Source organism: Dama dama, chromosome 30 (genome assembly GCF_033118175.1).
Source record: "Dama dama isolate Ldn47 chromosome 30, ASM3311817v1, whole genome shotgun sequence".
NCBI classification, from domain to species: domain Eukaryota; kingdom Metazoa; phylum Chordata; class Mammalia; order Artiodactyla; family Cervidae; genus Dama; species Dama dama.
Window position 1 is genome coordinate 73,106,195 of NC_083710.1, and position 576,716 is coordinate 73,682,910.

At 41.2% G+C, this 576,716-nt stretch overlaps 2 protein-coding genes, 1 long non-coding RNA gene and 1 pseudogene across 35 annotated transcripts; 3 read left to right on the top strand and 1 right to left on the bottom strand.

Moving 5' to 3' along the window:
- The first annotated feature begins 25,539 nt into the window (after nucleotides 1–25,539).
- LOC133049270 (ATP-binding cassette sub-family C member 4-like) lies at nucleotides 25,540–399,934 on the top strand. 33 transcript variants are annotated; one of them, XM_061133257.1, is made up of 33 exons: nucleotides 239,774–240,296; nucleotides 246,429–246,539; nucleotides 247,089–247,209; nucleotides 257,509–257,733; nucleotides 261,891–261,980; nucleotides 263,272–263,435; nucleotides 264,573–264,698; nucleotides 265,644–265,893; nucleotides 268,450–268,551; nucleotides 275,604–275,693; nucleotides 277,618–277,809; nucleotides 294,349–294,443; nucleotides 294,665–294,751; nucleotides 302,999–303,095; nucleotides 306,380–306,577; nucleotides 307,718–307,858; nucleotides 308,615–308,652; nucleotides 309,378–309,469; nucleotides 314,327–314,473; nucleotides 318,434–318,513; nucleotides 332,646–332,796; nucleotides 348,670–348,789; nucleotides 349,965–350,075; nucleotides 351,001–351,107; nucleotides 352,186–352,377; nucleotides 361,236–361,391; nucleotides 376,713–376,802; nucleotides 386,568–386,740; nucleotides 387,170–387,275; nucleotides 391,253–391,387; nucleotides 392,466–392,478; nucleotides 397,784–397,799; nucleotides 399,611–399,934. In XM_061133257.1, exons 1-33 carry the CDS (start codon nucleotides 240,223–240,225, stop codon nucleotides 399,735–399,737), a joined length of 4,017 nt encoding a protein of 1,338 aa, XP_060989240.1. In that variant the 5' UTR covers nucleotides 239,774–240,222; the 3' UTR covers nucleotides 399,738–399,934. The 33 variants fall into 33 exon arrangements, 19 of the variants coding, with proteins under 19 accessions (XP_060989222.1, XP_060989223.1, XP_060989224.1 ...); XR_009691263.1 differs by lacking the exons at nucleotides 239,774–240,296; nucleotides 246,429–246,539; nucleotides 247,089–247,209; ... (28 more) ...; nucleotides 397,784–397,799; nucleotides 399,611–399,934 and adding exons at nucleotides 25,540–26,038; nucleotides 32,158–32,268; nucleotides 32,822–32,942; ... (27 more) ...; nucleotides 194,107–194,504; nucleotides 198,691–200,484; XR_009691259.1 differs by lacking the exons at nucleotides 239,774–240,296; nucleotides 246,429–246,539; nucleotides 247,089–247,209; ... (19 more) ...; nucleotides 392,466–392,478; nucleotides 397,784–397,799 and adding exons at nucleotides 25,901–26,038; nucleotides 32,158–32,268; nucleotides 32,822–32,942; ... (18 more) ...; nucleotides 128,569–128,688; nucleotides 396,467–397,070 and having other exon boundaries at nucleotides 399,586–399,934.
- Nucleotides 223,072–231,694, top strand: LOC133049738 (uncharacterized). Its single transcript, XR_009691437.1, has 3 exons — nucleotides 223,072–223,129; nucleotides 223,293–223,698; nucleotides 231,509–231,694. It is a non-coding gene; the product is annotated as an uncharacterized LOC133049738 (long non-coding RNA).
- A 368-nt stretch (nucleotides 399,935–400,302) lies between the features above and the next one.
- On the top strand, nucleotides 400,303–401,390 carry LOC133049273 (non-histone chromosomal protein HMG-14-like; annotated as a pseudogene).
- Nucleotides 401,391–430,051: 28,661 nt separating this feature from the next.
- LOC133049362 (ATP-binding cassette sub-family C member 4-like) lies at nucleotides 430,052–539,292 on the bottom strand. Its single transcript, XM_061133339.1, has 31 exons — nucleotides 539,219–539,292; nucleotides 530,700–530,810; nucleotides 530,081–530,201; nucleotides 522,315–522,533; nucleotides 513,361–513,450; nucleotides 512,125–512,288; nucleotides 510,833–510,958; nucleotides 508,814–509,063; nucleotides 502,875–502,979; nucleotides 500,122–500,211; nucleotides 498,577–498,768; nucleotides 495,272–495,366; nucleotides 494,965–495,051; nucleotides 490,457–490,553; nucleotides 487,893–488,060; nucleotides 487,019–487,159; nucleotides 486,191–486,228; nucleotides 485,736–485,812; nucleotides 474,931–475,077; nucleotides 467,856–467,935; nucleotides 463,458–463,608; nucleotides 461,863–461,982; nucleotides 460,574–460,684; nucleotides 457,703–457,803; nucleotides 456,453–456,644; nucleotides 449,405–449,560; nucleotides 443,185–443,274; nucleotides 439,654–439,826; nucleotides 439,112–439,217; nucleotides 434,580–434,714; nucleotides 430,052–431,093 (listed from the first exon to the last, which is right to left on the bottom strand). Exons 1-31 carry the CDS (start codon nucleotides 539,290–539,292, stop codon nucleotides 431,073–431,075), a joined length of 3,828 nt encoding a protein of 1,275 aa, XP_060989322.1. The 3' UTR covers nucleotides 430,052–431,072.
- Nucleotides 539,293–576,716: the final 37,424 nt, after the last annotated feature.

Below are 576,716 nucleotides of genomic sequence, written 5' to 3' on the forward strand. Positions count from 1 at the left end.
TCATGTCCAACTCTTTGCGACCCTATGGACTGCAGTAAGCCGGGCTCCTCTGTCCTTCACTATCTTCTGGAGTTTGCTTAGATTCATGGCCATTGAGATGGTGATGCTGTCTCATCCTCTGCCACCTCTTTTCTTCTTGCCTTCATTCTTTCCCAGCATCAGAGTCTTCTCCAGTGAGTTGGTTCTTTGCATCAGGTGGCCAAAGTATGGGATCTTCAGCTTCAGCATCAGTCCTTCCAATGAATTATTGTTGTTCAGTCGCTCAGTTGTGTCTGACTCTTTGTGTCCCCATGGACTGCAGCAAGCCAGGCTCCTCTGCCCTCTACTATCTCCTCAGTTGGTGATGCTATCTAACCAACTCATCCTCTGCTACTCCCTTATCCTTTCTCCTTCAATCTTTCCCAGCACTGGGGTCACTTCCAATGAATTGGTTCTTTAAATCAGATGGCTAAAGTATTAGGGCTTCAGCTTCAGCATCAGTCCTTCCAATGAATATTGAAGACTGATTTCCTTTTGGATTGACTGGTTCAACATCCTTGCAGTTCAAGGGACTCTGAAGAGTCTTCTGCAGCATCACAGTTTAAAAGCTTCAATTCTTCAGTGAGGAGCCTTCTTTATGGTCTAGCTCTCAAATCCATACATGACTACTGGAAAAAACATAGCTTTGATATACAGACCTTTGTTGGAAAAGTGATGTCTCTGCTTTTTAATATGCTGTCTAGGTTGGTCATAGTTTTCCTTTCCAGGAGCAAGTGTCTTTTTAATTTCATGGCTGCGGTCACCATCTGCAGTGATTTTGGAGCCCAAGAAAATAAAATCTTTCACTACTTCCAATTTTTCCTTTTATATTTGCCATGAAGTGATGGGACCAGATGCCATGATCTTAGATTTTTTAATGTTGAGTTTCAAGCCAGCTTTTTCACTCTCATCAAGAGGCTCTTTAGTTCCTTTTCACTTTCTGCCATTAGAGTGGTATCATCTTCCTATTTGAGGATATTGATATTTCTCCCAGCAATTTTGATTCCAGCTTGTGATTCATCCAGCCTGGCATTCATATGATGTACTCTGCATATAAGTTAAATAAGCAGGGTAACAGTATACCCTTGTTGTAATCCTTTTCGATTTTGACCCAGTCAGTTGTTCCACATCCACATCAGAATGCTGCTCTTTGACCTGCATACAGGTTTCTCAGAAGTCAGGTAAGGTGGTCTGGTATTGCATCTCTTGAAGAATTTTCCACAGTTTGTTGTGATCCACCCATTCATAGACTTTCAGTTCAGTTCAGTCACTCAATTGTGTCTGACTCTGCGACCCCATGGACTGCCACACACCAGGCTTCCCTGTCCATCACCAATTTATGGAGCTTGCTCAAACTCATGTCCATTGAATCGGTCATGCCATCAAACCTTCTCATCCTCTGGCTTTCCATTCTCCTCCTGCCATCAACCTTTCCCAGTATCAGGTTCTTTTCCAGTGAGTCACTTCTTCCCATCAGGTGGCCAAAGTATTGGAGTTTCATCTTCAGCATCAGTCCTTCCAATGAATATTCAGGACTGATTTCCTTTAGGATTGACTGGTTTGGTCACTTTGCAGTCTGAGGGACTCTCAAGAGTCTTCTCCAACACCACAGTTCAAAAATATCAATTCTTTGGTGCTCAGCTCTCTTTATAGTCTAATTCTAACATCCACACATGACTACTGGAAAAACCGAAGCCTTGACTAGACAGATCTTTGTCAACAAAGTAATGTCTCTACTTTTTAATATGCTGTCTAGGTTTGTCATAGTTTTTCTTCCAAGGAGCAAGCGTCTTTTAATTTCATGGCTGCAGTCACCATCTGCAGTGATTTCGGAGTTCCCCAAGATAAAGTCTCTCATTGTTTCCATCATTTCACCATTTATTTGTTATGAAGTGATGGGACTGGATGCCATGATCTTAGTTTTTTGAATGTTGAGTTTTAAGTCCTGTTTCACTCCTATTTCACTTTCATCAAGAGGCTCTTTAGTTCCTTTTCACTTTCTTCCATAAGGGTGGTGTCATCTGAATATCTGAGGTTATTGATATTTCTCCCAGGCAATCTTGATTCCAGCTTGTGCTTCATCCAGCCCACCATTTCACATGATGTACTCTACATATAAGTTAAATAATCAGGGTGACAATATACAGCCTTGACATACTCCTTTCCCAATTTGGAACCAGTCTTTTGTTCCATGTCCATGTCTAATAACTTGCTTATTGACCTGCATACAGATTTCTCAAGAGGCAGGTAAGGTGGGCTGGTGTTCCCATCTCTTTAAGAATTTTCCACATTTTGTTGTGATCCACACAGTCAAAGGCTTTGGCATAGTCAATAAAGCAGAAGTAGATGTTTTTCTAGAACTCTCTTGTTTTTCCAATGATCCAACTGCTATAGTGTAGTCAATAAAAGTCAATAAAGTCAAAGGCTCTAGTGTAGTCAATAAAGCAGAAATAAATGTTTTTTTGAGTAGAGACTATATGTACTTCCTGATCTATTATAGGAAAACTCCACCCACCCTGCCCTTGAGCTCCACTGTTCTAAGGGAGCCCTATGGTCCAGCAGCATCAGCTTGGCCTGGGAGGCTGTTAGGAACACCGAATCTTGGTCTCTATCCCAGACCTACTGACTCAGAATCTCCAGATCCCAGGTGAGTCCTGCTCACATTACAGTTTGAGAAGTACTGGTTTAGAGGCCCCACTCAGGGCATCCTGTAGTTGCACCACCCCCCCAGGTGCAGGCAGCCAGGAAGAACAAGGTGGTGTGACCATCTAGAGCCCCTCCACTTCCAGGCCATGCTCTGAGCACCTGGACCCTAGAATCCCTGCTGAACCCCCTGCCAGAATCCACTGAGTTGTTTATCAAAAATTTAAATTCTCAGGCCCCATTCTGTGACTCTCTGGATCAGATCTTTGGGGCTGGAGCCTAGGACTCTGCATTCTGACCCCTCCCCTGGTGACTCTGATCTATAGCAGAGCTACAGGTGTACTTGAAATGCGGGGGTGGTGGGGTGGGGTGGTGAGAGGCGCTCCCCCAAGGGGCAGGAAGTTCAGGGAGAGGAGAAGGGGGTCCCAGGTCAGAGGAAGGCGCTGACCATGAGCTCACACCTTCCTGCTTCTTTCACGATTCTCCTCACAACCTGGCCTGACCCCACCCCCATAAGTTGTCTGCTGGGAGAAGCTACTAGAATGGGGCAAAGGTGTGTCCCCCTGCAGACTCTGGGGCTCTCAGGGGCTGCCCTGCAGAAGGAAGGACCTGAGTCAGGGGCAATAGGAGCAAAGGGGCTGCGGGCGCCTGGAGGAACCACACAGACCCACCTGAAGGGTCAGGCTGAATCCGCTGAGCAGGTCTTTGAGCAGGGAGACCTCCTGGTCTTGCCAGGACATAGGAAGAAGAGGGACAGATTGTGTGGTCCCACCAAGGCTCAGAGGCTGCATCGGTCTGTTAGGGGTCAAATGACCTTGATCAAGGTCCTCAAGCTCTGTAGGCTTGTATCTTTGCCTCTGACTTGGGGATCCTAATACCCTCTGAGCTTGTGATAAAATTAAATGTGATAGTTAAATAGAAACACATCCTGCCACACAGAAAAGGATAAGAGGTAGTTGCTGTTTATTGGGAAGCCTGTCACCTTACACCTCAGCACTTACTGATGCTTGGTATCATAGGCACTTGTCACTGGCTGCTAAGACCAATTTCCTCAAACCGCAGGCACAGGAAGGCTCCAGTCCCAGACATGTGCCGGACCTGTGCTTGGCCAATGACCTAGCACTCCCTGAGCTTCCCTGCGCAGGATCAACTCCTGAGGTTACTGCCAAGCTGCTCATCATGTACAGTTCCCAGGATTTCCCTCCCAGCAAGCCACACCTTGGGAATCCTGCTCTTAGGGTTTTGCTGAACTACAGCTGGGCTTTCAGGAAACTGCCAAAGACAACTATGCCATACTGAAAACTACCACCAGGGAGCAGGAAAATCCAGGCATCCAGGTGAGCAAAGGGGAAAGGCCATGGAATGTGGGTCTGGTAGGCCACACAGGAAACAAGAAGGGTGGGGAACCTAGCCTCACCCTCCCCATCTACTCCACCCTCCACATACAGGAAACACACACTCCTGCTCCTGCAGAATCACCTGATCACGTTTACTGTTTCTTTGTCCAGGTACAATTCTTTAGTGCTTCCCTGGTGGCTCAGACAGTAAAGTATCTGCCTGCAATGCAGGAGACCTGGGTTCAATCCCAGACTTTCACTCTTTCTCTCCAGCCTGAGCACCAGTGTGTCTTAATCCCTTTCAGTTCCTTGAATCCACCAACCTCTCCCTTGTTCTGGAAATTTGGGCTCATCTTTCACTGCCTGGAAACTCCCCTCTGTCTTTTATTTACTGACTCTTACTCTCAGGTCACAAGTGAAACATGGGTCTGCCAAGCAGGTCTCCTCCTCCGTGAGACCCCCACTTCCCTGTCCCTTCTCCTGACTCTCCTGTGTCCACTCCTTTCTCGTCTTCTTCCTCCTTCAGCCTGGAAGAGCAGCAGCTGTGTCTCCTCCAGGGACCCCAGCAACTGTCTGGGAACCTGGGCACAGGAGGGCTCAACTATTTCAGCTAGACTTTGAAAGCACCCAGGCTGTAGGTGAACAACTTTCCAAGTCCCAAATGCTTCTCTTTTCCCCTTGAACTAGGGACTTAGCTGCTAATAAATTTCAGGTGTGGTGGGTAGAGGGCATCAGAGTAAGGACACATGTATGATTTAAATAGAAGACAGTTGGAAAGAGAACGGGGAAAAGAATTTGCTAGTTCAGGAAGAGCATGGCCGACTGCCAGTTGCTATGATTTGCACAAAACTTGTCCTGTGTGTGTAAAGGGGGTTCCCAGGATGAATGTGACATGGAGATGTTCCCTGAGGGATCACTCTGGCTGGTTCTCTGATATGCTGAGGCTCTGAGGTCAAGGCTATGAATGGAAGCTCAACTTGAGGGAAACATATGTTGTGTCTCCTTGTATAAATAGTTGCTACTCTGCACCCCCAAAGTAGGGACATCACACATTTTATACTGTTCAGATCTCTCATCTGCTCCCAGGGTAGGAAGGACATGGATATCACTTAGTTCTGTCCTTCAGCCTTTGCAAATTCTGTCCTCATCTTCCCCAGAAGAGCAGGGCTGAGGTCAAAAGAAGGCGTGTCGTGTCTCCATCCCCATTCCCCTGACTGTTGAGTGAGCCTGTGACTGAGAGGAGGGGAGGAGGGGAGATGAACGAGTGTCCTCTGGTCCCACAGCCAGTGCTCCCCCTCCTTGACCCCCCACCTCCACCCTTCTGTTTCCTCTGCCATTGGACTTCCCTTCACATGCATTCAGGGCTCCCCAGAGTTCTGAGTCAAAGCCGAAATCTTTCTTAAGCCACCTTCCTTGTTGTTTAAAAGCTTAGCCCTTGATATTTGAGTGACTTCACTCAGAAGGACAAGGTGGAAAGCAGAAGGATGGAAAAGCCAGGAGGGTCTGAGGTGTTAATTGGGTTCTTCTTTCAGCTTTTAAACTAGGGTGTGGGACACATAACACACAACAAAGGCAAACATCACAGCATTTTCACCAGAACCAGATCCCCTACAACTGTGACAGGAAGGAAAAGTTACCTTTGTTGGCCCCTGACCTATCAAAAAGCAGAGACATTAGTTTGCCAACAAAGGTCCGTCTGGTCAGGGCTATGGTTTTTCCAGTGGTCATGTATGGATGTGAGAGTTGGACTGTGAAGAAAGCTGAGCACTGAAAAATTGATGCTTTTGAACTGTGGTGTTGGAGAAGACTCTTGAGAGTCCCTTGAACTGCAAGGAGATCCAACCAGTCCATCCTAAAGGAGATCAGTCCTGGGTGTTCATTGGAAGGACTGATGCTGAAGCTGAAACTCCAGTACTTTGGCCACCTCATGTGAAGAGTTGACTCATTGGAAAAGCCCCTGATGCTTGGAGGGATTGGGGGCAGGAGGAGGAGGGGATGACAGAGGATGAGATGGCTGGATGGCATCACCGACTTGATGGGCATGAGCTTGAGTAAACTTGGAAGTTGGTGATGGACAGGGAGGCCTGGCATGCTGCGACTCATGGGGTCGCAAATAGTCAGACATGACTGAGCAACTGAACTGAACTGAACTGACTGACCTCCATGTCACCAGCAGCCCCTCCCAATACTCCTGGTCTTTGGTATGATCCTGCTGCTGCGCTGCTGCTAAGTCACTTCAGTCGTGTCCGACTCTGTGCGACCCCATAGATGGCAGCCCACCAGGCTCTGCCGTCCCTGGGATTCTCCAGGCAAGAGCACTGGAGTGGGTTGCCGTTTCCTTCTCCAATGCATGAAAGTGAAAAGTGAAAGTGAAGTCCTCAGTCGTGTCCAACTCTTAGCTACCCCATGGACTGCAGCCTACCAGGCTCCTCCGTCCATGGGATTTTCCAGGCAAGAGTACTGGAGTGGGGTGCCATTGCCTCTCCATTAGTCACTCAGTCATGTCCAACTCTTTGTAACCCCATGTACTGTAGTCTGCCATGCTCCTCTGTGCATGAAATTCTCCAGGAAAGAATACTGGAGTGGGTAGTCATTCCCTTTTCCAAGGGATCTTCCCAATCCCAGGGATCACACCCAGGTCTCCCACATTGCAGGCAGATTCTTTACCATCTGAACCACCAGGGAAGCCCTCAAATCCATGTTTAAGACTACAGTTGTTGGGTGGAAAATTATCTCATCAACTTACTGCATAATAATGACAAAAGAAAAGGAGTGGGATCAAGATAAGACTGAAGCTCTTTATCCAGTGTTTCAAAGGAAGAAATAAATCATTCCAGAAACTGCCTTCATGTAAAATTCCAAAGTGCAGTATTAAACCAGTAGCTTGTGATGATTTAGAAAAGGAAGCAGTGACCACTGGAATAACCTCTTGGGTTTAATAAATAAATGATTATAATGCTGAATTAAATGCATATGCTATAAAGGCTGATTGATCTGAAGGAAACTGTAGTGAAATCCTAGCATTAAGATTTTAGCAGGCATCTGTCAGTTTCTTAAGATGTTCTTGAGATATAGTACTGAGTGAGTGTATATTTCTATGTATTATATGCACACACAGACATATATTAATGTTAAGGTAAGAGTAAGGATTAGTCGCTCTGTCCTGTCTGACTTTTTGCGACCTCATGGGTTGTAGTCTGCCAGGCTCCTCAGTCCATAGGATTCTCCAGGCAAGAATATTGGAGTGGGCTACCATTTCCTTCTCCAGGGGTCAAACCTGGGTCTCCCACACTACAGACAGATTCCTTATCACTGCACCACCAAGGAAGCCCATATTAATGTTAAGGTGATTATTAAAGGTAATTTGCTTCTCTTTCTCAAGTCTTTAGCTCTTAAAAATGTGTACTGGAATATCAGTGGGTGAAATTATAAGAATTATAAGAATCTGGGAGTTGTGCTAGATACTGGTAGCACTGTCACAAAAGAGCAAAATTTAATGAAATGAGATGGACAACATGCGGATAATTATTGAAGCTTGTTTTGTGGAAGTTCATTAAACACCTACTTCCCACGATAGGATACTAACAAATAAGAACTAAGGAAAGGTCTTTGATCAGATGAATTCCCAGTGGTTTTTTTTTTAATTTATTTTTTTTAATTGGGGGATAATTGCTTTACAATATTGTAGTGGTTTTTGCCATACATTGACATGAATCAGCCATGGGTGTACATGTGTTCCCCATCCTGAACCCCACTCCCACCTCCCTCCCCATCCCATCCCTCAGGGTCCCACATACATATTCATTATGTAAAAAGAAACCTGTATATGGGTCGAGAAGCAGCAGTTAGAAACAGATGTGGAACAACTGATTGGTTCAAAATTGGGAAAGGAGTACATCAAGGCTGTATATTGTCACCCTGCTTATTTAACTTATATGCAGAGTACATCATGCGAAATCCCTGGCTGGATGAATACAAGTTGGAATCAAGATTTCCAGCAGAAATATCAACAACTTTAGATGTGCGGATGACACCACTCTAACGGCAGAAAGTGAAGAGAGAATAAATAGCCTCTTGATGAAGGTGAAAGAGGACAGCGAAAAAGTTGGCTTAAAACTCAACATGAAAAAAACTAAGATTATGGTATATGATCCCATCACTTCCTGGCAAATAGAAAAGGAAAAAGTGAAAGCAGTGACAGATTTTATTTTGGGGGGCTCCAAAATCAATACAGACAGTGACTGCAGTTATGAAATTAAAAGATACTTGCTGCTTAGTAGAAAAAGTATCACAAAGCTAGATAGTGTATTAAAAAGCAGAGATTATTGCCGACAAAGGTCCATATAGTCAAAGCTCTGGGTTTTTCCCATAGTCATGTATCAATGTGAGAGTTGGAGCATGAAGAAGGCTGAGGGCCAAAGAACTGATGATTTTGAATTGTGGTCTGGAGAAGACTCTTGAGAGTCCCTTGGATAGCAAGGATATCAAACCAGTCAATCCTAAAGAAAATTAACCCTGAATATTCATTGGAAAGATTGTTGCTGAAACTCCAATACTTTGGCCACCTAATGTGAAGAGCCATCTCATTGGAAAAGACCCTGATGCTGGAAAAGACTGAAGGCAAAGGAGAAGGGGGTGGCAGGGGATGAGATGGTTAAATAGCTTCACCGACTAAATGGCCATGAACTTGAGCAATCTCCAGGAGACAGTGGAGGACAGAGGAGTCTGATGTGCTATAGTTCATGAGGTCGCAAAGAGCTGAACATGACTAAGTGACTGAATAAGAACAAGAAAAACCAAGGGAATGAGGACACAATTATATTTAAAAAGAAGATAGTTGCATCTGCAGACAGATGTTCTAAGGTTTGCTACCAGTGCCTCATGCAAGTTCATTCCAGAGCCCTCTCTCCATTGCCCTCACATCTCAGTTTGCTCTCCAGACCTTTACACTTTCCTCATTTAAATATAAGCCTGGAACGAGTTCCCTGGTGGCACAGTGAATAAGAATCCACCTGTCGATGCAGGGGACACAGGTTCGACACCTGGTCTGGGAAGATTCCACATGCTGTGGAACAGCTAAGCCTGTGTCCCTCCATCACTGAGCGCCCATGCTGCAACTACTGAAGCCTGTATACCTAGAGCCTGTACTCTACAAAAGGGAAGTCACCGCAAAGAGAAGCCCACACACAATGCAGAGTAGCCTCTGTTTTCCTCAACTAGAGAAAGCTGCATCAGTCAGTTAGTCAGTTCTGTCACTCAGTCGTGTCCAACTCTTTGCGACCCCATGAACCACAGCACACCAGGCCTCCCTGTCCATCACCAACTCCCGGAGTTCACCCAAACACATGTCCATTGAGTCAGTGATGCCATCCAACCATCTCATCCTCTGTCGTCCCCTTCTCCTTCTGCCTTCAATCTTTCCCAGCAACAGGGTCTTTTCAAATGAATCATCTCTTCACATCAGGTGGCCAAACTATTGGAGTTTCAGCTTCAACATCAGTTCTTCCAATGAACACCCAGGACTGACCTCCTTTAGGATGGACTGGTTGGATACAAGCAACAAAGACCAAAAGACCAGCATAGCCGAAAATAAGTAAACAAACAATCCTGGGAATAACCAACCTTCTTTCTTTCTCTTTTTGTTTTTAATGTCACACTGTGTGGCAGGTAGGATCTTAGTTCCCTGACCAGGGAAAATAAGATTAAACCTGTACCTCCTCAGATAGTAAAGAATCTGCCTGCAATGTGGAAGACCCAGGTTCAATCCCCGAGTTGGGAAGAGCCCCTGGGAAAGGGAATGGCAATCCACTCCAGTACTCCTCTCTAGAGATTTCCACAGACAGAGGAGCCTGGCAGGCTACAGTTTATAGGATCGCAGAGTCAGAAACAACTGAGCGACTTCACTTTCTTTCTTTCTTTTGGGGGATCTCCCCAGGGCAACACCATCCCTCTTGAACCTGGGTTTTTACTGAGGGCCCTCATCCACTCTGTTCACATGAATCTCTACTTTCCTCCTACAGGAGACCCATCCTTATGGGAAAACCCCACCCCCATGAAGGTCTCATCATTTGAATCCGGCTCCATTCTCTGGCCAGTTGGCAAATCTCGAGTGTAAATCCTCAGTTTAGCATGATGGGGGCATTTCTGGGGCTCAGGTCAGGAAGGATGGGGGCATCTGAAGGAGAAGATGCTCTTGGTTTCTGGGTCTAGTGTGAGCCTGGGTCACCCAGACAATGAATTTCTCTCAAGAATCCCACTCTGAGAGGCTCCTGAGAGTCTGGTTCTTTAAATCTTTGACATGATAGAACAGGAAGGTATATAAACCTCACCTGGCTTCTATCAGGAGGGGAGGCACAGGTTTCCAAGAGTAAATATCTCTTTTAAAGAGAATGATGCAAACTACAATGGTATTAAGCAATAATTTTCTTAACTAGTCTGCTGCTTCTCCCTTATCTAGGTCTCTAGGAGAATCACACTCTCATTGAGCAGAAGGGAGTTGAATTTCTTCCTGTTCTGTTACCCACCCTCCCACAGCAGACCCCAAAAAGTGTCCTTGCCAGGTGTGGCTTGCTCCAATAGAACTTGCTCTGGAGCACAAGCTCTCCACTAAAAGCCCTCCAGGGGCTGCTGCTAGTGGTTCATGTGAGTGGATGGGGCAGGGTTCTTGCGAGTCCAGGCTCAGCCGTGTAGCTATGCGCCCAGATCGCAGTGCCAGGTGCATCGTCTCTGTCCGCGGCCCCCTGGCCGCCATCACGAATCACAGCCCAGGGAGCAGAGTCTCTGCACACGGCCCTCTGAGCTGAGGTGTCAGTGGAGCCATTTCTCAGCAGGGAGTCTTGTCTGAAGGGCCAGGGATGCGAGGCCTCTGCAGGAGGTGACCTGTGAGCAAGTGAAAGTCAACTCAGCACAAAGGGAAAGAAAAAAGGTTAGATTTTTATTTTATGACCCAGATTCTACTTTCTGTTGTTTAGTTGCCCAGGCGTGTCCAACTCATTTGTGACCCCGTAGACTGAAGCCCATCGTGCTCCTCCGTCCATGGGATTTCCTGGGCAAGAGTATTGGAGCGGGTTGCCATTTCTTTCTCCAGGGCACCTTCCCAACCAGGCATCAAACCTGCATCTCCTGTGCCTCTGGCATTGGTAGGCGGGTGCTTTACCACTGAGTCACCTGGGAAGCCCCAGCTTCTACTTTTACTGCAGGGAATTGTTGGTGGGCTTTGCTAGTGACTGCTTCATCAGCACCTGGCCTCCTGGAACATTAAGGGCACCACCTTACCTTTTTTTTTTGTTTGTTTGTTTTTTTTTCAGGAGTGGGTTACCATGTCATTCTCCATCCACCTTACCTTTAATGACTGATTCCTTTGTTACCTGTGGTGATAATCCAATGAGGAGAAAGAGATCAATTTCTTCCCTAAGCCCGAAGAAATAATCAATTTTTTTTTTTTTTTTTTTTTTTTTTACCTGCAAAGTAACTCCCTCTTGGCAGGAGTTTGATGTTGCTCCTGAAATTAGTGAAAGTCCTTGGTGTTCTTCATTTGAGGAAGACAACTTGGTATTGTTTAAATAGGAAAGGGAAGGGTCTAGGCATCAAGGTGCAAGAGAACCAGGTCTGGGCTCCTGGTTAAGGGGCTAAGATGGCCTCATCACTATGGAAACCATGTCTATGCTTGTGAGACAGGAAGGAGGGGGGCACAATTGTTAACAGAATGAAGACAGGAGCACAGATATTAAGAAAAACAGGATCCCATGAAAACTGGCTCAAACTAGCTACAATCACTATGCTTTTGATCATGATCTGGTCACTGACCTCTAACTCATTACACCTTCGTTAGAACAGTAAAAATAATTCCCCTTGCATCATGACAGGCTCCACAATAGTTCCAAGGCTGACCATAAAAGGCCAAAAAGTGTGCGATGACCCAGTTCCTGACATTCCTCGTCCCTTCCTCAGAAAAGCAAGAATATTCCTCCCACTCGCTATCTTATGAAATTCCCCAACCCATAAAAACTCCAACCCCATACTTTGGGGGTACTCTTGCCTTCTGAGAAAGTCCACATTCTGTCTGTGGAGTGTGTATCTCCCAGAATCAGTCCATTTTCACTCTACTTCAGCTCGTTCTTGTGTTCTTTCCTTCAGAAGCCAAGGACCCTTACTGGACAGCTAGTCTCAGGGCTCCTAAGACACGATATTTCCTTTTCCTGTACCACTGGTAACCTGGAGAATGAAGGATAAAGATTATAGAGTATACCCGATTATAAAGTAGTTGACGTATATTTAAGAAGAATTCTTATTTATTGTCCTAGTGTCTCTTAAACTCTAGCAAAGTCTGGTTTCTGCTTTCCCAGCAGATTTTGCTATTTTAATTTGTTTTGTTTTTAAAATCTACTTTGCTATGGGATTTTAGGGCTTTCTTGATAGTTCAGTTGGTAAGGAATCCGCCTGCAATGCAGGAAACCCCGGTTCAATTCCTAGGACAGAAAGATCCACTAGAGAAGGGATAGGCTACCCACTCCAGTGTTCTTGGGCTTCCCTGGTGGCTCAGCTGGTAAAGAATCCACCTGCAGTGTGGGAGACCTTGGGTCAATCCCTGGGTTGGGATGATCCCCTAGAAAATCAAAAGACTACCCACTCCAGTATTCTGGCCTGGAGAATTCCATTCCATGAACTGTATAGTCTGTGGGGTCACAGAGAGTTGGACACAACTGAGTGACTTTCACCTCACTTCACATCATGGGATTTTAAAGGAAGGATGTAACTGGTCTCATCTGCTCCCCAGCTGGACAGCATATGCTTCATCTTCCTCTATAACATTCTGTCATCCGGGCTCCAGACTCTATAAGCCTGCTGCCTCCTGCTTTCTGAGTTTTCCAGACCCCAAGTGGGAAATCAGGGTTTTCTACTTCACTCATAATACAGGTTTATGGCATGGGAGTCTCCTCTACAAAGCTGATAACTCTGCTGGCTTCTAGCAGGAGGTAAGGCACGAGCCATACTTGAAGGGGTTTCTATCATATCCTGTATTCCCCCTTCTTTGGGGATGGTGACCACTGAGGACAGGCCTCTCCAGCTCTCTGCCTCTCATTCCCAGACCTTTGCTCACCTCTGACTTGGGTTTTGATCTCTCTTCTGTGGGGGAAATCTTGGTTGGCTGTTTTCTTGCCAACTCTGCTCTTTATTCCAGCACCAGTGCCCCTTAAGCTATAACCTCAAGAATTCCATTTTCATTCCTTTTACACAAACATTCATACCATAGCAAGGGACAGTCAATTTAATACTCTGGTAAAATATTTTGCTGTAATAGTTTCTACTTATTGAACATCTCTTCTGTGCTAGGAGCTGCAGTAAGCACTTTCACATCAACAATGACTCCATGAAATTGATACTAATTTTCAATACCCACTTTACAGATGAGAAACTTTGTTCAGAGAATACAATTATCAGCTGGTGGTGGAAGAGTTGTCCCTGTTAGGATGTGGCCTTCCTTATTTATTTGATACATCTGCTGGGAACCTAAGAGTTTCCAATTTTTGAAGGGATCAGGTAGAAAGAAAAGACATGTTTTAGTTTTACATACAAAGGTCTAATTTTCCAAATTATTGTAAGTCATAATTATCTTGAAGGGAAGGGTTTCATTACATCTGGAAAATGCAAACTAAAACTGGTCATATTTTAGACAAAAAACATAAAAATCATAACCATACTCACTCAGCAACAAATCCTTTTTGTTAACAGTTTTATGAAGCCATCAGGTTTTCTGCTAGATTTATAAAATTTCTTACCAAGCTGACTAGCATGGTCTGAAACTTATCAGAAACCTGTCTTTATCAAAAGTCCTTTCTATGAATCTTCGTGAAGATGAAGCACTTTTGCAGAACTGTCCGAGTACAACGAAAGTGAAGTGAAGTCGTTCAGTCGTGTCCGACTCCTTGCAACCCTTTGGACTGGAACCCACCAGGCTCCTCCATCCATGGGATTCTCCAGGCAAGAATACTGGAGTGGGTTGCCATTTCCTTCTCCAGGAGATCTTCCTGACTCAGGGATCGAAGTCAGGTCTCTCGCATTGCAGGCAGACGCTTTAACTTCTGAAGCACCAACAATAGCAATCTGTAAATGACAGAAGATCTTTTCATAAGTGTGCGTGCTGTACAGGTTAATAAACTGTATTTCTCTTATTCATCTTTCTTACATCATTTGAATTTCCTAGTCTCCATCCAGAGAGCCTAGAAGTATAAAAGAAAGAGGAATTTTCCCCTCCCCTACACAGTAAAGTATACATAATGTAAAATGATCCTTTTTAGCCATTTCTTAAATGCACTGCTCTGTGGCAGTAATTATATTCACATTGTTGTGAAGCCACCCCCAGAATTTCTACATCTTCCCTTTAGATTTTATTAGGTTTGTCATAGCTTTCCTTGCAAACAGCAAGTGTCTTTTAATATTATGGCTGCAGTCACCATCCACAGTGATTTTGGGACCCAAGAAAAAAATCTATCACTGCTTCCACTTTTTCCCCATCTATTTGCCATGAAGTGATGGGACCAGATAACATGATCTTAGCTCTTTGAATGTTGAGTTTCAAGCCAGCTTTTTCACTGTTGTCTTTCACCCTCATGAAGAGACTTTCTAGTTCCTCTTTGCTTTGTGCCACTAGAGTGGTATCAGCTGCACCAGTTCAGTTCAGTTCAGTTGCTCAGTCGTGTCCAACTCTTTGCAGCCCTGTGGACGGCAGCACACCAGGCTTCAACTGCATATCTGAGGTTATTGATATTTCTTGATTCCAGTTTGTGCTTTTTCCAGTCTGGCATTTTGCATGCTGTAGTCTGCATATAAGTTAAATAAACAGGATGACAATATACAGCCTTGTTGTACTCCTTTCCCAATTTGTGTTTGTCTGAAGAAGTATTCATTTTTCCTTCACTGTTGAACAATCATTTCACAAATTGCAGAATTCCAAGTTGGTGGTTTTTTCTCTCAGCACTTAAAACTTTTTCACTCTGCTCTCTTCCATGTTTGCTTGGTTTCTGAGGAGAACTGGATATAATTCTTATCTTTATTTCTCTATAGCCAAGAAGTTTTTCTTTAATTTGAAAATAATAAGCCTAGTTGTAGTGTTTTTTTTTTTTTTTTCCTTCATTTCTGTTACACTGCTTTTTATCTCTAGCATTTCCTCTTGGTTCTTTCTTAGAATCTCCATCTTTCTGCTTCTGTTGCTCATCTGTTTTTATATGCCGTATACTTTATCCATTAGAGCCCTTGGCATATTAATCATGTTCTTGTCATTGTTGTTTAGTCTCTCCATAGTGTTCGACTCTTTTGTGACCCCATGAACTGTAGCCTGCCAGGCTCCTCTGTCTGTAGGATTTCCCAGGGAGGAATATGTGAGTGGGTTGCCATTTTCTTCTCCAGGGGTTCTTCCTGACTCAGGGATCAAACCCAGGTCTCCTGAATTGGCAGGCAGATTCTTTACCACTGAGCCATCAGGGAAGCCATAGTTGCTTTTATTTTATTTTATTTCCATTTATTTTTATTCATTGGAGGCTCATTACTTTACAATATTGTAGTGGTTTTTGCCATACATTGACATGAATCAGCCATGGATTTACATGTGTTCCCCATCCCGATCCCCCCTCCCGCCTCCCTCTCCATCCCATCCCTCTGGGTCTTCCCAGTGCACCAGCCCTGAGCACCCGTCTCATGCATCCAACCTGGGCTGGTGATCTGTTTCACCCTTGATAGTGTACTTGTTTCAATGCTGTTCTCTCTGAACATCCCACCCTCGCCTTCTCCCACAGAGTCTAAAAGTCTGTTCTGTACATCTGTGTCTTTTTTTCTGTTTTGCATGTAGGGTTATCATTACCATCTTTTTAAATTCCATATATATGCATTAGTATACTGTATTGGTCTTTATCTTTCTGGCTTACTTCACTCTGTATAATGGGCTCCAGTTACATCCATCTCATTAGAACGGATTCAAATGAATTCTTTTTAATGGCTGAGTAATATTCCATAGTGTATATGTACCACAGCTTCCTTATCCATTCATCTGCTGATGGGCATCTAGGTTGCTTCCATGTCCTGGCTATTGTAAACAGTGCTGTGATGAACACTGGGGTACACATGTCTCTTTCAGATCTGGTTTCCTCGGTGTGTATGCCCAGCAGTGGGATTGCTGGGTCATATGGCAGTGCTATTTCCAGTTTTTTAAGGGATCTCCACACTGTTTTCCATAGTGGCTGTACTAGTTTGCATTCCCACCAACAGTGTAAGAGAGTTCCCTTTTCTCCACACCCTCTCCAGCATTTATTGCTTGTAGACTTTTGGATAGCAGATATTCTGACTGGCGTGTAATGGTACCTCATTGAGGTTTTGATTTGCATTTCTCTGATAATGAGTGATGTTGAGCATCTTTTCCTGTGTTTGTTAGCCATCTGTATGTCTTCTTTGGAGAAATGTCTGTTTAGTTCTTTGGCCCATTTTTTGATTGGGTCATTTATTTTTCTGGAATTGAGCTGCAGGAGTTGCTTGTATATTTTTGAGATTAACCCTTTGCTGTTGCTTCATTTGCTATTATTTTCTCCCAATCTGAGGGCTGTCTTTTCACCTTGCGTATAGTTTCCTTTGTTTTGCAAAAGCTTTTAAGTTTCATAAGGTCCCATTTGTTTAGTTTTGCTTTTATTTCCAGTATTCTGGGAGGTGGGTCATAGAGGATCCTGCTGTGATTTATGTCAGAGAGTGTTTTGCCTATGTTCTCCTCTAGGAGTTTTATAGTTTCTGGTCTTACATTTAGATCTTTAATCCATTTTGAGTTTATTTTTGTGTATGGTGTTAGAGAGTGCTCTAGTTTCATTCTTTTCATAGTTGCTTTTAAATTCCTGGTCTGATAATTCCAACATCACTGCCATGTCTAGTTCTGGTGCATGCTTTGTCTCTTCAAAAATATTTTTTTGTTTTTTTTTTAACCTTTTGATGTGCCTTTGTAACTTTTTCTTGAAATGCAGACACAATGTCCTGGATTAAAGCCACTGCTACAAGAGGGCTTTAGTAATGCGGAGGTGAGGTGTGAGGGCAGGCAGATCCCATGATTAGGTCTCAGTCCCTCAGTGAGCCTCTGCCTCTGGACTGTGAACCTCACAAATGTTTCTCATTTTTGTCTCCCCCACCCCTCCCGTTATGTGGGACAGAATGGCTCGAGCCAGCTGCAGTTGGGTATTTCCTTTCTCCCAGGTCAGTTGGGCTCAGTTATTACCCTAAAGGGTTAGACTCTAGTACTAGTTTTCCTCTAGGGAAGGCCTTCTTAAGAGGACTGAGTATTCTGGTCTATTTCAAATTGGCCACTCCCCATCCCCCCACTCCCAGCAGGAAGGCTGGGGGGATTTCCCCTGGTGTTTCCTGTAGGATCCTGGTGAAGCTCCTGGAGGTAAATCTCACAATATTGTGAGTCCCCCCCATGACTGGGTCCCCCAGGAGATTTTACTTTCATATTGCTCACACAGAGCCTCCAGCAGTTTGTCAGTTACGGCTCTGGTTTCCTCCCCAAGCGCAGGTTCCCATGGTGGTTTCACCCTGGGGAAGCCTCAACTTCCTCTGTTCACCATGGGCCTCCCCAGTTTCAGGGGTGGCAATTTGCCTCCTCTGACAGATGCAAGAGCAGGTCTCCCTTTCCTTTTTTTTTTTTTTTTTTCTTTTAATCTACACTCACCTAAGTTATTTTATCCAATACCATAGATTTTTAAAATCTTTTGTTTTTACCTTTTTTTTTTTTTTTTGGCTCCCAGGTTTGCAGAAGACTGACTCCCTGGTTTTGGCTAAGTTTCTCCTCTGAGCAGCCTTCTTGACCACCCAGTTTACATCAGGGCTTGCCAGCCATCTCCAGCCACTCTCACTTCCTGTTCTTCATATTCCACTCTCACTTCATATTCTTCATATTCATCAAACCTGATGTTATCTTGTTCATCAATTTACTTTTTTACCATTTATCTCCCATTACTTCAATGTAAACACTGTGAGAAGATAAACCTTACATATCTTGTAGGCAGTTCCCAGTGCTTTGAAGGGTAGATGTATGGTAGATGTTCAAAAGCACTTGTTTAAAAATAATTCATAATTTGTTCAGTCATGTTGCTATTGCTAAACTTAGAAGTTAGGATATTTCTAAATCCTATTACAATTTAATAATAACCACTGCTCTGAGAAACTTTGGTATATAAGTAAAATTGTGCACAAATAGTTTTCTATAAATGACTTTTTTGCCTTCATCATCTTGTAAGTAAAAATTCTATTGAGTCAAAGACAATGAACATTTTTAAGGCTCTTAATAGATATTGTCAGATTATGTTCTGAAAAGGCTTTTCTAATGTACAGTTTACCAATAGTAGACTACAGTGCCTATCACACTTTTCATTACCATGGGGTATTCTGGTTTTTAAAGATTGTTGCTAATTTAATAGGTAAGAATGAATATATTTATATGTCTATATTATTTGTATTATTTTGCTACAATTTTCTTTTTACCTTTTCCTTTTCTAGATTGTGAGCCTAATGAAAGCAGGGTTTTCATCATTTTAGGTATATTATTTTCTAAGGACACCCTTATCAACTCTTAGTTTCTGGACAACTTATCTCAGTAATGGACTAGTTTTCCAAAAGGCTGAACACAAAATAACTGAAGCTCCCAGTATTATTATAATATCTTAATGTTGTTGTTTAGTCACTCAGTCAGCCTCTTTTATGATCGCATGGACTGTAGCCTGCCAGGCCCCTCTGTCTGTGGGATTTCCCAGGCAAGAATACGGGAGTGGGTTGCCATTTCCTTCTCCAGGGGATCTTCCTCACCCAGGAAGCAAAACCAGGTCTCCTGATTGACAAGCAGATTCTTTACCACTGACCCCCCAGGGAAGCCATTGGCCCAAATTGAGAAGTTTTGTTTAAATTTTTACATCAGGGCTCTATATGATAGTGAAATGATGCAAATATGACTGAGGGCCAGTGGGAAGTGACACGGGAACTCATCAGTAACAACAAGGTTTTGAAATGTGAGTGTGACTTTTTTCCATGAATTAGATCACATTTGAAATTTGTATACTAACATGACACTTACTTATTTGCTTTCTTGAGTGGGAGAGAAATTTTTGGTGCTAAAGGCTTTCCACTGGTTACAGCCATGCTGTCCACAGAAATATATAGTGAACCACATCTATAAATTTAAATTTGTAGTAGCCATGTGAAAAAGTTAAAAGGGACAAATAATATTAGTAAGATATTTTTAAACCAATGTGTCAAAAATACTAAATCAACGTGTAATAAATGTAAAAAAATCATTGAGACAAAAGAGTTTTATGCTGTCTTTGAAATCCGTGTTGTATTGTACAGTTAAAGCATACCTCAGTTTGGACCAGATGCATTTCAAGACCTCAAAATTGTCATGTGAAGAGTGCTACAGCATTAATATTATAAAATATTAAAAAGGGTTTTCATGGGTTCATGGAAGGAGTGAATATAGTTTTCAATACTTGGAATGATGTTCCTCATAGGTTTCATAGTTTGGGTTCCCCAGTCATAGATTTTGAGGCAAACATTTGAGTGAAAGTGGCTTATTTTAGAAGTGATCCTAGGAAAACACATGTAGGGAGTGGAGAAATGAGATAAACAAGGGAAGGAAACCAATAAAAAGTGTGTTAGCAAGAAAGTTACTGCTTTTGTAACTGGGCTCCTTCCCTTGGGGTCACCCTGGTAGACAGAATTGTTCCAATTCACAGGCAAAGGCATTGGTTATCTACCCAGTCCCCATCCATCACTGGTTAAGGGTTGAATCCAAGGTTTTTGGCTTGCTTTGCATATGGCCCCAGTGTGCTTCCATAGCTAGAAAGAGACCCTAAGTGGAGAGCTGTAGATAAGCAGTGAGCTCCTTAGTCCTGGAGAAGAGTCAGTGGACACGAGCTGGAAAGTGACAGCTTCTGTTCCAGGAGGTCACACCATCCAAGGAGGGATCCTGTTAGCCTCAGGAGCCCTAGGGACTTGATGTCACTGAGACTCTACTTTATACCACTCTTCCTGTTTACTTATGTATCCCTAGCTCCTGGAATAGTAGGTGATTAATAAATATTTACTGTATGACTTTCCCTGAGTGCCTGCTTTATTCTTTCAGGCTCTATGTAAATGGGGCACATGGTTACAATCATGGGTCATGTCCTTAAAACTCCCTCATCAGAAAGGGAAGAGAGGTTTTCCCTTTCTAGCTCCAGAAAAAAATAAAACAAAAATTACCCCCACCTCCTTCACCTCCCCCTGCCCCCCCCCCCCCCCACTCAATATTCTCAAGGAAGAAATCCAGTTGGTCTGGTTAGCCATGAGGTTATCTCTGGGCCCAGCCCTTTGGACATGTACATGGCATATGATGATTGGCTAGATTTCAGCTGGGTGCCCACTCCTGAGTTTATAGAGGTGGATATATTACTAGGAGGAGTGATAGAGAAATTGTCACTATATTCAGAACTATGGATACCCAGAGGATTATGTTTAAATTGTGAATCCCATTTTCCTATATGTCTTGGTTGAAAATGCTTGAGGACCAGCATTATCTCAGCTGAACCATTTTAGTACTGCTCTTATACCTGCTACAGATTTAGCACTTAAAGCTTTGACTATTAGACAGAGATCCTGTAGACCAGTCATCTTCAATCTTTTTGGAATCAGGGACCAGTTTCATGGAAGACTATTTTTCTACAGACCAGGGAGAGTGGATGATTTTGAGATGATTCAATCACTTTATTTATTTTTCACTTTATTTCTTTTATTATTACATTGTGATATATAATGAAATAATTATACAGCAGAATCAGGGAACCCTGAGCTTGTTTTTCTACAACTAGATGGTCTCATCCAGGGGTGATGGGAGAGAGTGACACCCGAAGTGTGTTCCTTATGTCCAATCTACCTTGTGATCTTGTTTTGGTTGCTGTTGCTGCAGAAAACCCTGCTTTACAAAGATAACTTGTTGGAAATGGAAGCAGGCTTTTCAGTGCTTTGTGGAAATCTCTGCCACAGAGAAAATCCTGTGGCAGGATATTTTGCCTCAACTGTAATCTAGAACGTATGGAAACTTGAAGTTGTCTCAAACATAACTTTTTAGGTTATCATCATTTACAGTCTCAAGAAGCTGATCCTCTTTCTAGCATGAACAAAGTCAAGACACCTGGCTTATTAACAGATGAGTTGCAGTCCATTCCTTCCCAGATCAAGAGTCTTTTTTGGTTGGGACATAATGCTCAAACTCATTAGAAAGCTGAGATAGGTGATCACATACCAGCTGGGAGAAAGATGTCCTGGCTCAGTCTCTTTCAAAATCTCTGCTAATATCTGAAACATGTCAAAAATCTCAGTGTTCACTTGTCACCCCCATAGATCCAGTTTGGCATTGAATGCAGCCTCTTTTGTTTGTTGGATAGCTGGTTGCCACATATATGTGTTGCAATGAACCCATAATTGAAGTAGAACTCTCGATATTTTATCTTAAATGAAGTTTCCTTTTTGTTGGTGGTCTCAGAGTCTTTCGCTGTCTCGTCACTGGGTCTCTCCCCCTGATCAAAGAAGCTCTCCAGCTATGTTAGTTTTTTACTCATTTTGGTAAAGTTAGCTGTGGGCTTACCAAAACTGTGATGGAGACAAGTGTGCAGTGCAGAAAAGAGCCACTGATGGAAGTGGTAAATAAAATAATGGGCAGGCCTTGTGCACACTAAAATTAGTGTCGGATTGTGACTTAAAGCCTATCATGAGATGCAGCTGTGCAATTGAAATACATCGACTCATGTATTACTGTACAGCCTGCCGGCAGATGCAGCTTGTCACTTGTCACTCACTGGAAGGGTTTTGATCTGAGTCTGCAAGCAGTTGACTTATTTTGGTCTCTGTGTCGTCAGCCTCTCTGCTCATGATAATCTGTGTTTGCAGGTGCTCCTCAGAGCTAGCATCATCCCTTCAGCTCCTCCTCAGATCATCAGGCATTGGATTCTCATAAGGAGTACAAAACCTAGATCCCTCAGGTGGGCCGTTCACAATAAGGTTTGTGCTTCTGTGTGAATCTAATGCTGCTCCTAGTCTGACAGGAGGCAGAGCTCGGGTGGTAATGAGAGTGATGAGTGGAGTGGCTGTAACTACTGATCAAGCTTCTCTCCCTTGCCCATCACTCACCTCTTACTATGTGGCCTGGCTCCTAATAGGCCACAGAGCAGTGGTTGAGGACCCCTTCTGTAAACCATATAATAATTTATAGTTTGTATAGATGTGGATTTCCACCATGCATCCCTGAGACTTGTTTGTTGGACTTGAATTATCAAGTCCAACAAGATTGAATTTCTCCTAAGATAATGTTTTGTCCTCCTCACTCGAGTCAATGGCTGTCTTCAATAACTTGGCATAATATATTCAATGTTCATCTGCTTTGTGGGATACAGCAGTGTATCTATCTTGACAAATCATATCCTATTGCATGTAATTCCAAATTTCATTTACCCATTCATAAGGTGGTGTACACTTGCTTCCTCCCACCCCTAACACCTTTACCTTTGTATGAATAATGGTGTTATAACATTTGTAGCTAAGTTTTCAAGTGGACATATGTTTTCATTTATCTTGGATACATAACTATGAGAAAAATTTCTGGGTTATGTGGTAACTTTGTGATTGTACTATTTTACATTCCCACCAGCAGTATATGAGGACACCAGTTTCTCTGTATCCTCTCCATTACTTGTTATTGCTCCTTTAGTCGTAGTATTGAACCATTTCAGATCAGTAAACAAGTGCAGATACAGGTCTTATGACATCTCCCCCATTTGTAAGCTCTGTGTCTGGCCTAGTGGTCCTGCACCTGAAAGGCATTCACTGAACATCTGTTCAAAACAAAGTTTTATTTGTATGTTGTTTTAGGTTTTAGTTTTCAGAAAATGCTTTCATAAATTCTGAGGCTCACAGTAACCCTGTAGGAAGTAGGATGAGTGAAGTATCTGGTCCCCTGGCTCTAGAGCCACTCTTCTCTGAACAATTTAACACTGGATTTCAACATTTCTTCTAAACATCGTATTAGTTTATGTTCAGAAAAGAATGCTAAAACGTTTCAAAAAAATCTTAGTTTAAAAAAATACAGCAGAAGCTGAAGGGACTGAGTGTATTTGACAGTTTGGAGATGATAACTATGGTCCTGAGATAGTTGGAACTGAAGAGAACAGTCTGCAGAATAGTGACAAGGGAAGTCACCAGACTTCCAACTTCAGCAAGCAATTTCTTCATCTTTGAAGTAGAACTAGTAGCTTAACATTTATAGAGATGGAAAATGTAGAGAATTTAAAAGACAACTGGAAATTAGGTGAGGAGTGATTATCTAGATTATAGGTTGCATTATCTGAGAAAGTGTTAACACCAGAAAGATGGGTACTTGAAAACTTACAATTTTCAGCTCTGTCTTCCTTTTTGCAACAGAAAATTTCAAACATGCATGAAAATCAAGAAAATAGTATAATAAATCACCATCCTGTCCATCAATATAAAATAATCAACACATTGCCATTGTTAACATGTTTGAGTTATAAAAAATGTTTGAATATATTAAGGACTTCTTTAAAATTGATTTCTCCTCCAGCTTTCTTGAGGTCTAATTGACAATCAAAACTTGTATATATTTAGATGTACAACTTGATGACTTGACATACATACGTACTGAAATGCTCTTCATACCAAGCCAATCGTTGTATCTGTCACTTCACATCTTAATCATTTGGATTTTTTTTCTCTTTTATGTTGAGAACCCCCAAGCTCTACTCTCTGAGCAAATGAAAAGGACACAATACAGAACTGTCAATTGTAGCCACATTGCCATACCCCAGTTCTGCAGGACATATTCATCTTGCATAACTGAAGCTAAAAGTCATTATTAATAACACTGTTTTAGCCAGAGTGCATGGAAAATTATCAAAGAATAATGAGGTGATCTTGTTATAAGCCCCACAAACTTTGATCTTTCTTCATTTAGAAAGAAAGGGAAGAAAAGCTGCTGCGCTGGTAAGGTAGCTACACAAATAACTTACCACTTAAGAGTGAAGGTCCAAGATTTTGTTCTCAGTCCTACAGTCATTGATTCATTCAGATGGCATATTCTTGGCACTTTTCACATACTGACCATCCACCAGTGGGACAGTCATGCTGGACTTGGACTTGAATCCAAATCAAGATTCATCATTTACTGATTCGAAGACCTTGGAGAAGTGCTGTCTTTGAGCCTCATTTTTCTCATCTGTAAAACAAATAACCCTCCTTGAATAGGGCATTGTTTGAGTTAAAAGTGAAGTAAGTTCCCCACAAATGCACATAATCTGTGTTCTATAACATATGCCACTATTACATGTTTGAGTTATAAAAAATGTTTGAATACATTAAGGATTTCTTTAAAATAGATTTCTCTTCAAGCTTTATTGAGCTGAGCTCATGATGAAAGAAATCATAAGGCAATCTCTCTGTCCCAAATTCCCCTTGTAAGAGGGCAGCAAAAAGCTCACAAGAGTCCCCCCGCAATGTAACCTGTGAGGTGCAAGACATCTCACATGTTGTGGAGATCTCTAATGACAGCATGAATTCATCTTTTGAGATCATTTGAAGTCTTCTAATCTTCTGTTACATTTCTCTAAGTCCTGCAGCTCTATAACCATAATCTGTGCTAAACCCTGTTCTTGGCCATCGTCAATTGTTTGGTGCTTGGTTTGTATTGGCCAAACCAAGGTCTTGTGCCCAATGTACATTGAGGTGAAACAAACTGAAAAGTTGGAGTTCTGAGCAGAGAAAGGATTCATTGCAAGGGTCAAACAAGGAGTACAGGATGTTCATGCTCAGAAGGCTGGAACTCCCCCAGTGGATTTCAGGGGAGGATTTTTAAAGGCAAGCTGATGGAGAGAGTCCAGAGTACTTCATTAGCTCATGCACTATTCCGATTGATGTTGAGAAGGGTAATGTAACAGAGGTTATCATCATAAATCCTTAGGTTCCTGTTTATCCTGGTCATCATGCAGTTAACTTCTTCTACCTGTGGACTTTTTAGCATCTGCAAAATAACTCAGGAATGTGCACCAGACCCTGTTATAAAGATTCTGTGACTGCTGTGTGGCTAATCTATTGATGAAGTTTTTTTGTTATTACATCTTCACATTCTTCCAATCATCCTTCAGCCAGCCTTTTGTGACTCAGAGGAGGCCTGGGAGACTGAAGCTTTTCTACAAACAAGAGACAGGCAGAGGGCATGGGGTGGGGGTCGGGTCTATCCCAGGAAGGCCCCCCAGGGTCCTGCTCCATTCCAGTTGGAGAACTTCCCTCAGTGCCCTTGTTTGGTCCTGAGGAGGGCAGCGTGCCCAGAGGGTGGGTTGCTATCTCCTTCTGCCAGCTTTTTCCTGGTTTCCTCTGCAGCCCATGGGGAGCCTCTGAGCAGCAGACATGGGCGGGGCTGAGCCTCCCTTCTCCACCTTCTGGGTGAGTGCCTGGACTCAGAGCAGGAACTTCCGCAGAGTTTGCAGCCAGGTGAGCTCCAGGAAGCTGGGCTGGTTGTGCCACTCAGTCAGCCTGCGTGCCTTCATCAAAGAGCTCGTAGCTTTGCCTCCCACCTGCGTGGGGCTTCTAGAAGCATCTACCTGGGTGTCCCTTGGTCCTGCAGCCCCAAACGTCGCATGCTGCATCCATCCTATGCCTGTGGCAGACCTGCACAGAGCGGGTGCCTCAAAGGTGGACTGTGGAGGCTTCTCACTCCTGGGAGGTGGGAGCTGGTGCACAAAGGACACTCCACTCTCAGAAGCAGGTGTTCTCAGGCTCCGGCCCAGTAGGCCTGTGGGGCGGCCAGTCTCTAGCATCCACGCCAGCGTCTCCAGGAACAGCGGGAGCCCCACCGTCACCTAAGCAGCGCGACCCCATTCTGTGTCCGCCTTGGCCGGCAAGATGATGCCCGTGTCCCCGGAGGTGAAGACCAACCCGCTGCAGAAGGCGAACTTCTGCTCGCGCCTGTTTGTCTGGTGAGCGCCCCGTCTGAGTTGTGACAGTCCCCGCTGGCACATGCCTGACACTGCTGGCTTCTGTTGGGGACCAAGGGACAAGAAGAGGGTGTGTGCTTGGGGCTGGTGGGAGTAGGGCTGGGAGGAGGACCCAGGGATCTGGTGTCCACCTTATCCAGCTGCCTCAGAACCGCTCAGCTGCTGTCAGTTCTGAAATAAGCTGCAACTTTCACCCCAAACAAGCAGCTTATGAAAAAACTTTCTTTATCTAATCAGTGCCCTGCACCTTTGCCATCTTCCAATAATGTCCCCACCTTTCCCCCTGTTCCTTAGGTGAACATCGGAGTTCCAAATGCCCTGCGCTCCCTCTCTCCCCCAGTCATGACCATGTCTTTCTCTCCCTGCCTCCATCCCTGTGTGGTCAACTGTTTGTCCTGGTACCTAGTTGTGGTCAATTTCATGTGGGTACAAAACACAATTGTTTTTTATGAAATGAATGGGAACATGATTCTGGAACACCTTTTACTTTTTCTTGGGACACACAGCCAGGAGCAGAGTGTCTATTTGACCACAGCCCCTTTCCCTATTGCAAATATCTCCACTTCCACCTTTGAGGATTGCTGGTGTCCATCCCCAGCAGGATCCAGGGGTACCCTCAGGATGAACGGCGTTGGCGAGTGAGAGAGAGAGAGAGAGAGAAAGAGAGAGAGAGAGAGAGAAAGAGAGAGAGAGAGAGACCAGACTGGAGTGTGCACCAGGGTCTGGTTGCATTTTATTTTTTACTGTAGCTTTTATACCCTAAGTTAGTACATTTCTAAGGGGAGGTGAAAGATAAGCATACGAAGTTTAGTTTAACATTACGTCTGCTTTGTCCTTCAGGAAACCAGGGTGTTTTCTGCATACTTCTTTGTTCATGAGAGTCTTCTTTCATAGTGGATCTTTGTACATTATCTTCTGGCCTTAGGGCCTATTAACATTTTATGATCTAGGTAAAAGCAAAACTGTTTTCTGTAGTCTATTCTTTATTGTTCTAGTTTGCCTTGAGTTTAGCAGAAAACAGAAAAGTTGCAATCTCATGGTACAGCAGGTTGCAACATAGTAGAAATACAATCCTGTTAAGCAGATGTCAGCCTTTTTGCAAAAGTTCTCAGCTAAATTTATCTAAAAAGTTTAACACACAAAGACTCTGTGGCTCTGGTGAGGCAGCCTCTCTTTTAGCACTCTTGATTAAAATTAACAATTATCTTATTGTTCCCACACTAGGGCTAAACTCTTTATTTTTCTAAATCCTTAACTATATTAACAATAGTTTTTACTGCACAACCTCAGCATAATAACAGCAATCAAACGTTGATCTGATAAGCACTTTTAGAATAATAATTTTTGTGTTCTCTAATAGGGCTTTCTCACCCCCCGAAGGGCTCTGTGCCTATCAGGGCCTTTTGTGATCAGGTTCTTAATGCTGTTTTATGAATAAGGTGTTGTAAGCAGTCATGTGCATTAGTATGTATTTGCCAAACAAGCCAGAGTGCCAGCAAAAGGGTTTTTACTTGAAACATTTCCTTCATCCCTGGCCCCTTCATAGGGAACCAGCATCCAGGAGATTTATTGATTAGGGTTCTTTGTTGGCCTTTACTTAGTGAAAGAGGAGCAGGAGAGCTCTCGGCAGGCAATGCAAAGGTCCGCAACAGGACGAACAAGGACAACAGCAAGAGGGGAAGGCTATAGGGTGGGGTAGAGACCGGGGTCAACCTGGAGGGTCCCTTGTAGCCTAAACAGCCTTGCGTTTCAGGTCTTCTCCTCATGACCTTGTCATGGGTGGGATCTCCCAATATGGCTCCCGACAGAGGACCAAACCCTGGGGATGGGGTCCCTGAAACCTGTGGGGTCTTATCCAGATCTCTAGCTCAGAGAAGCAGTGCATGGTCTTGATGTAGATGGTCCTGCACAGGAGTCCTATGGTCCTGAAACCACTGAAGGGCCCCTGAGCTGGGAGGAAACACACAGATGAAAAATGCTGCAGAGTGCTGAAGCTCTTAAATGACGTCTTCATCTAATAGCTGAGACTACAGAAAGGCAGGCCTGAACCTTTGGACTTTAATCACACTTGGATGATTACTAGATCTTTTGTTTCTCGACCCTAACTCATTCATCTTTCCCACAAATTCTGATACTTCTTTTATGGGACAGCCTAGGGGATCCCCAGGGGGATGGCAGCTCCTATGCTTGTTTTGATGGTGATATATTCAGTGTATGTGGCTACATCTCTTGGCTATTTGATGGCCCTTAAGGAAAGAGGGTCCTAGAAGAAGGAATATGTGTGTGGTTACCATAAATAATAGCAAAATAGACAAATGTCTCTTTAATTTCATGTAGGGCAAGAAACTCTCAAAGCACATTCTGTTTATTGATTTTCAAAATGTATGTGCATAGAAATGGAAGGTGGAGACTTTTATTTTGGTTGGCACCCATTTCCAGTTTTTCTGCTGGAAAGGAAGGAGCTATTACCTCTTGTTTCACACCTAAATACATTGAAGAATAGAGGTTGAGTAGCTTGCCTACCATCACACAGCTAGTAAGCAGTGGAGTGGGATTTCAAGTCAGGCTGTCTGGTTCTGGAATCTATGTGCCTTGTGTATGTAACTGCTGTGCTTGTCATAGAATTGTTTGCCTGGTTTTGTGCCCAGATCCTAGCCCAGATTGAGACCCCTTATCATGACTGGGGAGTATCTTTCTCTACTCAGATTCCCACAACCAATAAGTAAACTGATGGTGAGAATGGTAGAGCACAAGCTTTGCTCAATGGAGAGATGGAGACTTAGTTTGCAAATAACCTCTCAGCCCAATTTGGGCTGAGACACTGTGTATCTAGCAGGGCTGAAGCAAATAGAAGGGAATCAGGTTGAGAGAGGGAGGAATATTCATGGTTTATGCAAGAACGGGGTGTGATTTGGACCTGAAATTAAGACAACACTCCTTTTTAGTCTTTGTATGAGCTCTTCACTTTGTTGCCATAGCCACTGTCAACTGTAGTGGTCCTGGTGGGTGTGTCATTTAGCAGCTAATATATTACAGTGAATGTGTAACGATGCTCTGTGTCTACTGGATGTTAGGTCTTCTGCCATTTGGGTCCTGGCTAGTTCTAATCAGTTCTTATTTTTCTCTTTCCTTTTATGATTAAGTCTGAAACTCAGATAAGAGCAGTTGGTTTCCATTTGAGAAAGGGGCAGGGATATAATTCTGGGGCAACAGCCTTTCCTTTTTACTGCTCCTCGTTGCTGATGGAGTCTAAAGGGGCAAAGGTTGGTCTTTTGATACTGCTTTCTGCTGAACTTAGGCATTGTCATATGTTGGGTTAGAGGATCAGAATTTTCCTGATTCAAGCAAAATAAATCTGATTGTCACCAAGCTAGAGTCCCAGTTTCCCATAGCCCTGGATAAAGATAATCTGCCGCTTGATTGTCTCAGTTCTCCAAGAGATAAAACTAATGAGGCAATTGACGAATCATGGACCAAAGAGCAAGAGGAGGAGAGTAATTGTAGGGAGTCTAAGAATGGCCTTAGAAGCCCAGGGAAGCTGGGAATCCTTCTTTTGAAACTGTTACAGATTTGTTCAGTCAGGCCATTCTTGTTCTGAGTATTTAGTCAAGTGGCCTGTCTATTAAAAACATTTCTTTTTATTGGAGTATAGTTAATTTACAATGTTGTGTTAGTTTCAGGAGTATAGCAAAGTAAGTCAATTATACATATATCCACTTTCTAAAAAAGATTTTTTTCTTTAAAAAAAGAAAAATAAAGGCTATTACAGAGTATTTAGTAGATTTCCCTCTTCTATACAGTAGGTTCTTATTACTTATTTATTTTATATATTCTTCCCTGGTGACTCAGACAGTAGAGGATCCAGCTGCAGTGTAGGAGACCTGGGTTTAGATCTGTGGGTTGGGAAGATCCCCTGGAGAAGGAAATGGCATCCCACTCCAGTATTTTTGCCTGGGATATACCATGGACGGAGGAGCTTAGTGGGCTACAGTTCATGGGGTCACAAAGAGCTGGACATGAATATAGTAGTCTATATGTCAGTCCCAGTCTCCCAATTGTCCCTTCTTCCCTTACCCCCTGGTAAGCATAAGTTCATTTTCTACATCTGTAACTCTATATCTGTTTGGTAGGTAAGTTCATTTGCACTGTTTTTTAAAGATTCCATGTATAAGTGATACTATATGATATTTGTCTTTGTCTGCAAGCAGCTTTCTCTGGCAGTTGGGTATGCCCTCTCTTCTTTCTGACCACTTGTGTTAACATAGAAACAATAGGCAATGGTTGCTGGGGCACAAATTCCCCCTTGATCAGCCAGCAGGTAATCAAGAGCTTTGGGGTGGTCAAGTGTCATGTGGGCCAGAGGGTCCAGTGAGATTTTATCATTCTAAGGTTAGAACTGGTTTCCCTCCTTACCCAGGCCAGTCTCTGACTGACTTATATATATATATATATATATATATGTATATAGTTAGGGTATTATAAATTGTTTCTCATGCTAAGCTCACTAGGGATCCTACAAGAGTGACAACTGCTATTACCAGGCCAGCTCCCCTCCTGATTAGATGAATGGCTCCCTTTGATTCACAGGTTGTGTGAGTGTAATTAAAATCTGAATGTAACCTTGATCTGGGTGTGAACAACCTATAGCCCAGTGTCCCCTGGTAGAGTTTTCTTGGAGACAGTTGATGGCCCAATGTGGGTGGCCCTTGCCATAGGGGCCTCGAGGAATAAACCTCCCTCAGGGGTGCACACACTGTCTTTGGGTTTTCTTGAGTCACAATTAGGTTCATGGTGGTGCCCTTCCATCCAGGGTACTTACTGCATGGCCAGACCCCTCCATGTTTGGTATGATCCTGTCCCCAGAGCCCATAAGCATGGTAACTATCTACAGTTGGCCATGCCTGTAGGTGGAGGGCTCATAGTGAACAGTTGGTTGGACCCCCAGGAAACAGGGATTTGACTAACACATACACCTTTGCAGGGGTGTGGTGGCAGTGGGGGCAACCTTGATGTCCCCGGGCAGAAGCCTGGGCGTGGAGGAATTAAACCTAGTTTGGTGATGCTGTCAGTTGCTAATGGAGTTCCCTGAAAGTCTGATGAGCTATATTTATTCCCCAACTGAGGCTGATGGTGACAGATCCAACAGTCAGTAAAACTCCAGCCCTTTTGGATGTTTGAATGTTACTTTTTAAGATAAATGAATCTGCCAGGGAGTGATAGCATGGAGGATCATAAGAAGAATCAACTGTGCATTTTAGTTGGGAAGGTGTTACTTATCTTTAGAATGACTTCAGGAGGTTGGGGTCAGAAAGAGGCTCACATGAGTGTTCTGGCTGAGGGGAGTCTGACAGGACTGTAAGGAGGTCAGGGTCCAGAGCCTGTTAGGCTCAGGGTGTTGTGTCCATAAGATAATGCCCTGTAAAAATCCCTCTGTGTTGACAGCTGACCTAAGGAGATCTTGACCTCAAGGTTGAAACCACTTTGAATATGACTGGTGCTAAGACACTTCAGTCATATCTGACTCTTTGTGGCCCCATGGACTGTAGCCCATCAGGCTCCCCTGTCCATGGGATTTTCCAGGCATGAATACTGGAGTGAGTTGTTATTTCCTTCTCCAGGGGATCTTCCCAACCTAGGGATAGAGCCAGCATCTTTTACATCTCCTGCATTAGCAGACGGGTTCTTTACCACTAGCACTACCTAGGTATCCTTGAATCTGATACAGTTCAGAAGATTTAAGTCCTCAGTAATACAGGGACATATCTGCAGCCTTACCCACAACGGCCATTCAGCTCTATTCTGCTTGCCTGAAACACTGTTACTTTATTTTCATTTCTAGATATATTTTTCCTTAATAATTAAAGCAGTACAATGTATGTACAGTAGGCCACAAATAGCCTGCTTTAATTGTTATACCATGTATAAGCCAGCATGACTTTCCTATACCTAGAATGTATGTGTGTAAGCACATGTCTAATTTCCCCTGGTATCTTTATATATTTAAAATGTAGACTTTTTTTTAAACAATGTCCATGAATGTAGGTTTCTAACTAGAGATGTGTAGTTTAGATGTATGTTACTCTCCTTTTAATGTTTAACAGGTGGCTAAACCCCTTGTTTAAAATTGGTCACAAACGGAAATTAGAACCAGATGACATGTACTCGGTGCTTCCGGAAGATCGCTCCCAGTGCCTTGGAGAAGAGCTGCAAGGGTGAGCACAGGCAGCAGGGAGAAGGGAGGGAGAGTGAGAATTTCCACGTGCAGCTAGAAGTGTGTGTGTTGGGGGGGGGGGGGCCGGTTTGCCTTCCTCTGGGTTCTTCTGAGACTCCTCTCCTGACTCTGCACGCTCACCCCCTCAGGCTGACCCCGGGCTTAGCCCACTTTGGAGGCTGGGGGAGCCCATGTTCCCTGTACATCTGTGGATGTGGAGGGAGCCCGCAGCCACAGCCCTGGAGGCCAAGCTCTGTCCCTGGAGGCGGGGTCCCTGGAGGAGGGTGTCTGCCCTCCTGAGCTGCTCATGACCTGTGAATCCAGCAAATCTCGGCAGGAACTTGTTTCCAGAATCTGAAACTTTTCCCTCAAGGCCTGTTCCTCTGGTGCTTCAGAGTCTGCACCGCTCATCTTTCAGGAGCCCTGTGAGCAGTTATCCAGCATCTATGGGGCCCCACAGAGCGCCTGTAGTGAAGGCCCATCTCCCACTCCGCCCCTCCCCGTTTCCCTGGGGGGACACGCTGTTCTTCACTGTGCTCTGTTTCTCGTCGCAGGTACTGGGATCAGGAAGTTAAGAGAGCCCAGAAAGACGCACAGGAGCCTTCCTTAATGAAAGCAATCGTAAAGTGTTACTGGAAATCCTATTTAATTTGGGGAATGTTTGCATTTCTTGAGGTAAAAGATTTTCACACTGTGCATTGCTTTTTGGTGTATGTGTCTCAGCACTGAGGTGGACGGGACGGGTGGGGAGAGAGGCCAGTGGTCTAAGGTCTGAGGATGAACCCTCACGGAAACATGATGGAGCTCAGAGGTTGTATTTGTCTTTAGAATGGACAAGGACTGGACTCCAGGGGTTACTATTTTTCTTTTAATGGATTAAAGAATGTTGTGGAAGGATGGTCTTGAAATAAAAGACATTTTATATTATGTTAGAAAGTTCCTGGTGCTCAGTATAAACACTGACTGATCTTTGACCAAAGAAAGATTCCAGAAGCCTCAGGCAATATGTGCTCTGTGATTTAGAGGAAGATAATTTGGACCTGAGCCCAGAATAACCGTACATTTTATGGCCCTTTTGTTATAGTTTAACAAGGTAAAAATTGTTACATTGACCAGGTCACATCTGATAAATGCTTTTCTAAGAAGATACCATCGCCTCTCCTCTTCCAGGGGAACAGAACCCAGGGCCCTGCATCTGGTCTGTAGCCGCCCAGAACTCCTAAGAGCACACCTTTCTCCAGGCTGCCCCCTTCCCTGTGGGCTGGCACTGTGAGCCAAAGCCCCCCTGGGGAGGAGCTCCAGCTTCACCGTGAATTCTCTGCACCCTCCATGCTGCTTTCTTTCCCTGGCTGTGGGCATGGATTCCTGGTTGAAGGGGGATCCTGGGAGCCTGGCATTGGCAGGAGGTGGAGGAGGGGATGTGCAGGGCAAATCAGAGACAGAAAGCCGTGAGGTCAGTGACCTCCATGACCTTGAGTATCCTGGGTCAAGACCCCCCAGAGGACAGTCCACCTGGGGACACAGTGCCGTCAGCCCCCTGTTCTGGCTGACCTGCTGGAGGTCTGCGGCAGACCCCCCTGGGTGGCTCGTGCTCTCCGTGGTCCCTTAGCGCTGCCTTAGGGACACGGGCGGGCTGTGAGTGTGTGAGAGCAGGAGGGATGGAAGAGGCAGCTGCCGTGAAAGGGGTGTTTTAGGTGGAGAAGGTGTGAGTTGTCATCAGTCCATCGTGTTGGGGGTGAGGTGGGTGGGCCAGGTGGTTCACGGGTGGGCGGCATGGCTCTTGTTTAAAGCTGTGATGTACTAAAGGGCCTGCGGACAGTGGGCAGCTGGGCAGGTGAAGTCCACCCCACACAACTGGAGAGACGGAGAGTCTCTCAGCTCCCAGGTGACTGGGTGGCCCTGGGGGATGGAGTTCTCACTGATGTCAGAAGAGGATTGGCCATTGTGCCAGAGGGTGGGACAGGTGTGTGGGGCAGAGTGCCACCTTTGAGAGGGCACTGACCACCTGGATACTGCAGTGCCTTGTGAAGGGCAGGGGGTGGGAGAGGCAGCAGGAGCCCTTCAGGCTGTCCCAGCCCTTCTTTGTCCCGCGTGCAGCTGTCCCAGTGATGGTATTTCCACACAGTGACAGTAAGTCTGTTTGAAATACACAGGTGGCAAGCTGGTGTGGCTGTTTTGTGCAGGATTTCCTGACCTCATACAGCAGAGCTCTCATGAATTCTGCTTGTCAGGAAACCCTGGGGCCTTGGTGTCTGCCTGTGACTCATGCCAGATGCCTGGTTGAATGAGTGGCCTCAGGGTTTAATGTTGGATCATATCCTGGAGCAGGTCTTTCTCTGCTGTCCTGGTTCTCTAGTTTCTCTTTGGTGCCAGATGCTAAAGAGTCTTAAAGTCAAGTGGGTCTCAAAGCATAGCCCATGTGGCTGGGTTTGAACTGAGCTGCTGTTTTTTTTTTTTTTTTTTTGCTGTCCTGGGCTGTTAGGCCCTTGAGTGGGGTCACTAAGCCTTGAATGGATCCCATTCTAATATGAGTCCTGGGTCTTGGCTATGGCAGCTCATGGGAGAAGCAGACATAGAGGGAAAGGCCACAGGATCTGGGGTTCTTCCTGAGATGGAATCCTCCCCACTGTGGTGCTGGGAGTGTTGATTTCACAGTTTTCCAGCCCCAGTAATACTTCCTGCTGGGGATCCAGGAAGACCAGGCCGGGGGCTGCATGAGGTGACACTGGTGGAACCCTGGGCCCTTTCAGGAGGTTGGTTGCTGGGTGGTCATGGCGGACAAGTGGGGGGTAGAGGATGTAAATGTAGGGGCTCATCTCTGTGGTAGTACTGCTAGTACTAGTAGCAGTACTAGTTAGTTAAATAATTGATTTTCTGAAGCAATTCCTGTGTTGTGATCAATCTATACTGCTTGTTGTTCTTTATATTTTAGATGGTGGAAGATCTAAACTCAGCCCAGGATTTTCTAAAACACTAACATGTTTCCTTTTTGATCTCCAGCCCTCTTTTAATCCCTCAGGTGCACAGAACGCCCTGTGGATCATCCATGATCCCAAGCAGTGTGCTCTTACCACCTCAAAGCAAGAGCAGGGCCTCCCAGGTACTCCTGGCGGCACCAGTGAGAAAATGCAGGGTGACATCAGTCCAGGGTGAGGCGTTTAGGGTTTTAGAATTTTGAGATATGAAAACCTCTGTCCTATGAGAAGGGATTCCCTGATAGCTTAGATGATAAGGAATCTGCCTGCAATGAGGGAGACCTTGGACAAGGGAAAGGCTACCCATTCCAGTATTCTGGCCTGGAGAATTCCATGGGCTGTTCTGTGAGAACTGAGGTGTATCTCTACCTCTCAGAGAAACAAGCACCAGGCAAAGGAACCCTTGCCAGTCACTCCTAATTAGAACAGAGCAGCCGGAGAGTTCCCAACATACCTGGCCCCTGTGTGCACCTCCACGGGTACTGTGGGTGGGGAGGACAGGTCTCCGACTGCCCAGGGCCCTCAGGCTGGAGAGGAGGAGCCTGAAGCCTCTGCCTGGGCCTGAGTCACAGAGACCACCTCCCCAGGTCATCAGCGCTTCTCTCTGAGAGGTGAGGTCACCATTGCTGGTGTGTAAGTGGGGTGACGTCAGAGAGCCAGAGTGGGTTCACCCAGTCCCTTCCCCTGAGAGGGGAGGTGTTGCCGGGACTTATGTCCTCTTCCCAGGACCCTTAGAAGTGGCCCAGCCTTGTCCGGTCACTTGGTCTTTGTCTGAATCCACTTTTGCTGGTGGTCTCTGGTCCAGGTGGAGGCCGTGGAAAGCCCATGTGTGTGTAAACCTTCACCTTGGAGCTCAGCTGATGGGCAGGAAGGAAACAGAATCCTCTGCGTCCCACAATGGGCTTTGTGCCTGGACTCAGGGCTGGTTCCCCAGGAGCTGAGTGGGCTTTGCATTTATACCCCAGCCCTTTCTTCCATGTGTCCCTCACTTTGCTCAACCCAAGAGGCTGAGGAGTGGCTGCTGGTGACAAAGATACTGTGGGCTGAGAGTAACCACTGAGGGCCACACAGCAGGGGAGAGGAAGAGGGGACTTTGAGCCAAATAGACAGGGACCTGCAGAACGGACCTGCTGTGTGCCCCCTGCTGGTTCTTGAGAGCATAGCATTAGCCATTAGGTGTTAGTAATATCCACAGTGATGACCTTGAGTTATAAATGAGGGTTTTATATCCACCTTCTTTTCTTTTTCTAAGCATATGTAAGTTTTTAATGTAAAATTTAAAGAATTTTTTAAATTGAAGTATGATTGGCTTACAAAGTTATATTAGTTTCTGGTATGCATCATTAGTGATTTAATATTTTATACAGTGCATGATAACTTTAGTTACCAACTGTCACCATGCAAAGTTATTCCAATATTATTGAATATATTTCCTATGTTATATATTATAATCCTGTGATTTATTTATTTTTAAAAATTTTATATATTTATTTTTTGTCCTGGATCCCCTTTTATTTATTTTATAATTTGGAATTTGTACTTCTTAAGTTCCCTCACCTGTTTCACTTGTTTCCTCCACCCCCTCAATCCATTTTCTTTATGTAGTCAGGGAAGTAGGAGACTCTTTTTAAAAGATTACATTCATAATGGTTAAAAATTCTAGCAATCTGCTTAGAAGTGAAACTTTAATTGCAATCTAGAAAATTTGTCTTTACACATGACTTTTCTCAAGAGTTCTTATTCCACTGTGACCACCTGTGAGCAACAATGAGTTCTCCAAGCCCTTTGTGAAATCAGGCTCTGCCATTAAGAATAAATCTCTTACCAGGACTTCTAATAATAAAAGTGATGAAAAACCCTTGTTTTTATGGTGGTTTCAGAGCACTCTGAGCTGTTGTAGCTCGTTTAGTTGTCCCAGGATTCCTCTGAGGGAGGAAAGGTGGGTATTTTCATAGATAAAGACGCAGAGGCCCAGGAGGACACAAGACGGGCTTAGGGTCATGTGACTTGCAGGTGGCCGACCTGGTTTCTGAAGCGCAGTGTTGTGAGTCCTAGGCCGGTGTTCTCTGTGTTCTGTCCTTTCCTCCCACAGCCTCCACTGAGGCTCAGAGCCAAGAGGAACTGTTTTTCTAGCAACGGCTCTGGACCCTCTGTCACCTGCTTTCTATAGTGTTTTTTTGTTTTGTTTTGTTTTTAATTTCCTGTAGATTTTTAAGAACATTTCAAAAATATAAAAATAGAATGAAAGGTAACACAATGTGTCACTCCAGAACAGGGCTGTCTGGCAGAAAGATTGTTGTGTGTTGATTCTGTTTTTCAGAAATAGACACAGGAGAAACTCTGAAGACACAATAGAAGTTATTCTTCTGAGGGACATTTACATTGATAAAGGAAGTCTCCGTTTGTAAAGGTGTCTCCCTCTCTGGTACCAGAAAAAGAAGGATGGCTCTAAATCATAGCAGGATCCTATTGAAGGACAGTCAAGAAGAGTGAAATCTGCATAACACACCCAACCCTGCTGTAGTTTAAGCCGCTTTTCCTGTTAACCTCTCATAGGTGTCCCATCACCTTTCCTTCTGTCTTTAGCTGGAGATGCATTTAAGGTGGTGGCTTGGGCATCTCAGGGAGTTACTCAGTTCTTCTTGATATTTCACATGTGTATCAGAAATATACATGTTAATAAACTTCTGTTTGATTTTCTCTGCTATTCTCTCATTTATTACAGAGATCCTCAGCTAAGAACTCAGAAGGGTAAAGGAAAATAACCCTCTCTGTCACCCTAAGTCAGCTTCAATAATTGCCATAATGAGCAGTCTTGGGTCATCTGAGACTCACCCTCACTTCCCAAGATTATTTTAAAGCAGTTCCAAGACATCATATTATTTTTATCCATAAATATTTTAGTATGTATCTTTAAAAGATATGGAATCCCCTCCCACTAAACATATTTAGCATCAACATTATTATTATTATTCATAAATTTTCATATCATAAATATCTAGCCAGTGCTCACAGTTGTCTTTTCCCCCTCTTCTGTTGGAATCAGTATAAAATAAGGTACATTTAGCTGACATAGGTTATACAGATTGCTTTTCTGTTCCCCTCCACCCCATGCCTCTAGGTTGTTTGTCCTGTAGAGATTCCCACAGCCTGGATTTGGCTGATCGCTTTTCCCCCTGTGTCAATTCACATATTCCTCTGGCACCTTAGGTTGGTGTTTAGGTCTAGAAGTTTGATGTAGCTCATTTGGATTTTCTTTACCCCTTCCTTTCATCTATGAAGGGGGTAGGGTTGTATATATCCCTTATAAGGTACATAACATCTTTTGTGTGTATGTGTTTGTGATGTTGGAGCTATTCATGATCCTTGCTCAAGGTCCATTAATTTATTAAGGGTTGCAAAATGGAGATGTTTTAAGTTCTTTGGTTAACACTGAACTATAGAATTTATAGGGAGAGTAGGGGAAAATAATTTTTTCAGTTTTTAAAACCTGTTTTCAAAATGATGAATTGTTCTCCTCTAGTGAGGAGAGGGGCTAGTGAGTTTTTATTGTTGTTTGGTTTTGTGAATGTCAGTTTGAGCTCATGGATTTCAGTGTTTCTGATCTGCTTCAGTCCATTTCATTTGTTATGCATGTGCCAACCTTTGGCCATATTTGGGCAGTGGGAGTCTATTCAGATTGGGTCCTAAGTCTTCTGCACATACTCTAGAAGTCTTGGCTAGTTTTTTTTTTTTTTTTCATGTCTTTTGTTTTTTGCTTTCTGGTATGACAGGATATTTCTAGTTCATTTTGTATAGCATTTGCTCAGCCCTGGAATCATGCATTTCTCCAAGCATCCCTGTCTTCTTTTAGTGTGAAATGGTATTTAAAGACTATAGTCTGGGTGCTAGAGGAGCTTATTGCTCTTGGTTATTGTTTCTTGGCTTTTTTCATTAGACCAAGTTAGAAAACATTTTTTAAGGTAAACAAATATGTTTACATGGGTGTTTCCAATCCAAGTCAGATGCAGGACACTAGTGTTTTTACTTCATCTTATTGTGCTTACATCTGTATCTCTTTTCTCCCATCATCTATTCTCTTTGTCCCATGTCTAAGCCCAATTCTCATTGATATCAACATAATTATTCATTTGTTTTATCTTATAATGTGACTTCTGAAAACATTGTAAGATTTATCTTTTTGCAGTTCATATTGTCTTCATGTGGGTGTATGACACAGAGAATGTGTTTTCAAATTGTTTTATTTAAAATCACTTTTGGAAAAAAAAATAAAATCACTTTTGATAGTTGTTTTTTGTATGGCTCTGTGAACCAACAGGATGGGTAGATATTTAGGTATTTTCATTTAAATTTACTTTGAAATTTTAGGAATTGCTTTTTAAAAAATTAGTTCTTTTATGATTATAATTCTGTATAATGTATTTATGATTCCAAAATCAAGACAAGGCTACTTTTAAAGAAGGCTGATATCCTTGTTAGCTCTATTCTAATTCTCCTCTTTTTAGTGATAACTTTCAAGGCTGATTTTGACTCACCTTTTTATTAATGTGCTTTAAATATAGTTTTATCTGAAATTTTAGTTTTCCTACTGTGCAGAATGAAAATTTTCAATTTCAATACTGTAATCTCTGGACTTGGGTTTATAAGGATTTTTCTGGAAGCATGAAACCATGGAACTCTGATTAAAACTCTTTGTGATCATTGTAATTCCTTCTGAGCCGTTCTGTAGACATTCCAGGCTCAGATGCCAAGACCGTGTAAGAGTGGAGGTTAGCAGATGCTTACATGGGGTTAGTTTCTGCATCCAGAATCTATAGGGTGAGGAATCTTCAGGCTTCATCCCTAATCAGTTGAACCTAAAGCAGTTTCTGGAGGCTGGGCCTCGGCATCAGAGTGCACTTATCCCCTCCCAGGTGATGCTAAGGTGCAGTCAGGTTGAAGACCACCGTGTAAAAGATGAGTGAAGGCTAGGATATCTAGAATGCTGGTGATTATGATTTCCCAGATTCACTGCTTTTCCTCCTTATCTCTGAATTTTTCTCAACTCCACTTTAGAATTCCCCCAGTTCTAAAGATTAACTGCCTGTTCATTTTTTTTTTTTTTTTCCCCCTACAAGCTCACTCTTTTCTGCTTATATGTTTCACTCAAGTGTTTTTCTTTGTTAGCTTGTTTCTATTTTTGTGTCTTTATTTCCTGAATGAGATATGGGGAAATTGGGTGAGAAATGTTTCAAGTACATTAGCTTGGAGGAGGAATTCTATCCACTGCAGAAGTTCTAGTTTCTAACCTAACCCTGCAAGAAGTTACCTAAGAAGCAGTGGGACCCAATATCAGGTGCTTTCAGGAGGCTGAATACTAAGGACTCTATCAAGAAATGTCTACCATGAGCTTCCCTGACAGTCTGGTGGTTAAGACTCCATGCCCCACAGTGCAGATGCGAGGGTTTTTGATCCCTGGTCAGGGAACTAAGATTCTGCATGCCACATGGTGTGGCCAAAATAAAAAGTCTGTCTCAGAGACTCAGACTCTCAGAGAATCCTGAATATGGATGGTGTGGTATTAACTTCTGCTCATTTAAAGAATGTTTATGATTTCAGAGTTGTGAAGAATTCTTGTGAAAGAATAAGAACTATATTCTCAGTTGGTTTGTGGAAAGAATATATATGTGGTCATAGGTTTATGTCAAAGAGGAAGGGTTTAAGGGGACAGTGTTTGATCTTGTTCCTGCTTATCAAGAAAGTTTTAATTCGGTTAGCTTCATGATTGATAATGTATATTTTCTCAGTTTTATTTCTTATTAGTTGAAGGTGAGAATCGGGAGTGTACAGATGAGAGAATTCCTTGCTGGTGTCTGCCCGCACCAGTGTACACGTGTAGGGGCGGCTCCCGGGAATGGCTGCCACCAGGTCTGTGTCCCCAGGGTGAGCCACAGCCACTCCTTGCCTCTCTGAGAGACTCTCCAAGGCAAGCAGAGTCTTCTGAAATTTGGTCTATCCTTGGGGTTCACACCACTGTTTCATTTGGAGTTAATACTTGAACTAGAGCCTTGAGCATATGCTGAAGTTAATCTTCTGGTAGCTGGAAAATCTTTCACCTGGTTTGCCTCAGCCAGTTTTACCAAATGTCAGAAATGGAAACACTCATAGATTACAAATGTTGCTGCCAGCTGTCCTGCTAAATGACTCTTCATTTCTAACCTTTCCTTGTGTGTGGAGGGGATGGATTTACTCAATCTACCTTTGATGGCCTCAGTCACTTCTGCCCTGTGTGTTCTGGAAGCTTTGAAGAATCATATTTAATGTGTGTATTATTACTCTCTATGTGAACTTGGGGTTTTGTTTTCACAACTTTGTGCTATTCACTATTTTGCTTCCTATTTTTTTCTTTTTGAGAGACATTACTGGAAAATTGTTCTTTACTTACTGTTATTTTTCATATGGAGCAAAATATCAGTTTTCTATTTTCCATAGTTGCAACTTACGCCAGAATGGAAATTCCTTGTATGTTATACTTCTCATCAGTTCTCAATTGCAGTGACTGTTCCTTGCTGGAGGCAAAGTTGTGCATGTGTGCTCAGTCACTCAATTGTGTCTGACTGTTTGTGACCCCATAGACTGTAGCCTGCCAGGCTCCTCTGTCCATGGGATTATCCTGGCAAGAATGCTGGAGTGGGTTGCCATTTTCTTCTCCAGAGGGTCTTCTCAACTCAGAGATTAAACCTGCATTTCCTGTGATTCCTGCATTGTGATGGATTCCTTACCATTGAGTCATCAGAGGAAGTCCCAAAATAGTGCTTAAAAATAATAAATGACTCTCCTCTCAAACTGCATCAGTAGCACTTCATATTTGAAATTGTTTGTTATCTTTTTGAAAGATTACAAATTTTCTATCCCAATTAAAGAATAATCATTATCAAGAATAGAAAGAATTGACAGATGAGTGGAAGACTGAGCCATGAACTTGCATTATACCTTAATGAGGCTATTTCTTCAACTGTTTTTTGTTTTTTTGTTTTTTAATTTAGCTATGCTGGGTCTTAGTTGCTGCCTGTGGGAACTAATTCCCTGACCAGGGATCGAACGAAGGTCCCCTACACTGGGAGTGTGGAGTCTTAGCTAAAGGACCACCAGGGAGGTCCCTCAACTGGGTTATTAAATATTGTTTCTCAGCGAAAAACACCAGATATTCTTAGGCAGCAGTGACCTACCTTTATTTGCAAACTTTTTTGCTAAATTTGTTGCATTTATCCATATTCTGTTTGGGGAGTGGCATTACTCTTATTTCTCCTGTAGTCACAAGTATGTTAGGTTCAAATGGAGAGCTGAGTAACAGGCAACAGTGATTCTCAAACAGAATCATAAATTTCAGGAAAGTTTGGGATGGCAGATATTACTGTTGTGCTTCTGGTGGTTTGTGGGTGCAGCACTGGACTGCCCTTGGTGACACCTGGGCTGGGACTGCCTGTGTGTACAGTTTTGACATTCTTGCTTCTCTGTGTGGGCCTCCACATTTCTATCTCAGGAAACTCTATAAACCGTGTGTTTGACAGTCCGCTGTATGAGGGACTCTTCCATGAGCTCTCTGTGCCTCTTGGGATGGATGACAGGAAATGATAGAAATGTATCAGAACTGATCATTTCACTCAGGTCTGATCATCTTACACTTATTCAAATAAATAGTGTTCCCTTTATCATCTAGAGTAGGTGGAAATTTCCATGACTTCATGGAGGGAGAGGCAGTTGGTGTAGCCTGTGAATGTGTGTGTATGCATGCATGTGTCCATTTGATAGAACAAGACAGGAATGTTAAGGTTTAATGAGACCCCCATATGAGGGATGGGGACATTTTTGATAAATATTCTGATCAAGCACTGGTTGGCTGAGCAAAAAAATGCTTGGGTTTTTTTTTGGTATTTGTTGTTGTGGATTCTCCTTCCCTCCTCTTGTGTGTGTTCCTCAGCTTCAGACAGACAGAAGAGAACTATCAAAGCAAACCTGTCAGGTAAGCCAAGCTTACCCTGTCTGTGTTAGTAAGGAGGGATTGCCAAAAAAGGAAAAGCCCTGTTCCTGAAAGATTTCCAAGCTTTTGGCATCTTGTCTTTTGAGAAGTCTGTGGAGGACATGATATTGTGGGCCAAGGTGTTTAGTTTTGGTGATCTGGATTTGTTGAGTGATTTTCCTTGATGGTGAAGAAGCGGACCTGGGGAGAAGGGGACCTTCAAGGAGTGACCAGAGTGAGGAAGTAGGTTGTGGGGTGGAGTGGCTGTTTGGCAGGGTGGTTAGGTGTTGCTGTTTCTTTGCCTTTTTCTTTGGGAAAGAAGCTTGCTTTCCCTAAGTCTTACTCTGGGTGGAAGCCTCTGTGCATCCTGAGTCAATTGGTTTAGCCTTGGGGAAGAGAGGACTGGAAAAATTTCTTCCAAACCACCAAGTGCAGTGGATGGTGGATGGAGAACCACGGAAGACATGATTTTTTAGCTTGGCCTCCACCGTGTCTATTTTTTTACTCCAAGGAACATTCCAACTTCCAGGGGGTAGAGGCATATTGAGGCAGTGCTCTCGGGAGCTGAGAGCCTGCAGAGCTCCCAAGCCTGGTTTCTTTGTGGTACTCCAACTGAAGCTGGTTTCCTTTCTCTTGATCTACAGACATGTGGAGGTTGGGGTGGAAAATAGTGAATGTGTTTGTGCCAGTGTCTTAGTTCGTAAAGGTTCACGAAGAAGGTGATAAAAGCATGTCTCCCATAGATGAACCATATGTGACTTTCTATTGGGCTGGGACATTGAGAGTATGCAGCCAGGGGCAGGCTGCCAGCAGGCTTGTTCCTGTGGAAGCAGATTTCTTACTCTTCTTCTGCCACCTTTTTCCTTCTTTATCTTAAGACTCAGTTGGTATTGAGCTTGTTTGTGATATTTATGCTGAGCATCCACAGTGTACTAAGCAAAAGGCGCTAAAGCTTTACTATCTATGAAAGTAAAATTTTACCTTAAGTTTAAGACTGTTGCCGCTTGTCTTATAGGAGATAGTGGATCTGCATATTTTTCTTTTAAATTAGTCATGAATGTAGCATTTTGTCAAAAATGTATGTTTAACATGCTAATGATAAAAATAAATCTTGTGTTAAGAAAAACTGACATTTCTAATTAAGACTTTTTTCTTTTCTTTTAGGAAGGCACCAGAGTAGTTCAACCCATATTTTTGGGGAAAATGATTAGTTATGTTGAAAACTATGATCCTAATGATTCTGCTGCTTTGCACGAAGCCTACGGCTATGCGGCAGGGCTGAGCGCCTGTGTGCTCGTGTGGGCCATTCTGCACCACTTGTACTTCTATCACATTCAGCGTGTGGGGATGAGGCTGAGAGTAGCCGTGTGCCACATGATCTACCGCAAGGTGAGTGTCACTCAGTACCACAGTGTGCACCTCACCTGAAGAATCAGGAACATCTGGGGAAAGTTCTCTGTAAATTACAAATTTTGTAACTGGAATTGCTTACCCCTTCCTAGAGAAGCTTGCTTTTGCATCAAGCCAAGTTTGTTGTTGTTGAAGCAAACTTTACCAGTAAACGAAGAAAAGTTTTCTTTCAAGATCAAGTGTGGGCTGTCCTTGACAACTTTTAGCCACAGGCTGTGGCATAATAACCACTAAATTTGTAGTGTAAAATATTAAATTAATATTCAAGAATAAGTATTAAAAGTTCAAGTTGATTTTCAATGTCTTCATGACTAAATCCCATAGTGCTGTTTATGGAAATTTTTTGTTGTCGTTCATTAATACCTTCAGTTACATCAAATTTGTATTTAAAAGTGAACTTTGGCGATTGGATCTATGAAACTATATCTAAGAGCAGAGAATGTAATTGATAAAGGGAATGATTCTAATTTTAAAAGACCCATTAATTATATTCAATATAATTATGTTTGCTAAAGAAAAATATAAAGAGAATTCATGCCAAATATAGACTCACTCCTTATATTTTATAGATAATTTTAGTTAATGGTATTAAAGAAAATAGGATCTTTGAGATGAAACTTGACATTTTACATTGTTTTATTAATTCTAGAGAGAATTTTTTGCTCTTTATTTAATTATTTTAATACAATATTTCCTTTTATTTTTAGTATGCATTATAGCACTTTTAATAAGAAGTGATTTAATGTATTCAGTGATTTTGTATTGAGGAATGCCATGATATTATTCCATAGTTTACCCATGTCTAAACTAGTGTAAAAAGAGTAAGGCTTTCAGGTATCTTAACAAAGGTATTGCCACAGATATATCAGTGTCAAGAGCTGAAGGGCTCTGTATAAACTTGATCCTGGATATCTCTTTGCCTTAGACTGTTTTAAAAAAAATCCTTATTTGACTGTATTGTATCCTTGACATTTTCAAAGAGAGTAGATTTTAAATGTTCTCACCACACATGTAAAACAAGATAAGTATATTACATAGTGGATATTTTTAAGTGGTTTCACTACAGTGATCATTTCCCAATGTGTATTTATACCAAAGTATCATGTTGTAACCTTAAACATATGCAATTTTTAATAATAAATAAAGTCCTCATTGAAAGATAAAACCAAGCAGCTTAAATTGAAAATATTGCTTCTTTTACCTCGTTGCTGCTTATAATAGAGCTTCTGTTTCTTTGCAATACTTTTCTCAGCAGAAAGTGTGATGTCTTCTCCTCATCTTTCCTTGAGCAGGGTCTTGTACTTTTCAGGATTGTGTGAACCTAGGGACCTGGCATCTCACTTCGTGTTTGGCAACAGCATCTAAGCTGGTTTCCTTCTGGGTGATGTGGAAATTGCAGTTCTGCCCGTACACTCCAGTCAGGCATCTTCATTGTCATGTATCATCATCTTTGTTATTATGTTGCATCTCTAACTATTTAGGAGATGGATATTCAGATTTCCCCACAAATTGGCTAAATGTTTGTCTTTCCAGATCATACTTAACTCTTAGAATAGTTACAAACTTTTACCTGAACGGTGTTGCAAAAACCTTAAGTTAGGTGTGAGGTGATGGTTTAGTCAAAGATCACTCTTTGCTGCACAGGTGAGCCATTGTCCACCTGTTTTTCTTCCTCTTCCCACCAACACTTTGGAATCTTGCCTTTGGGAAATGTAATCTGCTCTGGCATGTTGGCTTCAGTTCAGTTCAGTCGCTTAGTCGTGTCTGACTCTTTGCGACCCCATGAACTGCAGCAAACCAAGCCTCCCTGTCCATCACCAACTCCCGAAGTCCACCCAAACTGATGTCCATTGAGTCGGTGATGCCATCCAACCATCTCATCCACTGTTGTCCCCTCCTCCTCCTGTCCTCAATCTTTCCCAGCATCAGGTCTTTTCAAATGAGTCAGCTCTTCGCATCAGGTGGGCAAAGTATTGGAGTTTCAGCTTCAACATCAGTCCTTTCGATGAACCCCCAGAACTGACCTCCTTTAGGATGGACTGGTTGGATCTCCTTGCAGTCCAAGGGACTCTCAAGAGTCTTCTCCAACACCACAGTTCAAAAGCATCAATTCTTTGGCACTCAGCTTTCTTTATACTCTACCTCTCACATCCATACATGACCACTGGAAAAACCATAGCCTTGAGTAGACGGACCTTTGTTGGCAAAGTAATGTCTCTGCTTTTTAATATGCTGTCTAGGTTGGTCACACCTTTCCTTTCAAGGAGTAAGCATCTTTTAATTTCACATGTTGGCCTACTTGAATGTAAATATCTCCTAAGAAGTTCATTTGCTGGCTTGATTTTAACTAAAAGGTTGGCCCTCTATGAAGTCAGGAATTATGGAGATTATAACATAGACACAACTTGAAATTCCAGAGACCTGGAAAAGACAAATTTCCTCATGCACAGCCTTGCATCTAGAGTCCTGGTGCTATGGAAACAAGACACTTCTTTTCAGGTTACAGGTGGGCTGATTCTTTAGGGCAAAGCTAATGCTGCTGAGCAGCTCTGAAAGGCCCCTCTGATTATTTGTGGTTCATGCTCAGGCCCCACTTCCTGATCCCTGGTTCTGGGGAGAAATCAGAGTGGGTGATAGAAATAGGATGGCTCTAAGCCCGTAGCCATAGTTTATCCTCACCATGGATTCCAGGCTGGGGCAGGTCTCCAGGAGATCTCTAAGGCTACACATCTTCTGCTCCTAAAATGGCACATTCAGCATTTTCATGCTGTTTTCAGCTGAATTTTGAATGATCATGAGGGAGAAGTATATAAAAATGACTTGCCACTTATTGATTAATACATTTCCACAGCTTTGGTAAAATTACCTGTGGCTTTTGATTTTTTTTTTTTTTTTAGGTAAAATACTCACAGTCTAAAGTTTACCATTTTCAGTCCTTTCAAGGGCAGTGTTTAGTGACATTAGGTACACTCACATTGTTATGTGGCCATCACCATTATTCATCTCTGGAACTTTGTCTTTTTCCCAAACTGAACTCTGCTCCCATTAAACACTAACTCCCCACCTCTGTCCCCTCACCCAGCACCAGTTCTACTTCTTCTCTATGTGAATTTGACTACTTTAGTACCTCATGTAAGTGGAATCATACAGTGTTTATCATTTTGTGTCTAGCTTATGTTCTGTAGCACAATGTCTTCAAGCTTCATCCATGTTGTGGCAGGTGTCAGAATTTAATTCCTTTTTAAGGCTGAATAATATTCCATTATAGATCTATACAACATTCTGTGTATTTGTTTCATCTGTCAATGGACAGTTGTTTCCACCTTTTAGCTGCTGTGAACATTACTGCTGTGAATATCAGTGTACAAACTGTCTGTTCAAGTTTGTGCTTTTAGTTTTCTTGAGTATATCCTTAGTATTGTGATTGCTGTGTTGTATGCTAATTTCATGTTTAATTTTTGAGGAACTTCCATTTTCTCTTCCATTGTGATTTTATCATTTTACATTCTCACTTGATCATTGTTTTCTTCAAGTTGAGGAGTAAACGAAAAGTTTTTTGTAAAGTATGACATGTTGCTTGGATTAGTTGCTCTTGTTGGTGGTCTGCTGAAGCAGATCCTGGTGTCTTTTCAGCTTCCTCAGATCTCTAGGGCATTTTTCCTACTAAATAAAGGGATTGGGCAACACAGGTTGTGTTTTTTGTACAATCAGCAGACTGGCGTCAAGAACACAGTTTCCTCACAGGAACAGTGTTTTGAACATTATACTTGCTCATTTCAGAATGAGGAAACTAAACCCAAAGTGTTTAAATATTGTCACCCATAGAATGATCGATTGAGTCCAGATTTATAGTCCAAGTCTCCAAATTTCTTTCCTAAGGCAACCTCTCCAGTCTCACCTAATTTAGCTAAAAATTACTTAGTTGGCTCCTAAGCCTAAACCTACACCCTTTAACCTTCAGGCAGGTCCAAGTTCACTGAAACAGGGGGTGGATTTTGCTTCTGTCTCTGCTCCTCCCTTTGCCGTCCTTGCAGGCGGGGCTGCCGCCACACTGAGGAGTTAGAGGGTGAACAGGGGTCCCTACATCCCTGCTGTCAGGGGTCATCCTGCTCCTGCTGACACCACTCAGGACCCCAGAACACATGCTCCATTGTGTTATGTTCTAAAATGACTTGGTATCACCTTAGGAATCCACATCTCTGTCTCCCTCTCTCATTTCAGGCCCTTCGCCTGAGTAGCTCAGCCATGGGGAAGACCACCACAGGCCAGATCGTCAACCTGCTGTCCAACGATGTGAGCAGGTTTGACCAGGTAAGCTGCCCTTGAGGGATCCTCTTCCATTTCCTTTTCTTCTCACTGGGTTCAACTTATTGGGATGCCAGGTGCCAGGCTTGGTGTTGGCCAGGATTCCATTGAGGATATAAGACAAAGGTTCTATATATCCAACTTTCATTTCTCTGTGTACAGTTTAGAGGTAATTATATGTATTATTTCATAAGTGAGAGTTTTGTTTTTCTAATAATAAATATACACAATGTTCTTGCCCAGCTTGGTTAGTGTCCCTAGGGGTCCCCCTGGCATGGCCCTTCTTGGCATATGGTGTGGGTGTTGCTAGACTGTCTTCCTCCTCCTCTAGGTGATGAAATCCCTGGTGAGCAGGGATTGTTCTTTCCCCTGCACCCTATTCAGTGCCTGCTGCATAGGGAGCCTTCAAGTGGGTGGTCCCCAGCCTGACACAGCCTCCTCTCTGCTGTCCCCTCCACAGTCTTTTTTTCACTGACCTTAGGCATAGATCACATGACCCAGAGCATTGTAGCTATTGGTCAGATCTGTGTTGTACTAGACCCTTCTCTTTAAAGTATTGATTCATCAAACATGAAGTAAGGCCCCTACTTACTTTCAGGGATGAATAAAGCTTAGTTTCTGCCCTATAGAAGTCACAGCCTAACAGGAGGTAAATACACAAATAATTACTGGAGAGAGTGGTAGGAACCATAATACAGGCTTTCCTGGGATGCTGGGGAGCCCCAGAGGAGATGGGGTCTAAATTCTAGGACAGAGAGCATTTGGGGAAGCCCTGAGCTCATCTGTGTTGTAGACAAAATTGACATCTTCCTTCAGTACTGCTGGTCTGATTCTCCCTGGACATCGCTGAAGTCAGCCCTGTGCTACCCTCGAACAGTGTCATCTGGGGTTCAGTTCAGTTCAGTCGCTCAGTCGTATCCGACTCTTTGTGACCCCATGAATCGTAGCACGCCAGGCCTCCCTTCCATCACCAACTCCCGGAGTTTACTCAAACTCATGCCCATCGAGTTGGTGATGCCATCCAGCCATCTCATCCTCTGTCGTCCCCTTCTCCTCCTGCCCCCAATCCCTCCCAGCATCAGGGTCTTTTCCAATGAGTCAAATCTTCCCATGAGGTGGCCAAAGTATTGGAGTTTCAGCTTCAGCATCAGTCCTTCCAGTGAACAGCCAGAACTTATCTCCTTCAGGATGGACTGGTTGGATCTCCTTACAGTCCAAGGGACTCTCAAGAGTCTTCTCCAATACCACAGTTCAAAGCATCAATTCTTTGGCACTCAGCTTTCTTCACAGTCCAACTCTCATATCCATACATGACCACTGGAAAAACCATAGCCTTGAGTAGACGGACCTTTGTTGGCAAAGTAATGTCTCTGCTTTTTAATATGCTATCTAGATTGGTCATAACTTTCCTTCCAAGGAGTAAGCGTCTTTTAATTTCATGGCTGCAGTTACCATCTGCAGTGATTTTGGAGCCCTCCAAAATAAAGCCTGACACTGTTTCCACTGTCTCCCCTTCTATTTCCCATGAAGTGATGGTACCAGATGCCATGATAGACACTTGGATTTCTGCTTTAGCAGGTTTAAAACCCAGTGAGATCATTTCTGTTTAGGTTCCTGTCTGTTGCTTCAGAGCAGATTATTTCTACCTTGTGTCCTTATCGGTTCTTATACCATTCTAAGAAGGCTTTGTCTTTCTTTTTTAAGGTAATGATGTTCTTGCACTATCTGTGGGTGGGACCACTGCAGGCTATCGCAGTGACTGCCCTGCTCTGGATGGAAATAGGAATGTCGTGTCTTGCTGGGATGGCAGTTCTCATTATTCTTCTGCTTTTGCAAAGTTGCATCGGGAAGTTGTTTTCATCACTCCGGTAAGAGAAATACTTCTTTTAAAAATTGATAATATGTAATTGGAACATCCACAGTCTGCCTGATGATTTTGTTAAAAAATAAGACAAATGTCTTCTCTAGTCTCTTCTTTGTGTGGGTTGTAGACCCTTAAGGCTTAGCCAGTGGAGGCTCCAGTCTTATGCTAAAGGCTGATCCTGAAACAGGAACAGGGAAGGCATTCACTGGGTCCCCCTGGCACAGTATCTGAATAAGTAGAGTGTCCCTCAGCAGAATTTACCCATGTCCAAGTTGTTTAAATATTGTTAAATAGTAATAATCTTATAGGCCCTTTTCTCACCACATATATTTTTGTTATTCTTGTGTTGGGGCCTTTTCTGGTATTTATGTTCATGTTTCCATTAAGTTATAAGCACCCCAAGGGCCAGGCTGATCTTCATTGTATCTTTATGAAGCCCCACATTCATACCAGCACATGTGACAGAAAAGTGGCTGGTGGTGAAGAGCCTTCTGGTGCTGAGTTAGACCTGATGCAGGTCCCAGAGGGTTGGAGGTGGGTGGTTGTCAGGTGATGGAGATGTTGTGCTATTTGAAGGTCACTGAGTTCTTGTGTGTGTTGTGTGTGTGCAGGTCTGTGCTTGGTGTCTTTCTGTATTTGAAATTTCCTTTCCTGTCTTTGCTGGAGAGAGAGATACTCCCTATCCTTTGAGGCTCTGTTCCAGTTCTATAAGGTCTCTGAAAATCTTGTTCTCCTTTCCTGGTAGAATTAGCAATCCCAGTTTTTCTCCTCCCCAGAACTTTTCTATTTTATTACAGCACAGACACTGTCTTCCTGGGTGTCCTTCTGCCTTCTCTACCTGACCGTGACCTCTTTGAGCAAACAGTTTGTATCTGACACATTTCAGGTCTTTCTTAGTCGATGCTGCATGTTCTCCAAGTTCCTTCTTGAAATGGAATGAATGGTGAAGCCTTTTTCTCCATTTGTACTTTGAGTAGGACCTGCCTGTGTTCTAAATGCAAAAGGGCTGTAAAGAAGCATTTGATTCCCAGCCACCACCTCCCGCCCCCATGCCCACTATTGCTACTGCTAAACAAAGTTGATTGTAGTCACTAAGGCTCATCTCTCACTCCCCTCAGGAGTAAGACCGCAGCTCTCACAGATGACAGGATCAGGACCATGAGTGAAGTCATAACTGGCATCAGAACAATAAAAATGAATGTTTGGGAAAAGTCATTTATAGACCTTATTACCGAATTGAGAAGGTAAGTTTATAGATATCACTCCATATTTTCATGCTTTATTTCCTATTCTATTGGATGCTTTAGATGTCTTACTAAAGAAGTATTTAAGTTCACCTTCACATTAAGGTGAACTTAAATACTTACTATTGACTGCATCCCCTACATGTTGCAGGAGGGTTGAGGAAAATAGACATCACTATCACTGCTTTTCCATTTACCATCTTCTCAAGGGAAAAAATATATATGCTTCTTACTTATATAAAAATGAAATTCTGAGTAGTTCTTAATACCTCAAATCCCAATTAGCAATGCTTTTACGATAGTATTTGAGACAATGAAATTCAAACTAAAATTGTAATTTATGTTGATGGCCCATAAACAGGAAGATTATAGAGATTGGGTGTACCTGTATCAAGCCAAACTGTATGAATCACTGTTCTTCACTGGTGTTGGGCTTAGTCGCTCAGTTGTATCTGAGTCTTTGTGACTCAGTGGACTGTAATGTAGCTTGCTATGCTCATCTGTCCATGGGATTTCCCAGCAGGAATGCTGGAGAGGGTTGCCATTTCCTCCTCCAGAGAATCTTCCAGACCCAGGGATTGAAGCCATATCTCCTGCATTGAGGGTAGATCCTTTATCACCAAGAAAGCTCATGAGTCACTATATTTAGTTCAAATCGAGCTATGAAAATACTGTCCCTTTTGTTTTGCTTCATATTTGTAGACTGTTTTCCCATCTTTTATTTAAATATCTGATGAGCGTTTCTCTGACTCCACATTGTTGCTTCTTACTTAGCACCTATGCGGAGCCCATCTTCCTTCTCTGGCCTCCACCAAGTCTGACTGACTCCAGCTCATCTTCTCAGGTCATGTGTGTAACTTGCCCTGACTTCACTGTTCCAAGTTACACGCCTCTGCTCTGAGCTCCCATGGGGTCTGTACTGACAATCTCTGTCAAATGTCTCCCAATTTTGCGGCTGCTAATTCTCTTTCCCCACAAGTTCATGAGCTCCTGGATGGGACAGGCTGTGTCTTTTTGTGAGGAGCCCGGCACAGGACATGTGATTACAAATGTTTGTTGAATGAACTTTTAAACCCAGTCTGATTGACCCGGAATGTTTGAAAGTGTGACAGAAAGCTTCCTTTTACTTGAAAGAGTGAAGTGGTGATGAAGGGTGTGATCCTGGTGTTGAGGCAGACCCCTGGGTGTGCAGTGTCTCCTTGATGTGAGAGATGGTTTATCTTAATCTGTGTCTACTCCCTAGAAAGAGGCCACTTACACAGGGCACTGAATTCATGTCGTGTATGTTGAATGCTCAAAATTCTCCAAGCCAGGCTTCAGCAATACGTGAACCGAGAACTTCCAGATGTTCAAGCTGGTTTTAGAAAAGGCAGAGGAAACAGAGATCAAATTGCCAATATCCGCTGGATCATCGAAAAAGCAAGAGAGTTCCAGAAAAACGTCTATTTCTGCTTTATTGACTATGACAAAGCCTTCGACTGTGTGGATCACAATAAACTGTGGAAAATTCTGAAACAGATGGGCATACCAGACCACCTGACCTGCCTCTTGAGAAACCTATATGCAGATCAGGAAGCAACAGTTAGAACTGGACATGGAACAACACACTGGTTCTAAATAGGAAAAGGAGTACGTCAAGGCTGTATATTGTTACCCTGCTTATTTAACTTATATGCAGAGTACATCACGAGAAACACTGGGCTGGAAGAAGCACAAGCTGGAGTCAAGATTGCCAGGAAAAATATCAATAACCTCAGATATGCAGATGACACCACCCTTATGGCAAAGAGTGAAGAGGAACTGAAAAGCCTCTTAATGAAAGTGAAAGAGGAGAGTGAAAAAGTTGGCTTAAAGCTTAACATTCAGAAAAGTAAGATTATGGCATCTGGTCCCATCACCTCATGGGAAATAGATGGGGAGACAGTGGAAACAGTGTCAGACTTTATTTTTTAGGGCTCCAAAATCACTGTGGATGGTGACTGCAGCCATGAAATTAAAAGACGTTTACTCCTTGGAAAGAAAGTTATGACCAACCTAGATAGCATATTAAAAAGCAGAGATATTACTTTGCCAACAAAGGTCCGTCTACTCAAGGCTATGGTTTTTCCAGTGGTCATGTATGGATATGAGAGTTGGACTGTGAAGAAAGCTGAGTGCCAAAAAATTGATGCTTTGAACTGTGGTTTTGGAGAAGACTCTTGAGAGTCCCTTGGACTGCAAGGAGATCCAGCCAGTCCATCCTAAAGGAAATCAGTCCTGGGTATTCATTGGAATGACTGATGCTGAAGCTGAAACTCCAATACTTTGGCTACCTCATACGAAGAGTTGACTTATTGGAAAAGACCCTGATGCTGGGAGGGATTGGGGGCAGGAGGAGAAGGGGACGACAGAGGATGAGATGGCTGGATGGCATCATCAACTTGATGGACATGAGTTTGAGTAAACTCCAGGAGTTGGTGATGGACAGGGAGGCCTGGCGTGCTGCGATTCATGGGGTCGCAAAGAGTCGGACACGACAGAGCGACTGAACTGACTGACTGACTGACTGATGTTGATGCTTCTTATAAAACCTTTGTCCTACTTTCTTTTACAGGAAGGAAATTTCTAAGATTCTGAGAAGTTCCTACCTTAGGGGCATGAATTTGGCATCATTTTTTGCTGTGAGCAAAATCATGATTTTTGTCACCTTCATCAGCAATGTGGTTCTTGAAAACATGATCACAGCCAGCCAAGTGTTTGTGGTGGTGACGCTGTTCGAGGCTCTGAGATGTTCAAGCACCCTCTACTTCCCCATGGCCATCGAGAAGGTGTCAGAGGTCATCGTCAGCATCCAAAGAATCAAGGTTTAGTGAAAAATAACTTTTTAAAGTTTTAGGTGGACTTTACCTAAAATGCCTCCTTTTATGTGGTGCCACTATATGCCAGTTAGGTGAGATTTAACTCTTTCAGTACCAAGCTGGCAATCTTTCCAAAATGTATGTATTCCCCTCTTTTCTTAGGTAAAGTGCATTAAAAGTACTGTAAGATCCATGCTTGTTTAGGACCGATAGTATAAATAGCAGCAGCACAGGCTCTTGATGTGCAGTGATGGCTGCAGGATGATTAAAATGTCTAAAAGCAGGAGAAGCAAACAGATGCATCTGCTGTGCTGACTGGGATGATTAGGCAGTGACTGTGCACAGTCCTGGGGTGAGTGACTAGGATTCCTCTCTGGGCCGGGAGGGGAGGAACTTGCTGAGAAGTCCCTGTTCCCTGGGCAGGAAGAGTGGCCTCACATTCACTTAGTTCTCTGTGTTTAAAAATGGATTCTTTCCTCCAAATAGGTGTTCTTGTTGATTTCTTATCTCTGCTTTTTTGTTCCTGTCCTTATTTTACTAGTGTCTAAGCCTGTCTCTAGCTGCCCTCTTCCTTTCAAACTTGTGATTCCCACCATACTTATTGTCTCCTTTTTTAAATTAACTGTCCCTAAATAGTCAGGGGTAAATAATTTTTATCACAAAGACAAGGGCCTGGCACACAGTAGGTGCTCAAGTATTTCTGTTTAAAATACTGATTAAATCAGCTCTGTAAAAATGAATGATTTATAATGACCTCATAAGCCCAAGAAGTCTCTCTATTTTTCTCTAAGTGAGGAAGGGGGACCCATGGTCTTGGCACTGGATGACTTCAATATGATTGCAAAAGGTCTCAACTTCAACGCACTCAGTAAAAGTCTTCAGTAACTTTAACATCTAGTTAAAATCTGTCTCTCAGGTTATATTGTTCAGAAAGCAGCTTTAGGTTTTCCATTACCAGCTACAAAGAAGTCAGTCTTTTTGGCTGCTATTCTGGCATTGATACTTTCCTGCATAATCTATTCTGGGTCTGCACTTCATGGCTCTACTGGCCATTTAATTTCAGCTTTTTCATCAGACTAAGTCTTGGAGAAAAATCCAGCCAGCATTTCTGGCGCCTTTAGGAGCTGATCATGTATTGAATGGGGTCTCATTTAACCCTTGGAAGACTGTCACATCTGTCCCCCTCAGAGGTATTGTTTGTGGACAAGTGCTCAATAAATTTAATTCTTCACTTAGGGCATAATTTTCTTTTTCTCTATCTTTTGTTTGAAAGTGAGGAATTTCTATTCTAATGTATACACATTGAGTATTGATGTCTTGGTTACATGCTTAAGCTGAAACTGTATTTGATTCTGTCTAGACCAGATATATAACATGTACATTATTCTCCAGGGCCCTTGATCTTTTTAATCAATAGAAGTTGATAATAGGCCAGACGAGAAATTCAAGCAAGGCTTTACTGAGGCTTGTGCTGCAGCACAAAGTATGGAAACAAGAAACTGATGCCCCCTTGACTCTTTGAGAAGGGTGGGCTGGTTCCTTAAGTGGGGTGAGGGTAGGGGAGGATTGGTGTTTGAGTCACAGGGGTGACTTAAGTAGTCTGCCATGTGCCAAGATCGTACACAGTTCCCTGCTTGCTCCCAGCAGCTCAGAAATGCTAGTTGGCTTGTGGTATTTTTGTATCTTACTGTTTGTAAGTGCCTTTGCATGTGTGTAGGTATGTTTAGTCCCTTAGGATTTCTTTGTATTTTGTTGCTCAAGGAGATGTTTGTCCAGGTGCAAGCGCTCCCACACAGGGTCCCAGGTCCCAGCCTGTCTCATCACCTTTTGCTTGTTGCTGTGTCAACTTAGACTATGTAAGGCTGTAGTCATGCAGTCAGTGGTTGGATGGTTTGAACAACCACGCAGTCTGTTCCTTCCTTTAGCTGATGCCTTCGATGGGCTGACTGTACAGGCTCGGTCTTAGTTGGAATTGGGACTGTAAAGGTGCATGAATGATGTAGTGTCTCCCCTCTGTGTCACTTAATATTCCTCAGGGGATTCAGAGGTAGGGAGGGCAGTGCCAGCTAAGGATATCCTGAGCTTGTTTTAGTATGGTTGGTATTTGAGATGGACCAGAAGGGTGGGTGGAGTCAGTACTCAGGGTGTCCAAGCAGAGGCCACCTGGGGAGTGTGGACTTAGGTGCAGGTGGGTCACTGGGGGGAGTGTTAATTTTGTGGACCCTCTCAGAGGGGCTGTAAGGAGATCATGAGGGAGTTGTCTTGGGGTAGGTCAGTGGTGTTGGGGAGGACTGGGTATGGAACCAGAAAAAGAAAAATTGCATTATTGAAATAGCTAATAGTGAGTAAGATTCTGAAATTATGCTGTTTCAAGAGGAAAAGAGAGTTGGGAGAGAGATGAATTGTGTCAGAACAGTTGAGAGCTGGTGCCTGGCTGACGATGGTGGTGGGGAGAGAGAACTCAGGCTGCGGTGGTTGAAAACCTGCAAACGTGTCCTCAGACCACTATCTGTCCATCCTGCCTCCTGGTGGACACAGGCTCCGGGCAGGTAGGAGTCACTGTGCTCAGTGTTAGGTTCTCAGTGAGCTTGAATGAGAGGAGAAAGGAATGAATGAAAGCATCTTCCACCAGATGATATTTGATAGAAATGCAAGGATCCTATCTTTCTTTTCCTGCACAAGGGTTTTCACATTCAGTTTTGACCCATTCTTCTTTTTAAGTAGAAGTTTGCAATCACATTTATGACTCTGAGGCACGATAGATGGGGTGTCAAGATGTTTAAGGTAGTAGATTACTATTTATGTGTTGTTTTCTTTCTCAAGCATCCTCACATGCTTGTTTCAGTTTCCCCCCATATGGGTTAGGATTTGGTTTCCCTGTGGGTCCCAGAGGTACCCATGCTAAAGCTGCTTACAGAGGTCATTCATTTTTCTCTCATGCAAGAATCCTGGTGAGGCTCTGTATGGGTTTCCTGGGGCTGCTGATACCAAGTACCACAAAACATGTGGCTTAAAACCACAGGAATGTTTTGTTTCACAGTTCTGGAGGTTAGACGTCTGAAATCAAGCTGTCAGCAGAGTATGATCCCCCTGAATCTGATAAGGGAGCATCCTTTCTTGCCTCTGCTAGCTCTGAGTGGTTGCAGGCAAACCTTGACATTCCTTGGCTTGAAAGCCATCATGCCAACCTCTGTCTCCATCATCAGGTAGCTATTTTTTGTGTGTAAATCTGTCTCTGCATTTCTCATGAGGACTCCAGTCATATTGGATTCAGGGCCCACCCTACTCCACTGTGATCTCACGTTTTTTTGTCTTTTTTTTTTTTTTTTCCATTTATTTTTATTAGTTGGAGGCTAATTACTTTACAATATTGTAGTGGTTTTTGTCATACATTGACATGAATCAGCCATGGATTTACATGTATTCCCCATCCCAATCCCCCCTCCCACCTCCCTCTCTACCCAATCCCTCTGGGTCTTCCCAGTGCACCAGGCAGGAGAATTTGTCTTACGCATCCAACCTGGGCTGGTGATCTGTTTCACCCTAGATAATATACATGTTTCGATGCTGTTTGTGATCTCACTTTAATTGATTACATTTCCAACAACCACATTTCCAAATAAAGTCACATTTTGAGCTAACTGGGGTTAGGATGTATCTTCTTTGTGGTGATACAACTCTCCCTATAACTAGTCCCATGGCTAGTGTGAACCTCTGTGGTATTGGGACCCAGACTCTTTCTTTCTTCTTATGTTACTCCACTGCATGTGACCTGACCCCGCTGGCAGCACCCAAGGCCCAGGCTGGGGCAGAGAAAGGTCCTGGTTGCTGTCACTCCCCACTGCCATGGATTTAGTCATGCGGTTGCTCCTGTCTGCTTGGGAGCCTGGAGACAGAGGGAGGGCCTCCTTCCAGGTTGCCATGTGCAGCTAAAATCCAGGGTTTGTTACTGCAGAAGAACAAGAGCAGATTTCAAGGACAGCCAGCAGTCTCTGCCCCATGTTCACAATTTTGGGGACCTTGGGGAGTGGGAATGGTCTAAGTTGTTTGTTCAATTTCTCTATTGCTCTAGCTTTTCTCATTGAATTATATCTAGCATTTGCAAGGCAAGAGGGAGTTTTCTGGTATGTGCTTGTCAACTTTGTAGCAGTTTATGAGACTGTTTTATTTGGCTGCTTTGCATCAGTTAGCTGCTAAGTGGTGTAGAAGATAACAAGAAGTGGGAGGTGCAGCCATTCCTGCTGTGGAGGAGGGAGGGCATTGATTAGGAAGAGGCAGTGATTGTGAAAAGATGCTTGTGAAATTTTTTTTAAGACATAGAAATTAACACAGTTTTCTTTTTAGAATGATGACTTAAGTGATAGTTAATGACAAGCAGTGATATGGATTTGACACACACGAGGAGAAAAGCATTGTGTGCAGGGTTTGCACTCAGAGTCTCTGTTATTGGTCTTGTGTTCCCAGCCTGTCCTGTGCCACCTGCTTCCTGACGGCCTGGGAAGGGCCTTCCTCTGTGTTCTAGCAGTGTTACCTGCTGCTTGGCACATGGTGGGATTCAGTTAGTATTTATGAAATAATTTCCTACCAGCTCACCTGTTTATTGTTGGTAACACAAAAATAAAACAATAAAAATGTCCAGGTTCTAAATGTATTGGAGTTTGAAGTCATATATTCTTCTTAGAGAGGAACGAGGACACTTGTTGAGAAAGTTAACAAAGATAGCCTCTGGCCAGGAACTCTTATTTATTTATTTTACACACACACACACACACACACACATACTCTATATATGTGTGCATATGCTATGTTTTATATATATATGCTATACTATATTGTATACTTATTTGTACATATAATAATAGTATATTACATACTATATACTATTTAATATTTCTCATGTGAACCAAGACGTAATAAAATACAGTTGTAAAATGATAGGTAGGTATAAATGGTAGGTATAAAACTTTATTGCAAATTCCAGGGAAGCAGTTGTTTTGTTTGTGCTTTGTTCTTGCAGTATAAACAATCTATGTTTTCCCTTTTTCTGTAGAACTTTCTCTTACTTGATGAGATGTCACAGTACTACCCTCAGCTTCCATCAGATGGTAAAATGATAGTGGATGTGCATACTTTTACAGCTTCTTGGGAAAAGGTAAGAAGCCTTGCTTTCCAAAATTATGACTGCTAAAAGACAACTGTGACATAGATTTATTGGAGAATTTTGAGATTTTACATATACTGTAAAATGTGACTTGCTCATTTACTTAGAATATATTATAAAAATTCTTGGAATCAGGGATAAGGTTTGCATTGAATGGAGATTAAGTGTAAAATCAGTCTGAGGCATTTGACGTGTTGCTCTTTTTCTCATTTTCAAGTGAGCTTTCAGTGTATTAGCACATGTTTAACTTTTTTCTTTTTTTAGCACATGTTGAACTTAAAGTATATAAATTCTTCTTTTAATTTTTAGTTTATTTTTCATCATGTTTTATTACAGAGTATTAAATATAACTCCCTGTGCTATACAATAGGATCACCTTAAACAAAAGATATAGAGCACAAATACATCTTTTCTTGAAAACTCAGATCTAGTATTTTGAGCTGAAGTATGAAGTAGTCAGTCACTTCACTTGTCTCTGAGTCTTTGTGACCCCATGGACTGTGGCCCACCAGGCCCCTCTGTCCATGGGAATGGACTCCCACTCCAGCATTTCTGTTGTTGTTGTTCAGTCACTCACTCATCTCCAAAACTTTGCAACTCTGTAAACTGCAGCATGCCAGACTCCCTTGTGCATCACCAACGCCAGGGGCTTGCTCAAACTCATGTCCATCAAGTCAGTGATGCCATCCAACCATTTCATCCTCTGTTGTCCCCCTTCTTCTCCTGCCTTCAATCTTTCCCAGCATCAGGGTCTTTTCTAATGAGTCAGCTCTTCGCATCAGGTGGCCAAAGTATTGGAGTTTCAGCTTCAGCATCAGTCCTTCCAATGAATATTCAGGACTGATCTCCTTTAGGATGGACTGGTTGGATTTCCTTGCTGTTCAAGGGTCTTCTCTAACACCCCAGTTCAAAAGCATCATTCTTCAGTGCTCAGCCTCTTTACGGTCAAACTCTCACATCCATACATAACTACTGGAAAAACCATAGCTTTGACTAGATGGACCTTTGCTGGCAAAGTAATGTCTCTGCATTTTATACACAGTCTAGGTTTGTCATAGCACTTGTGCCTAGGAGCAAGCGTCTTTGAATTTCATGGCTGCAGCAGTCACTGTCTGAAGTGATTTTGGAGCACAAGAAATAAAATCTGTCACTGTTTCCACTTTCTATCTGCCATGAAGTGATGGGGCCAGATGCCATGATCTTAGTTTTTCGAATGTTGAGTTTTAAGCCAACATTCACTCTTTTTCACTCTCCTCTTTCACCTTCATCAAGAGGCTCTTTAGTTCCTCTTCATTTTCTGCCATCAAGTGGCATCATCTGGATGTTTGAGGTTTTTATATTCTGTCAGAATTCTAGATTGCATTTTGTGATTCATTATGTAATCTGTATAAAAGTTAAACAAGTAGGGTGACCATAAACAGCTTTGACGTATTCCTTTCCTGATTTTGAACCAGTCTGTTGTTGCATGTCCAGTTCTAACTGTTGCTTCTTGACCTGAATACAGGTTTCTCAGGAGGCAGGTAAGGTGGTCTGGTATTCCCATCTCTAGAAGAATTTCCCACAGTTTGTTGTGATCCACACAGTCAAAGGCTTTAGTCAATGAAGCAGATGTTTTTCTGGAATTACCTTGTTTTTTCTGTGATCCAACAGATGCTGGCAATTTGATCGCTGGTTCCTCTGCCTTTTCTAATTCCAGCTTATACCTCTGAAAATTCTCAGTTTACATACAGCTGACGCCTAGCTTCAAGAATTTTGAGCAATACTTTGCTAGCATATGAAATGAGCGCAATTGTGTGGTAGTTGGAAAAAAGAAGGAAACTTCCTAAAGTGAGCTAAAGCTACCTCAAATCCCCAAAGAGATAAAATTTGATGACGAGGTCTCCAGGATACAGTATCTTAAAATAGGAAAGGGGAAAATGTGGATTGTATTTTGCATATCAGTTATGTTGACTATTGTTATCTTTTCCACTTTATAAAAAAATTTGTGTTACTTTATTAAAATGGGTAAATTAAATTAAAAACTTTAATTTGTAGGCATCAGCAACCCCAACCCTACAAGGACTTTCCTTTACTGTCAGACCTGGTCAACTGTTAGCTGTGGTTGGACCTGTGGGTGCAGGAAAGGTAAGTTAATGATGTGTTTTGTCAGCTTGATGCAACACCCCAGCTCCTGTTAAACTCTCAGAATTGAGCCCAGATCTGTGTGTGACTCAGTTTGAATTGAGTGTATCTAGAACAGTGTATCTTTACGTGTGTTCATGGAACATTCATTTTACAAGAATGTTTCATGGCCAGATAAATAAGGATAAATGCACACTGTCTTTTCCTTCTTGGTTCTTCCCATTTCCCTGTTAGGAACTGCTTGTGGGGAATTTGGATGTCTCAGTGAAGGAAATTATTTATGTGACAGCTATTCGGGATTAAATTAAATTAAATCAGACTTAAATTGAAGAAAGTGGGGAAAACCAATAGATCATTCAGGTATGACCTAAATCAAATCTCTTATGATTATACAGTGGAAGTAAGAAATAGATTTAAGGGACTAGATCTGATAGACAGTGCCTGATGAACTATGGACTGAGGTTCGTGACACTGTACAGGAGACAGGGATCAACACGATCCCCAAGAAAAAGAAATGCAAAAAGGCAAAATAGCTGACTGAGGAGGCCTTACAAATAGCTGTGAAAAGAAAAGAAGTGAAAAGCAAAGGAGAAAAGGAAAGATATCCCCATTTGATATGTTCCAAAGAATAGCAAGGAGAGAGAAGAAACCCTTCCTCAGCAATCAATGCGAAGAAATAGAGGTAAACAATAGAATGGGAAGACTAGAGATCTCTTCAAGAAAGTTAGAGATACCAAGGGAACATTTCATGCAATGATGGGCACAATAAAGGACAGAAATGCTATGGACCTAACAGAAGCAGAAGATATTAAGAAGAGGTGGCAAGAATACACAAAAGAACTGTACAAAAAAGATCTTCACAATCCAGATAATCACGATGGTGTGATCACTCACCTAGAGCCAGACATCCTGGAATGTGAAGTCAAGTGGGCCTTAGGGAGCATCATTACGAACAAAGCTAGTGGAGGTTACAGAATTCCAGTTGAGTTCTTTCAAATCCTAAAAGATGATGCTGTGAAAGTGCTGCACTCAATATGGGATGGGGAGGGAGATGGGAGGGGGGATTGGGTTGGGGAACACATGTAAATCCATGGCTGATTCACGTCAATCTATGGCAAAAACCACTACAATATTGTAAAGTAACTAGCCTCCAACTAATAAAAATAAATGAAAAGAAAAAAAAAAAAAAAAAGAAAACTTAGCAGTGGCCACAGGACTGGAAAAGGTCAGTTTTCATTCCAGTCCCAAAGAAAGGCAGTGCCAAAGAATGCTCAAACTACCGCAGAGTTGCACTCATCTCACACGCTAGTAAAGTAATACTCATAATTCTCCAAGCCGGGTTTCAGCAATACGTGAATCATGAACTTCCAGATGTTCAAGCTGGTTTTAGAAAAGGCAGAGGAAACAGAGATCAAATTGCCAACATCTGCTGGATCATTGAAAAAGCAAGAGAGTTCCAGAAAAATATCTACTTCTGCTTTATTGACTATGCCCAAGCCTTTGGCTGTGTGGATCACAATAAACTGTGGAAAATTCTGGAAGAGTTGGTAATACCAGACCACCTGACCTGCCTCTTGAGAAACCTGTATGCAGGTCAGGAAGCAACAGTTAGAACTGGCCATGGAACAACAGACTGGTTCCAAATAGGAAAAGGAGTCCATCAAGGCTGTATATAGTCACCCTGCTTATTTAACTTACATGCAGAGTACATCATGAGAAACGCTGGGCTGGGGGAAGCATAAGGTGGAATCAAGATTGCCAGGAGAAATATCGATAACCTCAGATATACAGATGATACCACCCTTATGGCAGAAAGTGAAGAAGAACTAAAGAGCCTCTTGATGAAAGTGAAAGAGGAGAGTGAAAAAGTTGGCTTAAAGCTCAACATTCAGAAAACTAAGATCATGACATCCAGTCCTGTCACTTCATGGCAAATAGATGGGGAAACAGTGGAAACAGTGACTGACTTTATATTTTTGGGCTCCAAAATCATTGCAGATGGTGACTGCAGCCATGAAATTAAAAGACACTCCTTGGAAGGAAGCTATGACCAAGCTAGACAGCATATTAAAAAGCAGAGACATTACTTTGTCAACAAAGGTCCATCTAGTCAAGGCTATGGTTTTTCCAGTAGTCATGTATGGATATGAGAGGTAGACTATAAAGAAAGCTGAGTGCCGAAGAATTGATGCTTTTGAACTGTGGTATTGGAGAAGACTCTTGAGAGTCCCTTGGACTGCAAGGAGTTCCAACCAGTCCATCTTAAAGGAGATCAGTCTTGAATATTCATTGGAAGGTCTAATGTTGAAGCTGAATATCCAATACTTTGGCCACCTGATGTGAAGAGCTGACTCATTTGAAATGACCCTGATGCTGGGAAAGATTGAAGGTGGGAGAAGGAGGTGACGAGAGAGGATGAGATGGTTGGATGGCATCACCAACTCAATGGACATCAGTTTGCGTAAACTCGGATTTGGTGATGGACAGGGAGGCCTGGTATGCTGTGGTTCATGGGGTCGCAAAGAGTCAGACATGACTGAGCGACTGAACTGACACTGTTCAGGATAGACAAAGACATCTTTCATCTTAGTGGCCCTTCCAGGATGTCTGGAGATCATAAAGGCTCTTCCCGGAAACTTTGAGTATTTCTTCCTGTGACTTGACGTGATCCCATCAGTGCACATGTAGTGAATGTGCAGCCATGTGCTGAAGATAAAGGTACAGACATGAGCAAGACCCTGACTTTCTCTTTCAGAGGCAACCAGGTTCTGGGCGAGACAGATATGCAGACATATTATTTCAGCCCAGTGTCATGAGCACTCTGATGGCGTGGATACATATGCGCCACATCTGTGTGGTATTGAAGATTGAAAGAAAAGGTGCACATGCACTTGGTCCGAAACAACAAAATACAGAAATCTAATGTGGGATGTGGGCTTCACTGGTGGCTCAGTGGTAAAAGAATCCTCCTGCTAATGCAGGAGACATAGGTTCGGTCCCTGGTCTGGGAAGTTCCCCCTTCCCAGTTGTGGAGCAACTAATCCCGTGCACCACAACTGTTGGGCCTGTGCTCTGGAGCCTGGGGGCTGCAATGACTGAGCCCACGGGCCACAGCTGCTGAAGCTTGCCCACTAGAGCCTGTGCTCCTCAATAAGAAAAGCCCCATGCACTGCAAAGACGACCCAGCACAAGCAAAAATAAATACATTTAGAATTGTGGGATGGCAGAAACCAACACAACATTGTAAAAAATAAATGAAAAAGATAAAAGAACTAAAAATAAATGAATAAAATTATTTTTTAAAATGTGGGATGTGTACATGAAAGGGTGCTGATTTCCTCTATGATGGACTTTTGCTCTGTAGACATAACTCACCTGAGAGTTTTTCAATTAATCATCTTTGGCTATATTCTTCACACATAGCTTTTTAAGAATGAGTGTTTGTCAAGTAAAGGATACCAGATGCAGGAACAATTGCACTAAACATCAAATATAGAAAATACACATCCTGCTGGGCTCTGCTAGAGAAGGATGTTAAACATTCTTAATTATTCTTTGCTGAGTAGAATTTCACTTGGGGAGATACTCGGGCAGAGTAGATTGTTTATAGTATTAATATATTCCTTATCAGTCTTTTTATTGACCATTAGTGTTATTTTCATTTTTTTTTTTTTTTTTTTTTTGGTCTCAGCTGCGAGGGTTGTACTTTAGCCTGTTGAAGGAAAGGGTTCTATCATGTATCAATCGCCAGGGTGGGGTCGGCTGTGCTGCAGGGCATGTTTCATCCTGAGTGCACCCTGTTCACATGTGTGTGTTGCCGTCTGTTTCAGTCGTCACTGTTAAGCGCTCTGCTGGGGGAGCTGCCCCCAAGCCAGGGGAAAGTCAACGTCCACGGGAGGATCGCGTATGTTTCTCAGCAGCCCTGGGTGTATCCAGGGACTGTAAAGAGTAACATTTTATTTGGGAAGAAATATAAAGAAGACAGATATGAAGAAGTAATAAGGGCTTGTGCTTTGGAAGAGGTGAGTAATGACTTCTGAGTTGCATATACTTGAATTTCAAATGATGCTAGTGGTTTACACTACAAGGTTTGTTAAAAGTTCTTTTCAAAAAATAGATTTTTGAACGTTGCTTAATATTTAAGTTGGTCTTCTGGATAAATAAGCAGGTTTACATACATAAGCATATGTATTTACATATGCTGTCGTTTTAATTCTTATAGGTTAATAACACTCACAGAATACATTATCTGGAGAGGGGGATTGTTTCATTTTGTGAAGTTTTCCTTCACTTTCAACTTTTTAATGGAAAGTTACAAATATTTACAAAAACAGAGAGCATGGTTTAATGAACCCTCATGTACCCACCCCCAGTTTCAGCCAGAATCAGCTGGTGGCCAGTCTTGCTGCATCTCTACCCCTGCCAGTCCCACCCCGACCCCAGAGTATCATGGAGCAGATCCTAGACCTCGGATTAGTTCACCTGTAAACATTTCATTATTTTTCTCTAAAAGATAGGAAAGCTTTGGGGGAAAAAATCACTACTTTATTTCACCTGAAAAATACTTCAAATTCCTGAATATCACCCATCTGCTGGTCTGTGTTTACATGCTCTGGATCATCTCACTGAGAAATCTCCTTCACCCTTATTGGAATCCACACAAGGTCTCCCCACTGCACTTGGCTGATGCCTCCTTGATCCCTTTCAGTCTGTGAGTTTCTCTCTTCACTTCATTTTTTACTTCTAATTTATTGTTTAAGGAAACCAGGATGCTTTAAAATTTCTTTTTAATACTGCGTCATTTCACTGAGGGAGATTGTTTTTAGAAATGGCATTGAGTTTCACAGAGAATGGTAAGATGAAAAATTTAACTGTATTTTGGGAATTAAATAAGATTAGTTAGTAAATGATCAGACCTAAATTTAAGTGATAGGGGAATACAATTGACAAAAAGAAAGGAAAAAGAGTAAAGAATGTTAAATACTATGTTACTGTCTCGGGTTGTAAAAAATCACTAAAGGTCTCCCCTGGGGTCTGTTCAGTGCAGTTCTTTGACTGTTCTTTTGTACTGTGAGGAAAAGACAGGGACAGATTTTCAAAGGTGTGGTGCTGAAAGCTCCAAACCTGCTTTGTGAGGAAATATAATTTTCCTCCAACAACGGCTTGAACATCATAGGTTGTATCAGGTGTGTGTGTTCATGCTAAATCACCTCAGTCATGTCCAGCTCTGCGGCCCTATGAACTATAGCCCACCAGACTCCTCTGTCCATGGGATTCTCCAGGCAAGAATACTGGAGTGGGTTGCCATTTCCTTCCCCAGGAGATCCTCCCAACACAGGGATCAAACCCAAGTCTCTGTCTCCTGCATTGGCAGGTGGATACTTTACCACTAGCGCCACCTGGGAAGCCCTGTATCAGGTGAGCAGCATTTTACACTGATGTGGACAAACAGAATTGCTTGTTTAACGAGCTCGTTTCTTTCTTCCAGGTTCTTGTTCATGGGTGACTGTACATTTGCAGAAATGATGTCAAGTTAGCAGGAATGAGCTAGATTTTTATTAAATGGTCTAGATACCATATACGGAGAAAGCAATGGCAACCCACTCCAGTACTTTTGCCAGGAAAATCCCATGGATGGAGGAGCCTGGTAGGCTGCAGTCCATGCGGTCTCTACGAGTCAGGCACAACTGAGCGACTTCACTTTCACTTTTCACTTCTCCTGCATTGGAGAAGGAAATGGCACCCCACTCCAGTGTTCTTGCCTGGAGAATCCCAGGGCCGGGGGAGACTGGTGGGCTGCTGTCTATGGGGTCGCAGAGTTGAGCACGACTGGAGTGACTTAGCAGCAGCAGCAGCAGATACCATATAAGAAGGGAAAGCAAATGCAGAACAGTGAGAACAGTAACTCCCATTAATTCAGAGTCCACGTGCAAATCATTTTTCTGCCTTTCACACATGTGCGTGCACACACGTAAAAAGGTTTATGAGTTATTCATTCTTTACGAGTATCTTCGATATTCCCATCTTCATTTTATAGTTATTAAAACTGAGGCCTGGAGAGATGAGACACCTCATCTCTACGTTTGTAACTCAAGTTCAGATCTTTGGGACCAGTGCTTTGCTGCAGCCTCATGGGTGACTGGACCACTAACGCGGGCAGTGTTCTGGGGCTTCACCCACATGGGGCATGTGTGCAGCACAGACTTTGGTGGAAGGGGCCCTGAGGACTGGGATGCACAGCAGTTCCTCTGTACGTGATGTGACGGCTATAAACATGGACTGCTCTCATGTTCTGCTGCATAGTTGGGACATGGAGTTGGGTCCCTCGTGCCCATTCCCTCCTTGGCAGGAAGGGAGGCCCAGCGTGGAGAAGTAGTGAAGAGGAGAGTTCTGGCCCCAGGTTCATCACTTGCCTTCTGTCACCCTGGACACGTCCTATTACCTGCCTGGGCCTCTGACATTTCTGCAGCAAAATGAGGACATTGGGTCAGAGGGTTTTGTTGCTGCTCTGAAATGTCATCTATGACTCTGATTAACAAGAGATTAGCAAGGTCTTTATGACACCTGGGAACTACTTAGTATGTTATGAGAGCGTCTGCTTATCTCCTTTTGGATTCCTGGTATCAGTGGATGGACATAAGGCAGGCATAGGAAATAGTGGCATCCTGGAGTTAGTCTGGCAGTAGACACAGAGACGGCATAGACAGTGCAGCAGAAAAGGCTTGGCCTTTGGAGAGAACAGTCCTGGGTAGTGACTCCAGGTGTTTGTCTCAGTTTCCGTTCTTATTAAATGGGGGAGGGGGAGGGTTACTGTAATGATTACAGACAATGCATGTGAAATGCAAACAAGCCAGGGTTTCAGTAAGTGGTGGCCATTATTACTATTCTAACCTTTTCCTTTCCATCCATCTATCCATCCATATAAATATAATAAAGATTTCTCCTTATTGATCTCCTTACTCCCACCTTCCCCAAATCCTCGAGGAAAAGCCATAAAAAAGCAACATCTGTTTATTTATTAAAAATTTATTTATTTTAATTGGAGGATGATTACAATATTGTGGTTTTTGCCATACATCAACATGAATTGGCCATGGGTATACATATGATCCCCCATCCTGAACCCACCTCCCACCTCCCTACCCACCCTATCCCTCTGGGTTGTCCCAGAGTACTGACTTTGGGTGCCCTACTTCATGCATCAAACTTTCACTGGTCATCTGTTTTACATATGATAATGTTTATGTTTCAATGCCATTCTCTCAAATCATGCAACCTTCACCTTCTTCCACTGAGTCCGAAAGTCTGTTCTTTACATCAGTCTCCTTTGCTGCTGCCTTGCATGTAAGATGGTCATTACCATCTTTCTAAAAGCAACATTTTTTTATATAACATATGTTAAAAACAACTAGATGTAGTATACTAGATGTGATTGAAGTAATCGTTTAAGTTCATTGAGCTGAAAACTTTTCTGTAACAAAATAGGGAGATATGAAGTAATCACATTGGCAATGTTGATTCAGGCTGATGGCATCAACTCCATGGTCTAGGAGTCAGAAGGTTCAGAAATTGAGTCCCAGTTTCTCTGTTGATCAGGTGTGTGGTTTTGACTGTTTGATCCTTACAAGCCTGTTACTTCATCTGTAAAATGGAGATAATAAGACTATCAACCTCATGAGGTTGTTTTGAGGATGAAATGTGGTTGTGATTTTAAAGCCCCTGATTGCTAGGGACATAACAAGCACTCTGTAAGTATTAGAATGATTTTGAAAATAAATTAGTTTTTAATTATAAGCTCAGTCAGTTTTTGGTAAAATTACATCTATAAAATGTGACATGTAAGAAAGAAGGTATCTGAGTATTAACTTCCATTGTTTGAGTTGGTATTTCTATAGGTGCTCTACACATAGTACATTATATAAATCAATAATAACAATATTCTGTTACCATAATATAAGCAATATAGTGTGCAACATTTGTCTCCATGTTATCTTTAAGGCTTTTGAAAATGTTTAGTGAACACATATTTAAAGGTATCAAATTGATAAATTCTAGTTTAATATTTCCCACATAGATCACTTATTTGGCCATAGGATAGTAAGTTTATTGATACTTACATGTCTAACTATAGAGGCCTTCAAGTCCTGAATTACTTAAGTGTTATCTTCATTTCAAACATACCTTCAGTCACCACCTGGACAGCATGATGTGAAAGAGCAGAAGGCTCTGAACTGACTTGAGCTGGTTCAGATTCCAGCTCTTCTGTTTCACAGCTGACCGCCCTCAGACCAGTGATGTGACCTCACTCAATCCCAGTTTCCTCGTCTGTGAAATGTGGCCAACACTTACTGTGAAGCTTGCTGTGAGGATTAGAGATAATCAGGATCAGGTTCCAAAAGAGCTTGGTGCACAGATCTTACCCCCCAGGAGCTGTGAGACTCCATGTGCACGTGTACAAATGATGGAGCAGAATAGGATGGGTCCTTCATGAGAAATGAGAGATGTAAACTGAACCCAGCAGGAAGAGAGACGAGTCCAGGATGGTTCCATGGGAGAGTGTGTTTAGGCTTAGCCTGGAAATATAGGATATTGACAGGCCGTGAAAGGAGGGTTGATTCCACATGGAAGAAAAGCTGTGAAGGAAGGAGGGCTCCTGCTGCTTGACTCTCGAGTCCAGTCATCCTCTGCCAGGGCCTCATGTCCAGCCCATGTTAACCATTTCAGCAGTCTGCTCCAAGATGCTTATACTGTGAGTCTCCACCATCACTGAAGAGCCCTTGATGTCCTTCTGAATGGAAGGCATCAAACCAGCATCACTATTTCCTAGTTTGCCTCTAGGGTATGTGTCTGCTGTTCAGTGAGAATTGCCTAAATTTTTGGGCTTCCCTGGTGGCTCAGACAGTAAAGAATCTTGTCTGCAGTCAGACAGTAAAGAATCTGTCTGCAGTGCAGGAAGACCTGGGTGCACTCCCTGGGTTGGAAAGATCCCCTGGAGAAGAAAATGGCAACCCACTCCAGTAATCTTGCCTGGAGAAATCCATGGACAGAAGAGCCTGGTAGGCTATAGTCCATGGGATCACAGAATTGGACATGACTGAGTAGCTAACACTTATTTACTTACTTAACTTAGAGGTAACAAATATGAATAAGAACACTTTCCTCTCCGTGGAAGGAACGATAATATATGCTCAACTCAGGCTTTTCCCCTTTAATCTAATCAGAATGGTAGCTGAGAAATCAACTTGGCTTGGTTTTACTTCAAATCCTCCAAAATATTTTTCCCCTTGGTGTCTTGTTCATATATAATTTACAGAGTCAACAACACACTCCAAGTGTTACTACCAGACTCAGAGTTAGTTTCTCATGTCCTGGAAAGAGAGGCCGTGAGTGCCTTTTCTAGAATGTGGTTAAGCTTGCTGTATTACAATGTGGTGCTTTTTAAACAAGAAAACCACTTGAACAACATGAAATCAAAGCATAAAAACTAAGCAAAACAGTTTGCAAGGACTGTGAACAGTGAAAGAGAGGCCAAGTAATTCTGTGTGTGTGCATGAGGCTGAGAACTTAACATAAAGCTCATTTATCAATGAAAACACAAAGCAAGAGATGGTATTAATTTCTGAGCCCAAGAAAGAAAGAATGTGAGGTAATTATAAATTTTCACAACAGAGCATTTGCTGCCTTTCATCAGATGCACCTCCATTAAGATTTGAGTGAGTGGAGAACCTGTGTGTGTCTGTGTCTTTGTGGTTGTCAGGGAGGGTTACGATGGAGTCTCTTTCTTCCATGGTGGTCATGTGCTTTGTATATTATGATTCACACTGTAAACAGGGTCCTACTGTTGGCTTGGTGAGAAAATAGGGATCAGTCACCAACAGCAAGTTATAATCAACTCATGTCCTTTTTTCATTTATGGAGGTGTTCACACACTTCTTTAGATTCTCACAGCATCCTTGAGTTCAGTGACTTTGGTTTCTCCAGCACATTCTATAGAAGAGGAAAATGAGACTTAGGGAGGTCAAAGGCCTTGTTTGTCATTGTGGTATCAGTGAGCTACTTGCTTTCTCCCCAAATTTGGTGCAGCATCTGTACAAAGGTACTGCTATGCATCCTAGGTTGAGGCATGGGGTAAAAACTCCAAGCAAACTCTGTCTGTGACAGAATGTGCCAATTGATAATTAAAGGCAACCTGAGACTTCTAATATAATACCATGTAACTTAAGTCTAAAGCAGGGGAACCAGAGATCAAATGCCCAACATCTGTTGGATCACAGAAAAAGCAAGAGAATTCCAGAAAATCATCTACCTCTGCTTCACTGATATGATAAAGCCTTTCGCTTTGTGGATCACAACAAAGGGTGGAAAATTCCTAAAAGAAATGGGGATACAAGACCATCTTACCGGCCACCTACGAAACCTGTATGGAGGTCAAGAAGCAACAGTTAGAACTGGACATGGAACAATGGACTGATTCCAAATTGGGAAAGGAGTACATCAGAGTTATATATTGTCACCCTGATTATTTAACTTACATGCAGAGTTTACCAAGTGAAATGCCAGACTGGATGAAACACAAGATGGACTAAAGATTGCTGGGAAAAATATCAGTAACCTCAGATATGCAGATGACACCACGCTTATAGCAGAAAGCGAAGGGGAACTAAAGAGCCTCTTGATGAAGGTGAAAGAGGAGAGTAATAAAGTTGGCTTAAAACTCAATATTCAAAAAACTAAGATCATGGCATCTGGTTCCACCACTTCAATGCAGTAGATGGGGTAACAATGGAAACAGTGAGAGACTTTATTTTCTTGGGCTCCAACATCACTGCAGATGGTGACTGCAGTCATGAAATTAAAAATGTTTGCTCCTTGGGAGAAAAGCTATGACAAACCTAGATAGCATATTAAAAGGCAGAGCCATTACTTTACTAACAAAGGTCCATATAGTCAAAGCTATGGTTTTTCTAGTAGTCATGTATGGATGTGAGAGTTGGACCATAAAGAAAGCTGAGTGCAGAAGAACAGATGCTTTTGAACTGTGGTGTTGGAGAAGACTCCTGAGAGTCCCTTCGACTGCAAGGAGATCAAACCCATCAATCGTAATGGAAATCAACCCTGAATATTAATTGGAAGGACTGATGCTGAAGCTCCAATGCTTTGACCACCTGATGGGAAGAATCGACTCATTAGAAAAGATTCTGATGCTGAAAAAGATTGAAGGCAGGAGGAAAAGAGGATGACAGAGGATGAGATGGTTGGATGGCATTCCTGACTCAGTGGACGTGAGTTTGAACAAGCTCCAGGAAGTGGTAAAGGACAAGGAAGCCTGAAGTGCTCCATTCCATGGGATCACAAAGAGTCAGACACAACTGAACAAGTGAATAACTACTTAAGCCTGATTTCTGTCTTGTCATTTTGGGAATGTTCTTGTCATCTATTCTTTTTTTCCCCATGGTACTCTGGGGAAAATAGGCTGATTTGTCTATTAACTTTTAAATAATATTCAAATATAACTTTTGATTGATTCCCAGATCCTCAAGTTACAACTTTATTTCCTTCTTAGTTTTGAGTTTTTCCTGCTTTCACAGACAAGCATCTGCTTAATCCAGCTGATCTGCTGGGTGTCCTTTGAGCACACCATTACTTTCCTTTTGGTTTTCCTGCCCAGTTTGCTCTTTCTGCTCCCATTTCTTGTACAGACCTTGTCTGTCACTTACTTTAAGTATCACTGTGAAGCCTTGGGTCAGGTGTTATCCCTTCTCTGAAAGTGGGAATCTGAGCCAAAGATCAGCAAAATGTCTTTTTAAGAGACACTCATTCCTTGATAAAAACAAGTCCTGTGCCTTTACCTCCTGGGCCACCAGCTCTCACACCTGTGTCTCTAGCACAGACCTTCACACCTGCATGTACAGCTGCAACATGACACCACTGGGAGGTCATCTCAGCTTGTCCATGAGCGAAGTCTCCTAAACCTGCATCCACGATCTTCCCCAACTCAGTAAATGGAGACCCTGTCCTTCCCCTTCCTCACCCCAAACACCACCGTCTCCTCTTCTTTTACAGTCGCACCCATCCCATCAGCAGGTCTTTTGGACTCCACCTTCAACATGTGCCTGGAGTGTAACCCCATCTCTCCATTCCCACTGCTCTCACTCTGGTCCTGACCACCGTCATCTCTCACCTTGATTATTCTGGTAGCCTCCTCACTTGTATCCACACTCACCCTACCCCACTTACTGTCTGTTTTCTGTAAAGCACAGGAGTGATTTCTTAAAACCTCTAAACCAGGTCTGTCCCCCTCCTCTGCTTACTGGAGTGACCCCAAGCTCCTCCTGCTCTGTCTCCACCCTCACTCCCCTCATTCTCACTCTGCTCTCCTGCCTCCTTGTCCTGAACCCCTTGGGCATCTCCCCATGGCCCCTGCACTCACCCACTCCTCTGTGTGGAGAGGTCTGCCTGAGCCCCTCCCCACCCCAGATCTGCTCACACCCCCTCAGAGCAGAGCCCTACCCCCAAAGTGGACTCACTTCCCTCCTTCACTCTCCTCCCCCCTAAGCTGGCTTGCTTTTCCTTCCTGTCCTCAGTTCTTGCGCTCAGGTTATTTTCCATATTGTCCATCTTCTGTCATGGAAAGAAACTCTAGGAGCTTTGTTTCTTCACAACTGAGTTCATTGTGCCCAGAGCAATGCCTGTCATACAGTAGGTCCTCAGTAAATATCTGTTAAATTGGTCGAATGCGTAGATGTTGTACAAAACTACAGAATGAAAACAAATAAAAACACTGAGAGTTTTGTTTTTGTTTTTGTTTTTTTAATGTTCAAGGTCACAGTTTTAGTTACTCTGACTTATACCCACCGCTCTGGCTTCCCAGGTGGCTCGATGGTAAAGAATCCACCTGCAGTGCGGGAGACACAGGAGACACGGATTCGATCCTTGAGTCAGAAAGATCTCCTGGAGGAGGAAATAGCAAACCACTCCAGTGTTGTTGCCTGGAGAATCCCAGGGACAGAGGAGCCTGACAAGTCCTAGTCCATGAGGTTACAAAGAGTTGAATAAGACTTAGCAGCTGAGCATGTATGCACATTAATCAAATACTTGTATGAGGAACTAATGCTAAAAGTGTAAGATGGTAGTAGAACACAATTTGTATCTTTTTCTTTTCCCCTTTTCTATCTCTCTAGGATTTACAGCATTTGAAGGAAAGAGATCTAACTGAGATAGGAGACAAAGGAACCCCGCTGAGTGAAGGACAGAAAGCCCGGATCAACCTTGCAAGGTAAGCGGGGTTTCAGTTGCCATCCTGCCCCTCCTCCTCCGCGGCTCCTAGTGGATATGTGCACACAGACCCCGCTCACCAGGTGGGCCTGTGTGAAACAGGGTCTTGGTCCTTTCCCTGGACTTGTAGAAGGAACATGAAGTTGTTGGACACCATCATGATTCAGAGATGAGACCCAGGGAGTGTGTAGTATCCTCTCCTGATGTCTCTCTATGTTTTCTAGAGCTGTGTATCAGGATGCAGACATCTACCTCCTGGACGATCCGCTCAGCTCAGTGGATGCAATCGTCAGCAGGCACTTGTTTGAACAGTGAGTTTGCTCCTGTCTTCTATCATTTCTTCTTTCCAAGAGCCCTACAGAGATGAGGGAAGAGAGCTCAGGAAGGTCTTTGTGCTCCAGGAAACTCAGCTCCCTCTGGGCTGGTGTCCCTCCCTCCCCACCCTTCCCTCCCTTCCCTCCACAAAAGATCCATCATAGAGAAATCTTGCCTCATGATGAGGTCAGGACAGGAAAATACAGCAGGTGCTTCCAGTGTTGGGGGGGGTGGGGGTGGGCAGTGGGGTCCATGCTTTAGGGAGTGACAAATAGATGGCAGTTTTCCTCCTGCTACTTGCAGTTGATTACCAGACACTCTGGGTGGATCCAGACCCCAGGAATAAGAAAGATGATGTAGGGTTTTTAAATCAGAGAGTGAGACTCTCTAACCTGGTATTTGGCTGCCAGATTTTTTTCCTCCATCATTTGCTTAAGGCACCTTAGAAGTGAAGTTTTCGGTACTGACATAGGGCTTCCATGGAAAGACCCTGTTGGTTTATGCTTGTTATTCTATCATTTTGGAAGTAAAGTCTTTATTAAAGTGTAGAATTTGAGAATCATTTATTCCACATCTAAGTATGATTTCAATCATTTCATGTTATTTTATGGATGCTTAGTAGAATTAATACTTAGACCTACAATGTAGTGTCACCTGTAATCTAGCCTAAGTCTTGACTCTCATTCCTGTTTCTAAAATGTAGAACTTGTCAGTGGTTCCTGCTTGGCTATACAATGACTAAAGTAGAACAATTCTGATGCTTTTCTCTGTATAATGTGTGTCCTAACACACACTGATTGAGGCCTCTTATGGAGTCTAGTCTGGCCTTTCTGAAAGCCTTGTGAACTTGATTTTTTTCCCTAAAACAGCCTTCACATCTCCCCCACGGTCAAGTTGGTTGCTGTTGTTCACTTTGTTAAAGCCAATGAGCCTTCCAGCTGCACTCATAAACACCCTGCACTTATAAACACCCTGCTGTGTGCACTGAGATCAATGCCTTGCTGCACAAAACTGTTTAGTTTACAAGGAGGACAGTGAGCCAGGAGAGGGGAAGGACCCACACTAGACAGAATAAGGGAGACTAGGATGCCAGGCTCTCACTCTTGCCTCTGAGGAACCTGTCTTTACATGGAGTTTGTTAAGACAGATGCCTGGGGGAAAGCTCAGTAGAGTCAAGGTTTAGAGTGTTTTAAAACAGGGCAGTAAGTGCTGAACGTAAAGTGGAAGTGTCAGCTGGAGGCTTTCACTGAAGTCAGAAAGCTCCCTGTGCCCGGGGCTGGGCGGGCAGTGCCAGTGCCCTGGGGGCCTGCAGGCTGGGCAGGTGTGTGGAGGCTGAGAAGAGGACCCCGTCCTTTGCTGAAGCAAGAGTAGAAGCTCAGGTGTGGAGGGAGGAGGAAGCAGGGCTGTGAGGAGAACAGCAGGCATGTCCTCTCTTGGAGGAGGCGGGGTGTGCAGCAGAGAGAAGCTGTTTGCAAATTCTTGCTGTCAGGTCCTGTGTTAGTTTCTAGCACTGTGTCTGTCCAGGCTGCTCTCACAGGACACCAGAGCTGAGTGGCTTAGAAACAACAGAAGTTTCTCTCTCATGGTTTTGGAGGCGGAAAGTCCAAGTCAGGGTGCTGAAAGATTAGGTCTGGTGAGGGTCCGATTCCTGCGGCCTCACATGGTGGCAGAGGTGAGGAGCCCTGTGGGTCCCTTCTATAAGGACATTCATGCAGGCCCCATCCTCATGACCTGGTCCCTCCTGATGGCCACACCTCTTTATACCAACACAGTGGGGATTAGGTCTCAATGTATGACTTTTGAGGAGAAAAACATTCAGTCTGTAGCAAGTTGTCACAGATGGGGGTGCTCAAAGAATAGAAATTAAATTTCTCACAGTTCTTGAGGCTACAGGTTCAAGGTGTGGGTGGTTTGGTTTCTCCTGAGACCTCTCTCCTTGGCTTCTGACCGCATCCCCCTCGCTGTGTCCACACAGCCGGGGTTTTCTCTAGTTGCAGAGGGCAGGAGCTGCTCTCTATTGTGGCGCGTGGGCTTCTCACGGCGGCGGCTCCTCTGGTTGCAGAGCCCGGCTCTGTGGCCCGTGGGCTCAGTAGCTGCGGTTTCTGGGCTCCAGAGCGCAGGCGCAGTAGCTGTGCTGCAGGGGCTGAGGTGCTTTGCGCCTGTGGGCTCTTCCTGGACCAGGGAGGGATTCCGTGTCTCCTGCACTGGAGGGTGGATTCTTCACCACTTAGCCGCCAGAGAAGCCCCCATTTGTATATTTTTGCTTATATGTCTATTGCCTTAGGAGACTGACCTAAGAAAACATTGGTATAATTTATGTCACAGAATGTTTTGCCTGTAATCTCTACTGGGAGTTGTATGGTGTCACGTCTTATGATTAAGTATTTAAGCCATTTTGAGTTTATTTTTGTGCATGGTGAGGGAGTGTGTTCTAACTTCATTGATTTACATGCTTGTGTCTCTGTCTTTGTATCTTAGTCTCTTCATCTAAGCATACCAGTCAGATTAGATTAGATTCAGTATAATTAAGGGTAGTGATTACCTCTTTAAAGTCCATGACACCAAATTCAAAGGTACTGATGATTGAGGTGACCACATGTGAATCTGAGGGGACATGATTGATTTACAGCAAGTCCAGAATAGCAAAGTAGAGACTTCAGCAGAGTCAGCAAATGTGAGAGGGAGGCCTATGAGGAGCTCTGGGATCTGGACACTAGGAGCTGGCTAGGAGCTGGGATTCCACGTCCACTAAGCGGGCTTTGTTAGACTTTGGTGGAACCTGCCCTTGTATAATGGAGAAGGCAATGGCACCCCACTCCAGTACTCTTGCCTGGAAAATGCCATGGACAGAGGAGCTTGGTAGGCTGCGGTCCATGGGGTCGCTAAGAGTCAGACAGGACTGAGCGACTTCACTTTCACTTTTCACTTTCATGCACTGGAGAAGGAAATGGCAACCCACTCCAATATTCTTGCCTGGAGAATCCCAGGGATGGGGGAGCCTGGTCGGCTGCCGTCTATGGGGTCTCACAGAGTTGGACACGACTGAAGTGACTTAGCAGCAGCAGCAGCAGCCCTTGTATAAAACGTGCTTAGTGTTGGGGTGATAAAAGAGTTGTGGAGATGGATGGTGGTGATGGTTGCACATCAGTGTGAATGTTCTCAATGCCACTGAGTTGTATGCTTAAAATGGCAGAAACAGTAAATTTCATGTTAGGTATATTGTAACACACATACAAATGTGAATAGTAGCACAGAATCTTTGAGAACACGAGAGAACAGCGCAGATGACACATGGCATGGTCTCCAGCTCTCTGATCTGACCCTCCTTTCCAAGCTTCTCCCGTTCATGGCTTGATGAATTTTCCCTTAGAGAAGTGCCTTGTGTCTTGTCATGAGTTCAGTGACAGGAGCTAGTGCTGTGACAGGGATTTCCCCACCCCCACCCTCCTGGCATCATGAGTATCTCAGCCTCCTTGTTCCCAGCACCCCACCCTGAGCTCACAAATGTGTGTTACCCCATCTTGTGTGCATCTGCACAAGTTCTCCATCAGGGCAGGAACAGATTCTGCTGGTCATTGCATCCATGTCACAAGGAAGGGAGAGCAAGGCATTTTGGTGCCAAGTACAGTGTGCTGATCGCAGAAGTTCTCCTGAGTTCTTTTTCAAACACTGGAGATGTTTATAAAATCCTCTCAAATATTTTGAGTATACCTTAGCTTTGGATATATACTTGATAGAAACGAGCTTAAGACTGTTGTTTGTAATCAGAACCACATTCTCTAGGGAAACTTAAAGCAGAGAGCGTGAAAGCAATTTAGGAAACCACTCAGCAGCAACTGGAGAGTGTTCTCAAGTTAGAGAATCAGATGGAACCATATGCTGTGAGATATGGTGGTTGTGTGGAAGCTTAGTCATGGGAAGGGTTTTGTATTACAAATGAATGACTCACACTTCTACTTGCCGTTAACAGTTTCCTTCAGTCATGAATTTATATCCAAGGTCATTGAGGTTCATGACTTTGACAGCTTTATGCTGTGAACATAGTGGATTCTATCAGCTACAGAAGGTGAGGGCCTTACATGAACTGATGCAGCTTCACCTGTGTCCAGGCATGGATCCCATCCTGGTTCAGCCCCAAATCACTAGACCCCTGCCTCCTGCGTTATCAGATCTCGGGGTCTGTCCTGATCAGACCCCCACGCTGCTGTCTTACACAGCTCACCCACCTGACCCAGCCCTTCACGGACACCTCCCCTCACCCCCCAACCCCCCCACCCCCACCGCTACCACCACTCCGCCACCACCACATTCACAAAGCAGCTCCAGGTCCTCAAACAAACAGGCTGCCTTGCTGTCTACTCGCATCAGCGTTTCCATTTCGTCCCCACACCCACTCGGCATCCAGCTGTGCTGGCTCTGTGGGGATCCTTTCATACCCCGGTCTGTCTGTACATACTGGTCCCTCTGTCCCAGAGCCAGGGAGCAGTGCGCCAGGACTAAGAAGGAAGATGGAAGACGGGACCTGCCATTCCCACCTACTCCTCCAGGGGGCACCAGTGCCCTCCGTCTTCCCACAGCCCTCAGTGGGTGCACTTAACCATTTATCAGTCCCCCTGCCACCCATTGTAGCTCAGTTGGGAAAGAATCTGCCTGCAATGCAGGAGACCTGGGTTTGATCCCTGGGTCAGGAAGATCCCCTGGAGAAGGAAATGGCAACCCACTCCAGTATTCTTGCCTGGAAAATCTCATGGACAGAGGAGCCTGGTGGGGTTGCAGTCCAAGGGGTTGCAAGAGTCGGACATGACTTAGCCACTAAACCACCACCACCACCACCTGCCACCCACAAACTGTGAATGCAGGAAGGTGCCTCCGTCCTGCATGTTCTGTCTCAGGAACCCTGCACCTGCTGTGCCTTTTTCCAGGATGTTTCCCCAGACAGTCTCAGGGCTCCCGTGTCTCCACATCTTAGACAACAGCTGCCCTTATTGTTCCTTCAGAGCACAGGTCACAGCCCAATAGCGCATTTTCTACACTTGTTCAGTGTGTCCTCTACACGGTGCAGAGTATTGTCTTCTATCCTGATCTGTGGGTGGATCCGCAGCACTTAGGAGAGTGCCTGGCTCCTCAGCAAACCTCTGCTGATTGAATGAATGGAGGTGGGAACTCAGTCTGTCTTACTTGTATCGACTCCACCACGGGATGTGTCCCCTCTTAATAGAGCCCTTATATAGGATTATATGTGGGATTATAGGATTAACACAGCCTTTATATTGGAATAACTTATACAACTGGTTGCTGACTCAGTCATTTCTATGGCATGACTTGGAAATCTTTAAAAACTTGGAAAATAGTGTATTTTCTGGTAATTTGGATAAAAGCATCATTTAGGAAAAATTCAAAGCCATTAACTGATCTCTTCATTGTAATTATTTATCTTACCTCATCTGTGATGGGATGTTAGGAAGAAAACATCTTAAAACTTTTGGGTTGGTTCATCTTGGACACAACACCCCGTCAGATTTGATTAACATCCACCTTTAGGGATTATTGGCAGGCAATTATGAATTAAGGAGAAAAAATTCTGTTTTAGTACTAAGTTTTTAGTACTAAGTTTAAAAAGGTGTTAGTCAAGAAACTGAGGTATGAACGCTGAGCTAACACATGTCAAAATGTAAAAATGAATTTTTTGGACTTAGCGAAGGGATGGTACATGTGTTTACATCCCAGGGTCTTGTTTCTGATCACAGACTCAGTGTCCAGAGTGTCCCCTTAAGAGTTTTCTGACCCAAGTCCAAAGCACATGACCACTTGTGGTTAGGGACAAGTGGAAAAGAAAGCTGACATTTACTGATTAGATTGGTGGTTTGATTTTTCAGAACACATGGATGAGTTGTCATTGACGTTCTGAGATGAAGAAACAGATTTAGTCACTCGTCCGATTTGTCAGTCTCGTGAGAGGGACTGAGCTGCAGCCTGCTGCCTCCAGACTCTCTATCTGACTCACCCACAGGCTGAGCTCTGGCCCAGGTTCCTGAGATTTGCTCTGCAAGGCCCTCGGGCTCCCAGAGTACCTGCCTGAGGCCCTGCCTGTGGTCACCAGGGCCCAAGGCTCATCCGCTTTCTTCCCTGAAGGGGTTGTGGACCCTGTGGGATGAGACTGGGGCTGAGTCCCTAGGGGTCTACATTTGAAATATAGGAGTAGTTTTGTTGTTGTTGTTGTTTTTTACTGTGAAAACAATTTAAGGTTGAATAGTGAGGAGTGTTGGAGAAGGCAATGGCAACCCACTCCAGTACTCTTGACTGGAGAATCCCATGGATGGAGGAGCCTGGTAGGATGCGGTCTAGGGGGTTGCTAAGAGTCGGACACGACTGAGCGACTTCAGTTTCCCTTCTCACTTCCATGCATTGGAGAAGGAAATGGCAACCCACTCCAGTGTTCTTGCCTGGAGAATCCCAGGGATGGAGGAGCCTGGTGGGCAGCCGTCTATGGGGTCGCACAGAGCTGGACATGACTGAAGCAACTTAGCAGCAGCAGCAGTGAGGGGTGTCTTGAGTAAGAGAACTGGTGGGTGCTCTGAGCCATTGGGTGATTTCCACTGTGATTTGGGCCATTTTGAATTCTGTTCTTTTACTTTCATATTTGGAAGCTGTTCACTCCAAATGAAAGAAGACTTGCTTCCTGGATGGAACTGGGAATGTTGTAGTGACTGACAGAGGCCACTCTGGCATTCAGTTTCTATCTAACGTTCTTTGGAAACAAGTGTCTAGCAAATGCACTCTGGCAAAGACTACCAAGAATCTATTAATTTTTCATTTCCAATATTTACATCATTAATTATAAATAATCACCTAGAAAGCTGTCTAAGAATGTACACATTTTTAAATGACATGGATCCCTCTTCTCCCATTCCTGAATAGTGATAAAATAGTGTTTTAGTTGAGGCAAGTTTTGAAATCTCAGTATTGCTCAGTTGTTTTCCTTTATGAAACATGTAAATAAGCTGAGTTTTAGAGGGAAAAACTTAGCTGTTTTTGCCTCCTTCACTAGACTGGTTTTAATAATTCTTTATAGCACTAGATTCAAATTTGCTGCTGATAAATTTAAGAACCTAGTTGGATTAACTGATTTATGTTTATCTAATTTTTATTATTGATTTGGAATTTAAACTAACGATCTTTCACTGCTGTGTGGTCTTTGTCTCACTGTTTTCAAAATATAGGTTTTCAGTTTGAGGCATTCCATTAATGTGCTTTTGCTTTCTGTACCTTTTACATTTGTAGGTGTATTCATCAGGCCTTGAAGGAGAAGATCACAATCTTAGTCACTCATCAGTTGCAGTACCTAAAAGATGCAAGTCAGATTCTGATATTGAAAGATGTAAGTAATTTCTAGAAATCCATGGAATTGCGAGCACTCAGGTGTGTTGAAGGACAGACCTCCCTGCAGATCACTGTCTTTGGGTTCATGGTAAACACGCTCTTCTCCCTGAGTTTTTTGCCCTGCTCTTCTCAGAGCTGGTGTTCATGCCTTGGAGGATGAACCTAGAGCCCTGTAAAATGTCACTATTACACTCTAAGCCATATACACCCTAAAATGTATAAAAATGCAACCACAGGGTTATTGAATCATCACTGTTCCAATGCAGTTTGTTAAGGGTAATGTTGCAGTTTTGTTTAGAACTTTTTACTTTTCCTCTTCCATAACTTAAGTCAAAGTGTATCGCTTAGAAATTAGAGATTCTAAGATCTGGTGGTATCCAGGTGACAAACATACGTAGTTTGTCAAAAGAGCATCTACCATTAAGACCAGAAGCGAGGTTGGGTATCCGAGCACCCAGGTCAGAGACGTCCTCTCTGCTGGTGTCTCCAGTTGCTGGTCTCCTTGCCCAGGTCTCTACATGCCTGATATGTGTGGGAGCCTGTGCGGCAGGAGGACAAGGCCCTGCCTTCATGGGGCTCCTGTTATTATGGGGAGGATGTGACAGAGAAGGTGACATCCTGGCCTCTCTGAGGAGCTGCTGCCTCACTGGATCTGAGTGTCATGAAGGTGGGGGGCCACAGTCACCTGGGGGAGGGGGTCTGAGGCAGGGGGTCTTGAGGAAGGTGCTGACCTCTCAGGTTGGAGGAACAGCAGGAAGACCAGCGTGTCTGAGGACAGTGAGCAGGGGGACGGGAGGGAACTGGTCTCTAGGTAGTGGGCAGGGACCGGAAGTGGGATGGAAGTCTTGGATGGTCCAGAACAGAGGAGGAATATGGTCTGATGTGGGAGTTAAGAGAGTCCTCTGATGGTCACTGGAGGGGTGACAGCAGAAGCAGTTAGGAGTCTTAGTAAAGCTGAGAAGACAGAAGTGTGGACTCAGGCTAGAGTATCAGTTTCTAGTACCGTAAGCTGGGTGACTTAAAACAGCAGAAGTTTATTGTCTCTGTGTTCTGGAGGCTACAAGTCTCAAATCCAGGTGCTGGCAGGGCCATGCTCTCCCTGGAGGCTCCAGGGGAGAATCCTTCCCTCCAGCCTCTGGTGTTCACCAGCCTTCCTTGGTGTTCCTTGGCTTCCAGCTGCAGCACTGTGGTCTCTGCCTCTGATGTCTCATGGCCATTGTCCACGTGTCAGTCTGGGTCTCTTCTGTTCTCATCGCAACATCAGTCTTACTGGCTTCAGGGTCACCCTGCTCCACGGTGATCTCATCTTAACTTGATTACATCTGCAAAGACTCTGTATACGAATAAGGTCATGTTCACAGCTGTCATGTTTGAACACATCTTTTTGAGGAGGGGGCACCATCCAACCCACAACTCCTAGCATGACTAGGGGTGGGGTGGAGATTAGTGAGAAGTTTTCAGACTTGGTGGTCATTTGATGCTTCATTCCTTGGCTTATTTACCTCTGGGTCTCAGCACCTTTGTTGTTAACCTCTGACTGCTCCATAGGCCCTTTGTCAGATCCCTGACTTCTGAAAAGAATCTCTGCTCTAAGAAAGATTATTAAGATACAGAACCCCTGCCTCTCTAGAAGCAGTTCCATGTGTCAGCCCTTCTTCACTCCTCTAGGAATGGGGGGAGGCTAAGGTTTCTCAAGCTTGAGAGAAGTTGATTTCATGTGCAGAGAGGGCAGTTCTAGTGTGTAAACTCCAATGTTGATAGTGTTATAAGCACAGGATCAGTGGGCAGGATATAACCTATTTTTCCCATCTCTAGATGTTTTGGGGTCCCTTTATTGCTTCTTTTGAGGACACTACCCCCAATTTTAGTACTAACAAAACAACTATTTGTCCACTGGTGAGCACCCCTGCCTGAGTTGGGGTCCATCCTCACTGTCGGGTCCCTCTCTTAAGAGCAGATGGCTGTCCCTTCATCCCCCCAGAATTGTCAGTGCTTGACTGTTGAGTGAAATTGCTGTCTTTGTACCATTAGTCATTTCATTGTGCATATTACAGATCTGATGTGGTGAGTGGTGATTTCATTAAAGAAGTGTGTGAATTTTGCCTCCCAAGTGGAACAAGACACAATATATCCTGCATAACTTTCTAGTTCTGCAGTATCAGATGGTACCAAAGGCTTCCCTGCATTTCTCCCAGTGGACCCCCTCAGGGGAGAGGGTGAGAGGGGTCCCAGCGAGGGTCCTGGGCCATCTCCCTCCACCTGAGCTGCCTTAACCACAGCTGCTCTCATTCAATGCGTTTTGCATCCTGAGATTTTTTTTCCCTGATGTTTTATTTGCTACTGAGTGAATCAGCTGAGTCTGGTTTCATGGGGTCAGAAGAGAGTGAAACATCTGCACATTATTTTATGTGACTTTGTAAGCAAGGGAAACTGTGCAAGGATGTGTCACATGTGTTCAAAGATAATGATTTTATTGGCTGTATTTTAAGCAGTTGCCTGATTTAGGGAAGCCTAGTTGGCTGCATGTGGTTGGTTTTTCCTAAGTTTTTTCTTGGATCTGAGTGCACTGATTCTGGCTTAGGTTTTGGTTTGTGGACACAGACTACCAAGGCTTTAGAGCCACCCCAGCCCCATCACCTCCTTGCTTAATTACTTTATCAGGTGGAATATTGAATTCTCAGTTGAGAACTTGCCGAGTGTGCGGGGGCAGTTGTAGACCATGGAGATGCCTCTCATGGGTTTTCTGTCCTGTGCTGGTTCCTATTATCCCAGCCAGGCACATGATAGTATGACAGTGACAGTGGGCAATGAAGATTTTTTGTATTGAAATTTATTTTTTTTTTAATTTTTTTTTTCATTTATTTTTATTAGTTGGAGGCTAATTACTTTACAATATTGTAGTGGTTTTTGCCATACATTGACATGAATCAGCCATGGATTTACGTGTGTTCCCCATCCCGATCCCCCCTTCCGCCTCCCTCCCCATCCCATCCCTCTGGGTCTTCCCAGTGCACCAGCCCTGAACACTTGTCTCATGCATCCAACCTAGGCTGGTGGTCTGTTTCACCCTTGATAGTATACTTGTTTCAATGCTATTCTCTCAGAACATCCCACCCTCGCCTTCTCCCATAGAGTCCTAAAGTCTGTTCTGTACATCTGTGTCTCTTTTTCTGTTTTGCATATTGGGTTATCGTTACCATCTTTCTAAATTCCATATATATGCCTTAGTATACTGTATTGGTCTTTATCTTTCTGGCTTACTTCACTCTGTATAATGGGCTCCAGTTTCATCCATCTCATCAGAACTGATTCAAATGAATTCTTTTTAATGGCTGAGTAATATTCCATTGTGTATATGTACCATAGCTTCTTTAGCCATTTGTCTGCTGATGGGCATCTAGGTTGCTTCCATGTCCTGGCTACTATAAACAGTGCTGTGATAAACATTGGGGTGCACCTGTCTCTTTGAGATCTGGTTTCCTCAGTGTGTATGCCCAGGAGTGGGATTGCTGGGTCATATGGCAGTTCTATTTCCAGTTTTTTAAGGAATCTCCACACTATTCTCCATAGTGGCTATACTAGTTTGCATTCCCACCAACAGTGTAAGAGGGTTCCCTTTTCTCCACACCCTCTCCAGCATTTATTGCTTGTAGACTTTTGGATAGCAGCTATCCTGACTGGCGTGTAATGGTACCTCATTGTGGTTTTGATTTGCATTTCTCTGATAATGAGTGATGTGGAGCATCTTTTCATGTGTTTGTTAGCCATCTGTATGTCTTCTTTGGAGAAATGTCTGTTTAGTTCTTTGGCCCATGTTTTGATTGGGTCATTTATTTTTCTGGAATTGAGCTGCAGGAGCTGCTTGTATATTTTTGAGATTAATCCTTTGTCTGTTGCTTCATTTGCTAGTATTTTCTCCCAATCTGAGGGCTGTCTTTTCACCTTGCTTATAGTTTCCTTTGTTGTGCAAAATCTTTTAAGTTTAATTAGGTCCCATTTGTGTATTTGGCAATGAAGATTTAATGAGTGACTCTTACCTATATGCAGATGTACTTGGGCCCACCTCTGGGTTAAGTTTAAATTTCTTTCCTGGAATTGTCACATGAGGCTTCTATCAATTTCCATGTTGTCTAAAAAGACTGTGCTGATCCTCCCACCAACTTCTGTACTTCTTGCTTCCCTAAGTGCCCAGGGTAGTGATGTCAATGGCCTCCATTTTTAACATGTGAGCACATGTTTCTTTCATATCCCCCAGCACCTGACACAGGGACAAGGTTTGGCAGGGAATGCAATCCTAACTTCTGTACTGAGTTGACTGAACTAGATTTCTCAAAAAGAATTCTAGAAACAGGGATCATATTTTTTTTTTAAATCATAATTTAAAACCAGATAACTTATCTTGATTAGTATTTAGGTTGGTTTAATATTATCAAATATAAATTAATTACTCTCAACTTTTAAATTTTAGGGCAAAATGGTGGAAAGAGGAACTTACTCTGAGTTCCTGAAAGCTGGGGTAGATATTTTTTCCCTATTTGAGAAGGGGAATGAGCAGTCTGAACCATCTGCAGTTCCAGGAACTCCCACTGTGATCTCTGAGTCTTTGGTTCAGTCTCTCCAGTCTCCCAGACCCTCGTTGCAAGATGCAGCTCCAGAAGACCAAGAAGTGAGTTTCTCATCCTGCAGTGTGCCCGGGTCTGTCTGCTCTTGGTGGTCTCATGGACCTTCAGTCTGCTCTGCTCATGACTTCTTCATTTGTCCCAAAGTAGACCCTAAGTTTCCCAAAGTCTTGTTCCATGGAATTGGTAAAGTTAGAAGAGCATGAGGGGAGCAAGCCTGCTTGGGGTTCCCCTTTCTGTGTAGGATAGACGATCTTATGGAGACCAGGAGTGGGTGTACTGTTATGAATTTCTAGGTTTATGTGGCTCACTCTGATTGAGAACTCTTCAGTTTACCATCAGTTCAGTTCAGTTCAGTCACTCAGTCATATCTGACTCTGCAACCCCATGAATCACAGCACACCAGGCCTCCCTGTCCATCACCAACTCCCGGAGTTTACTCAAACTCATCGGGTCAGTGATGTCATCCAGCCATCTCATCCTCTGTTGTCCCCTTCTCCTCCTGCCCCCAATCCCTCCTAGCATCAGGGTCTTTTCCAATGAGTCAACTCTTCACATGAGGTGGCCAAAGTATTGGAGTTTCAGTTTCAGCATCAGTCCTTTAGATGAACACCCGGGACTGATCTCCTTTAGGATGGACTGGTTGGTTTACTGTAGTTACATCCTATTCATGCTGGTGGCCCCCAGCTTCCCTTATGCATCCAGAGGCTTATTGTGAAGACCCCCTTAGGCTAAGTCCTGCTGTTGCCACATTAGATCAGCTATTTTTCCTATATGTTGGAATACTTTAGCACTGCATGTGACTGATGGTATTATTTTGCCTCAGCATCAGATGGTTTGTGATAGGCCAGAGGTAACATGTGCAAAGGACCTGATGCATGGTAGACACCTCAGTGTTAGTTCCCATCTTCCTTTCTTACCCTTCAAGACTAAGAACCACATCTTATCGACCTTGAATCCCAGTGGCCAGGATAGAGCCGAGGACATCCTAGCTTCCTGTGACTCTACAATGCATTCTAAGTCCTCCAGACGGAAATGCTGAAATGTACTATATCTCCCTTAAAAACATACACAGATATACCCTTGATAGCCAAACCCTCAATATCCAAACCCAGGAGCTGGAGTGATTCTGATAAGTATTCAGATTAGCTATTCACTTTCTAAACTCAGGAATCACTCTCTGAAATTTAGGAATCAAATAGATTCAGATCATATGCTTGCAACATGCTATCCAAACTCGTATAACTCCAACTCTATCTGTGAACTCAGTACTGTATTTGGCCAGTATTTTGAGCACCAAGTATGTTTTATGTTTCTATCATTGAATGACACAGTTATCTAAAGGGATACATTATCTCTATATCATTTTGTTTGTTATTTTAGAGCAAGCTTCTGCATTTATACCTTAATTGATTTTGTTGTGTGTCAGAGTCATGATGTATTTTAAGCAAAGCTACCCAACCACTAATAACCCCATGTGAATGATGTTTCCTTATTGCTCATAGATTCCTAGAAGTAGGATGGCTGGGTCCAGGGGTAAAAGCATATGTGGTTTGGCCAGATATTCCCACACCCTTCTCCACAGGAGATGGACCATCCTGCACTCCTAACAGTATATGAGTTGTGTCTGTTTCCCAAAGCTTTGCAGTGGAAGACATTGTTGAACTCTTGAAATTTGGGGTTCATTATTTAAAATTTCATCTCTCGCTGCCATTTTTTTCCCTTTCAGTCTGAAAATATACAGGTTACACTACCTCTAGAGGATCATTTGGAAGGAAAAGTTGGTTTTAAAACCTATAAGAATTACTTCACAGCTGGTGCTAACTGGTCTGTCATCATCTTCCTTATTCTAGTAAACATTGCAGCTCAGGTATGTAAGGGTGTTTATTTTGGTTTGTGCACTCAGTTTTATATTTATATACTACTTACACTGTATTTTAGAATTATTTTTAAATATGTGTCTTAAGAGATTTATCTCAAAAACTTGGCTCATGCAGTTGTGGGATCTAGCTTGGTGAATGTGAAATCAGCAAGGCAGGCCTGCAGACTGGAACCTCAGTCAGGAGCTGACCCTGTTCTCTTGAGGCAGAATTTCTTCCTCCTCCAGGAAGCCTCAGGTTTTGCTCTTCAGGGCTTCATCTGACTGGATGAGGCCACTGCAGTGTTGAGGGTGATCTCTACTGAAGTTCTAATGATGGATGAAACATCATCCACAAAATACCTTCATGGCAACATCTGGATGGGTATTTGGTTGAATCACTGGAGACTGGCCCAGCCAAGCTGACGCCCAGGACTGACCATCACTGTACCTGTCAAGCTTTTGCTTTGCAAAATTCCAACATTTGTTCTGTTATTACTGCCTTTTGCAGTCCACTGGATTTGCATTGAAGTACATTATATTTGGGGAGCAATGTCTTCTGGGGAAAAGGGGATTTCTTTTAAAGATATTAATGTGTAAGATGCCCTCCCCTGACCTGTGGTCATCGGGGTGAGGGGCTTGGCGCAGACCTGAGCTGGAAGGACTGTCTCTGTGTCCTGGAGCCTTCCCATCCCTCATCCTGTGAGCGGGGTGAGGCTCAGTGACGTCAGTGTCTGAGTGACTGTGTTCCCTGCTCCAGGTCGCCTACACCCTGCAGGACTGGTGGCTTGCATACTGGTGAGTGATTCCTGGTCTGACCCAAAGTGCTGTGAAATCTACATGAACCTCACTTTCCCACAGAGTTGGGGGGAGAAGGGGCTAGTTCAGCCTCCTGTTCTGACCCTCACGTAGTTTCCCTGAAGAAAAATGAAAATTCCTGTGGGTGATGTGTGATCCCCTCGTGGTCTCTCCCCATGTCCTTCCCTTTAGCAGCTTCTTCACAGACATATTTTTTTTTCTTTTTTGGAACTTTTAATATTGTATTGGGCTATGGCAAATCAACAATATTGTGATAGTTTCATTTGAGCAGTGAAGGGATGCAGCCATACATATATAAGTATCCATTCTCCCCCAAACTTCCCTCCCATCCAGGCTGCCACATAACACTGGGCAGAGTTCCATGTGCTGTACAGTAAGTCCTTGTTGGTTACCTGTTTTAAATATAGCAGTGTGTGCATGACCATCCAAACTCTGTAACACTCCTTCCCCTCGGCAACCAAAAGTTTATTTTCTAAGTCTGTCTTCACAGATAGTTTTGAAAACTGAAAATTGTGATTAAAATTTTTAGAGGGAGACATACACAGGGCCTTGTGGGCTGGGAAACACTTTCCAGCATAAAATACATTTCTTCAATGGAGGTAATTTTTTGTGATATTTGTGTAAACTCTATGTATATCTATAGTGTAATATTTTTTATTTCCTGTTCCATAGGGCGAATCTACAAAGTGACCTGTATTCTGGGACATTAGTAAAAGAACATGAAGCTGTAGTGTTCGTTCTGAACTGGTACTTAGGAGTTTATTCAGGTAAAGTTGAGTAATCTGCTCTATTATACCAGAGTTTAAGGTGTGTATTACAATGAGTCTGTGTGAGCAATGAGGGCTTCCAGAGTAATTCAGCAATGTCTTAACAAATTAAGTGTCTGTATCACATTTACTCTGTGAATTAATTAGAATAATTATTTTAAAGATCTACCAAAAGAAAAGAGGTTGAATGAAGACTTTTAATTTGCTCCATACTGGATTTTGGTAGTTAAACCAGGATTGCATATTGAGAAAATCAGCTGCTAGAAATATGTAGCTATTGTCTATTCTAATAGTTGCTTTTGCTAAATCTTATTTCCTTGTAAGAATGGCCAAGGGGATTAGAAATGTATCCCCACCCTGTGGTTCAGTTATTCCAATTCTGTCTGAATAAACCCTGGCCTTTATTGATCTTGGATAAAATCCTTTTGTCAACATGAGCCACAAATAAAGGCATTATTCCCTCCCAGGTATTCAAAGCTCCCTTTTACCACACTGCTCATCTCCTGAACTTCACTAACAACTTGAGAAGCTAAACAGGGGAAATCCAGTGTCTGGAATTAGGATTGTTTCTCTTTCTTAACCTGAGATTACATTGTTACCTCCTCCCCAACTGTGTGATTGATTTAAATTTGGCTTGCCTGACTAATATTAACATGACTCTCTCTAGTCACAAGAATATTTAGAATATATATAGATAGCATTATATAGTATTTAAAGGATGTCTTTAACAAAAATTTTAAATGCCTTCTTTATCCGTTCATCTGTTGTTAGACATTTAGGTTGCTTCCATGTTCTAGCTTTTGTAAATAGTGTTGCTCTGAACACTGGGGTGCATGTGTCTTTTTGAATCATGCTTTTCTCAGGGTATATGGGCAGTAGTGGGATTGCTGAGTCATGCTGCTAAGTCACTTCAGTCGTGTCTGACTCTGTGCAACCCCATAGACGGCAGCCCACCAGACTCCCCCGTCCCTGGGATTCTCCAGGCAAGAACACTGGAGTGGGTTGCCATTTCCTTCTCCAGTGCATGAAAGTGAAAAGTGAAAGTGAAGTCGCTCAGTCATGTACGACTCTTCGTGATCCCATTGACTGCAGCATACCAGGCTCCTCTGTCCATGGGATTTTCCAGGCAAGAGTACTGCAGTGGGTTACCATTGCCTTCTCCATGCTGAATCATATGGTAGTTCTATTTTCAATTTTTTAAGGAACCTACAAACTGTTCTCCATAGTGACTGTATCAATTTACATTCCTACTAACAGTGCAAGAAGGTTCCCTTTTCTCCACACCTTCTCTAGCATTTATTGTTTGTATATTTTTTGATGATGGCCATTCTGACTGGTAGTTTTGATATGCATTTCTCTAATAACTATATTGAGCATCTTTTCATGTGTCTCTTGCCCATCTGTATGTCTTCTTTGGAGAAAGGTCTATATAGGTCCTCTGCCCATTCTTTGATTGGGTTATTTGTTGTTGTTGTTGTTGTTTTGATATTAAGCTGCATGTGCTGTTTGTATATTGTGAAGATTAATCCCTGGTCAGTCACTTATTTTATAATTATTTTCTCCCATTCTCAGGGCTGTCTTTTCATCTAATTTATGGTACATATATACACTGGGTTGGGGGAAGGGGGTTCCCCAGGTAGCTCAAATGGTAAAGATTCTGCCTGCAATGAGGGAGACCTAGGTTTGATCCCTGGGTCAGGAAGAACCCCTGGATAAGGGCATGGCAACCCACTCCGGTGTTCATGCTTGGAGAATTCCATGGACAGAGGAGCCTGGCAGGCTACAGTCCATGGGGTTGCAAAGAGTCAGACATGACTGAGCAACTAACACACATACACTAGAATATTACTCATCCATAGGAAGGAATGAAATAAGATCATTTGTTGAGACACGGATGGACCTAGAGTCTGTCATACAAACTAAAGTCAGTCAGAAAGAGAAACACAGAAAAAAATACTTGTATTAATGCATATATATATATGCAATCTAGCCTCTTCATGGATCACTGCCTTATCATGGCAAAGGGGTTTGTATAACTCAATGGAGCTATGATCTGTGCCATGAGGGCCACCTAAGACTGACGGGTCATATTCGAGAGTTCTGATAAAGTGTGATCCATTGGAGGAGGGAATGGCAAACCACCCCAGTGTGCTAGCCATGAGAAAAACCCAGGAACTGCATAAAAAGGCAAAAAGATATGACACCAAAAGATTAGACCCCCAGGTCAGAAGGTGTCCAATAAGCTACTGGAAAAGAGCAGAAGACAACTACTAATAGCTCAAGACAGAATGAAGTGGCTGGGCCAAAGTGGAAACATGTATGTTCAGTCATGCATGTATCTGGTGGTGAAAATAAAATCTGATGCTGTAAAGAACAGTATTGCATGGGAACCTGGAATGTTAGGTCCATGAATCAAGGTAAATTGGATGTGGTCAAGCAGGAGACGGTAAGAGTAAACATCAACGTCTTAGAAATCAGTGAACTAAAATGGATAGGAATGGGTGAATTTAATTCAGATGACCATTATATCTACTACTGGGGGCAAGAATTGCTTAGAAGAAATGGAATAGCCCTCAAATCAACAAGAGTCCAAAATGCAGTTCTTGGGTGCAACCTTAAAAATAACAGAATGATCTCGGTTCATTTCCAAGACAAGCCATTCAACATCTCAGTAATCCAAGTCTATGCTCCAACCACTGATGCCAAAGAAGCTGAAGCTGACCAGTTCCTTGAAACCTGGAAGGCTTCCTAGAACTAAATGCAGAGTTCCAGAGAATAGCAAGGAGAGACCAGAAGGCCTTCATCAATGGACAATACAAAGAAATAGGGGAAAACAGCAGAAAGGGTAAGGCTAGAGATCTCTTCAAGAAAATTGGAAATATCAAAGGAACATTTCATCCAAAGATGGGCACAATATAGGACAGAAATGGTAAAGACATAATTAAAGCAGAAGAGATCCAGAAGAGATGTAAAGAATACACAGAATAACTGTACAATAAATATCTTAATGATCTGGATAACCATGATGATGTAACCTGTCACTCAGAGCCAGACATTCTGGAGTGTGCTATCAAATGAGTTTTAGGAAGCACTGCTGCCTAGAAAGCTAGTGGAGGTGATGGAATTCCAGCATAGCTATTTAAAATTCTAGAAGATTTAAAGTGCTATTAAAGGGCTGCACTCAATATGTCAGCAAATTTGGAAAACCCAGCAGTGGCCACAGGACTTAAAAAGGTCAGTCCTTATCCCAGTTCCCCAGAAGGGCAGTACTAAAGAATGTTCAGTCCACTAGACAATTGCACTCATCTCCCATGCTATTAACGTTTTGCTCAAAATCATTCAAGCTAGTTTTCAACATTATGTGAACTGAGAACTTTCAGATGTTCAAGCTGCGTTTAGAAAAGGTACAGGAACCAGAGGTCAAATTGTCAACATTTTGGGGGTCATAGAGAAAGCAAGGGAATTCCAGAACAACATCTACCTCTGTTTCATTGGCTAAGCTAAAGCCTTTGACTGTGTGGATCATAACAAACTGTGGAAAACTCTTAAGGAGATGAGAATACCAGACCATCTTACCCATCTCCTGAGAAACCTGTATGCGGGTCAAGAAGCAACAGTTAGAACCCTGTATGGGACAACTGATTGGTTCAGGATTGAGAAAGTCATATGACAAGGCTGTTTATTGTCACCCCATTTATTTAACTTATACACAGAGCACATCATGTGAAATGCTGGGCTGGATGGGTTACAAGCTGGAATCAAGATTGCTGGAGAGTATCAACCTCAGATATGTGGATGATACCACTCAAATGGCAGAAAGCAAAAAGGAACTAAAGAGCCTCTTGACGAGGGTGAAGAAGGAGAGTGAAAAAGCCAACTTAAAACTGAATATTAAAGAAACTAAGATCATGGCATCCAGTCCCATCACTTCATGGCAAAACAGAAGGGGAAAATCTGGGAGCAGTGATAGATTTCCTCTTCCTGGGCTCTAAAATCACTGTGGATGGTGACTGCAGCTATGAAATTGGAAAGCAATTGCCTCTTGGCAGGAAAGTTATGACAAACCTAGATAGCATGCTAAGAAACAGAGACATCACTTTGCCGACAAAGGCCCATATACTCAAGGCTATGGTCTTTCCAGTAGTCATGTAAGGATGTGAGAGCTGGGCTATAAAGAAACCTGAGCACCAAAGAATTGATGCTTTCAAACTGTGGTGTTGGAGAAGAATCTTGAGAGTCCCTCGGACAGTAGGGAGATCAAACCAGTCAGTCTTAAAGGAAATCATCCCTGAATACTCATTGGAAGTACTGATGCTGAAGCTGAAGCTCCAATACTTTGGTCTCCTGATGCAAACAGCTGACTCACTGGAAAAGACCCTGATGCTGGGAAAGGTTGAAGACAGAAGGAGAAGGAGGGTGACAGGATGAGATGGTTGGATGGTACCACCGATTCATCAACTTGGGCAAACTCGGGGAGATGATGAGGGACAGGGAAGCCTGGTGTGCTGCAGTTCATGGGGTTGCGAAGAGTTGGACACAACTTGGCAACTGAACGACAACAGCATGGAATCTAGAAAAATGGTACAGATGAACCTCTTTGCAGGGACGAATAGAGTCATAGAGATAGAGAATAGGTGTTTGGACACAGAGTGTGAGTGGGATAGTGAGGGAGATGAATTGGGAGATTAGGCTTGACATATGTACACTACCATGTGTAAAACAGACAGCTAGTGGGAAGCTGCTATATAACACAAGGTGCTCAGCTCAGTGCTCTGTGATGACCTAGAGGGGAGGGATGGGGGGAAGGGAGGTCCAAGAGGGAAGGGATATATGTATACATATAGTTGATTTGCTTTGTTGGACAGCAGAAACTAACACAACATTGTAAAGCAACTATACCCCAATAAATTTTTTTAATTAAGTAAAAAAATAAATATTCTCACAGGAAATGCTTGTACATGCTTTCTACAATGAGTAAGTTATGTAAAAATCCTTTCATTGAAATTTGGTATTTATTTTATCAATCGCTTGATAAGAAACTTGACTCTACCAGCTGTTTACCTTCTGAATTGGTAGACAATGAAGGCTTAAAGAAGAAGGAAGGGATTCTGTTACACATGCATATAGGATGGTGGGATAAGGCACATGCCTGTTGATAGGATTCAGGAATTGAAGCAGCTATTCAGAATTTAAATAACACTGATGTGGTAGCTGAATGGAAAAACATACTTGATGGAATATATATTGCCAAAGTTATCCCCTCTTTATATAGCATTGTGAGTTGAAGAGATGTTTGGAGGGCTCTTTTAATTTTTATATGCATAGTACTTATTTATGTCATGATAAGACATAAATTAAAATGATTATAATTATTTAAAAGTGCTTTGAGGTTCTATAAAAGAGTGAGAGATTAGATTATCTTGTTTAAATTTTCTCATGTCAAAATATATTTTGTAGTTTCTTGCAGTTCAATTATTTAAGAGATTATCCACTTGCAATTTAACATGGTCTTTTCATACTCTTTATAGCTACTTAGGAATAGAATCAGCTACTTTATTTTTAATATTTTAATTTAATTAATTTTTATTATAGTTGCTTTCCAATTTTGTGTTAGTTTCTGTTTTACAGCCAAATAACTAGTAGAACATTTATCTTCTCTTTGGATTTCCTTCCCATTTTGGTTGCCACAGAGCATTAAGTAGAGTTCCCTATGCTACACAGTAGGTTCTTAAAAAGCTACTTTACATGGAAGTAAATTTCCTTTTAAATTACAAGGAAACGATAGATCATTTCTTCTTTTCTCTGTTAATTCATGTGCTGGTAGCAAAGCATTGGAGAAGGGAATGACAACCCACTCCTGTATTCTCACCTGGAGAATTCCATGGATAGCGAAACCTGGGGTCTACAGTCCATGGGGTTGTAAAGAGAATGGCACAACTGAGCAACTAACACGTTCACTTTCACCGAAGCATATCTTACTTTTAGATTATGGGACATGTTGTAAATAATGAGATTTGAAATGTGGAGAAAGGAAGATCAGCTACTTGTATAATTATCTTTCTTATAAGTTTTATTAGAACTGATAATTGAATTAGTCAAGCCTAGAATGAAACTGCAGATTACACATGATTTTCCCCCCATGTTGTTTCTGTTTAGTGAGAGGAAAAGAGTGATATTTATATTTTTCTTTATAAATGTATTTTTTGAAAGCATTAAGCTCTTACAGAATCTACTTTATATATATATATATATATATATATAATTTATTTATTTTTTATTTATTCTGTTTTTTATTCTGTGTTCTATATATGTAAATATCTATACAAATTTTATTTATAGAATGAAATACACAATATCTTTTTAAACTGCCTGCCATGCTTTAGCATGACTGAGAATAAGACAGAGATTTTGTGTTGAGTGATGTTTCTTTATTTCAGGGTTAACTGTGTCTACTGTCCTTTTTGGCATCACAAGGTCTCTGTTGATATTCTACATCCTCGTTAATTCTTCACAAACTTTGCACAACAAAATGTCAGAGACCATTTTAAGAGCTCCAGTATTGTTCTTCCATAGAAATCTAATAGGTGAGTCAGACACTCAAGTTTCTTAGTGAATATGTCTTGTTAACACATTTAGTGCCTAATTACATTTTCATATTTGAAAATGGAAGAGATGCTTGGAAGAAAATCACTGTGTTATGTTTATTCATTTTCTACAAAAAGCTTCATTGGTAATTTTTCCTACCAGAGAAAATGTGAATATAGGAGCATATAAGCTTTTATTCCAATTTATTCATATTTATAAAAATACATGAATGTCTACTTTACAGGATGATTTAAGAGGCCATTTGTTATGTGGCATATGAAACATCCAACAGATGATGAAAACGTGTTGAAATGTTTTTGACTAGTTGTTGAAACATTGGCTGTGTTACTTAGTGTTAAGCTGACTAGGAAAGACCTTCTTCCAGGAACATCTCTACAGAAAACAGGCTGTATGTTTCTTTCTTTCATTGGCCATCCATTTCTGGGACCACAGAGCTCTGACATGTGCTCATATTTTGAGTTTTTACCTCAATGTTAATGTAAAATTAATTAAAATACAAGATCAGTGAAATATAATCATCCTCTTCAATGAAATGAACTCTAGTTTTACAATGGACTTGAGGTTACATTAAAGATGTCTTGTGGTATGTAGCAGGTGGATCTTCAGTATTAATTAAGAGTGTCCCTGACTGTTTCCCAGTGGTTGCTTCCTCTACCCTGAGGCCTTCGATCTGTCTTGCTTTGTTTAGAAGGTAGCCTCCTGACCTGGATTCCTGTGAAGAATTAGTTCATCAGAGTACATGCCCACTCTGCACAGTTGGTTAGACTTGTGCTGAGGCCCAGGGTGGCTTTGTTTTTGCAGGTGATGATTGACAGGGCCTGTTGAGGCAGGGATGTGACTGGAGGGAGGAAAGCAGTAGCCTTGGCCTGGCCATCAACTAGCTGTGTGATCAAGGCCAAAGTAGATAGATGCTGCTGGGCAGGAAAATCTCCAGGCAGGATGTTGTCATGGTTATAAGCATGGACCCTGGAGCCAAATTCCTGGGTTCAGTCCTAGAGCTAGTTACTAATAGTAATAGCCAATTATAGTTATGTTAATACTTATGGGCTAGTTATTTAATTTCTCTGTGTCTCAATTTTCTTACCTATAAAATGAGGATATTGTTCATACAATATCCAGTATCTTACCACTATCTTGATATTGTGGGCACTAAGCAGGTTAATACATTCATAGCAGTTAGGACAGGGTCAGTGCCTAATGAACCTCAATGAGGTTGTCGACATGTTGTCTGAGAACTTCTCTCCTGTGAAATGGGAATGACCACTGCCTTTCCTGTTTCACAAGACTGTTGTGAAGATTAAATAAGATTGTTTAGGGCAGCGTCTGGTACAGATTTATTCAACAGTTCAGTTCTGTCGCTCAGTTGTATCCAACTCTTTGCGACCCCATGGACTGCAGCGTGCCAGGCTTCCCTGTCCATCTTCCCTGTCCAACACCCAGAGATTATTCAAATTCATATCCATTGAGTCGGTGATGTCATCCAACCATCTCATCCTCTGTCATCATCCCTTTCTCCTCCCGCCTTCAGTCTTGCCCAGGATCAGAGTCTTTTCCAATGAATCAGTTCTTCGTATCAGGTGGCCAAAGTATTGGAGTTTCAGCTTCAGCATCAGTCCTTCCAATGAACACCCAGGACTGATTACCTTTAGGATTAACTGGTTGGATCTCCTTGCAGTCCAAGGGACTCTCAAGAGTCTTCTCGAACACCACAGTTGAAAAGCATCAATTCTTTGGCACTCAGCTTTCTTTGTAGTCCAACTCTCACATCCATACATGACTACTGGAAAAACCATAGCTTTGACTAGATGGACCTTTATTGGCAAAGTGATGTCTTTGCTTTTTAATATGCTGTCTAGGTTGGTCATAGCTTTTCTTCCAAGGAGCAAGCGTCTTTTAGTTTCATGGCTGCAGTTACCATATGCAGTGATTTTGGAACCCCCAAAAATAGTCTCTCACTGTTTCCATTGTTTCCCCATCTATTTACCATGAAGTGGTGGGACCAGATGCCATGACCTTAGTTCTCTGAATTGAGTTTTAAGTCAACTTTTTAAACACATGTTCTTTAGTTTAGGCACTATGAGGAGCACAGGATGGTAAACTGCAGATGCACACACAGATTCATCTTATTATGAAGCTGGAGTGACGAAGTGATTGGAAGAGTCTTTGTTATTATGGCTATGACGTTGCTGTACTGTTCCTGTTAATATGAAAACTACAGTCATAATTTCGGGAGCATCAAGTGGGACTGAGTTTGTGACCATTGTTAACCAGGCTCTTGATGACCCGTAGGCATCTCCAGATGCTGATTTATTATTCAAGAATTTGGAACCAAGTTCAAATCTTTAAGGTCACTAATCCTAGAGCAGCAGGCATACACAGTGTGTATCCTGTCTTCCCCTCCTGTGTCTATTATAAGAACTTCATTGCTTCAAGAAAATAGAAGCCTAAATAAGTACTGCAAAGATAGGCCCAAAGGTTTAGAGGCATCAGTTATTTACTCTTTTAGCAGTGTATTAAATTGAACTCTTCCCTGTGTTTATTTTCAAAAGTAGAATTTGTAATAGATTGTTTATGGTGGACTTTGTTTGTGATAATATGATGGCATGAAGAGAAAACCACGCAGAGTGGTATTCCTTGTTACTAAGTTCAAGCTCGCTCTGCTTGCTTCACAAGGCTGGTAAGTCTTACAGACAATGTGTTAAGGCAAAGAACAATGACTTTATTTGGAAACCTGGCAGACTGAGAAGATAGTAGACTAATGTGTCAAAATAACCATCTTATTGGGGTCTGGATGCCTGGTTCTTTTATAGAACAGAGAGGAGATGAGGCAAGAAAATAATGTCAAAAGGCCATTAATCTTGTACAATAAGAGGGTATTTGTTCATTTTTTCTTTTCTGCATCCATTCACAGTTGGTGAGGGTCAGATTGTCTCCCTGTGAGCTGAAAATAAGCCACTTTAACATTCATGCAGAGGGGCAGGGTTCCTTGACAAAAGCAATGAACAGCAATGGTCAAAGAAACAGATCCAGCATGGAGTCAAAATTGGCTCCTCCTTGTTACAGTTCCTTTGATGTGAACCTCTCCTGTCTGGGACCAGTGTCCTGTTCTTTCTTATCCTGAGTCCCCTCAGGGTGCACCACCCTTTCAGGGGTGGCTGCAGAGTCTTGGTGGCTGCAGCATCCTTTGTTTACTGATGTGACAAGTGACATTTTTAGTTTACACCAGGTATTTACCAGAAATTCCCATATTCTATCCTGCAGCCTTAAGGCTATACAATTATTTTGGATTCTGAGAAGGGAAATAAAATCAATCTTAGTCATTTAGTAACATTTCTGTTTTCCTGCCTACATCCCTGTGGTCTTCTTAGATGCTTATTCACAAGTCTTTGCTTGTCACCCCTGGTACTCCTCTGAAAATAATGACATATTACTCTAGTAGTAAACTCACAACTTGGAAATGGCCACAATCCAAAATTTCCCAAAATGTGAGGTTCTGTGAACCATCTGGGGGGGGAAAATTACAGAGAGGTTATAATTATGTTGATTTAAAGAGTTTCACTTGGGAAAACTAATCTTGACAATTAAAGCCAAATTGGTATGACAATTAGGATTAACTTAGGTATTTTGCAACTGTTTGTTTACCAGTTTAGCTCTTGGAGTGCGCCTTGGATGGGATGGATCTAAAGGGAGGGAAATTCTCAAATCCACCAATCCTTCCTGATACTGCCACAAGATTTCCCCATTCTTTTTAAATCAGGGCTCAATTTCAATTCCCCAACCACTGCCATTTGGTGGTATTTTTGCTTCTCTTTAGGTGTTATCCTATTTTGTCTTTCTTTTTACCACTGACATTGGCTTATTTCATATGAATTTGTAATATATTAAATTTGTTCTTGTTTTACTGCTAAGTCATGTCTGACTCTTTTGTAGTCCCATGGACTGTAGCCTGCCAGGCTCCTCTGTCCATGGGATTTCCCAGGAAAGAATACTGGAGTGGTTTGCCATTTCCTCCTCCAGGGGAATCTTCCTGACCAAGGGTTTGAACCCCTGTCTCTTATGTCTCCTGCATTGGCAGGTGGATTCTTTAGCACTGAGCCCCCAGGAAAGCCCAATAGATTAAATATTTAATGGTGCTTAGTCACTCAGTCATGTCCAACTCTTCATGACCCCATGGACTGTGGCCTGCCAACTCTGCTGTCTGTGGAGATTCTCCGGGCAAGAAAACTGGAGTGAGTTGCCATTTTCTTCTCCAGAAAGTATTTAATACATGTACTTTATTTTTTAAAAGATTTATTTATTTTTAGTTGCACTGGGTCTTTGTTGCTGCATGTGGGCCTTCTCTAGTTACAGCGAGCAAGGGTGACTCTTCATTGCAGTGCCTGGGCTTCACATTGTGGTGGATTTTTCTGTTGCAGAGCTCAGGCTCTAGGCACATGGGCTTCAGTAGTTGTGGTACACCGGCTTAGTTGCTCTGCAGCATGTGGAATCTTCTCAGACCAGGGATTGAACACATGTCCCCTGCTCTGGGGACACTGTACCACCAGGGAAGTCCCTAAATATATATTCTTCAAAATTATTGTTTTGACTTGTTCACAAATTGTTTCTCTTAAAGCTTCTATCTGGGGAAATGAACTATTTTTCATATCCTGTTCTTGCAGGAAGAATTTTAAATCGTTTCTCCAAAGACATTGGGCATATGGATGACTTGCTGCCTCTGATATTTCAAGATTTCATCCAGGTAACATAACAGTCCTGTCAGAGTTTTCACAGGGAATAGCAGAGTGACTGTTTCTCAAGGCCTTCTCACAGGGGTTGAGGATGGTCTTTCAGCCTGACATTCTGTCCTGTTATCTTCAGTAAAGGCCATGTTTGTGAGATAAAGGTGCAGTTGTGATGGCGAGGCTGGGTTAACACGAGAAACACCTGGGGCAGGAGTGTCTACACAGTCACATCAAGGCTGGTCTGAAGCAGCAGCATCTGGATAAGTGGTTCTCCCTCTGCCTTCCAGGTGTCTGGCGTGGATTCCCTTTACTGTGAGTGCATTTCATAATATAGATATAATCACCTCTCATGGAAAGATAGCCTAGATTAACTAAACTATGTTTTGTTTTGGGCTTCCCAGGTGTCTCAGTGGTAAAGAATTCACCTGCCAATGCAGGAGATGCAAGAGATATGGATTTGATCCCTGGGTTAGGAAGATGTCCTGGAGAAGGGAATGGTGACCCAGGTCAGTATTCTTGCCTAGAAAATTCCACAGGCAGAGAGCCTGGCGGGCTATAGTCGATCGGGCTGCAAGAGTCATACACAACTGAGCACAAGCACTATGCATTGTATTCCCACAGAGGACACGTATTTACTGCACCATTTAATTTGGATAAAGCCAGGTGTGGTTACTTACAAAGCAAAGATTGGGTAAAAATAAGGTGAGAATAATACTTTAACAAGGACAATGTTGTTGTTTAGTCACTAAGTTGTGTACGGCTCTTTTGTGACCGAATAGACTGCAGCTTGCCAGACTCCTCCATCCACGGGATTTCTCAGACAAGAACACTGGAGTGGGTTGCCATTTCCTTGTCCAGGGGATATTCCTGACCCAGAGATCAAGCTTGTGTCTCTGGCGTCTCCTGCATTGCAGGTAGATTCTTACCACTGAACCACCTGGGAAGTCTGAAAAGGACAATAGAGAGCACTTATTTAAGATACAAAGGCTTTAAGCCAGTGATTTGATTACGGGATCGAAGTCATCTCAGAAAATGTTTTTTTGGTTTTGTAGCCAGTTTTGCTTTTCACAGGCTGATTGCTCTGTCTTAAGGTGTCTTAAAAAAGAAAGAGAAAGACTTACAGGAATACCTTCTATCCAGCCTGTTTGTCTGTAAACTTGAGAGTCTAAGGAATGATGTTAGGTCATCTCAGCTCTCATCATCACATTCAGTATTTTTGCTATTATGGAGTGTTTTGTTTTGTTTTGTTTTGTTTAACTTTTTTCCTGTTATTCTGTCTACTTATCAGTGATTAAGCCTGTGGGGAATTTACTTTTTCTTTCCAAGTGTTAGTCTTGGAAATGAAATGCATTTGTCCAAAGCTGCACACAGAAATGCAGCAGTGAACAGTGCAACAGTGTCCTACAGACAGTGCAGCCTGTGGGAAGGCTTTCACTGTTACCAGTGAGAACTAAGCTGCGACTTGGAGGCAGAGGACTTTTCTTGCAAAGATGTCTGATTGTTTTTTTCTCTTTTGCAAACTTATTTTATAAATGTGCCCTGCTGGGTTTAGCTACATAATTTATCCCCAGAAACAATTTTTCCCTGAAAACAGTGTCATGTTTTGATAGTGATTGTGAATTACTTTGAAAGGATTTTGTGAAAGGTTCTGTTTCTTTGCAACAGTAAGCTACCCCAAGGTTGGGTTTCCACTGTATGCTTAACATATGGTTTGTTAGTCCTCATAATCAAAATTTGTCACATATTTTTGCATGGCATATAGAGGGCAAGGATAGATGCGCCTGATTTCAGTAGGAAATATTCTCATTAAAGAGGAGAGAAAATTCTAGTCTAGGTGATTTCCATTCCCTCCTGTACCACTTAGTTCAACTATCTTGAAGTTTGGTGGAGGCATCCTGTAGTTCATTAGAAGTAAGAGTCTGCTCTTTGATAGAGACCTGGGATGAGCCTGGAGCTTGTGTATTCTTCACTGAGCAAGTAGTTAAATCTCCAAAGATGGATAATATTGCCAAGAGAGAGGGAAACATTTTAGGAGCCAAGATCAGAAGCTTAGGGAAGGCTTGATATTCAGAGAGAAGCAGAGAGAGAAGGGAAGTACAGAAGACATATAATGAAGAGCAAGGACGAGAGGAGGAGATACAGTGGAGACCTGAGGAAGACAGGTCTGTTTAGTGCAAACGAGAAGGTGAGTCCACGGAAAATTGTTGATTGATTTGGAATCAGGGGGTGTCTGGTGACCTAAGGAGCAGGTTTCAGATGGAAGGAGTTAGTGAGCAAAGGGCTGCAAATCCAGGAGGTGTCAAGGGAGTTGAGGTGAAGACAGGCTGCACCTGGAAGGAGTTTGATTGAATTGGAAGAGAGGCCCACCTCGATGTAGGGTCTGAGGAGGTGTTGCTGGTTGTTTGAGACTTTAGTTCCTGGGAGGGGAGTATGAGCAATGGTTGGTGGTTTTTTCCCTCTCTTCCCTCCTTCTCTTCAAAAACAGGGATTAGAGTTGAGGCCCTGAGGTAGAGGGGTGAGTCAGGCATAAAGCCCTCCCCTCATGGGTCTCTTCCAGTCCCCCAGGGAAGGAAGATATTCAGAGACTCACCCCTTCATGACTTTGGAATCCTAATTGTGGGAGCTCTGTGGAGGAATTCTTGGAAGGCAAACTATATGTGGGGGCTGGAGGCAGTGAGGGAACCTAGTCCAGGGGTAGCCGGAGATTCTAGGAGGTGACCTTTGATCCCAGATGAGGGGAAAAGGCTGCTGTGGATGGTGGGGCATGAGGTGCTGGTGGAAGCAGAGTTCCTGTGTGGGAACCAGTCTTTCTGTCTGTCACCAGCTGAGAGGGGGGAAGGGAAAGGCTTGGAATGGTGTTCACTTTTGTTTAGAGCCAGCTGTGTTCAAACTCATTTTTGATGGTTCTGCTCATCCTTGGTGTATTTGATAAACCTTGGAAAATTCTTGATCATTTTTATTTTTATTACTTCAAGTATGTATTTACTTCTAAAGTATGTATTACTTTTTTTCCTCATCTAATTCCTTCTCATTTCATAAATGAGAGATTTCATAAATGGAATCTCAGATAACTTATTTAATGTTTTGTAATAGTGATACCAAGTGTGGCTAATGAAAACCCTGGATTCTGAGTAGTGGTCCACACTGCAGGACAATCCATCCACTAAGACGATGGAACTCCGAGACCACCTCCCAACAGAGGACGATCATGAGTTCGTGCACCATCCTGTACACTGACAGCTACCAGATAGGTTGCCTGTTCAGTCACATTATAGTTGTTGGGAAAATTGGAGCTGTTCGCTGTTTCAAAGGATGAAGGAAAGCAGCAGAAAAAATCAATTTATGTGGTGTGATTGCACCTGATAATCACTCATGATGTCAACAGCTTTAAAGTGTGGCAGTGCAGAGCCCCGCAGTCTCCCTTTCCAAGCCCCCGTCCCTGTTCTCCCTCTTACCATCTCTGCCCCACACACCACACTCTCCTTTCTGTAAAATGGAGAAAATAATACCCACTTCCTAAGGTTTGTTTGGCGGACAAAAATGACGACATTTTAATATTATTATTCACATAACATCTAAATGCATGTTGAACACTAAGTAATGGATACCTAATTTAAAAAATACCACGTATGTTTTAGATAAGAAAAATAGTCTGATGACAGTGGCATTTGTTGTTGTTCAGTCGCTAAGTCATGTCTGACCCTCTGCCACCCCGTAGGCTGCAGCACCCCACCCCAGACCTTCCTGCCCCTCACTATCTCTCGGAGTTTGTCCAAATTCATGTCCATTGAATTGGTGATGCCATCAGCCATCTCATTCTCTGCTGCCCTCTTCTCCTTTTGCCTTTGGCAAAATGGCATTATGCTGCATTAAAGTTATTTTCAGAGACAGTTTCCAGGCCCATAAATATCATCTCATGAGCTTGTATCACAGAGATTCTAGGTTTGTAATCCTTAAAGATTTTAATGGACATTTTCTTCGGTAGACTCACAGAATAAAAATCAGTTGTTTTCAAGATAGACCACTGAGCATTAACTATTTCAGAGCAATGTAATTTTCATACAATTTGCCAAAGTCCCAAATAGCACTGAGTAAGGATCTCAATTATCTACAATTCTTGTCATTGAAATCATCATCTCCAAGGAGTCTTCCTATTGCTAAACAAGTGAAGTTGAAGGTGACACATGCAAGTTAAAATGCCAAAACCTAGGCATTTTAAGTTTAGCATTTTAATTTTCAGAAAAAAGTTTGAGACTGTTCTGAGTGTGTGAACTTGCACATAGCTGCTCTCAGCAAAATTCTGTAATTTATTGAGGAAAACTAAGTTGTAAAATGCTTATTTCCCACAGACCCCTCATTCAGGGGAAAAAAAAAATCAGCAGCTTAGCAGAGCTCAACTGACTCTTCACATCCTTTCATGGACACAAAGGGCTTATTCTGAGGCCTCTTGAGCAACCAGTGGTGAGACCAGGGACCGTGTCATTCCCTCCTCAGCACACATAGAATGCACTGACTGCAGTTTTATGAAGTGAAAATGCCCAAGAAAAAGAAGATGTGAAGGAGGTGTCCTCAGTCATTTCTTTCCAGAGAGGGGAGCACAAAAGAACAGGCCAGTGCATCTGGATATTGAGAACGAAGCCTGAGACTCAGTGTAATAGGTTATTATGGGTCACGTGCTTTTACAGCTTTTACTTGTCTCAGCACCACTGACGCTTACATTTCATTGTGTGGGAATGTCAGGGAAAGTGTGTAGAGAGTATCCCAGCCTCTCTCTGAACAATGACTTTGTTATTTTGAGATTTCTGTGGTGTGTTGATCCCTCCCCAATCCCTTCCTCAAATCCCCCTTAGGGATGTTTATTTTTAATATATATGTAATACTAGTGCTTTGTGGATATTTTCTTCTAGTCAGTGGCTTGCCATTTATATCCTTAGTAGAGATCAAGGTTTAATTTTGATGACATCTAATGTTTACCATTTTTTCCTTTTCTTTTGTAGTTGATATTTTTGTATCCTAAGAAACCGTTGCACATCCTTAGGAGTGTGAAGATATTTTTCTAAGTTCTACCTTTTTAGATATTGATGCATCTTGCACTATTTTTCATATGTGAAGGAGTAATTAGTGGTTGAGGTTTATTTTTTCCAATTATTCTGGACACATTTGTTAAAGACTTTTATGCATTGAATTAAGGAAATCTGCATCTGTATAATTTATTTTGTTCCTCAAAAGTTGCAGTTTATACCAATATTTAGATCCTTATACCACTGCTGCATTCTTAATTACTGTTCATTTTAATAAGAGATGAAACCCATAGTTTAAATTGTCTAACTTTGTACTTCTTTGTCAAGGTTGCTTTGGTCATTCTGGATTCTTTACTTTTACGTATAAATTTTAGAAGCCTTCCAATTTGCTTTTAAATAAAAGCCTGCTGAAAATTTTATCAATATTTCCTTTTAGCCATAGGATTTTTGAGAAGTCTGAGTCTTAACAATGTTGGATCTTCAATTATGAATATGTATCTTTCTCTGCTTATTTAGGTCTTTTTTAATTTTAGAAATATTTTGTAATTTTTACTATAGACCTCTTACACTTCTCTGGTTAAATTTATTAATGGTATTATTGGATTGTTTTTTAAAATTATTTATTTATTTTTGGATGCACTGTGCCTTCTTTGCTACGCATGGGCTTTCTTTAGTTGTGGGGAGAGTGGGTGACTAGTTGCTCTGGGTGGGCTTCTCATTCTGGTGGCTTTTCCTGTTGCAAAACATGGGCTCTATCGTGCATGGGCTCAGTAGTTGTAGCACATAGGCTTAGCTGCTCTGCACATGTGGATTCTTCTCAGGGATCAAACCCGTGTTTCCTGCATTGGCAGATGGATTCTTAACCACTTAGATGACTAGAGAAGCCTTGTTTCTGATACCATTATTCACTTGCTGGTTGCTAGTCTATAGAAATATTGTTGATTTATTTGTGAATTAACTTTGCATTGCCTGGAGTTGATGGCAGTAGCTTTCTTTTTTTTTTTTCTTTTTTAATTCTGTAGGATTTTGTCCATATACAGTCATGTCAGCTGTAATAATGACAGTTTTGTATCTTCATTTCCAATATTTATGACTTTTATTTCCTTTTCTTGACTTGTTGTGGCTGGAATTTCCAGTTAGTGTTGAAGAGAATTGGTTAGATCAGTTAATCTTGTATTCTTAGGGTAAAATATTTTAATATTTTTTTATTACAAATAACATTAATTCCAATATTTTAGGTAGGCATCTGTTGTCAGATTGAAAAAGTTAAACTTAACATTGCTGGAATAGAGTTTACTTGGTTGTAATGTAGCATTGTTTTTATGTATTGCTGTATGTAGTTTGTCAAGAATTTTTGTATCTGTTGTTCATGAAGGATATTGGTCTATGATTAGCTTTTTAAAATATTTTGTCAGCTTTTGGTATCAGAATTATGTAGCCTCAAGAAAATATGTGGGAAATATTTCCATTTTTAATGGTCAGTTTAATGTGTCAGCTTGACCAGACTACATTCCTCAGTTATTCAATCAAAAAGTGATCTGTATGTTGCTCTGTAGGTATTTTGTAGATGTGATTGAAGTCCATTATCAGTTGATTTTAAGTAGGGACAATTATCCTACATAGTCCAGTGGGCACAGTTCAGTCAGTTGTAAGGATTTAAGAACTAAGCCTTCCCTGAAGTAAAAAGAAATTCTGCTTGTGGAGAACAGCATCAGCTCCTGCCCAAGGGTTCCAGTCTGTCCTGTGTAACAGCCAACCCTGAGCATTTTGGACTTGCCCAGTCAAGTTAGATTGTGGAGTATTATCCTTTTTATATTGCTAGATTCAGTTCATTGGTATGTTGTTTAATATCCCAAGACAGTTAAGTTTGTACTTTTTCCTTCTTTTAATGTCTTTATCTGGTTTTTATATCATGATAATGCTGGACTCATATACCCTGGAAAAGTTTGGTAAAACATTTCTGCAAAATATTTTTGTGAAACCCTCTAGACTTACACTCTTTTCTGTGGAAAATTTAAAAATTATATATTCAGGAAATTCTCTGGTGGTCCAGTGGTCAGGACTTGGTGCTTTCACTGTTGTGTGCCTGGGTTCAATTGCTGGTAGGAAAACTAAGATCCCACAAGCTTCATGGTATGGCCAAAACAATAAAATAAAGTAAAATAAAACAACACAACAACACAAGAGAAGACTGTATACATGGACATCACCAGATGGTCAATACTGAAATCAGATTGATTATATGCTTTGCAGCCAAAGATGGAGAAGTTCTATACAATCAGGAAAACCAAGATGGGGAGCTGACTGTGACTCAGATCAGAACTCCTTATTGCCAAATTCAGACTTAAATTGAAGAAAGTAGGGAAAACCACTAGACCATTCAGGTATGACCTAAATCAAATCCTTTATGATTATACAGTGAAAGTGATAAATAGATTCAAAAGATTATATCTGACAGTGTGCCTAAAGAACTAAGGACAGAAGTTTGTGACATTGTACAGGAGGCATTGATCAATAACATCCCCAAGAAAAAGAAATGCAAAAAGGCAAAATGGTTGTCTGAGGAGGCCTTACAAATAGCTGTGAAAAGAAGAGAAGCTAAAGGCAAAGGAGAAAAGCAAATATAATATCCATTTGAATGCAGAGTTCCAAAAGATAGCAAGGAGAGAGAAGAAAGCCTTGCTCAGTGATCAATGCAAAGAAATAGAGGAAAGCAATAGAATGGTAAATACTAGAGATCTCTTGAAGAAAATTAGTGATACCAAGAGAACATTTCATGCAAAGATGGGCACAATAAAGGACAGAAATGGTACAGACCTAACAGAAGCAGAAGATATGAAAAAGAAGTGGAAGCATACACAGAAGAACTATACAAAAAAGATCTTCATGACCCAGATAAAAGTAATGGTGTGATCACTCACTTAGAGCCAGACATCCTGGAATGTGAAGTCAAGTGGTCCTTAGGAAGCGTCACTGCAAACAAAGCTAGTGGAAGTGATTGAATTCCAGTTGAGCTATTTCAAATCCTAGAAGATGATGCTGTGAAAGTGCTGCACTCAATATGCCAGCAGATTTAGAAAATGCAGCAGTGGCCATTGGAAAAGGTCAGTTTTCATTCCAATCCCAAAGAAAGGCAATGCCAAGGAATGTTTGAACTCCCACACAATTGCACTCTTCTCACATGTTAGCAAAGTAATCCTGAAAATTCTCCAAGCCAGGCTTCAATAGTATGTGAACCATGAACTTCCCAATGTTCAAGCTGGATTTAGAAAAGGCAGAAGAACCAGAGATCAAATTGCCAACATCTTTTGGAACACAGATAAAGCAAGAGCGTTCCAGAGAAACATCTACTTCTGCTTTACTGACAACACGAAAGCCTTTGACTGTGTGGATCACCACAAACTGGAAATTTCTGAAAGTGATGAGAATACCAGACCACCTTACCTGCCTCCTGAGATCTGTATGCAGTTCAAGAAGCAACAGTTAGAACTGGACATGGAACAGGAGACTGGTTCCAAATAGGGAAAGGAGTACATCAAGGTTGTATATTGTCACGCTGCTTATTTACCTTATATGCAGAGTACATCATGAGAAATGCTGGACTGGATGAAGCATAAGCTGGAATCATGATTGCTGGGAGAAATATCAATAACCTCAGATATGCAGATGACACAACCTTTGTGGCAGAAAGTGAAGAGGAACTAAAGAGCCTCTTGATGAAAGTGAAAGAGGAGAGTGGAAAATTTGGCTTAAAACTCAACATTCAGAAAACTAAGGTCATGGCATCTGGTCCCATCCCTTCATGGCATATAGATTGGGAAACAATGCAAACAGTGGCAGATTTTATTTTTGGGGGCTCCCAAATCACTGCAGATGGTGACTGCAGCCATGAAATTAAAAGACACTTGCTCCTTGGAGGAAAAGCTATGACCAACCTAGACAGCATATTAGAAAGCAGAGACATCACTTTGCAACAAAGGTCCTTTTAGCCAAGGCTATGGTTTTTCCAGTAGTCATGTATGTATGTGAGATTTAGACTATAAAGAAATCTAAGTGCCAAAAAATTAATGCTTTTTTTTGTTTTTAATCTTTTTTTTTTTTATTAGTTGGAGGCCAATCACTTCACAACATTTCAGTGGGTTTTGTCATACATTGATATGAATCAGCCATGGATTTACACGTATTCCCCATCCCGATCCCCGCTCCCACCTCCCTCTCCACCCGATTCCCCCGAGTCCTCCCAGTGCACCAGGCTGGAGCTCTTGTCTCATGCATCCCACCTGGGCTGGTGATCTGTTTCACCATAGATAGTATACATGCTGTTCTTTTGAAATATCCCACCCTCACATTCTCCCACAGAGTTCAAAAGTCTGTTCTGTATTTCTGTGTCTCTTTTTCTGTTTTGCATATAGGGTTATCGTTACCATCTTTCTAAATTCCATATATATGTGATAGTATGCTGTAATGTTCTTTATCTTTCTGGCTTACTTCACTGTGTATAAGGGGCTCCAGCTTCATCCATCTCATTAGGACTGGTTCAAATGAATTCTTTTTAATGGCTGAGTAATATTCCATGGTGTATATGTACCACAGCTTCCTTATCCATTCATCTGCTGATGGGCATCTAGGTTGCTTCCATGTCCTGGCTATTATAAACAGTGCTGCGATGAACATTGGGGTGCACGTGTCTCTTTCAGATCTGGTTTCCTCAGTGTGTATGCCCAGAAGTGGGATTGTTGGGTCATATGGCAGTTCTATTTCCAGTTTTTTAAGAAATCTCCACACTGTTTTCCATAGCGGCTGTACTAGTTTGCATTCCCACCAACAGTGTAAGAGGGGAAGAGCTAACACCTATCTTACTCAAACTCTTCCAGAAAATTGCAGATGAAGGTAAGCTTCCAAACTCATTCTATGAGGCCACCATCACCCTAATTCCAAAACCAGACAAAGATGCCACAAAAAAAGAAAACTACAGGCCAATATCACTGATGAACATAGATGCAAAAATCCTTAACAAAATTCTAGCAAACAGAATCCAACAACATATTAAAAAAATCATACACCATGACCAAGTGGGCTTTATCCCAGGAATGCAAGGATTCTTTAATATCCGCAAATCAATCAATGTAATACACCACATTAACAAATTGAAAGATAAAAACCATATGATTATCTCAATAGATGCAGAGAAAGCCTTTGACAAAATTCAACACTCATTTATGATTAAAACTCTCCAAAAAGCAGGAATAGAAGGAACATACCTCAACATAATAAAAGCTATATATGACAAACCCACAGCAAGCATCACCCTCAATGGTGAAAAATTGAAAGCATTTCCCCTGAAATCAGGAACAAGACAAGGGTGCCCACTCTCACCACTACTATTCAACATAGTGTTGGAAGTTCTGGCCACAGCAATCAGAGCAGAAAAAAGAAGTAAAAGGAATCCAGATAGGAAAAGAAGAAGTGAAACACTCACTGTTTGCAGATGGCATGATCCTCTACATAGAAAACCCTAAAGACTCTACCAGAAAATTACTAGAGCTAATCAATGAATATAGTAAAGTTGCAGGATATAAAATTAACACACAGAAATCCCTTGCATTCCTATATACTAACAATGAAAAAACAGAAAGAGAAATTAAGGAAACAATACCATTCACCATTGCAACAAAAACAATAAAATACTTAGGAGTATATCTACCTAAAGAAACAAAAGACCTATACATAGAAAACTATAAAACACTGATGAAAGAAATCAAAGAGGACACAAACAGATGGAGAAACATACCGTGTTCATGGATTGGAAGAATCAATATTGTCAAAATGGCTATTCTACCCAAAGCAGTCTATAGATTCAATGCAATCCCTATCAAGCTACCAACGATATTTTTCACAGAACTAGACCAAAGAATTTCACAATTTGTATGGAAATACAAAAAACCTCGAATAGCCAAAGTAATCTTGAGAAAGAAGAATGGAACTGGAGGGATCAACCTGCCTGACTTCAGACTCTACTACAAAGCCACAGTCATCAAGACAGTATGGTACTGGCACAAAGACAGAAATATAGATCAATGGAACAGAATAGAAAGCCCAGAGATAAATCCACGAACCTATGGACACCTTATCTTTGACAAAGGAGGCAAGGATATACAATGGAAAAAAGACAACCTCTTTAACAAGTGGTGCTGGGAAAACTGGTCAACCACTTGTAAAAGAATGAAACTAGAACACTTTCTAACACCATACACAAAAATAAACTCAAAATGGATTAAAGATCTAAATGTAAGACCAGAAACTATAAAACTGCTAGAGGAGAACATAGGCAAAACACTCTCCGACATAAACCACAGCAAGATCCTCTATGACCCACCTCCCAGAATACTGGAAATAAAAGCAAAACTAAACAAATGGGACCTAATGAAACTTAAAAGCTTTTGCACTACAAAATTAATGCTTTTGAACTGCGGTGTTGGAGAAGACTCTTGAGAGTCCCTTGGACTGCATGGAGATCCAACCAGTCCATCCTAAAGGAGATCAGTTCTGAGTGTTCTTTGGAAGGACTGATGTGAAGTTGAAACTCCAATACTGGGCCACTTGTTGTGAAGAACTGACTCATTGGAAAAGGCCTTGATGCTGGGAAAGATTGAGGCGGGAGGAAAAGGGGACAACAAAGGATGAGATGATTGAATGGCATCACTGACTCAATGGACATGAGTTTGAGCAAGCTCCGGGAGTTGGTGATGGACAGGGAAGTCTGGTGTGCTGCAGTCCATGGGGTTGCAAAGAGTTGGATATGACTGAGCAACTGAACAGAACTGAGAAAATAAAATAAAGGATTCAAATTCTTAAATAAGTATGCAATTATTCAGATTTTCTATGTCATTATGTTTGTTTTTTATGTCATTTTAAAGACATTAGTTCATTACATTAAAATTTAAAAGTTTATCTGCACAGTGTTTATTATATGCTCTTTGTAATGGTCATGGTATCTTTTGTATTTAAGTGCAAGCTAATGTGTTAGTTGCTCAGTCATGTCGACTCTTTGCAACCCCATGGAGTATAGCCTGTCAGGCTCCTCTGTCCATGGGATTCTCCAGACAAGAAAACTGGAGTAGGTTGGTTGCCATTTCCTTTTCCAGGGGATCTTCTCAACCAAGGGATCAAACCTGGGTCTCCTGTGTTACAAGCAGATTCTTTACCATCTGAGCCACAGGGAAGCCCAATGGCTTGTATTATCCTCTTTTAATTCATATTAATAGCAATTCCCCCCCCCCTTCTTTACTTTTGCATTTTGTGGTGATTTCAAAGAACCACACTTTGAGTTTGTTGATTTTCCTGCTTAGAAGTTAGTTTTCTTTTCATTTGGGTCTTTTGTCATTTAGTTGCTCAGTTGTGTCTGACTTTTTGTGACCTCATGGACTGTAGCATGCCAGTTTTGCCTGTCCTTCACCCCTCTCCCAGAGTTTGCTCAAACTCACGTCCATTCAGTTGATGATGCTATCGAACCATCTCATCCTCAGTCACTCCCTTCTCCTCCTGCCATCAATCTTTCCCAGCATCAGGCTCTTTTCCAATGAATCAGCTCTTTGAATCAGGTGGTCAAAGTATTAGAACTTCAGCTTCAGCATCAAGTCTTTCCAATGAATAATCAGCGTTGACTTCGTTTGGGATTGACTGGTTTGCACTACTTGCTGCCTCAGGGACTCTCAACAGTCTATTTTTTTTCTTATTTCATTCTTCTACCTACTTTAATATGCCTTTTTAAAAAATGTCTAAGATAGATCTCAAAACCCTTGACTTTTAGCTTCCCCCCCCCCATTTATTTTTATTAGTTGGAGGCTAATTACTTTACAATATTGTAGTGGTTTTTGCCATACATTGACATGAATCAGACATGGATTTACATGTATTCCCCATCCCAATCCCCCCTCCCACCTCCCTCTCTGCCCAATCCCTCTGGGTCTTCCCAGTGCACCAGGCCCGAGCACTTGTCTCATGCATCCAATCTGGGCTGGTGATCTGTTTCACCCTAGATAATATACATGTTTCGATGCTGTTCTCTCAAAACATCCCACCCTCGCCTTCTCCCACAGAGTCCAAAAGTCTGTTCTATACATTTGTGTCTCTTTTTCTGTTTTGCATATAGGGTTATTGTTACCATCTTTCTAAATTCCACATATATGTGTTAGTTTACTGTATTGGTCTTTATCTTTCTGGCTTACTTCACTCTGTATAATGGGCTCCAGTTTCATCCATCTCATCAGAACTGATTCAAGTGAATTCTTTTTAATAGCTGAGTAATATTCCATGATGTATATGTACCACAGCTTCCCTATCCATTCGTCTGCTGATGGACATCTAGGTTGCTTCCATGTCCTGGCTATTATAAACAGTGCTGCGATGAACATTGGGGTGCACATGTCTCTTTCAGATCTGATTTCCTCAGTGTGTATGCCCAAAAGTGGGATTGCTGGCTCATATGGCAGTTCTATTTCCAGTTTTTTAAGGAATCTCCACACTGTTCTCGATAGTGGCTGTACTAGTTTGCATTCCCACCAACAGTGTAAGAGGGTTCCCTTTTCTCCACACCCTCTCCAGCATTTATTGCTTGTAGACTTTTGGATAGCAGCTATCCTGACTGGCGTGTAATGGTACCTCATTGTGGTTTTGATTTGCATTTCTCTAATAATGAGTGATGTGGAGCATCTTTTCATGTGTTTGTTAGCCATCTGTATGTCTTCTTTGGAGAAATGTCTGTTTAGTTCTTTGGCCCATTTTTTGATTGGGTCATTTATTTTTCTGGAATTGAGCTGCAGGAGCTGCTTGTATATTTTTGAGATTAATCCTTTGTCAGTTGCTTTGTTTGCTATTATTTTCTCCCAATCTGAGGGCTGTCTTTTCACCTTACTTATAGTTTCCTTTGTTGTGCAAAAGCTTTTAAGTTTCAGTAGGTCCCACTTGTTCATTTTTGCTTTTGAAAACTATAAAACACTGATGAAAGAAATCAAAGAGGACACAAACAGATGGAGAAATATACTGTGTTCATGGATTGGAAAAATCAATATTGTCAAAATGTCTATACTACCCAAAGCAATCTATAGATTCAATGCAATCCCTATCAAGCTACCAATGGTACTTTTCACAGAACTAGAACAAATAATTTCAAAATTTGTATGGAAATACAAAAAACCTTGAATAGCCAAAGTAATCTTGAGAAAGAAGAATGGAACTGGAGGGATCAACCTGCCTGACTTCAGACTCTACTACAAAGCCACAGTCATCAAGACAGTATGGTATTGGCACAAAGACAGAAATATAGATCAATGGAACAGAATAGAAAGCCCAGAGATAAATTCACGAACCTATGGACACCTTATCTTCGACAAAGGAGGCAAGAATATACAATGGAAAAAAGACAATCTGTTTAACAAATTGTGCTGGAAAAAACTGGTCAACCATTTGTAAAAGAATGAAACTAGAACACTTTATAACACCATACACAAAAATAAACTCGAAATGGATTAAAGATCTAAATGTAAGACCTGAAACTATAAAACTCCTAGAGGAGAACATAGGCAAAACACTCTCTGACATAAATCACAGCAGGATCCTCTGTGACCCACCTCCCAGAATATTGGAAATAAAAGCTTTTTTTAAGACTTTTTTTCTTTTTTTTAAAAAAATTAATTTTACTGGAATATAGTTGATTTATAATACTGTGTTTATTTCAGATGTACAGCAAAGTGGTTCTGTTATACATATACATATATTCATTCTTTTTTAGATTCTTTTCTCATAGGTTACCATGAGATGTTGAGTAGATTTCCCTGTGATATACTCTTATAGTGCTCTTCTTTTTAAGGTATACCTTGTTAAATTAGCAAATAAGTGGACTCCAGACTTAAGTTTTGTAATAAACTTGAACCCTGACAAAAGTATAAAGGAAGCTATTGCTCAATGAGATAGACTAAACCTGAAATAAGAAATACAACATGTTTCCCTAAAGCTTCCTGTTGTGCTGGTTAACAAAGTGTGACCCAAACCCCACCATTCACACTTCAGTGGAGTTAGCAGTGACTCTCAGTTGGGAGCAAATTGAAGGATACCCATGTCTTAGAGCTTTCATGGTTGTGAAAAGATCCAAGGCAGCCAAATGAGGGATGAAGAATGCAATAAATGTATCCCAAGCAAAGGACAGGTTTAGAAAAGCTTAGTCTTAGGATTTGTACGTGTGTTTGTGTATGTGCATGTTAGTTGCTCAGTTGTGTCTGTTTCTTTGCAATCTTGTGGACTGTGGACTGCCAGCCTCCTCTGTCCATAGAATTCTCCAGGCAAGGATAATGGAGTGGGGTGCCATTCTCTTTTCCAGGGCATCTTCCCAACCCAGGGATAGAACCCTGGTCTTCCTGCATTGCAGGCAGATTCTTTACCATCTGAGTCAACAGGGAAGTCCAGGGTTTGTATAGATCTCACCATATAGCTAAGACTCACCAAAGTTTTATAATGTCCTGATTTAACAGAGCTAAATGAGTTGGGTTATATCAAAGGAGACAGAGGTAATGAAGGAGGGATTTGAGAATCAGATCTGATCTCCAAACTACCTGAGACGTGCAAGCTACTATATCTGCTTACATGAAGACTTAGCACTGACCCTCGGTTAGTGTTAAACTTGTGTACTTACTTAGTCACTCAGCTGTGTCTGACTCTTTACAACCTCATGGACTGTAGCCCTCCAGGCTCCTCTGTCCATGGGGATTCTCCAGGCAAGAATACTGGAGAGGGTTTCCATGCCCTCCTCCAGGGGATCTTTCCATCTCAGGGATCAAACCCAGGTCTTCCACATTGTAGGCCTATCTCAGCACAATATTGGGCTAATAGAATTTCTCCTCCAGGTATAGATTGCCATTCTCTGCAAACTGAAGAATTTTTCTGAATTGTGAAAAATCACCATTTTCTCTCAAGTGGAAGATTTCATCTAAGAATTTTTTTATATGTCCATGTGGATTCATAGACTTTGGATAGAATTTCCCAAATGGTGTGCTCCAAATGGAAAATATATAAAAATAATGATTCTCCTTATTTGGGAGGTATCAGGACTTGGTCACTTGCTTCTGGGTCAGTATGCTTCTTTCCGTATACCCATCATTGTCTCTGTTCCATAGAGTGACAGAGGTGCAGAAGCACTGGCCATGGTGATGTGGTCCATCAGATGGGCCTGGAATCCAACCAGTGGGGGGAATTGTGTGTAGCTTGAATTGGGCTTTTACGATTTCTTGGGAATGTAGAAGAAAGAAATGAGGTCAGCTTCTAGGAAGGGATTTATTATGTGTTTGTTGTACACTAGGATCTTTTGTTTCCTTCTTCAGATATTGACATTTTTTTTAAGATACTATTTCATCTTCTACAAAATTCTATAAAGGGTTTGAGATGGCTAGCAATAAAATATTCACAAATGTATATACATATAAAAGTAAAAGTGCTCAGTCATGTCCAACTCTGTCAGATCCCATAGACCGTAGCCTGCCAGGCTCCTCTGTCCGTGGAATTCTCTAGGCAAGAATACTGGGGCGGTTTTCCAGTCCCTTCTCCAGGGAATCTTCCAAACCCAGGGATCAAACCTGGGTCTTCTGTACTACAGGCAGATTGTTTACCGTCTGAGGAAAGATCGTTTCCCTTTACCACTAGGGAAACCAGTATGCTGTGTGTGTGTGTATAATAAAACCTTTAGAGACATCCTTTTTGAATTGCTTCAGAATTTAGGGCCATGAAATCTGAAAACCTGAACCTAACTCCAGAGGTTCTGAGAGCATTAGTGATGGATCTTCAGTGGTTACCTAATGAAAAAGCACTGGCACAGCTTCCATGGAGCCCTTCATTTTGATCTTACCTCTGCTTCCCAGGTTACCTTCCGGGCTGGGTTAGTCATAAAAGGCCCTCACCTGGAGTGGTTTAGTCACTCATTCTTGTTTGACTCTTGACTCCATGGACTTTAGCCTGCCAGGTTCCTCTGTCCATGGGGTGTTCCAGGCAAGAATACTCGAGTCAGTTGCCATTTCCTCTCCAGGGGAACTTCCTGACCCAGGGATCAAACCTGGGTGTCCTGCATAGCAGTCAGATTCTTTAATGACTGATCCACCAGGGAAGCCACCTTGGGGAGAGCCAGATTATTGAAGTGGATGAATGTTATCCATCAAATGATGCAGGTCTGCTAAAAAACAGTAATTTGGATTTTTTATAATTGACATTTTAGTAGTTGTTTTTTTTTTTTTGACAAACAGCAATGGCAAGCCAAGTGACCAAAGGCTAGGCATAGAAGGAACTCGAAGGACCCATGAACATGAAGGTTGTAGCGTGGTGGGATACATAGTCAAGCCAGTGGCTGTAAGAAATTGTTTTCTGGAGGTCTAATTGGAGGGAGGTCAGACAGCCCTATTTTTCTCCACTTACAATTAGAATTTATTCCTTCAGAGTTCCATCCTCTTCACTCTGAGTTTTCTTTTGATACCACAGCAGAGGTGGAGAGAAACAGGAAAAGCACATGGGTCTCCATCCAGATCATGCAGTTTGGTTCCCAAGGGCTCCTGGCCACAGAGTCACAGTTCTGGTTGTTTGTTCCTCCTGCCTGCAATGTGACTCTGAGATTCCCTGAGTACAAACTGCTCCTCCTCTCTTTCTCCAGGATAAGGAATACCTTCCTGGGAAACTTTAAGACAACCACTTACTCTCCCAACCTCATATTTCTTATCTGTAAAGAACAACCAGTACTAACTCAGCCAAGCATCTCAACCTTCTCATCCCACCTCACTTTAGGTCAAAATTTCCATCAACTGTGATTACTGCCTGCAAATCATTCATGCCATTCTTTCTATTTGTTAAATAACCCTGTAAAATCAGTCATAAGTCTTAGAATTGTCTAAAAATATTCAGGTATTCTTCCCTGTGTTTCCCCAATACCCTGTGCCCTGTGCAGATCACCATGGATTTGTATCCACCTGAGATCATAAACTGCAGAGGCCTTGGCCCAGACTGGGTGAATCTACAAGTCCACACCACCCCACCCCACTTTCATAGAAGGCAGACACTAAATGTTGGTTGCATTCTTATTGCCTAATATTGTCCACCAGTGTATCATATTTTTCCTGATAAAGATGGATGCTTAAATCAGCACCAACCAGTGATTTTGTTTTCTATTCTACTTGCTGTCTTTTTAGACCAAGATCATTTCCCAAGAGTAAATCATCTCAAGGGATAATATGATTAAGAGAATGTTCATGGAACTCAGCACAGGGCCTTACACACAGTACACACGTTGTAAATGGAATCTGGTGTTGTAATAATCATTAACCTTTGGAATGGGTATTTTAAATACTTAGTGTAATAATACAAATGTGGCTGTATGTTGGAAGTAAGCTTAAATATGTCATAATGGCTCATGAAATGGGCTTCCCAGCTTTGTGAGAGGCTTTGCAGTCTCCATTAAGTTGCTTTTCCTCTCCCTGTGCCTCACTGTCTCCATTTGTAAAATTAGGTAATACTGATACTAGATATATTACACTGAATTGGTAATTAACCACTGCCTTATCCCTACATGTATAGCTGAGGCGTCTGGATTTCTCTACTGTGATACATGCTCACTCATCTCTCTAGTAACACCTGCTGACTCCTGATAGTTTGAGATGCAGCTCCTACTCTCTGAACTTCAAATAGTCTCATCTGTTAAAAATAGCAATGCCTGTCTCAAAGGGCTACTAAGTGTAACATAAGAGCTGATGCTTAGAAAATTCTTATCAGAGTGTTTGGTGCATGCAATAAACATCATGAGGACCACCTATAATTTTATTTCTTTGGAAGGGAAAGAATTCCCTGCTGTTTCAACAAGTTTTTTCAAGGAAAGGAGTTTAATCCTAACAGATCAACAAAGTTTATCTTTGAAAAGTATCCTTGACACAAAGGCCTCTATTTTCTCTATTTCAGGCATTTCTACTTGTGATTGGTGTGGTGGGCCTGATGGTGGCTGCAGTTCCTTGGATTGCTATACCTGTGATTCCCCTTGGTATCAGTTTCTTTTTTCTTTGGCGATATTTCTTAGAAACATCACAAGATGTGAAACGCCTGGAATGTACAAGTGAGTACCGACGTTCTCAGGTTGGTATGGCAGTGCAGGCTGTCTTCCATTTATACCGCAATTAACCAGACTCCTGAAATTTTGCAGACTTTCTTGAGGAATTTCTCACCATTAACATTACCTGATTGAAAGTTATGGCCCCTGAGAGTAGGTTTGGCCCTTAAGGCAAATGGAGCTGGCAGCAGCTCAGTTGCTCTTTGCATTTTAGTCCAAGGAGGACAGCTGTGAGCACCATGAGGACAGGGACCATTTCTGTCTTGTTCACGACATACTTGCTAACACAGAGTATCCACTCTATTAATACTATTCTTGCAAGTATTTCATCATGTTGGAACTAATATAAAAGGAAAATAGAGAATTTTTCTTCTCCTAAAGTTACCAGAAATGATAAGGAAAGGAAAAGATTAGGAAAAGGAAAGGAGACCTCAGGAAATATATGTCAGAAATGATATATTTGAAAAATGCATTATTTCACATGTTCTAGTAAGTTGCAGTTGCTAAATGTATTGAGAAGATGTGTGTTAGTCGCTTAGTCATGTCTGACTCTTTGCGACTGCATGGACTGTAGCCATAAGTAAAACCGTAAGCATTACCTTGTTAGCATATGAGATGAGTGCAATTGTATGGTAGTTCAAACACTTTTTGGCATTGCCCTTCTTTGGGAGTGATATGAAAACTGGCCTTTTCCAGTCATGTGGCCACTGCTGAGTTTTCCTTATTTGTTGGCATATTGAGTACAGCACTTTAACAGCCATCATCTTTTATGATTTGAAGTAGCTCAGTTGAATTCTGTCACCTCACTTGCTTTGTTCATAGTCATGCTTCCTAAGACCATTTGACTTGGAACTCTTAGATGTCTGGCTCTAGGTGAGTGATCACACCATTGTAGTTATCCAAGTCATTAAGATCATTTCGTATACTTCTTCTGTGTATTGTTGCCACCTCTTCTTAATATTGTTTGCTTTTGTTAGTTCCATCCCATTTCTGTCCTTGATTGTGCCCATCTTTGCATGAAATGTTCCCTTGGTATCTCTGATTTTCTTGAGGAGATCTCTAGTGTTTCCCGTTCTGTTGTTTTCCTCTATTTCTTTGCATTGATCACTGAGGAAGGTTTTCTTATCTCTGTTTGCTATTTTTTGGAACTCTGCAAATGCGTATATTTTCCCTTTTCTCCTTTGCCTTTTACTTCTCTTCTTTCCTCAGCTGTTTGTAAGGCCTCCCCAGCAACCGTTTCACCTCTTTGAATTTTTTTTTGGGGGGGAATGGTTTGGATCACCACCTTCTGTACAATGTTATGAACCTCAGTCCATAGTTTATCAGGCATTCAGTCTATCAGATCTAATCCCTTGAATCTATTTGTCACTTACACTGTATAATCATAAGGGATATGATTTAGATCATACTTGAATGCCCTAGTGGTTTTCCCTACTTTCTTCAATTTAACTCTGATAGTTCAATAGCGAGTTCATGATCTGAGCCACAGCTCCTTATCTTGTGTAGAGATTCCCCATTTTCAGGTCTAAAGAATATAATAAAAAAAATAAAGAATATAATCAATCTGATTTTGGTATTGACCGTCTTGTGATGCCCATGTGTAGCGTCGTCATTTTGTTGTTAGAAGAGAGTGTTTGCTATGACCAGTGTGTTTTCTTGGCAAAACTCTGTTAGCCTTTTCCCTGCTTCATTTTGTACTCCAAGGCCAAACTTGCCTGTTATTCCAGTTATCTCTTCCCTTCCTACTTTTGCATTCCAGTCCCCTACAATGAAAAGGACATTTTGTGTGTGTGTGTGTGTGTGTGTGTGTGTGTGTGTGTTAGTTCTAGAAGGTCTTATAGGTCTTCATAGAACCATTCAACCTCAATTTCTTCTGCATTATTGGTTGGGGCATGGACATGGATTACTGTGATACTGAATAGTTTGCCTTGGAAATTAACAGAAATGATTCTATTGTGTTTGAGATTGTATCCAGGTACTGCATTTTGGACTCCTTTGTTGACTATGAGGGCTACTGCGTTTCTTCTAAGGAATTCTTGCCCAAAGTAGTAGATATAATGATCAGCTGAATTAAATTTGCTTATTATGCTCATCTGTTTTAGCTCACTGATTTCCTAAAATGTCAATGTTCACTCTTGCCATCTCCTGTTTGAACCATTCCAATTTACCTTGATTCATGGACCTAGCATTCCAGGTTCCTATGCAATCGTGTTCTTTCCAGCATCAGACTTTATTTTCACCACCAGACACATCCACAACTGGGTCTCTGCTTTGGCTCAGCCTCTTCATTTCTTCTGTAGCTATTTCTCTGCTCTTCTCCAGTAGTATATTGGGCACTTACTGACCTGGGGAGGTGGGTCTGTGACATAAATAATAACACTTCTGCTTCCTCTAAATAGCAACTGATAGTATGCCTTAGGGCTTCCCAGGTGACTCACTGGTAAAGAATCTGCCTGCCAATGCAGGAGATGCAGGATACACCGGTTCAGTCCCTGGGTTGAGGAGATCCCTTGGAGGAGGACATGGCAACCCACTCCAGTATTCTTGCCTGGATAATCCAATGGACAGAGGAGTGTGGCAGGCTACAGTCCATAGGGTCGTAAGGAGTCAGACATGATTGAATGACTGAGCAAGTGAGAGCGTATCTTAAAGGTCACTGCTGGAGCCAACAGCAAAAAGAAGAACTCCTGACTGCTGTGGCCAGAAGGCATAAGCCTGGTTCATCCTTGTGCTCTGAAGGACTACGGAATCCTAACATTTATTTTCAGGCCCTATGGCCTAACTGCCCGTGGGGAGTATGCTGACATTTTTATCTGATGACATATTGGTGGCTGATTTCAAGAGCTTTGGGGTTACATTTTTGCAAAAGTGATCAAAGCAATGGTCAATCATGGACAAGTACATAAAACCAGGATGGCATCTGCTTGCCTTTCTCTAGCTTCTCTAGCCAGCTTTTAGCATTTGACAGTGCCTGAATGATGAATTCATATACAAATTCTGTCTGAACGGGGCTGGGATCAAGTAGCGATGTCTTCCATGGTCTTTGTTAGAGGAGGGTTAGCACATGTGATGACCTCGGGTCATCAAGTCTGCTGTTTTAAGGGGTTCTCATGCTGGATTCCCAGGGACTTTGTTCAATGGAAGGTGATTAATGGGGCTTCCCAGGTGGTGCTAGCAGTAAAGAATGTGCCTGCCAATGCAGGGGATGTAAGAGATGTGGGTTTGATCCCTGAGTCAGGAAGATCTTCTGGATGAGGGCATGGCAACCCATTTCAGTATTTTTGCATGGAGAATTCCATGGACAGAGGATCCTGGCGGGCTACAGTCCATGGGATCACAAAGAGTCAGACACGACTGAAGTGACTGAGCACAAAGTGATTAATAAGATGTGCAGTAGTGGCTAAGGCTATTGGGTGTTAGCTGAGTAAGATCTGGGGGTTTTCTGAACATAAATACTAAAGTCTGTTGAAAAATTGCTCATCGTCACCCACGGGCATCCTTAACTCCAGTTATTCTCCCTCTGAGACACTGCTGCTGTGATTAAAAGCACAACCTTGGGAATAAGATAGTGTGGGTCTCATACCTAGGTCTATCACTTAGGTGGGTTAATATAGTTAATCCTGGGCAGTCAGTGCTCTGAATCCCTTAGGTCTCTGGGGGTCTCATGAGGATTTCTTGAATTGATTCTTGTAAAGTGCCTGCTGGCCACTACCAAAGGCACTAGAACCTTGAACAAAAGGCAATTAAGAACTTACTCACAACTAGCAGGTCTCACATAGCTTGAACAATAACCTGCAGCAGGGCTATCAGCCTGGGGGTCCCCCTGCCAAGGAAGATCTGCACCCCACACTTGTGGGGTATGTCCCCAAGTGTCCTCAGGGTTACAGGAAAAACAACTGTCAGCCCTGTGAACTGTAGGTTTACATGTCTGTGACTGTGGGCTGACGCTATGGCTGTGACATAGTCTGCTTTAGGACAGCGAGCTCAGTGCTTGTGGCAAAAAGATGCTACTTTGGGCAACATAGAAACAGAGCCTTGACATCCCCTCTTCCCCTGTACTACTTAATTTTTTTTGGCAGATCTTCCAGTTCATGCATCCTGGCATTCTGCTTAGCCCTAAGTGGGTTTTGAAAGAAACAGGATAGATTTTCATGGGTCCTGATTCCCCTGGCCTATAACTCTTGGGCATGAGGTGAGTTAGGTGGTGGGATGTTTGATTCCTTGGTTTTCAAGGCTGAGATGACACCTGGTTTCTAAAGTCCACCCCACCCTACATCCCTGCTGAAGAGAATCAGCTGCACTTTGATCTCCTGACAGGGAAGCAGGTGAGGGAGGCCAGGCTGGAGAGTTCACTCCAGGACTCTCCCTGGGGGAACAGCCACGTTCCTGGCTGTTCCAAGGCTTCTGCCTCCTGCTCCGAAGCCTTGTCTGTGATGAATACTGTTGATGTCACTCTCTGTGGATTATAAATGAGAGCCTGGTTCTAGTGAGTTTTCTTTTCTCTCTGGGGCTAGGTTTTCTGATCCTCCTGACAGGGTGATGGGCCCCAGAATTCACCTGTATCATCCCTGTGAGCACCTGGTGTGCAGACTATTGAGTTCTGGGAGTGGTTGGGACATCTGGTAGGGCTGCAAAAAAGACCTGAACCGAGTCACAGACTTTCTTGTTTGGAGCCTGAGCTCAATCTGAGTTTATGTAGCTCTTATAACACAAAGTTATAGGCAGCTAAAATGTTACTCAATAGAGTGAAGAGAGAGAGCATTGTGGAAGCTGGAATGAGAACACAGGTACACAACTGGATGATCAAAAGCACCACTGAATACCTTTCAACTCTGTGCCTAAATGAAGTAAAAAGGGGAAATGTTAGATCATGTCACCATTCAGAGAAGGGTTTTTCCTTAAAGCAATATTACAGCTGAGGTGCCTAACAGTCAGTGTTCCTGGTCAGATGTCCCAGGCAGAAAAGAGTCCCACCCAGGGCTGAGTGGATGGTCACCTGGTCCGCAGCTCAGGCTGTCCTCCCCCAGCCCAGGGCTTTCCACCCTCTCCGAGCCCCACTGTCTCACAGGAGGAAGCCTGCTCCTTCCTTCCTTATTGAACTGGGGACACTAACCACAGGAGGTTCTGTGTCTTTACCTGTTTGTACCTCAACCCCTCCAAACAGGCAGTGCCTGGGTGCACGTCGGTACTGACTGAACTGTCACCAGACAGGCATTCAGATACTAGACTAAGGAGCGAGGACCTGAAAACTGTGGAATTTCCCTTGGACTTTTTCCCCCATCATTTTATAAAATGTCTGTAACCTCCTGTAAGATGCATTACTAACTTCCCGTAAACAACCTAGTTGCACTAACAGGTCTTCTCTAGGAAACGCACTGGTAACAAGGTGATGTCGGCATTTCCTGCTGATACAGCACAAGTTATCACTCATCCCAGACAGAGGTCACAGGCTTACACATGCCCCTGACAACAGAAAGTTACCACCTCATTCACAGTGGGGAATAAGAACCATAATGGGTCCTCCCTGCCTGGCAGCCTGCAGCCCACCTGTTCCCTGACAGGCAAGAGCCTGACCCTGGAGCTCGTGGTCAGTGTGCTCTTAGAGAAGATGGCAGGAAATGAATGGGCAGTCATGTGACATCAGGCCCCCAACCACATGAAGTTACTCAAAAGATGGACACTGAGGCTGCTGTCAGATTCTAAAAGGGTGATGTGAGTGTCACATGCCACAGTGCCCTCCAAACACCAGGACAGGTGTCCAGCAGGCAGATATAAAAACATCCATCAGGTTTTTGGAGCAGAAGTCAAGACTGTTCAAAGACTCCTCGTCTGCCGGGTCCTGTGGGCACAAGGGCGGTGCAGCACCAGGTGTCCATGACCCGCACAGAGACTCCTGGCGCAGGTGCGGGGAGAGGCCCAGGAGGGGGGAGACGGCAGACTGTCCGCTCTCTTACTCATCTCACCCTGTCCTGGGTCTGGGTCTGGTCCAGGGTGGGGGTGTACTGACTCTATCCCAGCCCCTAGGTTACTCATCTGAGGTGGAGACAGCACACAGGGAGCTCATCAAAATTCAGTGTGGTGAGGAATTAAATTTTAAAATGCTACTGATTAAAAAATTAGTGAACAGTAATTACTCACCCATGGAAAAGAATGAAATATTGCCATTTGCAGCAACATGGTTGGATCTAGAGAGTATTATTCTTAGTAAAGTCAGAGAAAGACACATATGATATCACTTATACATGGAATCTGAAAATAATACAAATGAATCTGTACACAAACTAGAAATAGACTCAGAGGCATAGAAAACAAACTTGTGGTTACCAAAGGGGATTGAGAGGGAGGGAGGAACAAATTAGAAGTATGGGATTAATAGTCACACTAGTATTAATATGTCAGATAGAGAACAACAAGGATTTAGTGTAAAGCACAGAGAATTTTATTCAGTATCTTGTAATATCCTGTAATGGAATGTAATCAGAAAAAAGAACTGAATGACTATACTACATACCTGAAACTAGCACATTATTGTAAATCAACTATACTTCAATATGCTTTTAAAAAATTGTGAGCAATTTCCACCTAGAAAGATGCCAGAAGAATTTGGAAGGAGGCACGTTTGAGAAAACCTTGATGAAAGAACCGGATAAGAATTTCTTTATCTAAATCTAGCTGTGATTTGAATTTGATCAAAGATAGTTTCAAAGAGAATCTCTCATTCCGAGGTCATTAAAGTGAAGCATTTGTGAGCAGGAGTTTAGGGTCACATGGAGGATTCCCTTTGGCAGGACGTGTGACCACAGAGCCCAGGAGGCAGTGGTTTCCTCGCCTCTAGCCTCCCTGACTTGCTCTGTCGTGTGTCTGTCTCTGCTTCCCCAGCACAGAGCCCGGTGTTTTCCCACTTAGCATCTTCTCTCCGGGGACTCTGGACCATCCGGGCATACAAAGCTGAACAGAAGTTTCAGGAACTGTTTGATGCATACCAGGATTTGCACTCAGGTCTGTACGTTTCTGGAGATGATTTCTAAGGATGGGATGTGCTGCCTTCTGAGGCTGACTCCCTCTCAGTTGGCCTGGCTGGCCAGCACCTCTCTGTGTGTCAGCACACGTTGTCCTCTGCAAACCTGCCTCCCTCACCCCTTCCTCTCAGCATCCCCTCTGTGCTCCCCTCTCATCCCCTCACAGCCCTGCTTATCACCCCTGACTGGCCTGCATTGTCCTTCCATCACTGTGCCCTGTGGACTTCTGTCTCTTTAAGGCAGGAGTCAGTAAACTTTTCTTTTTTCCAAAGGCTCAGATAGAAAATATTATAGGCTTTGTGTGCTGTCTATGTTGCAACTACTCACCTTTGCTGTTGTAGCAGAAACACAGGCAAAGATCATACATCAGTCAATGACTGTTTTCCAATAAAATTTTATTTTCAGAACCAGCTGGTGTCTGTTCTTGCCCCTCAGGGTGTGGTTTGCCAACTCTTCTCAGAGCAGACATGGAGAGTAGCAGACATGTTGAGGAAAATAATTTCCTGATTTGCTACCTACTTGATTATGCTTTGTATCAGTGAAGGCTTTTTTCTTTTTTTCCCCCCGCCTAGGTAAAAAATTCAGAATTTCCTCTAAGTCTATAAAATCCTGGCCAAACTTTCCAATCATTAATGTATTTTGAAGATAACATGGCATTTTGAAAGCCACATACAGATCCTGTTAGCTGATGGTCACCTGGACACTGGCTCCTAAGAATAAACACCTCAGGCCCTGTAGTGAGGGCAGAAGGTGCTGGAAACAGTGTGAACTGTGCTCTCTGCTGTCAGAGCTGGGAACAGTCGACTGTTTGAGAGGAGGATCTTTACAATCAGGCCCAGCACTGCAGGAAACACACAAATAAGATGTTTTTCCATCTTCTTTCTTGTGATGGTATTTCTCTTGATAGCCTGTGGGTTGAAGTTTTCAAAGCATGCTTTCTGGACTGATTCCTGTGTGTCCCATATGTTGTTTCGTGTTGAACATAGGTTTCTGGAATCTTCAGGTTCTTTTGAAGTTACAGGTGTGTAACTTTGCTGTCCTACCTTGTGTAAAATCTTCTGTAGCTCAACTGAGAAAATGCTCGCCCTCATGAGAAGCAGCTAACATGGTTTTTCTGTTTATGTATTACACTTATTATGGTTCACAAATCCAGAGGCTTGGTTCCTGCTTTTGATGACGTCCCGATGGCTCACTGTGTATCTGGATGTCATCTGTGCCATCTTTGTCACTGTTGTTGCCTTTGGAACCCTGATTCTGGCAGGAAGTAAGTACAGATGTGAATATTTGTGATATGCTTACAGTTTATACCCTTGTTTGTAGTTATTAAACTCTTGTCACCTTATCTAATATATACTCATTGGTTCTAATGAGTTGTATTAAAGTGTGCAGCACGTGACTCCACAGTGTGTCCATGTGAAGTCATTTGTGTCTTGATGAGAACTTTTATCTTTTTTTCCATTTACTTATTTATTTACAGTAGGTCCTTGTTGAGACCATTTAAAAAATTGTTTTGATTGGCGTATGGTTGATTTATGATCTTGTGTTAACTTCAGGTATATAGCCAAGTGAATCTGTTATACATATATCCACTTTTTAAAAGATTCTTTTTCCATACCCCATGAACATTGAGGTGCATGTATATTTTTTTTAGTAATTTGCATTTTGATTAATACTTCTAATGAATTGTCCTTTAGAAAAGAATTTCTGTTTTTCACTTTCGGAATCTTTAGGAGCAAAGACCAGGTATGAACATGCCTGCTCCAGCAGACCTGTGGTGCCTTAGGCCCCTGCTTTGGCTTGCTCATGCCATTCTTTCATTTTTATTTTAAGTTTTATTTGGGTATAGCTCATTTACACTGTTGTCTTAGTTTCCGATGTATAGCAAAGCCAATCTGCTATGCATATACATATATCCACTCTTTTTTAGATTCTTTCCCCATATAGATCATTACAGAAGTCTCTGTACTTTACAGTAGTTTCTTATTAGTTATCTATTTTAATATTTTATATATAGTAGTATGTATGTGTCAATCCCAGTCTTCCAATTTATCCCTCCCCTCCCTTATCCCCTGGTAACCATAAGTTTATTTTCTATATCTGTTACTCTACTTCTGTTTTGTAGATAAGTTTATTTGTAGCCTTTTGTTATATTCCATATGTAAGCAATATCATATTCTATTTTTCTCTGACTTACTTCACTCAGTATGAAAATCTCTAGGTCCAGCCGTGTTACTGCAAATGGCATTATTTCGCCCTTTTTTATGGCTGGGTGACATTCCATTGTATGTCTGGCACCACATCTTCCTTGTCCATTGCTCTGTTGACAAGCATTTAGGTTGCTTCCATGTCCTGGCTGTTGTAAATAGTGCTGCAATAAATATTAGGGTGCATGTATCCTTAGGAATTATGGTTTTCTCTGGATATATGCCCTGGAGTGAGATTGCTGGATCATAGGGTAGCTCTATTTTCAGTTTTTAAAGGACCTCCATATTGTTCTCCATAGTGGCTATACCAGTTTACATTCCCACCAACAGTGTAGGAGGGTTCCCTTTTCTCCACATCCTCTTCAGTATTTATTGTTTGTAGACTTTTTGATGATGGTCATTCTGACTGGTATGAGGTGAAACCTCACTGTAGTTTTTTGCTTTTTTTTTTTTCATTTTTTTCCACTGTAGTTTTGATATGCATTTCTCTAATAATTATAGATTATGACCATCTTTTCACGTGCTTTATGGCCATCTGTATGTCTTCTTTGGAGAATGTTTTAGTCTTCTGCCCATTTTTTGATTGGGTTGTTTGTTTATTTTCGATATTGAACTGCTTGTATATTTTGGAGAGTAATCCCTTGTCAGTAACTTCATTTGCAAATACTTCCCCCATTCTGCAGGTTGTGTTGGTATTTTTTTATGGTTTTTTTTTTTTTTTTTTTTGCAGTTCAAAAGTTTTTAAGCTTAATTGGGTCCCGTTTATTTGTGTTTCATTTATTTTCATTACTCTAGGAGGTGGGTAAAAAAGTTTGCTGCAGTTTAGGTCAGAGTTCTCCCTATGTTTTCACCTAAGAGTCTTCTAGTGTCTGGTCTTACATTTATGTCTGTAATCTATTTTGTGTTTATTTTTGTTTATGGTCTTAGGGAGTGTTCTGATTTTATTCTTTTACATGTAGCTGTCCAGTTTTCCCAGCACCACTTATTGAAGAGACTGTCTTTTCTCCATTGTATATCCTTGCTTCCTTTCTCATAGGTGACCATAGGTGACCATAGGTGACACAGGTGCATGGGTTTATTGCTGGGCTTTCTGTCCTGTTCCATTGATCTGTATTTCTGTCTTTGGTACTAGTGGTCTACTGTCTCAATTACTGTAGCTTCATCGTATAGTCTGAAGACAGGGAGCATGATTCCTTCTAGCTTCATTTTTCTTCTTTTTCTCAAGATTACATTGACTATTCATGGTATTTTGTGTTTCCATACAAAATGTAAACTTGTTTGTTCTAATTCTGTGAAAAATTTCATTGGCAATTTGATAGGGATTGCCCTGAATCTGTAGATTGCTTTTGAGTAGTTTGCTTGTTTGTTTGTTTGTTTATAGTAGGTCTTCATTGAGATCTTTCACCTTTTTATCTTTCTTTGAATGGGTTGAGGTCTACATAACTATAGCAAGATGACCTTCTGAACATCCCAGGTAGTGTCCTATAGCTGGATGGAGAGAACCAGGTTTACTGTTAAGCTTTTTGTACAGATTAGGTTTTAGGTTTTAGCTTTAGGGCTACTTGGATCCCTTCATTGTAGGGGTCTGAGAAAGATTCTCTATAGCAAAAACAGTATACTCACTGCTGTGTGGGTCCCAGATGAGCAGTTGTTGGAATGTGTGGCATGAATTCACCATCCCTCACTATTCCTTAGAAATAGCCCAGAATCACAGTCTTTAATAGTGGAAAAATGAGAGTAATATTTTAGATTTAAAAGCACTGGCTCTTAAAACCAATTGCCTTGTTTTTGTGATTTCAACTGCGGCTTCATTGGTTGTAGAGAGTGAAATTACATAATGATAATTGAAGCATAAGGTCAAAAATCTGAACAATGGCATCCTCAACTATATTATACTGTCAAGTGTATCTCAATCCAGATAGGATTAATATGCATAAAGGACAAAAATGGTAAGGATCTAAGAGAAGCAGAAGAGATTAGGAAGAGGTGACAAGAATACACAGAAAAACTGTACCAAAAAGATCTTAATGATTTGGATAACCACGATGGTGTGGTCACTCATCTTGAGCCAGACATCCTGGAGGGTGAAGCCAAGTGGACCTTAGGAAGCATTGCTATGAACAACGTTAGTGGAGGTAATGGAATTCCAGCCTAGCTATTTCAAATCCTAAAAGATGGTGCTGTTCATGTAATATGCCAGCAAATTTGGAAAAGTTGGTAGTGGCCACGGACTGAAAAAGGTCAGTTTTCATTCCAATCCCAAAGAAATGCAATGCCAAAGAATGTTCAAACTGTCATACAGTTGCGCTAATTTTACATGCTAGTAAGGTTATACTCAAAATCCTTCAAACAAGATTTCAAAAATATGTGAACTGGGAACTTCCAACTGTACAAGCTGGGTTTAGAAAAGGCAGAGGAACCAGAGATCAGATTGCCAACATTCATTGAATCATAGAGAAAGCAAGGGAATTCTAGAAAAGATTATATGAAAGGCTTTGACTCCAAGGATCACAATAAACTGTGGAAAATTCTGGAAAAGATAGGAATACCAGACCATCTTACCTGTCTCCTGAGAAACCTGTAAGCGGGTCAAGAAGAAACAGGACTGTACGTGGAACAATGGACTGGTTCAAACCTGGGAAAGCAGTATGGCAAGGCTATATGTTGTCACTATGTTCATTTAACTTATGTGCAGAATACCTCATGCAAAATGCCAGGCTGGATGAAGCACAAGCTGGAATCAGGATTGCTGGGAGAAATATCTATAACTTCAGATGTGCAGATGATACCACTCTAATGGCAAAAAGTGAAGAGAAACTGAAGAGCCTCTTGATGAAAGTGAAAGAGCAGAGTGAAAAAAAAAAGCTGGCTTAAAACTCAGCATTCAAACATCTAAGATCATGGCATCCGGTCGCATCACTTCATGGCAAATAGATGGGGAAAAGTTGAATGCAGTGACGGATTTTATTTACTTGGGTTCCAAAAGTCACTGTGAGCTGTGACTGCAGCCATGAATGAAAAGATGTTTGCTCCTTGGAAAGGAAAGCTATGATAAATCTATACAGAATATTAAAAAGCAGAGACATCACTTTGGCAACAAAGGTCCATATAGTGAAAGCTATGTTTTTTCCAGTAGTCATGTAAGAGTTGTCAACAAATGTAAAAGTTGGGCCATTGAGAAGGCTGAGGGCTGAAGAATTGATACTTTCAAGCTGTGGTGTTGGAGAAGACTCTTGAGCGTCCCTTGGACAGCAAGGAGGTCAAATTAGGAAATCCTAAAGGAAATCAGCCCTGAATATTCACTGAAAGAACTGATGCTGAAATTCCAATACTTTTACCACCTGATACAAAGAGCTGACTCATTAGAAAAGACCTTGACACTGGGAAAGATTTAAGGCAGGAGGAGAATGAGGTGGTAGAGGATGAGATGGTTAGATAGCATCATGAACTCAATGGACATGAATTTGAGCCAACTCTGGGAGATAACAAAGGACAGGGAAGCCTGGCATGCTACAGTCCATGGTGTCACAGAGTCAGACATGACTTAGTGACTGAACAACAACAACTTTGTTAGTTCTTTCTAAATTCATAATACTTTTTTTTAAAATTTACTTATTTATTTTGCTGTACTGGGTCTTAGTTGGGGCACGCAGGACTTTAGTTGCAGCATGTGAACTCTTAGTTGTGGCATGTGGAGTCTCGTTGCCTTACCAGGGATAGAACCTGGGCCCCCTGCATTGGGAGTTCAGAGTCTTAGCTATTGGACCACCAGGGAAGTCCCTCATAGTGTGTGTGTGTGTGTGTGTGTGTGTGTGTGTGTGTGTTTTACTATATTATTGTCTCATACAACAGAAGTAATATTATGAGTGATACTATCATTTCATGCAAATGATTTAAATATTATAAAGGAGTCTTCTCACTACTATATAATAAAATAGATAACTAAAAAGGACCTACTGTATAGCACAGGAATTCTATTTAATACTCTGTAATAACATATATGGGAAAATAATTTAAAAAGAGCAGATTATATGTATATATCTGGCTAATTCACTTTACTGTACACCTGAAACTAATACAGCTTTGTAAATCAACTATACTCCAATAAAAATCATAAAAATAAAGGAGTCTTCTTTGTAAAGTGATGAAAGAAACTGTGTAAGGGATTGAGAAGTAGACTGACTTTATTCCTCTTCTTCCTCATTTAGCTTTGACTCCTGGGCAGGTTGGCCTGGTCCTGTCTCTCACTGTCACACTCACAGGGATGTTCCAGTGGTGCGTCAGGCAAAGTGCAGAAGTTGAGAACGTGGTGATGTTTATTTTTCTGTTCTTAGCCTTTTCAGGCCTCCTTGCTCTTATATGGCATAAAAGCAATTCTTATGTAAAATAATAAAACCCCCCCCTTTTTTTTTTACATTATCTTACAAAGTTTTTTTATGTTCTCCTCCATCTGCTTAAGGGCTTCCCTGGTGTTTCAGACGGTAAAGAATCTGCCTGCAATGCAGGAGCCACAAGAGACAAAGGTTCTATCCCTCATTGGAAAGATCCCCTGGAGAAGGGAATGGCTACCCACTCCAGTATTCTTGCCTGGAGAATCCCCATGAACAGAGAAGCCTGGCAGGCTATAGTCCACGGGGTTTCGAAGAGTTGGACATGACTGACTGACTTTCACTTTCACTTTCCATCTGCTTAAAGTTAATAAAAATATATACATATTTTCTCACATATGTATGCCATGTCAGACTGATTTTACATTCATCACAAACTGTCTTCAAATACAATAAATGTCTCTGTAGGAGAGAGGTTCTGAAATTCTGGAGACAATGTAAGCTAATTTCTTAGCAGCTTATTTATCTTTGCTTCTTAATCGATAATTCCTTATTTTTTGGTAAAAGAAAAGAATCGAGTATTTTAAGGTTTATTTAATTAATATGTCCCCCCCCGCCCCCAATTTATCACTTATTCTTGTGTGTATTGAAGACCTGAATTTGCTGGTGGCCCTTCTTCCTAGTAGTATAGGCTCCCTCTCAGAATATGCTCTCAAAGGTGTGAAGTTATAGTTGTTTAAGAGGCCTTAATCAGTAAGTAAATTATACACTTTTGAATATTTGTTCCTTTTCCTAAAGGGAAAAAAACAATGAAAATGAAGTTTTTCCATTTATTTCTTCTAACAGAGTAGAAAGTGACTATTAAAATGATGTTTGATGACTGTCCAGTTCTGGTCATCTGTAACACGTGGCTCTTCTGTAGCCGTGCATACTGATTGATGTCCATAAATGTTCTTTTCTTTCAAAAAATTATTTTGCTTTTTTTATTCAGATGTGAAAGGTGGATCAATAAAAACTTATCATTCATTTCTCTAATTTTTTTTAGCTTTAATATAAGATTGAAGAAAGTAGTCATGTATAAAAGTGTTGAAGATAATGAACAAGTTTGCAGATCATCCAAGGCCTCATCAGACTCCTACTTCTGTCCTTTGCGGATGTTGAGACCTGAGATATTCTGAACCATAGAAAAGCACGAGGTTTCATTTACAATCTCTGAACACCCATAAACTAGATTCTCTGATACTAACTCATGTGATGTCATATTTCTTTCAGATGATTTCAGTAGAAAGGGGGATTGAATATACAGACCTTGAGAAAGAAGCACCCTGGGAACTTGAGTATCGTCCACCACCATTGTGGCCCACCAATGGAATGATTTCCTTTTCCAGTGTGAACTTCAGATATAACTTGGACAGTCCTCTAGTACTGAGGAACCTGGGATCACCCATTTTCCCAGGACAAATGGTTAGTTTAAGCTATTTGCCTCTTCAAAATCCAGCTAAAGATTTGGCACCACATCTGCTCTTGGCTTCCTTATCACTGTGTCAGGGGGACTGTTCACTCCTAATGGATGCAGATCAGTGACATTGTAGGTGAATCTTTCTTGGAAACTGACCATGGGATGGGGACACCAGCAATTTTTCCCCTGTGTTGTGAGTTCCCTCGTGGTAGTTGATGGGCTCTGGGTTCCGGGGCTCCATCTTAACGTGACTCAGGACACTATATGTGACACCTGATTATTCATACAAACTCTGGGACATCAGCCTTGTCTTCCTGACCCTAACTCTCCAATATCTCATTCCTTTCCATCTTTTCTTGTTTGTATTTCTGAGATCTCCTCCTCCTCTCATGGTGCCCTCTGATTGCAGCCTCCTTCTCTGTCCCTTAGCCCTTCCTGTAGCCTTGTCCTCCACTCACCCACACTGAGCTGCCAGCCCCCTGCCCTCCCCCCACATACTGCTTCTTTCTTTAGCACAGATCTGATCCTTACTGGGCTGGCTGAGCTGCTGCTGGAACCATAGCATAGCCTCAAGTCCACTCCAGTAGGGGCTGTTGGGTGACCTTGTGTCCTCCAGAGAAGAGTCTGAATAATGACCCAGTCAGGAGTGAGTAACCAGGGCCTCAGATGAAGGCAGGGTCTAGAGATTGGCTCAAAGTCAAAAGCAAATTGAAGGGAGCAGAGAAGATCCATTTAAGAGATGGCAGAGAGGCTTGTGATCTGGACCTGCCAGCATCCATGTCTGCTGGTGATGTTCCTTCCACGCTCAGCTTGGGGCCCTCAGCTTGAACCACAACAGAGATTTGAAGAAGAGACTAAGCCAGAATAGACAAGGTGTTAGGAGGTCTTCCCCGCCTCCCTCTGACATACACACATACCCCTACTCTCAGATTGTGTGTAGGTTCTCCCAAAGCACCATGTCCTCCCTGTTCCCAGTGCACACACTGGCCCTCTACCTCAGAGACCCTTCCCATCCATCATCTGGATGGTGAAAATCTCCTCATTTTCTGAGTCAACTCTAGTGCATCTTCAAGACCCTCAGTTTAATATACCCTTATATATACTAATATATATTATATATTTTAATATACATAACATACTTAATATACTATGTACTTAATGTATTAACATATACTTAATATACTAATATATCCTTAGTGTCTTATATATTCTTTTAAGATAGGATTTATGGTATACCTATGTTCATGGCAGCCAAAAGTTGGAAGGAACTAAATCCTTACAATGAAGTATTATTCAGCCTTAAAAAGGAAGAAAATTCTGACCTGTGGATAAACCTTGATGACATCTTGCTAAATGAAATAAGCCAGACACAAAAGGAATTAATACTCTGATTCCATTTATGTGAGATTCCTAGAGTAGTCAAATCCAAGAAGACAGGAAATAGGATGGTGATCTCCAGGGACTGGGGGAGGGGAAATGGAGAGTTGTTTGTTTAATGGGTAAGAATTTCAGTTTTATGAGGCAAAAAATAAATAGATAAATCTCAAGCTTGGTTGCACAGCAATGTGAATGTACTGAGCACCAAACTATACACTTAAAAATGGTTAAATTTTATGTGAATTTCATCATAATTAAAAGATAACACCTGTGGCATGCTTTGTAATTTGGGATCTGTATCTCATAGTACTTTAGGGTTTTGAAAACCAGGGAGCATCTTGTTTTCATCTTTGTTCCCAGAATGTGGCATTCTGCAGGGCACAGAGAGGGTGCTCAGGGACCGCTCAGGTGTGAGCAAGCAGAAACCAACCCCCCCCCACACAAACACGCACATGCACACACACACGACAACTCCGTATATAACTGAAAGAACTGCTCTCTAAAACTCTTACCACCCCAGACCCATCTAATGGCTGTAGCTGTAATTTAATGAATGAAACCCTTGTAACATGAAAGAATATTCAACGTAATGCCCAAATGTTACCCAGGGAGCAGTTTCAGTTAGTCAGAGGGCAAAAGCTCCCTCCTAATTATTTCCAGTTTCAGTGTAGGTCAGGAAAAATGTGAACTGCTGTTTCTGGAAAACATTAACCACAGCTCTTGATACAATCTTGTCCCTGAAAGCACTGTAGATGGTGTTTACTTACTCTCAGACAATGTGTCTGTAAGATTTTCTGTTGTAAATGTAATTCTGTTAACCTGCAGTTGTCTTAAATTTCCCCAAAAGCCATAAAATATGAATTATCTAAGAAATTTTATAGTACAACTTAGGAACATAACACATTCTTATTCTTCCTTCTGAAAACCCGGAAATCATAGGATGAGTGAGATTCTAAAATGTTTGAGGGAAAAGTGAATTTGGAGACTGAATTAATAACTTCAGTAACTTAACTTTTGATCTGTGCCTTGGTCCACTCTCAGTATCACTGTTAGCTTCATTTCTGTGTTTGGAGATGACACCCAGGCAGCGTGTTCAGGAAGTGATTTCACTCCACTTGTATATATCTCAGGTTTCATCTCTATTCACCTGGTCCCAGCGCCCATCACTATAGGACACCCCTTTGGTGTTGGATTTGATTGAGAGAGGCTGTTGGGGGCGGGGGGTGTGGGCAGGGGACATGGGAGTGAGCCAGCCCAGCAGAAGGGGGGCTTTATTCTCTTTCCCTCATTTCCTCTTCTGTTCCAATTCCTGAAAGTTAGAGTCAATAGGAAATTATAGTAGGTACTATGCAGGATTTTAATCACAGAAGAAATGGCAAGTGAAAATAAAGAACCAGGACTCCCCTGGTGGTGCAGTGGATAAGAATTCACCTGCCAATGCAGGAGACTCTGGTTCAATCCCTAGTCTGAAGAGTCCACCCACCAAAGAGCAGCTAAGCCCTGCACCACAACTACTGAGCCCCCATGCCACAGCTCCTGAAGTCTTTGCTCAGCATCAGCAGAAGCCCCTCAGTGAGAGGCACGTGCACTGCAGGAGCAGCCCCCATCATCACAACTAGAGACAGCTCGTGCAAACAGTCAGGACCCAGCACAGCCAAACAGAAAAAAAATCAACTTGGGGTAAATAGGACCCTAGACTTCCTGGAGAGTCTGAAAATAGGCTGCATTTTTCATTTAGATGATTTTGTGGTTGATTTGATCATTTTAGAGAGTCCTGAGCTATAAAGTATTTTCTAGCTCTCGAGGTAGATCTATTTTTCTTTGTTTTTACTCACAGCTATTATTTGGATGATGCATTTTTACAGATGCTTAGTAGACTGTGCTATAATGTGCAAAAATATTAGTATCTTACTTTTTTTCCCCTTTTTTACATATTTTTTTAAAAACCACTCCCCTCACTCCCAGATTGTCCCCCTTCTCCTGCCGGCTTCCTAATTCCCTGTGACTCAGACTGTGGTGCCAGAGCCAGTAGCACCTGCATCTCCTGGAACTCCTTAGAAATGCAGAGTCTCAGGTTCACCCAGACTTCTTGACTCAACTTTGCATCTGAACATGACCTCCTTTCTCTCCCATGTGCAGTTTTTGATGAGTGATAACCTGTGATTCCCAAGAAATGTCCTTTGACAGTTTAAAACTGAACTCAAGAATCCCCAAATCTCTGTTGTGACTGAGCAGGAGGTTCTAGAATGCTCTGTGCCACTAGATTTACTTACTTTTATTTTCTATAAATCATGCCTTTACATTATAATCTAATTCTGCATGATTCCACTGTATTTCTTTGTATCTTTCCAGTGGAGTCTGTTTTCATTACAGGCAGTTTTCATCCTGCTCCCGCCTTCCCCACCCCAGCCTCCTGCAGGGACTGGAGGGATTTCCCACAGGCTCAGCCCTGCCTGGACCTGGAGTCAGAGACAGACCAGCACAGCAGTGTATGTGAGGCTCTTTCACCACCTGATCTGATCAGAAAGCAGTCTTGCTGCCCCAAGCAGGGCACGAGGTCTGTTTGGACTGTTTACCAGGCACCATGTGTCCCATTTAGCTGCAGGTTTCTCTCTCAGTCTGGCTGTGGGTGCTAGTTCTTTCTGCTGACAGCCGGCCCACCTGACCTCAGGTACCCTCTCTGCTCCCACTCACCACTCATGTGGATGCCTGTGTCCACGTCATGGTTTAACTCTCTGACTATAAGATCTCTATGGTAGGCCTGGTTTTTGTTTTTGTTTTTTTTTTTCAAGAATACACATACTTTTTACTCAGTAAGTGAAAAGTGCAGACTGGGGCATAGGACTGGAGGCATTGCTAACTGGATAAGTGATAAAAACATATACCCGGAGTTGCCAGGTTGAACCGTGGCTTCCCAGCTTGCAAGCCTCTATTATATTATTTCCCTAGGAAAGAGCTGCAGTTCCTACAAATGCTGCCTAGTGCCCTGGTGGGGCTTCTCTGATAGCTCAGTTGATAAAGAATCCACCTGCAATGCAGGAGGTCCAGGTTTGATTCCTGGGTTGGGAAGATACCCTAGAGAAGGGAGAGGCAACCCACTCTAGTATTCCTGGACTTCCCTGGTGTCTCAGCTGGTAAAGAATCCACCTGCAATGCAGGAGACTTGGGTTCGATCCCTGGGTTGGGAAGATCCCCTAGAGAAGGGAAAGGCTACCCACTCCATACTCTAGCCTTCCATGGACTAGACAATTCTAGACAATTCCATGGACTTTATAGTCCATGGGGTCGCAAAGAGTCAGACACAACTGAGACACTTTCACTTTCACTGCCTTCTAGTGGACATGAAAGCAATCCTCTGATTCTGTACCATAAATCCCATTATCTGTAGCCCTGTGTCCTATGGTTCTAGAGACTCGGGGTGCTGGGAAGATGTGTAGTCTCTTCTCTGTACTTATCCTGGCAGCTTCCCTCTATCTCTGGAGCTCCCATCTCTGGAGCTCTCCTCCAGGAGAGCACTGAGCTTCAGAACACAGTTTAGCCATCTTCTCCCCTGAGATTTTTTCCCCAGCCTCTTTCTGATTTGGGTTAGGCACCTCCCCAAATCCAGAACGTGCATATTGTAAATGTCAGTTTATGCCTTGCCTCTTTTTTTTTTTTCCAGTGGATTTTGTCATACATTGATATGAATTAGCCATGGATTTACATGTATTCCCAATCCCGATCCCCCCTCCCACCTCCCTCTCCACCCGATTCCTCTGGGTCTTATTTTTATTTCTTTATATTCTCAGAATTGGATTAGAAATTTCAAACTTCATTTTTTTTAAAACACTAAAATGGTAAGTTTTCTTTACTTTTAGTAGTAATACTAGATGCCACAAGAAACAGAACTATATCAAAGTTTTGGATGAATATAAATTAGAAATCTAATATTCTATTCATATTTAGCTAAACAAGTGACACCAAAATGCCATAAACTTTTTAGTTAAGCAAAAATTGATTAAGTTTTCTGAAATGTATATATTGTATTATGCGCTCAGTCTTGTCTAACTCTTTGCGACCCCATGGACTGCAGCACGCCAAGCTTCCCAATCCATCACCAACTCCCAGAGTTTACTCAAACGTATGTCCAGTGGGTCAGTGATGCCATCCCACCATCTCATCCTCTGTCATCCCTTCTCCTTCTGCCTTCAATCTTTCCCAGCATCGGGATCTTTTCCAGTGAGTCAGTTCTTCTCATTAGGTGGCCAAAGTATTGGAGCTTCAGCTTCAGCATCAGTCCTTCCAATGAATATTCAGGACTGATTTCCTTTAGGATGGACTTGTTGGATCTCCTTTCAGTCCAAGGGACTCTCAAGAGTCTTCTCCAACACCACAGTTCAAAAGCATCAAGTCGTTGGTGCTCAGCTTTCTTTATAGACCAACTCTCACATCCATACATGACTACTGGATAAACCAAGCTTTGACAAGACAGACCTTTGTCAGCAAAGTAATGCCTCTGCTTTTTATTTTTATTTTTGGTATTTTATTTTTTTCCATTTATTGTTATTAGTTGAAGGCTAATTACTTTACAATACTGTAGTAGTGGTTATTGCCATACATTGACATGAATCAGCTGTGGATTACATAAGTTCCTCATCCTGAACCCCCTCCCACCTCCGTCCCCATCCCATCCTTCTGGGTCATCCCAGTGCACCAGCCCCAAGCACTTATCTCATGCATCCAACCTGGACTGGCGATCTGTTTCACACTTGATAATATACGTGTTTCAATGCTGTTCTCTCAGATCATCCTGCCCTCACCTTCTCCCACAGAGTCCAAAAGTCTATTCTGTACATCTGTGTCTCTTTTTCTGTCTTGCATATACGGTTATCATTAACATCTTTCTAAAATCCATATATATGCTAGCATACTGTATTGGTGTTTATCTTTCTGGCTTACTTCACTCTGTATAATGGGCTGCAGTTTCATCCATCTCATTAGAACTGATTCAGATATATTCTTTTTAATGGCTGAGTAACATTCCATTGTATATATGTACCATAGCCTTCTTATCCATTCGTCTGCTGATGGACATCTAGGTTGCCTCCATGTCCTGGCTATTATAAACAGTGCTGTGATGAACATTGGGGTGCACGTGTCTCTTTCACATCTGGTTTCCTCAGTGTGTATGCCCAGGAGTGGGATTGCTGGGTCATATGGAAGTTCTATTTCCAGTTTTTTAAGGAATCTCCACACTGTTCTCCATAGTGGCTGTACTAGTTTGCATTCCCACCAACAGTGTAAGAGGGTTCCCTTTTCTCTGCACCCTCTCCAGCATTTATTGCTTGTAGACTTTTGGATAGCAGCCATTCTGACTGGTGTGTAATGGTACCTCATTGAGGTATTGATTTGCATTTCTCTGATAATGAGTGATGTGGAGCATCTTTTCATGTGTTTGTTAGCCATCTGTATGTCTTCTTTAGAGAAATGTCTGTTTAGATCTTTGGCCCATTTTTTGATTGGGTCATTTATTTTTCTGGAATTGAGCTGCAGGAGCTGCTTGTATATTTTTGAGATTAATCCTTTGTCTGTTTCTTCATTTGCTATTATTTTCTCCCATTCTGAAGACTGTCTTTTCACCTTGCTTATAGTTTCCTTTGTTCTGCAAAAGCTTTTAAGTTTCATTAGATCCCATTTGTTTATTTTTGCTTTTATTTCCAATATTCTGGGAGGCGGGTCATAGAGGATCTTGCTGTGATGTCGGAGAATGTTTTGCCTATGTTCTCCTCTAGGAGTTTTATAGTTTCTGGTCTTACATTTAGGTCTTTAATCCATTTTGAGTTTATTTTTGTGTATGGTGTTAGGGAGTGTTCTAGTTTCACTCTTTTACAAGTGGTTGACCAGTTTTCCCAGCACCACTTGTTAAAGAGGTTGTCTTTTTTCCATTATATATTCTTGCCTCCTTTGTCAAAGATAAGGTGTCCATAGGTTCGTGAATTTATCTTTGGGCTTTCTATTCTGTTCCATTGATCTATATTTCTGTCTTTGTGCCAGTACCATACTGTCTTGATGACTGTGGCTTTGTAGTAGAGTCTGAAGTCAGGCAGGTTGATCCCTCCAGTTCCATTCTTCTTTCTCAAGATTACTTTGGTTAATCGAGGTTTCTTGTATTTCCATACAAATTGTGAAATTATTTGTTCTAGTTCTGTGAAGAATACTGTTGGTAGCTTGATAGGGATTGCATTGAATCTATAGACTGCTTTGGGTAGTATACTCATTTTCACAATGTTGATTCTTCCAATCCATGAACACGGTATATTTCTCCATCTATTTGTGTCCTCTTTGATTTCTTTCATCAGTGTTTTATAGATTTCTATATATAGGTCTTTTGTTTCTTTAGGTAGATATACTCCTAAGTATTTTATTCTTTTTGTTGCAATGGTAAATGGTATTGTTTCCTTAATTTCTCTTTGTTTTCTCTTTGTTAGTGAATAGGGATGCAAGGGGTTTCTGTGTGTTAATTTTATATCCTGCAACTTTGCTATATTCATTGATTAGCTCTAGTAATTTTCTGGTAGAGTCTTTAGGGTTTTCTATGTAGAGGATCATGTCATCTGCAAACAGTGAGAGTTTCAATTCTTCTTTTCCTATCTGGATTCCTTTTATTTCTTTTTCTGCTCTGATTGCTGTGGCCAACACTTCGAAATCCATGTTGAATAGTAGTGGTGAGAGTGGGCACCCTTCTCTTGTTACTGATTTTAGGGGAAATGCTTTCAGTTTTTCACCATTGAGGATAATGTTTGCTGTGGGTTTGTCATATATAGCTTTTATTATGTTGAGGTATGTTCCTTCTATGCCTGCTTTCTAGAGAATTTTTATCATGAATGGATATTGAAGTTTGTCAAAGGCTTTTTCTGCATCTATTGAGATAATCATATGGTTTTTATCTTTCAATTTGTTAATGTGGTGTATTAGCATTGATTGATTAGCGGATGTTAAAGAGTCCTTACATTCCTTGGATAAAACCCACTTGGTCATGATGTATGATCTTTTTAATATGTTGTTGGATTCTGTTTGCTAGAATTTTATTAAGGATTTTTGCATCTATGTTCATCAGTGATATTGGCCTGTAGTTTTCTTTTTTTTTTTTTTTTTTTTGTGGCATCTTTATCTCATTTTGGAATTAGGGTGATGGTGGCCTCATAGAATGAGTTTGGAAGTTTACCTTCATTTGCAATTTTCTGGAAGAGTTTGAGTAAGATAGGTGTTAGCTCTTCTCTAAATTTTTGGTAGAATTCAGCTGTGAAGCCATCTTTTCCTGGGCTTTTGTTTGCTGGAAGATTTCTGATTACAGTTTCGATTTCGTTGCTTGTGATGGGTCTGTTAAGATCTTCTATTTCTTCCTGGTTCAGTTTTGGAAAGTTATACTTTTCTAAGAATTTGTCCATTTCTTCCTAATTGTCCATTTTATTGGCATAGAGCTGCTGGTAGTCATCTCTTATGATCCTTTGTATTTCAGTGTTGTCTGCTGTGATCTCTCCATTTTCATTTCTAATTTTGTTGATTTGGTTCTTCTCCCTTTGTTTCTTAATGAGTCTGGCTAACGGTTTGTCAATTTTGTTTATCTTTTCAAAAAACCAGCTTTTAGCTTTGTTGATTTTTGCTGTGGTCTCTTTTGTTTCCTTTTCATTTAATTGTGCCCTAATTTTTAAGATTTCTTTCTTTCTACTAACCCTGGGGTTCTTCATTTCTTCCTTCTCTAGTTGTTTTAGGTGTAGAGTTAGGCTATTTATTTGACTTATTTCTTGTTTCTCGAGGTAAGCCTGTATTGCTATGAACCTTCCCCTTAGCACTGCTTTTACAGTGTCCCATAGGTTTTGGGTTGTTATGTTTTCATTTTCTTTCGTTTCTATGCATATTTTGATTTCTTTTTGATTTCTTCTATGATTTGTTGGGTATTCAGAGCATGTTATTTAGCCTTTATATGTTTGAATTTTTAATAGTTTTTTTTTTTTTTTTCCTGTAATTGAGATCTAATCTTACTGCATTGTGGTCAGAAAAGATGACTGGAATGATTTTAATTTTTTTGAATTCACCAAGGCTAGATTTGTGGCGCAGGATGTGATCTATTCTGGAGAAGGTTCCGTGTGCACTTGAGAAAAAGGTGAAATTGAATGTTTTGGGGTGAAATGTCCTATTGATATCAATTAGGTCTAGCTGAAACATTGTGTTATTTAAAGTTTGTGTTTCCTTGTTAATTTTCTGCTTAGTTGATCTATCCATAGGTGTGAGTGGGGTATTACAGTCTCCCACTATTATTGTGTTATTGTTACTTTCCCCTTTCATATTCATTAGCATTTGCCTTACATATTGTGGTGCTCCTATGTTGGTTGCATATATATTTATAATTGTTATCTCTTCTTCTTGGAATAATCCTTTGATCATTATGTAGTGTCCTTCTTTGTCTCTTTTCACAGCCTTTATTTGAAAGTCTATTTTATCTGATATGAGTATTGCAACTCCTGCTTTCTTTTGGTCGCCGTTTGCATGAAATATTTTTTTCCAGCCCTTCACTTTCTGTCTGTATGTGTCCCCTGTTTTGAGGTGGGTATCTTGTAGACAGCATATATAGGGGTCTTGATTTTTTATCCATTCAGCCAGTCTTTGTCTTTTGGTTGGGGCATTCAACCCATTTACATTTAAGGTAATTATTGATAGGTATGGTCCCGTTGCCATTTGCTTTGTTGTTTTGGGTTCGCATTCATACAACCTTTCTGTGTTTCCTGTCTAGAGAAGATCCTTTAGCATTTGTTGAAGAGCTGGTTTGGTGGTGCTGAATTCTCTCACCTTGTGCTTGTCTGTAAAGCTTTTGAATTCTCCTTCATATCTGAATGAGATCCTTGCTAGGTACAGTAATCTGGGTTGTAATCTGTTATTCTCTTTAGTTACTTTAATATGTCCTGCCATTCCCTTCTTGCATGAAGAGTTTCTATTGATAGATCAGCTGTTATCCTTATGGGAACCCCTTTGTGTCTTATTTGTTGTTCCTCCCTTGCTGCTTTTAATATTTGTTCTTTGTGTTTGAGCTTCGTTAATTTGATTAATATGTGTCTTGGGGTGTTTTGCCTTGGGTTTATCCTGTTTGGGACTCTCTGGGTTTCTTGGACCTGTGTGACTATTTCCTTCCCCATTTTAGGGAAGTTTTCAGCTATTATCTCCTGGAGTATTTTCTGATGGCCTTTCTTTTTGTCTTCTTCTTCCGTGACTCCTATGATTCGAATGTTGGGGCATTTCACATTGTCCCAGAGATATCTGAGGTTGTCCTCATTTCTTTTGATTCGTTTTTCTTTCTTCCTCTCTGCTTCATTTATTTCCACCATTTTATCTTCTACCTCACTTATCCTATCTTCTGCCTTCGTTATTCTACAGTTGAATCCCTCCACAGTGTTTTTGATCTCATTCATTGCATTATTCATTTTTAATGGACTCTCTTTTATTTCTTCTAAGTCCTTGTTAAACATTTCTTGCATCTTCTCAATCTGTGTCTCCAGGCTATTTATCTGTAACTCCATTTTGTTTTCAAGATTTTAGATCATTTTTATTATCATTATTCTAACTTCTTTTTCAGGTAGATTCCCTGTCTCCTCCTCTTTTGTTTAGCTTGGTGGGCATTTTTCATGTTCCTTTACCTGCTGGGTATTTCTCTACCTTTTCATCTTGTTTAGATTGCTGTGTTTGGAGTGGCCTTTCTGTATTCTGGTGGTCTGTGGTTCCTTTATATTGTGGAGGTTTCTCCCAGTGGATGGGGTTGGACGATTGGCTTGTCAAGATTTCCTGGTTAGGGAAGTTTGCGTTGTGTTCTGGTGAGTGAAACTGGATTTCTCCTCTCTGAAGTGCAATGGAGTGTCCAGTAGTGAGTTTTGAGATGGGTCTATGGTTTTGCTGTGACTTTGGGCAGCCTGTATGTTTACACTCAGGGCTATGTTCCTGCGTTGCTGGAGAATTTACATGGTATGTCTTGCTCTGGAACTTATTGGCTCTTGGGTGGTGGTTGGTTTCAATGTAGGTGTGGAGGCTTTTGGATGATCTCTTATTACTTAATGTTCCCTGTAGTCAGGAGTTCTCTGGTGTTCTCAGGTTTTGGGCTTAAGTCTCCTGCCTCTGGATTTCAGTCTTATTCTTCCAGTAGCTTCAAGACTTCTCCAACTATACAGCACTGATAATAAAAGTTCCAGGTTAATGGTGAAAAGATTCTCCACAGTGAGGGACACCCAGAGAGGTTCTCAGAGTTATATGAAGAAGAGAAGAGGGAGGAAGGAGACAGAGATGGGCAGGAGGAGAAAAAGGGGGACTCAAGAGGAGAGAGACAGATCTACACAGTACTCTGTTCCCTATGTGTTCTCCATAGCCCAGAACACCCACAGAGATTCACAGAATTGGATTGAGAAGAGAAGGGGGAGGGAGGAAATAGAGGTGATATAGGGGAGACAAAGGAGAGTCAAAAGGGGGAGAGTGTAATCATCACACTCCTGAGTAAAAATGGGTACTGAATATTGGATTCTTAAATGTGCAAAATTGATATCAAATACTGAAAAACAAAGATTAGAAATCTAAAGTAGAGGTTAGACTCTTAAAAATACAATATTAAAAACAAAAACAAGAAATTTAAGTAATATATATGAAGTTTGCTTTAAAAATAGGGTCTTTTTTTTTTTGCAATGTTATAGTTAAATGAAAATGAAAATTAAGGGGTAATAGAGGAGTAATAGAGGACTTTAAAGGAAAATAAAAGAAAATAATAAAATAAAACTTTTTAAAGTAAAAAATAGTAAAAATATATGAAAATGAAAATGAATATTAAGGAGTAATAGAACGGCAATAGAGGACTTTAAAAGAGAATAAAAGAAAACTAAGGAGTAATAGGGAATTTTAAAAGAAAATAAAAGAAAAAACATTTTAATAAAAAATAGTAAAAATATATCTAGGAATTTCTCTGGAGCTGTTGCTGGCAGTGTAGTTTCAGTTCAGTTTCAGATAGCTCCTTGTTCCAGCTTACACTTCTCAATATCTATAGGCCCCTTCCGGTGTAGTCGGTGTTAAGTACAGGGATTTTAATCTGTTGCACCTGTCACTTCTGAAGCGTTTCCCTTTGTTTATTTGTTTGCAGGTCTCTTCAGTGTCTAATTTCCGCCCTGACACAAGTGGGCGGAGGTGGTCTCTTGTTTAGGTTCGCTTGTTCAGTCCTGTTGTGGGGAGGGAGAGGCACTGCAGACAAATATCACTGGCATGTGTGGGGAGCACTCACAGTGATCTGGCCACACTGGGTTTGCCCCCACTTGCAGTGTGTGTGCTTTCCCCATCTGCACTGCTCAGGCTCCAGGCTGCTCTACAGGGAGTGGGCCCTGAGTTTCATGCGGTTCCAGTTTTCGGGTCCTCCACAAAAGCGCAGACTCAGTTGGGCCTGTGTTTTGCGCCTTCCCCGCCCAAGCAGCTCAGACAGCCAGGAGCTTGACGAATGCACTCTCCCCGGGTGCGGTGTGCCTTATCCCCTCCGTGGTCCTGGCCTCAGTTTCCGCGCGCTGGTTGGGTGCGCCTTGTGTCTGTTCTGGGGAGCTGGTCTCTAGCTGCGACCCTCCCAGTGGATGTCAACAATCCAGAATCTCAGGAAGTCTTTGGTTAGAAACTGGAAACCTGTTTGCAGTTTGGTACGGGATGCCGTCTCTGAGGCCAAGTTTGCCCCTTTCCCCTCCCCCGTGCCTCCTGCCTCCGGTGGGGGATGGGCCGGTCCACAGCCGGCTAACTCTGCTCCGGAATTGTTCAGTCCTTTCTTTGTTCCTAAGGACTGCTGCCCGCTCCTCTCCATTCAACCCCCACTTGCTAGTGGCGGATGCCAGCGTCTGGGGTACTTTTCTGCTGGGAGTTGCTTTTAGGCAAGTAATCTGTGGGTTTTATTTATTTTTTCCTCCCAGTTAGGTTGCCCTCTGAAATTTGAAAACTTCCCCCAGACCCACCAGTGAGAGGGTTTCCTGGTGTTTGGAAACTTCCTCTATTACGACTCGTCCCGGGACAGGTCTCCGTCCCTAACTCTTTTGTCTCTCTTTTTATCTTTTATATTTTGTCCTACCTCCTTTCGAAGTTAATGGGCTGCTTTTCTGGGTGCCTGATGTCCTCTGCAAGTGATCAGAAGTCGTTTTGTGGAGTTTGCTCAGCGTTCAAATATTCTTTTGATGAATTTGTAGGGGAGAAATTGGTCTCCCCATCCTATTCCTCCACCATGTTAGCTCCTCCCCCAGGCCTGTTCCTTTAACTGCAACTACACCTCTCCTCACTTTCTCTATTCTAGCTACACAGAGGGACACAATAAGGTGTCAGGCCATCCAGGGGATAAGGAGGCCCATCAGTAGGTGGAAAAGAGGCCAACAGACATGGATTTGAGTCCCATCCTGCTACTTATGGACTCTGATATTTCAGACTGACTAAGTCATCTAAGCCTCTATCTTTTCTTGTGCTAAGTGGAAGTGATAGGATGCAACCTGTAGGGTTGATGTACAACTTAAATGAGATAAGACATGTAAAGCCCCCATAATAAATGCTTGGACAATATGGTCATCATTTTCAAAGGGTGTAAAATGACCATAACCACTTACACTGTGCAAGGTGTCTGTCCCATAAGAATGAGGTGTTGGCCATTTGAAGTTGTATTTATGGCTATAGGATCCATCTGCTGTGTCTGTCTCTATCTGATTTATCTTATACCTAAATAATATGGTAATAGAGTTTCCATAAATTTCTCTGGCCTTAGTTAAAAATCTCAGCTTCCAGTGGAAGTTTCTTTGTCTCAGGACACCACAGGTAATACAAATAAGAAAAAGTCAAATCCAGTACAGTCAAATCCAATCCAGTTGATATCAACAAATACAGTCTAGTTAAAGAAACAAGAAAATGGCTATGTTAGCTTTGTAAGCTAGAATGAGGTCATGGTTTTTATAGACATTTATATAAAATGACATAACATCTGTTAGAGCTGGAACAAGCCCACGTGAGTGAACAGGGAGAGCATTTTCAAGGAATTAGACACGTGAGACAGACTTAGTGATGTGTGGTTAGGGTTTCAGCAGGTGGAAATGCATGTGAAAGGCATTCCGGGAGGTGAGACCAGGATAAGCAAAAGGATGATGCCCTGATCCAGTGCATGAAGACCTAGACACCTGCAAAGCACTCAGGAAAATGAACTACCAAGGGTGTAACATGCATTTTTACAGTCAACCCTCACCACTACCTAGTGATGCCAATGACTCTGATTGGTGTACATGAAGGATGGAGAGGTTAGTTTTGTAGAAGAGACGTCCTGGGGTGGAGTGTTGGCTGCTGAGCTGGCATTCAGGAGTTTAATCTGAGAAGTGAGGGCACATGGACCAGAGTGGGCAGGTGCAAGGGTCAGGGAGCCAGGAGCTGTTATGCCTCTAGCAAGGCATCCTGGGAAAGTGATGCCACTTATTGGAATCAAGTTGATGTTGATTAAAACAAAGCTGTAACACCTGGATTTGTGAACGTGCAGGAAAATGGGTGGTAGTAGAAAATGGTAAGATACTTCTTGAGGGTAGGTTAGCAGCTTAACCGCTTCATCTGAAAACGTTCATACTTTATTGTTATTCTTCAGGCACCTAGTTGTGTCCGACTCTTTACGACCCCGTGGACTGACACACACCAGGCTTCTCTATCCTTCACCATATCCTGGAGTTTGCCCAAGTTCTTGTTAGTTGTATCAGTGATGCCATCCAATGATCTTATCCTCTGTCATCCCCTTCTCCTGCTTTCAGTCTTTCCCAGTATCAGGGTCTTTTCCAATGAGCTGGCTCTTTGTATCAGGTGGCCAAAGTATTGGAGTTTCAGCTTTGGTCCTTCCAATGAATATTCAGGACTGATTTCCTTTAGGATTGACTTGTTTGATCTCCTCGCTGTCCAAGGGGTTCATACTTGACTGTCAGCAATTTCACATCTGAGAGTTCATGTGAAGGAAATGATTAAGGTTGTTTGCAAATATTTAGCTTCAAGGATATTTAACACAGAGTTATTTATAATAGCTAACTGCCTATTTAGACACTGCCTAAATAACCAGCAGTAGAGCATTTGTTAAATAAATGATCACATGTACTATAATATTATGCAAACATTAAAATAAATATTTTTATGAAATGTTTAATGAAAACACATATAACAGTATATTCACATTAATCCCATTTTGTTTAAATATGTGAACTGTGACTTTAAGAACACATATAAAAAAAATACAACAACAACAGAACACACACAGAAGCCTAGAAAGTAAAAACATCATTTTAAGAATTTTTTTTTAGAGTGGTGGGCTATACCTAGTATTTGTTTACTTTTCAAATTTATTTGCACTGATTATGATAAAGGAAAGAGTTTATTTTAATTTGTTTTTTAAACACTGTGAGCCTGGGAAAGATGTAATGGGAGTAAAGTGGGGAAGATGGATGAAGGGGTTGTTTTGTGTGGGGCATTGGTGTTAATTGTGTTGAGTTTGATGCGTGAAGAGAGATCCAGGTGCAAGTGTCTAACAAGTTGTGTCATCATCAGAGACCAGCCTGGTTGGAAAAACAGAAAGGGGCCATTGCAAAGCTAATAACAGAAGATTTTCTCCAAGTGTCTTTATAATTGTATCTATTTCTTTATTTTTGGCTGGGCTGGGTCTCTGTTGCTGCTCAGGCTTTTCTCTAGTTGCCACGTGCGGGCTTCTCACTGTGGTGTCTTCTCTTGTTAAGAGCATAGGCTATAGGGTACGAGGGCTTCATTAGTTGTGGCACGTCAGCTCATAGTCGTGGTTCCTGGGTTCTAGAGCGCAGGCTCAGTAGTTGTGGTACACGGGCTTAGTTGCTTTGCAGCATGCGGGATTCTCCTGGACTAGGGGTTGAACCCATGTCTCCTGCATTAGCAGGCAGATTCTTTACCACTGAGACACCAGGGAAGCCCCCAGTGTCTTTAGATTGAAGAATGTGAGCTTACTGATACTGGTGACACTCTCCATGGACAATTGGTAAAACCCTGTGGTTACTCAGAAAAGACGTTTAGACTATAGCTTTGATGACTGAACTCCGGAATAATCAGAGTCAGGTTTTCTTTGAGTTGATTTTTTTCTCTTTGGGGGGCCTGGGGCCATGCAGCATGTGAGATCTTAGTTCCCTGGCCAGGGATCGAATCCATGCCTCCTGCAGTGGAAGCACAGAATTTTAACCACTGTACTGAATCCCAGGGAAGTCCCCTAGTTTTTTAGTTCTCTTCACTGGAGTTTGGAACTCACAGTCCTGTGATCATGAGCAGTCCTCGGTGCCCCTACATATCTCAGTCTATTTCCCCAAAGTTTATAAATGTTCCTGTTTGCACACAGATGGATCAGTTTCAGTGGAGCTGATAACATGGGAACATACACACATTCTCTCAGATCAGTTCTCACCTGTGTCCTGACGTGTGTTGATTTATGTGTGAGAACACTCAGAAATACAGGCATACCTGTTTAACTGTGCTTCACAGATAATACTTTTTTAAAAAATTGGACATTTATGGCAATGCTGTGTCAGGCAAGTACAATGGCACCATTTTTCCTATAGCATTTGCTCACTTCATGTCTCTGTCACATTTTGATAATTTTTGCAATATTTCAAACTATTTTGTTATTATTATATTTATTATTATGATCTGTGATCAGTGTTTTTTAATGTTACTACCCTATAAATGCTCAGCTGGTTAGCATTCTTTTAGCAATAAAGTATTGAAAATTAAGGTATGTACTATTACGTTATATAATGATATTGTACATCATTAGACTACAACATAGTATAAACATAACTTTTGTTTGCACAGAGAAACAAAAAATTCATATAACTTGCTTTATTTTTATATTCACATTATTGAGGTGGTCTGGAGCTAAATACAAAATATCTTTGAGGCCTGCCTGTACACAGAACACATGAGCCACATATATACACACTATGACCTGCCTGCATGCAGAGAATGGCACATTTATATTATATGAATTATGGTTTAGCGTAAGGTACAACATGTCCTGAGAAGCCTGTATGCAGATGAAGAAGCAACAGTTAGAACCGGACATGGAACAATGGACTGGTTCAAAGTTGGGAAAATAGTAACTTCAAGGCTGTATATTGTTACCATGCTTATTCAACTTACATGCAGAGTACAGCATGCGAATTGCTGAGCTGGATGAAGCTCAAGCTGGAATCAAGATTGCCGGGAGAAATATCAGTAACTTCAGATATGCAGATGATATCACTAAAATGGCAGAAAGCAAAGAGGAACTAAAGAGCCTCTTGATGAAGGTGAAAGAGGAGAATGAAAAAAGCTGGCTTAAAACTTAACATGCAAAAAGCTAAGATCATTGCATCTGGTTCCATCGCTTCATGGCAAATAGATGGGGAAACAATGGAAACAGTGATAGACTATTTTCTTAGACTCTAAATCACTGTGGACGATGACTGCAGCCATGAAATTAGAAGACGATTGCTCCTTGGTAGAAAAGCTATCACAAACCTAGACAACATATTAAAAAGCAGAGACATTACTTTGCCAACAAAGGTGCATCTGGTCAAAGCTTTGGTTTTCCAGTAGTCATGTACGGATGTAAGGGTTGGGTCACAAAGAAGGCTGGGCACTGAAGAACTGATGCTTTTGAACTAGGGTGCTGGAGAAGACTCTTGAGAGTCCTTTGAACAGCAAGGAGATCAAACCAGTCAATCCTAAAGGAAATCAACCCTGAATATTCACTGGAAAAACTGATGCTGAAGCTGAAGCTCCAATACTTTGAAAGAGCCATTTCATTGGAAAAGACCTGATGCTCAGAAAGATTGAAGGCAGAAGGAGAATGGGATGACAGAGGATGAGATGGTTGGGTGGCATCACCAACTCAATTGACATGAATTTGAGCAAGTTCCAGGAGATAGTGAAGGACAGGAAAACCAGGCATGCTGTAGTCCATGGGGTCGCAAATAGTCAGACATGACTGAGTGACTGAACAACAAAATGTCTTATAGTCATTGTATTATCTTTATAAGATAGTAAAATGAGCTAACCCCACTTTTTTAAGTTTAATCTCTATAAAGATAAATTCATTTTTGAAATGCCATGATTGATTTGACAGACTAAGATTTGAAGCTTTAGAAGTATTCAAATCAGAAAACATGAAACGTTCCAAGCATTCTGATTATATTGCTCAGAAAGATTTAGTTCTTTTTTTAAAGCGATGAGTTTTAAAACTTTACTGATTTGTAAATGATCCAAGCATATCTTACACTCTCATCAATTCCAGATTTTAAATAGAGATGAAATCATCTCTTGGAAAGCTTTGTTCAGGGAATTTTCAGTTGGGCTTCCCTGGTGGCTCAGATGGTAAAGAATCTGCCTGCAATGTAGGAGACCTGGGATCCATCCCTGAGTCAGGAAGATCCCCTTGAGTAGGAAATGGCAACCCACTCCAGTACTCTTGCCTGGAGAATTCCATGGACAGAGGAGCCTGGCAGTTTACAGTCCATGGGGTCTCAAAGAGTTGGACACAAGTGATTGACTAATACTTTCTTTCACTTAAAAATTCATTGGTAAAAAAAGGCCAGTTTCTGCATATATTATATATATATATATAATATATATATATATATATATATATATATTTGAATGTAGTTTTATTTACCAACAGCATTTTACGTGGGAGAAAGAAATGGCAACCCACTCCAGTATTCTTGACTGGAGAATCCCATCAGTTCATTGGGTCGTAAGAGTCGGACACGACTCAGCCACTAAACTACCAACCACCAGCATTTTACCTACATTGTATTGATTCTTTAATCTTGCTGTTAGTGCATTTAATTTCTCTCTGTTTTGGTTTTAATAAACAGACTGACACTTGACATGTGTCTTTCCAAGGTTCAGTTGTAAGTATTAATGTATTAATAAAATTAGTTTTGAACTGCTCTGATGAAAGGTCTTATGTAAATAGCAAATGTTATTTGTATCATTTTTAATCTCATTATGGACATTTTGTCTCCTTGCCTCTGTCTTTCAAGACTGAAACCTGCATTTTATATTTGAAGATGTTTCCTTTCAAGATAGAATACAATTAAGATATTTAATATCAGAAAGTGATTTCATTTTTCTACTGAAGAATAATTCCTCTTAAATAAATAACATATCCCTGAGAAAGTGAACACTTGTTTGTGTATAACACTTCTGACTTGACTTGTCAACATTTCTGTAAAATTACCCATGTAATTCTCAAGGTCAAATTACCCAGGGAGTAGGAATAAAACTAATTGAAAAACCTACTTCTTATGGACCACTTAGGAGACTGCTAGTTTTTCACTGCAGGCAGATTGTTTTTTTAGGTCTTCTTCCTTTACTTATGAATTCTAGTTACACACATACACTGCATATACATACCTGTCTCCCCATTTAACATACCATATAATGATCAATTCAGTTCAGTTCAGTCACTCAGTCATGTCTGACTCTTTGCGACCCCATGGACTGCAGCATGCCAGGCCTCCCTGTCCATCACCAACTCCAGGAGTTCACCCAAACTCATGTCCATTGAGTCGGTGATGCCATCCAACCATCTCATCTTCTGTTATCCCCTTCTGCTCCTTATATGATAATTATAGAAAACAAACAATTTTCAGCACATTAAACATTTATTCAGGGAAATCTGAATAAAATTGCCTGACATTTTTAGAAGGCATGAAAATCACTATAGTTTATGTTGTATATTCTGGGGTGTGATGATGGTGATCTCAATCAGGGACATTTGTGACTTTCTGTCATTTTTGGTTGCCACAATTTTGAGGTTGTGTCTGGTATCTAGTGGGTTCATGGCTACTGTTAATCATCCTACAATATACAGGACAGGCCCCCGACCCTCAATAATGAATTATCTGGTCCAAAATGCCAGCAGGGCCATGCTTGAGAAAATTATGAAGTCACTCAGTCATGTCCGACTCTTTATGACCCCATGGACTGTAGCCCACCAGGCTCCTCTGTCCATGGGACTGGGCAGGCAAAAATACTGGAGTAGGTTGCCATTTCCTTCTCCAGGGGATCTTCCTGACCCAGGGATCGAACCCGGGTCTTCTGCACTGCAGCCAGATGCTTTACCATCTGAGCCACCAGGGAAGCCCTGAGAGACTTACAGACTACACTTTATATATAATAAAACTTTTAAAATTCATCTTCAACAATCAGGGTTCTCCTGGGTTTTGTGCATCCTGTTAATTCTTAATCCCCCTGGGTCTCTTTACAGTGTGGCATTGTGGGAAGAACAGGAGCTGGAAAAAGTTCCCTCATTGCTGCCCTTTTTAGATTGTCAGAACCTGAAGGTGACATTTATATTGATGACATCTTGACAACCAATATTGGACTTCATGATTTAAGGAAGAAAATGTCAGTTGCACTTCAGGTATGCATGGCAGAGCACTCTCATATGTTCTTTTTATAAGGTATCTAAGTTTAAGTGCTTTTAATTTGTTTTTGTTTTTCAAATTAAGTGAACGAGTTGATCCTTTTTTTCTGCAATAAAGCATATTTTTAGCAGCAGGTTTTTTCAGCAGACGCTTTCATCTGATACCAGGTTTTGTTTTCTGTTTTTTTGTTAATTTGTTAGTTTTGTGTCCATGTCATTTAATAACTGAGATAGATTTCTTGACTCAGACTTCCTCAGTTTCCACAGTTTTATCCACTGATAATCACATAATTCTGGGAACAGAAGGATAAATGGTTTGTTTAGTGCTGGAGAGGTTCCTATAGGGAAACATGAATTTTATTAATAAGTGTCTTAAAGATGAAATTTTGCTGTGGGAAATGAGGACATCTTTTCAAAAGTGATTATCTCCTTGGAAACTTTCTGTGAAACTGTGGGGCTTTGAGAATTATAGTATACATAGATGATTTGGGGAGACTTTGACAATTTAGCCATTAATGAATAATTTTCACCAAGAAGGCAATACAGAATAGTGAGGAAGAGCAGGGAACTCAGAATTCTGTCTCTATGTACCTTGGTTTTCTCTGTCTTATAAGGCAGATAACAGGATCACCCCCTCAATCTGTTGTGAGGACAAAATAGGTCAGTGAGTGTGAAGTGCTTCATGTAGACCCATATGTCCCTGCTGTGGTGGTGGAGTGTTGAGTTGGCCATCTCTTCCTGGGCTCTGATTCTATTCTCTTTTCTTCTTCTTTGTTAAGTAGTATAACTTTCAGGGAGAGTTTTGGAAATTGGATTATATGCATGGTAGACACTTCTGTCATTCCTTGTGTTTAATTCACTCAACATAATTCTGTGATATTTACTGAGAAATTACTATCCTCCAGGTATATAGCCAAGAACAACATAGGCCTTGTGTCCTCATCTATCATCCTGCCATCTGCTTTGACAGACTTGCTAATTTAAAAAAAAAATTTGAGTTTTAATTTATATACTTAGTAATCATCTGCCCATCAAAGGAAGCTCAGAAAAATACCCTCTTGAAATGAGAAACAGAGAGGAGATGAGACAGAATGAGCCAGGCAAATGTGCTTCCTGGAATGTGGGTGTAATGTGTCCTGAAGTGCCTGTTTATTAAGAAGCATGCACAACATGGCACCCAAAGGAAGGCAAACGTGGACTTGGGTACAGCTGTTGCTACCTACACATGACATCTAAAATACCTGGAATTACTCTAAATACTTTTAAAACCAAGATCTTCTTTTCAGATTCTATGAAATGCCACCACACACCCCTTAAGATGTCTGCTATCAAAGAAAAGAGAGAGAAAAAAAAAAAAATGACAAGTGTTGACAGGATGTGGAGAAATTAGAATCCTTGTTCATTGCTGATAGGAATGTAAAATAGTGTAGCCACTATGGAAATCAACTTGTTGTCTGCTCTGTAAAGTTAAAGATGGAATTATCATATGACCTAGCAATTCTACTTCCAAGTATAAACCCAAAAGAATTGAAAGAAACGTCTTAAAGAGATACTGGGACATGCATGTTATAGAAGCATTATTCTCAACAGCAAAAAGGTCGAGGCACCCAAGGGTTCATTGACAGATGAATCAACAAGCAAAATGTGGTGCATATACATACAGTAGAATATTACTCAGCCTTAAAAAAGAAGAAAATTCTGACACATGCTAGAGCACAGATGAACTTTGAGAAAATTAAGCTAAGTGAGATAAGTCATTTACAAAGGACAAACACTGTATGATTCTACTAATAGGAGGTACCTAGAGTAGTAAACAACTATGAAAAGAAGAGAAGCAAAAGGCAAAGGAAAAAAGGAAAGATAAACCAAATGCAGAGTTCCATAGAATAACAAGGAGAGATTTAAAAAAAAAAAAAAAAAAAGGCTTCCTCAGTGATCAATGCAAAGAAATAGAGGAAAACAATAGAAAGGGAAAGACTAGAGATTTCTTCAAGAAAATTAGAGATACCAAAAGAATTTTTCATACAAAGATGGGCACAATAAAGGACAGAAATGGCATGGACTTAACAGAAGCACAAGATATTAAGGCAAGGTGACAAGCATACACAGAAGAACTATACAAAAAAGATCTTCATGACCCAGACAATCACAGTGGTGTGATCACTCAACTAGAGCCAGACATCCTGGAATGCGAAGTCAAGTGGGTCTTAAGAAGCACCACTACGAACAAAGCTAGTGGAGGTGATAGAATTCCAGTTGAGCTATTTCAAATTCTAAAAGATGATGCTGTGAAAGTGCTGCACTCAATATGATGGTGAATTTGGAAAACTCCCCAGTGGTCACAGGACTGGAAAATGTCAGTTTTCATTTCAATCCCAAAGAAAGGCAATGCCAAAGAATGCTCAAACTACCACATAATTGCATTCATTTCACACACTAACAGGAGAAGGTAATGGCAACCCATTCCAGTACTCTTGCCTGGAAAATCCCATGAACGGAGGAGCCTGGTAGGCTGCAGTCCATAGGGTCGCTTAGGAGTAGGACACAACTGAATGAATTCACTTTCACTTTTCACTTTCATGTATTGGAGAAGGAAATGGCAACACACTCCAGTATTTTTGCCTGGAGAATGCCAGGGGCTGCCATCCATGGGGTCACATAGAGGCGGACACGACTGAAGCGACTTAGCAGCAGCAGCAGCACACACTAACAAAGTAATGTTCAAAATTCTCCAAGCCAGGCTTTAACAGTATGTGAACTGTGAACTTCCACATGTTCAAGCTGGATTTAGAAAAGGCAGAGGAAACAGAGATCAAATTGCCAGCATCCGTTGGATCATCGCAAAACCAAGAGAGTTCCAGAAAAACATCTATTTCTGCTTTATTGAATATGTTAAAGCCTTTGACTGTGTGAACCACAATAAACTGTGGAAAACTCTAAAGGAAATGGGAATACCAGACCACCTGACCTGCCTCCTGAGAAACCTGTATGCAGATCAGGAAGCAACAGTTAGAACTGGACATGGAACAACAGACTGGTTTCAAATTAGGAAAGGAGTACATCAAAGCTATATATTCTTACCCTGCTTATTTAACTTATATGCAGAGTACATCATGAGAAATGCTGGACTGGATGAAGCACAAGCTGGAATCATGATTGCCGGGAGAAATATCAATAACCTCAGATATGCAGATGACACCACCCTTATGGCAGAAAGTGAAGAAGAACTGAAGAGCCTCTTGATGAAAGTGAAAGAGGAGAGTGAAAAAGTTGGCTTAAAACTCACCATTCAGAAAACTAAGATCATGGCATGTGGTCTCTTCACTTCATGGCAAATAGATGGGGAAACAGTGACAGACTTTATTTTGGGGGGCTCCAAAATCACTGGAGATTGTCACTGCAGCAGTGAAATTAAAAGATGCCTGCTCCTTGGAAGAAAAGTTATTACCAACCTAGACAACTTATTAAAAAGCAGAGACATTACTTTGCCAACAATGGTCTGTCTAGTCAAGGCTATGGTTTTTCCAGTAGTCATGTATGGATGTGAGAGTTGGACTGTGAAGAAAGCTGTGTGCCAAAGAATTGATGCTCTTGAACTGTGGTGTTGGAGAAGACTCTTGAGAGTCCCTTGGACTGCAAGGAGATCCAACCAGTCCATCCTAAAGGAAGCCAGTCCTGAATATTCACTGGAATTACTGATGCTAAAGCTGAAGCTCCAATACTTTGGCCAGCTGATGCAAAGAGATGACTCATTTGAAAAGACCCTGATGCTGGGAAAGATTGAGGGCAGGAGGAGAAGGGGATGACAGAGGTTGAGATGGTTGGATGTCATCACTGACTCAGTGGACATGAGTTTGGGTAAACTCTGGGAGTTGGTGATGGACAAGGAGGCCTGGCATGCTGCAGTCCGTGGAGTCACAAAGAGTTGGACACAACTGAGTGACTGAACTGAGAATAGTAAATTCATGGATATAGGATGTAGAATGGTGTGTGCCAGGAGTGGCCAGGAGAGGGGAGTCATTGTTTAATGGGTACAGAGTTTCAGTTCTTCAAGATGAAAGGAGACCTGCGGCTGGATGGTGGTGATGGCTCTATGACAATATGAATGTATTTAATACCACTGAACTGTGCCCTGAAAGTGGTTAATCTAGTAAATTTTATGTGTTTTATCAGAATTAAAACATTTTTTTTCAAAGGTATCCCTTTAAGAAAAAATGAGATGAACTTTTGAGCAAATTCAGTCCCCATATTTAAAGATTTCCTGTGGCTATTAGGTTTATGACTTGTGGTTACAGTAGAAAATAAATGAGCTTAGATTCCCAAGCTTTATGTCTTGATGGTACTCATCTGTGAAATGGCCATGAAAGATTAGTTAGTAGAAATAAAGGGCATGTCTGTAAAGTCCTTTATATCCTTTAATGCACAGCTTTAGAAGCATACTCTCATTCTTTTTAATGCTTCTTGATAGGAAAAATGTGTATGCTTGTGTACATAAAATAACTCTGTAAATAAATAGTATTAGATGATTCTTGGCTCTGCCAGTGATGTTTGGAAGCACATCTGAGCAAAGACTAAACATGCCTTTACATCAGCATATTTTGGCTCTGTTCTGTTGGCTTCCATCCTTCCTTTGAGCATGTTCTAGGTACACACTCCAGAGAGCATGCTTATAAAATAGTGCTAAGCTTTGTATCCATGTATATTCCACTTTATATGCCTTTGTCTCCAAGGTGCAGTGTTGGTTGATTAAAGAGAAAGAATCTGGAGAGAACTTGCAATGTATAAAGATTCCCAGGAAGCCATTCAGGAGGCAGACAGGGGTAGAATGGTTAAGAGTGTAGACTAAGTGTCAGTGTGACCCACAGTTTATTCCTGCTCTGCCTCATCCACTGTGGGGCCTTGATGATATCACTCGACTGCCAAGCTTCAACATCCTCGTCCTTAAACCCAGTCTGGAAATCATTGCCCCACAGATTTCTTGTGAAGATGTAACTTAGTGAGGTAGTGTTTGTGCCTATGTCTCGTCCTTGGGAATGCTCAGTCATCAGGAACTGTTATTATTCTTAAGAATCAGGACACTGGCCTTTTGAGTGTTATTTCTACTTAAGTGAAGAGAATAACACCTTCTGAAATGACTTCTCTCTTTAATTTCTGTTTATGTGTTCATGGTCTTTGGTGATTGTCTTTATATTTATTGTTTAACAATAAAAACTAACTTGTTACATGAATATGAATAGTAAAGAAAAGAAACAAAATAAACACACACACACACGTACACACACACACACACACACACACACAAAGCCATAATAAGAATTTGGAGGAAAAGCATAAGAGAGAAATGTATCTAACATTTTCCACCAAGAGCAAGAACTCAGACTAAAATATTTTGTATTTTGATTTCTGGTTTTTCTCCCATGGCTTCTTTCCTGACCATCACCTTGTATGCACTCTTACTTTCCAATCCCCCACCAAGACCTCCAGCCTTTTTCTCAGCCCTCCCACACTCTTGACTATTTTCTTTCTGTTTTTGAGAACAGGGCCTGTATCTCTCATTTCTGTTTCTCTAATGCTTGTTACAGTCCCTGACAAGTTACATGAGTATTAATAATAATTCCTAACATTTATGGAATTGTTAACACATTTTAGCTCTTTATTCTACCATTTCCTGCTTAATCCTCAAAATTTGTTGTTATCATTATCTGACAGATTTAAAAACTGAGTCACTGGGAGCTTATCCTACTTATCAAGTAAGGGGCAGAGCCAGGATTCAAATTTTATGTGTGTCTATTTTTTTTTTTAAGTTGAAGTATAGTTGATTCACAGTGTTTTAATTCTATAGTAGAGTTTCAGTTTTATATATATACTTATATATAAAATTATATACATGTACATATTTTATATGTGTACATATACACACATATATATTCTTTTTCGGATCATTTTTATCATAGGCTATTGCAACATATTACATATAGTTCCCTGTTCTATAAAATAGATTGTTTTTATCTATTTTGTATATAGTAGTGTGTATCTATTAATCCTATATTTCTAATTTATTCCTCCCCATCGCTTTCCTCTTTGGTAACTGTTAGTTTGTTTTATGTCTGTGCGTCTATTTCTGTGTTGTAAATAAGTTCATTTCTGTTATTTTTAAGACTCCACTTATAATTGATCTTAGATGATATCTGTCTTTCTCTGCCTGATTTATTTCACCTAGTCTGATAATCTCTGGGTCCATCCTTGTCATTGCAAGTGGCATTCTTTATTTCTTTTGTTTATGGCTTATCATATTTACTTGTGCATGTGTGTATACAGCACATCTTCTTTATCCATTCATCTGTCCACGGACATCAGTTCAGTTGAGTCACTCAGTCGTGCCCGACTCTTTGCAACCCAATGGACTGCAACACGCCAGGCCTCCCTGTCCATCACCAACTCCTGGAGCATTCTCAAACTCATGTTCATAGAGTCGGTGATGCCATCCAAACATCTCATCCTCTGTCATCCCCTTCTGCTTCTGCCCTCAATCTTTCCCAGCATTAGGGTCTTTTCCAGTGAGTCAGTTCTTCTCACCAGGTGGTCAAAATATTGGAGTTTCAGCTTCAGCATCAGTCCTTCGAGTGAATATTCAGGAGTGATTTCCTTTAGGATTGACTGGTCGGATCTCCTTGCAGTCCAAGGAACTCTCAAGCGGTCTTCTCCAACACCACAGTTCAAAACCATCCATTTTTCGGCGCTCAGCTTTCTTTATAGTCCAAAGATTTATGTTCATGGACATATCTTAGCTATTGTAAGTAGTTCTGCTATAAACACTGGGGTGCATATATCTTTTTTATTTAAATTTTTGTCTTTTCCCGGATATGTGCTGAGGAGTGAAATTACTGTATCACATGGTAACTCTTTTTCAGTTTTTTAAGGAACCTCCATACTGTTTTCCATAATAATTGCAACAGTTTACATGTCCACAGTGTATGAGGGTCCTGTTTTCTCCACACCCTCTGCAGAATTTATTAGTTGTAGACATTTAAATGATGGCCATTCTGACCAGTGTAAAGTGATACCTTGTAGTTTTGATCTTCATTTCTCTTATAGTTAGTGATGTTCAGTATCTTTTCATGTGCTTATTGGCCATCTGTATGTGTTCTTTGGATAAATGTCTATTTAGGTCTTCTGCCCATTTTTTGATTGAGTTGTTTGTTTCTTTGATATTGAGCTGATAAGCTGTTGTATATATGGAAATCTGTTGCCTTTATATAGACTAACAGCAAAGTATCAGAAAGAGAAATTAAGAAAGCAGTCCCATTGGCCATCACATCAAAGGAAAGGAAAAAGAAAACAGCACTATGAATACCTCAGAAGAAACCTACCTAAGGAGACCAAAGACTTATGGCTCAAAAACTGTAAGATACTGATGAAGTAAATTGAAGATGATACAAACAGATGGAAAGATGTACTGTGTTCTTAGACTGGAAGAATCAATATTGTTAAAAATGATCATACTACCCAAGATGATTTACAGATTCAATGCAATCCCTATCAAATTACCAATGGCATTTTTCACAGAACTAGACAAAAAAAAGTTTTTGTTTTTGTTTTAATTTGTATGGAAACAGAAAAGAGCTCAAATAGCCAAAGCAATTTGAGAAAAAAGAACAAAGCTGGAGGAATGACAGTCCTTTACTTCAGACTTTACTACAAAGATACAGAAATGAAAAAGTATGTTACTGTCACAGAAACCAGACCCATGGACTAATGGAACAGGATAGGAAACCCAGAAATAAACCCATGTGCTTATGGTCAATTAATCTAAGACAAAGAAGGTAAGAATATGTAATGGAGAGAAGATAGTTTCTTTAATAAATAGTGCTGGGAAACCTGGACAGCTACACATAAAAGAATGAAATTAGAGTATTCTCTAATATCATATACAAAAATAAAGTAAAATGAACTAAAGACCTAAAGAACTGTAAGATAAGATCCTAGAGGAAAATATAGGCAGAATACTCTTTGACATAAATCACAGCAAAATGTTCTTGGACCTGTCCCATAAAGTCATGGAAACAAAAGCAAAAATAAGCAAATGGGACCTAATTAAACTCAAAAGATTTTGCAGTGCAAAGTAAGCTACAAAAAAAAAAATAAATAAATAAGAAAATACAGCCTATGGAATGGAAGAAACTATTTGCAAATGACATAACCAACAAGGTATTAATTTCCAAAATATATGACCTGTCCCATAAAGTCATGGAAACAAAAGCAAAAATAAGCAAATGGGACCTAATTAAACTCAAAAGATTTTTCAGTGCAAAGTAAGCTACAAAAAATAAATAAATAAATAAATAAGAAAATACAGCCTATGGAATGGAAGAAACTATTTGCAAATGACATAACCAACAAGGTATTAATTTCCAAAATATATTAACAGGATTCAAATTAAAGAGATTCCCAACTCCAGAGGCAGAACACTGAATTACTCTGCTTCTGACTTCAACTGGCTGTTGACTGTGGTCCACAGAACTGCTTCATATCATGATTTCATGTGCATGTGCACACATATGGACACACACACACACAGAGGAGCAGAAGTTGCATAAAACAAAATTACTCTTCTCTGTGCTCTGATATTTTCTGTGATACCAGTTCTATTCTAGTTCATATAAAAGACAAAACAATGATTGTGAGGCACTAAATTTCCTGATTCCTTGACTACACCTGCAGTTTGATAAACACCACCTCTCGCTGTCCTCTATTGGGCTGGGCTCCTGGTCCATGTTAGCATAACACCAGGAACTTCAACATTGTTCCAGATTCTCACAGAAGCCCTGCAAAGCTAACTCCATTCAGTAAGGGAACTGACTCTTGGGAAGAGTAATAATTTACCTTGAGTCTAATAACCAATAAGTTGTAGAATCAGAACTTAGAACTGTCTGATTCCAAATTAATTTTTTTTTTTCACTAACTCTTGTTCAGTCGCTAAGCCGTATCTGACTCTGTGACCCCATGGACTGCAGCACGCAAGGCTTCCCTGTCCATCACCAACTCCCAGAGCTTGCTCAAACTCATGTCCATCGAGTCGGTGATGCCATCCAACCATCGCATCCTCTGTCATCCTTTTCTCCTCCTGCCTTCAATCTTTCCCACCGTCAGGGTCTTTTCCAATGAGTCAGCTCTTCACATCAGGAGGCCAAAGTATTGAAGCTTCAGCTTCAGCATCAGTCCTTCCAGTGAATATTCAGGGTTGATTTCCTTTAGGATTGACTGGTTTGATCTCCTTGCTGTCCAAGGGACTTTCAAGAGTCTTCTCCAGCACCACAGTTCAAAAGCGTCAATTCTTCAGCTGTGTTGTACTCATCAGATATTTTCCCCATTTTTCTTGCCACTCCACTTGAACGGATTCCCCAAATGATAGGAAGAGTGAATAAATATAGAGCAAAGCCAGAAGATACTACTCCTATTGCTCTGTCCCTCATTTGGACAGTATCAGTTTAGAAATGGGTTTATGCACTTGTATGTCATGGGCTGATATGTGTCAGGAGAAGATACTCAAAATCCTATCCCTCCCCAACCAAGAGCCCTTTGTCTTTACAGCATCTTGCTAGCTGCAGAGGTGGAAAAATCTGTTAGTTTGTTTACTTGAATTTACTTGTCTAAGTGCAAAAACTTACTTTCCTCTTCCCCCCAAATGAGTAGGAAGCAGAGAGGCTTGTGTCTCAACACCCCACTGTAGGGAACTTAGGAAGCTGAGAGCAGACTCTGCAGAGGGGGAGCCTTGTGCTGTTTCTTTGAGTTGCCTCCCTTAGCTGAGCCAGGCCCACGCCATCTTCCCTGGATCCCTGGTCCCTGTGATCCTGGAAGCAGCAGGGAGCTTTCATGGTGGTCTCTCTTCCTCCCAGGCTCATCCTCGTCACTGCTGACCCCGCATGAATAGGTCAGAACTGGGGGAGATGTGATGGTAACAAGGACCTGGGTACAAGCAGAGACAGGGGAGTGGGGACATAGACCATCAGTCCTGGGGGGAACTTTCAGAGATGAATACTGTGTTCTTAAGAAGATACTCCTGAACTTCTGTTCAAAATTTCGGGAATAAGCAAATATGAAAGTTCTTAAATAATTTCCTTAAACACAACAGGTAACTGAAGTATGTGTGTTCTTTGTGCTTAGGATCTGAAGTAGTTAAATATGTCCCCCAGAAAGAACACCAGTTGATATTGTATACAGGGAATGTCCTGCTTACTTGAAGGAACCTGGAAAATGGAGGGGAGATGGAGAAGGGAAGGAGGAAGAATATTGGGGACCAGCCTCCACTCACCTGGCTACATCACTTGTGTAAACCTTATGGAGACAGCTGAAGGATGAGAAATCACCTGCATGTGGGAATCTTAAGGTTGATAATTACAAAGAGTAACAAGTTTTTATAAAAATCTGAAGTCGAATGATAGTTATTCCCCTGACAAGGAATGCTTACCATTGTTTAGATGGTTGTTTTGTCTTTGATCCTAAATTCAGAGGGTGTGGAGAAAAGGGAACCCTCTTACACTGTTGGTGGGAATGCAAACTAGTACAGCCACTATGGAGAACAGTGTGGCAATTCCTTAAAAATCTGGAAATAGAACTTCCATATGACCCAGCAATCCCACTGCTGGGAACACACACCGAGGAAACCAGAATTGAAATAGACACGTGCACCCCAATGTTCATCACAGCACTGTTTATAATAGCCATGGCATGGAAGCAACCTGGATGTCCATCAGCAGACGAATGGATAAGGAATCTTTAGTACATATACACAATGGAGTATTACTCAGCCATTAAAAAGAATACATTTGAATCAGTTCTAATGAGGTGGATGAAGCTGGAGCCTATTATACAAAGTGAAGTAAGCCAGAAAGAAAAACACCAATACAGTATAATAACGCATATATATGGAATTTAGAAAAATGGTAATGATAATCCTGTATGTGAGACAGCAAAAGAGACACAGATGTATAGAACAGTCTTTTGGACTCTGCGAGAGAGGGCGAGGGTGGGATGATTTGGGAGCATGGCATTGAAACATGTAAATTATCATATGTGAAATGAATCACCAGTCCAGGTTTGATGCATGATACAGGGTGCTTGGGGATGGTACACTTGGATGACCCAGAGGGATGGGATGGGGAGGGATGTGGGAGGGTGGTTCAGGGTGGGGAACCCATCCTGTGTATACTAGTGGCAGATTCATGTCAATGTATGGCAAAACCAATACAATATTGTAAAGTAATTAGCCTCCAATTAAAATAAATAAATTTATATTGAAAAATAAAATTAAAATTAAAAAAAGAGTTTTAAGGGAGACCTTAAATTTGGGTCTCGAGTTTTTTAGTTCAGTTCAGCACTGATTCTGAAATGTTGTATGACTAGTGATTTTCGGTGCTTTGGAGGTATATTGGCCACTTAATCAACTCTGTGTGAATAAATCTCCCTTTATAATGTCTTTTTAATTGTGGATTTCCTCAGGGGCATCTCTTTTTTTGGTGGCACACCCTGAGTTTTCTGTATTCTTTTCTTTCTCACCAGACTTAAAACTGAGACTATATTGAAGGAAGGTTTGGAAGGCTTCCTGAGTATCATTCTTCCTCATGATTAGGGAAAAGAACTGTCTATCTTCATCTTTCTACTCAGGCTTTTGTGAAGCGAGGAGGAAAGTCCAGCCCCAAGGCCAGGCGGGATTTGAATGTGATGATTCCAAGCAGTTCTGGGCACTTGTGGAAGAGTCAGGTCTCCTCTTGTTCCCACACGTGTGCCTCCCCTTGTTCTGCCCCTTCACTGAAAGGAGCCTGTTGGTCTCTTCTCTTCTGCCCATATTCTTATGACCTGGCTTACTGAGCCTTCCAGAAGAAAATGTAAATGGCCTACATGAGCTTATGTAGAGGATTCTCTCTTGAAGCCAAGAGGAGGCATATATTTTCAGAGTAATTTACTTGTGGCTCCTCCTGAAGCAGATGAATAGGAAGAACTATTTAAATTAAAGTATCATGACACAGGTCACAGTGGGTTTCAGGTCCTCCTGGCCTTGCAGTTAATAACGAAGTTCTGTAAGGCCAGTCATCCTGACACACAGGTGAGAGAACATGGGGACCAGCTGATGCCAAAATCAGAGGTGATCTCTCCATGGACAGAGATGCTGCAGACCCCAGGAGCTGACGTTTCCCTTGCACATGTGGGGATGTTCATTTCACACATGTGGAGAGATTCCAGATCCTAGAAGACAGTCTGACCAATGGAGAAAATAGCCTAGTTTATTCTTCAGTGCTAATGTGTAAATATTTAATGGATTGCTTTGCGGCACAAACTTCTACTAATCATGCTATTGGTATTTCCCAGTCACACCAGGATTAACAGTTAATTTATGTAGATCTTGATGTTAAGTTTTTCATGTAATTATTTCTTCAGTTTGTGTGTGTGTTTAAGCAGATATTTATTACCAGGATGGTATTTTTTTTTTAAATCAAATCTTCCTTTGTCTTCATTTTTTTCCTTAAGATGAAAAAACTTCTTCAACACTTTCTTCTGTTAGTGTTCAGTAGTCCAAAAGATATTTTGTACCACACTTTGTACAATGGAAAATTATTTTAAAGATACTGTTCTGTGAACATACATTTACAACTTTATTAATAATTAATGAATTTAGATGTCTTTATATTTTACTTTTGATATTCTGTACACATTGAAATAAAATGAAAAGAGGTTAAGGTAATAACATTCAGTGTTTTGGGATATTTAGGAACCTGTTTTATTCACTGGAACAATGAGGAAAAGTCTGGATCCCTTTAATGAGCATACGGATAATGAACTGTGGAATGCCTTAGAAGAGGTAATTTATTAATAGTAACTGTAATTAACTTGTTAGCATCAGTATCTGTGTGTTTCCATTTAGAGCATTGCAGATAATTAAGGGGAGTGTATCAGTTTCACTGACTTCGTTTACCTCCTAGGAAAATGCTGATGACATGGGTGCACTTTAAAATGTGTGTATTGATGATGATGAAAATCAACAATATACTATGACATGTTTTCATTTTAGCTACTTCTCTAGAACCCTGAACAAATAGATACATTATCTTGTTTTTAACAGAGTACTCAAATAGATGTTAAAATTGTGGAATCAAATTCTACTAGTGACCTAGTGAATTAATTACTCCATTACACTCCAATATTCATTTTATTCCTCTGGTCTTAGGAAACATCTACTAAGTAGAGACAATAGTAGTAGTTTTCCCTTATTAACTAAAAGATGTAAAGAAGATCATACTAATAAAATGCAGAAGTTTCATTGGAAAGTGCTTATAAAGGTAAATTGTATAGTCAGAATTGATGCTGATTATTTATTGGCAATTATGTCATTCTAATGCTGTAGTGTTAATGCAGGTAACAGAACTCTGGAACATCTGCTCAGTTGTTATATGAGTAGGTTCATTTCTAGAGAATTTTCTGTTATTTGCGTCATGTTTTCCCTTGCCCCACTTCTTTGAATTTCCTCACCCTTGCTTGAAAAATAATTTTGACTATTAAAAAGAATAAAATACCTAGGAATAAACCTACCTAAGGAGGCAAAAGACCTGTATGCATAAAACTTCAAGATACTGACAAAAGAAATCAAAGATGATGCAAGACAGAGGGAGGGATATACCATGTTCTTGGATTGGAAGAAACAATATTGTGAAAACAGCCACTACCCAAAGAATTTACAGATTCAATACAATACCTGTCAAATTACCAATGGCATTTTTCATAGAATTAGAGCCAAAAATTTTATAGTTTTAATGGAAACACAAAGACCCCAAGTAGCCAAAGCAGTCTTAAGAAAGAAAAATGAAGCTGGAGAAAATAGGTTCCCTGACTCCAGAATATATTATTGAGTTGACCATAAAGTTTGTTACATAAGATTTTATGGAAAAACTTAAACATACTTTTTGGCCAGTTCAATACAGAGCTAGAGTAATCAAGATGGTATGGCACTGGCACAAAAACAGAAATATAGATCAATGAAATAGGCTGGAGAGCCCAGAGATTAATTCACACACCTGTGGTCAACTAACCTATGACAAAGTAGGCAAAAATATACAATGGAGAAAAGGCGATCGATCTCTTCAGTAAGTGGTGCTGGGAAAACTGGACAGCTATGTGTAAAAGAATAATATTAGAGCATTCTGTAATACCATATACAAAAATAAACTCAAAGTGGACTGAAAACCTAAATGTAAGACCAGATACTAAATTCCTCTTAGAGGAAAACACAGGGAAAACACTCTGCCTAAATAACTACTAAATGTTTGATTGATCTTTTCATTTCAGAGAAGTGTGGCATATTTTTTTAATCTTTTGTTGTTGTTACACAAGTCTGAGAGACTGATTGTTCATGTTGGTTTGAATTGGTGTGTTTGTCATTTAGTGTCACCCTTCCAGGGAAGCTCTGAAATCTGTAATATGCAAATGAGCCTTGACTGTGAGCAGGCAGATTCGGAGATATGACCATTTCTAGCCGGTAATTCTGGTTTCTGAAGGATGTTATCCCTGAGTCTTTATACACCCACCCTGCTTTTCAGCAGCATGTGGATTTTGTTTTCTTAAATTGGGTCGATTGCTTCACCTTCTCCTGCCCGAAAAGCAGTGCAACTCTGATTTCATTTAAGTTTGTGAGTCTTTTACAGTAAAATTCTACAGGAGAAGAAGTGTGTAGAGCAGTTAACCAATAAATGTAAAGAACGACAGGATGATCCATTACTCTTGAATTCATAGGACAAATTTAATAGTGAAATTGGGACACATCTTAAAGAAATAACTGGAAGTACTGGTAAATTATTTTTCTATTTGTTTCCCAGATTGAGGCCATTTTTTCTTTCTTTCTTTCTTTTTTTTCCCTACAGATTCTCAGATAGCATTAATCTAGAATTTTAGAACATGTTGTTCCATGGACAGAGAGCCAATGTTAATCTAAATTATAAAATTGCTGAAGTGGTAAATAATACTAAGATCTACTTCTATTTAAATTACATTTGGAACTTTCTATAAAAAGAGAGTAAAGTGAAGCATGTGGTGTCCATGTATTGCTTCTGGAATTAACCCTGTTAAGTTTGGTGATATCACTTAGAGAAAACATCCCATCATTGTGTTTCTCTGGGAATTGATTTCGTATGACTCTTTTAAAAGAAAACTTACCAAATCGTTCCCTGAAAAACATACAAATGTGATAAAGAAATAATTCCTAGAGAATCTGAATAAAGGAGTGATTTATCACTTTAAGTTATTGTTGTTCAGTTACTAAGTCACTCTTTGTGACCCCATGGACTACAGCATGCCAGGCTTCCCTGTCCCTCACCATCTCCTGAAGTTTGCCCAAGTTCATGTCCACTGAATCAATGATGTCAACCAACTACCTCATCCTCTGTCTCCCTCTTCTCCTTCTGCCTTCAATCTTTAACAGCATCAGGGTGTTTTCCAATGAGTCAGATTTTTGCATCAGGTAGCCAAAGTATTGGAGCTTCAGCTTCAGCATCAGTCCTTCCAAAGAATATTCAGGCTTGATTTCCTTTAAGATTGACTAGTTTGATCTCCTTGTTCTCCAAGGGGCTCTCAATAGTGTTTTCCAGTACCACAGTTCAAAAGCATTGATTCTTTAGCACTCTTTTATTGTCCAGCTCTTGCATCTGTACACAGCTACTGGAAAGACCATGGGTTTGATTATACGGACCTTTGTCAGCAAAGTGATATCTTTGCTTTTTAACACACTGTCTAGTTTTGTCATAGCTTTCCTGCCAAGAAGCAATCATCTTCTAATTTCAAGGCTACAGTCACCACTTGTACTGACTTTAGAGTCCAAGAAGAGGAAATTTGTCACTGCTTCTACCTTTTCCCCTTCTATTTGCCATGAAACGATGGGACCGGATGCCATGATTGTAGTTTTCTTCATGTTGAGTTTTAAGTCAGCTTTTTCACTCTCCTCCTTCACCCTCATCAAGAGATATCACTAAATCAATGAATTCAGTTTTTAAGTGAACCAAAAACCCTAGTAATTAATTTATAAATGATGCCTAACTGGATGTGTGAACCCAAACTCACAGAGTTAACCTGAGAATGAGTAGGAGGAAACTGCTATGTTTTCCTCTTTATGAACTTCAATTAAAAGGAAAAGATGGCTTAAAATTTTTTTTTTTAAGTCCTCTAGTTCTGTTTCATTCTTCTTCCTTGGCAGATATGGACTTTCAGGAGGAAGACAGCCCTATGGATGCTATTTCATCTTCATTATTTTTCTAAATGTGCTGAAAATACATTTTTCATGTACTGAAAACTTGCCAACTTACTGTAAACTGATAAAAGTTCATCAGAAATTAGTGCTGATCTGGGTTCTAAAAAGCAAAGGCAGCTCCAAAAATATAACATGAGTAGTACCTGAGGATGAAGCACTTTATCACTCAGAGGTTAAAAGATCACAGTATATAAAACTCTGGAAATGAATCATTGATGTGTTGCTTGCATTAGAAAGCAAAAACAAAAAAAACAAAACACCTTAGATACTGGAATTTGGAATTAAGAGTAGAGTATGGGGGCTTCCCCAGTTGCTCAGTGATAAAGAGTCTGCCTGCAATGGGGGAGAAGTGGGATTGATCCCTGAGTTGGGAAGACTACCTGGAGGAGGAAATGGTAACCCACCCCAATATTCTTGCCTGGGAAATTCCATGGACAGAGGAACCTGGCAGGCTACAGTCTGTAAGGTCCATGACTTGGCAACTAAACAGTAACAAAAATGTCTGTCAAACCTGGAAAGAACTCATGCAGTTAAATGTCTGACATTGATAGTGTCTCTGTTAGGACACAAGTGTGTCTCATCACACAGGAAACCAAGGTACAGCAACCTGGGCATCAGCAGCCTGTGCATCAGGAACCACGTGGTTCATTCCTTGCGGTGGCAACAGGTCATGTCCATTTCCCCGGGCCCTGTATTAGGTGAACTTCCTTTACTGCTGGCCCTCTCTAGTAAAAGCTCTTCCCCATCTGTTGATTGCATTTCAGTGTCTCCTTCTGGCCCACACCAGATTTTCTTTTTGAAAAGTAAGAAAGTTCCACAAAATGTGGAAGCCACCCGGCATCTGTCTTCACCTCCTGAGAGGCATCAGCACCAACTACACAATTGCACACAGTGATGATAGAAACAGGGTGCCTTATAAGTTCAGTTTATTACTTTTCAGTTTTGCTATATTCTATTATTTTCCCAAGGTCAAAAACAATCTGAAGTATTCTATACTGAGATGTACAGTTTTGAATAGTTATTATTTGTTCTATTTTCCTTAAATTATAACTTTTTCAGTGTTTTCCTTTGTATAAAGTGTGATAAGATGTCGTGGAACCAGTTAATTGTTTTAAGAATATGTCCTTTTTACAATTACACTTAATAAGAAAACAGTGTTGTATATAAATTATTTATTCATATGAGTTTAGTTTCTAATTTACAGAAAAAGATGTGTCACACAATTAGTCACTTATGCCTTCATTCATGATGTTGCTGTTTGTCATATCTGACTCTTCTGCAACCCCGTGAACTGTAGCCCACCATGCTCCTCTGTCCATGGGATTTCTCAGTCAAGAATACTGGAGTGGGTTCCAGTTTCCCTAGCCAGGGGATCTCACCCAGGATCAAACCCAAGTCTCCAGCTTGGCAGGTGGATTCTTTACCACTGAGCCACCTGGGAAGCCCACCTTCATCCAGCCAACAAATATCTACTGAGAGCTTGTTAGACAGTGTTACAGATTCTGGGGCTGTCACAGTCATCAAGAAACAAAATGTCTGTCCTTTTGGAGCTTAAATTCTCCTGGAGAAGTTGAAAAGCAAGCCAATGCATATGTAACAAAATATCAGTGCTGATACATGCAAAGGAGAAAAGTGAAGCAGAACATGAGGAGGGGCTAGCTGATAGCATTATTAATAATGGGCAATATCTATTGATCTGTTACAAATTCTGCATGTACTGAGTCATTTAATATTCTTCACAATGTTAGGAGGTACACACCTTTATAATTATGATATTATAGTCTTATTTAGAGTTTAAGAAGCTAAGATAGAGTAGGTTCAGAAACTTGCCCAGTTGGCACACCCAGGCAAGACTTATGCCAAGTTTGCCTGGCTTCAAGTCTCCAGTTTATTTTTGTTTGGCTACCAAAAAAAGAAAAGAAAAAAATAGCCAATGAAAGAGTCCAAAATGCAGTACTTGGGTGCAATGTCAAAAATGACAGAATGATCTCAGTTCATTTCCAAGGGAAACCATTCAGTATCACAATAATTCAAGTCTATGCCCCAGTCATTAATGCCAAAAAAGCTGAAGCTGAACAGTTCTATGAAGACCTTCAAGACCTTCTAGAACTAACACCAAAAAAAGATGTTTTCTTCATCATAGGGAACTGAAATGCAAAAGTAGGGAGTCAAGGAATACCTGGGGTAACATACAAGTTTGGCCTTGGAGTACAAAATGAAGCAGTGCAAAGGCTAACAGAATTTTGCCAAGAGAACGCACTGGTTACAGCAAACACCCTCGTCCAACAACACAAGAGACAACTCTACACATGGACATCACCAGATGGTCGATAGTAAAATTAGATTGATTATATTCTTGGCAGCTGAAGATGGAGAAGCTGTATACAGTCAGCAAAAACAAGAACAGGAGCTGACGGCTCAGATCATGAACTACTTATTGCAAAATTCAAGCTTAAATTGAAGAAAGTAGGCAAAATCACAAGCTATTCTGATGTGACCTAAAACAAATCCCTTACAAATTATACAGTGGTTGTGACAAGTAGATTCAAGGGGTTAGTTCTGATAGACAGAGTGCCTGAAGATCTATGGACAGAGGTTTGCTCACCACCTCTACAGGAGGTGGTGAGCAAAACCATCCTCAAGAAAAAGAAATGCAAAAAAGGCAAAATGATTGTCTGAGAAGGCCTTACAAATAGCTGAGAAAAGAAGAGAAGAGAAGCAAAAGGCAAAGGAGAAAAGGAAAGATATACTCATCTCAAAGCAGAGTTCCAAAGAATAGCACAGAGAAATAAGAAAGCCTTCCTAAGTGATCAATGCAAATAGATAGAGGAAAACAATAGAAAAGGAAAGACTGGAGATCTCTTCAAGAAAATTAGCAATACCAAGGCAACATTTCCTGCAAGGATGGCACAATAAAGGACAGAAGCAGTGTAGACCTAACAGAAGCAGAAGATATTAAGAAGAGGTGGCAAGAATACATGGAAGAACCATAAAAAAAGGTCTTAAGGACATAAATAGCCACAATGGTGTGATCACTCAACTTAGAAACAGACATCCTGAAGTGTGAAGTCAAGTGGGCCTTAGGAAGCATCATGATGAACAGACCTAGTGGAGGTGATGGAATTCCAGCTGATCTATTTCAAATCTTAAAAGATGATGCTGTGAAAGTGCTGCAGTCAATATGCCAGCAAATTTGGAGGACTCAGAAATGGCCACAGGACTGGAAAAGTCAGTCTTCATTCCAATCCAAAGAAGGACAGTGTCAAAGGATGTTCAAATTACCACACAATTGTACTCATTTCACATGCTAGCAAGGTAATACTGAAAATCCTTCATACTAGGCTTCAACATTACATGAACCAAGAACTTCCAAATGTACAAACTGGATTTAGAAAAACCAGAGGAACCAGAGATAAAATTGCCTACATTCATTGGATCATCAGAAAAGGAAGATAATTCCAGAAAAACATCTGCTTCATTGACTACACTAAAGCCTTTGGCTGTGTGGATCACAACAAACTGTGGAATATTCTTAAAGAGACAGGAATACCAGACCACATTACTTGCCTCCTGCAAAATCTGTATGCAGGTCAAGAAGCAACAGTTAGAACTGGACCTGGAACAACTGGTTCCAAAGCAACAATTTGCACTGGTTCCAAATTGGGAAAGGAGCATGTCAGGCTATATATTGTCACCTTGCTTATTTGACTTAAATGCAGAATACATCATGCGAAATGCCAGGCTGGATGAAGCACAAGCTGGAATCAAGATTGCTTAGAGAAATATCAATAATGTCAGATATGCATCTGAAACCACCCTAATAGTAGAAAGTGAATAGGAACTAAAGAGCCTCTTGATAAAAGTGAAAGAGAAGAGTGACAAAGCTGGCTTAAAAATCAGCATTCAAGAAACTAACATCATGACATGCTGTCTTATCACTTCATTGCGGTAGATGGGGGAAACAATGGAAACAATGACAGACTTTATTTTATTGGGCTCCAAAATCACTGCAGATGGTGACTGCAGCCATGAAATTAAAAGATGCTTGCTACTGGGAAGAGAAGCTATAACAAACCTAGACAGAATATTAAAAAACAGAGATATCTCTTTGCCAACAAAGTTCATGTAGTCAAACCTATAGTTTTCCCAATCAAACATATGGTTTCCCTATGGTTTTTTTTTTATGGTCATGTACCAATGTGAGTGTTGGACCATAAAGAAGGCTGAGCACAGAAGAACTGATGCTTTTGAACTGTGGTTCTGGAGAAGATTGTTGAGAGTCCCTTGGAGAGCAAGATCAAACCAGTCTATCCTCAAGAAAATCAACCCTGAATTTTCCTTGATGATGAAGCTGAAGCTCCAATACTTTGGCCACCCTATGTGAAAAGATGACTCATTGGAAAAGACCCTGATGTTGGGCAAGATGAAAGGCAGGAGGAGAAGGGTACGAAAGAGGACAAGATGGTTGGATGGCATCACCGACTTAATGGACATGAGTTTGAGCAAACTCCAAGAAATAGTGAAGGACAAGGAACCCTGGTGTGCTGCTGTCCATGGGGCTGCAAAGTATTGGACACGACTCAGCAACTGAACAACAACAACCTATATCATATGCTGGGGGAAATAAGATGTTGTAGTTTATTTTTCATGTGTTTTCATTCACTACAGTGCATTTATGACACAGAAGAAAATGCACTTGATTGGTCCACTATTTGTAGGATTAAACTTGGGGAAGAACCATCATCAGAATGGGCTCCAGGATTACTAATGTATAAGGGGCAGTTTGCCCATGTTTGAACTTGCATATATTAAACTTTAGAAAACAGTAAAGGGCCAATAAGATTATATCTTCAGAGAACCACATTTTCTGTAAAAATTTTTGCAAGTTTTTCTCTAGTGTACTAACTCCTATGCAAAATGTAATTTGGGAAACTTGACTCAACCACAAAGATCCTTTTAACTTTTCTGTTTCAATCCTATTGGGAGAAATAGCTTCACTTTTTGAGAGACTTCCTTAACTAGCCCCTAGGTGGGGTTTCTCGTGGATGTCCTATGGTGGGATGGGGGACACTGAGATCTTTCTGTCCTGAGCTGACTCCACCATCTTTCTCAGTGAACACTCATTGTAAGGAACTCTCCCCATCACCTGGCTATACATGTAAGATACGTAAGAAGTCCTGAGGATGTCAAAGCTCTAACATCTAAAAGGCTTATCTACTTCTGTAGCAGTTTGCTTAGAAAAATGTCATTCTTTCTGTATCCACAGCTACAACTTAAAGAATCCATCGAAGTTCTTCCTGCTAAACTGAATACTGAATTAGCAGAATCTGGCTTGAACTTGAGTGTTGGTCAGAAACAACTGGTGTGCCTTGCCAGGACTATTCTCAGGAAGAATCAGATATTGATTATTGACAAAGCCACATCATATGTGGATCCAAGGTATGGAGCTGAGCCCCCAGAAATCTTGAACTGACTTGTAAATGTGGTAAATGGAAAACATTTAGGGAATCTTTTAAATGTTTCTAAGTGCTTGCTCAGCCTCATGGATATCTGTTGATAATATTAATTGCAGAAAACAAGGGAAAAAGCCAAGACCTGTTACATGGTGTTAATATTGTTATGAGGCACCCTAAGAGAGCAGAATTCCTAAATCCAGTTCCTGATAGTTTCAAGCAATTTTGAAGGAAGACTAATTTTCCATCATTTTATGAAAAATAATAAACTTCTAGGTAGACTTTTTATACTTAGTTTTTTAGGAACAAGACTATATGTTAAAGTATTGATTTTTAAAAACATTGTAAGAATATTATAAGATATTTTTAAGTCTTAAGTCTGCTTTTCCTGTCTTTACTGAACTAAATCAACTTCTTTGTTTCTAGAACTGATAAGTTAATACACAAAAAAATTCGTGAGCGATTTGCCCAGTGCACTGTGCTGACCATTGCACACAAGTTGAGCACCATTATTGACTGTGAACTGATCAAGGTAAGACCCTCACCATTTTAGTTGTTTCCATTTATGTTCAATTTTCAGTGTATCCTTCTGTGTAAAATTTGATAGGCACCTCCATTAGTGTTTCTCTTAGTTTCGTCTCTCATTTCTGAAAGTTACTCGAATACTTAACTATACTTTTAGAATGCACTATTAAATAATATATCCAATGATATTATATTTTCATATTACAAGTTTATTTGAATTGTCATTTTTTTATGATGGCCAACCATTAAAATATTTCAAACCCAAGTTATAGTTCCATATTTTAGTGGGGTAGAACATAGTCATTTTCACTGTGTCATAGTTGTTTCAGTGTTTTTGGTTTCCCTTATCAAAAAATTAGCCTCTAATTTAGACTGCCAGGAGGTTGATAGCTAAAGTTGTAGAATTTCTCAGGAGTCCATGAGAAGAAACGGCCTAGTGAGAAAAACAGTATTTTAACTGAAAGGATTTAATGTAAAAAAATGTATTACATAGAGATTAGAGGGCTAGAAAAATGAAACACTGGGGTAATGATTTTCGAAAGCAGCTACCATATCCTAGGACAGATCTCCAGACTTGAGAACTCAGAAGAGAAGCCCTAAAGAATTGATGCTCGGACCTCTGAGGAGAGGTCACTGCCTGGTTGCTGGTCATATTTGTGAGGGGGCAGCATGGGGCTGGTTCTCCATGTGCTAATAGCTGGGCACTGGAGTCACGTCCCAGTGCTGAGGTGATGCTAGTAGCAGAATCAGGTAGAACATTAGCTGTGTTTCCCACCTTCAGTCTCCCTCTAGTGCCCCCTACTGGCAGAACCTAACAAAGGCCACCCGGCAGAAGAGTTTTTGACCTCTTGCAGTGACTTGCAGGGACCCAGCTTCTGCATCACAGATGAGAGTTTGGAAAGAAAGGTAAATCAGGGATGAGAGACTAAATAAACAACCAACTAGTCTCTTACACAATAGCTCTGTTCTGTACACACGGCAGGCTCCAGGCTTTGATCTCTGGTTATCTGTCTAGTATATTCCTTCCAGGTTTGGTTGGCTCTTTCTTCCTTAGTAATTTAATATTTCCTTCCTTAGCTTCATTTCCTTCCTCCATCTATTCCTTTTCTCTCTCTTTTTTATTTTATCTCTTTCCTTATCCTTTCCCTCTGTTTCTTGCTCAGTTTCAATAAATGTTAGAATGTGGCTTTATAAAACAAGAAAAGCGTTCCTCAAAGGAAAAACTTTGGCAGTAAATAATCTCAAGGAATGCAAGATACTTTAAGGTATTTTGATGGTATTTTTATTACAAAACAGGAAATAGTCACTAATGAGTGGTCAGTAATACCCACACTTCCTATTGTCTAAGGATAATAGTACCATCTCTTTTGACTTCTTGGGCAGTTTCTGGAATATCACCTCCTGTCCTACTTCACGTGCATTGTCGTGTGGGATCATCAGTGGGGCACCGAGTAGACACCAGGCTGTCAGCGCTGAGGCAGTGCCTGTAGCCTCACTCCCCGAGCTGGGCGGCACAAGAGTGAGCTCTGGGGAGACAGATGACAGGAGTGGGGCATCCCCGACCAAAGGGATGCTCTAGGCTCCAAGTAATGTGTCTGGTCACCTGGACTAGATATCACAGTAGGCAACAGGCTCTACCTTCAGACCTTCATGAGACATGGGGTGGCATTCAAGATTGCCCAACAGTGACTCTTAATTTCTAGAAATGTTTTGTGTCAGGGATCCTTAGTCCTTCATTTTCTGTTCTTGAATGCTAAGTGGAAAAGTAACCTTTTATTTCTAGGTTTTACCTGACACTTTACTGTTCTTACCTCTCAACATTGTATTTCAAAGACTGTCCCCCAGAGCACCATTTTTCCATGATAAATAAATGATGCTGTGAAATGTACCTGTTTCAAGCCCTTTGTCAGGCTTTAGACATAGCAGCAGAAAGGTGGCTTGATCTCCTGCTCAGTTAAGGATCTGTTCAATTAAATTCTTTGATCCTAAATGTACCCTGAAGATTTACTTTTGGTTTTTGGTATTATAGGCATTAATGGCATTAATGGTAGCAGACTCTTCTTATCATCTAATTCTTAGATATACTGTTAGCTTGAAATGTGTGGTTGGTTAGGGAAACTGAAGAAGGACAGAATTTGGAGGACATGTCACCTGGTCAGTCCTAAAGTGTTATCACTCAGCACCTGATCTGCAGATGTGAACATCTATATCCTCTGAACCAGTCAGCTTTGTTGCTATTATCAAAATACATTCATTATTTTAATGCTTTACTTACCGATTTGTTGTTCAGTCAGTCGTGTCCAACTCTTTGCAACCCCATGGGATGCAGTATGCCAGGCTTCCCTGTCCTCCTTCACTGTCTCTCAGAGCTTACTCAAACTCATGTCCTTTGAATCAGTGATACCATCCAACCATCTCATCCTCTGTCATCCCCTTCTCCTCCTGCCCTCAATCTTTCCCATCATTAGGGTCTTTTCCAGTGAGTTGGCTCTTCACCCAGGTGGCCAAAGTACTGGGGCTTCAGCTGCAGCATCAGTCCTTCCAATGAATATCCAGGGTTGATTTCCTTTGGAATTGACTGGTTTGATCTCTTGCAGTCCAGGGAACTCTCAAGAGTCTTCTCCAGCACCACAGTTCAAAAGCATAAATTCTTCGGCTGTCACTCAGCCTCCTTTATGGTCCAAATATCACATCCATACATGACTTCTGGAAAAACCATAGCTTTGACTATATGGGCCTTTGTCAGCAAAGCAATGTCTCTACTTTTTAATACATTGTCTAGGTTTGTCATAACTTTTCTTCCAAGGAGCAAGTGTCTTTTACTTACCAATATCTCCTGGCCAATTTCTATAACCTCAGATTTTTCTCTGTTGGTCAATGTCTATGAACAAATCTTTAAAGTAGTTTCATGAAGCAGTGTACTGCCCGTCACTCCCCAACTTTCTAGTTTTGTCTCACTGTGCTCTCCTTCCTTCCTTTACAGCTAAAACCACACTGATGGTCTTTCAGTTCTCCAGATTCAATCTTCACTATCTTACAATGTGCCCTCTCTAGACTGTTGGCTTAGTCTAAGGTGCCTGTGGTGGAAATGGTGAGATGGTGGGACTTGAGGTAGATAAGGAATTGAAGCCAAGTGGACTGTGTGATGGATTGAACATACGATCTAAGGGTAGAGAGAGAAGTTGATGATGGTTTCTGGGTGCAGAGACTGAGCATCTGGGTGAACGGGGAAGAAGAGGGAGAAGGGAAATGCGAGGGTTCTCTTTGGAGCCTGTCATCTTTGTGATGAATGACCTTGTTTCCAGGAAAGGATCTTACCCTTCACTGTGGAGCTGCCCTTCCCTCTCCTGTGTTGGGAGACCTCCAGTTTAAGGTTCCCTGATTGAGGTCACCAGTGATGTCATGGGGAGGTCCTACCAGGAGATGTAAGCTTGGCCCCATGTTTACATCTCAGTCTGAGCTGGTTGTGGTAGCTGACTCCTCTGGTAGGAATAACAGGATTAGACCTCAGAGCACCAAGAGACAGGCATCCCCCAGCTTCAGGGTTGGGGATTGTCCGCTATGCTCCATTCACCCCAGGTGTAAAGCTTGTATGTTATTCTAGAGCTTCTGATTACCAATCGGCTTTCAATTCAGCAAAAAAACATTACAAATAATGTTCTCTTTCTCAAACCTTCAATTTTTGAGGCAATCTTATTTTTATTGCTTGCTTTAGAACTGTAGACATTCCTTGTTTTATTGTGCTTCCCAGATACTGCATTTTTTACAAATTGAGAGCTTATCATAAACCTGCATGGAGCAAGTCTATGGGCACCATTTTTTCATCAGCATCTGCTTATTCCATGTCTCTGTGTCACGTTTTGGTAATTCTCACAATAAACCAAACAATTTTTACTATTATTGCAGTTGCTTTGATGATCTGTAACATCAATGAGCTTTGATATTACTACTATGATTTACTGAAGTCTCTGATGATAGTTAATATTTTTTAGGGCAATACCTTATTTTTAAGTTAAGGTCTGTGCATTGTTTTTTTTTTCAGACATAATGCTATTGCACACATGTTTAAGTATAGTATAGTGTAAACATAACTTCTATATGCCCTGGAAAACCAGAAAATTCATGTGACTCACTTTACTGCAATATTCACTATATTCTGGTGTTCTGAAACTGAACCTGCAATAGCTCTGAAGGATGCCTGTACCAATTCCTTTCTGGAAAGCAAGTGATTGTCTGTTCTGAAAGCTTTAAGGACATAAAGACAAGTCAATCTGCTGCAAAGCCTGATGCTTCACAGGGCGGGCTACCGGCCTAGGGGAGGGGCTGGGGAATTGACAGATTCTGACAAAGGGCATAACCGCAAGTGCTGTCACCATAAAGTCCTGTCACTGCAAGTGCTTAAGGTGTAATAATTACATATTGTTGCATGGATGAATACTTCTGCACAAAGGTAGATGGATATTTTCTTTTATTCTGTTTTTTAAAATGAAGAGTCTAACTCATAAAAATATGTTTTTGTTAGAAAAAAGCAATAAATGTGCAAGGTAGAAATAGGAAAATTTTTAAAAAATTCATAAAAGGAAGATTTCAAAATACCCACCTCCAGAAAGCAATAGTTGTATAGTGCTACAATATTATTTGGATAAAATTAGAACTATTACTAGTTTAATAATTAGTCTTATGCAAAACAGTATTTCATCAGCAGAATTTTTACAGAAACAATATATTCTTAAAATCCCCCATGTCATTAATTAATTTTCTATAGCACAATTTTAATAGCTGCCTAAAATTTCATCTTAGAGATAGACTATAATTAATCTGAAACTTTGGCATTATCTGGGCTTCCTTGGTGGCTCAGACTGTTAAGAATCTGCCTTCAAAGCAGGAGACCCAGGTTTGAACCCTGGGTCAGGAAGATCCCCTGCAGAAGGGAAGGGCTACCCACTCTAGTATTCGTGACTGGAGAATTCCATGGACAGAGGAACCTAGCAGGCTACAGTCCATGGGGTCGCAAAGAGTTGGACACGACTGAGCAACTATCACTTTCACTTTAGACATTATATGTTTTCCAAATTGTCACTTTTATTAAAAAATCTTGAAATAATTAGATAGATATAGTTTTGTCTACTGTAAATAAATAAGAGAAAAGGCTTGTTGGGAAACAACTGTGACCCAATTAATAGCTTTGTGTATGTGTTGGCTCTCTGAAGGGATTTACTCAGTTTTGTTTCGTTAAGCACCATTAATGTTTCAGAATTTTATTTTACAAAGAAATTATCTTAATTTTAACTGTCTTAAAGATGTCATAACAGCATCTAAGTTATGATTAAGCGTAAAAGTCATAACAGCAACTAAGTTAATCTTCCTTGTTTGCTCCAAAATAATGGAGCAAGACAGAAATTAGAAATCTTTTTTCTCTTAAGACTCACCACTGTCTCTACATTAGAGGGTTCTTCCTACAGATTTTAGGATTAGCTGGGTGCTTGTGACCTGCTTTCTCTGCAGCCAATAGCACAGCTCTTACCTCCAATTCTGGCACACTGCAGTCTTCATATCACCCAGATTCTCCTTAGAAGCATGAACAAAGAAGCATGTGACAACCTGCACTTGCATTAACAGTATTGTTGTCTGTGGTCCACATTTTCACTGTCTTCAGTTAGAGAATTCTTTGGAAATGAATGATGAAGAACCAAAACCAGGGACAGAAGCTCAGATTCCACCTCTTTTGTTTATAGTCAGTCTTATGATTTTATGTTTTTTATTTCTTCCTTAACACAAATCTCTTCTTAGTAGAATTATCCCCAGAGAAATCAAAACCAGAAACTATTGTAACATCCCCACCTGGAAAGCACAAAACAGCTCATGCCTAACTAGAATTTTACTTAAATTCTGTTTTTCACCTTCATGGAACATTTCTTTCAGAAGCCTACATGGCTACAATTAGAATATTTCAGAAGAGAAAACTCCTTCAAAAACTCCAAACGATTTCACTCAAGTTTTCAAAGGAAAATAACTAATATGGAGGTAGAAAGCACAGTTGGGGAGAAGAGATACTTGAAGAGGGGAGTGCTTATGAGCAAAGGCAGCAGATTTGGGGAAATGACTGTGGAGGTGACTGTAACCCAGCCTTCATCATCCCCCTGGTGAGAGACTAATTTATTATTTCAAGATCTAAGAAAGGATTTTCAGTTAATACTTGCCACGTTGCCCAGTCACTGAGAAAATCATGGCCACCCATTTTACCAATGAGGGACCATCTATGCAAATTTAGACAGCTGTCCCTGTGTCATCACCTGGCAACCAGAAACACAGATATGACACAGGTCTTCCCCTTGCAATTCTGCTTGTCAGTAAGTGGGGCTCTATCTCTATTGTTGTCATCCTTTCTTATCAGGCTTTAACTCCAACCTCTCCTGCCCCGCTCTTCTCCATGTACTCACCCACCTCTCCTTGTATTCCCCTTTTTCACAGATGGCATCTTGCTGATGAAGTTATTTTGCAATGGGTCCGTTTAATTTTTATGTCTAGACAGCTACCAGGAATATCTACACATAAACAGGTTTGATAAACATGTCTTCACTGAGCTTATCTAAACTCACTTACTTGTCCAACATAATGTATTTTTACTTAACCTACTAGAGCTTGATAAGTAATTAAGTGTTGGGGTTTCTGGAGAGATCCTGGGATTCAGGGATTATTATCACACCAATTTGAATGTGTGATTTAGTTGATAGTTTAACTTGTGTTACAGAAAGTGAAAGGTTGTCACTGACCCATGAAAGACACCAGGATTCTTGGCCTCTGGAAGAGAAGAATTCGATCTGGGGCCAGAGATGAGGTTTGATCGCTCAGAGCTTTTGTGCAATAGAGTTTTATTAAAGTATAAAAGGGATAGAGAAAGCTTCTGACATAGACATCAGAAAGGGGCAGAAAGAGTACCCCCTTGCTGGTGTTAGCAATGGAGTTATGTATCTTTTAATTAGTTATTACAATGAATCAAAAGAATGTCTCAAGTTTGTGAAAATTTTACCAGACCTCTCCCACAATTTACATTTTAGGATACCAAGATTAGAATTTAACAATAGATAGATCCTCCAGACCCACTCCTATAATATACATTCTAAGATATCAGGATTAGTCAGAAAGTTTTCAGGAAGGAGAAACTGTCCTCCAGCCAGATTCATTGTTGTTGTATAATCACTAGTACAGAGTTTAAACTGAGTTGTGTAATTGACTAAGACTAGGGAATGTAGAGGAAAAAAAAGTTTTTCCTTTTCTCCTCCTTGAGAATTCCAGACCCTCAATCTCCACTTCAAGAGCCCCAGACCCCTTTCTCCTCCTTGGGGACCCTGGACTTCTTATCAGTCTGCCTAGGAACTGACTCTCTCAAAAGGGTGGGGACATAGTGGGAAATGTTATACAACATTATTCTTATAAGGGATGTTAAAAATCCAAAACTATATCTATTTTTCTGTAAAGAAAATTTAGATTTGCCTTATGTTTATTTGTTCTGAAATATGTAGAATCTTTGATCAAGTCAGTAAATGTAAAGGCTAAGTTCGTAAAATTCTGTTTCTGGCCATTTTTCAGTCTATGTCCCATCTTAGCTCTTGTATTCCCTAACGTGACTCTTGCCTTTTGAGTTTAATTAGATCCAATTTATTTTTGCTTTTATTTCTTTTGCTTTGGGAGACTGATCTAAGAAAATATTGCTGTGGTTTATGTCAAGGTGTTCTCTGCCTGTGTTTTCCTTTTGTTTTATAGTACCCAGTCTTATCTTAGGTCTTTAAACTATTTTGAGTTTATTTTTATGTGTGGTATGAGGGATGATTCTAATTTCATTCATTTCTAGGTATGCAGCTTTCCCAGTACTGTCTAGCAAAGAGACTGTCTTTTCTTCAATATATATTCTTACCTAATCTTTCATAGATTCATTGAACATAGATATTTGGAGACCTGTGTTTTAAAACTGCAGTTTCTCTTCTTCAACATCAGGAGCAGCAGTTATGTTCCATTATGCTATGCTTAAGTTAAATTGCATGTTCAGGGCATATAAATTGGCATGCTCAATTGGCATATAGAAAATTCATTATGTGGATGAGACATTCAATTATTCTTGGACTGTTTTGAGAAAGTTGCTCTTAATGATGATTTACATTATAAACAGAAGATTAATAGGAATATATCCTTTGTGAGACTTAAAAAAATGTTTCCAATTAAATATAAAGTATAAGTTAACTGCAATACCTATGTGTGGAAAAAATAACTTGTGTCTTGTTTAGAGTTCCTAGAGTTCCAGTATATTCTCTTATTTTTCAAAAAAAAAAAAAAAAATTATCAGTTTATGTTTGGCCGTGCAGGGTCTCCGTTGCCGCGTGGCTCTCCTCTGGTTGCGGCAGACACACAGCCTTCTCACAGAGCTTCTGTTGTCCGCGCAGGCGCGGGGCGCTCAGGCTTCAGGAGTTGTGACGCGTGGGCTCAGTAGTTGCGGTGCATGAACTTACTTGCTCCACAGCCGGTGGGGTCTTCCCAGACCAGGGAGCAAACCTGGGACTCCTGCACTGGCAGGCAGATTCTTTTACCACTGAGCCACCGTAAGCCCATACCACATATTCTCTTTAGGTACATTTACTCTAAATATGACCTAAATGAAGAATTAAATTCCACTTAACATCAGAACTGTTTCTGTAGTTCTATTATTTGGCTCAGTTGTTTCAGGTACTTTCCTCCCCTCCATAACCATTAACCAAGGTCACTCATAAGTAGAAAGACAGAGTTAAGAGCCCCTTCCTCTCCCTTTCAATTTCCAGTTAGCAGGTTTATTAATGAGCAATAAAAGGGTTAAAAGGCAGGCAGCTTAAGAAAGAAAAAGAAGCAAATAAAGGTAATTTGTGAAAACAGATTCAGATCCTAGGCAGTTCAGTTTGAGCTGCCCCGTGTGCTGTGCAGGCTGTGATCACTTCAATTTGGAGCTCAACTTATTATTTACTTTTATAGTCTTATCCAAAAAGAAAACTGGATTTCTAGAAATTCCTTCTCTGCAGAGCAGTTCTGCAAAAGCTGCTTATAAAGCAACTCTTTTTGCCAGCCTTCCACTCTCATAACAATAAACTACAGCCACAGCCAACTTCAAGAAGCATCTTAACCTCTTTAACAAGGGATTCTGCCCCTCTTCTTGTTCAGTCGCTCAGTATCTCAGTTTCCAACTCTGCGACCCCATGGACTACAGCACTCCAGACTTCCCTGTCCTTCACTACTTACCAGATTGGTGATTGAATTGGTGATGTCATCCAACCATATCATCCTTTTTCATCCCCGTCTCCTCCTGCCTTCAATCTTTCCCAGCATTAGGGTCTTTTGCAGTAAGTCAGCTCTTGCCATTATGTGGCCAAAGTAATGGAACTTCAGCTTCAGCGTTAGTCCTTCCAGCAGGGGCTGACATAATCCGGGGCCCTAAAGAAATTCCAGAAGCATTTACTTTTTTCCCTCCAATATTGTGCAGATTTTCAAATCAACTTGACAATTAATTTGTACTCAGGACACTGCCATGTGGTTTATATGATGTCAACCTACTTTTTAGATAAATGCAAAATAAATTCAAATTTTCTTGAATCAAGATATTTCCCAACTTTGTGTATCTGTATAAATAGCCCTCAAAGATCAGAGTCTGAGAGCTAAAAGCACTAACTAATGATAACAACCCCAAATGCCCTGGGTAGAATATAAAATGCTACTGACTGTTCAATTCCAGTAATCATATTCTAAAATTTTCATTTTCATCCTTTCCTATAATCATATAATAATGAAAGGTCGAGCTAGGCCTTTGTCTCCCTAGTAAAACAGAGTAATCAAATCATTTAAATACCACCAGTCCTACTACCCAAATTCTCCCTGACCTGCCCCTTTTTGAAATATTGTCTGAGTTATGTTACTGGGAGATATTGTGTGCTAATGGGTTTCTTTCTGCTGTTAACAGGTTTTTGATTCAGGGACATGGAAAGAATATAGTTGGCCATATATTTTGCTGCAAGATAGAGACAGCCTATTTTACAAGATGGTGCAACACCTGGGGGAGGCAGAGGCTGCTGTCCTCGCCAAAAGGTCAAAACAGGTGAGCCTGCTGCCAGAAGCTGTAATTAAATTCGCCTCCAGGGTTCATTCTTCACAAGATCTCCACCAAGGGTCTGGGAACAAGCACTCTGTTCTCTTTTCAATGAGAAGCCACCAGAGAGGAAGCTTCATGACTGGGTCTTAACAGCATGTGGCAGGTTGAAGGCAGATCTGCTAAGAATCTGCGGCAATGCTGGGGGTGATGTCAGGATGTGTGCACCCTTCTGTGTGCACACACCTGTGCCTGAGACAGAGATTTTTGGATTCGACATTTCACATGTTCAGACTCTGGGTTCAGATTCTCATGGAGCACCGAACACTCTCGTTTTGCAGACCCTTTACATTCATTCTGATTGGTGCTCAGCACATTTGTGATACAAGGTCTGTCGAGGAATGTCCAGGAAATTTGAGAGTTTAAGGGAAAAATACTTGGAAGATTTCAATTCTAGGAAGATCTTCCAGAGAAAGGTATAGGTCTCTTCTGTTTCCTAGTCTGTAAAGAAAACCCTTACCTGAAATGATCACTTTCTCCCTAATTCTTTGTTGTTTAGAATTAGGTCCACCCCCCCCCCATGCTTCCTTTACCTTCTAGATGATGAAATCGTCATCAGGACAAATCAAGACCTCACAACACCTTCCCACTGTAGTCTGAGTGGTGCTGAAGGTCACAGAGCACTTTCTCAGAGACGAGGTGTGGGAGGCGCTAAGCACTGAGTGTGGTGTGAGGAAGGCGCTCAGTGAGGAACATCCGGGTCACGTGGGGTCTTCCTAACAGAGGTGCAGTGGTGACCAAGGGCTGGTTTAGGAGACTTAGCCACTGTCATGCAGCCATCTGTAAGTCTTTCTGGAACCAGGTGGGGGTAGGATTGGGGTTGATGGGACGATAGAGGGAGGGAAGGAAGGTCTGGTGTTCTTACCCCTTAACATGCATGGCATGGCTCGGGGTGGGATGTGGCTTCCCCATTGAAAATTTATCTCTGGATGTTAAATTATGGGTATATTTTCCATTCTTCATAATTTTCTGCCTTTCCCAGATTTCAATTGTAAATAGAATAAGATTATTTGTGTAATATTTAAAATGTCTTAAAGAAAATATTTCCCAGTACTTTAAATACTTCTATATGAAAGATTTATCTAAAATGTGGCCTAAGTTCATCACTGTCTCCTCTCAGTCCTCTCTAGAAATGAGGAAATGCAGACCAGGACTTTCCAGTGCTCATCGGATAAACTTCCTGGGTCCCAAGGCTGGCTGAAGAGTTGTCAGAGTTCGAGTTCGTGCTTAGGTTTAGGGAAAAGGAAGCCTATGTTTTGAACTTTTCATAAATACTTACACTGTGTGCAAATGTTGAGAAGCTGAACAAGGAACTCTGTATTTTTTTATGCCTGAAATTCACAGAGTGCTTTTATCCACTAGAGTGTCTCCTAGTCAGACCATCCCTCCTGAGACCTCGAGAGCCAGGAATCTCCCAAACCCTTTTGCTCTTTTGACCTTAGCCATTTCACATCAAAAAGAGGTGTTCCCACCTGTGTGTCAAAAACTTCATTTCAAAACTATATTATCATGACATTGAGTAATGAGAAATAGAACATAGAATTTTAGATTGGTCCAGATAATAAGATAATAGGATTCAACCCTCTCTTTGTACAGGTGAGGAAACTAAGGTGCTTTAGAAGGATGGTGTCCCTATGTATATAACTGGTGTTATGATAGTTTGCAGCAGACACAGAATTATAAATTTTTTCTTCAGTAAATATTTTAAATCAAGTCTAACATACATACTGAAGCAGACATAGGTCATAGAATTAGAAATCTTGTGATTTCTGGTCTGGTAATCTTACACCTACTCTAACAATATTCATGGTAAGTTACATTTGTATAGTTCTTTATAATTTATGTTCTACAGTTCTCACATGTATGATTTCACATAATCTCCTGACTGTACATTTTTATCTCATGTCATTGATGAGGAGAGTGTGTCCAGAGCTCACCCAAGGTCCCAGAGCTGGTCCAGGAAGCACAGAGGGGGAATTGCTGAGGGAGGCTGGGTGCTGTCCTAGGTACTGTGTTCTGTGTCAAGTCTGAAAACACTGCTCCTGTCACGTGGTAGCCAAGGTAGGGCCAGTCACTGAAGTTCACAGGGTGGCAGGACCTCACTCTTGGATTTCAGTCCTGCCACTGGCTCAGGTCACCTCTACAGAAAGAAAAGCAGTTCTTAATTCTTATCCCATCTTGACATTATTTCTGTATACTCTACATCCTCTTAGGAGGATAAACTGTCAGATTATCAGCTTTTTCAATGTGCAAGCATCAGATATCAATGTATTGTTCAGAGCTATAACACCAGGAGCATTAGGTTAAGTCACAAGGTTTCACTCTATTAGAACAATTCATTCATCTGAAAAGAAAACCCAACATCTGGGAGAAGGTGCCTCAACATAACATTTTCTTGAATTTGTAGCTCAGGGGAGCTGATCACTGTCTGATTTACCCTTTTGGATGATCCTTGAAATAGTAGAGAAAGTCCCTTTTAGATACATAAAGCTAAAGGGGGCAGTAGTTTGCTAGGGCTACCATACAAAGACCAAAGAGTAGGTGACTTAAACAGCAGAAACTTATATCCTCACAGCCCTGGAGGTTGGAAGTCTGAGGTCAAGGTGTCAGCAGGGTTGGTTTCCTCTGATGTCTCACTCCTTGTCTTATAGACACCATCTTCTCTCTGTGTCTCGCATGCTCTTCCCTCTGTGTGAGCCTGTGTCCTGGTCTCTTCTTATGAGAACTCCAGTCTGTTAGATTAGGACCCACCTGTATGATTTCATTTTAAATTTATTGCCTCTTTAAAGATTCTGTCTCCAAATACAGTCACAATCTGTGGTACTGGGGACTTAGGACTTCAACATGTAAAATTGGAGGTGAGAGGGTAACAGGCAGGAAGACCAGGGGTCTTCATGGGGCGGGAGTAGGCTGCAAGTGTCAGACATTTTTAATGTCTCTCTTAAGCTGCAGGAGGAAACAAACTATTAGTGTTTTATTTTTTCCCCTTCTCTATCCAAATTTATATCTGCCAAAAAAGAAATGCAAAAAGATACAATTGTTGTCTGAGGAGGCCTTACAAATAGCTGAGAAAAGAAGCAAAGCTCAAGACAAAGGAGGAAAGGAAAGATAGACCCATGTGAATACAGAGATCAAAGAATAGCAAGGAGAGATAAGAAAGCCTTCCTCAGTGATCAATGCAAAGACAGAGGAAAACAATAGAATGGGGAAGACTAGAGATCTCCTCAAGAAAATTAGAAATACCAAGGGAATATTTCATGCAAAGATGGGTACAATAAAGGACAAATGGTATGGGCCTAACAGGAACAAAAGATACTAAGAAGAGGTGGCAAAAATACACAGAAGAACTATACAAAAAAGATCTTCATGACCAAGATAATCACGATGGTATGATCACTCACCTATATCAACACCTGTTGGAATGTGAAGTCAAATGGGCCTTAGGAAGCATCACTACGAATGAAGCTAGTGGAAGTGATGGAATTCCAGTTGAACTATTTCAAATCCTAAATGATGATGCTGTGAAAGTGCTGCACTCAATATGCCAGCAAATTTGGAAAACTCAACAGTGGCCATAGGACAGGGAAAGGTTGGTTTTTATTCCAATCCCAAAGAAAAGCAATAGCAAAGAATGTTCAAACTACTGCACAATTGAACTCATCTCACACACTAGCAAAGTGATGCTCAAAATTCTCCAAGCCAGATCTCAACAGCATGTGAACTGTGAACTTCCAGATGTTCACACTGGATTTAGAAAAGGCAGAGGAACAAGAGATTAAATTGCCAAAGATCCATTGGATCAAGGAAAAACCAAGAGAGTTCCAGGATAAAGCAAGAGAGTTCCAGTTCTTATTTTACTCCTGGAACTTTGTTGACTTTGCTTTATTGACTATGTGCCTTTATTGACTAAGTGCTTTACTGACTATGCCAAGGCCTTTGACTCTGTGGATCACAACAAACTGTGGAAAATCCTTCAAGTGATGGGAATACCAGACCACCTGACCTGCCTTCTGAGAAATCTGTTTGCAGAACAGGAAGAAACAGTTAAAACTGGACATGGAACCACAGGCTGGTTCCAAATAGGGAAAGGAGTATGTCAAGGCTGTATATTGTAACCCTGCTTATTTAACTTCTGTGCAGAGTACATCATGAGAAATGCTGGGCTGGAAGAAGCACAAGCTGGAATCAAGATTGCCAGGAGAAATATCAGTAACCTCAAATCTGAAGATGACACCACCCTTATAGCTGAAAGCAAAGAAGAACAAAAGAGCCTCTTGATGAAAGTAGAAGAGGAGAGCAAAAAAGTTGGCTTAAACTCAACATTCAGAAAACTAAGATCATGGCATCTAGTCCCATCACTTCATGGCAAATAGATGGGAAAACAATGGAAACAGTGAGAGACTTTTTTGGGGGGCTCCAAGCTCACTGCAGATGGTGACCGCAGCCATGAAATTAAAAGACACTTGCTCCTTGGAAGAAATGTTATGACCAACCTAGACAGCATATTAAAAGGCAAAGACATTACTTTGCCAACAAAGGTATGTCTAGTCATAGCTTTGGTTTTCCCCGTAGTCATGTATGAGTGTGAGAGTTGGACTATAAAGAAAGCTGAGTGCCAAATGATTGATGCTTTTGAACTGTGGTGTTGGAGAAGACTCTTGAGAGTCCCTTGAACTGCAAGGACATCCAACCAGTCCATCCTACAGGAAGTCAGTCCTGAATGTTCATTGGAACGACTGATACTGAAGATGAAACTCCAATATTTTGCCCACCTGATGCAAAGAACTGACTCATTTGAAAAGGCCCTGATGCTGGGAATGATTAAAGGCAGGAGGGGAAGGGGGCAACAGAGGATGAGATGGTTGGATGGCATCACCGACTCAATGAACATGAGTTTGAGTAAGCTCTAGGAGTTGGTGATGGACAGGGAAGCCTGGTGTACTGCAGTTCATGGGGTCACAAAGAGTAGGGAAGGACCAAGCAACTTAACTGAACTGATACAAATTTTTTTTTTTTTATTATATATATTTTTTTCCAGTGGGTTTTGTCATACATTGATATGAATCAGCCATGGATTTACATGTATTCCCAATCCCGATCCCCCCTCCCACCTCCCTCTCCACCCGATTCCTCGGGTCTTCCCAGTGCACCAGGCCGGAGCACTTGTCTCGTGCATCCCACCTGGGCTGGTGATCTGTTTCACCATAGATAGTATACATGCTGTTCTTTAGAAATATCCCACCCTCACATTCTCCCACAAAGTTCAAAAGTCTGTTCTGTATTTCTGTGTCTCTTTTTCTGTTCTGCATATAGGGTTATCGTTATCACGTTTCTAAATTCCATATACATGTGTCAGTATGCTGTAATGTTCTTTATCTTTCTGGCTTACTTCACTCTGTATAAGGGGCTCCAGCTTCATCCATCTCATTAGGACTGGTTCAAATGAATTCTTTTTAATGGCTGAGTAATATTCCATGGTGTATATGTGCCACAGCTTCCTTATCCATTCATCTGCTGATGGGCATCTAGGTTGCTTCCATGTCCTGGCTATTATAAACAGTGCTGCGATGAACATTGGGGTGCACGTATCTCTTTCAGATCTGGTTTCCTCAGTGTGTATGCCCAGAAGTGGGATTGCTGGGTCATATGGCAGTTCTATTTCCAGTTTTTTAAGAAATCTCCACACTGTTTTCCATAGCGGCTGTACTAGTTTGCATTCCCACCAACAGTGTAAGAGGGTTCCCTTTTAAAAAGAGGTTTCTTTTAAAATTCTGTGTTGCCTGAACTTAACTTTTCTCAAACCTTGAGCTCACCAATGTGTTTTCCTTATGGCAATGTTTGTCTTAAGCTATGTTAATGAACTATGTATTTACCCTAGACTCTGTCTTCAAGTAGGTTTCCCTTAAGGCTCAGAATGGACTTGAGAAACCAGAATGTTTTACTCATGCAAATGTTCTCTTAAGCTATGTCAATGAGACTGTATTTGCTTAGAAACCTGTCTTTCTTCAAGATTCATGTCAATCATTTTATGGCCAGGGACAACTCACCTTTTGCCAATGTTACCTCAAAATGCACATTGTTTGTGAGGGGCCTGGTGCCAGTCTCTGAGTTTTGAGATATGCCCTTTCTCTAATTAACAGATTGCTAGTAGCTATATGGATCTTCCCTGTAGCTCAGAGGGTAAAGAATCTGCCTGCAATGCAGGAGACCTGGGTTAGATCCCTTGGTCGGAAAGATCCTCTGGAGAAGGGAATGGCAATCCACTGCAGTATTCTTGCCTGGAGAATCCCATGGACAGAGCCTGGCAGGCCACAGTCCATGTGGTCACAAAGGGTCGGACACGACTGAGCAACTAACACTACTACTACTAGTAGCCATATAACATCCACCTAAAGACTAGTAGGGGGCACTCTTTCTGCCCCCTTCTGACGTCTATGTCAGAAGCTTTCTCTATCTTTTATAGTTTAATAAAACTTTATTACACAAAAGCTCTGAATGCTCAGGCCTCATCACTGGTCCCAAATTGAATTCTTCTCCTCTGGAGGCCAAGAATCATGGCGTCTTTTGTGCTTCAGCAACAGCCTTTCAGAGGGGACACAGTTCAGCTCCAAGAATAAATTCTTGTCATCCATTCTGTCCTGTGACGAAGCAGATCAGGTAGAGGTTTTTTGAAGTTTCTTTGTTCCCAGTGTGTAACAGAGGTGTCATTTTGTCTATTCATGAAATCAGCTAATACGGCCCAGCAGTTATAAAATTCTCACATCCTAGCTCTAGGAGCCTGGTTCAGTTGGATAGATGGAGGAGGCACTTAGCATCCATGTGGTCTTGTGTCCCCCAAGGTCTCTGAGCCTCAGGTCCTCACCTTTGTGTAGAGCAGGATTACTGCCTTGCTGGCTTCTTCACACTTATCACAGGGATCAGATGAGAGAGCTGATGCTTAAGTGCTTTGAGAATATAGAGCATTCAATGGTATAAAAGTGGGATTATTTTGTAAAAGGTTGTAGGTAGAAACCTTGCCTCCCAATAATAAAACAAATATATCCATAATTCTTCTAGGTCGCTTTAGAGACTCTAAATCAGTTGTCCCCAGCTGCTGAAGATCCTTTGTAGTATTCAGTTCAGGTATTTCTGGCCATGAAACAAGTCCTTTTCAGTTAAATTTGCTAGAGTAAAATTTTCTTTATAAAAATTGTATTGAGAAGTGTTATGGAGAAAGGAATGAGATGATTTTGGAAAGACTATTAAGCAGTAGAAAATGAAATGAATTTTCTTTTGTTCCTTTAACTCTTTTTAGTTTCACCAAAAAAGTACATAAGCATATAATCACCAAATATGTCTAGCTTAATAAAATGGAGCAGGGTGATGATATGCACTCAACCCACCCCCCTCCCACTCCCACCAAAGACTTTATTTTTAAGTGCTTCCATTACAATGAAAATAGCCTCAGATTTCAGTCAGTGGGTCCAAGCATTCTTGGAGGGTTTATTTTTCTCCTTAAGTGACATTTAAATATATAGCATTTAATGTGCAGAGCTGTTTTGGGGGTAGCAGTTTATGTTAGCAACAAGAGAATAAGAAAAAGGACTTACTATGAAGGTAGGTGTCCTAGTGCTTTTCTGTTTCATCTGTGAAGTTCATTCTCTCTCATGATAACTTTGCTTACAGCACCCACAATTGCACTTGCAGTCAGGTTTTATAAAAAGAGATCTGGAATCATATGTCTAAGCAACCCAGTTTATGACATGAGTCAGCCTCTGAGAGACGATACATTTTCTGTTTTAAAGACTCAAATGAAACTTCTCAGATTCTTCTTTGAGGATAAAGAGTTACACTTGAAGTCTTTCTTCGCCCAAACACATTCACAGATAAGGCTTCACAAGCCCTGACATTATTTTATTTTTTTATGTGCATCTGTAAGGAACCAAGATATAATACAGCTACTAAAAACTGATGATTGTGGAACTTGACAGCACTTTATTTCCTTTGTGTTCTGATTATATATTGACAAAACCTGTATCTCTTCTGGTTCAGCTAGAATTTGGTAGAATTCAAGAGCTCAAAGGTCTGACAGAGATCTGTCCTATTATCGGATATCATCTTATGTTTTAGAGAAGTCTCTTGGTTGAGTCATTGTTAAAGCATTTTCATTTTCATTTAATTTCATTTCATTTTCATTCTTGGGACCCACTATCCACAGGTCACATTTCTATAGGCTCTATGACTGCTTTGCTGCACAAATTAAACACCAGGATATTTCATACACATATGCCAGTGTTTCAGTGTTTGTCAATCAGAGTTTATAAAATATAAAGATAATAACCCAATACTAACATCCAGATCTGCTGCGCTCCTTTTATGTGGGAAAATGACAAACCCTGTTCAGATGCTAGTTTTCCTATCCTCTTTGTTATCCTGTTTTTAATGTATTTCAGGGAATAAAATGATTTTGCTTATCAATTTACTGTAGTGATAAAGCATATCTATGAATCAGAATGATCAGAAATCTAGTAGATCTACAGGTTATTTGGCATTAAACCCAGCCCCACTGAGGGTTTTAATGGGGCTACTTTCCCCATAGAATAAATACAGCCCTGGTTTTTTAAAACTGTGCCTCCAATAGTGATATGATTGCTTCACATGAAGAAGGAAACCTAGAAATGTGTTGCCTTAGGAGGAGGACTTTAAAACTTTTTAACATGTTGCTTTTGTCTTTTTCTCCCTCAGGTGTTCTTCAAAAAGATATAGCCAGATATTACTCACAGTGAACATGTGGTTATGAATGTTTCCAGTGGACAGCCCTCAGCCTTCACAATTTCTGAGTCAAAATTGTGATTCTACCATAAGTTCATGTCAATTCCAAAGGCTTTTTTTACAATAGGTTTTGCACTGCATAGACTATATTCTACTTTTTTTACACCAGCAACAAATATTTACACATTACAAGAGGTTAGTTCTCCAACTTCACTTAATGATTTAAAGCTCTTGGGAAAGGATGTATTATGTTTATTTACATGTTATATTACTCACTTTCTTATCCAAATCAGAGGTACAGGCCACCAATAAAAGCTGTCTCCCGGTTTTGTGTCTTGAGAGACTCCAGAGCCAAATTCATTTTCTAAGATTTGAGACAAAGTTGTCACAGATTTTTTTTTTTTTAAACTGTTGCCAGAATTACATATTACTTTCCAATTATATCAGAGATTCTGTTTACTTGAAGACTGTGTGAAGTTGCTGCTTTGTGTCACCACTTCCTTTAACATGACTAGGATCCATTTTTCCACCAAAAGACCTCTGGTTAAGATATTACAGAGAAAACTGATAAGAAAACATACAATATACTATAGTTTAAGTAACAAAACAAAGGCACATATGGTTAAATATACAGAAGGACAATATTATATGTTCTCAAAGAGAAGGAAGAGAAAATATGCTTTCTCAAAATAGGAGCCCTTCTAGGGGATTTGCTAATGAAGTACAAATGTGTGCTAGACTGTCTTCTAGATAGAGGATTTTATTTTATTTTTTTTACATTACAAATTGTGGTAAAATATTTATAACATAAAATTTTCCATATAACTGTTCTTTGTCACACAATCCAGTGGCATTAATCATGTTCACAGTGTTGTGCAGCCACATTGTCTGGGTAACTTTTGGTAATTATGTGCTTCCTCTTCAGTGTGTTATACTGCAGAGTCATTTTGATAAGTTTCATTTTTCTAGGAGGAATGTTTCCTGTGAGTTTTGAGTTTGATTGACATAAATTTATTCACTATATCTTATATGTTTAATCTCTGCAGCATGTCTAACTGTGTTCTTTTGTCTTTTTAATTTTCATTTAGCCTTCTTTTTTATGAATAATCTTGCATAATCTTTGTTTTCAAAGAATCAACTTTTTGCTTGATTGATGCTCTCTTTTTTTCCCTAGTTCATTATATCATTCTTTCTTTCCTTCAACTTTCTTTAACTTTGAAGTTTTTCCTCTAAATTCTTAAATTGAAAAGAGATTAGTAATGTCATCATTTTTCTAACATAAATATATAAATCTGACTTCTTCCCTAAGATCCACTTTAGCTGCAACCTACAACTTTTGGTACTCACCACCGTCAGTAGCCATAGTATTATGTATTTTCTAAATCTTAATTTAATTCACTATGTCTTCTACCCATGGGCTATTCATAAGTATAATGTTCTCTAAATTTCAAATGCTAATGGATTTTTTCTTTTAGATTGAACCATGTGGAACTGCTAACGTTCAGTCTTTTTATAAGCTATAAACTGGCACTTTCATATGGTTCAACATATAGTTGTCTTTTGTTATTAATATATAACTTAATTTCATTTGGTCAGACAACATTAGATTATGAATTTTAAACAAAAGGTAACCACATTCACACTAAAGGTCCTTGTTTCTACCATTTTGTATTTTATTGGGAGTTTTTAAAATGTTAACATTTAATGTTAAAATGTTAACTGGTACATGTGTAACCAGTAATTTTCAATAAAAATCCTCCCCAAATACTGGAATGTTTTCTGATATGTGTTGCATCTGGTTCTCTGGGATGCAGACTCAGATGGAGTTTAGTGCTGGGATGTGTATCAGGGCTGCCCTTGGGGTCATCACTGTGGAATCAGGAGGGAAGAAACAGGGTAAGGCAGAGGGAATGATCAAGCTGGATCACTGGCCAGATGACCTGAACTCAGCCCATGGGAGTTTGGAGTGACGATGGCCCTTCAGGGTTATCCTGACACATCCAAGGGTTATCCTGACACATCCAATGACCAGGACTTTATACCTCTACCTGGATGGGTCATTGCACATAGGCTCACCCCAGAGCTGCTGTTGGTTTACAGTTTCCCACTGGCAGCACTTACAGCTGCTAGACAACGAGTCCCTGAAGGGAGGTCAGGACAGCACGTCTCCATGTCCCTCTCAGGCATGTATCACAGCTCCAGAGGTAGGTGATGAGGGTGTACTGCGGGGGAGACTCTTGATGACTGATGTTTAAGTCAAAATGATGACTCAGTGATTCTCCTCAATATCCTCTGTTCTAAAAAGTAGAGGAGAAGGTCCATGTAGTGGAGATATCGTCATTCTCAAGGGTCAACCCAGTTGTCGCCTCTTCTAGGAAGTCACATTAAGATCAGTCATCACCCTAGGTAACTCGGATTTGCGTATTACCCTGAGTACCTCTTGTGCTAAACTGAACCATATTAGCTAGTGTCCACTGTCACCATTTTGAGATAGTTTATTTTTATTTTCATTTATTAGTTGGAGGCTAATTACTTTACAATATTGTAGTGGTTTTTGCCATACATTAACATGAATCAGCCATGGATTTACATGTATTCCCCATCCTGAACCCCCCTCCCACCTCCCTCCCCAACCCATCCCTCTGGGTCATCCCGAGCACCAGCCCCAAGCACTTGTCTCTTGCATCCAACCTGGACTGGCAATCTGTTTCACACTTGATAATATACATATTTTGATGCTGTTTTCTCTAAACACTCCACCCTTGCCTTCTCCCATAGAGTCCTAAAGTCTGTTCTATACATCTGTGTCTCTTTTTCTGTCTTGCATATAGGGTTATCATTATCATCTTTCTAAATTCCATATATATGCGTCAGTATACTGTATTGGTCTTTATCTTTCTGGCTTACTTCACTCTGTATAATGGGCTCCAGTTTCATCCATCTCATTACAACTGATTCAAATATATTCTTTTTAATGGCTGAGTAATATTCCATTGTGTATATGTACCATAGCTTCCTTAGCCATTTGTCTGATGATGGGCATCTAGGTTGCCTCCATGTCCTGGCTATTATAAACAGTGCTGTGATAAACATTGGGGTGCACATGTCTCTTTCAGATCTGGTTTCCTCAGTGTGTATGCCCAGGAGTGGGATTGCTGGGTCATATGGCAGTTCTAGTTCCAGTTTTTTAAGGAATCTCCACACTGTTCTCCATAGTGGCTGTACTAGTTTGCATTCCCACCAACAGTGTAAGAGGGTTCCCTTTTCTCCACACCCTCTCCAGCATTTATTGCTTGTAGACTTTTGGATAGCGGCCATTCTGACTGGTGTGTAATGGTACCTCATTGAGGTTTTGATTTGCATTTCTCTGATAATGAGTGATATTGAGCATCTTTTCATGTGTTTGTTAGCCATCTGTATGTTTTCTTTGAAGAAATGTCTGTTTAGATCGTTGGCCCATTTTTTGATTTGGTCATTTATTTTTCTGGAATTGAGCTGCAGGAGTTGCTTGTGTATTTTTGAGATTAACCCTTTGTCTCTTTCTTCATTTGTTATTATTTTCTCCCATTCTGAAGGCTCTCTTTTCACCTTGTTTTTAGTTTCCTTTGTTGTGCAAAAGCTTTTAAGTTTAATTAGGTCCCATTTGTTTAGTTTTGCTTTTATTTCCAATATTCTGGGAGGTGGGTCATAGAGGATCTTGCTGTGATTTATGTCAGAGAGTGTTTTGCCTATGTTCTCCTCTAGGAGTTTTATAGTTTCTGGTCTTACGTTTAGATCTTTAATCCATTTTGAGTTTATTTTTGTGTATGGTGTTAGAAAGTGTTCTAGTTTCATTCTTTTACAAGTGGTTGACCAGTTTTCCCAGCACCACTTGTTAAAGAGGTTGTCTTTTTTCCATTGTACATTCTTGCCTCCTTTGTCAAAGATAAGGTGTCCATAGGTACATGGATTTATCTCTGGGCTTTCTTTTTTGTTCCATTGATCTATTTTTCTGTCTTTGTGCCAGTACCATACTGTCTTGATAACTGTGGCTTTGTAGTAGAGCCTGAAGTCAGGCAGGTTGATTCCTCCAGTTCCATTCTTTTATCTCAAGATTGCATTGGCTATCTGAGATTTTTTGTATTTCCATACAAATTGTGAAATTATTTGTTCTAGTTCTGTGAAGAATACCGTTGGTAGCTTGATAGTGACTGCATTGAATCTATAGATTGCTTTGGCTAGTATACTCATTTTCACAATGTTGATTCTTCCAATCCATGAACACGGTATATTTCTCCATCTGTTTGTGTCCTCTTTGATTTCTTTCAGCAGTGTTTTATAGTTTTCTATATATAGGTCTTTCATTTCTTTAGATAGATATACTCCTAAGTATTTTATTCTTTTTGTTGCAATGGTGAATGGTATTGTTTCCTTAATTTCTCTTTGTTTTCTCTTTGTTAGTGTATAGGAATGCAAGGGGTTTCTGTGTGTTAATTTCATATCTTGCATCTTTGCTATATTCATTGATTAGCTCTAGTAATTTTCTGGTAGAGTCTTTAGGGTTTTCTATGTAGGGGATCATGTCATCTGCAAACAGTGAGAGTTTCACTTCTTCTTTTCCTATCTGGATTTCTTTATTTCTTCTTCTGCTCTGATTGCTGTGGCCAACACTTCCAAAACTACGTTGAATAGTAGTGGTGAGAGTGGACACCCTTGTCTTGTTCCTGATTTTAGGGGAAATGCTTTCAGTTTTTCACCATTGAGGATAATGTTTGCTGTGGGTTTGTCATATATAGCTTTTATTATGTTGAGGTATGTTCCTTGTATGCCTGCTTTCTAGAGAGTTTTTATCATGAATGGATATTGAATTTTGTCAAAGGCTTTTTCTGTGTCTATTGAGATAATCATATGGTTTTTATCTTTCAATTTGTTAATGTGGTGTATTAACATTGATTGATTAGCGGATGTTAAAGAATCCTTACATTCCTTGGATAAAGCCCACTTGGTCATGATGTATGATCTTTTTAATATGTTGTTGGATTCTGTTTGCTAGAATTTTGTTAAGGATTTTTGCATCTATGTTCATCAGTGATATTGGCCTGTACTTTTCTTTTTTTGTGGCATCTTTGTATGGTTTTGGAATTAGGGTGATGGTGGCCTCACAGAATGAGTTTGGAAGTTTACCTTCTTCTGCAATTTTCTGGAATAGTTTGAGTAAGATAGGTGTTAGTTCTTCTCTAAATTTTTGGTAGAATTCAGCTGTGAAGCCATCTGGTCCTGGGCTTTTGTTTGCTGGAAGATTTTTGATTACAGTTTCGATTTCCTTGTTTGTGATGTGCCTGTTAAGATCTTCTATTTCTTCCTGGTTCACTTTCGGAAAGTTATACTTTTCTAAGAATTTGTCCAGTTCTTCCAAGTTGTCCATTTTATTGGCATAGAGCTGGTGGTAGTCATCTCTTATGATCCTTTATATTTCAGTGTTGTCTGTTGTGATCTCTCCATTTTCATTTCTAATTTTGTTGATTTGCTTCTTCTCCCTTTGTTTCTTAATGAGTCTGGCTAACGGTTTGTCAATTTTGTTTATCTTTTCAAAAAACCAGCTTTTAGCTTTGTTGATTTTTGCTGTGGTCTCTTTTGTTTCCTTTTCATTTAATTGTGCCCTAATTTTTAAGATTTCTTTCCTTCTACTAACCCTGGGGTTCTTCATTTCTTCCGTCTCTATTTGTCTTAGGTGTAGAGTTAGGTTATTTATTTGACTTATTTATTGTTTCTCTAGGTAAGCCTGTATTGCTATGAACCTTCCCTTGGCACTGCTTTTACAGTGTCCCATAGGTTTTGCGTTGTTGTGTTTTCGTTTTCATTCATTTCTATGCATATTTTGATTTCTTCTATGATTTGTTGGTTATTCAGAAGCGTGTTATTTAGCCTCCATATGCTTGAATTTTTAATAGTTTTTTTTTTTTTTTTTTTTTCCTGTAATTGAGATCTAATCTTACTGCGTTGTGGTCAGAAAAGATGACTGGAATGATTTCAATATTTTTTAATTTACCAAGGCTAGATTTATGGCCCAGGATGTGATCTCTTCTGAAGAAGGTTCCGTGTGCACTTAAGAAAAAGGTGAAATTGAATGTTTTGGGGTGAAATGTCCTATTGATATCAATTAGGTCTAGCTGGACCATTGTGTTATTTAAAGTTTGTGGTTCCTTGTTAATTTTCTGCTTAGTTGATCTGTCCATAGGTGTGAGTGGGGTATTAAAGTCTCCCAGTATTATTGTGTTATTGTTAATTTCCCCTTTCATATTCATTAGCATTTGCCTTACATATTGCAGTGCTCCTATGTTGGTTGCATATATATTTATAATTGTTATCTCTTCTTCTTGGAATTATCCTTTGATTGTTATGTAGTGTCCTTCTTTGTCTCTTTTCACAGCCTTTATTTTAAAGTCTATTTTATCTGATATTAGTATTGCAACTCCTGCTTTCTTTTGGTCTTTGTTTGCGTGAAATATTTTTTTTCCAACCCTTCACTTTCAGTCTGTATGTGTCCCCTGTTTTGAGGTGGGTATCTTGTAGACAGCATATATAGGGGTCTTGTTTTTTTTTATCCATTCAGCCAGTCTTTGTCTTTTGGTTGGGGCATTCAACCCATTTACATTTAAGGTAATTATTGATAGGTATGGTCCCATTGCCATTTGCTTTGTTGTTTTGGGTTCGCGTTCATACAACCTTTCTGTGTTTCCTGTCTAGAGAAGATCCTTTAGCATTTGTTGAAGAGCTGGTTTGGTGGTGCTGAATTCTCTCACCTTGTGCTTGTCTGTAAAGCTTTTGAATTCTCCTTCATATCTGAATGAGATCCTTGCTGGGTACAGTAATCTGGGTTGTAGGTTATTCTCTTTCGTTACTTTAATATGTCCTGCCATTCCCTTCTTGCATGAAGAGTTTCTATTGATAGATCAGCTGTTATCCTTATGGGAATCCCTTTGTGTGTTATTTGTTGTTTCTCCCTTGCTGCTTTTAATATTTGTTCTTTGTGTTTGATCTTTGTTAATTTGATTGATATGTGTCTTGGGGTGTTTTGCTTTGGGTTTGGGACGGTTTGGGACTCTCTGGGTTTCTTGGACCTGTGTGACTATTTCCTTCCCCATTTTAGGGAAGTTTTCAGCTATTATCTCCTCAAGTATTTTCTCATGGCCTTTCTTTTTGTCTTCTTCTTCTGCGACTCCTATGATTCGAATATTGGGGCATTTCACATTGTCCCAGGGATATCTGAGGTTGTCCTCATTTCTTTTGATTCTTTTTTCTTTCTTCCTCTCTGCTTCATTTATTTCCACCATTTTATCTTCTATCTCACTTATCCTATCTTCTGCCTCCGTTATTCTACTGTTGGATCACTCCACAGTGTTTTTGATCTCATTTATTCCATTATTCATTTTTCATGGACTCTCTTTTATTTCTTCTAGGTCCTTGTTAAACATTTCTTGCATCTTCTCAATCCTTGTCTCCAGGCTATTTATCTGTAACTCCATTTTTTTTTTTTTCAGGATTTTGGATCATTTTTATTATCATTATTCTAAATTCGTTTTCAGGTAGATTCCCTATCTCCTCCTCTTTTGTTTGGTTTGGTGGGCATTTTTCATGTTCCTTTACCTGCTGGGTATTTCTCTCTTTTCATCTTGTTTAGATTGCTGTGTTTGGGGTGGCCTTTTTGTATTCTGGTGGTCTGTGATTCCTTTTTATTGTGGAGGTTTCTTCCAGTGGGCAGGGTTGGACGATTGGCTTGTCAATGTTTCCTAGTTAGGGAAGCTTATGTCTGTGTTCTTGTGAGTGGAGCTGGACTTCTTTTTGCAATGGAGTGTCCAGTAATGAGTTCTGAGATGGGTCCATGGGTTTGTTGTGACTTTGGGCAGCCTGTATGTTGACGCTTAGGGCTGTGTTCTTGCATTGCTGGAGGATTTGTGTGGCATGTGTTGCTCTGGAACTTATTGGCTCTTGGGTGGTGGTTGGTTTCAGTGTAGGTGTGGAGGCTTTTGGATGATCTCTTATTACTTAATGTTCCCTGTAGTCAGGAGTTCTCTGGTGTTCTCAGGTTTGGGACTTAATCTCCTGCCTCTGGATTTCAGTCTAATTCTTCCAGTAGCCTCAAGACTTCTCCAACTATACAGCACTGATAATAAAAGTTCTAGGTTAATGGTGGAAAGATTCTCCACATTGAGGGACACCTGAGAGTTTCACAAAGTTACACGAAGAAGAGGAGATGGAGGAAGGAGATAGAGATGAGCAGGAGGAGAAAAGGGGGGACTCATGAGAAGAGAGAGAGATCTATGCAGTACTCTGCTCCCTAAGTGTTCTCCATAGCCCAGAACACCCACAGAGATTCACAGAATTGGATTGAGAAGAGAAGGGGAGGGAGAAAATAGAGCTGATCTGGGGGAGACAAAGGAGAGTCAAAAGGGGGAGAGAGTAATCATCACACTCCTGAGTAAAAATGGGTACTGAATATTGGATTCTTAAATGTGCAAAATTGATATCAAATACTGAAAAACAAAGATTAGAAATCTAGAGTAGATGTTAGACTCTTAAAAATACAATATTAATAACAAAAACAAAAAAATTTAAACAATATATATGATGTTTGCTTTAAAAATAGGGTCTTTTTTTGGCAAGGTTATAGTGAGTTATGAAAATTAAAGAGTAGTAGAGGAGTAATAGAGGACTTTTAAAAAAATAAGAGAAAAACTTTTTGAAAGGAAAAAAAATTTTTTTTTAATAGTAAATATATATCTAGGAATTTCTCTGGAGCTGTTGCAGGCAGTGTGGTTTTGGTTCAGTTTCAGATAGCTCCTTGTTCTAGCTTACACTTCTCAATATCTATAGGCCCCTTCCAGTGTAGTCGGTGTTAACTACAGGCATTTTAATCTGTTGCACCTGTCACTTCTGAAGCGGTTCCCTTTGTTTATTTGGCTTCTGTTTGCAGGTCTCTTCAGTGTCTAATTTCCGCCCTGACACAAGTGGGCGGAGGTGGTCTCTTGTTTAGGTTCACTTGTTCAGTCGTGCTGTGAGGAGGGAGGGGCACTGCAGACAAATATCACTGGCGTGTTTGGGGCGCACTCACAGTGTTCCGGCCACACTGGGTTTGCCCCTGCTGATGGCTTGTGTGCTTTCCCTGTCTACACTGCTCAGTCTCCAGGTTGCTCTACAGGGAGCGGGCCCTGAGTTGCATACACTTCCCAGACCTAAGCCACTCAGGTTCCAGTCTTAGGGTACTCCACAAAGACGCAGACTAGGTTGGGCCTGCGTTTTGTGCCTTCCGCGGTCGGAGCAGCTCAGGCAGCCAGGAGCTTGAGGAGCGCACTCTCCCTGGGTACAGTGCGCCTTATCCCCTCCACAGTCCCAGCCTCAGTTTCAGCACTCACAGGTCCGGTGCGCCTTGTGTCTCTTCTGGGGAGCTGGTCTCTAGCTGCGACCCTCCCGGCAAATGTCAACAATGCAGAATCTCAGGAAGTCTTTGGTTAGAAACTGGAAGCCTGTTGGCAGTTTGGTACGGGATTCCGTCCCCTCCCCCCTGCCTCCTGCCTCTGGCAGGGGATGGGCCAGTCCACAGCCGACTAACTCTTCTCTGGAATTGCTCAGTCCTACCTTTGTTCTGCAAACGGGCCAGCAGTGTCTTTGGTTAGTGCTTTTCGCCGGTTAATTTTCTCTCTCTCTCTTGCTATCCTACAGTTTAAGTTGCTATCTCACATTAGCTCCCTCCGATCACCCTCAGGGCATTCAGGCCTGGTCCTTACCCTAAGCAGTGCCGCCCGCTCCTCTCCGTTCAGCCTCCACTTGCTGGTGGCGGATGAGAGCGTCTGGGGTACTTTTCTGCTGGGAGTTGCTTTTAGGCATGTAATCTGTGGGTTTTATGTGTTTTCCCTCCCAGTTAGGTTGGCCTCCAAGATTCGAAAACTTCCCCCAGACCCACCAGTGAGAGGGTTTCCTGGTGTTTGGAAACTTCCTCTATTAGGACTCCCTTCCCGGGATGGGTCTCCATACCTAACTCTTTTGTCTCTCTTTTTATCATTTATATTTTGTCCTACCTCCTTTCAAAGACAATGGGCTGCTTTTCTGGGCGCCTGAGATCCTCTGCTAGTGATCAGAAGTTGTTTTGTGGAGTTTGCCCAGCGTTCAAATGTTCTTTTGATGAATTTGTAGAGGAGAAATTTTTAGGCCCCATCCTATTCCTCTGCCATCTTAGCTCCTCCCCCAAGATACTTTATTTTTAAACAAGGGGCCTGTTCTTTCTGTTGTGCATGTAGCCTGCCCTGACTGTGAGTGTTCACACATGGTCTTTTTCTCACTAGACTGAGAAAAAGACTTGAAACTGTGCCCTGTTCACTGTTTAATTATGTCTTCCAGCAGAGTATCTGTACACAGAAGGTGCTCAGTAAATGTCTGTGGAATGAACAAATGATGACTGAGGGCAAACCTTCCTTCTCAACTTTGTAACTTTGAGATGTTAAGAGGTAGCCTGGGATAACAGAAAGTCCTGGTTTTGGAGTCAGTCACACTGATCTGTCCTTTCTCTACTACTCACTAGCAGTGTGGGTGTGGGAAAGCAGTAACCAGCCAAGGTGCCAGGACATTAGAATGGCACCATCCTTGACAACATAGATTCTGGACATTCTACAGCCACGTAGTCTTAGTTACATGCTCAGGTAAGCATCTCAACCTCTGAATCTCAGCTTCTTTGTCTGGAAAATGAATATAGTTCCTGCTCTTGAACCATTGCTTTGGTTGGGATGATGGGTGATCTACAAGCATCCAAAGACACAGGGTGGAATCAATGACCTTGGTGATTCTTATCATTAGGAAAGGAGAACAGGATGGGTGTGGATAAAGGAGGTTTGTAGGCTGTAGAAGGTGTACTTGAGGAGGTCCTCATCTGATGGCCTAAACCAAACTGTTCTTCCTCCACATGTAGTTAAAATGACACTAGCACATGGGGAGAAGCACAAACATTGGAGTCAGGGACAAACACTGGCTCCTCTGGGCACTGACTGAGTTTGGATACAAGTTCTGCTACCTGGTAAGTATGGGCTCTTAAGGTTGGAAAGCCCACTGTGCTTCAGTGTCTTTGTCTGAAAGTTGAGGTGGGGATAGTGTGATTCTCAGAGGGCTGCTGCCAAGATTAACTATGATTGACACAGTGTGGTCTGTGCACTAGTGTCAGTCCATGACCTGTTTGTAACCTGGTTAGAAATAAGTAGAGGAAATTCAAGAAAGCTAGAAATTCATAACCATCTGTATTGCTGTGACATCCACCCTCAGCATGGGTGAGATCCTGGACACCCCAGGGACCAGTGTGAGTGTTGTACCTGTGGGGTTGTGGAGGGGCACCTGGTTGAGCTGCACATTAGCCGTGCACAGTAGATCATTGATTAGGTTGCAATGGGATGAAAAAATTAAACTAAAATTAAATAAAACTGATGTTTAATCCCAGACAGGTGAGAAACACTGCTTTTGAACAATGCTGGATATGTGATTATCTGTCAATTGGTACTATCCTCTCCAGCCCTATCCTCTTTATTAATTGTTACCATCATATTTATCTTAAAATTAGAGCACACAGGCTTTCAAAAGGCCCTACTATACATTATCAATGTTTTTAATAGCATTAAAAAGTTAGAAATAATTAAATTCCTGTTCAAGTTTAAAGGGTTTTTGTTTGTTTGTTTGTTTGTTTGTTTGTTTAAGTCTAAAAACAATACCATGCATATATTTTACCAATTCTATTCTTGAATCAGCAGCATGGTCCTAATGCTGAAGAAGGTCCCTGGAAGCACAACAGGCCACTTTAAAACCTTCAGATTTTTTTAAAACACAAGCTTTTAAGTGTAAGCTGTTAATGTTCCTTTAAAAACTGAGCTTTTGTTATTTAAAACTAATGTTCTAAGAGAAGTGTTTCTTTTTTCCAAAAACAGCAATGTGTGTTGAAAACTGTGAGAAATATATATTGATTTGAATTTAGGCCTAAAAAATAACTTTATTAGAAGGAATTGCATGCCTCAGCCCTGTGTGACCTCCATGTGTACTCCAGGTCTATCCTTGCCTTAGGAGTCAAACTGTGTGTGATTTTTAATAAGAACCAAGGTTAAGACTTAGATACACTAGGAATGTTCTACAAGAAATTTACATTGGATAGTCCTGACTAAATTCTCTCTTTCACTCAGCAAACATGCTCACAAGTATCCGTCCCAATAGGTGGAAGCTTTAGGTATTCCAAACCAGTGTTTGATCCAAAAGCTTATCATATTTAATTCTGGAGGACGTTACAGGAAAACGTTTTTAAAATTAAACTTTTCAGATTATCTAGACAAAAAATGAGTCTCTGAGATGGAGTTTTTATCACATTAGAAATGTCATAAGTAAATAACGATAAACAGAGGACTGCTGGGAGAAATATCAATAACCTCAGATATGCAGATGACACCACCCTTATGGCAGAAAGTGAAGAGGAACAAAAAAGCCTCTTGATGAAAGTGAAAGAGGACAGTGAAAAAGTTGGCTTAAAGCTTAACATTCAGAAAACTAAGATCATAGCATCTGGTCCCATCACCTCATGGGAAATAGATGGGGAGACAGTGGAAACAGTGTCAGACTTCATTTTTTTGGGCTCCAAAATCACTGCAGATGGTGATTGCAGCCATGAAATTAAAAGATGCTTACTCCTTGGAAGGAAAGTTATGACCAACCTAGATAGCATATTAAAAAGCAGAGACATTACTTTGCCAACAAAGGTCCGTCTGGTCAAGGTTATGGTTTTTCCAGTGATCATGTATGGATGCGAGAATTGGACTGTGAAGAAAGCTGAGCGCCGAAGAATTGATGCTTTTGAACTGTGGTGTTGGAGAAGACTCTTGAGAGTCCCTTGGACTGCAAGGAGATCCAACCAGTCCATCCTGAAGGAGATCAGTCCTGGGTATTCATTGGAAGGACTGATGCTGAAACTGAAACTCCAGTACTTTGGCCACTTCATGCGAAGAGTTGACTCACTGGAAAAAGACTCTGATGCTGGGAGGGATTGGGGGCAGGAGGAGAAGGGGACGACAGAGGATGAGATGGCTGGATGGCATCACCAACTCGATGGGCATGAGTTTGGATAAACTCCGGGAGTTGGTATGGACAGGGGGGCCTTGCGTGCTGCGATTCATGGGATCGCAAAGAGTCGGACACCACTGAGCAACTGAACTGAACTGAACTGAGGGCTTTTAAAGACTACATTTTACAACACTAAAACATTTTTAAAAATCCATGAGTTTATACTGATTCCTATAAGACATAGAATAGATAGTAAGAAGAGAAAGCCCCTTTCCTGCAGAAGAAGGTCAACTCACAAATGTAGACAGGTTGACAGATAAGTACCATATAGCAGCCATTCTTGTCATAAATAATTCAGACAAAATTCATCATTGTCTGAATATATGGTGAATGTTCATGGGTTGGGGGAGACACAGCATTGTCATGGACTCAAAGTATCTTCTCAGATTAATTCTTTAGGGAAGAATTGGATTTTCAAAGTGGAAAAATCTGGCAAACACCTGGCTAAGCAAGTAACCAGAGTAAATATTATTAATAGTGAACCTACCAACAGCCTTGACTTTTTTTTTCTCTTGTTACTTTAAAATTTTATTTAAGTATTGTTGATTTACAATGTTTTAATTTCTGCTGTACAGCAGTGATTCAGTTATGCATATACATACATTCTTTTTCATATCAGTTAAATAAGCAGGTGACAATATACAGGTCATACTCCTTTCCCAACTTTGACCCAGGTGGGTGTTCCATGTCCAGTTCTAACTGTTGCTTCTTAACCTGCATAAAGATTTCTCAGGAGACAGGTAAGGTGGTCTTTAAGTTTTCCAGTTTGCTTTGACCTACAGAGTCAAAGGCTTTAGCATAGTCAATGAAACAGAAGTAGATGTTTTCCTGAGCAGAAACCATAAGACCTACAAAGCCTGGAAATGTATTTTCTGGTCCTTTACTGAAAAATTCTGCCCACCCTGCCCCAGAGCTGTGCTGTTCTAGGTGTGGCCTGTGGACCAGCATCATCAGCTGGCCTGGGAGGCAGTTAGGACACGGAATCTTGTCTCTACCCCAGACCTACTGACTCAAAATCTCCAGATCCCAGGTCAGTCCTGCTCATAGTACAGTCAGAGAAGCGCTGGTTTAGAGGCCCTGCTCAGTTCATCCTGTGGTTGCACCTGCACCGTCCCCCACGTGCAGGCATCCAGAGAGGACCAGGGGGTGTGGCTACCTAGAGTCACTCCCCTCCAGGCCATCCTCTGAGTACCTGGACCCCAGAATCCCTGCTCCCATCCCCAGTGCAGGCCTCCTCCGGGGTCCCATGTCCCAGCCCGACAGGTGGTCAAGATACAGCTGTTAATGGATGTGAAGAGTGTGGCCTGAGCTTGAACTTGAAGGCTGGGGTGCTCTTGCTTGAGCAGCAGATTCCTCAGGGCACAGAGAGGCTCAGAGCCAGAGGTGGGGAGAGCAGGGGGTAGGCTGGGGGCTGGGGCGGCCCCGTCCTCTGTTGTCCTGCCTTCTGGCTTGGAGCTCAGTGTCCAAAACCCCAGTCTGCCAGGTATTAATAGTTAGGAAGGTGTACTTGACAGTTTTGTTTGATTGATTTATAACTTTTAAATATTTAAAAATACACTATGGCTTTCATTTGTACTCTTGACCCAGGGCCCACAGATGTGAGCGGTAGGTCTATTAAATGTTTATCAGAGTATTCACAGGACCCCCTGCATCCCAATCCCCCAATCCACTGGGATGTTTGATAAAAATTCAAATTCCCAGGCCCCATTGTGTGACCTCCTGGATCAGATCTTTGGGAATGGAGCCTAGGACTCTGCATTCTGAACCCTCTCCTGGTGACTCTGATCCACAGCAGAGCTACAGGGGCACTTGTAATGGGGCGGGGGCGGGGGGCAGGGAGGAACGTAGAGGGGAGCTGCCACAAGTGGCCAGAAGTGTCAGGGAGAGAGAGGGAGGTCCCAGGTCACAATAAGGTGCTGACCACGAGCTCACTCCCTTCCTGCTTCTCTTATGATTCTCCTCACAACCTGGCTTGACCCCACCCCTGGGAGCTGACTGCAGGGAGAAGCTGCCAGAATGAGGCAAGGGTGTCCTCCTGCCGACTGTGGGGCTCTCGGAGCTGCGCTGCAGAAGGAAGGACCGGAGTCAGGGGCAATAGGAGCAAAGGGGCTGCGGATGCCTGGAGGGACCACACAGAACCACCCAAGGAATCGGGCTGAAGGGCTGGGCAGATCTTTGGACAGGAGAGAACTCTGGGTCCTGCCAGGACACGGGAGGAGCGGGGACAGACTGTGTGCCCACCTGCTTGGGCTCAGAGACTGCATCTGTCAGTTAGGAGTCATATGACCTTGAGCAATTTCCTTAAGCTCTGTAGGCTTGTTTCCTTGTCTGTGAGGTGGGGATCCTAACACCCTCTAGGCTTGTGTTACAGGTAAACATGGTAATTAAGTAAAAATACATCTTTGCTATACAGGAGGGCGGAATATACAGCAGGACTGTTGCCATTTACTGTGAAGCTTGTCAACTTACAGCTCTGCACTTTCTGATGTGCAGAGGCACTTGATCACAGACACTTGTCACTGGCTGTTAAGGCCAGTTTCCTCAAACCGCAGGCACAGGAAGGCTCCAGTCACAGGCATGTGCCAGACCCGCGCTTGGCCAGTGACCTAGAGCTCCCTGAGCTTCCCTGCGCAGGAGCGACTCCTGAAGTGACTGCCGAGCTGCTCCTTGTGTAGGGTCCCCAGGATTTCCCTCCCAGCAAACCACATCTTTGGGATGTGAGGGAACCCTACTCACAGATTTGGGATGAACGAAATGGCAACCCACTCCAGTGTTCTTGCCTGGAGAATCCCAGGGACGGCAGAGCCTGGGGGGCTGTCGTCTATGGGGTCGCACATAGTCGGACACGACTGAAGTGACTTGGTGGCGGCGGTGGCGGAGGGGCTTGTATGATCTTCTAGGGATAACTCTACCATACTGAAAATTACCACCAGATGGCAGCAGAATCCATGAGTCCAGGTGAGGTGCATGGAAAGGTCATGGAGTGAGGGGCCAGGAAGGCCTCACAGCAGGCAAGAGGGGTGGGGCCTCTAGCTTTGCCTCACCCTCATTCACCCCACCTTCCATACACAGAAACGCACACTCCTGCTCCTGCAGAATCACCCAATCCCTGTATATCCAGTTACCTTCTCCAGGTACAGTCCTTTATATCCTCAATATGACAAAGGCGGGTGGTTTGTAAACTTGGCTGCAAATTCGAATCACCAGGGGAGCTCTATAAAATCCTAGGGCTTGGGGGGGGGGGGGGGCAGGAGTTAACACTTTTTATTAATAAAACCCCACAGGTGATTCCACCCTGTTGCTAACTGAGAACCACTGTTGGAGGCAAAAGATCTTTCTTCCCAAATGGCAGCTGCTTTCATTCACATTTCTGACAATACGTGGTCCACTAGAGAAGGGAATGGTGAACCACTTCAGTATTCTTGCCTTGAGAACCCTATGAACAATGTGAAAAGGCAAAAATATATGACACAGAAAGACAAACTCCCCAGGTTGGTAGTTGCTCAATATGAAGAGTGGAGAAATAACTCCAAAAAGAATGAGGAGGCAGAGCCAAAGAGAAAACAATGCCTCATTGTGTATGTGACTAGTGATGGAAGTAAAGTCTGATGCTGTAAAGAACAATATTACATAGGATCTTGGAACGTTAGGTCCATGAATCAAGGTAAATTGGAAGTGATCAAACAGGAGATGGCAAGAGTGAACATCGACGTTTTAGGAATCAGTGAGCTAAAATAGACCGGAATGACTGAATTTAATTCAGATGACCATTTCTTCTATTACTGTGGGCAAAAATCCCTTAGAAGAAATGGAGTAGCCCTCAGAGTCAACAGAAGTGTCTGAAATGTAGTACCTGGTCACAATTTCAAAAACAACAGAATGATTTCTGTTCGTTTCCAAGGCAAACCATTCAGTATCACACTAATCCAAGTCTAGGCCCCAAACACTAATGCCAAAGAAGCTAAATTTGAATGATTCTATGAAAACCTACAAGACCTTCTAGGACTGATACCAAAAGAAAATGTCCCTTTCATCATAGAGGAATGGAATGCAAATGTAGAAAGTAAAGAGATACCTGGAGTAATAGGCAAATTTGGTCTTGGAGTACAAAACAAAGTACAGCAAAGGCTAACACAGTTTTGCCAAGAGAACACACCAGTCACAGCAAACACCCACTTCCAAAAACACAAGATACGACTCTATACATGGACAACACCAGATGGTCAACACCGAAATCACATTGATTATATTATTTTCAGCCAAAGATGGTGAAGTCTATACAGTCAGCAAAAACAATACCGGGAGCTGACTATGATTCAGATCATGAGTTCCTTATTGCAAAATTCAGACTTAAATTGAAGAAAGTAGGGAAAACCACTAGACCATTCAGATGTGACCTAATCAAATCCCTTATGACTATACAGTAGAAGTAACAAATAGATTCAAGGGATTAGATCCAATAAATAGAGTGTCTGAAGAACTATGGATGGAGGCTCGCAACATCGTACAGAAGGTTGTGATCAAAACCATCCTCAAGAAGAAATGTAAAAAGACAGAATGGTTGTCTGAGGAGGCCTACGATTAGCTGAGAAAAGAAGAGAAGCTAAAGGCAAAGGAAGAAAGGAAGGATATACCCATCTGAATGCAGAATTCCAAAGAACAGGAAGGAGAGATAAGAAAGACTTTGTAAATGATCAATGCAAAAAAAAATAGAGGAAAACAATAGAATGGGCAAGATTAGAGGTCTCTTCAAGAAAATTAAAGATACCAAGGGAACATTTCATGCAAAGATGGACACAATAAAGGACACAAACAGAATGCACTTAACAGAACCAGAAGATATTAAGAAAAGGTGGCAAGAAAACACTGAACTATGCAAAAAAAAAAAAAAAAAAAAAACCTTAATGACCTGGGTAACCATGATGGTGTGATCACTCACCTAGAGCCAGACATCCTGAACTGTGAAGTCAGGTGGACCTTAGGAAGCATCACTATGAACAAAGCTAGTAGAGGTAATGGAATTGTGGTTGAACTATTTCAAATTCTAAAAGATGATGCTGTGAAAGTGCTGCATTCAATATGCCAGCAAATTTGGAAAACTCGGCAGTGGCCACAGGACTGGAAAAGGTGAATTTTCATTCCAGTCCCAAAGAAGGGCAATGCCAAAGAATGTTCAAACGACTGCACAATTGCACTGGTTTCACATGCTGGCAAATTAATGGTCAACATTCTCCAGGTGAGAATTCATCAGTACATGAACTGAGAACTGCCAGATGTTCAAGCTGGATTTAGAAAAGGCAGAGGAACCAGAGATCAAAATGCCAACATTCATTGGATCATAGAAAAAGCAAGAGATTTCCAGAAGAAACATCTACTTCTGCCTTATTGACTACGCCAAAGCCTTTGACTATGTGGATCACAAAAAACTGTGGAAAATCATTCCAGTGATTGGAATACCAGACCACCTGACCTGCCTCCTGAGAAATCTGTATGCAGGTCAAGAAGCAACAGTTAGAACTGGACATGGTGCTACCAAATTGAGAAGGAGTACATCAAGGCTGTATATTGTCACCCTCCTTATTTAATTTATATGCAGAATAGACCATACTAAATGCTGGGTGGGAAGAAGCACAGACTGGAATCAAGATTGCTGGAAGAAATATCAATATGCAGATGACACCAACCTTTTAGCAGAAAGTGAAGAGGAACTAAAAGCCTCTTGAAAGTAAATGAGAAGATTGAGAAAGCTGTCTTAAAACTCAACATTCAAAATACAAAGATCATGGCATCCGGTCCCATCACTTAATGGCAAACAGATGGATAAACAATGGAAACAGTGAGACACTTTATTTTGGGGGGCTCAAAAATCACTGCAGATGGTGACTACAGCCGTGAAATTAAAAGATACTTGCTCCTTGGAAGGAAAGTTATGACCTTCCTAGACAGCATATTATAAAGGAGAGACATTACTTTGCCAACAAAGGTCTGTCTACTCAAAGCTATGTTTTTTCCAGTAGTCATGTATGGATGTGAGAGCAGGACCATAAAGAAAGCTGAGCACCAAAGAACTGATGCTTTTGAACTGTAGTGTTGGAGAAGACTCTTGAGAGTCCCTTGGACTGCAAGGAGATCTAACCAGTTCACCCTAAAGGAAATCGGTCCTAAATATCATTGGAAGGACTGATGCTGAAGCTCCAAACTTTGGCCACCTAATGGAAAGAACTAACTCATTGGAAAAGACCCTGATGCTGGGGAAGATTAAAGACAGAAAGAAACAACTCCGGGAGTTGGTGATGGACAGGGAAGCCTGGCATGTTGCAGTCCATGGTGTTGCAAAGAGTCGGACACGACTGAGTGACTAAACTGAAAGGAGTTGATTATGTGGGGTTCTTAAATTTTTTATTAAGTCTTTAATTTTTTTCTCCTATGTCTTAGATAGATTCATTGTGTTTAATATTTGGTGTTTCAAAAAGAACATAATTACATGGCCCCCTTATAGGAGGACTGAGTGTTATCACTGTTTTCGTCCAGGTCTAGTCCCAGGCCTGCCCAAGTAGGTGCTGAGGAAGATTGCATTTTAACTACTCAGTGAAAAACCCTAATGGAGCATGTAAGAAGTTGGGGAAGGACTCTCTTAGGATGGAAGACTGTGTCCACAGGAGGAAATGGGAGTGACTCTAGTCTGTCCAGAGGGACAGGCCTCCACCACCTGAGTCCTGCCTCCTCTCCTGCTTCAGCTCCAGACTTTCTCTCACTCTAGCCTGAGCTCCAGTGTGTCTTAACTGTTTTAGTTTCTCAAATCCACTAACCTCTCCTTTGCTCTGGACCTTTGGACCCATCTTTTTCTGCCAAGGAAACCCCCCCCACACACACACACACACATTTTATTGACTGACTTTTACTCTCCTGTCAGGTCACAAGTGAGACATGGTTCTACCCAGCAGGACTCCTCCTCCCTGAGATGAGCACCTCCCATCCCCTCCCCCATCTCCTGACTCTCCTGTGTTGGCTCCTTTCTCCTCTCCTTCAGCCTGGAAGAGCAGCAGCTGTGTCTCCTCCCAGGGATCCCAGCACCTGTCTGGGAACCTGGGAGAGCTCAGTATTCAGTGGCTGACTTTGAAAGCACCCAGGTGGTAGGTGAACAATTTCCCAAGTCTCAAATGTGTCCACTTGCTTCTCTTTTCCCCTTGGACTTAGGACTTAGTGGCTAATAAACTTCAGGTGTTTGGGAGGAGGGTATCAGAGTAGACACCTGCATCATTTAAATAGAAGACAGTTGGAAAGAGAAGGGAGAAAAGAACTGGGAAGTTCAGGAAGAGCATGGCCAACAGCCAGTTGTGGTGATTCGCACAAAGCCTATTCTGTGTGTGTGAAAGAGGCTCCCAGGATGAACGTGCCATGGAGATGTCCCCTGAGGGCTCAGTCTGGCTGGTTCTCTGATATGCTGAGGCTCTGAGGTCAAGGTTGTAAATGGAAGCTCAACTTGAGGGAAATACATCTTGTGTCTCTTTGAATAAATGGTTGCTACTCTGCACCCTCAAACAAGCTGCTTAAATAGGGACATCACACATTTTACACTGTCCAAATCTTTCATCCACTCTCAGGGTAGGAAAGACTGGTTATCACTGAGTCCTACCCTTCAACCTCTGAGAATTCTTCACTCCCTTTCCCCAGAAGAGCAGGGCCGAGGGTAGGAGAAGCCTTGTTGTGTCTCCATCCCCAGCCCCCTGACTGCTGAGTGAGACCGTGACTGAGGTTAGGAGGAGGTGAGATGAGTGTCCTCCTGTCCCACAGTTAGTGCTCCCCCTGCCCTGTCCCCAGCTCCTCCTCCTTTCCCTTCCCTCTGCCCTTGGACTTGCCCTTGGATTTCCTCTCATATTCATGCAAGGCTCCCCAGAGTTCTGCCTCAGAGCTGAAATTTTTCCTAAGCCATCTTCTCCTTTGTTTAAAAGCTTATCCCTTGATAGTTGAGTGGCGTCACTCAGGAGGACAAGGGGAGAACCGGGAGGATGGAAAAGCCAGGAGGGTCTGAGGTGTTGCTTAGTTTCTTATCTCACTTTTAAACTAGGGTGTGGGGCACTTAACACACAGCAAAGGCACACATCACAGCATTTTCACCAGAACCAGGTCCCCTACAACTGTGACAGGGAGGAAAAGTTACCTTTGTTGGCCTGTGACCTCCATGTCACCAGCAGCCCTTCCCAACACTCCAGGTCTTTGGTATGTTCCTACCTCTCCTCAAAGGGAAAGTAAAAGTATTAGTGGCTCAGTCATGTCCTACTCTTTGTGACCCCATGGACTGTAGCCTGCCAGGCTTCTCTGTCCATGGATTCTCCAGGAAAGAATATGGGAGTGGATAGTCATTCCCTTTTCCAAGGGATCTTCCCAATCCCAGGGATCAAACCCAGGTCTCCCACATTGCAGGCAGATTCTTTACCATCTCAGCCACAGGGAAGCCCTCAAACTCATGTTTATTTTCTGGCTCCATTTGTTGGATGGAAAATTATCTCATTAGCTTATTGCATAATATTGACAAAAGAAAAGGAGTGGTATCAAGATAAGACTGAAGCTCTTTATCCACTGTTTCAAAGTGAAGAAATAAATCATTCCAGAAACTGCCCCCATGTAAAATTCCTAAGAAAGTGAATGTGAAGTTGCTCAGTCGTGTCCAACTCTTTGAGACCCCGTGGACTATAGCCTACCAGTCTCCTCTGTCCATGGGATCCTCCAAGCAAGAATACTGGAGTGGGTTGCCATTTCCTTCTCCAAAAGAAAGTGTGAAAGTGTGAAAGAAAGTGAAAGTCACTCAGTTGTGCCCAACTCTTTGCTACTCCATGGGTATAGTCCATGGAATTCTCTAGGCCAGAGTACTGGAGTGGGTAGCCTTTCCCTTCTCCAGGGATCTTCCCAACCCAGGGATCGAGCCCACGTCTCCTGCATTTCAAGTGGATTCTTTACCTACTGAGCCACCAAAGAAGCCCAAGTGCAGTATTAAAGCAATGGCTTGTGATGATTTAGAATGACCCAGAGGGATGGGATGGGGAGGGAGGTGGGAGGGGGGGTTCAGGATGGGGAACACAGGTACACCCATGGTAGATTCATGTCAATGTATGGCAAAACCAATATTTACAATGTTGTAAAGTAATTAGCATCCAATTCGAATAAATAAATTTAATTAAAAAATAGAAAAGGAAGCAGTGATCACTGGAACAACCTCTTGGGTTCAACACATAAAGGCTTGTAATGTTGAATTAAATGTGTATGTTTATAAAGGCTGATGAATCTGAAGAAAACTGTAGTGAAATCCTAGCATTAATATTTTAGCAGCCATGTGTCAGTTTCTTAAGATGCTCTTGAGATACTGTTCTGAGTGTGAATATATATATCCACACACACACATATATATTGATGTCAAGGTGATTAGTAAAGGGATGGTGGTATTGTATTCATCTTTCTCAGGTGTTTATTTAGCTCTTAGAAATGTGCCCTGGAGCATCAGTGGGTGAAATATGTATCTGGGAGTTGTGCTAAATACTGGTGGCACTACTGCAGAAGAGGAGAGTTTAATGAAATGAGATGGACAACGTGTGAATAACTGCTGAAGCTTGTTTCGTGGAAGTTCATTGTGCTATACTACTTTTGGATATGTTTGAAAACTTCCATAATAAAAAGTTTAAACACCTACTTGCCATGATAGGATATGAACAAATAAGAACTAAGGACAGGGTCTTTGATCAGATGTATTCCCAGTGCTTTAGGGTTGGGAACTCACCATTCCTCATGATACTTCCTTAATAGGCAGGCACAGGAGAGAGAACTATTATTTATTATGTAAAAAGAAACCTGTATGTGAGTCAAGAAGCAACAGAGCCAGATGTGGAACAACTAATTGGTTCAAAATTGGGAAAGGAGTTCAAAAACATCAAGGCTGTATATTGTCACCCTGCTTATTTATCTTCTATGCAGAGTACATCATGCAAAATGTCAGCTGGATGAATTACAAGTTGGAATCAAGATTTCCCGCAGAAGTATCAACACCCTCAGATATGTGGATGATACCACTCTAATGGCAGAAAGTGATGCGAAAATAAAGAACCTCTTGATGGGGGTGAAAGAGAAGAATGAAAAAGCTGGCTTGCAACTCAACATGAAAAAAAAACTAAGATTATGGTATATGATCCCATCACTTCATGGCAAATAAAAAAGGAAAAAGTGAAAGCAGTAACAGATTTTGTTTTCTTGGGCTCCAAAACCAGTGCAGATGGTGACTGCAGTTATGAAATTAAAAGACTTGCTCCTGGCTAGAAAAGGTATCACAAAGCTAGATAGTATATTAAAAAGCAGACATTACATTGCTGACAAAGGTCCATATAGCCAAAGCTCTGGTTTTTCCCATAGTTGTGTATCCATGTGAGAATTGGAGCATAAAGAAGGCTGAGGGCCAAAGAACTGATGCTTTTGAATTGTGGTCTGGAGAAGATTCTTGAGAGTCCCTTGGATAGCAAGGATATCAAACCAGTCAATCCTAAAGGAAATCAACCCTGAATATTCACTGGAAGGATTGCTGCTGAAACTTCAATACCATGGCCACCTAATGCAAAGAGCCATCTCATTGGAAGAGATCCTGATGCTGGGACAGACTGAAGGCAAAAGGAAAAGGGGGTGGTAGAGGATGAGATGGTTAAATAGCTTCACTGACTAAATGGACATGAATTTGAGCAAATTCCAGGAGACAGTGGAGGACAGAGGAGTCTGGTGTGCTACAGTTCATAAGGTCACAAAGAGCTGGACACTAAGAGACTGAATAAGAACAAGAAAAACCAAGGGAATGAAGGCACAATTATATTTAAAAAGAACATGGTTGCCTCTGCAGACAGATGTTCTAAGGTTTGCTACCAGTGCCTCATACAAGTTCATTCCAGAGCCATCTCTCCATTGCCCTCACGTCTCAGTTTTTCCTCCAGATCTCTAGACTTCCCTCATTCAAAAATAAGCCTGGGAGGAGTTCCCTGGTGGCACAGTGAATAAGAATCCACCTGTCAATGCAGGGGACACAGGTTTGATCCCTGGTCCAGGAAGATTCCACATGCTGTGGAACATCTAAGCCTGTGTGCCACAACTATCAAGTGCCCATGCTGCAGCTACTGAAGCCTGCATGCCTGGAGTCCGTGCTCCACACAAGGGAAGTCACTGCAAAGAGAAGCCCACACACCACAATGAAGTGTAGCCCCTGCTCTCCTCAACTAGAGAAAGCTGCATGAAAGTAACAAAGACCGAAAGACCAGCACAGCCAAAAGTAAAACAAGTACAAACAATCCTGGGACTAACCTGCCTTCTTTCTTTCTTTTTTTTTTTTTTTTTTTTTATGTCAAACTGTGTGGCTGGGGGTGGGGTGGGGTGGGGGGGCTTTGTTCCCTGACCAGGGAAAATAGGATTAAGCCTGTACCTCTTTTCTTCAGAGCAGGTGGAGTGTTGAAGGAGGGAAGCAGAGAGAGGATTGAGAACTGGATCATTGTGATGGGTCTGTCCACCCAAGTACTGTTGAGTTCATCTCCTGGTCTCTGCATTCCCATCTGCTCATCTCAGCTCCACCTCCACCATGCAAGCCAGCTGATGAGTATTTCTCTCCTGGAAATCAGAGGAAAACCTGCATTCATTCCAGCTCAGTGGTTCTCAACCAGGAACTGCCTTCCTGGAGGATATCTCACCAACAATGTCTGGACACATTTTTGGTTGTCACGACTGAGGGAGGAGGTGACTGCTGCATCCAGTGGATAGAGGTCAGGGATGCTGCGACACACCCTGCAATGTACAGGTCCCCTCACCAACAAAGACTTGTCTGGTCCAAATGTCAACAGTACTAAGGTGAGAAAGCCTGCTCTAGTCCCCCTGTAAAACCTGAAATGCATAATCATTCTCTTTCTTTAAAGAGAACATCAGATCATGTCACCCCATTGCTTAAAACTTTTCAACACTTTCCCACTCTTAGTATGAAGATTAAAAGCAAACAAACAAACAAAAAAAACTCCTTAGCTCCTTGAACTTGCATGACCTGACACTCACCTCCCCTCTTTTCTTATATTATTTGCAGTAACAAAACGAACTTTATTCCTGTTTTTCTAGAAAGTGTCATACTTCCTCCTCCTACACAGGGTCTTGGCACATGTTATTCTAAGTCAATTTCTGCTCTCTCACCAATCTCTCCCCCTTTTCCCTGCTCACTGATGCCTTCTAATCCTTTAGGAGACCTCAGCTTGGAGGTGACTCCATCAAAGACTCCCTTCCTGACCCCCGAACAGTCAGCAGCCTGAGATGAGAGGCCACGTGGGGAGAGAAACCAGGCCACCCCAGGGCCTCCTGCCATCCTGGCTCAGCCTAAGGTGGAAGTGAGATCTGTCTGGACACCCAGTGCCAGCGGGGCTCCCGGGTGTGGGCAGGACTGTGAGTGAGCCCAGGAGGCCAGCAACAACCCTGCCTCATCAGCCTCACAACTTTACTGAGTAATGGAAAAGTGACCACTGCTTTAGGCTACTGATGTCTCAGGAGGTTGATGTAGTGACAGCAAGATTCATTCTCCCTGCTGTTCCTAACTGTGCAGTAAGGAGCTCTCCCTGCTACTGTGGGGAATTCTCCCCTCACCTCCTGCTCTGTCCACTTCACAGGACTGCTCTCAGGACCTGAGTTTCTAAGTCACGGTCCACTTGACAGGACGATGCTCACTCCCCAGTAGGTCAGTGAGTGGAGGTGGGGAGAGTGTTCCCCTTTCCATCTCACCTTCCTGTCCCATCAGCCTCCCTGGAACTGCAGCCCTGTGCTGGGCAGGGAAGGTCTCAGTCAACTCAAGAACCAGAATATGTTTTAAAGTGTCAGTATCTATTTCAGTAAGCTGGGAAATAGTTAAGGTTTTCCACAATTTGTCTTTTCCCATATTATAAAGGGGAAATCACTTGAAGAAATGAGACTAGACTTCCCTGTGGCTCAGATAGTAAAGAGTCTGCCTGCAATGTGGAAGACCCAGGTTCAATTCCCGACTGGGAAGAGACCCTGGAAAAGGGAATGGTAATCCACCCCAGTACTCCTGCCTAGAGATTTCCACAGACAGAGGAGCCTGGCAGGCTGTAGTTTATGGGGTCGCAGAGTCGGAAACAACTGAGCGACTACAATTTCTTTAGTTTTTGGCGGGGAACTCCCTAGGGCAACACCATCCCTCTTGAAGCTCGGTTTTTACTGAGGGTCCCCTTTCACTTTGTTCACATGAATCTCTACCTGGCTCCTGTAGGAGACCCATCCTCATGGGAAAACCCCATCCGCATGAAGGTCTCATCACTAGAATCAGGCTCCATTCCCTGGCCAGTCACCAAATCTTGAGTGTAAATCCTCAGTTTAGCATGACGGGGCGTTTCTTGGGGCTCAGGTCAGGAAGGATGGGGGCATCTGAAGGAGAGGATGCTCTTGGTTTCTGGGTCTACTGTGAGCGTGGGTCACCCAGACAACAGATTTCCCTCAAGAATCCCACTCTGAGAGGCTCCTAAGAGTCTAGTTCTTTAAGTCTTTGACCTGATAGAACAGGAAGGTATATAAGCCTCACCTGGCTTCTACCAGGAGGAGAGGCACAGGTTTCCAAGAGTAAACATAACTTTTAAAGGGAATGATACAAACTACAGTGGTATAATGTAATGATTTTCTTAACTAGTCTGCTGCTTCTCCCTTATCTAGGTCTCTAGGAGAATCACATGGAGAAAGCAATGGCAACCCACTCCAGTGTTCTTGCCTGAAGAATTCCAGGGAGGGATTAGCCTGGTGGGCTGCCATCTATGGGGCCGCACAGAGTCGGACACAGCTGAAGCAGCAGGAGAAACACACTCTTATTGAGCAGAAGGGGGTTGGATTTCTTCCTATTCTGGTACCCACCCTCCCACAATAGATCCCAACAAGTCTCCTTTGCCAGGTGTGGCTTGTTCCAATGGAACTTGCTCTGGAGCACACGCTCTCCCCTAAAAGCCGTCCACGGGGCTGCTGCTTGTGGTTCATGTAAGTGAAGAGGGGCGGAGTTCTCGGGAGTCCAGGCTCAGCTGTGTAGCTACCCGCCCAGATCACACTGCCAGGTGCATCGTCTCCGCCCACGGCTCCCTGGCCGCCATCTTGAATCACAGCCCCGGGAGCACCGTCTCTGCATACGGCCTTCTGCAGTGAGGTGTCATTGGAGCCATTTCTCCCCAGGGATCATCTCTGAAGCACCAGGGATGCGAGACCTCTGCAGGAGGTGACCTGTGAGCAAGTGAAAGTCAACTCAGCACAAAGGGAAAGAAAAAAAGTTAGATTTTTTATTTTATGACCCAGATTCTACTTTCTGTTGTTTAGTTGCTCAGTCTTGTCCAACTCTTTTGTGACCCCGTAGACTGAAGCCCACCGTTCTCCGTCCATGGGATTTCCTGGGCAAGAGTACTGGAATGGGTTGCCATTTCTTTCTCCAGGGGATCTTCCCAACCAGGCATCAAACCCGCATCTCCTGTGCCTCTGGCATTGGTAGGTGGGTACTTTACCACTGAGTCACCTGGGAAGCCCCAGCTTCTACTTTTACTGCAGGGATTGTTGGTGGGCTTTGCTAGTGACTGCTTCATCAGCACAGAGCCTCCTGGAATGTTAAGGGCACCACCTTACCTTTAATGAGTGTTTCCATTGTTACCTGTGGTGATAATCCAACGAAGAGAAAGAGACCGGTTTCTTCCCTAAGCCGGAAGAAATAATCAGTTTTGTTTGTTGTTTTTTTTACCCACAAAGTAACTCCTTCTTGGTAGGGGTTTGATGTTGCTCCTGAAATTAAAGGAAGTCCTTGGTGCCCTTCATTTGAGGAAGAAAACTGGGTATTGTTTACATAGGAAAGGGAAGGGCCTAGGCATCAGTATGCAAGAGAACCAGGTCTGGGCTCCTGGGTAAGGGGCAAAGATAGCTTCATCACTATGGAAACTGTGTCTATGCTTGTGAGACGGGAAGGAGGGGAAACAATTGTGAACAGAATGAGGATGGGAACACAGATATTAAGAAAAACAGGATCCCACAAAAACTGGCTCGAACCAGCTACAATGAAGATGGTGTTGAGTATGATCTGTCACTGACCTCTAACTCATTACACCTTCACTAGAACACTAAACCTCATTCCCCTCACACCATGACAGGCGCTGTGATAGTTCCAAGGCTGACCATAAAAGGCCAAAAAATGTGAAGTGACCCAGTTGCTGACACTCCCGGTGCCTTCCCCAGAATAACAAGAATATTCCTTCCACTCGCTATCCTGTGAAATTTCCCAACCCATAAGAATTCACAACTCCATATTTTGGGGGCACTCTTGCCTTCTGAGAAAGTCCACATTCTGTCTGTGGAGTGTGTATCTCCCTGAATCAGTCCATTTTCACTTTACTTCAGCTCATTCTTGTATTCTTTCCTGCATAAGCCAAGGACCTTCACTGGACAGCTAGTCTCAGGGCTCCCAGGACACGATATTTCCTTTTCCTGCACCACTGGTGACCTGGAGAATGAAGGACAGAGATTATAGATCTAACCTGATTATAAAGTAGTTGACCTGTATTTATGAAGAATTCTTATTTATTGTCCTAGTGTCTCTTAAACTCTAGCAAAGTTTGGTTTCTGCTTTCCCAGTAGATTTTGCTTTTTTAATTTGTTTTGTTTTTAAAATCTACTTTGCTGTGGGATTTTAGGGCTTACCTGATAGCTCAGCTGCTAAAGAATCCCCTTGCAATGTGGGAGACCTTGGTTCGATCCCTGGGTTGGGAGGATCCCCTAGAAAATCTAAAGACTACCCACTCCAATATTCTGGCCTGAAAAATTCCATGGGCTGTATAGTCCACTGTTTCACAGAGAGTTGTACACGACTGAATGACTGTCACTTCACTTCACTTCATGGAATTTTAAAGAAGGATGTAACTGGTTCTCATTTGTTCCCCAGACGGAGGGCACATGCTTCATAACCCTCTATAGCATTCTCTCATCCTGGCTCCAGACTCCATAATCCTGCTGCCTCCTGCTGTCTGAATTTTCCAGACCCCAAATGGGAAATCAGGGTTTTCTACTTCACTAGTAACACAGGTTTATGGCATGGGAGTCTCCTCTGCTGCTGCTGCTACTGCTGCTAAGTCATTTCAGTCATGTCTGACTCTGTGCAACTCCATAGATGGCAGCCCACCAGGCTCGCCTGTCCCTGGGATTCTCCAGGCAAGAACACTGGAGTGGGTTGTCATTTCCTTCTCCAATGCATGAAAGTGAAAAGTGAAAGAGAAGTCACTCAGCTGTGTCTGAATCATAGCGACCCCATGGACTGCAGCCTACCAGGCTGCTCCATCCATGGGATTTTCCAGGCAAGAGTATTGGAGTGGGGTGCTATTGCCTTCTCCAGGGAGTGTCCTCTACAAAGCTACTAACTCTGCTGGCTTCTGGCAGGAGGTAAGGCCCAAGCCATACTTGAAGGGGTTTCTATCATATCCTGTATACCCCCTACTTTGGGGATGGTGATCACTGGGGTCAGGCCTCTCCAGCTGTCTGCCTCTCATTTCCAGACCTTTGCTCTCCTCTGACTTGGGGTTTGATCTCTCTTCTGTGGAGGAAATCTTGGTTGGCTATTTTCTTGCCAACTGTGTTCTTTATACCAGCACCAGTACCCTTTAAGCTATAACCGCAAGAATTCCATTTTCATTCCTTTTACACAAACATTCACACCATAGCAAGGGACAGTCAATTTAATATTCTGGTAAAATATGTTTCCATAATAGTTTCCACTTATTGAACATCTCTTCTGTGCTAGGAGCTGCAGTAGGCACTTTCACATCAACAATAACTCCATGAAACTGATACTGCTTTTTAGTACCCACTTTATAAATGAGAAACTTTGTTAAGGGCATGTAATTATCAACTACAGGTGGAAGAGTTGTCCCTGTTAGGAGGTGGCCTTCCTTCTTTATCTGATACATCTGCTGGGAACCTAAGAGTTTCCAATTTTTGGAGGGGTCAGGTAGAAAGAAAAGACATGTTTTAGTTCTACTTACAAAGGTCTAATTTTCCAAATTGTTGTAAGTCATAATTATCTTGAAGGGAAGGGTTTCATTATATCTGGAAAATGCAAACTTAAACTGGTAATATTTTAGACAAAAACTATAAAAATTATAACCATATTCACCAGTTCACTTAGCAACTAATCCTTTTTGTTAACAATTTTACGAAGCCATTAGGCTTTCTGCTAGATTTATAAAATTTCTTACAAAGTTGACCAGCACAGTCTGAAATTTATCAGAAAATTGTCTTTATCAAAAGTCCTTTCTATGAATCTTCTTGAGCATAAAACACTTTTGCAAAACTGTCCGAGTACAACAATAGCAATCTGTAAATGATAGAAGATCTTTCCATAAATGTGCATGCTGCACAGGTTAATAAACTGTATTTCTCTTGTTCATCTGTCTTACATCATTTGAATTTCCAAGGCGCCATCCAGAGAGCCTAGAAGTGTAAAAGAAAGAGGAATTTTCCTCTCCCCTACACAGTAAAGTATACATAATGTAAGACGAACCTTTTTAACCATTTCTTAAATGCACTGCTCTGTGGCATTAATTATAGTCACATTGTTGTGTGTCCATTTCCAGAATTTCTACATCTTCCCTTTAGATTTTATTAGGTTTGTCATAGCTTTCCTTCCAAAGAGCAAGTGTCTTTTAATATTATGGCTGCAGTCATCATCTGCAGTGATTTTGGAGCCCAAGAAAATAAAATCTGTCACTGCTTCCACTTTTTCCCCATCTATTTGCCATGAAGTGATGGGACCAGATACCATGATCTTAGCTCTTTGAATGTTGAGTTTCAAGCCAGCTTTTTCACTGTTGTCTTTCACTCTCATCAAGAGACTCTCTAGTTCCTCTTTGCTTTGTGCCACTAGAGTGGTATCATCTGCACCAGTTTAGTTTAGTTCAGTTCAGTCGCTCAATCGTCCGACTCTTTGTGACCCCGTGGACTGCAGCATACCAGGCTTCATGTGTATCTGAGGTTATTGATATTTCTTCTGGCAATCTTGATTCCAGTTTGTGTTTTATACAGTCTAGGATTTTGCATGATGTAGTCTGCATATAAGTTAAATAAACAGGATGACAATATACACAGCTTTTTTGTACTCCTTTCCCAATTTTTGTTTGTCTGAAAAAGTATTCATTTTTCCTTCACTTTTGAACAATCACTTCACAAATTACAGAATTCTAAGTTGGTGGCTTTTTCTCTCAACACTTAAAACTTTTTCACCCTGCTCACTCCAAGTTTGCTTGGTTTCTGAGGAGAACTGGATATAATTTTTATCCTTATTTCCCTATTGCCTAAATGTTTTTCTTTAATTTGAAAATAATAAGCATAGTTGTAAGTTGTTTTTTTTTTTTTTTTTCCTTCATTTCTGTTACACTGCTTTTTATCTCTAGCATTTACTCTTGGTTCTTTCTTAGATTCTCCATCTTTCTGATTCTATTGCCCATCTGTTTTTATATGCTGTATACTTTATCCATTAGAGCCCTTGGCGTATTAATCATGTTATTGTCTTTGTTGTTTACTCTCTCTGTGGCGTTCAACTCTTATGTGACCTCATGGACTGTAGCCCAGCCAGACTCCTCTGTCCATAGGATTTCCCAAGCAAGAATACTGGAGTGGGTTGCCATTTTCTACTCCAGTGGATCTTTCTGACCCAGGGATCAAACTCAGGTCCCCTACACTGGCAGGCAGATTATTTACCACTGAGCCACCAGGGAAGCCATAGTTGCTTTTGAATTCCTCATCTGATATTTCCAACATCCCTGCCATGTCTGGTTCTGATGATGCTTTGTCTCTTCAAAAATATTTTTCTTTTTTCTTTTGCCTTTTGGTGTGCCTTGTAAGTTTTTCTTGAAACGTAGACATGATGTCCTGGATTAAAGGCACTGCTATAAGAGGGCTTTAGTAGTGAGGAGGTGAGGTGTGAGGGTGGGCAGATCCCATGATTAGGTCTCAGCGCCTCAGTGAGCCTCTTCCTCTGGACTGTGGACCTCACAAGTGTTTCTCATTTTTCTCTCCCCCACCCCTTCCCTTATGTGGGACAGAATGGCTTGAGCCAGCTGGAGCTGGGTATTTCCCAACTCCCAGGTCAGTTGGGCTCAGTTAATACCCTAGAGGGTTAGACTCTAGTACTAGTTTTCCTCTAGGGAAGGCCTTCTTAAAAGGACTGAGTGTTCTGGTCTATTTCAAATTGCCCAATCCCCATGCTCCCACTCCCAGCAGGAGGGCTGAGGGGATTTTCCCTGGTATTTCCTGTAGGATCCAGGTGAAGCTCCTGGAGGTAAATCTCACAATATTGTGAGTCCCCGCATGACTGGGTCCCCTAGAGTTTTTACTCTCAGATTGTTCACACTGAGCCTCCAGCAGTTTGTCAGTTACAGCTCTGGTTTCCTCCCCAAGCGCAGGTTCCCATGGTGGTTTCACCCTGAGGAAGCCTCAACTTTCTCTGTTCACCATGGGCCTCCCCAGTCTCAGGGGTGGCAGTTTGCCTCCTCTGACAGATGCAACAGCAGGAGGTCTCTCTTTCCTTTTTTTTTAAAATCTACACTCACCTAAGTTTTCCAATACCATGGATTTTTTAATCTTTTTTTTTTTTTCCTCTCAGGTTTGCAGAAGACTGACTCCCTGGTTTTGGCTAAATTTCTCCTCTGAGTAGCCTTCTTCACAATCCAATTTAAATCAGGGCTTGCCAGCCATCTCCAGCCACTCTCACTTCCTATTCCTCATCAAACCTGATATTATCTTGTTCATCCATTTACTTTTTTACCATCTATATCCCACTACTTCTGTAAACACCGTGAGAAGATAAACCTTACATATCTTGTAGGCCATTGATTCCCAGTGCTTTGAAGGGTAGATGTATGGTAGATGTTCAAAAGCACTTGTTTAAAAATAATTCATAATTTGTTCAATCATGTTCCTATTGCTAAACTTAGAAGTTAGGATATTTCTAAATCCTATTATAATTTAATAATAACCATTGCTCTGAGAAATATTTGTATATAAATAAAATTGTGCATAAATAGTTTTCTATAAATGACTTTTTTCCTTTATCATCTTGTAAGTAAAAATCCTACTGAGTCAAAGAAGATGAACATTTTTAAGGCTTTTAATAGATAGTCCAATTATGTTCTGAAAAGGCTTTTCTAATTTATAGTTTACCAATAGTAGATTACACTGCCTATCACACTTTTCATTAGCATGCGGTATTCTGGTTTTTAAAGTGTGTTGCTAATTTAATAGGTGAGAATGAATATATTTATATGTTTATATTATTTGTGTTATTTTGCTGCAATTTTCTTTTTACCTATTCCTTTTCTAGATTGTGAGCCTAATGAAACCAGGGTTTTCATCTTTTTAGGTATATTATTTTCTAAGGACACCCTTATCAACTCTTAGCAGATTCTGGACAACTTATCTCAGTAATGGACTAGTTTTCCAAAAGACTGAAAACAAAATAATTGCAGCTCCCAGTATTATTATAATATCTCAATGTTGTTGTTTAGTCACTCAGTCATCCTCTTTTGTGACCACGTGGACTGTAGCCTGCCATGCCCTTCTGTCCATGGGATTTCCCAGGCAAGAATACTGGAGCGGGTTGCCATTTCCTTCTCCAGAGGATCTTCCTGACCCAGGGATCGAAGCTGGGTCTCCTGATTGACAAGCAGATTCTTTACCAGTGAGCCCCCAGGAAAGCCATTGGCCCAAATTGAGAAGTTTTGCTTAATTTTTTACATCAGGGCTCTATATGATAGTGAAATGATGCAAATATGACTGAGGGCCAGTGGGAAGTGACACGGGAACTCATCACTAACAACAAAGTTCTGAAATGTGAATGTGACTTCTTTCTATGAATTAGATCATATTTGAAATTTGTTTACTAACATGACCCTTACTTATTTGCTTTCTTGAGTGGGAGAGAAATTTTTGGTGCTAAAGACTTTCAACTGGTTACAGCCGTGCTATCCACAGAAATATATAGTGAACCACATCTGTAAATTTAAATTTGTAGTAGCCATGTGAAAAAGTTAAAAGGGACAAATGATATTAGTAACATATTTTTAAACCAATGTGTCAAAAATACTATATCAACATGTAATAAATGTAAAAAATCATTGAGACAAAAAAGAGTTTTATGCTGTCTTTGAAATCTATGTTGCATTGTACAGTTAAAGCATACCTCAGTTTGTACCAGATGCATTTCAAGACCTCAAAATTGTCATGTGAATAGTGCTACTGCATTAGTATTATAAACCCAAGGTTTATAATATTTAAAAGGGTTTTCATGGGTTCAAGGAGGGAGTGAATATAGTTTTCAATACTTGGAATGATGTTCCTCATAGGTTTCATAGTTTGGGTTCCTCAGTCATAGACATTGAGGCAAACATTTGAGTGAAAGTGGTTTATTTTATTTATTTTTATTAGTTGGAGGCTAATTACTTTACAATATTTAGAAGTGATCCTAGGAAAACACATGCGGGGAGTGGAGAAGTGAGATAAACAAGGGAAGGAAACCAACCAAAGTGTGTGTCAGCAAGAAAGTTACTGCTTTTGTAACTGGGCTCCTTCCCTTGGGGTCACCCTGGTAGACAGAATTATTCCAACCCACAGGCAAGGGCATGGTTATCTACCAACTCCTCATCCATCACTGGTTAAGGGTTGAATCCAAGGTTTTTGGCTTGCTTTGCATATGGTCCCAGTGTGCTTCCATAGCTAGAAAGAGGCCCTAAGTGGAGAGTTGCAGATAAGCAGTGAGCTCCTTAGTCCTGGACAAGAGTCGGTGGACACGAGCTGGAAAGTGACAGCTTCTGCTCCAGCAGGTCACACTGTCCAAGGAGGGATCCTGTTAGCTTCAGGAGCCCTAGGGACTTGATGTTACAAAAACTCTGCTTTATACCACTCATCCTGTTCACTTATGTATCCCTAGCTCCTGGAATAGTAGGTGTTTAATAGATAGTTACTGTATGACTTTCCCTGAGTGCCTGCTTTATTCTTTCAGGCTCTCTATGTAAATGGGGCACATGGTTACCAACAGTTATGGGTCATGTCCTTAAAACTCCCTCATCAGAAAGGAAAGAGAGGTTTTCCCTTTCTAGCTCCAGCAAAAAAAAAAAAAAAAAAAAAAATCACCCCCACCTCCCACACCCCCACCACCACCAGTCAACATTCTCAAGGAAGAATCCAGTTGGTCTGGTTAGCCATGAGGTTATCTCTGGGCCAAGCCCTTTGGACATGGACATGGCATATTATGATTGGCTAGATTTCAGCTGGGTGCCCACTCCTGAGTTTACAGAGGTGGATATATTACTAGGAGGAGTGATAGATAAATTGTCACTATATTCAGAACTATGGATACCCACAGGATTATGTTTAAATTGTGAATCCCATTTTCCTATATGTCTTGGTTGAAAATGCTTGAGGACCAGCATTATCTCAGCTGAACCACTTTAGTACTGCTCTTATACCTGCTGCAGATTTAACACTTAAAGCTTTGACTACTTGACAGAGATCCTGTAGACCAGTCATCTTCAACCTTTTTGGAACCAGGGACCAAGTTCATGGAAGGCAATTTTTCCATGGACCAGGGAGAGTGGGATGATTTTGAGATGACTCAATCACTTTATTTATTGTGCACTTTATTTCTATTATTATTACACTGTGATATATAATGAAATAATTATACAACTCATGATACTGCAGAATCAGGAACCCTGAGCTTGTTTTTCTACAATTAGATGGTCTCATCCAGGGGTGATGGGAGAGAGTGACACCCGAAGTGTGTTGCTTATGTCCAATCTACTTTGTGATCTTGTTTTGGTTGCTGTCACTGCAGAAAACCCTGCCTTACAAAGAGAGCTTTTTGGAAATGGAAGCAGGCTTTTCAGTGCTTTGTGGCAATCTCTTCCACAGAGGAAAGCCTTTGGCAAGATATTTTGCCTTGACTGTAATCTAGAACATATAGTGCGGGGAGCCGGCCTGCTCAAGGCCCAAAAAGGCCCTGGGAAAGCCTTGAAAGAGGCCATTCCCTGTCCCGCCACCCCATGATAAAGTAGTAAACATTTGCTGGATCTCCTTTGTTCTTCCTTGAGAAAAACATAGTAGTGACCTTCACTTAGTAGTTTATCTTGGAATACCAAAAACAAGATGTAAGCTTCTGCAATCACTTAAGACAAAGAATTGTATTGATGTGACAAACACCAGATGGCATTTTTATGAACTATGTTTTCTGCTTGTACTAGTATAAAGGTAGCTGTTTTACTCAATAAAATCACTGACTTGCCGCAAGAGCATTTCAGTCCTCTTGACCCCATTCTTTACTATCGGCTTTTTTCTCAGGCTTCCGTGCTATTGCGATCGCTACTTGTTCTCTTTGCCGGCTGGTCCCGGCAGTATAGAAATTTGAAGTTGTCTCAAACTTACTTTTTAGGTCATCATCATTTACAGTCTCCAGAAGCTGATCCTCTTTCTAGCAGGAACAAAGTCGAGACACCTGGCTTATTAACAGATGAGTCGCAGTCCATTCCTTCCCAGATCCAGAGTCTTTTGTGGTTGGGATATAATGCTCAAACTCATTAGAAAGCTGAGATAGGTGATCACACACCAGCTGGGAGAAAGAAGTCCCTGGCTCAGTCTCTTTCAAAATCTCTGCTAATATCTGAAACATGTCAAAAATCTCAGTGTTCACTTGTCACCCCCATAGATCCAGTTTGGCATTGAATGCAGCCTCTCTAGTTTGTTGGATAGCTGGTTGCCACATATATGTGTTGCAATGAACCCATAATTGAAGTAGAACTCTTGATATTTTATCTTAAATGAAGTTTCCTTTTTGTTGGTGGTCTCAGAGTCTTTCACTGTCTCATCATTGCGTCTCTCCCTCTTATCAAAGAAGCTCTCCAGCTATGTTTGTTTTTTACTCATTTTGGTAAAGTTAGCTGTGGGCTTACCAAAACTGTGATGGAGACAAGTGTACAGTATAGGAAAAAGCCACTGATGGAAGTGGTAAATAAAATAATGGGCAGGCCTTGCACACACTAAAATTAGTGTCAGATTCTGACTTAATGCCTATCAGGAGATGCAGCTGTCCAATTGAAGTACATCGACTCATGTGCTCCTGTACAGCCTGCCAGCAGATGCAGCTTGTCACTTGCCGCTCACTGAAAGGGTTTTGATCTGAGTCTGCAAGCAGTTGACTTATTATGATCTCTGTGCTGTCAACCTCTCTGCTCATGATAATCTGTGTTTGCAGGTGCTCCCCAGTGCTAGCATCATCCCTTCAGCTCCACCTCAGATCGTCAGGCATTGGCTTCTCATAAGGAGTGCGCAACCTAGATCCCTCACATGGGCAGTTCACAAGAAGGTTTGTGGTTCTATGAGAATCTGATGCTGCTGCTGGTCTGACAGGAGGCAGAGCTCGGGTGGTAATGCGAGTGATGAGTGGAGTGGCTGTAAATATTGACCAAGCTTCTCTCCCTTGCCCATCACTCACCTCTTACCATGTGGCCTGGTTCCTAATAGGCTACAGACCAGTGGTTGAGGACCCCTTCTATAAACCATATAATAATTTATAGTTTGAATAGATACAGATTTCCACCATGTATCCCTGAGATTAGTTTGTCGGACTTGAATCATCAAGTCCCACAAGATTGAATTTCTCCTAAGAGATTGTTTTGCCCTCCTCACTAGAGTCAATGGCTGTCTTCATTAACTCGGCATATATAGTCAATGTTCATCTGCTTTGTGGCATACAGCAGTGTATCTATCTTGACAAATCATATCCTATTGCATGTAATTCCAGATTTCATTTACCCGTTCATAAGGTGGTGTACACTTGCTTCCTCCCAGCCCTAACACCTTTACCTTTGTATGAATAATGGTGTTATAACATTTGTAACTAAGTTTTCAAGTGGACATATGTTTTCATTTATCTTGGATACATCACTATGAGAAGAATTGCTGGGTTATATGATAACTTTGTGATTGTACCATTTTACCTTCCCACCAGCAGTATATGAGGATTCTGGTTTCTCTGCATCCTCTCCATCACTTGTTATTGCTCCTTTAGTCATAATATTGAACCATTTCAGATCAGTAAACAATTGCAGATAGAGGTCTTATGACATCTCCCCCATTTGTAAGCTCTGTGTCTGGCCTAGTGGTCCTGCACCTGAAATGCATTCACTGAACATCTGTTCAAAACAAAGTCTTATTTGTATGTTGTTTTAGGTTTTAGTTTTTAGAAAATGCTTTCACAAATTCTGAGGCTCACAGAAACCCTGTAGGAAGTACGATGAGTGAAGTATCTGGTCCTCTGGCTCTAGAGCCACTCTTCTCTGAACAATTTAACACTGGCTTTCAACATTTCTTCTAAACATCGCATTAGTTTATGTTCAGAAAAGAATGCTAAAAAGTTTCCAAAAAATCTGAGTTTTAGAAAATATAGCAGAAGCTGAAGGGACTGAGTGTATTTGACAGTTTGGAGATGATAACTATGGTCCTGAGATAGTTAGAACTGAAGAGACAGTCTGTGGAATAGTGACAAGGGAAGTCACCAGACTTCCAACTTCAGCAAGCAATTTCTTCATCTTTGAGGTAGAACTAGTAGCTGAACATTTGTGGGGATGGAAAATGTAGAGAATTTCAAAGACAACTGGAAATTAGGTGAGGAGTGATTAGTTAGATTGTAGATTGCATTATCTGAGAAAGGGTTAACACCAGAAAGATGGGTAATTGAAAACTGAGAATTTTTAGCTTTGTCTTCCTTTTTGCAATAGAAAATTTCAAACATGCATGAAAATCAAGAAAATAGTTTAATAAACCACCATCCTGCCCATCAATAGAAAATAATCAACACATTACCATTGTTACATGTTTGAGTTATAAAAAATGTTTGACTACATTAAGGACTTCTTTAAAATTGATTTCTCCTCCTGCTTTATTGAGGTCTAATTGACAATCAAAAATTTTATATATTTAAATGTACAACTTGATGACTTGACATACATACACACTGAAATGCTCATCATACCAAGCCAATCATTATATCTGTCACTTCACATCTTAATCATTTAGATTTTTTTTCTCTTTTATGTTGAGAACCCCCAAGCTCTACTCTCTGAGCAAATGAAAAGGACACGGTACAGAATTGTCAATTGTAGCCACATTGCCATACCCCAGTTCTGCAGGACGTATTTATCTTCAGGACTGAAGCTAAAAGTCATTATTAATAACACTGTTTTAGCCAGGGTGCATGGAAAATTATCAAAGAATAATGAGGTGATCTTGTTGTAAGTTCCACAAACTTTGATCTTTCTTCATTTAGAATGAAAGGGAAGAAAACCTGCTGAGCTGGTAAGGCAGCCACACAAATAACTTATCACTTATAAGTGAGGGTCCAAGATTTTGTTCTCAGTCCTACAGTCATTGATTCATTCAGATGGCATATTCTTTTTTTTTTTTTTTTTCCCAGTGGGTTTTGTCATACATTGATATGAATCAGCCATGGATTTACATGGCACTTCTCACACACTGACCATCCACCAGTGGGACACTCATGCTGGACTTGGACTTGAATCCAAATCAAGATTCATCATTTACTGATTCGAAGACCTTGGAGAAGTGCTGTCCTTGAGCCTCATTTTTCTCATCTGTAAAACAAATAACACCTCCTTGAATAGTTTGAGTTAAAAGTGAAGTAAGTTCCCCACAAATGCACATAACCTGTGTTCTATAATATATGCCGCTATTACATGTTTGAGTTATAAAAAAAGTTTGAATACATTAAGGATTTCTTTAAAATAGATTTCTCTTCAAGTTTTATTGAGCTGAGCTCATGATGAAAGAAATCATAAGGCAATCTCTCTGTTCCAAATTCCCCTTGTAAGAGGGCAGCAAAAAGCTCACGAGTCCCCCCACAATGTAACCTGTGAGATGCAAGACATCTCACATGTTGTGGAGACCTCTAATGACAGCATGAATTCATCTTTTGAAATCATTTGAAGTCTTCTCATCTTCTGTTACATTTCTCTAAGTCCTGCAGCTCTATAACCATAATCTGTGCTAAACCCTGTTCTTGGCCATCATCAAATGTTTGGTGCCTGGTTTGTATCAGCCAAACCAAGCTCTTGTGCCCAATGTACACTGAGGTGAAACAAACTGAAAAGTTGGAGTTCTGAGCAGAGAAAGGATTCATTGCAAGAGTCAAGCAAGGACTACAGGATGTTCATGCTCAGAAGGCTGGAACTCCCCAGTGGATTTCAGGGGAGGATTTTTAAAGGCAAGCTGAGGGAGAGAGTCCAGGGTAGTTGATTAGCTCATGTACTATTCTGCTTGATGTGGAGGAGCAGGGTAATGTAACAGGGGTTATCATCATAAATCCTTAGGTTCCTGTTTATCCTGGTCATCATGCAGTTAACTTCTTCTACCTGGTGGACTTTTTAGCATCTGCAAAATAACTCAGGAATGTGCACCAGACCCTGTTATAAAGATTCTGTGACTGCTGTGTGGCTAATCTATTGATGAAGTTTTTTTGTTATTACATCTTCACATTCTTCCAATCATCCTTGAGCCAGCCTTTTGTGACTCAGAGGAAGCCTGGGAGACTGAAGCTTTTCTACAAACAAGAGACAGGCAGAGGGCATGGGGTGGGGGTAGGGTCTATCCCAGGAAGGCCCCCCAGGGTCCTGCTCCATTCCAGTTGGAGAACTTCCCACAGTGCCCTTGTTTGGTCCTGAGGAGGGCAGCGTGCCCAGAGGGTGGGCTGCTATCTCCTTCTGCCAGCTCTTTCCTGGTTTCCTCTGCAGCCCATGGGGAGCCTCTGAGCAGCAGAGATGGGCGGGGCTGAGCCTCCCTTCTCCACCTTCTGGGTAAGTGCCTGGACTCAGAGCAGGAACTTCCGCAGTTTGCAGCCAGGTGAGCTCCAGGGAGCTGGGCTGGTTGTGCCCCGCAGTCAGCCTGCGTGCCTTCATCAAAGAGCTCGGAGCTTTGCCTCCCACCTGCGTGGGGCTTCTAGAAGCATCTACCTGGGTGTCCCTTGGTCCTGCAGCCCCAAACGTCGCACGCTGCATCCACCCTATGCCTGTGGCAGCACCTGCACAGAGCGGTTGCCTCAAAGGTGGACCGTGGAGGCTTCTCACTCCTGGAGGTGGGAGCTGGCGCACAAAGGACACTCCACTCTCAGAAGCAGGTGTTCTCAGGCTCCGGCCCAGTGGGCCTGTGGGGCGGCCAGTCTCTAGCATCCACGCCAGCGCCTCCAGGAACAGCGGGAGTCCCACCGTCACCTAAGCAGCGCGACCCCATTCTGTGTCCGCCTTGGCCGGCAAGATGCTGCCCGTGTCCCAGGAGGTGAAGACCAACCCACTGCAGAAGGCGAACTTCTGCTCGCGCCTGTTTGTCTGGTGAGTGCCCCGTCTGAGCGGTGACAGTCCCCGCGGATGCATGCCTGACACTGCTGGCTTCTGTTGGGGACCGAGGGACAAGCAGAGGGTGTGTGCCTGGGGCCAGTGGCAGTAGGGCTGGGAGAAGGACTCAGGGACCTGGTGTCCACCTTATCCAGCTGCCTCAGAACCGCTTAGCTGCTGTCAGTTTTGAAATAAGCTGCAACTTTCACCCCAAACAAGCAGCTTATGAAAAAACTTTCTTTATCTAATCAGTGCCCTGCACCTTTGCCATCTTCCAATAATGTCCCCACCTTTCCCCCTGTTCCTTAGGTGAACATCGGAGTTCCAAATGCCCTGCGCTCCCTCTCTCCCCTAGTCATGACCATGTCTTTCTTTCTCTCCCTGCCTCCCTCCCTGTGTGGTCAACTGTTTGTCCTGGTACCTAGTTGTGGTCAATTCCATGTGGGTACAAAACACAATTGTTTTTTATGAAATGAATGGGAACATGATTCTGGAACACCTTTTACTTTTTCCTGGGACACACAGCCAGGAGCAGAGTGTCTATTTGACCACAGCCCCTTTCCCTATTGCAAATATCTCCACTTCCATCTTTGAGGATTGCTGGGGTCCAGCCCCAGCAGGATCCAGGGGTACCCTCAGGATGAACTGCGTTGGCGAGTGAGAGAGAGAGAAAGAGAGAGAGAGACCAGACTGCAGTGTGCAGCAGGGTCTGGTTGCGTTTTATTTTTTACCGTAGCTTTTATACCCTAAGTTAGTACATTTCTAAGGGGAGGTGAAAGATAAGCATACAAAGTTTAGTTTAACATTACGTCTGCTTTGTCCTTCAGGAAACCAGGGTGTTTTCTGCGTACTTCTTTGTTCATGAGAGTCTTCTTTCATAGTGGATCTTTGTACATTATCTTCTGGCCTTGGGGCCTATTAATATTTTATGATCTAGGTAAAGGCAAAACTGTTTTCCGTAGTCTATTCTTTATTGCTCTAGTTTGCCTTGAGTTTAGCAGAAAACAGAAAAGTTGCAATCTCATGGTACAGCAGGTTGCAACATAGTAGAAATACAATCCTGTTAAGCAGATGTCAGCCTTTTTGCAAAAGTTCTCAGCTAAATTTATCTAAAAAGTTTAACACACAAAGACTCTGTGGCTCTGGTGAGGCAGCCTCTCTTTTAGCACTCTTGATTAAAATTAACAATTATCTTATTGTTCCCACACCAGGGCTAAACTCTTATTTTTCTAAATCCTTAACTATGTTAACAATAGTTTTTACTGCACAACCTCAGCACAATAACAGCAATCAAATGTTGATCTAATAAGCACTTTTAGAATAATAATTTTTGTGTTCTCTAATAGGGCTTTCTCAACCCCCGAAGGGCTCTGTGCCTATCAGGGCCTTTTGTGATCAGGTTCTTAATGCTGTTTTATGAATAAGGTGTTGTGAGCAGTCATGTGCGTTAGTACGTATTTGCCAAACAAGCCAGAGTGCCAGCAAAAGGGTTTTTACTTGAAACATTTCCTTCATCCCCGGCCCCTTCATAGGGAACCAGCATCCAGGAGATTTATTGATTAGGGTTCTTTGTTGGTCTTAGTGAAAGAGGAGCAGGAGAGCTCTCAGCAGGCAATGCAAAGATCCGCAACAGGACGAACAAGGACAACAGCAAGAGGGGAAGGCTATAGGGTGGGGTAGAGACCGGGGTCAACCTGGAGGGTCCCTTGTAGCCTAAACAGCCTTGCGTTTCAGGTCTTCTCCTCATGACCTTGTCATGGGTGGGATCTCCCAAAATGGCTCCCGACAGAGGACCAAACCCTGGGGATGGGGTCCCTGAAACCTGTGGGGTCTTATCCAGATCTCTAGCTCAGAGAAGCAGTGCATGGTCTTGGTGTAGATGGTCCTGCACAGGAGTCCTATGGTCCTGAAACCACTGAAGGGTCCCTGAGCTGGGAGGAAACACACAGATGAAAAACGCTGCAGAGTGCTGAAGCTCTTAAATGACGACTTCATCTAATAGCTGAGACTACAGAAAGGCAGGCCTGAACCTTTGGACTTTAATCACACTTGGATGATTACTAGATCTTTTGTTTCTTGACCCTAACTCATTCATCTTTCCCACAAATTCTGATACTTCTTTTATGGGACAGCCTAGGGGATCCCCAGGGGAATGGCAGCTCCTATGCTTGTTTTGATGGTGATATATTCAGTGTATGTGGCTACATCTCTTGGCTATTTGATGGCCCTTAAGGAAAGAGGGTCCTAGAAGAAGGAATATGTGTGAGGTTACCATAAATAATAGCAAAATAGACAAATGTCTCTTTAATTTCATGTAGGGCAAGAAACTCTCAAAGCACATTCTGTTTATTGATTTTCAAAATGTATGTGCATAGAAATGGAAGGTGGAGACTTTTATTTTGGTTAGCACCCATTTCCAGTTTTTCTGCCGGAAAGGAAGGAGCTATTACCTCTTATTTCACACCTAAATACATTGAAGCATAGAGGTTGAGTAGCTTGCCTACCATCACACAGCTAGTAAGCAGTGGAGTGGGATTTCAAGTCAGGCTGTCTGGTTCTGGAATCTATGTGCCTTGTGTATGTAACTGCTGTGCTTGTCATAGAATTGTTTGCCTGGTTTTGTGCCTAGGTCCTAGCCCAGATTGAGACCCCTTATCATGACTGGGGAGTATCTTTCTCTACTCAGATTCCCACAACCAATAAGTAAACTGATGGTGAGAATGGTAGAGCACAAGCTTTGCTCAGTGACCAAAGAATGGAGAGACGGAGACTTAGTTTGCAAATAACCTCTCAGCCTAGTTTGGGCTGAGACACTGTGTATCTAGCAGGGCTGAAGCAAATGGAAGGGAATCAGGTTAAGAGAGGGAGGAATATTCATGCTTTATGCAAGAACGGGGTGTGATTTGGACCTGAAATTAAGACAACACTCCTTTTTAGTCTTTGTATGAGCTCTTCACTTTGTTGCCATAGCCACTGTCAACTGTAGTGGTCCTGGTGGGTGTGTCATTTAGCAGCTAATATATTACAGTGAATGTGTAACGATGCTCTGTGTCTACTGGATGTTAGGTCTTCTGCCATTTGGGTCCTGGCTAGTTCTAATCAGTTCTTATTTTTCTCTTTCCTTTTATGATTAAGTCTGAAACTCAGATAAGAGCAGTTGGTTTCCATTTGAGAAAGGGGCAGGGATATAATTCTGGGGCAACAGCCTTTCCTTTTTACTGCTCCTCGTTGCTGATGGAGTCTAAAGGGGCAAAGGTTGGTCTTTTGATACTGCTTTCTGCTGAACTTAGGCATTGTCATATGTTGGGTTAGAGGATCAGAATTTTCCTGATTCAAGCAAAATAAATCTAATTGTCACCAAGCTAGAGTCCCAGTTTCCCATAGCCCTGGGTAAAGATAATCTGCCACTTGATTGTCTGATTGTCTCAGTTCTCCAAGAGATAAAACTAATGAGGCAATTGACGAATCATGGACCAAAGAGCAAGAGGAGGAGAGTAATTGTAGGGATTCTAAGAATGGCCTTAGAAGCCCAGGGAAGCTGGGAATCCTTCTTTTGAAACTGTTACAAATTGGTTCAGTCAGGCCATTCTTGTTCTGAGTATTTAGTCAAGTGGCCTGTCTATTAAAAACATTTCTTTTTATTGGAGTATAGTTAATTTACAATGTTGTGTTAGTTTCAGGAGTATAGCAAAGTAAGTCAATTATACATATATCCACTTTCTAAAAAAGATTTTTTTCTTTAAAAAAAGAAAAATAAAGGCTATTACAGAGTATTTAGTAGACTTCCCTCTGCTATACAGTAGGTTCTTATTACTTATTTATTTTATATATTCTTCCCTGGTGACTCAGACAGTAGAGAATCCAGCTGCAGTGTAGGAGACCTGGGTTTAGATCTGTGGGTTGGGAAGATCCCTGGAGAAGGAAATGGCATCCTACTCCAGTATTTTTGCCTGGGATATACCATGGACAGAGGAGCTTAGTGGGCTACAGTTCATGGGGTCACAAAGAGCTGGACATGAATATAGTAGTCTATATATGTCAGTCCCAGTCTCCCAATTGTCCCTTCTTCTCTTACCCCCTGGTAAGCATAAGTTCGTTTTCTACATCTGTAACTCTATTTCTGTTTGGTAGGTAAGTTCATTTGTACTGTTTTTTAAAGATTCCATGTATAAGTAATACTATATGATATTTGTCTTTGTCTACAAGCAGCTTTCTCTGGCAGTTGGGATGCCCTCTCTTCTTTCTGACCACTTGTGTTAACATAGAAACAACAAGAAATGGTTGCTGGGGCACAAATTCCCCCTTGATCAGCCAGCAGGTAATCAAGAGCTTTGGGGTGGTCAAGTGTCATGTGGGCCAGAGGGTCCAGTGAGATTTTATCATTCTAAGGTTAGAACTGGTTTCCCTCCTTACCCAGGCCAGTCTCTGACTGACTTTTATATATATATGTATATATATATATATACATACATATATATATATATGTATGTATATAGTTAGGGTATTATAAATTGTTTCTCATGCTAAGCTCACTAGGGATCCTATAAGAGTGACAACTGCTATTACCAGGCCAGCTCCCTTCCTGACTAGATGAATGGTTCCCTTTGATTCACAGGTTGTGTGAGTGTAATTAAAATCTGAATATAACCTTGATCTGGGTGTGAACAACCTACAGCCCAGTGTCCCCTGGTAGAGTTTTCTTGGAGACAGTTGATGACCCAATGTGGGTGGCCCTTGCCATAGGGGCCTCGAGGAATAAACTTCCCTCAGGGGTGCACACACTGTCTTTAGGTTTTCTTGAGTCACAATTAGGTTCATGGTGGTGCCCTTCCATCCAGGGTACTTACTGCATGGCCAGACCCCTCCATGTTTGATATGATCCTGTCCCCAGAGCCCATAAGCATGGTAACTATCTACAGTTGCCCATGCCTGTAGGTGGAGGGCTCATAGTGAACAGTTGGTTGGACCCCCAGGAAACACGGATTTGACTAACACATATGCCTTTGCAGGGGTGTGGTGGCAGTGGGGGCAACCTTGATGTCCCCGGGCAGAAGCCTGGGTGTGGAGGAATTAAACCTAGTTTGGTGATGCTGTCAGCTGCTAATGGAGTTCCCTGAAAGTCTGATGAGCTATATTTATTCCTCAACTGAGGCTGATGGTGACAGATCCAACAGTCAGTAAAACTCCAGCCCTTTTGGATGTTTGAATGTTACTTTTTAAGATAAATGAATCTGCCAGGGAGTGATAGCACGGAGGACCATAAGAAGAATCAACTGTGCATTTTAGTTGGGAAAGTGTTACTTATCTTTAGAATGACTTCAGGAGGTTGGCTTCAGAAAGAGGCTCACATGAGTGTTCTGGCTGAGGAGAGTCCTACAGGACTGTATGGAGGTCAGGGTCCAGAGCCTGTTAGACTCACGGTGTTGTGTCGATAAGATAATGCCCTGTAAAAATCCCTCTGTGTTGACAGCTGATCTAAGGAGATCTTGACCTCAGGGTTGAAACTGCTTTGAATATGACTGGTGCTAAGATGCTTCAGTCATATCCGACTCTTTGTGACCCCATGGACTGTAGCCCACCAGGCTCCCCTGTCCATGGGATTTTCCAGGCATGAATACTGGAGTAGGTTGTTATATCCTTCTCCAGGGGATCTTCCCAACCTAGAGATACAGCCAGCATCTCTTACATCTCCTGCGTTAGCAGATGGGTTCTTTACCACTAGCACTACCTAGGTATCCTTGAATCTGATACAGTTCAGAAGATTTAAGTCCTCAGTAATACAGGAACATATCTGCAGCCTTACCCACAATGGCCATTCAGCTCTATTCTGCTTGCCTGAAACACTGTTACTTTATTTTAGTTTCTAGATATATTTTTTCCTTAATAATTAAAGCAGTACAATGTGTGTACAGTAGGTCACAAGTAGCCTGCTTTAATTGTTATACCATGTATAAGCCAGCATAACTTTCCTATACCTAGAATGTATGTGTGTAAGCACATGTCTAATTTCCCCTGGTATCTTTATATATTTAAAATGCAGACTTTTTTTAAACAATGTCCATGAATGTAGGTTTCTAATTAGAGATGTATAGTTTAGATGTATGTTACTCTCCTTTTAATGTTTAACAGGTGGCTAAACCCCTTGTTTAAAATTGGTCACAAACGGAAATTAGAACCAGATGACATGTACTCGGTGCTTCCGGAAGATCGCTCCCAGCACCTTGGAGAAGAGCTGCAAGGGTGAGCACAGACATCAGGGAGAAGGGAAGGAGAGTGAGAATTTCCACGTGCGGCTAAAAGTGTGGAGGGGGGTGGGGCTTTGCCTTCCTCTGGGTTCTTCTGAGCCTCCTCCCCTGACTCTGCACGCTCAACACTTCAGGTTGACCTCTGGCTTAGCCCACCTTGGAGGCTGGGGGAGCCCATGTTCCCTGTGCATCTGTGGATGTGGAGGGAGCCCACAGCCACAGTCCTGGAGGCCAAGCTCTGTCCCCGGAGGTGGGGTCCCTGGAGGAGGGTGTCTGCCCTCCTGAGCTGCTCTTGACCTGTGAATCCAGCAAATCTCGGCAGAAACTTGTTTTTCCAGAATATGGAACTTTTCCCTCAAGGCCTGTTTCTCTGGTGCTTCAGAGTCTGCACCGCTCATCTTTCAGGAGCCCTGTGAGCAGTTCGCCAGCATCTGTGGGGCCCCACAGAGCGCCCTGTAGTGAAGGCCCATCTCCCACCACTCCGCCCCTCCCCGTTTCCCTGGGGGGACACGCTGCTCTTCACTGTGCTCTGTTTCTCTCGCAGGTACTGGGATCAGGAAGTTAAGAGAGCCCAGAAAGACGCACAGGAGCCTTCCTTAATGAAAGCAATCGTAAAGTGTTACTGGAAATCCTATTTAATTTGGGGAATGTTTGCATTTCTTGAGGTAAAAGATTTTCATACTGTGCATTGCTTTTTGGTGTATGTGTCTCAGTACTGAGGTGGACGGGATGGGTGGGGAGAGAGGCCAGTGGTCTAAGGTCTGAGGATAGAACCTCATGGAAACATGATGGAGCTCAGAGGTTGTATTTATCTTTAGAATGGCAAGGACTGGATTCCAGGGGTTACTATTTTTCTTATAACCAATTAAAGAGTGTTGTGGAAGGACAGCCTTGAAATAAAAGACATTTTATATTATGTTACAAAGTTCCTGGTTCTCAGTATAAACGCTGACTGATCTTTGACTTGATCTTTGACCAAAGGAAGATTCCAGCAGCCTCAGGCAATATGTGCTCTGTGATTTAGAGGAAGGTAATTTGGACCGGAGCCCAGAATAAGGTACATTTTAGGGTACTTTTGTTATAGTTTAACAAGGTAAAAATTGTTACCTTGATCAGGTCACATCTGATAAATGCTTTTCTAAGAAGATACCATCACCTCTCCTCCACCAGGGGAACAGAACCCAGAGCCCTGTGTCTAGACTGTAGCTGCCCAGAACTCCTAAGAGCACACCTTTCCCCAGGCTTCCCCCTTCCCCGTGGGCTGGCACTGTGAGCCAAAGCCCCCATGGGGAGGAGCTCCAGCTTCACCGTGAATTCTGTGCACCATCCCTGCTGCTTTCTCTCCCTGGTTGTGCGGATGGATTCCTGGTTGAAGGGGGATCCTGGTAGCCTGGCATTGGCAGATGGTGGAGGAGGGGAATGTGCAGGGCAAACCAGATGCAGAAAGCTGTGAGGTCAGTGACCTCTGTAACCCTGAAGATCCTGGGTCAAGACCCCCCAGAGGACAGTCCACCTGGGGACACAGTGCTGTCAGCCCCCTGTTCTGGCTGAGCCTGCTGGAGGTCTGTGCAGACCCCCCTGGGTGGCTTGTGCTCTCCGTGGTCCCTTTGCGCTGCCTTAGGGACACGGGCGGGCTGTGAGTGTGTGAGAGCAGGAGGGATGGAAGATGCAGCTGCTGTGAAAGGGGTGTTTTAGGTGGAGAAGGTGGTGAATTGTCCTCAGTCCATTGTGCTGGAGTGAGGTGGGTGAGCCAGGTGGTTTACAGGTGGGTGGTGTGGCTCTTGTTTAAAGGCTGTGCTGTACTGAAGGGCACTATGGGCAGTGGGCAGTGGGTAGGTGAAGTCCGCCCCACACAACTGGAGAGACAGAGAGTCTGTCAGCTCCCAGGGGACTGGGTGGTCCTGGGAGATGGAGTTCTCACTGATGTCAGAAGAGGATTAGCCATTGTGCCAGAGGGTGGGACAGCTATGTGGGGCAGAGTGCCACCTGAGAGAGGGCTCTGACCACCTAGATGCTGCAGTGCCTTGTGAAGGACAGCGGGTGGGAGACGGAGCAGGAGCCCTTCAGGCTGTCCTAGACCTTCTTTGTCCCGTGTGCAGCTGTCCCAGTGATGGTATTTCCACATAGTCACAAAAAATCTCTGTTTGAAATACACAGGTGGCAAGCTGGTATGGCCTGTTTGTACAGGATTTCCTGATCTCACACAGCAGAGCTCTCATGAATTCTGCTTATCAGGAAACCCTGGGGCCTCAGTGTCTGCTTGTGACTAATGCCAGGTGCCTGGTTGGATGAGTGGCCTCAGGGTTTAATGTTGGATCATATCCTGGAGCAGGTCTCTCTCTGCTGTCCCTGGTTCTCTAGTTTCTCTTTGGTACCAGATGCTCAGTTCAGTTCAGTTCAGTCACTCAGTCATGTCCAACTCTTTGCGACCCCATGAATCGCAGCACACCAGGCCTCCCTGTCCAACACCAACTCCCAGAGTTTACTCAAACTCATGTCCATCCAGTCAGTGATGCCATCCAGCCATCTCGTCCTCTGTTGTCCCCTTCTCCTCCTGCCCCCAATCCCTCCCAGCATCAGAGTCTTTTTCAATGAGTCAACTCTTCGCATGAGGTGGCCCAAGTATTGGAGTTTCAGCTTCAGCATCAGTCCTTCCAATGAACACCCAGGACTGATCTCCTTTAGGATGGACTGGTTGGACCTCCTTGCAGTCCAAGGGACTCTCAAGAGTCTTCTCCAACACCATAGTTCAAAAGCATCAATTTTTCAGTGCTCAACTTTCTTCACAGTCTAACTCTAACATCCATACATGACCACTGGAAAAACCATAGCCTTGACTAGATGGACCTTTGTTGGCAAAGTAATGTCTCTGCTTTTTAATATGCTATCTAGGTTGGTCATAACTTTCCTTCCAAGGAGTAAGTGTCTTTTAATTTCATGGCTGCAATCATAATCTGCAGTGATTTTGGAGCCCCCAAAAATAAAGTCTGACACTGTTTCCACTGTTTCCCCATCTATTTCCCATGAAGTGATGGGACCAGATGCCATGGTCTTAGTTTTCTGAATGGTGAGCTTTAAACCAACATTTTCAGTCTCATCTTTCACCTTCATCAAGAGGCTTTTTAGTTCCTCTTCACTTTCTGCCATAAGGGTGGTGTCATCTGCATATCTGAGGTTATTGATATTTCTCCTGGCAATCTTGATTCCAGCTTGTGCTTCCTCTAGCCCAGTGTTTCTCATGATGTACTCTGCATATAAGTTAAATAAGCAGGGTGACAATATATAGCCTGATGTACTTCTTTTCCTATTTAGAACCAGTCTGTTGTTCCATGTCCAGTTCTAACTGTTGCTTCCTTACCTGCATACAGGTTTCTCAAGAGGCAGGTCAGGTGGTCTGGTATTCCCATCTATTTCAGAATTTCCCACAGATTATTGTGATTCACACAGTTGAGGGCTTTGGCATAGATACTAAAGAGTCTTAAAGTCAAGTGGGTCTCAAAGCATAGCCCATGTGGCTGGGTTTGAACTGAGCTGCTGTTTTTTTTTTGTTTTTTTTTTTTTTTTGCTGTCCTGGGCTGCTAGCCCCTTGAGTAGTGTCACTAAGCCTTGTATGGATCCCATTCTAATATGAGTCCTGGGTCTTGGCTGTGGCAGCTCATGGGAGAAACAGGCATAGAGGGAGAGGCCACAGGATCTGGGGTTCTTCCTGAGATGGAATCCTCCCCACTGTGGTGCTGGGAGTGTTGATTTCACAGTTTTCCAGCCCCAGTAATACTTCCTGCTAGGGATCCAGGAAGACCAGGCCAGGGGCTGCATAAGGTGCAACTGGTAGAGCCCTGGGCCCCTTCAGGAGGTTGGTTGTTGTGTGGTCATGGCGGAGAAGTGGGGAATAGAGGACGTAAATGTAGGGGCTCATCTGTGTAGTAGTACTACTAGCAGTACTAGTTAAATAATTGATTTTCTGAAGCAATTCCCATGTTGTGATCAATCTATACTGCTTGTTGTTCTTTATATTTTAGATGGTGGAAGATCTAAACTCAGCCCAAGATTTTCTAAAACACAAACATGTTTCCTTGGTGACCTCCAGCCCTCTTTTAATCCCTCAGGTGCACAGAACGCTCCGTGGATCATCCATGATCCCAAGCAGTGTGGTCTTACCACCCACAGCACAGGCAGGGCCTCCCAGGTACTCCTGGCGGCACCAGTGAGAAAATGCAGGGTGACACTAGTCCAGGGTGAGGCTTTTCGGGTTTTAGAATTTTGAGATATGAAAACCTCCGTCCTATGAGAAGGGCTTCCCTGATAGCTCAGCTGGTAAGGAATCTGCCTGCAATGAGGGAGACCTGGGTTTGATCCCTGGGTTGGGAACATCCCCTGGACAAGGGAAAGGCTACCCAATCCAGTATTCTGGCCTGGAGAATTCCATCGACTGTCCTGTGAGAACTGAGGAGTATCTCTACCTCTCAGAGAAACAAGTACCAGACTAAGGAGCACTTGCTGTTCACCCCTAATTAGAACAGAAGAGCCGGAGAGTTCCCAGCATACCTGGCCCCTGTGTGCACCTCCACGGGTACTGTAGGTGGGGAGGACAGGTCCCCCCCTGCCCAGGGCCCTCAGGGTGGAGAGGAGGAGCCTGAAGTCTCTGCCTGGGCCTGAGTCACAGAGACCACCTCCCAGGTCATCTGTGCTTCTCTCTGAGAGGTGAGGTCACCGTTGCTGGTGTGTATGTGGGGTGACCTCAGAGAGCCAGAGTGGGTTCACCCAGTCCCTTCCCCTGAGAGGGGAGGTGTGGCCGGAAGTTATGTTCTCTTCCCAGGACCCTTAGAAGTGGCCCGGCCTTGTCCGGTCACTTGTCCTTTGTCTGAATCCACTTTTACTGATGGTCTCTGGTCCCGGTGGAGTCCGTGGGAAGCCCATGTGTGTGTAAACCTTCACTCGGAGCTCAACTGATGCGCAGGAAGGAAACAGGATCCTCTGCATCCCACACTGGGCTCTGTGCCGGGACTCGAGGCTGGTTCCCTGAGAGCTGAGTGGGCTTTGTGTTTATTTCCCAACCCTTTCTTCCATGTGTCCCTCATTTTGCTCAACCCAGGAGACTGAGGAGTGGCTGCTGGTGGCAAAGATACTGTGGGCTGAGAGCAACCACTGAGGACCACACAGCAAGGGAGAGGAGGAGGGGACATTGAGCCAAGCAGACAGGGACCTACAGAGCAGACCTGCCCTGCTGATTTTGAGAGCATAGTATTAGCCATGAGATGTTAGTCATATCCACAGTGATGACTTTGAGAAATATATGAGGGTAATGCTTTTCAATTCATCTAAAAAAAAACTGTGTTTTTGCTGTCTCATTGAAAACCTTTTTTAAAAAATTGAAATACGATTGACTTACAATATTATATTAGTTTCAAGTGTATAGCATAGTAATTCAGTATTTTTGTACATTAAAAAATGATCACTCTGATCAGTCTAGTTACCCTCTGTTACCATACAAAGTTGTTCCAGTGTTATTGACTGTATTTTCTATGTTGTACATTACATTCCCATAACTGGAAGTTTGTGCCTCTTCATCTCCCTCACCTATTTCACTCATACTCTGATAGAGTATACCCCTCAATCCATTATCTTTAATAAGTTGAGGAAATAGGTGACTCCTTTTTAAAAAGATTGCTTTCATAATGGTGAAAAATTCAAAATTCTGCTTAGAAGTGAAACTTTTAATTACTGTCCAGAAAAGTTGGCTTCTAAAAGTGACTTTTCTCAAGAGTTCTTGTTCTGTCACAATGGCCTATAAACAGCAGTGAGTTTTCTAAGCCTTATGTGAAACCAGCCTCTGCCATTAAGAATAGAATAGGTCTCTTCCCAGGACTCCTGTCTTTTGTGCAAACTGTAGAAATCTTTGCTAATTTTTTGCCTTCTGCTGTGACAAGAAGGTTCTGGTTTATCATTACACAAAAAAAGCTGTGCATCTTTAAGTACAAATTTGCCTCAGCCCTGGAATCTCCATTTCTCCAAGCAGCCATGGCTCCTTATAGTGGAAAATGGTATTTAGAGACTATGGTCTGGGCACTAGGGGTGCTCATTGCTGTTGAGTTGGCTATCGTTTCTCAGCTTTTTCACTGGACAAAGCTAGTATACATTTTTTGTAGTAAACAGACCTTGAGTTTATATGGATATTTCCAATCAAAATCGGATTCAGGATGGTAGTGCTTTTACCTTATCCTTTTACTCTTAGATTGCTATCTCTTTTCCTGTCATCATCTTTTCTCTTTTCTGCCATGCCTAGTAGTGGCTCAGATGGTAAAGAGTCTGCCTGCAGTGTGGGAGACCTGGGTTCGATCCTTGGGTTGGGCAGATGCCCTGGAAGAGGGCATGGCAACCTGCTCCAGTATTCTTGTCTGGAAAATTCCATGGATAGAGGAGCCTGGCAGGCTATAGTCCATGGGGTCACAAAGAGTCGGATACAACTGAGAAACTTCAGTTAATCCCAGTTCTCAATGATACCAACATAATTATTCATTTACAAATCCTATAGTATCAATACTATTAACCATAATGTGACTTTTGGAAGCATATTGTTGTTGTTGTTTATATTGTACTTAGATAGGCATATCACACAGGGAATGTGTTTTCATTTTTTTTAAACCACTTTTAATAATTCTTTTTTGTATAACTGCCAACCTACTGGATGGATATAGTTTTTGTTTTATTTTACTCTGAAATTTTAGAAATTGATTTTGAAAACTTGATTGCTTTATAATTACAATTGTGTATAATGTTTTCATAATTCCAAAGTCAAATCAACAGAAGAGGCTATTTTTAAAGAAGACTGGTATCCTTGTTCCATTCTAATTCTTCTCCCTCTTTAGTTGTAAATTACAAATTTGATTCATATTTTAATTTTGTAAATACCATATTTTATAAACATTTATTTTTTTCCTGTGGTTTCGAATGAAAGGTCTGAATTTCATCTTTGGAGTCTCAAGAGTTTGGGTTCATAAGGAATTTTCTTAGAAGTATGATATGTAACATGGAACTCAGGGTAAAACCTTTTGTGGTACTTGTAAGTCCTTCAAAGCAGGTTCACGGCCTCTCCAGGCCCAGATGCCCTGATGATGCAGGAGAATAGCAGATGCTTCCATGGGATTAGTTTCTACATCCAGAATCTTCCAGGCAGAGAGAACTTCAAGGACCATCCTTAATCAGTTGAACCTAAACCAGTTTCTGGAGGCTTGACTTCAGGCCTCAGAGTGCTCTTAACCCCTCCCAGGTGATGCTAAGGTGCAGTCAGGATGAAGACCACTGTGTCAGGAGGAGTGAAGTTATATTTAGCATCCTAATGGTTACTATTTTCCCAGATTCACTGCTCTTCCTCCTTAGCTCTGGATCTTTCTCAACTCTACTGTTTGTCGCTTGTTCCCCCATTTCTGAAGGTAAATTGCCCCTTCATTTTTCCCACAAGCTTACTTTTTTCTGCTTATATATTTCACTCAAACATTTTTTCTTTGTCTGATATAGGTTGTTTCTGATTTCTGTGTTTTCTTAATTTTTCTCATAAAGCAGAGATGGTGGAGTTGGGTAAGAAACCTTTTAAGTACATGTGGAAATGTAACAGAGAAACTATACTGAGTAGAGAAATTTTAGCACTTAACCCTGTGAAAATTTCCCCTAAGAAGCAGGAAAGTCAAATACTTTCAGAAGGCTTAATACCAAGGACTCTACCAAGAAATATCTGTCCCAGAGACTCTGACATTGTTGTAGAACCTTGATTGAATGGTGTCATTTTATATTAGACTCTTTTAAAAAATCTTTCATGGTTTCATAGTTGTGAAGAATTCCTATGAAGATGTAAGAACTCTATTCTCAATTGGTTTGTGTAAAGAATATTCTCAAATCAAACTTAGACTGATGTCAAAGATGAAGAATTTTGGGCATGATTTTTGATCTTGTGCCTGCTTATCCAGAACATTTTAATGTGGTTAGTTTCAAATTTGATAGGGAATATTTTCTCAGTTGTTTTATTCCTCACTAGTTGAGGGTTAGGATCAAGAATAGACAGAAGAGTAGAAGCTATAGGCCATGGACTGGCATTACTCCTTTGTGAGTCTGTTTGCTCAACTGAGTATTAAAGGCTCTCTCAGGAGATAAAGCCAGACTCTTAGGTGGTAATGACCTGCCTTTATTTCATACTCTTTTCTGGCTGGATTTCTTGCATTTATTAGTAGTTTTTTAGGTGGGTGACATTACTCTTACTCCTCCTGTAATTGAAATGATGTTAGAAATCAAATAGATGAGTAATAGATAGCTGAATAACACCCAACAAAGGTCCATCTAGCCAAAGCTGTGGTTTTTCCAGTAGTCTTGTATGGATGTGAGAGTTGAACTATAAAGAAAGCTGAGCACTGAAGAATTGATGCCTTTGAACTGTAGTGTTGTAGAAGACTCTTGAGAGTCCCTTGGACTGCAAGGAGATTCAACCAGTCAATCCTAAAGGAAATCCATCCTGAATATTCATTGGAAGGACTGATGCTGAAGCTGAAACTCCAATATTTTGGCCATCTGTTGCAAAGAACTGACTCAGTTGAAAAGACCCTGATGCTGGGAAAGATTGAAGGCAGGAGGAGAAAGGGATGACAGAGGATGAGATAGTTGGATGACATCACTGACTCGATGGACATCTGTTTGAGCAGGCTCAAGGAGTTGGTGATAGAAAGGGAAGCCTGGAAAGCTGCAGTCCATGAGGTCAGAAAGAGTTGGACATGACTGAGAGACTGAACTGAACTGATAGGACACAAGTGATTTCCAAAGAGAATCACAGTTTTAGGACACTTTGGGATGGCAGGTGTTACCACTGGGCTTCTGGTAGATAGCCCCAGGTTTGTAGCCTGCAGCACTAGGCTTCCTTTGATCTTATCTGGGCTAGGACTGCCATGTGTAGTTTGAATTTCTTGATTCTCTGTGTAAGTCTCCAGACTTCTATCTCAGTAAAGTGTATAAACAGTGTGTTTTACAATCTATGAGGGGCTCTTCTTAAGCTCTTAGTGCCTCCAGGGGTAAATGATGTGGCTTGCTTGAAATGTAACAGTGAGCCTTTGTGTTCTTAAGAATTGGTCATCTTCCTCTGAAATGGCCATCTTAGTCATAATTCTTCCAATAAACAGTCTTGTCTTCTCTAGAGTAGATGAAATCTCCTGTGACCTTGTGGAAGGTAAGACAGGTGTTACAGCCTATGAACATATGTGTGTAGAACAAGACAGGAGTGCAGGGCTTCAGTGTCACATCCATTTGAGAGATGGGGTCTGCATTCTGTAAATAATCTGATCAGGCAGTAGTTAGTTGAGCAGAAAATGCTTTTTAGTTATGCTTTGTGTTTTGAGTTTTGGATTCTCCTTCTCTTCCTCTTGTGGGTTCCTCAACATTTTACAGACAGAAGAGAGCTAACAAAAACAAACCCGTCAGGGAACTTCCCTTGTGGTCCAGTGGTGAAGAGTCTGCCTTCCAATGCAGGGGTCACAGGATTGATCCCTGGTCAGGAAACTAAGATATCACGTGCCTCAGGGCAACTAAGCTGGCGCTTTCCAACAAGAGAAGCCTGCACACTGCAATGAAGACCCAATACAGCAAAAAAAAAAAAAAAAAAAAAGGGTTCGTGTTGGAGATTTCTTGGTGGATGATGTTTTGCAGTCAATTAGACCAGCTAAAGTCGATAGAGATCAAATCTAGACGTTAATTGAGAATAGTCAATGTTATACCATGTGGGAGATAGCCAACATACTCAAAATATCCAAAAAAAAAAAACCACTGAAAGTCATTTCACCATCTTGGTTATATTATCACTTTGATGTTTGGTTTCCACCTAAGTTAAGCGAGGGAAAAAAAGAAAAACCTTTTTGACCGTTATTTCCACATGTAATTCTCTACTGCAATGTAACCATAAATAAAATGCTCCTTTTTAAAAGCAAATTGTGATGGGCAATGAAAAGTGGATACTGTACACTAATGTGGAATGAAAGAGATCATTGGGTAAGTGAAATGAACCACCACCAACCACACCGAAGTCCAGTCTTCATCCAAAGAAGGTGATATTGTGCATATGGTGAGACTGGAAGGGAGTCCTCTATTATAAGCTTCTTCTGGAAAACCAAACAGTTAATTCCAATGAGTATTTCTCCCAGTTAGGCCAACTTAATGCAGCACTTGGTGAAATGTGTTGGAATTATTCAACAGAAAATGAATTATCTTCCATCAGGATAATGTAAGACCGCATATTTCTTTGATGACCAGGCAAAAACTGTTACAGTTTGGCTTGGAAGTTCTGACTGATCTGCCATATTCACCAGACACTGCTCCTTTGGGTTTCTGTTTATTTTGTTTTTTACAAAATTCTCTTAATGGAAAAAGTTTTAATTCCCAAGAAGACTGTAAAAGGCACCTGAAATCGTTCTTTGCTCAAAAAGATATAAAGTTTTGGGAAGGTAGAATTATCAGGTTTCCTGAAAAATGGCAGGAGATAGTGAAACAGAACTTTAAAGATGTTGTTCAACAAAGTTCCAAGTGAAAGTGAAAAATGTATCTTTTACTTTTACTTAAAAACTGAAAATGGCAACCCACTCCAGGATTCTTTCCTGGAAAATCCCATGGATGGAAGAGCCTGGCAGGCTACAGTCCCTGGGGTTGCAAAGAGTCAGACACGAATGAGCTACTTCACTTCAAAAACTGAAAGAACTTTTTGGCCAATCCAATACTAAGGTTTTATTGTCTTTGAATGTAAGATTTGGGCTTATGTTAAAACTGTTGTCTGCTTGTCTTACTGGAGATAGTGGATCTGTGTATTTTTCTTTTAGGTTAGTACTATGAATGTGGCATTTTGTCAAGATGGCTTTTTAACAAGCTAATAATAAAAGTAAAGCTAGTGTTAAGAAAAACTGGCATGACTTGTATTTCTGATTAAGGCTTTTTTGTTTCAGGAAGGCACCAAAGTAGTTCTGCCCATATTTTTGGGGAAAATTATTAGTTATGTGGAAAACTATGATCCTGTCAATTCTGCCGCTTTGCACGAAGCCTATGGCTACGCAGCAGGGCTGAGCGCCTGCGTGCTCCTGTGGGCTGTTCTGCACCACGTGTACTTCTATCATATTCAGTGTGTGGGGATGAGGCTGAGAGTAGCCGTGTGCCATATGATCTACCGCAAGGTGAGTGTCACTTGGTACTGGAGTGTGTACCTCCCCTGAAGCATCAGGAACGTTTTGGGAAAGTTCTCTGTAAATTAAACATCTTGTAACTATGATCATTTAACCTTCCTAGAGAGGCTTGCTATTTGCATCAGGCCAATTTTGTTGTTGTCATTTAAGCAAACTTTACCAGTAAATGATGAAAAGTTTTGTATTGAGATAGGGTCAGGGCTGCCTTTGATAACTTTTATCCACAGGTTGTTGCATAATATCCACTCAGCTTGTAATGGAACCTAATTAAAAAAATAAGTATAAAAAGTATCAAATTGGTTTTCAGTGTTTTCATGCCTTAATCTTGTAGCTGTATTTGTGGCAATTTTGTTGTTCATTAAGACCATTTTTTACATCAAATTTGTATTTAAAAGTAAACTTCATTGATTGGATTTATAAAATTAAATCTAGGAGCACAAAATGCATTTGAGAAGGGGAATGATTGTATGTTTAAATGGCCCATCTAGTCATATTGAATGTAATTGTGTGAACTAAAGAAAAACATAAATGGAACCCATGCCAAACATAGATTCTCTCACTACATTTTGTAGCTATGATTGTTTATAATGGTATTAAAGAATAGAGCTGAATGTTGGGATGAAAACTGAAATCTTATGCAGTTTTTAGTAATTTTGGTGAGAATTTGTTGCTATTCATTCAAGTTATTTTCTTAATTCAATATTTCCTTTTTCTTTAGTATGCATTTTAGCACTTTTAATAAGACCTGATTTGGTGTGTTCAGTGATTTTGTGTTGAGAAATGCCACAGAATTATTCTATAGTTTACCCTAGTCTTAACTAGTTTAAAAGAATTAAGGATTTTAGCTGTTTTTACAAAGGAATTGCTACAGTGTTAAGAACTGAAGGGCTCTTTATAAACTTGACCCTGCATATCTCTTTGCCCCGGGCTGTTTGCTTTTTCCTAGAAAAAAAAAATTATTTAGCTGTATTTTATTGCTGAAATTTGCTGACAGTAGATCTTAAGTGTTCTCACCACTGACACAAAAGGATAACTATGTGTGATGATGGGTATGTTCATTTGTTTTCCTACTGTAACCGTTTCCCAATGTTTGTTTACATCAAAACATCACATTGCACATAGTAAATATATTTAATTTTATTAAAAATTAAATCCTCAATGAAAGATAAAACCAGGTGATTTAAATGAAAATTATTACTTCTTTTACTATTTGTTACTTATCTAGAGCTCCTGTTTCTTTGGAGTACTTTTCTGGGCAAAATGTAGAATTTCTTCTCCTATCTTTCCTTGAGTAGACTCTTCTTAAATGTTGGGACTGTGTGGATTCAGGGGCCTGGCATCTCACTGTCTGTGTTTTTGGGTATGGCACATGAGCCCAGTTTCTCCTTGGGTGACATACCTTCCAGTTAAGAATCTTCATTGTCAGCCATCATCATTTTTGTTATTTTCTTGCACCTTCTGCTATTTAGTAGACAAATACTCAGATTTCCCCACAAATTAGCTAGATATTTATCTTTCCAGATCATGCTTAGCTCCCATAAATATACTGGAAATTCCACCAGAACTGCACTGTGAAAACGTTAAGTTAGATTTGAGATGATGGTTTAGTCAAACAAAGCTCGTTCTTTGCTACACAGGTGAGCCACTGTCCACCTGGTTTTCTTTCTCTTCCCACTAACACTTTGGAAGTCTCCTTCGGGAAATCTGATCTGACTTTGTATGTTGTTTATGTGAATGCAAACATCTCCCACAGTGTTCATTTACTGGCTTAATTAGCCTAAAATAATTGTTCCTTTACAAAGTCAGAAACTGTGTACATACATAACCTGAAGTTCCAGAAACATGGGAATTTCCTCATGCACAGCCTTGCATGTAGATTTTAATGAGATGGAGAAATAAGACATTTCTTGCAGGTTACAAGTGGGCCAATTCCTTAGGGCATAGCTGGGGCTGTCGAGCAGCTCTGAAAGGCCCCTGTGAGCCTCTGTGGTTCATGCTCAGGCCCCACCTACTGACCCCCAGTCCTGAGGAGAAAGCAGGTCCAGTGTTGGAAATGGAATGGCTGCCAAGTTCATAGTCATAGTTTGTAATTTGGAATATGTATCATGTATAATTAAAAAGGAAATGGCAACCCACTCAGTATTCTTGCCTGGGGAATTCCACAGACAGAGTAGCCTGGAGGGCTACAGTCCATAAGGTCACAAGGAATCAAACATGACTGAGTGACTAATACACACATCATATATAAGATGACTTGTCATTTATTTACCTTTCTGCAGCTTTGGTAAAATTACTTTTGGTTTTGGTTCATTCATTTTAAAAAATTGTGGTTAAAATATACACAACATAAAATTTACTATTTTAACTGTTTTTAAGTGCACCATTTGGTGACATTAAGTACATTCACATTCTTGTGCAGCCATCACCACTGTGCAACTCCAGAATTTTTTCTTCTTCCCAAACTGAACCTCTGCACCCATTAAACACTGACTCCCCAGTCCCCTCCTCTTAGTCATCACCCTTCTACTACTTCTTTCTATGAATCTGACTCCTCTAGGTCCCTCATATAAGTGAAATCACACAATGTTTGTCATTTTGTTTATGCCATGTAAGTGCAGTGTCTTCAAGATTCATCCATCTTGGAGCAGATGTCAAAATTTAAGTCCGTTTTAAGATTGAATCATATTCCTTTATATGTATATACAACAATGTGTGTATCCATTCATCTGTTAGTGGACATTTGAGTTGTTTCTACCTTTTGACTATTGTACAGAATGCTGCTATGAACACAGTGCACAAATAATCAGTTCAAGTTCATGCTTTAATTTGAGTACATTCTCAGAAGTGAAATTGCTATACTATATGTTAATTTCACGTTTGGTCTTTTGAGGAACTGCCATAGTCATTTCCATTGTGGCTATATCACTTTTAACTTGAGGACTAAATGGAACATTTTTATGAACCATGACATTTTGTTTGTATCCATGGCTCCAGCTGGTGATCTGTTGAAACAGTTCGAGGTGATCTGTTCAGGTTCCTCAGATCTCTAGAGAATTTTTCAGAGCTTTTTATCAAATGAAGGAATTGTACATCATAGGCTGTGCTTTTTGTCAAGTCAGCAGACTGGCATTAAGAACACAGGTTCCTCACAGGATTAGTGTTTTGAATATTATGCTGGTTAGTTTTAGAATGAGGAAACTAAGACCAAAGTGTTTAAATGATATCACACCTGGTATTAATGACTGACCAGATTTATAGTTCAAGTCCCCTAATCTCTTTCCTTGAGGCGGCCTCTCCATTCTCATCTTGTTGCTCAGTCACTCAGTCCTGTCCAGCTCTTTGTGTCCCCTTGGACTGCAGCACACCAACCTTCCCTGTCCTTCAATATCTCCTGGAGCCTGCTCAAACTCATGCCCATCGAGTCAGGGATGCCATTCAACCATCTTATCCTCTGTTGCTCCCTCTTCTTCCTGCCCTCAATCTTTCCCAGCATCAGGGTCTTTTCCAGTTTGTCAACTTTTGGCATCAGGTGGCCAAAGTATTGGAGCTTCAGCTTCAATATCAGTCCTTCCAATGAATATTCAGGGTTGATTTTCTTTAGGATTGAGTGGTTGGATCTCCTTACAGTCCAAGGGATGCTCAAGAGTCTTCTCCAGCACCACATTTCAAAAGCATCAATTCTTCCCTGCTCAGCCTTCTTTATGGTCTAACTCTCACATCTGTACATGTGAAAGCTACTGGAAAGACCATGTCTTTGACTATATGGACCTTTGTTGGCATAGTGATGTCTCCGCTTTTTAATATGCTGTCTAGATTTTGGCTCAAAATTGCTTTAGTTGACCCCTAAGTCTAAAGCTCTATTCCTTTATCCTTCAGGCAGGTCCAAGTTCACTGAGAAACAGAGTGGAAGGTTTTGCTTCTGTCTCCTGCTCCTCCCTTTGCTGTCCTTGTAAGCAGGGCTGCTGCCACATTGAATCATCTAAGGATGAACATGGTTCATCCTAAGGAGAGCCCTGCTTTCAGGCATCATCCTGCTCTTCCTTATACCACACAAGACCCCATGAAAATATACTCCATTTTGCTATGTTCTCAGACTGACTTGGTATCACTGTAGGAATCTGATTCTCTGTCTCCCTCTCTCATTTCAGGCCCTTCGCCTGAGTAGCTCCACCATGGGGAAGACCACCACAGGCCAGATAGTCAACCTGCTGTCCAATGATGTGAACAGGTTTGATCAGGTGAGCTGCCCCTGAGGGATCCTCTTCCATTTCCCATCCTTCTCACTGAGTTTAGCTTATTGGGATGCCAGGTGCCAGGGTTTGGTGTCAGCCAGGGTTCTGTTGAGGACACAAGACAAAGGTTCTCTTTATCCAACCCTCATTTCTTCTGTGTGCAGCTTAGATGTGATAATATGTGTTGTCCTGTAGATGAGAATTTTGTTTTTCTGACATTGTCTGTAACACCCTTCAGTAATAGGCAGGCAGCAGTGTTCTTGCCCAGCTTGGTTAGTGTTCTGCGGTCCTCCTAGAGTGGCCATTCTTGGCATGTGGTGTAAGTGTTGCTGGACTGTCTTCTTCCTCCTCTGGATGATGAAGGCCTGGTGGGCAGGAATTGTTCTCTGCACCCTATTCAGTGCCTGCTGCATCAGGTGCCTTTGAGGAATATGCCAAGTGGGTGGTCTCTAGCTACATGTAACCTCCTCTCTGCTGTCCCATCATACTCATTTCACACTTACCTTATGAATAGATCATGTTACTCAGAGTGTTGTAGCTGTTGGACAGATTTGTATAGCCCACTTTTCTTTCCTGGATGATCCCGGCCTTTAAGTTTGGGGGCTTCCCTTGTGGCTCAGGTGGTAAAGAGTCCACCTGCAATGCAGGAGACCTGGTTCCTATCCCTGGGTCAGGAAAAACCCCTGGTGAAGGAAATTGCACCCCACTCTAGTATTCTTGCCGGGATAATTCTATGGACAGAGGAGCCTGGTGGACTACAATCCATGGGGTCGCAAAGAGTTGGACATGACTAAGCGACTAACACTTTCACTTCTCTTTCAATTATTAATTCATCAAACATGATGTAAGGCCTCTAGTTAATTTGAAGGTTAATAATCCTTCATTTCAGCCCTGGAAAGGCCACAGCCTGTCTGGAAGGTAAATGCACAAGTAGATATCGGACAGTGTGGTAGGTACCATAATATAGGCTCTTCTGGAGAGATAGGGGGTGAATTTTGGGACAGAGAGAGTCTGGGGAAGCCCTGAGCTCATCTGTGTTGTGGAGAAAATAAACATCTTCCTTCAGTGTGGCTGGTCAGGTTCTCCTGGGACGTACCTGAGTCTGACCCTGTGCTGCCCCGGAATAGCATCATCTGGGGTAGACTCTTGGATTTCTGCTTCACCAGGTTTAAAACTCACTGAGATCATTTCTGTTTGGATTCCTGTCTGTTCCTTCAGAGCAGATTGTTTCTACACTGTGTCCTTAACTGGTTTTATTGTATGCAGTCCTAAGAAGGCTTTGTCTTTCTCTTTTAAGGTTACAATATTCTTGCACTATCTGTGGGTGGGACCACTGCAGGCTATCGCAGTGACCACTCTGCTCTGGATGGAAATTGGAATATCGTGTCTTGCTGGGATGGCGGTTCTCATTATTCTTCTGCTTTTGCAAAGCTGCTTCGGGATGTTGTTTTCATCACTCCGGTAAGAGAAACACTGGTTTAAAAAAACAGGTGATATATGCTTGGTAACATGCACCATCTCCTTGATGCTTTTCTTGAAAAAAACCAATGCCTTCTCTGGTCTCTTCTTTGCGTGCATTGTAGACCCTTCAGGCTTCGCTAGTGGAGGCTCCAGCCTTAAGCTGAAGGCTGATCTTGAAAGGGGAAAGATGATGGCATTCACTGGCTCTTCCCACTACCATACCTGGATAAGTGGAGTGTCCTTGAGTAGAATGTACCTACGTTGACATTATTTAAACTTTATTAAATAGTAATCTTATAGGCTCAAATTTAGCTGAGTGTATTTTTGTTATGCTTGTGTTAGAGAAATTTTCAGGTATGTAGTCTTGTTTTTAATTCAGTGTTTCCTTTAATTTATGAGTCTCAAGGACAAGGTCAGTCTTAATTAACCATATCTTTATAAAGACCCATAGTCCCAGCAGCATATGTGATAGAACAGTGACTGGTAATGAAGGACCTAATGGTGATGAGATAGACCTGAAGCAGGTCCCAGAGGGTTGGAGGTGGGTCATTGTCCAGGTTGTCAGGTGATAGAGGTATTGTGCTGTTTGAAGTTTTTCTTCCTTGAGTTTTTTCTTCTTCGTTTTTTGTGATTTTACATGTGATAGTTTTGTCTATTTGAAATTTCCTTTCCTGTCTTGCTGTGGAGAAATGTTCCTTATCCTTCGAGGCCCTGTTCCAGTGCTACCAGGTCTCTAAAGCTCTTCTTGCTTTCCTTTCCCAGTGAAATTAAGAGCCTGATCTTTTCTGCTCCCCAGCACTTCACTTCTGTTTTATCACATCACAGACACTGTCTTCCCATTAGATTTAGTGTCTTTGTCTTCCCTGCCCAACTGCAACCTCCTTGGGCAGAGAGTTTGTACCTGACTCACTTCAGGTCTTCCTCAGCCAGTACTGCCAGTTCTCCAAGTTACTCCTTGAATGGTTGACTTCCTCTGTCTTTTTCTCCATGTGCACTTTGAGAAGGACCTTCCTGTGATGTCAGCACAGAAGAGCTGTAGGGGATCATCGATCCCCTGGTCCCTCCCTGTGCCTCCTGCTGCTGCTATGGAAAATTGGACTGTGGTCACTGAGTCTTATCTCTCATCTGTCCCCTCAGGAGTAAGACTGCAGCTCTCACGGATGACAGGATCAGGACCATGAGTGAGGTCATAACTGGCATCAGAACAATAAAAATGAATGCTTGGGAAAAGTCATTTATAGACCTTATTACCAGACTGAGAAGGTAAGTTTTTGTTTGTATCACAGCATATTTTTGTACTTTTCCCCCTATTTTCACTGACTGAAGTTAGAAGTCTTACCAAGTTTTCACATGAAGATGAGCTTAAATACTATGAACTCCACACCTCACATGTGGCAGGAGGGTTAAGTGGAAGAGGGGGAATGTCATTTTAACCTGCTGTTCCATTTACCATCTTCTTAAAGTCAAAATTATATATGCTTCTGAAGATAAACAGCCAATAAACATATGAAAAAATGTTCAACATCACTCTTTATTAGAAAAATGCAAATCAAAACAACAATGAAGTATCACCTCACACTGGTAGGCATGACCATCAACAAAAAATCTGCAAACAGTACCCTCCTACACTGTGGTGGGAGTGCAAATTGGCATAGTTATTATGTAAAACAGGCTGAAGATTCCTTAGAAAATTAGGAATAAGTCTACCATACCACCCAGCCATCCCAACTACAGGGCATATGCCCTGAGAAAACCAGAATTCAAAAAAACATGTACCTAAATCTTCATTGCAGCACTATTTCCAATAGCCAAGACGTGTGCTTCCAGAGGGCCATTACAATAGGCAGGCCATGGTGCCTGCCTCTGTCTGATGTCTCGGTGCCTCACAATTTTGGGGTGTCTTATTCTCTTCCCCTGTAAGTTCATGAGCTCCTGGAGGGGATGGCCTGTGTCTTTCTGTCATCAGTGGGGAGCCTGGACCAGGATTTGTGGTTATGAATGCTTATTGAAAGAATGTTCAAACCCAGTTCAGTTGACCCACAGTGTTTAAAAGGTGACATTAAATAAGCCTCTGTTAGTTGGAAGAGTGAAGTGGTGATGAAGTGTGTGGCTCTGGTGTTAGGACAGAGCCCTTGGTGTGCACTGTGTAGTACCTCCATGTGAATATCGATGCTTCTTTTAAAACCTATTTCATGTTCTCTTTTCCAGGAAGGAAATTTCCAAGATTCTGAAAAGTTCCTACCTTAGGGGCATGAATTTGGCATCATTTTTCGCTGTCAGCAAAATTATGATTTTTGTCACCTTCATCACCAATGAGCTCCTTGACAACCATGTCACAGCCAGCCAAGTGTTTGTAGCGGTGACGTTGTTCGAGGCTCTGCGGTTCTCAAGCACCCTCTACTTCCCCATGGCCGTCGAGAAGGTGTCAGAGGCTGTCATCAGCATCCAAAGAATCAAGGTTTGGGGACAAATAATTGTTTTCCTTTGTAGGTGGATTTTTTGTAAAATGCCTTCTTTTGTTTGGTGTCACTGTGTTCCAGATAGGAGATATTTAACTTTAACTCTCTCAGTGCCAAAGCTGGCAGACTTCCCAGAATGTTGTAGGTACTCTTTTCTCTTATTAGGTAGAGTGTGTTATAGATATCCTAGGACTGGTTCTCATGTAGGGGCAGTAGTATATATAAGTAGCGGTAGCACAGGGCCCTTGTGCAGTGATGCCTGCAGAGTGATTAAAATGTCTAAAAGCAGGAGAAGCAAACAGAGTGCATCTCTTGTGCTAACTCCAGTGAATAGGCAGTGACTGTGCACAGTCCTGGGGTACAGGATTCCTCTCTGGGCCGGGAGGGGAAGAACTTGCTGAGAGCTCCTTGCTGCTTGGACAGGAAGAGTGGCCTCAGATTCACTTAATTCTCTGTGTTTGAAATGAGTTCTTTCCTGCACAGATGTTTTGCTTGTTGATGTCTGAGCCTGTCTTTTGAATTGGCCTTTTCATCCCTGTCCTTTTTTCTTTTACTACTTAATCCTTTCTCTCTAGCTACCCTCTTCCTTTCAAATTTATAATTCCCACCATTATGTGAACTAAGAACTTCCAGATATACAAGCTAGATTAAGAAAAGGCAGAGGAACCAGAGATCAAATTGCCAGCATTCATTGGATCATTGGAAAAGCAAGATAATTCCAAAAAAAAAAAAAAACACATCTACTTCTGCTTCATTGACTACACTAAAGATTTTGACTGTGTGGATCACAACAAACTGGAAAATTCTGAAAGAGATGGGAATATCAAACCACCTTACTTGCCTCCTGAGAAACCTGTATGCGGGTCAAGAAGCAATAGTTAGAACTGGACATGGAACAACGGACTAGTTTCAAATTGGAAAATGAGTATATCAAGGCTGTTTATTATCACCTTGCTTATTTAACTTATTTGCAGAGTACATCATGCAAAATGCGGGGTTGGATGAAGTTCAAGCTGGAATCAAGATTGCTGGGAGAAATCAATAATCCCAGATACACAGATGCCACCACCCTTATGACAGAAAGTGAAGAGGAACTAAAGAACCTCTTGATGAAAGTGAAAGAGGAGAGTGAAAAAGTTGGCTTAAGACTCAACATTCAAAAAACTAAGATCATGGCATCCAGTCCCATCACTTCATGGCAATAGATGGGGAAACAGTGGAAGACTTTATTTTCTAGGGCTCCAAAATCACTGCAGATGGTGACTGCAGCCATGAAATTAAAAGACACTTGCTCCTTGGAAGAAAAGCTATGACACACCTAGACAACATATTAAAAAGCAGAGCCATTGCTTTACCGACAAAGGTCTGTGTAGTCAAAGCTATGGTTTTTCCATTCATCGTTTATGGATGTGAGAGTTGGAACATAAAGAAGGCTGAGCATGGAAGAAACGATGCTTTGGAATTGTAGTACTGGAGAAGATTCTTGAGAGTCCCTTAGGCTGCAAAGAGTTCAAACCAGCTAAACCTAAAGGAAATCAACCCTGAGTATTCTTTGGAAGGACCAGTGCTAAAGCTGAAGCTCCAGTACTTTTTTTGGCCACCTGATGCCAAAAGCAGACTCATTGGAAAAGACCCTGATGCTGAGAAAGATTGAAGGCAGGAGGAAAAGGGGACAGCAGAGGATGAGATGGTTAGATAGTGTCACTGACTCAACATGAATTTGAGCAAACGCTTGGAGATAGTGAAGGACAGGGGAGCCTGGAGTGCTATAGTCTTTGGTATTGCAAAGAGTCAGACATGACTTAGTGACTGAACAGCAACAAATGCACTATATTATATGATTATATTGATATATACCATGTGTTGCCCTAAAGGTCTGGGAGCAAGTGTGAAATGACAAGAATGAAAACAGAACACGAAATATGGTGCAATCACTCAGGGGACCTGCAGCCTCTATTGGACTGAAGTGCAGAGTCCACTCTGAGTCCAGCTTTTATTTCTAATTGCAGACTACAATACTTTCTTTGACATTTCTTTCCCAAGACACTACACTGACATAGCCCAGATCTCCTTATTTTTACCCCAGGCTGTTCCCTTCTGGGAAAGTCTCAGGAACAATCAGCAAGTGCATAGGCAATGTTCATACCTGACGCTGATCTGGTGTTCCAAGGTCCATGCTTTCATGATCCCAGTCATACTCCCTTCTGGGTCTGGCCTCGGGGTCTCTAAAAAGGCTATTATTCTAAGAAAAACATGAAGAATAATCATAACACAGTTTCTTAACGTATGCTGTTTTTCCAAGTGCTATTTCTGTGAAATTTCTCAAGGCTGTAAAAGGACATTATTAGGAATTCCCACTACAACCATGAGCTGTAATAATAGTGTATATTATTCCATATATTATTTAATATGTTCTGATGTGAACTAATACTGTAAGTACAGTTAGTGAAACAGTATTAGACTGTTCAAAGTTAGAAAATCCCAGGAAAGCAATTGTTTTTGTTTGTGCTTTCTTCCTGCAGTTTAACAATCTGTTTTTTTCCTCTTTTCTGTAGAATTTTTTATCACTTGATGAAATACCACAGCTCAACACTCAACTGCTGTCAGGTGGTGAAATGATGGTGGACATGCAAGATTTCACTGCTTTTTGGGATGAGGTAAGAAATCTTCCATTCCAAGATCCTGAATGCTAACATACAACTGTGACATGAATTTATTGGAGAATTTTTAGATTTTACCCATGGTATAAAATGTGACTTCCTCATTAACCAAAAGTATGTTACAAAAATTTTCAAAATTGGGATTAAGGTTTTTATCTAATGATTAAATATGAAATTGGCCTAAGATGTTTGACATGTTGCTCTCACTGTCACTTTCAAGAGAGCTTTCAAAGTGTTAGCACATTTTGAACTTAAAGTCCATACATTTCTAATGTTAGAATTTATGGAATTGGACAGACAAAATGCTGTAGCATGGAATGGGTTAACTAACAAATACACAACTGGTTGTTAAAGATGCTTTGGGGAATCAGTGTACACTTTTGCCTTGATTATCAGATCACTGTATTATATATAGAGTTAGGCCATGATCTGGATCTTGGCTGTGGGGTAGGGTGGGGGCTCCCCCATCCTGAGCTTCTGGTGGTTCTGGACACTTTGGTGGCAGCCAGGGGCAGGAGGAGACAGCAGGTGGATGTAGTGAGCACCAGTGATTCCCAGTTAAAGAACTGCACTCTGTGGCAAGCTGACAGGGGAAACTGGTGATTTCCAACTCTTGGTTTATTTGTTAGGTTTAGGCAAACAGAAAAAACAACAGGGCTTGGTCTCAAGAAGCTGTCAGTATTGCACACCCAGTGCAGCCCCTTTACCAACTGAAATGCCCCCCTGCCCCCTGTTTCCATGGTCCTCTGTGCTCACCCTCCTCTATCAGTGGAGATTAGTCAGGAAAACTGAACCCCACACAGAAGAGAGTTCCATGCAGGGAATTAGTTACATAGATGATAAAAGAGGGGAAAAAACCAGAAAGGGCAAAATGGTGGTGCATGAGACAACCCACTGGTTATCAAAGGCAGGAAGCTGCTACTACCCTCAGGGCTGGAGGGACTCAGGGAGGCGGCGCCTCCACCAGAGGGCCCACCCTCCAGATCAGAGCCCAGAAGCCCGGGCTGTCAGAGCGGGGACCAGAGAGCATGTGTCCTGAATGTAGACTCATCCTGTCTTTCGTGCCTGTGACTCTATGGTGCCACCTGCATCGTGTTCACCTGCTTCTGACTCAGCAGCTGCCGTCCCCACCGACAACACAGTGGTTTGTTCCCAGATGCATGAAGCCACATCCCAGCACCTTCTGTCCATGGAGACTCACACAAGGTGTCTGACCTTCCCTGATGGTTTCTCCTACCTTAATATAGTGGATTCATCTCCTGCTTGGTGTTCCTCATCATAACGCTCTTGAAGTATTTACAGAAAGCACCACTAAAATTCCATTATAAAGTCTGCTCTATGTGAATGCTAGTACATATTTTGTATGACTCCTTAGCAGATTTCTTTAATTCCCAGTAAACACGTAGATTTATTTTAAATCAATTTGGTATATGATACAGATTGGTTCTGCAGTTTTTAGTGAATGGAAATAAAAATATACACAACAGTATCTGCCTATGCAACAAATGGCTGTAAGGTAGAATAAGGGATTTTAGTTGTACTACAGCCTATGTGAATAAATCAGATGAAAAATCTGAAAAGGTTTCTATATACCTTCTAGAGTAAAGAAAAATACCCAAATTATTAATAACTCAAGATACTAAACTGCTAAAGGAAGAGGGGAAAAGGTTGTGAGTTCTGCTGTAAGGTTCTTCTTATAAAATCTTACTAATTGCTTATTATGATTCTGTTAGAGCAATATTCAAAATTACAGAGATGAGAGGCTTCATCAGCTTCATTTTCATGAAAATAGCTACAATGTTAACATTAATGTGTGGCAAGGTTTCCTTGGAGAAGGAAATGGCAGCCCACTCCAGGATTCTTGCCTGGAGAATCCCATGGACAGAAGAGCCTGGAGGGCTACAGCGCATAGGGTCACAGAGTCAGACACGCCTGAAGTGACTTAGCAAAGCAAAGCAAAGGTATTCCTATCTAGGTAAATGATAATTACACTATTGCAGCTAATTTTTACCACTTTGGGGGAATGAAAATTCTAAATATTTTCAACTGAATCTTGTCTCTTATAGCACTCACAAAAAACTAACAGTCATGGCACCATAATAAAAATTTTTGTGAGGTACCTAGACTGTTGCTACTGAGACACAAAAATGTGAGGCAAGCATACCTTTTTCCCAGAAACCTTTGAAGCCAGAGATATTAAACAATTAAGGCACTTAAAAACTTTAGGGATATGTGTAAACTTTCAAATAAAACAAACTATAGCTGCACCAGCAAGCAATGACAAAATAGTGAATCTTCATTTTATGAACCTTTAATTATCTAAATGTAAGGAATTTTGGCTTAAGAAATGGTCAAAAGCAGCTTGTCATTTCTTACTGTAAAATATTGAAAACCAAATGCTAAATACAGCCACTGTAGGATAAAGAAACTAAAAAAAAAAAAAAAAAAAAAAAAAGCCTTAATGATCTGGAGACTTGGTGAGCAAAAGCTCATTTTAAACTGACTTAATCCCCTGAACTAATCTTGTGTGTCAAAGGCAGGGAAGAAGGATCCCTCTAAACCTGAAAAAACTATTGATTCATAAGGAAACTAGAGAAATCAAACTATGCATGCTTATCATACCACAGGAATTGAAACTGAGAAAGGATAGAGAAGAATGAAAACGTGATCTGTTTACCCAAGGTAATCATTATTAAAAATCTACAGTAATCTGATTAAGTAAAATTCTTTTTCTGAAATTATACTGGTCCCATTTGCTGTGTCAAAACTTAAAGTGATTGTCTCATTAAAGAGTTAGTAAACGATTCTAAAACAGTTCCCTTCCTGCCTCATAGAGGTTACTTTTTAGGAAATCTTGGTGGAAATCTTTTTAAGGTACAACAGTGTTAGGATACTTTTTTGAAGTACAAAGGAAAATATAATTAAATCAACTTTATACTTTTTAACAGCCATAAGAAAAATTTAGGGTGGTTGAATAGATGAAGGCTTTTGACTTTGTATAAATCCTTTAAGTTATGCAGGCTTGAAATAAAGTAGGTAAGTCTTCAGTTAAATACTAACAGTATAGTACCGGAAAGCAGATTTTTTATTGCCCACATCAACAGTTATATCCTCAGACAAACTTTTCCCTTCTTTAATGTGAAATACCAAATCACCAACATTTTAGGTTAAGTCTAGTCTTTAAGGCATTGTTCTTTAATTTCTAAATGATACAAGGTGCTTTACAAATATGAACCATAATCTGTTATACTTTACTATTTTTGTATCCTTTCCATTCATTTCTTTAAATCTGGAGTGTGGCATCTTTTTTTCCACATAGAAAAAACAACTGTTATCAAGCACAAAATTTTACTCTAAGGATACTAAATTTTTAAATTTATTCCACTTTTGAAATGAGAGCCTAAAATCCACCCGATTGGTGCTCATTTAGCACATTCTTCTCAATTCTGGTCACTAAAGTACATCCTGAGTTCACTTAGAAAATAATGCAGCTTTCAGGCTTTAAAATGACTACATTTAAATTGGGATGGGTGGCCGTTCCCTTCTCCAGAGGATCTTTCCCACCCAGGGATCAAACCTGGGCCTTCCAAATTGAAGGCAGATTCTTTACCATCTGAGCCACCAGGGAAGCCCATGGAGTGTGGTAGTTTTGTTTTTTAATTTTCAGAATTTATAAAGAAAATTACAGCCTATACACCCAAGATAAGGACATTTCCTCTAAAGAAACTGGCTGCATCAAAGGCAGGCTTTGGCATAGCTTGCGAGGTTGGAGTTAGAGTGGTGTTAGTTGTAGCTGAAAGTAGCTGTAGTGGGACCTTAGGAGGGGAAGGCAGCTCTGAGGTTTTCAAAGTGGTTGGTATGGTGTGGCAACTGTGTTGACCACCTGGCAGTCACTAATGTTGAATTATCTGAACAGCTGCTTTTACCTTTCATTCAATACAAAAGCAGGTAGTGTTAGCAGCCTTAACATCTAAACAGGAGACACAGCTGTTATGGTTTCCCAGATTTCTGGGGCTGGAGAGGTGCCCCTAAGGAGTGGCAGTACTGGGGCTCTCGAGGTGCTCAGTAAAGCCGGGCTGTAGTCACGTCAGGGCCTGAATGGTGCCCTGAGCCGGTCATCACACAGAGGGCGGCCAGGCAGCCCGCAGCCCAGAGCAGCAGGTGGGAGAGCCCAACAAAGCGTCCTCTGTGCAGGTGTTCAAGTGGACCTGGGGCGCCCAATGCTGCATCTGTCCTTCTGTCCCCTGCACACATACCCCTGCATTGTGTGCAGGTGTCCACTGAATTTCTTTTGTACCAAACTATGCGACATTTTAAAATGAACTATTTTGTCCTTTCAAGAGCTGAATATCATGTTCTCAGACTTCTTGCCCTTAGTACAGAACAAACACCCTGTTCTGTGTCCTGGCCTTGCCTATGGAAGGACTGTGCCCCTTGCTGGGGTCATTAGTAATTAGGGGCTGTCATAGATCATGGGTGAGAGAGCCTTTGAAAGGGGGAGAAGCCCAGACATTGAGAGTTTGGAGAGAAGTGGAGTCTGAATGAAGCCCCTGCTGGGTTGGGAGGCAGGAGATAGACATGAGCTCTGTAACCTTCTCACTATATAGCCAGGTGGGCAGGTGGGGAAAGTCTCAGCTTTAATATAAATGGTCCCAGGGACTTCTCTAGTGGTCCAGTGGTTAAGAATCCACCTTCCAATGCAGTAGACTCGGGTTCCACCCCTGGTTGAGGAACTAAGATCTCACATGCTCTGGAGCAACTAAGCCCACACACCGCAACAAAGACCCAGTGCAGCCAAAATAAGAAAAAAAGAAGCAAAATAAAGGTCCTGTGGGAGCCTCCAGATCTCATGGGACAGGGGTTTCAAACTGTGTCTGCACAGAGTCCGGGCTCAGCTGATGGTGTTTTGTTGAGTCAGTGTCCCCTGAGCCTGGATAACCAGTGAGGGAGGGAACCCAGTGCCTCTGAGTTGTCAAGTGCTGCCCCCGCTTCTGGTCACCCCAGAGCAGTGCTGGATCCTGAAGCCTGAACAGGGAGGGAAACTCGGTGTGGCCCTGACTGAGGGGCTGTGATGAGAAGCTGATGTTTGTAGGTAGTTCACTATTTTGTAGTCATAACTGAGTGAAAAGTAGTAAAATAAGAATAATAAGTCTCAGGCAAGAAGAAAGAAGTGGAGAAATTTTAAAAGCTTAAAAAATCTTTCTCATGTTTTAAAATCTAGCTTTTTATTGATAGATTTTTAATTCCTAAAATCTGGAACTAGCATTTTTGGTGGTGAAAAATCATTGTCTTTTTTTTTTTTTTTTTAGTATGTGAATGTTTTTTAATCAGTTCAGTTCTTTCCAGAAAGAAAAAAAAAAAAATCAATTTGAAGATTATCTAGACTTTTACTGAATCTCATGTAACCACTATGTATGTGTATTTTTCTTAAACATAGCAGTTACTGACAGTTTTCTTAACATTTAGATATGTAAAGATGTACAGACACCCTAAGTCTCCCAGGAATATTGTTAGGAGAATAACAATGACTGAAACCGCCCACCCTGGCCAGGAACCATAGTAATTATTTGCATGAGTTGTTTTACAACAGGAGGTCCTGATAAGGAGCACAGAACTAATAAGCCTCCACCAACCAGAAGAGTTCAGGAAAGGTCAAAAGGAGACACCACATGTCCGACCACCTCCCAGAATCCTTCTCTCTGGCATCCATTTGGCTGAACAACTCCTACACTCCCAGGAAGGACTCTGAGTCAGAATGATTGGTTAAAGACAACCTGGAAACTAATCCCATCACCGTAAAACCCAAGACTGCAAGCCATGCAGCAGAGCTGTTCTCCTGGGTTCCCTTACCCTACTGCTCTCCACCTGGGTACCCTTGCCCAATAAAATCTCTTACTTTGTCAGCATATGTGTCTCCTCGGACAATTCATTTCCTAGTGTTAGACAAGAGCCCAGATTCAGGCCCTGGAAGGAGTCCCCCTTCCTGCAACAATCTGACCCATGATTGGCATGATGAGTACTTTTCCTTCTCCATCATTTTGGACTATGCACGGTCTATGCATCCATGTTTTTTGTTTTCCTTACAGTAGAAGCACTTTATTGCTCCTGTTCAGCCAGGATACGTAATGCATGTATCACATATAAAATTGAGGCTTTATCATTCTGACCCATGATGTCATAACTAATTTCTTTATTCTTCATTATTTTGTTGTTGGCGTTACATTCGAGCTCTTCTTAAATTAGAGCTCTGACCATTACTTATAAGAGTTAATTTAGCATGAGTGACTTCTTCATATAAAGTGCCCTTTTGCTTGCTGAGCATTACTGAGGTTTATTCTACATCAAATGAAAATGGAGAGATTAGTGATTTCAAGTTATTTATTAAAAGACCAGGCATGCTAGGTACTTATGCTGCCACCATGTGAAGATTAATTAGATAAACAGGTAAAACCAAAGGTCATGATGAAAACTTATAAATGATTAGAAACCTCACCCTGAATATCCTAAGCACATTATATTAATAAGTTTGTGTGCATCACGCAATTTGCATTTCAGGCAGGTACCTTGTCATCTCTACTACTTAAATTCTGTGTGTCTAGAGCTGTGTCTGTATGGAAATCTGGTGAAAGAAAGTATCTTCCTAAAGGCAATTATAGCTGCTTCAAACACCCATAGAGATAGGATTGGATGAAAAGGCTTCCAGGACATAGTATCTTAAAACAGGAAGGAGAAAAAATGTGGGCTATATTAGCATGAAAGTGAAAGTGGCTCAGTCATGTCTGACTCTTTGTGACCCCATGGACTATACAGTCCATGGAATTCTCCAGGCCAGAATACTGGAGTGGGTAGCTGTTCCCTTCTCCAGGGGATCCTCCCAACCCAGGTCTCCTACATTGCAGGCGGATTCTTTACCTACTGAGCCACAGGGGAAGTCACCAGGGAAGATATATTAGTATATCAATGACTATTATATTATTTTCAACTACTTTCTGAAGTAATGTGTGTTACTTTGTTGAAATGAATGTGTTTTTATAAACTGTAATTTGCAGGAATCGGAATCACCAACCCTAAAAGGCCTTTCGTTTACCATCAGACCAGGTGAACTATTGACTGTGGTCGGACCTGTGGGAGCAGGAAAAGTAAGTTGTGATGCCTTTTGTCAGTTTGACGCAATGCTGCAGCTCCTGTTAAATTCTCAGAGTGGAGCCCAGAGCTGAGTGTGACACAGTTTGAATTGGGTGTGTACAGAACAGTGTTTCTGTAGGTGCGTTCCATAGAATATTAGTTTTGCAAGAAGGTTTCATGGACAAATAAGTCTGGATAAACAGACTGTGTTTTCCTTCTTGATGTTTCACGTTGCACAGTTGGGAACCGCTTATGGGGAGTTTGGCTGTTTCAGTGAAAGAAATTATTAATGTGACAGCTGTTCAGGATGGACGGAGACAGTGGGGACTTCTTTTTGTCACAGTGGCCCCTCCAGGAAGTCTGGAGGTGGTGAAAGCTCTTCCCAGAAGTTCTGAGCATTTCCTCATGTGACTTAACTTGGTCCTGTCAGTACACATGTAAGTGAATGTGCAGCAATGTGGTAGAGTTTAAGACACAGACATGAGCCAGACCCCTATGCCTCTGCCTTTCAGAGGCAACCAGATTCTGAGGTGAGACAGATATGCAGGCAGATTATTTCAGCCCATTGTGGTGAGTCCTCGGATGTGTGGACATAGGCATGTCGCTTCTGTGTGTTATAACAGATTTGAAGGACGTGTGTATGTGCACTTAGTCTCCTGTGTTTTGCACAACAAAATACAGAAACCTAAAGGTGGGATTTGTACACGAGAGGGAGATGATTACCTCTATGATGGACTTTTAAAAATATTTATTTATTTATATTTCTTTTTTAAAAATTATGTATTTTACCTGTTTTTAAAATGTATTTATTTTTTAATTGGAGGATAATTGCTTTACAATATTGTGTCAGTTTCTGCCATACGTCAACATGAATCAGCCATAGGTGTATGTATGTCCCCTACCTCTTGAACCTCCCTCCCACCTCACACTCCTCTAGGTTGTTTCAGAGCACTGAATTTGAGCTCCCTGGACATGCTGGACTTTAACTCTTTGACCACAACAACCTCAGAGTTCTCTTAATTAACAATCTTTGGATATATTCTTCACACATTGCTTTAAGTTAAAAAAGAATATTTATTTATTTGGTTGAATTGAGTCTTAGTTGCAGTCCATGGGCTCTCTAATTGTGTGTGAGCCTAGTTGCCCTGGGGCATGTGGTATCTTAGTTCCCTACCCAGGGATCTCAGCAGAGCCCCTGGCATTGGAAACAGATTCTTTTTTTTTTTTTTTTTAATTATCTGGATATAATTATTAATTTTTTAAACTTTTTATTTTGTTTTGGGATATAGCCAATTAACAGTGTTGTGATAGTTTCAGGTGAACAGTGGAGGGTATATTTCAACCATACATATACACATGTATCCATTCTCCGCCAAACTCCCCTCCCATCCAGGCTGCCACATAACATTGAGCAGAGTTCCATGTGCTGTACAGTAAATCCTTGTTGGTTATGCATTTTAAATATAGCAGTGTGTACATGTCCATCCCAAACTATCCCTTCCCCCCATCCTGGAAGGTGGATTCTTCACCACTGGACCACCAGGAAAGTCCCTGAGTAGCTTTTTAAGAACAAGTGTTTGTCAAGTAACAGATATCCAGATGCAGGAACAACTGCATTAAACATTAGATACAGAAAGTACACATCCTGCTGGTCTGCTCTGCTAATGAAGGATGTTAAACAGTCTTTGCTGAGTAGAGCACTTCATTTGGGGAAACTCAGGCAGGGTAGATTGTTATGATATTTATATTCCTTATCTACCTTAAGTTTACATTGACCAATAGTGCTCTTTTGCATTTTTTTTCCTTCAATATCCAGAGCTGCACTTTATCCTTTTCTGATATCCTTGATCAAGCAGCAGGGTGGGGTCGGCTGTGCTGCAGGGCATGTTCCATCCTGAGTGCTGCCTGTTCACCTGTGTGTGTTCCCATCTGTTTCAGTCATCACTGTTACGTGCTCTTCTGGGAGAACTGCCCCCAAGCCAGGGGAAGGTCAGTGTGCACGGGAGGATCGCATATGTTTCTCAGCAGCCCTGGATGTTTCCAGGAACTGTGAGAAGTAATATTTTATTTGGGAAGAAATACGAAGAAGACCGATATGAAAAAGTAATAAATGCTTGTGCTTTGAAAAAGGTGAGTAATGACTTTTGAGCTGCGTATACTCCAATTTCAAATGATAGTGTTGGTTTAAGCTATAAGGTTTGTTGAAAGTTCTTTTTTGTTTTTAAATTTGAAAGGTCTTTGATTGTTGCTTTAATCTGGTCTGGGTAAATATGCAGTTGTATACCAGCTGTTTTAATTCTGATGTTATAATCACAGAATGCCTTTATTTCATTTGGTGAAGCTTCATTCACTTTTAGGTTTCTTTTAATGGACAGTTACAAAAATTTGTAAAAACAGAAAGCACAGTATAATGAGCCCTCATGTACCCACCCCCAGCTCCAACCAGTATCAGCTGGTGGCCAGTCTCGCTGCATCTCCACCCCTGCCCTCTGCCAGCCCCACCCCCACCCCATTATTATTCTGGAGCAGATCCTAGACCCCAGATTAATCCATCTGTAAACATTTCATCTGTTTTTGTCTAAAAGATAGGAAAGCCTTTGGAAAAAAAAATCACCAACACTATCTCACCTGAAAAATTACCCTAATTTCTGAATATCATCAACTCTCTCATCCGTGTTTACATGTTGCTAATCATCTCACTGAGAAATCTTGTTCACCACTGATGGAATCAGACTCCACATGAGGTCTGCCCTCTGCACTTTGTTAGTGCCTCCTCAGTCTCTTTAAGTCTCCAGGTTTCCCTCTCTGCTTGATTTTGACTTGTAATTTATTAAAGAAAATGAAATGCTTTAAAATTTAAAATGCTTTAAAATTTCTTCTTAATCCTGCCTCATTTCATTGGGGGAGAGATTGTTTTCAGAAATTGCATTGAGTTTCACAGAAAATGGCAAGAAGAAACATTTAACTCTACCTTGGGATTTAGATGAAATTAGTAAATGAATGATGAAAACTGAACTTAATAGGAAAATGTAATTTGGCAAAAAGAAAGAAAAACATAAATAGAGATTAGACAGTATTTTACTCTCTTGGGTTATAAAAATCCATGAACAATAGTGTTAAGACGGTGGTCTGTTCAGACTGGACATCTTTTATACTGTAAGGAAAAGGCTGGGACTGTCTTTCAAAGGTGTGGTGGTGGAGGCTCTAAACCTGCTTTCTGAGGAAACAGCAAATTTGCTTGAGTAATGCTTGAATATCATAGATTTTTATCTGGTGAATATCAATTTTTGATGATGTTTTCCTCACTCTTCTGTTTCTTTCTCCTGGTCTATGGTTGATTAATGGGAGATTGTGTTTGCAGAACTGATGTCAAGTTAGCAGTTATCAACAAGATTTTTATTAAATATTGTTTATACTGTGTATGAAAAGAAGGGGAAAGCAAACGTAAAACATTGAGACAATAGCTCCCATTTATTCAGAGTCCACATGCAAATCATTTTTCTGTCTCAGACATGCACCCAGAAGAGGGTATATGAATTATTAATTCTTTATGAATAACTTCAGTGTTATCATCTTCATTTTATAGTTGGTAAAACTGAGGCTTGGAGAGAGAACTTTTCAAAAAGCAGGTGATGGATAAAGCTGGAAGGTGGGATGTTGAATAAACAGATTTCAGGAGTTTCCTCTTTACCTTAATCATGTCAATCTCCTGATGCCCAGATCAGACTCCAGAGACCCAGACCAGTGTGTGTGTGTTTCTTTTATGACCTTGCCTTTCTGGTGAAGCTCAGCCTTGTCTTTCTTCCCACATTTGAGCATCTGCAAAAGAGCAGGTGCTGAATATCAGACAGTGGCTGATATTCAGTGCTTCCCCGGGGGCCAATGCTTTGCTGAAGCCACATGGGGTGACAGGACCAGTAATGTGGGCAGTGTCCAGGGTTCACCCATCCTTGGTGAAGAGTCTGTTCAGTACAGACTCTGGTGGGAAGGGGCCCTGTAGGACTTGGCTGCATAGCACTTCTTCCGTACATGTGATGTTTATGAACATGGACTGCTCTCCTGTTCTCTGCACGGTCAGGACATGGAGTTGGGCCCCTCATGCCCATTCCCTCCTTGGCAGGAAGGAGGCCCAGGGCAGAGAAGTAGTGAAGAGATGAGTCCTTGTTGTGGCTTAGTCTTGCCTTCTGTCACTTTGGGTATGTTCTATTTCCTGCCTGGGCCTCTGACATTTCAAGATGACATTGGATCAGAAAGTTTCCATGAGGTTTTGCTGCTGCTCTAAAGTGTCATCTCTGACTCTGATTAACAGGGATCAGCAAGGTCATTATGACACCTGGGAACCACCTAATGAGTAATGATCCTCTGCTCATCTCCTTTTGGAATCTACGTGTCAGTGGCTGGGCATTGGTGGTCACATAATAGTGGTGTGCTGGAGGTATTTTGTCCTGTAGATACGGAGACTGTATGTGCAGTAGAAAAGGCTTGGCCTTTGGAGAGAAGCAGTTTTAGGCAGTATCTCCAGGTGTTTGTCTCAGTATCCTTTCTTATTAAATGCAGGAGGAGTGGGGTTATTGTAAAGGCTATAGGCCATGCCTTTCAGTAAATGGTCGCTGTCCTTACTATTCTAACCCTTTTCTCTACATCTGTCCATCCACACATAAGTAAGTAAGTAAGTAAAGTCGCTCAGTCGTGTCTGACTCTTTGCAACCCCATGGACTGTAGCCTACCAGGCTCCTCTGTCCATGGGATTTTCCAGGCAGGAGTACTGGAGTGGGTTGCCATTTCCTTCTCCAGGGGATCTTCCCCACCCAGGGATCGAACCCCAGTCTCCAGCACTGGAGACAGACGCTTTACCATCTGAGCCACCAGGGAAGCCCCATCCACACATACATCCATATAAATATAATCAAGATATTTTTCCCAAGGTTCTCCCTCCTCCTACATCCCCCAAATCCTAGCGGAAAAAGCACTGGAAAACAACTTTTCTTGGAATACATATGTCAATAACAACTAGATGTATTAAACTAGATCAAATTGAAGTAAATGTTTAAGTTCATCCAGATGAAAACATTCCTCTGATAAAACAGGGAGACATGAAGTGATCCCATTGGCAACATCAGGTCAGGCTGATTATGTCAACTCCAGGGCCCAGGACTCAGAAGACTCAGGGATTGAGTCTCAGTTTCTCTGTTTGCTAGGTATGTGGTTTTGGCTGATTGTCTGAACCTTACAAGCCTGTTTCTTCATTTGTAAAATGGAGATAATAATACTGTCAATCTTATAAGGTTGTTTCGAGAATGACATGCAATAGTGAATTCAAAGTACCTGATTGCTAGGGACATAAAAAGCACTCTATAAATGTTAAAATAATTTTGAAAATAAATTAGCCTCTAATTGTAAGTGCAACCAGTTTTTGGTAAAGTCACATCCATAAAATGTGACTTGTAAGAAAAAATGTATCTTCTTTACATATGTCACTTTCATTATTTGAGCTAATAATTTATATAGGTGCTGTACATATATTACATGTGCATGCTGTATATTACATAAATGAACAGTAAACATATTCTGTTACCATAAGCAAGAATGTATGCAACATTAGTCTGCTTTTCATCTTTAACCATTTTTAAAAACTTTTGAGTTTTAAGTTTTTGTTTTTTTTTAAGTTTTTACAAAACATTTTTAAGGCTTTTAAAAACTTTTAGGCATAACACAGTTAAAGGTATCATGCTGATAAATTCTAGTTTGATATTTTCCCACATACATCACTTGACCTTACAAAGCCCTCTTGGATGCTTATAAGCTTGTACTTTCATCTCATATTTACCACATTCTAGCCATCATGTATGTTGCAGGAAGGCATACCCCTTCCACGGTCCGAAACTAGGCTCTTGTCTAACACTCGGAAATGAATTGTCCGAGGAGACACGTATGCTGACAAAGCAAGAGATTTTATTGGGAAAGGGTGCCCTGGTGGAGAGCAGGAGGGTAAGGGAACCCAGGAGAATTGCTCTGCCATGTGGCTCTCAGTCTCGGGTTTTATGGTGATGGGATTAGTTTCAGGGTTGTCTTTAGCCAATCATTCTGACTTAAAGTCCTTCCTGGTGGTACATGACTCATTCAGCCAAGATGGATGCCAGAGAGAAGGATTCTGGGAGGTGGTCAGACATGTGGTGTCTCCTTTTGACCTTTCCGGAACTCTTCCAGTTGGTGGTGGCTTATTAGTTCCATGTTCCTTACCAGGACCTCATGCAAATGATTACTATGGTGCCTGGCCAGGGTAGGCGGTTTCAGTCAGTGTGCTTCCCCTAACATGAACATTTTCTTTTCAGATTGCCTGGAAAATCATAGGATAATAAGTTAATTGATCCTTCTGTGTCTAGGTATAGAGGCCTTAATGTCTTGAGTTAGTTTAGTGTTGTCTTCATTTCAAATATACTCTTTAGTCACGACCTAGGCAACATGGTATGAAAGAGCAAAAGGCTCTGAACTGACATGAACTGGTTCAGAGTCCAGCTCTTCTGTTTAACAGGTGACAGTCCCATACCAGTAATGTGACCTCACTCAATCTCAGTTTCCTCATCTGTGAAATGGGGCCAGTACTTACTGTGCAGCTTATTGTGAGGCTTAAAGATAATCAGTATCAGGGTCCAGCACAGTGCTTGGTGCACAGATCTTATCCCCCAGGAGCTGAGAAAAGCTGTCTGCATGTGTATAAATGATGGAGCAGAATAAGATGGATCCTTCACAAGGGATGTAAACAGAGCCTTAGGAACCCAACAGGAAGAGAGATAAATCCAGGATGGTTTCATGGGAGAGTGTGTTTGGAGTGAACCTGGAAAGATGGGCAGGATATTGACAGGCCATGAGAGGAGGGGCAATTTCAAATGGAAAAAATACTGTGAAAAAAGACGGGGCCTCCCCCTGTTTGAGTTCAAGGTACAGCATTCTTCTACCAGGGCCTCACATCTGGCCCTCATTAACCATTACTACAGTCTTCTCTGTGGTGTTTGTTGTTGTTCAGTTGATACTTTCGAACTGTGATGCTGGAGAAGACTCTTGAGAGTCCCTTGGACTGCAAGAAGATCAAACCAGTCAATCCTAAAGGAAATCAACTCTAAATATTCATTGGAAGGACTGATGCTGAAAATAAAACCCCAATAATTTGGCTACCTGATGTAAAGAGCTGACTCATTAGAAAAGACCCTGATACTGGGAGAAATTGAGGGCAGGAGGAGAAGGGGCCAACAGAGGATGAGATGGTTGGATGGCATCGCCAACTCAATGGACATGAGTTTGAGCAAACTGCAGGAGATAGTGAAGGAGTGGGAAGCCTGATGTGCTGTGTCCATGGGGTCGCAAAGAGTTGGATACGACTAAGTAACTGAATAACAACAACTGAACTGCAATTTTTGAAATCTCACCCACAGAGTGGATGTGCTACCTGGCTCCTTTCCCCAATTTATTCTAGAGAAGAAGCCAATTCTGACTCCATGTTGAAACTATTTCTTTGACTCGTTTTTTGTTGCATTTGTTATTTTAATCATACTGAACGTCCTACCTCAGAAAATCCTGTTCCTCTGCCTGTTAAACTAAAGTGCCTTTGTTCAGAATCCTGTCCACCTGTAGATGGCAGGAAGGAAGAAATTAACACGTCCCCTACCTGAGTCTTGCCATTCTAGGAGATCTGCAAGAGTAATGGCCTTTTTACTTTGTTTCCTCACCTCCCCATTTCTGACCTATAAAGAACCTGTCACCTAGACCCCGATAAGATGGTTATTTTGAGATGCTAGCTTGGCATCTTCCCAGACAGTGGACTCCCCAAATAAATTCCCTTCTTCCTGGCCTCAACCACTCATCTCATTGGCCTATTGTGTGGGGAGCAGAGCGAGGTTGGATTCAGTAACAAATTGAGACCCCAGATGTGCTGTGTCATAGGACTTCTCAGCACTGTTTGAGTCTGGATGTTGGTCAGAACCCAATTTGATGATGTATCCTCTGCTGTTTCTAGTTCTCTTTTAATGTTAGTATATTGAAAGTAAGCTAGATAATTCTATAATAAACATTGGTATTATTTATTTGTATATAATGAGTGGCTTATTTTGTTAGCAAATCCTTTGAACCTGGCATGAAAGTGAAAGCTTTCTACAGAACAGTGTTTCTACCATAAGTCTCCACCATCGCTGAAGGGCCTTGGGTGTGCTTCTGGATAATGGCATCAAACCAATGTCACCGTTTCCTAGTTTGCCTCTCATTTGGGTGTCTACTCTTCAGTGAAAATTGGTGAAATTTAACTTAGAGGAAAATAACGTGAATAAAAACACCTTCCTGTCAGTGGGAGGAATTGTAATATATGCTCAAGTCAGGCTTTTCCCTCTTAATTTAATCAGAAAATGGTGACTGGGAAATTAGCCTGCCTTGGATTTTACTTCACATCCTCTGAAATGTTTTGCCTATCTGGGGCTCATGCATGAATGATTTCAGAGTCACAAACACACTTGAAGTCCTACCACCACACTTGAAGAGAGCCTGTTTCTATCCCCTAATATACTAATTGAAAGAATGGATTTAGCTGCCTTTTCTAGAGTGTGGTTAAGATTTTTGTGCTATAACGTGTTACTATTTTGAGAAAGAAACCAAAGCAATGTAAAATCAAAGCATAAAAGCTAAGTGGAACAGTTTACAAGGACTGTCATCAGTGAAATGGAGGCCAAGTAACTCGTGTGTGTGTGTGTGTATGTATAAGGCTTGGAAACTATCTTAAAATTGTTCATAGTTGTTCATGAAAACCAAAGTAAGAGATGGTTTTAATTTCTGAGCTCCAGAAAGAGAGAAGGTGAAATAATGAAGAATTTTCACAACAGAGCAATTGCTGCCCTTCATTGGATTCACCCAAGTTAAGCTTTGAGTGAGCAGGAAACCTGCATGTGTCTGTATGTCTTTGTGGCTGTCAGGGAGGGTTATGATGGAGACAGTCTCTATCTCCTCCTTGTGATCATGTGCTTTGCATATTGTGATTCACACTGTGCATGGGGTCCCACTGTTGGTTTGAAGAGAAAATAGACATCAGTCACCAATAGCAAGTTATAATAAATTCATGTCCTTTTTTCATTTATGGAGGGTGTTCATACACTTCCTTGGATTCTCACAGCTTCCATGAATTTAGTGATTCTGGTTTCTGCAGCACATTATGTAGAAGAGGAAAATGAGACTTAGGGAGATCAGAGGACTAGTTTATCATGGAAACCCCAGTGTAATACTTGCTTTCTCCCCACATTTCTAAAGTAGAGACAGAAGTGAGGGCATCATCTGCAGAAAGGTACTGCTGTGTATCTTAGGTTGATGCCTGAGGGGTTTAATAGATAATTTCAAGTAAAGATTTCTCATGTAATAACTGTGTAACTCAAACCTGATTGTTCCCTGGTCATTTTGGGGGTTTTCTTGTCACTTTTTAAAAAATTTCTCCAGAAAATAGACTGATTCATCTACTTTTAAAATAATACTCAAATATAACTTATGACAGATTCTCAGATCCTCAAGTCAAAACTTCATATCCTTCTTAGCATTGAGTATTTTCTGCTTCCATGGGAAAGCATATGCTTAATCCAACTGATCTGCTTGGTGTCCCTCAAGCATGTTGTTTCTTTCCTTTTGGCTTTCCTGTCCAGCCTGATCTTTCTCCTCCTATTTCTTGTACAGACCTTGTCTGTCACTTTATGAATTGCCTTAAATATCACTATGAAGGCTCAAGTCAGGTGCTATCCCTTCTCTGAAAATGGGAAGTAGAGACCAAGATCAGCAAAACTGATAATTTAAGATAAAATGAGTCCTGTGCCTTCACCAGCCTGGGACACTAGCTCTCACACCTGTGTCTCTAGCACAGACCTTCACACTTGCATGTTCAGCTACACAGTGACATCACCGAAAGTTCGTCTCAGTTTGTCCACAGGTGATGTCTCCTAAACCTGCCTCCACCATCTTCCCCAACATGGAGACCCTGTCCTTCCCTATCCTCACCCCCAAACACCACAGTTCTCCTCTTCTCTTACAGCCCCCACCCGTCCTGTCAGCAGATCTTACAGACTCCACCTTCCAAGTGTGTCTGGAGTGTGACCCCGTCTCTCCATTTCCACTGCGCCCTAGATTATTCTAGTAGCCTCCTCACTTGTATCTGCCCTCACCATTCTCCACCCCGCCCCCCCCAAACAACCTTACTGTCTGTTTACTGCAAAGCACAGGAGTGATTCCTTGCAAACCTCAGACCAGGTTCTTCTTTGCCTCCCCCTCCCCCTTTTACTGGAGTGACCCCAGGCTCCTCCTGCTCCATCTCTGCCCTCACTCCCCTCATTCTCACTCTGCTCTCCTGCCTCATGTCCTGAACCCCTTGGGCATCTCCCCAGGGCCCCTGCACTCGCCCCTCCCTCTGTGAGGAGCAGCCTCTACAGGTCTGCCTGAGCACCCCCCCTCCCCCAGATCTGCTCACACCCACTCTGAGCAGAGCCCTCACACCCCAGTGTGGACTCACTTCCCTCCTTCACTCTCCACCCCCCTGAACCAGCTTCCTTTTCCTTCTCATCCTCAGTACTTGCACTCAGGTTTACTCTCCTTATGGTTGATCTCCCACCATCGAGAGAAACTCTAGGGGCTCTGTTTCCTCATGGCTGAATTCACTGTGCCCAGAACAATGCCTGGTATGTAGTCAGTCCTCAATAAATACATGTTGAAATGGCCAAATGCATAAATGCTTTGAAAAACTACAGAATGAAAAGCCCTGAGAGGTTGTTGGTTTTTTTTTCCCATTTATTTTTATTCGTTGGAGGCTAATTACTTTACAATATTGTTGTGATTTTTGGCATACATTGACATGAGTCAGCCATGGATTTACATGTGTTCCCCATCCCGATCCCCCCTCCTGCCTCCCTCTCCATCTCATCCCTCTGGGTCTTCCCAGTGCACCAGCCCTGAGCAACCGTCTCATGCATCCAACTTGGGCTGGTGATCTGTTTCACCCTTGATAGTATACTTGTTTCAATGCTGTTCTCTCTGAACATCCCACCATCACCTTTTCCCACAGGGTCCAAAAGTCTGTTCTGTACATCTGTGTCTCTTTTTCTGTTTTGCATATAGGGTTATCATTACCATCTTTTTAAATTCCATATATATGCATTAGTATACTGTATTGGTCTTTATCTTTCTGGCTTACTTCACTCAGTATAATGGGCTCCAGTTTCATCCATCTCATTAGAATTGATTCAAATGAATAATTTTTAATGGCTGAGTAATATTCCATAGTGTATATGTACCACTTAGCTTTCTTAACCATTCATCTGCTGATGGGCATCTAGGTTGCTTCCATGTCCTGGCTATTATAAACAGTGCTGTGATGAACATTGGGGTGCATGTGTCTTTTTCAGATCTGGTTTCCTTGGTGTGTATGCCCAGGAGTGGGATTGCTGGGTCATATGGCAGTTCTATTTCCAGTTTTTTAAGGAATCTCCACACTGTTCTCCACAGTGGCTGTACTAGTTTGCATTCCCACCAACAGTGTAAGAGGGTTCCCTTCTCTCCACACCCTCTCCAGCATTTATTGCTTGTAGACTTTTGGATAGCAGCCATTCTTACTGGCATGTAATGGTACCTCATTGAGGTTTTGATTTGCATTTCTCTGATAATGCGTGATGTTGAGCATCTTTTCATGTGTTTGTTAGCCATCTGTATGTGTTCTTTGGAGAAATGTCTGTTTAGTTCTTTGGCCCATTTTTTGATTGGGTCATTTATTTTTCTGGAATTGAGTTGCAGGAGTTGCTTGTATATTTTTGAAATTAATCCTTTGTCTGTTTCTTCATTTGCTATTATTTTCTCCCATTCTTAAGGCTGTTTATTCACCTTGCTTATAGTTTCCTTTGTTGTGCAAAAGCTTTTAAGTTTCCTGAGGCCCCATTTATTTATTTTTGCTTTTATTTCAAATATTCTGGGAGGTGGGTCATAGAGGATCTTGCTGTGATTTATGTCAGAGAGGGTTTTACCTATGTTCTCCTCTAGGAGTTTTATAGTTTCTGGTCTTACATTTAGATCTTTAATCCATTTTGAGTTTATTTTTGTGTATGGTGTTAGAAAGTGTTCTAGTTTCATTCTTTTACAAGTGGTTGACCAGTTTTCCCAGCACCACTTGTTAAAGAGGTTGTCTTTTTTCCATTGTATATTCTTCTCTCCTTTGTTGAAGATAAGGTGTCCGTAGGTACGTGGATTTATCTTTTGGGCTTTCTATTTTGTTCCATTGATCTATATTTCTGTCTTTTTGCCAGTACCATACTGTCTTGATGACTGTGGCTTTGTAGTAGAGCCTGAAGTCAGGCAGGTTGATTCCTCCAGTTCCATTCTTCTTTCTCAAGATTACTTTGGCTATTCGAGGTTTTTTGTATTTCCATACAAATTGTGAAATTATTTGCTCTAGTTCTGTGAAGAATACCGTTGGTAGCTTGATAGGGATTCCATTGAATCTATAGATTGCTTTGGGTAGTATACTCATTTTGACAATATTGATTCTTCCAATCCATGAACACGGTATATTTCTCCATCTATTTGTGTCCTCTTTGATTTCTTTCATCAGTGTTTTATAGTTTTCTATGTATAGGTCTTTTGTTTCTTTAGGTAGATATACTCCTAAGTATTTTATTCTTTTTGTTGCAATGGTGAATGGTATTGTTTCCTTAATTTCTCTTTCTGTTTTCTCCTTGTTAGTGTATAGGAATGCAAGGGATTTCTGTGTGTTAATTTTATATCCTGCAACTTTACTATATTCGTTGATTAGCTCTAGCAATTTTCTGGTAGAGTCTTTAGGGTTTTCTATGTAGAGGACCATGTCATCTGCAAACAGTGAGAATTTCACTTCTTCTTTTCCTATCTGGATTCCTTTTACTTCTTTTTCTGCTCTGATTGCTGTGCCCAAAACTTCCAAAGCTATGTTGAATAGTAGTGGTGAGAGTGGGCACCCTTGTCTTGATCCTGATTTCAGGGGAAATGCTTTCAATTTTTCACCATTGAGGATAATGTTTACTGTGGGTTTGTCATATATAGCTTTTATTATGTTGAGGTATGTTCCTTCTATTCCTGCTTTCTGGAGAGTTTTGATCATAAATGGATGTTGAATTTTGTCAAAGGCTTTTTTCTGCATCTATTGAGATAATCATATGGTTTTTATCTTTCAGTTTGTTAATGTGGTGTATACATTGATTGATTTGCAGATATTAAAGAATCCTTGCATTCCTGGGATAAAGCCCACTTGGTCATGGTGTATGATCTTCTTAATATGTTGTTGGATTCTGTTTGCCAGAATTTTCTTAAGGATTTTTGCATCTATGTTCATCAGTGATATTGGCCTGTAGTTTTCTTTATGTGGCATCTTTGGTTTTGGAATTAGGGTGATTGTGGCCTCATAGAATGAGTTTGGAAGTTTCCCATCTTCTGTAATTTTCTGGAAGAGTTTGAGTAAGATAGGTGTTAGCTATTCTCTAAATTTTTGGTAGAATTCAGCTGTGAAGCCATCTGGTCCTGGGCTTTTGTTTGCTGGAAGATTTCTGATTACAGTTTAGATTTCCGTGCTTGTGATGGGTCTGTTAAGATCTTCTGTTTCTTCCTGGTACAGTTTTGGAAAGTTATACTTTTCTAGGAATTTGTGCATTTCTTCCAAGTTGTCCATTTTATTGGCATAGAGCTGCTGGTAGTAGTCTCTCATGATCCTTTGTATTTCAGTGTTGTCTGTTGTGATCTCTCCATTTTCATTTCTAATTTTGTTCATTTGCTTCCTCTCCCTTTGTTTCTTGATGAGTCTGGCTAACAGTTTGTCAATTTTGTTTATCTTTTCAAAAAACCAGCTTTTAGCTTTGTTGATTTTTGTTATGGTCAGTTTCTTTTGCATTTATTTCTGCCCTGATTTTTAAGATTTCTTTCCTTCTACTAACCCTGGGGTTTGTCATTTCTTCCTTCTCTAGTTGCTTTAGGTGTAGAGCTAGAGTATTTATTTGACTTTTTTCTTATTTCTTGAGGTAAGCCTCTAATGCTATGAACCTTCCCCTTAGCACTGCTTTTACAGTGTCCCATAGGTTTTGGGTTGTTGTGTTTTCATTTTCATTTGTTTCTATGCATATTTTGATTTCTTTTTTGATTTCTTCTATGATTTGTTGGTTATTCAGAAGCGTGTTATTTAGCCTCCATATGTTTGAATTTTTAATAGTTTTTTTCCTGTAATTGAGATCTAGTCTTACTGAACTGTGGTCAGAAAAGATGACTGGAATGATTTCAATTTTTTGAATTTACCAAGGCTAGATTTATGGCCCAGGATGTGATCTATTCTGGAGAAGGTTCCATGTGCACTTGAGAAAAAGGTGAAATTGATTGTTTTGGGGTGAAATGTCCTATAGATATCAATTAGGTCTAGCTGGTCCATTGTGTCATTTACAGTTTGTGTATCCTTGTTAATTTTCTGTTTAGTTGATCTATCCATAGGCGTGAGTGGGGTATTACAGTCTCCCACTATTAGTGTGTTATTGTTAATATCCCCTTTCATACTCGTTAGCATTTGCCTTACATATTGCAGTGCTCCTATGTTGGGTGCATATATATTTATAATTGTTATATCTTCTTCTTGGATTGATCCTTTGATCATTATGTAGTGTCCTTCTTTGTCTCTTTTCACAGCCTTTATTTGAAAGTCTATTTTATCTGATATGAGTATTGCAACTCCTGCTTTCTTTTGGTCGCCGTTTGCATGAAATATTTTTTTCCAGCCCTTCACTTTCAGTCTGTATGTGTCCCTTGGTTTGAGGTGGGTCTCTTATAGACAGCATATATAGGGGTCTTGTTTTTATATCCATTCAGCCAGTCTTTGTCTTTTGGTTGGGGCATTCAACCCATTTACATTTAAGGTAATTATTAATAGGTATGGTCCTGTTGCCATTTACTTTGTTGTTTTGGGTTCACATTCATACAACCTTTCTGTGTTTCCTGTCTAGAGAAGATCCTTTAGCATTTGTTGAAGAGCTGGTTTGGTGGTGCTGAATTCTCTCAGCTTTTGCTTGTCTGTAAAGCTTTTGAATTCTCCTTCATATCTGAATGAGATCCTTGCTGGGTACAGTAATCTGGGTTGTAGGTTATTCTCTTTCATTACTTTAAGTATGTCCTGTCATTCCCTTCTGGCCTGAAGGGTTTCTACTGCTAGATCAGCTGTTATCCTTATGGGAATCCCTTTGTGTGTTATTTGTTGTTTCTCCCTTGCTGCTTTTAATATTTGTTCTTTGTGTTTGATCTTTGTTAATTTGATTAATATGTGTCTTGGGGTGTTTTGCCTTGGGTTTATCCTGTTTGGGAGTCTCTGGATTTCTTGGACCTGTATGACTATTTCCTTCCCCATTTTAGGGAAGTTTTCAGCTATTATCTCCTCGAGTATTTTCTCATGGCCTTTCTTTTTGTCTTCTTCTTCTGGGACTCCTATGATTCGAATGTTGGGGCGTTTCACATTGTCCCAGAGGTCCCTGAGTTTGTCCTCATTTCTTTTGATTCTTTTTTCTTTTTTCCTCTCTGCTTCATTTATTTCCACCATTTTATCTTCTACCTCACTTATCCTATCTTCTGTCTCCATTATTCTACTGCTGGTTCCCTCCAGAGTGTTTTTGATCTCATTGATTGCATTATTCATTTTTAATTGACTCTTTTTTATTTCTTCTAGGTCCTTGTTAAATATTTCTTGCATCTTCTCAATCTGTGTCTCCAGGTTATTTATCTGTAACTCCATTTTGTTTTAAAGATTTTGGATCATTTTTATTATCATTATTCTAAATTCTTTTTCAGGTAGATTCCCTATCTCCTCTTTTGTTTGGCTTTGTGGGCCTTTTTCATGTTCCTTTACCTGTTGGGTATTTCTCTGCCTTTTCATCTCGTTTAGATTGCTGTGTTTGGAGTGGCCTTTCTGTATTCTGGTGGTCTGTGGTTCCATTTTATTGTGTAGGTTTCTCCCAGTGGGTGGGGTTGCACGATTGCCTTGTCAAGGTTTCTTGGTTAGGGAAGATTGCCTCGCTGTTCTGGTGCATGGAACTGGATTTCTTCTCTCTGGAGTGCAATGGAGTGTCCAGTAGTGGGTTTTGAGATGAGTCTATGTGTTTGGTGTGACTTTGGGCAGCCTGTATGTTGACACTCAGGGCTATGTTCCTGCGCTGCTGGAAAATTGTGTGGTATGTCTTGCTCTGGAACTTATTGGCTCTTGGGTGGTGGTTGGTTTCAGTGTAGGTATGGAGGCTTTTGGATGATCTCTTATTACTTAATGTTCCCTGTAGTCAGGAGTTTTCTGGTGTTCTCACGTTTTGGGCTTAAGTCTCCTGCCTCTGGCTTTCAGTTTTATTCTTCCAGTAGCCTCAAGGCTTCTCCAACTATACAGCACTGATAATAAAACTTCTAGGTTAATGGTGAAAATATTTTCCACCGTGGGGGACACCCAGAGAGGTTCACAGAGTTACATAAAGAAGAGGAGAGGGAGGAAATGGATAGAGATGAGCAGGAGGAGAAAAGGGGGGCCTTAAGATGAGAGAGACAGATCTACACAGTACTTTGTTCCCTAAGTGTTCTCCATAGCCCAGAACACCCACAGAAATTTACAGAATTGGATTGGGAAGAGAAGGGGGAGGGAGGAAATAGAGGTGATCTGGGGGAGAAAAAGGCGAGTCAAAAGGGGGAAAGAGTAATCATCACACTCCTGAGTAAAAATGAGTACTGAATATTGGATTCTTAAATGTCCAAAATTGATATGAAATGCTGAAAAACAAAGATTAAAAATCTATAGTAGAGGTTAGACTCTTAAAAATACAATATTAAAAACAAAACACAAAAAATTTAAGAAATATGTATAGAGTTTGCTTTAAAAATAGAGTCTTTTTTTTTTTTTTTGCAACGTTATAGTGAAATGAAAATGAAAATTAAGGAGTAATAGGGAATTTTAAAAGAAAATAAATGAGAAAAAATTTAAAAAAAGAAAAAAAAATTTTTTTAATTAAAAAAAATATATATATATCTAGGAATTTCTCTGGAGCTATTGCAGGCAGTGTGTGTTCAGTTCAGTTGCAGATAGCTCCTTGTTCCAGCTTATACTTCTCAATATCTATAGGCCCTTCTCGTGTAGTCAGTGTTAACTACAGGAATTTTAATCTGTTGCAGAGGTCACTTCTGAAGTGGTTCCCTTTGTTTGGCTTCTGTTTGCAGGTCTCTTCTGTATCTAATTTCCACCCTGACACAAGCGGGCGGAAGTGGTCTCTTGTTTAGGTTCACTTGTTCAGTCATGCTGCGGGGGGGGGGGGAGGGGCCCTTCAGACAAATGTCACTGGAGTGTGTGGGGAGCACTCGCAGTGTTCCGGCCCCACTGGGTTTGCCCCCGCTCATGGGTGTGTGCTTTCCCCGTCTACACTGCTCAGGCTCCAGGCTGCTCTATAGGGAGCGGGCCCTGCGTGGCGTGTGGTTCCAGTTTTTGGGTCTTCCACAAAAGAGCAGACTCGGTTGGGCCTGCGTTTTGTGCCTTCCCCGCCCGAGTAGCTCAGGCAGCCAGGAGCTTGACTCCCCGGTGCGGTGCGCCCTATCCCCTCCGCAGTCCCAGCCTCAGTTTCCACGCATGCCAGTCGGGTGTGCCTTGTGTCTGTTCTGGGGAGCTGGCCTCTAGCTGCGACCCTCCTGGCAGATGTCAACCATTCAGAATCTCAGGAATTCTTTGGTTAGAAACTGGGAGCCTGTTTGCAGTTTGGTAGGGGATGCCGTCTCTGGGGCTGAGTTTGCCCCTTTCCCCTTCCCCCTGCCTCCTACCTCCAGCGGGGGATGGGCCGGTCCGCTGCCGGCTAGCTCTTCTCTGGAATTGCTCAGTCTTTCTTTTGTTCTGCAATGGCCGGCAGTGTGTTCAGTTCGTGTACTTTTCTCCTGTTAATTTTCTCTCTCTCTCTTGCTATCCCACCGTTTAAGTTGCTATCTCGTGTTAGCGCACTCCAATTGCACTCAGGGCATTCAGGCCTGGTACTTACCTTAAGCAATGCCGCCCGCTCCTCTCTGTTCAGCCTCCACTTGCTTGTGGTGGATGCGAACATTTGGGGTACTTTTCTGCTGGGAGTTGCTTTTAGGCATGTAATCTGTGGGTTTTATTTGTTTTTCCTCCCAGTTAGGTTGCCCTCCGAGATTCAAAAACTTCCCCCAGACCCACCAGTGAGAGGGTTTCCTGGTGTTTGGAAACTTTCTCTATTATGGCTCCCTTCCCGGGATGGGTCTCCATCCCTAGCTCTTTTGCCTCTCTTTTTATCGTTTATATTTTGTCCAACCTCCTTTTGAAGACAATGGGCTGCTTTTCTGGGCACCTGATGTCCTCTGCTAGCGATCAGAATTTGTTTTATGCAGTTTGCTCAGCGTTCAAATGTTCTTTCGATGAATTTGTAGGGGAGAAAGTGGTCTCCCCATCCTATTCCTCCGCCATCTTCCCATGTCCCCTGAGAGCTTTTTAAAATTTTCCTGGTTACAGTTTAGTCACTGTGAAATAAGCCCATTGCTATTAATTAAACACTTGTATGAAGAACTGATACAAAAAGGCTTTGATGGCAGGAGGACAACACATTTTAAATCTTCTTTTTTCTCTTTTCTATCTCCGTACAGGATTTGCAGAATTTGAAGGAAAGAGATCTAACTGTGACAGGAGATGGAGGAACCCCCCTGAGTGAAGGACAGAAAGCCCGGGTCAGCCTCGCCAGGTAAATGGGGTTTCAGTTGCCATCCTGACCCTCTTCTTCCATGGCTCCTAGTGGACATGAGCACACAGACCCCGCTCACCGGGTGGGCCTGTGTGAACCAGGGTCTTGGTCCTTCTCCTGGGCTCCTGGAATGAACCATGGAGTTGTTGGACAACGTCATGATTCAGAGATGAGACCCAGGGAGTGTGCAGTGTCTTCTTATGTCTCTCTATATATTCTAGAGCCATCTATCAAGATGCAGACATCTACCTCCTGGACGATCCACTCAGCGCAGTAGACGCAAGAGTCAGCAGACTCTTGTTCAAACAGTGAGTTTGTTCCTATTGTCTGTCATTTCTTCTTTCCAGGAACCCTGTAGAGATCAGGGAAGAGAGTTCAAGAAGGTCTTTGTGCTTCAGGAGACTAAACTCTGCCCTGGTGTTCCTCTCTCCCCTCCCTTCCCTCCACAGAAGATCCATCATGGAGAAATTTTGCATCATGATCAGGTCAGGACAGGAAGATACAGAAGGTGCTTCCAGTGTGGGGGGGCCAGTGGGGTCTGACTTAGGGAGTCAGGGATAGATGGCAGATTCTTCCAGGACTTGCAGTTGATGGATCCAGACCCCAGGGATAAGAAGGCTGATGTAAAGTTTTTAAATCAGAGACTAGGACTTGGTAACCTGGTAATTGGCTGCCAGTTCTTTTCCTTTGTCATTTGTTGAAGGCACATTAGAAGTGAAAGACCCTGTTGGTTTATGCTTAGTATTCTGTTGGTTTAGAAACACTTAGTAAAGTTTAGAATTTACAGATTATTTATTCCACATCTGATTATGGCTCAATTATTTAACTTTTCTTCATGGATCCTTACTAGAATTAATACTTAGACCCACATATAGGGTTGACTCGAATTTGAAACTCGGTGTTTAGAATCTTTCTGAAGTCCTGACTCGCACTTTGGTTTTGGAATTTGTTGCAAGTGGCTCTTTCTTGGCCACAGAAATCCTGAAGGAGAACAGCTCTGATGCTTTTCTGTCCTAACACACACTGACTGAGGCCTCTGGTGGAGTCTAGACTGTCTTCTTTGAAAGCCTCATGAATTCACTTTTTCTGAAGCAGCCTCCACATCTACCCGCACAGTTAGTTCCCTTGCTGTTGCTCACCTTGTTAAAGCCAACAAGCCTTCCAGCTGCACTTATTAATGCCCTGCTGTATGCACTGAGATCAATGCCCTTAAAGATATTCTTGCACGAATCCTCTCAGTCTACAAGGAGGACAGTGAGCCAGGAGAGGGGAAGGACCCACACTGGGCAAAATAAGGGAGACTAGGACACCCAACTCTCATTTCCTGCCTCTGAGGAACCTGTTTCTACATGGAGCTTGTTAAGACAGATGCCTGGGAAAAGGTCAGCTGAGTCAAGGTTTAGAGAGTTTCAATGCAGGGTAGGAAATACTAAGTGGAAGTGGAAGTGGCAGCTGGAGGCTTTCACTGAAGTCGGAAAGCTCCCTGTGCCTGGGGCTGGGCAGGCAGTGCCCTGGGGCCTGCAGGCTGGGCAGGTGTGTGGAGGCTGAGAAGAGGACCCAGTCCTTTTGCTGAAGGAAGAGTAGAAGTATAGGTGTAGGGGGAGAAGGAAGCAGGGCTGTGAGGAGGACAGCAGGCATGTCCTTGCCTGGAGGAGGCGGGGTGTTCGGCAGAGAGCAGCTGTTTGGGAATTTTCGCTGTCAGGTCCTGTGTTGGTTTGCTGGGGCTGTGTCCGTCCAGGCTGCTCTCACAGGAGACCAGAGTCTGGGCGGCTCATGAGAAACAGCAGTTTATCCCTCATGGTTCTGGAGGCTGGGAAAGTCCAAGTTCAGGTGCTGACAGATTCAGCATCTGGTGAGGGCACGATTCCTGTGTCCTCATGCGGGGAAGTGATGAGGGAGCCGTGTAGTCCCTTTTATAAGTACACTCATCCCATTCTTGTGGGCTCCACCCTCATGACCTGTCACTTCCCAATGGCTACACTTTAAGTACACTGTGGGAATTAGGTTTAAATATATAAATTTTGAGGACAAAAGCATTCAGTCTATAGCAAGTGGTCACAGATGGAGTGCTTAAAGAATAGAAATTAATTTTCTCACAGTTCAGGAGGCTGGAATTTCAATATGTGGGCAAGTTTGGTTTCTGCTGAGAATGCTGTCCTTGGCTGCTGGTGGCATCCACCTTGCTGTGCCCTCACATGGTTTGTCTTCTGTCTATGTGCACCCCCATCTCTGTCATTTTTAAGAAAAAAAATATTGAAATATAATTGCTTTACTTTATTGTGTTAATTTCTTTGCATGGCAAAGTTACTCACTGACATACATACATACATTCTTTTCAATATTCTTTTTTTTTTTTTTTTCAATATTCTTTTCCATTGTGGTTTATCTCAGAATATTAAGTATAGCTCACTATACTGTACTTTGGACCTTGTTGTCTATCCATTATACACATAATACTCTGCATCTGATAACCCCAAATTCCAAGTCCACCCCTCCCCCACACCCCCCCACCCATACAGCCATTAATCTGTTCATTATGTCTGTGAGTCTATTTCTGTTTTGTCAATGGGTTAATTTTTGCCATATTTTAGATTACACATTTAAGTGATATCATATGATATTTGTCTTACTCGTACTGACTTACTTCAGTTAGTATAATAATCTCCAGGTCCGTCCATGTTTCTGCAAATGGCATTCTTTTTCCTTTTTTTATGGCTGAGTTCAGTTCAGTTCAGTGGCTCAGTCGTGTCCGACTCTTTGTGACCCCGTGAACTGCAGCATGCCAGGCCTCCCTGTCCAGCACCAACTCCCGGGGTTTACCCAAATTCATGTCCATTGAGTTGGTGATGCCTTCCAACCATCTCATCCTCTGCTGTCCCCTTCTCCTCCTGCCCTCAATCTTTTCCAGCATCAGGGTCTTTTCAAATGAGTCAGCTGTTTGCATCAGGTGGCCAAAGTATTGGAGTTTCAGCTTTAACATCAGTCCTTCCAATGAACACCCAGGATTGATCTCTTTTAGGATGGACTGGTTGGATCTCCTTGCGGTCCAAGAGACTCTCAAGAGTCTTCTCCTACACCACAGTTCAAAAGCATCAATTCTTTAGTGCTCGGCTTTCTTTACAGTCCAACTCTTACATCCATACATGACTACTGGAAAAACCATAGCCTTGACTAGACAGACCTTTGTATTACATTATCTATATGTACCACAACCATTCATCTGTCTGTGAACATTACATTGTTTCCATGTTTTGGCTATTATGAATAGTGCTGCTATGAATATAGGGATACATGTCTTTCTGGTTTATAGTTTTGTGCATATATATGTCCATAAGTGGGACTACTGGATTATAAGGTAATTCTATTTTTAGTTTTCTGAGAAACCTCCATGCTGTTTTCTATAGTGCCTGCAGCAACTGTCATTCTCAGCAGTAGTGTAAGAGGGTTCCCTTATCTCCACACCCTCTCAACCATTGCTATTTTAGTGTTGACCATTCTAACTAGTGTGAGGTGTTTGTGAAAGTGAAGAACAACTAAAGAGCCTCTTGATGAAAGCGAAAGAGGAGAGTGAAAAAGTTGACTTAAAGCTCAACATTCAGAAAACTAAGACCATGGCATCTGGTCCCATCACTTCATGGCAAATAGATGGGGAAACAATGGAAACAGTGTCAGACTTTATTTTGGGGGGCTCCAAAATCACTGCAGATGGTGATTGCAGCCATGAAATTAAAAGACGCTTACTCCTTGGAAGGAAAGTTATGACCAACCTAGATAGCATATTAAAAAGCAGAGACCTTACTTTGCCAACAAAGGTCTGTCTAGCCAAGGCTATGGTTAGAGATCCAACCAATCCATCCTAAAGGTGATCAGTCCTGGGTGTTTATTGGAAGGACTGATGTTGAAGCTGAAACTCCAATACTTTGGCCAGATGTGAACAGCTGACTCATTGGAAAAGACCCTGATGCTGGGAAAGATTGAGGGCAGGAGGAGAAGGGGATGACAGAGGATGAGATGGTTGGATGGCATCACTGACTCAATGGAGATGAGTTTGGGTAAATTCCAGGAGTTGGTGCTGGACAGGGAGGCCTGGTGTGCTGCAGTCTATGGGGTCGCAAAGAGTCGGACAAGATTGAGCAACTGAACTGAACTGATTCTAACTGCTGTGAGGAGATTGTAGTTTTGATTTGCATTTCTTTGATAATTCACAGTGGTGAGCTCCTTTTCATGTGCCTATTGGCCATCTCTATGTGTCCTTTGGAAAAATGTCTATTTTTTTCCAAATGTTCTTCTGCCCATTTTTTTAAAAATTAGATTTCCTTGTTGAGTTGTATGAGCTGTTTGTATATTTTAGATATTAAGCCCTTGTTGGTCACATCATTTGCAAATATTTTCTCCCAGCTGTGGGTTGTCTCTTCATTGTGTTTATGGTTTCCTTTGCTGTGCAAAACCTTGTAAATTTGATTAGGTCCCATTTGTTTGTTTTTTTTTAATTAAAAGAATAATTATTTGTGGCTCTACTTGGTCTTTGTTGCTGTGATGGTTTTTCTTTAGTTGTGACGAACAGGGGCTACTCTAGTTGTGGTGTATGAACTTCTCATTGGACTTCCCCGGTGGCTCAGATGGTAAAGCATCTGCCTACAACATGGGAGACCCAGTTTCAATCCCTGGGATGGAAAGATCCCCTGGAGAAGGAAATGACAACCCACTCCATTATTCTTGCCTAGAAAATCCCATGGATGGAGAAGCCTGGTAGGCTACAGTTCATGGAGTCGCAAAGAGTTGGACATGACTGAGTGACTTTAAATTTCTTTACTTTGTTTTCCTCTTGTTGCAGAGCACAGGCTCTAGGATGTGTGGGCTCAGTAGTTGCAGCTCCTGGGCTCCAGAGCTCAGGCTCAGTAGTTGTGGTTCATGGGTTTAGTTGCTCTGCACGTGTGGGATCTTCTGGGACCAGGAAAGATCCTGTGTCTCCTGCACTGGCAGGTGGATTCCTTACCACTGAGCCACCAGGGCAGCCACCATTTGTATATTTTTGTTTATATTTCTCTTGCCTTAGAAGATTGACCAAAGAAAACATTGGTATAATTTATGTCAGAGAATATTTTGCCTTTAATCTCTTCTAGGAGTTTTATAGTGTCATATTTTATGATTAAGTCTTTAAACCATTTTTAGTTTATTTTGTGCATGGTGGAGGGTGTGTTCTAACTTCACTGATTTACATGCCTGTGTCCATGTCCTTATGTCTCAATCTCCTCTTCATCTAAGCACACCAGTCAGAACAGACTAGGTGCAGTGTATTTAAGGGTAGTGATTACTTCTTTATGGTCCCTGTCACCAAATTCTAAAGTACTAATAACTAAAGTGACATATGAATTTGAGGGGGGACATGATTGGTATATAGCAGGCCCAGAATAGCAAGTAAATGGACTTCAGCAGAATCAGTAGGTATGTGAGGAGTTCTGCGCTCTGGACATGAGGAGCTGGGATTTCACATCCACTAAGCAGGGGTTGTTAGAGTTTGGCAGAAACTGCCCAGATGTAAGACGAGCCTAGTGTTCGGGTGATGAAAGTGTCGTAGAGATGGATGCTGGTGATGGCTGCACAACAATGTGAATGTACTTAATGCCACTATATGGCTATTATGATTAAAATGGTCAATTTCATGTTAGGTATATTGTAACACACATACACACAAACCTGCATAGTAGCACTGGATCTTTGAGAACACTAGAGAGCAGGACTGCTGACATATGGCATGGTCTCCAGCTTTCTGATCTGACCCCCTTTTCCCACCCTCTCCTATTACTGACTTGATGAATTTTCCCTTAGAGAAGTGCCTTGTGTCTTGTCATGAGTTCAGTGACAGGAGCTAGTGCTGTGACAGGGATTCCCCATCCCCACCCTCCTGACATTATGAGTATCTCAGCCTCTTTGTTCCAAGCACCCCACCCTGAGCTCACAAATGTGTGTCATCCCATCTTGTGTGTATCTGCCCCAGTTCTCCATCAGGGCAGGAACAGACTCTGCTGATCATTGCATCCATGTCACAGGGAGAGGAAAGCAAGGCATTTTGGTGTCAAGTACAGTGTGATGATCACAGATGTTCTCATGAGTTCATTTTTGAACACAGGTGATATTTATAAAATCCTCTCAAATATTTTGGGTGCACCACTTTGGATATATACTTGATAGAAGCAAGGTTAAGATTGTTGTTTGCTAATCAGAACCACTTTGTCTAGGGTGACTTAAAGCAGAGAGCATGAAAGCAATTTAGAAAACCACTCAGCAGCAACTGGAGAGTGTTCTCAAGTTAGAGAGCTGGATGGAACAATATGCTGTGAGAGATAGTAGTTGTGTGGGAGCTTAGTAATGAGAAGTGCTTTGTGTTTTAAGTTAATGAATCACACTTCTACTTTGCCATTAACAGATTCCTTCAGTCACGAATCTATATCCAAGGTTATTAAGGTTTGTGAGATTTGCATCTATACTCTGTGAACACTAAGTGGGTTCTATCACCTATAGAAGGTGAAAGGATTTAGGTGACCTGTTTCAGTCTCGTCATGCCATGGGGATCATGCTATGGATCTCAACATGTTTCAGCCCCACATCCCAGACCCCTGCCTCCTGCATCATCAGTTCTTAAGGTCTGTCCTGATCAGATTCCCATGCTTCTATTTACACAGCTCAGCCTCCTGCTCCAGCCCTTCTCAGACCGTGCCCCACTCCCACATTCAGGATGCAGCTCTAAGTCCTCAAACAGAGAACAGGCTTCTTTCCTGTCTGCCCCATCAGCCTTTCCAGCTCATCCCCACACTCATTCGGTATCCAGCCATGCTGACTTTGTGGGGATCCTTTCTCACCCCTGTCTGTCTGTACATACTGGTCCCTCTGTCTCAGAGCCAGGGAGGAGTGTGCCAGGACACAGAAGGTGGAAGACCAGCCCTGCCATTCCCTCCCACTCCTCCAGGGGGCGCCCATGCCCTCTGTCTTCCCACAGCCCACAGTGGGTGCACTTGACTATTTATGAGTCCCCCACCCCCCATAAGCTGTGAATGCAGGAAGGTTCCTCAGCCCAGCAGGTTCTGTCCCAGGAGCCCTGCACCTGCTGTGTCTTCTTTCAGGATGTTTCCCCAGACAGTCTCAGAGCTTTCGTGTCTCCACATGTAAGACAGCAGCCCCCCTTGCTTTTCCTTCAGAGGACATGTCATGGACTGACATGTCAAAAGGTAAAAAATGAATCCTTTTGGAGTTAACTAAGCGATAGTGTTTGTGTCTACATCCCGGAGTCTGGTTTCTGATCACAGACCCAGTGTCCAGAGTGTCCCCTTGGGACTTTTCTATCCTGAGTCCAAAGCACAGGACTGCTCATGGTTAGGGAGAAGTGGGGAAGAGGGCTGACATTTACTGAGCGAACCAGTGGGTTGGTTTCTCAGAATGTGTAGATGGGTTGTCACTGGCCTTGTTTTGAGATGAAGAAGCTGAGGTTTAGTCACTCGATGTTGTCAGGTTCATGAGAGGGACTGAGCTGCTGTCTGCTGCCTCCAGACTCTTCATCTGACTCACTCAGCTGAGCTGTGGCCCAGGTTCCTGAGATTTGCTCTGTGAGGGTCTCGGGCTCCCAGAGTTCACGCCTGGAGCCCTGCCCATGGTTAGCAGGGCCCCAAACCTGGCTACTCGCTTCCCTGGAGGGTTGTGGACCCTGTGGGTGAGACTGGGGCTGAGTTCCTAGAGGACTGCATTTAAAATGTAGGAGCAGTTTTTGTTTTGTTTTGTTTTTTACTGTGAAAAAAATTTAAGGTTAAATAGTGAGGGGTGTCTTGACTACAGAGAATTGACATGTCCTTTGAGCCATTGGGTTATTTCCACTGTGATTTGGGTCACTTGGATTCTGTTCTGTTATTTTCATATTTGAAAGGTGTTCAGTCCTATTGAAAGAAGACTTGCTTCCTGGATGGGACTGAGAATGTTGTAGAGAATGATGGAGGCCATGCTGGCATTCAATTTCTGTTTAATATTATTTAGGAAGAAGTATCTAGAAAACACACTCTGACAAAGGTGCTATTAAAGAATCTATTAATTTTTGTTGCTAATATTTGCATCATTAATTATAAATAATAACCTAAAATGCTAAGAATGTACACATTTTTATATTACATAGATTCCTCTCCTCCAATTCTCACATAGCAATAAGATAGTCTTTTAGTTCAGTCAAATTTTGGAATCTTAGTATTACTCAGTTGTTTTTCTTTATGAAACATGTAAATAATTGTTAAACTGAATTTTAGGGGAAAAAAGTACTTAGCTGTTGGTGCCTCCTTCACTGGACTCTTCTTTAGAATTTTTAAGCAGAGCTAGGTTCAAGCTTGCTGCTGATAAATTAAAGAACCTAGTCAGATTAATTGATTTTTGTTTAATTTGTATTATTGATTTGGTATTTAAACTAAAGATCTTTGACTGCTGTGTGGTCTTTGTCTCACTGTTTTCAAAATACAAGTTTCCAGTTTGAAGCACCCGCATTAATGTACTTTTGTATTCTGTACCTTTTACATTTGTAGTTGTATTCGTCAGGCCTTGAAGGAGAAGATCATAATCTTAGTGACTCATCAGCTGCAGTACCTGAAAGATGCAAGTCAGATTCTGATACTGAGAGATGTAAGTAATTTCTAGAAGTCTGGGGAATTGCTAGCACTCAGGTGTGTTCAAGGACACACCTCTCTGCAGGTCACTCTCCTTGGATTCATGGTAAGTGCCCTCTTCTCCCTCAGTTTTTTGCCCTCTTCTTCTAAGAGTTGGTGTTCATGCCTTGGGGAATGAATCCAAAGACCTATAGAAATGTAACTACTATGCTGTAAGCCACATAAACCCTAAAGTGTATAAAAGTGCAAACACAGGGTTATTGAATTATCACTGTTCTGATGAAATCTGTTAAGGATAATGATGCAATTTTATTTAGAACTTTTTATTTTCCTCTTCCATGACTTAAGTCAAAGTGTATTACTTAGATGTTAGAGATGCTAAGACCTGCTTGTACCCCTGCGATTATCATGTGCAGGTTGTCTAAAGAGTATCTTCCATTAACACGAGAAGTGAGGTTGGGTATCCGAGTACCCGGGTCAGAGATGTCCTCTCTGCTGGTGTCTCCAGTTGCTGGTCTCCCTGCCCAGGTCTCTATGTGCCTGATACATGTGGGAGCCTGTACAGCAGGAGGACAAGGCCCTGTGTTCATGGGGCTCCTGTTCTTATGGGGAGGATGTGACAAAGAAGGTGACATCCTGTCTCCTTCCCTGAGGAGCTGGTGCCTCATGGGGTCTGAGCAACATGAAGATGGGGGCCACACAGTCACCTGGGGGAGGGGGTCTGAGGTAAGGAGTCCTAAGGAAGGAGTGACCTGGCAGGTTGGAGGAATGGCAGGAAGACCAGAGTGTCTGAGGGAAGTGAAGAGAGGACGAGAGGGAGCTGGTCTCCAAGCAGTGGGCAGGGGACCAGAAGTGGGATGGAAGCCTTGAAGGGTCCAGAGCAGAGGAGAGATGTGGTCTGATGTGGGAGTTAAGAGAGTCCTCTGATGGTCACTGGAAGGGTGACAGCAGAAACAGTTACAAGGCTTAGTAAAGCTGAGAAGACAGAAGTGTAGGCTCAAGCTAGAGTATCAATTTCTGGAGCTGCCGTCACAAAGCTGGGTGACTTTAAACAACAGAAATTTATTGTATCCCTGTTCTGCAGACTACCGATCCCAAATCCAGGTGCTGGCAGGGCCGTGCTCTCCCTGAAGGCTCCAGGGGAGAATCCTTCCCTCCAGCCTCTGGTGTTCACCTGCCTTCCTTGTGTTCCTTGGCTTCCAGCTACAGTGCTGTGGTCTCTGCTTCTGATGTCACATGGCCATTGTCCCCATGTCTGAGTCTCTTCCCATAGGGACATCAGACCCTTACATCAGGTGGATGTAGGGTCACCCTGCTCCAGTGTGTCCTCATCTTAACTTGATTACATCTACAAAGACCCTGTTTCCAAATAAGGTCGTATTCACAGGTGTCATGTTGGAACTTATCTTTTTGAGGAGAAGCCACCATCCAGTCCACAGCTCCTAGCATGACTAGGGATGGGGTGGAGAGTAATGAGAAGTTTGCAGACTTGGTGGTAGTTTGATGCTTTACTCCTTGGCTCATTTGCCTCTGGGCCTCAGCACTTCTGTTGTTAACTCCTGCCTGTTCCACGGGCTCTTGGTCAGATCCCTGACTTATGAAATGAAATTTTGCTCTGAGAAAGATTATTAAAATGCAGAACTTCTCTCTCTCTAGAAGCAGTTCCATGTGTCGACTCTTCTTCATTCCTCTAGGCGGGCTAAGGTTTTCAAGGTTGAGAGCAGTTGATTTCATGTTCAGAGGGGGTGATTCTAGAGTGCAAACGCAATGTTGACAGTGTTATGAGCAAAGAATAACCTATTTAGCCAGTCCCAAGATGTTTTAGGGCCCCTTATGGCTTCCTTTGAGAACACTACCCCCAATTTAGTACTAACAAAACAACTATTTGTCCACTGGAGAGCATTCCTGGATGAGTTGGGGTCCATCCTCACTGTTTGTCTGGTCCCTCTCTCACAGCAGAGAGGGTATGGCTGCCCTCTTGTCCTCTTGGAATTGTCAGTGCTTGGCTGCTGGGTGAAATTGCTGTCTTTGTACCACTAGTCACTACATTGTACATATTAGATATGAAGTAGTGAGTGGTGATTTCATTAAAGAAGTGTGTGAATTTCACCTCCCAAGAGGAACAAGCCACACTATATCCTGTATAACTTTCTAGTTCTGCAGTATCAGATGCTACCCAAAGGCTTCACTGGGTTTCTCCCCGTGGCTCACCTCAGGGAATAGGGTGAGAGGGGTCCCAGCGAGGATCTTGGGCCACCTTCTTCCACCTGACCTGCCTCAACCAGAGCTGCTCTCATTTGATGAGTTTCGCATCCTGGGGTTTTTTTGCTAGTGTTTTATTTGCCACTGAGTGAATCAGCTGAGTCTTATTTCATAAGGTCGGAAGATAATGAAAACATCTGCACATTATTTTATATGATTTTGGAAGGGAGGGAACCTGTGCAAGGATATGTCACACATTTTCAAAGAACATGATTAGATTGGCTGTAGCTTAAGCAGTTGCCTGATTTGGGGAAGCCTGATTGGTTGCACGTGGTTGGTTGGTCGTAAGTATTTTCTTGGATCTGAGTGCCTTGATTCTGGCTTAGATTTTGGTTTGTGGACACAGGCTGCCAAGGATTTAGAGACTCATGGCCTCCTCGTTTAACTACTTGAACAGGTGGAATATTGAATTTTCAGTTGGGAACTTCCTGAGTGTGCGGGGCAGTTGGACAGATCATGAAGATGCATCTTGTAGGTTCTCTGTCCAGGGCTGGTTCCTACACGTCTTATCCCAGTGGGACACATGATACTATGATAGTGGTCAGTGAAGATTTACTGAGTGACCCTAACCTATGTAGAAGTGCTTGTGCCCACCTCTGGGGCAAGTTTAACTTTCTTTCCCGGAATATTCTTCCCAGTTGACTGTTTTTTAAAATTCTGCTTGTCTCATGAGGCTTCTCTCAATTCCTATGTTGTCTAAAAAGACTGCCAATCTTCACACCAACTTCTGTGCTTCTTGCTTCCCTAAGTTCCCAGGGTACTTATGTCAAAGCGCCTCCATTTTTAACAGATGATACCACATTTCTTTCACATAGTCCACCACCTAACACAGGGTTTGGCAGAGAACACAATGCTCAGTTCTGTGTCGAGTTGACTGAATCAGATTTCTCAGCAAGTATTCTAGACCCAGGGATTTTTTTTTTTTTCAAAAAGCATAATTTAAGACCAGATAACTTTTTTTTAAATTAGTATTTAAGTTGGTTTAATATTATCAAATATAAATTAATTCCTCTCAATTTTTTTTTTTTTAAATTTCAGGGCAAAACAGTGAAAAGGGGGACTTACTCTGAGTTCCTGAAATCCGGGGTAGACATTTTTTCCTTTTTTGAGAAGGGGAATGAGCAGCCTGAACTATCTCCAGGTCCAGGAACTCCCACTCTGATCTCCGAGTCTTTTGGTCAGTCTCTCCAGTCTCCCAGACCTTCATTGAAAGATGCGGCTCCAGAAGACCAAGATGTGAGTTTCTCCTTCTGCAGTGTACCTGGGTCTGTCTGCTGTTGGTGGCCTTGTGGACCTTCAGTCTGCTTTACTCATGACATCTTCATTTGTCCCAAAGTAGACTCTAAGGTTTAAAAAGTCTTGTTCCATGGAATTGGTAGAGTTAGAAGATCATGAAGGAAGAAAGCCTGCTTGGGGTTCTCCTTTGAGTGTAGGATGGAGGATCTTAGTGGAGATCAGGGGTGGGTGCACTGCTGTGAATTTCTGGGTATATGTGGCTCACACTGATTGAGAACTCTTCAGTTTATCTTAGATACATACTACTTGCTCTGATGGCCCCTGGCTTCCCTTATGCATCCAGGGGCTTATTGTTAAGACCCCCTTAAACTGAGTCCTGCTGTGACTACATTAAATTGGCTACTTTCCCTACATGTTGGAATGTTCTGGCACTGCAGGCGGCTGATAATATTATTTTGCCTCATTGTCAGAAGGTTTATCATAACTCAGAGGTAACGTATTCAAAGGACCTGATACATGGTAGACACTTTGGAGTTAGTTCCCATCCTCCTTTCTTACCAGTCAAGACCGAGACCCACATCTTATTGATCTTGAATTCCATTGGCCAGCATAGAGCCAAGGATATCCGGGGCTCCAGTGACTCTATAATGCATTTTAAGTCCTCCAGTCAAAAATGCAAAAATGCACTAGATCTCCCTTAAAAACAACACAGATATTCTTTTATATCCAAACCCAAGAGCCTGGATGATTCTGATAAGTGTTCGGATTGGTCCCTCACATTCCACACTCAAGAATCACTCTCTGAAATTTAGTAACCAAATAGATTCAGATAGTATGCTTTTAAGCAGTCACCCAACAGTGAATTACCTCATGAAAATGATGTTTCTCTATTTCTAATAAATTCCTAGGAGTGGAATGGCTAGGTCCAGGGGTAAATGCATATGTGGTTTGGCCAGATATTCCCACTCCCTTCTCAGTAGGAGATGGATCATGTTGCACTTCTACCAGAGTATGAGATGTATCTGTTTCCCCACAGCTTTGCAGTGGAGGGCATTGTTGAACTCTTGAAATTTGGGGCTCATTGTTCAAAATTTCATCTCTTACAAAATTTCATCTCTCACTGCCATTTTTCCCTTTTAGACTGAGAATATACAGGTTACACTACCTCTAGAGGACCATTTGGAAGGAAAAGTTGGTTTTAAGACCTATGAGAATTATTTCACAGCTGGTGCTGACTGGCCTGTCATCATCTTCCTTATTCTAGTAAACTTGGCAGCTCAGGTACATAAGGGCTTTTATTTTGGCTTGTGCTCTTAGTTTGATGTTTACATACTATTTATATTGCATTTTATAATTATTTTTAAATGTGTATTAAGAGATTTATCTCAAAGAATTGACTTACGATGTTTTGGGATCTAGCTGGTTGAATGTGAAATCAGAAAGGCAGGCCTGAGGGCTGGAACCTCAGGCAGGAGTTGTCCCTGCTGTCTTGAGGCAGAATTTCTTCCTCCTCCAGGAAGCCTCAGGTTTTGCTCTCAGGCCTTTGTCTGACTTGATGAGGCCACCACAGTGTTAAGGGTGATCTCCTCTACTTAAGTTCTGAGGATGGACGTGAACCACATCCACAAAATACCTTCACAGCAACATCTAGTCGAGTGTTTGGTTGAATCACTGGAGACTGTCCTGGCCAAGATGACACAGAAAACTGACTATCATAGTACCTGTCAAGATTTTTCCTTTGAAAAATCCCAACGTTTGTACTGCTATTATTGCATTTTGAGGTTCACTTGGATTTGCATTGAAATACATTATATGTGGGAGCAAAATTTTCTAGGGAAAAGAGGATATGTTTTAAAGATTTTAAAATGAAACATGCCCTCACCTGTGGTCATCTGGGGTGTGGGGTTTGGTGCAGACCTGAGCCGGAAGGACCTTCTCCACGGTCCTTTGTTCTGGAGCCTTCCCCTCCCCCACCCTGGTGAGCGGGGGTGGGGCTCAGTGACGTCAGTGTCTGAGTGACTGTGTTTCCTGCTCCAGGTCGCCTACGCCCTGCAGGACTGGTGGCTTACAGACTGGTGAGTGATTCCTGGTCTGACCCAAAGTGCTGTGAAATCTACAGGAAGCCTCACTTTCCCACAGAGTCCGGGAGAGGTGAGGCTTGTTCAGCCTCCTCTTCTGACACTCACGTAGTTTCCCTGAATTAAAATTAAATTTCTTGCGGGTGGAATATGATTCCCTGGTTGTCTCTCCCCATGTCCCTCCTTTTAGCAGCTTCTTCACAGACAACTTTTTTTCTTTTTTTAGAACTTTTAATTTTGTATTGAAGTATAGCTGATTAACACTGTTGTGATATTAACAATGTTCAGGTGAACAGTGAAGAGACTCAACCATACTTATATATGTATCCATTCTCCCCCAAAACCCCTCCCATCCAGGCTGCCACATAACACTGAGCAGAGTTCCATGTGCTGCCCAATAAGTCCTTGTTGGTTATCTATTTTAAATATAGCAGTTTGTGCATGGCCATCCCAAACTCTCTAACTATACTTCCCCATAGTTAGAGGGGAAGCTAAAATGAACTTAGCAACCATAAGTTCATTTTCTAAGTCTGTCTTCATAGACAATTTTGAGAACTGAAAGTCATGATTCAAATATTTAACAGAGAGACCCCACAGGGTCTTGTGAGTTGGGAAACACTTTCCAGCATAAATGTATTTCTTGAATTGAGGTAATTTTTTTTATATTTGTGTTAATTCTATGTATATGTATAGTATAATATTTTTTCTTCCCTGTTCCATAGGGCAAATGTACAAAGTAACCTGTATTCTGGGGCTTTAGTAAAAGATGTCGATGTGATGCTTGTTCTGAACTGGTTCTTAGGAGTTTATTCAGGTAAAGTTGAGTCATCTGCTCTTTTATACCAGAGTTTAAGATACTTACAATGAGTCCATGTAAGCAACAAGGGCTTCCAGAATAATTCAGTAATGTCTTAACAGTTTAAGTGTCTGAGTTGCATTTACTCTGTGAGTTAATTAGAATGATTATTTTAAAGATCTACTAGAAGAAAAGAGATTGAATGAAGACTCTTAATTTGCTGTGTACTGGATTTTGGTAGTTAAACTAGGATTGCACATTCAGAAAAGCAGCCACTGGAAATATATTGCTATTGTCTATTCTCATAGGTCACTTTTGCTAAATTTTATGTCATTATATGGATGGGCAGGGGATTAGAGATGGATCCCCACCCTGTGGTTCACCTTGATCCAATTCTGTCTGAATAAACCTTGGTTTTTATTGATCTTGGATGAAATCCTCTGGCAGCATGGGCCCCAGATAAAAGCATTATTCCCTCCCAGGTAGGCAAAGCTCCCCTTCACCACACTGCTCATTTCTTGGGCTTCACTAATTGCTTGAGAAGCTAAGTAGGGGAAATCCAGTGTCTGGGATTAGATTCCTTCTCTTTCTTACTTTGAGATCAGTGTTATCTCCTCCCGAATTATGTGATTAGTTTAACATATGGCTTGCTGGACTTAGATTAACATGACTCTATTCACAAGAGGGTTTAGAATAGATATAGCATTATATGCTATTTAAAGGATATCTTCAGCTAAAATTTTAAATACCTTCTTTATCCATTCATCTGTTGATGGACATTTAGGTCGCTTCCATGTCCTGACTTTTGTAAATAGTGCTGCTGTGAACATTGGGGTGCATATGTCTTTTTGAATTATGGGTTTCTCAGGGTATCTGCCCAGTAGTGGGACTGCTGGGTCATACAGTATTTCTGTTTTTAGTGTTTTGAGGAACCTCCACATTGTTCTTCGTAGCGGCTGTATCAATTTATGTTCCTGCCAACAGTCCAAAAGGGTTCCCTTTTCTCCACACCCTCTCTAGCATTTATTGTTTGTATATTTTTTGGTGATGGTCATTCTGACTAGTGTGAGGTGATACCTTATTGTACTTTTGATCTGCACTTCTCTAATAGTGATGTTGAATGTCTTTTCATGTGCCACTTGGCCAACTGTATGTCTTCTTTGGAGAAATGTCTGTTTAGATCTCTTGTCCATTTTTTGATTGGGTTGTGTTTTGTTTTTTGTTTTAAATATTGGGCTGCATGAACTATTTGTGTATTGTGGAGACCCTAGTCAGTTGCTTCAGTTCAGTTCAGTTGCTCAGTTGTGTCTGATTCTTTGTGACCCCATGGACTACTACAGCATGCCAGGCTTTCTCTTTCCATCACAAACTCCCAGAAAAAGTGAAAGTGAAAGTGAAGTTGCTCAGTTGTGTCCTACTCTTTGCGACCCCATGGACTGTAGCCTACCAGGCTCTTCCATCCATGGGATTTTCCAGGCAAGAATACTGGAGTGGGTTGCCATTTCCTTCTCCAGGAGATCTTCCCAACCCAGGAATTGAACCCGGATCTCCCGCATTGTAGGCTTTACTGCTTTACCATTTGAGCTACCAGCAAGGTCCATCACTAACCCTCAGAGCTTACTCAAACTCATGTCCATTGAGTTGGTGATGCCATCCAACTATCACATCCTCTGTCGTCTCCTTCTCCTCCCACCTTCAATCTTTCCCAGCATCAGGGTCTTTTCAAATGAGTAAGTTCTTCACATCAAGTGGCCAAAGTATTGGAGTTTCAGCTTCAGCATCAGCCCTTCCTATGGATATTCAGGACTTATTTCCTTTAGGATGGACTGGTTGGATCTCCTTGCAGTCCAAGGGACTCTCAAGAGTCTTCTCCAGCACCACAATTCAAAAGCATCAATTCTTCAGCACTCAGTTTTTTTTATAGTCCAACTCTCATATCAAAACATGACTACTGGAAAAAGCATAGCTTTGACTAGATGAACCTTTGTTGGCAAAGTAATGTCTCTGGTTTTTAATATGCTCTCTAGGTTGGTTTCTTCCAAGGTCAGTTGCTTAATTTGAAGTTATTTTCTCCCATTCTCGGGGTTGTCTTTTCATCTCTTTTATGGTACATATGTACACTGGATTATTACTCATCCATAGAAATGAACGAAATTGGGTCATTTGTAGAGACATGGGTGGACCTAGAGTCTATCATACACAGTAAAGTAAGTCAGAAAGAGAAAAACAAATAAAAAAAGGTTATATTAATGCATATATAGGAATCTAGAGAAATAGTGTAGATAAACCTATTTGCAGGGCAGGAATAGAGTCGTAGATGTAGAGAATAGACGTGTGAACACAGCAAGGGGTATGGAGGTGAGGAAGATGAATTGGGAGATTAGGATTGACATATATACACTACCATGTGTGAAACAGATAGCTAGTTGGAAGCTGCTGTATAGCACAGGGAGCTCAGCTCTGTGCTCTGTGATGACTAGAGGGGTGCAGGGGAGGGAGGTCCAAGAGGGAGGAGTTATATGTAAATATAGAGCTGATTCACTTCCTTGTACAACAGAAGCTAACACAACATTATAAAACAACTATATCCCAATAATAATTTAAAAAAACAGCTAAATAAAAACTTAAATATCCTCATAGGACATGCTTGTACAAGTTTTCTATAAAAGAGTGAGTTAATGTAAAATCCCATTCCTTGAAATTTAGTATTTATTTAGTTGATCACTTGCTAAGAAACTTGAATCCACCAGTTGTTTACCTTCTGAATTGGTGGACAAGGAGGGTTTAAGGAAGAAGAAGGGATTCTGTTACACATTCATCTAGAGTGGTTGACTAAATCCCTATTGATGGAATTCAGGAATTTGAGCAGCTTTCAGAATTTAAATAACACTGGTCAGCTGAATGAAAAAAAAAAATGTTTGATGAAGTATTTATTACAGAAGTTATCCCAACTCTATTTAGCACTGTGAATTGATGAGATGTTTGGAGGGCTGTTTTAATTTTTAGATGCATAGTAGTGTTCATTTATGTCATTAATAAAACAAATTTAAATGATTATCTTTATTTGCAAATGCTTTGAGCTTCTACAAAACACTTACGGATTAGTTGCTTGTTTAGATTAATTATCTCATGTCATAATATAATTTGTAGTGTCTTGCAATTCAATTATTTAAAGAGATTGTCCATTTGCAACTTAACATGGTCTTTTCATACTCTTTAAAGCTACTTGGGCATAGAAGTAGCTACTTTATTTTTAATATTTTAAATTTTATTACAGTATAGTTGATCTCCAATGTTATGTTAGTTTCTGTTGTACAGCAAAGTGAACCAATTATAAATGTATCCTCTCTCTTTTTTAGATTTCCTTCCCATTTAGGTCACCACAGAGCATCGACTAGAAATCCCTATGCTATATATAGGTTCTTAAGAAGCTAGTTTATGTGGAAGTAAATTTCCTTGTAAATTATAAGGAAATGGTAAATCATTTATCCTGTTCCCTCTTAATTCACATGCTGGTACCAGAGCATGTCTCAGTTTTAGATTACAGGACATGAAGTAAATAGTGAAATTTGAAATGCAGAAAAAGGAAGATCAACTGCTTTTTATAATTATCAATCTTGTGAATTTTTTTTAGAACTTGTAATTGAATCAGGAAAGCCTAAAATGAAACTATAGTTTACACATGATTCCCTCCCCTCATGTTGCTATTTAGTGAGAGGAAAACATTGATTTTTATATTCTTCTTTATAAATGTATTTGTGTGAAAGCATTAAACTCTTACAGAATCTACTTTATATATATTTACATATATAAAATTTATTTATATATGTAAGTTTCTATATATAAATTTTATTTATAGAATAAAATACACAATACATCAATAGGAGTACATCAAGACTGTATATTGTCACCCTGCTTATTTAACTTATATGCCGAATACATCATGAGAAATGCTGGGCTGGATAAAGCACAAGCTGGAATCAAGATTACCGGGAGAAATATCAATAACCTCAGATAGCAGATGGCACCACCCTTATGGCAGAAAGCAAAGAAGAACTAAAGAGCCTCTTGATGAAAGTGAAAGAGGAGAGTGAAAATGTTGGTTTAAAACTCAGCATTCAGAAAACTAAGATCATGGCATCTGGTCCCATCACTTCATGGCAAATAGATGGGCAAGCAATGGAAACAGTGGCAGACTTGGGGGGCTCCAAAATCACCGCAGATGGTGACTGCAGCCATGAAATTAAAAGACACTTGCTCCTTGGAGGAAAAGTTATGACCAATCTAGACAGCATACTAAAAAGCAGAGACATTACTTTGCCAACAAAGGTCCGTCTAGTCAATGCTATGGTTTTTCCAGTAGCCATGTATAGATGTGAGAGTTGGATTATAAAGAAAGCTGAGCACCAAAGAATTGATGCTTTTGAACTGTGGTATTGGAGAAGACTCCTGAGAGTCCCTTGACTGCAAGGAGATCCAACCAGTCCATCCTGAAGGAAATCAGTCCTGAATATTCATTGGAAGGGCTGATGCTGAAGCTGAAACTCCAATACTTTGGCCACCTGATGTGACGAACTGACTTATTAGAAAAGACCCTGATGCTGGGAAAGATTGAAGGTGGGAGGAGAAGGTAACAACAGAGGATGAGATGGTTGGATGGCATCACCGACTCTATGGACATGAGTTTGAGCAAGCTCTGGGAATTGGTGATGGACAGGGAAGCCTGGCATGCTGCAGTCCATGGGGTCACAAAGAGTCGGACACAACTGAGTGACTAAACTGAACTGAACTAATTTTTGTAAACTGTCTGCCATCCTTTAGCATCATTGAGGATAAGGCAGAGATCTTGTTCTGAGTGTTATTTCTTTATTTCAGGGTTAACTGTATCTACCGTCCTTCTTGGCATCACAAGGTCTCTGTTGATATTCTATGTCCTTGTTAATTCTTCACAAACTTTGCACAACAAAATGTTGGAGACCATTTTGAGAGCCCCGGTATTGTTCTTCAATAGAAATCCAATAGGTAAGTCAGACACCAAGTTTCTCAGTGAAAGTGTCTATATAACACATTTAGTGCCTGAGTACATTTTCATATTTGAAAATGGAAGAGATGCTTAGAAGAAAATTACTGTGCATGTTTATTCATTTTCTATAAAAATCTTCAATGATATTTTTTCCTACCAGAGAAAATCTGAATATAGGAGCATATAAGCTTTTATTCCAATTTGTACAGGTCTGTAAAGATTAATGAATGTTTACTTTGCAGGATGATTTAAGAGTCCATTTGTCATGTGGCATAATGGTGTGAATATGTTGAAGTGTTTTTGACTTGTTTTGCTGAAATGCTGGCTGTGTTACATAGTGTTAAGCTAACTAGGAAGGACCTTCTTCTGGGAACATCTCTACAGAAGACAGGCTGTGTGTTTCTTTCTTTCACTGCCCATCCATTTCTGGGACCATGGAGCTCTGGCATGTGCTCATATTTTGATGTTTAAATAAATGGTAATGGAAAATTAATTAAAATACAAGATCAGTGAAATGTAAGCATCCTCTTCAATAAGATCAGCTTTCTAGTTTTACAATAGACTTTTGGTTACATTTAAGAATCTTGTGGTAGGTAGCAGGTGGATCTTCAGTATAAAGTAAGAGTGTCCCTGAAGGTTTCCCGGTGGTTGCTTCCTCCTCCTTGAGGGCTTCGACCTGTCTTGCTTCTGAAGGTGGCCGGCCTCTTGACCTGGGATCCTATGAAGAGCTAGTTCATCAGTGCACATGCCCATTCTGTTCAGATGGTTAGAATTGTCCTGAGGCCCAGGGAGGCTTTGTTATGCAGGTTATGATTGACAGGACCTGTTGAGGCACAGATGTCACTGGAGGGAGGGCAGCAGTAGCCTTGGCCTGGCCATCAACTAGCTGTGTGATCAAGGCCAAAGTAGGTAGATGCTACTGTAGGCAAATCTCCAGGCAGGATGTTGTCATGGTTATAAGTATGGACTCTGGGGACTTCCCTGCTGGTCCAGTGGTTAAGACTCTGTGCTTCCAGTGATCGGGGAACTAAGATCTCACATGCTGCACAGTGCAGCCAAAGAATTAAAAAAAAAAAAAAAGTATGGACTCTGGAGACAACTTCCTGGATTCAGTCCTGGAAATAGTTACTAATACTAATAGCTACTTATAGTTATGTTAATACTTATGTGCTGGTTATTTAATTTCTCTGTGTCTTGATATTCTTACGTATAAAATGAAAATACTATTCACACACTCACAATATCTTGAAATTGTGCACGTTAAGCACGTTAATACATTCACAGCACTTACCCCAGGGTCAGTGCCCAGTGAACCTTAGTGAGGATGATGACACAGTGTCTGGGAACTTCCTCTCCTGTGAAATGGGAATAACTGCTGCCCTTCCTGTTTCATAACACTGTTGTGAGGATTACATAAGATTATTCAGGGCAGCATCTTGTGCAGATTTTTTTCAGCACATGTTGTTTGGTCCAGGCAGTATGTGGAACACAGGATGGTAAACTGCAGAGGCCCACACAATCTCATCTTATTATGAAGCCAGAGTGAGGAAGTGATTGGAGGAGTCCATGCTGTTATGGCTGTGAGTTGCTCTGCTTTGCCTGTTAGTGTGAAAACTGCAGTCGTACATTTGGGAGCATCACGTGGGACTGAATTTCTCTTATCACAGCCTCTGAGTGCTTGTGACCACAGTTAACCAGGCTCTTGGTGGCCTGTAGGCTTCTCCAGATACTGATTTATTTATTAGTCAAGAATTTTGAACAAAGTTTAAATCTTCAAGTCACTAATTCTGGAGCAGTAGGCATACACAGTGTGTGTCTTTGTCTTTTCTGTCCCTCCTCTATCTATTATCAGAACTTCATTCCTTCAAGAAAATAGAAACTAGATTATTTGCAAAGGTTTAGGGGCATCAGTTATTTACCCTTTTAATGGTGTATTAAATCGAACTCTTCCCTGTGTTTATTTCCAAAAGTAGAATTTGTAATAGATTGTTTCTGGTGGACTTTGTTTCTGGTATGTTACATCATGAAGAGAAAACCACGTATAGCCATGTTCCTGAGTTCAAGCTCACTCTACTTGCCTCATGACAGGCCAATAAATCTTACAGACAAGGCATTATGGCCAGGAATAATGACATTGTTTGGAAAATTGGCAGACTGAGAAGATGGCAGACTAATGCCTCAAAAAATCATCTTATTGTGGTCTGGATGCTAATCTGTTTTAGAGAACAAAGAGGGAGAGGAGGTGAGGAAGTAAAGTTAAAAGATCATTTATCTTGCAAAATAGGAGGGAATGTGTTACTTTTTCTTTTCTGCAGCCATTCAGAGATGGTGAGGATCAGATTTTCTCCCCACGAGCTGAAAGAAAGCCATTTTAATTTAACATTCAGGCAGAGGGGCAGGTTTTGCTGACAAAAACTATGAATAGCTAAAGTTAAAGTCAAGCAGACTCAACATGGAGTCAAAATTGACTCTTCCCTGTTATAGTTCCTTTGAACGGCACCTCTGCTATCTGGAGCCAGTACCCTGTGCTTTCTCATCCTGAGTTTCCAAAGGGTGCGATGCCCTTGCAGGGGTGGCTGCAAAGTCCTAATGGCTGCAGCAACCTTTGTTTACTGAAATAACAAGTGGCATTTTTAGTTCACACTAGGTATTTACTAGAAATTTGTTCTCATCTTCTAATTCTGCAGCCTTTTGGATATGCTATTGTTGTGGATTATGACAAGGGAAAGAAAATCAATGATAAGTGAGTCTTAGTCATTCAGTAATATTTTTGTTTTCCTGCCTACATCCCTCTGATATTCTTAGATATTTATTCATAAGTCTATCTGTGTCACATCTTGTACACCTCTGAAAATAAAACTTACTACCCCAGTAGTAAACTCACAACTTGGAAATGACCAGAATCCACAATTTCCCAAAATGGGAATGCTGTGAACCATCTGGAGGGAAAAAAAAATTACAGAGAAGTTATGGTAGTTGGTGGTTTAGTTGCTAGGTCTTATCACACTCTTTGCAACCCCATGGACTGCAGCCCACCAGGCTCTTCTGTCCATGGGATTTCCCAGGCAAGAATACTGGGGTGGTTGCTATTTCCTTCTCCAGGGGATCTTCCTGACCCAGGAGTCAAACCCACATCCCTGTATTGGCAGGTAGATTCTTTACCACTGAGCGACCTGGAAAGCCCAACATGGACTAGAGAGAGCAGTTATTGAAGACACAAAGCCTTTAAGCCAGTGATTTGATTATGGGATAAAAGTCATCTCAGAAAATATCTTTTTCTGTTACTTAATTATAAAAGAGAGGTTAGAATTATGTTTATTTAAAAAGTGTCACTTAGAAAAATTAATATGGATAACTAAAGCAAAATTAGTGTAACAATTATGATTAGTTTACATATTTTGCAACTGTTTATTACCAGTTTAGCACTGGAGTGAGTTTTAGATGGAATGAATCTAAAAGAAGGGAACATTCTGAAATTCACCAACCCTTCCTGATGCTGCCACAAGATTCTCCCGATTCTTTTAAATATCAGAGCTCAGTTTCAACCCACTGCCATTCGGTATAATTTCATCTTATTTTCTTTTTCCTTTTACCATGGATGTCAGCTTATTTCATATGAATCTGTAATATATAAAATTTTTGTTTTTGTTTAGTTGCTGAGTTGTGTCCAACTCTTTTGCGACCACATGGACTGTAGCCTGCCATGCTCCTGAGTCCATGGGGTTTCCTAAGCAAGAATACAAAAGAGTGGGCTGCCTTTTCTCCTGCATGGGATCGTCCCAACCTAAGGATCAAACCCATGTCTCCTGCACTGGCAGGCAGATTTTTATACACTGTGCCATGAGAGAAGTCCCTAGTTACATATACTCTAAGAATATTGCTTTTATTTGTTCATGAATTGTTTCTCTTAAAGCTTCTATCTGAGGAAATGAGTCATTTCTTGTGTCCTCTTCTTGCAGGAAGAATTTTGAATCGTTTCTCCAAAGACGTTGGGCATATGGATGACTTACTGCCCCTGATATTTCAAGATTTCATCCAGGTAACAAAACAGTCCTGTCAGAGTTCTCACAGGGAAGAGCAGAGTGCCTGTTTGTCAAGGCCTCTTCACAGAGTCTGAGGGTGGGCTTTCAGCCTGGTGATGTGTCCTGTTATCTTCACTAAGAGACTGTGTTTGTAAGAGAAAGGTGTGGCTGTGATTGGGAGCCAGAGTTAACATGAGTAACACCTGGGTCAGGAGTGGCTCTACAGTCATGTCAAAGTTAGTCTGAAGCAGCGACTTGCTGGATGAGTGGTTCTCCTTCTGCTTTCCAGGTATCTGATGTGGATTCCCTTTACTGTGAGCATATTTCATGACAGAAACAAGCATCTTTCATGGAAAGATAGCCTAGGTAAACCAAATTATGCATTGATTTACCACAGAGGACAAATATTTACTACACCATTTTATTTGGATAAAACCACATGTGGTTACTTAGAAAGAAAAGATGGGTAAAAATAAGGTAAAAATAATACTTTAACTAGGATAATGTTGTTTAGTCACTGAGTCATGTCTGACTCTTTTGTGACCCCATAGACTATAGCCTGCCAGGCTCCTCTGTCCATGGGCTTTCTCAGGCAAGAATACTGGAGTGACTAGCCATTCCCTTCTCCAGGGGCTCTTTCTGACCCAGGGATCAAACCCATGTCTCCTTCATTGTCAGGCCAATTCTTTACCACTGAGCCACCTGGGATGCCCAACAAGGACAATAGAGAGCAGTTAGAATTTGAGTTTCTGAAGAATGATGTAGGGTCATCTCAGTTCTCTTCTCTTCATTCAGCATTGTTGCTCATGTGTGGTGTTTTTTCTGTTTAATTCTATGTGCTTTTCAGTGATTAAGCCTGTGGGGAACTTTCTTTTACTTTCCAAGTGTTAATTTTAGAAATGAAAGGAATTTATCAAAAGTTGTACACAGAAATGCAGCATTGAGCATCTGAATGCAAACAGCCTATAAGCAAAGGCTTCTATTGTTTACTAATGAGAAGTGAGCTGAGATTCAGAGGCAGAGGACTTTTACTGCAAAAAAAAAAAAAAAAAAAATTTCTCATTTTTTTCTTTTCTGCAGACTTGCTTTATGAATGTGTCCTGCTGGCTTTAGCTTCGTAATTTATCCCCAGAAGCAATCTTTCCCAAAAAACATTGTCACATTTTGACAGTGATTGTGAATTACTTTGAAAAGATATTGTGAATAGTTCTGTTTCTTTGCTATACCAAGCTAGATCAAGGTTGGGTTTCCACTGTGTGCTTAGCTCATGGTTAGTTACCAGTCAGAATCAGAATTCATCACATTTTTGCATGACCATATAGAGGGACAGGGATCGATGCTACCTGATTTCAGTAAGAAACATTTTCATTAATGAGGAGAGAACATTCTAGTCTCACTGATTTCCAGGCCTAGCTTTCCTTTTATTTTACCTTTTTAGAAGATGATGCACCTTGCACTAACTTTTGTGTATGGAAGAGTAGTTAGTGGTTGAGGTTTATATTTTCCAGTCATCCTGGCCACATTTGTTAAATGACTTTCTTACATTGAATTGGCACTTTGGTTATAAATCCTTTGAATCTATGCAAGGAGGTCTGTGTCTGTATACTTTATTTTGTTCCACTAATATGTTTATCCTTATATCAATACTGCAATCTTGGTTATTGTATATTTTCATAAAAGATGAAACCCATAGTCTAAGTCCTCTAACTTTGTACTCCTTTGTCAAGGTTGTTTTTATCATCCTGGATTCTTTTCTGTGTAAATTTTAGAAGCCTATCAATTTTTTTTCCCCATAAAAGCCCACTGATAATTTTATTAATATTTCCTTTTAACTGTAGATAATTTGAGGAATCTAAGTCTTAACAATGTTGAATCTGCAACTGTAAATGTGGTATCTCTCTCTACTTATTTAGGTATTGTTTGATTTTAGAAATGTTTCATAATTTTTAATATAGACATCTTACACTTCTCTGGTTAAATGTATTCATGCATATTTGCTTTTTCACTGTATTATTGGATTTTTAAATATTTATTTATTTATTTTTGCCTGTGCTGGGTCTCTGTTGCTAACTATGTGTGAGCTTTTTCTGGTTGCTATGCATGGGCTTCTCACTGTGGTAGTTTCTCTTATTGCAGAGCATGGTCTCTAGGGCACATGGTCTTCAGTAGCTGCAGCATGCGGGTTCAGTAGTTGCAGCCCTCTGGTTCTAGAGCATGGGCTCAGTAGGTGTGACCATGGGCTTAGTTGCTTCTTGTTATGTGGAATCTTTCAGAACCAGGGATTGAACCCATGTGTCCTGCTTTGGCAGGTAGATTCTTATCCATTTGGACCACCAGGGAAGTCCTATTAGTTTTTCTTTTAATACCATTATTCAACTTCTTGTTGCTAGTCTAGAAATATGGTTGATTTATTTATGAATTCACTTTGCTTGGAGTTTGTGGTGGTGTTTTTTGTTTGTTTGTTTTTTTAATTCTGTAGAATTTTGTACACATACAATCATGTCAGCTGTAAATAATGACAGTTTTGTTTCTTCTTTTACAGTATTTATGACTCTTATTTCCTTTTCTTGACTTGTTGTAGCTAGACCTTCCAGTACAGTGTTGAATAGAAATGATTGTATAAGACAATCTTATACTCTTAGGGCAAAATCTTTCAGTATTTCTTCATTACAAATGATATTAACTACAATTTTTAAGATAGATATCTGTTATCAGATTGAAAACATTTCCTTTAATTCCTCGATTGCCAAGAATTTTGCTTTTTTTTTTCTAGTGAAGAATAGGTGTTGAATTTGGACAAATACTTTTTCTACATCTCTTCATATAATCATGTGATTATTTATCTTAACTCTTTTAATATGAATTATAGTGATTGGTATTTGAAGATTAAACTTGCATTCCTTGAATAAACTTTGCTTGGTCAAAATGTAGCCTCTTTTCTATGCATTTCTGTATGTAGTTTGTTAATATTTTGTCAAGAATTTTTGTATCTGTTGTTTGTGAAGGATATTGGTCTGTAATTTACTTTTCTTAAAATATTTTGTCAGCTTTTGGTATTAGAATTATGCAGGCCTCACGAGTAAACATGGGAAAAGTTCTCATTTTGTGATGGTCATTGAAGTGTCAACTTGACCACACTACATTCCCCAGTTATTCAATCAAAAAATGATCTCTGTGTTGCTCTGTAGGTATTTTATAGATGTGATTAAAGTCCATAATCAGTTTATTTTAAGTAAGGGCAATTATCTTGGATAGTTCCATGGACACAGTTAATTGTTAATTGAAATTAACAATTTCAGTTAATTAACACAGTTCAGTTAATTGAAATGCCCTAAGAGCTACAGCTTCCCTAAAGAAAAAAAAAATTCTTCCTGTGGATAACAGCATCAGCTTCTACCCAAGAATTCCAGCCTGTCCTTTGTAACAGCCAGCCCTGAGGATTCTGGACTTGCCTAGCCAAGTCTGATTGTGGAGTATTATCTTTTTTTTGTTGTTAGATTCAATTCATTAGTATGCTGTATTATTTTCTTTCGATTCATGTTAATGGTAAATTTTCCCTTCATTTTTTTTCTTTTACATTTCATGGTGCTTTTAAAGAACTAGGCTTTGTGTTTGTTGAGTTTTTTGCTTATAAGTTAGTTTTTTATTTCATTCAGGTCTACTTTTTTTCTTATTTCTATTCTTATGCATATATATGCTGAATTTTTGAATTATAAGATGGATCTGAAAACCCTTGACTTTTAGCTTTTTTAAAAAACTTTTTTTCAAAAAAATTTAATTTTTTTGCAGTATAGTTAATTTACAGTGTTGTGTTAGTTTCAGGTATACAGCAAAGTGATTCGGTTATACATATATTCATTCTTTTTTTAGATTCTTTTCTCATATAGATTACCACAGAATATTGGGTAGAGTTCTCTGTGCTATTATTTTTAAGGTATGCTTTGTAAAATTAGCAAATAAATGGATTCCAGTCTTGAATTTTGTAATAAACTTGAATCCTGACAAAAGGTAGAAAGGAAGCTATTAATCAATGATACACTGAACACGAAGGAGGAAGTGCACCATGTTTCCCTAATGCTTTCTGTTGTGCTGGTTAACAGACTATAAATCAAACCCACCTTTCACTCTTCAGTGGAGTTAGCTGTGTTCTCAACTGTGAACTAACTGAAGAATATACAGGTCCCAGAGTTGGTGTGGTTGTGAAAAGATACAAGGCAGCCAAATGAGGGGTGAAGAGTGTGGTTAGTGTATCCCAAGGAAAGGACCAGTTTAGAAAAGCTTAGTCTTAGGGATTGTATAGATCTCAGCATACTAATAAGACACCCCAATGTTTTATAATGTTCTGATTTAACAGAGTTAACCAAGGTGGGTGAGATCAAAGCAAAGAGGGGTGATAAAGCAAGGATCTGGGAACCAGAGCTGATCTCTGAACCTAATGAGACGTGCAGGGTACCATATCAGCTTACATGCAGCTTCAATACTGACCCTAGGTTAGTGTTACAATTAGGAGCTTACCTTTAAAAGCCTTCCATGTTTTCTTTTTGCTTCTATTCATCCTGTAATTGAAGGGTAGTGAGTATCATTAGATAGGAATTACATTTTATTTCTTAATCCTTTCAGAATTTCAGGTAGTCTGTTCAGCATTTTAACGCATCCACAAGAATCTTGTGTTAGCCAACAGCACAATCTATGTGATAGTCTTTTCATTGACAGGTTATTTTTTATCTCTTATATTTCCAGAATAAATGGATAGAAGACTCTCACCTACACCCACATCAATAAACCACTGATTAAAACTAGTCATCATTTTTCCTCTTTAAATCACAAGGAAATCATGTCTTGTTTTCTTACCAAGAAGTGACTCTTGCTTGTTTATTGTACTTAAGTTATATCTTTTGCAAAATCAATAATAGTGTAGGGTAATCTGGATGATTTGTAACTACCATAACTTGAAACAGAGTTCTTAAGAGTCTGACTGCAGAATTAAAATCTCAGAAATTCTTTTGAGGTGTTAGCAGTCTTAATGATCCTGATTCTGTTTTTTAATACTGTAAACAAATAATAAAAGTACTACCTACTGATTAAATAGATATTTCACATTGAACCTAATATAAGTATAAAAGCAAGCAAGAAAGAATTTACATAAAAATGTGTTGCGCTTTATCGCTCAGTATGTCCAACACTTTGCGATCCCATGGACTGCAGCCCACCAGGCTCCTCTGTCCATGGTGATTTTCCAGGCAAGAATACTGGAGTGGGTGGGTTCCCATGCCCTCCTCCAGGGGATCTTCCCAACCCAGGGATCAAACCCAGGTCTCCCGCATTGCAGGCAGGTTCTTTATTGTTTGAGCCATCAGGGAAGCTCTCATGTAAGAATGGAGTGAGCCAAAACTATGGATAGCATATTTATTTGCATAAAATAAGGAGAATGTATTTTTACTACTGTTTATAGAAAACATGTTCTTTGGCACAAGCTTCTACAGAATGTCAGGAACAAAATCCCTTGGAATTAAGTTTAAAGTTACATATAGGTAGATACCTAGGAATTTCTATAGGACTGTAAGCAGTTTGGAAATTAAATGACAAGGAGGCAAACAGGTCCTTGTATTTCAAACTGTGACTGAGAAAGGAATATGTTAAAATCTGCAGTGTTAGTATACAGTGTTAACTCTACATGTAGAAACTTTAACATTTTAAAGTTGGTGAAATTTTAACATTTTCATTATCAGTCAAATATAGATGTTAACCATTTAAACTACTCAGTCTCTTTTTGTGTCCTTGGGGTTTGTGGGATTATAACTCATCATTCTTATAAAGAAAGATTTTTCTTTTTCTTTTTTAAAGTACAGTTCTTAAATGGATACATTAGTGTGTTCTATTAATGAGCATTTTTAGGATCTTTTAATGATCAGTCTGCTCTCTGAACTGAGCAGGCTGTTACTACCTAATTAGCTGGGAATCTAGAACTGGTCCCCTCATGCGAGAGACCAGATATGACCCCAAGAAACCCAACAAAATTAGAAAATACAGACAGAAGGGAAAATACATAAAAGAGGAGTATGTTTAGATATTAATTTTTTAAATGTGGATTTTATCTCTATATGTGATAAGTATCAGGCAGAAAGTAAAATAACAGACTTGGGGTCAAAATGACAGAATTATCTGAATTTGGGCAAATCAATAAACCTCTCTGAGCATCACTGCAAAGTTTCCTACTTTGTAAATGGAGAGGATAATCCTTCCTACTCATACTGATGTGAGAATGAGATTAAATAAAGCCTGTGAAATACCTGCAACATGGGACTCATGATAAGCCTTATGAAATGTCATCTGTTAATGGTATTTAGGTGTGTTGGGTAACCATCCTTTCTTTGCTTGTTGGCTAGATCTAGAGAATTGTGGAACTTCTGTGTAATGAGAAAATTTGTCATGGCCTCTAGCAATAAAAAAGCTTGTTTTAGAAAAGGTAGAGGAACCAGAGATCAAATTGTCAACATCCAATGGATCATCGAAAAAGCAAGAGAGTTCCAGAAAAACATCAACTTCTGCTTTATTGACTATGCCAAAGCCTTTGACTGTGTGGATCAAAATAAACTGTGGAAAATTCTGAAAGAGATGGGCATACCAGACCACCTGACCCGGCTCTTGAGAAACCTGTATGCTGGTCAGGAAGCAACAGTTAGAACTGGACATGGAACAACAGACTGGTTCCAAGTAGGAAAAGAAGTACGTCAAGGCTGTATATTGTCACTCTGCTTATTTAACTTATATGTGGAGTACATCATGAGAAACACTGGGCTGGAGGAAGCACAAGCTGGAATCAAGATTTCCAGGAGAAATATCAATAACCTCAGATATGCAGATGACATCACCCTTATGGCAGAAAGTGAAGAAGAACTAAAGAGCTTCTTGATGAAAGTGAAAGAGGAGAGTGAAAAAGTTGGTTTAAAGCTCAACATTCAGAAAACTAAGATCATGGCATCCGGTCCCATCACTTCATGGCAGACAGATGGGGAAACAGTGGAAACAGTAGCTGACTTTATTTTTCTGGGCTCCAAAATCACCACAGATGGTGATTGCAGCCATGAAATTAAAAGATGCTTACTCCTTGGAAGTAAAGTTACGACCAACCTAGACAGCATATTGAAAAGCAGAGACATTATTTTGCCAACAAAGGTCCGTCTAGTCAAGGCTATGACCAGTGCGTTCTCTTTGCAAAACTCTATTAGCCTTTGGCCTGCTTCATTCTGCACTCCAAGGCCAAATTTGCCTGTTACTCCAGGTGTTTCTTGACTTCCTACTTTTGCATTCCAGTCCCCTATAATGAAAAGGACATCTTTTTTGGGTGTTAGTTCTAAAAGGTCTTGTAGGTCTTCATAGAACCGTTCAACTTCGGCTTCTTCAGTGTTACTGGTTGGGGCATAGGCTTGGATTACCATGATATTGAATGGTTTGCCTTGGAAACAAACAGAGATCATTCTGTTGTTTTTGAGATTGCATCCAAGTATTGCATTTTGGACTCTTGACTGTTGACTATGATGGCTACTCCATTTCTTCTAAGGGATTCCTGCCCACAGTAATAGATATAATGGTCATCTGAGTTAAATTCACCCATTCCAGTCCATTTTAGTTCACTGATTCCTAGAATGTCGACATTCACTCTTGCCATCTCCTGTTTGACCACTTCCATTTTGCCTTGATTCATGGACCTAACATTCCCGGTTCCTATGCAATATTGCTCTTACAGCATCGGACCTTGCTTCTATCACCAGTCCCATCCACAACTGGGTCTTGTTTTTGCTTTGGCTCCATCCCTTCATTCTTTCTGGAGTTATTTCTCCACTGATCTCCAGTAGCATATTGGGCACCTACTGACCTGGGGAGTTCCTCTTTCAGTATCCTATCATTTTGCCTTGTCATACTGTTCATGGGGTTCTCAAGGCAAGAATACTGAAGTGGTTTGCCATTCCCTTCTCCAGTGGACCACATTCTGTCAGACCTCTCCACCATGACCCGACCATCTTGGGTTGCCCCACATGGCATGGCTTAGTTTCATTGAGTTAGACAAGACTGTGGTCCTGTGATTAGACTGGCTAGTTTTCTGTGATTATGGTTTCAGTGTGTCTGCCCTCTGATGCCCTCTGGCAACACCTACCGTCTTACCTGGGTTTCTCTTACCTTGGACCTGGGGTATCTCTTCACGGCTGCTCCAGCAAAGCGCAGCCGCTGCTCCTTACCTTGGACGAGGGTTATTTTCTCACGGCTGCCTCTCCTGACCTTGAACGTGGAGTAGCTCCTCTCAGCCCTCCTGCGCCCACGCAGCAGCCGCTCCTTGGAGGTGGGAGTACGTCAAGGCTATATATTGTCACCCTGCTTATTTAACTTATATGCAGAGTACATCATGAGAAACGCTGGGCTAGAAGAAGCGTAAGCCGGAATCAAGATTGCCAGGAGAAATATCAATAACCTCAGATATGCAGATAACACCACCCTTATGGCAGAAAGTGAAGAGGAACTAAAAAGCCTCTTGATGAAAGTGAAAGTGGAGAGTGAAAAAGTTGGTTTAAAGCTCAACATTCAGAAAACTAAAATCATGGCATCTGATCCCATCACCTCATGGGAAATAGATGGGGAGACAGTGGAAACAGTGTCACACTTTTGTTTTTTTGGGGCTCCAAAATCACTGCAGATTATGATTGCAGCCATGAAATTAAAAGACACTTACTCCTTGGAAGGAAAGTTATGACCAACCTAGATAGCATATTAAAAAGCAGAGACATTACTTTGCCAACAAAGGTCCGTCTGGTCAGGGCTATGGTTTTTCCAGCGGTCATGTATGGATGTGAGAGTTAGACTGTGAAGAAAGTTGAGCGCCGAAAAATTGATGCTTTTGAACTGTGGTGTTGGAGAAGATTCTTGAGACTGCAAGGAGACTGCAAGTCCAAGTCCCTTGGACTGCAAGGAGATCCAACCAGTCCATCCTAAAGGAGTTAAGTCCTGGGTGTTCATTAGAAGGACTGATGCTGAGGCTGAAACTCCAATACTTTGGCCACCTCATGCGAAGAGTTGACTCATTGGAAAAGACCCTGATGCTTGGAGGGACTGGGGGCAGGAGGAAAACGGGACAACAGAGGATGAGATGGCTGGATGGCATCACCGACTCGATGGGCATGGGTTTGAGTAAACTCCGGGAGTTTGTGATGGACAGAGAGGCCTGGCGTGCTGCGATTCATGAGGTCGCAAAGAGTCGGACACAACTGAGCGACTGAACTGAATTGAGTCAAGGCTATGGTTTTTCCAGTGGTCATGTATGTATGTGAGAGTTGGACTATAAAGCAACCTGAGCACTTGAACTATGGTTTTGGAGAAGACACTTGAGAATCCCTGGGACTGCAAGGAGATCCAACCAGTCCATCCTAAAGGAAATCAGTCCTGGGTGTTCATTGGAAGGACTGATGTTGAAGCTGAAACTCTAGTACTTTGGCCACCTGATGTGAAGAGCTAACTCATTTGAAAAGACCCTGATGCTGGGAAAGATTGAGGGCAGGAGGAGAAGGGGATGACAGAGGATGAGATGGTTGGATGGCATCATCGACTCAATGGACATGGGTTTGGGTGGACTCTGGGAGTTCGTGATGGACAGGGAGGCCTGATGTGCTGCGGTTCATGCGGTCGCATTGAGTCAGACATGGCTGAGCGACTGAAGTGAACTGAACTGAACTAGCAGTAAAGCAAGGTCTTATTTTTCAATTTTTTGGTTGGGCACATTTTTTAAACATTAACATTTACACAAGTGTTATTTTCTTTGCTGTTTTTTAATATACTGTTTTTAATATGCTGTTTTTTTTATATACTTCATGTACAATTCATTTAGATGCCAGTGTGGCTTGTCATAAACAGCTGTTCATAGCACAGCATCCTTTCAGAGGATGAAAGGTGCTCATTAGACTTCCTTCCATAGGTGGTGGTGACATTTTCTCTACCTTATTCATCCTGATGTCCTAACTAGGCTACTTACCTGCATCAAGAATGCTGAACCTGGAGTGGACACATTGAATTTCCTGAGATTCACAAGTTTACAAAATCTAGATTTTGTATTTCCACTGGTATCAATATACCAATTCCTGGTGCATAAAATAGAAAATGTGAAATTGATCTTCTCTTTGACTATATTGAATAATCTGATTTGGTTTTGTTGATCCAGAGGTCCACCACTTTCCCCCTTAGTCACCCATAAATGCTCAGGAGTTTCAAAGCAGTAAATCTGCACCAATAAAAATGATAACTGGAAAGAGAAGAAGTATATAGAATAAGAAAAGAACCATCTCAAAAATGTTACTTGCTGCCATATCCCTAAGTATATCAATCTTTGGAAGGTCTAAAATTAGGTAGATAATACAGAGAGGAGAGAAATTGTAGTCATGAAGTATACTGGTCGTATTATTTTAAAATTGCATCTTCAAACAAAATGGGCCTCAGATACGGTTTTCACTGTGACCAAAGAAAAGCCACAATCACTTTGATACATGTGACATCATTACCACATCTAGGCCTTGTGGTTCAGATGGTAAAGAATCTGCTTGCAGTGCGGGAAACCTGGGTTTGATCCCTGGGTTGGGAAGATCCCCTAGAGAAGGGAAAGGCTACCCACTCCAGTATTCTGGACTAGAGAATTCATACAGTCCATGGGGTCACAAGGAGTTGGACATGACTGAGCGACTTTCTCTAAACTAAACTAAAGGAAAAATAACACCTGCTCTGATATGTCCTTGGATAATGCTAAGCTCTTCTAGTGGTTAGAGTGAGTGGGGTGCAATGTCATGAGTTTCTTAAGATTCTTTGGGTCCATAAGTCTTTGAATACCTCCTCCCTCCTCCCCTGACTTCTGGCATCCAGAACACACTGAAGGGTGATAATGATGGAGTTAGAGTTTTTATTTGTTACGTATGAACTTGTTAGCACTTTATGTGCATTACCTCATTTAATTCCTACCACCATCCTTTTATGTTGTTAGTATATCCCAGTTTTTACTAAGGTTGAGAGTGAAGTATAGAGTCTTACTCTTCCTGTTATTCAAGAAGGTTAGCCCTAAGCCCTGTCTTAGCACAATACTGGGCTAGTGGAATTTCCCTTTCAGATGTAGGTTCTCATTCTCTACAAACTAAAGAATTTTTCTGAATTATGAAAAATCACCATTTTCTCTCAAGTGAAGATTTAATCTAAGAATTTTTTTTATTTGTTCATGTGGATTCATAGACTTTGGATAGAATTTCCCAAATGGTGTGCTCCAAATGGGAAATATATAAAAATAATTATTCTCCTTATATTGAGGGGCATCAGGACTTGGGTCACTTACTCTGGGTCAGTATGGTTTTTTCTGTGTACCCATCATTGTCTCTGTGCCTGTGTGACAGAAGTACAGAAACACTGTCCATGGCAATGTGGGCCATCAGGTGGGCCTGGGATCCAATCAGTTGGGGGAATTGTGTGTGTATCTTGAGTCGGACTTTTTGAAATTCCTGGGAATGTCTGAGAAAGAAATGAGATAGGCTTCAAGGAAGCATACTAGAATCTTTTGTTTCCTTCTGAGATGTTGATTTTTTTCTTAGATGCTATTTTCATCTTCTACAAACTTCTATAAGGGATTTGAGATGGCTGGCAATAAAAGATTCACAAGTCTATATATGTATAAATGTAAACCCATACACTGTATATGTGTATATATGTATATGTATAATATCCAATCCACAATGAGGGTGGCTATAGTATTACCTACAAGTATAAATAAACCTGTTAGAGACATCCTCTGAATTACTTCAGAATTTAGGGTCATGAAATCTGAAGGACCTAACCTAACTAGGGAGCTTCTGAGAGCATTAATAATGGGTCTTCAGTGGGTACCTAAGGAAGAAACATTGGCACAGGCCCCTGTGGAGTCCTTCATTTTGATCTTACCTGTGCTTCCCAGGTTACATGCCAGGCTGGGTTAGTCATAAAAGGCCCTCACCTGGGGAGAGCCAGATCATTGAAACTGGTAGATGTTGTCCAAATGATGCGGGTCTGCTAAAAAACTGTAATTTGGATTTTTCCCTGGTTGACATTTTAGCAGGGTTTTTTGATAACCAACAATGGCAAACCAAGTGACTAAAGACCAGACATTGCAGGAGCTGGAAGGACCCCACCCCATGAGCGTGGAGGGTCCAGCATGGTGGGATACACAGTTAATGCAGTGGCTGTAAGAAATCATTCATCTGTAGGTCTAATAGGAGAGAGGTCAGACAGCCCTATTTTTCTCCCCTTTCGATTGGAATTTATTCCTTCAGAATCCCGTCCTCTTCACTCTGAGTTTCATATTGATACCATGGCAGAGATGGGGAAAAACAGGAAAGGCACATGGGTATCCATCCAGGAAATGCAGTTTGGTTCACAAGGGCTCCTGGACACAGAGTCACGGTTCCGGACATTTCCTCCTCCTCTCAGGCTCCCCCTGCCTGCAACTGTGGCTCTAGGATTCTCTGAGTACAAACTGCTCCTGTCTTTCTCCATGACCTGCAGTCCTTCCCTGGAAAACCACTTACCCTCCTAGCTTCATGTATTATCTGTAAATGAAAATGAAGTTTTTGCTTTTCTAACTCAGAAGATGGTTGTGAAGAACTTCTGAGAAAACTGATCAGAAAAAGCTGTGAAATGATAACCTGAGTCTCTGTGATACAGACATTACCCCCCTAATCTGTCCCTCAGAGACATGCTGGGGCCAGCTGCCCTGGATGACAAGGTGGGGAGGCTCTGAGGTGGCATGTGTGGGATGCAGGTGATGGTGGTGCTGAGAGGACACAGAACAACTGGTGTTAATTTGGACAAGCATCTTAACCTAATCCCAACTCCTTTTTGGTCAAAATCTCCATCAACTGTGATTACCACCTACAAATTATTCATGCCACTCTTTCTATTTGTTAAACCAGTCTGTAAATTTCAGTCCTAAGTCTTCTCAGAATTGTCTAAGAATTTTCAGGTATTCCTCTCTGTGTTTCCCTAGCACTCAGTACCATGTTCAGATCGCCATGCATTTGTATCCATCTGAGATCATAAACTCCAGAGGCCTTGGCCTAGGCCATGTGAATCTGCATGTCTCCACCACCCCACCTTGCTCTCATAGCAAGCAGATACTAAGTATTGATCGTATTCTTATTGCCTGAAGCTGCCCACCACAGTATCATACTTTCCCTGATAAAGATGCATGCTTATATCAGCATCAACCAATGATTTGTAGAACAAGACTATTCTCCAAGATAAAATCACCTCACAGATGACATGATAATTAAGTGAATGTTCATGGAACTTTTAGCACAACACCTTGTGTATTGTAAATGCCTGGTAAATGGTGTCTGCTGTTGTTATAATCACTAACCTTTGAAATGTACATTTTATATACTTAGCACAACGAAAGAAAGTTGGCTGTATATTGGGGGAAAGCTTAAACATGTCATAAAGTCTCATGACATGGGCTTCCCGGCTCCGTGACTTATACTTTGCAGTGTCTATCAGGTTTTCCTCTCCCTGGGTCTCAGTGTCTCCATCTGTAAAATGAGATAATGAAATATCAAATGTTCAGCCCTGAACACAGTCAGCACTCAGTAAATGTTAACTATGGATAGAAAACCAAGAAAGAGGAATTCCCACTTCCAAAGGTCAATATTTTAATTTTTTCCTACATTTCTGGACCCTGAATTTGTAATTAACCACTTCTTTATCCCTGCATGTATAGCTGAGGCTTCCGGATTCCTCATCTTTGATGTCTGCTCACTCATCCCTCCAATAACACCTGCTGACTCCTGATAGTTTGGGATTCAGCTCCTACTCTGTAAACCTCAAATATTCTCATCTGTTAAAGATAGTACTGACTGCCACATAGGGTTACTGAGTGTATCACAAGAGTGGATACCTAGAAAGTTCTTATCAGCGTGTTTGGCTCATGCAATAAACATCATGAGGACCACCTATAATTTTATTTCTTTGGATGGGAAAGCATTTCTTGCTGTTCCAACAAGTCTTTCAAGGAAAGGAGTTCAACCCTAACAACACAAACCATTAAAGTTTGTCTTTGAAAAGTATCCTTGACATGGAGGTATCTGTATTTTCGTTATTTCAGACGTTTCTACTTGTGATTGGTGTGGTGGGTGTGATGGTGGCTACAATTCCTTGGATGGCTATACCTGTGATTCCCCTTGGCATCATTTTCTTTGTTCTCCGGAGATATTTCTTACAGACATCACGAGATGTGAAATGCCTGGAATCCACAAGTGAGTACCAGGGCTCTCAGATTGGGAGGGCAGTGCAGGCTGGCTTCCATTTATGCTGTAATGAACTACACCCCTGAAATTCTGCAGATTCTTTCTTCTTGAATTTCTCACAAAGTTAACATTAGGTAATTAAATATATGACCACTGAGTCAGTGTGGCCCTTAAGGCAAATGGACTTGGTGATGGGTCAGTTCCAGTTTGAATCTTAGGACAGGGAATATACGCATCATGAGGGCAGGGACTGTTTCTGTCTGGTTCATGATATACTTCCTAACACAGAGTATCCAGGCTATAAATTTCTTAAAAATAAAGTATTTCATCATGTTGGAACTAAGCAGCAGGAAAATAGAGAATTTTTCTTCTCCTGAAGTTACCAGAAATGACAAGGAAAGGAAACAATTAGGAAAAGGAAAGGAGACATCAGGAAATATATGTCAGAACTGATATATTTGAAAAATACATTCTTTCACATGTTCACATAAGTTGCAGTTGTTAAATGTATTGAAAAGATAAGTCCTATTATTTTCAGCTTTGCTCTTTATCATCACCAGTATTTGGGGATACCACAGTGTGGTCCCCTGTTTTTCTAAACTACTCATATAAATAGTGCTGAAAATAATCCCCTAGGAGAACATAGGAGGGGGATATGTTCAGTATGCATCTGGTCTATTACCCCATTCAACTTTCTAGTTTTAAAATAATGGGGAACAGGGATTTTCCTGGTGGTCCTATGGTTAAGAATCTGCACTTCACTGTAGAGGGCACAGCTTCAGGCCCTGATCGAGTAACTAAGATCTTGCGTGGTGCAGCCAAAAAAATTAGAATAATGGAGAACACATTTTATGGTTAATCATTCTATAGATAATCACAGATTATGAAATAATTGAATTTATCCCATTATTAATGTATATATTTCATCAATATTAAAACAAAAAATAATAAGGAAAGTCAAATTGCTATATATTTCTTAAAAAGTTATAAGAACTATAGACAAAAAGATGAGGAGGGAGGATGTTTGTATCAGAGACCTCAACCATGAATAATTATTGCAAATTAACACCAACTTAACCTTCTAGATACCAAACCAAGTAGAGAAGCATATTAAGTCCCATGGTTCTTTGTATCTACTAATGGAAAAAATTCTCAATTCATCCAATCAAAGAAGCTTTTTTCATTGTGACATTTGCATGTTTTGTTTTTATAGTAAACACTTAAGAGGTATTTATTCTAATTATTTGTGAAAAGGATAGTGATCATCAGTTTCATAAAAGCTATATAAAAAAAAATTCAGTCATCAAGAGAACCAGCTAATGTTGTGTAAAGTCCATTTTTGTGAGATGTTTGGATGGATGGGTAGCAGTAGAGCCCAAATGTGTATGACATTGTGCTGATGTGACCTGGGGAGACAGTAGAAGGAGTGATGAACTCCATCTAGTCCTCTGTATAGACAAGGCTTCAGAGATTTTATGATTTGAGGCTGCCCATAAAATTTAGTCGGTCAGCAGTCTTGTTGCAAAGCAGGTCTCTGGTACCTTCAAAGAGGGGTTGTTCCAGAAGAAACACTTGACAGAGAGTTTTGCTTGGGGCAAGAGCCATTTCCCATCACATGGAAGTGGAGTGAAGGACACCTCTTGAGTCTTTTTTCAAAAGGCAGTACAGGATTTTCTCAGTGTTTGTTCTAGGGAGTTTGAGAACTTTGGCATCATCCCTGTGGAATATTGGGACTCTTTACACCCTGAGATTGCAACAAGTTAGACAATAAATTCAGTCTAGATACCCACTTGGAGAAGGAAACGGCACCCCACTCCAGTGTCCTTGCCTAGAGAATCCTGTGGACAGAGGAGCCTGGTGGGCTGCTGTCTATGGGGTCGCACAGAGTCGGACATGACTGAAGCGACTTAGCAGCAGCAGTAGCAGATATCCACTCCTCCATGCCCCAGGTAACCACATGTGGTGGCCAGTTGATTAGAATTGTGTGTGTTCTCTCTCTAGGTGGTGGGTCTGTGCCTTAAACGATGACACTGCTGTTTTCTCTAAATAGTGACATAGTATATCTTAAGGTCCCTGCTGGAGCCACCAGCAAAAGGAAGGAGATCTGACTTCTGTGGCCAGAAAGCACAAACCTGCTTCATCCCTGTGCTCGGAAGGACCACTGACATCCTGAGGTTTAGTTTCAGATTCTACTGTCTAACTTCCCCTGGAAGCTTAGGCTGACATGTTTATCTTAATGACATACTGGCAGCTGATTATAATGGGGTTTGGGGGGCACATTTTTGCAAAAGTGAGCATAACAGTGGTCAGTCATGGACAAGTACATAAAAGCAGGATGGCATTTGGTTGCCTTTTTCTAGCCAGCTTTTTACTTTTGGCAGTGCCTGAATGATGAAGCCATATTCAAATTCTGTCTGAAAGTGCTATGATTAGTAATGTCTGCCATGGTCATTGTTAGGGTAGGGTTAGCACGTGTATCAGGTGTATCAGGACCATGGATCCTCAAGTCTGCTGTTTTAAGGGTTCCTCATGCTGGATTCTCAGATGTGCAGTAATGGCTAAGAGTGTTGATATTAGCTGAGTAAGACTTGGAGGTTTTCTGAACATAATAATAATATCTTGCATAATATTAATAAATCAATAATAATATATTAATAATACAACAATAATATAATTATAATAATTTTGGGGGGAAAATATGCATCATCACACATGAGCATCCTTAATCCTGATTATTCTCTCTCTGAGACACTACTATTGTGATTAAGCACAGCCTTGGAAGTAAGGCATGGTTGACTATCAGCACCCAGGTTTATCACTAATGTGGATCAATATACTTAATCCTGGGCAGACAGTTCCCTTAATCCCTCAATCTCTGGAGTTTTCATGAGGATTTATTGAACTGATGCTTGTAAAGTGCTTGGTGGCCACTACTAAAGGCACTAGAACCTTGAACATGAAGGAATTAAGAACTTATTCACAACTAGCAGGTCTCACATAGCTTGAATGATAACATAACTGTCCGCCTGGGGTTCCCTGGCCTGGGAAGATCTGCAGTCATTGTGGGGTGTGTCTCTAAGTGTCCTCAAGGTTGTGGAAAACACAGCTGTCAGTCATATGACCTGTAGGGTTACACACATCTGTGACTGCAGACTTACGCCAGGGATGTTACATATTCTGTTTCAGAACAGCTAGCTCAGTGTTTTTGAGAAAAAGGATGTTGTTACATTGAGCAAGGTAATGAAAGGTTGTTCCTGAACGATATGATGCCGGGATTCTTGGCCTCTGGAGGAGATGAATTCAATCCGGGGCCAGAGACGAGGCTGGATCGCTCAGAGCTTTTGTGTAATAAAGTTTTATTAAAGTATAAAGGAGATAGAGAAAGCTTCTGACATAGGCATCAGAAGGGGGCAAAAGAGTACCCCCCTTGTAGTCTTTAGCTGTATGTTACATAGTCATTCACAGTCTGTTAATGAAAAGAAAGGAGTGTCATGAAATTTAGAATGGCCCCAGATAATTCATCCCTGGCCATAAAACGATTGACTTGAATCTTATAGAAGGGCAGAATACCAACAAATAGTTTTGTTTACATAGATTAGGGGAACAATACCTGAGTAAGTAAGTTAGGCTGTTTGGCAGAACCAACTTGAAGATAGAGTCTGGGGTACATTAACATAGCTTAAGACAACATTTCTATAAGAAAAAGAAATGTATTCGTTAACTCAAGGTTTGAGAGTAGTTAGCTTCAGGTGAGACCAGGTGTCATGGCAACACAGCATTTTAAGAGAAACCTCCTTTTAAATTTGTATAGAGAAGGAAAAACATATCTCTGGTTTGTTTCTTCCTGCCGCTTAAGAGATAAAAATGTCATGAAAAGATGCTCAACATCACTCATTATTAGAGAAATGCAAATCAAAACCACAATGAGGTACCATTATATGCCAGTCAGGATGGCTGCTATCCAAAACTCTACAAGCAATAAATGCTGGAGAGGGTGTGGAGAAAAGGGAACCCTCTTACACTGTTCGTGGGAATGCAAACTAGTACAGCCACTATGGAAAACAGTGTGGAGATTTCTTTAAAAACTGGAAATAGAACTGCCATATGACCCAGCAATCCCACTTCTGGGCATACACACTGAGGAAACCAGATCTGAAAGAGACACGTGCACCCCAATGTTCATCGCAGCACTGTTTATAATAGCCAGGACATGGAAGCAACCTAGATGCCCATCAGCAGATGAATGGATAAGGAAGCTGTGGTACATATACACCATGGAATATTATTCAGCCATTAAAAAAATTCATTTGAATCAGTTCTAATGAGATGGATGAAACTGGAGCCCCTTATACAGAGTGAAGTAAGCCAGAAAGATAAAGAACATTACAGCATACTAACACATATATATGGAATTTAGAAAGATGGTAACGATAACCCTATATGCAAAACAGAAAAAGAGACACAGAAGTACAGAACAGACTTTTGAACTCTGTGGGAGAAGGTGAGGGTGGGATGTTTTGAAAGAACAGCATGTATATTATCTATGGTGAAACAGATCACCAGCCCAGGTGGGATGCATGAGACAAGTGCTTGGGCCTGGTGCACTGGGAAGACCCAGAGGAATCGGGTGGAGAGGGAGGTGGGAGCGGGGATTGGGATGGGGAATACGTGTAACTCTATGGCTGATTCATATCAATGTATGACAAAACCCACTGAAATGTTGTGAAGTCATTAGCCTCCAACTAATTAAAAAAAAAAAAAATGTCTGGCACTTGCAGCCTCTTTCCTCCATTTGGAGACCCCCTGGACTTCCTGCCTGTTACCCTCTCAGTAAGATCAAAGCCTTGACATCCCCTCTACCCCTGTACTAGTTAATTGTCTTTGCAGACACTCCATTTCACTCATTCTGGCATCCTGCTTAGCCCTAAATGAGGTTTGAAAGAAACAGGATGGCCTTTCACAGGTTCTGATTCCCTCTGACCTGCTGTTACTCTTGGGTTTGAAGTGAGGTAGGTGATGGGGTGTTTCGTTCCCTGGTGTTCAAGGCTGAGATAACACCTGGTTTCTAAAGTCAGCCCCACCCTCCATCCCTGCTGGAGAGATGGAGATCAGCTTTGATTTCCTGACAAGAGAAGCAGGTGAGGGAGGCCATGCTGGAGAGTTCACTCCAGGATCTCCCTGGGGAAACAGCCATGTCTACTTCCTTCTCAGAAGCCTTGTCTGTGATGAACAGTGTTGACATCATAACGTTTGCTCTGGAAATGAGAGCCTGGTTCTAGTGAGTTCTACACACTCCTTGGAGCTGGACTCTCGGCATCCTCCTGACAGGATGATGGGCCCCAGAATTTACCTGTGTCATCACTGTGAGTACCCTGCTTCCAGACTGACTGGGTTCTGGGGGTGAGTTGTGACACCTGCTTGGGTGCAGAAAAGACCTTTCTAATTTGGAGCAGGAGCTCAGTCTGTGTTCATGTTCCTTTTATAAGTGCAAAGTTATAGGAAAGTAAAATAAATAGTTAAATGAAGAGAGAGCAGCGTGGATGTTGGAATGAAAACACAGGTTCACAATCGGATGATCAAAAACACCACCGAATCACTTTAGGCTCTGTGCCTGAATTAAGTACAAAGGGGAAATGTTAGAAAATGTCACTGTTCAGAGAAGGTGTTTTCCCTATATTAGTTTCACAGATGAGGCCTCTAACAGTTAAGGTTCCTGGTCAGATGTCCCAGGTGGAAAGAGCCCCAGGGTTGAGTGGATGGTCAGCCAGCCGCCAGCCCAGAGCTTCTCAGCCTCTCTAAGCCCTAGTGTCTCACAGGAGGAAACGTGCTCCTTCCTTATAGAACCGGGGACACTGAGCACAGGAGGAGGTTCTGTATCTTTGCTTGTTTGTGCCCCAGCCACCCCTCAACCCCCCCACACACACCTGCAGTGCCTATGTGCACATTCGTACTGAATGAACCATTCAGATGCCAGGCTAAGGAGAGAGGACTTGAAAACATATTAGACTTTACCCCCTTGATTCTTTTTTTTTTTTCCCATTTATTTTTATTAGTTGGAGGCTAATTACTTTTCAATATTGTAGTGGTTTTTGCCATACATTGACATGAATCAGCCATGGATTTACATGTATTCCCCATCCCGATCCCCCCTCCCACCTCCCTCTCCACCCGATCCCTCTGGGTCTTCCCAGTGCACCAGCCCCGAGCACTTCTCTCATGCATCCAACCTGGGCTGGAGAACTGTTTCACCCTTGATAATATACATGTTTTGATGCTGTTTTCTCGAAACATCCCACCCTCCCCTTCTCCCACAGAGTCCAAAAGTCTGTTCTGTATATCTGTGTCTCTTTTTCTGTTTTGCATATAGGGTTATCGTTACCATCTTTCTAAATTCCATATATATGTGTTAGTATGCTGTATTGGTCTTTATCTTTCTGGCTTACTTCACTCTGTATAAGGGGCTCCAGTTTCATCCATCTCATTAGAACTGATTCAAATGAATTTTTTTAATGGCTGAATAATATTCCATGGTGTATATGTACCACAGCTTCCTTATCCATTCATCTGCTGATGGGCATCTAGGTTGCTTCCATGTCCTGGCTATTATAAACAGTGCTGCGATGAACATTGGGGTGCACGTGTCTCTTTCAGATCTGGTTTCCTCAGTGTGTATGCCCAGAATTGGGATTGCTGGGTCATATGGCAGTTCTAGTTCCAGTTTTTAAAGAAATCTCCACACTGTTTTCCATAGTGGCTGTACTAGTTTGCATTCCCACGAACAGTGTAAGAGGGTTCCCTTTTCTCCACACCCTCTCCAGCATTTATTGCTTGTAGAGTTTTGGATAGCAGCCATCCTGACTGGCGTGTAATAGTACCTCATTGAGGTTTTGATTTGCATTTCTCTGATAATGAGTGATGTTGAGCATCTTTTCATGTGTTTGTTAGCCATCAGTATGTCTTCTTTGGAGAAATGTCTGTTTAGTTCTTTGGCCCATTTTTTGATTGGGTCATTTATTTTTCTGGAATTGAGCTGCAGGAGTTGCTTGTATATTTTTGAGATTAATCCTTTGTCTGTTGCTTCGTTTGCTATTATTTTATCCCAATCTGAGGGTTGTCTTTTTACCTTGTGTATAGTTTCCTTTGTTGTGCAAAAGCTTTTAAGTTTAATTAGGTCCCATTTGTTCATTTTTGCTTTTATTTCCAATATTCTGGGAGGTGGGTCATAGAGGATCCTGCTGTGATTTATGTAGAGAGTGTTTTGCCTATGTTCTCCTCTAGGAATTTTATAGTTTCTGGTCTTACATTTAGATCTTTAATCCATTTTGAGTTTATTTTTGTGTATGGTGTTAGAAAGTGTTCTAGTTTCATTCTTTTACAAGTAGTTGACCAGTTTCCCCAGCACCATTTGTTAAAGAGGTTGTCTTTTTTCCATTATATATTCTTGCCTCCTTTCTTGAAGATAATGTGTCCATAGGTTCATGGATTTATCTCTGGGCTTCTATTCTGTTCCATTGATCTATATTTCCGTCTTTGTGCCAGTACCATACTGTCTTGATGACTGTGGCTTTGTAGTAGAGCCTGAAGTCAGGCAGGTTGATTCCTCCAGTTCCATTCTTCTTTCTCAAGATTACTTTGGCTATTTGAGGCTTTTTATATTTCCATACAAATTGTGAAATTATTTGTTCTAGTTCTGTGAAAAATACCATTGGTAGCTTGATAGGGATTGCATTGAATCTATAGATTGCTTTGGGTAGTATAGTCATTTTGACAATATTGATTCTTCCAATCCATGAACATGGTATATTTCTCCATCTATTTGTGTCCTCTTTGATTTCTTTCATCAGTGTTTTATAGTTTTCTATGTATAGGTCTTTTGTTTCTTTAGGTAGATATACTCCTAAGTATTTTATTCTTTTTATTGCAATGGTGAATAGTATTGTTTCCTTAATTTCTCTTTCTGTTTTCTCATTATTAGTGTGTAGGAATGCAAGGAATTTCTCTGTGTTAATTTTATATCCTGCAACTTTACTGTATTCATTGATTAGCTCTAGTAATTTTCTGGTAGTGTCTTTAGGGTTTTCTATGTAGGGGATCATGTCATCTGCAAACAGTGAGATTTTCACTTCTTCTTTTCCTATCTGGATTCCTTTTACTTCTTCTTCTGCTCTGAATGCTGTGGCCAAAACTTCCAAAACTATGTTGAATAGTAGTGGTTAGAGTGGGCACCCTTGTCTTGTTCCTGACTTTAAGGGAAATGCTTTCAATTTTTTACCATTGAGGGTAAAGCTTGCTGTGGGTTTGTCATATATAGCTTTTATTATGTTGGGGTATGTTCCTTCTATTCCTGCTTTCTGGAGAGTTTTAATCATGAATGGGTGTTGAATTTTGTCAAAGGCTTTCTCTGCATCTATTGAGATAATCATATGGTTTTTATCTTTCAATTTGTTAATGTGGTGTATTACATTGATTGATTTGTGGATATTAAAGATTCCTTGCATTCCTGGGGTAAAGCCCACTTGGTCATCATGTATGATCTTTTTAATATGTTTTTGGATTCTGTTTGCCAGAATTTTGTTAAGGATTTTTGCATCTATGTTCATCAGTGATACTGGCCTGTAGTTTTCTTTTTTTGTGGCATGTTTGTCTGGTTTTGGAATTAGGGTGATGTTGGCCTCATAGAATGAGTTTGGAGTTTTATCTTCTGCAATTTTCTGGAAGAGTTTGAGTAAGATAGGTGCTAGCTCTTCTCTAAATTTTTGGTAGAATTCAGCTGTGAAGCCATCTGGTCCTCGGCTTTTGTTTGCTGGAATATTTCTGATTATAGTTTTGATTTCCGTGCTTGTGATGGGTCTGTTAAGATCTTCTATTTCTTCCTGGTTCAGTTTTGAAAAGTTGTACTTTTCTAAGAATTTGTCCATTTCTTCCAAGTTGTCCATTTTATTGGCATAGAGCGGCTGGTATTAGTCTCTTATGATCCTCTGTATTTCAGTGTTGTCTGTTGTGATCTCTCCATTTTCATGTCTAATTTTGTTGACTTGGTTCTTCTCCCTTTGTTTCTTGATGAGTGTGGCTAACGGTTTGTCAATTTTGTTTATCTTTTCAAAAAACCAGCTTTTAGCTTTGTTGATTTTTGTTGTGGTCGCTTTTGTTTCTTTTGCTATAATTCTGCCCTAACTTTTACGATTTCCTTCCTTCTACTAACCCTGGGGTTCTTCATTTCTGCCTTCTCTAATTGCTTTAGGTGTAGAATTAGGTTATTTATTTGACTTTTTCTTGTTTCTTGAAGTAAGCCTGTATTGCTATGAACCTTCCCCTTAGCACTGCTTTTACAGTGTCCCATAGGTTTTGGGTTGTTTTGTTTTCATTTTCATTTGTTCTATGCATATTTAGATTTCTTTTTTGATTTCTTCTATGATTTGTTGGTTATTCAGAAGTGTGTTATTTAGCCTCCATATGTTTGAATTTTTAATAATTTTTTTCCTGTAATTGAGATCTAATCTGACTGCACAGTGGTCAGAAAAGATGACTGGAATGATTTAAATTTTTTTGAATTTACCAAGGCTAGATTTATACCCCAGGATGTGATCTATTCTGGAGAAGGTTCCATATGCACTTGAGAAAAAGATGAAATTAATTGTTTTGGGGTGAAATGTCCTATAGATATCAATTAGGTCTAGCTGGTCCATTGTGTCATTTGAAGTTTGTGTTTCCTTGTTAATTTTCTGTTTAGTTGATCTATCGATAGTTGTGAGTGGGGTATTAAAGTCTCCCACTATTATTGTGTTACTATTAATTTCCTCTTTCATACTCATTAGCATTTGCCTTATATATTTCGGTGCTCCTATGTTGGGTGCATATATATTTCTAATTGTTATATCTTCTTCTTGGATTGATCCTTTGATCATTATGTAGTGTCCTTCTTTGTCTCTTTTCACAGCCTTTATTTTAAAGTCTATTTTTATCTGATATGAGTATTGCGACTCCTGCTTTCTTTTGGTCTCCATTTGCATGAAATATTTTTTTCCAGCCCTTCACTTTTAGTCTGTATGTGCCCTTGTTTTGAGGTGGGTCTCTTGTAGACAGCATATATAGGGGTCTTGTTTTTGTATCCATTAAGTCAGTCTTTGTCTTTTGGTTGGGGCATTCAGCCCATTTACATTTAAGGTAATTATTGATAGGTATGGTCCCATTGCCATTTACTTTGTTGTTTTGGGTTCATGTTTATACAACCTTTCTGTGTTTCCTGTCTAGAGAAGATCCTTTAGCATTTGTTGAAGAGCTGGTTTGGTGGTGCTGAATTCTCTCAGCATTTGCTTGTCTGTAAAGCTTTTGAATTCTCCTTCATATCTGAATGAGATCCTTGCTGGGTACAGTAATCTAGGTTGTAGGTTATTCTCTTTCATTACTTTAAGTATGTCCTGCCATTCCCTTCTGGCCTGAAGGGTTTCTATTGATAGATCAGCTGTTATCCTTATGGGAATCCCTTTGTGTGTTATTTGTTATTTCTCCCTTGCTGCTTTTAATATTTGTTCTTTGTGTTTGATTTTGTTAATTTGATTAATATGTGTCTTGGGGTGTTTCACCTTGAGTTTATCCTGTTTGGGACTCTCTGGGTTTCTTGAACCTGTGTAACTATTTCCTTCCCCATTTTAGGGAAGTTTTCAGCTATTATCTCCTCGAGTATTTTCTCATGGCCTTTCTTTCTGTCTTCTTCTTCTGGGACTCCTATGATTCGAATGTTGGGGCATTTCACATTGTCCCAGAGGTCCCTGAGGTTGTCCTCAAAGCTTTTGATTCCTTTTTCTTTTTTCCTCTCTGCTTCATTTATTTCCACCATTTTATCTTCTACCTCACTTATACTATCTTCTGTCTCCATTACTCTGCTGTTGGTTCCCTCCAGAGTGTTTTTGATCTCATTTATTGCATTATTCATTTTTAACTGACTCTTTTTTTTATTTCTTCTAGGTCCTTATTAAACATTTCTTGCATCTTCTCAATCTTTGTCTCCAGGCTGTTTATCTGTAACTCCATTTTGTTTTCAAGATTTTGGATCATTTTTATTATCATTATTCTAAATTCTTTTTCAGGTAGATTCCCTATCTCCTCCTCTTTTGTTTGACTTGGTGGGCATTTTTCATGTTCCTTTACCTGCTGGGTATTTCTTTGCCTTCTCGTCTTGTTTAGATTGCTGTGTCTGGAGTGGGCTTTCTGTTTTCTGGTGGTCTGTGGTTCCTTTTTATTGTGGAGGTTTCACCCAGTGGGTGGGGTTGGATAATTGGCTTGTCAAGGTTTCCTGGTTAGGGAAGCTTGCGTCGGTGTTCTGGTGCGTGGAACTGGATTTCTTCTCTCTGGAGTGCAATGGAGTGTCCAGTAGTGAGTTTTGAGATGGGTACATGTGTTAGGTGTGACTTTGGGCAGCCTGTTTGTTGACACTAAGGGCTATGTTCCTGTGTTGCTGAAGAATTTGCGTGGTATGTCTTGCTCTGGAACTTATTGGCTCTTGGGTGGTGGTTGGTTCCAGTGTAGCTATGGAGGCTTTTGGATGATCTCTTATTACTTAATGTTCCCTGTAGTCAGGAGTTTTCTGGTGTTCTCAGGTTTTGGCTTAAATCTCCTGCCTCTGGATTTCAGTCTTATTTTTCCAGTAGTCTCAAGACTTCTCCAACTATACAGCACTGATAATAAAACTTCTAGGTTAATGGTGAAAAGATTCTCCACTGTGAGGGATACCCAGAGAGGTTCACAGAGTTACATGAAGAAGAGGAGAGGGAGGAGGGAGATAGAGATGAGCAGGAGGAGAAAAGGGGGGACTCAAGAGGAGAAAGACAGACAGATCTACATAGTACTTTGTTCCCAAAGTGTTCTCCATAGCCCAGACCCCCACAGAGATTCACAGAATTGGATTGGGAAGAGAAGGGGAAGGGAGGAAATAGAGGTGATCTGAGGGAGAAAACGGAGAGTCAAAAGTGAGAGAGAGTAATCAACACACTCCTGAATAAAAATGGGTACTGAATATTGGATTCTTAAATGTCCAGAATTGATATCAAATACTGAAAAACAAAGAATAAAAATCTAGAGTAGAGGTTAGACTTAAAAATACAATATTAAAAACAAAAACAAAAACACAAAAAAATTTAGAAATATATATGAAGTTTGATTTAAAAATAGGGCCTCTTCTTTTTTTTTTTTTTTGCAACATTATAGTGAAATGAAAATGAAAATTAAGGCATAACAGAGGAGTAATAGAGGACTTTAAAAGAAAATAAGAGAAAAATAAATAATAAAATTTTTTTTCTAATTAAAAAAATAGTAAAAATATATGAAAATGAAAATGAAAGTTAAGGAGTAATGGAGGAGTAATAGGGAATTTTAAAAGAAAATAAAAGCGAAAAAATTTTAAAAAGAGAAAAGAAATTTAAAAATTTTTTTAATTAAAAAAAATAAAGTAAAAATATATCTAGGAATTTCTCTGGAGCTGTTGCAGTCAGTGTGGGTTCGGTTTAGTTTCAGATAGCTCCTCGTTCCAGCTTACACTTCTCGATATCTATAGGCCCCTTCTGGTGTAGTTGGTGTTACCTACAGGGATTTTAATCTGTTGCACCCGTCACTTCTGAAGCAGTTCCCTTTGTTTATTTGGTTTCTGTTTGCAGGTCTCTTCAGTATCTAATTTCCACCCTGACACAGGCAGGCGGAGATGGTCTCTTGTTTAGGTTTGCTTGTTCAGTCGTGCTGTGGGGAGGGAGGAGCACCGCAGACAAAAGTCACTGGCGTGTGTGGGGAGCACTCGCAGTGTTCCGGCCACACTGGGTTTGCCCCCGCTCATGAGTATGTGCTTTCCCATCTACACTGCTCAGGCTCCCGGCTGCTCTATATGAAGCGGGCCCTGCATTGCGTGCAGTTCCAGTTTTTGGGTACTCCACAAAAGCGCGGACTCAGTTGGGCCTGAGTTTTGTGCCTTCCCTGGCCCAAGCAGCTCAGGCAGCCAGAAGCTTGACAGGCACACTCTCCCTGGGTGTGTTGCGCCTCATCCCCTCCGCGGTCCCAGCCTCAGTTTCCACGCACTCCGGTCCGGTGCGCCTTGTGTCTCTTCTGGGGAGCTGGTCTCTAGCTGCCACCCTCCCAGTGGATGTCGACCATCCAAAATCTCAGGAAGTCTTTGGTTAGAAACTGGGAACCTGTTTGCAGTTTGGTACTCCCTTGATTCTTATCCCTCATCATTTTATAAAGTCTCTGTAGCCTCCTGCAAGATAAGTGATCATAACTTCCTCTAAACACCTGGGTTTTACTAACAGGTCTTCTTTAGGAGGGGCCTCCAAGGTGGTGCTAATGGTAAAGAACCCACCTGCCAATGCCAGAGGCATAAGAGACAGGGGTTGGATCCCTGGGTCAGCAAGATCCCCTGGAGAAGGATATGGCCACCCACTCCAGTGTTCTTGCCTGGAGAATCCATTGACAGAGGAGCCTGGAGGGCTATGGTCCATAGGGTCTCAAAGAGTTGGAAACAACAGGCAACTTAGCACTCATGCTTCTCTAGGAGATGCACAGGTAACAAAGCGATGTCCGTATTTTCTTCTGTTAAAACACAAGTTATCACTCATCCCAGACAGAGATCACAGGCTCACTATATGCCTATGACAACAGCAAGTTACATCCTCGTTCATGGTGGGGGATGAGAACCATAAGGAATCCTTCCTGCCTGGGAGCCTGCAGCCCACCTGTTCCCTGATGGGCAGGAGCCTGACCCTGGTGCTCGTGGTCAGTGGTCTCTTAAAGAAGATGGCAGGAAATGAATGACCGGTCATGTGACACCAGATCCCAAACCCACATGAAGTCACTCAAGAGAGAATGGACACTGAGGCCACTGTCAGATTCTAAAAGGGTGATGTGTGTCACATGTCACAGTGACCTCCAAACACCAGGACAGGTATCCAGCAGGGCAGTTATGAAAACATCCATCAGGTCCCCAGAGTGGAAGTCAAGACTATTCAAAGACTCCTCGTCTGCTGGGTCCTGAGGGCACAAGGGCGGTGCAGTACCAGGTGCTCCATGACCCACGCAGAGACTCCTGGCTCAGGTGCAGGGGAAGTCCCATGATGGGAGAGATGGCAGACTGTCCACTCCCTTACTCCTCTTGCCCCTGTCCTATGTCTGGCTCTGATCCAGGGTAAGGGATGTACTGACTCTATCCCAACCTTAGGTTACTCATCTAAGGAGGAGATAGCACACATGTTGCTCATCAAACTTCATCTTGGTGAGGACTCTAATGAGGAGTTAAAATTTGGAATGCCACTTACTCAAAATTAGTGAATAATACTCAGCCATGAAAAGGAATGTAATACTTCCATTTGTGGCAATGTGTATGGATCTAGAGAATATTATTCTTAGTAAAGTAAGTCACAGAAAAACATATGATATGACATCGCTTAGACATAGAAGCTAAAAGATAATATGGCTCAGAGACATAGAAACAAACTTATGGTTACCAAAGTTGGGGGAATGAGAGGGAGGAGCATATTAGGAGTATGGGATTTATACACACTACCACTTGAAATAGGTGAGTAACAAAGATTTACTGTAAAGCATAGGGAATTTTTTCAGTATCTTATAATGGTCTGTAATGAGCTATAATCAGAAAAAAATAACTGAATCTCTATACTATATACCTGACACAAACACAATATTGTGAATCAACTGTGCTTCAATATATTTTAAAAATATGAACAATTTCCACCAGGAAAGATGCCAGAAGAATTTGGAGGGAGGCATGTTTGAGGAGGAACTTGATAAAAGAAGTAGTAAAGAATTCTAGCTGTGATTTGAATGAGGTCAAAGAAAGGTTCAAAGAGAATCTTTCATTTCTAGGTTTTTATTTTCTTTCTTTTTTTTTTTTTTATTAGTTGGAGGCCAATCACTTCACAACATTTCAGTGGGTTTTGTCATACATTGATATGAATCAGCCATGGATTTACACGTATTCCCCATCCCGATCCCCGCTCCCACCTCCCTCTCCACCCGATTCCTCTGGGTCTTCCCAGTGCACCAGGCCGGAGCACTTGTCTCATGCATCCCACCTGGGCTGGTGATCTGTTTCACCATAGATAGTATACATGCTGTTCTTTTGAAATATCCCACCCTCACATTCTCCCACAGAGTCCAAAAGTCTGTTCTGTACTTCTGTGTCTCTTTTTCTGTTTTGCATATAGGGTTATCGTTACCACCTTTCTAAATTCCATATATATGTGTTAGTATGCCGTAATGTTCTTTATCTTTCTGGCTTACTTCACTCTGTATAAGGGGCTCCAGCTTCATCCATCTCATTAGGACTGGTTCAAATGAATTCTTTTTAATGGCTGAGTGATATTCCATGGTGTATATGTACCACAGCTTCCTTATCCATTCATCTGCTGATGGGCATCTAGGTTGCTTCCATGTCCTGGCTATTATAAACAGTGCTGCGATGAACATTGGGGTGCACGTGTCTCTTTCAGATCTGGTTTCCTCAGTGTGTATGCCCAGAAGTGGGATTGCTGGGTCATATGGCAGTTCTGTTTCCAGTTTTTTAAGAAATCTCCACACTGTTTTCCATAGCGGCTGTACTAGTTTGCATTCCCACCAACAGTGTAAGAGGGTTCCCTTTTCTCCACACTCTCCTCTCCATTTCTAGGTTTTTAAAGTGAAGGTTGGTGTGAACAGGAGTTTGAGGATCACATGGAGGATCCTCTCCAGAAGGGATGTTGTCCCTCCTCCCCCAGGCAGCCCACCAGGAAGCCACAGGTGTGCCCTTTGGTGGGACATGTGACCATAAAGCCCAGAAGGCACTGGGTTTCCTCGCATCCAGCCTCCCTGACTTTCTGTGTCATGTGTCTGTCTCTGCTTCCCCAGCACAGAGCCCAGTGTTTTCCCACTTAGCATCTTCTCTCCGGGGACTCTGGACCATCCGGGCGTACAAAGCCGAACAGAGGTTTCAGGAAGTGTTTGACACATGCCAGGACTTGCACTCAGGTCTGTACGTTTCCGAAAGTGATTTCAAAGGATGGGATGTGCTGCCTTCTGAGGCCTGACCTCCCTCTCAGGTGGTCTTGCTGGCCAGCTCCTCTTTCTATGCGCCCCATTGTCCTTCTCTGCACACCTGCTTCCCCTACCCCTTCCTGTCAGCATCCCCTCTGTGCACCCCTTTTCCCCTCTCACATGCTCTGCTTTTCTCCCCTGACTGCCTTGCATTGTCCTTCCATCACTGTGTCCTGTGGCTTTCTGTCCCTTGAGGACAGGAGTCAGCAAACTTTCTTTTGGCAAAAAGCTGGATAGAAAATATTGTAGGCTTTGTGTACTGTATAGTCTCTATTGTAACTACTCACTACAGAGACAGGCAAAGATAATACATCAACAAATGGCTGTGGCTGCATTCCAATAAAACCTTATTTTCAGAACCCACTGGTGGTTGTTCTTGGCCCCCAGACTGTAGTTTGCCAATTCTATTTTCAGAGCATGCAGGGTGGCTGACATGATTGAGGAAAATCATTTCCTGATCGTCAGATTTGCTGCCAACTTGATGTGTGTTATTCTTTGTATCTCTGAATTTTTTTCCTAGGTAGAAATTTCAGAATTTCCTCTAAGTCTATAAAAATTTGGCCTATCTTTCCAATCTTAATTGTGCTTTGAAGGTAAAATGGCATTTCAAAAGACACATGCCAATCTGGTTAGCTCATGGTCATTTAGATACTGGCTCCTGAAAATAAACACTGTGCAGGGCTCTGTAGTAAATGCAGAAAGTGCAGAAACAGCAGAGCTGTGCTGTCTGCTGTCTGAGAGCTGAAAACAGTTGACCCTGTGAGAGGATGATCTTCACACTGAAGCCCAGCACTACAGGAAACATACCTGTGAGACGATTTCCCATCTTCTTTATTAGAATCATGTTTCTGTTTATAACCCACGGGTTGAATTTTTTGGTTCATGCTCCCCACAAAGCCCCTGAACTAGTTCCTATGTTTCCTATACATTGTCTTGTGTCAAAATGTAGCTTTCAGGAATCTTCAGGCTCCTTAGGTGTGTATCTTTGCTGTTCTACCTTGTGTGAAAATCTCTTGTATTTCAACTGAGCAAAATGCTCTCCCTCTTTAGAAGCAGCTAACATGGTTTTTCTATTTATGTACTATGCTTATTACGGTTCACAAATCCAGAGGCTTGGTTCCTGCTTTTGACGACGTCCCGATGGCTCGCTGTGTATCTAGATGTAGTCTGTGCCATCTTTGTCACTGTTGTTGCCTTTGGGGCCCTGATTCTGGCAGAAAGTAAGTAGAGATTTGAATAGTGGTTTGTGGTATGCTTACAGTTCATAGTTTTGTTTACAGTTATTAAATTATTGCCACCTCTTCTAATATCATATACTGTTTGGTTCTAATGAATTGTTTTAAAGTGTTTGCAGCATATGATTCCACAGTGTGGTCCATATGAAGTCATTTGTGTTTTAATATGAGACTTTTTATCATTTTATCTTTTGTTGAATGTGTTGAAGTCTACACAACTGTAGCAAGTTGATCTTATGAACATTCTAGGTAGTACCTTGTAGTTGGGAGGAGAGAACCAAGTTTACCATTAAGCTTTTCCTTCAGCTTAGAGGTTAGGTTTTAGCTTTAGGGCTACTTAGATCTCTTGGTTGTAGGTGCCTGGTACACTGGGTTAAGAAAGATTTTCTGCAGCAAAAACAGTGTCCAACTGTGTGGTTACCAGATGAGTTGTTGTTGGTGTGTGTGGCATGAATTCACCATCCCTAATGATTGCATATTAACTGCATTGAATCTTTAATATGGAACAATGAGAGTAGTATTTTAGATTTAAAAGCACTTGGTCTTAAAACCTATTGCCTTGTTTTTGTGGTTTCAACTGCAGCTGCGTTGGCTATGTAGAAAGTTATATTACCTAATGGTTCTTGCAGCCATAATGACGGAAGTCTGAATAATGACTTGATTGTTCACCAATATGATATTGTCACATATATGTCAGTCCTGATGGGATTAATAAACACATCTCACAGTCTTTCATAGTCATTTTTCCCACTGTATTATGATCTCAATCCACATAGTAAAAGTATGAATAAAACGATCAAGACATGAATGACTGAAATATGATAAAGGAGTCTTCTTTGTAAAGTTACAGAAGGAGCTGGGCAAGGGTTTAAGAACCATTCTGACTTGATTCCTCTTCTTCCTTGTTTAGGTTTGAACCCTGGGGAGGTTGGCCTGGTGCTCTCTCTCGCCCTCACACTCATACTCACGGGGATGTTCCAGTGTTGTGTCAGGCAAAGCATCGAAGCTGAGAATATGGTGATGTTTACCTTGTCATTCTTAGCCTTTTCAAATCTCCTGGCCATTATTAGCTGGCATAAAAGCAATTCTTAGGTAGAACCGTAAAATTCTTGTTTTTACATCATGATTAACAGAGGTGTTTTTTTTTCTTTGCATCCTCTTCCATCTATTTAAAGTTAATATAAAATACAATATATATATGCACTTTTCTCAGTCTTATGTGTGCTGTGTCAGCAGGTCTTATATTCATCACAAACTGTCTTCAAATATAATAAATGTCTCTGCAGGAGAAATGTTCTGAAATCCTAGAGAGAATAAAAGCTAATTTCTTAGTGGCTTTTTTATCTTTGTTTCTTAATAGATAATTCCTCATTGTTGCTTAAGATAAAGGATTCAGTATTTTGAGATTTGTTTATTTAATTAGTAGATTTCTCCACTCCCATTTTAGCATCTGAATTTCCTGATGTCTCTTCTTGCTGGTCAGATAGGCTCCCTCTCAGAATGCTCTATTAGAATTGTGGAGTTTTGCCACTTTAAGAGACCTTAGTCAATATGTAAATTATAATCTCTTTTGAATATTTGCACTTTCTCCCAAAGGGAGAAAAACAAATAAAAATTAAAACATTCCACTTCTTGCTTTTAATAAAGCAGCGAGTGACTAATTATTAAAATTAGGTTTGGTAGCCATCCAGTTTTGCTCATCTATAGCAGATGGTCCTTCTGTAGCTGCACATTACTGATTGGTGTCCATAAGTATTCTTTTCTTAAACAAAATTCCCTTATTTTTTTATTCAGGTGTGAAAAGTCGATCAATAAAATCTTTGCATTCATTTCTCTAATTCTTTTAGTTTTCATACAATATTGAAGGAAGTACCTGTAAATGACAATGTTACAAGACCATGAACAAGTTTGCGAATCGTCAAAGGCCTCATAAAACTCCTACTTCTCTCCTTTGTGGATGCTAAGACCTGAGATCTTCTGAACCATGGAAAAGCTGATGTAAAGATATAAAAGCAGAAGGTTTCATTTACAGTCTCTGAACATCCATAAGCAACACCCTCCTTTCCTAACTCCTGTGTTGTCTTATGTGTTTCAGATGATTTCAGTAGAAAGGGGGATTGAATATACAGAGTGTGAGAAAGAAGCGCCCTGGGAATATAAGTTTCGACCACCACCAGCCTGGCCTCATAGAGGAGAGATTGACTTTCACTTTGTGAACTTCAGATACAGCTTAGATGAGCCTCTGGTATTGAAGAACCTGACACCATGCATAGTCTCAAGTGAAAAGGTTTGTTTAAGCCATTTGCCTCTTTAAAATTCAGCTAAAAATATAGTGCTCTATCCACTGTTGGCTTCCTTGTCAGTGAGTCCAGAGGATTCTCTTGGATGCAGATTAGATCAATGACATTATACGAGAATCCTTCTTGGAAACTGACCATGGGATGGGGATCCCAGCATTTCTTTCCCTGGGTTATGAGTTCACGCATGGTGGTTGTTGGCCCTGGACTCTGGAGCTGGAGTTTAACCTGACCCAGGACACTATACATGACACCTGATTATTCATACAAAGTCTGGGAAGTGAGCCCTGGCTCCCTTCACTAACTCTCCCAATATCTCTCCACTTTCCTCCTTTCCATCTTTTCTTCTTTGTATTTCTGAAATCTTCTCTTATTCCTATGCTACTCGCTGGTTGCAGCCTCCTCCTCTCTCCCTTGGTCCTTCCCATAGACTTGTCCTCCACTCACCTAGAATGAACTGCCATCTCCCTGCCCTCCCTCCCACAGACGACTTCTTTCTTTAGCACAGATCTAATCCTTATTGGCCTAGTTGACCTGTTGCTAGAACCATAGTGCAGCCCTTAGTCCACTTCAGCAGGGGCTGTGGGATGAGCTTGTAGTGAAAAGTGAGGAGCCCAGAATTGACTCAGTCAGGGGTGAGGAGCCAGAGCCTGCAGATGGAGACAGGCCCCAGAGATGCAGAGTAGATGAGAGCTAATTGAAGGGAGCAGAGAAAGATCCACTTGGGAGACGGCAGAAAGGTTTGTGATATGGTCCTGTCAGCGTCCATGTCTGCAGGTGATGTTTCTATTTACACTCAGGTTGGGGCCCTTGACTGGGACCAGGGCAGAATCTTAAAGAAGAGAATAAACCAAGACACACAACATGGTAGCTCTTCCCCACCTGCCTGTTCATCACTGAGTCCTAATGTGCTCACAACCTCTACACTCAGGTCATGTGTAGATTCTCCCAAAGCACCATGTCCTGCCTGCTTCCAGTGTGCACACACCGCTCCTCCACCTAAGAGACCCTTCCCTTCTGTCATCTAGATGGAGAAAGTCTCCTCATTTTCACAGTCAACTCTAATGTATCTGCCTATTCAGGCCCCTCTCTGCTTCTACAGCATCTTATATATTCTTTTAAGATAGGGCTTATGGTACACCTGTGTTCATAGCAGACAAAAGTTGGAAGCAACCCAAGTGTCCATGATGAAAGTGATAGATGAATGGATAAACAAATATGGTATATCCTTACCATTAAATGATATTTAGCCTTAAAAAAGGAAAAAAAAACAAGGACTATCGATGAACCATGAGGTTATCATGACATATGAAATAAACCAGACACGAATGGATCCAATAACATATGATTCATTTTTTATGAGGTTCCTGAAGAAATCAAAGAGAGTAGAATGATGGTCCCCAGTGACAGAGGAAGGAGAATGGGCTATTGTTGTTTAATAGGTACAGAATTTCAGTTTTATGAGGGAACATATATTCTGAGGTTTGGTTATACAACAATGTGAATATATGTAACACTATAATCACTTAATATAGTTAAATTAGTAAATTTCATGTTACATGTTGGTGTCGTTCAGTCACTCAGTTGTGTCTGACTCTCTGTGACTCGCATGGACTGCAGCACACCAGGCCTCCCTGTCCATCGCCAACTCCTGGAGCTTGCTCAAACTCATGTCCATCCAGTCAGTGATGCCATCCAACCATCTCATCCTTTGTCGTCCCCTTCTCCTCCTGCCTTCAATCTTTCCCTACCATCAGGGCCTTTTCTAATGAGTCAGCTCTTCCCATCAGGTGCCAAAGTATTGAAGCTTCAGCTTCAGCATTAGTCCTTCTAATGAATATTCAGGATTGATTTCCTTTAGGATTGGCTGGTTTGATCTCCCTGCATTCCAAGCAGTCCAAGACTCTTGAGAGTCTTCTCCAACACCACAGTTTAAAAGCATCAGTTCTTTGGTGCTCAGCCTTCTTTATGGTCCAACTCTCACATCCATACATGACGACTAGAAAAACCATAGCTTTGACTATATGGACCTTTGTCAGCAAAGTAATATCTCTGCTTTTTAATATGCTGCCTAGGTTGGTCATAACTTTTCTTCCAAGTAGCAAGTGTCTTTTAATTCCATGGCTGTAGTCACTATCTGTAGTGATTTTGGAGCCCAAGAAAATAAAGTCTCTCACTGTTTCCATTGTTTCCTCATCTATTTGCTATGAAATGAGGGGGCCAGATGCCATGATCTTAGTTTTTTGAATGTTGTGTTTTAGGCCGCTTTTTCACTCTCTTTCACTTTCATCAAGAGGCTCTTTAGTTCCTCTTCACTTTCTGCCATAAGGGTTGTGTCATCTGCATATATGAAGTTATTGGTATTTGTCCTGGCAATCTTGATTCTAGATTGTGCTTCATCCATCCGGCATTTTGCATGAAGTACTCTGCATGTAAGTAAAAAAAAAAAACAGGGTTACAATATACAGCCTTGACATACTCCTTTCCCGAATTTGAACCAGTCTGTTGTTCCATGTCCGGTTCTAACTGTTGCTTCTTGACCGGTATACAGGTTTCTACATGTATTTTACCACAATTAACATAAAAGATATAACACCTGTGCTATGCTTTGTAATTTTGAGTCTGTATCTCACAGAACCCTGAGGTTTCTTAAGTGCAGAGAGCATCTTATTTTCATCCTTGTTCCCTAGAGTGTGGCATTTTACAGCTACAGAGAGGGTGCTGAGGACTGCTGGCTAGGAGAGTAACACACACACGTGAACAACCAGTAACCAAAACATACTCACAAGACAACTGGGTAAGCAACAGATTGTATTTAAATAACCACTATTTAAAACTCTCCACCACAGACACACCTAGAGGACTATAGCCATGATATAATGAATGTGTCATGTCTTGTGACATGAAAGAATAAATATTCAACTTAATGCCCCAAAGAGACTCAGGGAGCAGCTTCAGTTAGTCACTGAGCAAAAGTTGGCTCCTAATTATTTCCAGTGTCATTGTAGGTCAGGAAGAAGGTGAGGACTTCTGTGTTTGGAAACACTGACCACAGCTCTTGACGCAGCCCTGTCCCTGAGAGTGCTATAGGCAAATCAGTGTTTGATTACTCATAACTCTGTGTCCATCAGATTTGACCTTGTCAATATAATTCCATTAATTTGTGTGTGTTTCTTCCAAAGCCATAAAATATGAATTATCTTAGAAACTTCATATACAGTTTAGGAACATAACAGATTTGTATTCTTCCATCTTCAGTTCAGTTCAGTTCAGTTGCTCAGTCATGTCCGACTCTTTTTGACCCCATGAATCGCAGCACGCCAGGCCTCCCTGTCCATCACCAACTCCCAGAGTTTACTCAAACTCATGTCCATTGAGTCGGTGATGCCATCCAGTCATCTCATCCTCTGTTGTCCCTTTCTCCTCCTGCCCCCAATCCCTCCCAGCATCAGGGTCTTTTCCAATGAGTCAACTCTTCCCATGAGGTGACCAAAGTATTGGAGTTTCAGCTTCAGCATCAGTCCTTCCAATGAACACCCAGGACTGATCTCCTTTAGGATAGACTGGTTGGATCTTCTTGCAGTCCAAGGGACTCTCAAGAGTCTTCCATCTTAAATCCCCCCAAATCATAGGACTATCTGAGATTCTAAAATGTTTGAGGGAACATTTAATTTGGAGACTGAATTAATAAAAATGACAATCTGACTTTTGATCTGTGCCTTGGTCCACTCAGCATTACCATTACCTTCACTTCTGTGTTGTGAGATGATACCCAGGCAGTGTGTTCTTGAAATGATTTCACTCCACCTGTGTACAACCCAGTTTTCCTTTCCTACTCACCTGTCCCAGCCCTGTCACTCCAGGACACACCTTTGGTGTTGGCTTTGATTAAGAAAGGCTGCTGCAGGAGAGGGGAGGACTTGGGAGTGAACCCACCCAGTGGGAGGGGTGCTTTTTGTCTTTCTGCCATGTCCTATGTTGTCCTGATTCATAGAAGTTAAAGTTAATAGGAAAGTATAGTTGGTGCTATGCTGGTTTTTAATTCATGGAAGAAATACCAAGTAAAAATAAAGATCCAGAATGAGGTAAATGCAACACTAGGCTACCTGGGTAGATTTTGAACTTGGGCTGCATTTCTCATTTAGATGATTTTTGGTTGATTTGATAATTTTAAAGAGTCCTGGGCAATTTTAAAGCATTTTCCAGCTCTAGAGGTAGATTGATTTTGCTTTGTTATTTTTTTCTTGCTCAGAGGTATTACTTGAATTTTTACAGATGCTATAATGTGTAAAAATATTGGTTTCCTGCATTTTCTCCTTTTTTTACATAATATTTTCTCAGCAACCCCTCCCCTCACTTACAGTTTGTCCCACTTTCCCTCCAAGTTTCCTGATTCCTTGTGACTCAGACTGTGTTGCCAGGGTCAGTATCACCTGCATCTCTTCGATCTTCTTATACAAAATCTCAGGCTCACCCAGACCACTTTCTCAGCATTGCATTTGAACAGGACCTTCCAAGAAAGTTCTTTCTCTCCCATAGGCAGTGTTTGATGACATATAACCCATGATTTCCAAGAAATGTCCTTTGACAGTTTGAAACCAAACTCATGAATCACCAAAATGCCTGCTGTGTTTGAGTATGAGGTTCTGGAACGTTCTGCAGCACTTAATATCCTATAGATTTATTTACTTTCATATTTTTCAAATCACACCCTTACATTATAATCCAATTCTGTGTGATCCCACTGCATTTGTTTGAATCCTTTCCATGGAGTCTGTCTTCATCACAGGCAGTTTTCATCCTGCTCCTGCCTTCCCCACATCAGCCTCCTGCAGGAACTAGAGGGATTTCCCACAGGCTCAGCCCTGCTTGGACCTGAAGTCAGAGACAGCCCCATGCAGCAGCATATGTGCAGCTCTTTCACCACCTGATGGGATCCAAAATGAGTCTTGCTCCTCAAGCAGGTCGCAAGGTCTGTTTGGCCTGTTCCCCAGGCACCACATGCCCCATTTAGCTGCAGGTTTCTCTCCCAGCCCAACTGTGGGTGCAGGTTTTTCCTGCAGATAGCCAACCCACCTGACCTCACGTACCCTTTTTGCCGAGCAACGTCATTGCTCTTGTCCCACCCACCACATTATATGCATCCATGTTGGTGTTATGCTTCAACTCTCCCATCATAACATCTGTATGTTAGACCTGTTCCTTTAACTGCAACTATACCTCTCCCCGCTTTCTCTGTTTTAGCTACACAGAGGGACATGATAAAGTGTCAAGCTATCCAGGTGATAAGAAAACCATCAGCAGATGGAAAAGAGGCCAACCTATGTGGACTTGGGTCCCATCTTGTGACTTGTAGGCTCTGTTATTTCAGGCAGACTTAGTTGCCTGGCACTTTAGACATGGCCTTAGTTGCCATGCCACTTAGATGGCCTGATACTTTTATCTTGTCCCTCTGTGTAGCTAAAACAGAGAAAATGGGAAGAGGTGTAGCTGCAGTTAAAGGAACGGGTCTAACATAGCAATCTTATGACAGGAGAGTTGAAGCATAACATGAACATAGATGCGTAAAATGTGATGGGTGGAACAGGAGGGATGACTTCACTGAGCAGAGAGGGTACCTGATGTCAGGTGGGCTGGCTGTCATGAGTTTGAGCAAACTCCAGGAGTTGCTGATGGACAGGGAAGCCTGGCATGCTGCAGTCCATGGGGTCACAGAGTCGGACACAACTGAGCAACTGAACTGACTGACTGAAGTAATCTTATGCGGTCTTCCCAGGTGGCTCAATGGAAAAGAATTCACCTGTAATGCAGGACACGGGTTCAGTCTGTGAGTCAGAAAGATCTCCTGGAGAAGGAAATGGCTACCCACTCTGATATTCTTGCCTGGGAAATCCCATAGACAGAGGAGCCTGGCAGGCTACAGTCCATGGGGTCACAAGAGAGTCAGACACAACTTAGCGACTAAACAACAATGACAACAACAACATAATTAAGGAAAGAGTTTATTCTTTTTTTCGAAAGTAGCACAGCTGGCATTCAGGTACTGATTGTGGTCCTTAAAATCAGGAATTGAGTCATGAAGCATTGCAGGGGAAGAATCTTCAGGTCTTGGCACCACACTGCACTTGGGGAAAACTGGAAGTAAGGTAAACATTTTGAGCCTATGAGCCTGGGAAAGAAGTAATGAGATTAGAGTGGGTAAGTCAGAGGAAGCGGCTGTTTTGTGTGGGCCATTGGGTGTTGATCATGTTAGGTGTGGTATATGAAAAGAGATCTAGATGCAAATGTCTAACAATTTGGTGTGGTCATCAGAAACCAACACCTCTGTGGTCTGGGAAAACAGCAAGGGGCCATCACAAAGCAGCTAAAATAATCTTATTTTGTCTCCAAATGTCTTTTTGTTAGGAATGCAAATTTATTCATGCTGGTGACACTCTGCATGGACAATTGGTAAAACACATTGATGACTGGGAAAGACTTGAGACTATAGTTTTGATTACTGAATGGTAGAAATAGGCAAAGCCCAGTTTTCTTTGAGTTGCCTTTTTCTTACTCTCCTCACTGGGGTTTGGAGCTCACAGTCCTCTTGTGAGCAGCCTGTGGTGCCCCTGAGAATCTTGACCATCTGCCCAGAGTTTGTTCCTGTTTGCACAGGTGAATCAGTTTCAGTAGAACTGAGAGTGGAAACATACATTCTCATAGACACAGTTCTCACCCGTGTCCTGATTTGTGTTGATTTATATATGGGAACAGCCAGAAATATAGACATACTTGGTTTGATTGTGCCTCACAAATAGTGCTACTTTTTTTTTTTTTAAATAAATTGAGCATTCATGGCAACCCTGCTTTGAGGAAATGGATCAGCACCATTTTTCCTACAGCATTTGCTCAGTTTGTATCTCTGTCACATTTTGGTGATTCTTGCAATGTTTCAAACTTTTTCATTTTGCTTTTGTTGCAATGATCTGAAATTTAATGTTACTATAACCCAATAAAGGCTCAGATAATGGTTAGTGTTTTTATAACAATAAAGTATTTGAAAATTAAAGTATGTACATTGTAGACATAATGTAGACTATAATATAGTGTCAATATTGTGATATTTATATTATTGAGGTGGTCTGGGACCAACTCTGCAATATCGTTGAGGTCTGTCTGTACACAGAGCACAGGCGTTTCATATATATATATATATGTATACACACACACACACATATACATCCATACATACCCTAGACCTACCTATGTACAGAGACTGGTCCATCTATATTATATAAATTAGAGTTTAATATAAGGTACAAAATGGCTACAAAGATAATAAAATTAGGTAAGCCCTCTTTTCTCACATTTAACCTCTGTAATGATAAATTATTTTTTTAAATGCCATGACTGATTTTACAGACTTAAGATTCAATACTTTGGAGATAGTCAAGTGAGAAAATATGAAAGGTTCTGAGCATGGGCATTCTGATAACAGTGCTCAGAAAAATTTAGTTCTCTGTTTGAATCCAAGAGTTTTAAAAACTTACTGAGTTAATTGACAAATGATTGAACGCATGTCTTATACCCTTCATCGATCCCAAATCCCTAAATAGAGATGAAATCATCTCTTGGGAAGCTCCCACCAGGGAATTTGCAGTTGAGCAAGCTCATTGGTCAGAAAAAAAGTCTCTGCATACATATTGAATGCACACAGTTAAAAGTGAGTCTTTACAGTATAGTTTTATTCCCCACCAACATTTTACCTATATTATACAGACTCTTTAATCTTACTGTTAGTACACTTAGTTTTTCTCTGCTTTTTAAAAACATCTTTGAATTTTATATTATAGTTGATTAACAGTGGTGTATTAGCTTAATGTGTATAGCAGAGTGATTCAGTTATAAGTATACATGTGTGTATTCTTTTTCAAATTGTTTTCCATTTAGATTATTACATAGCATTGAGCAGAGCTGCCTGTGCTATACAGTAGGCCCTTGTTGGTTTTCCATTTTAAATATAGCAGTGTGTACATGCCAAACCCAAACTCCCTATCTCTGTTCTGGTTTTAATAACTAGACTGACACTTGACATGTATCTTTCCAAGATTCAGTTGTAAGTATTAATTTGTTATAAAATGCCTTTTGAGCTGCTCAAATGAAAAGCCCCATATAAATAGCAAACATTGTTTGTGTTGTCGTTGACTCATTATGTGTATTCTGTCTATTGGCCACTGTCTTTTAAGACACTGAGAACTGCATTTTATAATTTTAAGATGTTTCCTTTCAAGATAGAATATAATCAAAATATTTAACATAAGTGATTTAGTTTCTCTACCAAAGAATAATTCCTCTTAAATAACAGATCCCTGAAAAAGTGAGTATTTGGTTATATATCACACTTCTGACTATACTTGACATCTCTGTAAAATTACCCACATAATTCTAAAAGTCAAAATACCCAGACAGGTAGGGATAAAGCTAATTTATAAGCTGACTTCTTACGGACCACTTAGAAGACTGCTGTCTTTTCACTGCTAGTGTATTGATTCTGTTAGTTTTAACTTGTCTTGTGACCATGGGGTCCCAACCAGGGGACATTTGTCAGTGCCTGAAATTTTTGGTTGCCATAGTTTGTGGGGTGCTTCTGGTATCCAGTGGGTAGAGTCCATGGCTACTGTTAACCCTCCAGAAATATACAGGGTAGTCCCCCATCCCCTCAACAAAATATCAATAGTGCCATCCATGTTTGAGAAACTTAGAGACTACTCTTTATATAGAAATTTCTGAAATCATCTTCAGCAATCAGATTTTCTGCTAGGTTGGTTGCATACTGTTAATCCTTAATCCTTCCTGGATCTCTTCACAGGTTGGCATCGTGGGAAGAACAGGAGCTGGAAAAAGTTCTGTCATCGCTGCCCTTCTTAGATTGTCAGAGCCTGAAGGTAGAATTCTGGTTGATGACATCTGGACAAATGACATTGGACTTCACGATTTAAGGAAGAAAATGACAGTTGCATCTCAGGTATGCACATCAGAGTATTCTCGTGTGTTCTTTTTATGAGGCACCTGATTTAATTGCTTTTAATTTGATTGGTTTTTTTTTTCAAATTGCTGATCCTTTTTCTCCAAATAGAGAATATTTTTAGCAGCAAGTATTTTCAACAGGCATTTTATCAGATACCAGACTTTGTTTATTCATTCATTTGTTTCTTTTGTGTGCATGTTATTTAATAGCTGACCCAAACAGATTTCTGGACTTAGACATTTTTAGGTGTCATGATTTTGTCTATTGATAACCACATAATTCTAAGACAAAATGATAACTGGTTTGTGCAGCACTGGAGAGGTTCCTATAGGGAAACCTGAATTTTGTGTTTTAATGATGGAATTTTGTTGCAGGAAATAAAGCCACTTTTTCAAGGGTGATTATCTCCCTGGAGGACTTTCTGTGAAACTGTGGGGCTTTGAGAATTATAGGGTGTATAGATGCTTTGGGGAGTATTTTAGAATTCAGCTATTAGTAAATTATTTTAACCAGGGAGGCAGTACAGAATAATGAGTTAGAACAGGGGACTTGGAATTCCATCTTTCTGTACCTCAGTTTTTTCTCCCTTACAAGGCAGCTAACAGTCCAACTCATTGAGCTGATGTGAGGGCTAAATGGGCCAGTGCATGTGTGGTGCTTCATGTAGACCCCATTCATGATGGTTGTGATGATGAAGCTTTGAACTGATCATCTCTTCCTGGGCTCTGATTCTGTTTTCCTTTGTTCTAATTCTTTGTTTTTGTTTATTTTGTATGGGGTTTTTTTAGTTCATTGTTTTTGTTCTTCTTGCTAAAGAAATATGATTTTTAGGGAGTGTTTTAGAGGCTGAATTATATAAATATGCACAATAGAAACTCCCGAAAGTTAAAAATAGTATTATCATCAGTTCAGTTCAATACAATAGTTCAGTCATGTCTAACTCTTTGTGACCCCATGGACTGCAGCACACCAGGCTTCCCCGTCCATCACCAATACCCAGAGCTTGCTCAAACTCATGTCCATTGAGTCAGTGATGCCATACAACCATCTTAACCTCTTAACCTCTGTCATCCCCTTCTCCTCTGCCTTCAATCTTTCCCAGCATCAGGATCTTTTCAAATGAGTCAGTTCTTCGCATCAGGTGGCCAAAGTATTGGAGTTTCAGCTTCAACATCAGTCCTTCCAATGAATATTCATGATGATTTCCTTTAGGATGGGCTGATTGGATCTCCTTGCAGTCCAAGGGACTCTCAAGAGTCTTCTCCAACACCACAGTTCAAAAGCATACATTCGTTGGTGCTCAGCTTTCTTTATAGTCCAACTCTCACATCCATACATGACTACTGGAAAAGCCACAGCTTTGATTAGATGGACCTTTGTTGGCAAAGTAATGTTTCTGCTTTTTAATATGCTCTCTAGGTTGGTCAAAACTTTTCTTCCAAGGAGCAAGTGTCTTTTAATTCCATGGCTGCAGTCACCATCAGCAGTGATTTTGGAGCCCAAGAAAATAATGTCTCTCACTATTTCCATTGTTTCTCCTATCTATTTGCCATGAAGTGATGGGACTGGATGGCATGATCTTAGTTTTCTGAATGTTGAGTTTTAAGCCAACTTTTTCATCTCCTCTTTTACTTTCATCAAGAGGATCTTTAGTTCTTCTTTGTTTTCTGCCATAAGGGTGGCATTATCTGCATATCTGAGGTTATTGATATTTCTCTAGGCAATCTTGATTCAAGTTTGTGCTTCATCCTGGCCAGCATTTCGCATGATGTACTCTGCATATAAGTTAAATAAGCAGAGTGACAATAAACGACCTTGACGAACTTCTTTCCCGATTTGGAACCAGTCTGTTGTTCCATGTATGGTTCTAACTGTTGCTTCTTGACCTGCATACAGATTTCTCAGGAGGCAGATCAGGAGATCTGGTATTCCCATCTTTGTAAGAATTTTCCAGTTTGTTGTGATCCACACAGTCAAAGGCTTTGGCGTAGTCAATAAAGCATAAGTAGATGTTTTTCTGCAACTCTTTTGCTTTTCCGATGATCCAGTGGATGTTGGCACTTTGATATCTGGTTCCTCTGCCTTTTCTAAATCCAGCTTGAACATCTGGAAATTCATGATTCATGTACTGTTGAAGCTTGGCTTGGAGAATTTTGAGCATTTCTTTGCTAGTGTGTGAGATGAGTGCAATTGTGCAGTAGTTTTAACTTTCTTTGGCATTGCCTTTCTTTGGGATTGGAATGAAAACTGACCTTTTCCAGTCCTGTGTACTCTGCATATAAGTTAAATAAGCAGGGTGACAATATACAGCCTTGACATACTCCTTTCCCAATTTGGAACCAGAATTATCATATTATCCTGCAATTCTATTTTAGGGTATATACCCCAAATATTGAAAGCAGGGTCATGTGGAGATGTCTATATATTTGTGTTCATAGCAACATTATTCACAATATCAAAAACATGGAGTCACCTAAGGTTCCATTGACAGATAACTGGAAAAACAAAACATGGTGTGTGTGTGTGTGTGTATATATATATATATATATATATATATAATGGAATATAATTCAGCCTTAGAAAGGAAGCCAATTCTGACACATGCTACAACAAAGATGAACCTTGAGTAAACTATGTTAAGTGAAATAAGCCAGTCACAGATGATAATTGCTGTATAATTCTATTAATATGAAGTACCTGGATCAGTCAGTTCATAGAGACAGGAAGAATGGTGGGTGCCTGGAGTTGCAGGGAGGGGAGTTGTCTAATGGCTATAGAGTTTCACTTGTGCAAAATGGAAGGAGTCTGTGGCTGGATGGTGGTGATGGCTGTATGATAATGAGAATGTATTTAATACCACTTAAATGTACACATAAAGTCATTAAAGTGGTAAATATTACATGTTGTTGTTGAGTCACTAAGTCATGTCTGACTTTTTGCACCACATGGACTATAGCCTACCAGGCTCCTTTGTCCATGGGGATTTTCCAGTCAAGAATACTGGAGTGTGTTGCCATTTCCTTCTCCAGAGCTTCTCGACCCAGGGATCAAACCCACATCTCCTGCATTGCAGGCATTGGCAGGCAGATTCTTTACCACTGAGCCACGCTATTTTGCCACAGTTTAAAAATAGTTTTTAAAAGATATCCCTTTCAGGAAAAATGGGAAGAAATTTTCAGCACCTGTAACCCTTATATTTAAAGATTTCCTCTGGCTACCAGATTCATGACTTAGTGGTTGCAGTAGAATGCAAGGAGTTTAGATTCCCAAGTTTTGATTGTACCAGTCTCTGAAATGAATCAAATGAGACTAGTTAGCAGAAATAGTGGATGTGTCTTAGTCCTTTTATATCCTCAGATGAAAGAATCTATAAATGTGCCCTGTGTTATTTTTAATACCTCTCAGTAAAAAAAAAAAAAAGGTTGTATGCTTGTGTATATAAGAGAACTTTATCAATAAAGAAAAATGGGATGATTCTTGGCCCTGCTGGTAATATTTGGAATCACATTTGAGCGAAGACTAAACATCCCTTGACATCACCAGGTTTTGGTTCTATTCCATCAGTCTCCACCCTACTTTTGATCATGCTCTGGGTACACACTCCGGAGGAGGAGGAGAACATGATTACAAAGCAGTGCTAAACTTTGTATTCAGGTAGATAATGATCACCAACCATTATAACTACAAAACTTATTATTCCAGTGTATATGCCTTTGTCTCCAAGGCACAATGTTGGTTGATTAAAGAGAGTTTCTGGAGAGACCCCACAATGTGTAAAGTTCTCAGGAAATGATACAGAAGGAAGCCAGGGATAGAATGTTTAAGGGTTTAGACCAAATGTCAACATGACCCACATTTTATTTTTTTTTTATTTTATTTTTTTTTTATGTGGAAAGTCTTTCAAATTTAATTTTTTTTTCAGTGGGTTTTGTCATACATTGACATGAATCAGCAATAGATTTACACGTATTCCCCATCCCGATCCCCCCTCCCACCTCCCTCTCCACCCAATTCCTCTGGGTCTTCCCAGTGCACCAGGCTCGAGCACTTGTCTCATGCATCCCACCTGGGCTGGTGATCTGTTTCACCATGGATAATATACATGCTGTTCTTTCGCAACATCCCACCCTCACCTTCTCCCACAGAGTTCAAAAGTCTGTTCTGTACTTCTGTGTCTCTTTTTCTGTTTTGCATATAGGGTTGTCGTTACCATCTTTCTAAATTCCATATATATGTGTTAGTATGCTGTAATCATCTTTATCTTTCTGGCTTACTTCACTCTGTTTAATGGGCTCCAGTTTCATCCATCTCATTAGAACTGATTCAAATGCATTCTTTTTAACGGCTGAGTAATATTCCATGGTGTATATGTACCACAGCTTCCTTATCCATTCATCTGCTGATGGGCATCTAGGTTGCTTCCATGCCCTGGCTATTATAAACAGTGCTGCGATGAACATTGGGGTGCACGTGTCTCTTTCAGATCTGGTTTCCTCCGTGTGTATGCCCAGAAGTGGGATTGCTGGGTCATATGGCAGTTCTATTTCCAGTTTTTTAAGAAATCTCCACACTGTTCTCCATAGCGGCTGTACTAGTTTACATTCCCACCAACAGTGTAAGAGGGTTCCCTTTTCTCCACACCCTCTCCAGCATTTATTGCTTGTAGACTTTTGGATAGCAGCCATCCTGACTGGCGTGTAATGGTACCTCATTGTGGTTTTGATTTGCATTTCTCTGATAATGAGTGATGTTGAGCATCTTTTCATGTGTTTGTTAGCCATCTGTATGTCTTCTTTGGAGAAATGTCTGTTTAGTTCTTTGGCCCATTTTTTGATTGGGTCATTTATTTTTCTGGAATTGAGCTTCAAGAGTTGCTTGTATATTTTTGAGATTAATCCTTTGAACATGACCCACATTTTAATTCCTGCTCTGCCACTTATGACTGTGAGGACTTGATGAAGTCACTCAGTTTCCAAATTTCAGACTCCTTGTCCTTAAGCTAGATCTATGAATTACTGCTGCACAGATGTGTTGTGAAGATGTAGCTGGGTGAGAAAATGTTTGTGTCCCATATCTGGTTCTTGAGAAAGCTCAGTCAGTAGTAATTATCATTATTCTTAAGGATTAGGGCGCTGGACTTTCAGAGATTATTTCTACTTAAATAAAAAGAGTAACACATTCTGAAAACAATTTTGCTTTTCAATTTCTATTTATGTTTTTGTGTGTGTGATTTTCTTTATTGGTTATAAACCAAATTATTTATATAAATTTAAACAGTAAAGCAAAAAATAAAAACCAGAAAAACACCCCCCACCAACCTGACACACACAATAGAAGTTTTGGGGAAAAGTAAAACAGAAAAATATGTCTAAGCTCTTTTCTATGAGGACCAAGAAGAAAGAATATCAATTTTTAATTTTGTTTTGATTTCATATTCCCCTCCCACTAACTTCTTTCCTGACCACCACCCTGTACCCACTCATACTTTCCAGTCCCCCACCAAGACCTCTGGCCTTTTTCTCAGCCCTCCCCACATTCTTGACTATGATCTCCCTGTCCTTGAGGATGGGGCCTGTGTCTCTCATTTCTGTTGCTCCAGTGCTTGTTGCAGACTCTGGCAAGCTACACAGGTATTAGTAATATTTCCAAAGGTTTGTGGAATCCTTAACAGGTTTTAGCCTTTTTCCCTACCATGTCCCTGGTGTCTCAGATGGTTAAGTGTCTGCCCGCAATGCGGGAGACCCAGTTCGATCCACAGGTTGGGAAGATCCCCTAGAGAAGGAAATGGCAACCCACTCCAGCACTCTTGCCTAGAAAATTCCATGGATGGAGGAGCCTGGTGGGCTACAGTCCATGGGGTCGCAAAGAGTCGGACACGACTGAGCGACTTCACTTTCTTTCACTACCATGTCCTAGTTAATCCTCACAATCCTCCTGTTTTCCTTATCTGACAGATTTAAAAACCAAGACATGTGAGTTTAGGGCATCCTTGGTGGCTCAGCAGTAAAGAATCTTCCTGCCAATGCAGAAGACATGGGTTTGATCCCTGGGTTGGGAAGATTCCCTGGAGCAGGAAATGGCAACCTACTCCAGTATTCTTGCCTGAGAAATCCCATGGACAGAGGAGCCTGGCAGTTACAGTACATGGGGTTGCAAAAGAGTCAGATATGACTTAGTGATTAAACAACAGCAACCGTGAGCTTAACCCACTGCCCAGGTAAGCAGCAAGCATCAAAGTCAGGATTTGAATTCTGTGTATGTCTGTTTATTTTTTTTAAGTTGAAGTATGGTTGTTTACAGTGTTTCAAGTGTTCAACAAAGTGATTCAATTTTATATGTGTGTGTGTGTGTGTGTGTGTGTGTGTGTATACATATGTGTGTGAGTAGGTATATTCTTTTTCATACTCTTTTCCATTATAGGTTATTACAAAATACTGAGTATAGTTACCTGTGCTATACAATAGATCCTTGTTCATTTTTTTTTTATATACAGTAGTGTGTATCTGTTAATCACAAATTCCTGATTTATCTCTCCCCCCTGCTTTGCCCTTTGATAATCTTTAGTTTGTTTTCTATGTTGGTGAGTTTATTTCTGTTTTATAAATAAGTTCATTTCTATCATCTTTTTAGATTCTACATATAAGAGATATAATACTACATTTGTCTTTGTCTAACCTACTTGGTATGATAATCTCTAGGTCTATCCTTGTTACTACAAATTGCATTATTTCATTCTTCTTTGTGACTGAGTAATATTCCATGTGTGTGTCTTTGTGTGTATATACTGTGTATATGTGTGTGTGTGTGTGTATATATATATATATATATATATATAGTGTGTGTGTGTGTGTTTGTATATATATAGTGCTATATATATATATATACACACATATATATATGTATGCATACTACTTGTTAGCACTACTTATAAGACATGGAAGCAACCTAAATGTCCATTGACAGATGAACTGATAAAGAGGTGCTTTTATCAGTTGAACTGATAAAGAGATGCTTAATGTCTTATAAGCACTACTTACAAGACAGGGAAGCAACTGATTTATCAGTTTATTTGTCAATGGACATTTAGGTTGCTTCTATGTCTTGTAGCTAGTGCTGCTGTGAACATCGGTGTGCATGTATCTTATGAATTAGAGTTTTTGTCTTTTCTGGATACATGGCCAGGAATGGGTTTGCTGGGTCATATGATAACTCATTTTTTTTTAAAGAAATTTCCTTACTGTTTTCCATAATGCACCAATTTACATTCCCAATTTACCAACAGTGTACAAGGATCCCCTTTTCTCCATACCTTCTTCATTATTTATTTTTTGTAGGCTTTCTAATGATGGCCATTCTGTCTGATGTGAGGCAATACCTCATTGTAGTTTGAATTTGCATTTATCTAATAATTAGTGATATTGAGCATATTTTCATGTCCCTCTTGGCCATCTGTATTTCCTGTTTGGAGAAACTTCTTCTTAGGTCTTCTGTCTGTTTTTTGATTGAGTTGTTTGTTTTTTTTGATATTGAGATGTATAAGCAGTTATATATACAGAAATCTGTTGCACTTCTATGCATTAACAACAAGAAAGCAGAAAGAGAAATTAAGGGAAATACCCATTTATATGAGAAAATGAAGAAAAAGAACCTCAGAATAAACCTACTCAAGGAGGCAAAAGAAAACTGTAAGACACTGATTAAATAAATTTAAGACAATGTGAACAGTTGGAAAGATATACCATGTTCTTAAATTGGAAGAATCAATATTGTTAAAATGACCATACTAGCCAAGGCACCTTACAAATTGAGTTCAATTCCTATCAAATTAACAACAACATTTTTCATAAAACAAGAACAAAAAAGATTAAAATTTGTATGGAAATACAGAAAACTCTGAATACTAGAAACAGTCTTTAGAAAGAAGAACAGATCTGGAGGAATCACACGCTGTGACTTCAGACGATACTTCAAAAGCTACTTTAATGGAAACAGAATGGTAATGGCACAGAAATCAGACATAGAGATGAGTGAAGTAGGATAGAAAGTTGAGAAATAAACCCACACACTTACGGTCAATTCATCTAAGACAAAGAAGGTAAGACTATATAATACAAGGGAGAAAACAGAGTCTCTCTAATAAGTGATGCTGGGAAATCTGGACACAACATGCAGAAGAATGAAATTAGAATGTTCTCTAACACCATATACAAAAATAAACTTAAAATGAATTAAAGACCTAAATGTAAGACCAGGTACTACAAAACTCCTAGAGGAAAGCATAGGCCAAATACTATTTAACATAAATCACAGCAATATTTTCTTGGTTCCATCTCCTACAGTAAAGAAAACAAAAGCAAAAATAGACAAATGAAACCTAATTAAATGTAAAAACTTTTGCACAGCAAAGGAAGCCATAAACAAAACAAATAACAACCTATGGAACAGCAGAAAATACTTACAAATGATGTGACCAACAAGGAATCAATTTACAAAATATACAAGCAGCATTCAAATTTGAGGAGATTCCCAACTCCAGAGCCTGAGCAGCTAACTGTTCTGTTAGTGACTTCAACATGCTGTTGACTGTGATCCACAGTCAAACTTTTTCATATTGTGATTTCATGCTTTTGCAAACATCTCTCTCTCACACACACACACATACAGAGACTCACATGAGAAACAAAAATTTTATGAAACAATGTTATTCTTTCACTGTGCTCCAATATTTTCTATTTATATATGTTCTATTTTAGTTCATACAAAAGACAAAATGATGGTCACAAGCCCACAATTGATATCATGATTCACTGACTGTACCTGCAGTTTCCAGACATGGCTCCTCATTGTCATCCCTTTGGACTGGGCTTCTTGTCCATGTTAACATCACTTTAGGAGCTTCATTGTTGTTTCAGGTTCTCACAGCAGAGCCCATTTTCCAGTAATGGAATTAGGGCTCAGGGAGATTTGTAACATAATCTGAACCAAATAGCTAATAAACTGTCCTTTTTTAAAAATGTTTGTTGAATTGAATGATGTTCTCATCAGATATTTTCCCATTTTTTCCTACCAACCCACTCAAAAGGATTCCCCAAACCATAACAAACATGAATAAGTATAGAGCAAAACTGGAAGATACTACTCCTAATGTTATGTCTGTTATTTGGACAGTATCTGTTTAGAAACAGATTTATTCACTTATACATCATGGGCTAATAAGTGTCAGGGAAGTCTCAAAATCTCGCTCCTCCCCAGCCAAAAGCCCTTTCTCTTTACAATGTCTAGCTGGCTGTGGAGGTGGAGAAAATCTGTTGGTTTGGTTAATTAAGCTACTTGTTTAAGTACAAAGAGCTTACATCCCTTTTCTCCTGAAATGAATAGGAAGCAATGATGCCTGTGTCTCAACATCCTGATTTAGGGAACCTGGGAAGCTGAGAGCAGACTCTGTAGAGGGGGAGCTGTTTCTGTGAGTTGCCCCACTTAGGTGATCCAGGCCTGCGTTATCCTCCTTGGTTCCCTGCTCCCCTGTGATCCTAGGAGCAGTGGTGAGCTTCCAGGGTCATCTCTCTCTCTCTGTCTCCCAGGCTTACCCCCATCACTATTGACCCCGCCATGAGCAGATCAGAAGTGGGGTAGGTGTGGCAGCATTAAGGACCTGCCTAGGAACCAGAGGCAGGGGAGTAGTGACATAGACCATCGGTCCTGGAGTCCGGTAGGGAACTTTCAGAGACAAATACTGTATTCTCAAGAAAGTACTCCTCACTTTGTGTTCACAGTTTCAGGAAAAAGCAAAAATGAAACTGCTTCCTAAATAATTTCTTTAAACAGAACAGGTAGCTGAAGTGTATGTATCCTTTGTGCTCACAACCTGAAGTATTTAGTTTTAAGTATGCTCTGCAGAAAGAATATCAAGGGGAGATTATATTCAGGAGTAGCTGCTTATCTGAAAGGACCTGGAAAACGAATTTCAGAACCTCTTCAGATGATTCTCTGGACTGTGAGCCCCTTATGCTGTTGGCACAAAGGAAATGTTTGCAGTTGAAGAGGGATTCCATGCACATTCAGTATTTATGTTTACACTGCAAGTGCTGGCATAGATCAGCAGCCATCATCTTTATCATAATAAATCAGATTCATTTTTATATTTAATAGTTTTTTTTTAAATCAAAGCAAAAACGTGGTAGTTTTTAAACAGCCCTCTCTGCTCTTTCTTATTTCTGTTCTGTGAGTTTTCTGCAGTAGGTTGAAGGTGAACTAGAGCTGTCTCTCTGACTTCTCTGTGATTAACTGGCTTTCTTTCCATTTTTTCTTCTTGAGAAAAAGAAAAAGAAAATAGGTGGATTACTATACATTTCTTTACTGTTGTTAAGATATACAGCTAGAATCTAGCCTAATGCAGTTGGCCCTTTGTTCCTGACACTGAAGTCTCCATTAAATCCCATGGAACTGCTTCCTGGAGCCCCTGAAGGATTTTATGGGACTTAAATTCTTTTTCCTTTCTTGGAAAAGAATGTTTTCATCTGAATATGGGTGATGATCATAACTGCTTCCCTCATGGCTCAGTTGGTAAAGAATGCACCTGCAATGGAGGAGACCCTGGTTCAATTCCTGGGTTGGGAAGATCCACTGGAGAAGGGATAGGCTACTCAATCTAGTATTCTTGGGCTTCCCTTATGGCTCAGCTGGTAAAGAATCCACCTGCCTTGTGGGAGACCTGGGTTCGATCCTTGGGTTGGGAAGATCCCTGGAGAAGGGAAAGGGTACCCACTCCAGTATTCTGGCCTAGAGAATTCCATGGACTGCATAGTCCATGGGGTCGCAAAGAGTCGGACACGACTGAGCGACCTACGCTCACTTTATGGGTGATGATCAGTTCATTCAGAGGGTTTAGGATTAAAAAAGAAGAAAAAGAAAACAAGCTTAAAGCAACTTCATGTGATTCCCACGTTCTTGAAACAAGAGACACTAGCTGCCTTTAAATAAGGTGCTCAGACTAGAAATGAGAATGTAGCCTTTCTACTCAGATTAGAAATGAAAATGTAGCCTTTCTACATTTTATGAAGGAAGCAGCAGTGGTAGATACACTTGAGAATATACTTTAGTGGAAGGCAGTTTCCTGGTTTGGGACTGAGATGATCAGGGCACAGTGCTGTGCTTTATCTGCTTTGTTTGAAACCACTTGTGTGTTTTTTGCCTTCATCTCAGGTTGTTTAAGCATCTGAAGTCTAGTGGCTAGCCTTTGTAAGATAATGAGAGGCTTGTCTTCTAGCACTCTTTACGAAAGGTTTAGTATGATTGCTGTTTCCAGTCCTGCAGTTATGCTGAGGGATTATCAATTTACTACATTAAATGTTCTGAATCAGAGTGGCCATTTTTGGGTCACACACTGTCTTGCCACTCACTTGGTTCATTAGACCCAGGGTAGATAAGGTGTCACTGGGGAAGCTGGAAGAAGACTTGAGGAGCTGTGGGGACTACACAAAGGTTTTTTCTCTCTGGGCAGCAGCAGCCAGGTCTTCAAAGACTACTGTTATATTAAGACAGACAAAAGTAGCCCATGATCAAGTGGGTGCTCAGGCCCAGTGCTACCAAGGTCAGCAGGGAGGTTGTTTACAGAACACAAGGTAAGAGGCGGGGAGAGAGTGGGGCAGGAGAGCCTGAATGACGCTATTTTGTCAGTTAATTTCTCCACACACACCCAATATGAACTTGTGGTATTTTAGTGAGAAAGGGAAAAATTACTCCAGAATATAGCACAAATGATAAATTTAAATAGTGTAAACTTTAAACCATGATGAAAAACAGTTTTTAATCTAATGCTTCATTTAAAATATTACATTGAATAAGTGTCTGTTTTCCTGACTCTGTGGTGCCAGCTGTGCAAGTGTGCGCTCAGTTGTGTCTGACTCTTTGTGACCCCGTGGACTGTACCCCATCAGGCTCCTCTGTCTATGGGATTCTCCAGGCAAGAGTACTGAAGTGGATAGCTGTTCCCTTTTTCAGGGGATCTTCCTGACCCAAGGATCCAACCCATGTCTCCTACATTGTGGATTCTTTACCCATTGAGCCACTTACTCTTATTATATGGGGTTTAATTGTGTACTTTCAGAAAAAATACACATGAGACAATAAATTTAGTGTATATTTACATGAAGGTTGTGTCTCCTACCATAAATCTCTACAATGAAGTGTTCTGCCTGCACTTATTTATAAGATTAATTCATTAACTTTATTGCTTAGAGGTGAGTAATTTAATAATATCTATCAGAAATGATCACTCATTTGACCCTTATTTGCCCTTGTGGTATATGTCTACTGTGAGCACATTTATTACTTTTTGAAGATAATGGTTTCTTATTTGGCAAATGTTGGAAGTAGAATGAGTAGAAACTGAAATGAACACCATGCATAAAACGCTCTGACATATTAAAACAGACTGATCACAAATTGCCTGCTGGCTTTAAAGAAAAATATAACTTCAATCAGTTCATGTTTTAATTAGTCATTCTTTTTATTCAGCAAGTTTGGATTAAAATTTTACTGATTTTGAAATGTCTTAGCAGAGAGAAATAGTCTTATTTACTAAACTATATTCTTCCAGTTAATACTGCTAAATAAACATGCATAATTCTCAATATATCCTTTTAGAGTGATGGTATAGACTTGAGCAGGGACCCTTATTACAATGGGAAATGCTCAATTTCTGTTTTTTGTATGACATTCAGCAGTAGTTTGGTGATAATTAACAGAACCTCCTTAAGGCCTACATAGTGTCTGAGGGCTCTGATGAAAGCTCAGTCTGAAGCAGCTGCAGGTGCTGGTCAGGGTCTCAGAAGTGAGGGACTCCTCCTGCAAAGAATCCTGCTTTAGTCCCCTAGTCTTTGAAGAACTTCATCCTCTTCAAGGAGTATTCTGAAGAGAAGGTGAAGGAGTTAACAATAAATAGAGGCTCTAATTATGAAATTGGTGATTGAACTTTAAATGGGGACACTGTGCCTATTCTCCTGAATCCCCAAAACGGCCCTTCACAAATGTGCTAATACTGTGAGGCTTTTCATTGTTTAAGGAAGAAGAAAGGTCTTTAAAAAATAAGCTGATTTTTTTTCCTAGACTATCTTAGATAACACTTTTATAGACTATACTTTGAAAACCAGGTGGATGCTTCCTACCTTAGATGTCTTAACAGGATGTGAACTTACTTTATGAGAGGAACCTGAGAGAAAAAATGGTCAGGTCACGTAAGCCAGGATGGGCAAAGAAGCATTCCTGTCATCATTGTAAGCAGAGAGACCCCATCTCACTTTTCCCAGTTGGGCTCAAAGCTGGTTACTTAAGCTGGCCTTTTTCAAGTCCTTTATCTCCTCAAACACGAATGCTTGAAGAGACTCTTGTTTTGGGCCCCAGAGTAAAATCCTGCCATAGTTTAGAGCCTTGGAGGGAAGGTGGAGGAATATGCCAGACCAGTCTCCTCTCTCCTGGTGACATCATTTGTGTAAATCTAATGGAAACAGCTAAAGGAAAAAGAAATTGCCTGCATGTTGGAATCTTACAAAGAATAAAAACTTTTTCTAAATGGAGTAGAGTGATGATTATTCCCTGACAAGGAACTCTTAGCATTGCTTAGATGGTTGTTTAGTCTTTGGTCCTAAATTCCAGAGTTTTAAAGGAGGCCTTAAATGTGGTTCTTGTGATTTTTTCAGTTCAATTCAGTATCATTTTGAAACATCCTGTGACCTGTGATTTTCAGTGCTTCAGAGGCATATTCGCTGCTTGCTCAACAATGTGCAAATGAAGCTCCCTTTATAAAGTCTTTCTAATTTTGGATTCTACTTAGGGGATACATCTTTTTTTTGATGGCACACCATGTGTTTTCTGCATCCATTTCTCTCTTATAAGACTTAAAACTAGGACAATAGGGAAAGACGATGTGGGAGGCTGTCATTCTTCTTCATGGCTGGAGTGAAGAAATATCTATATTCATTTTCCTTCTCAGGCTTTTGTGAAATGAGGAGGAACAGAATAGCTCTAAGGCCAGGCAGGATTTGAACATGGTGATTTTGACCAGTTCCCACGCAGTTGTGGAAGAGTCAGGTCTCCTCTTATTCCCATACATGTGCATCCCTGGTCTGCCCCCTTCATTGAAAGGAGCCAATTGGACTCTTCTCTGCTGCTCATATTCTGTGTCCTGGGTTACTAGAGCCTTCCAGAAGAAACTTAAATGGCCTACATGAGCTTATGTACAAGATTCTCTCTTAAACACAGAAAGAAAGAAAAGAAAGAAAATGCAGTCACTCAGTCTTGTCCGACTCTTTGTGACCCCATGAACTGTAGCCTGCCAGGCTCCTCCATCCTTGGGACTTTCCAGGCAAGAACACTGAGTGGGCTGCCATTTCCTTCTCCAGGGGATCTGCCCAACCCAGGAATCACCCCGGATCTCCCACATTGCAGGCAGACTCTTTAACATCTGAGGCACAAGAGGAGGCATATATTTCCAGAGTAATTTACCTGTGGCTCCTCCTAAAGTAGATGAATAGGAAGAGCTATTAAATTAAAATAATGTTATTATGACACAGGTCACAATGGGTTTCAGGTCCTCCTGGCTTTTCAGTTAGTAACGAGGTTCTGTGAGGCATTCTCTCTTGATGCATAGGTGAGAGAACATGGGATCAGCTGGTGAAGGACCAGGGGAGATCTCTCCTTAGAAAGAGGAGCCACAGGCCCCAGGAGCTGACTTCTCTTTGCACATGTGGGGATGTTCATTCACACCTATAAAGAGAGTCCCCACCCAGAAGGCTGTTTTACCAAATGGAGAAAGGAATCGTAGTTTATTCTTCAGTGCAATGTGAAAATAGTTAATAATTTTGCTTTGAGGCACAAACTTCAACTAATCATGCTATTGATGTTTCCCAGCATCACACCAGGATTGACAGTTAATTTATGTAGATCTTGATGTAAAGTTTCTCAAATAATTATATCTTCATTGTGTGTGTTTGTGTTTAAGCAGATATTTATTACTAGGAAGATATTTAAAATCAAACAAACAAATCTTCCTTACTCTTCTTCAGTTTCTTTCTTAATATGAAAGGACTTCTTCAACACTACCTTCTGTTAGTATTCAATAGTCCAGAGGATATTTTGTAGCATACTTTGTAAAATGGAAAATTATTTTAGAGATACTATTTTGTAAACATACATTTGAAACTTTATTATTAATAATCACAGTGAATTTTGATATTTTATATTTTATTTCTGTTCTGTAAGCACTGGAATAAAATGAAAAGAGGTTAAGGTAAAAATATTCACTATTTTGTTGCATTTTAGGAACCTGTTTTATTTACTGGAACAATGAGGGAAAATCTGGATCCCTTTAATGATCATATGGATGTGGAACTGTGGAATGTCTTAGAAGAGGTAATTTATTAAATGTAACGTGTAAGCATGAGTATATATGTGTGTACATTTTTAACATTGCAGGTCATTAAAGGGAGCTTATCAGTTTAACTGACTTTGTTTACCTCCTAGGAAAATACTGATGACATGAGTGCACTTAAAATGTGTGTATTGATGATGGTGATGAAAACCAACAATATAATGCCTCATGTTTCTATTTTTTCTTTTTCCCTAATACTGTGAGCAACTAGATACAGTATCTTGTCCTTAGCAGAACACTAAATTAGATGTTAAAGCTGTGGGATCAAATTCTACTAGTGACCTGGTGAATTAATTACCCTAATTACCCTCCAATGTTCATTTTATTCTCCTAGTCTTAGGGAACATCCACGATGTGGAGACAATAGTAGTTTTTCATTATTAACTTAAAGATGTGACAGATTATACCAATAAAATGCTATGCATTTCTCAGGAAAGTGTTTATAAAGGTAGAATATATAACTGGAATGTGATAATGGTTATTTATTGGTGATTATGCCATTTTAATGCTGTAGCATAAATGCAGCTAACAGAACCCTAGAGCATTTGCTCACTTTTTATGTGGATAGGTTCATTTCTAGAGAATTTTCTGTTATTTGTTTCATGTTCTCCCTTTCCCCACTTCTTTGAATTTCCTTACCATTAAAGAAAAATTTTGACTATTAAGCTTCCATTGTCTTGTGTATTTTAATACAAAGTACTTTGTGTATTTTCCATTGTTTTACAAATTAGATGGCAAAAACTCTAGACGTCTAAACTGTAGACAGACTTCTAATTTCTCATAGAACCTAGCTCAGTCTTATGCTTTTAAAAAACAAGCATGTGCATTCTAATACGGAGAAGACAATGGCAACGCACTCCAGTACTCTTGCCTGGAAAATCCCATGGATGGAGGAGGCTGGTAGGCTGCAGTCTGTGGGATCGCTAAGAGTCGGATATGACTGAGTGACTTAAGTTTCACTTTTCACTTTCATGCATTGGAGAAGGAAATGGCAACCCACTCCAGTGTTCTTGCCTGGAGAATCCCAGGGTCAGGGGAGCCTGGTGGGCTGCCATCTATGGGGTTGCACAGAGTCGGACATGACTGAAGCAACTTAGCAGCAGCAGCAGCATTCTTATACACTAACAACAAAAAATCTGAAAGAGAAATTAAGAAAATAATCCCATTTACCACTGCAACAAAAAGAATAAAATACCTAAGAATAAACCTACCTAAGGAGGCAAGTGACCTGTACTTAGAACACTATAAGATACTGACAAGGGAAACTGAAGACAACACAACTGGATGGAGGGATATACCATGTTCTTGCACTGGAAGAATCAATGTTGTGAAAATGACTATACTACCCAAAGCAATCTACAGGTTCAGTAAAATTCCTATCAGATTACCAATGGCATTTTTCATAGAATTAGAGTCCAAATTTTTATAAGTTGTATGGAAGCACAGACCTCGAATAGTCAAAGCACTCTTGAGAAAGAAAAATGAAGCTGGAGAAATCAGGTTCCCTGACTTAAGATACTGAGTTGGCCAAAAAGTTTGTTACATAAGATGTTATGGGAAAACCTGAATGAATTTTTTGGTCAACTCACTTCAGAGCTATAGTACTCTAGATGGTATGGCACTGGCACAAAGACAGAAACATAAATCAATGGAACAGGCTAGACAGCCCAGAGATGAACTCACACACCTATGGTCACTAAGTCTATGACAAAGGAGGCAAGAATGTGCAGTAGAGGTATCACTAAATCAGTGTGTCTTTTCAATGGAGAAAAGACAGTCTTTTCAAAAAGACAGTCTCTTCCCAGCTGCTGGGAAGACTGGACAGCTACATGTAAAAGAATGAAATGAGAACACTCCCTAATACTATATACAGAAATAAACTAAAAATAAATTAAGACCGAATGTAAGACCAGACACTATAATACTGTTAGAGGAAAACAGCAAAAATACTCTTTGACATGAAAAAATAACTACTAAATGTTTTATTGATCTTTTCAGAGAAGTGTGGTGTATTTCTTAAAAAAATTTTTCTATTGCGCAAATCTGAGTGACTGATTGTTTGTGTTATTTTGAGTTGGTGTATGTGTCATTTAGTGTCACCTTTCCAGGGAAGCTCTGAAATCTGTAATATACAGATGAACCTTGACTGTGAGCAGGCAAATTTTGGAGTTTGACAATTTCCATCCAGTAATTCTGGTTTCTGAAGGATGTCAGCATACAGTCTTTACACACCCACCCTGCTGTCCAGCAACTGTGGGGATTTTATTTTCCTAAGTTGGGCTATTGCTTCACCTTTTCCTGCCTGAAAAGAAGTGCACCTCTGATTTCATTTAAGTTTGTGAGTCTTTTTATAGTGAAACTCTAAAGAGAAGAGGTGGGGAGATTAGTTAACCATCAAATGTGAAACAAAGGTAGGATGATCTGCTGATCTTGAACTCACAGGACTATTTAATGGTGAAATTATGACATCTTAAAAAAAACTGGAAATACTAGTTAATTATTTTCCTGTTTGTTTCCAAGTTTGAGATCTTTTTTCATGGATTCTCAGGTAGCAAAATTAGTCTAGAATTTCAGAATATATTGTTCCATGGACAGAGGGGCAGTTAATCTAAATTCTAAAAATGATGAGGTGGTACAAGTGGTAGATAATACTAAGATCTACCTTTATTTAAACTACATTTGGAGGTTTCTATAAAAGGAAATAAACATGAGTTTATTTCAAAAGTGAAGTGTATGGTTTCCATGTATTGCTTCTGGAATTGACCATGTTAGCTTTGGTGATAACACTTAGAGAAATCATCCCATCATTGTGTTTCTCTAGGAATTGCTTCGTTATGACTGTTTTAAAGAATCTTTCATTGAAAAACATACAAATGTGATAAAGAAATAATTCGTAGAGAAAAAGAATAATGGTATGATTAATCACTCTAAGTGTATGCATGTGCATGCTTAGTCATGCCTGACTCTTTGTGACCTCCTATGGAACTGTAGCACTCCAGACTCATCTGTCCATGGAATTTTCCAGGCAAGAAATACTGGAGTGGATTGCCATTTCCTATTCCAGGGAATCTTCCCAAACCAGGAATCAAACCCACATATCTTACATGTCCTGCATTGGCAGGAGGACTCTTTACCACTGCACCACCTGGGAAGCCCATCACTCTAAGAGGTATCACTAAATCAGTGAGATCAATTTTTAAGTGAACTCAAAACCCTAGTTACGAGTTTGTAAGTGATGCCAAACTGGACATGTGAGCCCAAACTCACAGAGTTAGTCTGAGAGTGAGTAGGAGGAAACCACTATGTTTCCTCTTTTAAAGTCCGCTAGTTTCTGTTTCTTCCTTCTTCCTTGGGAGAGATGGACATTCAGAAGGGAGACAGTCCTGTGAATGCTGCCCATCTCATCTTGGTTATTTTTCAAAATATGTTGAAAATACATTTTTCATATACTGAAAACTCACTAACTTACTATAAACTGCTGATACATGCAAAGGAAGAAATGGAGCAGAACATGAAAAGGCGCTGCTGGTGCTGCTAAGTCGCTTCAGTTGAGCCCGATTCTGTGCTACCCCATAGATGGCAGCCCACCAGGCTCCGCCATCCCTGGGATTCTCCAGGCAAGAACACTGGAGTGGGTTACCATTTCCTTCTCCAGTGCATGAAAGTGAAAAGTGAAAGTGAAGTTGCTCAGTCATGTCCGACTCTTAGCGACCCCATGGACTGCAGCCTACCAGGCTCCTCCGTCCATGGGATTTTCCAGGCAAGAGTACTGGAGTGGGGTACCATTACCTTCTCTGGAAGAGGTGCTAGCTGAGGGCATTACTAATATTGGGCAATATCTATTGATCTGTTGTAAATTTTACATGTACTGATCTATTTTATACTCTATCAGTGTTAGGAGGTTGTTGTTATTCAGTTGCCCAGTTGTGTCTGACTCTTTACTACCCCCATGGACTACAGCACACCAGGCCTCCCTGGCCCTCACCATCTCCTGGAGTTTGCCCCAAGTTCATGTTCATTGTATCAGTTAAGCCATTCAGCCTTGTCATCCTCTGACACTCTCTTCTCCTTCTGCCCTCAATCTTTCCCAGCATCAGGGACTTTTCCAATGTGCTGTCTGATGGTCAAAATACTGGAGCTTCATCTTCAGCGTCAGTTCTTCCAGTAAATATTCAGAGTTGATCTCCCTTAAGATTGGCTGGTTTGATCTCCTTGCTATCCAAAGGACTTTCAGGAATCTTCCCTAGCACCACACTTTGAAGGAATCAATTCTTTGGCATTCTGCCTTCTTTGTGGTCCAGTTCTCACAACCATATGTGACCACTAGGAAGACTATAGCCTTCACTATATGGATCTTAGTTGGCACAGTAATGTCTCTGCTTTTCAACGCACTGTCTAGGTTTGTCATTGTTATCCGGCCAAGAAGCAATCATCTTCTGATTTCATGGCTGCAGTCACCATCTGCAGTGATTTTGGAGCCAAAGAAGAGGAAATCTGTCACTACTTCCACTTTTTCACTTCTATTTGCCATGCAGTAATGGGGCACGAGGAGAAGGCAATGGCAACCCACTCCAGTACTCTTGCCTGGAGAATCCCATGGACAGAGGAGCCTGGTAGGCTACAGTCCGTGGGGTCGCTAAGAGTCGGACATGACTAAGCGACTTCACTTTCACTTTCATGCGTTGGAGAAGGAAATGGCAACCCACTCCAGTATTCTTGCCTGGAGAATCCAAGGGACAGAGGAGCCTGTTGGGCTGCCATCTATGGGGTCGCACAGAGTTGGACATGACTGATGTGACTTAGCAGCAGCAGCAGCAGCAATGGGGCACGATGCCATGATCTTAGATTTTTTTTTTTTAATATTTAGTCTTAAGCCAGCTCTTTCACTCTCCTCCTTCACCCTCATCAAGAGGCACTTTAGTTCTTCTTCACTTTCTGCCATTAGAGTGGTATCATCTGCATATCTGAGGTTATTGATGCTTCTCTAGTCTGTCTTGATTCAGGCTTGTAACTAATCCAGCCCGGCATTTTTCATGATTTGCTCAGCATATAGGTTAAGCAAACAGGGTAACAACAGATCGCCTTGCCCTACTCCTTTCTTGATCTTGAACCAATCAGTTGTTCTAGACAGGGTTCTAACTGTTGCTTCTTGACCCACATACAGGCTTCTCGGGAGACAGGTAAGATGGTTTGGTATTCCCATCTCTCTAAGAGCTTTCCACAGTTTGTCATGATCTACACAGTCAAAGGGTTTAGCATAGTTGATGAACTAAAGATAAATGTTTTTGTGAAATTCCCTTGCTTCCTCTATAATCCAGTGAATGTTGGCAATTTGATCTCTAGTTCCTCTTCCTTTTCTAAACCCATCTTAGATATCTGGAAATTCTTGATTCACATAATGCTGAAGCCTAGCATGGACAATTTTAAGCATGACCTTACTAGCTTGGGAGATGAGTACAATTGTCTGATGGTTGGCACATTCTTGGTACTACCCTTCTTGGGAATTAAGATGAAGATTGACCTTTTCTAGTCCCTGTGGCCACTGCTGAGTCTTACAGATTTGCTAACACAATGAATGCAAAAGCCTTGATGGCATCCCCCTTTAGGGATTTGAATAGTTCTTCTGGAATTTCATTGCATCCATTAGCTTTATTAACAGCAGTGCTTCTTAAGGCCCACTTGATTTTGCACTCTAGAATGTCTGGATCTGGATGACTAACCACACCATTGTAGTAATCCAGTTCACTAAGATGTTTATATATATAGTTCTTTTTTGTATTCTTTCCACCTCTTCTTGATCTCTTCAGCATTTACTAGGTCTCTGCCATTTTTATCCTTTACTGTGCCCATCTGTGGGCAGAATGCTCCCTTGATGTTTCCAGTTTTACTGAAGAGATGTCTAGTCTTCCCCCTTTTGTTTTCTTGTGTTATTAAGCTTTGTTCATTGGAGAAGTCCTTCTCATCTCTCCTAGCTATTCTTTGAAACTGTGTTTAATTTTATGCACCTTTCCCTCTCTCCCTTGTTTTTCACTTCTCTTCATTTTTCTGCTATTCAGAAAGCCTCCTCAGATAACCACTTTGCCTTCTTGCTTTTCTTTTTCTTTGGGATGGTTTGTTTGCCACCTCCTGCACAATATTATGGACCTCTGTCCATAGTTCTTCAGGCACACTGTTATCTAGATCTAGTCCCTTGAATCTATTTGTTATCTCTACTGCAGATTCATACAGGATTTGATTTAAGTCATAACTGGCTGGCCAGTGTTTTTCACGGTTTTCTTTAGTTTAAGCCTGAATTTTGCTATGGGAGGCTGGTGATCTGAGCCACAGTCAGCTGCTGATCTTGTTTTTGCTGACTGTATACAGCTTCTCCATCTTCCGCTACAAAGAATGTAATCATTTTGATTCAGTATTGATAATTTGGTGATGCCCATGTGTAAAGTTGTCTCTTGTGTTGTTGAAAAAGAATATTTTTTATGACTAGTGCATTCTCTTGGCAGAATTCAGTTAACCTTTGCCCTGCTTCATTTTGTTCTCCCAGTCCAAACTTGCCTATTACTCAAGGTATATCTTAACTTCCTACTTTTCGTTCCAATCTCTGATGATGAATAGAACATCTTTTTTAGGTGTTAGTTCAAAGTTCTAGGAGGTCTTCTAGGTCTTCGCAGAACTGATCAATTTTCAGCTTTTTCAGCTTCAGTGGTGGGGACATAGACTTTGATTACTGTGATCTTAAATGGCTTGCCTTGAAAACAAACTGAGATCATTCTGTCATTTTTGAGGTTGCACCCAAATACTGTGTTTCAGGCTTTTGATGATTATGAGGGTTATTTTGTTATAATGGCTATTTGAATTCAACTCGCCCATTCCCATCCATTTTAGTTCGCTGATTCCTAGCATGTCAATGTTTATTCTTACCATCTCCTGCTTGACCATGTTTGATTTTCCTTCATGGACCTAACATTTCAGGTTCCTATACAATACTGTTCTTTACACCATTTTATTTTACTTTCATCAACAGACACATCAACAACTGGGCTTCATATCTGCTTTGGCCAAGCTGCTTCATTCATTCTGGGGCTATTGGTAATTCTTCTCCACTCTTCCCCAGTAGCATATTGGAAGCATTAGTAATAATGGGCAATATCTATTGATCTGCTGTAAATTCTACATGTACTGATTTATTTTGTACTCTATCAATGTTATGAGGTACCCACCTTTATAATTATGATATTATAGTGTGAGAGTTTAGGAAGCTAAGGCAGAGTAAGTTTAGTAACTTTCCCAGTTGGCAGAGCTAGGTAGGACTTATGCCCAGGCTGCCTGGCTTCAATCCTCCAATTTTTTTTCTTTTTCTTTTTTTTCGTTGTGCTAGTTCTTCATTGCTGCTTGCAGACTTTCTCAAGTTGCAGCAAATGGACTATCTCTTTATTGCAGTGCACAGGCTTCTCATTGCTATGGCTTCTCTTGCGGCTCTTGAGCTCTAGAGGCACAGGCTTCAATAGTTGCAGCATGCAGGCTCTGTAGTTGAGGCTTGTGGGCTTTAGAGTGTGGCCTCAGTAGTTGTGGCACATGGGTTTACTTACTTCCATTCCATATGGAATCTTCCTGAACCAGGGATTGAACCCATGTTCCCTGCATTGGCAGGTGGATTGTTAACCACTGGACCACCAGGGAAGTCCCAAGCCTCCAATTTTTTGTTTTAAAAATTTCAGATAACAGGAACAAGAAAAGAATAGTATGATGAACACATATACACCTTCACCTAGATTCATCAGCTATTTTGTCTTCCTATATTTTCTTCCTCTCTTAAAAATCTATATTTTGATGAATTATTTGTAAGTTGAAGAAATGTTTATTTAAAAGTTAGAATCACCTTTAAACATATAAATATATACCTTGTGAGAACAAGGACATTCTCTTATATGTCCTAATACAGTTATCTCAATCAATAAATTTAATAGTAATATTACACTATTTTTCATTTATTTTTATTAGTTGGAGGCTAATTACTTTACAATATTGTAGTGGTTTTTGCCATACATTGACATGAATCAGCCATGGATTTACATGTGTTCCCCATCCTGAACCCCCTTCCCACCTCCCTCCCCATCCCATCCCTCTGGGTCATCCCAGTGCACCAGCCCTGAGCACTTGTCTCATGCATCCAACCTGGACTGGCGATCTGTTTCACACTTGATAAGGTGAGGGTGGGATGATCTGAGAGAATATTACACTATTATCTAGGATGTTTTCAGATTCACTAGTTATAATTCATAGTTATTTTTGTTTACTGCTTCTACTGTCATTTTTCCCATTTTAATACTTAATTATAACAATTTTATTATTACACTACAGAAGACCTTTATATTCATATATTCTCATAACCATCCCTGATTTATAAACAAAAACAGAGTCTCAGAAAACATCATTTTCTGAAAAACATTTCTTCTCATAACCCTTTTTCCTCATGAAGTGGATATGGACAAACTCGAAGGAAAGTAGAAAATCAAATTAATGATGAGATGTCATCCAAGTCAGGGGTAAGTGTGAGTCAGGATGTCAGTCTTAAGAAAGTCCAACCACTTGTACCATAATCCAAGTCTTACCCTTTAGATAATGCTGCATAACAATACCATATTTAATTCTAACTCAGAATTCCCCTTTCTTGGGATTGGACTCCATCAATAGCACAATTCAGGTTCACATTCATAGATGTGTTCCAGCATTTAGGATACCTGAAAAATGAAAAAATGAAAACACTCCTTACTGACCCTTGGTGTATTGTTATCTGACATTATAATGTGCCAGATAACTTATTGGCCATCACTCATCAATCTGTTGGTCTCTTAATTTGAAGTGTATTTTGTCTTTGATCTCCACCTTCAAGTATAGCCTGAGTTTGGTTCATGCTGTGTAATATTTTTCCAAAATAAATATTTATTGAACTGACCCCTACCACCAAATGTACTTTTCAATTATCTATGGCAGTTAAAAGTTTGTTTTATCTCTAATCTTATAAGTATAATTTTATGAAGATAGATTAATATAAACATCACCTATATCCATATTCTGGGGGAAATAAGATGTCATGTCTTATTTTCATATAATGAGTTTTTGTTATATGAAACTCAATGAATGAGTTTTCATTCATTGCAAGACATTTATGACACTGAGGAAAATGCACTCGATTGGTCCACTATTTATATTTGTATTTATATTTATATTAAACTTGGCAAAGAGTTATCATCAAAACAGGCTCCAGTTGCCATTGTTTGAATTTGCATATTGTAAACTTCACCAAATGGTAAAGTGTTGGTAAGATTATATCTTCAGAGAAAAAGACTTACTGTAAATATTTTTTAAGTTTTTCTTTAGTGTACCAACTCCTATGCAAAATGTACTTTGGGAAACTTGACTCAACCATAAAGATAATTTTAACTTGTCTGTTGAAACCACACTGGGAGAAAAGGCTTCATTTTTTGAGAGACTTCCTTAACTAATCCCTAGGCAGGGTTTCTGGTGGATATCCTGTAGCAGGGATGGGGGACACTGAGATCTTTCTGTCCTGAGTTGACTCCACCATCTTTCACAGTGAATGCTCATTAGAAAGAGCTCTTCCCATCACCCTGGCCATACATGCAATATATGTCAGAAATCCTGAGGACATCAAAGCTCTAATGTCTAAGATGTTTGTCTACTTTAGTAACAGTTTGCTTAGGAAAAAGTCATTCTTTCTGTACCCACAGGTGCAACTTAAAGAAGCCATTGAAGGTCTTCCTGGTAAAATGAATACTGAATTAGCAGAATCTGGATTGAACTTGAGTTCTGGACAGAGACAGTTGGTGTGTCTTGCCAGGGCCATCCTCAGGGAAAATCGGATATTGATTATTGACAAAGCCACATCGAATGTGGATCCAAGGTAATGGAGCTGAGACCAGGAAACCTTGAATCTGACTTGTCAGTGTGGTAAATGGAAAACATTTGGTGATGCTTAGAAATGTTTCTAAGTGCTCTCTTAGTCCAATGGATATCTTTTGATAATATCAATTCCAGAAAACAAAGGAAAAACCAAGACATATTGTATGGCATTAATGTTATTATGAGGCATTCTGAGAGAGCTAGATTCCTAAATCCAGCTCCTTATAGTTTCAAGCAATTTTGAGAGAAGAATATTTTCCATCATTTTATGAAAAAGAGTAAATTTCTAAATAGACTTTTTGTACTTAGTTTTTTAGGAACAAGATTATATGTTAACATTGATTTTTAGAAACATTATAAAAATATCATATATTTTTAAGTCTTAAGTCTGCTTGTCTTTACTGAACTAAATCAATTTTTTTTAATATAGAACTGATGAGTTAATACAAAAAAAAATTCGTGAGAAATTTGCCCAGTGCACTGTGCTAACCATCGCACACAGGTTGAGCAATGTCATTGACTGCACACGGATAATGGTAAGACCCTCACCATTTTAGATTTTTTCATTTCTGTTAAGTTTTTCAGCATATCCATCTTTGTAAAACTTGATAGGAACCTCCAGTAATTTAATTTTCTCTTAGTTGCTCCTCTCATTCCTGAAAATTATTGTTGTTCAGCTGCTCAGTTGTGTCCGACTCTTTGCGACCCCCTGGACCTTGGCATGCCGGGCCTTTCTTTCCTTCACTATGTCCCATAGTTTGTTCAAATTCATGTCCATTGAGTCAGTAATTCCATCCAAACATCTCATCTTCTGTCATCCCCTCCTCCTCCTGCCTTCAAACTTTCCCAGCATCAGTGTCTTTTCCAATGAGTAGGCTCCTCACATCAGGTGGTCAATCTATTGGAGCTTAAACTTCAGCAACAGTCATTCCAATGAATATTCAGGGTTAATTTCCTTTAGGATTGACTGGTTTTATCTTCTTGAAGTCCAAGGGACTCTCAAGAGTCTTCTCCAACACCACAGTTCAAAAGCATCAATTCTTCAGCAGTCTGCTTTATTTATGGTCCAATTCTCACATATGTATTTGACTACTGGTAAAACCATATATTTGACTGTACAGACCTTTGTCAGTAAAGTAATGTCTCTGCTTTTTAATATGCTGTCTAGGTTGGTCATAGCTTTTCTTCCAAGGAACAAGTGTCTTTTAATTTCATGACTGCAGTCATGGCCTGCAGTGATTTTGGAGCCCAAGAAAATAAAGGCTGTCAACTGTGTCCATTGTTTCTCCATCTATTTACTATGAAGTGTAGGATTGGATGCCATGATCTTAGTCTTTTGAATGTTGAGTTTTAAGCCAGCTTTTTCACTCTTCTCTTTCACATTCATCAAGAGGCTCTTTAGTTCCTCTTTGCTTTCTGCCATAAGGGTGGTGTCATCTGTATCATATCTGTGGTTATTGATATTTCTCCCAGCAATATTGATTCCAGCTTGTGCTTCCTGCAGCCCAGCATTTTGCATGATGTCCTCTGCATATAAGTTAAATAAGTAGGGTGACAATATACAGTCTTGACATGCTCCTTTCCCAATTTTGAACCTTATTAGTATTGTTTGCTTTAGAAATACAGACGTACCTTGTTTTATTGCACTTCCCAGATACTGCATTTTTTTACAACTTGAGAGCTTATCATGACCCTGCATCGAAGTCTATGGGCATCATTTTCCCAAGAGTATTTGCTCATTCCATGTCTCTGTCTCACCTTTTGGTAATTCTCACTATATGTCAAATTTTTCACAATCGTTATAGCTGCTTTATAATTCTAGTTACTCTATAATTTCGCCAAACTATGGAAAATTCTTAAAGAGATAGGAATACCAGACCACCTTACCTGCCTCATGAGAAATCTGTATGCAGGTCAAGAAGCAACAGTTAGAACTGAATGTGGAACAACAGACTGGTTCCAAATCAGGAAAGGAGTATGTCAAGGCTGTATATTGTCACCCTGCTTATTTAACTTATATGCAGAGTACATCATGAGAAATGCCAGACTGGATGAATCACAAACTGGAATCAAGATTGCTGGGAGAAATATGGATAACCTCATATATGCAGATGACACCACACTTATGGCAGAAAGTGAAGAAGAACTAAAGAGCCTCTTGACGAAAGTGAAAGAGGAGAGTGAAAAAGCTGGCTTAAAACTCAGCATTCAGAAAATTAAGATCATGGCATCTGGTCCCATCACTTCATGGCAAATAGATGGGGAAACAAGGGAAACAGTAACAGATTTTTTGGGCTCCAAAATCACTGCAGATGGTGACTGCAGCCTTGAAATTAAAAGACACTTGCTCCTTGGAAGAAAAGTTATGACCAACCTAGACAGCACATTAAAAAGCAGAGACATTACTTTACCAACAAATGTCCGTCTAGTCAAAGCTATGATTTTTCCAGTAGTCATGTATAGATGTGAAAGTTGGACTATAAAGAAAGCTGAGTGCTGAAGAATTGATGCTTTTGAACTGTGGTGTTGGAGAAGACTCTTGAGGATCCCCAAGACTGCAAGGAGATCCAACCAATCCATCCTAAAGAATGTCAGTCCTGAATATTTGTTGGAAGAACCGATGCTGAAGCTGAAACTCTAATACTTTGACCACCTGATGTGAAGAACTGACTCATTTGAAAAGACCCTGATGCTGGGAAGGATTGAAAGTGGGAGGAGAAGGGGACAGCAGAGGATGAGATGGTTGGATGGCATCACCGACTCAATGGACATGAGTTTGAATGTACTCTGGAAGTTGGCAATAGTCAGGGAGGGCTGTCCTGCTACATGGGGTTGCAAAGAGTTGGACACGACTGAGCAACTAAACTGAGACAGATTCAGGTATTTTTGGACTCTTTTGAGAAAGCTGCCCTTAGCAATGATTCACAGTAGTAAGATTAACAGGAAAATGGCCTTTATGCCACTTAATAAATGTTTCCAATTAAATACAAAGGATGAAATTAGTTGCAGTATCTAGATGTGGAAAAACAACCTGTGTCTTGTTTAGAGTTCCAGCATATTCTCTTCTTTTTTTAAAAAAATTAATCTTATTTATTTATTTGTTTATTTTTGACTATGCTGGATCTTCCTTGCTGTGTGGTCTTTTCTCTAGTTGCAGTGAGTGGGAACTACTCTTCATTGCAGTGTGCAGACTTCTCATTGCATGGCTTCTCTTGCTGCAGAACACAGGCTCTATGCATGTGGGCTCAGTAGTTGTGGCTCCCAGGCTCTAGAGCATAGGCTCTATAGTTACGGAGCATGGCCTTAGTTGCTTTGTGACATGTGGGATCTTCCTGGACCAGGGATCGAATTCATGACTTCTGCAATGGCATGCAGATTCTTTTACCACTGAGCCACCAGGGAAGTCCATCCAGCATATTCTCTTAAGATACATTTACTCTAAATATGACCTAAATGAAGAATTAACTACTACTGAACATCAGAACTATTTTTAAAGTTGTATTTGGGCCAGTTGTTTCAGACAGTTTTATCCCCTTCAGAACCATTAACCAAAGTCACTAGTAAGCAGAAAGAGTTGAGAGCCCCGTCCTCTCCCTTTCAGTTTCAATTTAGCAGACTTACTAATGAGCAATAAAAGGGGTAAAAGGCAGGCAGCTGAAGAAAGAAATGGGAAAAAAGATAGTTTGTGAAAACAGATTCAGATCCTAGGCAGTTCAGGTTGGGTTGACCCTGTGTGCTCTGCAGGCTGTAATCACAGGAATTTGAAGCTCAATTTCTTACTTGCTTCTTTAGTCTTATCCGAAGAGAAAACTGGTTTTTAGAAATTTTCTTCTGTGCAGAGCAATCCTGCAGAAGCTGCTTATGTACCAGACCTTTTTGCCAGGCTTTCACTCGGAAGGATAAACTACAACCACGTCCAACTTCAAGAAGCATCTCAACCTCTCAGACAAGGGATTCTGCTCCTCTTAGCAGCTGACATAATCCAGGACCCTAAAGAAATCCCAGAAGCACTTACTCTTTTCCTCAAATATTTCTTGCATTTTCAAATCAACTTGACCATTAATTTGTTGTCAGGGTACTGCCCTTTCATTTGTATGACATCAACCTACTTTTTAGATAAATGGACTTTGATTTTCTTAAATCAAGTTATTTTCCAACTCTGTGTATCTGTATAAATTGCTTGAAAACTCAGAGCCTGAGAGCTAAAAGCACTAGGTAAAGATAACAACACCAAATGCCCTGGGCAGAATATAAGATGCTACAGAGTGCCAGTAATCCTAGTCTAAAACTTTTGTTTTCTTCCTTTCCTATAACATTGTAATATTAAAAGGTCAGGTTAGGCCTTTGCCTAGTAAAACAAGGTAATCAAGCCATTTAAACACCAGCCAGTCCTATCACCTAAACAGATTCTCTCTTTTCTCCCTGTGCTGCCTCTTTTAGAAATACTGTCTGAGTTATAATATTTTCCTGGGAGACATTATATGCTAATGGCTTTCTTTCTGCTGATCAACAGGTTTCGGATTCAGGGAGATGGAAACAAGATGGTAACCCGTATGCTTTGCTGCAAAATAGAAACAAACTATTTTATAACATGGTACAACAACTGGGTGAGACCGAGGCTGCTGCCCTCACTGAAAGGGCAAAACAGGTGAGCCTGCTGTGGGGAGTTGTAATTAAAGTTCATCTCCAGGGTTCACCCTTCACATGAGTTCCACCAGGGATCTGATAACAAGTACTCTGTGCCATTATAAGCCTCCAGAGAGGAAGCTTCATGACTGGGTCTTAACAACAAATGGCAGATAGAAGGCAGGTCTGCTGAAAATCTGCAGCAAGTGCTGGGAGTGGGGTCGGGATGTGTGCTCTTCTGTGTGACCACACCTGTGCCTGAGAGAGATGTCAAATTGGACTTACCACATTTTGGACTCTGGGTTCAGATTCTCATAGAGCACAGAGCACTCATTTTGCAGACCCTTTATGTTCATTCTGATTGCTGTCAAAGAATATCCAGGAAATTTGAGAGTTTAAGGAAAATTTTGGAATATTTTGGTTCTAGGAAGATCTTGCAGGGAAAGGTGTAAGCCTGTTCTGTTTTCTAATCTGTAAAGAAAATGTCAACCTGATACTGTCACTTTATCCCTAATTCTGTGTTGTTTAGAATTAGGTCCAGTTGCCTCCCATGCTTCCTCTACCTTCTAGAAGATGAGATTGTCATCAGGACAAATCAAGAACTCACAATAGCTTCACACTGTAGTCTGAATGGTGCTTGAAGGTTTGCAAAGCACTTTCATAGAGTTGAGGTGTGTGAAGCACTAAGCTCTGTGCATGGTGTGAGGAAGGTGCTCGATGGGTAACAGTCAGGTCACGTGACATCTTCCTAACAATGGTGAGATGGTGAGTCTGGTTTAGGAGACTTAGCCATTGTCATACAGCCATCTGTAATTTGGAACAAGGTGGGAGTGTGAACAGGATTGATGGGAAGATGGAGGGAGGGAAGGAAGGTCTGGTGTTCTTGCCCCTTATCATGCGTGGCTTGGGATGGGATGAGGCTTCCAGCTGCCTGTGGTGAGGTTTCCCATTGAAAATTTATCTCTGTTAAATTATGGATGTATTTTCCCTTCTTCATACTTTTCTGCATTTCCTAGATTTTCATTTGTAAGTAGAAGATGTTTACTTGTGTGAAATATTTAAAATATTTTTTAAAGAAAACATGTCCCAGTATCTTAAAGCTTTATCTGAAATGTTTTCTAAGTTCCCTCTATCACTGTCTCATCTCAGTCCTCCTTAGAAATGAGGAAATGCCAAGCAGGGCCTTCCACTGTTTACAGGTAGGAAATTGCCTGGGTTGCAGAGCTGGCTGTAGAGGTGGCAGAGTTGGAGTTCATACTTAGGTTTAGGGACAAGGAAGTTTGTGTTCTGAACTTTTCATAAGTACTTATATTGTGTGCAAATGTTGAGAAGCTGAACAAAGAACTCTCTATTTTTATGCCTGAAATTCACAAAGTGCTTCATCTACTAGAGTATCTCCCAGTCAGAGCTTCCTTCCTGAGACCAAGAGACCCAGGAATCTCCCAAACCCTTTTGCTCTTTTGACCTTATGCATTTCACATCAAAAAGAGATGTACCCACCTATGTGTCCAAGTCTTCATTTAAAAACTATGTTATCATTATATATTATTAAGACATTGAGTAATGAGAAATAGATCACAGAACTTTAGATAGGCCCAGATATCATAAGATAATAGGATTCAACACCCTCATTTTAAAAGTGAGGAAACTAAGGCCCCTTAGAAGGAAGGTGGCCCTATATATATATGTATATAACTATATGTATGTAACTAGTGTTAAGCTGGTTTGCAGCAGATACAGAATTCGAAATCTGTTCTTTCAGTGAATGTTTTAAATCAAGTGTAACATACATATGGAAGCAAACATAGGTCACAGAATTAGAAATCTTGTGATTCCTTGTCTGGTAATCCTGCGTCTACTCTAACAATATTAATGGTAAGTTACATTTGTACAGTTATTTATCATTATTTTTACATTGTTCTCACATGTATGATCTCACTTAATCTCATGATGGTCCATTTTTATTCATGTCATGGGTGAGGAGATTGGGTCCAGGGCTTACCTAAGGTCACAGAGCTGATCCAGGGAGCACAGAGCGGGAATTGCTGGGGGAGGCTGAGTGCTGCCTTAGGTACTGTGTTCTGTGTTGAGTCTGAGAACACTGCTTCTTTTACATAGTAGCCAAGTTGGGCCATCACCCAAATTCACAGAGTGGCAGAACCTCACTCTTGGATTTCAGTCCTACCCCTGGGTCAGGTCACCTCTACAGAAATGCATTTCTTTTTTTTTTTTAATTAATTAATTAATTTATTTATTTTTTCAGTGGGTTTTGTCATACATTGACATGAATCAGCAATAGATTTACACGTATTCCCCATCCCGATCCCCCCTCCCACCTCCCTCTCCACCTGATTCCTCTGGGTCTTCCCAGTGCACCAGGCCTGAGCACTTGTCTCATGCATCCCACCTGGGCTGGTGACCTGTTTCACCATAGATAATATACATGCTGTTCTTTCGCAACATCCCACCCTCACCTTCTCCCACAGAGTTCAAAAGTCTGTTCTGTACTTCTGTGTCTCTTTTTCTGTTTTGCATATAGGGTTGTCGTTACCATCTTTCTAAATTCCATATATATGTGTTAGTATGCTGTAATGTTCTTTATCTTTCTGGCTTACTTCACTCTGTTTAATGGGCTCCAGTTTCATCCATCTCATTAGAACTGGTTCAAATGAATTCTTTTTAACGGCTGAGTAATATTCCATGGTGTATATGTACCACAGCATCCTTATCCATTCATCTGCTGATGGGCATCTAGGTTGCTTCCATGCCCTGGCTATTATAAACAGTGCTGCGATGAACATTGGGGTGCACGTGTCTCTTTCAGATCTGGTTTCCTCCGTGTGTATGCCCAGAAGTGGGATTGCTGGGTCATATGGCAGTTCTATTTCCAGTTTTTTAAGAAATCTCCACACTGTTCTCCATAGCGGCTGTACTAGTTTACATTCCCACCAACAGTGTAAGAGGGTTCCCTTTTCTCCACACCCTCTCCAGCATTTATTGCTTGTAGACTTTTGGATAGCAGCCATCCTGACTGGTGTGTAATGGTACCTCATTGTGGTTTTGATTTGCATTTCTCTGATAATGAGTGATGTTGAGCATCTTTTCATGTGTTTGTTAGCCATCTGTATGTCTTCTTTGGAGAAATGTCTGTTTAGTTCTTTGGCCCATTTTTTGATTGGGTCATTTATTTTTCTGGAATTGAGCTGCAGGAGTTGCTTGTATATTTTTGAGATTAATCCTTTGTCTGTTTCTTCATTTGCTATTATTTTCTCCCAATCTGAGGGCTGTCTTTTCACCTTGTTTATAGTTTCCTTTGTTGTGCAAAAGCTTTTAAGTTTCATTAGGTCCCATTTGTTTAGTTTTGCTTTTATTTCCAATATTCTGGGAGGTGGGTCATAGAGGATCTTGCTGTGGTTTATGTCAGAGAGTGTTTTGCCTATGTTCTCCTCTAGGAGTTTTATAGTTTCTGGTCTTACATTTAGATCTTTAATCCATTTTGAGTTTATTTTTGTATATGGTGTTAGAAAGTGTTCTAGTTTCATTCTTTTACAAGTGGTTGACCAGCTTTCCCAGCACCACTTGTTAAAGAGGTTGTCTTTTTTCCATTGTATATCCTTGCCTCCTTTGTCAAAGATAAGGTGTCCATAAGTTCATGGATTTATCTCTGGGCTTTCTATTCTGTTCCATTTATCTATATTTCTGTCTTTGTGCCAGTACCATACTGTCTTGATGACTGTGGCTTTGTAGTATAGTCTGAAGTCAGGCAGGTTGATTCCTCCAGTTCCATTCTTCTTTCTCAAGATTACTGTGGCTATTCGAGGTTTTTTGTATTTCCATACAAATTGTGAAATTATTTGTTCTAGTTCTGTGAAAAATATCGTTGGTAGCTTGATAGGGATTGCATTGAATCTATAGATTGCTTTGGGTAGAATAGCCATTTTGACAATATTGATTCTTCCAATCCATGAGCACGGTATATTTCTCCATCTGTTTGTGTCCTCTTTGATTTCTTTCCCCAGTGTTTTATAGTTTTCTATGTATAGGTCTTTTGTTTCTTTAGGTAGATATACTCCTAAGTATTTTATTCTATTTGTTGCAATGGTGAATGGTATTGTTTCCTTAATTTCTCTTTCTGTTTTTTCATTGTTAGTATATAGGAATGCAAGGGACTTTTGTGTGTTAATTTTATATCCTGCAACTTTACTATATTCATTGATTAGATCTAGTAATTTTCTGGAAGAGTCTTTAGGGTTTTCTATGTAGAGGATCATGTCATCTGCAAACAGCAAGAGTTTCACTTCTTCTTTTCCTATCTGGATTCCTTTTATTTCTTTTTCTGCTCTGATTGCTGTGGCCAAAACTTCCAACACTATGTTGAATAGTAGTGGTGAGAGTGGGCATCCTTGTCTTGTTCCTGATTTTAGCGGAAATGCTTTCAGTTTTTCACCATTGAGGGTGATACTTGCTGTGGGTTTGTCATATATAGCTTTTATTATGTTGAGGTATGTTCCTTCTATTCCTGCTTTCTGGAGAGTTTTAATCATGAATGGGTGTTGAATTTTGTCAAAGGCTTTCTCTGCATCTATTGAGATAATCATATGGTTTTTATCTTTCAATTTGTTAATGTGGTGTATTACATTGATTGATTTGCAGATATTAAAGAATCCTTGCATAAAGCCCACTTGGTCGTGGTGTATGATTTTTTTAATATGTTGTGGGATTCTGTTTGCTAGAATTTTGTTAAGGATTTTTGCATCTATGTTCATCAGTGATATTGGCCTGTAGTTTCCTTTTTTTGTGGCATCTTTGTCTGGTTTTGGAATTAGGGTGATGGTGGCCTCATAGAATGAGTTTGGAAGCTTACCTTCATCTGCAATTTTCTGGAAGAGTTTGAGTAAGATAGGTGTTAGCTCTTCTCTAAATTTTTGGTAGAATTCAGCTGTGAAGCCATCTGGTCCTGGGCTTTTGTTTGCTGGAAGATTTTTGATTACAGTTTCGATTTCCTTGCTTGTGATGGCTCTGTTAAGATCTTCTATTTCTTCCCGGTTCAGTTTTGGAAGGTTATACTTTTCTAAGAATTTGTCCATTTCATCCATTACAGGCTTACATCAAGAAACAAGAAAAAAGCCAAATAAATAACCTAACTCTACACCTAAAGCAATTAGAGAAGGAAGAAATGAAGAACCCCAGGGTTAGCAGAAGGAAAGAAATCTTAAAAATTAGAGCAGAAATAAATGCAAAAGAAACTAAAGAGACCATAGCAAAAATCAACAAAGCTAAAAGCTGGTTTTTTGAAAAAATAAACAAAATTGACAAACCGTTAGCAAGACTCATTAAGAAGCAAAGAGAGAAGAACCAAATTAACAAAATTAGAAATGAAAATGGAGAAATCACAACAGACAACACTGAAATACAAAGGATCATAAGAGACTACTACCAGAAATGCATTTCTTGTTTCCCATTCCAGTTGAATATCTTCTTGGCATTATTTCTGCATACTCTACATCCTCTTAAATTGTCAGATTGCCGATTTTTTGAATGTTGAAGCATCAGATACCAATGCATTGTTCAGAGTTATAACACTGGAAGCATTAGCCTGAATCAGCAAGCTTTTCACTCTAATAGAACAGAATTCATTTGAAAAGAAAACTCAACATCTGGGAAAAGGTGCTTCCAAGTCACATTTTTTTAAATGCATAGTTCAGGTGAGCTGATCACTGTTTAATTGACCCTTTGAGAGATCTGATGGTCTATGCAATAGTAGAGAAAGTACCTTTTAGATACATAAAGTTGAAGGGGGCATTAGTTTGCTAGGGCTGCCATACAAAGACCACAGAGTAGGTGACTTAAACAACAGAAATGTTTTTCCTCACAGCTCTGGGGGCTGGAAATCTGAGATCAAGGTGTCAGTAGGGTTGGTTTCCTCTGAGGTCTCTCTCCTTGGCTTGAAGATGCCATGTTCTCTCTGTGTCCTCACATGGTCTTCCCTCTGTGTGAGCCTGTATCCTGATCTCTTCTTATAAGAACTCTAGTCTGTTAGATTAGGACCCACCTGTATGACTTCATTTTTAACTTTATTGCCTCTCTAAAGACACCTGTCTCCAAAGAGTCACATTCTGAGGTACTGGGGGTTTAGGACTTCAACATGTAAAATTGGAGGGGACACAGTTCACCTCAAAGGATGAATGCCTGTCATCCATTCTGTTCTGTGATGAAGCAAATCTGGTTGAAGTTTTCTGAAGTTTCTTTGTTCCCAGTGTGTAACAGAGCTGTCAGTTTGTCTATTCATGAAATCACCTAATAGAGCCCAGAAGTTATAAATTCCTCATATCCTATAGCTCGAGGAGCCTGGACCCGTTTGAATAGATGGAGGAGGTGCTTAGCATCCACGTGGCCTTGTGTCCCCCAGGTCTCTGAGCCTCAGGTCCTCACCTGTGTGTAGAGCAAGGATTACAGTCCCGTTGGCTCCTTCAATTTATTATGGAGATCAGATGAGAGAGCACATGCTTACGTACTTTGAGACTGTAGAGCATTTTACAGTGTAAAAGTGTGGTCATTTTTTAAAAGGCCATAGAGAGAAGCCTTGCATCTCAATAATAAAAAATATACCCATAGTTCTTCTAAGTAACTTTAGAGACTCTAAATCAGGGGTCCCCAGCCTCTGGATTGCAGTCTGGTACTGGTCCATGGGCACACAGCAGGAGGTGAGTGGTGAGCAAAGGAGCAAGCTTCATCTGCTGCTCTCCATCACTCACATTACACCTGAACCTCCCTCCACTCCCCTCCCACCCTTGTCCTGTCTGTGGACAACTTGTCTTCCATGAAACTGGGTCCCTGGTGCCAAAAAGGTTAGGGGGCCACTGCTTTAAATAACTAAAATGTATTTTTAATAATAAGTTTTAAAACAAATGATACATCTACTGCTAGACAATTTAAACACTTTTTAAAAATAATTTTTAAAAAATGATGAGCAAAAAGTAAATCACTTTCCATTCCTGTCATCACAAGTTCCTCCTCCAGGTGGAGCCCCAGCACCACTGCTGACTGTCTTGTGTATCAGGAAGAATTTGTGAATATGTGGTCTTTCAGTTTTTAAGTACAAATGATAGTTGTTCTTTCCTTTTTTCATTTAATATTGTATCTCATTATATTAATGCATACAGTTGTCTCATTCTTTTTCATGGCTACATGAAAAAGTGTTATGCTTTCTTCATTTCCTACTCCTTGTTTTCAGTGTTTGTCAATCAGAGTTTATAAAATGTAGAGATTACAACCTGATATTAACATCCAAATTTGTTGTGCTCATTTTATGTGTGAAAATGAGTAACCATTGGGCAGACAGTATTAATAGTTTTCCCAGCCTCTTTGTCACCTTGTTTTTCATTTATCTCCAGGCTTTGAGTCAGTAAAATGATTTTACTTATCAGTTTACCCTAGTGACAAAACATATTTGTGAATCGGAATGATCAGAACGCAAGTGGATCTACAGGTTGTTTGGCATTAAGTCTAGTCCCACTGAGGGATTATATTTTAGTGAGGCTACTTTCTCCATAGAATAAATATACCCCTGGTTTTTTAAATTGTGCCTCCACTAGTGATATTGTTGTAGCCATGCGTTCCGGGAAACAAACTCACTCAGAAGGACAATGCAGATAGTGGAGTGCAGTTTATTACACCCGGAGGGCCCAAGGCAGAGTCTTCTCTTAGCCAAGGACCCTGACCATTTTTTGTGAAAACGTTATATGCCCTAAGCATTAGTGTCCAAACCCACCTCCCGAAAATTCCCTGAAACTAGTCTGAACAAAGGAAAAAGAAAGATACAATCAAAGTTAACCCATGATTCATAAGCCTTAAGCCTAGGTAGTTAACAGTGGACAATTATCAATAGGCTTGTGGTCATACCCCAATAAGCATAATAGAAAGTATGATTCTATCCGGTTGCACAGATAATTAGGGTATTCTTTTAGGCGATGGAGAGCCCTGGGGCTCTTCCATCCTGGGCCTGGTTTTCCAGTTGGTATGTCATTTCCTTAGATACTGGGCATATAGCTCAAAGTCCATAGTCCGGCCTAAGATGGAGTCCTGCTTTCAAGATAGAGCCTGTTCTGTTTTCTCCTTCAATATGATTTGCTTCACATGAAGAAGTTAACATAGAAATGTGTTGCCTTAGGAGGAGTTAAAACTCTTAACCATATTGTTTTTGTCTTTTTCACCCCTTAGGTGCACTCTGAAAGGAAATAGCCAGATATTACAGTGACCATGTGATTATGAATATTTCCAGTGGACAGCCCTCATCCTCAACAATTTTTGAATCAATGTTCTGTTTCTACCATGAGCTCATGTCTATTCCAATAGGTTTTTGCACTGCATAAATTATATTATACATTTTTTTACACCAGCAACAAATATTTACATATTCCAAGATGTTAATCTATAATTTTTTCCTCCAACTTCACTCAGTGATTTCAAGCTCTTGCAAAGTGATTTATTATGTTTATTTATATGTTACACTATTTTCTTTCTTATCCAAATCAGAGGTGCAGGCCATCAATAAAAGCTGTCTCCCAGGTTTTGTGTCTTGAGAGACTCTAGAGCAAAACTGATTTTCTAAGATTTTAGACAAAGTTGTCACAGATGATTTTTTTTACTGTTCCCAGAAATACATATTACTTTCCATCAGGGATTCTGTTTACTTGAAGACAGTGTAAAGTTGCCGTTTTACGTAACCACTTCCTTTAACAGACCTATTGTCCATTTTTCCACTCAAAGACCTCTGGTTAAAATACTACAGAAAAAACTAATAGGAAAAACATACATGTAGGGTCCCAGCAGCTCGGGGGCTGGAGGAGCGGCAGCGGTCAAGCTACTCAGCTTCGCGAAGGCTCTCGGCGCGCCGCGGCCCTCAGGCACCCGGCTCTCGCCCGCCCCGCCGCCACGATGCCCAAGAGGAAGGTCAGCTCCGCCGAGGGGGCGGCGAAGGAGGAGCCCAAGAGGAGATGGGCGAGGTTGTCAGCAAAACCGGCTCCTGCAAAAGTGGAAACGAAGCCAAAAAAGGCGGCGGGAAAGGATAAATCTTCAGACAAAAAAGTGCAAACAAAAGGGAAAAGAGGAGCAAAGGGAAAATAGGCGGAAGTGGCCAACCAAGAGACTAAAGAAGACTTGCCTGCAGAAAATGGAGAGACTAAAAACGAGGAGAGCCCAGCCTCTGATGAAGCAGAAGAGAAAGAAGCCAAGTCTGATTAACAACCACACACTCAGTCCTGTCAGTGGTCCCTGTTTCCCTTCTTGTACAATCCAGAGGAATATTTTTATCAACTATTTTGTAAATGCAAGTTTTTTAGTAGCTCTAGAAACATTTTTAAAAAGGAGGGAATCCCACCTCATCCCATATTTTAAGTGTAAATGCTTTTTTTTAAAGAGGTGAAATCATTTGCTGGTTGTTTATTTTTTGGTACAACCAGAAAATAGTGGGATATTGGATATGGGAGGCTTTGATTGTCTTGGGTGTCAGCTTAACATTCCATAGATGGGGGGTAGCTTTTATATCCTATAATACAAAAGCATACTAAATGGCAGTTTGGAGTCAGTTGTGCATTCAATGTCTTGAACACTTTAAATTACTTCTCTTCCCATATTGTTTTGGTAGAATTATTTCCTACAGCAAACCACTTTTTGATCTTGGCTCTCCTGGTCAGAATTTTGTGCACTATACTATAACATCTTTGGTCGTGGTAGTCCAGTTTTCCTAGTAACTTGGTTAATGTGCTGTGAACAATTGACAGTTTGGGTATGTAGTGTATATGATATTAAATTGTGAATCAGTGGGACTTATGATGTAACAACATATCAATATTTGAAGATATTGGTACTTGATATCCTGTTAAGGAAAGTTGCTCCAAATTTTAAGCTGGAAAGTCACTGGAATAACTGTTACGAATCACAACTACATGATATTTTAGATTTCTGGTACGTATGTGAAGAATTGTGTACAAATTGAAATGTCTGTGTAGTGATCCTCAAAACAACCAATAAAATCTCAGTTATAAAAAAAAAAAAAAAAATACATGTAGTTTAAATGACATTATAGAAGAGAGAGGTATTACCCTCCAAAAAGAAATATGTTTAAAGTACAGAGGGACAATATTATGTGTTCTTCTCCTGTGTCTCCTGCATTGCAGGCAGATGCTTTACCGCTGAGCCATTGGGGAAGTCCTGTAAAAGAGAAGGAAGAGGAAAATGTGCTTTATCAAAGTAGGAACTCTTCCAGGGTATTTGCTAATGAAGGACAGCCATGTTCTAGACTGTCTTCTAGATAGAGGATTTTATTTTTTTACATTTTTAAAAAATTGTGGTAAAGTATGTATAGCATAAAATTTGCCATATAGCCATTTTTGATCATACAGTTCAGTGGCATTAATCACATTCACAGTGTTGTGCAGCCACATTGTCTGGGTAACTTTTGGTAATTATGTGCTTCCTATTCAGTGTGTTATTTCTGTAGAGTCATTTTGATAAGTTTCATTTTTCTAGGAGTGAATGTTTCCTGTGAGTTTTGAGCTTGATTGGCATGAATGTATCCACAATACCTTATATATTTAAACTGCAGCATCTCTGTGTTCTTTTGACTTTTTAATTTTCTTTGAGCCTTCTCTTTTTTATTAATAATCTTGCATAACTTTTTCCTATTTTCAAATAATCAACTTTTTGCTTGATTTATGCTTTCTGTTTTTTTTCTTTCCCTAGCTCAAAATATCATTCTTTCCTTCAACATTTCCTTTACTTTCAGAATTTTTTCTCTAAATTCTTAAATTGGAAACAGATTAATAACATCATTATTTTTCTAATATAAGTATATAAAGCCAACATATTTTTCTGAGATCCACTTTAGCTGCCACCTGCAAGTTTTGATACTCACCACTAATCACTAGCCATGGTATTATGTATTTTCTAATTCCTAATTTAATTAATTAACTATATCTTTTACCTGTGAGTTATTCAGAAGTATAATGTTCTCTAAATTTCAAATGGTAATGGATTTTTTCTATTAGAATGAATTATGTCAAACTGCTAACATTCAGTCTTTTTATAAGCTATAAAATGGCACTTTCATATATTCCAACATAATAATATTCTTTTATTACTATATAAATTAAATTCATTTTGGTCAGACAATGTTAGATTGTGAATTTTAAACCAAAAAGTAAACCACATTCACACAAAAAGTCCTTATTTCTACCATTTTGTGTTTTATTTTGGGGTTTTAAAATGTTATAAATATGTGTGTAATCAGTAATTTTCAAATAAAAATCCTCCTGAGTACTGGAATGTTTTCTGATACATGTTGCAGGCTACTTCTCTGGGATGCAGACTCAGATGGAGTTTAACGCTGGGATGTGTATCAGGGGTGCCCTTGGGGTCAACACTGTGGAATCAGGAGGAAAGAAACAGGGTGAGGCAGAGGGAAAGATCAAACTGGATCACTGGCCAGATGGCCTTAGCTAACCCCGTGTGGGTCTGGAGTGATGATGGCCCTTCAGGGTTGTCCTGACAGGTCCACTAGCCAGGACTTTATGCCCCTCCCTGGATGGGTCAGTGCACACAGGCTGCCCCCAGAGGGGCTGGTGGTTTAAACTTGCCCACTGGCAGCTCTTACAGCAGTTGGACAACAAGTCCTTGAAGGGAGGTCAGGACAGCATGTTTCCATGTCCTCCCATGGCATGTATCACAGCTCCAGAGGTGGATAATGAGGGTGTACTGTGGGGGAAACTCTTGACTGATGTGTAAGTCAAAATGATGACTTAATGATTCTCCTCACTACCTTTTGGTCTAAAAAATAGGGGAAAAGGTCCATGTAGGAGAGAAATCCTCATTCTCAAGGGTTAGTCCAGTTGTCACCTCTTCACCTTAAGATCAGTCATCATCCTAGGTAACTCATATTTCTATAATACCCTCAGCACCTCTCATTTGTTAAACTGAACCATACTTGGTTTGTGTCCCATTGTCACCATCCTGAAATGCTTCATTTGTAAACAAGGGCCCTATTCTTTCCGTTGTGACTGGGTCATCTAAATCATGGAGTCTGCCCTGACTGTGAGTGTTCACACACGGTCTGTTTTCTCACTAAACCAAGTAAGAGAAAGACTTGAAATTGTGCCCTAGTCACTTTTTAATTACATCTTCCAGCACAGTGTCTGTCACACAGGGGTTGCCCAGTAAATGTTTGCTGAGTGAATAAATGATGACTGACAACAAACTTTCCTTCTCAAAGTTATAATTTTGAAATTATAAGAGGTAGCCCAGGCAGGATAACAGAAAGCCCTGGTTTTGGAATCAGTAACACTCATCTACATCTCAGTTCTTTCTCTACTCCTCACTAGCAGTGTGGGTGCCCAAAGAATGTACTGTCCAGAGTGGGACAATTGAGAGTGACGGGAAAGTAATAACCAGCCAAGGTGCCAGGACAATAAACTGGCACCATTCTTAACAAAATGGGCTCTGGGCACACCCTACAGTCAAGTAACAATAGTTACATGTTTGGGTAAGTGTCTTACCCTTGGAGTCTCAGCTTCTTGTCTGGGAAATGAATCTAATTCCTGCTCTTGAACAGTTGCTTTGGTTGGGATGATGGATGGACCAAGAGCATCCAAAGACACAGGGTGGAATCAGACTTTGGTGATTCCTAATCACCAGGAGAGGAGAGCAGGATTGGCATGGATGAAGGAGGTTTGTAGACTGTAGAAGGTGTATCTGAGGAGGTCCTCATCTGATGGCCTAAACCAAACTGTTCCTCCTCCACATGTAGTTAAAATGACACAAGCACACACGGAGGAGCACAAGCTCTGGAGTCAGGGACAAATCCTGGCTCCTCTGGGCACTGACTGGGTTTGGATACAAGTTCTGCTACCTGCTAATCATGGGCTCTTAAGGTTGGGAAGTCCACTGTGCTTCAATGTCTTTATCTGAAGGTTGTGGTGGGGATAGTGCAATTCTCAGAGCCCTGTTGCAAAGATTAACTATGACAGTGATGCTCACAGTGGGGGTCTGTGCACTAGTGCCAGTCCATGAACTCTTTGCAACTAGGTCTTAAAGAAGTACAGAAAATTTAAGAAAGCTGGAAACTCAGAGCCATCAGCTATTGCTGTGACATACAGACTCAGGATGGGTGGGATCCGGAACAGCCCAGAGACTAGTGTGTGTGTTGCACTTGCAGGGAGAGGGGCACATGGCTGATCTGCACACTAACCATGCACAGTGATTAGATGGCAGTGGGCTGAAAATGTAAAATTAAATAAAACGGATTCTTAGCCCCAGACAGGTGAGAAACACTGCTTTTGAACAATGCTTGATGTGTGATTAGCTGTCAATCAGTACTACCCTCTCTGGCCCTACCTTCTTTATTAATTGTTACTATCATATTTATGTTTAAAATAGGAACATATAGGCTTTCAAAAGGCCCTACTATACATATTTTAACAGAATTTAAAAGTTAGAAATAATTCTATTGCTGTTCACGTTTAGAGGGTTTTTTTTTTCAAGTCTAAAAACAATACTATGCATATATTTATACTGATTCTATTCTTTAATCAGCAGCATGGTCCTAATGTTGAAGAAGGTCTCTGGAAACACAACAGGCCACTTTAAACCCTCCAGAGTTTTGCTTTTTTTTTTTTAATGCACAAGGTTTTGTGTATAAGCTGTTAATTTTCCTTTAAAGATAGAAAGAATATGGATTAATTGAAATTTTGTTTTTTAAACCTAATATTCCAAAGATTTTTTTTTCAAAAACTAAAACAATAATGTGTTGAAAGCAGGGAGAAATATATATATATTCGAACTTAAAACTAAAAAAATAACATTGAAGGAATAAGATGCCCCAAGCCCTATGAGACCTCCATCTGCACACCAGGTCCATCTGACTTGCCTTAGGAGTCAAATTGGGATTTTGTGATATTTTGAAAACCAAGGTTAAGACTTAGACACACTAAGAACGTTTTACACAAACTTACATTGGATGGTTCTGACTAAATACACTTTTTCATTCAGTAACCATGCTCACAATTATCCATCCCAATAGTTGGAGGCTTTGGGTATTCCAAACCAGTGCTTGATCCAATGGTTAATCATATTTAAATTTGGACAGCATTACTGGAAAAATACTTTTTTAATTAAATTTTGCAGACTACCTAGAAAGGTAATGAGTCTCTAAGATGCAGTTTATATCACATTAGAAGTGTTGTAAGTAAGTAACAAAAGAGGATTGAGGGTTTTTAAACCCTACATTTTACAAAAATAAAATTTTTAAAAATCCATGAGTTTATACTGATTCTGATAAGATATAAAATTGAAAGGGAAAGTTCTTTTTTGCAATAGAATGCCAACTCACAAATGTAGAAATATTGACAGAATAGTACCATATAGCAGCCATCGTTGTCATAAATAATTCAGACAAAATTCATTATTAGCTGAATTGGTGGTGAATATTTGGCAAGTTGGGGAAGACATGGAATTTCAAAGTATCTTCACAGATTAATTCTTTAGGGAAGGACTGTATTTTTAAACTGGAAAAATCTGGTAGACACCAGGCTAAGCAAATGACCAAAGTTAATGTTACTAATAATGAAGCTACTGATACCCTTGGCTTTTTTTTTGTTTGTTTCTTTAAAAATTTATTTCATTGAAGTATAGTTGATTTACAATGTTGTAGTAATTTCTGCTGTTTACAGATACATAGATTCTTTTTCATTTTTTTCCATTATGATGTATCACAGCATATTGAATATAGTTCCCTGTGCTGTAATGTAGGACCTTATTGTTTATCCATTCTAGGTATAAATAGTTTGCATCTGCTAATCCCAAACTCCAAGTCTATCCCTCTCCTACACCTCCTCTGTCTTGGCAACCACAAATCTGTTCTCTATGTTTGTGAGTCTGTTTCTGTTTCGTAGATAAGTTCATTGCTGATCCTCATGGCTCTTGATGTGTGAGATAATGACAACAGTATATCATTTCTGGTTTTCTTGCCTACCACCCACTCCCACCCCCAGGCCCCATGAAGAAGAAAGCATTTGTTGTTGTTCAGTCACTGTCATGTTTGACTCTTTGCGACCCCGTGGACTGCAGTAAGCCAGGCTCCTCTACCCTTCACTATCTTCTGGAGTTTGCTCAGATTCATGTCCATTGAGGTGGTGATGCTATCTCATCCTCTGCCACGTTTTTTTCTTTTTGCCTTCAGTCTTTTCCAGCATCAGAGTCTTTTCCAATGAGTTGGCTCTTTGCATCAGGTGGCCAAAGTATCAGACCTTCAGCTTTAGCGTCAGTCCTTCCAATGAATTGTTGTTCAGTCGCTCCCCATGCACTGTAGCTTGCCAGGCTCCTCTGTACTGTACTATCTCCTCAAATACATGTCCATTGAGTTGGTGATGCTATATAGCCATCTCATCCTCTGTTACTCCCTTATCCTTTCTCCTTCCATCTTTCCCAGCACTGGGGTCATTTCCAATGAATCAGCTCTTTGCATCAGGTGGCCAAGGTATTGGAGCTTCAACTTCAACATCAGTTCTTCCAAAGAATATTCAAGGTTGATTTCCTTTAGAATTGACTGGTTGGATATCCTTGCAGTCCAAGGGACTCTCAAGAGTCTTCTCCAACACCACAGTTCAAAAGCATCAATTCTTTGGTGATGAGCCTTTTTTATGGTCCAGCTCACACATCCGTTCATATCTACTGGAAAAACCATAGCTTTGACTATACAGACCTTTGTCAGAAAATTGATGTCTCTGCTTTTTAATATGCTGTCTAGGTTTGTCATAGTTTTCCTTCCAAGGAGCAAATGTCTTTTTAACGCAGTCACCATCTGCAGTGATTTTGGAGCCCAAGAAAATAAAATCTGTCACTACTTCCACTTTTTCCTTTTCTATTTACCATGAAGTGATGGAATCTGATGCCATAATCTTAGATTGTTTAATGGTGAGTTTCAAGCCAGCTTTTTCACTCTCCTCTTTCATCCTCATCAAGAGGCTCTTTAGTTCCTCTTCACTTTCTACTATTAGAGTGGTATCATCTGCCTATCTGAGGCTGTTGATATTTCTCCCAGAAACCTTGATTCCAGCTTGTGATTCATCAAGCCTGTCATTTACATGATATAGTCTACATATAAGTTAAATAAGCAGGGTGACAATATACAGCCTTGTCATACTTCTTTTTCAATTTTGACCCAGTCAGTTGTTCCACATTTGCTTCTGAATGTTGCTCCTTGACCTGCATACAGGTTTCTCAGAAGTCAGGTAAGGCAGTCTGGTATTCCCATCTTTTGAAGAATTTTCCAGTATGTTGTGATGCACCCATTCAAAGGCTTTAGTGTAGTCAATAAAGCAGAAGTAGATGTTTGTTTTTTTGTTTTTTTGTTTTTTTTTTCTGAGTAGAAACCATATGGACTTCCTGGCACTTTATAGGAAAATTCTGCCCACCCTGCCTTAGGGCTCTGCCATTCTAAACATGGCCTGCGGACCAGCGATCAGCTTGCCCTGGGAGGCTGTTAGAATATGGAATCTTGTCTCTACCCCAGCCCCACTGACTCAGAATCTCCAGATCCCAGGTGAGTCCTGCTCACATTACAGTGAGAGAAGCACTGGTTTAGAGGCCCTGCTGGGATCATCCTGTGGTTGCACCCTCCCTCAGGTGCAGGAAGCCAGAGAAGACAAGGGGTGGGGGGGTGGCCACCTGGAGCCCCTCCCCCTCCAGGCCATGCTCTGAGCACCTAGACCTTAGAATTCCTGCCAAAACCCCTGACGAATCCACTGGGTTGTTAATCAAAAATTTAAATTCCCAGGCCCCCTGGACCAGATCTTTGGGGCTGGAGCCTAGGACTCTGCATTCTGACCCCTTCCCTTTTGACTCTGATCCACAACAGAGCTACAGGAGCACTTGTAATGGGGGTGGGGTGTATGAAGAGGAGCTCCCCCAAGGGGCAGGAAGCATCAGGGGAAAGAGAGGGAGGTCCCAGGTCAAAGGAAGGTGCCAATCACCAGCTCACACCTTCCTGCTTCTCTCCTGATTCTCCTCACAACCTGGCCTGAAACCTGGCCTGACCCCACCCTCGGGAGTTGACTGCTGGAGGAACTGCCAAAACGGGGCAAGGGCGTCTTCCTGCTGACCGTGGGCTCTCGGGGGGCAGCCCGGCAGAAGGAGGGAATCCAAATCGGGACAATAGGAGCAAAGGGGCTGTGGGCACCTTGAGGGACCACATGGACCCACCCACAGGGTCAGGCTGAAGGTGCTGAGCATATCTTTGGGCAGGGAGACCTCCTGGTCCTGCTGGGACATGGATGGAAATGGGACACTGTGTGGTCCTACCAGGGCTCAGAAGCTGCATCTGTCAGTTAAGAGTCTATGACATTGATCAAGGTCCTTAAGCTCTATAGGCTTGTTTCCTTGTCTCTGAGATGGGGATCCTAATACCCTCTGAGCTTGCATTAAAATTAAACATGATAAGTTAAAGCACATCCTGCCACACAGAGAAGAATAAGGGGCTGTTGCTATTTATTGTGAAGCTTGTCACCTTACACCTCTGCACTTCCTGATGCTTGATATCACAGGCACTTGTCACTGGCTCATAAGACCAATTTCCTCAAACCGTAGGCAAAGGAAGGCTCCAGTTACAGGCATGTGACAGACCAGCGCTTGGCCAGTGACCTAACGCTTCCTGAGCTTTTCTGCTCAGTAGTGATTCCTGAAGTTACTGCCAAGATGCTCATCACATACAGTTCCCAGGAGTCCCCTCCCAGCAAGCCACAGCTTGGGACTCATGCTCTTAGGGTTGTGCTGAACTAAGGCGAGGCTTTTATGAAAACTCTTCGCTTGTGGCTCAGCTGGTAAAGAATCCGCCTGCAATGTGGGAGACATGGGTTCGATCCCTGGGTTGGGAAGATACCCTGGAGAAGGGAAAGGCTACCCATTCCAGTATTCTGGCCTGGAGAATTCCATGGATGCTATAGTCCATGGGGTCCCAAAGAGTCAGACATGACTGAGCGGCTTTCACTTTCACTTTTCTTTCCAGGGACAACTATGCCATACTGAAAACTACCACCAGGGAGCAGCAGAATCCAGGCATCCAGGTGAGCAAAGGGGAAAGGCCCTGGAATGTGGGTCTGGTAGGCCACACAGGCAACAAGAAGGGTGCGGGGCCCTAGCCTCACCCTCCCCATCTACCCCACCCTCTACACACAGGAAACACACACTCCTGCAGAATCACCTGATCCCGTATACTGTTTCTTTGTCCAGATATGGTTCTTTATGGCTTCCCTGGTGGCTCAGACAGTAAAGAATCTGCCTGCAATGCAGGAGACCTGGGTTCGATCCCTAGGTCAGCATCTCCAGACTTTCACTCTCTCTCTCTCCAGCCTGAGCGCCAATGTGTCTTAATCCCTTTCAGCTCCTCGAATTCACCAACCTCTCCTTTGTTCTGAATCTTTGGGCCCATCTTTCCACTGCCTGGAAACTCCCCTTGTCTTTTATTGACTGACTCTTACTCTCAGGTCACACATGAAACATGGGTCTGCCAAGCAGGGCTCCTCCTCCATGAGATGAGACCCCCCACTTCCCTGTCCCCTCTCCTGACTCTCCTGTGTCCACTCCTTTCTCATCTCCATACTCCTTCAGCCTGGAAGGGTAGCAGCTGTGTCTCCTCCAGGGACCCCAGCACCTGTCAGGGAGCCTGACCCACAGGAGGGCTCAGGTAGTTCAGCTAGACTTTGAAAGCACCCAGGCTGTAGGTGAACAACTTTCCAGTCCCAAATGCTTCTTTTTCCCCTTGAATTAGGGACTTAGTGGCTAATAAATTTCAGGTGTGGTGGGGGGAGGGCATCAGAGTAAGGACACCTATATGATTTAAATAGAAGACAGTTGGAAAGAGAAGGGAGAAAATAACTTGTTAGTTCAGGAAGAGACCAGCCAACAACCAGTTGCTGTGATTTGCACAAAGCCTGTCCTGTGTGTGTGAAGGGGGCTCCCAGGATGAATGCAGAAGTGCCATGGAGAAGTTCCCTGAGGGCTCACTCTGGCTATTCTCTGACATAGGCTGAGGTTGAGGTTGAGGCTCTGAGGTCAAGGCTCTGAATGGAAACTGACTTGAGGGAGACACGTGTTGTGTCTCTTTGTATAAATGGTTGCTACTCTCCACCCCAAAGTACAGACATCACACATTTTATAGTGTCAGATCTCTCATCCCCTCCCAGGGTAGAAAGGACATAGATATCACTTAGTCCTGTCTTTCATCCTCTGCAAATTCTTCCCACATCTTCCCCAGAAGAGCAGGACTGAGGCTAAGAGAAGGCTTGTTGTGTCTCCATCACCAGCCCCTTGACTGTGTGAGTGAGCCCGTGACTAAGAGGTGGGGAGGAGAGTGAGATAAATGAGCGTCCTCTAGACCAAGCTGGTCCTCCCCCTGCCCTGCCCACAGCACCTCCACCCTTCTGTTCCCTCTGCCCCTGGACCTCCCCTCACATCCATTTAGGTCTTCCCAGAATTCTATCTTCCCGGCCCAGAGATCAAACCTTGGTCTCCAGTGTTGCAGGCAAATTCTTTACCATCTGATTAACCAGGAAGGTGGCACCCTGCCTGAGAATCATGAAAGAGGAGAGTGAAAAGGCTGGGTTAAAACTCAACATTCAAAAAACTAAGATCATGGCATCCAGTCCCATTACTTCACAGCAAATAGAGTGGGGGCATTTGAAGGAGAAAACGCTCTGATGCTGTTGGCTCCTGGGTTTAGTGTGAGCCTGGGTCTCTTGGAGAATGGATTTTCCTCAAGAATCCCACCTCTGAGATGTTCCTGGCTGTCTGGTTCTTGATAGAACAGAAGGTCTCCACACCTCACCTCGCTTCTACAAGGGGCGGGGGTGGGGGGTTGGGGAGCAATGAGTTTCCAAGGGTAAGCATCACGTTTCAGGGGAACAATGCAGACCACACTTGAATTAAAGAATCAAACAAATTCTAATTTCTTGGTTAGTCTAGTGCTTCTGCCTTATCTAAGTCTCTAGGAGAATCCTACTGTTATTGGGCATAAGAGGGTTTGATTTCTTCCTGTTTTGTTACCTATACTCCTGAGTCAGACCTCAAAAAGTGTCCTTCTGCCAGTCACTTGCACCCATAGAATGAGAAGTTTGATTCAGAATGAGAGGAGAGCTTTATTCCCAATAAAGCGTGAGAGGTAGGAGTTTGGTCTAGAGCACACGCTCTCCCCCAAACCAGCAGGGCTGTTTTATATGATTCCTGTCAGCTGGGAGGGGGCAAGGTTCCCAAAGGAGGGCTCAGCTGTGCTGCTTGAAGCTCCAGATCACAGTGCCGGGTGCAGCATCTCTGTGCACGGCCCTCTGAGCTGAGGTGTGACCATTTCGCATCAGGGCATCTGGTCTGAAAGGCTGAGTGCAAGGCCTCTGCAGGAGGCACTCTGTAAGCAAGTGAAACTCAACTCAGCACAGAGAAGAAGAAAAAAGGTTAGACTATTTGATGAGCAAATTCTGTGCTTTCTCCCAGAGAACTGTTGACGGGCTTTGTGGTGACACGTCCCTCTTCTGTCCCCATCCTCTCCTCATCCTGAAGGTGCTGAGGGCGCAGGTCTGGCTCCTGCAGCTGCTTCCTGCTGAGTGTGGGGTTATCAGGCCCTGGGGAGGAACGAGACTTCTCTCGCCACCTGTGGACACGTCTGGTGCCCCTGGGCCTCAGCCCTAATTGCCCTGTCCCTGCGAGACCGCTGTCTGGAGTTTTCTAGACTCTCAGGGTCATGGAGGGGCCCAGGAAAGGCACAAACCCAGTGGTGCTCAGGTGATCCCTTCACTCTGGCCCCAGATTGTTCCCCAGATCCGGCAACCTGGTGTCTGCAGCCCAGTGTCCATCTATGCCTCCTTTAGTGAGGCTACATGCATCTTTGTGAAAACAGCTCCACATGCCACCTGGTGCACAGACCGCTGGCAGTGAACAGGTGATCAGAGGCAACTCAGTCCCCAGGACCATCCTGGCCAGGGAGGCAGCGGGCTTACGTCACACTAGAAGTCCAGGCAGGTCTTGTCGGCCAACGTCGCAAGGGTGGCTGTTACCTTTTTATGGTGAGTGTTGACTATGGTTCCTTCGGCCAGGGTGTCTAACTGCCCTGAGTGCAACAATTCCTACAATAGTCATTTGCTCTTTGGGTACACACTTTTATTGTTTCCTGGAAGAAAAGCTTCAGGTCAGAGAGATGTTCACATAAGTAGTCCAGGGGATCCACTTGCTCCAGGTTGTCTCCTCGTAGATTGGTGCTCCAGGCCCCCTTCTGTCGAGTGTGATGTCCCCATGGAGTGACCTCCTGCACCTTCTGGCTGATGGTAGTCAGCATCACCAGGTGGGGTCCGCTTCTCTCAGGAGTGATTGGTATTGCAGGCTGCTGCTTTTCGGGTTTTTAGATCCACCTGGTCCTCTGACTGGAAGGAGTGGAGAGCAGGTGAGCAGGTGCAGCCTCACCTGGTTACCATAGTTTCTCCCATCTGGAGGGCACACTGAAGTTGTTTCATTTCAAAGGGTCTAAAATGTCTCCTCTTTCGGGCTTGGGGAGTGGGTCTACGACACATGAGCTCAAATACACTTGACTTTATCCCTGGGAGCTAATTACATGCAGGGCAAGGCAATTGGGAGTAATTTAATCATTTTTTTTGAGTCTTCTGGCATAGCTTGACTAATTTCCTTTTAAGGTCTGGTTGGATCACTCTACTTTCCCGGATAAGCAGGGTCTCCAGGCTGAGTGTGAGGTCCATTTTCTGTCCAAGGTACTTGTCATCACTTTTGTCACTTGAGGCAGGAATGCTCGGCCATTATCACTTTGTGTTGACAAAAAAGCCAACAGTAATCAAACTAAGAAAGAATAGAGAATTTTATTCAAGCCAAATGAAGGTGCTAACCCAGGAAACAGTTTCTTAAAAGCTGTGAGAACATCTTCATTGATCAGGAATTAAAGATGCATTTTTATACATCTTTGAGACAAATTATGTACCAGGTTGACAGGTTAGCATCATATCCATAGTTCAACCAATGAAGTGTTTGTTTTTTTTTAAACTACTCATGTACAGACAAGCCTTTGGTCCATGTGACCCTTTGTACCCTTGCATGAGATGAAAAAGAAACAATCATAGAATTATTATAGTGCTGGCTTCTGAAAAAAGGGGCCAGCTTTTTCTCACAGATTGATTTCATCCTCCTGTTTTGAGGAGGTCTGGTTAATGTGTAATATAGATGCACATTGCACTTTGGGAAAGGCCTGCCATAAATGGAGCATGTCAGTTGTCTTTTTTTTTCTTCTTTCTGTTATTTATGATTTTCCTCATCACAAGGATCCTGGGAGCCCAAACCTCGGGGTTCTCTCACTTACTTTAGCCACTTTGCCATTTCAGTTCTAGTGGGGAGCCCTTCTGCCCAGTCTAAACAATGTCCACTAGCACCTGGAGACACCTGAAGTTGCCCTGTGCTGTTGGCATGACAGGAAGGTCAGTCTTCTCCAGGATGTGTCCCTCTGGTCTGAATGGACTTTATCTGGGGTCTGGGTGTTCACTGTGCAGAATGGGGCATGTCTCAACTATCAGACTAGCTATACTTTTCATGCCTGGGGTTACCATGAGCTCACCTACAGGATTATATAGAGCTTCCCTCCTGTACAGAGTTCCTATGAGTCTCCCTTAATGGTTTGAAAAGCTGAAGTTTGGGGAAAGAACTATTACTCATGTTCATGAGTAAGACCTATTACTCATGCAGCCTTTATTGCGGGTGCCAAATAAGGAGCAATGCTTAAAAACCTGGAAAACACAAATGGATTTTAGGAAAGGGTTTTTAAAGGCAAGGTGAAGGAGTTGCAGGGTATGTGATTAGCTAGCTCGTGCACAATACATTCTTTGGGACAGGAATGAAAACTGACCTTTTCCAGTCCTGTGGCCACTGCTGAGTTTTCCAAATTTAGCATATCTCCAAATACCCTAAACATGGGGATGTCCAGTATCTCCTCATGGCCACTCCAGCCCTGCGCAGCCACCACTTTGTTATAAGATAGGCCCCATTTTTCCAAAGCAGCCCACTTTCCCATCATAGTTTATTGAATAATTCTCCCTCTTCCCCATTATTTGGAATCAGTGGCCTAGTTTATGAACCGAGTCCAGCTGGGGACTAGACTGTCCAGTCTGCTGAGACTCTCCCTGGCAATGTCCCCCCTGTCCTCACTGCAGCCTCTGGGGTGAGCTCTGCATTTCTCTCCCCCATCATCCCAGAGGCCAGCAGGTTGGGGGTGAATGCAGGACCTGTCCCCAGAGATGAGGGTGGAGCAGGGTCTTGGACCAGATGCACTTGGCCCATCAGGGAGTGGTTACATCCTCACTACTCTGATACTGGCCATGTCTCAGTCAGTGAACTCTCCCCTTGCACAGAGAGTGCAGATGTGGAAACTGTCACTGGTGTCAAGACAGACTCTCCAGAGACTCTTGTTAGAGAAGCTGATGACATGAGGGGGATGTGAACTGGCTGAGTGCTTAGATGGTTTCAGGAGGTGATCCTGTTGAAAACTCACTGAATCATCTTGAGAGGTGTCAACTAGTGTTCATTCAAATGTGTCAAGCAGATAATTTGCCTTTCGGATCCCAACACTTGTTAACACCCTTCCTTTGGTATACCTTTTGTAGAACAAATAGACAGTCAGATATTTCTCCAGCAAAATGGGTTTAGTTGGGATCAGCAACGAATTGCAATTCTATACCTGTAATCATGGTGAGCCATTTGCAAATCCTCTAAGTGCTAGGGACGGAGAACTTTTTTATGGAGGGGAAAAGGAAGTTGGGAGGGCTATAGTATATAGACTCCATAGCTTTTCATTGGCTGGGTCCTTACCAGGAAAGAAGAGGAATCTTTCTTCATCCTGTTGTGTGCTGCTATCAAAGTTAGAAACCTCATCCATCAAAATTAGCAGAGGCTTTCTATTGGGGTCCACAAGGGGTAACTCAGGAACTTTGCTGTGGTGATGGCTGCTCTTTGTCTGGCGGGACATCTTTAGAGCAACACAGATCCTCTCAGTTGGCCCCTCATTAGCCTTGGGAGGTGTTACTCCCATTCACCAGAGTCCCATACCCAGAGGTTATATAGCTAGTCCAAAGTTCTAACAACCAGAAAGTGGCAAAGTCTAGATTCTACACAGGAAGAGTTCTACCTGAGGCACATTGAGTGGAATTTTTTTCTCATTTAATTAAAAAAATAGTAGTAAAATGCATACAATATAAAATTTACCATCTGAACTATTTTTAAGCATCTGGTTCAGTGTTTTTAAGTACATTCACATTATTGTGCAACCAATTTCCAGAACTCATCTCATCCTGTATTAGTGTCCTCTCAAAGATTAACTCCCAATTCCCCTTCCCCCCAGCCCCTGACAACCACAGGGCCACCTTGTTTCTCTCTGAATCTGACTGCTGTCAGTACCTTCACGTAAGTGGAATCATGCAGTGGTTTGTCATTTGTGATACACCGTGCTGTGCTTAGTCACTCAGTGGTGTCTGACTCTTTGTGACCCTACAGACTATAGGCCGCCAGGCTCCTCTGTCCCTGGGGATTCTCTAGGCAGGAATACTGGAGTGTGTTGCCATACCCTCCTCCAGGGGATCTTCCCCACCCAGGGATAGAACCCGGATCTCCTGCATTGCAGGCAGATTGTTTACCATCTAAGCCACAAGGGAAGCCTGTAAATACTGGGGTGGGTAGCCTATTCCTCCTCCAGGGAATCTTCCTGAACCAGGGTCTCTCCGCATTGAACATGGATTCTTTACCATCTGGGCTACCAGGGAGGCCCTCATTCTGTATTAGTGTGCTGCTGCTACTGCTGAGTCACTTCAGTCATGTCCGACTCTGTGCGACCCCATAGACGGCAGCCCACCAGGCTACCCCATCCCTGGGATTCTCCAGGCAAGAATACTGGAGTGGGTTGCCATTGCCTTCTCCGTATTAGTGTGCTATCCAACACTAACTCCCCATTCCCACCCCCTCCTCTCCCATTCCTCCAGCCCCTGACAGGGCCACTTTGTTTCTCTCTGACTGCTCTCAGTACCTTCATGCAAGTGGAATCATGCAGCGTTTTGTCATGCACTGGTTTACATCCCCTACCATCAGTGTGTAAGGTTTCCGGTTTGTCCACATCCTTGCCAAACCTTCTTTTCTCTTTTTTCCCCCTGTAGTATCCCTCCTAATACATATGAGGTGATAGCTCCTTCTGGTTTTGATTTTCATTTCCTTAATGATTAGCGATGATGAAAATCTTTTCCTGTGCTAGAAGAATTTTAAAGAGGGCCTTTCAGGGTAGGTCCCAGTGCTAATTCCCTGAGTGTTTTCTGTAGGGAATGACTGTAGGATAAATGGCTCAACTTCTTTCAAACCTGTTTAGTGGCGATGCTGACTGATAACTTTTGTTTTGGAAGGAGATTCAGACCTAGAGATATTAAGGGTCTTGGAAATGCTGAACTGAAGTGGAGAAGGAAATGGAGACAGACAGTTGAGGTCCTGGGTCACCAGTACCACTGCTGGGACTAGAAACCCGTCTTTTGACTCCTGGATTGGGGTTCTTTAGGGGTACGTAACTACTAGAGTTAGCAAAACCTGAAGCTCAGTCTCTCTTACTGCTTCTTTAATAATTCATAGGCATTCATTTATTCAACACATAATTCTCAAGAATCTCCTCTGTTCCCATATTATGCTGGGAATCATGCAATAAGTAAGAGGATGGCTATTTCCACTTTCATGGGTGGTGACTATCTGGCCTTGGAAATTTCCTTACCCTGCAAAATCAGTAAGATGGTGCTAATCTTTGGGCTATCTCTGCATATTAATATCATTTAATAATGCATAGTGGATTTGAATAGGTTTTTGGGGAGGATCCTCTGTACAGTTGCTTTTTTCCTTTTACAATTAGTAAGTAATTTGCAGAGATGACCTGATATGCAAATATTATACATGCTGTAACTTCAGTCATGTCTGATTCTTTGTGACCCTATGGACTGTAGCACGCCAGGCTCCTCTGTCCATGGGATTCTCTAAGTGAGAACACTGGAGTGGGTTGCCGTGCCCTTCTCCATAAATATTGTGCTCCACATCAAAGTTTCACCCACTAGTTTTTTCTTTTTTTTTTTTTAGTTTTTTCTTCAGTGGAAAATTTTCTGCCGCTATTGTCCCTTCTAAATTTCTTTGCATTTTATTGTGCAAGATAGTTCACTTCTCTCCTGTTTATGGAGCAAAAACATAATGGATTCTTTTGTTATTTAATGGGTTACACTTTGTCATGGTCCTGTGATTTTAAAAAAAGTTTGGAAACTTTCCTTTCATCCTTCTGTCTTTCCTCCTTATGATACATTATTAGCCACTGTGGCTGTATCCCAAGACCACTTTTGTCCAAGTGACATGGAAGTTCTCTCAGTTTCTAGAATGTCTTGGAACTCCGCAGCCCTACAGAATTTCTTCCCTAGACCACTACACCAACCTCCTAATCAGTGGCTGGCCCACATCTGTCTCCATTTAGGGCCCTTCTCCATAATGACACCAAAATTAACTTCCTAAAATTCTAATCATGTACATTTTAGGCATAAAAATTGTTTTCCCATGTCAGATCAATTCATATGTTAGTTAGAACTATTAATAATATACTTCTGAACCTGTCTTCCAGCCTCATCACTACCATCTTCCATAAAGTACACTTTGGTTTTCTGGGTTCAGAATGTCTTTACTGTTTCTTACACACTGCATCTTAGAGTGGTTCTGCTTTTATTCTTCTTGATTTTCCATATGATCACCCTGCCACTCATCTAATTGTATGCTGATTGGTTTAGGCCTCAGGCCACTGCTCCTCTCTGAGACAATCACTGTGGCCAGAGGATGAGAGTCCTCTGATGGACGTTCTCAACACCTACTGCCCATCAGAACCACCCCTCCCTCCAGAGATCCCAGTTTCATTGCTATAGGTGTGTCTGGGCATCAGAGAGAATTCCCAGGTGATTCTAATGTGTAGCCAGGTTTGTGAACCAGTGACTTTGGCCAATCCGAGACCCTACTAGTGGCTGTCACTCTCTGGGGTTGGGTGGGTGGAAGTTGGGAGGAAACCACAGCCTCCTACAGTACAATTACAGTTGTGCTGCTGTGCTCTGTTGATTGAGCAAAAACATTTTGAGGAGAGCTACCCTGCTTTCAGCAATATTTTAAACTTAAAATTACATTTTTATGAATCTATCTCCTACATAAATTTGAAAAAGAGCATCACATATTTTCTCGACATTCCATTTGTTTTCATTTACAGATAAAACTAGGTGAGCATATGCTCCAGGGATTGCCTTCCAACACTTCTTTGTGGTCTTTGTCCACTGGATAGAAATCTTATGTTCACACACTAGTTGCCAGCTTTCCTCTGCCTCCCATAGAGATGACAGGGGACTGGAGGGTCGTGGTAGGTACAAGGACATTGATAGAAGTGGAGTACTAGGCACAGTTGCTTCATTGCAGCACCCAGAGTCTTGGCATATTTGTAATTGTGTGTGTGTCCATGTGCACACACAAACACACATACAGGCATGGCTGTCCCAAGTGACTGTGGGTAACAGGGAAGATGGCTTGAGATCCCACCTACAGAGTACAAGTGAGGAGTGGCGGCCAGGTGAGCTCACTAGGTATCATCACAGGCTCTTCTGTTGGCAGGATCTGATCCCTTCTTTTTTTTGGAAGAAGGACTTTAGTATCCTGTTTTTAAAACACTGAAATATGGTTGACTTACAATATTGTGTAGTTTTAGGTGTACATCAAAGTGATTCAGTTTTACACATACACATACATTTTTTCAGATTCTTTTCTAATATAGGCTGTTACAAGATCTTGAGTGCAGTGCCCTGTGCTCAGTAGGTCATTGCTGTTTATTTAATTTTTATATATTATAGTGTGTATCTGTTAATCCCAAACTCCTAATATAACTCTCTCTCCTTTCCTCTTTTATAACCATAAGTTTCTATTCTATGTCTGTGAGTCTGTTTCTGTTTTGTAAATAAGCTCCCCTGTATCATATTTTAGATTCCACATATAAGTGACATCTTATGATATTTGTCTTTCTCTTCCTGACTTACTTCACTTAGTATGATCCCTAGCTCCATCCATCTTGCTGCAAGTAGCATTGTTTCATTCCTTCTTTAATATATTTATTTTTGGCTGTGCTGGGTCTTTGTTGCTGTGTGGGTTTTTCTCTAGTTGTGGTGAGTGGGGGTTACTCTCTAGTTGCGGTTCTTGGAATTCTCATTGTGGTGATGTCTCTTGTGGAGCATATGCTCTAGGGAACGTGGCCTTTAGTAAGCAGTTGTAGCTCATGGGCTCTAGAGATTGAGCTCCATAGTTGTGACGCATCAGCTTAGTTGCTGCACAGCATGTGGGATCTTTCCAGGTCAGAGATCAAACCTGTATCTTCTGCATTGGCAGACAGATTCTTCACCACTGAGCCACCAGGGAAGCCCTCATTCTTTTTTAAAAATATATTTATTTATTTATTTTTGGGTGTGTCAGGTCTTAGTCGTGGTGTGAGGGCTCAGTAGTTGTAGCATTTGGGCTTAGTTGTTCCGTGGCATGTGGGATCTTAGTTCCCTGACCAGGAATTGAATCTGCATCCCCTGCACTGGTAGGTGGATTCTTAACTACTGGACCACCAGGGAAGTCCCATTTCTTTCTTTCTTTTTTTTTTTTTTTTGTTTTAAATGACTGAGTAATCCGTTCTATATATAGATATAGATATATGCACCACATCTTTATCCATTCATCTATTGATGGATATTTAGGTTGTTTTCATGTCTTGGCTATTGTACATAGTGTTACTATGGACATCAGGGTGCATGTATCTTTTTGAATTAAAGTTTCTGTCTTTTCTGGATAAATGCCCAAGAGTGGTATAGCTGTATCACATGGTAACTCTATTTTTAGCTTTTTAAAAAACCTCCATACTCTTTTCCATACTGGCTGTACCAATCTGCATTTCCACTAACTGTGTAGCTCCACACTCCTCCAACATTTGTTATTTGTGCTTTTATGATGATGGCCATTCTGACCAAACTGAGGTTATACCTCTTTGTGGTTTTAATTTGTACTTCTCTAATAGCAATAGAGAGCATCTTTTCATGTGCATGTTGGCTAATGTATGGCTTCTTTGGAGAAATGTCTATGTCTTCTACCCATTGTTTGGGTGATTGTTGTTGTTTTTTTGATAATGAGTTATATGAACTGTTTGTATATTTTAGTAATAAATCCCTTGTTGATCATTGCATCATTTGCAAATATTTTCTCCAAGTATTTAGGTTGCATTTTCATTTTGTCTTCTATGCTGAGCAAAAGCTTTTAAGTTTAATTAGGTTCCCATTTATTTTTGCATTTGTTTCCTTTACTGCAGGAGATAGATCCAAAAAATATTGTTGAGATTTATGCCAGAGTGTACTGCCTATGTTTTCCACTAGTTTTATAGTATCTGGTCTTACACTGAGATATTTAATCCATTTTGAATTTATTTTTGCATATGGTGTTAGATAATTTGTCATTTTATTCTTTCACATGTCGCTATCCAGTTTTCCCAATACCACTTATTGAAGAGACTGCCTTTTCCCTATTGTATATTCTTGCCTATTCTTTGTCCTAGATTAACTGACCATGAGTAGTGTGTGGGTTTATTTCAGTACCTGATCCCTTTAAACTATATACAAGCTGGCTTTCCCTATCCCACAAACACTTCATTCTTTTTTTTTTGTGACCAGGGAACTGAGAGTGCAGACATAAGACACAGCCCCAGGGCTGCTTGTAGCGTGTGCGAGAGAAGAGGAAGGTCCTGTCTCCTCGCTGTCCTCAGGACCTCTGCCTTGCTGACTATGAGTCCACTTCGGGGAAGGCCCTCCTGGAATGGTTTGCAGCTGGTTATCAGAATAGGTATGAATGGTTTACCAAGAAAGAAATATTTCTGCCTTAAATGCCTGTGCAGCCTCAAAGCAGACAAAAGCCTCATTAGCATAGGAGGTGTAAAGCTACCTGCTCAAATAATTCAGATCAATAGTGAGAAATAGCCTTGGGAAGAAGAAGAGAATCCCAAACCAGTGCAAATACTGGAACACTGAATACTTCATCATAGTAAGGAAGTGTTTCCCCGTTTGTAATGCAAAATGCAAGGGTTAGTTTCAGCAGCCTATTTGATTCCATCAGCTTTTGTAGCCTTCTGCAAATACAAATATGGGACAAAAATTCAGTTTCCTCTAGTCTGGTGAATGTTATGTTTGGAAAACCTGATTTGAGGTAATGGGTGAGCAGAATGGGTTCTGTTCATGAGCATAGCAGAGATGCTGTATCTCTGGTTGTTGTTACTGCCTGTTTACATCCCAACAGAACAAAACATGATTTCATCAGCATCAATTGTCAATATTTTTGAAACATTTTTATTTATTTCATGAAGTAAAAATGGCGGGGGTGGTGGTTGGGGGCCGGGAGGAGTACGAACCACTACAGAAGACGGAGCCAAGAGAAACCTGACTTGGGGAAAGTGAATGGGAGATCAAAGGGCTGCCATGGCAGAGCTGGTAGGGGAGGACCAGGGCCACAGTGTGGGAACAGAGCCCATGGATGCATCGGGATGTGGGCAAAGAAGGGACCAGATTGCCCTTAGACCAGGGCAAGAGGCCTCTGCCCTGAGCCTCACACTTTACAGGAACCCCATCTAGCCCTTTAGCCCCCCCAGTATACATGGGGTAAAGCCTCTGAGAGTCAAGCAGACACCCCTGTCCAGCTCTCTCCTCCAGGTGCTCACTTGGCTGAGTGTGGCCAAGCAGCATTAGCATCCTCTGGATGGTGGTGAAAAATGCAGGCTCCCCAGCCTGCCCTCTGACCATAGCATGTCAACAAGAGTCTGCAGTCTCACAAGATCTTCAGGGGGATTACTGGCAACTTAAAGACCCAGAAGCACTGATGTAGACACTCCAGATACCCAGGATACCAGAATGACCTGCCCAAATGGCTCCAACTCACTTTAACAGCCTGTATGGGCCTATTGCATGAGTCCATCCTCCCAAGGTTAATGGCACCAGGCAACTCCTCAGGCGTGAGTGGTCCTGGGCCTGGGAGGCACGTCTTCCAGGGTAGCGAGGGGTGGACAGCATGTTTGAAAGAGCTTAGTTTACTGGATCCTTGACAACAGTAAGTATTGTCTGTTATAACCCTTGTGACTTGGAAAACACAATAGCCCCTATTATTTTCACTGTATTTGCTATAAAACAAGGAAGAAAAAAACTGTAGTAGTAGTAGTTTAGTCTCCAAGTTGTGTCCAACTCTTGCAAGCCCATGGACTGTAGCCTACCAAGTTCCTCTGTCCATGGGATTGTCCAGGCAAGAATACTGGAGTGGGTTGCCATGCCCTTCCCCAGGGGATCATCCTGACCCAGGAATCGAACCCAGGTCTCCTGCATTGCAGGCAGGTTCTTTACTGACTGAGCTACGAGGGAACTATTGTCTGTTATAATCCTTGTGACTTGGAGAACATAATATGCCCTTATAATTTTCATTGTATTTGCTATAAAACAACAAGAAAGAAAAAACTGTAAATATTTAGTAAAAGAAATCTGCAAATTTCAGTAGAACTTTAAAGTGACCAGAGATGTTAATCTATTAGGTGAAATCAGACATCCCTGTTTCTCAGCATTATCTCCAATTGCCAAGATGAACTTTCTGAAAATGGTTTCCTACTTGGAGGAAAGGAATTCTGGAATCAATAACCTTCTCCTGTGTCCTTGTGTGTTGGATTCGTTACTACATATACAGGTAGCATCAAAGCAGCAGCCATACTTTCTTACAAAGCCCACCTGTGCAGAGTCTGAGCCGTTAAACCATGTCTTTAAGAAAATTAAGGAAAAAGTGTTGGTCTATTTTCATATTAAGAAAAGGCCTACTAGAATAAACCTGACTGGCACAACTCCAGGTAGAAATTATCTATATATTACAGGAAAAGATAAGTCTTTTGGAGAAAATGAACTTATACCAGAACACATACTTTGGAGGAGTCTACAGAGCCTCTGATGAGCAGTGGTTTGTGTTCCCACTGCCCCTCGAGGCCCCAGGCACCCACTCCTCACTGCAGCTCCACTATTGGCAGAACCTCCGCTCAAAACACAGGTGATCCCACAGGGGCCCCTCCCTCTAACAACAGTGGAATGAATGGCTCACAGGTGAGTCTGCATTTGGTATTATTATTATATCCATCAAAAGAAATCACCTAAGGCCGTAGGCTGCCTCTGTGAAAAGTAATTTTGTTAGCAGGAAGCACCTCAACTCCACATGCTCTCTGGAGAGGCTGTGCATATTTCTGTGTTTTCACCCCAAACTAGACCAGACCTCTGCAGCTTGCAGGGAGCTGTGTAAATGATACAAAACTAAAACTTGTCTTAACCTTTGTCTTTGATATTTTTAAAGAGCACAGGCCAGCTTTTTTGTACAATGTCTTCAAATGTGTTGTCTGTTAATTTGATTTAGGCTATACTCATTTCCTTCTTTTGGAAGCAAGGGAAAGAATACCATAGAAATGATAGTCACTATCTCATACATCAAGAGGCAAGGGTGTCAGTTGATCCATTACTGGTCAAGTTAATTCTGGTCACTTGGTTAGGATTCTGCCTGCCAGGTTTTTCCCCTTTAAACATACAATTCCTCCCTTATGAACTAATTAATCTGGAAAGATACTTTCAGTCTATGCAAAATTCCATCTCCCCTCACCTTCCAAATACTCACTTGATATTCATTTATCAGCCAATATTGAATTTTGTGAGTTACTTGTGACAATTATTATTGCCATATGGTATGCTTTTTGTCCATTTTTCTCCATTTGTTAGTTGGCATTCTACTGCAAGAAGGATCTTGCCCTTCTTATTTTATATTTAATTAGAATCAGTATAAACTCATAAATTTAAAAATTTTGTGTTATATGAAGTTTTAAAATCCTCAGTCTTTTGCTGACTGTTCTTTATACCATTTCAAGTGTGATATAATTTCTGTCTACATAGTCTGCAAAATTTAATTTTAAAAATGTTTTTCATGTAAAATTAAGTATGATTAGCTTTTGGATCAAACACTGGTTTGGAGTATCCAAAGCTTCCATTTATTGGAATGGATAATCATGAGTTCGATAGTTTTATGAGCATGGTTACTGATTGAGAAGAATGAATTTCATCAAAACCGTCCAAGGTAGGCTTAGTATAAAATATTATTAGTGTATCTAAACCTTGATCCTGGTTCTTGAGAAAACATACAACCCCAATTTGACTCCCAGGGCAAATTAGATGAGTGTGGAATATAGTATGGAGGTTTCATAGGGTATGGCATTCCTTCTATTAATTTTTTTTAATTCAAATTCAAACTAGCATACATTTCTCTCAGGTTTTCAAAGCATACACTGCTGTTATAATGTTTGAAAAAAATGAGGTGAATTTCCTTAGGACATTAGATTTAAAAATCAAAAGCTCATCAATTCCCTAGTCCTTCAGTTTTTAAAGGAAAATCAGCAGCTTATACAGAAAACCTTGTGTTTTCTGAAGAGTTTCTAAAGTGATCTGATGTGTTCCCAGGTACCTTCTTCAATATAAAGATCATACTGTTCATTCGAGAATAGAATAGATGTAAGCATATGCACAGTACTATTGGTAGACTTAAGGGGAAAATAAAAATCTCTTGAGCAGGAATTTATTTTTTATGCTATTAAAATATTTCTACTGTATAGTGGAAAGCCTGTATACTTTACTTTTAGATTAATATTAATATAATAATATAATATATAATATATTACAATCTATATTATATAATTATATAATATAAATATATAATTTATATATATTTATAACTATATATTATATATTTTTATTTTAAATAAAATTTTAAGTAAATTTTGATTTATATAATGTATAATAATTATATACTAGTATATAATTTATATATTTATATATAAATATATGTAATATTATTATTATATATATTATAATATATATTTAAAGATTAATGTATATTTATATATATAATGGGCTCCAAAATTACTGCAGATGATGACTGCAGCCATGAAATTAAAAGACTTACTCCTTGGAAGGAAAGTTATAACCAGCCTAGATAGCACATTAAAAAGCAGAGACATTACTTTGCCAACAAAGGTCCATCTAGTCAAGGCTGTGGTTTTTCCAGTGGTCATGTATGGATGTGAGAGTTGGACTATGAAGAAAGCTGAGTGCCGAAGAATTGATGCTTTTGAACTGTGGTGTTGGTGAAGACTCTTGAAAGTCCCTTGGACTGCCAGGAGATCCAACCAGTCCATCCTAAAGGAGATCAGCCCTGGGTGTGCATTCAGTTCAGTCGGTCAGTCGTGTCCGACTCTTTGCGACCTCGTGAATCGCAGCACGCCAGGCCTCCCTGTCCATCACCAATTCCTGGAGTTTACTCAAACTCATGCCCATGAAGTCGGTGATGCCATCCAGCCATCTCATCCTCTATCGCCCCCTTCTCCTCCTGCCTGCAATCCCTCCCAGCATCAGGGTCTTTTCCAATGAGTCAGCTCTTCACATCAAGTGGACAAAGTACTGGAGTTTCAGCTTCAGTCCTTCCAATGAACACCCTGGACTGATCTCTTTTAGGATAGACTGGTTGGATCTCCTTGCAGTCCAAGAGACTCTCAAGAGTCTTCTCCAACACCACAGTTCAAGAGCATCAATTTTTTTGTGCTCAGCTTTCTTCACAGTCTAACTCTCACATCCATACATGACCACTGGAAAAACCATAGCCTCATTAGAAGGACTGATACTGAAGCTGAAACTCCAATACTTTGGCCACCTCATGCAAAGAGTTGACTCATTGGAAAAGACGCTGATGCTGGGAGGGATTGGGGGCAGGAGGAGAAGGGGACGACAGAGGATGAGATAGCTGGATGGCATCACTGACTTGATGGACATGAGTTTGAGTAAACTCCGGGAGTTGGTGATGGACAGGGAGGCCTAGCGTGCTGCGATTCATGGGGTTGCAAAGAGTCGGACAGGACTGAGTGACTGAACTGAACTGATAATAAATATTATATAATTATATATATATATTATATATTATCAGAGAAGGCAATGGCACTCCACTCCAGTACTCTTGCCTGGGAAATCCCATGGATGGAGGAGCCTGGTAGGCTACAGCCCATGGGGTCGTGAAGAGTCGGACACGACTGAGCGACTTCACTTTCACTTTTCACTTTCATGCATTGGAGAAGGAAATGGCAACCCACTCCAGTGTCCTTGCCTGGAGAATCCCAGGGGGAGCCTGGTGGGCTGCCGTCTATGGGGTCGCACAGAGTTGGACACGACTGACGTGACTTAGCAGCATTATATATTATATATTATAATTATATATAATTAATATATTATTAGTATATATAAATATTAATATTATAATAATATAGATTATATTATTATAATAAAAGGGATGTGTTGAGAGCTAATCACATATCCAGTATTGTTCTAGGCAGTGCTTCCCAATTTTCTGGAGTTAAGAATCAGTTTTATTTAAATTTTCAGCCTACTGCAAACTAACCAATGATCCCACTGTGCTACGCAAAGCTGCTCATGGCTAATGAGCAGCTCAGCCATGTGTGCCTCCCATGCAAGTGTGATGCTCACACTGGTCCCTGGCTTGTTCAGGATCCCACCCATCCTGAGTGTAGATGTCATTTAAATAGCGAATAGCTGTGAGTTTCTAACTTTCTTGAAATTCCTATACTTATTTTTAACATAGTTACAAACAGCTTATGGACTGGCACTATCCCACAGACTATATTGTGATTGTTACTGTCATATTTAATCTTTGCAACAGCCCTCTGGTGGCTTAGAATGGTAAAGAATCTGCCTGCAATGCAGGAGACACAGGTTCACCCCCGCCCCCGGAGAAGGGAATGACTATCCACTCCAGTATTTCTGGCCTGGAGAATCCCATGGACAGAGTATAGTCCATGGCATCACAAAGAGTCAGACACGACTGAGCAACTAACACTTTCCATTTCTGAGAAACAGATTATCCTTACCTCTACTTTTAAAAGAAGCTGAGGCACAGTGGGCTTCCCAACCTTGAGAGCCCACGATTAACAGGTAGCAGAACTTGTATCCAAATCCAATCAGTGCCTAGTGGAGCCAGTATTTGTCCCTGGAAGGCTGACTCCAGAGCTTATGTTCCTGCCTCTGTGCTTGTGTAATTTTTAACCACATGTGAAGACAGAACAGTTCAGGTTAGGCCATCAGATGAGGACCTTTTCAAATACACCTTCTACCATCCACAAACCTCCTTCTACACATATCCTGCTCTCCTCTCCTGATAATTAATCATCAAGGTCAATGATTCTATCCTTTCTTTTCTTAGATACTTTTTTGTCCATTATCCCAACCAAAGCAACTGTTCAAAGGCATGAACTATATTCATTTTCCAGATGAAGAAGCTGAGATTCAGAAGTTAAGATACTTACATGAGCATGTAACTAAGGTTACATGGCTATAGGGTAAAGAAGTGAAAGTGTTACTCAGTCATATGCGAGTGTGTTCCCTGGTGGTCTAGTGGTTAGGATTCGGCACTCTCAGTCATATGCGACCGACTCTTTGTGACCCCATGGACTGTAGCCCTCCAGGTTCCTCTGTCCATGGAATTCTCCAGGCAAGAATACTGGAGTGGGTTTCCATGCCCTTCTCTAAGGCATCTTTCCAACCCAGGGATTGAACCCAGGTCTCCTACAGTGCAGGCAGATTCTTTACCATTTACCAGAACCCATTTTGTCAAGGATGGTGCCAGTTTATTGACCTAACACCTTGGCTATTTATTGCTTTCCTTTCACTCTCAACTGTCCCACTTCTGACAGTACATTCTTTGGGCACCCACACTGTTATCGAGTGGCAGAGAAAGAACTGGCATGCAGACCTGCGAGACTGAGTCTAAAACCAGGGCTTTCTGTTATCCCAGACTAGCTCTTAGAATTTCAAAATTATGAAGTTAAGAAGGAAGGTTTGCTCTCAGTCAACAGTCATTCAGCAAACATTTATTGTGCACTTACTATGTGGCAGACACTGTGCTGTAAGATGTAATTAAAAAGGGAATAGGGTATATAGTCCCAAGTCTCTAGAAGCCCATGGTTTTAAGACCTGAAGACTCGCAGTCAGGGCAGGCTATGTAAATTACGGGACCCAGTGCAAAATGGAAAATGGAGGGCCCCTTTTTTAAAACTTATCTTAATATGGCAAAAACAGGACACAAAACAAGTGGTTCAGTTTAATAAATGAGAGGTGGTTAGAGTATAACAGAAATATGAGTTACCTAAGATGAGGATTGACCTTAAGGTGGCTACAACTGAGCTGACCCTGTGAATATCTCCCCTACATGGACCTTGGCTTTTTTAGACCAGAGAGCATTGAGGAGAATTACTTCCTCATTTTGACCTAAATGTCAGTTACCAAGAGTTTCCCCCACAGCACATCCTCATCACCTACCTCTGGAGCTGTGACACATGCTGTGGGGGGACATGGAGATGTGCTGTCCTCACTTCTTTCAAGGACTTGTTGTCCAGTTGCTGGAAGTGCTACCAGTGGGCAGTCTTCAGTCACCAGTTTTTCTGAAGGCAGCCTCTATACAATGTCCTGTCCAGGTAGAGGTATAAAGCCCTGGCCAGTGGACATGTCAGGATAACCTTGAAGGGCCATCTTCTCTCCAGAGCCCCCACAGGGTCAGGTAGGGTTGCTTGGCCAGTATTCCAGCTTGACTTTTTCCCTCTGTATCCCTATCCCATTTCTTCCCTCTTCATTCCACAAGTGTTGATGCCAGGGGTACCCCTAATAAACACCCCAACACTGAGCAGCATCCAAGTCTGCATCTCAGAGAACCAACCTGCACAAGGTATCAAAAAACATTCCAGTACTTGGGGAAGATTTTTATTTGAACATTACTGTTTACATATATAACATTTTTAAATTGCCAAATAAAATGGTGGAAACAAGGACTTGTGAATGTGGTTACCTTTGGTTTAAAATCCTCAATCTAAAGTTGTCTGACCCAAATGAAAGTTATATTTATATAAAGTTTATTTATAAAATAAAACTATCATTTTGAACCCTATGAAAGTACCATTTTATAGGTTAAAAAAGGTTGAATGTTAGCAGTTACATACACATGGTTCAATCTAACAGAAAAAAATCCATTAGCATTTAAATTGAGAGAACTTTACACTTAATAACTCATGTATAAAAGATATAATTAATGAATCAAATTAGAAATCAGAAATACATAATGCTATGGTTATTGATCAGTGCTAAGTACCAAAACTTGTAGGCTGTGGCTAAAGTGGGACTTAGGGGGAAAAAAAAAACGAAACAGGCTTTATGTAACTATAAAAAGAAGTTAAAAATTAATGTTTCCAATTTAAGAAATTAGAGAAAAAAATCTCAAATGTGGAAGGAAAGAAAGAATATGAACTAGAAAACAAAAAAACCAGAGAGATTCAAACAAGCCAAAAAAACTGATTCTTTGAAAATAGGAAAAAGTCATGTAAAACTATTTATAAAAAGAAAAGACTCAAAATTAAAAAGCATTAAGCCACAATTATAATGCTGCAGAAATTAAACATATAAGATATTGTGAATAACCTTATGCTAATTAAACTTAAAATTCACAGAAACAGATTCACTCCTAGAGAAATGAAACTTAACCAAAATTGATTCCGTAGAAATAACAAACTGAATAGTCCTAAAATTACCAGAAATTAACCAGACATTGATGGTTGCACAGCATACTGAATATGATTAGTGCCACTACAACTGTATCTTTAAAAACAGTTATGTGGCAAATTTTGTTGTATATATTTCATGATAAAAAAATGTAAAAACAAAATCCTCAATCTAGAAGATAACTGATCATATATCTTCTTGTTTACCAAATCACCTAGAAGGGCTCCTATTTTCAAAAAGTATATTTTCTCTCCCTTCTCTTTTAAAATATATAATGTTGTCCTTCTGTATTTTTTTTTTCTGGAGGAAGGATGCCCTGCTCTCATATAATGTCACTTAAACTAATCTATATTTTTTGTTTTTCCCATTTTCTCTGTACTGTTTTAACCAGAAGTCTTTGGGTAGGATAATGGAACCCAGTTCTGTTAAAAGAAGTGGTGAGACAAAAAGGCAACTTGACATAGTCTTCAAATAAATAGAATCCTGTCTAATATAATTGGACAGCAGTATATAATTTGGGTAGAAGCAAAAAACATCTGTGATGACTTCAATTTGTACCTTAGAGAATGAGCTCTGGCTCTGGAGTCTCTCAAGACACAAAACCTGGTAGACAGCTTTTACTGGTGGCCTACATCACTGATTTGGATAAGAAAAAAAAAATAGTATCATATACAAATAAAAATCCTTTTGCAAGAGCTTGGAATCAAATTAAGATTTTGTATCTGTAAATATTTATTGCTTGTATAAGGAAAATATAATAAAGCTCATGCAGTGCAAAAACTATTGGATAAATGCCTTCAGAACAGACGTGACTGTATGGTAGAATTGCAATGCTGACTCTGAAATTAAGTCTGAGGACTGTCCATTGAAAGCCTTCATAATCACCTTGTCACTGTGAGTGCTACCTGGCTATTTTCTTTTGAAGTACACCTGAGGAGAAAAAAGACAAAAACAACATGTTTAGAAGTTTTAAAGTCCTCCTCACTAAGGCAGTGTGTTTCTAGGCTTCCCCAGTGGTCTAGTGGTAAGAATTCACCTGCCAAAGCAAAGGGACATAGGTTCGATCCCTGGTCCAGGAAGATCCCACATGCCATGAAAAAACTGGGCCCATGTGCCACAACTACTGAGGCTGTGTGCCGCAACTACTGAAGCCTGAACACCCTGGAAGCTGTGCTCTGCAACAAGAGAAGCCACCACAATGAGAACCCCGAGCACCCTGAAGAAGCCCATAATCCACACTTGCCACAACTAGAGAATGCCTGTGCACAGCAACAGAGACACAATGCAGCCAAATGTAAGTAAACAAAATTTTAAAAAGTTGACAGTCTGACAGCTTGTTCTCTTAAGGGGATTGAGCACATGCAGAAATAATGTCAAGAAGATACTCAACTGGGATGGGAATCAGGATAAGTATTTCATTATGTCTTTCCATAGGGGTAACCTGAGCCAGTGGCAGGACTGAAATCCAACAGTCATGTTCTGCCACCCTATGAACCTGGGTGATAGTCCAGCCTTGGCTACCATGTGACAGAAGGAGCACAATGTTCTCAGACTCGACACAGAATGCAGTATCTAGGGCAGCCCTCAGCCTCCCCCAGTAATTGCCCCTCTGTGCTCCCTGGACCAGGTCTGTGACCTTGGGTGAGCCCTGGACCCAATCTCCTCATCTATGACATTGATAAAAATGGACCATCATGAGATTAAGTGAAATCATATATGTGAGAACAATGTAAAATAAATTATAAAGAACTAGCATATTAAAGAGCAGAGACATTACTTTGCCAACAAAGGTCCGTCTGGCCAAGGCTATGGTTTTTCCAGTGGTCATGTATGGATGTGAGAGTTGGACTGTGAAGAAAGCTGAGCACCGAAGAATTGATGCTTTTGAACTATGGTGTTGGAGAAGACTCTTGAGAGTCCCTTGGACTGCAAGGAGATACAACCAGTCCATCCTAAAGGAGATCAGTCCTGGGTGTTCATTGGTGGGACTGATGTTGAAGCTGAAACTCCAATACTTTGGCCACCTCATGCGAAGAGTTGACTGATTGGAAAAGACCCTGATGCTGCGAGGGATTGGGGGCAGGAGGAGAAGGGGACAACAGAGGATGAGATGGCTGGATGGCGTCACTGACTCGATGGACATGAGCTTGGGTAAACTTCGGAAGTTGGTGATAAACAGGGAGGCCTGGAGTGGTGTGACTCATAGAGTTGCAAAGAGTCGGATGCGACAGAGCGACTGAACTGAACTGAACACAAATGTAACCTACCACTAATATTGTTAGAGTAGGTGCAGGATTACTAAACCAGGAATACAAGATTTATAGCTCTATGGCCAGTGTTTACTTCTGCATGAATGTTACACTTGATTTAAAAAATTCACTGAAAGAAAAGATTTCTAATTCTGTATCTGCTGCAAATTAGATTAACACCACATATATTAGTACATAGGGCCATCTTCCTTCTAAGGTGTCTTAGTTACCTCACCTGTAAAATGAGGGTGTTGAATCCTATTATCTGGACCTATCCAAAATTCTGTGATCAATTTCCCATTACTCAATGTCTTGATAATATACAGTGACAGCGGTTTTTAAATGAAGACTTTGACACATAGGTAGGGACACTTTTCTTTGATGTGAAATACCTAAGCTCAAAAGACCAAAAGGGTTTGGGAGATTCCTGGCTGTTCTGTAACTAGGTTATATAGGGAATCACAAATGACTATCAAATCTTTGGAAGTAAGGTTTGACTGGGAGACACACTAGAGTAGTTGAAAGCACTCTGATTTTCCGGCATAAAATATATATATAGGGCTCCAAGTGCAGCTACTCTATATCTGCATACAATATAAGTACTTTGAAAAGTTCAGAACACAGACTGTCATCCCCGAACCTAAATTTGAATGACTCTGTCAACTATTCACCCAGTTCTGTGCAATTTCCTACCCTTTGAACAGTGAAAGGTATAGCTTTTCATTTCTTCATTTCTGAAGAGGAAGAATGAGATGAAACAGGGACAGATGGAATTTAGGGTATATTTCAGATAAACTTTTCATAAAGAAGTACTTATATACTGGGGCATGTTTTCTTTACGTGATATTTTAAATATTACACAAGTAATTTTATTCTACATACAAGTGAAAATCTGGGAAATGCAGAAAAGTATAAAGAAGGAAATATGACCCATGATTTAATGTCCAGAGGTAAAGTTTCAATGTGAAGCTTCATTCCACCCTGAGCCATGCATCTCAAGGGGCAAGAACACCAGACCTTCCCTCCCTCCATCAACCCCACCCCCCCCTTGTTCCAGAAAGAGTTACAGGAAGCTACATGACATTGGTTAAGTCCCTTAACCAAACCTCAGTTACCACATTTGTAGGACCTGACCATTGTTAGGAAGACGCCACGTGACCTGAATGTTATCCATTGAGAACCCTTCTCACACTCTGTACACTGCTTAGTGCTTCACACACCTCATCTGTGAGAAAGTGCTTTGTAAACCTTCAAGCACCATTCTGACTATGGAGTTAGGTACTGTGAGTTCTTGATTTGTTCTGATGACAATTTCATCTTCTAGAAGGTAGAGGAAGCATGGGGGGGGGGGGGCGGGTAACTGGATCTAAGTCTAAACAACAGGGAATTAGGGAGAAAGTGACAGTATCAGGTAGGTATTTTCTTTACAGATTAGAAAACAGAAGAGACCTATACTTTTCCCTGGTAGATCTTCTTAGACCCAAAATATTCCAAAAATTTTTCCTTAAACGCTCATATTTGCTGGATGTCCCTTGATAGCACTTGTATTACAAACGTGCTGAGCACCAATCAGAATGAAATGTAAAGGTTCTGCAAAATGAGAGTGTTTTGTGTTCCATGAGAATCTGAACCCAGAGTCCAACTGTGTGGGAAGTCCAATCTGCCATCTCTCACTGCACACACATCCTGACCCCACCCCACCACTGCTGCATATTCTGAGCAGATCTGCCTTCCACCTGCCACGTGTTATTAAGACCCAGTCATGAAGCTTAGTTTCTGGAAGCTTCTAATTGAAAAGGGCACAGAGTGCTTGTTACCAGACCCCTAGTGTTAAGAGAAGGCAATGGCAACCCACTCCAGTACTCTTGCCTGGAAAATCCCATGGACAGAGGAGCCTGGTAGGCTGCAGTCCACAGGGTCGCTAAGAGTTGGACACGACTGAGCAACTTCACTTTCACTTTTCACTTTCATGCATTGGAGAAAGAAATGGCAACCCACTCCAGTGTTCTTGCCTGGAGAATCCCAGGGACGGCGGAGCCTGGTGGGCTGCCGTCTGTGGGGTCGCACAGAGTCGGACATGACTGAAGCGACATAGCAGCAGCAGCGGCAGTGTTAAGAGTGAACCCTGGAGATGAACTTTAATTAGAACTCTCTGCAGCAGGCTTACCCGTTTTGCTATTTCAGTGAGAGCAACAGCCTCGGCCTCGCCCAGTTGTTGTACCATCTTGTAAAATACGCTGTTTTTATTGAGTAGCAAAACATGTGGCTTATCATATTCTTCCAGTTTCCCTGAATCCAAGACCTGTTAATCAGCAGAAAAAAATAAAACCCATAGTATACAGTGTTTTGCAATAAAGTATTATAACTCAGACAATATTTTGTAAAGCAACAGGAGGAGAAGAGTAGAGAAAATCTATTTGGGTGGTAGACCTGGCTGGTGTTTTAATGGTTTGATTGCCTTGTTCTACTAGGCAGACAAAGGCCTAACCTGACCTTTTATTATAACATTACAGGAAAGGAAGAAAAAATGAAAGTTTTCAGCAGTGTGTGATATTTTAAAATTCTGCCAAAGGCATTTGGGGTAGTTATCATTAGTCAGTCTTTTAGCTCAAACTCTGAGCTTTGAAGGTTATTTATACAGATACACAGAGCTGGGAAATTTCCTGGTTCAAGAAAATCAAACTCAATTTATCTAAAAAGCAGGTTAATGTCAGACAAACCAGATGGCAGTGACCTGACAGCAAATTAATTGTCAAGTTGGTTTGATAGAATATGAACAATATTTGGGAAAAAAGTAAATTTCTCCAGAGTTTCATTAGGGTTGTGAACTAAACAATTGCCTGTAGTATCACTAAACAGAGGATGTTGCAACCATCAAGCCCACCACATTAGAGCTGCCCTGACACTAAGCCCCGAAGGAACTCAGGATGGAAAGAGAACGCTGCAGCCTCTCCCAGCAGCACACCCTGAGGAGACTCAGGAGGAGAAAAAGACAAGACCCTGGCCCCAGATAGCTAAGATGCATATCAAACGAAGCATTTCAGTGAGCCCAGACTTTGCATCTTCCCAAAAATAGGAAAGCCCTAAATTCACTAACTTGAGACATCTGGTTTTCTTGAAAAGTAACCTTTTGTTGTTCTGACTACCTGGTCTTTTGTTGCAAAAACTCATATGTACCCTGGCTTCCTCTCTTCACTCTTCAGAACCATTTCTCAGCATTATCTAAGATGCTGTGTCCTGGGCTTGAAGTCCTCACTCAGGCTGTTCGCCACATAAAACATATCTCTCAGTGTCATGGTTGTGTTTTCTTTTTAGTTGATAGGGTCCTGGATTGTTAGCTGCTAAGAGGGGCAGAATCCCTAGTCTGAGAGGGTAAGATGCTTCTTCAGCTTAACTTTGTAGTTTATTACTCTCAGAGTGAAAGACTAGCAAAAGGAGCTGCTACATAGCAGCATTAGCAGAATTGCTTTGCACAGAAGAAATCTCTAGAAATCCAATTTTTTCTTTGAATAAGGCTAAAGAAGCAAGTAAGAAATCGAGCTTCAAATTCTAATGCTCACAGCCCACACATTACCCGGGTGGGTAGCCCAATCTGAACTGCAGAGGATTTGAATCTGTTTTCACAAATTGTCTTTCTTTTTTTTTTTTTTTTTTTCCATTTATTTTTATTCGTTGGAGGCTAATTACTTTACAATATTGTAGTGGTTTTTGCCATACATTGACATGAATCAGCCATGGATTTACATGTATTCCCCATCCTGATCTCCCCCTCCCACCTCCCTCTCTACCCGATCCCTCTGGGTCTTCCCAGTGCACCAGGCCCGAGCACTTGTCTCATGCATCCAACCTGGGCTGGTGATCTGTTTCACCCTAGATAATATGCATGTTTCGATGCTGTTCTCTCGAAACATCCCACCAAACTAGTACAGCCGCTATAGAGAACAGTGTGGAGATTTCTTAAAAAACTGGAAATAGAACTGCCATATGACCCAGCAATCCCACTTCTGGGCATACACACCAAGGAAACCAGATCTGAAAGAGACACGTGCACCCCAATGTTCATCGCAGCACTGTTTATAATAGCCAGGACATGGAAGCAACCTAGATGCCCATCAGCAGATGAATGGATAAGGAAGCTGTGGTACATATACACCATGGAATATTACTCAGCCATTAAAAAGAATTCATTTGAAGCAGTTCTAATGAGATGGATGAAACTGGAGCCCATTATACAGAGTGAAGTAAGCCAAATTGTCTTTCTTTGCTTCTTTTTCTTTCTTTCTTCAGGGGCCTTGGCCCTGAAGGGCGAGGGTCTTTTGGCCCTTTTGTGCACACTGATATTCCCCTAGATGAAAGTTAAAAGGGAGAGGAAGGGGCTCATAACTCTGCCTTTCTACTTTATTAGTGACTTTGTGTAATGGTTTTACAGTAGAAAAGAGAGTCTGAAACCACTGGCTTAAATGACATAGCTATAAAAATAGTTCTGATGTTAGGTGGTACTTAGTTCTTCACTTAGGTCATATTTAGAATAACTGTATCTTAAGAGAATACACTGAAACTCTAAACGGGAAGCAGGTTATTTTTTCCATATCTAGGTATCACAGTTCATTCCATCCCATGGTATCTAATTGGAAACATTGTCTCATTTTCCAGTTAATTTTTTTGTTTACTCCTGTGAATCATTGCTAAGGACGGCTTTCTCAAAAGAGTTCAAGAATAATTGAATCTGTCACATCCACATAGTAATTTAAATACTCTATAATATGCCATGTTACTTTAGACGACCCAAATTGTGTAGTTTTACTTAAACATAGCACAATAAAACATAACTACTCCTTTTCATGTTGAAGAAGAAAAAAATGCAGTATTAAAACACAGGTCTTTATCACCTGTGGTTAATGGAGAAGACAGTCTCTCCAGCAAGTGGTGCTGGGAAAGCTGGACAGCTACATGAGAATCAATAAAATTAGAATACTCCCACACATCATATACAAAAATAAACTCAAAATGGTTTAAAGACCTAGTATAAGACATGACACCATAAAACTCCTAGAACAGAAATATGCAAGACATTCTCAGACATAAATGGTAGCAATGTTTTCTTAGATCAGTCTCTCAAGGCAAAAGAAATAAAAGCAAAAATAAACAAATGGGACCTAATCAAACTTAGAAACTTTTGCATAGCAAAAGAAATCATCAACAAAATGAAAAGACAACCTACAGATTGGGAAAAAATATTTGCAAATGATGCCACCAACAAGGGGTTAATGAAAAGGCAAGGGGTTAATATCTACTGACAATTCACACAACTCAATTTTCCTTTGAGGGATGATTTTCTTTTTTTATAAAGCCACATCCTAACATTTATAAACCAGCAGGGAAAGAACAAAGAAAGAGAGAAGATGAAAATGAGAGAGAAGAGGCATAGAAGGAGGAAGGAAGGAAATAAAGCTAAGGAAGGAGATTACTAGATTATTAAATTACTAAGGAAGAAAGAACCAATCAAACCTGGAAGATACTAGATGGACATCCAGAAACCAAAACTTGGAGCCTGCTGTGTGTGTAGAGTCCAGATATACTGTGTAAGAGATGGGCTGGTTGTTTATCTGCAGTACCTCAGCCCCCATCCACTTTTCTTTTTATACTCTCATCTGTGATGCAGTGGCTGGGTTTCTGCAAATCACGTTTCAGAGTACCCTTGGCCTGCTGGCCCTTTGTTAGGTTCTGCCAGTAGCAGGCGCTTGAGGGACACTGAAGGTGGGAGTCAGAGCCAGTGGTCTACCTGGTTTCTGCTGCTCCTGCAGCATCGCCTCAGCAGTGAGAGGTGACGAAAGCTCCCAACTTCTGTTAGCAAATGGAGAACCAGCCCATCCTGCTCCCTCACAAATATGACCAGCAACTGGGCAGGGACCTCTCCTTGGAGGTCTGAGCACTGACTCTTTACAGCTTCTCCTCTCAGTTCTTAGGTCTGGAGATCTCTCCTAGGACATGATAGCTGCTTCCTAAAATTATTACCCCAGTGTTTCATTTTTCTAGCCCTCTGATTTCCATGTAGCAAATTTCCTGTATTAATTCTGTTGAAATACTTTGTTTTTCTCATGAGGCCCTTTTATCTCATGGACTCATCTCTGACAGCAACAGTTGTGAAATCCTGCAACCTTAGCCAACAACTTCCTGGTAGTCTAAATGAAAGGCTAACTTTTTGATTAAGGGAATACAAAAATGCTGATGCAGTTGTGACTCAGCCAAAATGATGGTGTTCTACCTCTCTGAAATATGAAGCCATAACTTGGATTTGGCATATTCTCATGGTTGGACATCTTTTAAAAAATGACAATTTAATAAACTTTTAACTCATTATTGACCAGAGATGCATTGATACATCTTTTGCTACCTGAATGTTACTGACCAGAGATGTTTCAATATTCACCTACATAACAAATCACCTGCCACAGGTGTTAGTTTTTGCAAAAATCCCCTGGTCAATAATGTGTTAATATAAAAATAGGAAATTACTAGATATATTATTTAATAGACCTTATGAAAGTATAGTTAAGTACTTGAGTTATTGTCAGGGATGACAGGGGAAATAGAGAAAATTAAATTACTGGAGGTTCCTATCAAATTTTACAAGGAAAGGTAAGTTGAAAAGCTGAGCATAAATAGAAACAACTGAAACTCTGCAGGTGAGGGTCTTACCATTATCTTGTCACTGTCAACAACGTTGCTCAGTCTGTTTGTGATGGTTAGCACAGAGCATTGAACAAATGTCTCATGGATTGTTTTTTGTATTAACTCATCAGTTCTAGAATTAAAGAAGTTAATTTAGTTCAATATCAACTGGAAAAGTTGACTTAAGACTTTAAAACATCATATGATATTTTTATAATGTTTTTAAAATGGACACTTTAAGGCATAATCTTGTTCCTAAAAATATAACTATAAAAGCTCTTAGAAATTTACTATTTTTCATAAAACAATGGAAAATAGTCTTCCCTCAAAATTGCTTGAAAGTATCAGGAGCTGGATTTAGGAATATAGCTCTCTCAGTATGCCTCATAATAACATTTACACCATATAACATGTCTTGGTTTCTTCTTTTGTTTTCTGGAATTAATATTAACAAGAGATACCTTTAAGACAATGAGAGCTCTTAGAAATTTTTCTTAGCATTGCTAAAAGTTTTCCATTTACCACATTTAAATCTTGGATACCAGGCTTTATAGATCTCAGCTCATTACCTTGGATCCACGTTTGATGTGGCTTCATCAATAATCAGTATCCGATTTTTCTTGAGAAAAGCCCTGGCAAGGCACAATAGTTGTCTCTGTCCAACACTCAAGTTTGATCCTAATTCTGCTAATTCAGTATCCATTTTACCAGGAAGACCTTGGATGGTTTCTTTAAGTTGTACCTGTGGATACAGTAAGAACTTTTTCCTAAACAAACTGCTACTGAATAGACAAGCCTCCTGGGCTTCCCTTGTGGCTCAGCTGGTAAAGAACCCACCTGCAATGCTGGAGACCAGGGCACGACCTCTGGTTGGGAAGATCTCCTGGAGAAGGGAAAGGCTACCCACTCCAGTATTCTGACCTGGAGAATTCCATGGACTGTATAGTCCATGGTGTCACAAAGAGTCAGACATGACTGAGCAATTTCCACTTTCACTTAGACATTAGGGCTTTAAGTCCTCAGGACTTCTTATGTGCATGTACAGCCAGGTAATGGAGAGAGCTATTACCAATTAGCATTCACTGAGAAAGATGCTAGAGTCTAGTGAGGACAGAAAGATTTCAGTGTCCCCTACATGTTGTGGAACCTTCCTACTTCTCAAAAAGAAAGGCTGGTGTGGGCTGGAAGGAGACAGGGAAATGCAATCAACAGATGAGGAAGAGGTTTTACCAGAGCAGGACTGGCAGTAAATGAAGTCAAGGGAGAGCCCATTCACCTTAATACAAGGCCCAGGAAGTGGACATGTGAGCTGTCCCACAGCAAGGGCTAAACCACGTGATTCCTAAATTAGCACACACTGCTGATGCCCAGATTTCTGTATCTTGGTTTCCTGTGTGATGAGACATACTTGCATCCTAACAGAGACACTATCAATGTTGAACATTTAACTGCATGCTCCCAGTTTGGACATAACAGACTATATTCTTAATCGCATATATCCTAGTATCTAAGCTGTTTTGCTCTTTTAACAGAAGCAACACATCAATGATTCATTTCCAGAGCATTATCGACTGTACTCTTTTAGCCTTTGAGTGATAAAGTGCTCGCTCATGTGATAAAGTAACTACTCATGTTATATCTGTAGAGCTGCCCTTGCTTTTTAGGTGCCCCAGTTGGCACTAATTTTTGATAAGCCTTCTTCAGTTGACCATCAGCTGGCTATTATTCAGTATATGAAAAATGTATTTTTGGCATATTCTGAAAAATAACCAAGATGAATTGGGCTCCATTCTTAGGACTGTCTTCTTTTTGAATGCCCATATCTGCCAAGAGTGAAGAAGGACATAGGTTAAGAGAATTTTTTCTTTTAATGGAAGTTCTTAAAGAAGAAAACATATTGGTGCCCTCCCACTTACTTGCAGGTCAACTCTATGAGTTTGGATTCGCAGATTCCACTTAGAATCATTTATAAACCAATGACTTTGGTTTTTAGTTCACTTGAAAATTGATCTCACTGCTTTAGTGACAACTCTTAGAGTGAGGAATCATCTCATCATTCTGTTTCTCTAGAAATTATTTCTTTATGACATTTGTATGTCTTTCAATGAAAGATGTGGTAGTTTTTCTTTTTAAAAGTCATAAACAATTCCGAGAGAAACAAAGTGATGGAATGATTTCTCACTCTAAGACATATCAACAAAGTAACAGGGTCAATTCCAGAGGCAATACATGGAAACTACACTCTTCACTTTGTGAAATGAACTCATGTTTATTTCTTTTCATAGAAAGCTCCAAATGTAGTTTAAATAAAGGTAGATCTTAGTGTCGTCCACCACTTCCACCACCTCATCATTTTCAGAATTGTGAGGCTACTAAATTTTGGCTTGTAGAGATGAATTAAGTTTGGGCCAAGTTCTAAGGTAGCTTTTGACAAGATTTGTCTCCCATTTAATGTTTCCTCTCTGTCCCTGGAACAATGTGTTCTAAAATTCTGGAGTAATTTTAGTACCTGAGAATCTGTGAAGACATATCTTGAGCTGGGGAACAAATAGAAAAATAAATTGCCAGTACTTCCAGTTTTGTTTTGTTTTGTTTTAAGATACCACACTATCACCATTAAATACACCCTGTGGTTTCAAGATCAGTGGGTTATCCTATCTTTATCTTTGATCGTTAAGTATACGCCTCACTTCTTCTCTTCTAGAAATTCACTGTAGAAAGACACAAATTTAAATGAAATCAGGAGTCCACAACTTCTCAAGTAGAAGGTGAAGCAGTCAGCCTGATTTAGGAAAATAAAATCCCCATGTTGTTGGAAAGCAGGGTGGGTGTATAAAGACTGTCTGCTGACATCTTTCAGAAACCAGAATTACTGGCAGGAAATCATCAGACCTCCAAATCTGCCTGCTCGCAGTCAAGGCTCATCTGTATATTACAGATCTCAGAGCTTCCCTGGAAGAGTGACACTAAATGACAAACGCACCAATTCAAAACAACATGGACAATCAGTCATTTGGATTTTTGTAAAAAAACAATTTTTTAAAAAAGAAATAAGCCACACTTCTCTGAAATGAAGTGGTCAATCAAATATTTAATACCTATGTATTAAGGGTTACTTTTTAAAAGCAAAAGATTAAGCTAGGGCCTATGAAAAATTGGAAAGTCTGACTGTATTTTAGAAGTCTAAATACAGTTTCTGCCATCAATTTGCAAAACTAGGGCCAATACACAAAATAATTTGTATCAAAGTATACAAACCAACAGCAAATTAACAAGTCAAAATCCTTTGCATGCGAGGGTGAGGAGATTCACAGAAGTGGGCCAAAAGGACATATAATACAAATAACAGAAAATTCTCTATAAATGAATGTATCCATAAAAAAAACTTGGCAAATCTCCAGGGTCTCTTACCTACATTCATGCTGCAGCATTAAAAGGACCTGATTGTCAATAAATATCACATTTCAATTATATAATTTACCTTTATAGATACTTTCTTCTGAAACTTCATAGCATTTTATTAGTATGATCTCATTTATCTTTCAGTTAATAATGAAAAACTACTTAGTTGCCTCCACTTAGTTGATATTCCTTAAGACCAGAGGAATAAAATGAACATTGCAAAGTAATTAAGGTAAATAATTCACTTGGTCACTTAGTAGAATTTGAACCCATAATTATAACTTCTCATTTAGTGTTCTATTTAAGACAAGAAAATGTATCTAGTTGCTTTGGGTATTAGAGGGAAAGCTAAAATGAAAGCATCTGGCATTATCTTGTTGCTTTCCATCACTATTATATACATATTTTAATTTACTCATGTACCCATATTATCAATGTTCTCCTAGCAGGTAAGCAAAGTCAGTTAAACCAATAAACTCTCCTTAATTACCTGAAAGTGAAAAGTGAAAGTGAAAGTTGCTCAGTTCTGTCCGACTCTTTGTGACCCCATGGACTATAGCATCCATGGAATTCTCCAGGCCAGAATACTGGAGTGGGTAGCCTTTCCCTTCTTCGGGAGATCTCCACAACTCTGCACTACTATAAATGTACATATTCATATACTGATGCTAACAAGTTAATTTCATTACAAAAATTACCTCTTCTAAGGCATTCCATAGATCCTCCTCCTTATGCTCATCAAAAGGATCCAGATTTGTCTTCATTGTTCCAATGAATAAAACTGGTTCCTAAATATCCCCAAACAGGAAATTTTATTAGTGTAACATCTTTCATCTTGTTTGTATGCTTACAGAACAGAATTAAAGTGCCAAAATAATCCCCCTCACAATTCACTATAATCGTTAATAATAAGGCTGCAAATGCTTGTTTATAAAATAGCATCTCTAAATTAACCTCCCACTGTAGAAAGTATGCTCAAAAATATCTCTGGACCATTGGACACTAACAAAAGAAAACGTTGAAAAGTGTCACCTTAAGAAGAAGAGGAGAAAAGAAGATTTGATTTTTCAAAAATGCCTTCCTGGTAATGTCTTGCTATTCAGTCGCTCAGTCACGTCTGACTCTTTGTGACCCCATAGACTGCTTCCCCCCAATTATCTGTTTCCCCCCAGAATGAGGATATACTCATTGGAGGAACTTTACATCAAGAAAACTAGATAAACTCATTGTCAATCCTGGTATGATGCTGGGAAATACCAATAGCACAATTAGTTGTGGTTCGTGCCTCAAAGCAAACCCATTAAATTTTCGCACACTGGCACTGAAGAATGAACTAGGATATTTTCTCCATCGGTAAAACAGCCTTCTGGAATAGGGACTCTCTCCACACGTGTGAATAGAACATCTGCACACATAACAAAGAGAATGTCAGCTCCTGATGTGGTTCCTCTGTCCACGGAGAGATCTCCTCTGATCCTGTACCAGCTGGTCCCCACATTTTCTCACCTGTGCGTCAGGATGACCTGCCTCACAGAACCTCATTATTAACTGCAAGGGCAGGAGGACCTGAAACCCACCGTGACATGAGAAATAATAAAATTATTTTAAATAGCCCAAGCCAGGCTTCAGCAATACGTGAACCAAGAACTTCCAGATGTTCAAGCTGGTTTTAGAAAAGGCAGAGGAACCAGAGATCAAATTGCCAATATCCTCTGGATCATCAAAAAAGCAAAAGAGTTCCAGAAAAACATCTATTTCTGCTTTATTGACTCTGCCAAAGCCTTCGACTGTGTAGATCACAATAAACTGTGGAAGATTCTAAAAGAGAGGGGAATACCAGACCACCTCACCTGCCTCTTGAGAAACCTGTATGCAGGTCAGGAAGAAACAGTTAGAACTGGACATAGAACAACAGACTGGTTCCAAATAGGAAAAGGAGTATGTCAAGGCTGTATATTGTCACCCTGCTTATTTAACTTATATGCAGAGTACATCATGAGAAATGTGGGGCTGGAAGAAACACAAGCTGGAATCAAGATTGCTGGGAGAAATATCAGTAACCTCAGATATGCAGATGACACCACCCTTATGGCAGAGAGTGAAGGGGAACTGAAAAACCTCTTGATGAGAGTGAAAGAGGAGAGTGAAAAAGTTGGCTTAAAGTTTAACATTCAGAAAACTAAGATCATGGCATCTGGTCCCATCACCTCATGGGAAATAGATGGGGAGACAGTGGAAACAGTGACAGACTTTATTTTTTGGGGCTCCAAAATCACTGCGGATGGTGACTGCAGCCATGAAATTAAAAGACGCTTACTCCTTGGAAGGAAAGTTATGACCAACCTAGACAGCATATTAAAAAGCAGAGTCATTACTTTGCCAACAAAGGTCCATCTGGTCAAGGCCATGGTTTTTCCAGTGGCCATGTATGGATGTGAGAGTTGGACTGTGAAGAAAGCTGAGTGCCGAAAAATTGATGCTTTTGAACTGTGGTGTTGGAGAAGACTCTTGAGAGTCCCTTAGACTGCAAGGAGATCCAACCAGCCCATCCTAAAGGAGATCAGTCCTGGGTGTTCATTGGAAGGACTGATGCTGAAGCTGAAACTCCAATACTTTGGCCACCTCATGCGAAGAGTTGACTCATTGGAAAAGACCCTGATGCTAGGAGGGATTGGGGGCAGGAAGAGAAAGGGACGACAGAGGATGAGATAGCTGGATGGCATCACTGACTCGATGGGCATGAGTTTGAGTAAACTCTGGGAGTTTGTGATGGACAGGGAGGCCTGCGTGCTGCGATTCATGGGGTCGCAAAGAGTTGGACACGACTGAGCGACTGAACTGAACTGAACTGATTCATCTGCTTTGGGAGGAACCACAAGGAAATTACTATGGAAATATATGCCTTGCTGGGTTTCATGAGAAAATACATAAGCCCACGTAGGCCATTTGCATTTTCCTCTGGAAGACTCTAGTAAGCCAGGCCACAAGAATATGAGCAGCAGAGAGGAGCCCAACTGTCTCCTTTCAGTGAAGGGGTCAGAACAAGGGGAGGCACACGTGTGGGAACAAGAGGAAACCTGACTCTTCCACAAGTGTCTGGAACTGCTTGGAATCACCAGCCTCAGATCCCGCCTGGTCTTGGGGCTGGACTTTCCTCCTCACTTCACAAAAGCCTGAGAAGAAAGATGAAGAAGACAGACATTTCTTCTCTCCAGCCATGAAGGTGAATGACACTCAGAGAGCCTCCCTCTCTTTCCCTATTGTCTTATTTTCAAGTCTGGTGAGAAATAGATGCAGAATTGTGTGCCACCAAAAGGATGTATCCCTGAGAAAAATCCAAAATTAAAAAGACATTATAGAGAGAGCTTCATTTGCCCAAAGTTGATTAAGTGCCTGATATACCTCCAAAGCACTGAAAATCACTGGTCACATGACATCTCAAAATGATTACTGAATAGCACTGAAAAACATCAGGCACAAATTTAAGGTCTCCATTAAAACTCTCTAATTTAGAATCAAAGACTGAACAACCATGTAAGCAATGGTAAGAGTTCCTCGTCAAGGGAATAATCATCATTCTACTTTAGGTTTTTATAAAAAATTGCTTCTTATAACTATTACCTCTAAGAGTCTAAGATGCAGGTGATTTCCCTTCCTTTTAGATATTCCAGTTAGGTTTACAAAATCATGTAGATGTAGCCAGGCAAGGAGAGGAAGGCTGGTCCCCAATATTGCATCCCCCTCCCCCAAGGGCAGGATTCTGCCTTGGGGTCCAAGATGAGAGATTCTTCAAGGACTGGTGTTTTAGGATGTAAAGGGCCCAATGAGGCCAGGTTAATGAACCAGCTTTGAACCTAGTTGGGAGAAGTGAGACGGGGCTCTGCTTTTAGCAACGACAAGAACATTTCTTTCCCAATCATGGCTTATAATGACCTGAACATTTTTACCCTTTGTGTTCCTCTCAGAGCAAATTTATATCTACTAAGGGGTTTAAGTTTTGAATTATCCACCTGGTTTTCAAGGTACACTCTATAGAGGCATTACCTGAGCTAATCTGTCAGTCTAAAACAACATATGGGGCAATTACGTGTGTTTATTTAGCAGTATTAGATGGAATAACATAGTTTAGTAAAGCAAGAGTATTTCTCTTTGTTATGATATGCCAAATATATGTTTCAAAATCAGTAAAATTTCAGTAAAAAGTTGAAAGAAAAGAATGATTCTTTAGGCAGAAATCATACAGGAAAAAAGAAGGTAAAGATATCTAAATTGGAAGAGAAGAGGTAAAACTGTCACAGCATACAGATGACGTGATACTATATATAGAAAACCCTGAAGACCATTATAAAAATTACTAAAACTGATAAATGAATTGTACAAAGTAGCAGGACACAAGATTAACATACAGATACTTGTTATATTTCTTCACATTAACAGTGAAATACCAGAAAGGGAATGTAAATGTAAAAAAAAAAAAATCCCTTTTAAAATCACATCAAAAAAAAGTAAAATACTTAGGAAGAAACCTGACCAAGGAGGTGACAGACTTACATGCTGACAACTAGAAAATATTATAAAAGGAAACTGAAGATGATTCAAAGAAATGGAAATATAGTCCATTCTCTTTAATTGTAAGAATTAATATTGCTAAAATGACTATTATCTGAAGCAATCCACAGATTTAAGACAATTGTTAATCAAATTACCCTTGACATTTTTCACAGAACTAGAACTAATACTCCTAAAATGTATATGGAACCATAAAGACCCACAATTGCCAAAGCAATCCTGAGGAAAAAGAACAAAGCAGGAGGCATAACCCTCCCAGACTTCAGACAATACAGAGCTACAGTTATCAAAATGGCATGATATTGGCATGAAAACAGACAATGTATAAATGGAACAGAAGAGAGATCCCAGAAATAAGCCCACACACCTACCACCAACAGTTAATCTTCAACAAAGAGGGCAAGACTATACAATGGGGAAAAGACAGTCTCTTCAGCAAGTGGTGTTGGGAAAGTTGGTTTACACATGTAAACCAGTGTAGTTAGAACAAAAACCCTTAGACCATATGCAAAAATAAATTCAAAATGGCCTAAAGACTGAAACGAGATATGTTACCATAAAACTCTTAGAAGAGAACACAGGCAAAATGTTCTCTGACATAAATCTTACCAATGTTTTCTTAGGTCAGTCTCCCAAGGCAATAGAAATAAAAGTAATAATAAACAAATAGGACTAATCAATGTGACAAGTTTTTGTACAACAAAGAAAACCATAAAACAAAAAGATAACCTGTAGAATTGGAGAAAATATTTGCAAATGATGAGACCAACTAGGCTTAATTTCCCAAATATACAAACAGTTCATAAAACTCAACAACAAAAGAACAAACAACCCAATCATAACTGGGGCAGAAGACCTAAACAGACATTTTTCCAAAGAAGATATACAGATGACCAACAGACACATAAAAAGATGCTAAACTTTGCTAATCATTAGAGAAATGCAAAGCAAAACTACAAACAGGTACCACCTCACGAGGGTCAGAATGGCCATCATTGAAAACTCTGCAAATAACAAATGTAGAAGAGGGTGTGGAGAAGAGGGTATGGAGAAAAGGGTGTGAAGAAAAGGGAACCCTCCTATACTATTGGTGGGAATGTATTAATAAGCTGATGTAGCCACTATGAGAAACAGTATGGAGGTTTCAATCCCACTTCTGGTTATATATCTGGTGTGTGTGTTAGTCACTCAGTCGTGTCTGACTCTCTGCAATCCCATGGACTATATAGCCCACCAGGCTCCTCCATCCATGGAACTCTCCAGCAAGAAAACTGGAGTGGGTTGCCATGCCCTTCTCCAGAGACAAAACTATTACTCAAAAAGACATGGAAACAACCTAAACGTTGACAGATGAATAGATACAGAAGAGGTGGTACATGTATACAAGGGAATACTACTCAGCCATAAAAAAGAATTAAATGCCATTTGTAGCAACATGGATGGACCTGGAGATTGTCATACTAAGGAAAATAAATCAGACAGAGAAAGAGAAATACCCCATGATATCACTTATATGTGGAATATAAATATGATATATTTATATGTGCATATAATCCAATCTCCAAAATGCTCATTGAAATTTGTACTTGTTTAAGAAACAGAACGAAAGAAAATAGAATCAGAGCCCAGGAAGAGAAGATCAATTCAATGCTCCACCATCACAGCAACCACATACTGGGTCTACATGAAGCATCCTACATGCGCTGATGTATATAGTCCTCAGAACAGCTCGAAGAGTTGGTACTGTTAACTGTCTTGCAAGGAAGAGAAAACTGAGGAGCACAGAGATGGAATTCTGTGCCCTGTGTTCTTTCCCATTATACTGTACTGCATCCGTGGTTAATCATTTATTAAGGGTTAAGTTCTGAGTTTCCCCACAGCATCAACACCCTGTAATTCTCAAAGCTCCACAGCTTCAAAGAAAGCCCTCAAAGACACTCACCTCTGAAAAAAGATAGCTTTATTTTCTACAGCAAAATTCCATCTGTAAGACACTTAAAATTCATGTTTCCCTACATGAAACTCTCAAGTGCTAAACATTTATCATTCTGTTATTAGTATTGTGTGGTTATCAGTGGGTAAAACTGTGGCATCTGAGAAAGTGTGAGTGCAGAAATCTGCCTGGGTAAGTTACTAAATCATAGGCTCAAAAAACAGATGAAAGAACAAAAAAAAAACAACCTGGTATCTGATGAAAATATCTGTTGAAAATACCTGCTGCTATGATCTATTGGGGGAAAAGGGAACAATCCTTTAATGCAATTTGAAAAAAAAAAAAAATCAACATAAAAGCAATTGAACTTAGGTGCTTTATAAAAAGAATACATGAGAATGTTCTGACGTGCATACCTGAGATACAACTGACATTTTCTTCCTTAAATCGTGAAGTCCAATACTGGTTGTCAAAATTTTATCAATCGAAATTGTACCTTGGAAGTCTGAGAATCTGAAAAGGGCAGCAATGAGGGAACTTTTTCCAGCTCCTGTTTTTCCCACGATGCAAACCTGTAGAGATCCAGGAGGGATTAAGAATTTACAATATGCAGCCAACCAAGGAGAAACCCTGGATATTGATGATGAATTTTAAAAGTTCTATATAGAGTAGTCTATAAGTTTGTTAAGCATGGCCCTGTTGACATTATGGGCAAGGTGATTCATTTTTGGGGGGTCAGGAGACCTGTCCTGTATATCGTAGGTAATTTAGCAGTAGCCGTGGACTCTATCCACTTAACACCAGACACAGCCTCCAAATTGTGATGACTAAAAACGGCATATATTCACAAATGTCCCTGGTTGAGACTCCCTGGTCCTCAAAAGAGTTAAAAAAAAAAAAAACAAAAAAAACAGAATCAATCTACTGGCAGTGGAAAAGCCAGCAGTCTCCTAAGTGGTCCATAAGAAATTCACTTTTAAATTAACTTTATTCCTACTGTCTAGGTTTTTTGACCTTGAGAATTTACATGGATAGTTTTAGAGATGTCAACAAGTCAAGTCAGAAGTGTTATAGACAAACAAGGACTTATTTTCTCAGGGATCTGTTATTTGAGAAGAATTATTCTTTTGACAGAGAAACTAAATCATTTCTTGATAGCAAATATATTAATTATATTCTATCTTGAAAGGACACATTTTAAAATTATAAAATGCAGGTCTCAGTGTCTTAAAAGACATTGGTCTGCGATGAACAACATTTGCTGTTTATATGGGACCTTTCATTGGAACAGTTCAAAAGGCATTTTATAAACTACTTAATACAACTGTTTCTTGGAAAGATACATGCACGTTTCAGTCTAGTTATTAAAACCCAAGAATAGAGAAATTAAGTACATTAAGAATAAGATTAAGGAATCCATATAATGCAGGTAAAACACTGATCAGGAGTAAAACTATACTGTAAAAACTGGCTTTCAGATGTGTGCATATAAAGATGTACTATATAGAAACTGGCCTTTTTTTTAAACCAATGAGCTTGCCCAGCTCCCTTGCTGAGGTTTCCAAGAGATGGTTTCATTTCTCTTTTGGAATTTGAAGCTGATGAGGGGTGTTAGATATGCTTTCAATCATTTGTAAATTAATTCAGTAAAACTTTAAAACCCATGGTTTTATACAGAGAAGAACTAAATCTTTCTGAACACTGTAATCAGAACACTGGGAGCTTTTCACATTTTCTTATTTAAATGTCTCCAGAGTTTCAAATGTCTGTCTGCAAACTCAATCATAGCATTTCAAAAAAGAATTTTTCTCTATAGAGATTAAATGTAAGAATAGTGAGTTTAGATATTTGTATTATTTTGTAGCCATTTTGTACTTTATGTTATACCCCAATTTGTAAAACACAGGCCATTTTCTGCTTATGACCTCCAGGGAATTCCACGTACCATTTTCTACTCCCACTTGTTTCTCTGCACATTCACAAACCCGGGTTTTACAACTTTGTTTTAAGCAACATCAGTCTGATTCCAAAAAGTGGAATCCCTTTCCCAGGACATCTTACTGGAGACACAACAGCTACAGGCTCCCTGCCTCCCACATCTGCCCACTCTAGTCCACGTAGTCACTTCTCAGATTAAACTCCCAAAAGCCGGCTCCATGCCCATCACTGCACCCCAGGATGTCTCTTCTACAGAACTGTTTCCACTGACCTCTCCATCCTTCGTGTTCACAAGTCGGCTTCCCTGGGGTCACTAGGTAGTTGTGAGGGTTGGACACGTAACCATTATACACCTGGCGGTTCACTGCACAGAGAAGTGAACTAACAGGTGCCTAGTTCTTCATTCGTTGGATCAGGGCATCACATCTTTGCTCACACTGGTCCCACTACCCAGAATGACTTCCACATGCATTTCCACCTGATGAAATCCTAACCACACATCACTAAGTCTGTCTCACGTGCCTAATTTCCCAGGAATTCTCTCCTTATCTTCTCTTGTGGACTTCTCCCAACCCTAACAGATGCTGTATCATCTTTGTCCAAACGTCTATAAAAATTGTGATCACTTCTATCTTACAAAGCTAACCTAGTACTTTTCTTGTTTCATCAAGTGTACTAGATGTGTTGACAGCAGGATCTGTATTGGATTTGCCTTTGTGTTATTTATATTACCTGTGGTGTCCTGTGCAAAAGAGGCTTCCATGGGAGGGTGAGATTTTTAACTCAAATGAGAAATTTATGGAAAATTGATTGTCATATTGCTTATGTACATAAATAGACAAAGAGACAGGCATGGGAGATTAAGTTTACAGCTATAAATACAGTTGCAAATGGCCAATTCCTCAGTTGCAATCGGATAGACAAAATTTTACACAGTGTAAGTGGTTAAGGTCATTTTACATCCTATGAAAATGACAATTATCTTTGCTCAAGCATTGACTTGTGTACTGGTCTCCATGCTGGGTGTTATGTGTCTTATCTTAAGTTGTTCAACAACCCTAAAGGGTAGGTCCTATCACTTGCATTTTGCAACAGAAAAGATTGAGGCTTATAAGAGGAATTAGTCTGCCTGAAATAAGAGAGTCCGTAAGTCACAGCATGGGACTCAAATCCATGCCTGTCAGGCTCTTTTCCATCTGCTGATGGCCTCCTTATCACCCGGATGGCCTGAACCCTTAGTATGTCCCTCTGTCTAAGTAGAACAGAGAATGTGGAGAGAGGTGTAGCTGCAGTTAAAACAACTGGCTTCCCATATAGGTCCCATGGCTCAACAATTAAAGCATGGCATCAATATTGGTGAGTATAACATGGTGGGTGGGACAAGGGGCTGACATCACTGAGCAAAGAGGGCGCTTAAGGTAGGTGGGCTGGCTGTCAGCAGGAGGAACTGGCACCCACAGCTGGGCTGGAAGAGAAACCTGCAGCTAAGTGGGGTACATGGTTCCCCAGGAAATAGGCCAGACAGACCTCGTGCCCTGCTTGGGGCAGCAAGACTCATTTTTCATCTGATCCCATCAGATGGTGAAAGGATCTCACACTGTCTCTGACTCCAGGTTCAGGCAGGGCTGAGCCTGTGGGAAATCCCTCCAGTCCCTGCAGGAGGCTTGTGTGGGGAAGGCGGCAGCAGGATGAAAACTGCCTGTGATGAAGACAGACTCCACGGAAAGATGCAAAGAAGTGCAGTAGAATCACAGGGTATTAAATTATGATGCAAAGGTATGCTTTGCAGAATATAAAAGTAAATAAATCTGTAGAGTAAGTGACATAGAACCTTCTAGAGCCTCATGCTCAGTTACCACAGGGATTTGGGTGATTCATGAGCTCAATTTCAAACTGTCAAAGGACATATCTTGGAAATCACAGGTTACCAGTCATCAAAAACTGCCTATGGGAGAGAAAGGACTTTACTGGAAGGTCTTATTCAAATGCGATGCTGAGTCAAGAGGTCTGGGTGAACCTGAGACTCTGCATGTCTAAGAAGCTCCAGGAGACACAGGTGCTGCTGGCCCTGGCACCGCAATCTGAGTCACAAGGAATGAGGAAGGAGGCAGGGGAAGCGGGACAATCTGGGAGTGAGGAGAGGGATTTCTGAGAAAATATCACGTAAAAAAGGAGAAAAGATAGGAAACATATTTTTGCACATTATAGCAAGGTCTAGTAAGCATCTGTAAAAATGGATTATCCAAGCAATAGCTCTGAGGGGGAAAAAAAAAAAACAAAACCCATATCAATCTACCTCCAGCGATGGAAAATGCTCTAAAATGGCCCAGAACGCTCTAAAATGATCAAATCAATTACAAAATCATCTACGTGAGAAATGCAGCCCATGTTCAGAATCTACCCAGGAAGGCTAGGGTGATATTTACCTCATTTGGGGTCTTTATTTTTACTTGCTATTTCTCCCACAAATTAGAAACCAGCATAGATAGCACCTTCTACAGTTTCTTATTGACACTATCGTCCAGAAATCATGACAGCAGAGGAGACAATGGAAAGAGAACAGAGCCCCACTTCTGCTGGGCGGGCTCACTCCCATGTTCGTTCCAGACTCTCCCAATCAAATCTAACACCAAAGGGGTGACCTGGAGTGACGGGGGTGGGACAGGTGAGCGGGAGAGGGAACATGGGATGTACACAGGTGGAGTGCAATGGTTTCATGAACACATTGCCTGGATAATCTCCAAACTCAGAAATGAAGCTACTGGTGATGCTCTGAGTAGACCAAGACACCATGAAAAGTCAAGCTATCACAGTTGATAGTTCAGTCTCCAAATCTAATTTTCCCTCAAGTATTTCAGAAACTCAGGTTAACTTTAAGATTTTGGGGGTTTAAAATGGAAGAATAAAGGTATGTTTGTCCCTAAGGTGTACTATAGTTTCACACAATAATAATTAATATTTTTGGCATCTGGGGAAGTTTAAGATGAGTGTGAATGAACTGACTTCCCTGGTGGCTCAGACGGTAAAGTGTCTGCTGAATGAACAGAATTACATTTTAACGGGAAATCTGACAGACACATCACTGGACATGAGCTCCAGTAAATGTTTTCCCAGCACAGGAGTCCTCACATTCTCCCTGGCCTTCAGTTAAACTGGAAATAATGAGAGAGCTTCTGCCATATGATTTACTGAAACTGCTCCCTAGGTATCATTTAGGCATCAAGGTGAAATTTTTTTTTTCGTATCACAAGTGTTGTTGTTGTTTAGTTGCTAAGTCATGGCCGATTCTTTTGCAACCCCATGGACTGAAGCCTGCCAGGCTCCTCTGTCCATGTGATTCTCCAGGCAAGAATACTGGAATGAGTTGCCATTTCCATCTCCAGGGGATCTTCCCAACCCAGGGACTGAACCCATATCTCCTGCTTGGCAGGTGGATTCTTTACCACTGAACTACCACGGAAGCCCATGTCACAAGGGTATCACTCATTAAATTATAGCTATACTCTACTAGATGCGTCTATGGTAGAAAGAGTTTTAAAGAACAGTTCTTAAAGTATTTAAGAACTGTGTTTATAAAGTATTTAAAACACAAGGTGATCAGTTTATGGAGTTGCCTTGTGTGTGTTTTGGCTACTGGTTGCTCACATCTGTGTAACTCACTCACTCTCCCAGCCAGCAGACCCTCAGCACCCTCTCTGTGCCCTGCAGAATGCCACTTTCAGGGGAACAAAATGAAAACAAGATGCTCTCTGATCTTAAGAAGCCTCAGGGTTCTTAAGACACAGATCAAAAGTTACAAAGCATACCACAGGTGCTTTTAACTGTGATAAAATGTACCAACTTAACCATTTTTAAGTGGACAGTTTAATGTTAAGTACATTCACATTGTTGTACAACCAACCTCCAAATTATTTTTGCCTTGTAAAACTATACCCATTAAAAAACATCTTCCCATTCTCCGGCAACCATCTTTCTATTTCCTGTCTTTATGAATTTTTTTTTTTTTTTTACTCTAGGAACCTCATATAAGTGGAATCATACAGTATTTATTCTTTTGTGTCAGGTTTATTTCACATATCATGATGTCTTCAGGGTTCATTCATGGGTCAGAATTTTCTTCCTCTTTTAAAACTGAATAATATTGTCTTTTAAGGATGTAATACATTCTGTTTATCCACTCACTTTCAACATGGACACATGGGTTGCTTCCAACTTTGGCAGTTATGAACACAAGTGTACCATACTTACTATCTTAAAGAATATATAAGATCCTGTGGAAGTATAGAGGGGCTTGAAGAGGCATATGCATTAGAGTTGATTGTGAAAATGAGGATACATCCACCATCTAGATGATGGAGAAGTGTCCCTGGGTTCTAGGGCAACATTCACAGTGAAAGCTGGAAGGACAAGGTGCTCTGGGAGAATGTTCACAAGACAGAGGATGAGATGGTTGGATGGCATAACTGACTCAATGGACATGAGCTTTGAGCAAACTCAGATAGATAGTGAAGGACAGGGAAGCCTGGCCTGCTGCAGTCCCTGGGGTCACAAAGAGTCTGATGCAACTTAGCGACTGAACAACAACAATACAAAGATCCAAGTGTAGGGGGTGTGTGTATGGACTCGAGGCTGGAGAGGTAGGTGGGGAAAGAGATTCCTATTGCCTTGTCTGTTATGGTTTATTCTCTTCTTAAAGAGTCAACCCTAGCCCCAGCTGAGGGTCCCAAGCTGAGTGTGAAAGGAACATCACCAGCAGGCATGGACACTGGCAAGCCCACAAACCCTTCTGCCATCTCCCAAGTGGATCTTCCCCTGCTCCTTTCATTTTGCTTTCATCAACTTTGAGCAAGTCTCTGGACCCTGCGTCCAGCTGGGGGCTCTGGTTCCTCACCCTTGACGGACTCACGATTCTGGATTCTTCTCTGATGGCCCCAAGCTGGCCAAACAGTTCCTAATTGGAGTGGACCCAGGGGTGAACTATGGTTCCAGCATCATCTTACCCAGGCCAGTAAGGATAAGATCTGTGCTAAAGAAAGAAGCAGTCTGTCGGTGAGAGCAGGGGGATGACAGCTCAGTGTGGGTGAGTGGAGGACAAGTCTATGGGAAGGGCCAAGGGACAGAGGAGGAGGCTGCAACTGAAAGGTTGGGAGGAAGAGAAGATTCCAGAAGTACAAAGAAGAAAAGATGGAAAGGAAGGAGATATTGGAGAGTTAGGGACAGGGTGAAGGGGTTGACTTCAGAGACTCCACATGAATAATCAGGTGAAACATGCAGTATCCCGGGTCAGGTTAAGTTCCACCTCCAGGATCCAGGGCCCTCCAACTACTATGAGGGAGCTCACGACACAAAGAAGTGCTGGGATCCTCACTACACGGTGGTCAGTTTCCAAGAAAGTTTCACCCACGATGTCACTGATCTAATCTGCATCCAAGAGGAACAAAGAGTTCCCTGACACATGGACAAGGAAGTCAACAGCAGATGTGGTGCTAAATCTAGACTTTAAAGCGGTAAATGGCATAAACAAACCTTTTTTTTTGGTTCAGTGCTTACTGTCAGGTCATTCAATACCAGAGGCCCGTCTGGGCTGTACTTGAAATTCACATTGTTAAAGGCAACCACCCCATTGTCGGGCCAGTATGCTGGTGGACGGAAGTCAAGTTCCCAGGGCGCTTCTTTCTCAAGCTCTGTATATTCAATAACCCTTTCTGTTGACATCATCTGAAAGACACATGACATCACGTGGGTTAGGAACAGAGGGTCTGGTTTATGCATGTTCAGAGACTGTAAATGAGACATTTTGCTTTTTCATCTTGATATCTGCTTTTGTATGGTTAAGAATATCCCAGGTCTTATCATCCCCAAAGCACAGAAGTAGGAGTCTAAGAAAGACTTTGATGATATGTCATTTTCTTGTAACACTTTCACTTATAGCTACTTCCTTCAATATAGTATTAAAACTAAAAACTTTAGAAAGATGGTAAGATTTTATTGATCTACCTTCACACCTGAATTGGCAAACAAGAGTTTTGTCAAAGAAAAGAATAATTATGAACACCAATCAGTAATGTGTGGCTACAGAAGGGCCCTGTGTCATCGTTGAGCAGAAAGGGATAGTCATCAAGCCTCATTTTAATTATTAGTCACTTTCTACTCTATAAGAAGAGAGAAGTGGAAAGATTTCATTTTTATTGTTTTTCTCCCTTTAGAAGAAGGTGCAAATATTCAAAAGAGGACAAAATTTACATATTAATTAAGACCTACTAAACAACCACAATTCGACTAATTTGATAGCACATTTCGAGATGTAGCTTATCCTACAAGAAGGGACACCCACTAATTCAGGTGGTCAACAAGTATAAATGCTAAAATGGGAGATGGCTAGGAGATATGTTAATTAAATAACCAACCTTAAAATGTTAAATTTTACTTTTACCAAAAAAGACAAATTACCCATTAAGGAACAAAAATAAACAAACCCCTAAGAAATTGACTTATATCCTCTTAGGATTTTAGAACTTCCTTCCTACAGTGACATTTATTATCTTTGAAGACATCTTGTGATGAATATAAAACCTACTGACATGATACACATAAGACTGAAAAAAAGATATATGCATTTTATTTAACATTAATTTGAACAGATGGACGAAGGATCTCAAAACCCTTGTTACCACAATGTAAAAATAACAGCTTTACTACTTTATGCAAGAATTGCTTTTATGCCATTTAATGGCAAGGAGACTAGAAGAGGCTAAGAACATAAAGATAAACATTACCATGTTTTCCACTTCGGTGCTTTGCCTGACACACCACTGGAACATCCTCATGAGTGTGAGGGCAAGAGAGAGTACCAGGCCAACCTGCCCAGGAGTCCAAGCTAAACGAGGAAGAAGGGGAATAAAGTCAGTCCCATTCTTTTTTAAATTTTGTTTTATCAAAGTATAGTTGATTTATCTTTGCTGTACAGCAAAGTGATTCAGTTATATACACATTTTTCTTATTCTTTTTCATTACAGTTTACCACAGGATATTGAATATAGCCCCTTGTGCTATACAATTAGACCTTGGTGTATATCTATACTATATGTAATAGTTGACATCCACTAATCCCAAGCTCCCAATCCATCCCTCCCCCATAGCAACCATAAGTCTGTCCTCTATGTCTGTGAGTTTGTTTCTGTTTCACAGGTAAGTTCATTTGAGTCTTATTTTAGATTCCACATATAAGTGATGGGCTTCCCTGGTGCCTCAGTGGTAAACAATCCTCCTGCCAATGCAAGAGACTTGGGTTCTATCCCTGGGTTGGGAAGATCCCCTGGAGAAGGAAATGGCAACCCACTCCAGTATTCTTGCCTGGGAAATCCCATGGACAGATGAGTCTGATGGGCTACAGTCCATGGGTCACAGAAGAGTTGAACGTGACTGAGTGACTAAACAACAACAACCACATATAAGTGATATCATGTGTTATTTCTATTTTACTTCACTTAGTATGACAATCTCTAGGTTCATCCATGTTACTGCAAATTGCATTACTTCATTCTTTTTTATGTCCATTGTATATATGTATCACATCTTCTTTATCCATTCATCTGTTGATGGACATTTACATGGCTTCCATGTCTTGGTTATTATGAATAGTGCTCTTATGATGCAGCAGGGTGCATACATCTTTTTGAATAATAGTTTTGTCCAGGTATATACCCAGGAGTGGGACTGCTGGATCATATGGCAACTTTATTAGTTTTTTGAGGAAACTCCATACTGTTTTCCATAGTGGCTGCACCAATTTACATTCCCATAAACAGTGTAGGAAGGCTTCCTTTTCCATACACCTTTCCATCATTTGTTATCTGTAAGACTTCTTAACAATGGCCATTCTGACTGGTATGGCATGGGGTCTCGTTATAGTTTTAATTTGCATTTCTCTAATAATTAGCAATGTTGAGCACACACACACACATTTGCTTGTGCCTGTTGGCCATCAGTATGTTCTTTAGAAAAATGTCTATTTAGGTCTTTTGCACATTTTTCAACTGGGCTTTTGTTGTTGTTGTTACTGAGTTGTATAAGGCGTTTGCCTATTTTGGAAGTTAAGCCCTTGTCGGTCACATTATTTGCATATATTTCCTCCCAGTCTGTAGGTTGTCTTTTTGTTTTGTTTATGGTTTCCTTTTTGGTGCAGAAGCTTGTAAGTTTGATGAGGTTCCACTTATTTTTATTTCTATTGCCTTGGGAGACTGACTTAAGAAAACATTGGTATGACTTACATCATGGAATGTTTCACCTGTGTTCTCTTCTAGGAGTTTTATAGTGTCATATCTTATGTTTAAGTCTTTAAGGCATTTTGAGTTTACTTTTGTGTATGGTGTGAGGGTGTGTTCTAACTTCATTGATTTACATGCAGCTGGCCAACTTTTCCAACACAGCTTGCAGAAGAGAGAAGTCAGTCTTGTTCTTAACTCCAAGCCTTCTGTCACTATACCCTTCTGTCACTATACCAGAAAAAGTCCTTTATAATATTTAAATCACCTGCATATAGTGATAGTATTACTTATACTTTTACTATCTATTGATTGAGACCATACAATGTTTCCATACAATGGAAACAAACAAACCAGAAACCCCGCTATAAATCCAGAAAGACTATTAAATGAGTTTATTAATCCCAACAGGATTGAGGTACACTTGACAGCATTATACAAGTGAGAAATAATGTCATCACTCAAACTTTGGTCATTATGGTTTCAAGAACCATCATCTAATTTTACTTTCTACATCCAATGCAGCTATAGGCAGAAACCACAGAAAACAAGGCAATGGATTCAAAGAGTCTCACTGCTTGAAAATATAAAATACTACTCTCATTGTTCTTTTACTAAAGATTGTGATTAAGTGTTGTTGTTTAGTTGCTAAGTCATGTCCAACTCTTTGTGACCCCATGGACTGTAGCCTGCCAGGCTCCTCTGTTCATGGAACTTCCCAGGCAAGAATACTAGAATGGGTTGCCATTTCCTTCTCCAGGGGATCTTCCCAACCCAGAGATCAAACCTATGTCTCTTGCACTGACAGGCAGATTCTTTACCACTGAGTCACCTGGCAAGCCCCAAATTTTTTATTTATTTTGGCTCTTCCAGGTCTAAGTTGCGACATGTGGAATCAGTGTTGTTAATATGGAATAATTACAGATGGTGAATTTATGCCACATATGTCAACATCTGTACATCTGGTATCCAAACAGTGGTGAAGACATTGTTCTTTCATATAAAGAATCTTTATCACCCCAGTGCACCAGGCACCTGCAACCAAGAGATCAGAGAAGCCTTAAAGCTAAAACCTAAAGCCCGAGGGTGGACAAAATGCTTAATTGTAAACTTGGCTGTCTCCTCCCAACTACAGAAGTCTGCTTGCTACAGCTATGTAGAATTTAACTCATCCAAGAAGAATAAAGGGGCTCATCAAGACTCAAATGACTCCTTTATATGGGTCAAACTGTGGAATCACATGTTGCAAATGCTTTAGTACAATTCATTAGAACCAAATGGTTTATGGTATTAGATAAAGTGGCAAGAGTTAAATTTAATAACTGTTAATACACCTAGAAATTATAATCATACCACAAATATGGTATATGTATCTGTACTTACGTTCTTCCAGAAGCAGGGCCCCAAAGGCAACAACGATGACCAAGAAGGCACAGACAATATCCAGCCACATGGCAAAATATTGGGACATGGTCAAAAGCATGAACCAGCTCTCTGGATTTATGAACCATAATAAGCATAATAAATAAATGGGGAATAAAAAACATGTTAGCTGCTTTGAATGAGTCAGTCAAGCTATAGAAGATTTTTACACAATGCAGTAGATCAGCCAAGTGACACACGCATATAACTTGAGATTCCAGAAAGCTAGGTTTTGACATCAGACAATATATAGGACACATACACAGGAATCAGTCCAGGTGCTTTATGGGAAGCATCCATTGAAAATGTGAACCTACAGGTTAGAAACAGAAATGTGATCCTAGTAAAGAAGATGGAGAAATGGTGTCATTGGTGCATTTCTTGCTGCGCTGGGTGTCAGAGTGAGACTCATCCTCTCATAAAGTCAACCGTCCCCAGGTCCTTGATAGAATGTGCAGCTCATACACTGTTTCCAGCACTGTCTGCACTTACTAGACATGTTTACTCTGAGGAGCCGGTATCTAAATGGCCATGAGTTAACAGGATCTACATGTGGCTTTCAAAGTGCCATTTTATTTTCAAAATACAATAAAGATTGGAAAGATGGGTCTGAGTTTTACAGACTTAGAGCACATTCTGAAATTTCTACCCAGAAAAAAAAAATTCACTGATATAAAGTATAATACACATCAAGTGGGTGGGAAATCAGGAAATTATTTTCCTTAATTATATCTGCTGCCCTGAATGTTCTGAAAAGAGAGTCAGCACACTACAGCAGGGGTGGGGGGCAGGGGAGGGTGGGGGGTGGCAAGAACAGCCCACCACTTGCTTTTATAAATAAAGTTTTATTGGAGCACCATCACGGCCATTTGCTGATGTATTATTTTTGCCTACTTTGGTGCTACAATAGCAAAGTTAAGCAGTTGCAATATGGCACACAAAGCCTACCATGTTTACTATTTGGCTCTCCGAAAAAAATGTTTGTTGACTCCCGCCCTAAAGGGACAAAGCCATAGGACATGGTGACGGTTGGATAATACAAGCCAGTTAGGAGAGAAGCGGGGTGTGACGGGGAGAGGGGAGCACAGAGGGGATGCTGAGAGGAGGGGTGGGGGAGGCGGGTGTGCAGGGAGGGAACCTGAGGCTCACACAGAGAGAGACGCTGGCCAGCAAGACCACCTGAGAGGGGGGTCAGGACTCTGAAGGGAGCACATCCCATCCTTTGAAATCATTTCCAGAAACTTACAGACCTGAGTGCAAGTCCTGGCACGTCTCAAACAGTTTCTGAAACTTTTGTTCGGCTTTGTAGGCCCGGATGGTCCGGAGTCCCTGGAGAGAAGATGCTAAGTGGGAAAATATTGGGCTTTGTTCTGTGGAAGCAGAGACAAACAACATAGATAGTCAGGGAGACTGGATGTGAGGAAACCCACCACCTCCCATGTTCTTTTGTTGTGTGTCCTGCCAAAGGGCACATCCGGCGCTTCCGGGAGGGCTGCCTGGGGGAGGAGGGATGATGCCCTTTCTGGAGTGGATCTTCCACGTGACCCTCAAGCTCCTGCTCACACCAACCTTCACTTTAACAACCTGGAAATGAAAGATTCTCTTTGAACCTATCTTTGACTAAATTAAAATTGTAGCTAGTTTTAGATAAATAAATTAGATTTTTCCACTTAGTAGATACAGACAACCATGGGAAACAGTATACTTCTCTTCTTGGTGTGGTTTCTAGAAAATTAAGTTTGCATTAATTTGCAGTCACTATCCATAGTCAAGGTTTCAGATACAAACATCTTTCCTTACTTTTTTACAATCATCCTCATTCCTTTTTTTTAAATCTTCTCTCCTTATGATTTTATGTTAATAATGAGTGACTATATCTGTGCATTAACAATAAGATAAGCACTAGATAATTTCATCCTCTGAGATTACCTGTAGGATAGAATGAGTGATTGAAAGTCGCTCAGTCGTGTCTGACTCTTTGCGACCCCATGGACTATACAATACATAGAATTCTCTAGACCAGAATACTGGAGTGGGTAGCCTTTTCCTTCTCGTGGGGATCTTCCTAACCCAGGGATCAAACCCAGGTATGATTAACTATAAATCGTGTTCCCCATCATTCTAAAACTAGGAATTTGAATGGAGTAATAGACTAAATGGGTACTGAATAGATCCCCTTCCTTTGTTCTCTCAAGGTGGTTATTTGCAGCATTCATTTATGTGAAAAGCCTTGGGGAAGGGGGCCACAGTGTGGCAACACCCCAAGTAATGGTGATGATAAAGAGCAAATCTGAAAATAACAGGGCTTATCTTTTCAAAACACTTAACAACTGCAACTTATTTGCCATCTTTGGAGTATGTGAGAGAATGTATTTTCCAAATGTATCACCTCTGACATTATGAATATATTTCCTGATGCCTCTTTTCCTTTTCCTAATCTTTTTCTTTCCTTGTCATTTCTAGTAACTCTGGGGGAAGAAAAATTCCCTATTTTCCTTCTACATTAATTGCAACATAACATTTTATGTTTAGAAAAATGTTTACTGAGTGGCTGCTATGTCAGGGAGTGTGCCATGAGCTAGACAGAAGTGGCCCCTGTCCTCATGGTGGTCACATTCGCTCTTCTTGTGCTGAAATGCAAAAGCTGTGGGTGACCCCCCCACCAGCTCCACTTGCTTTAAGGGCCACACTGACTCACAAGGGCTATAATATGCAAATACCTAACGTTGATCTAGGGAGAAATTCCAGAAGATAGCGTCTGCAGGATGTCAGGGGTCTGGGTAATTATGGCATAAATGGAAGCCAGCCTGCACTGCCTCCCCAGCCTGAGAGCCCCGGTACTCACTTGCACATTCCAGGCGTTTGACATCTCCTGATGTATTTAGGAAATAGAGCTGAAGCAGGAAAAAAACAATGCCAAGGACAGCCAGGGGTATCGCAGTCCAAGGAATCATAGCCACCATCACAATCACCATGCCAATCACAAGTAGAAACGTCTGAAATAGTGAAGACAGACACGGAGGCCTCCTTATGAAAGATTCTTTTCAAAGATAAACTTTAATAGATTGCTCTGTTAGGATTAAACTCCTTTCCTCGAAAGATGTGTTGGAATGGCAGGGAAAGCTTTCCTATCCAAAGGAAAAAGAATTATAGGTGCTCATTACAATATTTATTGCATGTGTCCAACACTATCATAAGAACTTCAAGGCATTAGCTCTTTTGATACTCTCAGTAACCCTAGGAGGCAGGCATTACTTTTTATTTTGGCCATGCCATGAATCTGGCAGGATCTCAGTTCCCTAACCAGGGATTGAACATGGGCCACAGCAGTGAAACAAATCAATCCTAGCAATCCTCACCACTAGACACCAGAGAACTCCCCTAGGCAGTACTATCTTTAACAAATGAGAATATTTGAGACTCAGAGGGTAGTTGTTGAATCCCAAACTATCAGGAGTCAGTAGGTGTTACTGATACTAAACAGATGAGCAAGAAGATATCACAGATAAGGAATCCAGAAACCTCAGCTGTACACGCAGGGATAAGGAAGTAGTTAATTACAAATTCTAAGCCCAGTAAAAGGGGGAAAAATGGAAATGTCGACCTTTGGAAATGAGAATTCCACTTTCTTGGTTTTCCATCCCTAGTTAATAGTTACTGAGTGCTGACTGTGTACAGAGCTTCACATGTATGAACTCAATAATCCTTACAATAGCCCTATAAAGTAATAGTGTTATCTCATTTTACAGACTGAGACACTGAGGCACAAGAAGAGGAAAAGCAACTTGATGGAGACTGGAGACTGCAAAGCCTAAGTCATGGAGCCTGAGAGGTCATGCCTTGAGCCATTATGACATATTTAGGCTTGTTCCCAACATACAGCTAAGTAACATTAAGCTAAGTACTTAAAATGTCCATTTCAAAGGTAAGTGATTATTATAACAGCAGATACCATTTACCAGGTGTTTGCATGTTGTAAGAGTTCCACAAACATTTCACTTAATTATCACCTCACCCCACAAGGTGATTTTATCTTGGGAAATGATCTTGGTCCAAAAAAGCAGCAAGTAGACTAGAAACCCAAGTCCTTGGCTGACTCAATGATTTAAGTATCTTTAGCAAGAAAAGTATAATATGATGGTGGAAAGCTTCAGGCAAGAATACAATCAACACTTAGCATCTGCCTGTTATGAAAGTGGAGTGAATAGTGGAGATGTGAAGATTCACATGGCCTGGACCAAGGCCTCTGAAGGTTACAGACCTTAGTTGGATACAAATCCGTGATGGTTTGCACAAGGCCCAGAGTGCTATGGAAACACAGGGAAGAATATGTGAACACTTAGAGGATTCTAAGAAGACACTTCAGAAATGAATTTCACAGGCTGGTTTCTCTGTCAATATGAAGGCTTGCTTAAGTTTCTGATCTTTCTCATAAGATGCTTCCCTCTCTCTGGGCAATCTTATCATCTTCACAGATTTAACTACCACCTGCTCAGTGAAGAATACGCAGGTGCCCTGCTCATCCTAGACTCTTATTTCATTATCTGCAGTATGCCTTGAGGTCCTAAGCACCAAGATAATTGAATTAAAACTGACAGAGCTGGGATTGGAAATCAGCAAGACTAAAATTTTCTCTCATGACTGAGAATGTTTTATACTTGAAATCAGGTAGCATCTCTCCCTGTCCCTCTTAAAAAACATTCGAAAATATGTGATGGATTTGGATTTATGAGGGCTAATTAACCATGTGCTAAGCACACAGTGGGTCAGTCAGCTATGGAAACTCAACCTTGGCTTAGTTTGCAGCAGCAAACAAAGAGAACTCTTCACAAAATTTTAATGTAATTAATAACCACTGTCAAAATAGGATACTGCTTTAGTGAGAAATTGCTTCTGGGGATAAATTATATACCTAAACTTGTCAGGAAGCATTTAACAAGAGGCTTGCTGTGTGCTATTTGGGATCTGTCAGGAACCCTCTGGCCCTTATTAATTCCTGAATATTCACAGATAAGAGGAGAGGCATGCCTTTCCCTGGGGCTGAGGAATCCAGGCATTTCTCATTATAGTGATAAGTACCCTCTTCCTTTTTATGAGCCATACGGTAAAAGGTGATTGTTTGCAACTCTCTCTTTGATAGGGATCATCTTATGTTTTGTAAATCTGGAATTTTAATCTTTATCTTTGCTGAGAATAACTATCTTGTAAGACAGTATATATGTGCACGCCATGTTGATTAAAACACCTTTGCTCCATCAGAGCTTTGGTCCCTGTGTCTTTCTTTCTTTTTTTTTTTCTATCTCTATCTATTTCTGGCTGATTCGCTGGAGTGCGGAAGTTGGCTGCGTAACCCAGGGAATGCTAGCCTCTTTCCTTCTTTCACTCTCTCATTGTCGACTCCGGACCATCAGGTTCCGGTCCATTAAAGGACCAACATAAACCCACATGACACATTTAGAAAATAAGCTTGCAGAGGAGAAAACAATCAGATATCTGTGCAGTAAAAGCACTCTGCCTCCAAGTCTCAACTTAGTTCACATTAGTAAACAGGAGAAAACTTTGCCCACAGGCTATGTGGTCTGCAGTCAGATAATCATTGCTGCATGTTTTCTATATGCAACTTTTGATAAATGCATTTCATTTCCACAATTAATACTTGGAAACGAAAAAGTCCCCACAAGCTTAATCACTGAAAAGTAAAAAGAATTAAGCAACAGGAGAAACATCCCACGTGAGCAACAGCACTGAATGAGATGAGAGCTGAAGTGACCCCAAATCATTCTTTACGACCTCAAGTTCACAGACAAAACAAAGGCAGTGTAATCATCTTTTGACAGGAAAGAGTTCTCTGTAGGATGCACTCTTTGTCTTAATCTTAAACCGGATACCCCTGTATTCTATGTATCTTTGGGCTTAGCACAACCTGCAGGTCTTTCAGTCACACAATGTGCTGTGCTTAGTCACTCAGTTGTGTCCAGCTCTTTGTGACCCCATGGACTGTAGCCCACCAGGCTCTTTTGTCCATGAGGATTCTCAAGGCAAGACTACCAGAGGGGTTTGCCATTCCCTCCTCCAGGAGATCTTCCCAACTCATGGATCAAACCCAGGCCTGCTTTATTGCAGGTGGATTCTTTACCATCTGAGCCACCAGGGAAGCCCTGATCACACAATACCTTGCTTAATGTGTTGATTCTTTCCATGGATCACAGTGGAAATGAAGAATGATTAATTGAAGGATAACTTGATCTCTTCCCTAGCTTCCCCTTCACTAATTTGTGAACAAGATAGCATCTGAAGAAAGAGCATGAGAAGTCGACAAACCTGCACACAGTGGGGGACGTTGATGACTCTGACCTCCATCTCCCTGATCACCTGTAATTACTTCCTTTTTTCCCTTTAAAAACTTTCATGGTTGAGCAGACTCTTCAGAGGTAGTTTTTGGGGGACACTGAGTCCACCATCTCCCCATCTCCCAATTGCTGGCATTCGGGTTAAAGGCAATTATTCTTCCTACTAACATTTATGAGTACTGATCTTGTAAGCAGTGAGCAGTGGGACCTGGTTTGATAACATCTGGATAGAAGATATTTCTGTAGGGTTGTTTGTTTGCTTAAATACCTTAAGTTACAGCACTCAACATGTGAAAAGTTACCTACAAAAACAAAATTTCTGAGATGACTTTGATCCCATGCTCACATTATTGGCTTAGATGCACTTGCCTTTAAAGGCTTTGTATCTTCAACAACTCCTCTCTACTGTCCTGGTAAAGGTATTATTTTCACCGTATTATTACATATCTTTCTAAGTAATTACACCTGGCTTTATTCAAAACAAAACAAAAAAGTTGCAGTAAATATGTGTCCTTTGTGGTAATAGAATGCATAATTTAGCTCATCTAAGCTATCTCTCTATGAGAGGTGCTTGTTTCTGTTACGAAATGTGCTCACAGTAAAGGGAATCCACCCCAGACACCTGGAAGGCAGAGGTAGAACCACTTGCCCAGCATGTCCCGCTGCTTCAGACCAACCTTGACATAACTGTGTAGCCACTCCTGCCCCAGGAGTTACTAATGTTAACTCAGCCTCCCAATCACAACCACTCCTTTCTCTCACAACCATGATCTTTACTGAAGGTAAAGAAGCACATTGCCAGACTGAAGCCCACCCTTAGCCAGTGTGAAAAGGCCTTGAAAAACAGCACTTTACTATTCCCTGTGAGAGCTCTGACAGGACTGCTTTGTTACCTGAATTAAATCTTGAAATGTCAGGGGCAGTAAGTCATCCATACGCCCGATGTCTTTGCAGAAACGATTTAAAATTCTTCCTGAAAGAACAGGATATGAGAAATTACTCATTTCCCCAGTCACGCCCTTTAAGAGACAGAATTCATGAACAAATCAAAACAATATTTTTAAAGTACATATATATATATATTTAATATATTACAGAGTCATATGAAATATGCCAATGTCTGTGGTAAAGAAAGAGAAAATAGGATGATACCTAGAGAAATAAAAATACCAAATGACTGCTAGTGGGGAATTGAAATTGAGGCATTATTTTTTAAAAGAATTGGTGGGGGGACTCTTGTGGCAGTATCAAGAAAGATTGGTGGATTTGAGGAAGTTTCCTCCTTTATGTCCATCCCACCTGAGATACCTACCAAGTGACAAACTGGTAAACAACTACAAAATACTTAAGTTAATCCCAATTGTTACACTAATTTTTAAATAAATATAGTTACAAACTCTCCAATATTTTTTTTCCTTAAAAAAGTTTATAGCACCTTACATTTTGAAAAATTATGGATTCCTGCCATTTCCAAGTTGTAAGCTTACTACAGGGGTAATAAATTGTTATTTTTAGAGGTACAGCAGGTGGGACAAACACAGACTCATGCTTAAGCATCCAAGAAGACCAGAAGGATGTAGGCAGGAAAACAGAAATTTTTTTTTTTAGGAAAACAGAAATATTTCTTAATGACTAAAAGATAATTTATCATCATTGATTTTATTTCCCTTCTCAGAATCCATGAAAACAATATATCCTAAAGACTGCACGTTTGGAAGATTGTCACTGAGCAGGATCTCTGATAAAAGCCATGGAGCATGTCCACTGGAAAATGCCCATATGCATTGTTTTATGATTTGGGGGGATTCTTAAACCATGAACCACAAGAACTGGGGTGGCCATGAGAGACGTGGACCAGGTGAGAAATGCTGATTCTGGGGGAACAGGACACCACCTGTCACTTGACTCCTCCTGTCACAGGAATGCACTCCTAAAAAGTACATGCACTTTGTCTCCAAGAGGGGTATTTTTCCTGGCGCAGTGCACCTCTAATGCCCTTCAGGGCAAAATGCAGTCTGTAGCTCCTATCTTTGGGAGAATTATAACTGCGAAAATTTGAAACCTCTGTCATGCAGCAGATCTCTGAAACATTAGATGGTATATGGAAACTACTATCACAAAAATCCTCTGACGTTTTACAAACTATTTTTGGTTTTCTTTTTCATTAAATATTTATAAGCGAGTTCTACAGGATGACAGAATCATTGCATTTCATAGCTTCAGGTCTTTCAGACATGATTGAGGCTGAATGCAAGACTCAGGACGAGTAGATGCTCCCTGCCTAACACACACAGCTACCTGACAGCCAGGTGTTCATTGAGTAAGTGCTGTTTTCACTCAGGTCTGTCTACCCAAAACTACGCATTTCTTCACCTTCCTCAATGCCATTATATATCCCAAATGGTAAGTTACAACATTTACATGGTTAGTTTACTAATGCTAATTGGGCAGTATTTATAGGAGAGTTGTATTTATTCTGTTGCATTTGTTATACCTTTAACAGCTTTAAAAATATAATCTATAGTTTATAAGAACTGACCAGGAATCTCATTTTTATCCCAGGTTGCTTTAACCATATTTTGCATAATAGGAAGTTTTAAAGTATCAGATTGTCCGTGTGTTAGAAATGCAGAAAGACTGCCTGGATTTAACCGGACTGAACAAGCCACAGAATGTCTCTAAAAACATCCTGCAATAAAATTTGAAGCCTTGACAATCTAAAACTGCCTTAGGTCAACTTTAATTTTCACTTGTGACATTTTTCATTTTGCATACTTTTTGAAAAAGCTGAATACATAGGCATTCTACATTTTGACCCGTTATAACCTTTTTTTAAAAATATAGTAAGTTCCTGCTACTCTTAAAAAGTACATCCACTTCCCTGGAATAATTCCAATGTTCCTTTTAAATAGAACTTATAACTTTATAAAATTTCCAGCTGTCTATTACACAATAGGCCTGTAAGAAACTTTTGCCTTATCATTTTCAAGCAAAAAGTAAACCAGATGTTTGGTGCTTATATGCAAAATTAAGCTCTCCCTGTGAAACCAAATTAAAATGAACTCATGAGTGAAGCAAAGCCCTGATGAAAACAGAAACAAAGACAAAACAAGCAAACAAACATAAAACATACTGTGGCTTTTTTGTGGCTTATTGGTCTTAGTCACTTGTTCACTTTTCCTTGCATCTGGGAAATCACACACATCGTTTCCCATTCCCAATTGTTCTATAAAATTTATAATATTAATTTGGATTTTATAGAAGAAAAAGACCAAAAAATCCATAACGTTTCACCAGGTCACTTAATCAAAAAATCAGTTAATGCCAGGTATTTGCTATGCATTTCTTTAAATGCTTTACATGTATTAATTCTCCTCATTCTCACACACAAAAATGTTGAGAATATTACTGTACTATTATCTCTACTCTACAGAAAGAGTTGAGGTCAACAGAGGTTAAACTTGACAAAGGTCTGTCTCTCGGTGGCTGGGATGGGACTCACATTCAGAAGAGCTGACTCCAAAGTCTGTTTTCTTTACCAAGGGTCACATGGATCCCACATGACATAGTGGTTCAAAACCACTATTGAAAAATAAAAACCATTCAATTTAGTCTGGGTAAAGTCTAGAGTCATTTTTATTTGCTGCTTAATTTTCAAACTTTAAATTTCACAACTCTTTAATAGAATCTATTGATAGGGATCTTATTCCAGTGTGACAGTCTAATTCAAAAGGAGCCTTTCTCTCTCACACACACACACCACTCTGAATCAGTGCTGCTTAAGATAACTGTGCTTCTGTCAAGAGGATCTTGACTGTGCCAGTGAAGTGACTGGCACAGCTATTACAAAGCTCTGTTCTAGCAGAACTGAGACATTGGAAAATCTCCGCCTTCATCCCAACTCCATGTCCATTAATAGATTTTAAATGTATACAGATGACAAGCAATGTTTCATCTCTTATCTGACATCAAATTTTAAAAAAATGTACATAACAATTAAGGGAAGAGAAAACATGAGGTATATTTTCAAAAATACTCAATGTTTATCCAAAATCTGTAAGGTACTCATTTTAGTACCTAAGACTTCAAACCTTAATCTCATCTAGAAAGCAGTCATTGGATACAGCAAGAATCAAGAGAAGACATACCTGAAAACCAGGCCAATTAAGCATGAAACTCCTACAGTTGCTTTGTGAAGGGAGATGGGAGTGGTTAGAAAATTTGGCACCAAAAGGAATTAAACCTCCTTCAGTTTTAAGCATTTCCCATTGTAGGAGTGAAATCTACTCACTGGGTCTAAAACATTGGACAATTTGTTAATAGAACTAGCTGATCTTGTAAGATAAACCACTAATTGTCTAGGTTACACAGGTCCTGCCTTTTATACCTTTTGTTAATCTGACTATTTGTCTCACAAGTATTCACTTAATCTTAAATCAAGGAAAAACAGTTTTCTAGTAACACTGATGACTCTTCATTTTGAAATAGGTATTTATTTTCCTTCCATTCACAGGGCTATGTCAAGACTAACATTTAAAAATTGGCATTCCTCCCTTTTACCTCTTAAGGGCCTGTAGTTTATAAAGTAAAACAATTAGGTATCAAATATTTGACCCTCCTAAGATTCATCTTCAATGCACATTAAATCCCAGGGAAATGTATTAGGTGTTGGCAATTTTGTCTCCTTTATTGACAGACAGCAGAATTTTGGCAATTTTATTTCTTTGACTGACAGAAAACAGAACTTGGAAGCTTGATTGACAGACAACAGAACTTTATGGTTCCATGAAACAGCTTCCAGTGAACTAATATATGTGGTTTTCTCTTCATGACATCACATACCAGAAACAAAGTCCACCCTAAATTATGTATTACAAATTATACTTTTGAAAACAAAAGATAGGAAAGAGTTCAATTTAATCTACCACTAAATGAGTAGGTAATTGATTGACCCCAAACCTTTTGGGCAAACTAGGCTTATCTTTGTGGTACTTATTTGGGCTTGAATTTTCTTGAAGGAATGAAGTCCTGCTAATAGATATAGAGGGGGAAGCAAGATAAACATTAGTGTGCTTGCTGCTTTAACAACAGTGAACTTGAAGATTTAAACTTGGTCCCAAATTCTTGAATAATAAATGAATTAAGTGTCTATAGCAAAAACCACTACAATATTATAAAGTAATTAGCCTCTAACTAATAAAAATAAATGGAACAAAAAAAAAAAAAAAAGAAGCCTATAGGTCTTGAACATGAAGAACCTGGCTAACTGTGGTCATGAGACCTCAGAAGCTGAGATAACAGAAATTCAGTTCCTTTTAATGCTCCCATCTTTACAAGTGTAGTTTTCACATTAACAGGCAAAGTGGAGCAACTTCACAGCCATAATAGTATGGGCTCCTCCAGTCACTTCCTTGTTCTAACTTCCTAATACGATGAGATCTGTGTGGGCCACTGCATCTTACCATCCTGTGCTCCTCACAGTGCCTGAACCAAAAACAACATGCACTGAATAAATCTACACAAGACGTTGCTCTCAACATTCTTACTTAATCTTCACAACACTCTTGTAAAACAGGAAGAGCAGCATCTCTATTTCACAGGAGATGAAGTTCCTAGACACCATGTCACCATTGTCACTAAGGCTCATTAGGCACCAACCATGTGCTAAGCACTGTGAATGTATTAACGAACTTGGCACAGTGGTAAAGAATCTGACTGCCAATGCAGGAGATGCAAGAGATGCAGGTTTGATCCCTGGGTCAGAAAGACGCCCTGGAGTCAGAAATGGCAACCCATCCCAGTATTCTTGCCTAGAAAATTCCATGGACAGAGGAGCCTGGTGGGCTATAGTTCATGGGGTCGCAAAGAGTTGCACACGACTAAGTGACTGAGCACAACAATGCCCACAACATTAAGATCAGTTAGGTGTGAATAGACTCCTCATTTTACAGATAAGAAAACCAAGAGACAGAGAATTGAAGTTACAAACACATATATATTAACATCACTATAAAAAGTTATTACTATCAGCAACTAGCACCAGTACTGAACCCAAGCATTTGGCTCCAGAGTCCACACTTTTTCTTTTTCCCATTTAATTTTTTATTAGTTGGAGGCTAATTACTTTACAATATTGTAGTGGTTTTTGTCATACATTGACATGAATCAGCCATGGATTTAATGAGATGGATGAAACTGGAGCCCATTATACAGAGTGAAGTAAGCCAGAAAGATAAAGACCAATACAGTATACTAACACATATATATGGAATTTAGAAAGATGGTAACGATAACCCTATATCCAAAACAGAAAAAGAGACACAGATGTACAGAGAGTCCACACTTTTAAATCAAGGCAGACAACATCCTGCCTTGAGATCTGCCTGCCCAATAGTGTCCACCTTTTTAGGCCTACAGTCCTGTGGCTAGCTGATGACTAGGCCAAGGCTACTTCTGTCCGACCTCCAGCCCACCTCCCTTAACAGGCCCTGTCAATTATTACTTGCATAAACAAAGCCACCTGAGCCTCACAAAAAATCTAACCAACTAGATAAAGTGGGCATGTGCACTGATGAACTAACACCTCAAAGAAACCCAGTATGGAGGCTACCTTCCAAAATAGGATAGGTGAAAAACACAGAGTGGAGACATCAACCACCGGGAAACCTGCAGGGACACTCATATTGAGAAACTTACTACTGAGCATCCACCTGCTATGTACCACAAAGCCTCTTCTTACATGTCACCAAAATCCACTCTAAAACTATAGGGTTAATTTCATTGACGAGGATATTTACATTTCATCAATCTTCTAATTAATTTATCATTGCCATTTTAGGTAAACCTCAAAGTGTCAGCACATGCCAGAAGTGCTGTGATTCCAAAAATGGATGGGAAATGAAAGAAAGAAACACACAGCCTGTCTCATGGAGAGAAACTCCTTGTAAGAAGGTCCTTCCTAAAGAATAACTTGGCTTGTGGGCTGTGCTTAGTCGCTCAGTCGTGTCTGACTCTTTGCGACCCCATGGACTGCAGCCCACTGGGCTCCTCTGTCCATGGGGATTCTCCAGGCAAGAATACTGAAGTGTGTTGCCATGCCCTCCTCCAGGGGATCTTCCCAAATGAGGGTTCGAACCCAGGTCTCCCACATTGCAGGTGGATTCTTTATCATCTGAGCTTAACACCACGTAACACAGCCAACATTTTATTTTTTTTAATTTATTTTTTAATTAGAGGAAAATTGTTCCACAATGTTGTACTGGTTTCTGTCATACAACAAGGTGAGTTAGCCATAATTATACATATATCTCCTTCCTCTGGAGCCTCCCTCCCCTCTCCCCATTCCACCCCTCTAGGTTATCACAAAGTTCCAGGTTGGGCTCCTAGTGGTCTATATCAATTTCCCACCAGCTGTCTATTTTACACATGATAGTGTATCTGTGTCAGTGCTACTCTCCTTCCCCTGCTGTGTCCAGAAGTCCATTTTCTACATCTGAGTCTCCACTCCTTTCCTGCAAATAGATTCATCAGTACCATTTTTCTAGATTCCATATATATGCATTAATATACAATATTTGTTTTTATCCTTCTTTCTTATTTCACTCTGTATTAACAGGCTATAGGTTCATCCACCTCACAACCACTAACTCAAGTAGTCAACAACATTGAAATACATTTCCATCAAATGTATGGTGTTTTGTATGCCAGGCAACAAATGGGTTCCTAAATCATCCTGCAAAGTGAACATTTATTTTTCACAAGCGCAAATTGGAATAAAAGCTTATATGCTTCTATATTCAGATTTTCTCTGGTAGGAGGGAAAATATCAGTTTTTTATAGAAAATGGATCAATACACACAGTGATTTTCTTCCAAGCATCTCCCCCATTTTCAAACATAAGCTATAATAAGGCACCAAATGGGTTTGTTAACAACCATTTCTACTGAGAAAACTTAGTGTCTGACTTACCTATTGAGTTTCTATCGAAGAACAATACCAGAGATCTCAAAATGGACTCTACCATTTTGCTGTGCAAAGTTTGTGAAGAATTAACAAGGATGTGGAATAACAACAGTGATCTTGTGATGCCGAAAAGGATGGTAAATACATTTAAACCTGAAATAAAGAAACATCACTCAGCACAAGATCTCTTCTTTTTCCTCAATCATCCTAAAGCACAGCAAACACTTTATAAGTGAGTTATGTATTTTATTCTGTAAATACAATTTATGTATAAATTCATATACAATATAGAGTAAATTTATACATATAATAGATTCTATAAGAGTTTAATACAATCACAAGATACATTTATAAAGAATTTAAAAATCACTATGTCCCTCATAGTTAAATAGAAACCACATGGGGAAAACATTCAGTGTAAGCTACAATTTCAGGCTTTCCTAATTCAATTACATGTTCTAATAAAACTGAGAAGAAAGAAAATGATAAAATGCAGTCATCTTTCCTTCTCTGAATATCAAATCTTACTATTTACAACATGTCCCACAATTTAAAAGTGAGGTATGTCTTGGTACCAAACAAAAATTGACTTTAAGGCAATAAATAGTAGACTGAATAATGTACAAAATGAATATGTGATCTGAAAGGCAGATTACTGGAAATCACCCAATCAGAACAGCAGACAGATAGACAAATGAAAAAATAAATAAATAAATAAAAATGAATGCAATATAAGAGACCTATTTGATAACATAAAGCATGCTAATCTAGGCATAATAGAAATTCCTGAAGGAGAAGAAAGAGAAAAAAAAAAAAAAAGGATTAAAATGTATTTGAAGACACTATGGCAGAAAACGTTCCAAATCTAAAGAAGGAAACAGATATGCCAGTACAGAAGCAGAGGGTCCCAAACGAGATGAGCGTGAACAGACCTAAACCAAGACATATATAATTAAAATGGCAGAAGTTAAAGAGAAGATTCAAAGGCAGCAAGAGAAAAACAAAAGTTAATTACAAAGGAATCCCACCCACACCACGCCCCCAGTGGGGCCAAGGCTATTAGCTGTTATTTCTACAGAAAAGTTGCAGGTAAGAAGGGAATGGCAAGATATATTCAAGGTCCTGAAAGGGAAAAAAAAATATGCAACCTAGCATGCTCTATCCAGCAAGATGAGCATTTAGAATAGAATGAGAGGTAAATGTTCTCAGACAAGCAAAACCAAAAGAATACAGCAACACTAAACCTGTCCTAAAGGATACACTAAAAGTGACAGTGAAAGTTGCTCAGTCATGTCCAACTCTTTGTGATCCTGTGGACTACAGTCCACGGAATTCTCCAGGCCAGAATACTGGAGTGGGTAGCCTTTCCCTTCTCCAGGAGATCTTCCCAACCTAGGGATTGAACCCAGATCTCCCGCACTGCAGGCAGATTCTTTACCAGCTGTGTCAAAGGGAAGTCCAAGAATACTGGAGTGAGTAGCCTATCCCTTCTCCAGTGAATCTTCCAAACTCAGGAATTGAATCAGGGTCTCCTGCATTGTGGGCAGATTCTTTACCAACTGAGTTATCAGGGAAGCCTCCCACCATATACTAAAAGATCTTCTCTAAATAGAAAAGAAGCAAGAATCCATGGGGAAGAGAATATCACAGTTGGACAGCAAACCACTTACATAAGCCAACACACAGATTAAAAATGTTTTTCTGTGAAAGTGATAATAACCACAATGAACAGCAAAAGGATAAACATTAAGATGTATGAGGCACATCAAAATCATAAAATGGGACAGGAGAGTAAGAAAATGCAGATTTTTTTTTTTCAGAATGTGTTTAAGCGTATATGTTGTTATTAAGTCATGTTGCTAAGTTGCTAAGTCATGTTCAACTCTTGTGACCCTATTGATTACAATCTACCAGGCTCCTCTATCCATGGGACTTTCTAGGCAAGAATACTGGAGTAGGTTGTCATTTCCTTCTCCAGGGGATCTTCCCAGCCCAAGAACAGAAACCTTGTCTCTTGCATTGGCAGATGGATTCTTTACCACTGAGCTACCAGAGAAGCCCTAAGCTTATACGACTACCAGTTTAAAGCAAGTAGATAAAGGAAAACGTTAACGTAATTGAAAAAGAGGGTAACCATAAATCAAAAACATACAGTAGATTCACAAAAGTCAAGAAGAGAACAGAAGCATAATACAAAAGAAAATCATCAAAGCCAGAAGAGAAAAAAACAAAAGGAACAAAGAAGAAATAAAAATCAAGAGGAAAACAAAGTTTAATTGGTGATAAATATATACATATAAAAAATTACCTTAAATGTCAAAGAACTAAACACACAAAAGACACAAAGTGGCATACTGAATAAAAATAATAAGAGCATACAATACACTGCTTATACGAGACCTGCTTCAGGGCAAAGGACGCACATAGATTGAAAGTGAGGGGATAGAAATAGATATTTCATGAAATAACAAGAAAGTGGAGGCAATAATACTCAGACAAAATAGACTTTAAAACAAAGATTATACAGAAAGATATAGAAGGACACTATAGGAAGATAGTACACTTGTCAACATATATGCACCCAATATAGGAACATCCAAATACATAGAACAAATGCTGATAGACATAAAGGAGAAATTGATGGGGATGCAATAATAGTAGGAGAATTTAACACCTCACTCACATCTACTGACAAATCTTCTAGACAGAGAATCAAGCAACAGAGATCTTAAATGAACAATAGAAAAATCAGACTTACTAGGTATTTTCAGGACATCACATACAAATCACATCACAAAACCCCCCCAGAATATTCCTCCTTTTCAAGTGTAGATGGACCATTCTCTCGAATGGACTCATACTATGACACAAAACAAGTCTCAACAAATTTAAGAGGACAGAAATTATTTCAAGCATCCTTTCTGACCATGAATGCATTAAACTAAAAATCAACCACAGAAAAATAAGGAAAGAATGATTACATGGTGAGAGAGTCAATTCCTAGGCAGATTGATAAGAAGTCCAGGGGTCCCCAAGGAGAGAGGGGTCTGAAATTCTCAAGGAGGAAGAAAGGACAAACTTTTTTGTCCCTCTACATTCCTTAGGATTATATAACAATAGGAAAAGGAGTACGTCAAGGCTGTATATTGTCACCCTGCTTATTTAACTTATATGCAGAGTACATCATGAGAAATGTGGGGCTGGAAGAAGCACAAGCTGGAATCAAGATTGCTGGGAGAAATATCAGTAACCTCAGATATGCAGATGACACCACCCTTATGGCAGAGACTGAAGAGGAACTAAAAAGCCTCTTGATGAAAGTGAAAGAGGAGAGTGAAAAAGTTGGCTTAAAGTTTAACATTCAGAAAACTAAGATCATGGCATCTGGTCCCATCACCTCATGGGAAATAGATGGTGAGACAGTGGAAATAGTGTCAGACTTTATTTTTGGGGGGCTCCAAAATTACTGCGGATGGTGACTGCAGCCATGAAATTAAAAGACACTTACTCCTTGGAAGGAAAGTTATGACCAACCTAGGTAGCATGTTAGAAAGCAGAGACATTACTTTGCCAACAAAGGTCCGTCTGGTCAAGGCTATGGTTTTTCCTGTGGTCATGTATGGATGTGAGAGTTGGACTATAGAGAAAGCTGAGTGCCGAAAAATTGATGCTTTTGAACTGTGGTGTTGGAGAAGACTCTTGAAAGTCCCTTGGACTGCAAAGAGATCCAACCAGTCCATCCTAAAGGAGATCAGTCCTGGGTGTTCATTGGAAGGACTGATGCTGAAGCTGAAACTCCAGTACTTTGGCCACCTGATGCGAAGAGTTGACTCATTGGAAAAGACCCTGATGCTGGGAGGGATTGGGGGCAGGAGGAGAAGGGGACAACAGAGGATGAGATGGCTGGATGGCATCACCAACTCAATGGGCATGAGTTTGAGTAAACTCTGGGAGTTGGTGATGGACAGGGCGGCCTGGCGTGCTGCGATTCATGGGGTCACAAAGAGTCGGACACGACTGAGCAACTGAACTGAACTGAATGTATCCTGCTTGAGGACAGTCTCTGGAAAAAACCTTCTGGCTAATCCTATTATCTTAAAATGTAAATTATGGGAGTAGGTCTAGTGAGGTCTTTACAACCTCCAGATATTCTTTTGATTCACTGTAATAACTAATTAGAGAGTATATAACTCCATGGCTAACACTAGCAAGGGGGTACTCTTTCTGCCCTCTTCTGATGCCTATGTCAGAAGCTTTCTCTATCTCCTTTATACTTTAATAAAGCTTTATTACACAAAGCTCTGAGCAATCCAGCCTCGTCTCTGGCCCCAGATTGAATTCTTCTCCTCTGGAGGCCAAGAATCCCAGCCTCTTTTCCATGGTTCAGCAACAACCTTTCAATGGAAACTAAACAACATGTGGGATTTTCCAGGTGGTGCAGTGATAAAGAATCCTCCTACTGATGCAAGAGATGTGGGTTCAATACTTGGGTCGGGAAAATTCCCTGGAGTAGGAAATGGCAACCCACTCCTTGTCTGGAAAATCCCATGGACCGAGTAACCTGGTAGGCTATAGTCCATGGGATCACAAAGAGTCGACACAGCTGAGCAACTGAGTGCACACAGACAAAAAACATGTTACTTTAAAAAAAAAATGAATTAACCATTAAATCAAGGAGGAAATTTAAAAATACAAATGACAATAAAAACACAGCCATACAAAATCTATAGAGTGCAGCAAAAGCAGGTCTTAGAGGGAAGTTCATAGTAACATAGGTCTTCTTCAAGGAACAAGAAAAACCTCAAATAAACAACCTAACCTACCACCTAAAAGAATTAGAAAAAGAAGAACAAAACCTAAAATCAGCAGAAGGATGGACATAATAAATATCAGAGAGGAAATAAATATGTAAAAAATAGAAAAAAAAATCGATAAAACCAAGAGCTGGTTCTCTGAAAGGGTAAACAAAATTGGCAAGCCTCTGGTTAGACTTACCAAGAATAAAAGGAGAGAACCCAAATAAACAAAATATAAATCAAAGAGGATAAGTAACAAATGATTCTACAGATACACAAATAAACCGTGAACTGTATTTACTAACAAACTGGACAACCTATGAGAAATGGACAAGTTTCTAGACACATACAGCACATCAAAACTGAACCAAGAAGATATAGAAAAGTAGAGCAGACTGATCATTAGAAATGAAATAGAATCTGTAATTAAAAAAAAAAAAAAAACTCCCTACACACAAAAGTGCAGGACCAGATGACTTCACAGGTGAACTTTACCCAACAAAAAAGGAAGAGCTTATACCAATTCTTCTCAAATTCTTTCAAAAGACTGAAGTGAAGGGAATATTCCCAAAGACATTCCATAAAGCCACCATCATCCTGATACCAAAACCAGACAAAGATACTACCAAAAATGAAAATCATAGGACAATATCCTTGATGAATACAGAAATGTAAAAATTCTCAACAAATTATTAGCAAACTGAATCCAACAACACATAAAAAAATCATGCACTATAATTAAATTGGATTTATCCCAGGGTTATAAGTATGGTTTAACATATACAAATTACAAATTAATTGATATGGTACATCATATCAACAAAAGAAAACACAAAAACCACATGATCATCTTAAATACAGAAAAAGCATTTGATTAAATTTAACACCCATTCATGATAAAAACTCTTATGAAAGTAAGCACAGAGGAAGTAAATCTCAACAAGATGAAAACTGTTTATGACAAAGTGAAAGTATAAGTCTTTCATTCATGTCCAACTCTACAACTTCATGGACTGTATGCAGATCGCTAGGCTCCTCTGTCCATGGATTTTTCCAGGCAAGAATACTGGAGTGGGTAGCTATTCCCTTCTCCAGGGAATCTCCCCAACCCAGAGATCAAACCTGGGTTTTCTGCATTGCAGGCAGATTCTTTACCATCTGAGCCACCAGGGAAGCCCATTTATGACAAAGCACACGGCCAGTATAAAACTCAATGGTGAAAAGCTGAAAGCCTTCCTGTTAAAAATTTGGAGGAAGACAAGGATGCCCACTCTCACCAAGTCTATGCAACATAGTACTTGAAGTCCTAGCTACAGCCATAATTTAAGAAAAAGAAATCAAAGTTATCCACATTTGGAGGGGAGAGGTAAAATTATCACTATATGCAGATGATAATATATATATAAAACTGTAAAGACTCCACACAAAAACTAATAGAACTGGTAAATGAATTTAGCAAGGCAGAAGGATACAAGATTGACACAGTGAACCAAGTTATTTTTTTTATACTCATAATGAAACATTATAAAAAGAATGTAAAAACAAATAAAAATCACATTGAAAAACTTAAAATACCCAGGAATAAACATGACCAAGGAGGTGAAAGATTTATAAAACATTAAAAGAAGAAGCTGAACATGATCCAAAAGAAATGGAAAGATATCCCATGCTCTTGGATTGGAAGAATTAATACTGTTAATACTGTTAGAATGGCCATACTACCCAAAGCAATCTATAGATTTAACAAGATCCCTATCAAATTATCCATGAAATTTTTCATGAAACTATAACAAATACAGCTAAAATTTATATGGAACCACAAGAAACCTAGAGCTGCCAAAGCAATCCTGAGGAGAAAGAACAAAGCAGGGGTCATAGCCCTCCCAGACTTCAGATGATAGTACAAAGCTATAGTAATCAAAATGGTGTGGTTTTGGCACAAAAATTGACTATGAATAAATGGAATAGAGAGCCGAGAAATAAATGCATACACCTTCAACACCTGTTAAAGTTAATCGTCAATGGAAGAGGCAAGACTTGTATATTATATACAATGTATATTATAAAAGACAATATCTTCAGTAAGTAGTTTTGGGAAAGTTGGACAGCTGTATGTAAATCACTGAAGTTAAAACGACTCTCACACCATACATAAAAATAAACTCCAAATGGCTTAAAGACATAAATATGACATGACACCATAAGACTCCTAGAAGAGAACACAGGTAAAACTTCCTCTCACATAAATTGTACCAATGATTTCTTAGATCAGTCTCCCAAGGCGATAGAAATAAAAGCAAAAATAAAGAAATGGGACCTAATCAAACTTATAAGCTTCTGTACAGCAAAGGAAACCATAAAAAAAAATGGAAAGACAACCTACAGACTGAGAAAAAAATCTTTGAAAATGATGCGATTGACAAAGGCTTAATTTTCAAAATCTAAAAACAGCTTATACAATGATCAAAAAAACCAAACCTGCTCAAAAAATGGACAGATGACATAAATAGACATTTTTCCAAAGAAGACACACACAGATATATGACAACTGCTGCTGCTGCTAAGTCACTTCAGTCGTGTCCGACTCTGTGCGACCCCATCCCTGGGATTCTCCAGGCAAGAACATTGGAGTGGGTTGCCATTTCCTTCTCCAATATATGACAACAGGTATATACAAATATGCTTATCATTGTTAGTTATGAAATGAAAAGCAAAACTACGATAAGGTATCACTCAACATCAGTCATAATGACCATCATTGAAAAATACAAATAACAGATGTTAAAGAGGGTGTGGTGAAAAGGGAACATATGTACACTGTTGGTAGGAATGTAAACTGAGGCAATCACTGTGGCAAACAGTGGAGGGTCTTCAAAAAGCTAAAAATAAAGTTGCCTTCAGTTCAGTTCAGGTGTTCAGTCATGTCCAACTCTTTCAGACACTATGGACTGCAGAACGCCAGGCCTCCATGTCCATCACCAACTTAGGGAGTTTACTCAAACTCACGTCCATTGAGTCAGTGATACCATCCAAACATCTTATTCTCTGTCATCCCTGTCTCCTCCTGCCTTCAATCTTTGCCAGCATCAGGGTCTTTTCAAATGAATTAGTTATTTGCATCATGTGGTCAAATTATTGGAGTTTCTGCTTCAACATCAGTCCTTCAAATGAACACCCAGGACTGATTACCTTAAGGATGGACTGGTTGGATCTCCTTGCAGTCCAAGGAACTCTCAAGAGTCTTCTCCAACACCACAGTTCAAAAACATCAATTCTTCAGTGCTCAGCTTTCTCTATAGTCCAACTCTCACATCCATACATGACTACTGGAAAATCCATAGCTTTGACGAGATGGACCTTTGTTGGCAAAGTAATGTCTCTGCTTTTAAATATGCTGTCTAGGTTGGTCATAACTTTTCTTCCAAGGAGCAAGCATCTTTTAATTTCATAGCTAATGACAACATCTGCAGTGATTTTGGAGCCCCAAAAAATAATCTGGCACTGTTTCCACTGTTTCCCCATCTATTTGCCATGAAGTGATGGGACCGGATGCCATGATCTTAGTTTTCTGAATGTTGAGTTTTAAGCAAACTTTTTCACTCTCCACTTTCACTTTCATCAAGAGGCTCTTTAGTTCTTTACTTTCTGCCATAAGGGTGTTGTCATCTACATATCTGAGGTTATTGATATTTCTCCCAGAAATTTTGATTCCAGCTTGGGCTTCATCCAGCACAGCATTTCCCATGATGTACTCTGCTTATAACTTAAATAAGCAGGATGACAACATACAGCCTTGATGTACTCTTTTCCTGAATTGGAATCAGTCTGTTGTTCCATGTCCAGTTCTAACTGTTGCTTCCTGACCTGCATACAGCTTTCTTAGGAGGCAGAGCAGGTGGTCTGGTATTCTCATCTGTTTAAGAATTTTTTACAGTTTGTTGTGATCCACACAGTCAACGGCTTTGGCATAGTCAATAAAGCAGAAGTAGATGTTTTTCTGGAACTCTCTGGCTTTTTCAATGATCCAATGGATGTTGGCAATCTGATCTCTGGTTCCTCTGCCTTTTCTAAATCCAGCTTGGACATCTGGAAGTTCATGGTTCATGTGCTATTGAAGCCTAGCTTGGAGAATTTTGAGCATTACTTTACTAGCATGTGAGATGAGTGCAACTGTGCAACAGTTCAAGAATTCTTTGACACTGCCTTTCTTTGGGATTGGAATGAAAACTGCCCTCTTCCAGTCCTGTGGCCACTGCTGAGTTTTCCAAGTTTGCTGGCATACTAAGTGCAGCACTTTCACAGCATCATCTTTTAGGATTGGAAATAGATCAACTGGAATTTCATCACCTCCACTAGCTTTGTTCATAGTGATGCTTCCTAAGGGCCAGTTGCCTTTGCATTCCAGGATGTCTGGCTCTAGGTGAGTGATCATGATTATCTGGGTCATGAAGATCTTTTTTGTACAGTTCTTCTGTGTATTCTTGCCACCTCTTCTTAATATCTTCTGCTTCTGTTAGGTCCATATCATTTCTGTCCTTCCTTGTGCCCATCTTTGCATGAAATGTTCCTGTGGTATCTAATTTTCCTGAAGAGATCTCTAGTCTTTCCCATTCTACTGTTTTCCTCTATTTCTTTGCACTGATCACTGTGGAAGGCTTTCTTATCTCTCCTTGTGATTCTTTGAAACTCCACATTCTAATGGGTATATCTTTCCTTTTCTCCTTTGCCTTTCACATCTCTTTTTTTCAGAGCTATTTGTAAGGCCTCATAAGACAACCAGTTTGCCTTTTTCATTTCTTTTTCTTGGGGATAGTCTTGATCCCTGCCTCCTGTATAATGTCATGAACCTCCGTCCATAGTTCTTTAGGCACTCTATCAGATCTAATCCCTTGAATCTATTTCTCACTTCCACTATATAATTGCAAGGGATTTGATTTAAGTCATACCTGAATGGTCTAGTTGTTTTCCCTACTTTCTTCATTTTAAGTCTGAAGTTGGCAATAAGGAGTTTATGACCTGAGCCACAGTCAGCTCCCAGTCTTAATTTTACTGACTGTATAGAGCTTCTTCATTTTTGGCTGCAAAAAATAAAATCAGTCTGATTTTGGTATTGACCATCTGGTGATGTCCAAGTGTAAAGTTGTCATATGATCCTGCAATTCCACTCCTGGGCATATATCCAAAGAAAACTAATTTGAAATGATACATCAACCCTGTGTTCACTGCATTACTATTTACAGTAGTCAAGACATAGACACAATCTCAATATTCATCAACAGATAAATGGATAAAGACGATGTGGTATACACACACACACACATAATGGAATACTGATCCGCCATAAAAAAGAATGAAATAATGCAGCATGAAACTTGCAGCAACATGAATGGGCCTAGAGATTATCAAACTAAGTGAAGTAAATCAGAAAGAGAAAGACAAACATCTATCACTTACATGTGGAATCTAAAATATGATACAAATAAACTTATCTACAAAACAGAAACAGACCCACAGAGAGAGCAGATCTGTGGTTGCCAAGGGGAAGAAGGGTAGGAGAGGGGTGGACTGGGCATCTGGGGTGAGCAGATGCAAACTATTATACAGAGAGTGGATAACAAGATCCTACTGCATAGCACAGGGAATGGTATTCCATAGTCTGTAACAAACCTTAATGGCATATAATATGAAAAATATATAAGCACATATATATTCATATATACATATATATCATTCTATATATATGAAACTGAATCACTGCTGTACAGGAGAAATCAACAAAACTATACTAAATCAACTATATGTCAATAAAATAAATTTTTTAAAAAGTCTTCATTCAATCTCTTTCTTCTAGTCAATTTTAAAAATAATCATTCCAATTAATTCACAGAGTAAATGCAACTCAGACTTAATCTGTTAAGACATTACTGAATTACTCCTGGAAGCCCTAGTTGCTCACACAAGCTAACTGAAAGCATTTCACACTCCTGTATAATAGAGTAGAAGATTCCACTTTACCTGAATAAACTGCTATGTACCAGTTCAGATCAATCGTCGTTTCATTTCTATTAACACTGACGTCATGTTCATCCGCCCTATGGAATAGGGAAGAGAAAAAAATGCAATAGATAGAATTAGGTAAAGACAAAAATTTAACCTCAATTTAGGAGACATGGTTTATGCTGGAAAATGATTCCCAGCTCATGGGGCCAGGTGTTCCTCCACCTTATAAAAATTCAACTTGAATCATGAGTTTCAGTTTTCAAAACTGTCTGCGAGGAAGCTACTGAGGGTCAGACATAGGGAGAGACCATGGGAGGGTCATATTCCCCCAACAGGAACTTTTTCTTCAGGGAAACTATGTGAGGGTCAGAAGAGGAGACTGAACAAGCTCCACCTCTCCCGCTGATTCTGTGGGAAGCGGGGCTTCCCATAGACTTTCAGCACTTTGGGTTAGACCAAGAATCACTCACCAGTCTTGAAGCCACCAGTCCTGCAGGGCGTAGGCGACCTGGAGCAGGAAACACAGTCACTCAGACACTGACGTCACTGAGTCCCACCCCGCTCACAGGATGGGGGAGGGGAAGGCTCCAGGACACGGAGGCGGTCCTTCTGGCTCAGGTCTGCGCCAAGCCCCTCACCCCAGATGGCCACAGGTCAGGGGAGGGCACGCTATATTTTAATATCTCCAAAAGACATTGTTCTTTTCCTAGAAGCTCTCTGTCATGTATACACAACACCAGTAAAGCTCACTTATTCAGCTCCCCACAAAAAATGCTTTTCAATGCAAATCCAGATGGACTGCAAATATAGTAATAATAGTGTAAATGTTGGAGTTATTCAAATCAAAGAAACTTAATAGGTACTGTGATGGTCAGTTTTCTATGTCAGCTTGGCCAGGCCAGTCTCCAATGATTCAAACACCGGTCTTGACATTGCCATGAAGGTATTTTGCAAATGTGGTTCACATCCATCATGAGAACTGAAGTAGAGGAGATCACCCCCAAGACTGTGATGGCCTCATCCAGTCAGTCAGAGGCCTGAAGAGCAAAACCTGAGGCTTCTTGGAGGAGGAAGAAATTCTGCCTCAAGACAGCAGCATAGCTCCTGCCTGAGGTTCCAGCCTTCAGGCCTGCTTTCCTGATTTCACATTCACCCAGCTAGATCCCACAACTGAATAAGCCAATTCTTTGAGATAAATCTCTTCATATACATATTGAGAATAGTGATAACATAAATAAAGTATAAATAATACGTAAACACCAAGCTGAGGGCATACCAAAAAATGTCTCTTTATTTACCTGAGCTGCAATGTTCACTAGAATAAGGAAAATGATGATAAACCAGTGAGCACTGGCTGTGAAGTAATTCTTGTAGGTCTTGCAACCAACTTGTCCCTTTGAATGGTCCTCTAGGGGTAGTTTAACCAGTATATCCTCAGTCTGTGAGGGGAAAAATGGCAGTGAGAGATAAAATATTAAGTAATCGATTCCTGAATATCAGAAGTTCAAAAGTAACTTTATTGCAAAAATGTGGGGACACACACAAAACTCATATGCTAGCAAGAGTGAAAGATAGCCCATCTTCTAAAGAGAAGTGTGTGGAAATATCTAGACAAACCACATATGCATTTATGCTTGGACCCAGCCATCCCACTCCTAGGAATCTATTAGAAATAAGAAAACATCATCTGCATGAGGTTATTCATGGTTGGGTGGCTTTGCTTAAAGTCAATCACGACTCTCAACACAAGCACAACATACCCTATTCAAGTATAAATGCAGAAGCTTGTTCAAAATAACACAGAATGATATGGAACTAACGTTTAGCTCTTAATCTTTTATTTTGTCATTCAATGATGGAAACATAAAACATAACTGAGTCTCAAAATACTAGCCAACTACAGTAAACTAAGCTCACACAGCAAGTTGGAGTAAGGTGAATCTGGGTAGCAGGGGGCAGCATGTGATCAAAATCTATGTGGCTCCTGAATTTCAGAGAGTGATTCCTGAGTGTGGAATGTGAGGGACTAATCTGAACACTTATCAGGATCATCCAGGCTCCTGGGTTTGGATGTCAAGGAGGACCTGTGTATATATAACCGGAGCAGACCAAAGGCCCACGAGGCCTCCAAGAGCAGACAGGCCAGGGCATGTTGCAAGATGAGAAACTTACATCATGGTCCTCTGGGGCCGCATCTTTCACTGAGGGTGTGGAAGACTCTTGAGGCTGGTCTGGAGACTTGGAAGATGGTTCAGACTCCTCAGTCTTCTTTGAAAGGGAACCAGAATCTATTCTGGATTTTAGGAACTCAGTGTAAGGCCCCTTTTGCCCCATTTCACCCTAAAATTAAAAAAAAAAAACACTGAAAAGAATGTATTTGCATTTGGTAATACTACTGCTGCTGCTGCTGCTAAGTCACTTCAGTCGTGTCTGACTCTGTGCGACCCCATAGATGGCAGCCCACCAGGCTCCCCCATCCCTGGGATTCTCCAGGCAAGATCATTGGAGTGGGTTGCCATTTCCTTTTCCAATGCATAAAAGTGAAAAGTGAAAGTGAAGTCGCTTAGTCGTGTCCTACTAGTAGCGACCCCATGGACTACAGCCTACCAGGCTCCCCCACCCATGGGATTTTCCAGGGGAGAGTATGGGAGTGGGTTGCCATTGCCTTCTCCTTGGTAATACTAATCTAATATAAATGCTAATCAAGAGAAGTAAACGATCTTAAGTTATGATTTTTGTAAGAAAGTTATCATTAGGTTTGAAATTCTTGTGGACAAATCTAGTTCAGTTCAGCTTGACACAGAACTGAGCGTTGTGTTCTCTGCCAAACCCTGTGTTAGGTGCTGGGGGATATGAAAGAAATGTGTGCTCATGTGTTAAAGATGGAGACCATTAACATAATAAATGGCAGGCCACTCCAGTATTCTTTCCTGGTAAATCCCATGGACAGAGTAGCCGGGTGGGCTACAGTCCATGGGGTTGCAAAGAGTCAGACATGACTGAGCAACTAAACAACAACATGTTTGAGAAATCTGAGCCCCACATTCCTAGGGGAGTGGAGAATCTACACAGGGAACTACTTCTAGGGAGGTAGAGGTCCTGCATTTTAATAATCTTTCCCGGAGTAGAACTTCACTTGATAAGTGAGGGATCTGGCCAGGGGCCTGTGGAACAGACAAGGGTTTAGGACACTGTTGCTGAGGCCCAGAGGCAAACAAGCCAAGACTGAAGCATCAACCAACCAGTAAGCCTGAAATATTCTCATTTATCTCCAGTCCACCACCAACCTAGCGTAGGAGTTGTGGATTGAACAGTAGCCCCCAAAAGTATGTTCAAGACCTAAACATGACATCTGTGGATATGACCTTATTGAGATACAGGCTCTTTGCAGAGGTAATCAAGTTAAGATGAGGTCATACTGGAACAGGGTGACCCTACATCCAGTAATACTGATGTCCTTATGAGAAGAGACCCATACAGACACAGGGACAATGGCCACGTAATATCAGAGGCAGAAACCACAGTGCTGCAGCTAGAAGCCAAGGAACACCAAGGGAAGCAGATGAACACCAGAGACTGGAGGGAAGGATTCTCCCCTCTGGAGTCTTCAGAGAGAGCATGGCCCTGCCAGCACCTGGATTTGGGACCCGTAGCCTCCAGAACAGGGAAACAACAAACTTCTGTTGTTTTAAATCACCCAGTTTGCGGTGTTTTGTTACAGCAGCTCTAAAAACTGACATCCTAGCTTAAGCTCACGCTGCTGTCTCCTCAGCTTTACTAAACCTTGTAACTGCTTCTGCTGTCGCCCCCTCCAGTGACCATCAGAGGACTCTTAACTCCCACACAGACCATATCCCTTCTCTGCTCTGGACCATCCAAGGTTTCCATCCCACTTCTGGTCCCCTGCCCATTGCCTGGAGACCAGCTCCCTCCCATCCCCCTGCTCACTTTCCTTAGACATGCTGGTCCTCCTGTCGTTCCTCCAACCTGCCAGGTCAGCTCCTTCCTTAGGACACTCTGCCTCAGACTCCCTCCCCCAGGTGACTGTGTGGCCCCCACCTTCATGTCACTCAGACCCCATGAGGCAGCAGCTCCTCAGAGAAGCTAGGATGTCACCTTCTCTGACACATCCTCCCCATAAGAACAGGAGCCCCGTGAAGGCAGGGCCTTGTCCTCCTGCCACACAGGCTCCCACACGTATCAGGCACATAGAGCCCTGGGCAGGGAGACCAGCAACTGGAGACACCAGCAGAGAGGACATCTCTGACCCTGGTGCTTGGCTACCAAACCTCACTTCTGGTGTTAATGGAAGATGCTGTTTAGCAAACTGCATTTGACTATCACATGGTTACAAACAGGTCTTAGTATCTGTAATTTCCAAATTAGTATACTTTGACTTAAATCCTGGAAGGGGAAAACAAAATCTTGTACATAAAATAGCATTATTGTCCTTAACAAATTTCATTAGAACAGTGGTGACTCAGTAATTCCATGGTAGCACTTTTATACACTTTAGGGTTTATGTGGCTTAGAGCATAATAGTGACATTTCTATGGTCTTTGAATTCATCCTCAGAGGCATGAGTACCACCAGCTCTGGGAAGAAGGGGGCAAAAAACTGAGGGAGAAGAGGGCATTTACCATGAATCCAAGAGAGTAACCTATTGAGAGGATCTGGCCTTCACCATAGTGCTAGCAAGTGCTAGCAAGCTCCACAGATTTCTAGAAACTACTTACATTTTCCAATATCAGAGTGTTGCTTGCAGCTTTTAGGTACTGCAACTGATGAGTCACTAAAATTGTGATCTTATCTTTCAAAGCTTGGCAAATACACCTGCAAATATAAAAGGTATAGCATGCAAAAGCACATTAATGGGGTACTCCAAAGTAAAAAATTTATACTTTTAAAACATAGTGAGACAAAAACAACACAATAGTCAAAGATCTGTAGTTTAAATACCAAATAAATGACAAAATTTAATACAACATAAATCAATGAATCTGGCAAGGTCTTCAAATTCATCAGCAGCAAACTTGACTCCAGCTCCACTAAAAAAAATTCTAAAAAGCAGTCCAATGAAGGAGGCACCAAGAGCTAAATTCTTTTACCTAAAACTCAGCTTCAGTTCAATTCAGTTCAGTTCAGTCGCTCAGTCGTGTCCGACTCCCTGCGACCCCATGAATCGCAGCACGCCAGGCCTCCCTATCCATCACCAACTCCCGGAGTCTACTCAAACTCTTGTCCATCGAGTCGGTGATGCCATCCAGCCATCTCATCCTGCGTCGTCCCCTTCTCCTCAAGCCCCTAATCCCTCCCAGCATCAGCGTCTTTTCCAGTGAGTCAACTCTTCACATGAGGTGGCCCAAGTATTGGAGTTTCAGCTTCAGCATCAGTCCTTCCAATGAACACCCAGGACTGATCTCCCTTAGGATGGACTGGTTGGATCTCCTTTCAGTCCAAGGGACTTTCAAGAGTCTTCTCCAACACCACAGTTCAAAAGCATCAATTTTTCGGCACTCAGCTTTCCTCACAGTCCAACTTATATCCATACATGACCACTGGAAAAACTATAGCCTTGACTAGATGGACCTTTGTTGGCAAAGTAATGTCTCTGCTTTTTAAAATGCTATCTAGGTTGGTCATCACTTTCCTTCCAAGGAGTAAGGGTCTTTTAATTTCATGGCTGCAATCACCATCTGCAATGATTTTGGAGCCCCCCAAAATGAAGTCTGACACTGTTTCCACTGTTTTCCCATCTATTTCATAAAGAAAAGCAATTGAGCAACATTGAGATTCCAAAACTCGACTGAACTAAAGCACTTTGTTATTTCTATGTGAGAATAGGAGAACAGGAATCTATGTCATATAAAAAAGTGTACATTTTTAGTCAATTTTTATGTGGTTATTTATGATTTACAATGTACATATTAACAACAAAAATGAATAGTTTCTTGATAACCTTTGCCAGAGTGCATATTCTAGACCCTTCCCCCCAAATAACATTAGGCAGAAAATGAACGCTGGCGTGGCCTCCATCAGTCTCTTCAACATTCCCAGTCCCATTCAGGAAGCAATTCTTCTTTCATTAGCACTGAACACCTTCCAAACATGGAAATGAAAGAACAGAATCCAAATGGTCCAAATCGGAGTGGAAATCAACCAACAAATCAAAAGACATACCACTTCTCTTAGCCAAGACCCCTGTATGGTCAGACCACCCAAAATGGCTGTTCTCTTGCTCTCTGTACATCCCCTGCCTGACCAGTACCTGCTTCAACTACACCTCCTCACATGACTGACCTTCCTATATGCGTGTCCCAAGGCCCAGCTAATGACTATTCTAGCTTTAGATCGGAGTCCTCCACTATGCTTGTCAAAGGGGCAGGAGGGGCATGACCCTCTGCTGGTTTCCATGGTAACTAACAAGCCAACTAGATGTCAATTCCCCTGAAACTGGTAATTACCTCCTGCCTGTTAAGAGCAACAGCTGCTGCCAAGTTCTGCCGAGGTGTGACTCAACAATCCCCTCACTATCCCTCACATTATTAAATGTGTCCTTTCACAGTAACCCCTCAGACTGCTTCTACATTTTAAATGCAGACCCCCAAGGGATTCAACCCCAGTTTCATCCCACTGGGTCCGCAATCCCCCCTGCCCCACCAGGAAGTTAGTGCCTGGGTCCAGGACCCTGGTGACTATAGGCAGGGCTCCAGAGAGGCAACCTGGGAGCCCGAGCTCCTCGCAGAGCAAATCTCAGGAACAAGGACCAGAGCTCAGGCTGTGAGTGAGTCAGGTGGAGAGTCTGGAGGCAGCAGACTGCAGCTCAGTCCCTCTCATGAGCTTGATGACATCAGACAAGCTACTAAACAAACCTCAGTTTCTCCATCTCAAACAATGTCAATGACAACTCACCCCATGTTCTGAGAAACCAAACCACCAATTTGCCCAGTAAATGTCAGCCCCCTTCCCCACTCCTCCCTGACCATGGGCTGTCATGTGCTTTGGACACAGGACAGAAAAGTCCTAAGGGGACACTCTGGATACTGGGTCTGTGATCAGAAGCAAGACCCCAGGATGTAGACACCCAAACCATCGCTTCATTAAGTCCAAAAGGATTCATTTTTACCTTTTGAGATGTCTTAGTTCAGTTTGTACCTAAGTTTCTTGACTGAGGAAGCCCTCTTCAGTCTTAGTACTAAAGCTTTTAATGTAAATGTTTCTCCTTAATTTGTAATTACTTGCCAATTGTCCCTGAAAGTGGTTGTAAATCAAATCTGATGGGCTGCTATATTCAAGATAGAGCAACCCAAAAGTTGTAAAATGTTTTCTTCCTAATATTCCATCACATATACTGTAATATAAATAATTCCAAAGTGACCAATTAATGGCTTTGATTTTTTTCTAAATAATGCTTTTTATTAAGCATTATTATTGAGGACTGTGGGAAGACAGATGGCACGGGCGCCCCCTGGAGGAGCAGAAGGCAAAGGCAGGACCCACCTTTCACCCTCCTGTGTCCTGCTGCAAGGCTCCCCGGCTCTGGGACTGAGGGACCAGTATGTACATACAGACGGACGTGAGAAAGGACCGCCCACAGAGCCAGCACAGCCAGACACCGAGTGAGTAAGGGGACGAGCTGGAAAGGCTGATGAGGGCAGTCAGCAAAGAAACCTGTTTGTTTGTTGACCTTTAGCTGTTTCCTGAACGTGGGGTGGGGGAGTTGAGAAGAGCTGGAGCAGGAGGGTGAGCTGTGTAGACAGCAGTGTGGCAGTCTGATCAGGACAGACCCGAAGAGCTGATGACGCAGGAGGCAGGGGGTCTGGTGATGTGGGGCTGAAACACATCGGGATCCATAGCATAGTGAGACAGCATCAGTTCGCCGAAGGCCTCTCACCTTTAGGTGACAGAACCCGCTTAGTGTTCAAGCGTAAAGTGGTAAAACCTTAACAACCTTGGATATAGCCTCACTACTGAAGGAAACTCCTAACATCAAGTACAAGTGCGATTCATCCACTTTTAATGAAAGCCTCCAGCTGCCACTTCTGCCTCTATTCAGCACTCACTACCCTGTATGGAAACTCTCTAAAGCTTGACTCCGCTGACCTTTCCCCGGCATCTGTCTTAACAAGCTCCACGTAGAGACAGGTTCCTCAGAGGCAGGAATGAGAGCTGGGTGTCCTCGTCTGCCTTATTCTGCCCATTGTGGTCCTTCCCCTCTCTTAGCTCACTGTCCTCCTTGTAAACTGAGAGGTTTTGTGTAGGAACATTTGTAAGGGCATCTAACTCAGTGCACACAGCAGGGTGTTAATAAGTGCAGCTGGAAGGTGCTTTGGCTTTAATAAAGTGAACAGCAAGGGAACTAACTCTGGGGGGAGATGTGGAGGCTGTTTTAGCAAAAGCAAGTTCATGAGGCTTTCAAGGAGGCCAATCTAGACTCCATCAAAGGCCTCAGTCAGTATATGTTAAGACATACACAGAAAAGCATCGTAGTTGTTCTCCTTCAGGGGTTCTAGGGCCAAGCAAGAGCCACTGACACCAAATTCCAGAATCACAAAGTGAGTCAGGATTTTAGAAAGATTCTAAATAACAGATTCACATTCAAGTTAACCCTATATTGTGGGTCTAAGTATTCATTCCACAAGCATCCATGAAGAGATGTTAAATGATTAAAGCTATACTCTGATATCAAGTATGGCTCTGATAAATTATTCTTGAATTCTAGGCTTTGCTAAGTATTTTCAAACCTACAGAATAATAAGCATAAGCTAACAGGGCCTTTCCATGGAAGCTCTATGTCAGTACTGAAAACTGTGTACCTTCTAATGTGCCTTAAATGATGGAAGAAAAGAACTGGCAGCCAAGTATCAGATTACAGAGTTCCACTCTATGATTTAAAAATTGGATATCATTCTTCTTATTCCAGGGGTGTGGATCCGTCCAAGCGTCTGGATCCATAAACTGCAAGTCACAGGGTAGAATCTGCCATCTATCCCTGACTCCCTAAAGCATGGACCCCACTGGCCTCCACACACTGGAAGCACCTGCTGTATGTTCCTGTCTTGACCTCATCATGATGCAAGATTTCTCTACAATGGATCTTCTTTTGAGGGAAAAAAGGGAGAGAAGGACAGCAGCACATAGCGAGCTGAGTCTCCTGAAGCACAAAGGCTTTCCTGAGCTCCCTTCCCTGATCCCTACAGGGCTCTTGGAAAGAAGAAATGATAGGAAACAGGAGCAAACTCACTGTTCGAACAAGTGCCTGCTGACTTCTACGTCCACTGCGCTGAGCGGATCATCCAGGAGGTAGATGTCTGCGTCCTGATACACGGCTCTAGAAAACAGAGAGAGACATCAGAAGACACTTCACACTCCCTGAGTCTCATCTCTGAATCATGACAGTGTCCAGCAACTTCATGTTCCTTCTACAAGCCCAGGGAAAGGACCAAGACCCTGCTTCACACAGGCCCACCTGGTGAGCGGGGTCTGTGTGCTCATGTCCACTAGGAGCCCCGGAGGAGGAGGGGCAGGATGGCAACTGAAACCCCATTTACCTGGCGAGGCTGACCCGGGCTTTCTGTCCTTCACTCAGCGGGGTTCCTCCATCTCCTATCACAGTTTGATCTCCTTCCTTCAAATTCTGCAAATTCTATAAGGAGATAGAAAAGGGAAAAAAGAAAAAGATTTTAAATGTATTCTCCTGCCATCCTAACCTTTCAGCAGTAGTTCTTCCCACAAGTGTTTGATCAACGATAATGGGATTATTTCATAGTGAATAACTATAACCTTGAACATTAAAAAAACAAACCTCTCAGGGTTTTTCATCTTTGCTTCATTCTGTAGTTTTTCACAGTATTTAGGCATTTGACCATTTTAACAGATATTTATTGAGGACTGACTACACACCAGGCATTGTTCTGAGCGCAATGGATTTAGCCATGAGGAAACAAAGTCCCTACAGTTTCTTTCCATGTTGAGTGCAAGGACTGAGGACAGGAAGGAAAAGGAAGCCGGCTCAGGGGGATGGAGAGTGAAGGAGGGAAGTGAGTCCATACTAGGGGGGAAAGGCTCTGCTCAGAGGGGGTGTGAGCAGATCTGGGGTGGGGAGGGGCTCAGGCAGACCCAGAGAGGCTGCTCTCACAGAGGGAGGGGCGGGTGCAGGAGCCCTGGGGAGATGCCCAAGGGGTTCAGGACAAGCAAGGAGGCAGGACAGCAGAGTGAGAATGAGGGAAGAAAGGGCAGAGCTGGAGCAGGAGGAGCCTGGAGTCACTCCAGTAAAGGAGGAAGGGGAGGACTTACACAGTCTTGTGTTTTTAAAGAATCACTCCTGCGCTTTGTGGAAAACAGGCAGTAAGTGGGGAAGGGGAAGAATGAATATAAGTGAGGAGGCTGGAAAAATCTAGGTGAGAGATGACCATGGTCAGGACCAGAGTGAGAGCAGTGAGAATGGAGAGATGGGGTCACACTCCAGACACATTTGGAAGGTGTCCGTGTTCTGACCACGCAGACTAGGATAGCAGTCCATGTTTATAATGGTTACATCATGTACAGAAGAATCGCCTTGCAGCCCGGTCCTGCAGGGACCCACCAGACTCTGCCACATGGACACCCGAGGGTGGGGGAGGCCCCAGAACATTGCCCACATTACTGGTCCAAAACATTGACCCCCGGGGAAAAAGCTGAATATCAGCCACTGTCCCAGCATCTGCTCTTCTGCAGAGATGCTCAGATGTGGGGAGAAAGAGGGACTGAGCTTCACCAGAAAGGCAAGGTCATGAAAGAAATACCCGACCCTGGCCTGGGTCTCTGGAGTCTGCTCTGGGCATCAGGGGCTGGATGTGATTAAAGAAAAGAGGAAATGCCTGATATCTGTTTACTCCACACCCCACCTTACACCTTCATCTATCACCTGCTTTTTAAAAAATTCTTCCTTATAAATTTCCTCAACTGAGAGGCGGCACAGCATGGAGAGGACAAGCATGGAGTCTAGAGTCCTGCAGAAAGGGATCTGAATGAGCTGAGATGAGCTGTTTGATCCCCAAGCCTTAGTTTACCAACTATAACATGAGGGTGTTAATGCTGAAGACACTGAGAAAGAATCAATAACTCATATACCCTCTTACACGTGTGCACATACAGGGGTGAAAGACAGAAAAATGATTTGCACACGGACTCTGAATAAATGGGAGCTACTGTTCTCACTGCTCCACCTTTGCTTCCCTCTTCTTTTCTTATACAGTCACTACACCATTTAATAAAAATCTAGCTCATTCCTGCTAACTTGACATTATTTCTGCAAACACAATCTCCCATTAATAAGAACCCAAGAGAAAGAAACAGAAGCCCATTAAAGGAGCAATTCTGTTTTAACCACATTATTGCAAAATGCTACTCACGTGATACAATCTATGATGTTCAAGCTGTGGTTCAAGCAAAATTAATATTTTCTGTTTCCTCAGGAAGAGGGTTTTGGAGTCTTAACTCCTCACCTCTGAAAGATTGTCCTGGGCTTTTTCTCACAGTATAGAAGAATACTTGGATGTCCAGACTGGACTCAACAGACTCGAGGGGAACCCTTTAACACTACTGTTCATGGATTTTTATAACCCAGGAGAGGAACATACTGTTTAATCAGTATTTACATTTTTCTTCCTTTTTGCCAAATTACGTTCTCCCCTCAAGTTCAGTTTTCATCATTCATTCACCAATTTCATCTAAATCCCAATGAGTTAAATGTTTCATTTTGTTATTTTCTGTGAAACTCAATGCCATTTCTGAAAACACTCTCTCCCCTAAAGAAAAGATGCAGTATTAAGAAGAAATGTTAAAGCATTCTATTTTCTTTAAATAAAAATGCAAGTCAAAACCAAGTGGAGAGGGAAACCTAGAGACTGAAAAGGCCTGAGGAGGCATGAGCCAAGGGTCAGTGGGGAGACCTAATGTGCAGGCTGACTCCAGCAACGCTGAAGGAGATTCCTCTGTGAGATGACTGCTGCTGCTGCTGCTGCTAAGTCGCTTCAGTCGTGTCCGACTCTGTGCGACCCCATAGACGGCAGCCCACCAGGCTCCCCCGTCCCTGGGATTCTCCAGGCAAGAACACTGGAGTGGGTTGCCATTTCCTTCTCCAATGCATGAAAGTGAAAATGACTAAGGATGTGTAAACAGAGACTAGTAGGTTGATGACATTCAGGAATCTGGGTTATTTTTCAGGTGAAATAATGTGATTTTTTTTTCCCCAAAGGCTTTCCTATCTTTCAGAGAAAACTAATGATACATTTGCAGATGAACTTATCTGAGGTTTAGGATCTTCTCCAGGATACTCTGGGGTGGGGGTGGGGCTGGCAGAGGTGGAGATGCAGCTATACTGGCCACCAGCTGCTCCTGGCTGAAGCTGGGGGTGGGTACATGAGGATTCATTACACCATGCTCTCTATTTTTACAGTTTTGCAATTGTCCATTAAAAAAAGAAGTTAAAAGTGAACGAGGGAATTCCCTGGTGGTCCAGTGGTTGGGACTCTGCTCTCACTGCCAAGGTCCTGAGTTCAGTCCCTAGTCAGGGAACTAAGATTGCACAAGGCGTGTGGCACAGCCCTCCATGCCAAAAACAGTGAGTGAAATTTCACAAAATGAAACAACCACACTGACCCCCACCAAAGTTATTCTGTGGGTGTTGTTATCATATTAGGAATAAAACAGCAACACATATGCCTGCATATTCACCCAGAAGACCAGCATAAATATTAAGCAACAATCAAAGACCTTTCAAAATTAAAAAGAAAGTTCAACTAACTTTAGAGTTGAAACCAACATCATCACTATTTGAAATTTCAGTAAATGCAGCTCAAAAGTCATTATTTACCTTTTCCAAAGCACATGCCTTTATTACTTCTTTATATCGGTCTTCTTCATATTTCTTCCCAAATAAAATGTTACTCCTCACAGTTCCTGGAAACACCCAGGGCTGCTGAGAAACATACGCGATCCTCCCGTGGATGTTGACATTCCCCTGTCTCAGGGGCAGCTCCCCCAGCAAAGCGCTTAACAGTGATGACTGAAACAGACAGCAACACACACATGTGAACAGGGTGCACTCAGGATGGAACACGCCCCGCAGCACGGCCGACCCCACCCTGGAGCTTGATACATGATAGAATCCTTTCCTTCAACAGGATAAAGTACTGCTCTGGTGATTGTGATAAAAAAATAAAAATAATACCATTGGTCAAGGTAAACTAAAGGTTGGTAAGGAATATGAATAGTATAACAATCTATGCTGCCTGAGTTTCCCCCAAATGAAGCACTCTACTCAGCAAAGCCTAATTAAGAATATTTAACATCTTTCTCTAGCAGAGCAGCCCCATAGGATGTGTAGTTCATATATCTGATGTTTAATGCAGTTGGTCCTACATCCAGGATATCCTTTATTTGACAAATACTTTTTCTTAAAAAGCTATGTGTAGAGAATTCCCCGGTAGTCCAGTGGCTGGGACTCTGAGCTCCCAGTGCAGGGGCTGGGGTTCAATCCCTGGTCAGGGAACTAGACCTCACATGCTGCAACTAAGATCTCATGCAGTCAAATAAACAAATATTATATTTTTTTAAAGTTATGTGTAAAGAATATATTCAAAAACAATGAACTAAAAGAACTCTAAAGTGGGTTGTGTCTGCAGAGCAAAAGTCCATCATAAAGGAAATCATCACCCTTTCGTGTACATATTCCACATTTAGATTTCTGTATGTTGTTGTACGAAACACGTGAGACTAAGTCAACGTGTAAATTTCAAATTTTTTACAAAACATAGATGTGTTGTGTCTGTGTCCACACATCAGAGTGCTCTTTGCCCTGGACTAAAATAACCTGCTTGTGTATCCGTCTCACTCCAGAACCTGGTTGCTCTGGAGCAGAGGCGTCGAACCCTGGCTCACGTCTGTACCTTTAGCTCCAGCACGTGGCCGCACATTCACTACACGTGCACTGACAGGACCGAGTCAAGTCACATGAGGAAATGCTCAGAGGTTCCTGGAAGAGCCTGCACCACCTCCAGACTTCCTGGAGGGGCCACTGTGACAAAAAGAAATCCCCATTGTCTCCATCCATTCTGAAGAGCTGTCACATAAATAATTTCCTTCACTGAGATGTTCAATGCTTGACAAGTTGTTCTCAACTGGGCAACGTGAAGCACCAAGAAGGAAAACACAGTGTGCATTTATTCAGATTTATTTGCAAAATGCAAATAAAGTTTGCAAAAACGAAACTTTCTTGCAAAATGAATGTTCCATAGAACACACCTAGAGAAAACTGTTCTAGACACACTGAATTCAAACTGTCACACTCAGCTCTGGGCTCCACTCTGAGAATATAACAGGGGCTGTTATCAAGCTGCCAAAAGGCATCAGAACGTACCTTTCCTGCACCCACAGGTCCGACCACAGCTAACAGTTCACTGGGCCTGACAGTAAAGGAAAGGCCTCGTAGGACTGGGGTTCCTGATTCCTGCAAATGAAAGTTACAAAACTGAACCCATTTCAATAAAGTAACACAAATTACTTCAAAAAGTGGGGAAAATACCATAAGAGTCATTAAAATGCTAACATAGCCCACATTTTTCTCATTTTAAGACATTGTGTTTTATAGGTCTTTTCATCCACTCCTATCTTTTTGGGAGTTGAAATAGCTTTAGTTGCCTTAGGAAGGTTTCTTTTACCAGATTTCCATATAGACTCAGGTGTAGACACCCACAGAATTTAAGGAGTTGAAATGACAAGGAACCTGCTTGAAATGCAAACTGAATGATGCACATAAGCTTATTAAAATAATGTACTTACTAGACTATTCAGTGTGGGAGGTTTTTACCACTTACCTGTTCATAGCCACTCTAGTATCCTTGCCTGGAAATTCCATGGACAGAGGAGCCTGGCAGGCTACAGTCCATGGGATTACAAAGAGTCTGATACACTGAGCACACATGCAATCTTTGGTTTTAACGATCTCATTAATTTCCACAAGGTAGCGGCAGAAGTACATAGCACGCCTGGCCCTACACTAATAAACACTGTAATTTGAAATATCCGTTAATCTCTCCACTTTCATTTGATAAAGAAAAAAATCTCAGTGACACTCAGCAAGAAGGGGACACTTTACATAATAAAATCACTCTTGATAAATTAACTCTTGTAAATAATGGTCTAATTTCACAAGAGCTCTAATTTAACACCAATAACAACAAAAAAAAAATGGGGAATAAAGAAAATTATGACATTGTGAGTCAGAGGAATAAAGCCTCAGCTTTATACATGTTACATGCATTACCTGTCCTGGCTAAACAGGGACAATAAAGCACTTCTACTTTAAGGAAAACAAAAACATGAAAATGCATTTGACAGCACACAATCCAATGTGAGGAAGAAGGACAATGTACTCATCATGCCAATCACAGGTCATACTCCTGGGAGACTTGAGGGTATGTGTACTTCTTTATATATCCTAAGTGTTAAGAAAATTGTCAGTAACTGTTATGTTTAAAAACACATACACAGTGGTTACATGTAATTAAGTAAAATGCCCAAAAGACTAAAAGCATAGAGTCTATATAAAAAAGTCTAGATAATCTTCCAAATGAAAGATTTCTCTGTAAACAGCTGAACTGATAATAATACAATCACATACTGAAAAAAATAATTTCCATCACCAAAAAAAAGTTTCAGATTTTAGGAATGAAAAATCAGTAAGAAGCTAGATTTTAATATATGAGAAGCATTTGTTTAAACTTCTCCACTCCTTTCTTCGTGTTGACACTTGGGGTTCCCATTTTACTACTTTTCACTCAGGTATAACAACAAAACAATGAGCCACATACAATCATCATCCCTGTCACTTCCCCTCAAGGTTTGTCAAGACAGGACAGAGTGGCCCTCCCTGTCCAGGCTTCAGGCAGGCACTGCTCAGCCATGACCAGAAGGGGGCAGCACTCGGCAGCTCAGAGGCACTGGGTCCCCACCCCTCCTGGTTACCCAGGATCAGGGGACACTGACTCAACAAGGATCATCAGCTGAGCCCTGACTCTGTGCAGACACAGTTGGAAACCCCTGCTCCATGAGATTCGGAGGCTCACACAGGACTATTTATTTTAGAGCTTATTAAAGACTGAGACCAAGTCCCACCAGTTCATGAATGAGACCTGGGTCCCTGAGACCTCCCCTCACCTACCCACCTGGCTGTCTAGGGGAGCAGGTTACAGAGCTCATGTTTGTCTCCTGCCTCCCAACCGAGCAGGGGCTTCGTTCAGACTCAGCTTCTCTCCAAAACCCCAATGTCTGTGCCCCTCTCCCTCCCGAGGGCTCTCACCCATGACCTAACCTACTTGGGATTCCCCCTCCTGTGATGTGGGTTCAGTTTTCCTGACTAACCCACACTGACATAGGAGGGTGTGCACAGAGGACCATGGAACCAGATTGCAGGCGGGCATTTCAATTCTTGATAAAGGGGCTGCACTGGGGGTGCAACACTTGAGAGCAAATTCTGTTTTTCCTGTTTGCCTGAACATTATAAATAAACCAAGTGTTGGAATATTGCCAGTTCTCCATGTCAGCTTCCATATAGTGAAAGCTTTAAACAGAATCACTGGAGCTCATGATGACCACCTGCTGTCTCCTCCTGTCACTGGCTGCCATCAAAGTAGCCAGGAGCTTCTAGAAGCTTAGGATGGGGGAGCCCCCACCCTACCTCACAGCCAAGATCCAGATCACAGCCTCACTCAATGTGTAGTAAGATGGTCTGTGAACATCAGTACACAGAAAATGTACATTGATTCCCCAAAGGCTGTTGTCTTTATCAACTGGTTGTGTATTTGTTAGTTAACCCATATCATACTGCAGCATTTTGTATGTCCAATCCTGTAAATTCTAACATTACCAATGTATGTAATTTAAGTTCAAGATGTGCTAATACTTTAAAGCTCTGTTGAAAATGAGAGAGAGAACAACCTGTCAGATGTCTTAGGCTAATTTTACACTTAATCTCCAGTAGTTTTATAACATACTTTCAGTATATGAGCAAGTCACATTTTACACTATGTGTAAAACCTCAAAATTTTCTTATAAGTCTATGTCACAGTTGTCTTATTAGCAGTCACGATCTTGAGATGGAGGACTTATTACCTCATCCCAAAAAGCAGTTAAATCTTGCACGTCCACAATTGTTTCACCATCTGATGGCAGCAGCTGATGGTCATGTTGTGGTATCTCTTCGAGTAACAGAAAGTTCTACAGAGAAAGGAAAAACAGACAGTTGAGTTTGCAGTATGAAAGCACAAACAAACACAACTGCTTTTCCTGGAATTTAAAACAAACTTTATACAGCCTACATATAATTTTTCCAACTGTACTTAAAGTGATGGTTTACATCAGAACACACTAAATAATATATAGAATAAAATATACAGTACATCATATATATAGCAATATAGTGAATACAGGATAGAGTATTTTATATATATATGTTTGTGTCTGTATATAATACACACACATATATACACACACATTATATATATGTGTGTGTGTGTGTATACATATGCATGCATGCTAAGTCACTTCAGTCACGTCCGACTCTATGTGACTATGGACAGCAGCCCACCAGGCTCCTCTGTCCACAGGATTCTCTAGGCAAGAATACTGGAGTGGGTTGCCGTTTCCTTCTCCAATATATACATATACATATACATATATATAATATGAAGAGTTTCAGGCCATGAGGAAAGTTGTAAGTTTCTCAATAAGTGGACTAGTTTCTCCTCAAGAAGAAAGTCTGGCTCCAAACTCCAACACATTTAGAACCTGCAGCCAGAGGGAACTCTGAGATGATAAAAAAATCTTAATGTTATCTGTAGGGACCTACATAGTCCCCTGATCAGGCCTCTAGCACTCCATACTCTGCAGGCTCAGACATTCTTGGTTCCTCAAATGCATGGATCCCCTTCTCACACACTAAAAGACTTCATCACATCACCTTCCCCAGGAAAAAGAAACATCAGTCTCCCACCTCTCCCAGCCCTATACACGGAATTCTCCAGGTAATTTCCTCAGCCTTCCCAAGAAACATGACCTTCAAAATTACACCAGTGACTGTGCCAATGCACTTCATGGCACTTCAGACTTTTCCTTCCAAGGACTAATGACACACAAGTGGGCATCCACAGTGAGTTTCACTATTTGATTCTTTTTTAATCCCTCACTTGATAAAATATATATTCCAAGCAGGAAGGACTTCTCTGCATGTGCTTACCTGCCACTGTACATACTCATCTAGCCTGCTCCAGATTTCAGGTAGGTAGTACTCAGTTATTTTATGAAGTGATGAAAGTGATGAAATAGGTGGATAAATTCCAAATTTACTCCCCCTCCCCTAAAAGGCTAGCATAAACTAAGACAGGGTTTTCCTCTCAAATTATTTTAATCTCACCAACATCCTGCCATATTTTATATTTGCTAAAACACCTGGTGACTTTGTGTGTTTCTTTCTACAACTAGAGCAATGTTTCCCAGGTTTAGCTTACTTTCAGATGCATGGGGCCTTGACTAAAGACACAGATACTTTGGGCCCCAGCAAAAACTAGTGAATCAGAAACACCAAGATGTGATCACTTAGTTTTAAACGCATTCAGGGGATTCTGATGAGCTAGAGAAATAAAATTTTTTAAGCATCGTAGAAATTATATGGGCTGAATAAGAGTCTAATATGTAAAAGAAAAAAAATAGTTCAACAATTATTTCTACTCATCTTGGGACTATTTGTCATGCTAACACCAACCTTCTCACCATGCTTATTCTCAGCCATTAGTCCTGCCTTTACTGAAAACAACTATTGCCTAAAAGACCTCTAAATTCCTAGACCATCATCCTGCCAGAAAATGTATGAACATGAGAGAAAATCTAGGTTTCTTGCTCAAATCAATGATGTTTAATCAGGACACAAAGCATCCTGACAAAACCCCAAGAAAATTCAAAGTTCTCAGCAGGTTATAATTTTAATGTTACGATACACATCTACATGGAAAGGAATTTCAAGCCTCAGACACTGTTCAGGTGCATTTTGGTGGAAAAGAAATAAAAAATCCTACTCAAATATTTGAGCACAATACTCTGAAAAACTCTGTAGGTCCCCTTTCATGCATTCCCTTTAAGTGCATCACATAATTGATTTCAGAATCAAAATTACCACTGTCTCTGCTACAACCATGATTAATAGTTAGGCATCTACAGGAGCCCAGACATGATGGAGCTGGAAGGTCGCTTCAGTTGCACATTTTCTGAGCATCGGCTATTTGTGAGGAGTACAAAAATGAACAAGGCACTGTAGCTGCCTTTTAGATAAGTCTGGAGTTCAGGGAAGGAAAGAAATCCACAAATACATGGCTTAGTCAGGACAAAGTCACATCCAAGAGCACAAAGAAAGAGATGTAGGGCCACAGATGATGAAAGCCACATTTAATGAGAGATTCCGCACACCAGAATATACTCACAAGGCAATGCAAGAAACCAGGCTTTGGGCAGAATCCTAGTTCTGTCACTTATGAGAGATGAAAAGATGGGTGAACTATTCCATCTGTTATAGGACCTGTTTCCTTACCTGTGAAATGGGGACACTAATGCTTATCCCATTGAATTGCTGTCAGGATTCCATTTCTGTTGTCATTTTATTACAGTAAATTGAAGGTACATCATTGGTAACAACAGAAACAACACTGTATAGGAGATAATCCAAAATATATTCATCTTTCTTACCTGAAATTTTATGCCTATTGATCAGTAACTCCCTATTTCCCCTTTAGCTTTGACTCTGATCCTATGAATTTGATTATTTTTGATACCTCTTACAAGTGGAATCATATAGCATGTGTCCTTATACGACTAGCTTATTTCACTTATCATGTCTTCAGGTTTCACCCATGTTGTTGCTATTGCAGTTTCCTTTTTTCCTAACACTGAATAATATTCTGCTTTATGTGCACACTAACTTTTTACTCATTCACCCATCAGTGAACATTCAGGTAGTTTCCACATCTTGGCTATTATGAGTAGCTTTGCAATGAACATGGGAGTACAGATATCTTTTGAAAAGATATCTCTTATTTCATTATATTTGGGAAAATACCCAGAACTGGAATTTTTGAATCATATGGTAGTTCTTTGGGCTTCCCAGGTGGCTCTAGTGGTAAAGAACCTGTCTGCCAATGAAGGAGACAAAAGAGAAGCAGGTTCTATATGTCTTAATGATCTGGATAACTGCAAAAGTGTGATCACTCACCTAGAGCCAAGCATCCTACAGTGTGAAGTCAAGTGAGCCTTGGAAGCTTTACTATGACCAAAGCTAGTGGAGTGATGGAATTCTAGCTGAGCCACTTCAAATCCTAAAAGATGATGCTGTTAAAGTGCTGCACTCAATATGGCAGCAAATTTGGAAAACTCAGCAGTGGCCACAGGAGTGAAAAAGGTCAATTTTCATTCTGATCCCAAAGAAGTGAAAGTCGCTCAGTCATGTCTGACTCTTTGCAACTCCATGGACTATACAGTTCATGGAATTCTCTAGAATACAGTGGGTAGCCTTTCCCTTCTCCAGGGGATCTTTCCAACCAAGGGATCAAACCCAGGTCTCCTGTACCACAGGCAGATTCTTTACTAGCTGAGTCACCAGGGAAGCCTAATCCCAAAGAAAGGCAAGGTCAAAGAATGTTCAAACTACTGCACAATTGTGCTCATTCCACATGCTAGCAAAGTAATGTTCAAAATCCTTCAAGCTTCAGCAGTATGTGAACTGAGAACTTCCAGATGTACAAACTGGATTTAGAAAAGGTAGAGAAACCAGAGGTAAATTGCCAATATCTGTTGAATCATAGAAAGAGCAAGAGAATTCCAGAAAAACATAGACTTCTGCTTCACTGACTATTCTAAAGCCTTTGACTGTGTGAATCACAACAAACTGAAAAATTCTTAAAGAGATGGGAATACCAGACCACCTTAACTGCTTCCTGAGAAACCTATATGCAGGTCAAGAAGCAACAGTTAAAACCAGACATGGAACAATGAACTGGTTCAAAATTTGGAAAGGAGTACATCAAAGCCATATATTGCCACCTTGTTTATTTAAATTATATGCAGAGTACATTATGTGAAATGCTGGCTTGGATGAAGCACAACCTGGAATCAAGATCGCCAGGAGAAATATCAATAACCTCAGATAGGCAGATGACAGTGAAGAGGAACTAAAGAGCCTCTTGATAAAAGTGAAAGAGGAGAGTGAAAAAGTTGGCTTAAAACTCAACATTCAAAAAACTAAGATCATACCATCCAGTCCCATCACTTAATGGCAAATAGATGGGGAAACTGGAAGCAGTGAGAGACTTTACTTTTTGGGCTCCAAAATCACTGCAGATATGAAATTAAAAGACGTTTGCTCCTTGAGTTGCAAAGAGTCAGACATGACTGAGCGACTTTCACTTCTTTGGGATCAGAATGAAAATTGACCTTTTTCACTCCTGTGGCCACTGCTGAGTTTTCCAAATTTGCTGCCATATTGAGTGCAGCACTTTAACAGCATCATCTTTTAGGATTTGAAGTGGCTCAGCTAGAATTCCATCACTCCACTAGCTTTGGTCATAGTAAAGCTTCCAAGAAAAGCTATGACCAACCTAAACAGCTCATTAAAAAGCAGAGGCATCACTTTGCTGGCAAAGGTCCACATAGTCAAAGTTATGGTTTTTCCAGTAGTCATGTACAGATGAGGGTTGGACCATAAAGATGACTGAGCACCGAAGAACTGATGCTTTTGAACTGTGGTGCTGGAGAAGACTCTTGAAAGTCCCTTGGACAGCAAAGAGATCAAACCAGTAAATCCTAAAGGAAATCTACCCTGAATATTCATTGGAAGGATTGATGCTGAAGCTCTAATACTTTGGCCACCTGATACAAAGAGCTGACTCACTGGAAAAGACCCTGATGCTGGGAAAGATTGAGGGCAGGAGGAGAAGGAGGCAACAGAGGGTGAGATGGTTGGATGGCACCACCGACTCAGTGGACATAAATTTGAGCCTACTCTGGGAAAATGATAAACTCAGGCGACCAGAACTGAACCCACATGATTGATCTGTTTTATGGGTAATAGCTGTTTACAGTAGAGAAAGTGAATGATAAAAAAATCGGCTTTGATGACAAGACCCAAAAATAAAATATAATCACAACCAGAGTGATCTAACTTCACTAAAGAGCTATTAACAGCCCATCCTTCACTGTAAGAAAGTAAGAACAAAACAAATTAGATTTTTTGTAGAGCCCAGACACTCAAACTCATGCCAAGGTCAGGTCACAGTGCCAATTTATCCTCATTTTAGACCTACTCATAAAGACATGAATAATTGAGCACCTACTGTGTGCCAAGTCTTTGTCTTGATGATGTAAATTATTTGCCCTTGGAAATTTAGAGACTCTTAGGAAAAGGAGACAGTGGGTATGATAAGAATCACAAATTTGAAAGGAAGAGGGCAGCTAGAGATAGGATTAAGCAGAAAGTGAAAAGGGAACAAGGATGAAAAGGCAGATCCAAAAGGCAAGCTCAGCAATCAAGAAAAGAAGCATCTATGGAGGAAAGAACACATTTTTAAACACAGAGAACTGAGTGAATCTGTGACTACTATTCTTGCCCAGAGAACAAGGACCTCTCAGCAATCTCCTCCCCTCGCGGATCAGAGAAGAATCCTGTTCACACCCGGAATGTGCAGTCACTACCTCATTGTTCCAGTCAGAGTAGGAGATGCAATCTGTTTGCTGCTCCTGCTTTTAGACATTTTAATCACCCTTCAGTCACCACTGCACATCAAGAGCCTGTGCCACTGCTACTGCTGCCCATAAACCAGCAGGGATCTTATTAACATTTGTAATGTGCTCTATATAAGAAGAGAGGGGACTATGTATGACATTTTGGAAAGATTGCCAGCTTTGGCACTGAGAGTTAAATGTCACCAAACTGGCACACAGTGACACCAAATAAGATATTGTGCATAAAGTTCACCCACAATTAAAAAAAAAAAAATTGCTTTTCATCAAACCTTGATTCTTTTGATGCTGACAACGGTCTCTGACACCTTCTCGATGGCCATGGGGAAGTAGAGGGTGCCTGTAAACCTCACAGTCTCGAACAGCATCACCACCAGAAACACTCGGCTGGCTGTAATCCGGTTGTCAAGGACAACAGCGATGATGAAGGTGATAAAAATCATGATTTTGCTGGCAGCAAAAAAAATTGCCAAATTCATTCCTCTAAGGTAGGAACTTTTCAGAATCTTGGAAATTTCATTCCTGGAAAAGAGTAGGAAATAGGTTTTAAAAGGAACACCAACATCAACCCATGGATTCAGTGCCCTGTGTGAGTGGCCCCTTTCTAGGCAGTGGACACAGATTCAGATAAACCATCCCTCACGTCAGGGAGACACTACACAGGGCACACCTGGGGGTCTGCCCTGACACCAGGACCACACACTGCATCACCACTTCACTCTTCCAACTAAAAGTGTCCTTAATGTCACACTTTTAAATATTTTGGGTCAATCAGATTGGATTTGAATATTCAGTCAACAAGCATTTGTAATCACAAGTCGTGTGCCAGGTACCTTGAGAAGGTCTAAGACAAATCCCGTCTGCCCAGGAGCTCCTGAACTTGTTGGGGGAGAGAAAAAGCAGTCCCCAAATTGTGAGACACCAAGACATTAGACACAGGCAGCCAGCACAGCCCCCGAGGGAGTACAGAGCAGAGACGTGTAACCCCGGGCAGTGGAGTCAGGGCAAGTCACAGACACATGGAACCCGAGATGAGCTGGAATCAGTCAGGGCTGGCGGAGGCCAGAGAAGAAGGGAGATGGGAGTGTATCCCCAGAAGAGGGAGGGGCCCCACAAAGGTGCACAGTGAGAGGTGACAGGGAGCAGCCAGAGAATTCCCAGCACCCTGGGCTCGAGTACGAACACTCATCAGATATTTAACTGAAAGATGAAACAAATTCTATAAACATAAAGCAAGTAAAAACCCAGTATTTTCAAGGAATACTACTCAACAATAAAAGGAACCAGCTACTTATACATGAAACAACTTGGATGAGTCTCTAGGAAATTCTTCTTAGTGAATAAGATCAATCAAAAATGGTAACATTCTGTATGCTACTATTTAGATAACATTCTTTAAAAATGACAAAATTATAGAAATAGAGACCAGACTAGTGATTGACAGGGGTTAAGGATGTGGTGGGGACAGAAGGGAAGTAGGTGTGCTATAGAAGGGCAACATGTGTAATCCTGGTCCTGATGAAAATATTTTGTATCTTCCCTGTATAGTTGTGTTAACATCCTGTTGCAATATTGCACTATAGTGTTTCTAGAAATTACCACTGAAGGAAGCTAAGCAGTGGATACATGGGAGGTCCCTGTACTATAAGCAACTGCATATGAATCTATGATTATCTAAAAATAAAAACAATTACAATTTAAAAAAACCCAATATTTCCATGGCTGTTTGGAATGAAAACTACTGATTCATAAAGTTGGGCCTGATCCAGTTATACCCAACCTTTATAATCTCCCCTTTGTACTACATTAACATAAATTACAGCTTTAGTTTAAATATCATCTCAAATACTAAAATTTTACAATTACTGCTTATAAGAAATATTATGAATTTCATTTCTGTATAAGTAAGAAGCATATATATTATATATATATATACACATATATATATATATATATTTTTTTTTTTCCCCTTTAAGAACATAGTAAATGAGAAAATTCCCTGGTGGTTAGGACTCCACACTTTCATTGCCTAGGGCCTGAGTTCAATCCCTGGAACTAAGATTCCACAAGCCGTCTGGTGTGGCTATATATATATGCACATATATATGGTAAATGGGAGAGCAGGTTAAAATTATGTTCCCCCTATTCTACTTAACCCCACTGCCACACATGGGAGTGGGGTATAGTTAAGTTTACATTAATGTGAAAACTTGGTAAGGCTCCTAAATTCATTCAGTAAAAATAGGAAATAAAAAGGCACAAAATGTGACTTGATATAAATAAAAACTTACCTTCTCAATCTGGTAATAAGGTCTATAAATGACTTTTCCCAAGCATACGTTTTTATTGTTCTGATGCCAGTTATGACTTCACTCATGGTCTTGATCCTGTCGTCTGTGAGAGCTGCAGTCTTACTCCTGAGGGGACAGACGTGAGAGATGAAACTTAGTGATCACAGCCCAGCTTTCCATAGCAGCAGCAGGGGGCACAAGCAGAGAACAGGGATCCAATGATTCCCTACAGCTCTTTTGAGCTGAAAATACAGACAAATGTACAATTGGAGAAATGAAAAAAAAAAAAAAAAAGAGAGATTTCCATTAGAAATTCAAACATTCAGCCAAATTCAACACATAACTTGGAAAACTTGTAGTAATGTATAATAAAGTCCTGAAATGAAACAGATACAGACTGTCTGCTCAAGGAGGTCACAACTGGGCAAGGAAGGCAGAAAAGACCTTGACTCTAACAGGAAGACAGTGTCTGTGCTGTAATAAAATAGGATTATAGTGCTGGGGGCAAATAAGATGGAACTGTTAATTCCACTGGGAAAGGAGAGCAAGAAAAGCTTCAGAGACCCGGTAGCATTAGAATAGGGCTTCAGAGGATAAGGAACATCTCTCCACAGCAAAGAGAGCAAAGGAAATTCCAAGCATAGAAAAATACACATACAGGCACCCACAAACAACCCTCAATGTACTTCAAACAACACAATATCTCCATCACCTGACTACCTAAACAATGACCCACCTCCAGCTCTCTGTGACCTGCTTCAGGTGTAACTCATTATCATTAGGCTCTTCATCACCAGCCACTTATCTATTACATTTACTGCTGGGACTATGGGGCTTTATAAAGACATAATCAAGACAAAATTGCCCTTGGGACACTGGATAATTAAAAACACTGAATTATAAACAAGACAAAAACATACATACCTGAAAATGGCTCTAACACAAACATAACAAAAATATATGTAGCTAGAAAAGGTCCTGTATATTATATAAAAGTATTAGTACCTCTAATAATGTTTAAATAACTTTGACATCAGTGAATTCTGCTTAAAGACACTATTTATTCAGTTACAATGTTGGGAAAAGTTGGCAAATGTCACTTTTTCCCTTAAAGGTCAGCCTTCAGCTTGAGGCTGGAGCTTCTACTGGCTAAGTCTGAAGCATCTACAACACATGCAATGAAGAGACAAAAGAAGGCATTTTTTATTGTTGTTTTTGAATGAAAGCATCAAGCAGACTGTGGATGCTACCAGTTACACATCATCAATTTTTTAAATCAGTGTTTCTCTTACCGGAGTGATGAAAACAATTTCCCAAAGCAGCTTTGCACCAGCAGAAGAATAATGAGAACTGCCATCCCAACAAGACATGATATTCCTATTTCCATACAGAGCAGGGCCGTCACTGCAATAGCCTGTAGCGGCCCCACCCACAGGTAGTGCAAAAACGTCATTACCTTAAAAGAGAAAGACAAAGCCTTCTTAGGATGGTATGAAAACAAAACCAGTAAGGACCGATTATAGAAATAATATGCTTGGAAAGAATAGACAGGAACCTAAATGGGAATGATCTCAGTGGGTTTTAAATCTGCTGAAGCAGAAACTCAAGCATCTACCCCAGATGACGCTGCTCTGGGGCAGCACAGGGCTGGCTTCAGGGATATCCAGGGAGAACCAGACCAGCAGCTTGAAGGAAAATGTTGATTTTGTTGACACTACATATGAGCTCAGGGCTTCCCCAAACTCTCTGTTCCAAAATTCATCCCCCATCTCTCCCTAGCATCCCAGGAAAGCCTATTTTATGGTACCTACCACATTCTCCAATAACTACTTGTGTATTTATCTTCCTGACAGGCTGTAGCTTCTCCAGAAAAGGAATAGTATTCATCCCTGAAAGTGGGTAGGGGGATCTTACTTCATGCTTGATGAATGAATAATTTAAAGACAAGTGTCTAGTGCAATACAGATCTGAGCAACAGCTGCAACACCCTGGGTCACATGATCTACTCATAAGCTATATGGATAAAAAGAGTGTGGTGAGATAGCAGAGAAGAGGTTGTGTCTGGCTGGGGACCACCCACTTGGCATTATTCCTCATAGGCTCCCTATGCAGAAGGCACTGAACGGGGGGGGGGGCAGTGGGAAACAATCCCTGACCACAGGCCTTCATCATCCAGAGGAGGAGGAAGACAGGTCAGGTTGCAACACCAACACCATGTACCCAGAAGGTCCATGCCAGGAGGACCCCTAGGGACACAAATTAAGCTGGGGAAGAACACTGCTGCCTATTACTGAAGTATGCCATAGATTATCTCAGAAAAAAAAAATTTTTTTTTCTCATCTATGGACAACACACATTATTACATCTAAGTTGCACACAGAGGAAATGAGAGTTGGATAAAGAGAACTCTTGTTTTAGATACTCAACAAATCCTGTTGAAGAGCAAACACAGGTATCTGGCATCAACCATAAGCTAAACCCAGTGAGAAGGACTGAAAGTGGAAGAGGATCCCTCAGGGGCAGCTTACCTGATCAAATCTTTTCACATCGTTGGACAGCAGGTTGACTATCTGACCTGTGGTGGTCTTCCTCATGGACAAGTTACTCAGGTGAAGTGCCTGAAATGAGAAAAAGATACTGAGCTGGACTCCTGTGGTGATAACAAGTCACTTTTCAGTTCAGGTCAGTCGAGCAGTCGTGTCCGACTCTTCGTGACCCCATGAATTGCAGCATGCCAGGCCTCCCTGTCCATCACAAACTCCCGGAGTCTACTCAAACTCATGCCCATCGAGTCAGTGATGCCATCCAGCCATCTCAACCTCTGTCGGCCCTTTCTCCTCCTGCCCCCAATTCCTCCCAGCATCAGGGTCTTTTCCAATGAGTCAACTCTTCGCATCAGGTGGACAAAGTATTGGAGTTTCAGCTTCAGCATCAGTCCATCCAATGAAAACCCAGTCCTGATCTCCTTTAGGATGGACTGGTTGGATCTCCTTGCAGTCCAAGGGACTTTCAAGAGTCTTCTCCAACACCACAGTTCAAAAGCATCAATTTTCCTCACTCAGCATTCCTCACAGTCCAACTCTCACATCCATACATGACCACTGGAAAAACCATAGCCTTGACCAGACGGACCTTTGTTGGCAAAGTAATGCCCCTGCTTTTTAATATGCTATCTAGCTGGTCATAACTTTCCTTTCAAGGAGTAAGCGTCTTTTAATTTCATGGCTTCAATCACCATCTGCAGTGATTTTGGAGCCCAAATAAATAAAGTCTGACATTGTTTCCATTGTCTCCCCCTCTATTTCCCATGAAGTGATGGGACCAGATGCCATGATCATATTTTTCTGAATGTTAATCTTTAAGCCAACTTTTTCACTCTCCTCTTTCACTCTCATCAAGAGGCTTTTTAGTTCCTCTTCACTTTCTGCCAAAAGGATGGTGTCATCTGCATATATGAGGTTATTGATATTTCTCCCAGCAATTTTGATTCCAGCTTGTGCTTCTTCCAGCCCAGAGTTTCTCATGATGTACTCTGCATATAAGTTAAATAAGCAGGGTGACAATATACAGCCTTGATGTATTCCTTTTCCTATTGGGAACCAGTCTGTTGTTCCATGTCCAGTTCTAACTGTTGCTTCCTGACCTGCACACAGGTTTCTCAACGTGTCAGATGGTCTGGTAATCCCATCTATTTCAGAATTTTCCACAGTTTATAGTGATCCACACAGTCAAAGGCTTTGGCATAGCCAATAAAGCAGAAATAGATGTTTTTCTGGAACTCTTGCTTTTTTGATGATCCAGCAGATGTTGGCAATTTGAGCTCTGGTTCCTCTGCCTTTTCTGAAACCAACTTGAACATCTGGAAGTTCACGGTTCATGTATTGCTGAAGCCTAGCTTGGAGACTTTTGAGCATTACTCTACTAGCGTGTGAGATGAGTGCAATTGTGTGGTAGTTTGAGCATTCTTTGGCATTGCCTTTCTTTGGGATTGGAATGAAAACTGACTTTTTCCAGTCCTGTGGCCACTACTGAGTTTTCCAAATTTGCTGCCATATTGAGTGCAGCACTTTCACAGCATCATCTTTCAGGATTTGAAGTAGCTCAACTGGAATTCCATCACCTTCACTAGCTTTGTTCATAGTGATGCTTTCTCAGGCCCACTTGACTTCACATTCCAGGATGTCTTGCTTTAGGTGGGTGATCACACCATCATGATTATCTGGGTCATGACAATCTTTTTTGTTCAGTTCTTCTGTGTATTCTTGCCACGTCTTCTTAATATCTTCTGCTTCTGTTAGGTCCATACCATTTCTGTTCTTTATTGAGCGCATCTTTGCATGAAATGTTCCCTTGGTATCTCTAATTATCTTGAAGTGATCTCTAGCATTCTGTTGTTTCCCTCTATTTCTTTGCATTGATCACTGAGGAAGGCTTTTTTATTTCTCCTTGCTATTCTCTGGAACTCTGCATTCAGATGGGAATGTCTTTCCTTTTCTCCTTTGCTTTCCGCTTCTCTTCTTTTCACAGCTATTTGTAAGCGCAGCCGTGACAGACTGCCCAGAAGCGCGGACGAGAGGAGCAAGCTACCCCACAGCCCAAGGTCAGGGGAGGCGGCCAAGAGGAGCAACCCCACATCCAAGGAGCAGCTGCTGCAGGAGCGCAGGAGGGCCAAGAGGAGCTACTCCATGTTCAAGGTCAGGAGGGGTGGCCCTGAGGAGATACCCCTCATTCAAAGTAAGGAGCAGTGGCTGCACTTTGCTGGAGCAGCCGTGAAGAGATACCCCACATCCAAGGTAAGAGAAACCCAGGTAAGATGGTAGGTGTTGCCAGAGGGCATCAGAAGGCAGACACACTGAAACCATAATCACAGAAAACTAGCCAATCTGATCACCTGGGCCACAGCCTTGTCTAACTCAATGAAACTAAGCCATGCTGTGTGGGTCCACTCAAGATGGATGGGTCATGGTGGAGAGGTCTGACAGAATGTGGCCCACTGGAGAAGGGAATGGCAAACCACTTCAGTAATCTTGCTTTGAGAACCCCATGAATAGTATGAAAAGGCAAAAAGATATGATACTGAAAGATGAACTCCCCAGGTTGGTAGGTGCCAAACATGCTCCTGGAGATCAGTGGAGAAATAACTCCAGAAAGAATGAAGGGATGGAGCCAAAGCAAAAATAATACCCAGTTGTGGATGGGACTGGTGATAGAAGCAAGATCTGATGCTATAAAGAGCAATATTGCATAGGAACCTGGAATTTTAGGTCCATGAATCAAGGCAAATTGGAAGTGGTCAAACAGGAGATGGCAAGAGTGAATGTCGACCTTCTAGGAATCAGCAAACTAAGATGAACTGGAATGGGTGAATTTAACTCAGATGACCGTTATATCTACTACTGTGGGCAGGAATCCCTTAGAAGAAATGGCGTAGCCATTATGGTCAACAAAAGAGTCCAAAATGCAGTACTTGGATGTAATCTCAAAAACGACAGAAAGATCTCTGTTCATTTCCAAGGCAAACCATTCAATATCACGGTACTCCAAGTCTATGCCCTAACCAGTAATGCTGAAGAAACCGAAGTTGAACGGTTCTATGAAGACCTAAAAGACCTTTTAGAACACCCCCAAAGGATGTCTTTTTCATTACAGAGGGCTGTAATGCAAAGGTAGGAAGTCAGGAAACACCTGGAGTAACAGGCAAATTGGCCTTGGAGTACAGAATGACACAGGGCAAAGGCTAAGAGAGTTTTGCCAAGAGAACATACTGGTCATAGCAAACACACTCTTCCAACAACACAAGAGAAGACTCTACACATGGACATCACCAGATGGTCAACACTGAAATCAGACTGATTATATTCTTTGCAGTCAAAGATGGAGAAGCTCTGTGCAGTCAGCAAAAACAAGACCGGGAGCTGACTATGGCTCAGATCATGAACTCCTTATTGCCAAATTCAGACTTAAATTGAATAAAGTAGGGAAAACCATTAGACCATTCAGGTATGACCTAAATCAAATCCCTTATGATTATACAGTGGAAGTGAGAAATAGATTTAAGGGACTAGATCTGATAGACAGAGTGCCTGATGAACTATGGACGGAGGTTTGTGACATTGTACAGGAGACAGGGATTAAGACCATCTGCATGGAAGAGAAATGCCAAAAAAAAAAAAAAAAAAGAATAAAATACTTAGGGATAAATTTACCTAAGGAAACAAAAGACGTATATATAGAAAAATATAACACACCAATGAAAGAAATCAAAGAGGACACATATAGATGGAGAAATACACCATGTTCATGAATTAGAAGAATCAGTATATTGAAAATGAGTATATTACCCAAAGCAATCTACAGATTCAATGCAATCCCTATCAAGCTACCAATGGTATTTTTCACAGAACTAGAACAAATAATTTCACAATTTGTATGGAAACACAAAAAAACCTCAAATAGACAAAGCAATAATGAGAAAGAAGAATGGAACTGGAGGAATCAACCTTTCTGACTTCAGACTATACTACAAAGCTACAGTCATCAAGACAGTATGGTACTGGCACAGAAAACAGAAATATATAGCAATGGAACAAAATAGAAAGCCTAGAGATAAATCCACACATCTACGGACACCTTATCTTTGACAAAGGAGGCAAAATATACAGTAGAGAAAAGACAATCTTTTTAACAAGTAGTGCTGGGAAAACTGGTCAACCATGTGTAAAAGAATAAAACTAGAACACTATCTAACACCATACACAAAAATAAACTCTAAATGGATTAAAGATCTAAATGTAAGGTCAGAAACTATAAAACTCTTAAAAGAACAATTATGCAAAACACTCTGACATAAATCACAGCAAGGTCCTCTATGAACCACTTTGCAGAATACTGAAAATAAATAAATGGAACCTAATTAAACTTAAAAGCTTTTGCACAATGAAGGAAACTATAAGCAAGGTGAAAAGGCAGCCATCCAAATGGGAGAAAATAATAGCAAATGAAACAACTGACAAAGAATCAATCTCCAAAATATACAATCAGCTCATGCAGCTCAATACCAGAAAAAATGAACAACTCAATCAAAAAGTGGGCCAAAGAACTAAACAGGGATTTCTCCAAAGAAGACATACAGATGTCTAATAAACACATGAAAAGGAAACATGCTCAACATCATTCATTATTAGAGAAATACAAATCAAACCACAGTGAGTTGTACAGATTCCTTAAAAAATTGGAAATAGAACTGTCATACAACCCAGCAATCCCACTGCTGGGCATACACACTGAGGAAACCAGAATTGCAAGAGTGCCCAATGTTTACTGCAGCATTGTTTACAATAGCTAGGACATGGAAGCAACCTAGATGTCCATCAGCAGACGAATGGATAAGAAAGCCGTGGTACATATGCACAACGGGATATTATTCAGCTATAAAAAGGAATGCATTTGAGTCAGTTCTAATGAAGTGGATGAAATTTGAGCCTATTATACAGTGAAGTAAGTTGGAAAGAGAAACGCCACTACAGCATATTAATACATATATGTGGAATTTAGAAAGATGGTAATGATGATCCTATATGCAAGACAGCAAAAGGGACACAAATGTAAAAAGCAGACTTTTGGACTATGTGGGAGAAGGCGAGAGTAGGATGATTTGAGAGAATAGCACTGAAACATGTATATTACCATATGTAAAATAGATGACAAACATTGTATGATTCCACTTATATGAGGCATCTAGAATAGTCAAACTCATAGAAAGAAGTAGAATGGTGATGGCTGTGAGGGGGAGTAGTCTGGGGAGTTAGTGTTTAATGGTTGCAGAAGTTCACTTGGGAAGATGAAAAGTTCTGGAGATGAATAGTGGTGATGTTTCCACAACCAGGTGAATGTACCTAATGTCAATAAATGGTGCACTTAAAATGAGTTAAATGGTAAATTTTATGTTGTATATATTTTATCATAGTTTTTAAAAATCAATGCTCAAAAGTAATTTTACTGAAGCTGTAGAAATATAAATAAATGACAAGTCATTTTACATATGATCCCTCCCACAAGATCAAAATTCAGCTGAAAAGAGCATGAAATACTGAATGGGCCATTTTAGGAGCAGCAGATGTGCAGCCTTAGAGATTTCCTTGAGACGTGCCTAAGCCCGGAATCCATGGTGTAGATAAACTACAACTATGAGCTGAGCAGCCATTCCATTTTTTAATACCTTAATCTGATTCCTCCCCAGGATCAGGAGATGGGGCCTGAGCATGAACCACAAACATTCAGAGGGGCCTTTCAGAGCCACTTGGCAGCACAAGCTTGGCCCTAAGGAATCAGCCCACCTGTAACCTGCAAAGAAGAAGTGTCTTATTTCTGTACCCCAGCAGGACTCTAGATGCAAGGCTATGCATGAAGCAATTTGCCTTTCCTATGTTTCTGGAACTACTTCAGGTTATGACCATAGTTTAATCCCAATAATTATTGATTTGATACAGGGACAATCTTTTCAAGAATAATCAAGCTGGCAAATAAAACACCTTGAGAGATATGTACATTCACACACGCATATGTGCCAAGTCAGATTGGATTTTCCAAAAGCAACTTTCCAAAGTGTCAGTGGGAAGAGGAAGAAAAACAGGTGAACAATGGAACACCTGTGCCGCAAAGAGCCAGCTTTGACTGAACCATTACCTCAAGCCTAACTTAAGGTTTTCACTGTGCTGTGTTGGTGAAATTTCCTCTTTGTGGGCACTAAGCATGATCCAGAAAGATAAACATCTAGCTAATTTATGAGGAAATCTGGGTATTTGTCTCCTAATAATTGATGCAACAGAATAAAAAGATGATGATGAATGACAAACCAGACCTCTGACTAGAGTGTACAGTCACTGTTCCCCTTTCCACATTACCCAGGAGGAAACTGGCTTAGATGCTGTATCTAAACACAGACAGTGAGATTCCAGGGCTCTGAGTTCACACAGCCCTGAGGTTAACAAAACTTTGCTCAAGGGAAGATGAGGAGAAGTAATCCTGCATTTCGCCAGGACAAGTACTCCCAAGAAACAGAAGCTCTAGGTAAGGAGCAACCAAGTAAAAGTGGTGATAATTTCAATTTAAATGTTTTGTTTTTAGCTTTCAATGAGGACTTTTAAAATAAAAACTATATATGTTTATGGTGTAAAACATGATGTTATTTTTTTTCCTTTATTTATTTTTTTCAGTGGGTTTTGTCATACATTGATATGAATCAGCCATAGATTTACACGTATTCCCCATCCTGATTCCCCCTCCCACCTCCCTCTCCACCCGATTCCTCTGGGTCTTCCCAGTGCACCAGGCCCGAGCACTTGTCTCATGCATCCCACCTGGGCTGGTGATCTGTTTCACCATAGATAGTATACATGCTGTTCTTTTGAAACATCCTACCCTCACTTTCTCCCACAGAGTTCAAAAGTCTGTTCTGTACTTCTGTGTCTCTTTTTCTGTTTTGCATATAGGGTTATCGTTACCATCTTTCTAAATTCCATATATATGTGTTAGTATGCTGTAATGTTCTTTATCTTTCTGGCTTACTTCACTCTGTATAATGGGCTCCAGTTTCATCCATCTCATTAGAACTGCTTCAAATGAATTCTTTTTAATGGCTGAGTAATATTCCATGGTGTATATGTACCACAGCTTCCTTATCCATTCATCTGCTGATGGGCATCTAGGTTGCTTCCATGTCCTGGCTATTATAAACAGTGCTGCGATGAACATTGGGGTGCACGTGTCTCTTTCAGATCTGGTTTCCTCAGTGTGTATGCCCAGAAGTGGGATTGCTGGGTCATATGGCAGTTCTATTTCCAGTTTTTTAAGAAATCTCCACACTGTTTTCCATAGTGGCTGTACTAGTTTGCATTCCCACCAACAGTGTAAGAGGGTTCCCTTTTCTCCACACCCTCTCCAGCATTTATTGCTTGTAGACTTTTGGATAGCAGCCATCCTGACTGGCGTGTAATGGTACCTCATTGTGGTTTTGATGTTTTGATATAAATATACATTAGGAAATGATTACTGTAATAAAACCAATTAACATATCCATTACCACAGTTTTTTTGTTTGTGTGGAACAAAAACACTTAAAGATCTAATTTCAAGAACACGACACCATTAAATAAGGACTTTTTTTAAAGCAAATAGCCCAGGGCAAAGAGGTATCCAGGATCAAGTTTACAAAGGGCCCTTCAATTACTGACACAGTGTATTTGTGTCAATTCCTTTGTAAAGACATCTGAAATCCTTACTCCTTTTATATCATTTAAGATCAGAGTAAACTGTGGAATAATGTTAATGGCATTTCTCAATATAAAGTCACTGAACACATCAGCATAGGTCTTACTAGAAGTGCTATAATGCAGGAAAGGCCCTGGTGGTTCAGTGGTTAGGCCTCAGTGCTTTTACTGCCTTGGGCCTGTGCTCAGCCCCTGGTTGGTGAACAGATCCCACACTCCATTCAGTGCAGCAAAAAAAAACAAAAAAACAAAAAACCTATAATCTTTATTAAAGAAAAAAGTAAATATTTGTTTTAAGAAAATAACTTGAATGAACAGCAACAAATGCTCTCCAAAATTACTAAAACCAATGGAAAATTTCAAGCTTTGTCATGAATATCCAACTATTTTCTTTAATATCATTAAGAGTAATGTCAACTGTAGAATACAGTGAATCTTTTTTTGGCATAGATTCCATTTATATATATATATATATATATATTTTTTTTTTTTTTTTGAAAGTGAAAGTGTTAGTCACTTAGTCATGTCTAACTCTTTGTGACCCCATGGGCTGTAGCCCACCAAACTCCTCTATCCATGAGATTTTCCAGGTAAGAATACTGAAGTGGGTTGCCATTTACTTCTCCAGGGGATTGTCCTAACTCAGCGATTGAACCCGGGTCTGTTGCATTGCGGGCAGACTCTTTGCCATTTGAGCCACCAGGGGAGCCCATATATATTTTTAGTTGAAACAATTATATTGAATATGATTAAATGGGTAATTCAAAAATACAATCATAAACTTTCTCAAATACATTCTTGTTTCCTAGACTTAATGTTATAGATCCAATCATTAAAACTCATTTTTAAACATAAATTTGATGTAAATGAAGGTTTTAATGATCAACAATAACAAAATTTCCATAAATACCACTGTGATTTAGGCAGGGAAATCATTGAAAATCAACTAGATACTTTTGATACTTATCTTTTTATTAGATTTCATTATAAATTTAGTGGGTATTATGTAACAGCCTATAGATAAAATTTATCAAAGGTGGCCTTGACTTGCTCTCAAAAACTTTTTGTTATATATTGGTAAAGTTTGCTTAAATGACAACAAACTTGACTTGATGCAAACAGCAAGCTTCTTTAGTAAAACATCAATGATGCCAGTTATAAAACACTTCTGATGCTTCAGAGGAGGTACACAGTGTGGTACCAAGTGACACTTACCTTGCAGTAGATCATATGGGACATGGCCACTCTAAGCCTCATCCCCACACGCTGAAAATAATCGAAGCACAAGTGGTGCAGAATGGCCCACAGGAGCACACAGGCGCTCAGCACTGCAGCACAGATGTAGGCTTCATACAAAGCATCAGAAACTTTGGGGTCTTCAAAGTAACTAATTATTTTCCCCAAAAGTAAGGGCAGAACTACTCTGGTGCATTCCTGAAAGAAAATAGTCTCCATTAGAAATTCAAGTCATACCCATTTTTCTTAACACAAGCTTAACTTTGATTTTTGCTTGTTAAAAAGCATTTTAACAAAATGCTACATCCATGGCTCATCTAAAAGAAAAATATACAAATCCACTATCTTCTATAAGACAAGCAGTTTTAACCTTAGGCAAGAATTTTATGTTCAAAGACAATAAAGTCTCAGCACACTGTGCTTAGTACACTGTAGATACTCAATAAATATCACAATTAGTGCTTTAGAATGCATTTGGCAAGGTGCCAAGTGACTCTTTGCCTAAGATGAATAAAGAAAAAGGTGGCAGAGAAGGGTAAGAAATTTGTTTCCCTATGAACAAGCCCTGCTCACAGCCGGCCCTTGTCCCCATTCTCTCATCATCCCAGCCCAATAGAAAATCAAGATGGTTTATGTACAGGAAGTGGGCTCTTGCCATCACCTTCTGCTTTAAGAGCCTTTTTGAACTGAGACATTGGCACAAGATCTTTCTTGTGAAAGTTGCTCAGTCTTATCCAACTCTTTGTGACCTCATCCATGGACCATACAGTCCATGGAATTCTCCAGGCCAGAATACTGGAGCAGGTAGCCTTTCCCTTCTCCATGGGATCTTCCCAACCTAGGGATTGAACCCAGGTCTTCCACATTGCAGGCGGATTCTTTACCAGCTGAGCCACAAGGGAAGCCCAAGAATACTGGAGTGGGTAGCCTATCCCTTTTCCAGAGGATCGTCCTGATCCAGGAATCAACCCAGGGTCTCCTGCATTGCAGGTGGATTCTTTACCAACTGAGCTATATGGGAAGCCCAAGACATTGGCACAGACACATCCAATCTTTTTCACCCTAAATTGTACATGCCCAGAGATTAAGAGAATGGAGCCCAGCTTCAGTTGGAGCATCACAAGGAAACCAGGCTGGGGAGGTTCCCAGGCTCTCAGCCCCAGGGAACACTGTGTTAATATGTCTCTACCCTCTAGAAGATGGGATGTTCCTTGGAGTCAAAAATTAAACATGGCAGAAGCCAAGCTTAAAAAAAAAAAGAAAAGATGTCATCCATGGTCATCCATCTAACAAACACTGCAGGAGCTGCTTTGGAAGAAATATTACAAATCATCTCTTTCCCAAGGCAAAAGTCAAGTCTTAAACCAGTGAGTTGGGAGGCACTGAGGCTTAACTCCTGAGTGAGACTTAGGGAGAGCAATTTTCTTTCCCAAAACTAAAGAAACACTTGCCCATCCTGCCAAAGAGCCACTCCATCCCACATCTACCTCCTCCCTCTAGTCAGCCCCCTAAATGTTCCCTTCTCCCCTATTAAGGAAAACCAAGCACTCAACATGAATCCAAGTCACCAAAAGTAAACACCTCCATCCTCAACATCATTTCTTCCACAGACTTCTCAAAAGACAAAATGCCAAAAGTTTGGAAATCTTTCAAGAACCTGACTTTCAAAAGAGATTTTCATTTTAAGCAATACTTTTTTTTTTTTTTTTTAATTAATGCAGAAAGCCAAGGTGGCTCATGTACAGGAGACAAAGCTGGGCCATTTCTAACAGTCAGGAGAATAGGACATAACCCCCACCACTCCTCACCTCTCAGGGGAAGGGACTGGGCAAACTCACACTGGCTCTTTGAGGTCACCCCACTTATACACCAGCAGATGGAAGACTTAGCTCTAAGAGGGAGGCCCTGATGACCTGGGGAGGTCTGTGGGTCCCCAAGGAGGTAAATGCAGAGGCTAGGCATGCTGGATACTTGTTGGCTGTTCCATTTTAATTATTGTTGGTTTTTCAAGAGCTCCACATCAACATCATCCTGCCATTTTTTTTTTCTGAACATCATAATTCATTCTCTTAGAGGACAGAGATTTTTATACTTCAAAATCCTAACCCCAAAAGTTTCACCTTGGACCGACATTGCCTGCCTCTTCCTTCTGGTGCTGCCAGGAGTGCCTGTGCTGTGGGTGGTCACAGCACATGGCTTGGGAATCATGGATGATCTACAAGGTGTTCTGTGTACCAGAGGAATTAAAAGAGGGCTGGAGGTCATAAAGAAAACGTAATTGCATTTTAGAGCTTCCCAGGAGGACCCAGTGACAAAGAACTCGCCTGCCAATGCAGGAGATGTAAGAGTTGCTGGTTCAATTCCTGGGTCAGGAAGATCCCCTGGAAGAGGGCATGGCAACCCACTCTGGTATTCTTGCCTGGAGAATCCCATGGCCAGAGTAGCCTGGTGGGCTAAGGTCCATAGGGTCTCAAAGAGTCAGACACAACTAAAGTGACTTAGCAGGCAGCACATTTGCATTTTAGAGAATCCTGTGCTGAGTTTAGATCTTCTACCATCTCAAATATAATGACCAACGAGCAGCATAGACAGAAGATCACAAAATGAGACATTGCTTCGTAAAATCAGTTACTTAACTAACATTCATTCCATCCAACTTAGTAACTAGCTTTAATCATCCCAAATTCAAAACAGCACCTGAAAAAGATCTTTAAAATGTAAAAAAAAAAAAAAAAAAGTTAAATCATTACTAGCTTTGTCATGAGAAATCATTTCTTGTAACTTCTCTGAACAGCAGATTGTCAACAGCCAAGATTAGGCAAACAAGAGTATTTGTGTTGTATTTCAGGCTTCTTTTGGTGGACAGGAAAAAAAAAAAATCAAGGTTCACTTCTCCTTGAGTTTTAATGGCCCTCAACTTCTGGAATGTCACTGCATTAGAATGAAAAGTTCTGCCAGTTATAACCCTAATACCACAAAGTTAGAAGGAGTTTCATATGCCAGTCAGCATACTTACCTGGGGAATCAAAGCCACTGCCTAGTTTTACACTGTAAACCACCAAGACATTGGCTTGAACAGCATGAACAAGCAAGCTCCCTCCTGGGAGAAAGTCCAGTCCTGGCACTTCACAGCTGATTTATCTGCTGTCCCCCCAGGGACTGTCTGGCCCTACCCAACTCTCACCCCAAGACCTAGGTCTGGGGTACACACTGTGTGTGGGGAAGTGTATTTGGAAACACACCCTAGTAACTGACCTGGAGTTCTCATTCTCACTCAGCAAATGCACCTCCAGAATCACAGACATACTGGGTCTCAGCAAGCAACCAGGAGCACTTAGTAACAACATAGAGGACTCAGCCTCTGCCCAGATCATCAGTCTCAACATAGTCACCATCCAAGACCCAAAATCTTCTCACTGGTCCATGTCAGGGAGCCCATCTGGAGCAATGTCTTAAGCGTATGGATGGATTTATAGTTAGCTCACCAGGGCAGCCATAAACTCATTCACTGGGAATAGTAATGAGTGCAAGGTGGCTTCCTAAAGGGCTCCTGGCCCATCTGAACTCAACATGACACTGCTGCTAGTATCAAAGTCCTAGTCACTTCCAGTATTGGAGGGGGATGGTGGTCCAACCTGGACACCCTCCTTTATGATCCCTAATCTGACATCCTGTTCCAGGGAGTTCTTAGTATCCTATTTCTTATCCTTAGGCCAAGTTCAGGACACATGTGTCTGAGATCATGAAGACAAAGCTCTCAAGACGAGCCTTCCTGATCATGGACAAACTTTCTGTCATTGAGATGATCAGGCTCATAAGTCAGAGTGTCTGAGAGGGAACCTCAGTCTGTCCTTGATTCTTCATATGACCACAGACACACTATGTAACTATTTGAACACAGCGTCCTCTCTTCTAAAATGGAAGTAACATAATATCTATGACTTAATTGAATTAGCCAGAGGATTTGGTGATATGACATACAAAGTGCTTATAGCATTTTTGATACATAATATTTTTGGAGTACTTACTATTGTACTACTACACTATTAATAGTACTGCTGCCCCTGCCACCACCACTACTATTGAGTATGATCCTCTGTTACTGCCACTAGTACTTCTAGTACTACAGAGGATGAGCCCTGCAACTGCCAGGCCCTCGACTCCCCACTTCTCTGCCATGACCACCCAACAACCAGCCTCCTGAAAGAGGGGCCAGGGCTCTACCAGTTGCACCTTATGCAGCCCCAGGCCTGGCCTTCCTGGATCCCCAGCAGGAAGCATGACTGGGGCTGGAAAACTGTGAAATCAACACTTCACCCTGCTGCAAGGCACTGCAATATCTGGGTGGTCAGAGCCCTCTTAAAGGTATCACTCTCCCCCATATACCTTTCCCCAGCCTCTGGCACAATGGCTAATCCACCCATGTCATTAATGAGAATTCAACCTGCCAGGACCATCCAGTCACCAGTGAATTGACAGATTCTCTGGTTTCTCCAGTTGTGTGGGGTAGACTTCACCTACCCAGCTGCCTGCATGCCCTTCAGAAGAACACAACCTTTAAATAAGAGCCACACCTTCCACCTGTAGACCACTGGGGCCATCACCTCACCCCCAATACAATGGACTGATGACAACTCACCACATTTTCCACCTAAAATACCCCTCTCTCAGCAACTGTATCTTCCATCCCTCCTGCTCTCACACACTCATGGGCCACTCGTGTCCCTAAGGCAGCACTAAGGGACCACAGAGAGCACAAGCCACCCAGGGGTGTCTGCAGCAGGCCTCCAGCAGGCTCAGCCAGAACAGGGGGGCTGATGGCACTGTGTCCCCAGGTGAACTGTCTCACTGGGGGGTCTTGACCCAGAATCTTCAGGGTCATGGAGGTCACTGACCTCATGGCTTTCTACTCTGGTTTTCCCTGCACACCCCCTTCTCCACCCTCTGCCAATCCCAGCTACCAAGACTCGCCCTTCAATCAGAAAACCACCCCCACAGCCAGGACAGAAACTAGCATGGAGGGTGAATGAATTCATGGTGAAGCTGGAGCTCCTCCACATGGGGGTTTTGGCTCAGTGCCAACCCTTGGGGAAGGGGGAAGCCCAGGAAAGGATGTGTTCTTGGGAGTTCTAGGCAGCTCCAGCCCAGATGCAGGGTCCTGGGTTCTGTTCCCCTGGAAGGGGAGAGGCGATGGTCCCATCTTAAGAAATCATTTATCACATGTGACCTGGTCAAGTTAATTATTACTTGCTGAGTACCTATAATGAACTCCTTATTTCAAAAATTCAGACTTAAATTGAAGAAAGATGGGAAAACCACTAGACCCTTCAGGTACAACCTAAATCAAATCCCTTAGGATTATACAGTAGAATTAACAAATAGATTCAGGGGATTAGATCTGATAGACAAAGTGCCTGAAGAAATATGGACAGAGGTTCGTGACATTGTACAGGAGGCAGGGATCAAGACCGTCCCCAAGAAAAAGAAATGCAAAAAGGCAAAACGGTTGTCTGAAGAGGCCTTACAAATAGCTGAGAAAAGAAGAGAAGCTAAAGTCAAAGGAGAAAAGGAAAGATATACCCATTTGAATGCAGAGTTCCAAAGAATAGCAAGGAGAGATAAGAAAGCCTTCCTTATCGATCAATGCAAAGAAATAGAGGAAAACAACAGAATGGCAAAGACTAAAGATTTCTTCAAGAAAATTAGAGATACCAAGGGACTATTTCATGCAAAGATGGGCACAACAAAGTACAGAAACCATATGGACCTAAGAGAAGCAGAAGATATTAAGGAGAGGTGGAAAGAATACACAGAAGAACTATACAAAAAAGATCTTCGTGAGCCAAATAGTCATGATGGTGTGATCACTCACCTATAGCCAGACATCCTGGAGTTCAAAGTAAAGTGAGCCTTAGGAAGCATCACCATGAACAAAGCTAGTGAAAGTGATGGAATTCCAGTTGAGCTATTCCAAGTCCTAAGTGATGATTCTGTGAAAGTGTTGCACTCAATGTGCCAGCAAATTTTGAAAACTCAGCAGGGGCCATGGGACTGGAAAAGGTCAGCTTTCATTCCAATCCCAAAAAAGGCAATGCCAAAGAATGTTCAAACTACCACACAACTGCATTCATCTTGCACACTAGCAAAGTAATGCTCAAAATTCTCCAACTGTGGCTTCAACAGTATGTGAATGGAGAATTTCCAGAAGTTCAAGCTGGACTTAGAAAAGGCAGAGGAACCAGAGATCAAATTGCCAACATCCGTCAGATCATAGAAAAAGCAAGAGAATTCCAGAAAAACATCTACTTTGACTAAGCCAAAGGCTTTGACTGTGTGAATTACAGAAAATTGTGGAAAATTCTTAAAGACATGGGACTACACCTTATCTGCCTCCTGAGAAATCAATATGTAGGTCAGGAAACAATCATTAGAACCAGACATGGAACAACAAAGTGGCTCCAAATTGGTAAAGGAGTTACGTCAAGGCTGTATATTGTCACCCTGCTGATTTAATTTATATGCAGACTATATCATGCAAAATGCCCAGCTGGATGAAGCACAAGCTGGAATCAAGATTGCTGGGAGAAATATCAATAACCTCAGATATCCAGATGACACCACCCTTATGGCAGAAAGTGAAGAGGAACTGAAGAACCTCTTAATGAAAATGAAAGAGGAGAGTGAAAAAGCTGGCTCAAAACTCAACATTCAAAAAATGAAAATCACTGCACCTGGTCCCATCACTTCATGTCAAATAGATGGGGAAACAGTAGAAACAGTGAGAGACTTTATTTTCTGGGGCTCCAAAATCACTGCAGATGGTGACTGCAGCCATGAAATTAAAAGACACTTGCTCTTTGAAAGAAAAACTACAAACCACCTAAATAGCATATTAAAAAACAGAGACATTGCTGACAAACATTTGACTAGTCAAAGCTATGGTTTTTCCAGTAGTTATGTATGGATGTGAGAGATGGACCATAAAAAATGCTGATCACCAAATAATTGATACTTTTGAACTGTGGTATTGAAGAAAACTCTTGAGAGTCCCTTGGACTGCAAGGAGACAAGAAGTCAATCCTAAAGGACTCAATCCTGAATATTCACTGGAAGGACTGAAGCTGAAGCTCCAATACTTTGGCCACCTGATTCGATGAACTGACTCATTAGAAAAGACCATGATGCTGGGAAAGATTGAAGGGAGAAGGGGATGACAGAGGGTGAGATGGTTGGATGGCATCACCTACTCGATGGACATGAGTTTGAGAAAGCTCCAGGAGTTGCTGACGGACAGGGAAGCCTGACATGTTGCAGTCTCAAAGAGTTAGACATGCCTGAGCAACTGCACTGAACTGAGCACCTGTAAAATGTCTTATGTTACTAGGGCTTTGCCCCAAGTTTACTTCCTCCAAACCACATATTCCTTGAGGTTTTAGGATATTCTTTTGATCAAGGATTAATTTTAGCATTTATATCATTTACTGAGCACCAACGATGTCCTAACATGGTCTAAAATGTCTTTGCTTTTCTGTCCTTCCTCCCATGACACTATGTGTTAATTGGTTAAAAGACAAATGGTAATCTCCAGAGGACCAATTCCCTAGATAAACACCTGTTTATGCTGAAGATAAATACAATCACTAGGCTACAGGATGTTAAACCACTGGTCTCTCTCACCAGTCACATCCATTTCAGTACTGGCCCACGTACAATGAAAGCAATGCACTGTATGTAAAAGCTTTTACCTCAGAAAATACAAAAATGGCAGATAACAAATAGGATTTCCAGTAACACTTTATGATTGCTTTCTTTAAAGAAGGCTTCTGTCCATTTTCCTTAGCTCTCTCAACTTCTTGCTCCCAGTACCTGCGATGAGAAAAATCACAGTAAAGAACAGTCCTGCCATAGGAAAATGGGGGAGGGGCAGAGTGGAAGATAAGCCTTCACTACAGGGTGCTCTGTGGCTGCCCCACAGATATTGGCTAACTGCTCACAGGGCTCCTGAAGGATGAGTGGTGTAGACTGAAGCACCAGAAAAACAGGCCTTGAGGCTTTGCTGGATTCATAGGTCATGAGCAGCTCAGGAGGGCAGACACTGTCCTCCAGGGACTCCACCTCCAGGGACAGAGCTCGGCCTCCAGGGCCATGGCTGCGGGCTCCCTCCACGTCCACAGATGCACAGGGAACACAGGCTCCCCCAGCCTCCAAAGTGGGCTAAGCCCGGGGTCAGCATGAAGGGGTGAGCATGCAGAGTCAGGGGAGGAGGCTCAGAAGAACCTAGAGGAAGGCAAAGCCCCCTCACACCTTTAGCCCCATGTGGAAATCCTCACTCTTCCTACCCCTCTCCCTCCTGTCTGTGCTCACCCTTGCAGCTCTTCTCCAACGTGCTGGGAGCAATCTTTTGGAAGCACTGAGTGTATTTCATTTTCTTTCAATCTCCATTTGTGACCAAACAGGAAAAAGGGATTAAGCCACCTGTTAAAAATTAAGAGAAAAGGAGAGGTATATATTCAAATTATATAACTCTAATTAGAATCCTACATTCATGGGCTTTGTAAAAAAAAAAAAAAAATAGTCTACACGGTAAATATATAGAAATATGGAAGAAAAAAATTGTATATGTATTTACACACACATACTGTCTAGCTCTATATCCTGAAAGACCATGGAAGCAATGATACAGTAACAAAGAACACTCCAGACCCAGATCTCGGAGTTATTTTTTTTTAACATACACAATTATTTTTTTCTTGTGGCGAGAACTTTTAACGTCAATTCTCAGCAGCTTTCAAATATGCAATAAAGCATTATAACTGTGGTCACTATACGAGACATTACATTCCCATGACTTACTTATTTTAGGGAAGTCTGTCCCTTTGGCCTGCTCCACCCAGATCCTGACTTATTAATATCTTTCTTTTCTAAAAGGAACCAAGGTTCCTTGAAGAAATGACTGGCTCCAAGGTTGGGGCAGTGTGTTTTAGCACCTGATAATCACCTTTTTTAATTGTAATATAAATGCCTGACGTTAAGGTTGGAGACATACACCTCAAAGCTATCCATCTCCAATGAACATGAGTCAGTTATACAAGTAGATAAAGAGCCAGACCGCCCCACCCATGAAGTTCCCTTTTTCAAAATGTTCTGGTTGACCTGATAACAGACCATCTCACTGACTGCTTGCTTCTCCCTTCCCGCACTTTAATTCCCGCTCTTATTTTTTAAATTCACCAATAAACAGTGAAGTTGCTAAACTCAAGCGCACCCCACCCTCAATCCCCAAAAGGCAGAATACCAGGTCCAAGTTCTTTCACTCACTAGTTTTCACAGTCTCTTTCTCTCTCTCTCTACCTAGGACCTCATTATGTAGCTCCAGGCAAGACTCGTACTCTTCAGGTCCTGTGAGTGATTCACCTTGGCATTTGAAAGTTCCCTGATGGTTGTTGCTGAGATGTGTCTCACAATCCTAAGAACCGCAAGGGCCAGTCCAACCACAACACTGGCTCCGGAAGGCAAAGGCCTGTGGGGGCTGCTGTAACTAGTACAGTCCAAGATAATCAGAGCCCCAGGCATTCCCACCAGCTGCATCACTATCTACAGGCTGAGACTAACAGGCAGAGAAAGTAGAAGATGGACCTGGGACAACTTGCACCATAAAATAAGGAAGCACTCAAGGAATCATGAAGATGTGTAGGAAGGACAGAGAAGCCAGCTTGAATGGCTCTTGCTAAACAAATCTGGGATTCTTTAGGCATCAAAATAAATGGCAATGAATCACAATCCATTAAATAACAAAAGGATCCATGAATCCATACTGCTACATAAACTGAGAGAAGGGAAAGCTCTTGCATTCAAGAATGCAAATAAACATAGGATGAACAATGGAGTTAGAAAATTATCAATGGAAGGAAAACCGAGTGGTTGAAAGTTTGATGTGCAATGTGGTATTTATATAACCTCAAATTACCTTTCTGCAAATTACTTATTAACTATAAAATGAAATGGGCTTCCCTGGTGGCTCAGCTGGTAAAGCATCCCTGCAATGAGGGATCCCTAGGTTGGGAAGATCCCCTGGAGGAGGGAACAGCTACCCACTCTGTTATTCTGGCCTGGAGAATTCCATGGACTATATAATCCATGGGATCGCAGAGAGTTGGACATGACTAAGCAACTTTCACTTCACTTCATAAAATGAAAAACAGTAACTATACAGAGGATTCCTTCAAACCCTATTCAAATTGATTATGTATTAGTTACATGTTAATAATATGCAGAAATAGCCCAAGGATTAACACTATTTTACTGGGTAAGGAAATTTCCAAAGCCAGACAATAATAACCCATGAGCAGAGATCATGTTTCTCTTATTTATTGCATTATTTCTAGTACAATATGGATATAGAGGAGATGTTTAACAATTATTTTTTAAGTAAATGAATGTCTATGAACTATTAAAGAAGGAATAAGAGAGACTGAATTTCAGATTTTGCTAACCCTGGTAACTTGGCACCTCTAAAGAACTCCAGTCCAGGAGTCTGAAGATTGGACCTAAGCACTGAGGACCCAGGGCCTCAACTGTCCTCTACTCCAATTTTCCAATCCAGGTGAGCATCGCCATGACCCTTAATATCTGTTGCTCTAAATTTCCTTCTAAAACAAAAGCATTTGTCTCTGTGTTTTAACCACTTAACAGATTTGAAACACCTGGGTCATTCATCCTACAGTTATTCCTTATAGGAAATACTCAGACAATTAGCAGCAGGACTTACTCTGAAAGACCCTCTTTAAAAGTCTGCTTGCAGATTTTTATAGTCAGTGTGGGCCACTAAAGACCAATTCGATGTCATTAGCATAGAGACTACAATTTGGGGAACTTAATGGTTACTTTGAATTTGTAATTTGATTTGTGCACCAGAGTTTTCTTTTGTTCAGGCTGTTTATAGGCTTAATGAGCTAAATGTCATGCACATTTGTAAGAAATATCCTTCTTGGTCCCTTTTGGGAATGAGAGGCACTCCTTGGTCTTTATGAATGACAGGTTACTGTTTTGTCTTATTGCTTAACTTCATGTACTGAAAATAGAGCAGACAAAGCTTGAAAAAAAAAAAGGTTTCCTTGCAGAGAAAAAGATACTTAACATCACAAATCCTTGTGTGTGCTAAGTCATTTCAGTCGTGTCCGACTCTGTGTGACCCTATAGACTGTACCCACCAGGCTCCTCTGTCCATGAGATTCTGCAGGCAAGAATACTGGAGTGGTTTTCCATGCTCTTCTCCAGGGGATCTTCCGGACCCCAGGGATTGAACCCATATCTCTTATGTCTCCTGCATTGGCAGGCATGTTCTTTACTAGAGCCACCTTAGGGAAATTTTCAAATTTCAAACTTTCAAATTTCCTTAGGGAAATGCAAATCAAAATCACAATGAGACACCACTTCACACATATTAGGAGGGGTGAAGTAGGAGGAGGAGGAGGGCGAGATAGAAAGAGGAGGTGAAGGAAGGAAGGAGGGGGGACAAGGTGGGGAAGAGGAAGGAGGACGGGAGAAGGGGGTAAGACAAGCAACAAAAGAATGTTTGGCAAGGATATGGAGAAATTGGAACCCTTGCACACTGATGGTGGGGGTGTAAAACACTGTAGTCACAAAGGGCAAACACTGTATGATTCCACTTTCATAAAGGTGCTGAGAACAGTCAAATTCAGAAAGAAACAAAGTGACCCTGTGGCTGTCAGGGGCTAAGGGAAAGGGGAGTGGGGAATTAGTGTTTAATGACATACTGATGCAGGATGAAGAGTTCTGGAAACTGGTTGCACAATAATGTGAATGTACTTAACACTGAACCAAATGCTTAAAAATAATTTGGATGGTAAATTTTATGTTATGTGCATTTTATTACTATTTTTTAAAATTAAATGAGAAAAAAATTCTACTCAATACACCTCAGGTGTGAAATCTTGCTATGTTAAAGTCTAGATCGCAGCTTTCTGGTTGTGAGAACTTGAACTAGCCTCATAAGCTCTCAGTATTGGCCTCTGACAAACAGGGGGAACATGTGGAGGTAACACTTCCCAAAGCTGCTGAGGGGGTCCTCTGAGAGGATCACTGATGTTCTGAACAAAGTCCTGTCAGACAAACGGAAGCTGTCACCCCCGGCAGTGCTCTCCAGTAATCCCATGTGGTCCCCAGTAGAAAGCCTCTGATAACTTTGATAGACAAGGTTACAACAATAGCAGAGTCCAACAGGAAGGAGAAAGCGTCCTCTTCCTTCCTGGCAAGGACTCAGCCAATGAAAAGCCATGGACGCTTTTTTTTGACAGTCTTCCCAACTTCCTTTTCCCTTCTATAAAGGTGTTCTTCATCCCTTGCCCTTTCGGGACTTGTACCTGGCTCACTCTTGTTGCAGGTATGGAACCGTGATTATCTGCTGATCCTGAATAAAGCCATCTTTGCTGGAGAAATATCTGATAGTTAAGGCAACAGAGGAAAGGGGGTCAACATGATCAGGGGACCCATGGACAATTCAGAAAGGCAAATTATCCACTTGACACACCTGAATGGACACTAGCTAACATCTCTCAGGCTGACCAGATGCAGAACTATAAAGACCAAAAGGATCAAGAATAAACTATAGGAGATAAACTTGAATATGTTAGGCTTTTTATTTTGCCTTAAAGACATGGTAGTGAATTTGAATATACCTTTGGGATGTTCTACATCTTGCTGGGGGCTGTAGTTATTGTATAAAGTTACCAAAACTCATCAAACTAAATGCTTAGGAAAGGGGAACAGGTCAAGGGCAGAAAAAGAGCCCTGGAGAGCTCACTCAGCCTCCATCAACAACATGTGGATTTCTGACTGTTAATGAAGAGCAACAATATTCATACAAGTGGTATTCTGAAAACGGTGCCAAGAATCCTGGTTTGATATTAAATATTTCTATGCTTTCAAGGTTGATAGTTACTGACAGCCTAACAGGACCAACCTCCCTAAACCGTCTCAGCCCTCAGCCAGTTCATATCCACCCTCATGTTATCAGCTTCTCTGACAAGAGTCTCTGAACAGTCTGTCTTGGCACCAGTGGCAGTTTCCACACCCACACTCCCTTTACAAGGAGACAGTTCACTGACTGAAACGTGGCCAGTGTCAGGGGAACAAGGATTTAATCACTCCCTGAAGGGTCAAGCGCATCTGGTCCAAGACCCTACTCAACCCTCATCTCTGGGGGACAGGTCCTGCACTCACACCCAACCTGCTGGCCTCTGGGATGAGGGTGGGAGAGAAATGCAGAGCTCACCCCAGAGGCTGCAGTTAGGATAGCAGGTACATCACCAGGGAGAGTCTCAGCAGACTGGGCAGTCTAGTCCCTGACTGGACACAGTTCATAAACTACAAAACTTATTTCCAATAGTGGGGACAAAGAAGAATTATTCAAAAAACCATGATGGGAAGATGAGCTGTTTCAGGAAAAAGGAGGAGGACTATCTTTTATCAAATACTAAAAGAAATTTTAGCTGCCTTTATTCTTAGAAATGAACCAAAAATGCTGAAATAAAATGTTTACAGAGAGGCAGATGATGCTGGAATTTAAAAAAGGTTAAAAAGCAACAGAAGAAACCAACATAAATAATGATAGCTCTAAAGTAAAGGACAAATGAAAATCTGGAAAAATATTACAAGCATTATTGAAAATTATTTCAAAATGTAAATCCCTCAGAAAGAAAAAAATCTATTAATAGACAATTCAAAGAAACACAAATAAATGGTCAATAGATGTAAATGTTTCCAAAAAAAGTTCCATCTCTACAGATCAATAAATTCAAATTAAAATTGTTTCACATTTTTTTTAAACTGTAGACCTTGGAAAAATGTAATTCATGTACTCAAAGTTGGCAATAAAATAGGCACACTAAGAGCTACTGTGAGGGCAAACTGGGCAGTTCCCTAGCGGTCCAGATATAAGACTCAGAGCTTTCACAGCCAAGAGCCTGGATTCTATTACTGGTCAGAAACTTAGATTCCACATGAAGAGCAGTGTGGCAAAAAAAAAAAAAAAAAAAATAGAAGAGAGTAAATTGATCTGAACATTGTGGAAAACAATTCAACCTTTCACCAGTCATCCTATTACTAGGACTATAGAAAAAGGAAAGATATACCACACTACATGTTCATGGATATGCATATCATAATTAGCAATAAGCTATATTAAACTGAACTACAAGGTTGCATAAATGACAATTAAATATCATGCTCTGAACATAACTTAATGTCATAAATAAATGTTAAACACAGAAAATTAAGGAGTCAAGATTCAAAACTAGTTTTATAGAAAAGACGCATGCATGTGCACAGGTATACAAAAAGAGTTCTGGAGGGAAGATTAAGAAACAACCAAAATATCAACAAATCTATATGGTAACAGAAATAAATCCTACTTTCTTCTATAGCTTTAAATGTCTTACAGAAATAGAAAAATGTTTATCACTTTAAAAAATCCACAAGTACCACCATTAGCTATAATGTCGACTTCTCTTAGACCCTAACTCTAAACTGTGTTGTGAAAACACTAAAACCCCAGTGAGGCCATTTGTATAAAATCAGTAAGATAGTTACTGGCATCACTTACAAGTTTAGAAAGCTGATGAAATTTGAGGAAAAAAAAAAAAACAAAACAAATACCCAATGAGAAGATGAAAACTAGGTTTTTCTCTACAAGTTGGGTCTTGTCTCTAGGTGGCATCTTCTGGCTGGACTCATTTCCACTTTCCCAGGTCAGCAAGTGGGGAACACAAGGAAATCATGAGGGTACCTCAGACTTTACATACAAGATGGCAATCATGGTCAACAACCAACTTCACAAAGTCTAAATCCCTTTATAAAAGTTGATAGTGAAGTAACAATGCCAATGTGAGGAATGACTTAAAGCAGAAGCCAGCCTCCACCTTCATCAGAATCACCTGGAGCTTGTTTAACCTCATCCCCAGAGTTTCTAACTTTACAGAACTGGTCTAGAAGGAGTGCAGTGGGGAATTTCATTTCTAACAAGCTCCCAGGTGACAAGGATGCTGCCGGTCTGAGAGCCAGACTCTGACAACAGCTGTCCTAAAGCTTGATTATAGAATGTTTCATATGCATCATCTCCAACAGCAAGAACTTTAAGAACTTAGAAAAACTCCTGCCAACAAGACCAAAGACATGTTTGGAATTGCCTTCTCCCTGCATTTAAGAACAAGTGTCCATAAAAGCAGCTCAGTACAGCAGTTACATACAGGATAACACAGGTTTGGGAGACAGATGGCCTGGTTTGAGATCCAACTCCATCACTTACTAGCTGTGTGATGTAGGCAATTTACTCAGCCTCTCTGCTTCAGTGCCTTCAGGTGTGAGGTAAGAGGTACTAGGTCTTTCCCCTCCAGCAGGAAAACTGGAAATAGGTGGCTACCCAAATCAATGAGGAGTCTTCACTTTCCCATTTCCACACATACACACACAAAATTTTGCAAATCTACAAACAGAACATGCCCAGAGAGTCCCCTGCCCTGCAGAAGTTAAGGAGACATGTCTATTTTGTTATTATTTACAGTAACCACCCCTACACTCCTACTTCTAGGCCTCTCTTAAGGGGTGCCAAATGGCCAAGAGGTGTAGCTACACACACTGAACACACTACCATCAAGATAAGCACAGGGGCTCCCATCCCTGAGGATCCCCTATACCTTCCCCTTAAAAAAGGAAATGTCCGAATTTATGGGAAATATGAATGGGTTAGGGTCTAGGAGCAAAAAAATCTAATTATCATCCAAGAGCAAGTAAAACCCAAAGGTTCAGGCAAAGCTAGTTAGTAGTCCCAGTTACCGGAGGGAAAACTTTCTTACACCTCTCTGTGCTATTTTTCATCTGTGTGTGTTTCCTCCCATCTCAGGGACCCGTGAGTGGTTTCAGGACCAAATGACTCCTGGGTAGAACCACCTGCATCAAGACCTTTCACCTCTTGTCCAAAGGCTAAAGATCCGGATAAGACCCCACGGCCTTCAGTGACCTTATCCCCCAAGTGGTACTCAAAGGTGAAAGCAGAAATATTTGCAACAGGGAAAGGGGCTGTGATCAAATGCACACTCTTCTCCAAGCTGTATATCCCAGGCAAAAGCAAAACATGTTCAAGAACAGGGTCCCCATTCATTAAAAAAAACAGTTGAGAGTTTTTTTACATACATGAAATTTGTCACAACTAGGTACCAGGACATGCAGTGTGAGCCACACAGGAAGAGAGAGAGGGAGGGAAAGAAAGACATGGTCATAGACAAGGGGACAGACAGAGCCCAGTGCAGCTGGAACCCAGGTGTCACCTAAGTTACATGAGAAATGGTGGGGACATCACTGGAAGATGGCAAAGACATCTAACGGCAAGGCACTAATTAAATAAAGGAAGCTGTTCATAAACTGCTTGCTTAGGGGGGAAAAGGGTGCAAATTAGTTTAGAACTAGGAATCCTGAACTGTACTGGGGAAGCCTGCTAAAGGTGGAATTAGGGGATCCAGTTCGTTCTCCGTTTGGGCGGCAACTCCCCCGGGGCAACCTGGGTTTTTAACCTCCCTGCCTCCCGCTCCCGGGCTCCAGGGCCCTGGAGGATGCTGGAGCAGCGAGAGGCCAGGCAGGGAGATCCTGCGCTCCGGATACAAGGTTTCTGGGTCCCGCTCCTACGCCCAGGACTTCCCCTCACTCCTCACTCCTCAAGCCCAGGCGCAGGTGGGGACCACGCGGCCGGAGTGGGGAGGCTCCACCAGCTGCCTGGGCGCCCGCGGAAAATGCTCCCTCGCCCTGCCTCTCCCCTTGGTTACTGAAAGGTGCCTGCGGCGGGCGGGTCACAGCTCAGACGGGGCGCTCACCAGAGAAACAGGCGGGAGCAGAAGTTCGAGTGCAGCAGCGGGTTGGGATTCACCTCCGGGTACACCAAGTGCATCTTGCCGGCGGCCACGGGCGAGGGCGCGGGGACCGGCGAGGGTACCGGCGCGGACGCCGCTTTGGCAGGGGAGTTGCTCGGACTGCTCATGGTGGCGCAGACGGGGATGCTGGAGGCTCAACCACAATGCCAGTCTGCTAGTCAGTACCCCGGAACAAGCTGACCCTGGAATTGGTGCGCCATCTCTTGCCTGGTCCCAGCCTTCAGGACCACCCTCTAGGCGCCTCTGCCACCACCGCCTGGAGCCCTGAGTGGGGAGCGGTGCGGACAGCGGGACGAAGGGGTGGCCAGACAGGAGCCACACGCAGGTGCGCGGAGAGGATGCTGGCGCAGCTGATGGAGGCGGGTAGGACGCTGCTGCGCTCAGAGTCCTGCACCAGGGCGCCCGCGTTCAGGCACCTGGCTGCAGACTCTGCCGAAGTGCGAGCTATGAGCCCAGGCACCCACCGGAAGGTGGAGAAGGGAGGTATCAACTCTATCAGCCACATCTGCTCAGAAACGCCTGTCAGCTGTGGAGAGACCAGGAGAGAGCTGGCCGAAGGAGATAGCACCCCGCCTTCTGGGCACCCTGCCCTCATCAGGACCAAACAAGGGCGCTGTGGGAAGTTCTCCAACTCTAATGGAGCAGGACCCTGGGGGGCCTTCCTGGGATGGAGCATACCACCTCATGCCCTCTGCCTGCTTCTTTTTTGTTGAAAAGCTTTAGTCTCCCAGGTCTCCTCTGAATTACAAGAGGTGGCTCAAGAATTGATGATTGGGGTGTTGGATGCATGAGACAAGTGCTCAGGGCTGGTGCACTGGAAAGACCCAGAGGGATGGGGTGGGGAGGGAGGCGGGAGCGGGGATCAGGATGGGGAACACATGTAACTCCATGGCTGATTTATGTCAATGTATGTCAAAACCCACTACAATATTGTAAAGTAATTAGCCTCCAACTAATAAAAAAAAAAAAAAAGAAATAAAAAAAAAAAAGAAACAAACAAAAAAAATTGATGATTGGGGCTTCCCTGGTGGCTCAGTGGTAAAGAATCTGCCTGCTAATGCAGAAGACACAGGTTGGATCCCTGGTGGGGGAAGATCCCATATGCCTTGAAGTAACTAACCCTGGGGGCCACAACTCTTGAGCCTATGCTCTAGAATCTGGGAGCAGCAACTATTGAACCCACCTGCCACAGCTATTGAAACCTGCATGCCCTAGAGCCCGTGCTCCACAGCAAGAGAAGCCAGTGCAATGAGAAGTCTGCTCAGCTACAACCAAGAGGAGCCCTCTGCTTGCTGCAATTACAGAAAAGCCTGTGCAGCAATAAAGACCCAGCATAGCCAAAAAGAAATAAAACTATTTTTTTTAAAAGACTGAAAGAATGTGAATGTGTAGTTTAAAAACAAAATTAAACACTAGATAAGCCATGCAACAGTCACAGAGTCTATAGTTCCTCCCTGAAGGACATATTAATAGATAACAATATCAAATTTACATTCCTGAGTTATTCTGCAGATACTAAAAACCTCACCAGATGGAAGAAGTTAACTGCGTGATGGCCACAAGCAGGAAGCCCCCATACCAGCTAGAGCCTAAGGACTGATGATGTAAAACCCTGTGACACCACCCTGTTACCTCACCATCAACCAATAAGAAAATAATGCAACAGTTGATCACATACACTGGACTTTCTCCTTTACCTTGCCTTTTAAAATTATCCCCTTCAGTCCATCAGAGAGTTCTGGTCTTTATAGCATGAGCTGCCTGTACTCTTTGCTTAATCTTTTCAACAAACCTTTCTCTGCTTCAAACTCCAACATTTTGGTTTGTTTGGCCTCACTTTACCTCAAGCACAGGAACTTGGGTTGGATAACACAACGGGTGCCCAAGCATTTGACCTCCACCAACAGCAGGATTTAGCACAGATTATGTATGTAGAGCTGCAAGACCTAAGGAAAGGAAACAGAAGATTAGAAGAGCTCCAATGATTTTAGAAGATGACTGAATGCTATTATTGGGGATAGGCTTTTGGCAGCTCACATGTTGATCTGTGCAGGGGACCTCTGTAAGCATTTTGCTGCCCTCTTAGATTGGGAAAGGGGGTTATGGGGAGAAAAAGACTGCTTTATGATTTCTTTAGTCATGTGCTCAGGGCCTAGCAGAATAATGGTGACATATGTTACAGAACACAAGCATGTGCATTTCTGGGGAACCTCCATCATTTTTAACTCTAACAATGCCATACTCAAGAAGGCATTATTATCCCTATTTGACAAAAATGAGAAAGATGAGACTCAAGGACAGCACTTCTCCAAAGTCATAGACTCAATAAATGACAAATCCTCACTTGGACTCAAGTCCAAGTCCAGTGTGGTCTGTCTCACTGGTGGATGGTCACTGTGTGGGGAAGGTGCACTTTGTAAAATCTAAAACCTAAGGCAACATACAAAAAGTTTTATTTTTTAATTCATTCAACAAATGTTTAGTGAATGTTTTATAGGTACATGACCACTAAGCCACGTATAGAACACACAAATATAGGAAAGATGTCATAAGGTCTCTATATGTACTTGTTTCTTGATCTTAAATGGTTCAGTACTATAACTAAAAAGACATTAACATGCGTTGAAGAGGATGTGGAGAAACTGGAACCTTCATACATTGCTGGTGGAAATGTAAAATGATACAGCTACAAAGTTTCCATATAACCAGCAATTCTACTCCTAGATATCTACCCAAGATAAATGAAACACATGTCTACATAAAAATGTACATACAAATGTTATGACAGCTTTACTCATAAAAGTAAAAAATGAGTTGGGGGTGGAGGGAATCAAGGGTACATCAACTGATAAATGAAACATGGTATTATAGGCAGTGGGGTATTATCTGGCATTTTATAAAATAGATAGACATACTGATGCATGCTACAACATGGATAAACATTGAAAATATGATGTTGAGTTAATGCAGCCAGCCATTGACTCAACTGAGGATAATGAGACAGCATCTAAGGAGAGATTCAATCTTGCTGGACTTGATGATTCATTCCCAGATAAACCCCAGGGACACATGATGCAAACTGTAACTGCTGCTGCTGCTGCTGCTGCTATGTTGCTTCAGTGGTGTCTGGTTCTGTGTGACCCTATGGATCAAGGCAAGAATACTGGAGTGGGTTGCCATTTCCTTCTCTGAAATTGTAACTATGCAAACTATAAATTATTAATGGTTCATAGCACCTCCATCAAATAGTCAAAGCATAAAGTGTTGTTTTTTGTTGTTGTTGTTGTTGTTTTTTTTTTTTTTTTTTTTTTTTTTTTTTTTTTTTTTAGCATAAAGTGTTGAATCTGTAGGAAGTATAAGAGCAGTACTAAACTAGTTCAACAAAGATAGTGCTGGTCCTCAAGCATTTTTTCTATCAAGACATATAGGACAAATGGCATTCACAATCTACATGCTCCAGTGAGTATCCACAGTTCTGAATATGGTGACAATTTCTCTGTCACTCCACCTTATAGTACAAAGAATGTTCAAATTACTGCACAAATGCACTCATTTCACACAATAGCAAAGTAATGCTCAAAATTCTCCAAGCTAGGCTTCAACAGTATGTGAACCGAGAACTTGCAGATGCTCAAGCTGGATTTAGAAAAGACAGAGAAACCAGAGATCAAATTGCCAACACCCTATGGGTCATAGAAAAAGCAAGGGAATTCCAGAAAAACAGCTACTTCTGCTTCGTTGACTATGCTAAAGCCTTTGACTGTGTGGATCACAACAAACTGGAAAATTCTTAAAGAGATGGGAATACCAGCCCACTTTACCTGCTTCCTGAGAAACCTGTATGCAGGTCAAGAAGCAACAGTTAGAACTGGACATGGAACAATGGACTGCTTCCAGATTGGGAAAGGAGTATGTCAAGGCTGTATATTGTCACTCTGCTTATTTAACTAATATGCAGAGTACATCATGTGAAATGCAGGGCTGGATAAAGCACAAGCTGGAATCAGGATTGCCGGGAAAAATATCAATAACTTCACATATGCAGATGACACCACCCTTAGTCAGATAGCAAAGAGGAACTGAGGAGCCTCTTGATGAAAGTGAAAGAGAAGAGTGAAAAAAGCTGGCTTAAAACTCAACATTCAAAAAAACAAAGATCAAGGCATCCAGTTCCAGCACTTCATGGCAAATAGATGGGGAAACAATGAAGACAGTGACAGAATTTTCTTGGGCACCAAAATCACTGCAGACGGTGACTGCAGCCACAAATTTAAAAGATGTTTGCTCCTTGGAAGCAAAGTTATGATAAACCTAGACAGCATATTAAAAAGCAGGGACATTACTTTGCCAACAAAGGTCCGTCTAGTCAAAGCTATGATTTTTCCAGTAGTCATGTATGGATGTGAGAGTTGGACCATAAAGAAAGCTGAGTGCTGAAGAATTGATGCTTTTGAACTGTGCTACTGTGAAAGATTCTTGGAAGTCCCTTAGACTGCAAGGTGATCAAACCAGTCAGTTCTAAAGGAAATCAATCCTAAATGTTCATTGGAAGGACTGATGCTGAAGCTGAAGCTCCAATACTTTGACCACATCATGTGAAGAATTGACTCATTCATTGGAAAAGACACTGATGCTGGAAAAGATCGAAGGCAGGAGGATAAAGGAACAATAGAAAACAAGATCATTGGATGCCATCACCAACTCAATGGACATGAGTTTGAGCAAGCTCCAGAAGATGGTGAAGGACAGGGAAGCCCGGCCTGCTGCAGTCCATGGGGTCGAAAAGAGTTGGACACGACTGAGTGACTGAATAACCACCTCTCTAACCTCCTCTCTAACCTCAGAAGTGGACATCCAAATTAAATCTAGCCAATCATAATATGTCATGTCTGTATCCAAAGGGTTCGGCACAGGTATAACCTCATATCTGTTACAAGAGGTATAGCCTCTATGCCAGGCCAACTGGCTTTCTTCCTTGAGAATGTTTTTGTTGCTGTTCTTGTTGTTCTTATTTGTTCTTATTTGGCTGCACCAGGAAGATGGCTTCCCAGGTGGCGCTAGTGGTAAAGAACCCTCCTGCCAATGCAGGAGATGTAACAGACTCGACTTTCAGCCCTGGGTCAGGAAGATCCCCTGGAGTACGACATGGCAATCCACTCCAGTATTCTTGCCTGGAGAATCCCATAGACAGAGGAGTCTGGTTTGCTATGGTCCATATGGTTGCAAAAAGTCAGACACAACTGAAGCAACTTCACATGCATGTGTGCACAGAAAGGGAAAAACTTCACTTTCTTTTCTGATGAGGGAGTTATAAGGGTATGATCCATAACTGCTGGTGGCCATGTTTCCCATTTAAACAGAGGGGCTGGCAAGTACAAACAGATACCCAAAGGTCATACAATCAACAATTTATTAAACACCTACTGTGTGTCAAGACTGAATCAAGAGGTAAAGACACATAAGTGAACAGGACGGGTGGTGTAAAGGAGAGTTTCAGTGGCATAAAGTCTCTGGGGCTCCTGAGACTAATAGGATCCCTCCTTGGACAGTGGGACCGTCCAAGGTCACACTGGAGCTTCAGCTTCAGCATCAGTCCTTCCAATGAACAGCTGGAGCAGAAGCTGTCACTTTCCAACTTGAGTCCTCTGACTCTTCTCCAGGACTAAAGAGCTCACTGCTTATCTGCAACTCTCTGTTGAAGGGCCTTTTTTCAGCTGTGGGAGTGCGGTGAGGTCATATGCAAGATGAGGAAAAACCCCTGGATTCCAACCTCAATCAGTGATGGATGGGGAGTGGGTAGATAAATGCCCCAGTGCCCTTGCCTGTCAGTTGGAACAATTTTGTCTCCCGGGTGATCAAACAGGAAGGAGTTCAGTTGCCTGAGCATTAACTCACTTGTAACACACTTTTATTGGCTTTCTTCCCTTCTCTGTCTCACTTCTCCACTCCCTCCAAGTGTTTTTATGGGATCACTTCCAAAATAAACTACTTCCACTCAGACCCTTGTCTCAGGGTCTGTTTCTGGGGAACCCAAACTAAGACACCTACAAGAACCATCCTTCCAATTATTGAAAAAATATATTCACTCCTTTGCACCCATAACAATCCTAACTAATACTCTGAATGCTTACTGTCCAATACAGTAAGGAGGATTGTGAAGACTTCAGATGCATCTGGCCCAAACTGAGATGTGCCGTATGTATAAAATACATTATGCACTTCAAAGAGGGAAGAAAATCCTTTTCGTCTTACTAATGATTTTTTTATACTGATCACATGTTGAAACAATATTACTTTTGACATTACTTTTGGATATAAAAATATCTTACTAATATTACTTTCACTTGTTCATTTTAGATTTTAATATGACTACTACAAATTCTAAAATTACAGATGTTGGGAATTTCCTGGCAGTACAGTAGTTAGGACTCCACACTCTCATTGCCAAGGGCCTGGATTCAATCCCTGGTCAGGGAACTAAGATTCCACAAGCCAAGCAGCATGGCCAAAAAATAGACAGATAAATAAATAAGTAAAAAAAGTAAAATAAAATTACAGATGTGGCACATTTTATTTTTACGGACACAAGATAGGTGATAACTTTATAAGAGGCTAGTGGGAAAGTGCAGCTGGCTTCTGGCCCAAAGATGGTAGTTTTGGTCAGAAAGCCTAAGGTGCCACCTCTCCAAATGAGCTGGTCTGCAAAGTGAAAATGTGATTGTTAGTCACTCATTTGTGTTCAACTCTTTGCAACCCCATGGACTGTAGCCCACTAGACTCCTCCATCCATGGAATTCTGGTCTATAAGGGTACATTTAACTCCATGTCAGATGTGCACACAAAGTTCAGAATCAAAGTTTGTAGTATAACTTGTTTGTATCCCAAGATTCATTCTCCCCAAATTGAGAACAAATTCTAGGCCAAAAGTTTCCAGCCTTTTCACTAGTTACAATAGGAAAAAGGAGTACAAAATAGTGGTGGCTAAGACAAAGAAAGGAAAAAGCCCGCACAAATAGAACAAAGCAAGGTCCAAGAACCTCTGCTGCTGCTGCTGCTAAGTTGCTTCAGTCGTGTCCACCTCTGTGCGACCCCCATAGACGGCAGCCCACCAGGCTCCCCCGTCCCTGGGATTCTCCAGGCAAGAACACTGGATTGGGTTGCCATTTCCTTCTCCAATGCATGAAAGTGAAAAGTGAAAGGTCGCCCAGTCATGACTCTTCGCGACCCCATGGACTGCAGCCCACCAAGCCCCTCTGTCCATGGGATTTTCCAGGCAAGAGTACTGGAGTGGGTGGCCATTGCCTTCTCCGATCCCAAAGTTAGCTAGAAGTCAATTATTTAGGAAGGTTTGTTCATAAATATCAAAAGGGTTTATAACCGTCAGGTAGGATCACGTAAGTCACTGTGAAACAATACTTATCCACTTAGCCAAAGTGAACAAAAGATTTCAAAGGTAAATCTAGAACAGATCACTTAAGAGGTAAAGAAACTTAAAATCCATTAGCAAAGGCAGTTCAACATCTCAAGAAAACTTGTACTAGGCATAAAACTCTTTTCTGGGGGTCCACTTTCCATAAAACCTCCTTATCCCATTCTGTACCCATTCCTTTGCTTCTCCCATACTGCCACCTGTAAGTCAGAACTACTTCATTTTCCTTCATCAAATGTGATTTCATTCCTCATACCTTCTTTAACAACAAGTCGTACATTTTCCTTAAGCAACCAAGAACTGACTTTTATATTGGCATTCTGTAGATTGGTGAACATACGTATCAGTGATAATATCTTTAAAAAAAAAAAAATTGCTTTCTTACACTGAATATCTCAGGTGAAGCAAACTCCTGGCTTGCCCAATTTACATAGGGCAGGCTCGGGGGAGAGGGGCGTGGAGAGGAGAAAAAAAGTATAAAAAGAGGAGCCAAAATTGAGCCCCTTGCTTCTCTGATCTTCTCTTTGTGTCTTTTGGGTCAGCCTGCCCTCACCCTTTGAGGATGTATTTTCCTTTGATTGCCAAATAAAACTGAGCTGTAACACTCTTTGCTTCAAGGTTTTGCTTTGGTGAGACAGAACTGAGGAAATTACAAACTCCCCCAACATATATGGTGATATTTCTTGGATTTAACCTGGCTAAAACAACCTTGACTCGGCCCAGAGGCCAAGCACAGCAGAAGCCCAATTTCGGGAAAGCTCCCGTGGTGGAAGATGAATGTGAAGAAAACCCAGCACAGTGGCAGTGACAAGAAGCCAAGCATGCTGGAAACCGGGACAGCAAAAACAAATTCGTCAGAAAGCTCACTTGGCTCAGTCTCAGATTCCAGGAGACCACCAGTTGGGGTAGGATGTCTTTGCCCCTATGGCAAGAAGGACATATGGCTAACAAAATCTTAATTTCTTTACAATCTCTCATTTCTTCTTTCCTCAAACCCCCTGTGAACAGGCAAGTGGCAGTGGGTGCAATCAGGGGACTCTGGAGAGGCTACTCCCCAGTGTGTCCCAAAGGTTCCACTATCCTCTGCACTCTTGTAGCTGTTGTCCAAGCAGGTGGGGGTTCTTCTGTCCTTAATCTTATTTGTGCCAAGGATCAGGCCAATGAAAACTGTGAGCACAGGTCAGGTATTTAGCAGATTTTCTGGCAGGTTATGAAAGGGATTCCTCAGCACATTTTTCCCACTGCTTTTTCCTCCCATCCTTCAGCTGGTCTCTCTATCTATGCCACTGTTTACAAAGTATCAGGCAGGTCATCATCTTTCCATTTCTGAAAGTTGTGCTTGAAACCGTTTATCTAAGATTGGTACTCAAACCCACGTGGCAGGGGCTCTGCTATGCTTATTCACTCAGTTGTATCTGACCGGGACTTGAGCCCGATCAAAATCCATGGTGCCTGGTTTTAGGCTAATGACGCTCAGGCTCTTGATGTCTCATTGCAAAAAAAAAAAAAAAAATCAGTGAGAGATACAGCAATGGATAAGAGGTGGATTTGTTGGGATTTAGAGAGAAGCACACCGCAAGAGCGTGGTCCATCATAGAGTGGAGTGCAGTGGCCATGGAATGTGGTGTGGTTAGTTTTCCCAAGCTGGGTGATTGCACAGGCTAAGGAGTGAGAGGACCATTCCAACAATTGGGGAACCACCCACTCCTCAGTCTTTTGACAGTGTCTTGGAACTGTCCTGGCATCTGTGGGTGTCATTTAGCTTGCAGATTATGGATCAAGGTTTAGCTGAATTTACTTGTAATCTTGGACCCATTTGATTTTGATTGGCTTATGTTATGTCCTTGAGCTATGTCATTCTTTCAAAGTCCACTCCTTGGGTTATGCCCCCTTCCCTCCTGTTTCATGCTCTTTTCCTGAGCCCCGTCTGGGCCCACAATGTTCCTTCTACAATCTTCTAGAGGGACAATCAGGAAATAGCTGGCCCTTGGGAGGGAAATACTATATAATAGCCAGTCCCTCTAGATATTCAGGCCTTCATCTTCCATGTTTCCTACAACATGTGCAATATCAGCATTTCTCAGTGAACCTGCTAGAGTGGGTGACAGGCACACAATGACTGCCAGAAGTCCATCTGTTGGTGCCAACCCTTCAAGGGCAATTGGGCTTCTAGGGATAGTATTTGCCACTTTGGGAGTTAGCCCTGCAGGCCCTTTGGGCCTAAACCCTGACCACCCTTCTCCTAAAGTTATAAACATACCACCATATCAAATCTCCACTCCACTTTTATGGAATATCTGGTCCATTGCCTCTTATCAATTTGTTCTTAAGCCACTTACTAACTCCTACAACCAGGACCCTGACCCCTGGTAGGCAACATTGCTCCACCTCGCTTATTATTAAAATATTCTTAATACCCCTAACAGGACAAGATAACCCACTCCTTTGTCATTACTGCTACTATTACCTAGAGTATATCTATGACAATGAAATGTTTACCATTGGAAGCAATCTAAGCTGCTCTTATTGAGGACTAGGGGAGGAAATCAGTGACTTACATTCCCTCAGAGCAATAAGAGGATAAGACTTATGGCTGTTTCACCAGGTTCCCAGTCTCAGGGCACAGGCTTGGATTACTTTACATCATGGTATCTATTCCCATCTATGGTGGACAAACCAGCAATGAGTTAAGATTACAACCCCTTAATCCTACCCAGCACTGGTCATGCTGGAGACCTTGTGGACACCCAACTCCAGTCTGGGGGTCCCAGAAGGTCGACCTGCCTCGACTTGCCTAGGGATCTGGCCCCTGAGAAGTTGTCACACCTCAACCTGCTTGGGGATCTGCTAATCCAGGGGTCCCAGGAGGTCAACATGCCTCGACATGCCCAGGGACCCAATTCTCAGGAGGCTGACCTGCCTCAACCTGCCCATGGATTCAATCTCCAGAAGGCTATCATGCCTCAGCTTGCCTGGGGATCTGCACCCTGACCTGGGGATGCCTGGCTCTCATGTTGCAACAGTACTGGGTAGGATAAGCTTCAGAAAGACTCACTCCAAGGTAAGCGCACCCATAAAATAGAAGGCAGCCTATTAGTTGTTGTTTTTTTTTTTTTCTTTTCTTTTCCTCCCTGTCTTCACTGTCTTTCAGATGGGAAATAACCAATCCACTTCCCAACAGACACCCTTGAGATGAATCCTTGATAACTGGAAGCTGTTGGATCCTCTAACTCTAAGGAGAAGTCACTTAAAATTCTTTTGTGCCACTGTGTGGCCATGGTATCCTCTGGAGGACAAAGAACACTGGCCTGAGGATGGGAGTTTAAATTACAATACCATCCTGGAGCTAGACTTATTTTGCAAAAGACAAGGGAAGTGGACAGAGATCCCCTATGTCTGAATTTTCTTCTAAGAGATATGAAGGAACTCTGTCTTAAGTATGGGATTCTTGTATGCCCTAAAAGTGAGTCTACTAGGCAAATGGTGTTAGGCACAGACAACCAAGAGAAGGAAGCCCCCTGTGAAGGCTCGCCTCCCATGGCTCCCAAGTTGCCTGGTGCTCCTTCCTTGTGCCCCCAAACATGCCCCCATATCTAGGAGCACCCCGTCCACAAAAACCAACTCAAGTATTCTTAGTTGAAACTGGAGGAGAATTCGGACCAACCTGGGTCCATAAGCCCTTCTTCCTCTTAGAACTAAGACAGATCAAACAAGACCTGGGAAGCTATACAGATGACCCTGGCAAATATATAGCTACATTACAACACATTACCTTGGCCTTTGACTTGACATGGAAGAACATTATGGTCATATTTAGTCAAACTTTATCTGATCCTGAGTATACTAGGGTCTTAAAGGAAGCCCAAAGTTATGGTATGGGGCTTCACATGTCAAGTGATAAATACCCAGTGGGGGGAATTTCAGTCCCCTCCTCAGATCCTAATTGGAATTATAATGACCCATAACATATCTGGGAAAGGGATCCTTTTCTGATCTGCGTAAAGGCAGGACTAAAAGCAGCCCAGGAAAAAGTAATCAGCTATGCCTGAGTCTCAGCAATAACTCAGGAGCCCAATGAGAACCCCATTGCCTTTCTGGAAAGGCTAAAAGAGGCCCTCCAAAAGTTTACCAATCTGGACTTAGACTCTTACGAGGGACAAGTGATTTCAAAGGACAAATTCCTGTCCCAGTGTACATCAGACATCAGGATAAACTTACAACAGCTACAGCAACAGGACCCTGCTACCTCTTTAGATGAGATGGTCCAGACAGATACCAACACCTTTTATAACAGATAATAGGAAAGGGAGGCCAAGGCCCAGGAATGGGAGAAAAGGAAAAAGACAAGGCATCCCCAGATGCTGACCACCCTCCAGGGAAGCCCATGACAAACCCCAAGTCCTTAAAGGACAAGGCATGAGGCAAACACCTAATCTGTAGACAGGCGGGACACTGGGCCAAAGAGTGTCCAAACCATGGCAAGTCTCCTAAAATGGCTTGCTACAAATGACATCAATTGGGACATTGGGCAGCCCTCTGCATGGGGACCCAGGAGCCTCAAGGTCAAGCACCAAGCCTTCCCTCAGGATGGTTCAACAGGACTAAAGTGGCCCATTCCCAGCTAGCCCGCCTGTCACAGATAACCATCATGAGGCTGGAGCCAGGGGTGCTACTGGATGTGGCAGGTAGGTCCGAGAATTTCTTGGTTGAAACGGGGGCTACCTACTCTGTCCTGACCTCCCACTCCGGTGCCTTCTCCTCCCAAACCTGTACCATTTTGGGTGCTACAGGAAAAACAATTACAAAAAGATTCACCCAAACACTTCTTTGTTTTCCCACCAGTTTCTGGTAGACCTTGAGTGTCCTACTCTCTTATTGGGAAGAGATCTCTCCCTGCCTTCGAAATCTTGCAGTTATTGAAGTCCTGATAGAAGATGCTTTAAAACTCAGTCTTGGGGGCAAATTAACTATTTTTACCAGCCACCAAGCAAAACAACTTCTGAATGGGAGAGGCCATTTATGGATGTCTGTTCAAAGGATTCTCAGATATCAAGTAGTGCTGATGGAAAATCTAGGCCTAACTACATCACCTTTTGAGGTTTTTAACCCAGCTACCCTCTTGCCTAACCCGGAGGGCTCTCTCCCCTTTCACTCTTGCCTAGACACCTTAGACCACTGGACAAAACCCTGAGAGGGATTGTCAAAAGATGCTCTGACCAATCATGAGGAAATCTGGTACACTGATGGCAGCAACTTTGTCTTAGATGGAAAAAGAAGAGTTGGACATACAGTAGTCTCCAATTTCGAGACCATAGAGGCTAAATCTTTGACACCAGGTACTTCAGCCCAATTAGCTGAGATCATAGCCCTGACTTAAGCTTTAGAGCTAGGAAAAGTAAAAAGAGTAGCCATTTACACTGACTCCAAGTATGCCTTTCTGGTGCTACATGCACATGCTGCTACTTGGAAAGAAAGAGGCCACTTGACCACCTAAGTGTCCCCAATCAAATATGGTGATCAAAGCCTTAGGCTCTTGGAGGTAGTCCATCTTCCTGCTGAGGTTTCAGTCTCCATTGTAAAGGACACCAAAAAGGGAGCACAGAAGTGGCAAGAGTGAACCAAGCAGCTGATCAGGCAGCTAAGAGAGCAAAATTACAGAACAATGACCTAATAGAGGTTGCCACCCTAGTTCTGCAGATCAATTTGCCAGAAACTCCTTCATATACTGAAGGTGAGACTCTTAAAGCTAAGAGTCAGGACTTTCAAGAAGATCATATGGGTAGTTCCAAATGGAGGGACTCCTTTTTCTGCCTGGGAGCCTCCAATGGAAGTTGGTTAACTCCTTACATGCCACTACTCATTTAGGGGAAAAGGCCCTCCAAAATTTACTAGAAAGTTCCTTCAGAGGAACAGGCCTTCAAATGACTATGAGGCAAGTGGTCTCCTCTTGTCCCACTTGCCAGTTAAACAACCCCTAAGGAGCTTGGAGACCCCAGCTGTCCCAGCCCATCCAATGACATGGGATCTACCCAGAAGAAGACTGGCAGATGGACTTCACCCAGATGTCAGTTTCTCAAGGGTATAAATACCTATTAGTCATGACAGATACATTCACAGGATGGATTGAAGGCTTTCCCACCTGGACTGAGAAGGCTGAGGAGGTAATTTAAAAAAAAAAAAAAAACAAAAAACTGCTCCACAAAATCATTCTGAGATTTGGTCTGCCCAGGTCATTACAAAGTGACAATGGGACATCATTTACTTCTAAGGTCACCCAAGGGGTCTCTGAAACATTGGGCATTACTTATTATCTCCATTGTGCCTGGAGGCCTCAGTCTTCGGGAAAAGTAGAAACAGCCAACCAATTCTAAACATCAGCAATAGAAAAGATAATCCCAGAGACCTCCCTGGGATGGAAGGAGTCTTTACCAATAGCTCTCCTCTGGGCCCGTATTGCCCCTAAGGAACAGGTTTGTCTTAGTCCTTATGAGATGTTATATGGGAGGCCTTTTGTTTATGTCAATGACCTCTTCCTAGATCTATAAGCTCAGACCCTCCAGTCTTATACCATGGCCATTGGGCAATTCCAACAAGATATACACTTGTGGGGGTGTCAACCAGGACCCAAAAGATTCTAAAGAGCCATCAGTATATGCTCCAGGGACTCAAATCCTAACTAAAGTCTGAAAAGATGGGTCCCCAAAGACTCAAGTCCAGCCCACATGGAAGGGTCCCTACTCTGTACCCCTACTTTCTACCCCCCACAGCAGTCAAGGTACCAGGAGATGACTCCTGGATTCACTGCTCATGAGTCATGCCATGGAAGAAAAAAGAAGAGGACAATCGATACACCTGTGAGCCCCCAGGAGACCTCAGATACTTATTCAGAACTAAAAATGAGTGTGACTCTAATAATGAACACCCTCAAAATTAAGTCTCTGCAGATAGGATTTCTCAGGACAGCTCTAAAGAGCCAACACAGCTTGGCAGGGGGTGTACTCAAAAACAGAGGTTGTACTCTTGATCCTTGCACAAGGAGGGACTTGAGCCATCTTGAATGAGACTTGTTGTTTTTTTGGGTAAATACCTCCAGCTAAGTTAAAGAAAGTCTCACAGTCCTCAAGAAAAACATTGAGATCCTACAGGATCTCAAAGAACAAGCTGGAGAGTCCTCAGGGTGGCTACAATCTCTCTCTGGGGGATCCTTCTCCTGGTGAGGGGAATTTGGAGTTGGCTAATGCCTTTCTAATCCCTGTTATCACCATACTGATGTTGCTTATGATTGCTCCATGTATTATCAATTGTCTAACCTGTTTTGCCTCTGCTCAGGTCAACAAACTACAACATGCAGTGCCAGTTCTACAGGGATATATATATAAAACTACACCTGACCCTTAGAAAATATCACTCACCCTTAGATCAGTTTAGTCAGTCAGTTCAATCACTCAGTCATGTCTGACTCTTTCTAACACCACTATAAGGACTCTGAGGCTTGAGACCAGCAAGATGGGGAGGTTCAATGTGCCTCACTATCTCAGTTCAGCAGGAAGTAGCCAGAGAGTCCTCAACACCCCAGTTCCCGAATAATTGGGCCTCTTGAGGGGAGAATGTTAGGTTGAAAAGGAAAAAGGAGTCCAAAATAGCGGTGGCTAAAAGACAAAGAAAGGAAAAAGTCCATGAAATAGAACAAAGGAAGGTCCGAGGACCAGAATGAGAACCTCAGGTGGAAGCAAACAGCCCTCCTGGCTCACCCAATTTACATAGGGCAGGCTCAAGGGGAGGAGGAAAAAACATATAAAAAGAAGAGTCCAAATAGAGCCCCTCACTTCTCTGCTCTACTCTCTCTTCTCTTCATGTCTTTTGGGTTGGCCTGCCCTCAGGCTTTGAGGATGTACTTTCCTTTGCTTGCCAAATAAAACTGAGCTGTAACACTAGTCCATTAATTGCTTCAAATTTTTGCTGCAGGGAAACAGAACCGAGGAAATTAGAAACTCCCCCGACACCATAATGACAGAAATGTCATTGTACATTTTCCCAAAATTATAGAACTAACACAAAATAGGGTGTTACATAGGGTAATGTAAACTATGGACTTTGGGTGACATGATGGGTCAATGGAGATTCATCTGTTGCAGTCAGTACATCTCTGGTGGGGACGTTGGTGGTGGGGAGGTTATGGATTGTGAAGGCAGGGAGCATATGAGAAATGTCTGTAATTGACTCATTCAAAAAAAGAAAAGAAAAACAAACAAACAAACAATGAAATACTGGTAAGATATTGATGAAAATTACATATCCAAATGGTGAAATAACACAATAGAGAAAATGGAGAGTTCTTTTAAGTTATAGACCAAGAATCATAGTCCATTAATCCCTTAGAGAATTTCACAGGCTTTCACACCACCTGATACAGATACAGCTTTCTCCAATTCAATTGGGAAAATTAGAAGCCCAGACTTAGCCTTTCTGTAAATAATTTATAGAACACTACTAAAGTTATCATCATAACCTCCTTTGCATCCCTTTCAAATCACCATTAGCAGGCCCATTTTTAATTGATTAAAATATTTTTTGTGTTTATTAAAAGTGACTTTCATTTAACTGAAAGAAATAGAATTTAAGGTAAGAAATACATTTAAAAATTAAGTTGCAATGCATATTATTAATATTTAATCTCTATTTTAGATACTTCCAGACCTATTATACATTCAGGGGTTAAAAAAGCTGAAGCATTCTTCCCGAGCATAAAGAATTTTAAAATTCTTTTTTGAGTTTTCATAAGAGACTTACCTTCATTCCTTTTAAATAGTCTATTTTCAACTGCATTCTCAGAGAAGCTGCAGGAATAAAAGTAGAAAATTACATGTAAATGAAATGTATGTTTCCTACCCTTACAGAGCTTACAATTTTTACTATGTGTGCAATTACTAATGACAAATGTTTGGCATCATTATTGGCAGGTAGTATTGTGCCATGTAGTACAATACGGTTAGGACCTAGTGAAACATAGATGTAGGGGTTTATAGATTTACTTACACACTTTGAATAGCTATGATTTAACTTTTTAAATTTCCATGACAATTTTTAATATATTTTTCATCTCTTCACTTTTCTAAAAATATTTTATTTAAACTGCCTTGTAAAGTAAGTTTTAATAGGCTTCAAAGTAAAGATCTGAGGATCTCTGCTAGGAATAATAATGATGACTTTGGGCATGTAATTTTATCAACTTAGATGCCTCTGGGTCTCAGTTGTCTTCTGTGAGACTGAAACTGTCCAAAGAATGACAGCTGAAGAAGTGGATATTATCAGAGGACACATTGGTTGGCTAATGGCTTAATGAAGTGAAGTGTTAGTTGCTCAGTCATGTCCGACTCTTTTCAACCCTATGGACCCACCAGGCTCCTCTGTCCATAGGATTATCCAGGAAAGAATACTGGAGTGGGTTGCCATTTCCTTTTCCAAGGGATCTTCCTGACCCAGGGATTGAACCCAGGTCTCCTTCATTGCAGGCAAATGCTTTACCTCTGAGCCACTGGAATATGAAAAGTGAAAGTGAAAGTTGCTTAGTCGTGTCTGACTAAAGAGTCAACCCCATGGACTATGTGCATTTCTTTTAGTCCATCAGTCCATGGAATTCTCTAGGTAAGAATACTGGAATGGTGAACCTTTCCCTTCTCCAAGGGTTCTTCCTAACCCAGAGATCGAACCCAGGTCTCCTGCATTGCAGGCAGGTTCTTTACCATCTGAGCCATCAGGGAAGACCATGAGCCACCAGGGTGTTCCTAAACATTTAGTAAATTGCCCTCTTCTTTTAACATGAAATATATCAAGGATGCTAAAAATACCCCAATTTTTAATTTTATTTTATATATATATAAATCCCAGATATATAAGATGCTGAAAGTTTTTCTACTTATTTAAGAATTTTTGTTAAATAAGATTTAAGAAAAGAAAAAAGTGAGAGAGAGCAAAAAACAGAAAGAGATAGAAGCCAAAGACTGAGCCCTGAGGCCAACATTCGCAGGTAGAGATTCATCCAAGGAGTCCGAGGTGAGAGAGAACATGCTGTCACAGAGGTGAAGAGTGTGTTTCTAGAAGGCAAAGCTGGAGTCCATGCTTCTGAGTAAGATGAAGACAGAAGAGTAACAATGGGATTTGGCAAAGCAGAGGTTTTGGTGAGTTAATACAAGCAGCATTTTAAAGAGAGACAGATTGTCATCTGCAGTCTCACTGCTCCTGAAACTAGAATACATTGTAGGGGTTTCCTGAGGGATGGGGGGTTGTGCAGCATCTGGATCCCTAACTATGATCTAATAGGCTGGACCTTTAGAGGAAAAGTCAATAAAACGATGGTCTTTTTGAATAGACTTCAAAACGCAAAGGGCCTTTCAAGAATTGGAAAAGCAATTATTTCAGGCCACTGCCCTGTGCCTCTCAGATTTAAGTAAACCTTGATCTTTGAAAAGGAAAGGAAAGGAAAGTGAAGTCACTCAGCTGTGTCCGACTGTTTGCAACTCCAAGGACTGTAGCCTATCAGGCTCCTCTGTCCATGGGATTCTCCAGGCAAGAGTACTGGAGTGGGTTGCCATTTCCTTCTCCAGAGGATCTTCCTGACCCAGGGATCGAACCCGAGTCTCCCGCATTGCAGGCAGACACTTTACTGTCTGAGCCACCAGGGAAGTATGAATGTCAAGCTTGACTTTTACATTCACGAAATAAGGGGAATCGCCCCTGGGGTATTGGCTCAAAGCCTGGGTCTCCTCCTTGAAGAGACTGTTTATTTTTCAAAACAATTAAATCAAATAGATTTCAAAACTGGAATCAAGATTGCTGGGAGAAGTATCAATAACCTCAGATATGCAGATGACACCACCCTTATGGCAGAAAGTGAAGAAGAACTAAAGAGATCCTTGATGAAAGTGAAAGAGGAGAGTGAAAATGTTGGCTTAAAGCTCAACATTCAGAAAACTAAGATCATGGCATCCAGTTCCATCACTTCATGGCAAATAGATGGAGAAACAGTAGAAATAGAGGCAGACTTTATTTTTTTGGGCTCCAAAATCACTGCAGATGGTGACTGCAGCCATGAAATTAAAAGATGCTTCTCCTTGGAAGGAAAGTTATGACCAACCTAGACAGCATATTAAAAAGCAGAGTCATTACTTTGCCAACAAAGGTCCATCTAGTCAAGGTTATGGTTTTTCCAGTAGTCATGTATGGATGTGAGAGTTGGACTATAAAGAAAGCTGACCACAGAAGAATTGATGCCTTTGAACTGTGATGTTGGAGAAGATTCTTGAGAGTCCCTTGGACTGCAAGGAGATCCAACCAGTCCATCCTAAAGGAGACCAGTCCTGGGTGTTCATTGGAAGGTCTGATGTTGAAGCTGAAACTCCAATACTTTGGCCACCTGATGCGAAGAGTTGACTCATTAGAAAAGACCCTGATGCTGGGTAAGATTGAGGGCAGGAGGAGAAGGGGATGACAGAGGATGAGATGGTTGGATGGCATCGCCGACTCAATGGACATGAGTTTGGGTGGACTTTGGGAGTTGGTGTTGGACAGGGCGGCCTGGCGTGCTGCGGCTCATGGGGTCGCAAAGAGTCAGACATGATTGAGTGACTAAACTGAACTGAAGGAATGTTCTCCTGGCCTTTGGGCAGTAGCAGCTACTACATCTTTCTAAAGGAGGAGGCAGAAATGTTAATTGGTCAGACAATCTCTATGTGGACCTCACACCCGGTTTAGGCTTTAATATGTTCTAAGGGAACAGAACGCCTATCCCCTAAAGGTCAATTCAACTTCAAGTTATTCAGTTCAGTTCAGTCGCTCAGTCGTGTCTGACTCTATGCGACCCCACGGACTGCAGCACGCTGGGCCTCCCTGTCCATCACCAACTCCTGGAGCTTACCCAAACTCATGTCCATTGAGTCAGTGATGCCATTCAACCATCTCATCCTCTGTTGTCCCCTTCTCCTCCTGACTTCAATCTTTCCCAGCATTAGGGTCTTTTAAAATGAGTCAGTTTGTCACATCAGGTAGCCAAAGTATTGGAGTTTCAGCTTCAGCATCAGTTCAAGCTATACTTTTAGATAACTCAGTGGCTATCATAAACCAAATCCTGCTACACAACTACCCACAGAAACAGGGCCCCTGGAGCACAATTGTGTATCTAAACCACAGATATGAACTGTTTCAGCAGCGCCGATGCCAAAAGCTCAGCCTATATGTAGGAATACCTAATTGAATCTTGGAAACAGAATTTTGGGTGAAGCAAAAAAAAAAAAAAAAAAATAGCTTTATAGCTTTGCCAGGTAAAAGGGGACAGAGAGGACTCCTGCTCCAAAATACTGTGAGTCCCAACCCCAGGAGATTTGGATGAGGAGTTTTATAGCAACAGTTCAAGGGTGGGGTTGCTGATAAGATGACAATGTGTGCAAAGCCTTCATTCTTCTAATCTGTTGTTGTTCACTCAGTCCTGTCCTACTCTTTGTGACCCCATGGATTACAGCATGCCTTTCCTGTTCTTCACCAACTCCTGGACATTGCTCAAACTCATGTTCATTGAGTCGATGATGCCATCCAACCATCTCATCCTCTGTCATCCCTTTCGCCTACCTTCAATCTTTCCCAGCATCAGGGTCTTTTCTAAAGAGTCGCTCTTCACATCAGGTGGCCAAAATATTGGAGCTTCAGCATCAGTCTTTCCAATGAATATTCAGGACTGATTTCCTTTATGATTGACTGGTTTGATCTTGTAGTTCAACACCACAGTTCAAAAGCATCAATTCTTCAGTGCTCAGCCTTCTTTATGGTCCATCTCTCACATCCATATATGACTATGGAAAAACCATAGCTTTGACTAGATGGACCTTTGTTCATCTCATTGTCAATCTACATTGTCAATCTACATTGACACATCATAGTCACCCAAAGTCCATCACTGATGAGCTTCACTGGTTCTTTAATGTAGCATCATATGGTCAGGAAGTCTGAAGTGCTGCAGTCCACGGGGTCACAAAGAGTTGGACATGACTGAGCAACTGAACAAGGATAACACATGGTCTTTCTCTGGCATGAACAACGCTGACATCTTAAAGAGATCAAATATATTATTATGCGTATTCCTTGAGACAAGACTAGGATGCTGCTCCAAGGCTGCAGTATTGTTTTCTGACTCTCTGTCCCTTATCTTTGCATCCCTTCCCTTCCCAGATTAGCAACTGTTTGAATCTGCCCTTCATTACTCAGGGAAGGTCATGGAGGCTAGAGGTCTGGTTCCCTGCAAGAAACAGGGGACAGAAAGGCTTCTGTGCCCAGGAGCCCCACAAGGTCCTGCTTGGTTTCACCTTGACCTGGAAAGTTAGCCTCTCCTAAACACTGAAGAGAAGTGGTTCACAGACTCAAATAGTTTTATAAGACAATGAAACAGGATGACAGAATACTTAGTAATCAGACCCAAGTCACAGAGGCACAGAGCCTAACTCCAGGGACTTCCACCTCTAGGATTGAATAGATGGCTGTCACTGGAGCCTTAGAACTTGCAACAGGGAAGATCTTAAATGTTCACACAGATTTCCAGTATGCATATACATCCTACTCATAGACAGGGTTATTGGAAATAAAGGGATATACTTACTGCAGAGAATAAGCAGGTAAAATATGGATTAAATATATTGAGTCTCCTAGAAGTATGGCAGCTTCCAGAAAAAGTGGCAATGATTCACTGTTGGGGTCAGCTTTATCTGTATCAGGTGATGTATAAGCCTATGAAATTCTCTAAAGGATCAGTGAGACATAGACTCTAAATCTATAACTTCAAAACACTCTCCATTTCCTCTGTTATAACATTTCACCATTTGGATATGTAATCTTCACCAATAACTTACAAGTATTTCACAGTTCTTTTTTCCTTTTCTTTTCTTTAGGGGTAAGTACAGAGACTTCCCATATCCCCTTGTCCTCATACTCCATAGCCTCCCCACTCTCAACATCCCTACCAGAGAGACACATTTGCTACACCTGATGAATCTACATTGACACATCATAGTCACCCAAAGTCCATCACTTGTATTAAGGTTCATTCTTGGCGTTGTGCATTCTATGGGTTTGGACTGTGAAATGGAATATCTCTGGCCATATGAATAAACAAGGATGTAACAGGCATCAACCTCCAAATGTGAATGAGGGCTCTCAAAAGGGAACACAATGCCTGAGGTCCAGCAGATGCTGCCATCCCCTCACAGTGACTGCTGAAGAGATGGATGTTTAAGGGGAGAAGAGATATGTGAGAAATTTAAAAAAACAAAACAAAACATGATTTGGCTCCAGATAGCTGAGGTGCATATGAAAGGAATGAATTCAGTGAGCCCAGAGGTTTGCATCTTCCCATACATAGAAGAATGCTAAATTCCTTAGCTTGATATCTGGTTTTCCTTACTTAACAATAATCTTTGATGTTCAGAGTGCCTGCCCCATTTGTTGCAAACTTGTATGTAGCCTGACTTTCCCTCCTGCCTCCTTAGAGCAGTTTTCTCAGAGTTACTAAGATGCTGTCTCCTGGGCTTGGAGTCCTTAACATTCCCACCAAATAAATTAGCTCTATTTTCAGGTTCTGACTAATTTTTTAGTTGACAGAACAAATGTATAAGGACATTTCAGTCATCATGGTATCATACAGAGTATCTTCATTGTCCTAAAAATTATCTCTGCTCCTCCTATTCATCCCTCACTCCCACCTCCACCCAACCCCACCCTCTGGCAGCCACAGATCTTTTCACTGTCTCTATAATTTTGCCTTTTCTGAGAATGTCATATAGTTAGCATGATATAGTATGTAGCTCTTTTTAGGCTGACTATCACTTAGTAGTAATGAACTAAGTTTCCTTCATGTGGTTTCATGGCTTGGTAGCACATTTCTTTTAGCGCTAAATAATATTCCATTGTCTGGACAGGACAGTTTAAGGGGGACCCTTCCAGGACCTAAGAATGGGCTCTTGTCTAACACTCTTGTCCAAGGAAACAGACATGCTGACAAAGCAAGTGACTTTATTAGGAAAAGAGGTACCCAAGGGGAGAGTAAGAGAACCCAGGAGAACTGCTCTGCCCCATGGCTCCCAGTCTTGGGGTATATGGTGATGAAATTAGTTTCACAGTTGTCTCTGACCAGTTGTTCTGGCTCAGAGTCCTTCCTGGTGACACAGCCAAGGTGGATTCCAGCAAGGAGGATTCTGGGAGGGCGGCAGGACATATGAAATAGAGTCTTCGCCTTTCTTTTCACCTTTCCCAGTTCTTCCAGTTGGTGGTGGCTTGTTAGTTCCACACTTCTTACCAAGACCTCCTTCTTAAATAACTAATGCAAGTCGTTACTATGGTTCCTGGCAAGGGCAGACAGTTTGGGCCTGTGTTTTCCCTAAGACATTCACCTACTGGAGGACACCTCGGTTGCTTCTACATTTTAGCATTTATGAATAAACTGCTATAGATATTTTATAAAAAATTGTTTCTCTTCCTTCAAAATTAAAAATATAATCAAGAGTTTACTTTCAATTTGCATCCAAACCAGGCTGAAAAGTCACCTACTTTCTTCTACTTTGTGCTTTCCCATAATTGCATTAGTTCCATTATTGTTAATATTAGCATATTAATTTTTCCATCCTTTATCTCTTTATTTAAAAGGATGCAGGAAAATGTAAGAAAACACCCAAATGGATCTACAAAGTAGTGTCATTACAGTATAGAGATGGCTGTTCTATGGAAACTGAACAAGCTGACTGGTAGAGATGGATGGCAATGCTTGTCAGTTGCTGGGTGAAATTGTAAATTGGAAATAAGGAAAGTGGTTTGAGGGTAGTGAACTGATGATTGTAGTCCTACAGGACACACAGATAAGTGCTAGAAACAGCTTTCCTGGCTGCTTTGGTTAAAAAATAAAGACTTCTTTTGGTGGGGCCACACCATGGGGCATGGGAAATCTTAGTTCCTCAACCAGGGATTGAAGTGCCGAGTCTTAACCACTGGACAACCAGGGAAGTCCCAAGATTTATGAGTAAAGAGTTAATTGAAAAATGATAAACTACACAACATACACACTAGTTGGTAACAGGGGTGGGAGGTCTTGGTCCAGAATTTGGTCTCAGTTTAGAGAGAGCGAGATATCGGACAGGTTACAAGCAAGCTATAAAACATAGTTTGATTATGAACTTTGCATAGATACATGACCTGGAATTAAGTGTGTCCTTTCAGACCAGCTCATTTGAAGAGGTGGCACCTCAGGCTGTCTGACCAAAACTATCAGCTTTGGGCCACAGGCCAGCTGTCCTTTCCCACATGCTTCTTATCTAAAGCTACCACCTTATCTCGGGTTCACAGAAAAACAAAGTGAACTACATGACTAATATTAATAAATTTTGTAGTAGCCATATTAAAAAGTAAAAAGGAACAAGTGAAATTAGTATTCAGATTTTGAAAATCAATTTGTCCAAAATATTATCATTTCAACATGTAAACAATGTAAAAGATCATTAATGAGACATAAAGGTTTTATTAGGTCTTTGAAATGCATTGTGTATTTTATACATACAGCACATCTCAGTGTGAACCAGAGGCATTTCAAGTCCTCAGCGTTCTCTTGTGGATAGTGCTATGATGTTGGACAACCCAGGGTCTATAGTACTAGTTAGAGTTTATATGGGCGCAATGGAGTGCATATATTTTTCAGTAATTAGTTTCTGGTAGGTGTCATAGTTTGGGTTCCCCAGTAGTTGACCCTGAGACAAAGATTTGAGTGGAAGTAGTTTATTTTGGAAGTGTTCCCAGGAAAACACTTGGAGAGAGTGGAGAAGTGAGACAAGGGAAGGAAGCCAATAAAAGTGTGTTAACAAGCAAGTTACCTCTCAGGCAACTGGACTCCTTTCTGCTGGGTCACCCTGGGAGACAGAATTGTTCCAACTGAAAGGCAAGGGCACTGGGGCATTTATCTACCAAGTCCCCATCCATTTCTGAAGTGAAGTGAAGTGAAGTGAAGTGAAAGTCACTCAGTTGTGTCCAACTCTTTGTGATACCATGGACTATACAGTCCACGAAATTCTCTAGGCCTGAGTACTGGAGTGGGTAGCCATTCCCTTATCCAGGGGATCTTCCCAACCCAGGGATCAAACCCAGCTCTGCTACATTGTGGGTAGATTCTTTACCAGCTGAGTCACAAGGGGAGCCCAAGATTACTGGTGTGGGTAGCCTATCCTTTCTCCAATGGATCTTCCCAACCTAGGAATCAAACCAGGGTCTCCTGCACTGCAGGAGATGGATGGGAACTTGGAGTCCAGTTGCCTGAGCAGTAACTTGCAGGAGGATTCTTTACCAACTGAGCTATCAGGGAAGCCCTCCATCCATCTCTGGCTGAGGTTGAATCCTGGGGTTTGACCTTTCTTGCATATGACCCCAATGTGCTCCCGCAGCCAGAAAATGGTCTTTCAGCAGAAAGTTGCAGATAAACAGTGAGCTGCCTTAATTCTGGAGGAGTGTCAGAAGACACAAGCTGGAAAATGACAGCTTCTGCTCCAGCAGAATTGTTACTGAGGTATAACTGACAATCACAAATTGTATATATTTAAGATGTACAACCTGATGACTCAATATACATTATCAAATATTCACCACAATCAAGCCAGTCAACATAGTCATCACTTTACATCTTAATCATTTTTTTTTTTCTTTTTTATGTCGAAAATATCCAAGACCTACTCTCTTAGAAAGTTCTAAGGACACAGTACAATATTGTCATCTGTAGCCACATGGCTATATACCAGTTCTACAGAAATTATTCATCTTACATAACTGAAGCTAAAAGCCATTATTAATAACTCTATTCTTAGCCAAAGCACATGGGAAATTATCAAATAATAATTTGATGGAATTATTAATAAATAGAAGCACCACAGATTTTGATCTTTCTTCACTGAGGATGGAAGGAAAGAGAAGTTGCTGGGCTGGTAATATGGTTACACAAATAACTAAAGACTTATAAGTGGGAGTCCAAGATTTTATTCATTCAGTGCTACAGTCATCCAAACAGTGTGTTGTAAGCACTTTCCATGCACGTTGTCAACCTGCCAGTGAGACAACAATACTGGACTTGAGTGCCAATCAAGATTCATCATTTACTGATTTGAAGACCTTGGACATGTGCTATCCTTAAGCCGCATCTTTCTCATCCATAAAAGAAGAATAGTAATACCTTCTTGAGTAGGGTATTGTTAGAGTTAAAAGTGAGGTAAGATTCCTGGAAATGCACATAACCTTGTTTTCTGTAACATATGCCACTGTTATTCTGCTAGACCCTGAGTTCAAGATGAAAGAAATCATATCAGTCTCTCTCTCCCCATATTCCCCTTTCCCAGTCTAAGAGGGAAGCAAAACACTCTCAGAGGTCCCTACACAGTCCAACACGTAAGATGAAAAAGGCCTGTCCCCAATGACAGCATTGAGTCATCTTCCAAAATCATTTGAACTTTTCTAATCTTCTGTTACTTTTCTTTAGGTCTTTGTAGTTCTACAAGCAGAATCTGTGCTAAACTCTGTTGCTGCCTGAGGTCAAATGCTTGGCCATAGGTTGTGTTGTTGAACCCAAGTTCCTGTGCCCAAGACACAGTGGTGCCAAAGACACTGAAACGTTGGAGTTCCAAGCAGAGAAAGGTTTATTGCAAGGGCCAAGCCAGGAGAAAAGGGGCCCATGCTCAAAGACCCAAACCCCCCAGTAAATTTCAGGGGAGAGTTTTTAAAGGCAAGGTGAGGGAGAGTCCAGGGTACTAAATTGAGAATTCTGATTTATTTGGCAGACTCACTGAGGATTTAAGCCCAGAAGACAGCCTCTCAATAGCTCTGAGGGGCTGCTTTGGAGAGGGAAGAGCCAGGACAAAAAGGATTTTTTGCAAAAACTGGTAGTCAGAATATCAAAAGAAAATCAGACACTGGATAGGAATCCACCTGCCAATGCAGGGGACACGGGTTCAATCCCTGGTTCGCGAAGATTCCACACGCTGCACCACAACTAAGCCTGTGAACCACAACTAATGAGCCCCTGTTCCACAGCTATTGAAGCCTGCGAGCCCTAGAGATGATGCTCTGTAACAAGAGAAGCTGCCACAATGAGAAGCCCTCCGGCTGCAGCAAAGAGTAGCCCCACCTCCACCCTCACCCACCCACCACTGCTCATTACAATTAGACAAAGCCCATGCAAAGCAAAGAAGACCCAGTGCAGACAAAAACAAGACAAAAACTTAATCATAAAGAAAATATTCAAAATAATAAAGAAAACCAGACATCTCAAGTTAGTGAATTCAGTGCTTTTCTAAACATGGGAAGATGCAAGATTCTGGGCTTAATAAAATCATTCCTTTGATGTACATCTTAACTATTAGGGATAGTATCAATATCCTGTTTTCCTCCATCCTGAAGCCCCTCAAGGTGCACATTTGAGGGGTGGCTGCAGTGGCTGATGCCTGGATGGCCTCGACATCTTTTGTTTACTGACATGGCCAGGTGCCATTCTTCACCCACACTACAGCGATCAGCTCATACAGTATTCCCTGGTTGATGGTGAGATAATAGGATAGTGTCATGGGGCTTGACATCATCAATCCTTAGGCTCAACTGGTCTGGGAGCTGTCTGCTCATGGTCATCATGCAGTTAACCTCCTCCATCTGATAGTAGTTTTAGTATCTGCTTCCCAGGTGGTGCTAGTGGTAAAGAATTGGCCTGCCGATGTAGGAGAAACAGGAGACCCAGGTTTGATCCCTGAGTTGGGAAGATCCCCTGGAGTAGGAAATGGCAACCCACTCCAGTATTCTTGAATGGATAATCCCATGATCAGAGGAGCCTGGGGGGCTACAGTCCATGGGGTAGGTAGAGCCAGACGGGACTAAATACACACACAACAACACAAGAATATGTGCCAGACACTGTTATTTGTGCCCTTCTGGGAGGAACTAACGATTCTATGACTGCTATATGGCTGATCTATTCTTTAAATTTTGTCACTATACTTCACATTCTTTCAATCGCCAGCCTTCTGTGACTCAGGGGAGGCCTGTGAGATTAAAGTTTTTCTATGAACAAGAGGCTTGGGGAGCAGGGTGGTCTGTCCCGAGAAGTTCCTGTAAGATTGCTGTGCTATGCTTAGCCGCTCAGTCGCGTCGGACTGTTTGCCATCTCATGGACTATAGCCCGCCAGGCTCCTCTGTCCATGGGAATTCTCCAGGCAAGAATATTGGAGTGCGTTGCCACGTCCTCCTCCAGGGGATCTTTCCAACCCAGGGATCAAACCCAGGTCTCCCACATTGCAGGCGGATTCTTCACCGTCTGAGTCACCAGGGAAGCCCTGAGAAGTTCCTATAGGTTTAGGTTTCTTTAAAATTGGTGAATCTCCCACAACACCCTGTTTGGTCCAGATAAGGGCAGAATGCCCAGAAGGCGGGCTAGTATTGCTCTCTGCCAGCTTTCTCCAGATCTCCCCTGCAGCCCAGTGTGCATTACTGAGCAACAAAGGCTAACACAGCCCCCCCAAGCCCCAACCTCCCCCCACTCCCCCACCGACTCCCTCCCCCTCTCCCCACTCTCGTCCTTCTAGGTGAGTGCCAGGGCTCAGCGCATGCACTTAGTACAGTTCGCAGCGGAGTACCCAGGGGCCGCAGGGTACAGCGTTTGCCCTTGTCTTTCCACCCGCTTCTTTAAACTGCCCCAGGACTTTGTAACTAACTTCGTACCTGCCTGTGGCTCCCAGCAGAGACCGTCTGGTCGCCCCGGAGTCCCGCCGTCGCTGCACCCACCGCAGAGCTCCTGGCTCCAGGTAGCTACTGCAGCGGCGCGTAGAGGGCGCCCCCAGGTGACTCGGAAGGCGGCTCCCGGGCTGGCTGTCTGCTCTTTCCTCTCCAAGGCAGGGGGTTCTCTACTCCCGCGGAGCAGACCAACGCCGCGGCGGGGACTCCAGCATTCTCCCCGGCGCCGCCTGGAGCAGCGCGAACCCTGGCCGCGCCGTCAATGCTGCGCGCGTCCCGGGAGGTGAAGGCCAAGCCGCTGCCGGCGCTGATGAGCTCCTGGCCCGCGCCTGCCGCCCCCAGCGCCTTTCACACAGGGAGGGCCGAGGGTGGGGTGAGGGAGCGTCCTCCGTTGGCGCTGGGCTTTTTGCATGGCTTAGTGCTGCCCCAGGCAGGCTGTGTGGTCCCAGCCGGCGCCCTGGAACACGGGGGAAGGGGGAACCGGGCCGAGAATGGAGAACTGGGGCCCTGGTGGCCGGGGGTACAGGGTCTTCTTGTCTTGTCGGTTGCCGCTCCTCCAGCACGCAAGAGCAGCAGGAGAAGGAGGCAGGGAGACTGCGCAGGGGGGCTCACCGCCCAGCGGGAGAACAGCCTGGACCTGCCACGCTCCACTTTTAGCTGGCTTCCCCTTTGTAGGTGTCAAGCTCCTTCTGTCCTGTCCGACTGCATACCACCCTATGGACTGTAGCCCGCCAGGCTCCTCTGTTCATGAAATTCTCCAGGCAAGAATGTTGGAGTGGGTTGCTATGCCCTGCTCTAGGGGATATTCCCAACTCAGGGATTGAACCGGCGTCCATTATGTCTCCTGCACTGGCAGCAGAGTCTTTTTTTTTTTCATTTATTTTTATTAGTTGGAGGCTAATTACTTTACAATATTGTAGTGGTTTTTGACATACATTGACATGAATCAGCCAGGGATTTACATGTGTTCCCCAACCCGATCCCCCCTCCCACCTCCCTCCCTATCCCATCCTTCTGGGTCTTCCCAGTGCACCAGCCCTGAGCACTTGTCTCATGCATCCAACCTGGGCTGGCGATCTGTTTCACCCGTGATAGTATACTTGTTTCAATGCTGTTCTCTCAGAACATCCCACCCTCGCCTTCTCCCACAGAGTCCAAAAGTCTGTTTTGTACATCTGTGTCTCTTTTTCTGTTTTGCATATAGAGTTATCGTTACCATCTTTTTAAATTCCATATATATATGTGTGTGTTAGTATGCTGTAATGTTCTTTATCTTTCTGGCTTACTTCACTCTGTATAATGGGCTCCAGTTTCATCCATCTCATTAGAACTGATTCAAATGTATTCTTTTTAATGGCTGAGTAATATTCCATTGTGTATATGTACCACAGCTTCCTTATCCATTAGTCTGCTGATGGGCATCTAGGTTGCTTCCATGTCCTGGCTATTATAAACAGTGCTGTGATGAACATTGGGGTACATGTGTCTCTTTCAGATGTGGTTTCCTCAGTGTGTATGCCCAGGAGTGGGATTCCTGGGTCATATGGCAGTTCTATTTCCAGTTTTTTAAGAAATCTCCACACTGTTCTCTATAGTGGCTGTACTAGTTTGCATTCCCACCAACAGTGTAAGAGGGTTCCCTTTTCTACACACCTTCTCCAGCATTTATTGCTTGTAGAATTTTGGATAGCAGCCATCCTGACTGGCGTGTAATGGTACCTCATCGTGGTTTTGATTTGCATTTCTCTGATAATGAGTGATGTTGAGCATCTTTTCATGTGTTTGTTAGCCATCTGTATGTCTTCTTTGGAGAAATGTCTGTTTAGTTCTTTGGCCCATTTTTTGATTGGGTCATTTATTTTTCTGGAATTGAGCTGCAGGAGTTGCGTGTATATTTTTGAGATTAATCCTTTGTTTGTTGCTTCATTTGCTATTATTTTCTCCCATTCTGAAGGCTGTCTTTTCACCTTGCTTATAGTTTCCTTTGTTGTGCAAAAGCTTTTAAGTTTAATTAGGTCCCATTTGTTTATTTTTGCTTTTATTTCCAATATTCTGGGAGGTGGGTCATAGAGGATCCTGCTGTGATTTATGTCGGAGAGTGTTTTGCCTATGTTTTCCTCTCAGAGTTCTATAGTTTCCTGTCTTACATTTAGATCTTTAATCCATTTTGAGTTTATTTTTGTGTATGGTGTTAGAAAGTGTTCTAGTTTCATTCTTTTACAAGTGGTTGACCAGTTTACCCAGCAGGGTCTTTACTACTAGCGCCACCACGATCCCTTTTACCGGTCAGGAATTCTAACTTCTGAACTTCTATCTAATTAGTGCCCTGGACTATGGCCATCTTCTAAGAATGTCATCTTTTCCAACATTCCTTAAGAAACAGCTGGGTTCCAATTCCACCAGGCTCCCTCCCTCTCTCCCTGTGTGTTTTACATCTTAGGGAACCTAGTTGTGGCAAATTTCATGTGGGTAAAAAAATTATTGTTTTTTATTTAGTGAACGGGGAGACTATTCTTCAGCACATTTTGCTTCTCCTTGGGACACAGACAGGACTGCAGTATGGATTTGACTAGCCTTTTTCCCTGTTGCAATTATTTCTACTTCCACCTTTTGAGGACCATTCCAAGTATGCGGTTCCAGAAGCCATGGGTTCTTTTTTAGTTGGAGAATAATTGCTTTGGTTTCTGCCCTACAATGCAAATATATATAGCCTTTCTCTTGAGCCTCTCTCCCATCCCACCCTTCTAAGTCATCACCGAGCACCTGGCTGGGTTCCCTGTGTTATACAGAAGGTTCCCACTAATTATCTATTTTACATATGGTAAATGTGTACCGCTCAGACAGTAAAGAAAGTCTCCAACGCAGGAGACCCAGGTTCAATCCCTAGGTAGGGAAGATCCCATGGAGAAGGAAATGGCAACCCACTCTAGAATTCTTCCCTAGAGAATTCCATGGATAGAGGAGCCTGGCAGGCTACAGTCCATGGGGTTGCAGAGGGTTGGACAAGATTAAGCAACTAACACACACACACATGCATACACACACAGTGTGTATATATCAATGCTCTTTTCTCAACTTGTCCTACCCTCTCTTTCCCCACTGTGTCCAGAAGTCCACTCTCTACATCTGTATTTCCATTCCTGCCCTGCAAATAGGTTCATCAGTACTATTTTTCCAGATTCCATATTGACTTAATATTCGATGTTTGCTTTTCTCTGACTTTCTTCACTCTGTATAACAGGCTCTACATCCACCTCACTACAATGGACTCAAATTCATTCCTTTTTATGACTGAGTAGTATTCCATTCCACGTATGTACCGTGTCTTCTTTATCCATTCATCTGTCAATGGACATCTAGGTTGCTTCCATGTCCTGGCTACTGTAAATAGTGCTGCAATGAACACTGAGGCACATGTGTTTTTTTTAATTGTGGCTTTCTCAGGGTACATGCCCAGTAGTGGGGTTGCTGGATCAGATGGTAGTTTTAGTCTTAGTTTGTTAAGGAATCGCCATTCTGTTCTCCACAGTGGTTGTATCAATTTACATTCCCACCAAAAGTGCAGTTGTTGTTGTTCTGTCACTCAGTCATGTCCAACACTTTGCAACTCCATGGACTGCAGCATGCCAGGCTTCCCTGTCCTTCACTATCTCCTGGAGTTTGCTCAAACTCATGTCCACTGAGTCAGTGAAACCATCCAACTATCTCATTCTGTTTCGCTCCCTTCTCCTGCCCTCAATCTTTCCCACCATCAGGGTCTTTTCCAATGAGTCAGCTCTTTGCATCAGGTGGCCAAAGCATTGGAGCTTCAGCTTCAGCATCAGTCCTTCCAATAAATATTCAGGGTTGATTTCCTTTAGAGTTGACTGGTTTGATCTCTGTGCAGTCCAAGGAACTCTCAAGAGTCTTCTCCAACACCACAGTTCGAAAGCATCAGTTCTTCAGTGCTCAGCCTTCTTTATGGTCCAACTCTCACATCTATACGTGACTACTGGAAAAACCATAGCTTTGACTATACAGACCTTTGCTGGCAAAGTGATGTCTCTGCTTTTTAATATGCTGACTAGGTTTATCATCTTTTCTTCCAAGAATCAAGTATCTTTTAATTTCATGGCTGCAGTCCCTATCTGCATTGATTTTGGAGCCCAAGAAAATAAAATCTGTCACTGTTTCTACTTTTTCCCCATCTATTTGCCATGAAGTGATGGGACCAGATGTCATGATCTAATTTTTTTTAATGTTGAGTTTTAAGCCAGATTTTTCACTCTCCTCTTTCATCCTCATCAAGAGGCTCTTTTATTCCTGTTCAATTTCTGCAATTAGGGTGGAGTCATCTGCATATCTGAGGTTATTGATATTTCTCCTGGCAATCTTGATTCCAGAGATCATACTAATGAGTATTCCCTGGGACATCCACCATCAGTGTCCTTGCCCTCACAGTGAGTGGTTTTCCTCTCTGCTTTATCCTGTTTCTTCCTCTTGATTTCACACGTCTTGATCCCAAGGCCATCCCTAATAACCATCCCAACACTAAACTCCATCTGGGTCTATATTCCAGAGAACCAACCTGCAACATGTATCAAAACACATTCCAGTGTTTGGGGAAGATTTTTATTTGAAAATTAATTTTATACACATAATTAAAACATTTCCAGATCCCCAAACAGAATACAAAATTGTAGAAACAATTAGTCAACAAAATTAAAACAGTTATAATTTATAGGGCCCAGTTCAAAATGGAAAGGGCAAGGTCCTTCTTTTAAAAATTATTTCAAGGTGGTGACAATAGGACATTAAACCACATACAGTTTAGTGTAATAAATGAGAGACAGTTAGGATATTACATAAATATGTGTTACCAAGGATAATAATTGATCTTAAGGTGGCTTTTCAAAGAGGTGAAAACTGGATTGACACTATAGAATAAGGATATCTCCCCTATATAGACCTTCTCTGTTTTTTAGCCTGCAGGGTATTGAGGATAATCACTTAGTCATTTTTGATGTAAACATTTAGTCACTGAGAGTTTTCTGTCATAGTACATCCTAATCATTTACCTTTGGAGCAGTGACACGTACTGTGGCAAACATGGAGATGTGCTGTCCAGAATTCCCTTCAAGGACTTGTTGCCCCAGCTTCTGAAAGTGATACTAGTGGACAGCTGTAAGCCACCAGTCCTTCTAGGGGCAACCTAAATGCAGTGACCTATCAAAGTGGAGGTGTAAATGTCTGGCCATTGGCTGTGTCAGGACAACACCAAAGGGCCATCTTCATCTAGAGCCCCTGTGGGGTCAGATAAGATCACATCTGGTCAGTGATCAAGCTTGAATTTTCCCCTCTGCTTTATCCTGTCCCTTACTCTTGATTCCACAAGTCTTGATCCCAAGGCCATCCCTAATAATCATCCCAGCACTAAACTCCATCTGAGTCTGTATTTAAGAGAACCAACCTGCAACATGTATCAAAACACATTCCAGTGTTGGGGGAGGAGTTTTATTTGAAAATTACTGTTATACACATAATTGCAACATTTCTAAATCCTCAAATAGAATACAAAATTGTAGAAACAGGCTTTTGTGTGTGAATGTGGATACCTTTAGTTTAAATTCAACAATCTAATGTTCTCTGACCAAAATGAAATATGAAAATTATTATGTTGAAACATACAAAACTGTCATTTTTATAGGTTAAAAAATAAAAGGTTGACTGTTAGTTTCATATGGTTCAATCTAACAGAAAAAGCCATTAACATTTGGAATCTAGAGAATATTACACTTATGAATAACTCATGGTAAAAGACATAATTAATAAATCAAATTAGAGATTAGAAAATAAATAATACTGTGGTAATTGATCAGTGTTAGGTATCAAAAGTTGTAGGCTGCAGCTAAAGTGTGCCATTAGGAGAAAAAGTAGGTTTCATATACTTAATCTTTAACTTATATGAGGAAAAAAATAAGTGTGTAATTTAAGGATTTAGAAGGACTTTCCTGGTGGTTCAGTGGTAAAAACTCTATGTTTCCAGTGCAGGGTGTGCAAGTTTGATTCCTGGTCTGGGAAATAAGATTCCACATATAATGTGGTACAGTCCAAAAAAAAAAAAAGAATTTAGAGAAAATTTCTCTAAAATACATGAATACATATATTTCTCAAAATACATGAAAAGTTGAAGGAAAGAAATATGATGAACTAGAAAACAAAAATACAGAAGGATTAATCAAGCAAAAAGAAATGATCCTTTGAAAATTTATAGGAAAAAGTCATGAAAGATTATTCAAGTAAAAAAGGGAAATAGGTCTAAGAAAATTAAGAAGGGAAAAAAAAAAAACAACCTGAAAATTATAGATGCTGCAGGGATTAAATATTGAAGATACTGTGAATGACTTTATGACCATCATGCTTAAAACTCATAGGAAAAACATCAATTCCTAGAGAAATAAAATTTACCAAAAAAGATTATTCAAATAACTGAATACTACTAAAATAATTATCAAAGATGAACTCAACGATGATAGTAACACAACATTCTGAATGTGATTAATGCACAGAAAGGTATTTTTTAAAGTGGTTATAATGTTTAATTTTATGTTATATATATTTTATAATTAAAACATGTGAGAAACAACTTCAGTCTAGAAGATAATTGCAGATCATATGTCTGTCCTTCATTATCAAATACCTTAGAAGGGCTCCTATTTTGAGAAAGCATATTGTTTCTCTTTTACATAGTTAAATACTGTTCTTCTGTATTTTAACCATATATTGCTTTGGGGGAGGGGCGCCTCTCTGTCCTATGATATCACTTAAAGTATATTTTTTAGTTTTCCAATTAGTTTTCTCTGTAGTATTTTAACAGAGTTCTTTGGGTGGAATAATGGATCTTAATTATGTTAAAGGAAGTGATGAGACAGAATGGCAACTTCACAGTCTTCAAGTAAACAGAATCCCTGATATAACTAGAAAGTAATATGGAATTTGGGGGGCAGTAAAAGTCTGTGATGACTTTATCTTTAACCGTAGAAAATGAGCTTTGGCTCTGGAGTCTCTTGAGGCAAAAAACTTGGTAGATAGTTTTTATTGGTGGCCTGTACCTCCGATTTGGATAAGAAAAAAAAAAAATAGTATGATATATAAATACAAATACAAATAATTTGTAAGAGCTTGAAATCATTGGGTAAAGATGGAGAAAAAACTGAAATAAACTTTCAGTTCAGTTACCTAGTCATGTCCTACTTTTTGCGTCCCCATGGACTGCAGCACGCCATAGACTGCAAACTATCATATATGTGTAAATATTTTTTCAGGATGTAGAAAAATATAGTTTATGCAGTGCAAAAACTATTGAAAAAAACACCTTTTAGAATAGACGACATCATGGCAGAATCACAGTGCTGAATCAGCTGTCCATTAGTAGTGTTCATAACAATGTGTTCATTATTAGTAATTCCCTTTCGATGTATACCTGAGGGGGGCAAAATAAAGCAATGTATTTAAAAGTTTGAAGGTCCCGCTCCCTAAGGCAATGAATTTCTATGTTCACATATTCATGTGAAGCAATCACATCACTAGTGGAGGCACAATTGGAAAACCAGGGATGTATTTATTCTATAGAGGAAGTAGCCCCATTAGAACCCTTAGTGGAGCTGGGCTTAATGCCAAACAGCCTACAGATACTCTTTAGTTCTCACCATTCTGACTCACATAATTTATCATTACATTAAACTAAGTGAAATAACTTTACTCAAATTATTCAGACTCAAAATCTGGAGAGAGTTAAAAACAGGGTGACAAAGCAGCTGGAAAATCCTGCATCTGAAAAAGGATTTAGCAAAATGAGCACAATAGATTTGGATGTTAATATCAGGTTCTAATTCCTATGTTTTATACACTCTGACTGACAAGCATCAAAACACTTGTGTGTATGTATGAAATATCCTGGTGTTTAACTCGTGCAGCAAAGGAGTTATAGGGCCAATAGAAATGTGACCTGTGGATAGTGGGTACCAAGAGAATCAAAAAAGAATCAAAAGAGGATCAAAAGCTTTAACAATGACTCAACCAAGCGACTTCTCTAAACTGTAAGATGATACTCAATAATAGGACAGCTGTTTGCCAGGCCTTTGAGTTCTTGAATTCTACCAATTTCTAGCTGAAACTGGAATTTTTAGCTGAACTGGAAGAGACACAGGTTTTGTGTTAAATATATAACCATAACATAAAGGAAATGAAATTCTGTCAAGTTTCTCTTTCCACAATCACTAGTTTTTAGGCATTGTATCATATCTCGGTTCCTCGACAGATACACAGAACAAAATGAAGAGTAATGTGAGCTCTTATCTCAAAATGTGTTATGTTGAAAAAGGACTTATTCCCTCAAGAAGAATGTGAAAAGATTTGTTTGAGTCTTTTTTTTTTTTTTTTAACAATGGTTTACTTTTATTCACATGTAGTTGCCATTAACAGGAACTCATTCATAAGAACATTTTTGCTATTCTAACAACCTTTGCCTCTCGTCATCTCGTACAAATAAATCCCACAACTGGTCAGAAATGTTAGAGATTATATCACAAATGGAGCACATTAAGTAGCTTTTAAACCTTTAAATTATGGCTTATAAACAATTTTACATAGCAGGTTACCTATTAATATGTTACATATTAAACAGATCTATGTACCATTTTGGACAATCAGATTTCCATGATATTAAAGATGGAGTTGGCATTTTTGTCAAAAAGGTATTTTAAACCTGTTAGGGAGTTTCTATAGTGTGGAATTTCACTTCTTTATAAAGTGGTATCTTAAGTATATCATTATTAAATCAAACCAGAAACTAGATCCATCTCTGGGGAAACACCAATTTTTATTGTAGGCATGATGTAAACTCCTTGTAAGTACTATCTATGCAGTTACTCTCAACTAAGAAAAACAAATTCTTGTTCTGGATATACATCAAAACCTAAGATTATCTTTGTATAATAATAGTACTTAAAAAAATCTGACAAGAACATGATAAATGTTGCCAAAACTAAGAGCACTCAGTTTGATTACACATCCTAGATTTCACAGAAGCTACTTCTGAGCTCACCAGATTCAGCTCTATCAGAACGGCGGCTGTTCAGATCACCAGTGTACACCCAGCACCGACACAGTACATGGCACAGAGTCTGTGTTCAATAAATATTTCAGTGATTGAAGACAAATTTTTAACAGCAAGTGGAAAAAAAAATACAACTC

Bases quoted from the DNA above. Each gene is read 5' to 3' on its own strand.
- LOC133049362 (XM_061133339.1), bottom strand. From the start codon at position 539,292: ATGCACTTGGTGTACCCGGAGGTGAATCCCAACCCGCTGCTGCACTCG. The intron at 530,811-539,218 runs GTGAGCGCCCCG...AATTTTTAACAG, and splicing joins TGCTCCCGCCTGTTTCTCTG to GTGGCTTAATCCCTTTTTCC. The intron at 495,367-498,576 runs GTAAATAATGAC...ATCTCCTTATAG, and splicing joins AGGCATGTGCTTTGGAAAAG to AATTTGCAGAATTTGAAGGA.
- LOC133049270 (XM_061133257.1), top strand. From the start codon at position 240,223: ATGCTGCCCGTGTCCCAGGAGGTGAAGACCAACCCACTGCAGAAGGCG. The intron at 265,894-268,449 runs GTTTGGGGACAA...TCTTTTCTGTAG, and splicing joins TCAGCATCCAAAGAATCAAG to AATTTTTTATCACTTGATGA. The intron at 314,474-318,433 runs GTAAGTCAGACA...CTCTTCTTGCAG, and splicing joins CTTCAATAGAAATCCAATAG to GAAGAATTTTGAATCGTTTC.